We start from the raw sequence: 576,716 nt of genomic DNA, 5'->3' as shown, positions 1-576,716 counted from the left end.
CGTGGATACGCAGGTTCGCTATATACAAAGTCGCGTATGCACGCAACTTCATGAACAGAAAAGGGCGTACATGTCGAGAAGCTTCCCTTTGGTCCATGGTAGTTAGTCCTCGGTACTTGAGCCTATGTCTTTGGACCAAAGTATCTCGACAGACGTGTTGATCCCTAGTTTTGAAGTTGATGGTATTGGATTTCTATGGTTTTGGCCCTTGGTATTGAGCAAGGCTTAAGGCTATATAAGGAGAAGAAGATCATTAGGCAAAAACAATTGAAAAGTCTTGAATATCTGAAAAAGAAAGAGATCTGGTATGCAGGTTCTGGGTTGCTTGATCTAAGCTAAGGAGAGATCACACCGGTTGATGGAAGACTAGATCTAAGGACAGATCGGGATCTAATGGTTTGAAATGCACTATTATGATATGGTTGATTATGCGTATTTCTAGATCTGCATATTGACGCAATGTTATGTTCTGGGTCTAACTGATGTCTGGTACAGCTGCAAGTTAAGAGAATTTATTTTTAGATCTGTACGCAGGTTGTCTTTGGTAAAAGCGCGTGTATACGCGGGTTTCTCTCATTGAAGTAGCGTATATCTTTTGAAGTTTGATTTTTGGGGTTGCAGTTGGGTCTGACTGCTATTGCAGAGTTCTGTAGTCTACTTTGTGTTCTGGTGACTGGTGTTGACAGGGTTTCAGTGGTTCAGTGATTCAAAGATTGATGATGCTAGTATTGGTTGTGTTGTGCTTCAATGATCTGTTATGAAAGTTGAATGAATTGTGGTCTTCAGATTGTAATGTTTTGCTTCAGGAATATCCAGTCTGAAAATGTATGAAAAAGTGGTACCTGAAGGAAAGAAGATTGTAGGCCAGCACCTACGTACTAGTATCTTAGCTAGTACAAAAGCAAAGGGGGTTGGAGCTCCCTTCCAAGGAACTTTGGAGAACGAGAGAAGGTTGAAGCCTTCAGCAGGTTGTAGCCTGCGTACTGGTATAAGGCTGCACCAGTACAAAAGATTGTAAACTAAAGTTTCATATTAAAGAAAGATAGAGACGACTTGCAGCAGGTGGTTTTCACCCACTTTGGGTTTCCACCTTATATCATGGTGTTCATGTGTGTGTTTTCTGTGTGATGATCTGTTCTGTTATACTGCACCTGTTTTACTATCATGGTTAATAATGTCCTGATGCATTTACTGAAGATAAGCTATTGAATCATAAGTTTTCTTGTTATACGCTGGTTTCTTTAGACACAGTAGCGTGTACACGTTGTTTCACTTAACTGAAGTAGCGTATATGTTTCTGAGCATAAAATGAAAAAGTTTTTCTGATAATACTGATTCACCCCCCCCTCTCAGTATTATTTCCAACAATTGGTATCAGAGCAGGTCCTTCAGAGAAGCTTGATCGCTTGAAGGTAGATCGTTCATCATGAGCAACTATGAGAGAGAAGCATCAATCAGGCCACCGGTTTTTGATGGAACAAACTTCAATTATTGGAAGGTAAGAGTTACTGCCTATCTTCAATCTCTTGGTACAGAAGTTTGGGACATCGTAGAGACAGGCTACACTTTTCCTTTAGCTACTCCTACAGATGCAGACGAGAAAAAGAAATATGAAACAAATGCGAAAGCAGTCAGTACTCTATTGGGATGTATATCCCAATCGGAATTCATGAAGGTAATGCACTATAAATCTGCAAAAGAAATATGGGACAAGATTGTCACGAGCTATGAAGGAGACGAACAGGTAAAGCGTGCTAAACTTCAAACTCTCAGGATTAAGTATGAGACTCTCAGAATGTATAATGATGAAAGTGTGGCTAACTATTTCCTTAGAGTTGATGAGATTGTTAATTGCATGAAAAACTTGGGTGAAGAAATAAAAGAGGCTATTGTGGTTGAAAAGGTTCTAAGATCATTGTCCCCCAAATTTGAATCTAAAGTGTCTGCAATAGAAGAAAAGGAAAATCTACGAATTCTTACTATGTCTCAGCTTCATGGAATTCTAACTGCTTATGAAATGAGAAAGGGAGGTCCATCAGACAGAAGAGAAGCTGCTTTCAAGGCTTCAGGCAAAGGAGATTATTATGAAGCAAGTCACATGCCAGAAGATGAAGAAGAAGAATCAAATTTTGTCAGAAATCTTCAAAGGGGTTCTGGAAGGTTCAGAGGTAAGTTACCTTTTAAATGCTTTGCTTGTGGAAGAGTAGGTCATTATGCTGCCAGATGTCCTCACAAAGATAAGAATGACAAGGGAAAGGAACCTGTTAAATGGAACAAGAAACAAAATGAAAAGAAGAAAAGCTATTACACTCATGAAGATAGTGATGGTCTTTCAAATAGTGATGAAGATGAACTAGGTAATAGATATAAACTTTTAATGGCTTTTGAAGATGATGACTACGTGGATGCTATAGATGTAGAAGGCTTTTGTGAAGAAATGAAAGATCTCAAAGTTTGCTTAGAAGATAAGAGTGCTATTATTGATTCTCTACAATGTCAACTAGCTGAAAAGGAAAAACATCTTGAAAAATTGGAATGTGAGATTGTTTGTCTTAGAAAGGAGATTGAGAAAACAAAAGCGATTAATCTTAAATTTGTTAAAGGATCTGAAACCTTGGATGAGATTATCAATGTGCAGCGATCTCCTCTTATCAAGACAGGTCTTGGATATAATGGAGAAACATCTCAAGCCTCTACCTCTAAAAGTTATCTTGATGCAGCAAGGAGAAGCGAGCAAAGGCCAAATAAAAGTCATCAGGTGAATCAAGGACAGTTTACCTCAAGAACAAATAAAGACCATCAAGAAATTCGAGGACAAACTGCCTTAATGACAAACAGAAGCTACAATCAGCCACAGGTAAAACCTTCCCAATTTACTCCAAGAATGAATGTGAATAGAAGCTACAATCGGTTGGATGATAGATCTAATTATCGCAGAAGTTTCTTTAATGGCCAATGCTTTTCTTGCCATAACTTCGGTCACAAAGCAGCTCAATGTGTTGCCTACAAGACAATCATGACTAGAGAAGCTCAAAAGCAAGGGAGAATGACTGGAACCATGAAAAGGACTTATAACAACTTTTCGGTTCTTGAAAATGAAATTGAATGCTCTATGTGTAATAACTTTGGTCATGAAGACTCTGAATGCAGGAGCAGGTTCCGGAAGACAACTCAGAAGGAACAAACCTCAAATGTCAGAACATGGAGAATAAAGGAACCGCAACCAGAAAGATGTGGGATAGCCTTTTATGCAGAAGGTCAAGAAAGTCTATGGTACATTGACAGCGGATGTTCGAAGCATATGACAGGGGACAAAGAAAAGCTTGAGTCATATACCGCATTAGAAAAGGGGAAGAAAGTTTCTTTTGGAAACGATATCTCTGCAGCCATAAAAGGAAAAGGTGTTGCTCCATTGAAAGAGAAGGTCAAAGCTGGAAATGTTTTGTATGTTGATGGATTGAAGCATAATCTTCTGAGTGTCAGTCAGATGTGCGATCAAGGAACAGAGGTAATATTTAGATCAAATGGATGTTGTGTTCGTGATCTTGATACAGGTAAAACAGTGATCAAAGGAAGAAGGACTCCAAATAATCTATACATATTTGAAGAAGGACCACAACAATGCTATTTGAGCAAGGATGATGAACATTGGCTATGGCATCGGAGGTTGGGGCATCTAAGCTTTTCACAAATAAGGAAAGCATGCAAATATCAGGCAGTTCGTGGTCTTCCAGATATCAAAATTCCAGACAACACCATATGCAAATCTTGTCAGTTTGGGAAGCAAACCAGAACTAACTTTCCAGAGAAGGAAGGATCAGCCAGCATACCTCTTGAGCTACTCCATACAGATATATGCAGTCCATTTAGGAAAAGGACACCTCGAGGAGAAGAATATTTGATATTATTCATTGACGATTTCTCCAGGTTTGTCTGGTTAGGGCTTATGAAGCACAAAGATGAAGCATTCGAAAAATTCAAATCCTTCAAAGCCTTGGTTGAAAATGAATCAGGACACAAAATTAAGTGTCTCAGATCTGACAGAGGTGGGGAGTTTACCTCAAACGAATTTTTCGATTTCTGTGAAGAACATGGGATAAGAAGAGAATTCTCTACAGCTAGAACTCCTCAGCAAAATGGGGTGGTGGAAAGAATGAACAGAACAATCCAACAAATGGCTCGTGCTATGCTTGATGAATCAGGTACTCCCGCAACTTTCTGGGGTGAAGCTGCACATGCTGTGGTTATTATTCTTAACAAAACAAATGTCCGAGTAAACAGCACTCAAACACCTCATGAGCTCTGGAGTGGTGAGACTCCTTCGGTGAAGCACTTCAAAATCTTTGGGATTAAATGTTATATTAAGAATACTGATGAGCAACTTGGCAAACTTGAACCAAGAGTAGATGAAGGCATTCTTCTTGGTTATTCTCCACATAGCAAAGCATACAAGTGCTACAATAAAAGACTTGGCAGAATTGTTGACAGCATTGATGTAGTGGTTGATGAGAAGGGATATATTCCTAGGCAAGTTCATCATGAAGACATTGAAGAAGATGAAGGCTACCCTCAAAGGCAGAATGATGAAGAAGAAGAACCTCAAGAAGAAGAAGAACCTCAAGAAGAACCAGAGGAGCAGACAAGAATAGAAGAGAAGACTCCATCCAGATATGTTCAAAAGAATCATCCAGAATCTCAGATTGTGGGGCAGAAAGAAGCAGGAGTACAAAAAAGAAGAAGAATTGCAGAAGCTTCAAGCTATTTGGCATTACTCTCTTCTGTTGAACCACAAAGTGTGAAAGAGGCATGCAAAGATGAATGCTGGGTCAAAGCAATGGATGAAGAACTTGAGCAGATCGAAAAGAACAACACTTGGGAATTGGTTCCTAGACCAAAAGATAAAAATGTCATAGGGATAAAATGGGTCTTCAAAAATAAATTGAATGAAAATGGAGAAGTAATTAGAAACAAGGCCGGACTTGTTTGTAAAGGGTATGCGCAGCAAGAAGGAATAGATTTTGAAGAGACCTTTGCTCCTGTTGCAAGACTTGAGGCCATCCGAATGTTCCTTGCTCTCTCAAGCTTTCAAAACTTCAAGGTATTTCAAATGGACGTGAAATCAGCCTTTCTGAATGGAGACTTAGAAGAAGAAGTATATATTGAGCAGCCAGATGGTTTCATTCTTGGGAATGATCCAAACCTTGTATGCAGATTGAAAAAGGCTCTCTATGGTCTCAAACAAGCTCCAAGGGCTTGGTACTATCGATTGGACAAATATCTTCACCAACAAGGCTTTTCAAAAGGATCAGCAGATAGCAATCTTTATATAAAAGTTGAAAATAACAAATTGCTAATACTTGTTGTTTATGTAGATGATATTATCTTTGGCAGCAATGAAGAGACTATGAGTCAAAACTTTGCCTTGGTTATGCAGAAAGAATTCGAAATGTCACTACTTGGAGAATTGACATACTTTCTTGGATTGCAAATCCAACAAAATGAAGGAGGCATCTTCTTGTCTCAAACCAAGTACCTCAAGCAGATCTCGAAGAAGTATGGCATGGAAGATTCAAAGCCAGTATGTACACCCATGGTTACAGGATGCAGCCTCAGTGAAAATGATGAATCAGCAGCAGTTCATCAACCAACTTATAGATCCATGATTGGGAGTTTGCTTTATTTGACAGGTACCCGACCAGACATCATGCATGCAGTCGGAATAGTTGGGAGATTTCAGGCAAATCCAAAGGAGACTCATCTTCAGGCAGTGAAGAGAATTTTCAAATATCTTCAAGGGACACAAAATTATGGATTATGGTATCCTAGAGATACAGATCTCACACTTCATGCTTATACAGATGCAGATTGGGCCGGAAGCGTGGATGACAGGAAGAGCACAAGTGGTGGTGCATTCTTTATGGGCTCCAGATTAGTATCTTGGTTCAGCAAGAAACAGAGTTCGATTGCCTTATCTACAGCTGAAGCAGAATATGTGGCTGCGGCATCTTGTTGCACACAACTTCTTTGGATGATGCAGACCTTGCAGGATTTTCAAATCACTTGCACTTCACCAGTCTCTATCTTATGTGATAATACAAGTGCAATCAGCATTTCGAAGAATCCAGTCATGCACTCAAAGACCAAGCACATACCAATCAAGTACCATTTTCTTCGGGAACAAGTGCTTGAGCAGAAGGTCAAGTTGGAGTATGTTCCTTCTAAGGAACAAGTTGCTGATATTCTCACAAAACCACTGCCCAGGGAAACTTTTGAATATCTCAAACAAAAGCGGGGAGTAGTTGATGCTTCATCCTGCTGTTGAAGCTTGTCTGTTATACAGAAAAGTTGGTATACGCAAGTTACGTAAGGGATAGCCGCGTATATACGCAGATTTATGCTGGGAAAGTCGCGTGTATGACGTGCGCGTGTTGTAGAAAGCATATCCGCGTACATACGCTGTTTTATGGAGGAGAAGTCACGTATATGGAGTTCTGAACAGCAAGGGCAGACTCTGGTTGGAGAAGGTCTGAGATGGGTATGCCAGAATTCTTCAGGCACAGTTTCAGGGGGTGCAGCAGGCACAGGTTCAGGGGAACAACTTAAAGTCTCATAAAACATTGTTGGCATTTAGATGCTTTTGGTTCTAGTACACAATTGTTGTTGATTTTAGGAGAAGGAGCTCAGAAGGAAATCTTGGTCGCTGATCTAAAAGATGTTTATCAGATGCTGCTTGTGACTTTTATAAGTCTTGGTCTAGATTTGTAGTCTCTATGTCATGTATCTCTTTTATCTCTTTTATGGTGTCAAGGTCATGTAACGGCCCATGTTGGTTTCCCCACTATGCCTGGGATGAATGATGTAATATAATTGGTTGTTATATGTAACTTTCTGATGTATCCCCTCTTGGAGTATGGATGTATGTATTGAGTCTTTTGGTGATAGGAAGGTCTTGGTTCTTTTGAAGAACATCTTTTGCAGATATTGCCTACAGTCAGGGGGAGCATGTTTCAGCACAGCCAAGCAGAGATATCAGCATGTACTCAGGGGGAGCACAGCCCTTTGCCCTTGATGACAAAGGGGGAGAATGGTTCTAAGGATCTTGGGGTTGCCATCAAGTCCAAAGGGGGAGATTGTTGGCATTTTGGCACAGGTGTGGCGCTACGATACAGGTGTTGTCCTTGATGGAAACTCTCTTTGATGACAGATCTCAGTCCAGACTACAAGTATGAAGAGAAATTTCATATACGCAGGTTCATTAAGCCCAAGTTGCGTATACACGCAGGTACGCTATATACTAAGTTGCGGATACGCAGGTTCGATATATACAAAGTCGCGTATGCACGCAGCTTCATGAACAGAAAAGGGCGTACATGTCGAGAAGCTTCCCTTTGGTCCGTGGTAGTTAGTCCTCGGTACTTGAGCCTATGTCTTTGGACCAAAGTATCTCGACAGACGTGTTGATCCCTAGTTTTGAAGTTGATGGTATTGGATTTCTATGGTTTTGGCCCTTGGTATTGAGCAAGGCCTAAGGCTATATAAGGAGAAGAAGATCATTAGGCAAAAACAATTGAAAAGTCTTGAATATCTGAAAAAGAAAGAGATCTGGTATGCAGGTTCTGGGTTGCTTGATCTAAGCTAAGGAGAGATCACACCGGTTGATGGAAGACTAGATCTAAGGACAGATCGGGATCTAATGGTTTGAAATGCACTATTATGATATGGTTGATTATGCGTATTTCTAGATCTGCATACTGACGCAATGTTATGTTATGGGTCTAACTGATGTCTGGTACAGCTGCAAGTTAAGAGAATTTATTTTTAGATCTGTACGCGGGTTGTCTTTGGTAAAAGCGCGTGTATACGCGGGTTTCTCTCATTGAAGTAGCGTATATCTTTTGAAGTTTGATTTTTGGGGTTTCAGTTGGGTCTGACTGCTATTGCAGAGTTCTGTAGTCTGCTCTGTGTTCTGGTGACTGGTGTTGACAGGGTTTCAGTGGTTCAGTGATTCAAAGATTGATGATGCTAGTATTGGTTGTGTTGTGCTTTAATGATCTGTTATGAAAGTTGAATGAATTGTGGTCTTCAGATTGTAATGTTGTGCTTCAGGAATATCCAGTCTGAAAATGTATGAAAAGTGGTACCTGAAGGAAAGAAGATTGTAGGCCAGCACCTATGTACTAGTATCTTAGCTAGTACAAGAGCAAAGGGGGTTGGAGCTCCCTTCCAAGGAAGTTTGGAGAACGAGAGAAGGTTGAAGCCTTCAACAGGTTGTAGCCTGCGTACTGGTATAAGGCTGCACCAGTACAAAAGATTGTAAACTAAAGTTTCATATTAAAGAAAGATAGAGACGACTTGCAGCAGGTGGTTTTCACCCACATTGGGTTTCCACCTTATATCATGGTGTTCATGTGTGTGTTTTCTGTGTGATGATCTGTTCTGTTATACTGCACCTGTTTTACTATCATGGTTAATAATGTCCTGATGCATTTACTGAAGATAAGCTACTGAATCATAAGTTTTCTTGTTATACGCTGGTTTCTTTAGACACAATAGCGTGTACACGCTGTTTCACTTAACTGAAGTAGCGTATATGTTTCTAAGCATAAAATGAAAAAGTTTTTCTGATAATACTGATTCACCCCCCCTCTCAGTATTATTTCCAACAAATGGTCCAAGCCACATCCGTTGGAATTTAGAATGTTTGCCTTTTTCTTCGTGAGCCTTATCCCATTTCAATACTAAATCTCCAATTTGAAAATCTTTCTTAGATACCATGTTTGAATCAAAGGAAGCCTTTACTAATGCTTGATGATGAGCATGTGTAATTTTAGCCTATTCTCGTTGTTCTTCTAGCTTAAGAATTTGCAATTGTCTTAGTTGTAAAGATGAAGATGGTGTTTTGTCAATAAATTGAACTAAGGCTAAAGAAGGGATTGCTAGATGAATTGGGAGAACTACTTCTTTCCCATAAACTAAATTAAAGGGAGAAGTGCCAATGGAAGCCTTTTGAGTTACTTGGTCTGCCCAAAGAGCATACATCAAGGATTTGTGCCAATTTTTATGATTTTGATCGATGATTCACTTAATGATTCTGAATAAGTTTTTATTTGTTGATTCGGCCAACCCATTCCCTTGTGGGTAATAATTGGCAGAATATTTAAGCTTAAAACCTCTTTTAAGTGCAAATTCAGTCATAGCATTGCCGGAAAAATATGATGCATTGTCAAAAATGAAAGCAGAGGGTAAACCAAACATGGTAATTATGAACTGATCTATGAAATTGATGATATGTTCAACATTGGCCATCTTGAGAGGAACTGCTTCTACCCATTTAGTAAAATAATCTGTAGTTGTAAGGATGTACCTATGTTGTTTAGAAGAGTGAGGAATGATCTCACCTATTATATCCAATCCCCATTGATCAAATGGTTGATCGATATTGATTGGTTTCAATGGTAATGATGGTTGTTTCTGTCTTCCAGCAGCAGTTTGAAAAACTTGACATTTCCTTATGTAACTATGTCCATCTTTAAATAGTGTAGGCCAATAGTATCTTGCGCGCAAAATTTTATGTGTTGTTGCATCTCCCACATAATGTCCACCTACTGGTCCATCATGGAGTTCCTGCAACACTTTTTTAGCTTCAGATTTTTCAGGACATCGAAGAAGAATAGAATCATAATTCATCCTAAAAGGCACATCGTTTATGAGTTGACACTGTTTGGCTTTCAATCTTAGAGCTCTTTTTTTGGTATAATTCAGATTTGAAGGAGCATATCCATTTTGTAAATAAAACACGATATCAACATATCTCAATTCAATGTCGTTTCAGCTTACCTCATACATTTGTACCTCTTGATCAGGAGATGGTATTTCCGAAATAAGCGATGCTCTAGCCAACATCTTGCAAAAGCCTTGACCTTTTATAATATGTGTTGGTTTGATCTAGCGTCGTATTCTTGCAGTACAGTGACCTAATTTGCTCTCTTTTCACCCACGTCTTTCTGTACTAAGAGATTTCTTACCGCTGGAATTTGCACTATTATCTTTGTATGAGTCTTAAGAAGAAAAGGTCTAAAATATTTGATTCCTTTGAAAACAACGTAAGCTTGTTTCTCAACGTCAGAATAATTTAATTCAGCCCCTTGCAAATTGGAACTAAAGAAGGAAATTGGGGCTTCGGCCTTGTCTTGATTGGCTTGCATGAGTATCGCAGCATATGACTTCTCAGAGGAAAATGTATACAAAATGAAAGGATCAGAAAAATTTGGAGTTGCTAGGGATGGGGCATTAACAATTGCTTGCTTAATCAGATTGAACGCTTCATACTCTGCTTGGCCCCATTTAAAGAGTGAATTTTTCTTGATCATTGCTTGTAATGGTGACACAATTCTTGAGAAGTCTGGAACAAATCTTTTAACAAAATTAATTTGGCCAAGGAAGGATTGCATTGCTTTCTTATTATGTGGTAAGGATATTTTGGAAATTTCTTTAATTCTATCTGGATCAATATGGATTCCAGATTTTGACACTGTAAATCCAAGAAGTTTTCCTTCACTTAATGAAAAAAATGACTTTTTTGGATTAAGTGAAATTCCATACCTTTGACAATGTTGGAAGATCTGCTTTAAGTCTCTGAGGTGATTACTATATTTTTTAGAATATACTGTTATGTCATCCAAGTAAATCACCATTGATTTGTTTACTAATCCCTTAAATGCGATAGCCATGGCCCTTTGAAATGTGGCGCCAGCGTTAATCAGCCCAAAAGGCATCTTTTGATATGCATAAGTACCCGTTTTGGTTATGAATGTGGTTTTTAGCTGATCTTTGGGATGGACCAAAACTTGGTTATAACCGGAGAAACCATCTTAAAAAGACATTAATTTTGATCCTGCAACTGCGTGCAATATTTGTTCCATAGGAGGCAGGGGAAAATTATCCTTTTGGCAAGCTTTGTTAAGATTTCGAAAGTCAATACAAATTCGAATGTCTACGTTTTTCTTTCTGACTGGGACCATATTGGAAACCCATCTAGAATGTCAAACGGGAAAAATAATTTTGGCTTTCAATAATTTATTGAGCTCAGATTTAATCTGACTTTCTAGATTAGGATGGATCTTCCTCAGCTTTTGCTGGACAAGTTTTTCATCAGCGATCATCGGGATAGTATGCTGGACTATTGAAGTGTCGTAAGTCGTAAGGTCATCGTAATTCCAGGCAAAGACACTTTTGTACTATTTCAGGAGTCGAATAAAGGCTAATTTTTCTTCTAGGGCTAGGCCAAGACCTAGGTTGATATTCTGTGGCTTGGTATCCATTCCTAGGTTCACTAATTCATAGTTCAGAGTTGAACTCTGAAGTTTTGAATTGGTAGACCTTTTAAATCAGTCTTTCAAATCATACAGGTCTTCCAACTTGACTATAGATTTTGGTATGGCATTATTAGTGCTCTCTTGTTGTATCTGCTTGTCATCTTGGTCCTCATCAATTATCTGATTAGTTTAAGATCCTTCTGATGTCAGGAAACTTACAATATCAGGATCATCGTTAAAAATTCTCCAGTTGGTAACATTATCAGGGATGGAGGGCCTAAAGATCAATTCAATGAGAATCTGTCCAGGCTATAGTCTTCTGAGGGAATGAGCTTGGAAGCTACATTGGCCAAGAGGTCAGCACTAGCATTTTGGAGTCTGGGAATGGGTGAAATATTGAATGCTATAAAATGTTCAGTTAGATCTTACACTAAAGATTGATAATGCTTTAAATGACCTAATAGACAATGTATAGTATTTCGTACTTGTTTAACAACAATTTCATAATCTCTAAAGACTTGTAGATACTTGACGTCTAGTCTGATTGCCTTGTACAGCCCTTGTACTAGAGCTTCGTATTCTGCAGCGTTGTTTGTGCAATCAAACTCAAGTCTACATGTTAGCATAGTTTTATTACCTTCTGGACTAATTAATACACATCCTGCTCCTGCTCCATCATTAGACTTAGATCCGTCAAAAAATAATTTCCAAAATAAAGAAATATTTACAGGACTCTTTACAAAATTAACGCATTTAGAACTATCTGTTTGAGAAAAAATTTCTACTTGAGATAAAACGGAATGTTCCAAAAAAGGCGAAGTATGAGCATTAAAATTTCCTAAGAAAGAGTCAATAGAATAGTTGCCAATTATATTGTTGCTATATGCTATAGATTCATTTTCTCCTTCTAATTTCGTCACTATGTATTTTTGGTGTCTTTCTTGCTCAACCTTTATCTGATTTGGTTTACCATTGTAAGGGAGCCACATGTGTGACCAATCAGTTGCAAAATATCCATGAATCTTTTCAGACTAATCCCTACTAAGAATTAAACCATAAAATTCAGGAATGTCTGCAACCAAAATATCAATGACTTGACATACCTTTGGATAAGATGATAGCCTTATGGTAACTTGATTTAGTTCACCAATTATTTCAACCTGTGATCGGTCCAGCTGAACTATGCGTACTGCAGATTTTTGATGTTGGACGTTTAACTTTGCACATATTCTTTTAGGCAAAATATTAGATGAAGCTCCTGAATCTACCAAACAATTATGCAAGTTTTTATTGAAAATTTCGTAAGTAAGAAGGAATGGGGGTATGGGATTTTGACCTACCTCCAATTAAAGCAATATCATTTGGGTCAAATTTATTCGACACATTATTTGGAGGTCTACCCATTTCATGAGAAGCTTGCGAGATTACAACGGCAAGAAGAGGTGCAACATGTATTGCATGTAACTCTTTCAAAAGTAGTTTCTGTTGATGTTTTAATTTGATCAGTTCATGAAAAGTAGTGTTATCCCTAGTCTTATTCATATCTTCAACAATATTATACTCCATCTCATCAGAAACAATCAGTGTTTTAGATGGATTTGTTGAATCGGATTGGACTGGGCTTGTTTGAGTCGTTGTTGGTGATGATTTCTTACCTGCAACTTTATCCTTAGATGTCGAGCTTGTGCTCTTCTGTTTAAAACTAGGTTGTGGAGGATCAAGTTGATTTCTACTTCTGGTACTGACTGGTGATGCCTCTTGATCCTCTTCGTCTAGAAGAATGAAGTCCCACATTCCCTGTAGCTCTACAACTTCATCTTCATCAATAGGTTCTTCATTAGAAACTTTCTCTTCTTCTCCTTCAGATTCTGCATTTGTTATAGCATTGGGAGGCTTTGAATCAGTTGAAGGATTTTTCTATAAGGCTTGTAGGGTTTCTTCTAAGAAGTCTCTGCTACTTGTCTTTTAATGTCAACCATTTCGTTAGACATTGTTTTTAAAACTTTTTGTAATCCTTCTAAATCAAATGGGTCCTTTAATTCCTTTTCTTAGGATCATCTTTAAAAGTAACCTTCTTAGATTTTCTTTCATCAACAACGCTTTTCTTTTCTAAAGCTAAGATACGTCTTTCTATTGTTATTGCTTCCTTCAGGTTTTCGGCTAGTGTTGTCTTGTTAGCCCTATCAACAAAGATTGCTATGTTCGATGGTAAAGCAAATATGTACCATTCACTTCGAACTTCTTCGCTAGGCTTGGAAGCGGTGGGAATCTTATTCAAAAACTTGTTGAAACGCGAGTTGAAATCTTTGATAGGTTCTCTTGATTCAGGTTCTCTTGATTCAGTCTTAAGATTTGATAGATCGTTGATCAATGTTGCCGTAGATCTATCATCACTAAATTTAGTCAAGAATTGCTCTTGAAAAATGTCCCAACTAGTAATAGACTCTGATGGTAATGAAAAATACCAGGATCCGGCTATTGCTTGTAAAGTATAAGGAAAAAGTCTAACAACAGCATCCTCATTTGTAACTCCATTTAAATTTATTGATAGCATAAAGTTGTTTATGTGTTCTTCTTCTAACATGCCTACTTCAGGATTAAATTTGGGCAGCCATTTTTCAGGATGAGTTGGCAATTGACTCAAGGGCGTAGGCATTGAGACTACCCCTAGATTGTTCCATGGGTTTTGAGCCATCGTTGAACTACTAATAGAGGAGAGCGTAGACAAAGTTGCTTGTGGTAGGGATGAGGATGTTAAAGCTCCAGTACTCTGATGGATAACAATTTGAAGTGGAGGGGTGGATGGTTGACTTTGCAATGGAGAGGTTGGAATGGATGTTGATGATGAAAGAGTCTCACTATCAGACCCTTGAGGTGACTTCCTTGCTCTTTTCCTTTTAGGTAGAGGTAATTCAGTTGGTTCAATACCAAACTTTTCACTCTGTAGTCTGGTAAGAGGATGAGAAGGATTGTATTGCGAATTCACACTACCTTGAGATATTCTAGACTTTTGCGGTGATATGGAAAATCTTTGAATTTTATGGATCAAAGACTCAACTTCAAGAGGTTCGATAGTAGATCTATTTGAAATGTTCAGGTTTGTGGTTGTGGTTGTTGTTTTCTCAACCTTTCGCTTAGGATTTAAAGATTCAGAATGCGATGGAGAAGTCAGGGGAGATGTCGAGGGCGATTTACTCTCAGAATGGTATTTAGATTTAGATTTACTAGCCATTCGGAGGTTCAGGCCCTCCTTCTAGCGCCAAATATGTTGAAGCCCCAAAAATCAGGTCTACAACAAGGGGGATACCCACCCAGTCCACAACTTGAATGCAACTCCTTTTTCGTTTGGGATGGTGGTCCAACTGGGGATAATGGGACCAGTTTCCCAATTTGTATGTGATGATGATCAGAATTAATGTTTCCCTTTCTAAAAGATTTCTAACTGAAATGATTTTAATTTAAATCTAATCTAAAATATGCAATTTTACTCTACTGAATGGAAATATCTAATTCTAAAACTAACCCGAGATTTATCCTTTCCAATTATGTGATCTAAAATAATTTCTAACAGCAACCGGTAATAAAGATCAATCGATTGCTACAAGAAAAGAATTCATTAAAAATGAATTGTTTCGTATAAGAAATTAGTCGAAACAATTGTGAGAAGCATATTGCATAATAAGATATTCATACATTAAGCGTAAACATAATAGTCATCACCATACAAAAGTGCCAAGTGATAACTCAAACATTCAAGCTTTCATATATAAACAACTGAACATAAAATATTACTTTGACACATAAGCAGAAATCATTAAGAGATAAAAGTACCATTGATAACAAGTCCTACTCATGAGATTCAGCAATATAGATTTATCTTCTCTTAATTCAAGATCTACTAAGAGTACAGAAATGCATTTCAGTAGCAGACATTAAACACAGATATCAATAAACCTCGTTCCATTCATTCATCAAAACCTCCTCAGAGGGTGCAAAAGTGCATGTTCTGAAGAAATGTTTTTGACAAATTTCTGGACCCCTCTCTAAATTCATGAGAGGGGTTAAAATACTACTAACTAAGACTAAAAATACTTTATTACAAAAATATAGGAGGAGGTTTAAATGACCGTCCTCATCTAAGGCAAAAATAAATCAAAAATAAAACTAAAATTGTATCCGGAAATTAACTATCTATGCATATGTTCTCTAAGATCGCAAGCACTCAACATCGGCTTTAGGAGCGTTGATTGGCCGACCTCCGATTTTAGTTGTCTTGCGAAAACAGAATCGGCAAGCGCTGGCACTATTTTCTCAGCGACATTTGTAAGGCATTTTAGAGTCATGCATTGACGGTGCGGTTTAACCAAGTACTGCCAGTAACTGTCCCAAATCAACTTGGTTAACTTCTTGATTGACTCTGCCTTTTCTTCAGCCTTTTGTCTCCAGTTTGTCGGCAGTTGTTGTGCCTTTGGGAGAAATCTCGGAGCTGTTTCTAATATCAGGTTTGCTTTATGCAAATTTTCATTGACACAATCAATGACATTGTTCGCTGTTGTCGCTGCTTGTTCTGCCTTTTTAATTTGTGCATCCCACTTATTGAATAGCATTTCTTTATGGGCTTCATTGATTTTGAACAAGCCTACTTTCTTCCCTTCCTCTGATTCCTGCCAAATCAAATAATCAGAAATTATTTTGTCAATTAAATCATAATCGAGTCGCAAATCGACAACTTGACTTGTAATTTTATCGCCCATCTCACAATGGGAGCTCCATTGCCATATTCTTTGGCAGAGTGCCTCTTGCTGGTGCAAGAGTTGGTCATTTAAGGCAAGGGCTTCTGAGACAAACTCTGTGATTTTGGGGTCATCTCTATGCAATTCTAGCATAGCCTGTAATTGATATTCTTTTTCAACCAAATTTCTCTGATACCCCAGCTGCATTTGTTGAAAATCCTGTTGTAATTTTTATAATTTCTCCTCTGCTTCTCGGTTGGCACTAGCCTGTTGTAACAATTGTTGCAAAACCAGGATTTGTTCCTCTTTATCCTTAAGTAATAACTGTAATTTGGACACTTTATCAATGGTGGCAGAGGCATAGGCTCCTGCGATATGAGATAACTTAGTCAAATTTTCAGTAGGGTCAGTGGTAGGGTCTCGCCAAACGACATCTAGCTGCTTTGCCTCAGGTGAGAGCACACTATCTAATTTTTGTTTCTTCCTTTGTCTTCTTACCACTGCTTTGTATTGTGGACTATAAAATACATCTACAGGAGGAATCTCCTCTATCTTTAGCATGATTTTAGATGATGGAGTCATAGGAATATGCTCCGTTTCTGGAGCATTGCTGACTGTTTCAATGACCATATATGTCATTGTTTGCACTGTGTTCTCATGTGTCTTCTTGTTTTTCTCCTCAGTATTAATCAACTCATTAAATGTTTCCCATTCTTTATCCAACTCAGTTCTCACTAGCTTTGGTGGCTGGATGAGGGGAGGGGGAACCTTTACCTGTGGTGTCAAAAAAACTTGTTGCTCTGGCTTCTCTTTAGATTGGGCAGTATCCCTGACTGACCCTTCGCTTCTATTATGGTCACTCTCAGATTGTTTAGAGCGTTCTGGTGATTCTTTCCCAGACTTAGATCTGGACTTGTCTGTACCTGAGCTTCCACTTAAACTGATGCTGGGAGTTGGCTCCCTTATTGGTTCTAGACGCGACTTATCCAAGGGGATGTTTGCTAATCTCCTTTCTCTGTAAAGTTTGAATTCTTGGAATTCCGCTAGGCCAAATTGAATTTGAGCCATATGCAAAATGTCTTTTAATGTACTCTTTTGCTGGAAGATATCATCAAAGAGATCATCTTCTTTGGTGAATACCTTTACCTTGACAACCGTAATAAAATTCTTAATTACATCATAGGGATCGAATTGTCTCCCTGGAAGCTTGAACAGTCGTAGACTCAGCATGTTGTATACTTCTCTTAATGCATGGCCTAAATCAAATAGTGAAAAGGCCCCACAAGCCACAGGAAATTACAGCCAAATGGCCTTTTTATTATCTTTCAATTCTTTGCTCATTCCTCCAACCCTACAGGTCTTGTAGGCAATTTAACGGGCCAATAACTTATCAGGAACGTACAAGGGTAGCACATGTGAGGAAGCAATGCTTCCAAATACTCTGATGTAAGTGAAAAACTCTTCTCCAAACCATCTCCCGATAGGGAGAATATAAACTTCTGCTTCGGGGGAAAGTCTTGGGGTGTCCTTATTATACAACATTCTGTAAAGAGGTAACATAACTCCATGAAAAATTCTGTAAAAATATGGGATAAATTTGGAATCTCACAATTCCTTATGACAGACGTGAATGGGCAAGGGATTCTGTACAGTCCACTTCCAACCCATTAAAGGAAATCTAGAAACAAAACAGATTGCATCCATAACATAAGTAGCTAAAAAGAAAGGAGGATAAATCTTTTGAGCGGTAGTTCTTTTAGACCGGTAGTTCCAAATAGTCGAGGCTAAATTATTAGACAATATCTGGGCCCAGTCCATAATAGGGGCATTAGTGGCTGCATCTAATAAGGGTAGCCACTCGGATGAAAACTTGTTGATGTCATTTCTTCCAAATAGCCTACATAGCATAGCAGCAATAAAACAATACAGGGAGGAGAGGGAACCAGTACTGTACATACCATTTTTGTCCTTTTTTAATGGTTCCTCCTTTGCCAACCAATTCTTGGTGCATTCCGCCAAATCTTCGTTTTCTTTGGCGAACTTCTCCGCGAACTGCTTGTTGTAGATTACCTGTGACTCTAATAAATGATACATAAGCCTTAAATCCTGTGGGGTAAATGACCCAGTGAGCTCCTGGCTCCGAGACTTGAATTGTCTGTCAGTTATATCAGCACTGTCCAATACCCACTTGACCATGTCTGTATATGGAAGTATCTTAGGCCTTTCTGCTATGCGGCGTAGAAATGAGCATGCAAGTTCAGTAAGTGAGGTTTCAGATGACCCGCGTGCGTCTGTTGTTACTGTAGCTTCCACAACTCTGGGGTTTTGTTCTTCCAGCAGACTGTACATGCCTTCCCAAGTTGATATGTCGGCTTCTCTAGTATAGGTGGTGTTTGTGAATAAGGGCGTCATCTTCGTTTTCTCAGCAATTGAAGCTTTTCCCTTCTTTCCCATTACGTTATGCACACTGTTGTGTATATTATTATGCTTGCCGCTCCTGCAAGTTTACAAGTAAGGAAAGAATAATGGTAAGTGACAAGGTGACCAGAAAGCTCTTAACTTCAAAATCATATCAAATATATCACCCTACGTGAAACAACCTTTCGATCAAATCTAAAATCTTTTCTCATAAATGACCATCAATAGACCACTAAGTTGACATTAATGCCCATAACTCGGTATCGGTTTACGACAAATACTTTATTGAACCACGATTTTATGATTTGCTTCGCAATATCGTAGATTGCAATATCACTAAACCTTTTCGTTAACAATCATTTATTTCTCCATGCGACCGCGAGATGCGATTTGCGAGATGCTTTATCGCACATCACAAGATTGGGATGTTTTATCTTAGGTGATGCTTGCAGCACATGAAAGTTGTGATGTGCGATGAGTCTGTTAGGCGCGCGATCTCGCATCGTTGCATTTTTGCAATTTCAAAAGTTTGTTTATATGATGTCCTCCATTACTCTTTTTGTGATCCAATGTTGTATCGTTGAGAGAACGATTTTATTTGAAACTTATCATAAAACTTAAGTTTTTGGGTTTAGCAGATGTTTTTCCTAAGTTTATGATAGTGTGTTTTATTTGAAGGAAACTATAAGTTCTAGTTTTTTTATTTTTTAGAAGGGTTCCCATTTATTTAGTTTTATTACTAATACTAAATAAAAAGGGGGGTTTTCGTTGGCCACAATAGGAAGGAAGGCAAAAAGGGGGGTTATTACTGGCCACAATAGGAAGGAAGGCTTTGCCTTCCTCTCTAGAAATGCGCATTTTTTCCCAACAGTGGCCTCCAGGACTGTTTTGCACATTTCTAGAGGACAGTGACTAGTTGGCCCAGGAAATTGCACAAACCAGTCCCTGGCCCTGCAGTACTTCCCAGTTGGAATTGTGCATTGCAGAATCCCAGCAGCTAGCATCCAGACTGGACTGTCCATTACGCAGTTCCAATAGCTAATTAGTCTCCCAGCATCCTAGACCGTGCCTTGCACAGTCTTGGCAAGTCTCCTGGTCGAAATTGTGCAACCTCCATGATCAGTCACACAGTTATGTTGCAAGTCATTTCTCAAGTTCATTTTGGTTTTCGACTGACAGAGTTCTTGCCATGAGTGTTTCCATGTCTCCAGGTACTACAGGCGTTCATCTGCCTCTCACTAGTGCAGGTACAATGGTTTCTAGAGGGCAGAGTCGAAGACACCGTTCAGAGCACACCTGGAGATGTAGTCGATCAAATGTCTATGAGCTTGCCTACTCACGAAGATATCAGGTTGTTCGTAGACAAGGACATCAAGATATGACAACAACAGCATCACAGCAAGCAGCATCATGAATAGCAGCTGAAGGTAACATACCAAATGCAGCGAATACAACAAACACAATGAATGTGGAAAATGCAGTGAATGCAATGAATGCAAGAGGAAGGTTGTTGACAACATAGGGGTGGAACAAAGTTGCAAGCTCAACATGATGAAAGCAACTTTGGAGACTCGGGCTATGAGGAGACGACGCTACATGATGATCGTGCGAAGACAAGGAATGGAACAAAAAATGAGTTGCATGTGCTGAAGCAACAACTCAAGGAAGAACATGAGGCTGCAGACGGACAAGGGAGTTGTAGCAGGAACAAGAACAATAGTGGGCACAGCATGCAATCACAGATGAAACTGCACCCGTACAAGTTAAAGATTCATCCCAGTAGCTGGCAAAGAGAAGACATGGTGAGCAGTGTTGTTGATCGCATGCAAGGGATTCAACAACATGCATGTTATTATGCACATGCATGCAACCCAACCCATTCAGCACACTCACCAAGGTGAAGACAAGAAGCAAGTCCAATTGGAGTTGAACATGTACTTTGGTAAGTTGATGCGCATGACCACCAACACACACTTGAATATCGGCACGGATACTATGCATCAGTGTGTTGCTAGTTTAGCCACACCCAAGAAGACCATGCGCATGATAGCAAGTGAGTTGGATGAAGGGGTCGAACCAATGCAACAGTTGCAACGGAGGCAAGAGTTCGCTTCAGCAAGATGTCACCATGAGGTGCATGCACACCATCACAGACGACCAAGCTTGGCATCAACTCACCACCTTCGCCATCACAAGCATGTCAAAGAGTGGATCTCATCACAATGGACTGAGTGTCAATGATGTCTTGCATGGCTTGCTCAAACCTTGTTGTCTCACATAAGTACATGTGCATTGTAATGTTAAGTTATGTCAAGTGTCAATAGTTGGATGTAACAGTCATAGAGTAGGTGAAAAGTAATGAGGGTAGTTGAACTATCATAAAGGGGAATGTCAAGGGTCACCCCACCCTTTCCTATAAATAGTCCCTCATAACTCATTGTAAGGGCTTTTGGTCAGCCAAACTTCTGATAAGACTATCTTGGAAAGAGCTTGGACAATATTGTAACGCGCCTTGGCTTCTCTATTGCACAAAGCTAGTTCATCTCTTTGGAGGAGCAGGCGGATGTGGTTGTAACATTCCACTCTTGGGGCTAGCGGGTTTACATGGATGTATTGTATGATTGGAACTTACACTTCTTTACATAATAGGGGCCAACACGTTTTCACACATGTATTGTATCTGTTGTAAGACTGATCTTTAACACTTGTAATGCATGTTGCTTTAACTTGTGTTCTACATCTGAACTGATTCATTTGTTGTAATGCATAATCTTTTAATGGAAATGTGTTGTATATGCTGCTAATGTTGTCTCGTCCGTGTCAACTATTCTGCCAGACATCACACCTTCCTTTCACATGAACCTTGTTGTAACAACTGTTGCACTCGTTCGAACTGATCCGTGAGTGATGTACGTGTTATATTACCTTGTATGTTGTGACTACCACATCTGAGTGGACTACTCCGCCAGAATTTGTGTATGTCCTGTGTGTTGTGTGTTCCTAGCCAATTTGGGACTAATCCCTTTCAACCCGGAACTCATCTTCACCCTCATCTCAACCCACCTGTGTTAGAACCTATCATACACCTTCCTTGACTCACTACAGCGGTGACACCCTTGCTACTGACAGAGTTATCTTACTTGCCTCTATGCGACATTGCGATCAAGGAATTACCTTACAGACCATTGTTGGGACTCCTACACCAAACGGTCTGAGGTCTGATTGGGACTTCTTATCGGGGAGATCCCCTTACATGTTGGCGGGTCCAGCACCGTCAACAAAATCCTAGAGAAGACACAAAAGTTTCCTTTGGACAGGAAAAAGAGAAAAAGAGCATTCACTTGTTCATAATGGCACTAGCAGCATAAAACCTATGGATGGTGCTACACAATGAAGATCTATGGGGAAAAATAACGGTCACCAATAGCCCCAACAATAATAGAAGATTTGATTAAAATAGATGTAGAGATATTCAGAGGAATTTTAATTGTTTGGAAGGCAATAATGAAATCATTTCCTTCAATAAAGACTTCTCTGGGAGACTTTGGGATATCAAGCTTGGGGGGGCCGTTTTCTCTTGAGTGAAGGAGAAACTTCACCGAAACTTCCATTGATCTTTGTCATACTTCTCTGAGCCTGCTCTTCCTTCACCTTGATTCTGCCCTGAAACCTCTGTTTACCTCACTGACAAAACACTAAACTCTGCCCCAAAACACCCACATGATGATGATCTCCCCCATGCTTCACCAAACTGTTATCATTCCACTGAAGCATTGGTGGTTGATTCTCATCACAATTAGAATGAAGTTGAGATGTCTGTATAGAGCTCCTTGAAGGTGAAAGACCATGGTTGACACTGCTCAAGCCCAAATTCTCCTGAACTTGTTGCTTTAACGACCTTTATTTCAGACCCAAGGCTTGTTGTACATCAAATCATACTGGGGTTGTGGCTACTCTGGAAAATACTGCAAACCTGTGCAGTGAAGACATGTTGGTATGGTGCTGCCATGCTACTACATTTTACACCAGCAACTAGAAAAGGGATATGCTCAGAACATGTGATGAATGGTCAGCCTGAGTTTGAATATTTCAGTGAACCTATCAGCATCCTGATAAAGAATCATCTCCAATGATCCTGGCAGGGCATGCTTCATTTTTTTGAATTATTCTGAGGTCCTAACTCCTGAGTCCTGACCGTGCATGTTTCTTCTTTTTTAATCTTAAGGAGCCAAGAGTAAACAATCTCATTGATGCCAAGTTATAAAGCAATGATCCAAGTTCCTTGACACACAAATTCATGAATTTTCATGTGAGATGGTAACAACCACCATTTTTCCCTTTTAAAGGATCTGTCTTTATCTTTCATATCACTGTATCATTGACAAGGATGTTGCCTTGTTTGGAACAAACATAATTTCTCACTGATGATACATTGACATATTTTTTACCTCAAAGATGTCCTCTTGTAGGCATGGCTATCATCTTAGTCCTTTTGTTTGAAAAACAAAATGACTGTTGTAAGAAGAATCCCACCCACACCAGAGCCTATAGTGGTACTGCCTCTTAAGAAAGTGTAAGTATGAGAAAGGCAAACTCAAGTCTTGGAAAATCAGAAACCTTGGATGCTTAATCTAATTCATAACCATATTTTGGAGAAACAAATGACTGAAATTATGCTATGATTGGATGGGTTTGTGGAGCAGTGTAAATTGAAGCAAAATTCTCTTACTCCTACCCATACAAATTCATGGTATGCAACATAGTCCTCAACATATCTTCAATTTGATATGTTCAAAGCCATGTATGATGTAACTATCCCATCCCATTGCACCTTTGCATTTCCTATTACATATAGACTTTGACTTCTAAGTTCAAAGATTATATGTACAATTCAACATGTTAAGGTTAATCAAAAACTTTTATTTGTTTTCTAGTTCCACAACATAGACATTTTCTTAACCACCTGTCTGTATACATGCCTAAAGCATTAATACCAGAAGTCATTATTCTCAGAACACCATAACATTCAAACTTTGTCAAGTCATTCATATTGCATTTAAATTGTGATTAAGAAGCAAGGCCAATAGAACAATCGAGCATCCGACTCTTAACCATATTGATATGATGAATTTGTATTCCACTTAATCCCCAAGTATACACCAGGCCATATTACATTATATAACTATGTATGTGATATTTAGATTCTTCATCATATATATTTAAATAGTTACTTCCATAAATGGCATGACCATATGGAATTCCTATCCATAATAGAACTACATTCTTCATACTTTTCTTTATCCAACATTTCACAATAAACACATATAAAACTCTAAAATACCACAAATTTCCACCTAAAATATGTATTGTCTTATGTTTCCCATTATTATGCATCATATGTATTTTCTTGTGTTTTAACAAGAACACGAACAGTATCAGGCTCAATCCCAAGATCAATAGATTGTCCAGTCCAAACTTCCAAGGTGAGCCTGGATGGAATGATGGCAATTCCGCAACATTCAAGATGAAAATTGTGATTGGAGATAATGGCATAGGAGGGAAGCAAGATTGGAATTTCAAAACATAGTCACCCATCAAATTTGACAATTTTCACACCTCCCTGGCCCATTTTCATAGTTTCAAAGAAACATCTTGACAATATGGAAAATTTAACAATAATGGCTTAACAACCACTGTAGTTGATGTGAATTACTACCGTCTCTATAATGATTCCACTTCCAACATGTCTGTTTAGAAAATTATTAACTATGTCTATAAATACAAAGCCCAAATTTTGGAAAGCCTCACAAGCCCCACCGGTCCCCTCATGTATGTTGGTAAGATCTCAAATTCTCACATTCAAACATTTATCCAATTAAATGTATGCAATTTTCATCTTCAAAAGGGAGGGCTATGTGGTTTACCTCACTGTTGTTGTACAAATAACAACAAAATTCAAAGTTTGGTGGATGGAGTTGTTTAACTTTCCCTAATTTCTGATAAATCAAATTGATTGGATATTTTATTTTTTAATCTCTATGAGAAAAAGGAGAGTGGACAAATGAATGGGAATATCAAGGTGTATCAATGTCAGATTACTAGAGGTTCAGTAAGGTGCAACTACAAGTGTATGGATCTGCTACATTTGGATGGGGTTACTAGACATTGAAAAATGTAATGTTCTAAACGATTGGTGTTTTGAGTGGATGGTGCAGAACAACTATCTGCAACCATAATGTTGCAGGAATGAATTATAGATTTGAAGCGCACTCATAATATATTACTTTTCTTAGTATTATCTATTGAATGAACGTGGCCCTAAAACCCAAGGAGTTGAATAAGGTCAACTTATATTAATTTTATTAGTATTATCTATTAAACGAATGTGGCCCTAAAAGGTAGGCGTTGAATAAGGTCAAATTAATATTAGATGCATGTTGCCATCGAGCGAGTGTTAAGTGTGACATTTTATGGACAAATTACATGGTATTTTTATAAAATCATACTCATATACTAAAAATTCAAAGATTATAATAATGTGACTGCTAGAGTGTTTTATATTTCAAATTGAGTTTCAACTTTGCATTTCTTTATTTTCCAATTGCTTAGTCGGTCATATGAAAGAAATCAGTATGATATAATTAATTAAAACAAATCTGGATTGAAATTTTTTTTGTAAAGGCCACGAAGTATTATAATCCTCTATGCTCAATAACCTTTCTACTCTCAGTGGAGAAGGTTTAAAGCTACTTGTAGGTTGTGTGCCAGCGAGTAAGAATGCTATACAACCAACATAGATCCATCTTAAATATGAACCTAATATGAGCCAAGAGGGATCCAATTTCTTCACGTGCAAATTTTCTTATGAGCCCACATTATTTAAATGTTTTGCATATTTATTTAATATTTTTTATTTTTAATCTTTTAAAAAATTTATTTGGGCCAACATGAGAAAAATTTCAACTTTCATGATGGACGGACAAAGTTACACATCATACTGGGCTATAGAATGAGCCTCTCGGCTCAACTAGAGAGGTTGCAGGGGACCATATTTTTATTTGAGGTACGAATTATGGTTGAATGATTGTAGAGGTGCACAATTAACCAAGCTATAGGATATTATAAGGATGTTGTGCTTGAATGGTGAATGGTTGAAGGTGGATGTTTGGGATTCTCTTACCAACAAAGTTAAGAAGACCATTGATCATTGTGAGCCTTTTTAAAGTTAATATTATAATAATAATAATCTAATTTTAAGGTCACGACCAAGCTAGAACAAAGGTAATGCTTATTGGTACTTGCGATAAAAAATATTATTGTAAAATGAATTTTTGGAAGAGAGTTGTGTTTTTGAATTTAGTTTGTCCCATGACATTTGTTCCTTATCATAATCCTTGAATAATTTGAGAAGCTCTTGAAATCAAAAAACATCATAAAAATTTCAATAGGGAAGATGGTTATAGGCAAAACCAGTCATGGAACTCTGTTATCCATCACCTATCCCAATAATTCATCTCTTTAGTTTGTTTCCATTTTGTTTGGCCCTACTTAACTTTCTCTTTAATATCAATTATTAATTATTCTTCAATTTCCTTTTAACTTTTATATTTATTATCTCTCTCTTTTTGTTCACATTTTTACATTATTGCCCCTCTCTCTTTTTGTTCACATTTTTACATTATTGCCCCCCTCTCTCTAGATATATCATATGTTTTAAATTTAATTGTCAATTATATATTATACGTTCTTGAAAACAATAAGTTATAAGTGTGGAAGCCTAGGGCTCTACTAATGCTATGCATGTAATGATAATGTTAAATTATTAAAGTAAAATGATGAAAATGAAAGATAAATAAAATTTTAACATTACCATTAATAGAATCATGATGTTTGAGAGTGGTTTTGACCTCATTGGATTTCATATGGAGAAATTAGAATTTTAAATCTCACTTAAATTCCAACATACTTAACAGTTTTCAGGATTTTAGGATTAGGGGGATTGCAACAATTCCATTGGCTTCTATCATGTATGAGGGTATGGAACTAGCATTTAATGAAGAGCACCAAGCCCTCTATGTACCTCGATATTATCATAATTGATTATTGAACTCCTTTGTCATGACGCTATTAAAATTGTACCTATCAATCAAACAAAATCTCGACATGATATGTTAAGATTTTTCTATCGTTTTTGTTTAAAGCTCGAAATATCATTAATCAAAAGAGGTATTACAAAGGAGTGCTTTCTGCCCTACTGGTCTGCCGATGGGGAAACTAGACTGGTAGGATAGGTAAATAATATTGAGGTTATATAAGCCTCACTTAACCAGATTGCCAAGGGACTTTTCCAATTTGTAAGTTAAAAAACAACAAGCACTTCACTTACATTGAGAACTTTCATTTTAACTTGGTAAGGGCACTTCCTAGTCGAGGTTCAATTCTCTGACAATTACCAGGGAACCTTCCAATTTGTAAGCTGAAAAACAAAAAACACTTCACTTTCAATGGGATCCTACATTGGGATTGATCTTACGTTGGGATATTTCATTTTTAAGCCATGCTTCATTGCATTTGTAAAGAATTATATGTCATTTCCATTGGCAAGAACTTCAATATAATGAACTGATTGACATTTTCTTGTGTTGCAGGTTATGGTACGTGTGTATACCAGGAAACATAGTGTACAATTCACCTTCAGATTTTTCAAAGCTCATTGAAGAAGCATATTAGCATCATCATTGGCTAATATTTAGGATAGCATTTATTTAATTTAACTGTGTTATATAGTACTTGTAATCGAGAACAACTATAAAGTTGCAAAATTCAGATTATAGTGGACCATCATTAGGGTTTTTTGTGAGTGGTTTTCTAATTTATTTATATACCATTTGCCTTCACATTTTCTAGTGATGTGGGTGTTATTGATGAATATTAAAGATATTCTTTATGGATGTAACATTGTACTGCGAATCAAAATTTTCCGTGTTTTATAATATTTGCCAACTCTGGCATACTTTTAATGGTATCTATCAGCAGGTGTGCAACGTGTAAGCACATTTCAGAAGAGTCAAATATTCACAGTAAACAAATATGTGTGCAATGTGTAAGCACATTTCAGAAGAGTCAAATATTCACAGTAAAAAAATACTTGTTTAATTTTATTTTAGAAAATGTTGTGGAGAATTACCCAAAACACAAATATTATGGGTATGATGATGGGTGAGATCAAATTTCAAAAATATCTTGTGATTGAGACCCATGTTTAGATCTATTACTATTACAGTTAACGCCGACGTTCAAATCTCGAGCCTATATAAACACATTTGATATCATGTTTACTATAATTAACTCGAAAGAAACAACTCGCCCACCTTAGGAAGAAAAAATTATGTTTTTTTTCCAAACATGTAAGTTAGTATATTATAGTTTAATGAATATGTTTTCCTATTATCATATATGGTTTTATACTTTATCAAAAAAATTGCCAAGACTTCACAATGTTTTATAACTTAGTGAAAGATTCACTAAAACTTTATTCAGTGAAAGATTCACCATATTTATATATATATATATTATTGATAAAATCGCCTTCCATTTTTCCTATATATCATGGGGATTCGCCCATTTATTATACATATAAATTTAGGGGGTTTCTTAAAATTTGCCCTGAAGGTCACGGATATATTGGTTTTGGTCATTAGCATTGCCAGATGGAATCAGATGCACATTGGGAGTGCACACTAGAACAATGAGTCGGTAACTGTTCATTGAGAGTACAAGTGGCACAGGATTATAGCGTTGGACATTGGATGCAACTTTGACTGTGGCAGTAGATTCTGGACTTCCTGGGAAGGAGGTGAATCCTGGTATTACTTTGAGGGTGGAGGTGTGATCCTCTAGATTTCCTTGTTGATTGATACGAGCATCATATCCTTTTATTTTCTAGTTTAGAAATTGTGCATATGTGTATATGTGGTTATTGTAATTACCATAATGAGTTGTGTTATAAAGCTCCAGTATGCAGTATGTTGTCATGATGTTTTGCTTTTGAGCAGGTTCTTCAATGTAAATACTCAAAGAGCTAAGTTATAAAGTGGCATAGGCAGTATGTTTAATTTTCAATGGTTTTGCTAAGGTCTTGGTGTGGTTTAACACCGAGGATAGTGTTCCCAAAGGGGGAGGGTTCTGTGAAATCCCTCATGAAAAGTTCATGTAATAAAAGTTAATAAAGTCAAAATAAGACCACGGTTAAGGGACACATATTCCAAGCTAAATGTTGGGAAAATATATCCTAATGGACATGTTGGCTTATTGGGGCCTGACCCAGGTTCAGAGTTGATTTAGCCAAACTAATCCCGGTACTACTGCCCCTTTCGGAAACAATCCGCAGAGCGTGGATTGAGGTCTCACCCGAAGTAGTATGGGAGAGTGCTAGAACCAGGTTTCCGCACCCTGGAGATGTTTGATGGGTTCAAGTGGTCCGCGTATTGACCCTGTGCGCACGTCGCTATGCACGCTTTCCCGTACCTCGCAATCCAAACTACTGCCTTTACGTAGCCCTACTCAAGGGCCGAACGTTTTTATTAGCCAAGTCCTTACTAGTAATCCATTGTTAGTTGATTAACTTAGCTTATTTGTATGCTTTCAGTTATACTTAACAATATAAACCATCATACAGGTGCGCACAGTAAATAAACAGTATATTTGCAATTTATATCAAACATGTAACAACCCAAGAATAGATACACTGACTTTAGATAAAACGTCTCTTTATTAATATCTTCTTTGTTTACAGACTCGACTCTGCCCTGCGCACTCAGCTGTAGGGTTCCTCAGTTGCGAACTCTACTAGGCCTCTATGCACTCAGCTGTAGAGCCTTATCGTACTCTACAACCCAAGACACACTTCGCACTTCGACTTAATCACTAAGACCTTTCATGCCCATCTCTATTCTATTCCATGCTTATCTCCTTAGAGCCTCATTTTATTTATACAATCCCAAGGTCCACGGACCATGGGTAGGCCAACATTACATTACAAGACTAGGGAAAACAACCCTATGACTCTATCATCCATTTCGCACTCTGCGTTCGCAATTCATGGAGACTTTACAACAATATTGGGTCAAAACTTGGGTTTTGAGCCCCAAAACATGCCTTGGGGGGATTCCATGCCCAACAGGCCCCCAGCACAAACATCGTGACTCGCCCTCGAGTCACTAGGTTGGTGCAGCGATCTTGGCACGAAGTCCCTCCAAATATTCTCGAATGGTACTAATGTCCGCAGTGCACTGAGCTACTACTTGTTGAACCTACTGCATCCGTTGTTCCAAGACCTCTCTGACTGAACTGTTCCCATACATCTGTACCAGTATATGTTTATAGTCCCGCGCCTTTGTCCGGCTCCCTATAGCGCGAATACTATCCTTCTATCGACTAGTCAGATAGTCAACCCACCCATGTAAGGCTTCATGCGGCTACCATTCACTTTGCCTAGGAAGGGTTCTCCATTTAGTTTGACTAGATGGACCGTGCCTCTGTCTATGACTTCCTTAACCATGTATGGTCCCAGCCAATGCAATCTGAATTTTCCTAGAAGTTTTTCAAACTTACTGTCATATAGCAGTACTAAGTCATTTACTTTGAATGTGTGCAACTTAATATGGCGATCGTGCCAAGCCTTTTCACGTTGCTTTTGAACCTACTGATGAAAACCAACCAAGAACTGTTCCTCCTCAAGTTCTTCCAATTGTGCGAGTCTTTATTCTAAAGCTTTGCAGTTGTCATCCCCGTGAGTGCTGTTACGCGTAGACTAGGTATGATATATTCCATCGGCATCACAGCTTCCACACCATAAACTAATCGAAAGGGTGTTTGTCCCATTAGTTTCTTTCATGTTGCCATATAAGCCCATAGTACTGCAGGTACGCGTAGGTCCCAGTCGGTTAGTTGCACGTTGCAAACTTTGGTTAGCGCAGTCTCCAGTATTTTGTTGAACACTTCTACTGTCCCATTGACTTGTGGGTGATACAGTGTGCTCTTTTGATGATACACCTAGAACTCTTATGTGGGCGCGTTGACGGTTTTTTCAGGAAATGTGTTCCGCGATCACTCATTAAGATTCTCGGACAGCCAAATCAAGTCAACATGTTGTCAAACAAAAACTTTGCGGTCATAGCAGTCGTGCAGTATATGACCGACTGTGCCTCCACCCATCGTATCAGGTACTTCGTTGTGGTGATGTTGTAGCGCGCGCCCTTCTTTCCCTGAGGTTTGATCGGTCCCACAAAGTCGATTGCCCATTTTTCGAACGATTGCAATGTCACTTGTGGATTTAATGGCATCTCATCCCTCCGTGATGGTTTTCCAATCCTTTGACATATATTGCAGGCCTTACAGTATGCTTTCGAATCCTGGTGTAGGTTTGGCCACCACAACCCTATGAGGGAGAATATTTTGGGTGGTCACTCATCCTGCATAGACTTCGTTCAAATTCAGGTACGTATCTTCGCAATATCTCATCATTGCCCATTTTATATAGGTGCCCCGTGATGACAGAAAAATCCGTCACACACACCACCAATTCCTTCTTCTATTGGACGAAGTATTCCTTTAGCGCGGTCCCCGTGGTAAGAAAGTGGATTATATCTTCAAAGTGTCCATCTGCGACGTGCATAGCAAGAAGTTGAGCATCAAGTAGTCCCTCCTCCAAATTAGTGGGTTCCTAACCCATCTTAATACGAGACAAGTGATTCGGTCCTGTGTTCAGGCGTCCCAGCTTTACCACAACCTCAAAGTCATATTCTTGGAACAATAAGAGCCACCTGCATATGCACCCCCCCCCCCTCTCAACACAAGCTCATTGACCAAGTATTTCAGCACGGAATGGTTTGTATACATCTTGAAATGTCCTCCTAGCAAATAGTGGCGGTATTTTTGGAGCGCATACACCATTTCCAACTCTTCACGCTCGGTGGTGGAATAGTTCTTCTCGACTTTGGACAATCTGCAACTTGCAAATGCGATAGGGTGATCCAAGCCTTCCCCACCCTCTTGTGTGAGCACTTCTCCCAGCGCGATACACGATGCATCAACATGGACATGAAAATCCACATCCCATTTTGGGAAGACCAGGATTAGAGCAGAGGCCAATTTCCCCTTCAAGACATCCAAACTTTTCATGCAACAAAACCATTTGTTGGCTTAATGGGGCCTAACCCAGGTTCAGAGTTGATTTAGCCAAACAAATCCCGGTACTACTAGCCCTTTTGGCAATAGTCTGCGGAGCGCGGACTGAAGTCTCACCTGAAGTAGTATGGGAGGGTGCTAAAACCAAGTTTTCGCACCCTCGAGATGTCTGACGAGTTCAAGTTGCCCGCAGTTAGACCTTCCACGCATGTCGCTACACGCATTGTCCTGTACCTCTCAGGAAAAATTGCTGCCTATGCCTCCTGCTCCTGTGAGGACGTTGCTTGGCCCTCATCGGCCTTCGCGATTGCTGACGCTGCTGCCTGCACTGCTTCTGCTGCTTCTATGACCTTCTTCTGCTCGGCGGCTTTATGTGCCGCTTCGGAGCACGATGTTTACATTTGGGTCCTCTTCACGTGGCTCAGACCTCATCATTTGTAGGTTCTGAGTCGAGGGAAGTTGGAGTGTTCCTTTATCGTGCAACCTCACTATCAGTGTGGGGCAATCCTCTGTCTCATGATCAAACTGAGTACAATATAAACATGATGCTCTTGTCGGATTTGTACAATCACAGGCATAATGCCCTGGCCCTCTACAATTATGACAAATTAGTTGTCCATGACCTCTTCCTGGTCCCATTCCACCTCGACCTCGTCCGCACCCCTGAAATCCAGTGCGCGCCATCCCTACATTTTGATCGAGGGCTCACGTTTCAGTCTGCACCCTATAGGTAGGAGTCTGATCCATCATCAGTTCATAACTTCTACATGTGTGCTCATCATGGCCTACTAATCTGCAGAAATTACAGAACAACCGCTGAGACATTTGCTTGTACTTTTGTAATAGGTGGTCGTTGTCTGTAGCATGCTTCCCTCCTCTTTGACAAATTGCGCACCATAATGTAGGCGTCGCGCTCGCTCTTGCTTGTGCCTCTGGTCTCAATGGCATTAACCCTCCTCCCACCAGGTAGTTCGCAAATACTGGACAATGGTCCTTGTCATGTCCCTGGCATTTGGACTTTATGCACCACACTTCCTCGCGTGCTTCTGGGCGAGTTGTCATGTCCTGTTTCAAACTCTGCATCTCCAGACATAGGGTTTTCAACTACGCGTGGATCTGTTGGACTCCCATACTAGGATCTTGTATTGGGGTTTCATGCAGTCTCATTGCAATCTCCAAGGCTTTGATTTGGGTGGATAGCTTCTGTTGTGATAGCTCGCGGTTCTTAGATGCGGCATTAGTGACGCTACAAATTATACGCAATGCTGCCCCTCCGTTAAGGTCATGTTGGCTTCTCGAATCATACCCTTCCCATACAGCCTTTACTACGAACCAAAAGTTGTCTAGATCTTCGTTCCCTACTCCTTTGAATACCAACAACTTTATTGTGCTCGCCATATTGAACTGTGGTTGTGGCGAAGGTGGTGTGGGTGAAGATGGAGGTGACGATAGTGAAACTGGTGGTGGCATAGGTGGGGGTGGTATGCACGGAATTTTTTGCCTTATCAGATTGATTACGCTTCTCAGTGAAACTTTCGCGAGCTCTTCCTTGCTTTCTCACAGAGGTGAAATCAAGGGACTAGTCTCTAATTCTTTGCTACTTCTGTTTCTGTAGATCCTCCCACTTGCGGTCCTTTGAGGAAGCATCATTCCACCTCACTGTAGCTGACTGTTGTATCTACCGCAAACTCGATGATAAACCCTCCTATAATTTGATTGAGCCAATGGTCCACAGTGTGCACGATCTTATCTTCCGATGCTTCTAGTCTGCGCACCATCTCTAGAGTCCACACAATTGGTTTGTCGAGCCTACACCTTCCCTGATTGTCTGTTAGCTTCGCAATTCACTCGTACAACTCAGAGGGGAAGGATGCAAAGAAAATTTCATGGATTTTCGTATATAAGTAGCACTCTAACCACTATTCCTTCGATACTCACGGATCCCTATTTTCCTGCATTGCGAACTCGTGAATCTTTCTATCCAGCCACTTTTTAATTTATTTCTTTGTTGGTTTCCAGTGACACGACATCAGACATCTCTTATGCAGATCTTGGTCCTGGCAACAAAACCATTTGTTGGCTTATTGGGGCCTGACCTAGGTTCAGAGCTGATTTAGCCAAACAAATCTCGGTACTACTGGCCCTTTTGGCAACAGTCCACGGAGCGCAGACTGAGGTCTCACACAAAGTAGTATGGGAGGGTGCTAGAACCAGCCTTCTGCACCCTCGAGATGTCTGATGGGTTCAAGTGGTCTGTGGATCGACCCAGCGTGCATGTCGCTATGTGCGCTTTCCAATACCTCGCATTCCAAACTACTGCCTTCGCGCAACCCTACTCAGGGACCGAACATTGTTATTACCCAATTCCTTACTAGTAATCCATTGTTAGTTGATTAACTTAGCTTATTTGTAGGCTTTCAGTTATACTTAACAATATAAACCATTCATATAGGTGCGCGCAGTAAATAAACAGTATATTTGCAATTTATATCAAACATGTAACAACCCAAGAACAGATACACAGACTTTATATAAAACTTCCCTTTATTAATATCTTCTTTGTTTACAGACTCGACTCCGCCCTGCGCACTCAGCTGCAAAGCCTTCTCCTACTCTACAACCCAAGACACACTTCGCACTTCGACTTAATCACTAAGACCTTTCATGCCCATCTCTATTATACTCTATGCATATCTCCTTAGAGCCTCACTCTATTTATACAATCCCATAGTCCACGGACCATGGGTAGGCCGACATTAAATTACAAGACTAGGGTGACAACCCTATGACTCTATCATCCATTACGTACTCCACACCCACAATTCACAGCGACTTTACAACAATATTAAGTCAAAACTTGGGCTTTGAGCCCCAAAACATGCATTGGGGGGATTCCATGCCCAATAGGGCATCATTAGATGTGTGTTTTGGCTAAGGAACTTTGGAACAGGCTAAGGCGACGACATTAAAAGGCAAAAAGACATTTTTGGCACATTTATTTATGAAAATAAAGGAAATTATGAGAAAAGTAAGGTGAAAGGTCACAAGTTGCGTGTGAGGAGGAAACTGAAGGAAAATAATGGAGAAAATAAAGGCCTCATTCATAAAAAGGCTTTTGAGGACCAGTTCATGGATTTTGTCAATTCAAGTTTGGAGCTCTCTCATTATTCTCTCTCTCTCTCACTCTTGGTCACTTAGATTTTTTCTTGGAGCATTCTAGTTTGGAGCAAGGAAAGGAAAGCAAGGATCAAGGAAAGGAAAGCAGGATAAAAAAGCTTCAACATGAATACTTGCATGTAACATTTTGCATGTGTGATTTCCTAGCTGGTTTGGATATGCACGCTTTGCATGTTGGTGTATGGTTCTCCTATTGTCAGTGGCATGGTTTTGCCGGTTATGACAGTGGATTTCAACCTAGCCTAATCTTTTTCCAGATGCCATGATGTTGGGATGTTTATTTTGGTTTTTGAGCTTTTGTTTGCCGGATGTATTTCAAATACGCGGCGGAGGTGGTCTAAAAGTTCATTTCCTAAAGGCCCCTAGGAATCCCTTGACTAGTTTTGGGGGGATACACAGTAAATCCTGAGGGAGAAGTCTCAATTTAGGGCCTAGTGATCCAGGTTTGGATTGTAGTAAAGCCTGAGACATTGATCTTGGTTTAGGGCCTAGTGATCTGGTTTGGATTGCGGTACATCTTGAGACACAAGGAGACGGAAAATTCCTCAAGGATAGCGATGGATTCTGGATGGCATTCCAAGTTTTGTTTGATTGTGATCGGAGCACTAGTTTTGGTGTGATCAGTGTTTGATGTGGGTGGAGGTGGTTTAACCTCTGGATTCCCTTGGTTGTTCTTGGATTGGTTGTTCTATGATATCCCACTTTCATGCTTGGAATATGGCATGAGGGTGACTGGTTGAATGAGAGATTTGGTTTAGCCATGTCTATGGTCGGGTGATAAGTGGAAGTCCTGAACCTAGTCGGATTTGCCTATGATTAATAAAAATTAATTTCTCTCACTTTTGCACTGATTTATATGTGGATTTAATGGTTGTCATATCTTTGATATTTATATGGTTTTATGTTGGTTATAAGCATGGTTGAATGATTGGTTTATGTCATGGTTATTTCATATACTTACTTGTAATTGTTAAATGGATGGATGCAAGGCCTAATTGATGATGTAGTAGCTCAATGGAGAAGGGGGTGATCCTTCTGATTATGTTTCATAAGTTGTTTCAGCCCTTTATGCTCTATCTTGTATCCTAGATCTGTAGGTTGCATTGGTGCCAAGTGTTTGATAGAATGTTAGTCCCAGCTGGGGATACTCAGGCCTAGTCCTGATTGTAATTTGTTTATTGATCGGCTTTGTTATCACGTTTTTAGTGAATTCTAAAAGTTACAATAAGTTCTGGGCAGAGGCCAGGATTATGGGCTAGAAAAGTGGCTTAAATCTCGGGGTCACTGGCACAGAACTAGTAATTTTGGTCCATAGTCGCTAACAGGAAGGCCTCTAAGAACGACTTTGGGTTGTTGGCCACTTCCTTACCCATAACAAGAGAGTGACTATGGCCTAAGAGCTATAGAATAGCAGTGGGACCTAGGGACAGGTTGTCTAAGTGGCTGACTTGTCTCCTGAGGGTTTTGTTGATGGTGTTGGATGACTATATGTGATGTTCTGTTGATTCCACTTCCTTAAGGTGACATAGGAGGTTGAATCTGATTGCAGTAGCATCTCTCCTCATGTTTACCCCAGTTAACATAGTTACTTTGGGTAGACTTAGGAGGGGGTGTTACATTTTAGATCACAATCTCTCATGCTTGGATTTTCATGCAATTTATAGTGAATAGATTAATAAGGTTTCATTGCCCTCCAATGAATTCTTGTAGTGAGTGACAATGTTGTGGGAAATGAAAGAAAGCAAACTACAAAATAAAACCTACAAGAAACTTGTTACTGGGATAGCAAAACAAAATGTACCCTATTGTCACAAGCTTCAATCTTTAACTCAAGGAAATTTTGAGGGTTCATGTAAGCAATTCTAAGAGTAATATTGTTCCCACCTTCAAACAACATTGTTCTTACAATGTCAGCAAACAAGCTAAACATGTAAAGAGAAAACATTAAGCATTCAAATCAATTAGAATCAGTGCATGCATGTGGCTACTTTGTATCTCATTAAATCATTTTATAATGATCACTGAATCTCCAAAAATCTATAAAGTATGACATTCTATTTTCAATAGCAGAAAGAAGAAGGATTTTAAGACTGGGTAGTTCTCTGTAGTTATTAGTTCCTCTTCCCAGGCCACTCTATAGCTTGAAAATTTTATTTTCACGAAGGCATAAAACAACACCTCCTCCACAATCTCTGTCATTTGTAGATGCACCAACAAAATATGCCCAAGGTTTTAATTTGTCAACATCTTTAGCAATAAGGTTTCACGACAAATGAACAATTTCATCAAATGGGAGCATTGTGAAATCAACAACTCTAGCAACCACCTAATTAGGAATGAATTATTTATTGTGAAAGAAGGCATTATTTCTAGCATTCGAGATTCCCCAACATATTAGAGTGATGGGTCCCATCGATAGGTATATTTTGAGGCTTATTGTGCTATCCTCTAGCCCTTAAATTCTCTTTTTCTCACATTAATTTACATTTCTTAGCCATAATGTTCTTAGTAGGAAGACTAAAGGGTGCTTGTTATATTTCATGGCCTAATGTGGTTAATATGCAGGAAAAATAAGCATTTTTGGAGACATTTACTATGCAAGGCCGCGCTAGAGGCATCTAGAGATAATATAGGAGGTTTATCCACTACATTAAGTCTCCATATTGACTTGAGTCCCAAGATTCCTCACCAACAGCTCGAAGTTCACTAGACGTTGATGAAATCCATTGCATGCAAGGACCTAAGGGGACTAGATCCACTAATTTTGAGGTTTTGGAGGGAAGTAGTCCTCCTTTCAAGGGAGTTTCCCTCAATCATCTTTTGTATAAGTAAACGAGCCCAAGAGCTCATTAGGATTTGAACTTTGGAGAGCTAGGAAGAGCTATTAAGAGCCAAGTTCTCAAGACTATTATTTCCATTTTGATGTGATGTATCTGAACTCTATTTTCTAGTTAATGAAAGGTTTATTGTTGGTTTATAACTTAGTTAACTTTAGAGGGTTGAGACCCTTGGGTTAGGGCCCAACCCAGAGGCTCTAGTCTCTCTCATGTATTTTATTTTATCACTTGGATAGTAGTATTTCTTTTTTTTGTTTTAGCATAAGTTAAATTACAAAATTTGTGGTTGCAGGCCTGAGTACCACCTCTCCTTTTGGAAGTGTGGTTGCAAAACCTACAACAACAAGCCAAAAATACATGTTTGCTTTACTTTGAAAGTTGTTAGGATTTGGTTCATGGTTTCTTGTATACTTTATTTCTGCATTATAGAAGATACAACCATGTCCCTACATAAGGATTAGATGCATGTTGTAGGTTATAATAGTTCTTATAAAAATCAAATCATCCTTTCCATCTTGATTTGTTTTTGTTGCAACTTGACCACTGGGTTTCACGAACTATCAGTGATTTCCAACGACTGGCATATTTCATCCTACATCCACTTTTTCATTTCCCTTCTCTCCCTTGATCCCTCATATTGTTCCTAAACTCTACCATCGATATCATCTTTTCAAGGTCATTGGAGGACACCATGGGCATGTACTTTTGTGCAAGATGAGCCTCTTAAGGGTGCTAAGCTTGGAAAAAGTCTTCACATATCCTCCATACACCTCCATCCACCTTTTCTACCCTTTGGATGCTCTCAGATCTAATCATGTAGCAAAACAAGGCAATCCTATAGCAGTCTTGAGTATCCTATAGAACTGTCTAAACTTAGCCAGATTTTCCTCAAAACCTTGATCTTTGCATTTTGGATTGAATGATGACCTGTAGGCCTTAAATCCATGGTTGGGGAGGATCAAAGACTACTCCAACCCCATTCCTCCTTCACTGCAAGCACAAATTAAATTTTAGTAGAGTTATGATTTACATGTTGCAAATAGAATGTTGATTTGATTATTGCAAGTAGAATAGCATGGTTGGTTTCTGCAATTAGCATGTATCTTCACTTCCTTCAATTGTAATTAGTCATTGCATTTGCTGATTCATTTATGAAATTAGTGCAATCCTTTCCTTCATGCAATGGTATTTAGTCTTTACATTTGATGAATGATACTTTCGCTTCTGCAAATAGGATAATGTATTTAGAGTAGATTCTTGTCTCTTCATGAAAGTTTTCTTTGCAAGCTAGTTGAAGGAGTGGTCTTTGTATGCCTTGATCTGATTCAATGACTAAAGGGACATAAGTAGAGCTTGACCTATTGTTCCTATAACATTGTCACCTCTAAGTTTGTATGAATATTGGATTGATAATGAAAGTGGTAACCCTAGGAGTCTCAACATTCTTTGTGAGATACCAGGGCTTATCACTTTTTGGCGATGTTATCAGGGAGGTGTCTAAGTAGGTGTTGTTTCTACTTAGGAGTTGTTTGTCTTTTTATGTTTTGCATCAGAATTATTGATTTTAAAAAAAAAAAAAAAAAAAAAAAAACTAGTTATTTCTTCCATGCCTCGTAGGAATAGGAACAATCAAGGGAAATTCCTACCAAAATCCCCCACCCCTTCAAGCAGTCAACCATTGTTCTTCTTTGGTAACTGTGAAATCCCCTCTCTGACCATAGGGGAGTTAGATAACCCTCTAGGTGAGCAACCTGAGATTTTTGAAGAACCCATAAGAGAGGAAGAGCCTATATCACCTGTTCAAAACATGGCTGGAAATAGACAACAAGAGTTCTTTCCCATCAAAGAAACTAATGGAGAAGCCAAGATGAAGAATACCAGCCCTACTTCCCTTCCACACTTCCATGGCCTAGCCTCTGAGGATCTTGACACATTCATGTTTGAGTTTGCAAGACCTATGACTATACTTCTGATGAACATAAGTTGAAGCTCTTCCCATCTACCCTCAAGGATGCAGCCTTACGTTGGTTTATGGGTTTAGCTGGAGGTAGTATCACCACATGGGCCCAAAAGCAACAAGCTTTCAATGAGAAGTACAAGGATTATTGTAGGTCTAAAGAGAAAATATAGGAAATATTTAGGATGACACTAGGACTAGATGAATCCTTAGAAGGCTACGAGGAAGGATTCCAACTCAGCTATATGAGGGATAACTTTAACTTGGACCTTGAGTCACTCAAGTTAGTACTTATCCAAGGGATCAGAGAGGATGTAATGGAGACCCTAAACATATTCCCTCGAGGAGACAATTACCAGCTGACCTATGATGACATCAAGACAGTGTTAAAAAATCATTCTAGGGATGCTAGGAAAAGAGGAAGGTACAACTAGGGCTTGACTAACTCCTCTACCTAAACCTCAACCATCAAACATGAGATAGGCAACATGTTGGAGAATTTCAAGAGTGAAATGTTGCATACTTTTTCCCTACATATGGACACTATGCAGATTAAAAGGAAGCAAGAAGAGGCAAACAGGGCATTGGTTGTATTTTTCCCTAGATGCACCAAGAGGCATCACAAGAATGAATGCCCACTAAACTCCATAGAAGTCTGCTCTGTCTACAAGTAAAACCATGCAATAGAAAAATTTCCTTCTCTGTCAGGCCTAAAAGTTATATACCAGAGGGCATAAAATGGTTTGGAACAACTCTATTTCATTAACCAAAGGAGGCCCCAAGGCCCTCATCCATATCAACAAGGCATGCAAGGTGCACAATATCCTTCTTACAATAAAAATCATAAAACACCTTTATAGCCTTGGAATTATTCAACTCGTCCATCATGGTCCATGACCTCTCCCTGGTCCTATACTCCTCAATATCCTCCTCAACCTATAAACCCTCCTTTCCATCCATATCCACATCAACCTCCTCAATGGGGTAACCCTTCACAAGGATGGAGGTCATAGGCAGCCCAACCTCATGCCCTGATGCTTTTTCCTCCACTTTGACCACATGTACCTCACAACAACCCACCTAAACAATTTCAAATGCCTGCCCAACCCAATCCAAACGCAAATAATAAGCAAGCACAACAGGTTTAGAGTGGGAAAGTAACCTATCCTGCTTATGCTGTGGAGTTCTAGGAAATCAACATTTAGTTTAGGAAATTTCTCCCAGAAGCTCACCCACCTTCTCCACCTGAAAAATCTTTAAGAAGAGACGGAGGATAATACTCCTGAAGCCAATGCACCTCCTCACCCTAAAAGGTTGATCCAACCTAAACAACACACCCCATAACAGACTAAACTTCTGGGAGAATTGAAGAATTTGTGTGTCAAAATACCATTGCTCTAGGCCATCAAGGATTTCCCTATCTATAACAAGCTTATCAGGGAAGAATGCTTCAAGAGGCCTAGGAGAAAAATAAGAGATGCCCCCACTATCAATGTTGTCTGGAAACTGTCTGATTTGATGCTTGGGAAGGTGATCTCTCCAAAATATCTAGACCCAGGTAGCCTAGTAGTGGATGTGCACATCAATACTATTGTGGTCCCTAATACTTTGATTGATCTTGGGGCTACAATCAATGTTATGACCAAGGAAACCATGGAAAAACTCAACCTCCAAGGAGACTTGAGAAAGACCACTACAGTATTGCAACTTGTAGATAGATCCACAATAGCCCCTGAAGGAGTTATTGAGGATGTGATGGTCTCTATCAACTCTTGGGAGTATCCCACAAATTTCCTTGTCCTCCATCCCAAAACCAAGTTCAATGGTTATCCTCTCATATTAGGGAGACCTTGGTTAGCCATTGCATATGCTTACATTAGTTGCAGAGCTGGGAATATGACCATCAAGAATGGGCATCTCTCCAAACAACTTGTGTTATATCCCCCTGCTCAACCATATGTTGAGCATGATTTACCCCTATGGGTAGAGGAGGAGGAGGAAGAAGATATTTATCAATCATCCCTCTACCTATTTTTCACATTAGACACCATTGTAGGAAATAGGAAGCTAGATGAAGATGACCTTATTGACCACTTCCTATAGAACCAACCCCCTACCACCATGCCAGTTGATGAACTGATGGAAGAATCCCTAGAGAAACCTCAAAGTAATCCATGTATTGATTTATGCTCTGTTGATTCTAGCATATAACATGCAAAGGTTGTAGAAATCAACCCATCAAGGACTCTAAATATTAACCCCTCCCTCTCGGTTGAACAAGAAAAGAAATTATGCACTGTGTTGAGGCAACATTTGGATGCTTTTACATGGGACTATAAAGAAATGAAAGGGGTGCATCCCTTAGTTTGTACTCATCACATCTACATCAAGGAGGGATGCAGGCTTATGCACCAACCCTAGAGGAGGATGAATCCAACTCTTAAAGATATTGTGAAAGAGGAATTACAAAAGTTGTTGGAAGCAGGGTTCATATACCCTATTTTAGGTAGTGAGTGTCCCCTCTTATCATAGTTACAAATAAAAATGGGAAGTGGAGGATCTGGGTTTATTACCAAGAGCTTAACAAGGCTACAATAAAGGACCATTTCCCACTGCCTTTCATTGAACAAGTCTTAGATGGGCTTACTAGGAAGAAATTATTTTCCTTCATAGATGGATTTAGTGGATATAACTGGATTCAAACTAGCCCTGAGGAACAAGACAAGGCAACATTCAATTTCCCATGGGAAACCTTTGCCTATAGGATCCTTCCATTCGGTTTGTGTAATGCTCCTGCTACTTTCCAGAGAGCAGTGTTGAGCATATTTGTTGACCTTGTGCATGATTCTGTTGAGATATACATGGATGATTTCACCCCTTATGGGAGTGACTTTCAGGAATCCCTTTCTAATCTATGTAAAGTCTTGAGAAAATGCATTGAAATGAACCTCTCATTGAGTCCTAAGAAATGTAAATTTTTGATAACTACAGGAACTATCTTATGCCATTTCATCTCCAAGGAGGGTATCCAGGTTAACCCCAACAAAATTTCCATCATTGAGAAGGTTCCTATTCATCATAAACAAAGAGATGTTAGAAGTTTCCTTGGGCTAGTTGGGTATTACAGAAGATTCATCAAGGATTTTAGTAAGTTTTCCTCACGCTTGTTTGCACTATTGGCTAAGGATTCAAACTTCTGTTGGATAGACAAGTTCCAAGAGGCATTTGAGAAGTTGAAAGAGAAGTTAACCATTGCACCCATTTGTTGTATCAGCTACAACACCCTCCAAAATCTTGCCTTCGCCTGGTTTGGAGCCTCCCTCCTCGAAATCAATGCAGTTATTCTACACTGATCAGGTACTTATGCTTATTTGAGTTCATTTGTCATTTTACTGCTTGTGGACAAGTCACTTGTCCCATCGGTCAACCACAAGAACACCCAGCACTTGGTCCACGTCAGGTCAATCGGTTGTCAGACAAAACTGCGCAAATATGGAGGGCATCTTGTCTTCCTCTCCATAAACACGCAGTGCAGCCTAGCAACTACCCTGCATTCAGAAATTGCAAAGAACAAGTCAAGCAGACTTGTTATAGAAATTGCGTAGACCAGGCCAAGCGACACTGCTCTGGAAATTTGCGTAGTTTCAGCTAGTTGTACTGCCTTCAGGAATTGTGCAGAAATTGACCCAACTACATTGCCTTCCAGAAATGTGGAGTGAAACTAGGCCAGCTGCACTGTTCTCAAGAATTGCACAGAACTAGCTAGTTTCACTGCCCTTTGGAAATGCGCAGTGCAGGCCAGCATCACTACTCTTGAAATTTGTGCAAATATGGCTAGTTAGTCAGGGCCTCTCAGTCAAGAAATAGTGCGAAAGCTCTCCCTCATTGACTGTTCGTTACATGTGCCGGCAGGTTGTCCAGTTCCCTCCAAAATTGTGCAATCCTTCCTTGCATGTTGGGAATATTTTCCAGAAAAATAAAAAAAACAAAAAACATCCCTATATTTTAGGGATCTATTTTTAGCAATAGGAGTTGCATGCAAAAATGTTTTTAGAAGCTTCCCGTTAAGTGTCGCTTTTTCCTAGATTTGTGGCATGCACATTATAAAACCTAATTTCGCTAAATATTTTTAATCGACACCTTAGAACTCATTCTTCACATTCGATCTTGGAGTTCTGGCATTCCCGAGGCATCTAGGAACCTTCGGCACAGTCATCGCAACTTTTCTGGGTAAGTTTTTCTTTTTCATGCCTTTTGTCACTTTTTCTGTCGCTTTTTAGTTTTCAACTTGTATGCGTGTTGTTTCCTTAATTTTAGTGAACGACCACTTGCGTTTCAATGTATTTTAGCTTGTATAAGTGTTGTTTCAAGTTTTTCATTACCCTCCCTTAGTGTCGCACACATAACATTGTTTTTGCACTCATGGTCGTCGTTTCGTCGACTTGCTTCTTGAGCTTCTTGGTTTTGTCGATTGATTTATTTCTAAACTCGCTTGGATCACATGCAAGTTTATTTCACTCATATCTACACTAGCTTTCCACATGAATTCATTCCTTAGTGATTTTTAGTCGCCCATCGACAAGTCTAAGGTGCCTTGGCCTGGACCTTTCCTTGCCGGCTTGCACTATGCATTTCTGGGATGGAGGGCTCTACCTTTCGCCCAGGAATTACGTAGATCTTTCCTCCCACTAGATTCTCAAGTTGTGCTCTACACAGTTTTGGAAGACAGTGCCCTAGTTGGTCCCTAGGATTACGCAGTGCACTCTCCCAGGCAGCAGTCATGCAGATTGAAACTGCGCATTGCGTAGTTCCAGTCCTCAGCAGGCCAAGCTGGACTACGCTTTGCACATTTTCAGCAGACAGTCAGCTCACTGGCATCCTGGATTGTGCTCTATGTAGTTTCAGCTATCAGTCTCCCAGCCTCTCTGAGAGAAAACTGCGTAATTTTCCTAAACAGTCAACCAGGTGTGTTGCATGTCAATCGTCAAGTTGCTTTTGGTTTTAAACTGACATTTGCTTGCCATGAGTGTTGCTCTGTCTCTAGGTATCACAGGTGTTCATAAGTCTCTCAACAGTACATGTACAATGGCTTCCAAGAAAGTAGGATGAAAAGACGCAATTGAGAGCAGTATCGAGGGCATGGTTGAATAGGGGTCAATGAGCTTACCCATGTACATAGACAAACACTTGTTGATCAGGAAGGATATCAAGATAACATAGCAATAAATCAACACCATCTTTTCTGGCAGATTTGAGGATAATATGGAGGATAGACAGGTCTATTTGAATATCCATAAGCTAAGTCTATATAAGCTTTCATGCAAGTTTCTCATGTTTCCTTGCAGATATGCGATCCACTGGATTGTATCGCACACTGATCTTGAGATAATGATATTGAGCAGTGTCAGTGGAGCAAGTATTGCTTCCTTCAAGATGGAGAATTATCTGGAGATATACCATTTTCCATTCCTAGTGAGCAGGATGGATGCATCGTTCTACACTTTGAATGAAAAGGCAAACACAAGAGATATCTTGAAGCGTTGGGTAAAGGAGTCGGCAAAGTTTAGGATGACACCCAACTAGATATACAGGATGAAAACACTCAGGAAGTCATATAAATTCTTCGTCATCTTTGCATGTCACTTGTATGGTGAAGGGATCACATAAACATTCTGCGGAGTTGTGCAAAAGGTAGCTTTGGAGATAGACTCGAAGAGGTGACAACGCGACAAGAGAATTGCGCAAAGAAAGAGAGAAAAGAAAAGGATGGAAGATACTGGGAGGATTATACAAGAAGTTCAACAAAAGCTCAAGGAATAATAAGAGTTGCGCAAAAGAGAGAAGGAAGCGCAGTGTGAGCATGAACAGGAACAGGAAGAAGTGCAAGGCACGCATACAGTGCAAACTGAACCAAGAAAGGTTGAAGACTTTGAACCAGTAGCAGATGAGGAACAGGGTGAGCAGTCACATGAATAGGAACTTGCTTTATACGATGAACATATAATAGAACATATTCACATGGAGGTGGAACAACCAAAACATGATTAGTATACTGACCTCATGCCAATAGTAGTCGAGGTCACTCCACAAGCTTCACCAGCTCCAACAGCAAAGCAAGTCCCAAGTGATCAAGGGGACACCATTCTCCTTGGGGACCAGTAGGGAACAGAGATGTAAAACATAACCTTTGATGAGTCGCAACACAAAGTTGTACAAGCACGTAGATCACACGCCCGGGATGAGGATGCATCGCCTGCGCACTTGGAAGAACGGGTGATTGTGTTACATGTACAGAGACATCCAACTACCTTGGCCGACGCTACAAAGGCTTATTTCATAGCCATTAGCTCGAGTGTTAGGTTCTTGATAGCATAAAACAAGTGCATGGCTATGAAATTGCAAGTAGCCAAGTAGAGAGAGAAACAATAAATAGGATCCGCTAGAGTAGAGATGAAGATGGCCATACTTGCTGAAGTATCGGCTCTTGAGATAGTAACGCGGAGACTGTATGACAGGTTTGTCACCGTGCACAAGGTAGTTGTCCACCTACACGTTCATCAGTAGCGCTACACCAAGATAACGTGAACACTCGCAGGCATACATGCCGTAGTTAATCATGTACATACATGGACAATGAGGTACAAGGGAACCTTGCTTCACTTTTACAAGATGATGAAGTCACAGGTGGAATTGGACAAAGCACGCATCCGAAGTCAAATCCAAAACTATGAGGAACTCTCGTCACTCATCACTAGCATCGAGGCTTCATATGCACAGTTGTACAGGAGTTTGTATGTCGTGGTGAGGAAGTATGGCACCTCGTCGATTGGTACGCTCACCGAGGCCAAAGAGAAGAACCAAGTCAGACTGGAGCTCGATGCGTACTTCGACCAGTTGATTCTCATGACCACCAGTACATATTCGCAAGTCAATGCAGATAACATGCAAATGTACTCGTCGGTCCGGCCATGCTCAAGACTAAGCTACACATGTTACAGGATGAGGTAGACTGAGGTTCCAAATCAGTATGCCCGGAAGAAATGGAGGCAATAGTTCATTTCTAGAAGGACTTCATCAAAGAGTACACGAACACAACTACACACTATCAAGCATGGTAACAGTTCGTCACCGAGGATCGCAGAGAGAAGGTTGATGAGCTAGTCTTTCCATAGTCATCTGAGTCTTAGTGTTGTCTTGTCTGGCTGACTAAAGCCAATTTTGTCCCACATCGGTATATGTAGAAAATGTATCATTTTGTAAACATTATGTAAAGTGAAATTCCAAGTGTCATAAGTGGAATACAAACAGTCATATGTAATGTAAAGAGTCATGACGATAGTCCAAGAGTCACGAAGGGGAACGTTAAGGGTCACCCCACCCTTTGTTGTAAATAGAACATCATAACTCATAGAACAAGATTTTGGGGAGCTAAGATTTTGCTAGGCATTGCTTAGAAAGGTCTTGGAGTGCAGAGTGAGTATGTCTCCTTGGAGGAGCAGGCGGTGTCGACTATAATGTTCCACTATTGGGGCTAGTGGTTGTCATGGTTGTATGTATGGATGGAACTTTCAATTTATATAATATAACATATCCAACACGTTTCATGCATATGTAGTTATTCTAGTTCGACTATTATGGTTACATTAGCAATGTATGTAGTTTTACTTACGCATTGATGTATGGACTATTTTGTATGTTATTGTATGAATCTTATTTAAGTGTGTTGTTGGTTTAACTCATCACTTTGGATTGTTGACTATTCTCCTTTCCAATTTTTGATGTCATTCAGCTCGTGTGATCCTTTTAGGCTGCATATTATTACAGACTTGTAAGGGGCACACTTCTTTTCCCCCTCTATGTGTTAGAACCTCCCCATGCATATCTCCTCACTCACTATAAGATCACACACTAGCTTTCGACAAGGATATCTTACTTACCACTGTGTGTTATCACAGTCAAGGCATAACTTTACTACCCACTGTTGGGATTCCTACTCCAACTGGTCTGAGATCTAGTTTAGACTTCTTATATGGGAGATACCATGACACATTGGAGGGTCCTAGCACAGTCAACATTTCTGGCGCTAGAAGAAGGGTCAGGTGACATGATTAGGTGCTTAAAAATTTGCTCAAAATTTGAAATTGTCAGATCGGTGTGTAACCTAAATGATCGCATAGTGCTCGTCATCCGAAATCTACCGCAACTCGTTTCGCACGAAACAGACACCGTATGCTCCCAGACTCATGTTCTGTTCGCTTTCCCAAACAGGGGAATTTTTGCAAAATGTGACAGCCCAGTCATCAGTCCATACTACTGACGTGGCACTGAATTTGCATGCCTACATAAAGGGTGATTGTGAAAATGGTGGGTTTTTCCTCCAGCAAATGGCAGGGTGCCAAGTGGCATAGTTCGATTGGTTCAAGATGGCGATTTTTCATTGGTGCACAGTGTTTCGTGGTGTCCCATCTCAGGTTGCCACGTGGTAGGGCTAGGGGCTACCACGTTGCAGCCTGAGAGCCACCAAAATGGGTCAAAGGTCGATCATTAGTGGGCGAGGTCAAACCCACGACCTTCGAGCAAACAACATAGGCCTCCACCAATCGGGCCATCACATGGGCCTTGACATACTACGGATCTGAATTTTTATTATAGTAATGTTGTATGGTAGTTGGGGGAAGGGGATCAAGGTGTAGCCCCAACCCTGGTCAACACCGAGAGGCATGACCACAAGCAGGAGGCTAGCCCCACGCAGAGAAAGCTTCACATGTGTTGGCGAGGTTTTCCATGGACAAGTTGATCATGAAGGAGGTAGGCACCATGGCCCATGCCTTATGTGTGAATTAGGTTGTACGCGGTCGGGAGTATGAAGGAAGTAGATGCCGAACTATAAGAATTCAAGAAGTTTAAGTTTGACACCAGGAGTTTCAACCCGTACAACCCTCATGGTTTATGCAAGGACCACTGTGCGAGAGTGTACTACTCTTGGATCCACAGGGCGTGTCATTGGACAAAGAAAGAGCCATGGATATATTGTTACAACTCCTCTAGGCTCAATGAACCGATCATCATTATAGTGAAGTGGCTAGCAGCACTCAAGGTAGATGCACCGTAGGGAGCAACAACAATAGCAGTTGTAAGAAGCAAATGTGTGCAGGACAAAGGGAAAAGGAAAATTGTCAAAGGCATATAGATGGAGCAAAGCTATAAGTTTAAGGAAGACCCACTTGTGCAAAAGGTAGCTTTGGATATAGACTCAAAGAGGCAACAACGTGACAAGAGGGTTGCATAGAGAAAGAGAGAAAAGCAAAGGATGGAAGATACTGAGAGGATTTTGAAAGAAGTTCAACAAAAGCTCAAGGAAGAACAAGAGTTGCGCAAAAGAGAGAAGGAAGCGCAGTGTGAGCATGAACGGAACAGGAAGAAGTGCAAGGCACGCATACAACACAAACTGCACCAATAAAGGTTGAAGACTCTGAACCAGTAGCAGATGAGAAACAGGGTGAGCAGTCACAAGAACAGGAACTTTCTCTATAGGATGAACATATAATAGAACAGATTCACATGGAGGTGGAGCAACCAGGACATGATTAGTATACCAACCTCATGCCAATAGTAGTCGAGGTCACTCCATAGGCTTCACCATCTCCAACAGCAGAGCAAGTCTCGAGTGAACAAGGGGACACCATTCTCCTTGAGGACCATCAGGGAACAAAGATGTACAACATAACCTTTGATGAGTCGCAACACAGAGTTGTACAAGCATGTAGATCACACACCCAGGATGAGGATGCATCACTTGCGTACTTGGAAGAACGAGTGATTGTGTTACATGTACAGAGACATCCAACTACCTTGGCTGATGCTACAAAGGCTTATATTGAAGCCATCAGCTCAAGTGTTAGGTTATTGATAGCATAAAACAAGCGCATGGCTAAGAAATTGCAAGTAGCCAAGCAGAGAGAGAAACAATCAATAGGATACGCTAGAGTAGAGATGAAGAGGGCCATACTTGTTGAAGTATCGGCTCCTGAGACAGTAACGTGGACACTGTATGACAGGTTTGTCACCGTGCACAAGGTAGTTGTCCACCTACATGGTCATCAACAGCGCAGCACCAAGATAATGTGAACACTCGTAGGCATACATGCCGCAGTTGATCATGTAAATACATGGACAATGAGGTACAAGGGAGCCCTGCTTTACTTTTACAAGATGATGAAGTCACAGGTGGAATTGGACAAAGCACGCATCTGAAGTCAAATCCAAAACTATGAGGAACTCTTGTCACTCATCACTAGCATCGAGGCTTCATATGCACGGTTGCACAGGAGTTTGTATGTCGTGGTGAGGAAGTATGGCACCCCGTCGATTGGTACGCTCACCGAGGCCAAAGAGAAGAACCAAGTTAGACTAGAGCTCGATGCATACTTCGACCAGTTGATTCTCATGACCACCAGTACATATTCATAAGTCAACGCACATAACATGCGAATGTACTCGTCGGTCCAGCCATGCTCAAGACTAAGCTACACATGTTACAGGATGAGGTAGACTGAGATTCCAAATCAATATACCTGGAAGCAATGGAGGTAATAGTCCGTTTCCAGAAGTACTTCATCAAAGAGTACACGAACACTATTGCACACTATAAAGCATGGTAGCAATTTGTGACCAAGGATCGCAAAGAGAAAGTTGATGAGCTGGTCTTTCCACAGTCATTTGAGTCTTAGTGTTGTCTTGTTTGGCTGACTAAACCAATTTTGTCCCACATGGGTATATGTGGAAAATGTATCATTTTGTAAACATTATGTAAAGTGAAATTCCAAGTGTCATAAGTGGAATACAAATAGTCATATGTAATGTAAAGAGTCATGAGGGTAGTCCAATAGTCACGAAGGGGAACGTTAAGGGTCACCCCACCCTTTGTTATAAATAGAACATCATAACTCATAGAATAGTCTTTTGGGGAGCTAAGATTTTGCTAGGCATTGCTTAGAAAGGTCTTGGAGAGTTTTGTGATGAGCCTTGGCTTCTCCACAGTGCAGAGTGAGTATGTCTCCTTGGAGGAGCATGCGGTGTCGACTATAAGGTTCCACTATTGGGGCTAGTGGTTGTCATGGTTGTATGTATGGATGGAACTTTCACTTTATATAAATAACAGATCCAACACGTTTCATGCATATGTAGTTATTGTAGTTTGACTATTCTGGTTACATTAGCAATGTATGTAGTTTTACTTACGCATTGATGTATGGACTATTTTGTATGTTATTGTATGAATCTTATTTAAGTGTGTTGTTGGTTTAACTCATCACTTTGGATTGTTAACTATTCTGATTTCCAATTTTTGATGTCATTCAGCTCGTGTGATCCTTTCAGGCTATGTATTATTACAGACTTGTAATGGGCACACTTCTTTCCCCCTCTATGTGTTAGAACCTCCCCATGCATATCTCCTCACTCACTATAAGATCACACACTAGCTTTCGACCAGGATATATTACTTACCTCTATGTGTTATTACAGTCAAGGCATAACTTTACTACCCATTGTTGGGATTCCTACTCCAAATGGTCTAACATCTAGTTTAGACTTCTTATATGGGAGATCCCCTGACATGTTGGCGGGTCCTAGCACAGTCAACATTTATGGAGCTATAATAAGGGCCAAGTGACATGATTAGGTGCTCAAAAAATTTCTCAAAATCAAAATTGTCGGATCAGTGTGGAACCTAAATGATCGTGTAGTGCTCGTCATCCAAAATCTAGCACAACCCGTTTCGCACAAAACGGACACCGTATGCTCCCAGACTCATGTTCTGTTCGCTTTCCTAAACAGGGGAATTTTTGCAAAACGTGACAGCCCAGTCATTAGTCCATACTACTGACGTGGCATTGAATGTGCATGCCTACATGGCAGGCGATTGTGAAAATCGTGGGTTTTTCCTCCAGCGAATTGCAGGGTGACAAGTGGCACAGTTCGATTGGTCCAAGATGGTGATTTTTCATTGGTGCACAGTGTTTCATGGTGTCCAATCACAGGTTGCCACGTGGCACGGCTAGGGGCTACCATGTGGTAGCATGAGAGCCACCAAAATGGGTCGAAGGTCGAGCATTAGTGGGTGGGGTCAAACCCGCAACCTTCAAGCAAACAACATAGGCCTCCAACAGTCGAGCCATCACATGGGCCTTAACATACTATGGTTTTGAATTTTTATTATGGTAATGTTGTATGGCGGTTGGGGGAAAGGGGTCAAGGTGTAGCCCCAACCCTGGTCAACACCAGGAGGCATGACCACGAGCAAGAAGCTAGCCCCATGCGGAGAAAGCTTTGCATGCATTGGCGAGGTTCACCATGGACAAGTTGATCATGCAGGAGGTTGCATACCACATCTCGATAGGGTTGTCAACTAGATTGCACAGGAAGAAGAAGGCACCATGGCCCACACTTTCTGTGTGAATTAGGTTGTACACGATCGGGAGTCTGAAGGAAGTAGATGCCGAAGTGGAAGAATTCAAGAAGTTTAAGTTCGAAACAAGGAGTTTCAACCCGTACAACCCACATGGTTTATGTAAGGACCACTGTGCGAGAGTGTACTACCCTTGGATCCACAGGGCGTGTCATTGGACAAAGGAAGAGCCATGGATATATTGTTACAACTCCTCTAGGCTCAATAAACATGTTGAGTCTTGAAAATGTCATTCATTTCCATTACACTTTCACTATTATGTCCATTATATCACCTCCATTTCACTACTATGTCACTACATTCATCCCACTTTCATTCTCATTGGGCCACATTTATGTTTTTCCAAAATTTATTAATTCTTAGCCTTTTTTAGTGATTTTGTGGTTAAAAATTAGGAAATAATGTGCATATGCTTATACCTAACAAGTGGGTTGAGATTGTTGACATGTGTAGGTCAAAAGGAGGCTTCTAGAAGACCCTTATGTGGCACTCTAAGGCCAAATTCGAATTTGAGTGGAAAGAATCATGGGATCATGAGGATATGTGTCACATCCCCTAATTATATTGTAACTCTAAGAAGACATGTGTCTTGTCAGTTCCTATTTTGATTAGGACTCTAGAGGTAGAGGGAAATATTCATGGACTCTCATTAATGAGATGGCTTCTCATCTTTTTGTATAAATAGGAGATCTCTCTCCTTCATTTGTTAGTTCTTAAGTCTTATTTTGTTAGTTCTTAAGTTTGTTAGCTTGTGAGATGGCTTTTGAAAGCTTTGGAGAGCTTTGTTTTACTTTGTAATTTTGAAGAATTTGAATAAAGCTTTGATGTTCTCAACATGGAAGGAGATGTGAAGTAGATGTCATGGAGCATATTAGAATGTAAGGTAGAGTAGATTTCGTTTTGTAATTTTGATTTGATTTCATTATGTCATTTGATTGCTTTCAAGTATGACAGATTAGATTTTCCATTCATGCAATTTTAATTCATGCAAGTGTGTTCAACCGGTTGATTGTAGATTAGTTTTTTTATATGTTTTTGCATCAACTAGTGACATGAGATTAACGTGTTACAGGATGAGGTAGATTGATGTTCCAAATCAGTATACTTGGAAGCAATGGAGCCAATAGTTCGTTTCCAGAAGGACTTCATCAAAGAGTACATGAACACAACTACACACTATCAAGCATTGTATCAGTTTGTCACTGAGGATCGCAGAGAGAAGGTTGATGAGCTGGTCTTTCCACAGTCATCTGAGTCTTAGTGTTGTCTTGTCTGGCTGACTAAAGTCAATTTTGTCCCACATCGATATATGTGGAAATGTATAGTTTTGTAAACATTATGTAAAGTGAAATTCCAAGTGTCATAAGTGGAATACAAACAGTCATATGTAATGTAAAGAGTCATGAGGGTAGTCGAAGAGTCACAAAGGGGAAGGTTAAGGGTCACCCCACCCTTTGTTATAAATAGAACATCATAACTCATAGAACAGGCTTTTGGGGAGCTAAGATTTTGCTAGGCATTGCTTAGAAAGGTCTTGGAGAGTATTGTGATCAGCCTTGGCTTCTCCACAGTGCAGAGTGAGTATGTCTCCTTGGAGGAGAAGGCGGTGTCAACTATAACGTTCCACTATTGGGGCTAGTGGTTGTCATGGTTGTATGTATGGATGGAACTTTCACTTTATATAATATAATAGATCCAACATGTTTCATGCATATGTAGTTATTGTAGTTCGACTATTCTAGTTACTTTAGCAATGTATGTAGTTTTACTTATGCATTGATGTATGGACTATTTTGTATGTTATTGTATGAATCTTACTTAAGTGTGTTGTTGGTTTATCTCATCACTTTGGATTGTCGACTATTCTGCTTTCCAATTTTTGATGTCATTCAGCTCGTGTGATCCTTTCAAGCTGCGTATTATTGTAGACTTGTAAGGGGCACACTCCTTTTCCCCCTCTGTGTGTTGGAACCTCCCCATGCATATCTCCTCACTCACTATAAGATCACACACTAGCTTTCGACAAGGATATCTTACTTACCTCTGTGTGTTATCGCAATCAAGGCATAACTTTACTACCCACTGTTAGGATTCCTACTCCAAATGGTCTGAGATCTAGTTTAGACTTCTTATATGGGAGATCCCCTAACACGTTGGCGAGTCCTAGCACAATCAACATTTCTGGCGCTAGAATAAGGGCCAGGTGACATGATTAGGTGCTCAAAAAATTGCTCAAAATTCAAAATTGTCGAATCGGTGTGGAACCTAAATGATCGCGTAATGCTCGTCATCTGGAATTTGGCGCAACTCATTTCGCACGAAAGGGACACCATATGCTCCCAAACTCATGTTCTATTCGCTTTCCCAAACAAGGGAATTTTTGCAAAACGTGACAGCCCAGTCATTAGTCCATATTACTGACATGGCACTGAATGTGCATGCCTACATGGCAGGGTGATTGTGAAAATGGTGGGTTTTTCCTCCAGCGATTGCTAGGGTGCCAAGTGGCATAGTTCGATTCGTCCAAGATGGCGATTTTCCATTGGTGCACAGTGTTTCGTGGTGTCCAATCATAGGTTGCCACATGGCATGGCTACGGGCTACCACGTGGCAGCCTGAGAGCCACCAAAATGGGTCGAAGGTCGAGCATTAGAATGCGGGGTCAAACCCGCGACCTTCGTAGCCCCACCCCCCATTATAATTGTTAACACTAACTGAAGCGCATGGAGGAGTGGGGGCCCAACCGACGAGGTCGGGCCATTAGCCTTAGCCCCAGGGCACATGGCCCCCCATGTGGCCACAAATTTTGGAATTAAGGTCGTGGCAGGCCTTTAAACCGCCTGACAAATTTATCATCAAATCAGTGGAAATAGTGCCCGGTTAGCAGAAATCCTGGAAAAATTGTGGGTTTGGTGCCAAAATTTGGGGAGTTTGTAGAGCGAATAACAACCAAATTTGGGGAGATCATAACATGATGTTTTTTTTTACCAAATTAGGAGCAGAAAGAGGCTATACACGCATTTATTAGCATTCTGGAGCCATTGGAATAGGTTTCAGAGCTATCTAATCATTGTAAACTGATGTATTCAAACTTTCAAGCATAATAGAGAGGGTCAAGTCATTAGAAGCTGGACCAAGGAGACGTAGCCCAAGCAGGGTGAACTCCTTCATCAAGTTCCGTGGTGATATTGTTTTGGTGATGTTCATTTATATTATATGTTGTTGTTTAGTCATCTTTTTATGTTAATTTGTACTTGAAATTTACATAAAAACAATCAAAAACTCATGTTAAAACTTGTAGTTAATCTCATGAATCCTTAAGCACTTTTACATATTCTGAAGAGAAATTTAGCACAACAAAACTAATTTTCCCATTCAGATCAAGTTTGGTACCAGAGATCTTGGTTTTCTTTGTGCAAGGAGGATTTTACTGTTTGCAAGTGAATGTGATGCTTACAAGGTTGAAGCTCAAGTGAGGAGAAGGGAAGCTGGTTGAAGGTCTTGAAGTTGGGTCAAGGAAAAGAAGTGCAAGGTTGCCAGAATCTCCACCAACAATTCTATCTCAAATTGTAGTTGAAGCTTCAGTGAGCATGTCACATGAGGGATAGCCTGCAAATATGAAAGAATATGAGAAGGTTTTTTGGAAGGCTTTCTTTGACATGATAGAGATGGTGAAAGTCCTCTATGAAGAGAGGAATACAAGACTACGGGGTGAAATCTCCAAGCCTCCAAAAGAAGAAGGTTCTTTAGGAGGAGGTGGTAATTGAAACAGAGGTAAACCTCCACCATCTCCACCATCATGTTCATCTTTATCTTCATGGGCATCTTCATAGGCATCTTCACCCTCTTCCACTAATACAACCCTTAGTCATACTCATCAACATTACCACAAAAGGAATCGGTAAAACACCCCTGTTAAAACTAGATGTTAAATTTGAGCTACCCACGTCAGTTGGAGTTATATCTCATAATTCAAAACCTTCAAGATGATGACATAAAGATTCAGCTAGCGTCCTTGAGACTGGAGGGTGAAACACTAGTATGGTGGGAAGCCAAGATACAAGAAGAGATAAAAAAACATGTTAAGATCTTGATTTCTTGGTCTGATTTCATTGTTGCAATTAAAAGACATTTTTACCCTCTAGCATATATGCAGAAAGCCGTCATGAATTAGCAGAACGTTATACAACTTAAAGGTCAAAATGTGCAAGATTACACTGAAGAATTTAGAAGAAGGTCTCTAATGTTAGGTGTAGATTTGCAATCACAAGACACGTTGTTGAAGTATATAGGGGGTTTACACAGTTACCTTAAGCATATTATCCATATGTTTAATCCCAATAATCTAGATGAGGTTTGGGTGCAAGTCACTCATCTTGAGGCAAGAGGGAAAAATACTCTAGAAGAGGATATTAAAAAGTCATTCAAGGGTAAAGGAAAAGAAAAGGGTTTCAAAGGGAAAGGAAAGAAAAATTCATCCATTAAGAAGGAAGGAGAGAAAATAACATGCAAGCATTGTTCCAAATAGGTTCACGATGAAGCTCATTGTTGGAAGCTTCATCTTGAGATGAAGCCAAAGAAATTCAACAACCAGGGAAAACAAAAGACAATTGCAACTACTCAACAGGATTGGGATCCGATTTGGGTGAGGAAACTAAAATTACAGCCATGGGTATGAAAGGAAAATAATCCATTTCTAGCACTAGTACTTCAAATCTACACAATAAAACTCCAAATGAAAAGAAGAGGATAGAACTTTTTCACATAAGGGTAATCTCAAAACGTAGCAAAATTGATACTCTTTTTTATAGTGGCTCTCAAGCCAATCTCACCCCTGAAAACATTGTCAAAAGTTTAAACTTGGTAACCATTCCACATCATAAACCATATCCATTAGGATGGTTGTGTGACAATACATAATTGCAAGTATCTAGAAAGTGTAGACTGAAATTTACCATTATTGCAAATTTCATAGATGAAGTGGAACTTGATGTTGTGCCATTAGACATATGTGGTATAGTTTTGGGCAACCTTTATCTCTATGACGGAAAAGCTATCTTCCATAGACATGAAAACAAATACCATTTGTTTAAAGATGGAGTATAATACATTGTAAGAGCCCATTGCAAGAACTAAATCTTTCACTTGTTAATGCGGGGCAGATGAAAAGACTAGTGAGTTCTAGCAAGAATTTTGTGTTTCTATTGATCAAACCCAAGAATGATATTGATAATGAAGCTTTTCAAGGTTGTGACTCAAGGTTGAAATCTGAATTGGTTGATGTTGTTAACCAATATTATGAGATGTTTTAGGAACCAAAAGGATTTCCTCCCAAGAAAGGAATCCAACATGAGATACAGTTGCACCAAGATAGCCCTCTTCCTAATATTGGAATGTATAGGATGTTAGTGATGGAAAGTGTAGAAAATAAAAAGCAAATTCAAGAGTTATTGGATAAAGGGATCATCAAGCCAAGTTCTTCGCCATGTGGGTCACTTATTGTTTTGGTACCAAAGAAGGGTGGAACATGGCACATGTGTGTGGACTTCCCTGCATTGAACAAGATTACGGTAAAGAACCGTTACCCACTACCTAGAATAGATGGTTTACTTGATCAATTAAAAGATGAAAAGTATTTTACTAAGTTGGACTTAATTAGTGGCTACCATCAAATTAGAATTGTTGAAGAAAACATTTGGAAGACAACATTCAAGACAAAACAAGGTTTGTTTGAATGGCTAATTATGCCTTTTCATTTATGTAATGCTCCTGCTACCTTCATGGGTGTGATGAATGATGTGTTGAGGCCATTTCTTGATGAGTTTGATATAGTCTACTTAGATGACATCTTAATTTTCAATAAATCTTGTGATGAACATGTCATTTATGTGAGAAAAGTACTTAATGTCTTAAAGAAAGAATAGTTGTATTTAAAGATGTCAAAGTGTGAGTTTGGAAAAACTTATTTAGTATACTTGGGTCATATTGTTGGAGGAGGTGAGTTGAAAATAGATCCCTCCAAGGTTGATATCATTTTGAATTGGCCAAGGCCCAAGACAGTTACTGAGGTAAGAATTTTTTTGGGAGCAACCCAATATTGGAGGAAATTCATTGCTAACTTTTCTTCTATAGCAACTCCTTTGGATGCATTGACTAGTGTGAAAAAGGTTTTTTAGTGGGGAGGCAAACAACAAAAGGCCTTTGATGCATTGAAAGAAAAGATCAATTCAGCTCCAATACTTGCACTTCTAGACTTGAGACAATCATTTGAGATCCAAAATGATGCTAGTGGCTACGCCATGGGTGCAGTCCTCATGCAACATGGTAAGCCTATATGTTTTCATTTAGAAACTTTCAATGGTGCAGTGATTAATTTCCTACATGTGATAAGGAATTATATGCATTGGTGCAACATGTGAAAAATTGGAAACACTACTTGATGGGTAAGGAAACAATCATTCACACTGATCATCAGCCATTGCAATACTTGCAATCTCAATCTAAGTTGTAGCAATCAAGGCACTTCCGATGGATGGGTTTTCTTCAAAAATTATACTTGGTAATAAGGTATAAGAAAGGTATCTACAATGAAGTTGTTTATATGCTTTCTAGGCCTATTATTAGTGCAACTACATTACTCAAGCATAATTCTATTTTGAATGAAAGTTATATTGAGCAATATGCATTAGACACTGACTTTCAAGATGTTTATGCAAGCTTAAGTGAAGGTAACCAAGTAGAGTAATTGGATTATCATTTGCATGATAACTTGTTCTACCATCTTGGTAAGCTTTGATTTCCACAGGGAGAAAGATTCAACATCTTAAGAGAGGCACATACTTCTCTTACTGTTGGTCATTTCAGTGTAAGTAAGATGGTGGCACATCTACGTAGGTATTGTTATTGGCCTTGTATGCTTGAAAGTGTGTCCCTTTTATTAAAGGATGTTCATTATGTGCAGTCAGTACGCCTAGCAATAGCAAGTTAGGATTTTACACACCACTTATAGCACCTTCACGACCATGGTAGAGTGTTTCTATGGATTTTGTAGGAGATCTTGCATTGCCAAAAAGAGGTCATGATTATTTGTATGTAGTTGTGGATATGTTAAGAAAAATGTGTATTTTGAGGCCATGTAAAAAGCAAATTACAGTTGAAAAAACAGCTTAGTTATTCTTTCAAAATATATGGGCGCATTTTGGATTGCCCACTATTAGGTACCTATAGTACTAGTGATTCCCCCATTACTATTGTCATTTTATCCCTTATTTTTATTATTGTGCCCCTATTGTTATTAGTGTGTCCCATAGAAGCCCACTATTGTTATTGTTGTGCCCTTATATTATTATTGTTATGTCGACTTTTATTATATTGCGATCCCTTATATTCCTATATATAGAAAGGAGGTTTAGTCATTTGTATCATCGAAAAATTATACATTTGTGTAATGTAAAGGAGGTTTGCTCTCGAAGAGGCTGATTTTGAAGTAATTGATCTATCTTTCCTATCTTTTTGTGAACTCGTTCATAACATTTGGTATCAAAGATTTGGATTCTAGGGTTTCGCTACTCCAAATAGGTCATTGTGGAAATTTCGCTATAAATGTTTTTCTACAACGTTTCAGAAGCTAAAAAAAAACCCATTTGATTTGAAATCTTGATGATCCTTGGGTCTAAATTTCAGATCTTGTCTCGCTATTTTTTCGGATATATGATCTAAGGAAGTTAGGGTTTTGCAGGCTCCAAAATTACATCCCAAACAGGTGATCTTGGGAAAATCGTCATAACTTTCTCTCTGAGTATCAAATTGAAATTTTGTAAGAAGTTACAGAAATAGGACAGACTGTAGTTTTCTGTGGATCATTTTTCAGGTCCGAAGGTTGAAACAATGACATGTGGCACTTTGTACAAGTTTGCTCTACTGAAAATTTTTATAATTAGGTCATCTTGGGAGATTGGGAATAACTCTTTCTTGGAGAATCCAATTCCTATCGGATTGGTGGATTTAGAAATAGGACTCAGAGGGCTACCACAGTTTGCAATTTCAGACCTTGGAGATCTGAAATTTTAGAGATACATCAGATTCAATATCGATCTCCTACAAAAGGAAAAAATGTGTGTAGTTTTTTTTTTTATTATTATTATTTTGCATAAGTTTGGTTTGAAAAATTAGTTTGAAGGAATTCAAAGGGAATAATGAAGCATAATTATCATTAATTGATGCCCTGGAGAAAGAAAATGGAAACACCTAGTAAGCAACCTGAAATCTCTAGCATGTCTCATGAAGAAGAGGAAGAAATGAAACATGATATATCAAAATTACAAGACCAGGTGCAACAAAATTCACTCTCACAAAAAGTAACAGAAGCTAAGATGGATGGTTTAAAGAAAGGCATGGAAGCTAAGATGGATGGCATGGAAGATAAGTTGGATGGTTTAAATAAATACATGGAAGCTAAGATGAATGATGTGGAAGCTAAGATGGATTGTTTAAAGAAATGCATGGAAGCGAAGATGAATGATGTGGAAGCTAAGATGGAAGGCAAAATGGAAGATTTGAATATAGATTTGACAATGTTGCTACAAGAAATGTTTACTAATGGTGAAAGGGTAGTAAAGGAAACTCATGATGAGAACAAAAGAAATGTTAATCATGATTTCATAGAATCTAAAGTTGGATTGAAGACCCACCATGCTCCAAAGATCGATATGAGGAAGTTTGATGGCAAGGATCCCGTAAGATGGATACTACAGATGGAGCAATATTTCGATCTCCATAATGTGCATAACACACAAAAGGTACACATTGCAACTTTATATTTGGAACCAAATCAGTTTGTATGGTATCGCTGGATTTTCTCTCGTAAACAAATTGTCACTTGGACAATTTTTACAGAAGAAATGATAGCACATTATGAGGATACAAAAAACAACACCTTTTTTAGCCAATTGATAAATCTCAGACAAAAGGGTTCAATGATGGAGCACATTGAGGACTTCCAAAAATTGAACATAAGGGTAAAACATATTCCAGAGGAGCATAGGATTGATGTGTTCATAGGGACTTTAAAGGATAACATCCAACATGAGGTTCGCCTTTGGGAACCTGATTCATTGGAGAAGGCATTCAGGTTGGCAAGAAAAATGGAGAGAAAAATTATGGCAACCAGGAATCCTACCACTCACAACTATAAAGATGGAAGTGTTGCTACCCCTAACCTTCCACAACCTAAAAGGTTTACACCACAACAATTGGAAGAAAAAAGAGCAAAAGGGATTTGTTACAGTTGTGATATCAAATACACTAAAGGTCATAAGTGTGCTGAGAATAATTATTTTACATAGCTTGTGAAGAGGAGGAAGAAAAGGAACAAGAAATGTCAAAAGAAGAGGATATACACCAGGAACAAATCCTAAAGAAAGAAGAAATGAATCTGAACATATCTTGTAATGCATTGGCTGGAATTAACACTCCTCAAACTATCAAGATAGAAGGACATGTCAAGAAGAAAAAGGTAAGAGTGTTGATTGATTTGGGCAGTACCCATAATTTTATACATTGTAAGATAGCCAAGGAATTGAATTGCTTCCTATATCCAGCAACAGAGTGTCAAGTGATGGTTTCAAGTGGAGGAACCATAAATTGCTCTGGAAAGTGCCATAGTATCAAGCTATCCATGGGAGAATATGTATTGAATAACCCAATGCTTTCCATTCCAATGGGTGGTGTTGTTGTTGTACTAGGAGTCCAATGACTACAATCATTGGATACAATAACTTTTGATTTTCAAGAAATTTTCATGAAATTTTGTTCAGAAGGAAAGCAAGTTGAATTAAGGGGTATCGCAGGGAAACCAAGAAAGATAATCATCTCTAAACGAATGACAAAGCTTCTAAAGAAAGAACAACAAGGTGTATTACACAATTATGTTCACTAGAGGTTCCCACATCGAAATCATCTATTTCTCAAGATCTCCAAAATGCCTTGGACAATCATTCCAAGGTATTTGAGACTCCCAAAGACCTCCCACCTATTCGTGATCATGATCACGCTATTCATTTGATTCCAGGAAGTGTTCCTCCAAACATCAGGCCTTACAAATATCCCTATGCCCAAAAGAGTGAAATTGAACGTATGGTTGCAGAAATGCTAGAGGCTGGTATAATAATATAATTCAACCTAGTCAATGTTCTTTCTCTGCTCCAGTAGTATTAGTGCACAAGAAGGATGGATCATGGCGCATGTGTCCTGATTATAAAGAGCTCAACAAACTCACTATTAAAGATAAATTTCCCATTCCTGTCATTGATGAATTATTAAATGAATTGCATGGATCAATTTACTTCACCAAGTTGGATCTTTATTCAGGATATCATCAAATCAGAATGAAGACTGAAGACATTTTGAAAACAACATTTAGAAATCATGAGGCTCATTACGATTTTTCGATCATGCCTTTTGGCATTACCAATGCACCTTCTACATTTCAAGGGTTTATGAATTCCATTTTCAAACCCTTCCTTAGAAAATTTGTGTTAGTATTTTTTGATGAGATACTAATCTACAACAAGTATTGGAAGGATCATGTTCAACATGTTGACAGGGTGCTCAAACTATTGGAGGAGAAACAACTATATTCAAAAAGCTCCAAATGTTTCTTTGGAGTACAAGAAGTGGAATATCTGGGTCATATTGCATCTCATTAAGGTGTTAAGGTAAACCCTAGCAAAATTAAAGCCATTAAGGAATGGAAAATCCCCACATCCATAAAGCATCTGCGAGGATTTCTCGGGTTGACAGGGTATTATTGCAAATTTGTTAAAAATTATGGGAGAATAGTAGTACCTCTAACAACATTATTAGAGAAAGATGCATTTTCATGGACTCCAGAAGCGACAAAGGCCTTTGAACATCTTAAAGAGGCAATGCACCAAGCACCAGTTTTAGCTACGCAGGACTTCGCAAAAACCTTTATTGTGGAATGTGATGCCTCAGGAAATGAAATTGGTGCTATTTTAATGTAAGAATAAATACCCATTGCTTTCGAAAGTCGTCCAATCAAAGGAAAGTATTTACACAAAGCTAGTTATGAGAAGGAAATGTTGGCAATACTACATGCACTTAAGAAATGGAAACCCTACCTAATGGGAAGACGCTTCAAGGTAAAAACGGATCATGATAGTCTTAAATACTTTTTAGAAAAAATATTATCTTCAGAAGAACAACAAAAATGGGTCATAAAGATGTTGGGTTATGACTTTGAACTCATCTACAAAAAAAGGAAGCAAAATGTTGTGGCGGATGCACTCTCAAGAAAGGATGAGGATGTGGAAGCATTTCTTTGCGCCATTTCTATTATCCAACCAAATTGGATAAACGAAAAAAGGGATTAACGGAAGAATGACGAAGAAGTGTGGGCACTCATTCAAAAGTTACAACAAGATCCCAGTACATCTGATACATTTATCTGGAAAAATGATTCGTTATGGTACAAATATCGCTTATACTTATGTAAGAATTCCCAACTCAAACAAAAAATTCCTATGGAATTGCACACTTATCCCTTAGGAGGGCACTTAGGATTTTTAAAAACTTACCACAGGGTTAAGAAGGATTTTTTTTTTGGGATGGGCTTAAATCGGATATTAAAAAGTTTGTGGTGGAATGTTTGGTTTGCCAACAAAATAAAGTTGAAACAATTAAGACCCCGTGTCTATTACAACCCTTATCCATTCAAACCCAACATTGGGAGGAGGTTTCAATTGATTTTATCACAGGTTTACCCAAGTCTGAAGGAAAGAGTGTCATCATGGTGGTAGTTGATAGACTTACCAAGTATGCGCACTTTTGTGCATTATCTCATCCATTTAAAGCTAGTACAGTTTCTACTGCATTTATGGAAACAATTCTAAAGCTACATGGAAACCCAAATATTATTGTGAGCAACAAAGATCCCATTTTCACTGGAAATTTTTGGACATAATTATTTTCTTGTCTCGATACTCAGTTAGCTCATAACTCATATTATGATCTTCAAGCAGTGGAAGATCACATCGAGCATCAACAAAAAGTTCTCCAACTCTTAAAGGATAACCTCACTTTGGCACAAAATAGAATGAAACAACAGGCATATCAACATCGCAGCGAAAGAAGTTTTGATGTAGGTGACTGGGTATTCCGACAGTGACAATGATATAAATAAATGTCCCTCAAGCAAGCTAAGAAGGATAATAAATTATCACCAAATTATTATGGTCCATACAAGGTGTTTCAAAAGATTGGTACTATGGCATACAAATTGGAGCTTCGTGAAGCTTTCGAGTGCACCTAGTTTTCCATGTTTCATGTTTAAATAAGGTTATAGGTGACCAGCTCCCAGTTCAAACAATATTTCCAGAACTTAACGAGGAAGGAAAAATCATATTGGAACCTGAAGGAGTCACAGAAATAAGAACTCGACAGCTACGATATTGATCAATTTTGGAGTATCTCATCAAGTGGAAGAACTTACTCGCTAAAGATTCCACATGGGAGGACAAGAATTTCATATAGAAGCATCCAAAACTACTCAAGCGTTGAGGACAACACTTTTTCGAAGGAGAAGGGCATGTTAGGTCCCTAATACTAGCAACTTCCCCATTACTATTGTCATTGTAGCCCTTATTGTTATTACTGTGCCCCTATTGTCCCCATATTTTTATTAGTGTGCCCCATAGAAGCCCACTATTGTTATTGTTGTGCCCTTATATTATTATTGTTATGTCAACTTTGATTATATTGTGACCCCTTAGACTCCTATATATGGAAATGCGGTTTAGTCATTTGTATCATCGAAGAATTGTTCATTTGTGTAATGTAAAGGAGGTTGCCCCTCGAAGAGGCTGATTTTGAAGTCGTTGATTTATCTTTTCTATCTTTTTGTGAGCTGGTCCATAACAAAAATCAAATTACAATTGAACAAACTGCTTAGTTATTCTTTCAGAATGTATTGGCGCATTTTGGATTGCCCACATCCATTGTCAATGACCGAGATTCTCGCTTTGTTGGGAGATTTGGTCACCAAATTGAAAAAGAGTACAACATTTCATCTACAAACAGATGGTCAAACACAGGTGGTGAACAGGATAGTGATACATCTTCTTCATGGGTATTGCAACAAGCATCCTAAGTTGTGGGATGTACATTTGCACTACATTCAACGTGCTTACAACCATGCTAGGCACTCTTCAACTCAAACATCGCCATTTGAAGCCTGTTTGGGATACTTGCCTAAGTCTCCTTTGGATTTCATTTTTGGACTGTTATTGATGGTCATAGTGACATAGACAAAGCAAGAAGGTTCATTGAACAAATCCAATTGCTACACCAAAGAGTTCAAGAACATCTGGAAAAGAGCCAAGGCAAGTACAAAACAAGGCACGAAAAGCATTGGGTAGATCACAAGTTCCAAGTCGGTGATGAAGTTTGGCTTCACATTAGCAAAGAGAGGCTCCAAGGAGAAGGAAAAATCTGAAACCAATTAGATATGTTCCATTTGGAATTCTGGAAAAGATTGGGTTGTATGAGCCTCGTTTGATTGAAGATCAGGGAGAAAATGTCCAGATTCCTTCCATTGAGTATTTTTCTTCTAAATACCTTGGCAAACTACAATAAGACACCATTCTTGATAGAAGATCAAGGTCTTCAGAACGAGGGAGTGTGCCCTACCTTCGAGCGGGGCTCAAAGGAACAAATCCTTCAAAAGCGAAATGGATCAAGATTGGAAAGGTGAGGGAAATGTACCCTCACCTGCTGAACAACTGAAAGTGATCTTTTGGGGTCCAAAAGGCTTCCAGTGGGCAAGAATGATCAATTTCTAAAACAAATCTCAAAATTAAAAGCTTTCAGATCGGTGTGGAACATGAACAACTGCATATTGCTCGTCATCCTGAATGTAACGCAACTCGTTTCACACGAAACGGACATCGTATGCTCCAGAATCATGTTCTGTTTGCTTTCCTAAAAAGGTGAATTTTTGCAAAATGTGACTGCCCAGTGAGCAGTTCATATTGCTGATGTGGCGCTAAGTATGCATGCTGATGTGGCAGGCTGACTATGAAAATGGTGGGTTTTTCCTCCGGTGAATGGCAGGGTGCCATGTGGCACAGTTCTATTGGTCCAAGATGGCGAGTTTTCATTGGTGCACAATGTTTGGTGGTGGCCAATCATAGCCTACAATGTGGCAGGGCTAAGGGCTCCCACATGGAAGCCCGAGAGCCACCAAAATGGGTAGAAGGTCTCAGTAGTAGTGGGCGGGGTCAAACCCGCGACCTCTGAGCAAACAACATTGGCCTCCACTGGTCGGGCTATCACATGGGCCTTAACATACTATGGATCTGAATTGTTATTATGGTGATGTTATATGGCGGTTGGGGGAAGGGGGCCGAGGTCTAGCCCCAGTCCTAGTCATCGTCGGGAGGCATGAGCATGGGAAGGAGGCTATCCCCACACCCCCTTATTATAATTGTTAACTGTTAACACTAACTGAAGCGCGTGGAGGAGTGGGGACTCGGTTCGCAGGGGCGGGTCGTTGGCCTTACGCCCCAAGCACGTGACCCCTCATGTAGCCACACATTTAAGAGTTAAGGTTGTGTTGGGCTTTTAAACCGCCTGACAAATCCGGCCTGAAATCGGCGAAAATGGCGCTCGGTTAGCAGAGATCCGGGCGAAATTGTGGGTTTGGTGCTGGAATTTAGGGAGCTTGTAGAGCGAGTAGCAGCCAAACTTGGGGAGATCATAACTTGATGCTTTTTTTATCAAATCAGGAGTAGAAAGAGGCTAGACAGGCATTTTTGAGCATTCTGGAGCCATTGGAATAGGTTTCAGAACTATATGGCCATTGTAAACTGATGTATTCACACTTTTGAGAATAATATAGAGGGTCAAGCCATTGGAAGTTGGACCAAGGAGACGTAGCCCAGGCGAGGTGAACTCCTTCATCATGTGTTGTTGTGATATTGTTTTGGTGATGTTCATGTCTATTATATGTTGTTATTCAATCATTTCTTTATGTTAATTTGTACATTAAATTTATATAAAAAGACTCAAAAACACATGTTAAAACTTGCAATTAACCTCATGAATCCTTAAGCACTTTTATATATTCTAAAGAGAAATTTAGTACAACAAAACTAATTTTCCCATTCCGATCATGACAAGCTGAGCTCTTGAAATCTATTTTGAATCTTCACTCATCTATCATGTCTTATGTTACTCTTCATCCTCCGAGATGTTTGTCTTATGGAGATGATTTTGAAATCTCGAAGGAGCTCTGGAATCTCTTGTCACAAGACACATATGCAGGTGAAGGTTTAACAACTTGGGATAGGAATAGTCTTGCTTTTTCCAATCCATGTGAACACATCGAATTCCAAGAGGATTATGTGATATGCACGATGTTCACATTCATGCTTCGTGAGCATCCATTGGAATGGCTTAACACATTTCCCGAGAGATCTATTCACCCATTTGGTCACCTTGTTTAGAGTTATGTCAAGATTTCCATAACTTTGACCATCAAGAACTTAATAAAAAAAAATCTCTGATTACGGAGAGCTCCTGAAGGATCTGTGGCACAATTCTAGTATCATTTTCGTAATCTCGCCTACCAATTCCCAAAGGATGATATTGATTGGGAATTTCTCAATGGAATATTTCAGTATCTTCTTCACATATCTGAGAATCTGCATATCTTAGAATAATTTGATCCCCTCCCCGCATACCTTAGTGTTAGAGCTACTAAACCTAAGGAGGAAAAGGTTACTGTCATAAGTGACTGTCTATCCTCATCTCATTAAACATCTTTGGCCCCATAGTGTGAGGCGGGAGAAGCTACACATCTATCTGTTGAATTGTCACATCCTCCCACCCCACCTACTCTTAATCTTTACACAGATTTGGCTGAGAAGACTATTGTTTGTCACGTGGATTTAGTTCCACAACCTCTGTCCCCGCATTCTATTGATCCTCCGTATTATACTGTGTTGTGTTCTCTCATTCCACACTCCACACTTGTTGTTCACAAGGTTCAAGTTGTCGACAGAGTTGGTGTTGAACAACCAACCTGCGTTATCATTTATGATGAGTATGTGTGGGAATATGAATAAGAACTTGCGATGAATGATGACCTCCTTCTGTCTGCACCTTATCTGCTTTTTCCTAACATCTTTGGTGATGCTACCATTATAGATTATCCGTGTGAAAATACACTTCCAGATGCATCTACCTCCGATAATTCACAGAATACATCAGATGTCAGCTTGTCATTGCTTAGTGCAGAGGACACATATGTCTTTGAGAATCCACGCAATACTTCATCTGCCATTTCCGAAAATGTAGAGAGTGAACATTCTTGCTTCACATCAACCCCTCCGTACGATTCATCAAACCATTAGGATGTCAATGAACAAATTGAATTTTTTGATCGTGGTTGTCGTGATCTCTTTTATCCTTCATTTGATCAAAATGATGATTCATTCACTGTTGATCTTTCTAAACCACCTGTCTTAAATGATCAACCTGTTGATGAATTGGAAACCCCACAAGTTGTCTAGGCACTTCAGCTTGAGTTGGTGGTTATGTTAGGCCCTCTATGTGTTGAGGTCGATTCCACTCTAGATCATCAATATGTTTAAACACCCAAGGCTCCTTATCACTCACCTATTTACATTGAAGATCAATCTAGTTCACAGAATCCAAATCCTCCACCTGAATAACATGATCCCATCACACATGCATTGGAGGAATCATACACATTGAGCACTCTTGCTAAGCGCAAGCTGTCTTTCTTTCTCATGTTTGCTCATTTGTCGCGATCAAAAGAGTGTACATGTTTGTCATCTGCATGCAGTGTGAAGCATGACCATGGTATGTCCGCATAATGCTTGTCTTGTGATTTTATTATTTTCTTTTTGTGGATATTTTTAAACTCGGAGCATGTTGGTCTTCACTATTTATATCATTCATGTTTGCTGGTTTACATGTTTATCATTCTTGTAGACCATGCCCTCACCAACATGGGTCAACCAATGCATCGGTGGCTACATTGGAAATATAACTTCACGTGAGCCGACCCATGCACTATTTAACTTAGGAGTAGGAGTAGTGTTTGCTTTCTTGTTTTGCTTTGTTTGCATGCTTGCTTTGTTTACGTGGCTTGTTTGCTTGCTTTACTTTCATTTACTTATATTTGTTTTCTTGTCTTTCACCCATCGGTTTAGTTTCAAATGAAACCGTGTGTGACTCTCGATACAAGAAAGATAAAGTAAAAGAGGACTCGTACTTCTATCAACACTTGGTTATCTGTTGTCTTCTCTCTCTATGAAGGAACTTGTTGTCTTCAATCAATGATACTCTGATGGAAAATATGTTCTGTTCAAGTGAGTCTTAGCGAAAACATGACGCTTGCACTTTAACTAGTACCACCTACTCTAATCGGTTCTTTTAGGTTAACCCTTGTCGAATCAGTCAAGTAGAGTAAGGTGAGGGGGGAAACTTTAACAAGTAGTGTCAGAGGTATATATAAAATACTTCTCTGAAGGGAAAACCTCTTCTTCTCTCAATAAGTTAGGATCCCTCTTCCACCTCTGAAATAAATAAGTGCCTATGCACAATTCTTTGAAAAAAATAAATGAAAATAAATAACACGAAAGAAGAGAAAGGCTTCCTGCGCAGAGAGGTGATGCAAGTAACTCCGCCAGGGTACTCACCAGGCTCGAGCGAGCGGAACGATGCTTGTATCCTTACATGACTCCGTCGAGGTACTGTCCAGGCCTGTTGGCAGTGGAGCAACACTAGAGATGAAACTAAGACTCTTACCTCTTTATTACTTGTGTACCAATATACCCCTTATCCCCAATCAAAACAACTGACTTGACTTGGCTTGGAATGTGTGCTCACTAGTCAAGAGAATGGTAAGGGACTATATCTTTAACTCAAGCTTAGTGTTGAAGCCATGATGATCGAAGAATCGAACAATACTTCCGGAGGAGTTAGGCTCACTTTTCACGAACAAAGGTCCATACAGAGAGTTGTAGTTCTACTAGTGTGTCACCAATGTTGTAGAGGCTACAACCACCCTCCAAAATTTTGCCTTCGCTTCGTTTGGAGCCTCCCTCCTTGAAATTAATGCAATTATCCTACACTAATCAGGTACTTGTGCTTATTTGAGTTCATCTGTCGTTTTACTGCTTGTGGACAAATCACTTGTCCCATCGGTCAACCATAAGCACACCCAACACTCCACGTTTCCTTGCGCAGATGCGATCCATTGGATTATCTCGCACACTGATCCCGAGACAATGATATTGAGAAGTGCCAGTGGAGCAAGGCTTACTTCCTTCGGGACGAAGGATTATCTAGAGATATATCATTTTCCATAGCCAGTGAACAGGATGGATGCACAGTTCTACACTCCCAACGGCAGCACAAACACAAGAGATATCTTGAAGCATTAGGTAAAGGAGCTGACAAAGTTCAGGATGGCACCCAACCAAATATACAGGACTAAAACATTCAAGAAGGCATATCAGTTCTTGGTCATCTTCGCATGCCACTTGTAGGGCCAAGGGAGCATAGAACCCTTCCCGCGGAGTTGGGTTGCTATGTTGGAACAACTAGAAAATGAAGCAAATTCATTCAATTGGTCCAACACGCTGGCTTTCTAATTGAAAGTGCATCTGTCCAATGCTCGGAGTCTGGCCAAGGATCAACAAGAAAAACTCTTCATGTCTGCATACCTGCTCAATGCAATTTGTGCCCGTCAACAGTTTCATGGCATAGGTTAGGCATGGACACCTTCAGAAAGTTCTATGAACATATATTGCAAGGCTCTCTCAAATTGCAGTTATTGAGGAGTCATGGCTAGAATAAGTGACCGTTTCGTCGCCCCTCTGTACACGATGATCTTTGAAAAAGATCCACCCTGCATGTCCTAGGCAGCAATGGAGGCGTTGCTAAACATTATAGATTGGTAAGCCTCACCCGAGGGAACCTTCATCGAGATGTACAACACAAAGAAAGCTTTGCATGTGTTTTCGAGGTTCACCACAGACAAGTTGATCATGCAGGAGGTTTCATAGCACATCTCGATAGGGTTGTTAGCTGGATTACACAAGTAGAATAAGGTACCATGTCTCCCACTTCCTATGCGAATTGGGTTGTACGCAGTCAGGAGTATGAAGGAAGTAGATGCCAAGGTGGAAGACTTCAAGAAGTTTAAGTTCGACACCAGGAGTTTCAACTTGTATGAACCACATGGTTTATGTAGGTACCACTACCCTTGGATCCCCAAGGCGTGTCATTGGCCAGAGGAAGACCCATGGATATATTGTTACAACTCCTCTAGGCTCAATGAACCGATCAACATTATAATGGAGTGGCTAGCAGCACCATAAGGAGCAGCAACAACAACAGAAGTAAGCAGCAAACATGTGCAAGAAAAAAGAAAGGAAAATTGTTGAAGGCATGGAGACGGAACAAATCTACAAGTTTAAGGAAGACCCACCTGTGTAAAAGGTAGCTTTGGAGATAGATGCGAAGAGGTGACAACGCAACAGGAGGATTGCGCAAAGAAAGAAATAGAAGCAAAGGTTGGAAGATACTGAGAGGATGTTGTAGGAAGTCTAAGAGAAGCTCAGGGAAGAACAAAAGTTGCACATAAGAGAGAAGGAAATGCAACATGAGCATGAACAGGAACATGAACAGGTGAAAGTGCAAGGCACGCAAATAGCATAAACTACACCAATATAGGTTAAAGACTCTGAACCAACAACAGATGAGGAATAGGGTGAGAAGTCGCACGAACAGAAACTTGCTCTACAAGATGAACATATAATAGAACATATGGACATGGAGGTGGAGCAGCTGAACCAAGATCAAGATACCAACCTCATTCCAATAGCAGCCAAGGTCACTCCACAAGCTTCACCAACTCCAACAGTAGAGCAAGTCCTGAGTGAAAAAGGGGATATCATTCTCCTTGGGGACCATCTGGGAATAAAGATGTACAACATAACGTTTGATGAGTCACAATACAAAGTTGTACAAGCATGTAGAGCACACACCCCAGATGAGCATGCATCACCCGTGTACTTGGAAGAACAGGTGATTGTGTCAGATGTACAGAGACATCCAGTTGCCTCGGTCGATGCTACAAATGCTTATGCCAAATCCACCAACTCGTGTGTTAGGTTATTGATAGCAGAAAATGAGTGCATGGCTAAGGAGTTGCAAGCAACCAAGCAGAGAGAGGAATAATCAATAGGATCCGCTAGAGTAAAGATGAAGATGACCATACTTGCTGAAGTATTGGCTCTTGAGACAGTCATGCGTAGACTGTATGATAGGTTCATCACCGTGCACAAGGTAGTTTTCCACCTACATGGTCATCAGGAGTGCTGCACTAAGATAACGCGAACACTCGCAGACATACTTACTTAGTTGATCATGTACATACATGGAAAATGAGGTACAAGGGAGCCTCGCTTCACTTGCACAAGATGATGAAGCCATAGGTGGAGGTCGATAAAGCACGCATCCATAGTCAGATCCGAAACTATGAGGAACTCTCGTCGCTCAACACTAGTATTGAGGCTTCATATGCACAGTTGTACAAGAGTTTGGATGTCGTGGTGAGGAAGTAGGAAACCCCGTCAATTGGTACGCTCACCGAGGCCAAAGAGAAGAACCAAGTTAGACTGGAGCTCGATGCGTACTTCGATCAGTTGATGCTCACGACCACCCGCGCAAATTTGCAAGTCAGCGCAGATAACATGCAGATGTACATCGTCGATCGGCCCATGCTCAAGACTAAGTTGCGCATGTTATAGGATGAGTTAGACCAAGGTTCCAAATCATTATAACCATAACCAATGGAGGCAAGAGTTCATTTCCATAAAGACTTCATAAAAGAGTACATGGACACCATTACACAGTATCAAGCATGGTATTAGTTCGTCACCAAGGATCATGGAGAGAAGGTTGATGACCTGGTCTTTCCACAGTTGTCCGAGTCTTAGTGTTGTCTTGTCTTGCTGACTCAACCCAATTTTGTCCCACATGGGTATAAGTGGAAAATGTATCATTTTGTAAACATGATGTAAAGTGAAATTCCAAGTGTTATTAGTGGAATACAAATAGTCATATGTAATGTAAAGAGTCATAAGGGTAGTCCAAGAGTCACAAAGGGGAATTTCAAGGGTCACTCCACGCTTTGTTATAAATATAACCTCATAACTCATAGAACAAGCTTCTGGGGAGCCAAAATTTTGCTGGGCATTACTTAGAAAGGGCTTGGAGAGTATTGTGACGAGCCTTGGCTTCTCCATAGTGCAGAGCGAGTATGTCTCCTTAGAGGAGCAGGTAGTGTCAACTGTAATGTTCCACTATTGGGGCTAGTGGTTGTCATGGTTGTATGTATGGATGGAACTTTCACTTTATATAATATAACAGATCCAACACGTTTCATGCATATGTAGTTATTGTAGTTCGACTATTCTCGTTACTTTAGCAATGTATGTAGATTTACTTACGCATTGATGTATGGACTATTTTGTATGTTATTTTATGAATCTTATTTAAGTGTGTTGTTGGTTTAAATCATCAGGATTGTCGACTATTCTGCTTTTTAGTTTGTGATGTCATTCAGCTTGTGTGTTCCTTTCATGCTACGTACTATTACAAGCTTCTAAGGGGCACACTTCTTTTCCCCCTCTGTGTGTTAGAACCTCCCCATGCATCTCTCCTTACTTGCTGCCAGGTCAAACACTTGCTTTCAACAAGGATATCTTGCTTAACTCTGCACGTTATCACAGTCAAGGCATAACTTTACTACCCACTGCTGGGATTCCTACTCCAAATGGTCTAAGGTCTAGTTGGGACTTCTCACCTGGGAGATCTCCTGACATGTTGGCGGGTCCAACACCATCGACACCATCCTTAGAGGGCTTAATTGGTCATTTCCATTCCACATCCACACTGATGCATCAGATAAAGTTGTAGGAGCAGCCTTACGACAAGTGGAAGACAAAGTACCCTATGCAATATACTTCACCAGTAAGAAACTTTCTAAAGTTGAGTTGAACTATATAGACACTAAAAAGGAACTTCTAGTTGTGGTGAATTCTCTGAATAAGTTTATTCACTATATCACTGGGTATCAAGTTTTTTTCCACACTGACCATGCAACCATCAAATATTTAGTTAACAAGCTCAATTTCAATGCTATTAGAGGGTTGTTATTATTGCAAAAACTTGATTTGAATGTTGTTGACAAACTAGGAAAGGAGAATGTGGTTGCAGGTTTTATGTCAATATTGACCTTTCCTATAGGAAATGAGGAGATGGTGGATGATCAACTCTCGAATGAACACATATTTTCCATATCAGTGTTATCCCCTTGGTTTTCCGATATAGAAAATTATTTCATTGCAGGGAGGTTCCCTCCTAATCTATCCTCTAGGGAGACAAGCAATATAATTAGAAAAAGTGCCCCTTTCGCTTAGATTGGGGAAAATATCTTTAAGTTGGGACCAGATCATATTTTGAGAAGGTGTGTGAGAGAAGAGGAGATCTTTGACATCCTTTCAACATGTCGTGATGGACCCTATGGTGGGAATTTTGCTGCTAGGAGGACAACCTTCAAACTCCTACAAGTTGGTTACTACTAGCTTACTCTACATCAAGATGCAAGAAAGTACACCACTAGGTGTGATGAGTGCCAAAGGATGGGCAAGCCTACACCCAAGGATGAGATTCCCCTGCAACCTCAAGTGACTCTAGAGTCATTTGAGAAATGGGGCATGGACTTCATTAGGCCCATTGATCCCCCATTAGGAATAATAAGAAGTATATCATTATGTGCACTAATTACCTGACTAAATGGGGTGAAGAAAAGGTAGTAAAGGTATAAACTGAGCACAAGCTGGTTAAATTTCTAAGGGAGAACATCTTCTACAAGTTTTGTTTTTCAAGGGAGTTAGTCATTGATCAAGGGACACAACTCACCTCAAATCTAATTGAAGACATCATGAAGCAGCACCACATCAAGCACATGACATCCACTACCTATCACCCTCGGGAAAATGGGCAAGTGGACGTCACAAATAGAGATTTGGAGAACATTCAAACTAAGCTTGTTAGCAGAATCATAAATGATTGGGCAAACAAACTTATAGAAGCCACTTGGGCCTACAACACCACATGGAAAACCACCACTGGATTTATCCCATTTGAATTAGTCTATGGGAAGAAGTTTCTTCTATCCATTGATTTTGAATACAACGCTTTAAGAATGGTAGTTGAATTGGACCTAGACCTCACTCCAGCACAACAAGAGAGGCTACTCCATCTCAATGGTTTGGATGAGCTCAGATTGTAGGCTCTCATGCACACTGAGGTAGTCCAACTACAGAGGAAAGTTTGGCATGACAAGCACATCAAAGAGAGATCCTTCCAAGTAGGTGATTGGGCCCTTCTGTATGACTCAAGATTCAAATATTTCAAAGGGAAACTAATGACAAGATGGTTGGGTCCCTATTTAGTGGAAAAATGCCATGAGAATGGGTCTGTCCAAATCATAACAATTGATGGGGAAGGTATTCCACTACTTGTCAATGGTTATCGACTAAAATTTTACAAGAAGCCTCTGTCAAAGGAGGAGTTTACCAGTTCAATAAGAAAGGAGTTGAATGTGATTGGGGGCCTTACAACCTTCATTTCATCCAGTTCCTGATAATAATAAAAAAGAGGCCTAGGTGAAATCCTCCATTAGGCACTTGAGACCAGCTCTAGGGTTGAAAACCTCCCTGAGGCAACCCAAGATAGAAAATAAAGATGAGAGAATAAAAATATCCTCATGTGAAAACCTCCATTGAGGCACCTGGGGCAAACCTATAAAACGAAAACCTCTTGAGACAACCTATAGGTCTAAAAAAAAAATAGAGAAAGAAGGAGCACACAAAGGTCAAGTTGTCCTTACATCTGTTCTACTAACATTTTTCTTTTGTAGGGTTCCAGATAGTCAAATGGCCATCATTTGGAGAAACAAAGTCCACATCCCATTTCTCCATCTTCCAACCTAACCCCTGCACTCCCTCCATCATGTCACTCACCTCCCTACCTCCCTACATCCTCGAGCAAGTAACTATGCTCAATTCTGCCTCAATCCTGCAGTGCTACATGATTGACCAGAAATGCTACAAGATAAGGATCTGCTCAGGAAAATGGGTCAAAACCCATGTTTTTCTTTTGACAATGTTAGAAGAGGTTCATCAAACCCCATTTCACCTCTCATCCACTCCATTTAACTAACTTCCTTCTCAAGACTCCACCTCTGATTCATAAAAACAAAAAAAAAAATCCTGCCTTCACCCCTTCAGAGCTTCCATTCCTATTTTTAGGTTCACCCTAATTTATCCAAGCCACTGGATACATTTCATGAAGCAACATAAGGTTTGAATGAGGTTTTGGAGGGAGCTATGTGACTGTTATAAGATAGAAATCAATTTTGTAGGAGCCTACACAAATCCAACAGAACCAGGAATAGAGCATTGTTACAGCTTCAACATGAACACCTAACAATCCCTGAGCATCAAAAAGGCCATCCTTGAGTTTTGATGAAGCAACATCACCTTTGAAGAGGCAATCAAACCACTCCTATAGAGGCAGATTGAGCACTGGAGGGACCTGCATGAAAAGGAAATTGCATCAGTAAAATATCTATCCAAGAGCATCGTCATTTTTTTTTAAATTAAGTGCCTGTGCAAGTGAAAAACATGGGAGATAACAACTTCAGAGAATAGTTTATCGACCATTGGTTCAAAAGCAACATGCATGCATTTACAGTAACTCGACACCATAGGTAGGCTCAGGTATGACACCCCTCAACTCTTTCCTATGCGCATAATGGTTGAAAATGTTTTTAATGAGTGAGAAAAGAGTTTTATGGGCTGGAGGTGGCCAGTAAACTTGGCCACCCTTGACTAGTAAGACTGCAGTTTACTTAGCCACCCATGCAACGTGGAAAAGTTGAACTGGAAGAAGTGATAATTACAAGGAGTGGGGACATTGGCTAAAAAAGGAAATATGTGCAAAGGCTAGGTCACCAAGCATGTCAAGTCGACTACCACAAAAAGAAATAAAAGGACGAGGCTCAACTTTAGTTGTACAAATTCTCATCGCCAAAACAATTAGAGAGGTTCATTAAGGCATCAAAGGTTGAGCTAGTTGCTACTAGGGAGCAACTAGAGATAAAAATCAAACTTTGAATTGAATGAAGGAGTTGCAGCTCACAGGTGTGTACAGCACCTGGAGACTGCACTCAAACAAAGAGGAGACTCTCTCTCTCATTCACTCTACTGTTACATCAAATGAATATTACAATATTAAATACATCACTGAAAATCAGGTAGGTGTGAACAACCTCCTAAACTCTAGGAACTAATCCTAAACTAAGGAGATGTGTTACAACCATATAACCATTTCTCCATTGTTTTAACTCCCCCCCTTAATGGAGAAAGGGTTATTCTGCACTCCTAACATCCCTCTAAATAACTCAAACTTTACTTGCCCTCGAGGCTTAGTAAAAATATCAGCTAAATTATCACAAGTGTTACAATAATCCACACATATTTCTTCAGACTGTATCTTTTCCCGAACAAAATGAAACTGAGTGTCAATATGTTTAGTATTTTTATGAAAAAATGGATTGTATGCAAGCTTTATTGTGCTCTGGTTGTCAGTTTTGATGCTAGTTGCTTCTTTCTGTCCTTCACCTGTATCGCTGAGCAATCTCTTCAACCAGATAGCTTCGCATGCAGCTGCACACAATGCTTGGTACTCAGCTTCACATGATGATAGTGCTACAGTACTTTGCTTTCTGCTACTCCACGAAATAACCCCGGATCCAATACTAAATGCGTAACCTGTGATGGATCTACGATCATCCAGGTCACCTGCCCAATCAGAATCTGAATAACCTGCTAAAGTAACATCAGAAATTTCAGTGTATAAAATACCATAATTACAAGTACCACTAAGGTACCCCAACACACATTTTGCTGCAATCCAGTGACTTTCAAGTGGTTTGGACATAAACTGGCTCAGCACACTAACAAAATATGCCAAATCAGGTCTAGTTGTCGTGAGATATATCAAACTTCCCACTAGCTGTCTATACAAAGTGGCATCCACCTGTTTTGTGCCATCGTCACTGCTTAACTTGAGATTCTGCTGCAATGGTGTTGCTGTTGTTTTGCACTGTTCCATTCTGAATCTTTCCAACAGGGTTCTGGCATACTTTCCTTGAGTTAGAAAAGTTTGACCAGAATCTCTCCATACCTCCAATCCTAGGCAATAATGAAGATCTCCAAGGTCTTTCATTTCAAATACCTGTGACATTTGCTGCTTGATTTCTTTGATCAAATTATTTGCATTTCATGTTATGATCATTTCATCCACACACAAAGAAATCAAAATGATTTGCCTCTGTTTATTTATCTTGGAATACAGGTTTGGATCATTGAGGCTCCTATGAAAGCCATGTTGTATAAAAAATGAATCAATTTTCTCATACATTGCAGCCCTCCATGCATCTGATTTACTTGCTTCTTCATAGTTTGAAGGTTCTACAATGTTTAAAATTTTGGACATTAAAGCATAGCCTTTCAATCTTGCAGGTAGTCTAGTCTTCCTACCTGATCTTCTAGGTAGAGGACTTACCTCAAGTCTATTTGTTTCAGCATTTTTCGGGCCTGCATCATCACTTATTACACTATCTACTGCTACTTCTTCCTGTTTCTACTCCTGCTCTTCATCTTCGTCACTGTTCATTTCTATTAGCAATGGAATGTGGCTATCACTGTTAGAGTCTTCCTTTCCATCTTCAGCCTATTCATGAAAAATAACATCTCTGCTTGCAAAAACTTTATGAGTCACAGGATTATATAACTTGTATGCCTTATACTCTGTGCCATATCCAACAAATATACATTTCAAGGCTTTGGGGTCTAACTTCTTTCTATCTGCTTTCGGTATATGAGCATAAGCTTTTGATCCAAATATTCTTAAATGACTAACTGCTGGTTTGAGTCCAAACAATGTTTTGAAGCCTAGACATTTAGTAGGACTCCTATTCTTTAAATAAACAGCAGTATTAATGGCTTCTACCCAAAGACCATTCGATAGACCTTTACCTTGAAGCATACTTCTCGCGCACTCCACAAGAGTTCTGTTCTTGCGTTCTGCTACTCCATTCTGCTGTGGAGTGTGTGGCACTGTGAATTGCTGCATAATCCCATGCTGCTTGCAGAAGTTCATGAACTCTCCTAACCTGTATTCTCCCCCTTGGTCCGAGCGGAGAATATTTATCCTCTTTCCTGTTTGGTTCTCTATCATAGATTTGAACTCTTTAAAGTACCGAAAGGCTTGACTCTTTTTACTTAAAAAATACACCCATGAAAACCTAGTGCAATCATCTGTAAACAGCAGCAAATAATATGTACCTCCTAAGGACCTAGTTTGCATAGGTCCACAAATATCTGTATGCACTAGTTCTAGGATGTCTCTTTCCTTTCTGTTGACATGCAAAGGGAACTCTTCTCTATGCATTTTCCCTAATGCACATCCATCACATTCCAGCTTGGCATTATGAAAAACAGGGAGTCCATCGACCATACCTTTCTTCTGAAGTAAGATGAGGTCTTGCAAATTGAGATGTCTGAATCTCTGATGCCAGAGATTTTCGACTGTTGATCCAGCTGCAACCATTGCTTGTCGTGCCATACTCTTTGATTCCAATCTATACAAATTCCCCACGCGTACTCCTGTTGCAACTGTTTCCATCTAGCTATCCTTAATGACACAACCATTCTTAAAGAATTGCACCTGCATGTCCTGGTCTATAACCATTGAGACAGAGATCAAGTTTTTCTTAATTCCTGGAACATATAATACATTTTTAAGATGTTTAATGTCGCCACTAGGTAGCTTCACAGGAATATCTCCATATTAAGGAATTTAGACTTCTGTGATCCATAACATTGTATAGATAATCTTCGGCAAAATCACATAACCAATCTTTTGTCGACGCGTTTCGAACCAACCAGTGTGGTTCATCGTTAGGACAAGTTGAAGAACCAATCCAGCTTAGCTAGTTTAAATAGAGTATGCAGAGATCCCAACGGCTATAACACCAACGCCTAATTTTGACCTAATGACCTTAGTCAAATCCATAATATTTAATTATTATTATTCTTAGAAAATAGTTCAATTAGGTAAATAATAAATAAATTCATTTGTTAAAATAAGTAAAAGTATGTGTGTATCTAAAAATAAATAATAATCAAGTAACTTATATATTAAAAGAATTCATTTGTTAACCAAATGTATTCGTTTAATAATAAAATAATATATAAAATCCATATTTATTATCTTAAATTAATAATTCATATTTATTATATAGTCTATTATTATTATTCCCATATTATATAAATACAAACACATAGTATTACATTATTACTACATTAGGTAATTTATTAATTATTTAAAGCTAATGGTCATTGGTAAACTATATCATCTCTATGTGAATAATATATCAATCTAATTTATTATTAAAACAATATGTTATATATACTAATTTATATTTGTTAAAAAATCTATATTCCTAATTCCAATATTCTTAAAGATAAATGTATTCATGTTAAATCATTAATATTCTTATATTTTAGTTACATTAGGTAAATACCCTAATGAGGATTGTTAAGGAACCTGTTTATTAATAATTTTATATCTATATTAGATCCCTTCCAAGATTTTATAATTATTAAATAAACACTATTTATTCAATAATCTGTTATTCTAATAAAATTACTAAAATCAACTATGTAACTAGGTAAATATATTATCACTAATAAGGTTTAAAGAAGGGGGGTTTTTAATTATTAAGGGAATTAGATTCTAAAGGTATAGTAGAATTATACAAAATTCTAATTTAATTATAATAAACCAATAATACATAAACGAGATAGTAATTAGCCCGAAATTAATAATAATAATAGGACTATAGGATCAACGAGAAGAAAACACGGGAAAATGGGGGACAACCGCCTAAAACAAATCTAGGGAGAGGGAAGACAAAGACACTAAGACTTAACAGAAGGGAAAAAAAGGTTAGGAAGACAAAGTTGGGACCCAGCAACTGCTAATCCTCCAGCTATCATCCCTATTAAGGTTGTTCGACCTTTTCTCAATCTCCAGGGCCTCTCTAAATTTGCGATGGTGAAACTGCGCAACTTTGGCAATGACTTGAGCCTCTTCTATACATACATGATGCATAGTCTTCCCCGCATGCTCAGCCAAGGCTGAGAACTTGGTCCTACCATGTCTTAAGTCCGCCGAATGTTCGCTAATCCTTTGATTGATAGAGCGACCAGTTTCACCAATATAAGGGGTCCCACAAGAACAGGGAATGACATAGACGCCCTTCATGTCCTTAGGGTCAATAGGGTCTTTCACAGACCTGAGGGAGCCACGGATAGTGTTGAGAGGTCTAAAAGTAGCGGGCACATCGTACTTCCTCAGAATCCTCGCAATCCTATCCGTGGTCCCTTGGATGTAAGGAAGGTTTACACCCAAGATATGATCTTTAGGAACCTTTCGTATTGAAGGCTCCTTTTTGGCCTTGAGGAAGGCTTTTTGACCGAGGCGCCTATTGTAACCATTCTTCTCAAAGACACCTAGGAGATGAGCCTTCTCCGCTTCCAGGCTCTCCTCATCAGAAATTCTTACAGCACGGGTGGCAAGCGTGCTAAGAACCCCTAATTTCTGAGCAGGGAAATGATGAGAAGAAGCATGCAAGTATTGCTCAGTATGCGTCTTCTTTCTAAACACCTGATGAGAAAAGGAACCATCCTCCTTCTTGGAGATGAGAACATCTAAGAACGGAAGACAACCTCTATCTTCTATCTCCATCGTGAATTTAATGGCGGCGGACTGGTTATTGAGGTGACAGAAGAAACGATCCAGCTCATCAGGACCATGAGACCAGACGACACCAGTGTCATCAACGAATCTTTTCCAAAGCTTCGGTAAGAGACGAGAGGAGGCCAAAGCTTTAGACTCAAACTCCTCCATGAAAAGATTAGCGACGACAGGGGACAAGGGGGAGCCCATGGCAACCCCGCAAGTCTGCTCATAGAATTCTCCCTCGAAGCTGAAAAAGGTGGAGGTAAGGCAAAGTTCAACTAACTTAGCCGTATCAGGATCAGTTAGCTTATTAATTACCTCCAAGGCCTCATTGATAGGAATACAGGTATAAAGAGAGACCACGTCAAAACTCACCAGAATGTCCTCGGGCTCAAACTTAATTCTCTTAAGATCCTCAATAAAAGAAGCTGAGTCTTTGACAAAGGACTCAGTCTGCCCAACCAAGGGTCTCAACTTTGCAGCAAGGAACTTGGCCAGGAGGTAAGTCGGGCCACCAATGGTATTGACAATGGGTCTCAGGGGGACCCCATCTTTATGGATCTTTGGAAGACCATAAATTCTAGGAGTGATGGGGTTACCCTCAATAAGTTTCTGGGCTAGAGGAATCGTGGAATTGCACGACTTGATCGCAAGAGCGACCGCTCTGGAAACCTTTTTGAGGGGATTTTTCGAAAGCTTCTTATAACTCCCACTGTTACAGACAAGAGATGGTCAAGCATCTTATTTCTGTAATCCTTTCTATCCAGGATAACGGCAGCCCCAATAACAGTGGGAGTTATAAGAAGCTTTCGAAAAATCCCCTCAAAAAGGTTTCCAGAGCTGTCGCTCTTGCGATCAAGTCGTGTAATTCCACGATTCCTCTAGCCCAGAAACTTATTGAGGGTAACCCCATCACTCCTAGAATTTATGGTCTTCCAAAGATCCATAAAGATGGGATCCCCCTGAGACCCATTGTCAATACCATTGGTGGCCCGACTTACCTCCTGGCCAAGTTCCTTGCTGCAAAGTTGAGATCCTTGGTTGGGTAGACTGAGTCCTTTGTCAAAGACTCAGCTTCTTTTATTGAGGATCTTAAGAGAATTAAGCTTGAGCCCGAGGACATTCTGGTGAGTTTTGACGTGGTCTCTCTTTATACCTGTATTCCTATCAATGAGGCCTTGGAGGTAATTAATAAGCTCATTGATCCTGATACGGCTAAGTTAGTTGAACTTTGCCTTACCTCCACCTTTTTCAGCTTCGAGGGAGAATTCTATGAGCAGACTTGCGGGGTTGCCATGGGCTCCCCCTTGTCCCCTGTCGTCGCTAATCTTTTCATGGAGGAGTTTGAGTCTAAAGCTTTGGCCTCCTCTCGTCTCTTACCGAAGCTTTGGAAAAGATTCGTTGATGACACTGGTGTCGTCTGGTCTCATGGTCCTGATGAGCTGGATCGTTTCTTCTATCACCTCAATAACCAGTCCGTCGCCATTAAATTCACGATGGAGATAGAAGATAGAGGTTGTCTTCCGTTCTTAGATGTTCTCATCTCCGAGAAGGAGGATGGTTCCTTTTCTCATCAGGTGTTTAGAAAGAAGACGCATACTGAGCAATACTTGCATGCTTCTTCTCATCATTTCCCTGCTCAGAAATTAGGGGTTCTTAGCACGCTTGCCACCCGTGCTGTAAGAATTTCTGATGAGGAGAGCCTGGAAGCGGAGAAGGCTCATCTCCTAGGTGTCTTTGAGAAGAATGGTTACAATAGGCGCCTCGGTCAAAAAGCCTTCCTCAAGGCCAAAAAGGAGCCTTCAATACGAAAGGTTCCTAAAGATCGTATCTTGGGTGTAAACCTTCCTTACATCCAAGGGACCACGGATAGGATTGCGAGGATTCTGAGGAAGTACGATGTGCCCGCTACTTTTAGACCTCTCAACACTATCCGTGGCTCCCTCAGGTCTGTGAAAGACCCTATTGACCCTAAGGACATGAAGGGCGTCTATGTCATTCCCTGTTCTTGTGGGACCCCTTATATTGGTGAAACTGGTCGCTCTATCAATCAAAGGATTAGCGAACATTCGGCGGACTTAAGACATGGTAGGACCAAGTCCTCAGCCTTGGCTGAGCATGCGGGGAAGACTATCCATCATGTATGTATAGAAGAGGCTCAAGTCATTGCCAAAGTTGCGCAGTTTCACCATCGCAAATTTAGAGAGGCCCTGGAGATTGAGAAAAGGCCGAACAACCTTAATAGGGATGATAGCTGGAGGATTAGCAGTTGCTGGGTCCCAGCTTTGTCTTCCTAACCTTTTTTCCCTTCTGTTAAGTGTTAGTGTCTTTGTCTTCCCTCTCCCTATATTTGTTTTAGGCGGTTGTCCCCCATTTTCCCGTGTTTTCTTCTCGTTGATCCTATAGTCCTATTATTATTATTAATTTCGGGCTAATTACTATCTCGTTTATGTATTATTGGTTATTATAATTAAATTAGAATCTTGTATAATTCTACTATACCTTTAGAATCTAATTTCCCTTAATAATTAAAAACCCCCCTTCTTTAAACCTTATTAGTGATAATATATTTACCTAGTTACATAGTTGATTTTAGTAATTTTATTAGAATAACAGATTATTGAATAAATAGTGTTTATTTAATAATTATAAAATCTTGGAAGGGATCTAATATAGATATAAAATTATTAATAAACAGGTTCCTTAACAATCCTCATTAGGGTATTTACCTAATGTAACTAAAATATAAGAATATTAATGATTTAACATGAATACATTTATCTTTAAGAATATTGGAATTAGGAATATAGATTTTTTAACAAATATAAATTAGTATATATAACATATTGTTTTAATAATAAATTAGATTGATATATTATTCACATAGAGATGATATAGTTTACCAATAACCATTAGCTTTAAATAATTAATAAATTACCTAATGTAGTAATAATGTAATACTATGTGTTTGTATTTATATAATATGGGAATAATAATAATAGATTATATAATAAATATGAATTATTAATTTAAGATAATAAATATGGATTTTATATATTATTTTATTATTAAACGAATACATTTGGTTAACAAATGAATTCTTTTAATATATAAGTTACTTGATTATTATTTATTTTTAGATACACACATACTTTTACTTATTTTAACAAATGAATTTATTTATTATTTACCTAATTGAACTATTTTCTAAGAATAATAATAATTAAATATTATGGATTTGACTAAGGTCATTAGGTCAAAATTAGCCGTTGGTGTTATAGCCGTTGGGATCTCTGCATACTCTATTTAAACTAGCTAAGCTGGATTGGTTCTTCAACTTGTCCTGACGATGAACCACACTGGTTGGTTCGAAACGCGTCGACAAAAGATTGGTTATGTGATTTTGCCGAAGATTATCTATACAATATCTCCATATCCTTTGATCTCATACCCACTGTCATCTCCTAGATAAATTTTTGATCCACATGCAGATTCTTCAAGAAATTCAAAGCAGTCCTTCTTACCGGTCATATGTGAGGATGCGCCAGAGTCGACATACCATATGTCATCCTCATCTCCCTTTGATGCTGAAAGAGCACAATCGACTGTGAATAGTCGAAGATCATGGCTGTGGTCCTCCTCTTCTCCAGCAAAACACCCCTGATGTTTCCTTTGTATGCTTCTTCTTTCATCCGCCTTCCGCTTATAACATTCTTTAATCTGATGACCAAGTTTCCCACAATAAAAACATCTTTTAACATAATTATCAGTCATACCTCTGAATGATCTCTTTTGAAAAGAGTTGGCCCCTTTCTGCTGCTGATGCTGCGGTTGTTGGTGTTGGTGTTGGTGCTGGTGCTGCTTCCCTCTGTATTGTCGCCTTTTCGCCATCAGAGCAAGGTCATTGCTCTGAGTTTTCAGATTCTATCGTCGCTCCTCCTCCTGGAGCAGAATCGCTGTCAGCTCATCAAATGAAGGGGCTTTCTCCCTCGCTGACAGTCCTGTGATGAACATCTGGTATTCATCAGTCATTCTGTTTAATGTGAGTGTGACTAGATCTGAGTCGGACACCTTTTCTCCAATAGCTCCCAGTTTGTCACTCAGATCCTTGACTCTGGCCATGAATCCAACAACGGACTCATTCTCGTCCATCTTCAATGCAAATAGTTTTCCCTTGAGTGCCAGAACACGATTTGTATTCTGAGTCTCGTACAAGTTCTTGATCGTTGTCCATATATCAGCGGTCGACTTAGAATCTCTGATATGTGGGATAATATTGTCCTTAACGGACATATTTAGTATAACTTTTGCTTTTGTTTCTCTTTTATCCCAATCTTGTTCTTGGGTCGCTGTTCCAGATCTCTGCTCATTTCCCTCAACGATCGACCATGCATTTATGCTCTCCAGCAAAGTTTGCATTTTGAATTTCTAGTTGGAGAAATTCGATCCATCGAATTTGCTAGACTCGTGGAGATATGATTCTATATTGTTATTCATTTTAGCCCAACTGAACACTCCAATCGGCCACCCCCGGGCAAGTCTGATCTGCTACCACCGAACAGATCAGGAACTTCACTGTGCCACCACCGGGCAAGTCTGATCTGCTGCCACCAAATAGATCAGGGACTTCACTGTGCCACCACCGGGCAAGTCCGATCTACTGCCACCGAACAGATCATGGACTTCACTGTGCCACCACCAGGCAAAACCGATCTGCTACCACCGAACAGATCAACAAACAAGCTCCAACACGCCACCACCGGGCAAAGGCGATCTGCTTCCACCGAACAGATCGAGGAGCTGCACTGCGCCACCACCAGGAAAAAAACCGATCTGCTTCCACCGAGCAGATCACAGAGCTCTGATTCGCCACCACCGGGCAGGTCCGATCTGCTACCACCGAGCGGATCACGGAACCCCAATTCGCCACCACCAGGCAGGTCCGATCTGCTACCACCGAGCGGATCATGGAACCCCAATTCGCCACCACCGGGCAAATCAAATCTGCTGCCACCGAGCAGAAATCTCCACGTGCCACCACCGGGCAACTCCGATCTGCAACGAAAAATTGCAGATTTCTAGAGAGAAAGAGGTTGTCTCTTTGGCGCTCTGAACAACCACAAATCCGCGCCAATTGCGGAAAGGAAAAATTTATGAAGTGCACGGAAATTGGTGCAATTAATAGCCACGGATCCGCACCAATTCAATCAGGATTTCAATGGCGCGCTTATCAGCCTCAAACCCGCGCCAATGGGCGCGTCTGTTCTCTAAAAAATCGCGCCAATCCGCTTCTGCTTTTAAAGGCGCGCAACAAGTCCGAGCCAACCCTTTCTTGCACTCAGAGATGATCAGTCATCTGAGATCCGTCTTCACTCCAGGTGTTACTGCAGTTCCACCTGATCACACAGATACATTTACATGCTCTCCTACCACTACAGATATGTAACTAATGATACATCCCTAAAAAAATTTGAGGCTATCTCTACCCTAAGCTCTGATACCAAGATAAAAATCAAACTTTGAATTAAATGAAGGAGTTGCAGCTCACAGGTGTGTACAGCACCTGGAGACTGCACTCAAACAAAGAGGAGACTCTCTCTCTCGTTCACTCTACTATTACATCAAATGAATATTACAATATTAAATACATCACTGAAAATCAGGTAGTTGTGAACAACCTCCTAAACTCTAGGAACTAATCCTAAACTAAGGAGATGCATTACAACCATATAACCATTTCTCCATTATTTTTAACTCCTAGGGTGCTACAAAGTTGGTTTGTAGGCGCTAAAGGATCAGACATGGTTGCTACATGAGTACTAGAAGTGCTACAGGATTATAGAGGAGGTGCTACATGATCAAGTCGAGAGGTGGAGAAGGGTCCAAACCCTCAAGAATCCTCCAAACCCCCACAAACATAAGGAAACCATCCCAAGAGAGGTAAGTGTCATCTTTTCTTCCTAGTTTTAATACAATTGTTGAGAAAATTATGCCTGCTATAGGAATCCTATAGCAAACCCATGTAGGCTTGAATTTCATTAAAAAAATTGTTTGCTTGCACAAGAAGGGAAATGTGGGAGCTACTAGTATAATTCTCCCTCTCTCTCTGATTGAAAGGAAGCATCAATCTCCTTACCCTACCTTCATACCCTAAGTTGCTCATGACAAATCCTTTTGAAAGGTTTTCTCTTTGAATTAACTCAAGAAGACCGCAATAGGAGCCATGGGGGGAGGTTTCAACCGAAGGGAACCCATAGACACCACTAGAATTCATCAACATCCACCTATTAGAGACATTTTCCTAAACCATCAGTGGATGGGGTTCTTTGAGAAATTGAAGGGATATGATGATGAGGTAACCCATGAATTTTCCATGGCCCTCCATTCTCAGGGAGAAGACAGTGCCACAACTGTTGTTAGGGGACTTGCCATCCATTTGAACACAAAGCTCATTAGCGGAGTAATCACCATCCCCTTAGAAGTTCGATGGGGAAAGGAATATAGGACATTAAATATTGCAGCCAAGAAAAACTTCTTCCTCCCTAAAGAAGAGCCTCGAAGAAAATAATGGAGTAAGGAGGGAAAGCCTCCCCTACCCTTGGGATGAAGTTTCCTACAACATCCTTAAATACATATCCTATGAGGGAAGGTTGAGTATTGTGTATGCCTATCAATTTAGGCTCCTCTATGAGTTGAGGTTCCAGGAAGAGTTACCTATTCCAAACAAGCTTAGTGTCCCACACTTCCTTCTCCAGTCCATCATTGAAATGAGCCAGAAAGTAAGGGAAGGGAAGCACTAATATATTTCCCACCATGGCCTCATAAGGATCATTGTCATAGATGCCTTGAACCACCTCAAAACCCTTGTTTTATGGATTGATTTTGTGGACATGGACAGAGAGGCCTTCATTGAGACACAAGCCCACTCTGTGACACAACATGAAGAGACACCAAGGTCTAGTGTTGGAGGTGAGAAAGAAGAAGAAGAAGAACAAAAAAAATATTGAAGGAAGAGAGGAGGAAGGAAGGAAAGAAGAAAAAGGGAAGAAGAAGGAAAAAGAGGAAACCCATGGGGAATCTTCTAAGCCTAGAGAGAAGAAGAAGCAAAAGCAACAACTGAGCCTCTCACTAGGGAACACAGAACAAGAGGTGGCTGCCACCTTGGCCACACTTAACACACTTGCCAAATCCAAGAGAAAGCACCCCAAGCAGGGCCCATTGTACTTCAAGAAAAGAAAAATAACAAGAATCAAACAAGGGAAGCCTCAACCTCCCTCAACAATCCCAATTACAATTGAGGAATCAACTAGCCACCAAGGAATGGATTTGGGACAGGGTGAAGGGAAAATTGAGGAGGTCACCTCACTTAAAGCAAAGGGGAAACAATTCTTGACACCCATGAGAAGGCCCACCATTAGAGCAGTCACATCCAAGCAACTCAAGGCACAAACCACCCTGTTACAGGAGAAAACTAAGTTGCTACAGGAGAAAACAAATTTGCTACGGGAAGGAGTAAAAATGCTATAGGATCAAGAAAAAGTGTTATGGGAGGGGGAATCAACATCAAAAGAGGTAGAAATAGGTCCCCATGAACTCCGAGAGCCTGAACCACAACCTAACCTTGAGTCGTGTTATAAATTTGTGGAAGCATGAAGGATTATTCTTGAGAAATTTGTAATACCCCTCTTATTCGAATTGGAAAAAGAGGGGCAAAACTCACAGATAGATACATACTGCAAAATCAAAGAAGGGAGAGGATGTGGGTCTTATGGAGGATAAATTAAAACAAATGGGCAGAGAAATAATTGCCTTGAGGTTAAGAGAGTCAATCATGATAGAACAATTGGAATTAGAAAATAAAAGACAAAAAGAGCAACTACAGGAGAGAGAAGCACAACTTGCCACCATGGCAAGCCTGTCCATGGAAGCAATCCAGTGTAGGCAACCACCCAAGTCTTATGCCATATTTCTCAAAGAGAAATGGTTGCAATACCAAATCAAGGCATGGGTACATTATGGTTCCCTACGATTCCTTGATTATAGAAGTTTCATTGACTTCTGCTAGCAGGTAAGCATTGAGGATAGGGCCAAACTGGATGAATTTTACGTGAATAACTTGATCGTAAAAAAAATGAACTTTTGGGACCCCAATTCAAGATTGGGTGATGCACAACTAATGGCACCGACCTCTTGGATAGCACACGAGGCAACAAGGATAAGGAAGTCAAGAAAATAATGTCTAAAGAGGAAAGTGAGCCCTTATACATCATAGCAAAGTTAGTGAGCCCCAAGGTTGTCATCAGTAACCATAACATCATCTCTACATATCCAAAATTAGCCCCTCGCTACCTAGAAAATAAAGAATGATCCATCCTCCATTTTGAAGACACCTTTAGGTTATTGGGAACCGAGAGCTTGCAAGTTTGTCCGAGAAGGTGGCATGCTTTACCCCACAACTTGCAAATTAGGGAGGATCATTCCCCTGAAAGGTTGATAATTCCCTAGAAAGGACCCCATTCTACAAGAGGCTTATGCAGAGATTGAAAATCAATTGGATAGGGTTCAAACTCAATCCTCCTTTACTGTTGGGCCTACAAGAAAGAAGAGATCATGCATAGGAACAAGTGTGGGAAGACATAGAAGCAAATGCAAGATTTTACCCACATGAAGGCACACCATCTGAGATACCTTAAGATGTTAGAAAGGCCACCAAGGCCATGAATTAACTTCACATCAGTGAGTAAGTTGCTCAGAGGGTGAGCAACACCTTGAATAGGGGGTGATGATGGGTCCCATCAATAGGTATATTTTAAGGTCCATTGTGCTATCCCCCAACCCTTAATTTCTCCTTTTCTCACATTAATTTACATTTCTTAGCCATAATGTGCTTAGTAGGAAGACTAAAGGGCGTTTGTCATATTTCATGGCCTAATGTGGTTAATATGCACGAAAAAAAAGCATTTTTGGAGACATTTACTATGCAGGGGCGCGTTGAAGGCATATAGAGTGCAGGGGCGCGTTGGAGGCATATAGAGATAATATAGGAGGCTTGTCCACTACATTAACTCTCCAACTCAACTTGAGTCCCAAGATTCCTCACCAACAACTCAAAGTCCACTGGCAGCCGATGAACTCAATTGCATGCAAGGACCTAAGGGGACTAGATCCACTAATTTCAAGGTTTTGGAGGGAAGTAGTCCTCCTTTAGAGGGAGTTGCCCTCAGTCATATTTTACATAAGTAAAAGGGCCCAAGAGCTCATTGGGATTTGAATTTTGGAGAGCTAGGAAAAGCTACTAAGAGCCAAGCGCTCAAGACTATTATTTCCATTTTGATGTGATGTATATGAACTCTATTTTCTGTTAATGAAAGGTTTAATGTTGGTATATAACTTAGTTAACTTTAGAGGGCTAAGAGCCTTAGGTTATGACCCAACCCAAAGGCTCTAGTCTCTCTCATGTATTTTATCACTTGGATAATAATATTTCTTTTTTTGTTTTAGTAGAAGTTAAATTACAAAAGTTATGGTTGCAGGCCTGAGTACCACCTCTCCGTTTGGAATTGTGGTTGTAGAACCTACAACAACAAGCCAAAAATACATGTTTGCTTTACTTTGAAGTTGCTAGGATTTGTTTGATGGTTTGTTGTATACTTTGTTTCTACATTCTAGAAGATACAACCATATCCCTGCACAATTATTAAATGCATGTTGTAGGTTAGAATAGTTCTTATAAAAATCAACTCATCATTTCCATCTTGATTTGTTTTTGCTGCAACTTGACCACTAGGTTGATTTTCTTTCCAAGAATAAACAAGGGTTGATTGTTGGGTTGCAGGAACTATCAGTGATTTGCAATGGCTGAAACATTTCATCCTACATCCACTTTGTCATTTCCCTTCTCCCCCTTGATCCCTCATATTGTTCCTAAACTCTGTCACTGAGATCATCTTTTCAAGGTCATTAGAGGACACCGTGGGCATGTACTTTTGTGTAAGATGGGCCTCTGAGGGGTGCTAAGCTTGGAAAAAGGCTTCACATATCCTCCATACACCTTCATCCACATTTTCCCACCTCTAGCACACCTTTTCTGCCCTTAGGATTCTCTCGAATCTAATCTTGTAGCAATATAGGGAAATCTTGTAGCACTGTCTAAACTCGACCAAATTTGCCCCAAAACCCTGATCTTTGCATTTTGGGATTGAATAATGACCTACAGGCCTTGAATCCCTAGTTGGGTAGGATCAACGACTACTGTAACCCCATTCCTCCTTCAATACAATCATGGATTAAATTTTAGTAGAGTTATGATTTACATGTTGCAAATAGAATGTTGATTTGATTCTTGCAAGTAGAATAACATGGTTGGTTTCTGCAATTAGCATAGATATTTACTTCTTGCAATTTTAATTAGTCATTACATTTGATGATTCATTTATGCAATTAGTGTAGTCCTTTCCTTCCTGCAATGGTAGTTAGTCTTTGCATTTGATGAATGATACTTTCCCTTCTGCAAATAGGATAATGTCTTTAGAGTAGATTCTTGTCTCTTCATGCAAGTTTTCTTTGCAAGCTAGTTGAAGGAGTGGTCTTTGTATGCCTTGATTTGATTCAATTATTGAAGGTGACATGAATAGAGCTTGACCTACTGTGCATATAGCACTGTCACCTCTATGTTTGTACGAATCCCATATCGATAATTAAAGTTGGTAGGCCTAGGAGTCTTAACATTCTTGGTGAGATACAACCCATAGAGGTTGGATGCTTTTGTTATGCTTAGATGATATCTGTTGCCACCATTCTTTCTATATTTCCAAGAAATATGCTCCATTCCAAATCAATGCACAACCAATTCAGATCCCGATGGAGTTCCAAACTTCCACTATGAAAGGGAACGAGATGAAAAGATGATCCATTATTTCTGCTGCATTTTTGCACAACACACACCAACTAGGACCACTCATAAAAATGCATTTGCAGGTTATCCCATGTTGGTGCTTTGTTTTCCAACAAACACCAAAGGAATAAACGTGTCTTTGGGGGAGACTTGAGCTTCTAGATCTTCTTCCTCTACCAAGCCATAACTTCTGGTTGTCTAATGCTACTCGGATATAAGTAATCGATTTTCAGAGTATATTCTCCAAAAGGGGAGTGTACCCAACAAAGTGTGTCATTCTCCTCCCTCAAATGCACATGACCAGTATTTAAAGCTAAAGCATAATTGTGCCAATATTCATGGAACTTGAATGGTAGATTGAGTTGAAGGGCATTGAGCTGACCTTCTACCCATATGGATCACTCCAGTGGTCTGCAACATGGTTTAAGGTGTGTCTACCATTTTAATTTAAGAAAAGCACCATATCATGAGGGAGGCAATAATTTTCTCCACAACCTACCATGGGTCCATCGTAATCCTCGTCTTTTCCTTATTCCTCACTTTCCATGTAAGACTAAAACCACCGGGAAAGAGAATAATATTTCTTTCCAGATAATGGATATATTTGGAACCTTCTTGTCTGGGGACCAAAGCTAGCCTTCAAGAGATCTAGGATAAATATATTTCTCGTGGGAAATAGAAGTTCACAAACTGTTTGTGGGGAGAAACCTCCAACCAACTTTGGTAGCTAATGCCTTTGCAAAAGGGGGATACTTTTTAAGCCCCATCCTCCCTAACCCTCGGGAAAAACAATCATATCCCATCTGACCCATCGAAAGACTCTTCCATATTTGCTCCCCATCCATAAAAACTGATTGCATAATTTTCAAATGGAGTTCAACATGCCAGCTGGGATCCAGGATAGGGACATCCAAAAATATGGAATAACTTCTAACACTGATTTTATGAGTACAAGTGCACTTGCTTTGGATAACCATTTGAAACACCAATTCTTAATTCTTTTTTTATCTTTTCTGTTAGCTAGAGTCAATCGTTCTTTCTATATTCATTTAGATTAAAATAAAACCCCAAATATTTCACTCCATCATCAAAATTTAGAGATGGAAAGGAAACAAATTCTGAGCACAAGTCGCTTCATCCCTTGACAACCCATTAGGGGAAAAAGAAGATTTTTGGACATTAACAGACATTCCAGTGCCCTTCTGAAATAGATGCAACACCTCCTTAATTGTAGCAATATCTCTTCAGAAACCATTATAGAAGAGTAAAACATCATCTACAAAAAATAGGTGGGTAATGGTCAAGTATTTAACCACCCATGCTCCCTGATATCATCCCTTGTTTTTGCTTTCGAAATCAATATGCTTATACCCTTGACAACCAACAAAAATAATAGGGGGGAGAGAGGGAAACCTTGCCTCAGACTTCTTTGAGCATTAAAGAAAGTCGATGTTGAGCCATTAATAAGCACAACAAACAACACTAATGTTAGAAAACTCAACACCCAATTGTTAAACGACATTTCAAAACACATATGCGTGAGTAGAAACCTAATATAACACCATATGGCACGGTCATATGCTTTTGATAAATCCAAGTTGATTACCATCCCTATTCTCTTATGAGTCTTAAGACTGTGTAAGCTTTCTTTAGCAGCCCCAATAGCTCCGTGGATTCGATGGTCCTCCAGAAAAGCAAACTGTTCTTTGGAGACATTTTTGGACATAATCGGTTTCAGTCTATGTGCAATAATCTTGGCAATAATTTTATATATGCAATTGTAGGGAGAGATAGTTTGAAATCATCAAAAGACTGAGGATCATCAAATTTTGGAAAAAGGGTTATGAAGGTTGAATAGAAAGCAACATAGGTCCACCCTGTTTGTCGAGATTCCTTGATAACGCTTAGTACATCATTGCCCAAATTTTCATAAAGCCCCAAGAGAAACTCCACTGGTCAGACATTGAGACCTGGGCATTTGTCTTTTTGGAAGCTATGTAGCACATTTTGCAACTCTAATTCTGTTATAGGCTCCATGAGGACTCAATTATCCTCTTGCTCTACAAATCGGGGGAAAACTCGAACCAATTGAATAATTTTTGTAATGGATGTTCCTGGGGAGCCTTGAAAGGATTACTAAGATGATTCATTCCAAGTTTGGATCTTTTTGTAAAAATGGAAGCTCTTCCGCCTTCTAGGGTGTTCATATCCCATATAGTGTTGTGAACTTTTCTCCCTTTTGCAAAACTTTGATTCTTTTTGTATTATTATCACTTCTTTGAAGCCAAATCGTCCAAATTTTTTGTCTTCACATCTCCTCTCTTTCTCCCAAAATTTTAGGATCTTATAAATTATGCAACTCATCCTCCACCATTTTGAGAGTTTCTTCATCCCTTTGCTTTTTTTGGATTGACAATACCACAATTTCTTTAATTATTAACCTTTTTAAAATTAAAAACAAACCATTCCATAATCGATTCACCCAAAACAGGATTATAGGGCAACCAATTCTCAGTCACCAGTTTGCGAAAGGAATCATCTTGTAGCCATGAAGAATTAAATTTGAAAGGGCTTCCAGGTTTGTTTTGGACCCCCTTAGTTAAAAAAATAAATAGAATGATGGTTTGATTCCCCACCAACACCTACCCAGTGTGAAAAAGCGAGACCCTTTCTGTGATAGATTTAGTTATTAAGAAGCAATCAATCCTCCTAATGACCATGGATTCACCCGTACACCAATTTCTCCACGTTGCCTTGTTTTTTATCAGACCCACATCACAAAGCTTGTGGTCCTTTAGGAGATGTTTGAGATACTTCATCTACTAGTCCACATGAACATGGGAACCCTATATTTTAGAGGCCCCCTATGAAAATTTCAAATCACCTCCCACAATTAGATCATTTGCTCACATATAAGATCCCCTCATCAACCCATCCCAAAATAATGTTCTGTCCTGACATGAACCACATATGTTTATGACCTTGATTTTCTTTCCCAGATCAACAAAAAAGGATAAACTCCTAATATTAGGTCAGAACCCCAAGAGCCTAAAATTTTTATACTTTTTTTTTTGGGTCAATAGTTAGGTCCCCTCACCCGCCTGTTGCATCGGAAGCAATGAACCACCTGTAGAATTTTGTAGAATTTTTCTACAAATCAGCTAGCTCTGATACCATGTAGAACTTTTTCTACAAATCAGCTAGCTCCGATACCATGTAGAAATTTCCCACCTGTAGATCAACCTGGTAACGCAATGTGCTAAAGCAAAACACTTGATCTACTTCTACAAACAATTTAGCGGAAGCTTAATCAACCATGAGCAACATCAATAAGAACACATATAATTGATAAGAAGGAACCAATCACACATAACATAGAAGATATAACTAGGGGAAAGTACCAGCCTAAAACCCCATCTCTGTATTATCATACAAGTGGAAATATGCCCGGATTACACAAAGCCTTAGCTTGGAAGCTATTTAGCTATCAGTACAATCCCTCTGCTTCTCATAGACAGTCAAAGGCTTCTCACAAACCTTCTCCTCTGCCCTCCAAGCCTCCTATTTCTATGCGCAGTTTTCCTAGGTCCTCCAACTGCAGCCTATCTGATTCTCACCTCACACAACACTGACCTCTGAAATAACTACACAAACCTGAAGGAGATAAATCCTCATCATGGATGAGCTTCCTTTATAGGAAAAATATTCATCCAATTGATAGTACATTGTCCCTTCTCTGATCTCAACTGGGTCTCTGACAGAACTGACATGCATCAGTTATCCATGAGTGAATACATAGTTATTTGAAAATAATAGTTGTCACATGCATGCAAGCATCAACAAACTATATCTCATTAATTTAACAACTTGCTAAATTAATCTAACTAAACTTGACTAAGTTAAACTAAGTCAATTGATCGTTTCAATATAGAACTCATCCTTAATTCCTCAATCAGTGGAGCAAATCAAGGACACATTCCCTAATCAGTGGAGAAAATCAAGGGCACATTCCATAATCAGTGGAGAAATAATTGAATGTTCTCACAAAGACTTCAAGTTTGCTTTTCCTTGACTAATTAACTCAAACTGAATTAATTAATTAATATTCCAAACTGCTGGTAATACCAAATTCGAATTTACTTCCTATAGATAGACCAGAGACTGCTATAAATAGGAAGGGACCCAAAAATGCTATTTTTAGAAGATGTTATTTTTAGTAGTTTTACCTCTCACCCAAGGTGGCCAAAATGCTCATTGGCCAAACTGCTATTTTTAGAAGTGCTATTTTTAGCACTTCATAAATTTAGCATTTCTTGTTGCACACTTTTCAACACTCCCTCTCAACAAGAAAGGCTTCTTCTCAAACCCGATCTTGTAACTTTGGAATGTTCTGCATGCAACAAATCTACCAAGTGCGGTTACTCCAACAACACTCGGAACAAAAAAATCCCAATTGACCTCTATGTTGGGCTAGAAACATAATTTGATGTTGAAGCTCTACCTGTTGTTGACAAGTGCTCCCTCTCTGACCTCTGCGCTACTACAACATCTCCATGCATCTCGCACCGTTGCACACTTATCTGTGCTACCCTGCATTGTGCAACACATTTGTGCCTCTCGCATTGCTGCAGCCTGCATGCTCTGCGCTATCCTGAGATTCCCTGCACTATAGCTCTCTTTGCCTCTCCATCCGCATCTATCTCTACCCAATCAGTCAGTTCCTGCTACTCCACATCGGGGCTCCCGTAGCAAGGTCTCATTTAAGAGGTTGGGTACCTCAAGGATCCTGCCCCTCCTCCTTGGGCCGATCACTCTATATCACCCCACCTCCTACCTGGAGGTTTGGTTGCATGTGATCCATCTGCCCACTTGGCTCAAAGTTACCCCCTACTAGAGGTCTCTACATGAGTAGATGTCTCTATTCGATCTCCTCTTAGCTTCTCTAGTTGTGGCTGCTCCACAACCTCCTGAAGCTGCTTCACCAATCGTGGCTCCTCCATGTTGAAAAGTGTGCAACGAGAAATGCTAAATTTAGGAAGTGCTAAAAATAGAACTGCTAAAAATATCACTTCTAAAAATAGCAGTTTGGCCAATGAGCATTTTGGCCACCTTGGGTGAGAGGTGAAACTACTAAAAATAACATCTTCTATAAATAGCATTTCCGGTTCCCTTCATATTTATAGCAGTCCTTGGTCTATCTATAGGAGGTAAATTCGAATTTGGTCTTACGAGCAATTTAAAATATTAATTAATTAATCTCCATGGGTTAATTAGTTATGGAAAATTAAACTTGAAGTCTTTGTGAGAACATGCAATAATTTCTCCAGTAATTAGGGAATGTGTCCTTGATTTGCTCCACTAATTGAGGAATTAAGGATGAGTTCCATATTGAGAGGATCAATTGACTTAGTTTAACTTAGTCAAGTTCAGTTAGATTAATTTAACAAGTTGTTAAATTAATGAGATATAGTTTGTTTATGCTTGAATGCATGTGACAACTATTATTTTCAGATAATTGTGTATTCACTCATGGATAACTGATGCATGTCAGTTCTGACAGAGACCCAGTTGAGATTAGATAAGGGACAATGTACTATCAGTTGGATGAATATTTTTCCTATAAAGGAAGCTCATCCATGATGAGGATTTATCTCCTTCAAGTTCGCGCAGTTATATCATAGGTTAGTGAGTGTGTGAAGATGCCAAATCACACAGGTGGCAGCACAGGACCCCAAGGAAAACTGCACAAGGAAATGGGAGGCTTGGAGGACAAAGGAAAAGGTTTGTGAGAAGCCTTTGACTGTCTATGAGCAGCAGAGGGATTGCAGAGAGAGCAGGATAACTTGTGAGCTGATTCTTTTTGTAATCTAGACTATATTTCCACTTGTATGATAATACAGAGTTGGGGTTTTAGGCTGAGGCTTTCCCCGAGTTATTTCTTATGTGTGATTGCTTCTCATTCTCAGTTATATTTGTTCTTGGTTGATACTGCTCATATGTGATTAAGCTTCCGCAAAGTTTATGGTAAATGTAGATCTAGTATTATGGTTTAGTACATTGCATATATCAGTTTGATCTGCAGGTGAAATTTCTACATGATATCAGTGACCTAGCTGATTTGTAGAGAAAATTCTACATGGTTTGTAGAAAAATTCTACAAAATTCTACATGGTATCAGAGGACAGGTGATCAAGGAGAGAACAATATATTGAGAGGAGATTTCAAAGTTTTGAGTTTTGGGCCGAGAGTTTGCAGAGCAGATCTGAAAAATTTTGTACAAAAATTTCAGAAATAAATAGCAGATTTGGATTCCTTGCGGAAAAATACCTAAAATAAAAATAAAAAAATCAGCTAAATCGGAGTTCAGATGAGGGCGATATCGCTGATTTAAAGTCAGATCTTTTTCTAGAAAATTTCGTGGCAGCAAAAAAGTGGAAATAGATTGGTGTGCTAGCCAAGAACCTGTATGCACTTGAGGTACAAGATGCATGCAAAGCCTTGAGGAGCAAGGCAAAGGTTAGATATTTGGTGGTTGAGAGGGAGAGTAAATTACCTCTCAACATGTAGAGCCAGAAGAAGTCCCAGACAATTGTGGAGGAGCCACGATTGGTGTAGCAGCTTCAGGAGGTTGTGGAACAGCCACAACAGGGGAAGTTGAGAGGAGATCGAGTAGAGACATCTACTCATGCAGAGACCTATATTAGGGGGAAACTTCGAGCCAGGTGGGCAGAGGGATCACATGCAGGCATACCTCCAGGTAGGAGGTGGGGCGATGTGGAGTGATCGTCCCAAGGAGGAGGGGCAGGATCCTTGAGGTACCCAACCTCTTGGATGAGACCTTGCTACGGGAGCCCCGATGTGGAGTAGCAGGAACTGACTAATTGGGTAGAGACAGATGCGGATGGAGCAACAGAGAGAGCTACAGTGCAGGGAATCCTAGGACAGCGCAGAGCATGCAAGCTACAGCAATGCAAGAGGCACAAGTGTGTTGCACAGTGCAAGGTAGCACAGAGAAGGGTGCAACGGTGCGAGATGCATGGAGATGTTGTAGTAGCGTAGAGGTCAGAGAGGGATCACTTGTCTGCAGCAAGTAGAGCTTCAACATCAGAGTATTTTTCTAGCCCAATAAAGTGGTCAGTTAGGAGTTTTTTGTTCCGAGTGTTGCTGGAGCAACCGCACTTGGTAGATGTGTTGCATGCAAAAATTCCAGAGTTACAGGATCGGGTTTGAGATGAAGCCTTTCTTGTTGAGAGGGAGTGTTGAAAAGTGTGCAACAAGAAGTGCTAAATTTAGGAAGTGATAAAAATAGAACTGCTAAAAATAGCACTGCTAAAAATAGCAGTTTGGCCAATGAGCATTTTGGCCACCTTGGGTGAGAGGTGAAACTGCTAAAAATAACATCTTCTAAAAATAGCATTTCTGGGTCCCTTCCTATTTATAGTAGTCCTTGGTCTATCTATACGAAGTAAATTTGAATTTGGTCTTACCAGTAGTTTAAAATATTTATTAATTAATTTAGTTTGAGTTAATTAGTTATGGAAAATTAAACTTGAAGTCTTTGTGAGAACATGCAATAATTTCTCCACTAATTAGGGAATGTGTCCTTGATTTTCTCCACTGATTGAGGAATTAAGGATGAGTTCTATATTGAGAGGATTAGTTGACTTAGCTTAACTTAGTCAAGTTCAGTTAGATTAATTTAACAAGTTGTTAAATTAACGAGATATAGTTTGTTGATGCTTGCAAGCATGTGACAACTATTATGTTCAGATAATTGTGTATTCCCTCATGGATAACTGATGCATGTCAGTTTTGACAGAGACCCAGTTGAGATCAGAGAAGGGACAATGTACTATCAGTTGGATGAATATTTTTCCTATAGAGGAAGCTCATCCATGACGAGGATTTATCTCCTTCAGGTTTGTGCAGTTAGATCAGAGGTTAGTGAGTGTGTGAAGAGGTCAAATCACACAGGTGGAAGCACTAGACCCCAAGGAAAACTGCACAAGGAAATAGGAGGCTTGGAGGACAGAGGAGAAGGTTTGTGAGAAACCTTTGACTCTCGATGAGCAGCAGAGGGATTGTAGAGAGAGCATGACAACTTGTGAGCTGATTCTTTTTGTAATCTAGACTATATTTCCACTTGTATGATAATACAGAGTCGAGGTTTTAGGCTGAGGCTTTCCCCAGGTTATTTTTTCAGTGTTATGTGTGATTGCTTCTCATTCTCAGTTATATTTGTTCTTGGTTGATACTACTCATATGTGATTAAGCTTCCCCAAAGTCTATGGTAGATGTAGATTTAGTGTTATGCTTTAGTACATTGCATATATTAGTTTGATTTGCAGGGGAAATTTATACATGATATCAGTGAGCTAGCTGATTTGTAGAGAAAATTTTACATGGTATCAGAATTCGCTGATTTATAGAAAAATTCTACACTCCATAATCGTCTGAGACTTCTTCTAGCGCTGCATGTTGAGAGGTAACATACTCTCCCTCTCAACCACCAAGTATCTAACCTTTGCCTTGCTCCTCAAGGCTTTGCATGCATCTTGTACCTCAAGTGCATACAGGTTCTTGGCTAACACACCAATCTATTTTCACTTTCCTACCATCACGAAATTTTCTAGAAAAAGAGCTGACTTTAAATCAACGATATCTCCGTCATCCGAACTCTGATTCAACCGTTTTTTTTTTTTGAATTTGGGTATTTTTCCACAAGGAATCCAAATCTGCTATTTGTTTCTGAAAATTCTGTACAAAAATTTTCAGATATGCACTGCAAACTCTCGGCCCAAAACTCAAAAATTTGAAATCTCCTCTTAGTATAATGTTCTTCCTTGATCACCTGTGCTCTGATACCATGTAGAATTTTGTGGATTTTTCTACAAATCAGCTAGCTCTGATACCATGTAGAACGTTTTCTACAAATCAGCTAGCTCCAATACCATGTAGAAATTTCCCACCTTTAGATCAACCTGGTAATGCATTGTGCTAAAGAAAAACACTTGATCTACTTTTACAAACAATTTAGTGGAAGCTTAATCAACCATGAGCAACATTAATAAGAACACATATAACTAATAAAAAGGAATCAATCACGCATAACACATAAGATATAACCAGGGGAAAGCACCAGCCTAATACCCCATCTCTGTATTATCATACAAGTGGAAATATGTCCGGATTACACAAAACCTTAGCTCAGAAGCTATCCAGTTCTCAGTACACTCCCTCTGTTGCTCATAGATAGTCAAAGGCTTCTCACAAACTTTCTCCTCTGCCCTCCAAGCCTCCTATTTCCTTGTGCAATTTCCTTAAAATAATAGTTGTCACATGCATGCAAGCATCAACAAACTATATCTCATTAATTTAACAACTTGTTAAATTAATCTAACTGAACTTGACTAAGTTAAACAAAGTCAGTTGATCCTCTCAATATAGAACTCATCCTTAATTCCTCAATCAGTGGAGCAAATCAAGGACACATTCCCCAATCAGTGGAGAAATAATTGCATGTTCTCACAAAAACTTCAAGTTTGCTTTTCCTTAATTAATTAACTCAAACTGAATTAATTAATTAATATTCCAAATTGCTGGTAAGACCAAATTCGAATTTACTTCCTATAGATAGACCAGAGACTGCTATAAATAGGAAGGGACCCAGAAATGCTATTTTTAACAATTTCACCTCTCACCCAAGGTGGCCAAAATGCTCATTGGCCAAACTACTTTTTTTAGAAGTGCTATTTTTAGCACTTCCTAAATTTAGCATTTCTTGTTGCACACTTTTCAACACCACCAACCAGGAAAAAGAGATTTCAAAACCCTTTTAATCATCTCTCTCTCTCTCTTAGGGTCTCTTGAAGAAAATTGACATCCAAATTGACTGAATTAACTAAACTCCTCAGGGCCATTTTTTTTGATGGGCTTGCGAGGTGCAATAGAAGGAAAGAAAAATCACGAGGTCACAAACTTGGGGGCTTGCACCACTCTAAGGGCCCCAACAATAGACCTTTGTTTCTAGCTACAATATCCTGATTGGCTTTGTGTTTTGCCCTAGACATGAAAGATTTCCTACCTCACATACGACCACCCGTCTTTACTGGATAACTTTTCCCCAAACCTCTAGCGCATTCCAAAGTGTCTCCCTTAGCATTGCGAGGGTTGAAATTATAGGGAGAGGGGGGGCGATGTCTCCAATCTAATCTTAGAGGAAGTAGGGTTTGGGGGAGGAGAACAAAGTTGGGTCAAGGAAATGGGACATGAAGCCATAACTACAAAGGGAGAGGGAAAGGAACTCATAGATGCAACAACAGAATGAGCCAACATCCTAGTACGCATATCAAGAGATCCAAAGGATTTATCAGAATTTTAACCAAGTGGTTGGGAGAGAAATTACCTAGAAGGGAGGTTCTTGGATTCGACGAAGCACCATCTTGTTGCGCTGAGATGCACTCTCTAGCCCATTATGGTAGAGATGTTGTAACGTAATGTCATGTAATGTCTTGTAAATAAAAATAAAATAAAATAAAATAATATAATATAAAAATTAAATTAAATAAAAAGATTAATGTAATGTAATGTAAACATTTTAACTAAGTAAAAAAAATATAATACAAAAAAAATAAGATCTCATGGTATTGACCCATGATATTTATGTGGAATATAGCCTATTTAAATGTCTTGTAAATAAGAATAAAATAATAGAAAATAATATAATATAAAAATTAAATTAAATAAAAAAGCTAATGTAATGTAATGTAAACATTTTAGATCCATCTCAACTCTGGGTCTACCAAGCATCAAGAGGGATCAAATCTCTCGAGATGTAAACATTTTTTAGAGTGAAAAGAGATTTGATGGCTCTGGGCTTGTTGAGATGTATCTATGTTGGTTTTAAAACTTTTATCATTTGAAAAAAAAAATATAAAAAAATTAAATTGAACTTAATTTATTTCCACAATTCTATAAGAATTTACTAGATAAAAATTAAGAAGTCTTTCGGTGGAAATCGCATAAGAGGAATTTTTGGCCTACTCTTTTCGAACCAACAAGTGTAGTTCACCATAAAAATTCTTTAGTTATCATTCCCTAGCCGACTATGATAGAGATTTGAATTAATGTTGAGTATGGTAGAGATGCGATGTAATGCTTTGTTTAACATCTCCACTTGGTCAAATTACATAAAAATAAAAATCAAGAGATTTGATCCCTTTGAGAGTCTATTTTCATTCAAAAATCCTATGAGGGTCTATTTTCATTTAAAAAAAAAAAATGATTCCTCTCAATACTTGATAGATCCAAAGTTAAAATAAATTTAACCTAATTTATATAATTTACTTTTGTAGAAGAAAGTTTTTTGGATTAATCACATTGATAGGATTTGGTCGATGTTTCGAACCAGCTAATGTGTGGTTCATCCTCAGGACCAGGTGAGAATTCTATCAATCATAAGGAATAAATAGTAAAAGGAGTTAGTGATAAGGATTTATTTCATTACAATATTCTATGTTTATAATTTACTTTTGTAGAAGAAAGTTTTTTGGATTAATCACATTGATAGGATTTGGTCGACGTTTCGAACCAACTAATGTGGTTAATCCTTGGGACTGGGTGAGAATTCCATCAATCATAAAGAATAAATAGTAAAAAGAGTTCGTGATAAAGATTTATTTCATTAAAATATTCTATGTTTAGTTAAAATCTTATCAATATAATTAATCCAAAAAACTTTCTTCTATATTATGAATCACAAAAATTTTAAATCTCACATAATTTACTTTTGTTTAAATAAATAAATAAATATATATATATATATATATATTTTTTTTTTTTCCTCCAATAAATCAAGATGAAACTCTCCGTACCTTAGTAAAACTTAAGAATAAAATAAGGGATCCCCTTATTAACTCATTATCCATGTTTATTTCAAGGTGGAAAAAGACGCATTCTCAATTATTGAGAGAATTCTAACTTGGAATCCATGTTTATTTCAAGGTGGAAAAAGACGCATTCTCAATTATATTAAAAATATCCGTGATGTTAGAGAATTCTAACTTGGAAAAAACCAAATATTTAACCTAATAATGGTCAGTGGAGAATAAATATAATACGATTGATCTGGATATATTCTCCATTTAAATTTCAAAGGTTGGGGAGAACCCATTCTCACTGAACCCCAAAATCGGTCAAACAACAGCCAATGGTCGTGCGCGAGATACCAGCTATTTTAAGGAACTCAACGACATCAAATCTCAACGGTTTTTGAATCATTCAAGAAAACACCAGAGACGGACGTTCGGGATTAGGAGAGTAAAACAAAATTATTAGAAAACTGCTGATGTCATGGATTGAAAGAAAAACTGGAAATTAATACGTGTCGCGTAAAAAGCAAATTACGGGTCTCAATCGGTACGCTCCCGCTGAAAGTGTTTGAATGATGATAAGCGCCATTATGGAAGCTTGATGATGTCCACAGCAAGGGCACTGGTCTGCTATTAGCGTTTTTTTATAACCCTGTACTAGTACGAGATATATGTGAGAGAGTATTTTGTTAGGGTCCTTGGGATTAACATTAGATTAGTTCTAAAACCAGTTGGGTAGGTGGCGTTTACAAGATGGGGTCTTCTCATGATGAAGAAGAAGAGAAGAGGAAGTTGCAGTGCGAGGGCGAAAAACATGGGTTGTTGCTAAAGTGTATTGATGTGAATGTGATAGAGAAGCCATGCAAAGGAGACACACTCGTGGAGGCTGCCCTGAAGGTGCTGAATACTGGGGATCCATGGAGAAAAGCAGATTTCGGAGACCTGGCTGCCAAACTCTGGTTTGAAGGCTGTTTTTCCCAAGCATATGACTGCCACAAGGATCTTCTTGTGCCTGATAGACCAGCTCGTCTTGCAACGGTATGCAAAACCTACCCTACTCTGTATTCTCTGCCAAATGCGCTCATCCTTACACATGCATGTTATCAGCACAAACCCATCTACACTTAGGTCTGATATGCACCTCAAGGCTGCAAAGTTTGAGGTTGCATATCTCGAGTTTAGATACCCTGGTTATTTGTGTTAATTGAAGATGTGAATCCTCGAGATTCACAGCCTCAAGGTGCATATCAGATTCGGGTGGGTTTCAAAGGGTTTGTGCCAGTTTCATATTGAATGCACCCAGTGCACTGTCTAGATTCAACCCACTGTTAGACACATAAACATACGAAGAGGTGTTGGATCAACCCTGTCCCTGGGAGAGTAAAATGGACCTCACTTCTCTCGGCTCAATAAACATTGCCATCATTGCTTGCTTTTGTTTTTCCTTTTCAAACCTCTTTTCAAAGTTGGAAAACTATTAGTTCATGTTGTATTTTTTTACATCTCCATGATATACAGATTTACGCTCAAAGAATTTGTTCTACAACTAAAATAGAAAGACTGAAACACCAATCAAAGCTGCAGACCTGCTTAAAGAAAAGTGCAAAATGGAAAATTCAGAAGTGGAAACACCGCATATCAAGAGATGAGATGAGCCCTGCAAAATATGAAATCCGACTTACACAAACAACAGTATGAATGTGGTAGACAACAAGCTGAAATTCTGTAACAGCAATCACTATCTTTTCATTAACACATAAGAAAACACAATACTGTCCTCAACATGGACTACAATGACTTCTCTCATGCTCTCACATTCTCATTATATGTTCACAAACCTCACATGTATGAATATATAACCCTAACTAGTGTTCCCTCCCTTGTCTAGTCAAATTTGACAAGAGGAAAAAGCGGTTATAAAACTTAATTGCTAATAATGGCTCTTACACATTCTTCCATGAAACAAACCTATCATAACCATGTCATAACTTTCCAAGGAATCCATCATATAAAGTTGTCAAATTTGTGTAACAGGAATTTGTTATAACTGTCTTAGGATCTATCATAATCTTATCTGACCAAAAATAGAAGATTCAAAGTATTATAAGTGTAAGTAATCTTCTTGTAAGGGCTGCTTACACACATAAGTGGATTAAAGCCCACACTCATGCCCTCTTTTTTTAATAATTCTACGGTCAAATCTCACTAACGTGGTTGTATTTTGTGGGTTTGCTTTTGCAAGGTGGCCAAGGTTCAAAACTTGCGGTAGTAGGAGAAGGCACAAAAAAATCCAGTGTTGTTAAGGGTTGGTGTGGCCTAGACCGATTGCGATCTCCGAGTGATTTTTGACAACTTAGGTGCCATTGGGTTGCAATTTCTTAGACCACAATCTAGTTTTGCAAGTCATGGACAGGCTAGCAAATTAAAAGAAAGGTGTAAGGAATCTATGATAGGGGTGTATGAAAATCTCTCCCATGTGGCACACCCATATTCCAGGGATTCCCTTCCAACACTCATCCACCTTCTTTTGAGGAGAACAACTAACATTCCCTCTTTGTGAGGAATATGTTCTCCACCAAGTGGACCTTCTCTCTAAAAATCTCGTATCTTTTGCTTTTGTAAGGGGTTTGGCTAGCATGTTAATGATTTGGGAATCTATTGGAGCATAATAAAAAACAAATGTTCCCTTTCATATTATATCTCTCAAGTAATGGTACTAGATATCAATGTGCTTGGACCAGTCATAAAACATTGGATTATCAAATAACTCAATGTAGATTTGGTTGTCACAATGCACAATAATGGGTTCTAGTATTTGATTGGTCAACTCTCCAATTAACTAGTGAAGCCAAATGGCCTCATAACATGTTGATGATGTTGCTAGATGCTATGTTGATGTTTGTAGTAGTGAATAGGTATTTCTACATTGGCCAGGTGTTAAGCATGCAAGAATCATCCAAGACCTCCTTTGGAAACTTGCCCGTTTTATTGAGTGAGTTGTCTTTATGATTTAGATTAATTCTAACTTAGGAAAAACACATTAATTATGTTAATTAATTAATGTTGGCTAATGAGTTGGGAAAACCAAAGAAATGTAATTTTAATTACATTAGTGAATTTGGTTTGGTCTCAATCATTGATCTAAAGTGGGTTAGGATTTAATCCTAGCCATCTATCACTTTGGAGATTAGGGTTAGGGATTTATATCAACAAGAAATTATAATAGCAAGCCTAAAAAGAAGAGAAAGATGCAACAATTGATAGAGATTTGAGAGAGTGATTTTCTCAAGGACTGAAGAGAAAAATATGTGTGCAATAGTGAGAGGAAAAATTCTGAGGAGATTGAGTGGAGGATTTTTAGCAAGGAGACCATACCAATTTCTGAGTAGAAGTTGTAGGGGGCCGGGGCTATGAAAAGAGGTTTGCAATTCACACATGTTACATGGATAAAGCAGTTGTGCCACAGGTGCTGCACGAGCGTTATTGTAGTAGGTCACACATGTGGAAGAAAGGCTTCAGTTGGGCTGCACAACGATTTTGTGGTGTAGATCGGATTTCTCAGGGGAGATTTGCTAGGTTCTTTGTTGTAATAATTTTTGTAATTTTCTATGTCGGCCAATTTCACAGTAAGGGAGCCACATTGTCTAGATAATTAAAAGTGAATATCAACTCTAAAAATGGGAAATTAAAATTTATGCAAGGTTATAATAGATCTAAATTTCCAATAGTAGTTTTTTTACTAAAAATTTCTGATTTGGGAGGTGGCCATAATCAGGTTAAGGTTTGAGGATAGGTCGGAAGACGCATCAAACTTCATTCTTTGAAAGGTGAGGGTTACATTGATCTTGATGGAGAGTGGTACCAATTTCTGAGTAGAAGTTGTAGGGGCTATGTAAAGAGGGCTACAATTCACACATGTGGCGTGGATAAAGCAGTTGAGCCACAGGTGCCGTGCGAGCGTTATTTCCGTAGGCTGCACATGTGGAAGAAGGGTTTCAGTTGGGCTGTACAAGGCTTTTGCGGTGTAGATCGGATTTCTCAGGGGCAAATTTGCTAGGTTATTTGCTGTAATAATTTCCGTAATTTTATATGTGGGCCAATTTTGCAGTAAGGGAGCCTCATTGTTTAGATAATTGCATCGAGAGGCGCTCTACAACCCAATATGGGGGAGATGTGTAGGTGTTAGATGTAATGTAAGAAAGATTGTATGTCAACATTTTAAAAATATTTATTTTAATTTAATTTTATAACATTTTTTAAATTAAATCTAGAAGAAAAAAGGTATGAGGCGTAAAATAATGATTTCATAACCATATTTAAATTTGAATAATAAGCACATAAAAACTTAATACTTACAATAAAGTTACAATATAACAAGATTCTTAACTATGAATATTTACCCCCATTTTACCATGGATATTACTAAATTGTAAATAGACTTTGTTACAATACCACGGGCCAATACCATGGCTTATCAATACCACATGCCCAAAAACCATAACTCATTTCAAAATCAAAATATTTTATAAATATTTTATTTTGTAATATTTTTAAAATTAAATCTAAAAGAAAAAAGTATGGGGGAGATGTGATGTCTAGTAAACATTTTGACTCAGTCAAAATAATATATATATATATATATATATATATATCATGACTTGGTTAAATTACATAAAACTAAAAATGAAAATAAAATAAAAAACATACATTTAATAATTATATAATTATAACTATAATTAATTATGATTAATACTAAAACTAGCCTAGATCCATCTTAACTCTAGATCCACCAAGCATTGAGAGGGATCAAATCCCTTGAGATGCAAATCCTTTGAGACGCAAATCAGTTTTAGACATAAAAAAGGTTTTATCCCTCTTGACTCTTGGTAGATCCGAAATTAAGATGGATCTAGGCTGGTTAAAAGAGAAGAGAAGATCAGTTGGAGTAAAATTTTTATGTGTGTGATTGATTTTCTATATTTTTCTTTTGTTGTCAAAATATATTGAGTTAAAAATTCTAGTGTAAGTGTAGAAATATTTTATGGGTTTTAAAAATTACTAGGCATTGAAATCAAATTTGAAATTTAGAAATTAACATGGTATCAGAGCATCAACTCTAAAAATGGGAAATTAGAATTTATGCAAGGTTATAACAATTCTAATTTATGCAAGGTTATAATGGCTCTAAATTCCCAATAGTAATTTTTTTACTAAAATTTCTGATTTGGGAGGTGGCCACAATCAGGTTAAGGTTTGAGGATAGGTTGGAAGGTGCATCAAACTTCATTCCTTGAAAGGTGAGGGTTACATTGATCTTGATGGAGAATGATTTATGGGAGTTTGCTAATGCCAAACTCACCTCGCTTACAGATGATGCGGAATTGGTCATCCACAATTGGAAGGATGTGAAAACTAGGAGTATAATCTTGGATGTAGTGAAGGATCATGTGATTCCTCACCTATTCGAGAAGAAGACAACAAGAGAGATGTGGGAGGCTTTGACAAAGTTTTATTAGAGTGATAACACAAACGAGAAGATGGTGTTGAGAGAGAAGCTCAGGAACAACAAGATGATTAGATCGAATACTGTGACCAATTACCTCACCAAGATAATTTTAGGTACGTGATGAGTTAGTAGCAATTGGAGACGTTGTGACATTTGAGGAGATGGGAAGGACGACCCTGAATGGCTCTGCTAAGCCATGGGCTGCTTTCATTAAGGGCATTGTTGCATGGGAGCATATTCTTGATTGGGATAGGCTATGGGGTGATTTTGTCCAACAGATTCAAAAGGAATCTCTAGGAGGCCAACAAAAGGGTGATAATAAGATCTTATTTTGGCATAGTTTCCAAGGGTGCTTGGTTTGTGGACAATAGTGCTTCCCATCACATGACAAGATCACATGATGTATTCACCAGTTTGTCAGAGAAGGACTTAGATTTGCATGTGGAGCTTGGCAACAACGCCAAGTATGGTATAGAGGGAGTTGTTACCATTTTGTTTCAGTTGGAGTTAGTAGGTTCTATGGACATGAGGTGTGTATTGTTTGTTTTGAGGCTAACAAAGAACTTACTCTCAGTCTTAGTTGTGGTGGGTAGGGATTATGTAGTCTATTTCCAGGATCGATATGTTCTCATTTGATCGAGAAATCGTAGCCTCGACAAAGGACAAGTGATTGGAGGCAGAGAGGGTAATCTATACATGTTGAAGGCTCAACCTGTAGAAGCTCTAGGCTTAGACAATGAAACCCTATGCTAGCTTTGGCATAGGAGGATGGGGCGCTTGCATTACAGAGCATTGCCCATTCTAAGGGAGATTGTCACTGGTCTTTCGGAATTTAACGTGGAATAGCAAGGAGTGTGCAGGGAATGTGTTCTTAGCAAGTATACCAAGGTTTCTTTTCCAAGTAGCGAGAGCAGGTCCAAGGGGTTCTTGGATCTAGCATATTTGAAGGTTTTTCGTCACTATATGACCTTCATCAATGATTTCTCTAGGACCAAAGATAAGGTCTTTAATAGATTCTGGGAGTTTAAGGCTCTCATGGAGAATCAGACGAAAAGGAAGTTTGTAGTCTTGAAGTCGGATAATGTGGGTGAGTATACCTCCAATGACTTCGGAGATTTATGTAAGGAGGCAAGGGTCAAGAGGGAGTTGATGGTGCCATAAAACCCATAATAGAATGAGGTTGCTAAAAGGAAGAATTGGGCCATAGTTGAAATTGCCAAGGCGATGATTCATGATGAGGATCTACCCATGTTCCTTTGGGCGAGGGCATGCAATACAACAATGTATGTACAAAACAAGAGTCCTCATAACGTCTTGGGGGACAAGACTCCAAAAGAAGAATTTTTTGGAGTGAATTAGGAGATTGACCACTTTTGCATTTTTGATGGTCTAGTATATGTCCATGTACCCATGGAAAGGAGTACAAAGCTGGAGCCCTCAGTAGTGAAGGGAATTTTTGTGGGATATATTAAAACTTCAAAGGCATCTAGGGTTATCATTCCAAAGAAGAGGAAGACCATAGTGAGCCGAGATGTTAGGTTTGGGGAGGTACAGGCATTTAGGAGGTCACATGAGCTCCTTCTAGTAGAGATAGAGGACAAGGAGCAATAGGCTTCGAAAATTGAGAAGAGTTCATCGCCATCGATTGTCAGGACTTGGTCTTCAGGTCAAGAGGAGGAGTTGGAGGCTCCTATTTCTGTTAGGAGGAGTTCTCGATGTCTAGAGCAAACATTAAGGGATGTTTAGAAGCATGTGGAGGTTTCTAGGAGCACATTTAGGGAGAGTAGACCGCCAAGGCAGTTTCCCAGTTATATGGCTCTCATGAGTAGCTTCATTGATTTTGAGGTTACCAGTTTTGAGGAGGTAGTAGACCAATAGGTTTGGAGGGATGCCATGATGGAGGAATATTGTCAGAGGGAAAATTGGTGGTGAGGTCTAGGTGGATCTTTAAGATTAAGTATGCTGCAAATGACAACACAGAAAAGTACAAAGTGAGGTTTGTGGTGAGAGGGTTCTCCTAGAAAGAGAGTGTAGACTATGAGGAGACCTTTTACTCCAGTTGCTAGGTATACTTCCATTCGAGTTATCATATCTATTGCCTCAGTGATTGGGTGGAAAACACATTAGTTGGATGTGAAGACGACATTCTTCAATGGAGTTATCGAGGAGGAGGTGTAAATTGAATAACCTCAAGCTTTGAGACTCATGGGAGGGATTCTCATGTATGTAGGCTTATGAAAGCCTTTATGGACTCAACCAGGCATCGAGGATGTGGTACTCAAGGATTGATGGGTACTTGCTAAGCATGGACTTCACCAAGGAGGAAATTCCCAATTTGTACTTTATACTTGTTCGAGATGATCCACTCATCTTGGTACTGTATGTTGTTGACTTGTTTCTTATGGGTGTGGAGTGTTGAAAATTTGGCAGCTTAGTGATGAATTTCTAAAAATAGAAAATTTGAAAATAGAAAAATTCAAGTATGACTTTCCAAAACTAGTAAATCACCTTGCATCAATTGGTAATCAAGTATTATTGATGGAAAATCCCTTTTGGTCATCAATTAATCGTAATAGTTCAATTTCGACTTAATCATCAATATTATCATTAATATTATTATCATTATTTTTATGCTACTATCATTATTATTAAAAAGAAATTCAAGTCACTCAATCATGGCTCTCAATAATGTTCTCTTACACTCATTATTGGCATGACATATTCCTCTTACACTCTCATTAATGCTCTTACACTCTCTTACACTCAATAAAAGCTCATCATAAAAGATTCCTCTTACACTCTCTTACGCTCTCAATAAAGCAAGTCATGAAAGATTCCTCTTATGCACTCTTTAATGCATATGTTACACTCTTCTTTTTAATGGCATAAGTTAGAAAGACATGCATACCTTCTTAATGGCATGTTTCCTAAATGGGCATATGTTACCATCTATCTTGGTATGCGAGTCACTCCTTTTTTATGGCATGGATATGTTGCTCCTCCTATATATATGTGCCTCATTCTTTCTCTCCTCACTACTTGTGCATTGTGAAAGAAAAATTCAAACTTGAGAGAGAGTTAGAGTTGAAGAAGATTGTGAGAGAGAGAATTTGAGAGTAAGAGCAAAACTTGGTGAGCTAAGGTTGATTCAGTTGAAGGGAAGGTTGATTCAGTGTGTGCATCTGCTGTTGCTACTAGTGGTTTTCATGCTATAGCTTGTTCAGATTTGGGTGAACTTACTGATTCTCTTGATCTCTCATTGTGCTCTGTATCTCTGTTGAATAATTGATTTCTAATAGAAGAAGAATCTGGTTGGGTTTTTCCCTTATGAGTTTTGCCTTGGTCATTGGACCTAAATTCTCTGTGTCTAAATTTTTTCTTGGTTGTATTCTATTGTGCATTTGATTTATGTTCTATCTACAATTGCTTATCTAATATTGCAGCATAAAGAAGTTTTGTAATAAGTGATTGTTACAACATAGAACATTAGAATTTCAAAATGGTATCAGAGTTTTGGTGAAGACAAGCCTAAGAAGACAAGATTTGTCACTCCTTGCTGCTGAAATCTTATTTGTTGCTCCTTACTGCTGAAATTTTACTATTGAAATTTACTGCTAAAATCTTGCTGTTGAAATTTTATTGCTAATTTTTTTTTTGCTGAATTTTATTGTTGAATTTTGCTACTGAAATTTTACTATTACCATACTTCCAAGATTTCAAGGAACCCAATATATGATAGTAATTTTGCAGATAGTAACTTTGGTGTTGCATGTGTTTAATAATTGTGGTTTTGGTACTTGTTGATGCATGCGAAAGTAAAGAGTAATTTTACTTATATTTATGCATATGCAAGAAAGTGTTGTTTTGAAAATAAGTATAATGCATAAAAGGTTATGAAAGAATAATTGATAGAAATTGAATTTTCAAGATAGGGGGATTTTGACTCTTTCAGATTATATGAGAAATGTCATAATCTTATGGGTTTTGGTAATTTTGATATTAGAGTTTACTAACAATAGTGGTTTTAGGTAAGAATCCTGAATTTTGCAAAAGATGAAATGATAGTTTTCTAAACTAACCTCTTTTGCAACGATCAAAGATGGATTATAATTAATATCATTGCATAATGAAGTCATTATGTATAATTATTATCACATGCCTTCATTCTATTGAATTTTGTGCAACTAAGGGAGACATTTCCTTAGAAAAAACACTCTATGAGTTAACCCCTTTCACCCTTGAAGTGAATTATTTCTCAATGCAAATTATTTTTATAAGTGCAAAAGTTATTTCAAAATTGTTTTATAAAGTTGTTTTGACATGTGCAAAAAAATCACTTAAGTGATCTAATCCGACATGTGCAAAAATGGATCACTCTAGGAGCTTCCAAAAACTTAATTTGAGTTATGGATTTTGTCTCAAAAACTCCTATATATTGAAGAGAAGCCTTCATTTGCAACACATCGAGTTCTCTCTCTCTTGCTTTGGTGATCTAGTGTTCACATTGGTGATCAGTAATTTATCTCTCTTATTGTTAACAAATCTATTGTAGATTGACAAGTCTCTTATTATAAGTGGCAAACCTTTGATTATTAGTGGCAAATCTCTTATCATCATTGACAAATCTCTTATTATCAGTGGCAGATATCTGATTATCAATGGAAAATCTCTTATTATCAGTGGTAGATCTTTGATTATCAGTGGCAAATCTTTGATTATCAGTGGCAAATCTCTTATCATCATTGACAAATCTCTTATTATCAATGACAAATCTTTGATTATCAGTGGAAAATCTCTTATCATCATTGGCAGATCTCTGATTATCAGTGGCAGTTCTCTTATCATCATTGGCAAATCTCTTATTATCAGTGGCAGACCTCTGATTATCAGTGGCAAATCTCTTATCATCATTGGTGATCTATTTCTCATTGGTGATAAAACCCTTGCATTAGTATTTTATCTCTCTCATTGTCAGCAAATTTATTGGAAGCCTGTTATTTCGTTTCATCATTGGCAGATCTAGTGGACATTTCTCTCTCAAATTTTTGGAGATTTTTTTTTCTTGCATTATTGCTTGGCAAATTTTGTATTATTGACAAGATCTCTATCTTGTATTATCATTGGTGGCAGATCTCCCTGGTACCAGTTTTTGTAGATCTCGTATGACAAGTCTCATCCTCTTGCACTTGGAGGATATTTACTTATTATTTGTGGCTAGATCATCTTATTGTAAAGGCGTATTGTCTTGGATTTCTAACATCCATCTGGAGACTTGTCTATCTCATTTGTGAAAGCTAATCTTCTTCTCGCACTTGCAATTCTGAAGCTAATTTTCAATTCATTGACACTCATCTTGAAGCATGATCTTTGGAAGATATTTTTCTCATATCTGTGGCTAGATCACTTCTCACTAAAGGCTTATTTTTTAAGTCACATTAAGGCTTATTTGTCATCTGTTGGTAGACCTATCGTAGATCTCCTATTCGCATTTGTAAACTTTGTTGAAGGATTGAAGGATCTGTTATTCTACATTTGTGATCAGATCTCACACTTCAAAAGATCTATCATAGTTTGAAAAGAGGTAATGTTGCTGTCATTGAGAAAAGGGTTTTGTACTCTACTTTTGTATCTCTACTGAACATTTGATGAAGATCTAATAGAAGAATATTCTTAAAGGGTTTTCCCCCATAGTGGGGTTTTTTCCTGGTCTTAGACCAAATCTGCTGTCTTATTGTTCTTTGACTATCTTCTATATGGTTATTGGTTTCTGTTTGCACTTAAAGGTAGAAGATTTAAGATAATTAATTTCAAAATTGCAAAATTTATCACATTATGGGATCGAGATTTGAAGATATTTATAAAATCAATGGAAGACCTATCCATGCATTGATTCATGATAAGTAATCATCAATATAAACTGTGGCACCGAAAGTTCACTCATCTTCACTATAAAGCATTATCTCATGTGAGAAAGATAGTTTTTGAAATGCCTGAGATTATAGTGGATCATGATGGAGTTTTCCAAGTGGTGTTCAAGAAGATGCAATTCTTCTGCCAATGACATATGGCTGTAACTTATAAAGGCTAGATCAAGAGGGAGCAACTAGTTTCCTTCAATCCCCATTTAAAAATAAGTATTTTGAAATCTTATGTTGTTTCTTTGTGTCATTGCTCTTGTTTAGATTTATCTTTATAGATCATTGGTTATTCTTCCTGCATGAGTATTTGAATGATTCTTTCACTAACTTCTTGATGAGGATGCAATCAAGAAAAGTAGATCTTGAAGATCATTAGGGTGTAGAATAGTGCAGGAAGAGTAAACTCCACGAGGAAGCTGGTGCAGGGATAATGAATGAGCCACTCTCACATTTAGAAAAGAAAGAAAGACTTGCCTCATCACCGGGTATACTTTCATTATGTTTTTTTACTTTGCTACTATTGCTCTTGCTCTTTTTCTGGGTTCAACAAGTACATTTGATGAATGTGAGAACCAAGTCCTTTGTATCGAGATTGAGGAAGATGTCAAGCCATCCCATGACTTGAGTGGACATGAAGTGGACAAGAGCTCAAAACTTTTGCAAGGAAGCTGGAATCAAGAAAGAGACCACCGTACCATATAACCCAGAACAAAATAGGCACTTAAGGATCTTTGGTTGCCCTGTCTACTTTCATGTGCCAAAGGAAAAGAGTACCAAGATGGAAGTTTCGGGTAAGAAAGGTCTGATTGTTGGTTATTGTGAAAATTCTAAAGCTTACATAATATATGTCCGTGATAAAAAAACTATACAGTTTAGCAAAGATATAACATTTGATGAAGATGCATCTCTTTGAAAAGCCATAGAAACTCCTCCTCTTGCTAATGTTGAAAGACAAGATGATGCCTTGGATGCACAAGAAAATCCCGAGCCTGAGCTTGATCTTGCTGGTGAACCCATGGATACCATGGATTCCTTAGATCCCCTTCTCCATTTGCTAGAAAGAGACAATTATGGCGTCATGACACTTTATAGGATATTGATAGACATGCTGCTCCTCGAGGAACCTTCAGAGAAAGCAAGAAACCATGTCGGTTCCGAGGATACGTGATAGCCATGAGCAACATGATTCAGGCTGAACCATGCGCTTTTGAAGAAGCAGTGGAAGATCAAGTATGGAAAGATGCAATGGTTGAAGACCATGAGTCCATCATACATAATGATGTATGAGAAGTAGTCCCAAGACCCAAAGACTAAAGAAAACTCTCTATGGGTTGAAGCAAGCCCCAAAGAGCTTGGTATGCCCACATTGATAGCGTCTTGATGAAGTTTGGTTTTACTAGAAGCAACGCCGATCTAAATCTCTACTTCAAAACGGTTCAAGGTATGCCATTGATTTTGGTATTGTATATTGATGACTTATTCTTGACAAGTGGAGAACCTCTTACCCTCTGGTGTAAGAGGGAGTTAGCTTTTGAGTTTGAAAGGAAAGATTTTCATTTAATGCACTACTTTCTGGGCCTAGAGGTATTGTAAGAGACTTGGTGATATTTTCCTTTCTCAAAGAAAATATGTTGTCAAGATATTGGAAAGATTTGGTATGACATAATGCAAGTCCATGAATTCTCCAATGAAAATGAGTTTCAAGAAGTTATGTGGTGACGTTGTTGGCCTTGATTTGGCCAAATCCTTTTGAGTATCGACAACTGATTGGGGCTTTCATATTCTTAGTGAACGCTAGATCAGACATATGTTTTGTGGTCAATACTTTGAGCCAATATACAATTAAGCCATCACATGCACACAAGATTGCTGCAAAGCATGTGTTGAGATACTTGCATGGGACCATCAATCTTGGATTGAGATATATTGTAGGAGATGTAAGACTACATGGGTACCTTGATGTTGATTAGGCTGGTAATGATGCTAACATGAAAAACACATCTGGATGCTGCTTTAGCTTGGGATCTGCCATGATATCTTTGATGAGCAGAAAACAAAAGTCTGTAGCCCTTAGCCTGACTGAAGCCGAGTACATAATTGCTAGCATGGTTAGCTGTGAGGTAGTATGGTTGAGGAAACTCTTTGGAGAGCTGTTTGAGCATGTGCTAGATACGATATTAATACACTGTGACAATAAGAGTGGGATTCAACTTGCAGAAAATCTCGTGTTCCATGACAAGTACAAACACATTGAGATCAAGTATCACTATATTCAGGATATGGTGTAGAGAGGAGCAATAAGGCTCCATCATATTGTGAGTGATGATCAGATAGCTAAAATACTTACCAAGCCTTTGTCGAAAGGGAAGTTCTTGGTATTCAAAGAGCAACTTGGATTGACGGATGTGACCTAATATTCCCTCGATGTCATGCATTATGGTTAGGACTATAGCCGTAAGCCTAGTTAAGACACTGATGAGAGCGATGGTCACGGTTGATCAAGAACATTGAGCTATGCTCTTCCCCCCTGTTTGAGTTCCTAGATTTGGAATGGAGCCAATAGAGCTCCTGGGGTTGAGGAAACTCTTGACTGTAGGTTGTGTGCGGTCCTTGTCATGTGTTGACAAGTGGTAATCCCCCCCCCATCTAGTCTGGGACTTGTTAGAGTATACCCCAATATGCATCCTACCCACAAGTTGGGCTTGTTGGGATTGCCATCCATCTGGCCAATGGATGAGGAGAGACTTGGGTGCATGTGATCCTTACCTTTGGTAAGTTGGGTATCCCCCAAGGTCTGTGGATGCAGGTGTTCTACCACTTGATTCTTGAGGGTCAAGGTGGGAAGATCAATAGACAATAGGATAGAGTGTGATCCTTACCTCTCATGGTAAGTGGTATTTTGCCTATTGCCAATTGGACATATATTTAGGGTGGTAGATTAATCTCCCCTATTGTCTGTGGATATAGGGTGGTAGTCGGAGCTCCCCTATGATTATTCTTCTTCATTAGAGTGAGACATCATTGTTCCAGATGATACAAAGCAAATATGAGCAAAGATGAGTAGAGAAAGCAGAGATGCTTTGTTGCAGAAAGAAATTCCTCCCTAACTGAGAGGGAGTGTTGAAAATTTGGCTACTCAGGGATGAATTTCTAAAAATAGAAAGTTTCAAGTAAGACTTTCCAAAAATAGTAATCAAGTATTGTTGATGGAAAATCTCTTCTGATCATCAATCAATCCTAATAGTTCAACTTTGACTTAATCATCAATATTCTCATTAATAATATTATTATTATTCTTATGATACTCGTTGCGACACAATCTAACAAGGGTCCTAGTGTTGAAGACTTAGTCACCAGATACGCCGAATTTGAAGCATTAAATTCGAAATTCGGCGTTTTTCAAGGGAAAACGAACATATTCGGCGTTTTTCAAGGGAAATTCGGCGTTTTTCAGACCTTGCAAGGGTTGGTCACCAAGTATCAAGCATTAAACATCACTTTTTTGTGGTCAAATCTCCAAATTTTCATTCCCTAGCTCTGCTAGTTATTTCTCTATAAGGCTGATCTCTTATTGGCATGTGTATGTGGGCTAACAAACTGTGGTTGCAACAGTCATAAAGGTCTGATATTTGGTTTTGAGCTAACAATTGGTGAGTGCAGCTATTGAAAAATTGATCTATTCTGATATAAAATTTGATATTAAGCATTTAATAGTCTGATTATAAGGATAATCATGATAAAATTCACTCCATACCATTTCTCATATGCATATGATATATCTATCTTTAATATACATTTTTTTTTTCGAATTTCTATATGTCGAATTTTATCGACAAAATTTGAGTTGCCGAACTTTATTCGAATTTCATGGTCCTCGAACTCGAACTCGAACTCGAACCTGGTGACTATGGTTGAAGAATGTAACTAGGTTCGGTCTTCATAAATATATTTATGATGTACTTGTCAAAAGAATGAAAAATAAATTTTTATTATTGTTACAATGACTTATTAAAGCGTGGGTTTCATGCTTGGATCATCATTTATTAGTCAAAGTCCCCATTGTGGACTCCTAGGATTAATATTGAGTCATTAGAGTCATTGTATATTTTATGAGACCCTTCTTGGGCTTTTGAACTATGTAAAAAGAATTATTTTTGAGTCAATAATGAATTATGTCACCACACCAAGTCGGCATCAACTGGGCAATTGGACCTCACCATAAGCCTATATAGTGGAGCAAATCGAATTCATTTGGACACACTCACTCTCACAAGTTCGATATCCAAGAAATAGCTGGGAAAAGTGCGAAGTTGAAGAGGCTAAAAGAAGTGTGAAGTTGGTTAAGAAGGAAGGGAAGGACAAAATCAAAGTTTTGTGCTGTCTATCTCTCTCTTGTGTGGGCTACTTTAGGAGATCGAAGTCTCTTTGTCAAAGTCGAAGCTGCTACTACTGCCAGTTGCTGCCAAGTCGAAGTTGTTGGGGTTGAAATGCTGATGCTAGGTAAAAGGTTTGGATTGAAGCAGGAAAGGCTAACTTGGTGTTGAGGAGGTCTCTGTCTAGGTTGAAGAGTCTCAAGAAAAACTATTGAAGGAAGAGATTTTGACTGGGTTTTCCCCTAGATAAGGGTTTTTCCCTGGCATAGTGCCTACATCTTGTGTCTTGTGTTTTTGTGATCTTCATACACACATAATTTGGTAATTGCTTGATGAAAGATAATGCAACAAATAAGTAAAAGAAGCCAACATAATTCACAAGTAATTATCAAGAAAGATAAATCTAACCCTAATTCTACTATCATTGATTTCTCAACATGGTGTTAGAGCTAAGGTCAAAGAAGATTGAAGATCACTTTGTTGGCTTGAAGGAAATGATTACTCTCCCTCTATGATAAGAATGGGATTCAATACTACAGGAAGATGGATCAAGAAGATTTTCTGCTACTTATTCAACAAGGTCAAAAGTCAAGGGTTCTTAGCTACACTTACAAGATTGCTTAATGATGATAATGCATGGATCGTTGATAGTGGAGCTTCAAGGCATACAACAGGGGAAAGTAAACAACTTCAAACTTTGTCAAAGGAACCATCTTCTCATGTAGTGGAATTGGGAGACAACAAAAGCTATGCTGTCTGGGATCAACATCTTTGAAGCTGGAGAATGGAGCAAAAATACATCTCAACAACATACTATATGTTCTAGGTTTGAAAAAGAATTTGCTTTCAAGTTCTTGCTTAGAAGATAAAGGGGAGAAAGTTGCTTTTGTTGATGGAAAGGTCTTGGTTTGGGGAAAATATTCAAGTATTGATAAAGCTAGGGTTATTTAAGTTCGTGAAGGAAGCTTATATAGAGTCATTACACCACCTCCTCAAGACTTAGTTCATATGTAAATCAATCCCATTGAGCTATGGCATAGAAGATATGGTCGTCTTCACTACAAGGTCATTCCCACTTTAAACAACTAGTTCATGGCATCCTCGATATCAAAGAAGATCGTGAAGGAGTTTGCAAGGGATGCTTTTGGGAAAACATACAAGAAAACCATTTTCAAATAGTTAAACAAGTTCTAAAGAAATATTAGACCTCTTACATTTTGATGTGTTGTGCCTATGTTTGACAAATCACTTGGAGGTCATCTTTATTATGTGACATTCATTGATGATCACTCTAGAAAGACATGGCTCTACCTTCTCAAGAAAAATGATGAAGTATTTGAGAAATTCAAGGAGTTTAGATGTGAAGTGGAAACCCTAACTGAAAGAAAAATAAAGACTTTGAGATCCGACAATGGTGGGGAATACATTTCTAAAGAATTGATTGCATATTGTAAAGAAACAAGAATTAAGAGGGAGCTTATTGTTCCCTACTATCCGAAACAAAATGGAGTGGCAGAAAGAAAGAATAGGACAATTGAAGAAGGTATACAAACAATGCTCCTTGATCAAGACCTACCAATATTTCTATGTGGAGAAGCAACAATGGCAGCTGTATATATTCAAAATAGAAGTCCTCGTAGAATTTTTGAAAATATGACACTTGAGGAAGCATTCTCAGGGAAGAAGCCAAGTGTGGACCATCTTCGAATCTTTGGGAGTCCTGCCTATATCCACATTCCAAAGGACAAACGAAAGAAGTTAGATTCTACTAGCATCAAAGGGATCTTTGTTGTCTATAGTATCTCCTCAAAGGCATATAGAATCTACATCAAGGAAGGGAGACACATTGAAGTAAGCAGGGACTTTATATTTGATTAAAATCACGCCTACAAAAGATCCAAGGACATTCCTATTGATTTCGATGATAAAGATCTACCTATATTTGAAGAAGAAGAAGTACAACTTGACAATCCATCTACAATTCAAGAATAAGAAGAAGAACCAAGTGAGCCTATTCAACATGCAATCATACTGAACACAAGGAAGAGGTCAAATTGGTTAAAAGCTACTCTTGAAGATGCTGAAGGACATGGCACTGCAAAAGGAACCTTTAGAGAAAGCAAAAGGCCGCAGAGATATTCTGGATATGCTGCATATATGACAAGACTAATTGAAGCCGAACCATCTACATTTGAAGAAGCTGCTCATCAAGAAGTATGGAAGAAAGCTATGCAGGAAGAATATCAATCCATCATGAAGAATGGGGTTTGGGAAATCATTCCTAGACCTAGTGACAAATCAGTTGTCACCTCAAAATGGATCTACAAGATCAAACACGCTGTTGATGGAAGTATAGACAAATACAAAGCCAGAATTGTTGTGAGGGGTTTCTCTCAAAAGGAATGCATAAATTATGAAGAAACCTTTGCACTCACTGCAAGGTATACTACCACTAGATCTTTGGTTACATTGGCTGCTACAATGGGATGGAATATCCATCAAATGGATGTGAATACAACATATTTGAATGGGACAATTGATGAGGAAGTATACATTGAGCAACCCGAAGGCTTTGAAGTAAATAACAAAGATACTCTTTGTCTATAGACTCAAGAAGGCCCTATATGGTTTGAAGCATGGTTTTTAAAACCGGAACCGGTGATCGGACCAGTCCACCTAATGAACTGGTTTACCGACCGGAACCGGTCTAACCGGGACTGGTTTGGTCTAAACGAACCGGTTTTAGAAAAATACATTAAATAATTATTTTTTAATGAAAAAAACTATTTTTAAGATTTAAAACCATGATTCCAAGCCAATAGAGACAAAATATGCAAAGATTGCTCATTTATATACCATGTAAAGGTGAATATATCAAAATGGCACCGAGTGCAATACATATCATCGACAAAATACATAAGCAATGAGGCACAAGTACAGATACACAAATATGGCACAAGTTTGTGCATTAGTCCATTTACTGCCTGAAGCACAATTTCTAAAACAGTCATCTTCAGTCAGACTTTCAACACACAAAACACTGGTAGCCACATTTGTTTCACTGTTATAAAGTCCTTTTCCTTATGGTCTCAGTGTCATTCAAAGGCATGTCATTACTGTTATACATTCATCAAAGCATAAAGATTAGTGCATATTTCAACTCTGGTACAACCTTCAGTACTATGAATTACATGTATAGTGCTTATGGGTAGATGCATCGTTCTAATAAACAGGTTTTTCCACATACTACTACTATAGGTAATCTCTGAGCATTTAATCATGCATTACTTAGTCAACAGAGGCACATCCATCAATATACCAAAGTTATTGTAATTTAACTTTAAATCTTCCACAGGTAGTTTGATGCTCCCAGCAGCGGATATAGGGAAAAATGTTCTTCAGATCTCTTGCCGGTCCTTGTGTCATTGATGAAAATTGCTATAGTTTGAAGGTTTCAAGGGCTTCAAACTTCTTCAATTCAGACATACTGGTTGTAGGCATATAGCTAGGGCTCTGTCCATTTCTCATATACTTAAATACCTTGCACAGTGATGAAGATCACAGGTACTATGAGCTGCTTAAGCTGATGCAAAACCAGTCAGAAATCCGCTTTTTTCAAGTTATGGTGGGCATGCCTAAAACCGGCCGGTTTGATACAAACCGGCCGGTTCCGTCCTAAACCGGCCGGTTTTCACCGGTTAGGGCCAAAAATTGGAGAAACGGCCTTCCAAACCGGGTTTTTTGGCCGGTTCAGACCGGCCAGCTTGCTAACCGGCCGGTTTGACCGGTAACCGGTTTTTGAAAATGGTTTTTAAAACAGTGGTTTGAAGCAAGCACCTAGGGCATGGTATGCAAGAATGGATGCATACCTTCTAAGAATTGGGTTCGTGAAGAGTTTTGCTGGTCTGAATCTCTACATCAAGGTTGTGGATAATGAGGCAATCATTATTTTATTGTATGTGGATGATCTATTCATTATAGGTGTGGAGTGAAGAATACAAGAATGCAAGAAGATGCTAACAGCCGAATTTGAGATGAAGGATCTAGGACTGATGCACTATTACCTAGGTCTGGAAGTATGGTAAATTCCTGGGGAGATATATTTGGGCAAGGAAAGTATATCATCAAGTTTTTGCAAAAATTTGGGATGATGGATTCCAAGCCCATGACTATTCCTATGATCACCAATCTCAAGAAGTTGAGGAGCTCGACTAAAGTCTCGTGGATCCTACCCCTATTGTCAGTTGCTAGTCTCTTTGATGTATCTAATAAATACTAATTCAAATATATGCTTTGCTATGAACATTCTTAGTCAGTTTCAGTTGGGGCCTCATCATGATAATTGGATAACTGCCAAGCATATATTGAGATATCTTCATGGCACTATACATCACTGCCTAAACTATAATAGCAAGGAAGTCAAGTTGATTGGCTTCACAAATTCTAACTGGGGTGGCAGTGAGAATGATGGAAGAATCACTACAGGTGGATGCTTTAGTTTGGGATTTGCCATGATCTCATGGATGAGTAGAAAGCAAGATCCCGTTGCTTTGAGTAGTGCTGAAGTAGAGTACATGATTGCATGTGAAGTAGGAAAGGAGGCTGGATGGTTGAGGAAGCTTTTGACAAATTTGTTCGAGAAGCCTCTGGATCCTACTGTGATAAACTGTGATAATCAAAATTTGCATCAAGATGTCTGGAGATCTCGTGTTTCATGCTAGCACGAAGCATATCAACAATAAGTTCCAATACATTAGGAACTTGGTGCAGGATGGGATCGTGAAGCTATAGTATGTCCTGACAGACGATCAGGTAGATGGTATACTAACAAAGTCTCTTCCTAATAAGAAGTTTGAATATCTTAGAAGCATGTTTTGTTTAGTTGATATCGCTGATCTTGTTGATGATGATAAAAGTTTGGAAGATATTTGTTGAGGCTTTATGTGTGAGACACATTCCCCGAGAGGACATTTGGCCGGCACTATGTGTTGATGTCTAGTTCTCGAAGTAAGGAAGGTGGCGTTGGTCATGGAGCTCTGACCTCAGATACACACCTAGATCCCTGGGTTGATGGTTAGCAAGTAAGCCTGATGGTACCTAGAGAGGCTGAAAGTTTTAGTCCATCTTAGTCCCACTTGGATAGATTGCCCTGACCAAGAATCTAGACCGTGGCATTGCAGTGCCTATACTGTTGAGAGACCTTAGATAGATTGCCCTGGCCAAGAATCTAGATCGTGGCATTGCATTGCCTAAATTGTTGAGAGACCTCGGATAGATTGCCCTTGTCAAGAATCTAATCCGTGACATTGCGGTGCTTAAACTGTTGAGAGACCTTGGATAGATTGCCCTGGTCAGGAATCTAGTCCATGGCATTGCGATGCCTAAACTCTTCATAGTTCATATAATTTGAGATCTTCCTTGTACTTGTTATGAATACCTCCCTAGTTGAGAGGGAGTGTTGAAGAATGTAACTAGGTTTGGTCTTCATAAATATATTTATGTAATGTACATGTCAAAAGAATGAAAAATAAATTTTTATTATTGTTACAATGACTTACTAAAGCATGGGTTTCATGCTTGGGTCATCATTTATTAGTCAAAGTCCCCATTGTGGATTACTATTGAGTCATTAGAGTCATTGATATTTTTTGAAACCCTTCTGGGGCTTTTGAACTATGTAAAAAGAATTATATTTGAGTCAAAAATGAATTATGCCACCTCCACACAAAGTCGGTCTCAAGGAGAACAAGTCGACCTCAACTGGGCAATTTGACCTCACCATAAGCCTATATATTGGAGCAGATCGAATTCATTTGGACACACTCTCTCTCACAAGTTTGATATCCAAGAAAGAGCTGGGAAAAGTATGAAGTTGAAGGAAGAGGCTAAAAGAAGTGCGAAGTTGGTCAAGAAGGAAGGGAAGGGCAAAATCAAAGTTTTGGGCTGTCTATCTCTCTCTTGTGTGTGCTACTTTAGGAGATGAAAGTCTCTTTGTCAATGTCGAAGCTGCTGCTGCTGCCAGTTACTGCTTGTTGCTGCCAAGTCGAAGTTGCTAGGGTCGAAGTGCTGCTGCTAGGTAAAAGGTTTGGATCGAAGAAGGAAAGGTTGACTTGGTGTGGAGGAGGTTTGTGTCTAGGTTGAAGACTTTCAAGAAAAACTGTTGAAGGAAGAGATTTTGATTGGGTTTTCCCCTAGATAGGGGTTTTGCCTTGGCAGAGTGCCTACATCTTGTGTCTTGTGTTTTTGTGATTTTCATACACAATTGATAATTGCTTGATGAAAGATAATACGACAAATAAGTAAACGAAGCCAACATAATTCACAAGTAATTGTCAAGAAAGAGAAATCTAACCCTAATTCTACTAGCATTGATTTCTCAACACCTAGGAGGGGTACCAAAAAGACAACTACTAGATCTAATGACAATAATGGGACAAAGACCCACTATCACCTCAGTCAATGTCCCTTGCTCTTTATGGACTTTCACCAATGGGAGGAGTCCTGGTATGATGGAAATCACCTTAGGATAATGGGATTAGTGATTACATTTATGATGATTTCCAAAGCCCATTCAAAGGAGAGACTCAGATAATGGTTAGGTTGCTTCAAAAGCAAAATGACGGCTCTCCAAGAAGGGCTTATGAAGAGGCTTGGACTTAGGAGGAAAGGGTGTTAAATACAAGGCATACTCCTATATCAAAGGCTTCTGAAGGGAATAAGAAGGACCTCTCTTAGGGTTTTGTGAGATAATGATCATATAAAGATTCAGGACCACAAGAGAGACCTAGGGGAACCTAGGCAAGGCTTAGGGTTTGCAAAATCAAAAGAGGAATAAGACACCTAGATCAAGCAAGGATAAGATAGGTCAAGGATGATTAACTTCTAGTGATTTTTCAAGAACAAATGACCTATGAAATGTCGCTAACCAAAGAAGCTTAGGGGTGGAATTGATGTTTGAGCTAGGGCTCGAGGTTTCTCTTAATCTAGCCATGAGAATTACTTCAAACTTTGAGGACACATAAAGGAAACCTCAACCCAATAACCTACTGATCAAGATGATGCCATTAATGCATTTCGCACTAGTCCCTAGTTGGCCTTCTAGGGTTAGGGCAGAAAATGGAAAAAGTGGAATGAAGGAGTTTTAGGGTTGATCAACTAGGATTAGGACCCAATGCCTATTCAATTGGGAGAATTGGAGTCAAATTTGACTTTAATGAAGGAACTTCGCCCTGTCAAGGAGTCATATGTAGCCTTCGCTAACCTTAGGAGGCGACAATACGACCACAAGAGGAATTTATACTTCGTTGGGCAAGAACGATGGAGATTCAAGGTTGCAATAAGCAAAACTAGCCTCTAGGAACATGCATTCACATTTGTATAACATGTAATGCATGCAATACTTCAAAATCCCAGTGTTTTTCTGAATTTCACATTTATTTAGGGCACATGCAAGATAGTGAAATGATATTCCATACATTAATCATGCAATAAAATAAAGAAATAACATCCAAGTAGCACTTACAAGACATATCAAATATATCAATCCATCATAATTGCAGTTAGAAGCTCCAAGGCAAGAATAACGAAAATCCAAACATCAAAATGCATCAATAACATCCGATTTCATCCATCACTTGTAGGTCCAAATTCTATTTCAAGAGAAAATCCCATTCCAAATGATGATGATTTACAAATGAGGCTCTTCTAGTATTTATATGGGCATTTAGGAGTTCGATTTAGTTTAATTCGCCTAATAAGCCCCTAAAAATGTCTTTAATGTGCAAAATAACAACCCTATTGGTGACAAGCCTACCAAATAGCTTAAAAGTACAAAATAATATTTGCTAATGAGGCTGAAATGATATAATAATGGTGCAAAGGGTCGTTGGAAGGCTAAAGTCCTCCATGTGCCAAGATAAAGAGGAGGGCTCTCAAAATGATGACCAAGGGGTTGGCCCGTTGGTTTCCAAGAAAAACATTTGCGGTGCTCTGTGGGGCACAATGAATCATCTCAAGGGTCTCCAATTGAATCAAACATGCTGATGCTCCATCCGTAAGGGCTTGAATGATGGTACAAGCCCTCCCATGTCTCTCTGGATGTAACAACACCCCATCTGGGTCTTGGATCAACTGCCAAACATCTGGTGCAAGTATGTGGCTAGCTGGGCAACGTGGTCCAGGTGCATCATCATCTTTGTATCGCTGGGGCACGAACAAGTAATGTGTGGTGTTGAAGAAGGCCATGTCGTGGCAATCAATGCTTTGCTGTGGTGGAGGCCCATGGGTCTCAATGCTCACCCTATAAGTGCCATTATGATCCCATGGAGGGCTTAGATCCCATATAGGGAGACCAAGTCCAAATGGGTACCCACTTGCAATCCTGTATATGATCCAATGCATCTCCTCACCTTCCTGTGCAATAATTCATTAGTGCAATTGAGTAAATAAGCTTGCAAATCAAGGACACTTCATAGTGGTGTGCCCTTCCTAATGGGCTTTAGAGTGTATAGGTGTCACTGAACTCAACAAGAGAGACTAATCAAGGACCCTATTAGGTAGTTTCAGCCTCTAAGGGAGTGATAGGTTCATGGTACACCCGTCAAATGGAAGGTGTCATGTGAAATAGTGGTGGAACGAAGTAGGGCAACAAGGAGGCTCTAAGCAACATGCCATGGTACATGGGTGGCTGCAATGAGAGAAGCCCATACATTAGGTGGATAGATGTAGGAGGGAGCAATCATGGTACATGAGTTACCCCGACCTTTGTTTTTCCACCCTTCTTCATATGCCTTTTGCCTTTTATTGATTTTTATTTCTTTTAACTGCTCGGGGCTCCAGGGAATGGGAGCATCATGTGTGTGATAAAGTAGTGATTACCCCCTTAAGGGTGGGCAGTTCATCGTCCACTAGGGGTTGTGACAATCATGGGTTCCTCAATGATGCAGGGGGCACACATAGAGGCCCTAGGAACTAGGATGATGGCCATAATGATAGGGGGTAGAGCTCATGGTTGGCTTTTGCCCACATGCTAAATTCTTATGTCCCAACGATCTTTTACATTTTATGGTTTATTTCCTGTTGTAAGTGGCCAAATTATGCTTTTAACTTTCTTTTTAGCTGCAGCAATCTTTAGGGCATTGTTCCAGGCCCGACCAAAAGTGTAGACAAAGGGAGGGGGAGGCTAACTCCTTGTGGACTCAATGGGCAAATGTGGACCCGAATCGGAAATGTGTGAAAATGGGTTATAATGAGCAGAGGGGAATGAGATATTTGTATTCGGAACGCAGGATCACCGACCAAAATCAGGGTTTCCCATGTAATGCAACCCCTAAAGTGAGTAGCCAATAGAAGACATCCCACGGGACTAGGATACAAGACTAACCACCAAATTAGGACAAGGGGACATGAGTACAGACCAAGCCCATTCTTTCTGCCGAATTCCCCCACCAATCCATGTCCAAATGTGTCCAAGAAAAGAAAGCATAAACACCCAATTAGATAATGAAAAGACATACCTTCGCTGTTGGAAAGCCCACCTTCAAACATACAATCATAATAGATGGGCGAGGGCACATAAAAGCTGACTCAGGTGGCGGAAAATGGAGGCATATCGAGCTATTTGGTGGCTGCAAGGGGCTATTGGCTGCCAGCTGAAAACAAATCTAGGAGAAAAATTCTCCTATAGGGGTCACCCACTGGTGGTGTGATTCAGGTGGATATTGGTGGCCACCCACCTATTCCACCTAGACCTCCAGCCGATTTCATTTGTTTCCTTCTTTATTTCAACATTTACTATTTTTAGTAGTTTTTTGGGTCTCGAACTCTTGGAGTAGTTTTGACCCCCTAAAAGGCATTTTTTTGAGGTCTGTTGCAGGCCCGTAGCCGTAGGCAGGGCCTGCGGTGAAACCTGCAGTACTCGGAGAGACCTTTCCAACAAGGTATCATATGTGCCAAACAAAGATAATATGACCAAGTTATGACCCCAAGAAGTTGGTTGCCCAACTAACCCCCACGAGGCCCACAAATTATTGGCGTTACATCTTCTGGGGTTAGGGTTTTGGTTGTTTAGTGTTTCCTCATGTTTTCCAATAATAAATAGGTCCTTGAGCCTCATTGTAACACAGTTAAGAGGCATGTAGCCGCCACATGTCTTCTCAGAGATAAGCTACCATAGCCCGAGCTAGTCTTATATCCATTATGTTTGTAAGCATATTTTCGCAAGATGGATCTGAATTTTGGTTATCACCAGGTTCCAATAGAGCCCACAGATGTATGGAAGACAACCTTTAAATCCAAGGAAGGCCTTTTTGAATGGTTGGTTATGCCCTTGGGGTTGACAAATGCCCCTGCTACCTTTATGTGGCTAATGGATGACACCTTGCGGCCTTTCACCAACTCGTTCGTGGTTGTTTATCTGGATGACATCCTCATCTCCAACAAGAGTTTTGGGAAGAACACTTGCAACACATTCAACAGGTCCTTTAAACCCTTCGATAACACAAACTATGTGCCAACTTGGAGAAGTGCACCTTTGGCATGAGCTAGGTCCAATACTTGGGTTACATCATAGATGAGTGCGGTGTGCATGTGGACCCGACCAAGATCCAAGTCATTCGGGACTGGCCAGCCCCGACCATTATAACGAAGCTTTTGCAGCTTTTTGGGCCTTGCAAATTTCTATCGGAAGTTCTTGTTGGGATTCTTCCATATCACTTGGCCTTTGAGTCAGATTACTAAGGGCGTGGTGAAAACAAAGTTTTCTTGGTCCGAGTCCCAACAGAAGGCATTCATTGAGTTGAAGCATCGCCTTTGCTCTGCACCGGTACTCACACTGCCAGACCTGCAAAAACCATTTGAAATCGAGACAGACGCCTCAGGCTATGCTATTGGTGCAATCCTCACTCAGTACGGGCATTCAGTGGCCTATCATAGTGAGACACTTTCCGATACAATTTTGAAGTACCCCACCTATGATAAAGAGATTTATTCCATCGTGTAGGCTTGTCGGCAATGGAAGCACTACGTTCTGGGGAAGGAGACGATCATCCACACTGATCACCGACCTCTTCAGTTTACACAAACATAAGGGAAGCTGTAAAACGATTTCCATCAGAACTGGTCTACATATTTGCAACAATTCCACTTGAACATTAAATACAAAAAGGGTAGCACCAATCATGTTGCACACTGCCTCAGTTGACCCCCATTTGCAGCACTGACTACTGTTCTCAACTCTTGTGGTCACGAGACCTCTGGATGGCCGCAACTATACAAAAATGATCTAGGGTTCACCTCGACATACCAGATGCTAGTAGCTGGCAAGCAAGTTCCTGATTTCCACCTCCAGGGTGCATTATTATGCTACCTGGGCTACCTCTGCGTTCCTTCAAGCGAGCGTGCCAAGCTGATTTGGGTGGGCCTGCTAGAAGAGTATCACAACAGAGGCCAACCTCTTCTTTGAACGAGTATGGACACATTTTGGGATCCCGCATACTATTATACCAGATCGGGATAGCAAGTTCCTGAGCACATTTTGGTCAAGCCTTTGAACACTATTGGACACCAAGCTCACCAAATCAACTGCCTTCCATCCCCAGACTGATGGCCAGACGAAGGTCGTCAATAGGATGATAGTGCACATACTCTGCATATACAACTCCAAGCATCCTTGAACCTGGGATGAGAGTCTTCCATATGTGCAACACAGTTATAATAGAACTCTCCGTAGCTCTATTGGTCGCAGTCCCTTTCAAGTGGGTCTAGGATTTCAACCATTGTGTCGGATTGATCTGAATTTGAAACTACTTGAAATTTGTTTGCAAGGTATTCAATTCAGAATTAAACATGTTTAAAAGATTTCCATGTCTTGCAGAAAGAAAACACATGAAATTTTCAGCTGTTCATGACCCATTTAAGCATAGCAGAGTTATTTCCTTTTACTGTTTAACACATTAAAACGAATTTGATCTGCAAAATAAATCAACCACAAATGCAAAAGAAGTTGATAAAGCACTTCACCCCCTCCAGGGCTACGTCTGCTGGGTCCAAAGCTCCCAACCGGGCTTGTCCTTGTTTTTATTAAATGCTCAAATTGAAAATACAGCTGAATAGAAGCATCTACAGGAGAAATAGATGGTAAAAATGGATTCAGAACACTTGAATCCTTCAGGATTGACTATTGGATCACCTCCAATGGATACCTGCAACCCTATACAGTCTTCACAAAACTGGGCCCTGGTGGCTCCTAGAACTTTCACGGCTCCAAAACCTTTGCAAATGACCTCTGATGGCTGTAAGACCTGCACCAATGGCTTTAGAAGGTTGAAAATACCCAAAATAAAAAAAAATTCGTCCAAAACCGACTTTCCTGGTCAAAGTTATGGCCATTTAAAGTTTCTCCAGTTTGCCCCTAGAAAAACTCCAGCTAACTTTAGTTAACTCCAGTTAGCTCTGCCAATTATGGCGGGTCCGCCAAATTTGGCGCTCCTGCCAAAATTCCGCCAACTTAACTGTAGTTACATTTAATGTTTGGTGGTTGCCTCGGATTTCGTGCCAGGCGGAATATTCTTTTTTTAATTTTTTTTTGAAAAATTAAAATTTCTAATGTTATGGACAAATTCTTATTTTTGCCATAACTTCCTCATACGGGGACAGTTTTTCGAACCGTTTGCGGCGTCGGAACTGGGAAGACGAGCACTTTCCAGTCATTCAACTTTGAACCAGTTTTAAGCACTTTAAATTTTGAGCATTTTACGACACTTAGGACATGAGCACCTGATCACGCCTCCCCATTGGGAAGCTTTTGGACCCCAAAAGCCTTCAACTACCTGTTAAAGAGGTGAGGGTACAGCTCCCTCACTTTGTCCACCTCCATCCACTTTGCCTTGTTCGGTTTGCTGCCTTTGAAACCAACCCGAACATAATCTACACTGCCCCTCCTTGAAGTGCGTGTTCTTCTGTCAAGGATTGTATCTTCTTTCAGCTCATCTAAGAATTCTGGCGAGAAATCTTCTATAGGTGGCAGCTGAACAACACTTTCATGATCAGCAATCAAAGGAGGTTCATACAAACGTAAGTTCTCCACATTGACAACAGAATACATTTGCATGTAGGAAGGCAAATCTAATTGAAAAGCATTATTTCCAACCTTCTTGAGGATTTTGAATGGACCATAACGAATAGGCTTCAGCTTTTTACCTTCTCCTTTATCCTTTCCTTACTAATGTACGGCCATACTTCATCTCCTTGAAACTTGTGATCGACTCTATGCTTGTCGTGTCTTTCCTTGTACTTGCCTTGACTCTTCTCAAGCTGTTCTTGAATTTGCTCATGTATTTTCTGAATCCTTTCAATGAATGAACGAGCTTTGTCAATGTCACTATGTCCCTCAATGGCAACATCTTTCTCAAGAATGAAATCAAGAGGTGATTTTGGCAAATAACCAAAACAAGCTTTAAACGGTGAGGTGTTGAAGGAAGAGTGCTTGGCACGATTGTAAGCATGCTGTATGTAGTGCAAATGTTCATCTCAAAGCTTGGGATGCTTGCTGCAATAACCTCTCAAGAGGTGCACAATGGTTCTGTTCACAACTTCGGCTTGTCCATCTGTTTGCGGATGGAAAGCAATACTTTTCTTCAACTTTGTGTCCATCATCTCCCATAGGTTGGACCAAAAATTCCCCACAATTCTGGAATCCCTGTCACTAATAATGGAAGTAGGCAAACCAAAGTGAATCCATACATGATGAAAAAATAATTCAGCAGTTTGTTCAGCAGTTATAGTTTTCTTACAAGGCATAAGTATACACATTTTGCTGAAACGATCAACTACTACATATAAATAATCATGCTGCTTTCTAGATTTTGGAAAACCTTCTACAAAATCCATAGAAATGCTCTTCCATGGTCTAGAAGGTACCGGCAAAGGAGTATACAAACCAAGCTTCCTATTGCTAGGCTTGCTTGTAGCACATAATGAACAACCTCTTATGAAACTTGAAACAGAATCTACCATGCGAGGCCAATAGCAATACCTCTGTAGATGTGCAACTGTTTTGCTCACACCAAAATGGCCAGCAATAAGAGAAGAATGAGCTTCTCTTATGACATTTATCCTCTCCCCCTGTGGTATACACAATTTGCCCAAATGAAACAGCAAATTGTTATGCATGTGATAGTCATTTTCCTCTACATGATTTCCTTTACTCAAGTTAGCATACACATCTTTAAAGTCATCATCAGATGCATATTGTTCTATGTAACTATCATGTACAATGGAATCATTCTTAAGTAAAGTAACAGCACCAATAATAGGCCTTGAAAGCATATCAGCGACCTTATTCAAAGTACCTTTCTTATACCTTATTACCAAATGGAACTGTTGCAAGAAGCCCATCCATCTGAAGTGTCGTGACTGTTGTAACTTGCTTTGTGATTGCAAGTACTATAAGGGCTGATGGTCGGTATGTATAACAGTTTCTTTGCCCATCAAGTAGTGTTTCCACTTTTTGACGCTTTGTACCAACGCATACAACTCCTTATCATATGTAGGATAATTTACAACAACACCATTAAAAGTTTCAGAATGAAAAGCAATAGGCTTATCATGCTGTAGAAGAACTGCACCCATAGCATAATCACTAGCATCAGTTTGTATCTCAAATGGCTGTCTCAAATCCGGTAATGCAAGGACTGGAGCTGAACTAATCTTCTCTTTCAAAGATTCGAAAGCTTTTTGCTGCTTGCCTCCCCATTGGAAAGCATGCTTCACACTTGTCACTGCATGCATAGGAGCTACTATAGAAGAGAAGTTAGAGATAAACTTCCTCCAATATTGAGCTGCACCCAAAAAACTTCTTACCTCTGTTATGGATTTGGGAGTAGGCCACTTCACAATAGCCTCAATCTTAGCAGGATCAATTCTCAAAGCACCTCCTCCTACTATGTGTCCCAAATAAACCAAAGAAGTATTTCCAAATTCACACTTTGACATTTTAAGAAATCACTGATTCTTTTTCAAAACATCAAGTACTTTTCTAACATGCATGACATGATCTTCTCTAGACTTGCTGAAAATTAAGATGTCATCTAAGTAGACAATAACGAAATCATCAAGAAAAGGACGCAAGACATCATCCATTACCCGCATGAAAGTTGCAGGTGCATTGCACAAACCAAACGGCATCACAAGCCACTCAAAGAGTCCTTGTTTGGTTTTAAAGGCTGTCTTCCAAATGTCACTTTCTTCAATTCTTACTTGATGATATCCACTGCGCAAGTCTAGCTTAGTGAAATATCGAGCATTTTTCAGCTGATCTAGCAAATCATCTATCCTTGGGAGTGGGTAACGATTCTTTACCGTTATCTTGTTCAAGGCCCTGAAATCAACACACATACGCCAAGTGCCATCTTTCTTTGAAATCAATACAATCGGTGACCCACATGGCGAAGTACTTGGCCTTATGAAACCCTTGTCCAACAAGTCCTTGATTTGCTTCTTTATTTCAGCATTCTCCATAATAGACATGCGGTACATGCCTATGTTTGGAAGAGGACAATTTGGATGCAAATGGATTTCATGCTGAATCTCCCTCTTAGGAGGCAAACCTGTTGGCTCCTGAAACATCTCATGATATGCATCAACTACATCATACAGATCTGATTTAAGTTTTGGATCACAATTGTCAAATGACTCATGATTCACATCAACCTTGGGCTTAATCATAAGAAGAACAAAATTCTTACTTGAATTGACCAGCCTTTTTACCTGTCCTGCATTCACCATCGCTATATTTGTCTTCTTGCGATGAGCTCTAACAATGAACTCCTTGCCATCTTTGAACAGATGATATTTGTTTTCATGGTGATGAAAGATAGCTTTCCTGTCAAACAAGTAAGGACTTCCCAAAACAATTACTGCTATATCAAAAGGTACCACATCAAGTTCAACTGTGTCAATAAAATGTGCAGTAATTGCAAAACGCAATGTGCACTTTCTTGAAACTTGTAAATTTGCATCCTTGCAAATCCATCCAAGTGGATATGGCTTCGGATGTGGAACGGTCTCAAGTTTAAGCTGCTTGACCAAGTCCTCTGATATAAGGTTTGCTTGTGACCCACTATCAAAAAGTGTGTCAATTTTAGTATGTTTTGAAACCACCCTCACATGAAACAGTTCAATTCTTTCTTCCTCATTAGGAGCTTGTACATGGCAGTTTGAGGTACTAGTGCTGGCTTGAGTTTCAATTTCTTTTCCCTTCAAGTTTTTCAAACCCATGGCTGTAATTTTGGTTTCATCACCTGAATCATCCCCTAAATCTTGTGGTGTAGATGTAGTAGCAGCAGTTTTCTATTTCCCTTTGGATTTGTTAAATTGAGGTCTTTTTTCAGGATATAATTCCCAACAGTTTTTCTCCTCATGACCTGGTTTAGAACAGTGTTTATAGATCACTTTCTCACTCTCCTGTTTGACAGATGCATTCTTTTTGCCCTTTCCCTTGGAGGTTTTCTCTTTGTTTTTCCCCTTGGGGGGCTTGTTTCTACCCTCTTCAAATGTGGTTTTTCCCTTTGCCTCTAAATGGGTAGCTTGGACACAAACCTCGTCCAGGCTAGTAGGGTTAAACATCAAGATGGTGTGTCTAAGGTAGCTATGCAAGCCACCAATGTATTTCAGCAAGGTTTCTTGGGTCTGTAAATCTACCCCTAACAAGAGAGCTCTTCTCCTGAATTCTTGGGTGTAGTCTTGGACACCCTGACCCTTAAGTTGTCTGAAATTTTGCCAATTCATAATGGCTTTCTGCATGTGAGCAAGAGGATAAAACTGTTTTTTAATGGCTAACAGAAATTCAGGCCATGTTAAGGTAACCTTACCAAATTTTTTGATCTCCTCTTTAGTCTTGGCCTCCCACCAGACCAATGCTGCTCCATCCATTCTCAAAGAAGCCAACTGAATCTTTGTGGCATCATCATGCATATTCTGGATCCTCAAGTAAACTTCCAACTGCCTAATCCAGTTGTCAAGCTTTTCTGCATTCACTTCACCATTAAACATAGGTAATTCAAATTTTACATCAAGCTTCAAAAAAGGACTTTTTCCAGAGGATCTATGCTTATGAACAGAAGAAGACGAAGATGAAGAGGAAGAAGGTGAAGATGGGGGTGGTGGATCACCATTTCCTCCATGTCCGTTCTTGGAATGATCATCATCCTTCTTACCTCCTGAAGAGCCCTCTCCTTCATGTGGATGTTTGGACCCTTTTCTAGCCAATTTCTCATTTCCTTCTTGGTACAATATCCTCACCATTTCAGTGAGGTCCAAGAAAGCCTTTCTGAAGACTCTTTCCTCTTCTCTTGGATCTGTCTCTGTAGGAATTTCTCCTTCATGTGCAGACATCCTTGAAGCTTCTGCTGAGACTCTTGAGGGTGAAATTGAAGGTGGAGGTGATGGCTCTTTGGCCTTCCTTGACTGAGGATTCTCTCGTTCTCTAGTCAACTGTCCTTCCCCTCTTTTAAGTTTCAACCTGGTAAGCATCAATACTTTGCAAGACAGTTAGAAAATCTTTGCACAAAACCCTGAGCTCTGATACCAACTTGATCTGAATTTGAAACTACTTGAAATTTGTTTGCAAGGTATTCAATTCAGAATTAAACATGTTTAAAAGATTTCCATGTCTTGCAGAAAGAAAACACATGAAATTTTCAGCTGTTCATGACCCATTTAGGCATAGCAGAGTTATTTCCTTTTACTGTTTAACACATTAAAACGAATTTGATCTGCAAAATAAATCAACTACAAATGCAAAAGAAGTTGATAAAGCAGTTCACCCCCTCCAGGGCTACGTCTGCTGGGTCCAAAGCTCCCAACCGGGCTTGTCCTTGTTTTTATTAAATGCTCAAATTGAAAATACAGCTGAATAGAAACATCTATAGGAGAAATAGATGGCAAAAATGGATTCAGAACACTTGAATCCTTCAGGATTGACTATTGGATCACCTCCAATGGATACCTGCAACCCTATACAGTCTTCACAAAACTGGGCCCTGGTGGCTCCTAGAACTTTCACGGCTCCAAAACCTCTGCAAATGACCTCTGATGGCTGTAAGACCTGCACCAATGGCTTTAGAAGGTCGAAAATACCCAAAATCAAAAAAAAATTCGTCCAAAACCGACTTTCCTAGCCAAAGTTATGGCCATTTAAAGTTTCTCCAGTTTACCGCTAGAAAAACTCCAGCTAACTTTAGTTAACTCCAGTTAGCTCCGCCAATTATGGCGAGTCCGCCAAATTTGGCGCTCCTACCAAAATTCCGCCAACTTAACTGCAGTTACATTTAATGATTGGTGGTTGCCTCAGATTTCGTGCTAGGCGGAATATTCCTTTTTTAATTTTTTTTTTGAAAAATTAAAATTTCTAATGTTATGGACAAATTCTTATTTTTGCCATAACTTCCTCATACGGCGACCGTTTTTCGAACCGTTTGCGGTGCCGGAATCGGGAAGACAAGCACTTTCCAGTCATTCAACTTTGAATCAGTTTTAAGCACTTTAAATTTTGAGCATTTTACGACACTTAGGACATGAGCACCTGATCATTGATTGATGTTGCCATGCCTCGTGGCTACGCAGATAGATTCCACACATGTACTGTCTGAGGCTGATAAAGTGACCAAATTTATTGAACGCATCCAACACATCCACCAGCAGTTTCACGACATCCTGGAGAAGTCAAATGCCAAGTACGAGCAACAACATGATCAACATCGGGTGCCACAAACGTTTCAGGTAGGCGACAAAGTTTGGTTGCATTTGTAGAAAGAACGCCTTACCGAAGCCCATCGGAAGCTCAAACCACTCCGATATGGTCCTTACACCATTACCAAGGCTGTGGGAGACAATGCTTTTGAGCTCATCATTCCCCCATTCCTTGGCCTGCACCCAGTGTTCAATGTGAACCGCCTTCAACCATACTTCCCACCATTGCTAGACACATCAGACAGTGTAGAACAACTCACACCAACAAAGTTAAACCCAGACTGCATGGAACAAGCCACAACTGATTGGATTATAGACACACAGGTCAAGAACACTCACCAGCAAAAGATCCAACTATATTGGGTTGTCAAAGCTAGCCAACTCCTACACCAAGACAAGTGGCTCACCAGGGACCAGGTTCAACAGAAATTTACTCACCTCATGGAGTATCTGCACGCAATGGGAACCATTGCTTCCTAATGGAGGAGGAATGATCCAAATGGATATTGGTGGCCACCCACCTATTCCACCTAGACCTCCAATCGGTTTCATTTGTTTCCTTGTTTATTTCAGCATTACTATTTTTAGCATGTTTTTGGGTCCTAAACTTTCGGAGCAGTTTTGACCCCTAAACAACGGTTTTTGAGGTCCACTGCAGCGTTGTAGCCGTAGGTAGGGGCCTGTGGCAAAACCTGCAGTACCTAGAGAGACCTTTCCAACAAGGTATCATATGCGCCAAACAGAGATAATATGACCAAGTTATGGCCTTGGGAAGTTAGTTGCCCAACTAACCCCCACGAGGCCCACAGATTCTTGGCGCTACATCTCCTGTGGTTAGGGTTTTGGTTGTTTAGGGTTTCCTCATGTTTTTCAATAATAAATAGGCCCTTGAGCCTCATTGTAACACAGTTCAAAGGCATATAGCCACCACATTTCTTCTCAGAGATAAGCTACCATCGCCCGGGCTAGTCTTATTTCCATTTTGTTTGTAAGCATATTTCAGTATTTGATATTAATGAAATGAAATGTTATTTCTGCTGCATCTTTGTATTTATGGTTATATATGTAATTTGTTGCATTCCTGTTTAAATTCGGATCATGGTGGGTGACATCTGGCTCCAATTAGGACATGAGTTCTCAATAGAGTGCACAAACCATGTACTCAAATGGGGAGGTCATGAGAACACCAAGAATATCTTGGGATCGCAGACCTGTTATCTGGACATCAAACATTAAGCTCACGGGGTAGCATGTTTTTATGGCGTCCTTTGATTGACCATGCTTTTGTTAGTCCGAAAATCAACAAGAAAGAAAATTTACTTCTAAATGCAACTTTAACCTAAACGTATCTAATCTAGTATGATAACATAATATGATGCTAGGTTATAATGATAAAATCAACATGCAATGCATCCTACTCTAACATGCATATGACATCAAGCAAATGCTAAGTGTAATCATAAAGCTAATGCAACCACAATATCATTAGATCAATATGAGAATACTTGCCTATATAATTACTTATGCAAAAAACCCAAAAGTCAACATAGAAACGATCATATGGAGGATGATGCAGCTGGGAGGTGGGAAAATATGATATCCATATGGTGTAGAAAGCAATCTTGGATGAGGGGAGGGATACCAATTTAGAGGTTTGGAGCCTTTCTTGCAAGCACAAAATGGATGAGTGAATGACCAAGCTCAAGAATTCCCTATCACGATCATTTTTCATAACTTCATGTTTCGTGATCGCCCCAAGGGCATGATGTGAAGCAGAAGGGGACTGAGGACACGGAGATACACAACAAATAGATTGCTCGATATGATATTCAGATTGGAAAGGGGCAACGATTGTGTGCTCACAATGTTGAGGGTACGACTAGGAAGAAGGGATACATCTAATGAGTGGATCTTCCTCAACGTCATACTCAGGATGGGGAAGGATTTATTGATATTGTTGATGGTATGAGAAAGGGAAAGGCAATGGCTTATGGATAATACAACTATATCTTTGGGATCCTGGAGGAGGCAAAGAAAAACAAGGCTCCTATTAGTGTCATCATCAGTAAATGGGGCCAACTTCTTCCAACAGACCTTCTTCATGTATGGGAAAATAATGATCCTCCCTTTCCATGGTGTGAATAAGTATATCGTTGTGAGTAATGTCCTGAAAAAAGGGAAAACCAACCTCAACCTCATTTTCCTTGGTAGTATCATAAATAGGGTCATTGTCGAAATGACGATTAATATCCCATTTTCCCACTTCATCATGTTCATCATTGTGGACTTCAATGGGTCTTTCATTCATACAATATTCGTACCCAATTCCCCAATCAACAACCCAAAAATCATCCATAGATTCTTCATCTGTTTGATTATCACTATCTCCCTCAGAATCATCCCATTCTTTGTTCTCTATTAAATGTTGTCTAGGTTGCAAATCCTCTTCTTCCCTTTCTTTCCTTCGAACAATATCATGCAAGGTTTCTACTACATAGTTTTGGAAATAAAGTCCGAGGAAAAGGGTGATCGTAGGATCTTCTTTATATTTGCATCTCATCTCATAGATCCTTTCTCCTTGCTTATATAAATGGGAGAAGAGATCCTTAGCGCTGTATGCTTCAATACGTTTCTTCATCAGCCTCAGAGGACATGCTTTCCTTTTTACGAGTCTCTTCTTCAACACAATCTTTGAGGTCTTCATTAATAACTTGATCTTGATGAGTTGGAGAATCATGACACTCTTCCTCAAGCATATAACCATATTCAATAACTTCCTCCTCTTGGAGGGCCACATCTAGTATTTGGCATATGTCTTCACCAGTTTGCACACCTGGCCCCTTATGCAAAAGGAAGTGCACAACCAACAATGAGAGAGAAGGAATGCTTTTATGTTGACATAATTCATATATTATTATTATTATTATCCAATTTTAAGGTCATGACCAAGCCAGACACCAACTTGTTGTATGAGGCCCCCTTGTTTGTGGGATCGGGGACCCACCTTTGCGCAATGATTTGACTACTAAGTCTATGAAGGCATACATACTCTACCCCCCTCAAGTTTTGCACATGTCACCTTTTGGGAGGAAACACATGCTCTTAACCATTAGGCCCATTTAAGCCAATCGCTGTTTGGGGCAATGGATAGGACAAACAATTCCATTTGGTCACAAGATCGGGTTATATTTTGCTTTGAAACACACCTTATGAATATTACAACATTATTGGTTGTGGAATCTGGATCCCCATCGAACGTTGGCATATTCTTCGTGCATTCCAATGTGGGATATTGCAGGGTCCCTGTCATAACTAGGGCAGGAATTTATGTGGTCAACATGTTGTCGAGTTCTATAAACTAAGGACTTGGGAGTTGCCAGGGTGAATGAAATTGCCTTAACAAATGCTTGATTCACCCTACAAGCATTGACTTTGAATTTCAATGAAGAATTAGGGCTTCGATCTTCCAACAGAGTCGCCAAAAGAATATGTCAATGATGTCGTAAGGGAACAAAACACACATCTCGTGTCCCCGACAACGACGCTAAAATTTTTGCCACATAATCTAGTAATGGTCGTAGGAGGGGTACCAAAGGGACAACTATTAGATCTAATGACAACAATGGGACAAAGACCCACTGTCACTTTAGTCAGTGTTCCTTGCTCTTTACAGTCTTTCATCGATCGGAGGAGTCCCTGTATGATGGATATCACCTTAGGATAATGGGATCAATGATTAGGTTTATGATGATTTCCAAAGCCCATTCAAAGGAGAGACTAAGATAATGGTTAGGTTGCTTCAAGAGCAATATAATGGCTCTCCAAGAAGGGCTTAAGAGGAGGATTGTACCTAGGAGGAAAGGGTATTAAATACAAAGCATACTCCTAGATTAAAGGCTTCGTAAGACAATATGAGGGACCTCTCATAGGGTTTTGTGAAATAATGACCATATAAAGATTTGGGACCACAAGAGAGACCTAGGGGAATCCAGGCAAGGCATATGGTTTGCAAAATCAAAAGAGGAATAAGGCACCTAGGTCAAGAAAGGATAACAGCAGTCAAGGAATGATTAACTTCTAATGCGTTTTCAAGAACAATTGACCTATGAAATGCCTCTAACCAAAGAAGCTTAGGGTTGGAATTGATGTTTGAGCTAGGGCTTGAGGTTTCTCCTAATCTAGCCACAGGAATTACTTCAAACTTTGAGGACACCTAGAGGAATCTCCAATGCAATAACCTACCAACTCGGTCTTCAAGATGATGCCCCTAATGCATTTCGCACTAGGCCCTAGTTGGTCTTCTAGGGATAGGACATAAAATGGAAAAAGTAGAATGCAGGAGTTTTAGGGTTGATCAACTAGGATTAAGACAGAATACCTAGTCAATTGGGAGAAATGGAGTCAAGATTGACTTTGATGAAGGAACTTCACCCTATCGAGGAGTGCTATGTAGCCTTCGCTAACTCTAGATCACAATAGGAATTTATACTTCATTGGTCAAGAATGATGGAGATTCAAAGTTGCAACAAGCAAAACTAGCCTCTAGGAACATTCATTCACATTTGTCTAACATGTAATGCATGCAATGCTTCAGAATCCTAATGTCTTTATGAATCACATTTATTTAGGGCACATGCAAGATAGTGACAAGATATGCCATACATTAATCATGCAATAAAGTAAAGAAATAACATCCAAATAGCACTTACAAAACACATCAAATATATCTACCCATCATGATTGCAATTAGAAGCTCCAAGACAAGAATAACGAAAAGCCAAACATCAAAATGCATCAACAACATCGAATTTTGTCCATCAATTGCAGGTCTGAATTATTTTTCAAGAGAAAATCCAATCCAAATGATGATGATTTACAAATGAGGCCCTTTATGTATTTATATGAGCCTTTAGTAGTTTGATTTAGTTTAATTAGCCTAGTAAGCACGTAAAAATGACTTTAATGTGCAAAATAAGAACCCTATTGGTGACAAGCTCACCAAAGAGCTAAAAAATACAAAATAAGTTTTCCTAATGAGGCCGAAATGATATAATAATGGTGCAAAGGGTGGTTGGAAGGCCAAGATAAGCCCTCCATGTGCCAAGATGGAGAGGAGGGCTCTCAAAATGATGACGAAGGGGTTGTGTTGAAAATGTAACTGTGTTCAGTCTTCGTAACTGTCATTGTACTCATGTCATTACGTATATCTTATGTATCTATCATAGGAAGAAAGAAAAGAAGAAAGAAAATTATTATTTTTCAAGCATGGGTTTCATGCTCCATTTAAGTGGTCATCTAGGTCAAGCATGCATTTCATGCTCCTAGGGTTTGTCAAGTCAATAAGAGATGTGTCATGAGTCAAGAGAGTCTTTGTCCTATGTATAAGACCCTATTGGGCAATTTGTAACAAGAAAGAAGAATTATTTTTGAGTCAAAATTGTCAATATTGACCTCCAAGACCAAGTCGACCTTGCTAGTTCTAGTTGGCCTAGAAGAGGCTATTCAATCCCTTGAAAAGGGTATAAATACAAGTGATTTCGACCTCAGTAGCTCACCTCATCACAAGAAGTTTGATCTGCAATAGATGAATGCAAAATTCATTGGAGAAGCTAAGAAGGTCAAAGGAGAGAGAAAAGAGGAAGGAAAATCAAAGTTTAGACCTAGTTTCTGGACTATTTTCTATCACATGTGCGAAATTCTGAGACGCTGCAGGGGGTTGAAGTTGTAGACCTACTACGGATTCGAAATTTTGATGCTATGGGCCGAAATTTTGAGTTTGCTGAAGTTTTGGAAGAGTTTGACCCTTGTTGACTTGGTTTGACTTTGACTAATTGGAAGGGCTCTTTGAGGGTTGACTTGGTGTTTGGAGGAGGTATTGGTCTAGGGTTTTTGTTCTTGGATTTCTCATTTGAAGTTGTTTCTATAAGAAGAGAAGAATTTTGACTAGGTTTTCCCTTAGAAAGGGGTTTTGTCCTAGCTAAGAGACTACATCTTGTGTACATTGTTTTTGTGATCTTCGTTGTTTTATGGTTTTGGTAATTGTTTGATGAAAGATAACATAATACTAATAAGATGAAGAAGTTAATATAATATCACAAGCAATTATCAAGTAAGAGAAATCACCTTAAGTGTTGCCATATAGAGATCTCAACTGGTTGGTCCCTTGGTTTCCAAGCAAAACATCTTTGGTGCCCTGTGGGGCACAATGAATCATCTCATTGGTCTCCAACTGGATCAAACATGTCGATGCTCTATCAATAAGGACTAGAATGATGATACAAGCCCTCCCTTGTCTCTCCGGATAAGACAACACCCCATTTGGGTCTTGGATCAGTTGCCAAGTGTTTGGTGCAAGTATGTGGCCGGTTGGCAACGTGGTCCATGTTCATCATCATCTTTGTATAGGTAGGGCATGAACAAGTAATGTATGGTGCTGAAGAAGCCCATGGTGTGGCAATCAATGCTCTACTGTGGTGGAGGCCCACGACCCTCAACACTCACCCTATAAGTGCCATTATGACTCCGTGAAGGGCTTAGACCCGTATAGGGAGACCGATTACGAATGGGGACCCACCTGTAATCTTGTATCAGATCCAATGTGTCTCCTTGCCTTCTAGTACAACAATTCATTAGTACAATTGAGTAAATAAGCTTGCAAATCAGGGGCGAAAGTGGACACTCCATAGTGGCATGTCCTTCCTAATGGGATTTAGAGTGTATAGGTGTCACCAAGCTCAACAAGAGAGGTTAATCAAGGATACTATTAGGTGGTTTCAACCTCTAAGGGAGTGACAGGTTCATGGTACACCCGTCAAATGGCAGGTGTCATGTGAAATAATGGTGGAACTGAGTGGGGCAACATGGAGGCTCCAAACCACATGCCATGGTACAAGGGTAGCTGAAATGAGGGAAGCCCACACATTGGGTGTATAGATGTAGGAGGGAGCAATCATGGTACATGAATTACCCCGACCTTTGTTTTTCCACCCTTCTTCATATGCCTTTTGCCTTTTATTGATTTCTGTTTCTTTTAACTGCTTGAGTCTCCAGGGAATGAGAGCATGACGTGTGTGATAAAGTAGTGATTAACCCCTTAAGGTTGGGCAGTTCATCACCCACTAGGGGTTGGGACAATCATGGGTTCCTCAATGATGCAAGGGGCACACATAGGGGCCTTAGAAACAAGGATGATGGCCATAATGATAGGGCTAGAGCTCATTTTTGACTATTGCCCACGCGTTAAATTGTTACGTTCCGACCATCTTTTGCATTTTATGGTGCATTTCCTGTTGTAAGTGGCCAAATTATGCTTTTAACTTTCCTTTTAGCTGCATCATCCTCCGGGGCATCGTTTTAGGCCCGACCCAAAGTGTGGACAAAGGGAGGGGGAGGCTAACTCCTTGTGGACTTTGTTACCGCTCAAACTAGCATGGGTCCTAGGAGGGGATCCTAAGGAGCAACTACTAGGTCAAAGGGTAACAATGGAGCGATATCTCACTGTCACCTCGTTAAGGTCCCTGCTTTTTACAAAATTTCAGCGATGGGAGGAGATTTGGTATAAGGAGAATCACTAGATGAATAGATCAATAAGAGGATTGGGGGTGATTCCTAAGGATTATTCACAAGAGAGGCTCAATTAAATAGCTTGCTTGCTTTGAAAGCAAGGTGATAGGCTCTCTAGGAAGGGCTAATAGGATTCTTGAGCCTAGGTTTGGAAGATATGCTTTAAGAAGGGGCTTCCTAGACCTAAGGATCTTTGAAGAGAATTGGCCTTGATGTGATCTTTGTGAAATTAGAGTCGTAAAGTTGCGGGACCACAATAGACCAAGTGGATCTAGAATTAGGTCAAGGGTATGGAGTTGATCAACCAAGGAGGGGCTTGACCTAATTATGGAAGAGAAGAGGATCAAATGACAACTTTTTGTTTGAAGATTGAATGCAATGATCCAAATGATGGCACTAGCCAAGGGAAACTTAGGGCAAGAAATGGTGTATGAGATAGGGCTTGCTATAACTCTGGATCCCACTGTTGAAATTGCTTCAAATTTGGAGGACCTCTAGAGGAAACCCTAACACAGTTATGGACCAAAAACCAAGGTGTTTTGATGGCTACAATGGAATTTATGTGATGCCCTAGGTGACCTATTAGGGCTAGGCCTAGGAAGAGAAAGAGGAGGCAAGAAAAATAAGCATTTAGGCGACCACTAGTGGATGGATTAGTGCCTTGCCTTTGGGAGAGATGGAGTCAAGTTTTTCTTGTGATTTAGAGAGACTATACCTAATCAAGGAGCTCTGCAGGCAACTTCGCATGGCAATTAGGGCATGAGACTAGCTACCCAAGGATTATATACTTCGATGTGCAATGTTTATGACCTATGAAGATGTATTTAACAAAAACAATCTCTAGGAACATTCACCTATTCATACATGGCACATGCAATAATGCAAGACTTCAAAAGATCAAAATTTCCACAATTTCGCATAGAATAGCAGTAAATTTCAAATCCAGATAGCGAAAATCCCAACAATATTCATGTGACAAAGTAAATAACAAAAATAAACATGAAAAAGATCACGTACATGTACAAATAAGTATATCCAATCATCAAATTATGCTAATAATGAAGCTCGAAGACCAAGGAGATAGAATCCAAACATCAAAATTCATCCATGAAACCAAACTCGTCCTCTGAAAGGGAATGCTAAATTCTCCAAGTAGTTACTAAACCCAAATCCAAGTGATTATGAGAGAAATGAATCACCTCTCATCTATTTATACAACCTTTAATGAGTTTGATTTGCCTAATTGGCCTAATTAAGCCTCAAATAATAAAATAATGTGCAATAATAACATCCCTTGGTGACAAACCCCCCAAGATAGCTCAATAACATAAGAATAAGCCTCTTCGGAGCGCAGAATGATCAATATAATGAGTTGTTGAGCCATTGAGAAGGCTTAATGAAGTCCAAAGTGTACCATGATGTGAGAATGGACCCCAAACATAGTGGACAAGGGGTTGACCCCTTGTTTTCCAAGCAGTTCCGTGTGGTGCTCCCAAGTGGGTGTGGGGGTACAAGGACATCCTCATGGGAGTCCAAGTGGATCGAAAATGCTTGTAGTGTTGAAATTTGGTATCGGAGGACAGGTGGTTCCCTTAGGCTTTGATCTTTGGCCTAGGGAAAAGTGTCCAAAAGAATTTAATTTTTCTCCTAAAGTAACTTTATAATTTTTATAAAGTTAAATCTAATTTAAAAGTGACTTTAAGTGATAAAGTTACTAAGTCTAATTTTAAAGTGACTTTTATAAAGTCAATGAAAAATTAGAAAGGAAAAGTGACTTTGGAAATAAATGACTAAGTGGGTCTTTATTAAAGTGGGGTGAATTAAAAAATAGAAAGTGAGATTTAAATGAGCATTTAATCTCAGCCATTGATCTAAATCTATTTCAGCCATTGGATTTAGGGATCACCCAAAAGTCACTTAGGGTTGGGTTAAGGGAGGAAAATGAGGAAAAGATCATTCATTCTTTCATGAGCAGATTGAGAGAAGGAGAGCAAGAGAGCAAGGGAGATTTCTGGGCAGCTGAAAGCGAAGTTTCAGCAAAGCGAAGTTTCAGCAGCTGAAAGCGGAGTTACAGCAAAGCGGAGTTTCAGCAGCTGAAAGCGGAGTTACAACAAAGCTGAAAGCGGTGTAACAACAAAGATGAAAGCGGAGTAACAACAAAGCTGAAAGCGGTGTAACAGCAAAGCTGAAAGCGGTGTAACAGCAAAGCTGAAAGCGGAGTAACAGCAACAGCCGTGGTGTAACAACAACAACCGCGGTGTAATAGCAACAGCCGCGGTGTAACAGAAACAGCTGCGGAGTATCAGCAGTGGTGTATCAGCAAGGCTGAGATAAGTTGTAAAAGTCTGTTTGTTGATTTTTGCTGAACATTTTCCAGAAATAAAAAAGAGCTCTCAAACTGGTTTTCCCCAAGAGTTGTAGGGGGTTTTTCCAGGGTCACATTGACAAAAAATCTCAGTGTTTAAATGTGTTTTAATGGCTGTTTATTACTGCTGATTTTTATTTCTTCAATTTCCAGCATTCTGTAAAATTTCCAGAATTTGTGTTTTCAACAATATTTATTTTTTCCAGCTTGTTGAATGTATGGTTATGGGAAAGGGCATTTAACTATATGGGAGAAATAAGGAGAAACTGAAAACCGGGGTGGGAAATGAGAAATTTCTACATGGTATCAGAGCTTGAATGCTGAAGGGCAGTTTGGGACAGCAAAAGGAAAAATTCCAGCAAGCTGATTTTTCATAGACAACAGTTTTATCTTTACCACAGCAGTGCTATTTTTCAGTTTTAGGACAGCAGGATGTCATTGGGATTGAGGGTGGAGGATAGGTTGGATGGGCATACAAATTACAGCGTTTGGAAGGAGAGAATGCAGAGTATCTTTGAGGAGGCAGAAGTCTGGGATATCATGGTGCATACAGCACAGAACCCTGTTGTTGTGCCTACTGATGCTACTCAGTTGGCTACTTATAATAAAAAGAACAAAAAGGGTAAGAGGCTGATTCTAGATGGAATCAAAGACCATTGCATTCCTCATGTGAGAGGAAAGAGCAATGCCCATGAGATGTGGACAACATTGTCCAATCTCTACCAGAGTACCAATGAGAACCGGAAAATGGTCCTGAAGGAGAAGCTGAAGAACATTAAGATGGGTAATGATAGTGCAGCTGGATATATCACAAAGATTACCAATGTGAGAGATGAGTTGGCAGCGATTGGAGAGGCCATTCCACCCACTGAGTTGGTGCGGATTGCAGTGAATGGCCTCCCCCGTTCATGGTTGAACTTTACTGATGGGGTTTGTGCACGTGAGACCCTTCCCACATGGGAGAGGTTTTGGGATGATTGCATTCAGACAGAGATCAGGAAAGGACAGCTTGGGGCAGCCAAGCCAGTTGAGCAGGATGAAGACGTAGCACTGGTGGCAGGAGGCAAGAAAGGCAAAGGGAAGAAGCAGGCTTCCACAAGCGGTGGTGGGGGCAAAGGCAAAGGTAAAGGTAAACAGGGGAACACACAGAAGGACTATTCCAAGGTGAAGTGTTGGAATTGTCAGAAGATGAGACACTATGCAGTTGTGTGTCCGGAGAAGAAGAAGAAGAAGGGGAAGAACCAGGACGTGGCAGCTTCAGCAGAGATTGAGGACTTTGTAGGTCGTTTTGACCGGGAGTTTGCGTTCACTACATGTGAGTCCTCTAGTGCAGGATCACCTGCCACACAGTTTCAGAGGGAGCATGATTTTCCCTCGATCAGGTATCTGGTATGTGGACAGTGGGGCTTCACGTCACATGACAGGAGTCCGGGAGTACTTCTTAGAGCTTTCAGAGAGTGGCACTGATATTGAGGTAGTACTCAGTGATGACAGAGTTGTTAGAGCAGTCGGGGTGGGGACACTGACATTTCAGAGGGAGTCCAGACCTCCCTTGAAAGTGTCAGAGGTTCTTTATGTGCCAGGGATGAGGAAGAACCTCATATCCGTCTCAGCTTTGGAGGACAGAGGATATGAGGTACTGTTCAGGGGAGGACAGGTATTGATGTATCCCAGGGGCACTCCAGCTGATTCAGCTAGAGTGATAGGTGTACGCCATGCAAAGGTGTACAAGTTTGCATTCCAGCCCCTTTTTGCATTGAGCAGTAGTACCGACAGCAGAGCTAGCAGTTCTGAGCTGTGTGAGATTTGGCACCGCAGGATGGGACATATGTATCATGGAGCCTTGAGGACCTTGCGGGAGATCACTACAGGTGTGCCAGATTTCAGTACTGATCACTTTGATACTTGCAGAGGTTGTGCGATGGGCAAGTTTGCCAAATCCCCTTTTCCCAGCAGTGACAGCAGAGCGACTGGGATACTTGATTTGATTCATTCTGATGTGAGCGATCGGATGTCTCATGTTTCCTTGAGTGGATATGAGTACTATGTTGTATTCATTGATGATCACTCCAGGAGGACCTGGATTTATTTCTTGAAGACCAAGAGTGAGGTCTTCAAGCGGTTTCAGGAGTTTAGAGCTCTTGTGGAGACACAGACAGGTCGGAAGATCAAGTCCCTGAGGTCGGACAATGGAGGAGAGTACACCCTTGGAGAGTTTGTTGACTATTGTGCGGAGGCAGGCATTAGGAGGGAGTTCACTGTTCCTTACAACCCCCAGCAGAACGGGGTTGCGGAGAGGAAGAACAGATCCATCATAGGGGCTGCCAAAGCCATGTTACATGATCAGGGGTTGCCATTGTTCTTGTGGGCAGCGGCCTGCAACACAGCTGTTTACTTGCAGAACAGGAGTCCGCATCGTGCCTTGGGGCACATGACTCCGGAAGAGGCTTTCTCTGGGAAGAAGCCTGATATTGGTCATCTTCATATCTTTGGATGCATTACATACTCCTTTATACCCAAGGAGAAGAGGACCAAACTAGAGCCCACCGCAGAGAAGGGTATCTTTGTGGGCTACAGTGAGACCTCAAAGGCCTTTCGGATTTACATTCCTTCACAGAGGAGAGTTGTTGTCAGACGGGATGTGAAGTTCGAGGAGGACAGGGCCTTTAGGAGGTCACGGGAGTTAGAGTATCTGGATCAGCCAGACCCTCAGCAGCAGTTGAGTCAGTCGCAGGGATCCAGTGGGCAGGGATCAGGAGGATCCGGAGGTACATCTATGAGGATGTCAGGTCCATCAGTGAGCAGTGGCTCGCCGAGCCAGAGGCGTGGTGCTCCGGGCAGCATGTAGAGTAGTTCACAGAGCAGTTCACTAGGGAATCCACTGATGGACAGTTCACACGGTACCTCAGCTTCTACAGGTTCAGGTGCAGGCAGGAGGACAACAGATAGACAGTTAGGAGTTCACGCTACTGATGGTGATGAGGAGGAGTTTCATTCTCCTATGGGAGAAGCATGCTTAGGGAAGAGGAAGCCCAAGTGGCTTCAGGACACCTTGAGAGATGCCACATCTGTTTCTGAGCCGAAGAGGCCGGTCAGAGAGAGTAGACCACGTGAGAGGTTTTGTAGTTATATGGCGATGGTTACCAGCATCCTTGACTCTGAGCCTTCTAGCTATGAGGAGGCAGCTAGCCAGCAGGTCTGGAGAGAGGCCATGCAGGAGGAGTATTCTTCTATCATGAAGAATGATGTTTGGGAGGTGGTGCCGAGGCCTGAGGGCAAATCCGTGGTTACTTCCAGATGGCTTTACAAGGTAAAGCATGCTGCAGATGGCAGCATTGAGAAATTCAAAGCAAGGTTTGTGGTTAGAGGGTTCTCCCAGGTAGAGGGAGTTGATTATGAGGAGACCTTCGCTCCCGTGGCTCGATATACTTCGATACGCTCCATTATATCGATAACAGCAGAGATGGGTTGGAAGATCCACCAGATGGATGTGAAGACCACATTTCTCAATGGCTTCATACAGGAGGAGGTGTACATTGAGCAGCCACAGGGCTTTGAGGTGCATGGGAAGGAGTCCCATGTGTGCAGACTGAAGAGGGCCCTTTATGGCCTGAAGCAAGCTCCCAGAGCTTGGTACTCCAGGATAGATACATATTTGCAGGGGATGGGTTTCACAAAGAGTGAGGCAGATTCGAACCTTTACTTTATTGTGATTGGTGAGGAGCCTCTCATTCTGGTGCTGTATGTGGATGACTTGGTCATTACAGGTGCAGAGAGACTCATAGAGCACTGCAAGAGAGATCTTGCGGCGGAGTTTGAGATGAAGGACATCGGCTTGATGCATTACTTTTTGGGTTTGGAGGTGTGGCAGGAGGAGGGGCATTTCTTCCTGGGGCAGGGGAAGTATATTGTAGACATCCTTAGCAGATTCCACATGGAGGATTATAGACCCATGTCGACACCGATGATGACCAACTGGAAGAAGCTTCATGCTTCGGATTCCGAGTTGGTGGATCCCACATTGTACAGGCAGCTGATTGGTTCATTGATGTATTTGGTCAACACTATACCAGATATCTGTTTTGCAGTCAACACGATGAGTCAGTTTATGTGTGAGCCTAGGAAGGTTCACTGGGTGGCTGCAAAACACATTCTGCGGTACTTGCAGGGGACAGTGGATTATGGTCTAGACTACAGGCAGGGAGATGGAGTGAGATTGGCAGGATACACTGATTTTGATTGGGCAGGTTGTGCTTCTGATAGGAAGAGCACTTCAGGGTGCTGTTTTGGGTTGGGTTCAGCAGCAGTGTCATGGTTCAGCCAGAAGCAACAGTCAGTAGCACTGAGTTCAGCGGAAGCAGAGTATATGGCAGCCAATCTAGCTAGTTGTGAGGCTATCTGGCTTCGCAAGATGTTGTTTGGCTTATTTGGTCAGCCGTTGAGACCTTCAGTGATTTACTGTGATAATCAGAGTTGCATTAAACTCACGGAGAATCCAGTATTTCATGACAGGTCAAAGCATATCGGGATCATATATCATTTCATCAAAGACTATGTTCAGAAGGGAGCTGTGAAGCTTGAGTATATTTCCACTGATGAGCAGGTTGCAGATATTCTTACCAAAGCCTTACCACGGGGCAAGCATGTCTATTTCAGAGACAAGATGGGTGTGGTGAGGAACACCTTCCTCGGTAAGAGGGAGTGTTGAAATTTGGTACCGGAGGACAGGTGGTTCCCTTAGGTTTTGATCTTTGGCCTAGGGAAAAGTGTCCAAAAGAATTTAATTTTTCTCCTAAAGTAACTTTATAATTTTTATAAAGTTAAATCTAATTTAAAAGTGACTTTAAGTGATAAAGTTACTAAGTCTAATTTTAAAGTGACTTTTATAAAGTCAATGAAAAATTAGAAAGGAAAAGTGACTTTGGAAATAAATGACTAAGTGGGTCTTTATTAAAGTGGGGTGAATTAAAAAATAGAAAGTGAGATTTAAATAAGCATTTAATCTCAGCCATTGATCTAAATCTATTTCAGCCATTGGATTTAGGGATCACCCAAAAGTCACTTAGGGTTGGGTTAAGGGAGGAAAAGGAGGAAAAGATCATTCATTCTTTCATGAGCAGATTGAGAGAAGGAGAGCAAGAGAGCAAGAGAGATTTCTGGGCAGCTGAAAGCGGAGTTTCAACAAAGCGAAGTTTCAGCAGCTGAAAGTGGAGTTACAGCAAAGCGGAGTTTCAGCAGCTGAAAGCGGAGTTACAGCAAAGCTGAAAGCGGTGTAACAGCAAAGCTGAAAGCGGAGTCACAGCAAAGCTGAAAGCGGTGTAACAGCGAAGCTGAAAGCGGAGTAACAGCAAAGCTGAAAGCGGTGTAACAGCAAAGCTGAAAGCGGAGTAACAGCAAAGCTGAAAGCGGTGTAACAGCAAAGCTGAAAGCGGAGTAACAACAACAGCCGCGGTGTAACAACAACAGCCGCGGTGTAACAACAACAGCAACGGTGTAACAACAACAGCAGCGGTGTAACAGCAACAGCTGCGGAGTATCAGCAGTGGTGTATCAGCAAGGCTGAGATAAGTTGTAAAAGTCTGTTTGTTGATTTTTGCTGAACATTTTCTCTCACTGTAAAAAGGCATTTTCCAGAAATAAAGAAGAGCTCTCAAACTGGTTTTCCCCAAGAGTTGTAGGGGGTTTTTCCAGGGTCACATTGACCAAAAATCTCAGTGTTTAAATGTGTTTTAATGGCTGTTTATTACTGCTGATTTTTATTTCTGCAATTTCCAGCATTCTGTAAAATTTCCAGAATTTGTGTTTTCAGCAATATTTATTTTTTCCAGCTTGTTGAATGTATGGTTATGGGAAAGGGCATTTAACTATATGGGAGAAATAAGGAGAAACTGAAAACCGGGGTGGGAAATGAGAAATTTCTACATGTAGACCATCTGTAAGGGTCAGGATGACAACATAAGCCCTCCCTTTGTCTTTTGCAATGAGACATATCCTCATATAGACCCTGGAATATTGGCTAAGTGTATGGTGCAAGTGTGGAGCCAGTTGGGCATGGTGAACCAGGTGCATAATCCTCATAATCCTCTTCCAAAAGGTAAAACATGAGCAATCAATGAGCAGTGTTGGGGATCCATGAAGTAATCTTTGCTATGGTGGAGGCCCATGGCTCTCAACGCTCACCCTACAAGTGCCAATGTGGCCCTTTGGAGGGATAGGGCCCCGTATAGGGAGACCAAGCCCCAAATGGAGACCCATATGCAATCCTGCATAAGATCTAATGCGTCCCCTTGCCTGATCCGGATTTAAACAGGAACGCAACAAATTACAGAGATAACCATATACACAAAGATGCAGCGGAAATAATACTTCATTTCATTAATGGAAAAATACTGAAATATGCTTACAACCAGAAATGGAAATAAACCAGCTAGGGCGATGGTAGCTTATCTCTGGGAAGAGATGTGATGGCTACATGCCTCTGAACTGTGTTACAACGAAGCTCGAAGGCCTATTTATTGTTGAGAAACAATGAAAAACCCTTAACATTCCAAAACCTAACCCTAGGAGATGAAACGCCAAACTGTGGGCCCCGTTTGGGGGTAAATTGGTACATCAACTTCCCGGGGTCGTAACTTTGGCATATGATCTCCGTTTGACGCGTACAATAGCTCATTAGAAAGATCTATCCGAGCACTATCATTGTTGGAACGAGCAACATCGGTCCACTCCATGTACCCATGTTGCCCCTGGATTCCCCAAAAACGTCGTTTAGGGCCTCAAAACGGCTCCGAAAGTTCAGGACCCGAAAAACTGTTAAAAATAGTAAGTTGTGCTACAATTAAGGAAACTGAAAATGCTGAGAAAGACAATGGTGGGGGTCCAGGTGGACTTGGCAGGTGGCCACCAATATCCACCTGGATCATTGCCCTCCAATGCAACAAATCATTAGAATAATAAAGTAAAAAAGCTTACAAGTCATGGAATTAATGGGGCGTTTCATGGTGGCATGCGCTTACATAGTGGGCTTTGGTATGTACAATTGTCTCCAACCTAAATAAGGGGGTTAATCAAGGACCCTATTAGGTGGTTTCAACCTTTAAAGGGGGTGACATGTCCATGGTACATCCATCAGGTGGTAGGTGGCAAATGATATAGTGATGGAACAGAGTGGGGATCAGGGAAATGCTCCAAGCCACATGCCATGGTACAAGGGTAGCTATAATAAGGGAAGCCCACACCTGGGTATATAAGTGTAGGTGGGAGCAAATTGTGGTACATGAGTTGTCTCGACCTTTGTTTTTCAACCCTTCTTCATATGCCTTTTTTCTTTGATAGATTTTTCTTCATAACTACTTGGGGCTCTAGGAGATGAGAACATGAAGTGTAGGATATAGCAGTGGATACCCGCTTTTAAGGTGGGGCATTTCATTGCCTACTAGGGGTTGGAACAATCAAGAGTTCCTCAATGTGGAGGGGGCTCATCTAAGGCCCATAGGAACCATGGTGATCACCATAAATAAGGGGTAGAGCTCATGTTTGGCTTTTGTCCACGTGTTAAATTTGTATGTCTCAGCCATCTTTTGCACTTTGCGGTACATTCCCTGTTGAGAGTGGCCAAGTTATGCTTTTTCTTTTCTTTTTAGCTGCATCAACCTCTAGGGCATCGTTCCAGGCCCAACCCAAGGTGTGGACAAGGGGAGGGGGAGGTTAACCCTACGTGGACTGAAATGGGAATAAAGATGAATGGGGCTAAAATGAGTGGAAGGGAGTGATATATATGGTGTTGGGAAGCAGGACCACGCAACCAAAATTGAGATTTCCCATGTAGTGCCAACCTTAAAGCTAATGGCTAGTAAAGGAGATCCCATGGGGCTAGGATACAAGGTTAACCACAAAATTGGGCGATGGAGACAAGAGTACAAACCTATCCCACTATTTTTGCTGTATCCCCCCACCAATCCATGCCCAAAAGCGCCCATGACAATTAAGGAAAATTACTCAACTATATTAATGAAAAAGTATACCTTTGGGGTCCGGAGGCCCACCTTCAAACATACAATCATAACAAATGGGTGACGAATCACATGGCTGGCTCAGGTGGTGGAGATAATGGCACATCGAGCTATCTAGTGGCTGGTGGCTGAGGACCATCTAAGAGAAAAAATTTCTCTTATATATACTAGCGACTAGAGGTGGGTAACCGACCTAGTGGGCAAATGTGGACCCAGATGGGAAATGTGTGAAATGGGGTTATAATGAGGGAAGGGGAGTGATATATGTGGTGTTGGGAGGCGGGAGCATGCAACGAAAATCAAGGTTAGCTAGTGAAGGAAATAGAGATACAGAGGGGCAGGGACAGTTAAGCTAGAGGAAGATTTTCCAAATCTGGTGAGTACTTTGCAGAGAGGTTGAGATTTTCTCCAAGAGGTTGCGCAGAGGCAACGCAGACCCTCAAATGGCAGTTCAATTTTTGCCGAGGAGAAGACGTTTTCAAAAGGGTTCTAGAGGGTCGGAGAAGTGTTTTCCTAGTCAGCAGTAGACATGATGACTAGATTGGCAGTAGATTCAGGCAACACATGTGGTAGGCAACTCTAATGTGATGTAGAGCCTATGCATGCCTAGTTGGACGACTAGCTTTTCACAGGCAATCAAGTGTCGGGATTGTTCGGGGTGAGGGTAATTTCCCTCTGATGATTTTTGCCAATGTTTTCTCTGCAGGATTGCCAGTTTTTCGGCATCCAGATTGTACTCAGATTATTTTGCTGCTGCTTAATAATATTAAACCCTCAGTGGCTGCATCGGTTTTCCCAAGTTGGGGTTTTTTTAGGGACTTTCATCCAAAAATAATTATGTCAATTTTTGTGTGCTAGAATATTTCTCAGTTTCCAGCGCTATTATTTTCCGCAGTATTTTTTTGAAGGTTGCAGTGTGATTTATTCGATATTTTTCGAGCAAATAAACTATTAAATAATTTACAGTTAGAAGAATTTAATCTAGTTGCTGCAATAGGATTTTAGTGTTGAAATTTTCACATGGTATTAGAGCGAGATTGATCAAGTGGGAAGCTCATAAGTGAAAGCCAAAAATTGTTCGGATTCAGAGGGAGTTTGGGAACACGATTTCTAGATCTGCGCAGAGGCTGGCTCAACAAATCAAACTTCTAGGCAGAGGGTTCTATTTTTCCAGTGCAGGTGGTAGGAAAAATTTGCAGAAACTAGGAGCAGTTCCAACAGGTAGTAGCAAAGCCGAAAAGCAGTTCCAGTGGGTAGTAGCAATGCCGAAAAATAGTTCCGGTGAGACAAATCAGATTTTCACTAGGCAGATTTCTTGCTTGGACGCGAATGGGTTTTGCAATACCAAAATCAACATTGGGTGGATGAGAAAGAGCACACATAATAGTAAAATTTCTCTTAGGGGATCTCGAGTTTTAGAGATTTGATTTTCCCAGTTGTAGATTGGCAATAGCCGTGAGTAAATTTTCTCACACCAGAAGGGAGTGCGAGTAGCAGATTCAGTAGCCAAATAGAGGGAAAGAGGGAGATTTTCGACTAGATTTAGAGATGGCCACAACCGGGCTTAGAGATCAGGATAGGTTGGAGGGAGTCTCCAAATTTGTCATCTAGAAGGCTAAGATGACCTTCCTATTGGATGAACATGGCTTGAAAGCCTATATGGACAATGTGGTAGCAGTACCCTAGGATGTCGACCAACCTAAGTAGTACAGGAAGGAAATGGCGAAGGCAAAGAAATTGATCCTAGATGGCATCTGGGATCATGTAGTATCACATGTGGTAGAAATAGGAATAACCAAGGAAATGTGGGATGCTCTCGTCCAACATTATCCGGGCACTTCCGAGTAGTGGAAGATGTTCTTGCAAGAGAAGCTGAGAAGCATCAAGATGATGAAGGGTGAAGGCATAGACTCCTTCCTCGCCAGGATTCAGGAGGTCCGCGATCAACTTGCAGCCATTGGGGAGGCACCTCAACCAAGAAAGCTTGTACGATTGGCATTGAATAGTGTCTTAGAGGAGTGGCAAGTGTTTGTCCAAAGTATATTGGGCAGAGACACATTGCCTATGTGGGACAGGGTGTGGTTTGACTTACAACAGGAAGAGTTGAGGTGTCCTCTATTAAAGAGTACCATTAGCGGGAGCAACAACAAGGGTGTGAAGGGTGGAGAGGAGATTGTGTCCCTGACTCCAAGGGTCCCAGCAAGGACAAGGGGAGAAGAAGAAGAAGGAATTGTTTAAGGTCAAGTGCTTCAGGTGTGGCAAGCTCAGCTGCTATAGTACGCAATGTCCTCTCATGAAGAAGGACAAACAGAAGAAGCAGGACTAGATGACAACGTCCACATAGATAGACAAGTTGTCCTCTAGGAGAGAGTTGGGGCAATATGGAGCTATAGTCCCAAAGTTGCAAAGATGGGCAAGGTCCATTGAGGTGTCCTCCTCATGGATCATTACCTTGCTATAGGAGCCCACAATATTTAGTAGTAGGATGGATTAATGTCAGTGATGCAGTGAGATTCCAGAGTGATAGTTGCAGACTAGTAACAGTCAGGTGTTGAGGAGCACAGTGTAGTGTTGGTAGCGGTGCAATTTTTTCAGTGGAGAGTGTAGGTGCTAGTAGTAGTCAGATGCTCAGGAGACAGATGCAGTAGACACATTTGATTAAGTATTTAGGATGCTTCTTAGTTGCAGTTGTCGCAGTTGCAACAACAAATGAGAGGGAGTTGCAATGCAGATGCAGAGTTGGTAGCAGTATAACACTGTCAACAACAACATGGATGCAACGTCAGAGTTGCATAGCGGTTGATGGTGATACGCAGTGGCAGTCAGTGAAAGTGGCCAGACATCAACAACGTGATAGAGGGTGATACAGAGACAGGGTGTTGTAGTAACAATGCAACACTATAACACCTTCCTTGCTAAGAGGGAGTTAATTTTTGTAGTGTCAGAGGTGTTCTAGTCTTGAAACTTTGTGGAGAGGTTAAAACACAAGAGTTCTCCATAACCCAAAAATGGTTTTTTGAAATTCCACCTAGAAGTGTCTCAATTAGATTATTATCCTATTTTTAAATATTTCCTAAGTCTAAACTTAAGGAAAGTGGCTAATTAATCAATATTAATTGAGAAAGGTGTGAATTACTTGGAAACCCACACGGATTAACTAGGAAATAATCTTAGCCCTTGAATAAGTTTTAATCTTGGCCGTTGGAGGTCCAATAGAAGATTATAAGAAGTCGATGGGTAGATGGAGAACACACACTTGAGATCGATTTCCTTGGAGAGTTCTATTTTTCCAGAGAGCAGTGGTGGTTGCCAAAAGAGTTTTAGCCGGAGAAGGAAGCAGAGACAGAGAGGGGTAGGGACAATGAAGCCGGAGGAAGATTTTTCAGATCCGGTGAGTACTTTGCAGAGAAGGCAAGATTTTTTCTAGGAGGCTGTGTAAAGGTAACGCAAACCCTCAAAGGGTAGTTCGATTTTTGTTGAGGAGAAGATGTTTTCAGTTCCAGAGCCCAGGAAAGGGTTCCAGAGGGTCGGAGAAGCATTTTCCCAGTCCACAATAGGTAGGACGAATAGATTGGCAGTCGATTAAGGCAACATGTGTGGTAGGAAGCTCCAGTATGACAAAGAGCTTGCGTGAGCCTAGTTGGACAACTAGCTTTTTAGAGGTAGTTAAGTGCCAGGATTGCTCGGAGGGAGGGTCATTTCCCATAGATAATTTTTGACTCTATTTTCTCTGCAGGATTGCCAGTTTTTCGGCATCCAGATTGTACTCAGATTATTTCACTGCTGCTTAATAATATAAAACCCTCAGCTACTATCAATTTTTATGTGTGCTAGAACATTTCTCAGTTTCTAGCGCTATTATTTTCCACAGTATTTTTTGTGAAGGTTGTTCTTTGATCGCCCATGCTTTTGTTAGTTCGAAAATCAACAAGAAATAAAATTTAGTTCTAAATATGGCCTTAATCTAAATGCATCTAATATAGTATGATAACATAATATGATGTTAGGTTCTAATGCAAAAATCAACATGCATATGGCATCAGGCAAATGCTAAGTGTAATCATAAAGCCAATGCAACCACAATATCATTAGATTAGTATGAGAATACTTGCCTATATGATTACTTATGCAACAAATCCAAAACTCAACATAGAAACAATCATATGGAGGATGATGCTGGTGGGAGGTAGGAAAATATGATATCCACATGGTGTAGAAAGGAATCCTGGATGAGGGGAAGGATACCAATTTAGAGGTTTAGAGCCTTTCATGCAAGCATAAAATGGATGAGTAAATGACCAAGCTCAAGAATTCCTTATCACGATTATTGTTCCTGATTTCATTTTTCGTGAGCGCCCCATGGTCATGATGGGGAGGAGAAGGGGATCGAGGACATGAGATAGACAACAAACAAATTGCTTGATATGATGGTCACATTGAAAAGGGGCAATGATTGTGTGTTCACAACCCTGAGGGTACGACTAGGAAGAAGGGATACATCTAACGAGTGGATCTTCATCAACGTCATACTCAGGAAGGGGACATGGTTTATCAATATTAGTGATGGTATGAGAAAGGGGGATGTAATGACTTATGTATAATGCAACTATATTTTTGTGATCTTGGAGGAGGCAAGGAAAATCAAGGCTCCTATTAGTGTCATCATTGATATCATAAATGGGGCCAACTTCTTCCAACAAACCTTCTTCATGCATGGGAAAATAATGATCCTCCCTTTCAATGGTGCGAATAAGGATATTATTGTGAGTAATGTCCTGAAGAAAGGGAAAGCCAAACTCAACCTCATTCTCCTTGTCAATATCATAAAGAGGGTCATTGTCAAAATGACAGTTAATATCCTGTTTTCCCTCATTTATGTGGAAGAAGTTAGAAATGTTAATCTCACAGGGATCCACAATACCAATATCCTCTATGGCCCTATCTTGAATGAGAGGCCCCACTTCATCATGTTCATCCTTGTGGACTTCAATGGGGCTTCCATTCATACAATATTCGTACCCAATTCCCCAATCATCAGCCCAATAATCATCCATAGATTCTTCATCCGTTTGACTATCACGATTTGCCACAGAATCATCCCATTCTTTGTTCTCTATTTCATATTGGTTAGGCTGCAAATCCTCTTGTTCCCTTACTTTCCTTCGAACGAATGTTGCAGGAAACGTCCCCCCCTGGATCTAACCCCCGAAACACGGTCCGTACAGATGTGTGGGGGAAGTGCCTCCCGAAACGTGCTTTGGAAAAACCGAAACGCGTTTCGGCGCTTCCTAGAAATTTCAAGAAGTGTCTGCTTGAAATGCGTTTTGGTTTTTTCCGAACTGTGTTCAGATGGTGCTTCGGCCGTACGAAGCGTCAAACTTCTAGAAAAAATTATAAAATATATATATATATATATATATATATATATATATAGCAAAAAAAATATAAATATAGCAGATGCTCCCTCATGGTAATGTTAAATTCTTAAAGTGACATTGTCCTTTATTTTTCATTTTCGTCATTTTACTTAAATTTTTAACATTACCATGAAATGACTCATGATGTTTGAGAGTGGTTCCAACCTCATTGGACTTCATATGGAGAAAATAGAATTTCATATCCTATTCAAAATTCAACAGATTTAATAGCTTTAAAGAATTCATGATCAATGGGATTGTGGCATTTCATTAGATTATATCAAGTATGAAGGCATGCAATTAGTATTTAATCAAGAGCACCAAGCCCTATATGTACCCTAGTGTTGGTGGTGTTAATTGTTGAACTCCTTTGTCATGCCCTTAGGAAAAAATTACCTTTCAATCAAGTCAAAATCATCGATCAAGCATGTTACGCTTTTTCTACCATATTTTAAGTCTTGGATTAGGTAGTTTGATCAAAATTGGGCAATGTTGACTAATATCCCTAGACAATCGAGGTAGAGGCAAAGGCTAGACAAGAGAAGAAGAATCTAGATTCTAGATGGTTGATGCTCGAATAATTAATCATTAATGTACAATTGATGCTATATCTATCTTGATTTATGCAAAAATATGCTTGTTTTCATGTCTTCGACAACTAATTTGGTATTTGGGATGTTTGTTTTGAGTATAAATGCAAAAAAAATAATATAATATATATATAGCAGATGCTTCCATAGACGCTTCGCTTCCTAGATTTTTGGAAAATGATGCTTCCGCGTCCCCGCTTCCAAAAAACGCCCTTGTTTCGTCCCCGCTTCGTGCAACATTGCTTCGAACAATATCATGCAAGGTTTCTACTACATAGTTTTGGAAATTAAGTTCGAGGAAAAGGGTGATCTTAAGATTTTCTTTATATTCGCATCTCATCTCATAGAGCCTCTCTCCTTGCTTATATAAATGGGAGAAGAGATCCTTAGCACTATATTCTTCTACAAGTTGCTTGCAAGACTCGCTATATTGAACCATCCTTTCTTGTATTATATAGAGGCTCTCGGGGTCGAGATCTTCTTTATCAGCCTCAGAGGACATGCTTTCTATTTTATGAGTCTCTTCTTCAGCACAATCCTTGAGGTCTTCATCAATAACGTGATCTTGATGAGTTGGAGAAGAATCAAGACACACTTCCTCAAGCATATAACCATATTCAATAACTTCCTCCTCCCAGAGGGCCACGTCCAGTATTTGGCGTATGTCTTTACTAGTTTGCACACTTGGCCCCTTATGGAAATGGAAGTGCACAACCAACAATGTGAGAGAAGGAATGATTTTATGTTGACATAATTGAAGCCAATCGATGTCTGGGGCAATGGATAAGACATACAATTCCATTTGCTCACAAGGTTGGGTTATAATTTGCTATGAAACATACCTTACGAATCTTACAACATGATTGGCTGCCGAATGTGGATCCCCATCGAACATTGGCACATTCTTCTTGCATTTCGATGTGGGACGTTGTGGGGTCCCTATCATATCTAGGACAGGAATATATATGGTCAACATGTTGTTGGGTCCTTAAACTAAAGGCACGAGAGTCGCTAGGGTGAATGAAATTGCCTTAACAAATGCTTATTTCACCCTACAAGCATTGACTTTGAATTTCAATGAAGAACTAGGGCTTGTTCATACAACGGACTCACCAAAAGGATATGTCAATGATGTCTTAAGGGAACAAGGCATGTCTTGTGTCCTCGACAACGACGCCAAAAGTGTTGCCACACAATCTTGCATGGGTCCTAGGAGGGGTACCAAAGGGACAACTATTAGATCTAATGACAACAATGGGACAAAGACCCACTATCACCTTAGTCAGTGTCCCTTGCTCTTTACGAACTTAAACCGATGGGAGTAGTCCTGGTATGATGGAAATCACCTTAGGATAATGTGATCAATGATTAGGTTTATGATGATTTCCAAAGCCCATTCAAAGGAGAGACTCAAATAATGGCTAGGTTTCTTCAAAAGCAAGATAATGGCTCTCCAAGAAAGGTTAATGAGGAGGTCTGGACCTAAGGAGGAAAGGGTATTAAATACAAGGCATTCTCCTAAATTAAAGGCTTTCCTAAGGGAATAAGAGGGACCTCCCTTAGGGTTTTGTGAGATAACGATCATATAAAGATTTGGGACAACAAGTGAGACCTAGGGGAATCCAGGCAAGGCCTAGGTTTTGCAAAATCAAAAGAGGAATAAGACACCTAGGTCAAGCAAGGATAAGATAGGTCAAGGAATGGTTAATTTCCAACGATTTTTCAAGAACAAACGACTTATGAAATGCCGCTAACCAAAGAAGCTTAGGGGTGGAATTGATGTTTGAGCTAGGGCTCGAGGTTTCTCTTAATCTAGCCACAAGAATTACTTCAAACTTAGACGACACCTAGTGGAAACCCCGTCGCAATAACCTACCAACTCACTCTTCAAGATGATACCCCTAATGTATTTCACACTAGGCCCTACTTGGCCAAAATGATATAATAATGGTGCAAAGGGTGGTTGGAAGGCCAAGATAAGTCCTCCATGTGCCAAGATGAAGAGGAGGGCTCTCAAAAATGATGACTAAGGGGTTGGCGCTTTGGTTTCCAAGCAAAACATCTATGGTGCTCTCTGGGGCACAATGAATCGTTTCATGGTTCTCCAACTGGATCAAACATGTCGATGCTCCATCAATAAGGGCTATAATGATGATACAATCCCTCCCATGTGTCTCTGGATGAGACAACACCCCATCTAGGTCCTCGAATCAGTTGCCAAGTGTCTGATGCAAGTATGTGGCTCGCCAAGTGACATGGTCCAAGTGCATCATCATCTTTGTATAGTTGGGGCACAAACAAGTAATGTGTGGTGCTGAAGAAGCCCATGGCCTGACAATCAATTCTCTAATGTGGTGGAGTCCTATGCCTCTCAACAGTCACCCTGTAAGTGCCATTATGACCCCCCTGGAGGGCTTAGATCCTGTATAGAAATACCAAATCCAAATGGGGACCCACCTGCAATCTTGTATAAGATCCAAATTATCCAAAGCGTCTCCTCACCTTTCAGTACAACTATTCTTTAGTGTAATTCAGTAAATAAGCTTGCAAATAAGGGGCGACAACGGACACTTCATAGTGGCTTGCCTTTCCTAATGGGATTTAGAGTGTATACGTGTCATAAAGCTCAATGAGAGAGGTTAATCAAGGACCCTATTAGTTGGTTTCAACCTCTAAGGGAGTGACAGGTTCATGGTACACCCGTCAAATGGCAGGTTTCATGTAAAATAGCGTTGGAAAGGAGTGGGGCAACAGGGAGGCACCAAGCCACATGCCATGGTACAAGGGTAGCTGCAATGAGGGAAGCCCACACATTGGGTGTATAGATTTAGGAGGGAGCAATCATGGTACATGAGTTACCTGGACTTTTGTTTTTCCACCGTTCTTCATATGCCTTTTGTGCCTTTTATTGATTTTTGTTTCTTTTAACTGCTATGTGTGTGATAAAGTAGTGATTAGCTCCTTAAGGTTGGGAAGTTCCTTGCCCACCAGGGGTTGGGACAATCATGGGTTCTTCAATGATGCAAGGGGCACACATAGGGGCCTTAGGAACCAGGATGATGACCATAATGGTAGGGGGTAGAGCTCATGTTTGACTTTTGCCCATGCGCTAAATTCTTATATCCCGAACATCTTTTGCATTTTATGGCACATTTCCTGTTGTAAGTGACCAAATTATGCTTTTAAATTTCTTTTTAGCTACATCAACCTCTGAGGCATTGTTCTAGGCCTAACCCAAAGTGCGGACAAAGGGAGGGGGAGGCTAACTCCTTGTGGACCTAATGGGAAAATGTGGACTCGGATGGGAAATGTGTGAAAAGGGGTTATAATGAGCAAATGGGAGTGAGATATGTGGTGTTGGGAACTGGGACCATGCGACCAAAATCAAGGTTTCTCATGTAGTGCCACCCCTAAGGTTAGTAGCCAATAGAAGAGATCCCACGGGACTAGGATACAAGACTAACCACCAAGTTGGGACAAGGGGACATAAGTATCGACCAAGCCCATTCTTTGCTTTGAATCCCCCCACTAATCCATGTTCAAATGTGTCAAAGAAAAGCAAGCATAAACACCCAATTACATAATGAAAATCCATACCTTCGGGATTGGAAAACCCATCTTCAAACATACGATCATAATAGATTGGCGAGGGCACATAATCGCTGAATCAGGTGGCGGAGAATGGTGACAAATCAAGCTATTTGGCGGCTGCTGGCTGAAAACAAATCTAGGATAAAAATTCTCCTATAGGGGTCACCCACTAGTGGTGGGTGACAATACTATTTTAATAATGAAAAGGAAATTCAAGTCACTTAATCATGGATCTCAATAATGTTCTCTTACACTCATTCTTGGCATGACATATTCCTCTTACACTCTCCTTAATGCTCTTACATTCTTTTACACTCAATAAAAGCTCGTCATAAAAGATTCCTCTTACACTATCTTACACATTAAAGCATGTCATGAAATATTCCTTTACGCATTTTTTATCGCATATGTTACACTCTCCTTCTTAATGGCATAAGTTACAAAGGCATGCGTAACTTATTAATGGCTTGAGTTACATTTTCTAAATGGGCATATGTTATTCTCCCTCTTGGCATACAAGTTACTCCTCCTTTCTGGCATGGTTTGGTTTCTCCTCCTATATATATGTGCCTCATTCTTTGTCCCCTCACTAGTGCATTGTGAAAGAAGAATTTGAGCTTGAGAGAGAGTTGAAGAAGATTGTGAGAGAGAGACTTGGATAATAAGAGCAGACTTTGGTGAGCCAAAGTTGGTCGGTGCTTCAGTTTTTCATGGTTGATTCAGTTGAAGGGAAGGTTGTTTCATTGTGTGCATCTGTTGTTGCTACGAATGATCTTCATGCTACAACTTGTTCAGATTTGGGTGAACTTACTCATTCTCTTGATCTCTCATTGTACTCTATATCTTTGCTGAACAATTGATTTCTAATGGAAGAAGAATTTGTTTGAGTTTTCCCCTTCTGGTTTTTGCACTAGTCATTGGACCTAAATTCTCTCTCATTTTGTTTTTGGCTGTCTTCTATTGTGCATTTGATTTATGTTCTATAGACAATTGCTTATCCAATATTGCAATAGAAACAAGTTTTGTAATAAGTGATTGTTACAACATAAAACATCAGAATTTCAACATGGAGAAGCACATTACTACGTGTAAACAAGATTTGGCTTTGGAGTTTGAGATGAACGACATCGACTTGATGCATTACTTCTTAGGGTTCAGGTTTGGCAATGGCCAAGGGAGATTTTTCTTGGACAAGGGATGTATGCAGTGTTGTTTGGGGAAGCATTGGATGTGCTCTGGCCATGAAAATTGGTGGAGACGCTAAAGCACATGAGATCTCCAAGGCCCAAAATGGTTTGGACAGATTGTACCGGTTTGGGAGATATTAAAATAATTAATATTTTCAATGGAGTTCCTAAGTCTAAATTTAGGAAAAATAAAATATTAATGGGTATTAATATAAAACTGGGTTAGAAGGTTCCAAAAGTCATGGATCAAGCCAAATCTAATCTTAGCCGTTGATTAGAGATTTAATATCGGCGGTTGAAGGACCAATGAGAAAAGTATAAGAAGAGGCTTGAGGGTCAGTTGGAGAACACACTAGAGTGATCGATCATTCATTTTTCTAGAGCGGAGTTGCTAAGCAAAGTTGAATCAGTGATTAGCAGCGAGGGGCAATGAGTACAAGGCAGAGAGGCAGAGACAATATTGAGAGATTAGCGCAGAAGCAGAGAGAGTGAGAGCAGCAGTCGGTCCAGGCTACGCAAAGCCCAACAGAGTCAGCGCAGAAGCCAGAGGGACTGTCATCCATTTAGAGGCTGTTGGAGTGACGCAAGGGGTCCTAGAGGCTGCACAATGCCTCAGAGGGCTGACGTAGAGGCCAGAAGGGCCAACACTGAGCTTCAGTTGTGCCGAAGTGTTTCGTGGGATAGGTTTTCTGAATACTTGTTTCCGGAAATAGAGGTATTGCTGCTGTGTAATTTTCTTTGTAGGGTGAGCCAGTTAGGCACCTAGTTGTACTAAGAAATACTGCATAATAATATAACCCTTTGAATAGCTGCACCGGTTTTCCCTTGTTGACCACTACCGGTCAACTACCCCTGCAATACACCCCTTTTTCTTTGCAAAAAGGGGTAGCACCTGATCGACGTGTCCGTGCCATCCTGTAGTCATCAGCAGCGTGATCATTTTAATTGTAAACCCAGTCTGCATGTATGAATTGTAAATAATCTTAGCAGATATGAGTCGTTTATGTAAAATTGCCTAGGTGGACCTAACTTTCTAATGATAATCTACGTCCCGGAAGGTTTTTCGTCTCACTGATCTATGATCGGCAGAATTTTCCTTCAGCCTGACCCCAAAGCCGGGATGCATTTTGTTATTAGAACTTTAGGAGAATCCTAGTGTGTTAATCTGCTAGATTATAGTTGTGTCGCAAAAATTGGGTGATTTATGAGGGTCTATGATAAAGGGGTTTTCCCCCTTAAGATGTAAATTGTAAAAGTCATGATGTAAAGTGTCTTGAGGGTTGGAAAATGTTTTAATCCCCCTCATGAGTCCTAAGTCCTAGGTCCTAGGTGATGTTTCCAAAGGCTTAGTTCGATGATCCATTTAAGAAAATAAATAAAATAATAAAATAAATAAAAATTAAAAAATTAAAAAATTAAAAAATGAAATAAATAAAAAATTATAAAATAAAGCAAAAACCCTAAATAATAAAATAATAATATTTTGAGTGAATGCATGCAAAATATTATTTTTAATAATAAGTTAGCAATTTCGACGGATGAGATTAAGAGATGTCTTGATCCTCATCGACGGTCGAGATCATTTCGACATGGATCACTTGAACTAGCCGTTGGGATCATTTCCTTTAAATAGGGTGCTAGGGGTCATTTGAGATCATTGGATCTGTGAGTCTTGTGCTGAAGAAGCTCTCTTGTAGTTCATTTTTTTTGTGCAATAAAGAAGACTTTGGGGTTAAAAATCTTGCTGGTGTTACTCTTCGGAAAATGCTGTAAGATTGTTTTATTTTTTCTGCATAATTTTATTTTCAACCATTAATGATAGCTTAATGAAGATTGATCTAGGCACAGGTATCTTGTCTGATCTTTGAGGTTTGAATGATAGTTTAGATTCTGAAATATATTGGCAGGTATCTCCATTTGATCGGGGTTTCACTATTGTTTTCTCCTTCTATGTTGATGGTTGATTTTAAGCTGTGCATGAAATCCTTTTTTCAGATTACTGGGCGTTAGGGAAGTTCTCGGCTGAACCAGCCAACTCCCGGGTTGTGTTTTCTGAAAGAGCCCAGCCAGTTCTTGATCCCGGGCTTATCATTCGAAATATTTTTTTTTAATGAATGCATGCAGGGTTTTGAAGTGTTTTATATTAAAATTAAATTCTGATAATGTTACTGTGATTATTGATAAATCTGGCTTCTGAAGAGCTTTCAGTTTGTAAATACTGTAAATTTTTGTTGAGTTTAGGGTTTTCAGTTTTTATTTTATGCACATATCATTTCTTTTGGGTGATTTTTTCATTTCAGGTTGCAGGGATTTTATTTCCAGGAAAAGTATTTCGAAATTTTTCTTTAAGCGGAGGCTCTGTGGAGTTCCCAGATTATTGCCAAGCCATCTACTCCATCGGTGCAGCCTTTTCTTTTTCTTACTGACAGTGCTACCCAATTTTTTTACTCCTGCTACGCATGATTCAACATTCCGTTTGTGCATCGCTTCTCTGCAACTATCAGTTAATTTGCAGCCAGCACTCCATTGTTGAAACTACACACTCATTTTTTTTAGCTAGCATCTATCATTGCCTAATGCAACTCAGTTGTCAAAGGGAGTTGCAAGCAGATCAAGTTTCAATCAAAGGGAGTTGCAATCCGCTGTTGCGTCCTCCACCGATTAAGCACGCCTTTGATTGAACTCACCCGCATCAAACAAAAAAAATTCCGCCGTGTGGTTGCTGGAGGCTGCACGCTTCAAAAAGTGGCGTGAGGTTATCTCAGGCATCGATTTTCAATTTTTTATGCGTGGGCATGACTGCGTGTGATGCCAGGTAAGAAACGTATTGCTTGAAAGTTTTCCGGAGTGAACCATTCTTCGCCAGGTAGCAAATCTGATCCCAGTCGAAATTGTTCCATTTAGAAACGCTCAGGTGAGTTTCAAATCAATTCACATTTGCTGTCTGCCGCCGTCGACTGTGCTCTTGTCGAAATATCTTTTTTTTTACGCGTTTCATTCTTTTCGTTTTGTGCTGGAATCATGGTTACGATTTCTCTGTTTTGTTAACTCAGATAGCAGCGTTCAGCATTTCAGTAGGTTTACTTTGATTGTTTTAAATTCAACGTCACGATATTTCATTTGCGTAGGTTGTAGTTCATCATTAGAAAGGGTTTTTTTTTTTGAATTCGACTTAGGTTTATTTTATTTTCTCTTTGTTTAGCTCTAGTTTAAATGTTAGATTTATTGCAATAGTTTCATTTTTTTTTTGTAGATTTTATTAAAAAAAAAGATTTATTTTATTGGTTTACTTCATTTTTAGATGTAAAGTTTCATTTTCATTAAATATATATATATACAAAAAAATATTTTTGGGAAGCTTTTTGCCAATTTCAGTCTTGGCTAGAGAATTTCTTAGATATCATCTTTTATGCTAAGGCTAAATTTTTTTTGACGTGGGAATTAATGTTTATCGTGCTTAAACTTTCATTCGGAGATTAGCTGCATAAATGTGATCTCTGGTTAGCATTTTGGTGGTTGATTAAAGCATTTCCCTTTTAAAATTTTAATTGCTAAAGTTAAGCTTTGATGATAAATGATTGCTCTACATGGTTTATATTTCTGCAGCGTCTGATAATTAAACGATTAAACATTAACTCCACAAGGCACTGGTCTATTAATTCAGCAAAATCAATCTAGTGCTTGTTTCTTCGTGTCTCCCAACCCAACTGGTCGACAGTGGGTCTTCATCACCTCATAGGGTCTACCCCCCTTAGCCGCGAGAGACAGGCTTAAACGAAGAGATCGGGGATCAGAGTGACAACCCCCGGTTTGAGCGTTGTCGTGACAATCTGTGCGACAACATCCCTCATTGGGTTTTTTTGGGGACATTTGTCCTAAAATAACGGTGTCACTTGTGTGCTTGTTTTCTTGCAGTTGATGATTTGTAGATGTTGTGACTGTATTGTGTTTATTTCGGTATTTAAATGTTTTAAATAACTTGTTCAAAATTTACAAGTAGAAGAAATAAACCAGCAGAATACAGATTAATTTTCTAACGGATAGACTTAGAAAATTCAACATGGTATCAGAGCGTGGTTGTAGATCACAGGAGAGCTGAAGGCATCAACTGAGCAAAGCATTTGCAGTAGAATCAACTCTCCCAAGTGACAGTAGTTGATCCTTGCAGAAGCGACAGAGGAAGGGTTGACGCAGAGGGACTGCATCATCAGTCTAGGCCAGAGAGAGGCCAACACAGAGGTTGAGGAGGGCAGAGAGAGGCTCATGAAGAGCCACACAGAGGCCAGGAGGGCTGACACAATTGGCTAAGGGAGCTGTTTTGCCAGTGCCGGGATTGCGCAGAGCCAAGAGGCTCAATTCTTCAATTGCTGGGGCGAAGGAAGCTATGGGTAGTTTGTGAGAGCGAAGCTAGTGGGGTATTGTGGTTAGAATAGTACCTAATTGGGCAAGACCAAGGTAGAGGGAGGTGCTGTAGAGGTGGATTTCTAGGAAAGGAATCCGGATCAGTGTTGCAGTTGCACAGACGATCGGAGAGGAGCAACTTGATAGTTGGGAGAAGGATTTCCAAGAGGGAAATCGGGACTTAGAGGGAGTCCAAAAGAGAACTTCCAGACGAGAAGTAGTCTTGGAGGAGTCGAACTGAGAACTTCCATACGGGAAGTAGAGAGACTCAGCAGGTGTCAAACTGAGAACTTCCAGGCGGGAAGTAGAGAGACTCGAAGGAGTCGACAGAAGAGCAGCGAGATGGCCGTGAATGGGCTGAGAGATCAGGACAGGCTGGATGGAGCGTCCAACTTTGTGGTCTGGAAGGCTAGGATCTTGTCCATTCTAGACAGACATCGTATCAAGGGCTTCGCCTTGAGAGTGATGGTTATCATAGTTGACCTGGTAGCTAATGAAAGGTATGAGGAGGCAATAGCTAAGGCAAAGTGTATCATCCTTGATGGGGTCAAGGATCATGTGGTACCACATATTGTTTAGAAGGAAACGACAAAGGAGATGTGGGGCACTTTGAAGACATTGTACCAACGTACTTCCGTGTAGAGGAAGATGCTCCTGGACAATCAGCTAAGGTCATACCAGATGCAGAACGGAGAGCATATAGATATCTTCCTCGGTCGGTTGAAGGAGATCCGTGACCAATTGACTTCCATAGGGGCCATGCCGGATCAGGAGTTGATGGTAAGGATCGCACTCAACGCAGTCTCCGAGGATTGGGAGACATTTGTCCAGAGCATACTAGGCAGGACGAGTCTTCCGGATTGGGAAGAACTGTGGGCAACTCTTCGTCAAGAAGAGATTAGACGGCTGGCCAAGGCGGGAAGTAGCAGCAAACAGGTCAGGATCAAGAAGGAAGAGGAAGAGGATGCGGCTCTAGCATCTGCGGGAAAGTAAGAGAAGAGGAAGAAGAAGGGCTTCTCCAAGGTCAAGTGCTTCCATTTTGGGGAATTGGGTCACTATGCAAACTAGTGTCCGAGGAAGAAGAGTAAGGGAGAGGCTTCTGACTCGAAGGCAGTGCCAGCGAGGGTGGAGAAAGAAGTCGAGGATGACGATTGTGCCATGAGTGCTCATGTGCCACTTGTGAAGAAGTGGGGAGACATCGAGCTGTAGTCAGGAGAACTATAGACGACGAGGGGCAGGATCCTTGAGGTACCCAACCTCTTCGATTATACCTTGCTACGGGAGCCCTAAAGAGGAGTAGCAGGATTGGCGGATGTCGGTAGAGACGAATGCAGATGAAGCGACAGAGAGTGCTACATTGCAGGAGTCCCCGGGTAGCACAAGGCTAGCAGGTTGCAACAATGCGAGAGGCACGGGAGTGTTGCAACAGTGCAGGATGGCACAGAAAGGTGTGCAACGGTGTGAGATGCAGGGAGTTGTTGCAACAACATACAGGTCAGTAGAGGGAGCACTTGAGAGGTAGAGGGAGCTTCAGCATCGAGAGTGTTTCTAGCCTGACAGGGATGTCAGAAGTTGGGTGGATTAGTTACTTACTTCTCAGTAACTGAGTTGTAGTGCAGTAGCAATATGCAGTTGCACGATGTAGCATGATGAGAGGGGATGTAATGCAGATGCAGTGTTGGGAGGATGGACTAGCAGCAACACAGATGCAGAGGTAGTTGCCGTATGGATGCAGAGTGGCAGTGGCAGGGCCATGGGCAGCAGTACAAGATGCAACAGTGCAGAGGATGTTGGGGGGGGGGGAGACCTAGCGTAAGCACAGGGACCGATGCCAGATAATTAGGGTGATGCTTAGTGTGGAGTATTACTAGAGCACAGTCCTCGCTAAGAGGGAGTGTTGATTTGGGTTAGCATCGGATGTGCTCTAGCCATTAAAATTGGTGGAGAGGCTAAAGCACATGAAATCTCCAAGACCCAAAAATGGTTTGGACAGATTGTACCCAGTTTGGGAGATATTAAAATAATTAATATTTTTAATGGAGTTCCTAAGTCGAAACTTAGGAGAAATAAAATATTAATGGGTATTAATATAAAACTGGGTTAGAAGGTTTCAAAAGTCATGGATCAAGCCAAATCTAATCTTAGCCATTGATTAGAGATTTAATCTTCGCTGTTGAAGGATCAACGAGAAAAGCAATGTTCCACCAAGACTTTGGTGCGGGGAGACGCGGGTGTGGGGAGATGCACAGGGGAGACGTGTGGTAGTACCCTCAAATTTTTGGGAAATTTCGAGGGTGTGGGGGGATACCGGGGTATATAATTTTTAATTATATATATATATATATATTCAAGTTCATATTCATTGTTCAATAATGAAACCATAAATATTAAATAGACTAATAGTAATATGGATACCAATACATTGAAAATTGAAATTTTATCCACACGTAAAATTTAAATTCATAATTGAATTAAATAATGACATACATTAATCCATCCTCATCCTTTATTTTGATACATACATCATTCATATGACATACTCATTGTTCATCCATAGCATGAGATTCAATAATGAAATATTCAAATACATTGATCCATATCATTCATCATTCTACAATCTACATTGATTTAAAAATCAAATTCATCATTCATCATTCTAGAATCTAAATTGAAAGCAAAACATACTAGTATTATTATATACTATATACTAGACACTGAAGTTTTGAGGGGGACACCCAGACACACCCCTTTTGGGGAGTCTCGTCCCCCACATAGGGGAAATGCACCCCCTTGCGTCTCCCCAAGACTCCACAAAAAGGGTGCATGGGGAAACACACCCCGAGTAGACTCTACGTCCCAGGTGCGTGGGGTGTGTGCACCCGACCCTGGGGGATGCTTCCTCGGGGAACACTGGAGAAAAGTATAAGAAGAGGCTTAAGGGTCAGTTGGAGAACACACCAGAGTGATCGGTCATTCATTTTGCTAGAGCGGGGTTGCTAAGCAAAGTTGAATCAGTGATCAACAACGGGGGGCAGTGAGTATGAGGCAGAGAGGCAGAGACAGTACTGAGAGACTGGTGCAAAAGCAGGGAGAACGAGAGCAGTAGCCGGTCCAGGCTACGCAGAGCCCAACAGAGTCAGCGCAAAATCCAGAGGGATTGCATCATCCATGCAGAGGGTGTTGGAGTGACGTAGAGGGTCCTAGAGGTTGCACAATGCCTCAAAGGATTGACATAGAGGGTCTTGGGGCTGACACAGAGGCCAGAAGGGCCAACGCTGAGCTTCAGTTGTGTTGGAGAGGGTTTTGTGGGACAGGTTTTCTGAATACCTGTTTTCGGATATATAGGTATTGTTGCCGTGTAATTTTCTCTGTCGGGTGATGGTTAGGCACCCAGTTGTACTCAGAAAGATTGCACAATAATATAACGCTATAAATAGCTGCATCGGTTTTCCCGCAATGGGTTTTTCCGGGGACATTTGTCCAAAAATAACGGTGTCTCTTGTGTGCTTGTTTTCTTGCAGTTGATGATCTTTAGATGTTGTGACTGTATTGTGTTTATTTCGGTATTTAAATGTTTTAGATAACTTGTTCAGAATTTACAAGTAGAAGAAATAAACCAACAGAATACAAATTAATTTTCTAACGGATAGACTTAGAAAATTCAACATGCAGTTTATATTCCGAGGAGGTTTAGGATGGTGGATTGTATGCTTATGACTACACCTATGATCATCAATTTGAAGACGCTGAGTGCTTCAGATTCATAGTTGGTGGATCCCACATTGTGTAGGTAGTTGATTGGTTCCTTGATATATCTTGTCAACACTTAGGAGTTAGGACAATAAAATTTGCAACATTTCAAAGGGAGGTTAGTCCATACAGAAACAAACCTAGGTATCACAGGAAAATTAAACTAGATCTCTAGTAAAGAAATAAAACCATATGATATCTATTTGTAATACTAGAATAATCTAATTAAGAGCTACCAATATAATAACATAGAAAAAAATTATGTACTTCACTTGTTTTGCACCTCTTTATGATAACCTTTTACCTCATTGAAGATTGTTGATTTGTGTAGCTTGCGAGGTACTCCCACAACCCCTGGGGCACTGGGTTTCTGTAGAGTTGACCCACAAAAGGGCTTTACCTAAAGTAGTGGGTTTCTGTAGAGTTGACCCACAAAAGGGCTTTGCCCAAAGCAGTGGGTTTCTGTAGAGTTGGCTGATGTACCCAAGCAGTGGGTTTTGTACCCAAAATTATGGGTGCAAAACCAAGGGGAGAATGATATTTTATTCATTGAGAGCATGTGGGGCACCTTTGAAGGGCTATGAGGCACCAAAGGCTTCAATGAGGTGGCGTTTGATGGATGAAAGAAATTTTTGTCTTATGATTTAATGGTGTTTAAGCAAATTACTTAGGTTGGCTTGACATATGTGATGATCCTTGGTGGCTAAGGGAATCTTGCCATGAACACTATAAATAGAAGACAAGATTGTGTTCATTCCACACCTTCCAAGTGCATTCAATCAAGTGAAAAACAATCTAAGGTGCTGCAGACCTAGAGGAGCTCACCCAAAGTGAAGGAAGTTCGAAGTTTTTTTTCTTGTGTTTTGGACAGGGTAGAGTTAGGAGAGTTGTTGGACGTGTGATTGAATGACATTCTAGGCATATGGATGAGGATTAATCTTTGTGATTAGGGTTGCGGAAATTTTGTCAAGTAGAAGAGGGTCGAGACCCCTACAACAAGTGTTTTGGAGGATCGAGAGGTCTAACATGTTTTTGGAGCAAGGTCGCATGTCTTGATGGAACAATGCAAAGGTTAAGGCTTGTGTATGAGGTCACTGCAGGTTTGGAGAGGTTGTTAGGGTTGAGTTTAGGGCAGATCTGTAGGTGCTACAAGAGCCCTAAAAGAGGGTCGAATACCTTAGAAGTTTGTGCATAGAACTGTGAGCTTTCAAGGCTGCTAGGAGATGTATTGGAAGGTATCATGATTGGTTTTTTCTATGTTGATGAATGCAAGGTGATGGTAGGTCCGTCCTAAGTGTTTTGGACAATTTTTCGCTAGTACAATGAACAAGGGGAAAACTTGTTACTGTTAAGAGGGTAAGTTGATTGGGCCCTAATTCAGAGATTTCATGGTTTGGAAATCAATGATAAAAGGGCTGGTTGTTGTGCCCTAGCTTAGAATTTTTGGAGCAGCAAGTAGATCTATAAGTGGGCAGTTTTGTCAAGCCTTATTTCAGTTATTTGGAGCAACATATCACTTATAAGAGGGTAGAATTGTTGAAGACCTTATGTGCAGTGATCTTTGAAGTAGAAAAGCATTGCAAGTAGGCAACTTGTTGAAGACTTATGATTAGTCACCCTTGGAGCAGCGAGAGTGATTGATAGAGGTAGATTGTCAGGTAGAGATGTAAGCATTCTGAAGTTGCAAGAATCTTGTGAGCAACAAAAGTGGAGGCAAAGGACTTGCCATAAGTGTTCAAGTTATGTGGACCGAAAAGGTTGAGTTGTGTGCATCTTTAACAAGGAAGTCAAGTGTACTTTGTTCAAGGAAAGATTGGTAGTCATAAGTTGTTGACTCCAAGCCTTAGTTGTTCTTGTGTCGGTGTTGATTGTAAGGGCCACGATCCTTGGTATGGGAGCACTATGTTTGTTGTATTAAGATTGTAATATAACAAGTTTTGGGTTGAAAAATTGCCTTGTGTACTTCATTGATTCATTGTCGTACGTTTTCCACTGTGCTAAGTGCTTGTGTTGCGACATTTTTGTGTGTTTGTGATCATGTCTTAGAAATAAACCTGATTCTGAAGTGCCAAGGAGAAATCAACATGGGGTCAGAGCTATTTTGTAATATTCCTAAGGGAAAATTAATAGTGATAAACAAAGCATTCAAGGTACATGCATCATAAAAATTTACACACAAAATTATACACCCAGAAATACTCTAAGAACTGCGCCAAACTGATCCATTTTCATTATAAATTAGATGGGGTACAATATAAGTATGGAGTGAATGCACCTGGGCTTGCCAAAGGCAAGCTAACAAGTCCCAGGTGATGAAAACAACTGCTCGAATGCTGGAAAGATATTCCCCTCAATGTTCTGCGCTGGCCTTGGAAAAACTACACTGTTGGCTTGAAGAATCTGCTATTTGGCCCTTTTCAGGTGCTTAGAAAATTCCGGAAAATTAACCCCAGTCTCCTCTCAAATAACCCACCAAAACCCATAAAGGGTTTGGCCTAGTTCTGACCCTTGAAATTACCCCCAATTTCCACGTGCTCCTCCAACTGCTGGATAATTCGACCCACTTGGAAATGACCTTGCTCAACTCCTCCAAAATGATGGTAAATGATAGCAAAACTCCCCTCCAGATGCCTCTCCAAATTCCAACTCAACTCAACCCCAAATGTCACTCCACCCAACTCCCACGTGTGGCCCAAAAGCTCCCTCTGCGTAGGTCCATACAGTCTCTAAAATGGTGTCACTGCTACAACAAAAACCCCACAGAAATGTGCCCGCCTAACACTCCAAATCTCCAGCAGAAAATGGTCCAAGGCACTCTTGGAAAGCCCAACAAGCTTGCTGCCCACCACCAACTCCCCTAGGTAGTGCATGTTTCTCTGTTACACCCAAACTGTTGAATGATTCCTATGAAATGCACTGATGCCACGCCCGAAACAACTCTCAAATGGTGTATATCTTCCTCCTTGGGCTGACACTCGATGTCAACCAAAGTTAGGGTGAGAATCTCGCCTGAGAATCTCGTGTGCTGAACAACACTTGCAGACTTGGCTCAACAACTCAAGCGTGCTAGTTAGGTTTGATGTGCAAAGGTTCAAAAGCCCCAAAATGATGCATCTTTCTCCTATTTATCCTTGAGCTCCTCTTTTCCCATGTGGGCCCCATGCATCGACCTCACCTTGACTCTCTCCCTCCAAAAGTGCAAGTTTGCTCAAGGGGTGTGTATTCCCCTTTTGGGGTGGCCCCCACCATCCACTATCACTTTGATTTTTCCCTTCTTCTCCTATGTTGGGACCTTCCTTAGCCAAATTAATCAAGTGGGGTCCTCACAACCCACTTCTCCTAAGTTAAGCACCCAAATATCGAAATTGACATAACTTAGACAAAATTGCAAAACTGGTGTAGTTGCTAGGTGAAATTAATTTGTGGGGACATCACATATTATGAAGGGACAGTGAATTAGAGTGCGCAACGTACAACTCAAGAGGGAGTTGGTTGCATTGTTATTGAAGCATTAATAACAATGGTGAAGTTGTCAGTTGCTTTGAAATATGAGGATAGGTTAGATGGGCTGTCCAACTATAGTCCTTGGAAGGAAAGGTTCAAGCTGGTCTTGATGGTGAACAAGATCTGAGAGTTTGCCGACAAGGAGACCAAGAAACCAACTGACCCTAAGGAGTTGGAAGTGTATGATGAGTTGGATACAAAGGCAAAGCTGATCATCCTAGATGGTGTCAAAGATCACTTGATACCTCATCTACCGGGGAAGAACACTACCCATGAGATGTGGAAAGGTATTCAAGATAACCGACTGTTGGTATTGAGATTAGTTGAAGAACACCAAGATGTCAGACGATGAAGGTGTGGCTTTGTATCTAACGAGACTTTTTCAAGTTCAAGATGAACTTATTGCCATTGGTGAAGATGTTCTAGATTTTGAACTGACGAGGATTGCTTTGAAAGGGTTTACTGAGGAATGGAAGCAGTTCATGAAAGGGATTGTTGCTCAAGAAAAATTGCCAGAGTGGAACAAGTTATGGGATGACTTCATTCAAGAAAAATTGCGGGACAAGGACCTTCATAAGAAGAAGTGTTCTGATGATAATGTGGCTCTTGCAAGGAAAATGAAGGGCAAGGAAAAGAAGGACTTGAGCAAGTTGAAGTGTTATTCCTGTGGCAAATATGGTCATTATTCGAGCAAGTGTCTGTAGAAGAAGAAGGAAGACAATGAGAAGAAGGGGAAGGAGGTAGCAGGTGCTGCTACATCTTCTGAGCTAAACAACATCTCGAGAGTCGAGAAGGTTGGAGGATGAGGATTTTGCTCTGTTTTCTTATTTCTCCAGAGGGCCTTTGAGGTTTGGTTATACCCAACGAGAAACCCCTTCTCTGCAATCTGATCTAATTTGGTATGCTTTTCATTTGGCACGTGGCAATAAGCAATGCTACCGAAGATCCTGAAGTGTCTAACTTTTTGCTTCTTTCCTGTGAAGGCCTCTTCTGGCGTTTTCTTCCCCAATGCTCTATGAGGAGTCCTGTTCTGACTATACACTGTCGTCTTACATGCCTTTGGCCATAAGAACCTTGGCAGATCTTGGTCATACAACATTGCTTTTGCAGCCCTAACTATGGTTCTGTTTTTCCGCTCCACTACCCCATTCTGCTTTGGATTATATGGAGCTGTCCATTCTCTTCTGATACCTTTCTTCACACAAAAATCTGTGAAGTTTTTATCAATATATTCTCCACCTTTATCTGAGCAAAGCAACTTGATGTTCTTCCCTGGTGTATTCTCCACGAGAGCCTTAAACTCTCTAAAACGATCGAAGACCTCATCTTTGGTATTCAAGAAGTAGATCCAAGTTTTCCTGGAATGGTCATCAATAAAGGTGACAAAGTTTTAACATCACTGAGAGTGTTATGAATATAATTCATAACAATTAAATAAAATAAATAAATATAAATATTAAATAATCAAATATCGATTATGTTAAATAATCATTAAGTTAAGTGAAAAGGCATGTCTAAAAGACATGCCTAGTCACGAAAGGACGCCTGCTTAGGTATATAAATGCGGGTCCTCATTGTAATAATCATCACTTGTATAATTTTATTTATATTAATAAATTATTATATTAAATACCTCGTGTATTTTTACATTCAATCTTACAAGCTATCAATTTTTATGCTTCAGTGGTATCAGAGCCATGGCACACAATATAATCATGCGGGTCTTTGAACGTTGTTCCCGCACAATGTGCCATTACGTTGACATCTTGATTGCGTTGATCGGTTTAGTTAAAATTCAAGAAGCATTTCAGCGACTAGAAAAATCATGTGTGGAAGTTACAACATGTCTAAAGAAAAGTTGTGCAGAAGAAGACGATAGCAATTGTGAAGAAACGAAACAAGGTGAAGCAGAAAAACAAGTTTATATGGATACCCAACTTGCAGAGTCTGATGAAGATGCTATGGAAGAAGTTGATGATGCCCCTAATGCAACGGGTGAAATTGTGGCAATTAAATCTCAAAAGGCTCATAGTCAAAATGATAAGCTATATGATGCAAAAGGTATCTTCAATCCGCATGCAACCAAGTCAGAGAAAAAGCAGAGTAAAAAAGATGGGAAACCAGTAAAAGTTGATTCCATCTATGTAGAAATTAGAGAAGTGCTGTGCCCCCGTCACTATCAGAGTTTCAATCAGTCTCAATTAATTACAGTCACAATATCTTCACCTCCTACATCGCCCAGGGATGAAGTGACGTATAAACCTGAAAAGTTAACGTTGTCCTCAACTCCAGTGAAGTCTTCTAATTCAATAATATTATCCACTCCATCGAAGTCACCTTCAACCTTACTGTGTCCTTCAACTCCATCCACCTCCACTTCTTCGCTACCACTTTCTCTTCCAACTCCAACTCCTTTGAGGTCTCCTTCCATATTGTATTCTCCTTCCACCCCATTGGGAGCCCGGTTGATAAAACCCCTTCCTATTCCTTTAACCCCATTGTCCTCCTCTTCTCCTTCAACTCCATTCACCTCTTCCTCCTTACCGCACGTCAACTTCAACGTCAATGTCAACATTGATGGTGATTACAAATATGATGAAGAAATAATGCATCACTCCCTCAACTCCAACTCCAAACGCTGCAGGAACTCTTGTGGTTCTTTCCAAGGTTCGTACTATTACTTTTAACGTTTCTCTTCCACAAGAAAATACAGGGTACGGTCTATCCACGCTGACTATCTGTCCATCGCTTGCTTTGGTGTCGGAGTCGGAGCTAGAGGAACCGGAGACTCCGAAAAAGGAAAGCAATGACATGGAAGGCTCTTATTATGCAGTTGCTTGCAAAGTAAAAGACTCGCCTGGTGTTCTCCCATGGTGCCTTGTGAACACCCTCAGATTAAACTCCTGCACAATCTCAGATTATAACTCCTGCAGAATCTTAGGTTTAAAATCCCCTCGGAAAAACATTGGATTAGAAATCCCCATGAAATCGACAACGCCCATAACACGACTGTATATTGAAGAAGCCGAGGATGAGATTGCTCTCGACAACGATGAGATTGCTCCACGTTTCTCTTGTAGATCGACGATATCTAGGTCACGTAGCAGCCAACATTCCTTTGCTGTTGTCTTCCGTCCGTTTATCAGTTCCAACTGGCGGACAATCCATTCAACGATGCCAACACCACGTTCTCGGCTAGTACCATTTCTCTGTCGGTGTTGCCCCTGTCCGGACCTGTTTCGACTTGTCCCGTGGCTCCAACGACGTCAGTTCAAATGACGGCTATCATTCCCGCGTGGGTTGTCAATAGAGATGACTTGTGGGTTTAGTACGTGTTTGTGGTTGTCAAGAGACAGGTCTCAAACGACACAAGGGTTGACCATCACACTGTTTAAAAGAATTAAAACGATTGCTGTCACCTGTTTTTTTTTCACAACTTATCGTATAAGGGTGGTCTTATATATATATATATATATATATATATATATATGAACTTATTGTATAAGGGTGGTCTTATATATATATATATATATATATAGATATATGACGAGGTTAATATATAATGGACAATAAACATTACATTAATACAATAGTAATGATCTTATAAAGACATAATTTAATTAATTAAAATTATTTAATTAATTAAATTATTATTATATATTATTATTTAAAAAAAGAAAAAAAGAAAAAAAAATTCTTAAATTAAAAAAAGAAGACAACTTGGACTCAAATAGAGTTACTAGCGAGCCAACAGTGATGGAGACCTTTCACCTTCCGTATGTCGAGACGACAACTGCAAAACAATTGCCAGCAATATAGCTTTGAGGACAAAGCTTCTGAAGGAAAAGGCTATGTTATGAATATAATCATAACAATTAAATAAAATAAATAAATATAAATATTAAATAATCAAATATCGATTATGTTCAATAGTCATTAAGTTAAATGAAAAGGCATGTCTAAAAGACATGCCTAATCGCGAAAGGACACCTACTTAGGTATATAAATGTGGGTCCTCATTGTAACAATCACCACTTGTACAATTTTATATATATTAATAAATTATTATTTTAAATACCTCTTGTGTATTTTTACTTTCAAGCCTACAAGCTATTAGTTTTTATGCTTCAAAGAGCTTTAGTGGACATCAGGCCACAAATATCTGTGTGTAAGTCTTAACATGCCATTTGCTTTGCTGTCACGTCTTGGGAATGCTGCCTTAGCATATTTCCCAAGTACGCATTCTCTACACACATCATCGCATTCCGTGCCAAGTTCTTCCCCTGTTAATGTTTCCTTCAACATCTTGAGTGCTCCATGGTATAGATGTCCCATTCTCCTATGCCATAACTCATTCAGTTCCTTCCCACTGCTATTGTTACTGCCTTTCAATGCCATTGGAGAGTCGAGCTGAAACTTGTACAATTTGTTGCTTCAGAGTCCAATTTGTCTTACCTTCTTCCAGCTAGAGTGTTTGACAAACACTTTCTTCCCTACAAAGTGTATATCATATCCTTTATCCTGTAACTGGGATACTGAAATCAAGTTCATACCCAATCCTGGCACATGCAGTACATCTGTAGTGTTGGTGCTTCCTCTTGACTCCCTCTGAAAATCGATGGTACCTCTCCCTACTGGAGTACACTTCGTTCTGTTTCCCATCGTAATCTGGAAGTCCATCTACTCCTCCTTGTAGCTAGAGAAATATTCTCTAACCCCTGTCATGTGAGCTAACGCTCCACTATCTATATACCAGACACCCTGTGAAGCTGAGCCTGATAAGCAAGCAAATTCATCCTCCAATATGAAAGACAACTATGAAGCTCCTTGAATATCAAATCAATCCATGACCATACTGTTTGCTATTCCTCTCCCCCCTGACTAATTCTGCTGCTGCTGCAAAACCCTCTTTGCCACAGATTGGTAATTTGCTCTCGAAAATAACTCTACTGTTGTTCCCTCTGCCTGTTGGAATTACTAATCTCGGGAAATTGATCCTTTTTCTGCCACCTGTAATTGAAAAATTCGAGTTTCCCAAGCAATTCGTTCTGCTTGTTAGGTAATCTGCGCAGCCTCTGTGAATTTTCTACTGTTGCTCCCTTTGAACAACGAAATTCCTGCTTCTTTGATCTGAGCTACGAACTTGCTAAACCAACTCTGATACCATGTGAAAATTTCATCTATTGTAGCAACTGGAAATTATTCTTATAACTGTAAATTTAACTATGCAGTTTATTTGCTACAACAAACAATGAATAAAATCACTACTACAAATTTCACCTTAAAAATACTATGGAAAATAAAATACTAAAAAATGAGAAATTCTAGCATACACAAGAATTTTAACACATATTTTTGGACAATTGACCCCGGAAAAACCCAACTTGGGAAAACCGGTTCAACAATGAGGGTTTTATTATTATTCTTCAGCAACAATTTTGAATACAAAATTTTAGATGCTTTGCTAGTAATCTAATCTGAGGAAAAATATTGGCAAAATAATTGTGAAAATTTTCTCTAACCTCACAACTATTTTTTGTCCTCGAAATTGCCTCCCTAGCGTCACACAGATCCTTCTGTGTTAACCCTTGCATAGTGCTTTCACAGTTCCTCTGGGAATTTCGTCCTTCCTCTTAATGCTTCTTCCGGAACTCGAACACTTCCTCCTGAAATGCTGTTGACCTCCTCTACCACTTGCTACTCACCCTCTGGTTCTGTCTTCTCTGCTACTGAGAAAATCGAACTGCTTGGGCAACAGAACATTTGCTTTGGTGTATTCTCCATCACCACATTGACTTCTTATAATCTTTTGTTGGAGCACCAACGACCAAGATTAAAACATAATCGATTGCCCAAATTTATTCCTTGTCGATTTGTGTGAGTTTGTAGATGATTCTCACTTTATCTCAATTAATATTGATTACTTAACCATATTCCCCAAGTTTAGACTTAGGAAATATTAAAAAATGGCCAATAATCTAATTGAGATACTTCTAGGTGGAATTGCCACAATCGATTTCTGGGTTTTGGAGAACTCATGTATTGTAGCCTCTCCAGCAAATTTTGTGGCTAGAACACATCCGATGCTACAGAAACTAACGAACACTGGCATGCATACTATCATTAGGATTGCCATACTTCAATGTTAACTTACTACTATTAGGTCACACAAATCTCACATTAATGACTGAGGGTTACTATCATTAGGGCCACGCCAAAATAAGACCAATGAATTCTTATAAAGTCTACTAACGCTCACTGTAACATACCTCATATCCATAAAGAAGATTGCATATGAATAAGACCAGAAGGCAACATATACTTCCCATAAAAAAAGCACACATTTTCGTAAAATAGGGCTATAGATAGGGCAAAGGAAAGTTGCATATAGTCATTGAATAAGGTCACAAGAGTTACCAAAGAGAGTCCTCATAAATTTCGACAGAGAGGTCACAGTTACTACTACACATAGGCCACATTTGAAGCTTGGGATAGGCCACAATAGAAGCCTCCATCATGCTGCAGACTTGCCACAAATAGGCCACAGAGAATGGTGATCAGACCGCATATAAATCACAAAAGGAGGCGACAAAACTACAAAGTATAGGCCGCAAATTGTGCTCAGATTAGGCTGCAGAAGTGCCAATACTAGGCCACAGAAGTTTCTCCAATTATGTCGCAAGTTTAGCCCTATTTAGGCCTCAGATTTAGCCGCAGAAGTAGCCTCAAATGTCCAAATGTGTGTCCACATGGAGGAGGATAGGTGCCCTTTTATAGTTGTTGCCACCTATGAAGGGTCACAACCCTTGGGCAAGCTGACATAAAATGTTGGGAGGTCGACTTGAATTCTTGGAAGGAAAATTCAAATTCAATTTCTTCTTGACATTATTCGATATATTTTTCCAAATAATTGCTTGCCCAAATTGTTGACAAATTAATAATAATATTTCTCTTTTATCCAATTGAATTCTCTTTGGAGCTAGATGGATTTTCCTTGCGGTAGTTGGGTTCCTATGGGGAAATTCGTCCCATGGCTACCCAAATTTTAACACTCCCTCTCAACTAGGGAGGAATTTCCATCCTCATCATAAGTCTCGTCTCGAATGTCTCATCATTGTTGCATCATGTCGTATCTCATCTTGTCTCATAGAAGAAGAATAATCCATGACCGACAATAGGGGAGATCGATTAGAACCTCCAAACCCGTATAGGTCTACAGGTCAAGTTCCATGACTTTCATCTCAGTTGAACAATGATGTTTCGATCTAAAGAAGAAGAATAATCATAAGGGAGCTCCAATTTCTACCCTATATCCACGAAACATAGGGGAGATTAATTTGCCAACCTATATGTGATCGAAAATAGGAAGGATACGACTTACCATGGATCACAACTATCCTTTTGTTTGCTTATCTACCCACTCAAGTGGTAGAACACCTTCATCCTCAAGCTTAGGGGTAGATACCATTTACCACATCTGGTATGGATCAGTCCAAACCCAAGTCATCCTCACCCATTGGCTAGATCGGTGGCAATTGCAACAAGACTAGCTTGTGGGTAGGATGCATACTGGGGTATACTCTGTCAAGTCCTAGACTTGATGGTAGGGGAGGATACCCAACTTCTCATGAATGACAAGGATCACGTACACCCTACAGTGACAATAGGTAGGATACGCAACTTGCCATAAATGATAAGGATTGCACATCCCATTTTCTAGAGTTCCCTCAACCCAGGAGCTCTCTGTGGCTCAATTCCTCTTTGTGGCAGCTCAATTAGGGGGGAAGAGCATAGCTAAGTGTCCTCGATCAGTCGTGACCCTTTCCCAGGAGGGTCACATCCACCAATCCAAGTTGCTCTCTGAAGACAAAGAACTTCCCTTTCGGCAAAGGCTTGGTAAGAATGTCAGTAACTTGCTTATCAACTGAAGCCTCATTGCTTCAATTCCATAATAAATCACTGCCGGAGCCTCATTGCCCCCTTTATGCAACATATCTCGGACATGGTGATATCAAATATCGATATGCTTGGACCGATCATAAAACATGGAATTCTCCAAAAGTTAGATCCTACTCATATTATCGCAATATATCATAGTCATGTCCAAAACAACTCTTCAAAGAGATTTCTCAATAACACTACCTCGTAGTCAACCATGCTAGCAACAATTTGCTCTGTCTCAACCGTACTCAAATCAATAGACTTTTGATTCCGGCTCATCATGGCAGACCCCAAGCAACATCAACATCCAAGTGTGCTTTTCCTGTCAACAAAATTTTCAGTGTCAGTCAACATTGGTGTATCCATCAAGTTTCCGACAATGAGTCTCAATGCATGATTAATAGTTTCATGTAGAAATCTCAGCACATGTTTAGCAACCCAATATACATATCCAAGCTCTATCTGGCTTAGAATACATAATGTGAAGCAAGAATTCATCTGACTGCCAACTCAACAAGGGATCTATAAAATATGAATCTAAAGAGGAGTCTCTCTCAACTGCTTCAGTGTAAATCATCATGCCAAGTCTCTGTTAATATACTTCTCTTGACAAGGAAGTCATCATCATCTCTCTGTTACAATATCCATCTTAAAATGTGGATCATTTGGGCTCAGAGGTCAACTCCCTCTGTCACTGAACACTAAGATGATCCAATCCTGTCAAAAATAAATTGTCAACATATAAAAACCAAATATCAAAGACATACCTGCAACCTTAAAGAGAGTTTGATGTTTGCATAAGATGTCCATCAATCCAAGCATGCCATGTTTAGGGGAGTTGCTTGAGTCCATATGGGAATTACTTCAATCTGAAATCATGAGTCACATCTTATGTGCCTCAAAGCTCTTGAGGTAGCTATGCTTCTTACTTAAATACATCATAAAAGATGCCAACTTTATATATATCTGATAATTATGCATAGAAGCTAGGGTCTCCTCATAGCTCTCTCCTATTGTGAGCATATTCCTTATCACTGTTTAATATAGCGGAAGCATCTAACATTGCAACATTTTTGTCAACTAAAAGTGTCCTTTCATGAAGGACATATTGCTTCTCATCATCATCAATACATGGCAGTGTAATCCCTCTGAATGGGAAGCCTCTTCAATCATAGATATCAACTTGAGAGATTAGGTTTCTTCCTTCAGGGTTTGAGGTCTTGTCTACTTCCAAGTGTCACTCTAATCATGGGATGACTCGACATTCTTCTCGATCTCAATATAGAGGACTTGGTCCTCACATTTCAGATGTACCCGTTGATCCCAAAACAAGAGCAAGAGCAATAGTAGTAAATTAAATGAACATAATGGAAGTGTACCTGATAATGAGGCTAGACTGTAATCCTTTTTCTAGACAGGAGAGTGGCTTCTTTATTATCTTGCACCAACTCCCTGTTGGAGCTTACTCTACCTGCATTACTTTGCATCCTGATGATCTTCAGGATCCGCTTTCCTTGATCTCATCCTCATCCCAGAAGTTAGTGAAAGAAGAATTCAAAAATATATGCATGAAGAATAAACATAGTCCAAAAATGATAAATCTAAACAAGATCAATGTCATAAACAAAATAACATAAATATTGAAAGTACTTATCTTTAACGAGGATTATAGGAAGCTATTAGTTCCCTCTTGATCCTGCACTACAAACCATCAATCATATGTCAATGTCATCTGCAAAAGAAGAAATGCTTCCTCTTGAACATCACTTGTATCCTCATTTCCAGATCCTAGATCTCCTTCATCAGTAGCCAAGTTCAACGATGACCACTAAATCTGCATCGTACCTTCTCCTACTGGGTAGGAGACAAGTCCAACTAGGGTTTCTATGAATCTGTCATAGGATTTTCAATGATCATATCATATCAAGAAATTTCACACAAGGGTTACATTGTTGTAGGCCTTTACCAAAGCCAAGGCCACTTCGAGGGTTTCTCACAAGCCCTAACTTCTATTTGCAAGAACAAAAGGTCTCCCCAAGGTTTCTTTCAAACCCTAACATTCTTTTAGGTCTTTTCCATCTTCATTCCTTACACTCTGTTTTGATCATGAACTTCATGGGGGTGATCTCGATGACTTTTCTTTAGCCAAACTCTGATACCATGTTAATTTTTAGGGCTAGATTGTTCTCTGTTGTAGATAATTGCAATTTTAAACTTTTCAACATGTTTCTATAACATTCACCCCATAACATCGTTTCATCATTAGCAATCATGTAAAGAGAACAATAACATCAACAATGCAGTGAAACAATAAAGGAACACTAGAAGAAAAGCATGCACAATAGAGACGGTCGCTTGTCCCGAGTGGTTAGGGAAGACCGCTTATAGCCTCCCCACCCGGGTTCGATTCACAGTGCATGAATCGCTGCTCCACAGCTATGTAACCAATTCCGCTCCGCTGCTCCGCAACATGTTGTATCATCTCGCTTCTGTGAATATGTGTAAAAAAATGTTGCTTCTTCAGCGGGGATGCACTTCCCCCCCTGAAAAAAGCATGCACAATAGAGACATTGGGATTTAGGTCAGAGGCTAGGGCAAAACCCCACAAGGGGGAAAACCCAACCAAATTCTTCTTCTATTAGATATTCATCAAATGTTTAATTGAGATACAAAATACAATCATTATAAAACATAAGTCTGTCATCATTAAACACACTAGGCCACCTAGGGTCAATTCAGTACTAGACAAGTACATGTCCTCAATACCTCCTCCATATCATTGTCAATACTTCACTGCTATATTCATAAGGCACTGTCACACATCTCGGTCATAGAGGCATTGTCACAATTGATTGTCATATACCAACGTTCACTGTCAAGGGATTCATCAGGTCACGGTCACTGTCATGTAGATCATAGTTACAATCTTAGATATAATGTCTACATCAGAGAGTCATTGCTACATCAAGATGATTGTCACTGTCATTGATATATTACAAAAAGTTACTGCCATAGTCATCACTGTCATAATTATTGAAGATTAGCCCACACATCATTAGCCCAAACATCACAGAAATTCACTGCTCTAAACGTCATAGACATACTGCCCAGACATCATAGAATTTACGGCTCTAAGCATCATAGAAATAGTGCCATGCAAGGTCACTGCCATACAAGATCATTGTACTATTATATATTGTCATACTTCTCTATCATGAGAAATCGGCCTTACATTACTTGCCATGATAACATTTCCATACACTGTCATTAAGACTGTGATACCTCAATGTTAACTTATTGTTATTAGGTCACACAAATCTCACATTAATGACCAAGGGTTATTGTCATTAGGGACACACCAAAATAAGACAAAAGAACTTCATATAAAGTCTACTAACCCTCACTGAAACATACCACATATCCACAGAGAAGACTGCATATGAATAAGACAATAAGGTAACATATACTTCCCATAAAAGAAGCACACATTTTCATAGAAGAGGGCTGTAGATAGGGCAGAGGAAAGTTGCATATAGTCACTGAATAAGGCTGCAGGAGTTACCGAAGAGAGTCCTCATAAATTGCCAGAGAGATGCCACAGATAGGCTGCAATAAAAGTCTCCATCATGCTGTAGACTTGCCACAAATAGGGCCGTAGAGAATGGTGACCAAACCACATATAAATCATAGGAGGCTGCAAAACCACAGAGTATAGGTCGCAGAGAGTGCTAAGATTAGGCCGCATAAGATGATAAGTGCCATGACTATGCTGCAAAAGTTTCTCCAATTAGGCTAAGTTGCACTGAAACGGATACGAAAACAAGGTTTGAAATGGATACGGCGAATTTTCAAAAAATCCGGATATGATACGACAAGGAAACGACATATATATATATATATATATATATATATATGACAAAATAAAACTTTCATATTACCATTCATCTTTTAGAATCTAGATTCTATATTTAAAAATACATAATCATCATCATGAATTCCACATAAACAAATCATCATTCCCAATTCAGCTTAAACATTGCCATCATCATCAGAAATTATTATAACATTCAACATATCATCAAGTTTATGTTTCCAATTTCAATCATCAACATCATCGCCAAAATTAATATTGCTAAATGCACACTACATAGTATAAATTACAAAATTGAACTATGATTGGCAATCTACTATCATATGACATATTACAGTATTCAATGTCCATTGTTCAAAAGTTTAAAACCATAAATTACATTTACATATCATCAAATATGTTTGCATCCATGTAATTAAGATTCACATCATCATTTGGATCCTCTCCATGAGTGGGAGCATTGTTGCCATGTCCACTTGAAGATGCAATTATTGGTGCCGCCTCATCAAACATAATCATATGAGACATGGCATACAACGTCATATGCAAGTTAGGAAACTTTGGAAATGGATCCAAAACCCTTAAAAATGCCCGAAACGTTTCAAAAATATGATCCCGCATTTCCAAAAAAAAAGGAAACGCTTCAGAATTAGGATCCCACGTTTCCATGCCATTTCCGTGTCGTATTGTACCCGTTTCCGAAACGTCGAACGACGGTTTTGGGGTTTGGGAGTGATGTTTCCAGTAACTTAGCAATTAGGTCTCTAGTGTGTGTGTGTGTGTATATATATATATATATATGACAAATTAAAACTTTCATATTACCATTCATCTTTTAGAATCTAGATTCTATATTTGAAAATACATCATCATCATCATGAATTCCACATAAACAAATCATCATCCCCAATTCAGTGTAAACATTGTCATCATCATTAGAGATTATTATAACATTCAACATATTATCAGGTTTATGTTTCCAATTTCAATCATCAACATCTTCGCCAAAATTAATAATGCTAAATGCACACTACATAGTACAAATTACAAAATTGAGCTATGACTGGCAATCTTCTATCATATGACATATTATGGTATTCAATGTCCATTTTTTCAAAGTTTAAAACATTCTCATAAATTACATTTACATATGATCAAATATGTTTTCATCCATGTAATTAAGATTCACATCATCATTTGGATCCTCTCCATGAGTGGGAGCATTGTTGCCATGTCCACTTGAAGATGCAATTATTGTTGCCTCCTCATCAAACAAAATCATATGAGACATGGCATTCAACATCATATGCAAGTTAGGAAACTTTGGAAACGGATCCAAAACCCTTAAAAATGCCCGAAATGTTTCAAAATTATGATCCTGCGTTTCCAAAAAAACGGAAATGCTTCAGAATTAGGATCCTACGTTTCCATGCCATATCGTACCCGTTTCCATGCCGTATTGTACCTATTTCCAAAACGCCGAACGACATTTCTGGGGTCTGGGAGTGACGTTTTCGGGAACTCAGCAATTAGGTCTCTGGCGTAGCCCTATTTATGCATCGGAAGTAGCCGCAGAAGTAGCCTCAGATGTCCGAATGTGTGTGTCCAAATGGAGGAGGATAGGTGCCCTTTTATAGTTTTTGCCACCTATGAAGGGTCACGACCCTTGGGCAAGCCAACAGAAAATGTTGGGAGGCTGACTTGAATTCTTGGAGGGAAAATTTAAATTCAATTTCTTCTTGACATTATTAAATATACCTTTCCAAATAATTGCTTGCCCAAATTGTTGTCAAATTAATAATACTATTTCTCTTTTATCCAATTGAATTCTCTTTGGATTTAGATAGATTTTCCTTGGGGTTGTTGGGTTGCTATGGGGAAATTTGTCCCATAGCTGCTCAAATTTTAACAAGCTTGCCCGTCAATACCAACTTCCTGGCCTCATTTGAACTTGAATAAAGACCAATGATGGTTGTCCACATGGCTTTGGATGTCTTCTTCCCAGCTAGGTGAGGACTAATGTGGTCTTTGACTCCCTCTAAGATGATTCTTCTTGCCTTGGCATACTTTTTGTTATCCTGAGCCAAATGTTGAGGGTTAGTGGGTGCAGTTGAGACTTTATCAACAAACTTTCACACCCCTTACTCCTCTAACACCTCTGCTATTCTTTCATGCCATGAACAGAAGTTGGACGCTCCGTCCAATTTGTCCTCAAATTTAAGACCTTGATACGTCATACTGACAAATCATGTTGCCCATAAGCAATGTGCACGACCTAGATGTTGATGTTCTAGAGAAGTCTAGACTAGAATAGTTTTTCACAATTGACAGCCACCTCTAATAATATTGACAATCCTTATTTTATTTTCCAATCATCAAGTTGTTATACATGAAAAACTTCAACCATACAATTCTTCAAATGGAGCAGTAAATAGAGATCACAGTAATCAATGAATAGTAGACAAGAGACACCAAGAATTAGGCTCACAACTAGGGCAAAACTCACAAGGGTAAAATCCAACCAAAGTCTTTCCTTATGAGTGAGATTCTGTTCAATAGTACATAATAAATTCAAATATGACCTCAAAACTGTCCGAAGTCAAAATCTAGTCAATAAGAGAGAGAAATTCAACTTCTGGTCAACGAAAATAGTTTGCACAAAGAGGCCGAATTTAGCCCTGAGGTGACTAGTTAGACAGGTCGAAATTTGGTCTTGAGGTAGTCATAGAAAGCCATTCTTAAAAAGTCAAAGAAAACTTGGTCAAACTAGTTGTCAATGGATATGGTCAAAGCAAGTCAATGTCTCAAAGCAAAAGAAAAATCACAGTCCCTAAAGATCACTGAACTTTTGAAGTATTCAACCTTCCAAGGTGATTTGAACAGAGGTCAAACAAATACCAATACGCCTAAGTCAAATGTGGTCAACGCAACTCCAAGAAGAAAAGTCAATGCAACTAAAAAAGTCTTCCTTCTAATCTTTGCATGCGTTGTGTCTCTCTTTTAATTGTAGATCGAACTTGCTTGTTGATTGTGCTTCAAGTGAGTGCCAACGATGCCCAATATATATGAGAGTAAGGAGGGCTAATTAGCCCTAAGTGGGGCTGACTTGTAGAGTTGTGAGGTTGACTTCTTCAATTAACAATTATGATTTTTCTTCATGGTTTATAGTGAAAAATACTTACCGCTGTTATTCAAATTTTCAACACCAGAAACCCTAGCGACCAAATCGACTTGGTGAACTCGCTCCATTTGAATCGCAGATCATGCTCTTGAAGATAAAAATTGTGTTTGGTCCTCAATCAGAGAATAAGATCTAAAACCATGTCAAATTTCCTTAAAACCTAGTAACTGATTCACAATTTTCCAAGTGTAAAACCAAAAATACAAATGACTGTTGTTCTGGAAACTTAAATTGCAAGTACATTGAGTTTTCTAACCTACCCTGCACAGCGGAAATTAATAATAAATCAGAAGACAAACGCATTCAACACATAGAACACAAGAGATACCTAGGAAACCCAACTTTGAGGAAAACCTGCAACTTTATGTGTCTTTTATTATCTTAAGCAAAAAGGGTAATCTTCAGAAAATTTACAATTAGGGAAAACTTCCCTTTCACATCAAGAAAACATCTAAACTTCCCTTTCACCATAGGAAAACAATTGATCTGCTTCCAAGATAAATCGATCTCCCTACTACGCATTCGATTTGCCAAATGGCTGTGCAAATCTGCTTATCTACGCACACATGTGAGTTGTAAGATGCACAGATCTCCCTTCCTGCACACATGTGCAAGTGGAATAACTGTGCTAAGGTTGTAGCCTGTAAGAGCAACTTGACCCTCACTCGATCTCCTTCTTGGTAGCTGAAGTTTTGCGATCTGCTGAAACCCTGGTTTCTCCCTTCGTTGATCTGACACATTGCTTGTGCTCAATTGACTGGCCACTTACTCTATCTCCTCTTATAATTTCGACCTATGCCCCTCCTTCACTTTCAATGGTTGAGATTAGATCTTGATGAAGGGTTGAGATAAATCATAAGTTAATTTAGGATTTTTAAAATTTTCCTATGTCCAACTTTAGGAAATAGTTAAATGATTTAATATTCTGCTAAAGTGGTTGTCTTGTGGGTCCCTCTGCTAGCATTAGCACCTAGGCAAGTAAAATCCTTACTTCTTTATTCCAATCAACATTTATAACTTCATGAGGGATTGGTAGTTGATCTAGGGCCTAGAGGGGGATAGTGTTACATCTTGAGACATGGGAGGGCTAGCACCACCTGAGAGCCCTCAACGTTGGAGCAGAGACAAGCATTTTGACCACCTGTAGACCCATGAGACCACTTTTGTGCCCCAAAGCCAAAATTGGGATCCATAGAGGGAGATTGACAGAGACCTAGGGGCCAACCCCCAGGAGATGATTTTAGAGGGCCTCTGCTCACATCATGGAACCATGAGCCCCCAAAGCTTGCCCTAAGCAAGCCTACACATGGATGATGTTAGCATTCTCTCTCATACGGCTCACATGTGTGGAAGATTTGTTATGTTTTATCTTTGGCTATTAGGTCAGCTTATGGCCTAACTTGTTGTAGCACATTATTTTATGATTTTTAGGGGCATTAGGCTAAAATAGATCTTATGACTCCTCTTATAAATAGAGGAGAGATCATTTTAACAATTGGTCGTCACACACTTGGAATTTCGGCCTACGTGAGGAATTCAACCCTTTTTTGTTTGGAGAATTCGGATCTATTAATGCATTTTGACATTTGGAGCTATTCGTTGGATCAATGGATGGGTGCTTTTGCATTTTATCTTGTAAGTGTACTTGTTGCTGAATATTTAATTTTCTACATGTCTAATGTATGGAATAACGTCGATTCTAGGTTATGCTAATTGTGCCATAATTTGTTGAAGATATATTGAATACTATCTAGATGATCTATTGCATGCATTACTCATACATAACATGTGAATTGAATGTCCTAATGGTGAACTTTGATTAAGCTCTCCCATGAAAAGTCCATTTTCCATTGCATAGATAATTGTTTGAAGTCTTGTTGCTAGGGCATCAAGATTTCAGCCTCCTTAGAAAACCTTTGGCTGATCTAATGCATCATAGACTCCATAATCCCAAGGAATAAGGCACTGGCCTACTTTGTTGGTGATCAAACTCTTTTCTCATCCATAAATTCTTCTCCTAATTTCAGCCTCTTCAAGGATAAGCTCATAATCTAGTGCTTGGTGAAAATCCCTAGGTAATGGAATTTTGGGGATTAGAGAGCCTAAACATCAAGAGGAGGGTATTTGCCACAAAATGTCTCCTTTTGGTGGGCATCCACTTTAGTCTTATCGATAAACTTCTTTGCCCTAGTTTCTAGCGCTAAGGTTAAACCCTAGTTTGTGTTGCTTCAACTTAGAGGCTCGTTTGAGGGTTTCATGCACCTTTATTTAATTGAAAATCAATATTGGAAACCCTTCCCTTACATCTTGACCTTGGGTCTCTCCAACACACTACCAATTAATCAAACCCTAGGTCATAGAGTACCTTCCCTAGGTCTGTAGATAGAAAGCGGATTGCCTCCAATTGGAGCCTTGTGCCATTGTTGTGTCTCTTTTGTAAAGTGCATATTTCAGTCACCTTGTGCCCTAACACTCGAATATCTACCTTAAGTGACCATGTCACGTACCGAGACTCCTCACATCGGTAAAAATTTGTAAAGAGTAGGGGGTTTTGGCTGTGGTGACAGTGGGCCATCACCCCATTGTTGTCACTTGGTCTAATAGGCTTTTAGCCTTGTAAGGTACCCCTCTCCAAGGCCTGCTAGATTTTGCGGCAACACAACCTCTCTTTACGTAAGGAAATGAAATTGTACTAATATCAATAGGCTAAATCGGTCAATAGGACTGGAAAGTACAGCCTGTCAAAGTGCACAATAGGGGAGTGTAAAAGTCATCTCCCATGCACGATAGAGGACTGATGGTCTCTGAATAGAAAAGACAACACCCTTGCATGCAATTTCTACCCCCATAGCTGCTTATTCTGAGAAATTTTTGCATACAAGTTACATTATTAGTTGAACACCTAAGTAGCAGTTAGACACTAAAGTATGAATATGGAACCTCACCCATGGGATGCTTCACTGCATTCATGGATGGCATCTGTGGTAAATCCAATGGCATAGACTAGCGTGCCTAACCTAGGGGAATTCAAACTGGGTACTTGTTGTCATGGAACTAGCCAAATGCCCAACAACATTGGTGACAACTAGTTGAGCTAAGCTCTTGGTCTTAAATATAGGATTATAATATGATAGTGCACTAAACGATAATAATTACAACACATGAGAACCAAAATATTTTCCAACTTTCAAGTCCTAAACTGAAGTGCTTATCACAACTACACATGCATGCAGTTACATATGTAGAATATGTATGCAACTTGGTGTGTGGGGTTTATGCATGTACATGATTTGTATGTACTCATATACATTAATATACACACACAAATATGCTTGTTTGATTCTTGGATTTATAGACCTGTATAAATACACACGAGTTCACACATATATCTACCTATGTATATATGTACATGTACAGACGCATGCTTATTTACAGACAAATATTTGTCAATACATCCTTCTTTGTGTATCTATATATACAAGTATATTTATATTCATGCACTGACAATGTGTGTGTGTATATGTAGAATTTCAGACATATATGTCTTTGTCTCTGTGTGGGTAGGGGGAGAACACACACATCGATACACACACACACATATAGACAGCTGTTCATATACATTCATATAAATATCTTTCAGATGTACAGGCACTTCGAGCAAGATTTTTTATTTATATTTAACTGTGTGGGAATTTTATAAAACAGGTGCAGTTGGTGGCTCCACAACACATGCCAAAACTAGGAAGAGCAGGCAATTTGCAGAGCAGGCAGGCTATCCTTCACAGTCTAACCCATACAGAAAGCTGGGCTGTTGATCTCTCTTGGGTAAGAACTTATTCTGGGGGTTTTGCCCCTTCATTAATTGATTTATGTAATTTTGATGCGAGCGCTATCTCATATTGTGACACGAGTCTTGTTTTCTCTTATGCCAGTAGTTTTCAACTGAAGGCATGCAAGTTTCCTCATAGTTTAATGCTGTTGTAGATTAAGTAGCGATTTGGTTTTGGTGTTTTCTAAGTCTTGTATTATACTTAATCCTTATTGAAAAAAAAAAAACCTGACTGTGGTATTACAGGACATAATTGCTCGTTTTGGTAAGCAGGAAGCCATGCCTAGAGAGTTCTTTGATGACTTTGTAAGGGTGGCACAAGATGAAGGGCGCCATTTTAGGTTGCTTTCAGCCCGTTTGGAGGAATTGGGTTCTTTTTATGGAGCATTCCCAGCTCATGATGGTCTTTGGGATTCAGCTGAAGCAACTTCCAAAGATCTTCTAGCACGTCTTGCAGTGGAGCATTGTGTGCATGAGGTTTTCTTTTGTTCCAACCTCTTTCTTTTTCTTCTAAGTTTTATTTTTTGGTAGAAGTTGAAACCTTTATTATCAGAACTGTAATGGATTGAATAGACTTTTAAAACTAATTGAATATAACTCTGGTCTAGCTATGCTGAACAGATCCAGAGCCATCAATTAACCAAGACTTTGGTATAGACCTGATAAAAATGCTTATCCAGGTTCCTTGGACACATCTCAAAGTCTCAATCAACTACCTATCTGTATTATGTGCTAATTGGTTATCTCAAGCCTTATATTCTCATTTATGTTGAAATTCTTTCTGAATTGAGCTTTAATGCAAAACAAAAATACTTCACATCTTTGATGAGAGGTTTCATGGATCTTAACCTTGAGAATTTTCAGCGTTACGGAAATTATGTAATAGATTATAAAACAGTGGCAGAAAGAGCACAATAATTCACTCTCTAACAGAACAAGCTTCTAGGCAATCCAAGGAGAAAAGATACTGAACCATCAAAGTTTCAGCCCTCTAGGGCAGCTTGTCCCATATAGACCAGAACTGAAAATTCACTTTTATAGCAGTTACGACAGTAGTAAAACAACATATATAATAGCTGCAGAAAAGGCCTTAATTTCTCGAAAGATGATGTCAAATCACTCAAGAGGTTGTCCTTTTACTTATGCCAAGTCATCACGAATATACAGCTGAAAATAACAATGCATAAAGAACATATATGGCTGAAAATCAAATATGGAAATTGCACAAATTTGGACTGTTGAAAACTTCATTAATATGCTCAAATGAAGTTCAAGTACATACCATAGCCCTCTTTCAAGGCTAGTACAAATATAGTAGATGAGAATGTTGTCACGTAGTCCCTTTCACACACAAATTTGTGGATAACATACCCAACCAAAGGTGGGTAATAGTAACCATCAAATAATTTTGTGTTTTTCACTTTAAGATGTGTAGGTTCTTTACATTGGATTTTATGCAAGAAAAAATGTTAGATACATAAAATTAAGATGCAAGGAATAAGATCTAAACCTAGAATTTTAACTAGTTGAATTAGCTTAATTATCCCTGTTACTGCCCAAACTAGCAAGGGTCCTAAGAGGGTATCCTATGGAGAAACTACTAGGTCAAGGGGCAACAATGAAGCGATAGCCCACTGTCACCTCAGCGAAGGCTCCTTGCTTTTAACGGACTTTCACCGATGGGAGGAGTCCTGGTATGAGGGGAATCATAGGGATAGATGGATCAATGATAAGGTATGGGGTGATTCCTAAAGCCTATTCACAAGAGAGGCTCAAATAATTGGCTTGTTTGCCTTGAAAGCAAGGCGATGGGCTCTCAAGGAAGGGCTAAAGGGATACTTAGACCTAGGTTTGTAGAATGTCCTTTGACATGGGGTTTCCTAGGTCTAAGAATCCTTGTGGAGAAATGGCTTCTATGCAATCCTTGTTGAATTTGAGTTATTAAGTTGGGGGAAAACAGAGAACCAAAGCAACCCAAACCAGGGCAAGGGTGTGGAGTTGATCAACACTAGAGGGACTTGGCTAGTTTGGGGAGGAGAAGAGGATCAAAGGACAAATCTTCTTTCGAAGGACAAATGCAATGACCCAAGTGAGGACACTAACCCAAGTCAACCTAGGGAAAGAGATGGTCTTGCGGCTAGGTCTTGCTATATCTCGGGATTCCACCGTTGGTTTTGCCTCAAACTTGGAGGACCTCTTGAGAAAATCCTAGCACAGTAGTTGACCAATTTTCATTGTTGTTTTTCCATGATCTTGGGTCTAGGATAGAATCTTAAAATCTTTGATGCTACCAAACCAAGAATCACAACGATACTACTTTGCACATTGCAATATAAATAACTGTAAATCTACTAGTGCACAAGATATGGACAACTTTTTACAATTTTCAACCCAACTTCATTATATTATTCAACATATAATACAACAGTCTAGCGCCCTTGTACCAGGGATAATGGCCCTCATACATCCACTAATACAAGATACAAAACTGTGGCTTGGTGTAAGTCCATTGACAACCAATCTACCCTCAACAAGATACTTTGACCATCTAGCTGATGTAGTCGACTCTCTCAGCTTCTCTTGGTCGTACCCTGTACCTACTCGATCCTTCGGCTCTTGATCTGCAGCTCCTGCCTCTATCAACGATCTAAGTCCATCTGAACAATGAACCTGGGTTGTCAATCTGCTCACTAGTTGATTGTTTGTCCATCAACGCATCAACACATCGAGACTCATGTCGAGTTGTTCACATCTCCACTTGTGAACAACTCTCAACTTCCCACTACTGCTCCTCAACTACTTAGGTACTTCAACCCACTATGGTCTTCTTGCGCTGCTCCAATGAAGACCAACATAGGGCACGAAGGGCTACCACCTATCGCTGCAAGATGTCCATCTCCCACAATGAACATGGGCTAGGAGGATTGCCCATCATTTGTTGTAGATGCCCTTCTCCACACACAAGTCTAGGGGTGCTCAACTGCTCCTTTGGTTCGTCAACCCTTGAGCTCAACAACTGCCACTCTAACAACCATCTAGGTCCATGAAGATGGTGCACATCGGGCTCCAACTTGGACACTATCACGGTGTCCTCCAACAGACCATAAATGTCCAATACACGTTCACACTTGGTCCACCCTCACGCTACCCTCCAATAGTCCATGAGTGACCAAACCTTGCTGTAGCATGTGCTCCTAGTTAGGGCATCCAACACCTAGGAAACCCCTCCACATGGTTGCTAACAGATTTCCAAATTGTCCTCTCCTAGGACACCATCCACTAGCATCAATTCAACCTTAACACATCAATAGTAATACAATACATACTGAGCCTTGCTTAGCTTTTGCGTCACCCTAGTGCAGTCTGCTACATGCTCAACTCTCACTCATGCTGCCCGCACTAGCGTTCCTGCACTAGCGTTCCTGCACTTGCGTGTTTCTGTACTCGTGCGTTCTTGCACTCGTGCTACCTTTCTTGATGTGTAGACTATGAAAGATGCTTCTTTGATGTGTTAAATGACTCTTTGCCACCTTATATTTAAACACAATACAAGGGCTCCATCAAGTCACACGTGTGGGCTTGACAACTTGTCAGAAGGTCTCTAGACGCCTAGCCGACCTTGACCAAACCCACACATTAACTTAAAAAATTAATATCTCCACATAGACAACTCGAATTTCGATGATTGTCATTGCGTTGGATTCGTCTCAACATCCTCTATCATCTCCATCCATCACATGTCCAAATCTCTTTAGGGTTTTGGCCCAAACATTGATGGGTGCAAAACCCCAAGCTTGGGTTTGAAGCCCACAAGGCCACTTGTGGAGCTCCTTCCTCCAAACCCTCAATCCTCAAGATTGGAGTACCTCCCAAGCTACAAATCTCAACGCTCGTCAATACATCCTCTCTAAAGAGTTCAATTTGCCTAATTGGGTGTAATTAAGCCCCAAATAATAAAATAATGTGCAATAATAACTACCCTTGGTGACAAGCCCACCATAAACATGATGAGTCGTTGGGCCATTGAGAAGGTTTGGTGGAGTCCAAAGTGTGCCAAGATGATAGAATCGGCTCCAAACACAATGATCGAGGGGTTGGGCCCTTGATATTCAAGAAAGTCATTGTGGTGTCCCCAAGTGGGTGTAGGGGGCACAATGACCTTCTCATGGGTTTCCAAGTGTATTGATAATGCCTGTAAACCACCTGTGAGGGCTAGGATGATGACACGAGCCCTTCCTTTGTCTCTCGTGGTGAGACACATCCTCATCTGGACCCTAGAACCTCTGCCAAGTGTATGGTACAAGTGTGAAGCCCACTGATCATGGTGATCTAGGTGCATCATCCTCATCCAAAAGGTGGAACATGAGCAATTAGTGAGTGGTTTTGGGGACCATGAAATGCTCTCTGCTATGGTGGAGGCCCATGGCTCTCAACGCTCACCCTACAAGTGCCAATGTGACCCTTTGAAGGGTTTGGACTCCGCATAGGGAGACCAAACCCCAAATGAAGACCCACCTGCAATGCTGCATAAGATCTAATGTGCCCCCTTGCCCTCTACTACAACAAATCATTAGAGTAATTAAGTAAAAGAGCTTACAAATCATGGAATCAAATTGACACTTCATGATGGCATGTCCTTCCATAGTGGGATTTGGCATGTACACGTGTGTCCAAGCTCAATAAGGGGGTTAACCAAGGACTCTATTAGGTGGTTTTAGCCTTTAAAGGGGGTGATATGTCCATGGTACATCCCTCAAGTGATAGGTGGCATATTGTTAGTTTTTGTAGAATCGAATGTGTTCTAGCCTTGAAATTTTGTGGAGTGGCTAGAATACAGGAGATCTCCAAAACTCATAAATCTTTTATGGAAATTCTACCTAGAAATGACTTAATTAGATTATTAACCTAAGTTGCAGGAAACGTGGCCCTAGGGGTCGTTTCCTCCCGGGAAACAAAACGAAACGCGTTTCCGCGTACCGTACGGCCTGGAAACGCGTTTCTAGCCGTACGGCCACGTTTCCCGAAACGGAAACGTGGCCGTACGATCGGAAACGCGTTTCCAGGCCGTACAACCCGCATTTCCCAATTGAATTGTGTGTTTTTTTTTTTAATTTTTTGTTTTTTTCAAATTTGTTTTTTAATTTTCTAGATGTGTGTCTAAAGTTATAAAAGTGAATTTTTGCCCTAGCGTTGACATGCAGTTCATGGTAATGTTAAATTCTTAAAGTAAAAGTGATATTCTCCTTTATTTTTCATTTTCATCTGAAAATGAAAAATAAAGGAGAATATCACTTTTACTTAAATTTTTAACATTACCATGAAATGACTCAGGATGTTTGAGAGTGGTTTCGCCCTCATTGGATTTCATATGGAGAAAGTAGAATTTTAGATCTCACTCAAAATCCAACAGACTTATTTGTTTTTCAGGATTTCAGGATTGAGGGGGTTGCAATGTTTCCATTGGATTTTATCATGTACTAGGGTATGGAACTTCTATTTAATCAAGAGAACCAAGCCCTCTATGCAGGAGAAACTCCCAATAATCAAAATCATGTAGGGTACTAGGGTATGAAACGTGTATTTAATCAAGAGCACTAAGGTCGTTCGACTATGTAGGAGGAGACTCCCAATACAACAGTGGTCCTTCTAAAGAATGGGATGTGGATGCAGAAAATCCTGATTTGGATCTCTCTCTTGCAGCCTTATAGTCTTTATTGTACTTGCAGCCTCATATATTAATATAAATAAAGGCTGATTTTGAGATTTGGATATCTAATAAAGGTTGCTTTTGGATATTCCGATCTTTTTATTTTCATTATGTGATCATTCATGAGTAAATGTGATGTAAATTAAATCTTAATGTTTAAGTGTAATAAATTATAATGTATCATTTATGCTTTATGATTGCACACACACACACACACACACATATATATATTTAAATATTTTCTATATATATATATATATATATATATATATATCGCGTTTCCCCGTTTCCAAAATTTAGGGAGGTCGCGTTTCGTATCGCTTCTTGTTTCGGAAACTCGTACCCGTTTCCCCGTTTCGTGCAACTTAGTTATTAACCAATTTTAAATATTTCCTAAGTCTAAACTTAGGGAATATGGTTAATTAATCAATATTAATTAAGTCAAGGCGAGAATCATCTAGAAACTCACACGGATCGATCCAAAGATAATCCTAGCCATTGGTTATGTTTTAATCTTGGCCGTTGGTGCTCCAACAAAAGATTATGAGAGGAGATCGATGTGGTGATGGAGAAGAGACTTGAGAGGTTCGATTTTTGAGCAGATCGATTTCCAGAGTAGCAACGATCATTTGCCAGAGAGAGCTAGAGAGCGAAGTAGTGTGAGAGGGGCAAGGACAATGATTCGGAGGAAAGATTTCCAGATCCAGAGAGGCAGCAACAAGAGGGCCTAGTTATCCTAGAGAGGCAGAGCAAAGGCTCTGCATAGTAGCTTTAGCAAGGAAGACCAATTTGCTGGTGAGAAAAATCGTTCTCAGTTCTAGTGGCCGAGCAAAGGTTCCAAAAGGCCAGAGAGATGATTTCCTCAGCAGCTGGAGGCAGAATGACTTCATCAGAGGTAGTTTTGAGCTACACGTGTAGTAGACAGCGTAGAGGCAGCGCAAAAGAGGCTCACGCTAGGGTTTGGAAGGCCAGTTTTCTAAAGGCAAGTCGTGCCAGAGATTGCCTATGGGAGAAGGGAAATTCCCTTCAGTATTTTGCCCTTATTTTCTTGTTGTGGATTGCCAGTTGCAAGCATCCAGATTGTACTAAGATTTTTTTCATTGCTGCATAATATTAAAACCCTCATCTACTGCATCGGTTTTCCCAAGTTGGGTTTTTTCGGGGACATATGTCCAAAAATAATTGTGTTATTTTTATGTGTATGCTAGCATTTCTTCCAGCGTATATTCTTCCGCAGTTTTATTTGTGTAGATTGCAGTGTGATTTATTCAGTGTTTGCTGTAGAAAACAACAAATAAATTCTGGTTTTTGGAATTTCACATTGTATCAGAGCACAATTGATCAGCTGGAGAGCTTAAAGGCGAAAAGAGAAGGAATTTTGCTACTCAGTGTGGGCAGCAGGCCGAAATTCCCAAGGGCAGCGCAACCATCATGCTAGAAGGATGAGTTACTTGTGGAGGTTTGAATTTTTTGAGTGAGGGGCAGAAAAAATTCGATCTTTCCAGATCGAGTGATTCCAAAGGTGGAGGGAGCAACTAATATTTTTTCGTTGAGCAAATCTCTAGCTGGACATAGAAGTTTTGCAGTAGTATGCTAGAGCAGAGACAACGTCAGGTGGAAGGAAGAAGAGCACACACAGAGGGAAAATTTTCCTTAGGGAACTTCTAGTCTCAAGAAGTTTGATTTTTCCTTGTAGATCAGCAGTCGTTGTGTGCAAATCTTCTCACTCCAGAAGGGAGTGCGAATAACAGAGCAACAACTGAGCAGAAAGGAAGAGGAAGTTTTCGACAATTCATTGAGATGGTTCACTAGTGGGCTTCGTGATCAGGATATGTTGGATGGAGCTTTCAACTACGTCATTTGGAAGGCAAGGATGTCCTTCCTTCTAGATGAATATGGCCTGAAAGCCTATATTGATGTAGTGGTAGCAGTTCCCCAGGATGCAGATCAACAAAAAAAGTACAAGAAGGAGATGGCACGGGTGAAACAACTGATCCTAGATGGAGTCTGGGATCATGTTGTTTCACATATAGCTGGCAAAAACACTGCCAGCTAGATGTGGGATACTCTAGCCATGTTGTATTAGGGTACTTCCGAGTTGCAGAACATGTACCTACAGGAGAAGTTGAGACTCATTCGGAGGCAGAAAGGGGAAGGCATAAACACCTTCCTTACCAAGATTCAGGAGGTCTGAGACCAGTTGTCAGTTGTTGGGGCAGTGCCTCAACCCATAGAGCTTTTGAGATTGGCAGTCAACAGTCTCTTAGGATTGGCAGGTCTTTGTCCAAAGAATATTGGGCAGAGACAAGTTACTAGACTGGGACAAGATGTGGGCTGACTTGCAGGAGGAAGAATTGATGCGAGCTCTTCTAAAGAGCTCCATCGGTGACAGTAGCAACGGATCGAAGTAGGTGAAGGAGGAGGAGAATGTGGCCCTTGCATCTAAGGGTCCCAATCAGGGACAAGGGAGTAGAGGAAGAAGAAGAAGGACTTGTTGAAGGTCAAGTGATTCAAATGTGGTGAGCTTGGTCACTATAATATCAAGTGTCCTTTCAGGAAGAAGGACAAGGAGGAGAAGCAGGACCAACAGGCAACTTCAATAGAGATCGGTAGGCTCTCCTCCACACTGGAGGAAGACTTCGCTATGTTTGCTGATATACCTCCAAGAGTGAGGTGGGGAGATTTGGTGTTGTAGCCCCAGAGCGCTACAGATGGGCGGGACCCTTGAGAAGTCCACCTCATGGATCAATACCTTGCTATAGGGGTTCACAATATTTAGTAGTAGGATGGATCAGTGTCAGTTGATGTAGTCAGATGCCAGAGTGACAATTGCAGAGATTAGTAGCAGTCAGATGTTGGGGAGCGTAGTGCAGAGTTGGCAGCAGTGCAGTTGGCACAATGTAGAGTCAACAATACAGATTCTTCAGTGACAATGTAGGTGTTAGCAACAATCAAAGACTTGAGTGACAGATATATTATACTGATCATAGTTGATTCAATATTTTGGATGCTTTTCAGTTGCAGATGTTGCAGTTGTAGCAACAACAGATGAGAGGGAGTTGCAGTGCAGATGTAGTGTTGGCAGCGATTCAACAACAACACAAATACAACGTATATTAGAGTTGCGTAGTGGTTGGTAGGCAGTATGGCTAGACATCAGCATCGTGAGAGGAGATGATGCAAAAAAGGGGGTGCAGTAGCACTAAAACACATTACGTCATTCTCACAGGAGACTTCAACGCCCGTACCAAAGATCTCCAGATCCCTATGCATGATAGAACAGAGGATATATTTTGCACTCGGGGGATTGACCCGATCACGATCGGCATGCACCGGACCTCCAAGGATCACTTGGGACCCACCACAACCTATGGGAAATATCTGCTACAGTTGGGAGAATCTCATGAGCTGGTAATTCTGAACGGCCTACCATGTTTCCCATCCTCACACTTCTTTACCTACAGACCATTTGGAGGCGGGGCAAGTGTGGTTGACTATGCTATTGCAAACCCGAATCTCCTCCCTTACATAAAAAATTTCTCGATCACCCCCATCCCCCTCACAGATCACACACTCCTCTCATTCTCACTGCAGTTTGACCTCCCGAATCCACCCCCTACTCTTCCCCGCAGCCCTCCCAGAACCACCTTTCGATTTGAGGAGGGTGACCCCGATCTCTTCTCCTCTATCCTTAGGCAGACTCTCCCATCGAAGTCCCAGTTCACCTCCCTCATCTCCGCCAAGGACAAATACCAGTGTCTCTCATATGCAATCTGGAAAGCTGCACTCCAATCCTTCCCCTTCTCTACCCATTCGTCACCACCTCTCGCAAATCGGGAAATTGCCCTATGAACAACTGGTATGACGATCTATGCATCAAGACCTTCGACACACCTTTCGGAACTCTTTACCTACATACCCAGACCTCTGTTCATCTTACCGTCGCTTGCTTCGCCGCAAGAAGCGCCTTTTCATTGCCCATAAGAGATAGGTTCTCTCTACTCTCCTCCTTCGCTTCCCTAAAGATTTCTGGGGGACCATCCTCTCTCGGCGCTCTCCTAGCCCAATTGACCTTGATCCTGCCTCTATGTTCTCTCACACCTCCCAACTATATGACATCCCTGGGCAACCCCTGATTCGGGTTACTTCCCCCCCCACCTCCTGCCACCTCTTCTCTGACAAAGATATCAGGGAGGCAATATGGACAATGAATAGTAGTAGGGTAGCAGACGAAGAAGGCTTCGAGGAAGAATTCTTCAAGCATGGACTTCACCCCCTAGTAGGATATCTGGTGGACCTTTTCAACTAGGTGGTTCGATATGGATTTCCGGATAGCTGGTCACACCACATTATCTACCTGATCCACAAGTCAGGGCCTACTTCTGATCCCAACAATTACAGGACAATCATGGTTGGGCTCACATTCTCCAAGTTATATGCCACAATACTCCACAGGAAACTCTCCCACTTTCTTGAGCAGAGACAACTCAGGGCCAAGGGCCAAGCAGGTTTCCGCCCAGGCCACCAGACGATCGACCACATCCTTACTCTTCAAGCGGTGATCGAGGAGGCTAGGCATCGATCCTCTAAAGTGCACTGCTGCTTCATAGACTTCCGGAAGGTCTTTGACTCATTTCCGAGGGAATCTTTTCCAGAGGCTAAGAGAGACTGGTTTTTACTCGACTCTCCTCAATGCTATCATGCGCCTATATGAGGCCGTCCTTGGTCGTCTCCGCACAGTCAGAGGAATGTCAGATTTCATCCGAGGCACCATTGGAGTCAAGAAAGGATGCCCCCTTTCACCTACTTTATTCGGGATATATATCGATGAGCTTGAGTCCTTCCTTTGAGAGCATATCCAGGATACAGATGGATGTCTTCTTCACCAGGTCCTGATCTCCATCCTCCTTTTTGCAGAAGGTATTTCCCTCTTTGCCTCCTCCCAAGAAGGCCTCCAGAGACAGCTGGATGCGCTCATAGCTTTTGTGACTGGAGGCATCTAACTATCAACTTGGATAAAACCAAAGTGATTATCTTCAATGGAGTCAAGAAAACCTTGGATTTCCACTTCCTATTTAAAGGAGAAGAGATCGAGATTGTCAGCACCTATACATATTTGGGAGTTCAGTTTTCATGGCCTCGCCTCAGCCTGCGGCCAACCCTTCAGCCTCAAACCAACAAAGGGTATGGCTCCCTAGTCCTTCTGGAGAGGTAGTGTTTCTAGCACCATTTCTAGGACATCTCGTCGAAACTGAGCATCATGGACACCTTGATTCCCCCACAGTGCTTTACGGCTCAGAGATTTGGGGCCCCTCTCTCCTAGAGTCAGATTGGGCTTCAATGGAGCGAGTCCAGACCCTCCTTTTGTGCCGTTTCATCAGATGCAATCAGACAGTTCCCCAGTGCATCATTCTAGCTGAGTTCGGGGCTCAACCTTTCCGTCTAGAGGTAATTTCTAGGTTAGTGTCCCTCCTACACAGACTCTGAGGCCTGGTAGACGCGAGGAAGGGTCGTGACAGATACCCGTATTTAGCATATTGCTCCTCGGAGCACATCGCCCGTATGCAAACAGGCCGATTCAAATGTTGGTACACCGGTGTGACAAAGATTTTGGAGGCTTGAGGAATCCAAATTGACTGCCTCCCTCCTTTTCAGTACTCTCTGAATGCTCCAGGCCACCTTCTTCCCAATCAGAAAGAGCTGAATAAAATCATTAAGGAGGATATTTATAGACGATACATTCAGACTACATGGACCAATCCTCCCGATGGGTTGCGCCCAAAAATGACCTTCTACGCGGAGCACTGCCTGGAGATCAGGGATGGGCTCATCATCAGACCTCAGTACACATTCCAGCATTGGATGCATGCCCTTAGAATCCCCCTCGGGCAGTTCAGAGTTAGATCTCACAGACTCCGGGTGGAAACAGATCACCACATCGATAGGGTAGATAGGATCTGCCAGCTCTATCACTTACAGGAGATAGAAACAGAGACACATTTCATCTTCGGATGCCCTGCGTACTACGAGAGTCGAGGCCATTTCCATTGTCTTTTCAGGTCCTCTTAGACCGTGTCCAACTTCCTCAGATATGTTGACCCAAGATGCGTAACACTTTATCTCCAGGAGGCCTTCAGATTTCGGGCCCGTTTTCTCCAGCCTCCCACCAGATTAGACACTACACAGAAGATCACGGACTTCTTTATGGCGCTACCCTTAGCACGGGGCACCAAAAGAACCATGGACCATCCCACTGACACTGAAAACAGATCAGTGCGGTCCCGAAGGGGCCGACCCACCAGACTGCACCAGTGCTCCAGGATTAGTTCCACCCCTGGGAGGCGCCTTAGAACTTCCAGGCGACATCATCGACAGCCCAGTATATCTACAAGACATCAGACTTTGACAAGCTTCCCTCAGTTTTCTTCTCTCGACCTCGGATGTTAGGAGTAGGGGATAGACAGGAGATCCTTCCGCCCCCCCCCCCCCTTCTTCTTCTTCTTCTTTTTCATCTCTGCTTCATCGCAGCGCTCTGCTTTGAAGCCGAGAGCTCCTTGCTTCTTCATTTACATTTTAGATGTATTTCCTGCTTTTTAAAAGAAATGTTAAAGGGGACCGTTCGGTCCATCGACTTGCATGATGTAATCATTGTAACCGACAGTCCCGTTGACCTACTACGGTCATTTGTTGGACATTAATAAAATTATCTTATCTTATCTTATTTATCTAGCTTTGAAATTTTGTGGAGAGGCTAGAATACATGAGCTCTCCAAAACCCATAAAACGTTTCTGGAAATTCCGCCTAGAAATGACTTAATTAGATTATTAACCAATTTTTAATTATTTCCTAAGCCTAAACTTAGGGAATATGGTTAATTAATCAGTATTAATTAAGTCAAGGCGAGAATCATCTAGAAACTCACACAGATCGATCTAGAGATGATCCTAGCTATCGATTATGTTTTAATCTTCGTCGTTGGTGTTCCAACAGAGGATTATAAGAGATCGATGTGGTGACGGAGAAGACACTTGAGAGGTTCAATTTTTGAGCAGATCGATTTCCAGAGTAGCAATAGTCAGTTGTCGAAGAGAGTGCTAGAGATCAAAGTAGTGTGAGAGGGGTAGGGACAGTGATCCGCAGGAAAGAGTTCCAGATCCAGAGAGGCAGCAGCAAGAGGGCCAAGTTATCCCAGAGAGGCAGTGCAATAGCTTCAACAAGGCAGATCGATTTGCTGGTGAGAAGAATCGTTCTAAGTTCCAGAGGCCGAGCAGAGGTTCCAAAAGGTTGGAGAGATGATTTCCTTAGCAGTTGGAGGCAGAACGACTTCATCAGAGGCAGTTTCGAGCCACATGTGTGGCAGACAACGCAGAGGCAGCGCAGAAGGCGCTCACGCTGGGGTTTGGACAACCAATTTTCTGAAGACAAGTCGTGCCAGCGTGGGAGAAGGGAAATTCCCTTCAGTATTTTGCCCAGATTTTCATGTTGTGGATTGCCAGTTTCAGGCATCCGGATTGTACTCAAATTTTTCACTCTTGCATAATATTAAAACCCTCATATGCTGCACCGGTTTTCCCAAGTTGGGCTTTTTTCGGGGATTTTTGTCTAAAAATAACTGTGTTATTTTTATGTGTGTATGCTAGCATTTCTTCCAGCATTTATTCTTTCGCAATTTTATTTGTGTAGATTGCAGTATGATTTATTCAATATTTTTCGTTGCAAACAACAAATAAATTGTTAAATCAATGTTACTTGGGAGTGGGAGCGAAAGCGGGGGCGGGAGTGAAAGCGGGGGCGGGAGCGAAAACGGGAGCCGGAGCGACATTTTCAAAAGCTCCCAGTTTGGGAGCGAATCCTGGAGCGTTTTTTATATATATATATATATATATATATATATATATATTTTTATTTTTTATTTTGATACATATATGTCAACAAAAACATGTAGAATAATGAATTAGATATAAAAAACATAAAAAAACATAGATTGAACCATACAACAACAATCATCTAGAAGTTATAATCTTCATCAACCACGTCCACAAGTTAGTTACATAGGAACATACAACATATTGAGTCTCATGATTCATCAATCATAAAGTTTCAAGCTTTCAAATTCAATATATAACATTTATCATCATTGATCACCAAAGTCGTACTTGTAAGCTAAGTGTAACCATTACAACAAATAATATCTAACATGAAATGAAATGTTATAAAATGAAATGAAATGAAACAACTTTCAACTTTCATGAAGCATCATATTCATAATTCATTACTAATGAGTTATAATTGCCAACTTCAAACTTAAATTGTCATATATTGTTTAAAAAAATATCATAATAAATATGAAAGAGTCAATAGTTATAAAAGTTACTAGAAACTAGAAAAGAGAAGTAAATCTATTATCTATTTCTTATGCTTGGGCCTCTTGCCACCACGAGAAATGTCTAATTTTTTAGTCTTGTTGGAAAATCAGGGTCTTTGTCATTAATATCACCCTCTAAGCATTAATGTGCAGAGGTATCTTTGTCATTACCTCTGTATCTCTATAAGGATCTTTGTCCTTAATATCACCCTCTAAGCATTAACATAAGATAGAACAAGCATAGCATGTCAAGTCAAGATTTTGTTTGAGTGATGCGTACATTTTTAGGAGGGTCATGATAGAGGAGTTCGACAACCAATGCCACTAACATCAAGGTACATAGAGGGATTGGTGCTCTTGATTAAATATGAGTTCCATACCCTAATACATGACAATATTTAATGGAAACATTGCAATCCCGCAATCCTGAAAAACTGATAAGTCTGCTGGATTTTGAATGAAATCTAAAATTCTACATTCTCCATATGAAATCCAATGAGGTCGGAACCACTCTCAAACATCCTGAGTCATTTCATGGTAATGTTAAAAATTTAAGTAAAAGGATGAAAATGAATATTAAGGAGAATGTCACTTTTACTTTAAGAATTTAACATTACCATGAATAGCATATCAATACTAGGGCCTAGACTTGATCATTAAGCTGCCTCACTCAAAAATTATTTGTTTCTTTCAAAAAAATTTGCATTTCAAACATTACTACAAAAAAGAAAATTGCAGAAAAGGCAAAACGCTCCCGAAATCGCTCTCGAAAAGGCAGGGAGCGAAATTTTTTTTAGGGAGCGCGCTCTCGACCCGCTCTCAAGTCGCTCTCGCCCGGAGCGCGGATTGGGAGCAGGAGCGGGGGGGGGGAGCGCTCCCCCGCAACTCTGTGTTAAATTAAATTAACAATTAGGAGAATAATTTCCAGTTGCTGCAATAGGATTCTGGGTTTCAAAATCTTCACACATGTGATATAATGATTAAATGGAGTGGGGATCAGGAGAAGGTTCCAAGCCACATGCCATGGTACACGGGTAGTTATAATTGGTGAAGCCCACACTTGGCTGCATGAGTGTAAAAGGAAGCAATTGTGGTACATGAGTTTCCTCGACCCTTTTTTTACACCCTTCTTCATATGCCTTTTGCCTTTGTTCGATTTTTCTTAATGACTATTTGGGGCTCCAGGGGATGAGAGCATGATGTGTAGGCTATAGGAATAGATGCCCCTTTAAAGTGGGGCAGTTCATTGCCCACTAGGGGTTGTGACAATCATGGGTTCCTTAATGTGGAGGGGGCTCATCTAGGGCCCATAGGAACCAGAGAGATGGCCATAGATAAGGGGTGCTCGTGTTTGGATTTTTCCCACGTGCTAAGTTTGTATGTCCCGACCATCTTTTGCATTTTGTGGTACATTTCCCGTTGAGAGTGGCCAAATTATGGTTTTTCTTTTCTTTTCACTGTATCAACCTTCGGGGCATTGTTCTAGGATCGACCCAAAGTGTGGATAAGGGGAGGGGGAGGCTAACCCTTTGTGGACCAAGATGGGAAAAGTGATAAATGGGGCTAAAATTTGTGGAGGGGAGTGATGTATATGGTGGCGGGAAGCGGGACCACGCAACCAAAATCTGGATTTCCCATGTAGTGCCAACTCTAAAGCTAATATCCAGTAAAGGAGATTCCACAGGACTAGGATACAAGGCTACCACCAAATCGGGTAGATGAGACAAGAGTACAGACTAGCCCACTCTTTCCGCTGAATCTCCCCACCAACCCATGCCCAAAAGTGTCCATGATAAGTAAACAAAATTACTAAACTACACCAATGAAAAGCCATACCTTCAGGGCTGGGAGGCTCGCCTTCAAACATACTATTATAAGAAATGGGCGAGGGACCACATGTATGGCTCAAGTAGAGGAGATGGTGGGACATCGAGCTATCTGGTCGTTGCAAGGGTCCTGCTAGCTGTCGGCTGAGGACCATTTAGGAGAAAATTTTCTCCTATGATACTACCCATGGGTGGTGGGTAACAATGCCAACTTAAGATGGGATAAAACATGAATGTTTAGTACAAGAGAAATCCAAGCTAAACAAGGTCTAGCAATTAAAGTTAACCTTGGATCTAGCATCTAAGCTTAGGAAATTCATCATGAAAAAAACCTTAGATTGCTTATAAAGGAGAAATTCAAAAATTAAAAGGAGAAACATTTAGATTGAGATGATTAGAAAAGAAGTGAAAAACCCTAATGCTACCATTGGGCATGGAGTCTTATCCATTCCTTGAGTAGATCCCCTTTCTTATCATTGATGTTGAAGTCTCCACACATATCTTGGATAATGCTTGGTGAGCTTCAAGCTAAGGAAACGTGGGCTATCCAAGATTCATGTGAAGGCTAAACTTATTCTGGATTCAACCTAAGTATTGCAGACTTAAATAATTAAAAAATAAATTTAAGTAAAGGCAAAACTCCTAAGATATTCAACTTCAACATGTTAAACTTCCATAGAAATTTGCAACTACTTAGTGAATAACTGAAAAACAAGGCAACCAATACTGAAACCTACTTGATTTTCACCAAGATACAAAGTTCTTTAATTGATAAGTAGCAGAATAAAATTCATACGAATTGACACACTTATTTTCTCAGGAAACTCAATAGGGAAAACCTGCTTGCTTGATGTGTCTATTTTATTGATTGTCTTGTAGCGATTGAATCTATTACAAAGCAAACTGTCTCTCTTGTGAAAATGTTATACTTCTCTCACAAATCTCAGCTGATACAATTGATCTTGGGCTTCCTTGATCGCTAGTTGATCTTGGTTCTTGCACACAATTTATCCTCTGCTGCCTCCTTGACTTGGTCTGCAAACCGTGCCGTCTTGCTTTAATTTTGCTCTTCCTTCAGTGCACACTTGGCCTCCTATTTCCTAGCGCATTCCTGGTCCTATTTCTTAGTGCACTTGAGCTCCTATTTTTTAGGGTCCCAGCTCCACACAATCTGCACACAACCAATTCTCCTAAATTCTAGCAGACTTGTGCCTCCTATTCTTTAGGATACAATTCCTGCGCTCCACAATCAAGGCTCTCTCACACAATCTCGTGAGCTGTGTCTTGTCACAAACCTTTGTGCACAAAACAATTGTTATAATTGTGCCTTTGTCCTCCTTTTATCATTCGATCCATGCCAAATCTAGCAAATACAAATTTAGAACAACAATTGTGATTGACTTGTTAACTGAGTTTAACTGATTCTCTAACTCGTCCTTGCTTCAATTAGAAATTGAAGCTCCCGAGTCCCAACTCGTCCTTTTCTAAACTCAAACTGCTACTTGATCCTGTATTTAAGTGAGGAAGCCTTCACGTGATTGAAGCTCCATCACTACGCATGAATTCTCCATGTCCATGAACTCGGCCATTGTCAAAGGAAAGACAAACTTGGTCTTTCTTGCCTAGGCACGAGCCAGAGGGGACGTTCTCTCGCTACACTTTTCAACACAATAATAGATCTATTATAAAAGTTTACAAAGAAATAAAATAGACATTCATCGTAACGTATTTGCATTGTTTCCCTTGCAATAGTGCTTTCCTCATTGTCTCTTGCATGCCAAAACCATTCTATTATTATCCTAGAACAATTAGCTTAAGAAAATAGAAAAGGAACTGCAACAAAACTGAGCAATATGTGTCCTCCATTCAATTTCCAACCATGAGAAACGTGGAAAATGCCCTCCTTATATAGATAAGACACCTTACAAAACCATGAGTAGCAAACCATGTGCTAGTACAATATTGTTGCCAATACAATGTGCTCAAGCAAAACCATGAGCTAAAACAAGAGGTGTTAGAAATCTACACACCCCGGGTGTTGTTGAAATTTCACCTGCAAGCTAGTTTTCTCATGTACGTCTTTCGTAAAACACTTAGCCAATACTCTGATTTCAGTTTCTGATAAAAATTTCATGGTTAATGCTTTAAACTTAAACTCATCCAATCTGATTTTTGTGAGCTGAAATACACATGACTAATCAGACTTTTAACAGCTGAAAATTAACAGTAAACAATACACGTTTAACACAGGGATTTTTGGGCAAAGCCCCTAGAAAAATCTCGAAGGGAAAACCAGTGAGAAAATTTTATTTCTTATCAGAGAATTTTACAACATTAAATAACAACTATTAAATCTACTCATCTCCTTGGAGAAAGTGCTGCAGTTGTTCCTTGAATTCTTGGACTGACTGCCTTGATTTATGAGTCCTTCACACTCAGAAAATCATACCCATTAAATGCTCAGATTCAAAACATAGCTTGCCCCTAGAAATTCGTGCCCACATCCTGCCTTGAATTTCGAGCCTCTGATAACCTTGAAGTTCGAGCTCTAACAACCAAAAAAACAATGTTCAGACACTGCCTGAACTGCCTCGGATTTCATGCCTTCTCTTTGTAATAAATGTGGTCCACTTGATAGCATTTAATGTGGCTCAACTGCCTCGAAAATCATGCACTGACTGCTGCTTACAAGCTCCTTGATTTTCAGCCCAGGCTTGCTCAAAAACTAGTTGTCTCTGCCTAAAATTCTGTGCTTGTTCTCTGCCTTGGAATTCATGTTGCCTGGCTGCTGTACTTTATTTCTGTATCTGCTGTACTTTGACCTTCTCTGCTGAACTTCTGTCTTGCCTCTCTTTCTTCTCTTTTCCAAATCTCATGAAGAATAGTGTGTCTCTTCACTCTCCCTTTTTCCTTTTATTTCTCATCAATGACTAAAATCCCTAACCCTAGATCTCAATGGCTGAGATTAAATATCACCATCTCAAGATCAATGGTCATGACTTAATTTCACATTGGGCCCACTTAAATCACTTAAGTGACCTGATTTATAAAGTTACACTCACTTTATAAAAAGTTACTTTTTTTAGTCATTAAATATAAAAGGTCACTTTCTAACTTTATAAAATCACTTTAAAAGTAAAGTGCTCAGAGAGTGAAATATGCTTGGTCACTTCTGTATGCTAGGCACTGCCAATGCAGAATTACCTCCTGAGCTACAAAAACTAACAGGTCTGGGCTATGTTTTGACAGTTTCACAAACAGAAAACATAAACACACTTAATTGCCTAACTTTAAAACTTTTACACAGTGGAAAACATACCAGCAACTAGTTCATGCACAATATTCAGAATTTAATGGCCAAAACTGATTTCTTATTATTCCTTTAACAAGAAATACAAGGGTTCTTGTACTAGGGAAAGTTTCCCTTTACAGACCCCATGCAATACCAAAATGTCAGAACAAAGACATTTGTGTTCTCTTGGGCTGGGGCTGAGTTCTTTAAGCCCTCAACTGCCGAAAATCACTCAGTCTAGCTTCTCCTTTAATGAACCATCCTTTAATGGGTCATCAAATTAGCACGGGTTTTCGCCCATAGACTCATAAAATCACTTCTATGAGTGTTTTCCTCTCACATAACCAATACCAAGGGCATGCGAGAGTGCTTCTCGATGCTACCAAATTTCAACAAGAGGCACTCTCAATACCATAGTCTAAAACCATTTTGCCAATAAAATGATATATAATGGGGCACTCCACAAAATGCTCTACCAACCCACACATGTGGACATTGAGTGGGCAAAATGTGATAATTTGTGTGGAAATCTCAACAACATCATAATTTGATTAATTTTTGTTGATTTGTACCTTGGAAGGTGGTTCTGCATGGATCAGGTGCCATGACATGCAACGAGTCACCTTAATTATCTCCTACGATAATTAATGAATTTCCTAAGTCAAGACTTATGCGACAATTTAATTTAATTGATGGTTACCATTTTATTAAAAAGGCAAAGTCAATGACATTAAGTCATAGTATTAGATCTCAATGAGTCAAGATCTAATCTCAACCATTGAGATTAGGGATTTCGCTCGAGATTAGGGTTGGATGTTTTAAATTTCAATATTTAGCGAGAAAAGGCTAGATCGAGCCAGTGAGAGCAAGATCAACAGAGGTTGAGTTAGGCTGAGTTTCTCAAAGCGAGTAGGACGAGCTTTCTCTTGGGTTGCGAGACTGAGCTTTCCTTGTGCTCAAAAGTTTTTTGCTGGGTCGCTCATGTGGATGAAACATAGATTTCAACAAATTAGGGCATAAACAAGCATAATCTAGAAGCAATGATTCCATACACTAGACAATTCAAAATAGTAATCTTCAACAATAGGCACTTACAAGATAACATGTGGTATATCTCCATTAGACCAAGAAATAGCTCCAAAAAATGTCAAAGTCAACTTCCATGTATCAAAATGCATCCAAGTATCTCCAAAATCACCCACAAGAAGCCAGTGAGAAATCTCTAAGAGGCATGAAATTCACAAGTTTGATGATGATGAGAGAGTGAAATTACCTCTCTCTTATTTATACATGTCTAATGATTTCTAATTTAGATTAAAAGCTCCTCCAAGTTGTAAAATGATGGGAAAAACTAAGTGTGGTTAGAAGCCAACCTCATAGCCAATGTAAACCATAAGAAATAACCCACAAAAGAGGCCGAAATGCTAACATCATGCATGCATTGGGCTCCTCTAGTGCTGTAATGACTGTCTCGAATTACGAATGAAAATTATTATGAAAATTTCCCCGTAAAGGATAAACAAAATAATTATTGAAAGTTCTAAGTATATATCAAGTGGGGTACCTACTATGTGTACTACCATCATAATATATAATTAATATATTAATTGAAAACAAATATATATGTATATATATTAAGTGGCTATGATGATGATCTAATTATAGATGAATGAGTTAATATAATTATTAATTAAATAAAGCTATTAAATAAACTTTTCATTCAATCTTTATATACATCTTACAAATAACACATTGTTCATTTATACGACTTAAAAATATATAGGGATATACTAAATAAATATATGTTGAAATGCGTTGAAAAAATTCACCAACGAAAAAAAGACATTTAAATCCTACTAATAGTTTTATTTAATTAAAAGAGTTGGTGAACTAACTCAATTCAATTAAATCAGATAAGGTGATTAATATTATAGGATAATTGTTAATGGGGACCGCCTAAAAAAACAAATGTCATCGCAGACACTCATCAATGACAAGGCAAGGAAATGAAACTTTAATAAAAATCTTGGTGCTAAAGCGGTGGTGTTTAGAGATATAAGGAGAAGAGAAGGAGATAAAAGGGAGGAAAAATTTTGGGAAAATTTGGAGGATGTTTAGAGTCTTTCCAGGAAGCAAAGCCAAAGGAGGTTTGATAGAGAAGGAATAGACACAGGGAGAGAGTGATTCCCTGGAGGGGAATTCGATATCTGAGTAATTGTTCTTGGGGTATTGGGCACAGTCTTCTGGATCTGGGGAATGGATAAACGGATCCCTAGATAGGCTGGGAAGATAGAGTCGGTTTGGTAGTGGGAGTGGGAGCAACAACAACCTAAAACACCTTCAAACAGATAACCAGGTATTCTTCTGCATTCCAATTATTTGAATTTATGAGTAAATTGAAAATATTGGTATTTTTATGGAATGTTTGATTTAATTTTTTAAAGTTTACGTCACGCATGCTAGATTTTGGTCCTTTTGTCAAACTGGGTTTCACATTTTGGTATCAGAACCAATTTCTAATTCTTTGAACCTGATGGTCTCTGCATTCATTTCTGTGCAACTGTATCCAGCCAATTAAATCCCTGGAACTAGCCGAGAACTCTGGTAGATGTTTTCCCCTGTGCTTAAAATAAAGTATATTTCTCCTAAGAATCACGTAACAATAGTAGACACACATCCTATTCTTTCCTCACTCATCGACTATGATTGCCGATTTTTCTGAACCCTAAAGTTGACATAAGATGCACTGTATTCGCTACAAATATAGGAATCGTATTCACTGCAAATATAGGCAGTAATATCTGTTTCGAGTTCCATTTTGTTCAAAGAATGGAGGTGCTTCACTACATTCTCTCTTTGCAGCGCAATGTAGGATTAGAATCTTTGTAAGGGACTCACAACGTAGTTTCACAGGTAGATCTGTCTGGCTAGTATCACAGTATTCCCTACATATGATGTCTACCCATATGGTGAGTGCGCAATATCATTAAAGTATTAAATAATAAAAAATAAAAAATAAAATAATAATCAACAATGTTCTTTGGAAAGTAAGGCCAACGTGAAATTTTTGTAAGCCCCGATATCCAATAAAGCGACATCAATTTCAACAGAGACAGTGGAGGAGATTGGTCTTCTTTCATCCCTAGGCACTCAAGGGAATCGATCTTGAATGATTGCCACGTATACGTAGGATGAGAGCTTGGATTGCATATCTCCATTTAGATAGAGACTGTTACAATTCCAATTTTGAGTGTTATTATAAATCCACTTTGATTATTTCGTGTTATCCCCCAAAGTTAAACATAGGAATAAGTTCATGCTCGTTCATCCCCTTGTCATTTTTATATGAAACTTTGTACGACGATCCAACTTTGACTGAATCGTTTTTCTATTTAGTGCCAGTGCACAACAATCGAGTGTTAGGATTTGAAGCGGATTTGATATTTAACCAATGACAATTGATGAAGACCGTCAACATAACTATCTATAAGCATAACATATGCTTAAAATATTTTTCTCTCATTTAATTTCTTAAACTTAAGCTCTATATTGATGAATTAGACTTTTATATTACAATAAAAGTGTTGCCTCTGTGTTTGACTGCAAATAAATTTGATCTGGAGATGATCCTTTATATACTTGCTTTTAAAAAACCACGCAGAGTGTCACCTAAGCTGTTTGGACTGAAGGGTTTTCTCAAAGTGGTCCCTTCGACACACTGGGTAAACACGTTTTAAAACAAAACATTTGGGCTTTTCCATAGTGCTGTGTTGACCACCCTATGTCAACTACCCTATATCAGTACACATTTTTGCAAAGGAATTCTATCATGTTCGAGCATTTAGAATATCTTGGATTCATCATCATTAGTCTTCAGTTTATCAGAGTTGTCAACCCATTCTGCAACATTTTAATGTAAATGATGCTAGTAAGACCATATATATATATGTAACAACCTAGGTAAGCCTATTATTCTGGTGACGAATTTCATCCTAGGAGGTTTTACGCCTTACTGATTCATTTGTGTTTCTAAACAAGGATGATCAACAAAGTTTTTCCCTCCAGCCTCACCCCAACGTTAAGGTAGAATTTATCGTCAAGGTCTTAGGTGAGCCCTAGTTTTTTAGTCAAGTCTTTTGTAAAAGTGATTTGAGAACAATTTAAGCTAATTGACTAAATTATTTTACTACAAATCACTTTGTCTAATAAGATTATATTAAGTCGCAAAATTGGGTAATAAATTGAGGGTCTATAATGAATGGGTTTTCCCTCTTTTGAGGGTTGAAATGTAATTATCTTATGTAAAAATTATTTTAGTGCATGGTCCCTCATACTTAGACACCATGACTAAAATATTAGAGGGTGGAAAAATTATTAATCCCTTCAAGTGTCAATTAATTAAATTTTTTGGCAAAAGTAAATTAAAATCCTAAGCCAGAAATTTAATTAATTAGAGTCAAAATTAAAGTCCTAGAGAAATTAAATTCTCTAAGGGGAAAAATTTGTGGGCCTTAAAAAAATTAATTTTTGGAGGTCCTCCACCAAGGGAATACTGGAAATCTCAAAAAAATTTGGGCATTTGGGCCTTGGTGTTTAAGTCAAAGTCAATTTTTTGAGGAAATTGGTTCAAAATAATTATTTTTGAGTTAATAAAAAATGGGTTAAATGAGAAATTCGAAAATTCGTCAAAAAATAAAGATTTTTGACGATGGAGATTAAAAGTTGATCAAACATTTATCAACGGTCGAGATTATTTGATGGGGATCAAGCCAACTAGCTTTTATTTTGCACTTGAGGATTTATCTATAAATTAGAAGGCATTTTTTCTCAAAACAAGAAAATTTTGTAAGAAGCTCTCAGTCAGGCTCTGTTGCTGTAATTTATATATATATATATATATATATATATATATATGGAATAAAAAAAAAGACTTTGGGGTTTAATCATGGCGGTGTTCCTCTTCTGCTTCTTGTGGTAAATTTTGGATAATGTTCTTAATGCTCTATTGAATAATATTTTATAAGTTATTTTTTCGTTAGCCATTGAGTGGATTAACTATTAGCACAGGTATCTTGCATTAGTTACTCGGTTTAGAGAGACATTATAACTTGATTGATCTAACATGTATCTCTAGATCTTGAGGGTTATGGTGTTTATCTAGCCTCTATCGATCTAATAACTTGATCTTAAGTGTGTACAGATCTCAAGGATTCAAATCCTGGGCGTGAGGGGAAGCCTGCGGTTGGACCAACCAATTCCCAAGACAAGAAAGCTTAAGAGGCCACTTTGTTAAATTTCAGGCCTTATCTGACGATTGGTTTTGCAGAGATCTTGGCCATTGCTCACCCATATAAATTATTTCAATCATCTATTTTTATCTATTGTGTATTTAATGAATAGATCTGCTTATAAGAACCATAAATCATTGTGTATATTGTATAATAGAAATTGTGTAAATAATTTAAACTTCTAACCCTTGTATAGATTTGATTTCTTTTGTACATATCTTGTATAAATTTAAAGTGGGTTGTCTAGATCTAGGATTTAGTTGCTAGGATCTTGTACATAAAGTTCCTTTGCAGGTGAAAACCACAAATCTAAAGAAAGGACGAGCTATTATGAAAATTTGAAGTTCCCCACTCATTCAACTAGGGTTTTGAGGGCTTTTTACAATACTTTGGCCAACGTTTTACCAAGGAAAGGGAATGCAAGGGGTTTTGGCATGTCTGTGCTTTCCTTGAGCCCAAATCTAACATACCCATATGCCAGAATCTGAATGCTTTGCTGAAGAGGGAAGACGCAAGCCCTAGTAAGGTAAATTTTGGGTAAAATTTTTGTGTTTTTTTGAGTACTTGTGGTATTTATATTTAAATTCTGTAGGTGATCGAAATCATCAGAGGGTCATACATTTTTGAAGGCCCCTCTCTTCCTCCTCTGCCCATACGTAGCCCTTTAAGGGCCTTTCTTTTTCGTGGCACTCCTTTTGGGGCTTGATCTGTTCAACGCAACCCTATTTAGGGCTTTATTTTGTGCCTCAGCCCAGATTTGGGCGCTGCTTTCCTCATCGCAAGCACTCTTGCTCCTTTCTTTCCATCCGCTGCCTTTCATCCTCTTAATGCAACACCTACAAAACCTCAGACACAAGCCTATTCTAGCTCTGCCTACCTTGGTCGTGAGTCTGTAGGCTCTTCCCTTTGCCCGCTTGCTTGAACAAGCCTTTCTTTCTCTACAACCAACCTCTTTGGCCTTTTCTCTCCTTGTTGTGAAGTCTCCTTGGCCTCTCTGTCTCAACACAGGCCTTCTGGACCTCTTCTCTTTGTTATATTCCTTTGTCGAACCCCTCTTTCCCTTCATCTCAGTCACTGTTGGTGAGCACTTATTTTTCTGAATTGATCATTGTTATTTGTAGAGAATTTGGATAAGATTTGTCTTGCAAGTTGTTTGTTGTAACTTATTTTTACCCTAGTTTGTTATCTACTTTTCCCTTTATGTTAAAAAAAAGAAAAAATAAAAAGAAATAGAAAATAGAATAAAAATAAATGAAAAAAAAGAGAGAAAGAAAGAAATGAAAAGAAAAATGAGAAAAAGAGATAAATAAAAAATCAAAAGAAAAGGAAGAAAAAGGGATTATATATATATATATATATATAAATAAATGTATGTCCCTAAGTTAGCGCGCTAGTTAAAATGTTGCCTTATTTTGTTTTTATTATTATGTTAATCCTTTGTATTTTTCCGAAAGGTTATTCTATTTGTAAATAAAGTTGATATGACACTTTTGTCACTTACCAATAATGTTCGAGTGGCAATTGATGGACGAGATTATTGTCGCCCGGATCAACGACGGAGGATAGGTTCGGGAATCCTCCACACTTTCGAAGGTTAACGAGGGGGGGTCTGAAAAGTTGATTTGACAAAACTGCCGTAACATACATGGAAGCTCCACAATCAGTTCGTGTTAATTTTAGGCAACATTGTTATGCTCTATGCTTTAGAGCAATTTTACTTCAATTTCTTTATCAACCCAATATCATTATCTAGATTAGCAATCACATCAACATGATAGTAAAATGCAGATAGAACATAAACATAAATAGTAGAAGACAAGCCAAGACAAGAGGACACAAGATGTGGCAATAGCGAGGGACAAACCCCAATGTGGGGGAAACCCTTGATCAATTCTTCTTATATTCTTCAATAGTTCAGCAAAGAGAGAGAGAGTACAATTTACAAATCTGATAATTTATGACAGTAGCAAAAGAGCCCTAAGCAGAAAAGTTAATGTTGGTCAACATGGCGGATTTGACCCTCAGTAAATTAGTCAACTTTATTGAACTTTTGCCTCCAAACAACGAGATGAATCAGCCTAAAAAAGAACCCCAAATCAGCCCAGTGAAATCTAGTCAAACAGACAACTTGCAGTCATCCCTAGTTGTAGTCGACGCTGGTCAAAGTCAACGTTTGACCTCGATTTTTGTGCCCAGAAATGCGGCTTGCCCAAACAGAGATAGACCCCACAAAAATGCAGTCAAAGGAGGTCAATGTATGCTGGTCAATGCTTGGCCAAACTGTCCAGAAATTTGGTCTCCTAAAATTTTGACCTCTTGAAATTTCGCTTTCCTGAAATTTCGGCCTCTTGAATTTTTGGCTTCCTGAAATTTCGCTCTCCTGAAATTTCAGGACGTGTGGAGAGAGAGAGGCCTAGCAATCCGTACCCAATCAATGAGGGGAGAGAGAGAGAGAAATGTGAAGATGAGTGTGTCCAAATGAGGTTAAGGCATCATATATTTATAACAAACCTTGAGGATGAATAGACGTTACTATTGGGCTTCTGAGCCTACATAAGTTCATTGGCCAACCTTGACAATTTGTCCATAATCAAAATAAATTCGTAACTTCATTTGTACACGTCGAAATCGGATGATCTTTAGATCAATCCTACACCTCTCGGAGAGAGGAATCCAAGAAAAATATCAACTGTGATAAATAAGATGACCATTGTGGAGTTTGGCCATAGTTGCCAAGTTTAACACCCCCTCTCAACTAGGGAGAACTCCATCTGCCAATCTATACTATCTTTGCCATCAATGCATTGCTATGCTTTGTTGAACTATGAAGAAGAAGAAGTGATCGAGAGTGTATCATACCATTCTTTACTGACGTGAAATCAGTCCCAATCAAAGGAGAGTGTGTCATACCACTCTTACTGACCTGAAGTCAGTTCCAATCAAAAGAGTGTCTCATACCACTCTCACTGACCTGAAGTTAGTTCCAACTGATCTTAGATCAATATCAGTCATCCTATCATATGGAGTACGGTAGTACACGATGCGTCCATCGGTAGTACTATGGTCCCTATCCTCATTTCCCTACTCATTGGCCAGATGAGAGGTACTTCCCATGAGTCCCAGACTGCATGGGTGGGATGTCTCAGTAGGAGAAGAATGAACCACTCATCCTGCCTACATGTTGCCAAGGGGTATCGCAGGGGAAGGCTAAACTGCTCACCCTGTACACAACAAACCACTAGGGGAAGGCTGGACCACTCACCCTATGGTTGCCCATCGCTCCAATAAGTACCCCAAGCCCCTTAGAGCTCCTAGAGATCAATGTCCATCTCATACAGGACCCTCATAAGAGGGTCTCTGCACGACTACAAGTTGTTCTCGGAAGGCCAAGAACTTGACCTTCCCCAGGGGCTTTGTCAGAATATTGGTGACTTGCTGATCGATCCCAATGTGATGGAGCGTTATTACTCCTCGTTGTACCATAACCCGGATAAAGTTTTACCTTATATCTAAATGCTTGGAGAGATCATGAAACACAGGATTCTTTGATAATCAGATCCCACTCTGGTTGTCGCTGAGGATCACAGTGGTGTCCAGCGAATGTCCAAACAACTCACTGAAGAGCTTCCTCAACTAGACAGCTTCACATGAGGGCATACTAGCAGTTATGTATTCGACCTCAACGGTGCTCAAGGCAAGCGATTTCTGCTTCCTGCTCATCTAGTATATCGAAGCATTACCCAAAGAAAAATAACATCAATAAGTACTCTTGCGATCCACCACAGTGCCAACCCAATCAACATTAGAATAACCATGCAACCTCACATCTCCGACAGTGTATCTCAGTCCATGAGTGATTGTGCCCCGAAGATATCTCAGAAGATTCTTGGCTCCAATCCAATATATATGGTGAGACTAACCATACATTGGCTTAATGTGTTAACTGCAAAACATATATCCAGACAGGAGATCACCAAGAACATTAGTGCTCCTATGAGTTGACGATACTCAGAAGAATTTCCCAATTCAGGTCTGTTGTTGCGCAAAGTGTCTAGGCACCGCGACAACGCTCAGAGTAAGGGCTGTCACTCTCGATTCTTACTCATTCCGTTTAGACTCTCTCCTAGGCAAGTCAAGCGGGGTAGTCCCTAGGAAAATGGATGAGGATAGCCTGTGAAAAACATACTCAAGGAGATTTTAATGATGGAGAACTCTATGAATTGTAAATGGATTTTGATTAACTCAAATGAATAGATTAAATTAAATAATTATAGACTAGTGCCTTTAATATTTGAATTAACTATCAACTAAATAAAGCAAGTTATCCAGAACAAATTTTCAATATGTGACGAATAATGACAATCATGAATAATCAATGTAAGCGCCCAACAATGTGACATGCAAAAGATTCCAGATCTGAAATGATTATCGTTAATGACCAAGATCTAGAATTAATTAATTTTCTATAACTTCAAACATTTATCATACTTTGACCACAGGGAAATCATAAAAATGCATTTAATGACCAAATAACACCAAGGAACTTTAGGTTAATTTTTTTTTTTTAATTATTTCTTAGGAACTTAATTTGATGTGAAAAATAAGGAGAATAAATCAAAGGGTTAAAAAATCGAAATTTTTAATGGGCCTGTTGTCGCGCAGATTGGCACGACAACGCTCGGACCGGGGGCTGTCACTCTGATCCCCGATCCCTCCGTTTAAGCCTGTTTCCCGCGGCTAAGGGGGGGAGTCCCTGTGAGATGATGAGGCCAACTGTCGACCAGTTGGTTGGGAAACACGAGATACGATATAAAAAGGACTCGATGGATTTGGTTAATTTAGCAGACCAGTGCCTTAAGAGATTGTTATTAAAATGATTACTTGTTAAATGCTATAAAAAGATGGTCCATGAACAGCAATCATCTATCATCAGTTAAAAACACAATGCTCTTAGAATGACAGAAACGATATCCAGCAGCTAAAAATTTGAAAAAGATGAATGCTTTAAATCACCACGAGAATCATAAACCATCAACCAGATATCAATTTCGCATCTCGGCTTGAAAACTTTAGATCTCAGCAATAAAGATATAACGTGAAAGCAACTGAAATCTGGCAAAAATAATTTCCCACAAAATTTTATTTTTCAAAATTTTTATTTTTATTTTTATTTTTTTAAATCTTTTTTCAAATTTTTTTATTTTTCAATATTATGGAAATTAAAAAAATCTAAAAAAAGTTAAAATTCTAAAACTAAATTCTAATCATTAAAAATAAAACTAAAAATATATTTTTTCATTTTTTATTTTTTTTTATTTTTATTCAAAAATTCAAAAAATAAAACAAAAATTAAAATCTAATTAAAGCTAAATCTAAAAAAATCTAAAATCTATATACTATACAAATTTCTAAACTAAACTAAAAAGATAAACCAATTAAAACCTAACTAAACTTAAAACTAAAGATTAATTAAAATCTATATGAAATAAACCTAAAAAAATTTAAATCTAAATTAAAATCAAATAAACCTACGTTAACTATCTCTAAAATACCCTAGCTATATAATACGCTAACTATATGAAATAGTTCCAAAACAAACAATGAATTTGATTCTTACGAATACCCTATCGAAACTGAAAACGCAGGTGAATGATCAGAACTCAATCGACGCTAAATACGGAATATCTGAACGCTGATACGTAATGATAAAAAAAATTACCTGCGGCGTGAATGAAACTCGATGCCCAGCGATTTGATAGTCGATTTTACCTGTTCGGCTTAAATTGGAATGGCGCCCATGCATTCAGATTTTTCGACTTCTCTTGTCTGCTGTTGGCGGTGAATATGGCTCCTACGATGTGTACAACGCTGAAGAATTTCTGTGGGGAGCCATTTCTCGTTGCAAAAGGCGGTGAATGCAAATGCTTTGATACCCGATATTAAGATTTCTCATACAAATCGACTGATCAACTGATACAGTGTCCCAATACCCTGCGTATAGCCAGAAATTGATTCGATTTCAAGGAAACTTCGAAATATTGACTGCGTTAAAAGTGAAATCCACGACCTGGCAGATGTCGTTCGATCACGCGGAGCTTTTGATGGCGGTTCAGAAAACCCCAGGACGTGCTTCTGATTGAACCGATTCACAACTGGATTCACAATATTATTTCATGTCAAATACATCGACCCTTGCACCGTCGTTTTCAAAGGATCTGCTCACGCAGCGAGGATATCTCACGCGTATTGTTTCAGACTTTATTCTCTGCGTGTTTGAAACTGGAATGATAAACCTCAGCTGATGAAGCGATTTGCCCAGGAAAACCACAGCGTATGCTTTTGGTTTCGGAATGATGCATGCTACGGCTCCGATTTCTGAGGGCTTTCCACCGTTTTTGATCTCATGTAAATATTGACGATCTGGTTCCAGAAATGCTCTTCTACAGCTGACTCAAAATTTCTCTTGATGAAAACCCTGTATCTGAAAACACAAAAATACAAAACCCTAATGAAACCTGTAAAAATCAAAAATAAAAAAATAAAACCCTAGACAGCTGATAATTTACAGATTTGGCCCCTTAAAAGCCAGATTTAACAATAAGAGCAGAAATGTTTTCAATAGAAACAGAAATTTGAACTTTGCTGTAAGCAGAAAGAAAATTTCTCATGTAAAACAGGAAATGAAACTCTTAATGATTAACCCAGGGAACAATCAGCTGGGCTCTGCACAGAAAAGCCTATGGGAGTCGGTTGGTTCAGCCTAGAACTTCCCCAAACGCCCACAATTTCCTTCAGAAAGGTTTTCCTGCACACCTCAAGCAACCATCAGCACAGAGAGAGAGAGTGCTGCTAGATCTCAGAAAATAATGGAGATACCTGCCATTATTTCAGAAACCCTAGCAGCCCTCAAACCCTAGCAGGTGAACAAGATACCTGTGCTCACACTACTCTTAAAAAAACAAGCTATGATTAACGGCTAAAAACTGAAATATGCAGAAAATTAAAGATCTCACAGCAATCCCAGAGAGTAACACCAGCACGATTTGGACCCCAAAGTCTTTTTATTAACCAGAAAATCAAATTACAAGAGAGCTTTTTCAGTACAGACTCACAGATCAGATAACTTGAAATGACCCACTAAGACCCTATATAAAGGAAATGATCCTAACAGCTAGTTCAGTGATCCATGTAGAAATGATCTCGACCGTTGATGAGGATCAAGACATCTCTTGATCTCATCCGTCGATTTATTAACTTAAAATATTATTATTTTATTAGTTAGGGTTTTTGCTTCATTTTTTAATTTTTTATTAATTTTTTATTATTTTATTATTTTTATTCATTTTTTAATTTTTTAATTCATTTAAAATGGATCACTGAACTAAGCTTTCGGAAACATCCCCTAGGACCTAGGACTTAGGACTCATGAGGGGATTTACAACATTTTCAACCCTCAAGACACACTTCATCATGATTTTTACAATTTAAATCTCAAAGGGATGAATCCACTTAGTACAGACCCTCATAGAACACCCAGTTTTGCGACACAACTATAATCTAGCAGATTAACTCACTAGGATTCTCCTAAAGTTCTAATGACAAAATCCATCCCGGCTTTGGGGTCAGGTTTGAAGGAAAACTCTGCCGATCCATGGATCGGTGAGACGAAAAACCTTCCGGGACATAGATTATCATAGAAAGTTAGGTCCACCTAGGCAATTTTACATACATGACTCTGATCTGCTTAGATTATTTACAATTCATACATGCAGACTGGGTTTACAAAAAAAAGATCAAGCTGCTGATGATGGCAGGATGGCACGGACATGCTGATCAGGTGCTGCTTCTTTCTGTCAAGAAAAAACGGGGTGCACTGCATGGGTAGTTGACCAGTAGGGGTCAACAGGGCCATAGGCCACATAAATTTTTTTAACGTGAAAGCAAATCCCTTTAATTTATTTCTTTTAATTGAATTCCTAAAATTTTTTTTTATAGATTTTTTTAGAATTTTTATAGATTTTTTTTTTTTAGGATTTTAGATTTTTTTAAAAGTTTAGAATTTTAAATAAAAAAAAATAAAAAAAATTACGAAATAAAAATGAAATAAAAACAAATCAAGTTAAAAGTGAAAATCAAAATCTAACTTTGATTTTTAAAACTTTTAATTTTTAACGAGTCAAACCTAAAAAATCAAATCGAAATTTAAAAATTAAAAGGGCCTAACCATTATATACAAGCGAAACCAATGTTGCACGAAGCGGGAGCGAAGCGGAAGCGCGGAGCGCGGAAGCGTCATTTTCCAAAAATCTAGGAAGCGAAGCGTCCGCGGAAGCGTCTGCTATATATATATATTTTTATATTTTTTTGCATTTATACTCAAAACAAACATCCCAAATACCAAATTAATTGTAGAAGACATGAAAACATGCATATTTTTGCATAAATCAAGATAGATATGGCATCCATGATTCCATTGTAGTTACTAGTATGTACAACAATCATCTATATTCTAGCTATTACAAACATACATCAAATTTTTAAGCATATTATAAAACATAAAACATTTAAGCATATTATAAAACATAAAACATAGAGCATATTATGATTTATCTAGCAAGTGAGCAACTGTCAACATTTGTCATGTCCAAAATTCAAATAATAATGTTTACAAAATATGTCACTTGGTCACCGCCAAGCCAAAAAGGTTCAAAATTCAAATTCACAAGTCTACAAGTCTAATGAGTAATCTATGACAGAAAGAAGTAGATTGTGAATATATCTACTAATCTCTCCTCCTTCCACCACGAATAGAACGTGATGGCGGGCCTCCACGTGGTGGCAATGAAGAAGATGGTCCCTGTGTAAGTCGTGGCACTGGAACTGATGAAGAAGAACCCCCTGCTGTTGGTGTTGAACCATGGAACCTAGGAACCAAGGGACCAGATGGGGGTGGGGGTGGTGGCATATCAACACGGTCATCATCATCCTAGAATCGCTCAAAAAATTCATGCAAAAAAAAAAAAACACTAGTTAACAAAAAAATTAAAAACATGAATTAGAGAAATGCTTTATAAGGGAAAATTGGAAAATTCATACCACAATGGACATACCTGGATAAGAGCATCCTCTAATTGCTCTAGTCGCAACACTCCATCCTCCAAATTGGGCTCCTCTGGATTCTTGTCCCAAATCAACAAGTCTTTATTAGACTTTGCATCTTCACAGTAATGGGACAACAATCGCAAGTTGTAATGAACATAAACCAAGCTCTCTGCCCGGTCTAAATTCAACCTGTTCCTTTTAACACTGTGGATGAAAGAATAAGAGCTCCAACACCTCTCTGCAGAAGAAGTGTTTACCACCTGTGATAGCACCCGCAATGCCAAACTCTGTAGAAGTGGAGTAGCCCCTCCATGCATGTTCCACCACTCAAGAGCAGAAAAAGTCTCTCGATCTTGAATTGCATGCATGCTCCCAAATGGACCAGTGTTGAGCGTATAGTTGCTCACCTGTCTCCGTACCAATGCAGCCTCCTCATCATCAGGGATTAATCTACTCAATGCAGCCATATATTTTTCGTGAACCTCTTTATCTTGGTGTGGTTTTTTCCTGCTTCCCCCCCCAGGTGCTGGTGTTGAAAGCCATGATGGATGATAGTATTTAGGTGTCAAAACATATGCTAATGCATGCAATGGAATATTTAGCATTTCCCATCGGTTTTGCACCTCTTCACGAATATAATTGTACAAGGTGGTATCTCTAGGCTCAACAATGTCTTTAATCTGCCCCAACATGCTATCCATTTGCTCATACACCTCCCCAATTACTGGTCGATCTGAATCTGCAAACTTGATCATGTAATAAATTGGTTTGGTGAATTGCAAAACATATTTAACCTGTGACCAAAAGTAACTGTCAAGAACAGTGTCCTTGACTACATTAGCACCATCTGTGTCAGTGTTAATTTCATCCCATGTTTCAGCACACACCAGATTAGTTAAAGCTTGTCTCACCCTCACTAGCCGCCTAAAGGTGAGGTAATAACTAGCAAATCTTGTCTTTGCAATTTTAAGCAATTGCAACTTGGAGTAAGTGCCATAGAAGTAGTTTACCCTTGTATGCCCTGTGATGAATTTAATGAGCTGCTTCCCTTTCCTGTAAACCTCAGCAATCCACCCACAATCTTTGTGTTTCACAATATCATGCATCAAAAGGTTCAATGTGTGAACCAGGCACCCAGACCAAAAGATGTGTGGATGAGTACGCTCAATAATTTTTCCTGCTGCCTTACAATTTGCTGCATTATCTGTGATCACTTGAACCACATTATTCGGACCAACATCTTTGATTGATTTCAATAGGAGATCTGCAATGTTTTGTGCAGTTGCACTGATGGAGGAGGAGTCATGACATGCAATAAATACTGCACCACTAGAAGAAACACCAAGAACATTTATCAAATGTTGGTTTCTAATATTTGTCCACCCATCTGATACAATGGATACCCCATAATCCACCCACTCATGTGTAAAATGTGTCAAAGCTCTTTGAACCTTAGCTTTTTCTCTTTCTAATAACACTGTTCTAGCTTTCTCATAGTTGGGGGCCTTGTATCCTTTTGGGGCTTCATTGATGGCCTTTACCATGTCATGCCAATAGGGAGAGCGAAGCACATTGAATGGTACACCGCAAGCACAAAGAAAACGGACTATCTTTCCATCCACATCATCCCTCCCAGCAACATTAAGGAAATCCCCTATTGTTTTTCTACCTCCAGAGGTTGCAGAAGTACCATGAGGAGATGGGCAACTACCAAATTTAGAGGTTGCACTTGATTCAGAATGAGTTTTTTGTTTCTTGTTTCTTTTGTTGTGCAGCCATCTCTATTTGGATGTATTTTTGTCTTTGTTCACTTGAAATGTTTGGGCAAATGGTTACCCCCACAGAACCCTTTTTTTCATCACTGTCCAGCACCCCACAAAGATGCCTCCTCAGACGGGTATATGAACCCGTATATGGTTTTCCTCCATGACAACCATGAGGGCACAAAAATTTGTAAGATCCACCACCCTTTCCCCCTTCAAGTTTGGTCACATAGTTCCACAAGGGATTTGATGTACCTTTCCCATCTTGTGCTTCAGTGTCCCCTTCAAGTTCATCCCCTTCCTCTTCAAACCCTTCCTCCTCATCATACATTGGGTCACTACTATTAGGACCAAGTTCATCCCCTTCCTCTTCCCCTCTATTCCTCACCCTTGCCATCATTAAAACCAAGAGTGGAATGATACATAGAAGCCAAAAGAACACCATCTTGGAATATGGATATAGGTGGTGGACAACCTGTAAATAAAGGAGCAAGTAGAAACAATGGGAAAGAGTAGGAGAGGGAGGAGAAAAATACAATTTTTTTTTCAAAAAAACAAGGGAGTTTGGGGTTTGAACTTACCTCTTTAGCTCTTGTAGATGAAGTCCTCCAAGCTCTTGCTCCAAGCTCCTCCTCCTTCTCCTAGCTCCTCCTTCTTCACTCCTCCAAGCTCTCCTCTCTTCTCCTCTCCTTTCCTCTCTTCTCTTCTCCTCTCCTCTCTTCTCTTCTCCAACTCTCATAAACTCAAAGTGAGAAAATGAGAAGAGAATGGGGGCTTTATTCTTTTCTAAACTCACCCTAAACTGACCCTAAACTCACCCTAACCCACCCCCTCATGCTAAGTTAAGTTAACTTTTAAAAGAAATTAAAAAAAATTTAAGTTCATTTTCGCTGCCCGCGGGTTGCGTCCGGGTTGCGTCGGGGTTGCGTGCGGGTTGCGTGCGCTTCCGGGCGGGTTGCGTGGCGCAACCGGATGCCAGAATCGCCCTCCGAAGCGCGGATCCGGGCCACCGCCACCTAAAAACCAGGAAGCGTGTTTAAAAAACGGAATCGCGCCACCTGAGATTTGGAATCGCGCTTCGCCTCGAGATTCCGAAACGATTCCGCACGGGTCGCGGTTCCGGGTTAGGATCCGGGGGGGGGGGGGGGGCGATTCCTGCAACCCTGAGCGAAACTAAAAAAATATATACACCCTAACCTAAAACTAAACCGAATGAAAAATAAAAAACCTAATGAAGATAAAAGCTAAAACCTAAACTAACGCATATAACACATGAAATAATTAAAAGAAATTTCGTTTGTGGTTTTGCAGCTGTAGGTTTGCGTGAGGGGTAGAGGAAGACTTCGACGGCTAAATGGAGGGGGGCTCGAAGGGGACATAGGCAGCAGAAAGGGCTTTGATGGATGATGAACAGAGTGAGGAGATAAGGAAAAGCGTATGGCAGCACTTGGAATTTGATGGCAATGCAACAAAAAAAACAATTTCGAAAACCAGTAAGAGTAAACCCAAGGCAGCAAAACAAATATGAAATTTTCTATTTAAAACCCCAGGCAGAAAAGAATAAAACGAGGCTTGCAGATTTGCAGCGGCAGCAATATGACTGTGAGCCCTCTAAAAAAAATCGAAATGCACAGTGAACTCCACAAATTTGGCCGCAAATCAAAGAAACCAACTAGTGACTGATAGCCCAGAAATCTCTTAAAATTTTCTCGGAAGTCTTAATTAAAATGTTAAAATTTTTCTGCTTCAGATTTTTCAGTGAAACCCTCACGAAATTTCCAGTTTTGAAAATAAATAATTTAAAGCTTTGGACTGCAAAATGTCTGAATAATATCCCTGGAAAATGATTTTGACGAACCCAGAGATCCAGATCTTACCCTCTAGGGCCTAGATCTGGACTCTGCACAATTTTCTTCTTCAGATCTGTAGCTGCAAGACAACAATAAAAGACCCAAACAATATATACAGAAACCCAGAAAAACCCAAGTCAGAAAACCAAAAAATAATTACAGATCTATGTACATAAATGACAAATGTATAAGATCTAGGGATTGTGAGTCTGACTCCGCTCCCAGATTTGATAATCTGAGGCTCTCAACAACCAGATCTATTGATTTAACACAGAAGAAATTTAATTTTTTGAATTTTGAAGGAGGTATTGAGCTTAAAACCCTTCATGCATCACCCATAAAAAGATCTTATGATAGGCCTGAGATCAAATCAAGTTGGGCTCTTCAAAAAACACAGATCGGGAGTTGGATGGTTCAGTCGAGAACTTTCTCAAATGTCCGATGATCTAATAATCAAGGATTTCTTGCAAAACTCAATTTAACCATCAGCATAGAGCGAGAAAATGATAATAAAATTCAGATAAATATAGATACCTGCTATTATATTCAGAACATAAATTATCATTCAAACCCCAACGACTGAGCAAGATACATGTACTCAAATCACTCTTCAGAAAATTATCATCAATGGCTAAAAAGAAATCTATGCATGAAATTGACACATCCTACAATATTTCCATGAAGAGTAACAACAACAGAAATTAACCCCAAAGTCTTTCTTTATTGCTCATAAAAAGATTACAAGAGAGCTTTTCGCTTAGTACACGATCCTCAGATCGGATGAACTGACTGACAAATGACCTCTTATTTAAAGATAAAGCCTCCAACGGATTGTTTGAGTGATCCTCGTCAAAGCAATCTCAACCATTGATGAGGATCAAAATTTCTTTTAATCTCATTTGTCGAAATTTTAAATTATTGAGGAAATTCGAATTTTTCAATTAAATGCATTTTAATTAATTCAAAAATTAAAATTTTGAATTAATGTCCTCAAAATTTTGACTTTGACTTAACTCTAGGGACCAAAGGCTTAAAATTTAGCAAAATAATCAATTTACTATAGTCCCTGGACCTCTTAAAATTTAATTTTTAAGGACCAACGAATTTTGCCTTCGGAGAATTTAAATTTACTTAAGACCTAGAATTAATTAAATTTCTGGCTTAGATGTTAATTAATTTTGGCCAGAAAATTTAATTAATTAACCTATGAGGGGATAAATTATTTTTCTAACTCTCAAAACACTTTACATCATGATTTTTACATTTCTTACATTTCAAGGGGGAAAACCCTTTTGCAAAAGACTCTCACAGACTACCCAATTTTGCGACACAAAAGAATTTAAATTTACCTAGGACCTAGAATTAATTAAATTTATGGTTTAGGATTTTAATTAATTTTTGCCAGAAAATTTAATTAATTAACCTATGAGGGTATAAATTATTTTTCCAACCCTCAAGACACTTTCCATCATGATTTTCACATTTCTTACATTTCAAGGGGGAAAACCCATTTGCAAAAGACCCTCACAGACTACCCAATTTTGCGACACAAATATAATCCAACAGACCAAGCAATTTGTGATAAAATAACTTAACCAAATAGTTAGTATTATTCCCAAATCACTTTTACATAGACTCGTTCTAGAACACTAGAACTCCCCTAAGATCCCAATGACAAAATGCACTCCGACTTTGGGGTAAGGCTGAAGGAAAACTCTGCCGACCATCCGAGAATGCATCGGTGAGACAAAAAACCTCCTTGAATGTACATCGTCACCAGAAAATTAGGTTTACCTAGACAATTACATACACAACACGGATCTGCTGAGATTTTTTACAATTTACACATGCAAAAAGGGTTTACAACATAACATGATGATCAGGTTGATGATGATAGTTGAATGGCACGGACACATTGATCAGGCACTATCCCATTTGTGAAAAAAGGGGGTGTACTGCTATGGGTTGTTGACACGTAGTGGTCAGCATCTGGCTCTACTTGGAGACACGTTGTTGCACTGGAGGAATGTGAGAATCCAGGATCTGCATTGACGCAACACACAACAAAACATAAGTAGCGTCCATCCAAAAATCATCATATAATGTTAAGCACAAGAAAGATATAAGCTCTTCATTTATTAACTAGTCTAACAACATGAAAAACCAAATCTAATTACAAAATGAAATATTGAAATAACAAGGCATAAGGTTAGAAATACAATACAAAGATGCCCCATGGCATCAGATGCGTTCAATATAGTGCATACTGAACATTTGTCTGCTTTCAAGCAAATCCGTTGACTGTTTCTTGGATATGCCTTGTCTAATTCTGCATACAGTAGGACATTTTCCTATCTGAAAATCAAGCTGCTCGCAACCAACTAATGCATCAAATCGCTTTCTCATTCTCTTTCTCTTGCGTCTTTTCTTAATGGCAGGCTATATAACTGATGACGTGTAACATTCTGCTTCAAAACTCTCAGATGAAGTATGTAGGATATGCATGACATGTCTCTCTTCATTTTGTGTCTGCTCTGTCAAGAATGATGGATCAGTCTCACAGGTGTCATGAGTTATAACTTGATCTTCTATGACTGGTGGATTAACCATGTGAGCGTTAAATTTAATTGAAAAAGTTAAGTTCCATCAGAGTAGTCACAAGCTTGTATTCCACCATCCCAAATCTTTCCAATATCTTCACAACATGTTTTCCTTGAGAGAGGAAAATTTCACCAGGCTTTTGCCAGACCTCCAACTCTAGGAAATAGTGGATCCATCCTAGGTCCTCAATCTCAAATTCAGAAGCCAACTCACTCTTACATTTGTGAATGATAGGGTCTTCACTTCCATCAACTCCATTCTTGATTTTGTAGAGCCACTTAGAGGTGACAACCGATTTGTCTTGGGGTCTAGGGACCACATCCCAAACATCATTCTTCATAATTGACTCGTATTCTTCATTCATAGCATCCTTCCATACTTGATGCTTCACGACTTCTTCAAATGATGAAGACTCATTTTGAATGATAGTGCTCATGGCGGTCATATATCCTTGATACCTGTTCGGCTTCTTGTTTTCATGGAAGGTCCCCCTTGGTGCAATGTGTCTCTCGATATCTTTGAAAATCTCCCTAAGCCATGAGGGTCTCCTTTTGGAGGAGGAGGGTTCATGAGGAGGAGGATCATTAGGATCCATAGGTTCATCAACATTAGGCATCATTTCGTTTTCTTTTGCACCCTGATTTCCGGTGTTAGCTTCTTTGTCCTTCCTTAGGATAGGAAGGTTGTTGATCTTCCTGAGGGCTATATCTTCGTTGAAGGTGACATCATGAATTATCTCAACTTCCCTTTTGACCAGCCACATAAATTATATATCCCTTAGAATTTTCACTATAGCCCAAAAGATTCCTTTCTTCCTAGATGCACCCAATTTGCTTCTTTTCTCTTTCGGCACATGAAAATATATAAGACCTCCAAAAATTCTAAAATGAGAGACATCGAGTTTCTTACCAGTAAACATTTCCTCGGGAGTCTTGGAGTCCAATGCTTGATGAGGGCATCAGTTTTGAACATACACGACGATGTTTGTAGCTTCAGCCCATAGGAACTTCAAAAGGCCTTGATCATGAAGCATGGCACGAACTGCTTCTACAATAGAGCGATTTTTCTTTTCAACCACACCATTCTGCTCAGGAGTGTATGGCATTGTGGACTCCCTCTTAATGCCAACTTCTCTGCAATAATGTTGGAATTCATTACTTGGTCCCATTATCAGTCCTCGATATCTTGATTTCCTTCTCGGATTGGTTTTCGATCAAGGCTTTGAAGCGTTGGAACCAGGTGAACACTTCGTCCTTCTTCTTCAAGAAGTAGATCCAAGTCTTGCTAGAATAATCATCTGTAAAGGTGAGATAATATAAGTACCCTCCCAAAGAGTTTATGGGCATCACACCAGATATGTCGGAGTGGATCAATTGCAATATATTTGTGGTCTTGCTATTACTTGAGGGGAATGGTTCCCTTGTAAGTTTTCCTTTGGCACATCCCAGACATACACCATCATGCTCTACTTTGAACTCGCGCATACCTGTCACCATCTGTCTCACATTGGGTAGGGCCTTATAATGAATATGCGCAAACCTCTGGTGCCATGGTTCAGATTGTAGAGATGTGTTGCAAGCCATGGCTCCCAATGGATTTCCTCCAACTTGATGCAAAGTGCCGACCCTGAACCCAAGAGTAAAAGCATCTCTAAAATTTCTTTTCCAAACACGTACTTTTCCATCGATGAATGCCACCTTGAATCCTTTGTCCTCCATGGCTGAAATGGACACCAGGTTCTTCTTGAGATCAGGTACATACAATATTTCTTGCAAATGAATAATGTTACCTTTGTTCAATTGAAGGGTAACATTCCTTACTCCCTTCACGAGATAGGTTGCATCGTCTCCAAGGATGATCTCCAAGTTTGTCTCCTTTTCTATCAGATTAGAGAGGGCTGCCTTGTATCCGGTGAAGTGCCTTGAGGCACCACTATCAATCAGCCAATTTCCCAAAGTGTTCAAAGGAGAGGCAGTGGAGAGGGTCGATATAAGATAGTACTCTTTTCGCTTATTGTTAACAACATTGGATTCTTCATACCTGGAGTTCCTTGATTTCTTGGAGGGTCTACCATTTACTTGATGTCCCGCATTCCTTTTTTATTTGCCATTGGACCTACCATTCCTTTGATCGTTGTTGTTGAAGTTTCCCTTGGAATGATTGTGATCATCATCATGCGATGTGTCCCCTTCTATTTGGACACTCCCTTGCATAGTGGCCAAACTTAATGTAAACAAAGCATCTTCCATTCCTTTGATTTTTGAATCTCGATATTCCTTGTTTGCTTCTTTGAACCTGCATTGTTCTTCCTCTTGGCATGAGCAGAGAATGCAGTGGGGTTGCTTCTATTAGAAGGCGTTTCTTGCTCCACCATTCTTGTTTCTTCTTGAATGCATCTCGACATTAATTCTTCGAACCCTGGAATTCGATCATTGTTGAGTATGGTGGTTCTAAATACATACCACTTAGGTGGGAGTCCTCAGAATGTGTGGTGAGAGTAAGTTCTCTGCCAGGAATGCCCTCTCCAATCGAGAGTAGATCATTCTTGATCTCAGTAATCCTTAAGAAATAGGATTGATTGTCCTTGTCCTTGCCCTTCTTAATATCCTTCAACTAATTCTTGAGAAATAGAATTTGATTAGCATTACTAACCTTGAACATGCTGACCAACCTGTGGTAGATGTCCTTGGAGGTCTTCAATTCGGAGATATAGGCCACCAGATGCTTGTTAGTGGAATCCCTGATAATCTTCTTTGCTTTGACTTCAACCCTATTGTACTTGGTCTTCACAGCAATCGGTGCATTTGAACGAGGCTCAGGGATTTTAGCCTGCACATAATCCATCACTTCTTTTTCTTCCAAGGTCAAATAAAGAGACATCTTCCATCCATGATAGTCAGATTTATCATGGAGCTTGTCTTTAGCCGGGAAGTAGGATGAGGAACCCATTGAGCCTTTTGTCCTTGTCCAATTGTCTTTGGTGATTGCTCTTTCACTCTTGCTTGGGCTTTGTCTTCACTTCAGCTCTGATACCATGTTAATTTTCGACAACAATGGTATGTTCTATGCTTTAGAACAATTTTACTTCAATTTCTTTATTAGCCCCATATCAATATCTAGATTAGCAATCACATCAACATGATAGTAAAATGCAAATGGAACATAAACATAAACTGTAGAAGACAAGCCAACACAAGAGGACACAAGATGTGGCACTAGCCAGGGACAAACCCCAATGTGGGGAAACCCTTGATCAATTCTTCTTATATTCTTCAACAATTCAGCAGAGAGAGAGGTAGTACAATTTACAAATCTGATAATTTATGACAACAGCAAAAGAGCCCTAACCAGAAAATTCAATGCTGGTCAACAGGGCATATTTGACCCTCAATAAATTTTTCAACTTTAGTCAACTTCGACGTCCAAACAACGAGATGAATCAACACTCAAAAGAATCCAAAATCAACCTGGTCAAATTTGGTCAAGCAACCAACCTGTGGTCAGCCCTAATTGCAGTCAATGCTAGGCAAAGTCAACGTTTGGCCTCGATTTCTGTGCCCAGAAATGCGGCCTGCCCAAACAGAGATAGCCCCCAAAAAAACACAGTCAAAGGAGGTCAATGCATGCTGGTCAACGCTTGGTCAAATTGTCCAGAAATTCGGTCTTTTGTAATTTCGGCCTCCTGAAATTTCGCTCTCCTTAATTTTCGACCTCCTGAAATTTCGGCCTCCTGAATTTTAGGCCTCTTGAAATTTCGCTCTCCGGAAATTTTGGACGTGTGGAGAGAGAGAGGCCTAGAAATCTGTACCCGATCAATGAGGAGAGAGAGAGAAGTGTGAAGATGAGTGTGTCCAAATGAGGCTAAGGCATCATGTATTTATAGCAAACGCTGAGGATGAATAGACGTGACTGTTGGGCTTCTGAGTCTACATAAGTTCGCTGGCCGACCTTTTCCTATTCCGTAGTTGCGCCCTACTCTCCAAAGACGTCAGCTCGTACTCGAGCCCATACGAGGTATGCTTGCTTGCTCTGTGTAAATCTGGGTGTCCAGGGTTGTTTCATTCTGGGTGCAAGGGAGGGTTGTCCCAATGTGTTCAGTCAGATGTTCAGTTCGAACGTTCGGCGGCCTTTATAAAATAAAATGCCCTATTAGCGTTCGGTCAATTCTTGGAGCAATAACAATCAATAGTACCGCGCTTTTTTGGAGCGTAGAAAGGAAGATAGATCGCGCCACCGCTATAGTGCAGTGCAACAACGCTCATGTTGGCAGACAATTTGTCCATAAACAAAATAAATTCATAACTTCATTTGTACATGTCGGAATCAGATGATCTTTAGATCGATCCTACACCTCTCGGAGAGAGGAATCCAAGAAAAATATCAACTATCATAAATAATGGAGTTTGGCCCTAGTTGCGAATTTTAACAGTTCGAGACCCCCCACTCCAATACCATTAAACACCTACCCCCCCCTCCGCAAACCACTTTTCTTTCTCGCCTTTACTCCCACTCCTGCTCATATCCTGCCACTTGTCCTTTTGTTATTCACTCACGCCAAACGACTAAATATCTGTTAGGTCACTAAATTCCTCTTGCCAAACATCTATATGTCTGTTAATACATTAAATATTTCCCGCCAATGTTAGTTTTATTAATTAGACGCGCCAAAACGGTTATGATCTTTTAATTCATTTAAACCTCCTCTTTTAAAAAAAACCTTGTTACCCTGCATACTCCTTTTCACCATTTCTTCTTTCAGCAACACAAGTGCAGCCCCGAATTTCACAAGTACACATCTATCTTCCTATGTGAGTGATCATCCATAGCCTGGTAATTTGCCACCTTAAATGATAATTTGTTGTTTACAATGTCTTCTCACAAAGGCAAGTCTAAACTAGTCGTAGAAATCCCTACATTACCCTTTGTCATTAACCTAGACGAGCACCCTTTGGTCGATACCCATTATAAAATCTTAGAGACCTAGTGCGAGTTTGATCGGTATGAACTCCACAACTGGGTGAACCAGAAATTCCAAGTTGTTAGTGACGAATTGAATATCTGGGAGCCTTTTTTGCTCCAATTTGTCTTTCCCCAAAGTCATACCTTCCCAGAATTTGTCACCTTGTGCCATCTCAGTTATCTTCCCAGTCAGAGGGCTGGACCAAAAAATGAAGTTTTATTTGCCATTACACCTGAATCCATATGCCAAGCACACCAAATCAATTTCCAAGATCCTTTGCACCCCTTTTCTACTGATTCCCTCATGGAGATCTATAAAAAACTTACATTTCCCCAACGAGTTCTTATTTTGAGTCATTCTTACTTGAAAATTATGAATTGCCTAGAACTAATCTGCCCTATTCCACCGTAATTTTTCTAGAAGTGTCAACACATGTTATTTCCATGGTCCCCTGTTTGTTAGGTTATCCTACCGATCAATGGGCAGATGAAGTGATATTGGGATTTTTGTCAGTTTTCTCTGTGGATAATAAGCCTTCATTGATTTTTAATTACTCTCAGTTTCTGTCAGATATTATTCATGAAAATTTCTAAAATTTTCTGCTTTAGGTTCATTCAAACATCAATCAATTCTTGTATATTTGCTTTTATTTCATCAAGCAAAAAGGTTTAAATTCCCACTGCAGAAGTTAGACACACAAGGAAAGTCTCAATCTGTTATTCACCAGACTTCCTTGGTAAGGAAGAATACAAAAGAGTACTCCTTCAAGGACTTTGTAAACCAGTTTTTGCATATGTCCTTATGTCTTCTTAGCAATGATGTAATACGAAGGATTTCACCTGAAATTAGAAGAATTCTGCACCTTACTGAGCAATCTAAAGTTGGAGACTGGTACCTTTACTGGAATTATACAGAGATCAAAGTATATGGTTGTGAACTCCCTCCCTACAAGTTACTAGTGTTTGTGCCAATAAGGATATTTGCCTTATTATACATCAGGCAAATGATGAATATGGATGATTTGTATTTTGTATCTAGGAGGCAGAAAGCACAATTGAAGCTGAAAGCATAGATTGGCCCTTTCATTGTTAATACTAGAGCATCAACGAAGGAGGCAGATAATTTTTTAAAGCAAATGAAATTCAAGTTGAGTTTTACTTGGTCCTATGTTGCCTTGGGAATTATTTCAAGGTTGAGAGTTGAACAAAATGTTGATTTCTGGTAGCATCAGATGTGCTCTAAGTCTCAAATTTTGTAGGGAGGCTTGGGCACATGTATTCGAAAGAACCCAGAAAGCGTTTCAGGAAATTCCACCCGAAGACAATTTTTAAATAATTAATTATTTTTAATGGGTCCCTAAGTTTAAACTTTGGAAATTAAAAGAATTAATGGGTATGAATCTAATTGTGCATTTAACTTCTAGAAGAAGATGAGGATCAAGCAGAAACTTATCTTAGCCATTGATTATATTCTAATCTTTGCTGTTGAATGTCAACGAGAAGATTATTTAAAAAGGCTTGAGGGTTATTTGGAAAACAAAAAGAGAGTTGATTAGTCAGATCAAATTGCTAAGCCAGAGAGGAGCAATGATTTCATGGTGATCACACAGAGAGGGGTAGGGATAGTTTTGGCTGGAGAATCTTTTTCGGAGCCAAGAATACGCAGCAGAGAGGCAAAGAAAGATGCAAAGAAGGCAACGCATTGCCTAGTGAGGGCGACACAAATCTAGGAAGGGCTCACGCAGAGCAGTGCAGTGCCTTCCAAGCAAAAGTTTGAGATTTTGCTGGGGGTTTGACGTTCTGAGCCGAGAGGGCTGAAGTCAAAGCTCCTGAGAGCAAATTGATCCATCATAGAGGTGACGCAATGCCTCAAAGGCAGTGTCCCAAGTCACTTAGTGACTGTGTAGGGGTAGCGCAGAGGTAGATGGGGACTCGTTGGTTCAGCTGCGAGATCAACTGGGACTTGCATTGTAGTAGTCAGCTAATCTCACTAATTTCTTCCGCCGAGTGATATTCTCTATACTGGATTGCCAACAACGCATCCAAAGTTTGTATTCAGAAATTACTACTGCTTAATAATAAAAACCCTTTGATCTGCTGCTTCGGTTTTCCCGCATTGGGTTTTTCCGGGGACATCTGTCCAATAATAACAGTGTCATTGTGTTGTATTTTCCTTCCTGCTCAGTTTCTTGTTTCCACATATAATTTAATTAAGTGAAGGCTGTTGTGTATGTATTTCGCTATTTTCTGTAGGAAACAACAAGTAATTTGTTTAAAGGAATTTAACAAATAGGAGAAATATCATTAGTTGCTGCTGTGGGGATTCCGGTTTAGGATTTTTAACATAGAAAACAACACCTTATGCACATACAACCAGGCCAAAGATAGAACAATATGCAAATCAAGAAGAATGGCAGGAAAATACATTACAAGAAGCTAAGGAACAAATTGTTAGTCAAACATCTTCACAAACTCCAGTTCCCCAAGAAAAAGAAACCAAAAGATCAAGAGAAAGTCTATCTCCTACAGACTCAGAAACTCAAGCTACAAGTTTCACAGTTTTCAAAAGGAGAAAGAAAACAAACACTAATGAAGAGTCCTCAGAAGGAAAGAATTCACAGGAGCAGGCTACAGTAGTGTTGTCGGAATTTCATACTACTTTATTTCCACAAATTCAAGAGATCACAACAAATTCTCTTGTGTCATCTCTCTCTTAAGATACACTGCAACAAAATATTTTTGGTAGATATAGATTAATTAAAATGAAGAATGAAGCATTAAAGGCCTCTACTTATTCTGAATTTTGGAAATAGTCTTCGACTACCTAACATAGACTTTTGTCTACACTTGATACTGAAAGAGGACAATTTCAATTAGCCATCTTAGAACCTAAGGTTCCAGTCCCTAAAAGTGCAGAAGATTATAAAACATCCATATTCACTTTTGATACTAAGCAAAGTCATGCAATTGATCAAATTGACCTTCAAAAGCAAGCGAGTGAAATGATATATTCTACATTGACAAGTTCAGCCATGGCAACCTCTAAGCTACAAGCTTCCTTGAATAGTATTCACTCACAGTTAAAAATAGAGAGAATGTCATCCTTAGCTAAAGATATCAGAATCAAAGCACTTGAAAATTTGGTGATCAAACTAGGATACTGTCCTAGTGATATCAAAGCAGCAAAAGAGATGATAAAGAATAAAATTGTTGATATTCAAGCATTGAGGAAGCAGGTTAAACTTCCTACTATAGAACATCCACAACCTAAGGAAGTAGGTCAACTAGAAAAGGAAAAGGAAAATATATTCAAGTTGATAGTCGAACAAAATGTCCAAATTCAGAGGATGGAAACTGACATGGAAACACTCTTGAAAGAAAAGGAGCATCAACTAAATATTTCAGCTGCCATTCCCATAGTGAGACCTTCTACAACAGGCTCTTCAACAATAGGGACATCTACATCAACAACAAGCAGAATAGAAACATAGTCTACTGATTCAACGAAACAATTATCAAACACTATGGGAGACTTATTTTTGAAGGATCAAGAAATTGAGAAACTCAAGATGCAACTCCAAAAGATTCAAGAACATAAAATCAAGTCTGATAATGCATATTTGGCTGAGATTCAAAAGAATTATAAGCAGTGTTCCACGGGGACTCGCCCCCCCCCCCTAGGGGTCTAGTTTCCTCGCTCCCCCGCGCTCCGGGGACTTGGGGACGAGTAGGGGACGTTTCCCCACGCTCCCAAAATGCAGGAAACTCAGGGGGACGTGCCAGGGAAACGTTTCCCTTCCCTGAGGGGTCGTTTCCAAAAAAGGGGGCGTGGGGGGACGTGAGGGAGCGTGGGGGGACGAGAGGGGGCGAGAGGGGGCGAGGGGGGACGAGAGGGGACGAGAGGGGGCGTGGGGGGTCGTTAATGAAATAAAAAGCATTTTTATTAACCGTTAAGTGCGTATTTGATATTTAATCTTTAATTAAACTGTTAACAACGTAATTAGCCTTAGGGTTTTGGAAAATGGCGGGAGAAATGTCGGTTTCATCTTATAAAAAAGGCAGGTTGGACCATGAACGACACACAGGTTTGCAAGTTCGAGTCTCTGTTTGCAAGTTCGAGTCCGATTTCTGAGTGTTAGCGTCCTGACTCCGTCACTCCTGTCTACGAGTTGAAGCAGCAGCGCTGCAGCTCCCATCGTGCGCGGTCGAGCAGCACCTCCAGCGGACTGCGTGTTGACGAATCCACTGCGTGTTAACGGGTTAGTAACATAACGATTCTCGGCGTAATTTTAAAATTTTTTAGTGACTGTTTTCTAAATCTTCAGCGTGGTCGATTCTCGGTGTAATTTTTTAGTCTTTCTCTGGCATTTTCCAGCTTCACCTTTGAATCACCCGTCTTGGCCCAACGCCTTTCTTAATCACCTTATATTAATGGAGATAAGATATCTGAATATAGTAATATACCTGGGAATACCGAATACCTGTTCTGGATATCAGATATGTAATATACGGAAGCAATAGATATTAGAAATGGGCATTTTCCAGCGCTAGCTAAATAGTAAATACATATATACAATGTGATAGTTTCAGATTTCTGCTATATTATTAGTAATAGTTTCCACTTCTAGGCCCCATGCGAATTCGTTAATGACAAACCAAACCCAACCTTACCTTGATATAGCCTATAGGGATATCATGATTCATTACAATGAGGCTTCTATTAAATCACAAAATATACTCAGTCAACTAACAACGGAACATTTAATCATTACTATTGCCAGCCCAACAGTAACCATATTAAAAACTTAAAAAGACCACATCAGGGCTGTTACGGTTTACCTGTACAATGTACAGTGATTACCTGAACGGTGAACCTCCATAATTTGAAATTTAGTGCATGATTGCTAAAGAAAAAACTTCTATGTCCATTCCCGATGGGCCTATAAGCAAAAATATAACTGCTAAGCAATGAGGGTCCCTATCATTTATATCAGTGGATCTCTCATTCTTAGTGCATTAGATTGCTTAACTAAGTCTTCTATGTGCCTAGCTTCCTTTGTTTCACGCTGATTATAATACTGCCTGTTTGTCACTATTGTCAGTCATTCCTCTGCTGTTCTAAGGTCCTAACGTCTCTTAGTTTCAGTTTTTAAATTTATTTAAGATAAAATTATTTACTCTTTATTGGTTCATTTGACGAGATGCTTCTTTTTATACCTATGCTGCAAATATGCCTTTCCTTAATCCCGGTTTATTATGATGGAATGTAGTAAGATCCCTTTGGTTGAGAAGCCATGTCTGGGCTATCTATTCTGCCAAATTCTGTAGGATTGCACCTGGTCTCAATCACACAAAACAGTGAGCTTTAGTGGGGTCTAAGAAATGCCCCTGCTTTACAAACTAATAAAGACTGGTGACTAGTAATTGTCTGTCTACTGTTTGTCTGGGCTATTTCTGGCTCTTGCTAATCTTATCACAGGCCTACCATTCTCTCACTCTTATGCCAGTCAAAGTTTGGGTTCTAGTTTAAAGCTTAGCTATCTAGCATGGCCACAATATTGTGATAAATTAGTTTAAACTGGTAGCTGGATGTGCCCCGTAGTACATGGATGTATCTTGTAACAATTGCATTTTGAAGTTAATTTCTGTGAATTTTCAGGTGCAGTAGTAATCCATAATTTAAATTTCTGTGAAGTTTTCTTGTGAATTAAAAAAAAAATCAGTGTTCAAACTTCAAAACTTGAAAACTGCAATGTGTGTGGCATGTGTTGTGGCTGTAGTGTTTCTAATTTTTTTTTTTTTTTTTTTTTTTCATTTCAGGTTGCAACCTACAGGCTGCAACATACATTTTGACTTGTCATTCAACTTGCAACTTACAAAGTTACAAGTTACAACTATGAGTCAAAGTCAAACTTCTTCTGAAAACACTAACAGTGACAGTAGCTACCACGGTAGTGAGCCACACGATGCAGAAGAAGAAGTTGAAAGTGGTCATAGGGGGGCAAGATACCAGAATAGGCATGGTGTAGATTCTGGAGGCCCGCCAAGAGAGCTGGAAAAATTTGCAAAGGGGACATTTAATCCTCTAAAACCACTTCTAATCTATGCAACTAGACTGCCGAAAAAGAATCCAAAAGTTGGTGGTGGCTCACGTGATTGGGTCTGCAATATTTGTGGACATCACTTTGTTGGCAGCTATACCAGGGTGAAGCAACACATTTTGGCTATTACAGGTAAAGGAGTGAATATGTCCCTCAAAGAACCTGGATTCAGCTCTGAGAGAGCAACTTTGGAGGCTAGAAAGGGCATCCACTGGAAAAGGATTGTTCTCTGGTAGACATATTGATCCATCCAGTGCTTCATCAAAAAAGACAAAGGTTTCCACTGGTGCATCTCGTTCTTCTGCAATGGGTGGTACTGGTACAGTGTCTGGGATGTACAACATTCTAGATCGAGATGACACAGATGATGCAATTGGCAAATTTCTTTTTGCTAATGGGATTCCCTTCCATGTTGTTCGTTCTCCTTATTACAAGGAAATGGTCCAAGCAATTGCAAAAATAGGGCCTTCATATGTAACACCTGGAGAACATAAACTACGAACAACAATTTTGGATAGACAAGTGTCCAAAATTAATGTACAGAAAGAGAGAATGAGACAAACATGGTTGAGGTTTGGTTGCTCTATTGTTATGGATGGATGGACTGACATCCGAAAACGCCCACTAATCAACATCATAGTGACATCTTCAGAGGGCCCATTCTTTCTTAAAGCTGTTGACTGTTCTGGAAAGCGCAAGGATGCATCTTTCCAATTTGAGATTCTTCGAGAAGCTATAGAGGATGTTGGGCCTGATTGTGTGGTGCAGGTTGTGACAGATGCAGCAGCAGTTTGTAGATCAGCTGGGTTATTGATTCAAAACAAGTATCAACACATTTTTTGGACTCCTTGTTGTGTGCATGCACTCAATAATGCACTGAAGGACATTGGCAAGATTCAGTGGATATCAGACTTGATGTCAGCGGCAAGAGAAGTGCAGATGTTTATCTGCAACCACCACACCTCCTTGGCTATGTACAGGGCTCACACGAGGAAGGAATTCCTCAAGCCCACTGATACTAGATATGCTAGCTATTTTCTGTTATTGGAGAGGATGATAGAGGTACAAGCACCTCTACAATCCTTGGTTGTGAGTTCAGAGTGGGGAAGGTGGTCAGAATCAAAGACAGAAACCGGGAAGAAGGTCAGGCTTCAGGTGTTGGACAATGATTGGTGGGCAGATTGTTCTTATTTGGTGTCATTCTTAGGCCCTATTGTGGAGGTCATTCGTTACACAGATTCAGATGCTCCTAGTCTTGGAGAAATTTATGAGACCTTTGATAGCATGTTGGGTCGTGTGAAGGTAGCCATTCAGCAGAGGGAGCCCTCATTAGAGTTCTATACTTCCCAGATTCGACCCATCATTCAGCGTAGGTGGGATCGCATGAACACACCTTTGCACATGGCAGCATATGCATTAAACCCAAAATGGTATGTTGAGAGACCTGGGAGGGTGCCTCCTATTGATGATCCAGAGGTAAAGAAAGGCTTCCTAGATGCAATTGCAAAGATGTACAGTGAGGAGCAGGGGTCAAAATTTCGAAGACAGTTTGTTCAGTTTGCATCTCTTAGTGGGCCCTTCAACACACGTGGTGCTCGAGCAGATCGCATAGATCTAGCCCAAGATGACCCAATTGGTTGGTGGTGGAGGATGCATGGGGATGATGCTCCAGAGCTCAAAGATCTAGCCATGCGTTTGTTGTCTCAGATTGCTAGTTCCTCTGCAGCAGAGAGGAATTGGTCCACATATAGCTTCATCCACTCTATCAAGAGGAACAGGCTTACCTCTAAAAGAGCGGAGAAGTTAGTTGCTGTGCATAGTGCCCTACGTCTTGAGCATAGGAAGACACCTGAGTATTTGAAGGGACCAGCAACACGATGGGATGTTGATCCAGAGGATGATGCACAGGTAGATATGGAGGAGAGACTTGATGAGAGACAGATGGGGTTGGTTGGTGTGCCACTTAGCATGTTTGAGAATGCTAGTGATTCAGATTCAGATGGTGATATGGTTGATACTGATTTATTCATGCAGCAGCTGGATGCAGAGACTAGCGGGGCATTACCTTGAGGCTTGAGCATTACCTTGAGGCATATTTTGCATTATGCTTGTTTATCTTTTGATATGTTGATGTTCTCAGTTCTTATCATTTGTGTTATCAGTTCTTATCATTTGTGTTATCAGTTATTCAGATTATCACTCTATAAAATTTTGACTCTTGATGTATCAGACTTGTCACTTGACTTTAAAAGTTTAATCTTTTATAATTCTATAAAATTTGGACTCTTGATGTATGATGTATCAAACTTTACTTTTATAATTTTAAATTTTTATGTTAATATTAAATACTCAATTTTTATGTTAATATTAAATACTCAATTTTTATGTTAATTTTTATGTTAGTGGACTCAATTAATAAATTATATTTTATATTTATAAATTTTTAAGACCCTGACGCTCCCCCACGTTTCCTAAAAAATGGTAGGGAGCTTTTGCTTAAGCCGCTCCCGCGCCCCCTCGCTCCCTCGCCCCCTCGTCCCGGAACCTTGGTGGAACATTGATTATAAGTTAACTCAACAATTAGAAATTTATGAGAGTCAATCATTGATTGCACAAATTATTGCTCAGGCCAAAGAAAATATTTGGATTGATATTAATGCATCAGTGACTGAGTTATGGCCTTCTATTGAAATTATTTTTGAACAAGAAGATTTGTTGCCGAGATCAAAAGCAACAGTAATCGAAATAAAAGAAAACCTGGACCATAAACTAGGGGATGCCACAAGGATATTTAAAGTCCTAAATTCCAAAACAAAGGATGAACATGAAGAATTCAGAATTGAAGACAGAACTGAAGCTGTCTTGGAGGTATGAAAAGTTTTAACAAGAGGAATGTGATGTTACAACTTGAGAATAAGTGCCAGAATTTAGAGGTTTAGATCAAAAAATTTCACAAAAAATTCAATGCTTTACATCATAAAGGACTCCTAAGTTTGCAGGATATAGTTGGCAAATTGATTCCACTTGAAGATTATCAACACAAGTTACATGAGATAGCAATGGACATGACTAAGTTTCCCAAACTCAGAGGAATTATAACTGGCAAAGCTTTCATCGAAGGTTTAAGTTATGATTTTCTCATTCATCATGAAATTAAGCATTTGTTTCTAACTAGGCCTACTTTTGAAAAATAAACTGAAGTTGATGAGTCATACAAAAATCTGTGAAATTTTTCTATCCCTGATGAAAAGAGATGGGATAAATTGTGTGAGCTCATCGAATAGAACATGATGCTGAATTTCAGGAGCAGATAACATATAAGCAGGAGCAGACAATAAATTAAACAAAGTAATAAACATAAAAACAAATTTCTAGCTATAGTCATCAAACAACAACCCTCGAAATCTGTGCAGTGTTCAAATTAGTTCATATTTACTATTTTTAATGCTATTTTTGTAATATACCAATTATTTTGGATGACATTATATTTTGTAATAAATTTTAATTCAAGTCTAGATATTTTGAGTCGAACTCTGTAAGTATTTTGTAATCCAAAGAAGAAAGGGTTGAACCCTTGTGATGAACCAGTGGACATGCTTGTAACTTTCTAGGCTATTTCTGAAGTTAATAGAATGATTCTGGATTCATTCTGAGCAAGTTGTGTACCTTTGTAAGTTCTTTTGGTTATTCCATTATGTTTCCATTTTTATTTTTCTCTGCACATGTTGAAGGTAACATAAAAATCTAGGTAAGATTAGATTGAATGTCAATCTCTCTGAAAGCCCCTACAAAGTTATCATTATTAAAAGAGATTAATTAACTGAAACTGTTTGTCTTAGTTAATTCCTCTAAATTTTTTAATTGTTGCCTTCTGCCAGCGCTTGCACATGTACTGTTTGGCTATAGAAAACTTCTATACACATTTGCTGTATATAACAAATTAGATTTTCAGTATGAAAATTTAAGGAATTGTACATCTTCTTAAATTATGCTTTCCAAATCATTTTAAAGCTTAATTCTGTTAAGAATGAAGAATCAACCCTTATGTTTTCTCAGAAATACTTAAGATTTGCATCTGTTTAAAAGTTTAAAGCATTGGTCATCCATTTAAAATCAAAACCTTACTTTAGACGCTTTGGCACAATTCTTCAACATAGAACTGTCTACAAAGGACAACATGGTCCATGTGTTGAAGAGGCCATGGTCCATGTGTTCAAAGTCAAAATTTTGAGGAAATTAGCTCAAAATAATTAATTTTGCCGTAGTCTAACTAGATGGAGGAATTGTTCGGAAAGTTATGGAAATTCCAATCATATTTAGAGAAAATCCGACGAAGATTTTTGTAAATCCAAGTTATAGTTGCTAAACTTCAAAATTTTAGGTGTCCTAGACGTTTTTGATGGTTGTGAATCTATTTCCACCATCAAAAACACGATTCAAACACCGCCTCTACAAGATTTTTTTAATTTTTTTTTGCCCAAATTCCGGCCACTTTTGGCCGTCCGGGCAATTCCTCCGCCTTGGTAGACAACTCCATTAATTTTGAGCTAATAAAAAATGATTTAATGAGAGATTCGAAAATTCCTCAAAAATAAAAATTCAACGACTAAGATTAAAAGATCGTCAAAGTTTTATCAACGCTCAAGATCATTTTGACGGGGATCAAGCCAACTAGCCATTATTTTCCACTTAGAGGATTTATTTATATATAGAGAGTCATTTGTATGTCAAAAGCATTTGATATCTGGCTAACAAATTGCTGCTAAAGCATTGATGTAACACTATTGTCGCTCTGGGAACATTTATTTTAATCATAATAAAGACTTTGGGGTGCAGTTCAAGGTGTTCAATGTTCGTTTATTTGTGGGATGTGCTGGGTACGGGCTCTCCTATGTTGTGCTGATTAATGCTAAAATTTGTTTTTCGTTAGATGGGGATAAAGTCATTCTATTGATAGATTTTGGGTTTATCATAGATGATTTGATTCGCCATATTGTCTAACAATTGTTTTTGAGAATTATATATAGTGTTTGCAGGTTTCTTAGTCCTTGGTCTTCAAGTTCACAAACTGTGGGCATGAACCGACTTTGTTAGGATTCCAAATATTTATGTGGTTGATATAAATTTTGCTAAGGCTATAATGTGCATTGATTTTCTAAAGTGATTGTAGCCATTTATCAAAGAAAAAATTCCAGAAAAATTATTTCTCAAAATTTATTTTAAAACCCTTGTATATTTGTAAATTTTGTAAGATAATTTGTAAATTAATTTTGCTAATTGGGGTTCTGAGATTTTGTATATATTTGGGGTTTTGGGTATTTGTGAATCTATGTGCAGGTGAGATCAAGAAGAGAAAAATGGAATAGAGCTAGATCTAGGCCGTTGAGAGTAAGATCTAGACTCTAAATTTTTTTGTAGGGCCAACCATTGAAGAAATTGAGCCAAATTGTAGATTTGAAGGAATACTTTTTCTTTGAAGTTGAGGTTTCAAGTTTTAGCCCTCCCGGGCAGGATCCGACCTCTCAAAGGTCAACGTCCTCCTTCTCTTGCCCTGCGTTAGCCTATATCCTCCCTGCGTCATCTTTTTAACCCTCTTTAGGGCTGACCATGAGGCCTAGAGGCTTCAACCTCCTCCTTCTAGCCTTGTGTTGGGGTTTTAAGCCCTTAATTGGCCTGGCTGTGGGCCTAGGAGGCCTTGGCCCTCCTTTCTTACCCTAAATGGATGCCCCTTAGGCTAGCCATGGGCTTTTCATGCCCTAGGTTCCCCTCTAGCCCCAAGGTCAAGCCCTTTAGGGCCTTTCCTTCCTCTTTGCTCTTCACTTTCCCCTCTTTGCCCTTTAGGGCCTTTCTTTCCTCTTTGCCCTTTAGGGCCTTTCTTTCCTCTTTGCGCATCACTTTTCATGCCCTAGGTTCCCCTCTAGCCCCAACATCAAGCCCTTTAGGGCCTTTCCTTCCTCTTTGCCCTTCCTTGGCCATTTTTGACCCCTGAGTATGTTTTTACTTCAATAAGGTTTGGATTTGCTTGAACTGCGAGATTAGTGGTCTTGATGTTTGTTTCTTCAGTTTGGACTGCTACATCTCGAGATTTTGATGCTTCCTTTGCGACAAGTTCTTTGAACCTATTCGTTAATGATTTCTTTTCATTCTTAATTTTTTTTAATCTGTTTGAGCAGATTTCGATTATGATTTCTGAGACGTAAGCATTCCTCATTTCCCGAGTCAACTTTATTTTGGCCTTCAGGCTTCTCGTCTTTTAAACACTTGATTTGTTCTAATAATTTTTTGTTAAGGTCTTTTAAGCATAAATTCTCCTCTTCTTTCTTTGATAGACTTCTTTTGATTTTTTTGTCAAAACTCTCTTTTTCTTGTTCTAATTTGTGCTTCTTAGTTTTACACATTTTGACTTGTGCAAGAAGTTTTTCTTGGTGATCTCTGAGGCGCGAAATTTCTTTGTCTTTGCTGCGGATGACTTCTTCAAGCTCTTTTTGCTTCTTTGATATAGTTTTTTGGTTATCTTGAAACAACAAGTCTGAGATATCCATAAAGTCTTTTAATGAAGATGTGATTGATTTTGATTTACTTGTTATGTCTCGAAATGTGACCATCTTGCCCTTATAAGGAAACATCATAACTTGTTTCTCTATGTTTAACATGAATGTACCCAAATTCTTAAACCAAGGTTGACCGAGTATGATGTCAGTCTTTTTATCCATCCTTACAACATGAAATTGAGATATGTACTGATAATGACCTATTGTCACTTGTAGATCACTAATTTTATACTCTTTTTGGTCAAAAATATTTTTCTTTACACCAATGCTTAGCTCTGGAATTAATCGCTGATTGGCCAAGTTGATGTTGATATAATTTGTATTATTGCTTGTACTGATAGCGATATTAATTTCTCTTCCTTGGATACTTCCTTTTAATGTAATTACTCTATGATCCATAACTGAAAAACCTTTATAGGAAAATCGTCTTTCCTTCATCATTTTTGAATCAGGCTCCATTTGTTTATCGATAATTTTTTGTCAGCGACACTGATATGTTCTTCAAAAATGGACTTCTTTTGTGTTTGTTGAAGAGCTTAAAGTTTAATGATAACCCCTTTTAATTTTATTTTCTTTAATTATATATTTTTTCCCACTTTAAAAAAAGTTAATATATCTCCACTATTTAAATAAACTGCTCTTTATATTTATTATAATGCTTTTAAAAATACTCTTCCTTTGTTATAACTTGTTATCTTTTTGTCTCTTTATAGTTATAGATTTAACCCTTTATAACTTTAATATATGGATCTTTCAAGTAACCTTTTATAATAATACTCGCTTTGTACTTATATATATTTTCAATAATTCTATGTCTTGAACTTTTCCAAAAATTACCCCTTTATAATATAATACTTCTCTTTCTATATCTTTTATTTATAATATATTTTTTTTGAAAAGTTACAACCCTAGTGAAACGTGGCTATTCACCTCTTTGGGGTAAAATATAAAATATATGTCCACTATGTGCTTTTGACTAGGTTAATTTTCTCCACGTAAAAAGTAAAACTTACCATTCATATAAAGAGATTTGTATTCCTTTTGTTTTTATTTTACGTTGAAAATAACATAGGTTGCTAAACCACGAGCTTGTAAACCACTTAATGGAGAATCAAGATAATATTACCTACTTTTTCTTCTCTTACGTATAGTTTTACAGATATTTGGAAAGATTCCTTTTTAACATTATTATGCACTTTTTATGAATAATGTAGAACCTTTTTATATATATGAATGTTCTCCTCCAAAATTTACACCGCACTATATATATATAATTTTTTTTTAATAGTATATTTTTATATGATTTTTTTCTTTAATTTTTTTTTTTGATCTTTATATGTACTTTTTTTTTTCATTGCCTATCTTCTTTTTTTCTGTGTTTATATATATATATATATATATATATACTGGCCAAAGGCTTGACGACGAATCTAGGGGAATGGAGAATCTCCAAGACTGGTGAAATGCCTAAATCACAACGACAACAAGGTTGATGATAGGTTGATGGCCAAAGGCCCGGTGATCAGCCAAACGTGGCTCCAATACCAATGTAATGACCACTAGTCGTATACGCAATGGAAATATTAAAATACTTCGTATACAATTACATCCATCGTAGGATAGTAAGTGTAAATTGTATATTGTATAAAGAATTGATATAGGATGATACAAATGAGAATGAGGGTCTTGTATATATAGGCAGGTAAGTACCCTTTCATTAACTGTTATGTCCTTTAGGGACATACCTTTTCATTAATTGCTAACTAATTAATCATTAATTTTATTTGTTGTCTTTTACATTATTTGTGTTTATTTTTATATAAATTTAGTTTGTTACAATAAACATTCTAGTCTTAGCTTTGCACTTAATAACTTACCTCCTAGCATAAGCTCGGTTGATAGACTCCTAGGACAACCCTTTCTCATTCAACTTGAGGGATTCAACCTTTCTTAGTAGTTAACACAGTGACCTTGCAATCTCTGCAGCACCGGAGGCACTGGGTGGTTGGAACACTGGGGGAGGTATCGTTAATCAGGCCACTGCCTGCTTCACGTTGGCTTCCATCTCATAACCTTCTTTGAAGACTGTTTCTCAAAATAGTTAAGGGAAAGGTTCCATTTAGATTAGGCATATAATCTAACACTAACAAAGATCCTTGCATTTCACCTAGATCTTAGGACTTGCATTTCATATAAGTTAGTTCGTCATATAAGGAGCAGTTGTCCATCCGGTTACTTGGTCATAATTTATAATAAGTAAGAATTTTTGACTCCATAAGGCATTGGTCTCAATTCTAAAACTAATCGAATCCTCATTCTTGCTAAATTTTCACCAAGTAGCTAGGCCACTCAACTGTTTCTCCTGGGCAAATTGGTTCCCAACTTGCTTTCCATCATTTCATTTCCATGGGGACTACCCACCTTAGCCTGTTGTTGGGAGACAACTAGAACGGAGTGGACGGGGCATAGAGGGACAACCCCCGCCCTGAACCGTTGTCACAGTGCCTATACAATCCGAGTGACAACATATCCATGATCTAAAACTCATACAAATTCACTTAAATAAACTTATAATGGTTGCACAATAAGCACTAAGTGATAAGTCATCTTGATGCCTTGATCTTTTATCTTCTTGAAATTCTGGAAAATTTGATATGCTGATTCCAAGGTCTGATAATGTATCTACAGCAGTAGCAAAAGTCTAATTTGGATGTCCTAAAAACATTAACAGGTTTCCCATCTTCATTAATTAATCATTTGATAAATTGGGCAAAGTTCTTTTGGCTTGTCTCATGATTTGTTGATGACTGTCATCTCTGTTTGGAATGCATGCTTAAATCTGATATATGACAGTGGTATTGGTAATAGGAAAGCCTAACTTATTGGAGATTTTTGGTTTTGATTAAGTAGTTTAATAATAGGCCGTTTCATTTTACATTCTCTTTGCATATTATATGTGCTCCAAGTAAATCTAACCCTCTGCTGTCATAAAAATTTATCCACTGCTGTTATAACATTGAAGAACAAGTGACTTAAAGGCTATTGTTGATTACATATTGTGAATGGGACAGCTAGCATTAAAGTGAGCTCATTGTTGGGTTATTGTCACATTGCTTCTATTTGTCTCAAAGACACTAACACATCCTTGCCTGTATATTTTCAAAAGGTTTCAGGTTCACTCTTTAAAATTATATTCATCTCATGATCTAATAATCTGGGTTTCCTAAGTGAATAATCTAAGCAATTGAATAACATTCGAACTTTGGTAAAAAAGTGCTCTAATTGTCATTGGATTTATAGTTCATGTTCTAAGTGGATATCTATTTTGAACTCTATATTGGTGTATCATCGTGGAGAGCATTCATCTTATAGCAATTGTATTTTTTGGTTATCCCTTATTTCTTATTGGTACATAGTCTTGTTGATGAGATTGTCTTTTACTTGCCATGATTAAGTACTTGTGGACATAACTCAAATAATAACCAAGTACTTGAAATCTTTCACAATCTCACATCAAGGTCTCTCAGTCATCATCATTCACATTTCTTCCTAAGGTAATTTTCACTAATAACTTACCTGCAAGCATAAGCATGGTTGATATATTTCTAGTGCACCCTTTTCATCTAGCTTGAGGGGCTTGGAAACTCTTCGACGGTTATGACAGCGACTTTGCAGTTGTCAGAGCCACTGTCTCTGCAACACCAGAGGCATTAGGTGATAGGAACCTAACAAAAGGTATCTTTAATCAAGCCCTTGCTTGCTTCATGTTGGCCTCCTTCCTACAACCTACCTTGGAACTTGGCTTCAAAATAGTTAAGGGAAGGTCATATTTAGATTAGGCATTTAGTTAAAAACTTAAAACTAACCAAGATCTTTTGCTAGGTCTTAGGATTTGCATTCCATATAGGTTAGAAAAGCATCAAAGCAACAGTTGCCCATCTGACACTTGGTCTAAATTTTATAAATTAAGATGTTGAATCTATAAGGCACTGGTCTCAAAATATAAATTCAATCTAGTCTTTAAAATCTTGCTAGATTTACCCAAGTTGCCAGACCACTCAACTGTGTCTCTCGGACTTGTTGGTTCTCAACTTGTCCTTCATCATCTCATTTCCATAGGGTCTACCCCCAATAGCCTGCTGATGGGAGACAACTAGAACGAAGAGGTTGGAGATCAAGGTGACAACCCTCCGACCCGAGTCGTTGTCATAGTTCCTGTACAATTTGAGCAACAACAATGTTGAATTTTAAAATGAAACATTTTAGAAACTCTGCGGATATCATGAAAAATCATATTATCAAATTTTAATATTTAAAAAGATGAATTTTTTTATTTTTATTTTTTGTTTGCGTCATTAAAACTAATAACTTAATTTGAACTAATAACATAACTTTTAAGTAAAAGAAAATATTAAAATTACTTCGCTGAACTGTAGGGTGTATATTACTTCCATCATTAGTAACATTGGTGAAATACATTTTGAAGTGCAAACTGCCAGGCTGAGAGGCATCTACATGGTTTTCCTCGTCGATAGCTCCATATCATAATTGAAGTGATATCATTATTTTTAAATTAATAAGGGTTTAGGTTTTTCAAAGCGTTTAATCTGTTTTAATTTTGAGAATATAATTTAAATAATAACACTTTTAAAAATATCATAGTAGTATCATAAGAGATTGGAAAAAATAAGCATACATCTGTTCAGTGTTAAGACATTTGATAAACTTATTTTAGTCGTCTAGTTGAGGCCCTTTCACTTTAGTCATAGCAGTTGATTGACTTAACTCCTGAGTAGGCTTTTATCTCGCAATGGAGAACATTCATTTCAATAATTCGAGGGGAAAAAGGAAACTCGTCATAACTCATTGATTACATTAGTGTATGTAATATGCCAGAATGACAACTTGAAAATATGTGAATAAAATAAAAGCGTGGTTGGAATTATGCTTCTGTCAATCTTCGCATTAATTAAAAGGGATGACATAGATAAGTGATTGAATGTCCTCCCATGGTATCAATATTAAGATTAAGTTATATTAACATATATTTTAAAAAAATATATCAGTAAGACATATGGTTCATAAATATAAATTTAAATGCCTATATTTATATATTAAATATAGTATTTCAATACCAACTATATTTATGAAATCCAATAAAATCTTATTAGAATTGCATGCTTAAACCATATAAGTTGTATAAATTACAAAATATATATGTTCAATGGTAATGTATAAACTATAAAATCCAACCACCAAGTATAATATGTAACAAACAAATCCAACTCCAAGATTCTTGACTTTTGACATTTGATTGAGTGCGATGTGTAACTCATTCAACATCATTATTATTGAGTAACTTTTCATAAAATGACGTAATGTTTACTTATCCAATAAAATTTATGTATGACAAAAAAAAAATCCATAACACTTTATTTAATAGTAATAATGTAAAATTTAATCTATATATTTTATTCAAACGAGAAATAATATGAGGATTAGTTTAATGAGGCAATTTTTATTTTTAATATTAGAATTTGGTAAATTTAGTTCAATTTATATTTAAAAAAAACATCAAATATTCAAGGCAATCATGGAATCCCTGCAGTAGTCAACGACAACTAGGGAAAACATTAGTTCACTGTAGTGGATTCCTCAGGTACTATTAACAACATAAAACTTTATTTGATACTGGTGCAATTGATAGTTTTATTTGCGGTAAGTTCTTGCCTCAGGCAACACCAATTATATGGAAAGTTATCCAAGTGTTCCTTCTTTCAAAAGAAGATTCATTACCCAGGTCATATTATATCTGCTGAAGGGATCTTAGTAAATCGTGAGAAGGTAAAAACAAGCACAGATTGGCTGATATCGAAAAATGCACATGAAGTATGTAGTTTTATGGGCTTAGCAGGATACTGTCGGAGGTTTGTAGAGGGATTCTCAAAAATTGCGAAGGCTATCACAACCCTCCAACGTAAAGGAGTCAATTATGAGAGGGCCGAGGAATATCACATGGTATTCTCTTGCGAATGCTTGATATGGACAAAGATTTTACTATATGTATTGATGCAACCAAGCAAAGATTAGGTGTAGTATTAATACAAGATAGAGGAGTAATAACATATGCCTCCAAGAAGTTAAAACCTGATGAAGAACACTACACTACACATGATTTAGAGTTGGCCATTATAGCATTAACGTTGAAGGTATGGAGACACTACCTTGTAGGGAGAAGCTTTATGCTCAAAAGTGACCACCAAAGTTTGCAATATTTGTTTACTCAAAGGGACTTGAATGCTAGGCAAAGATGATGGAGTGAATTCTTAAGTGAATATGACTTTGGAATTTCATACATTAAAGGGAAAGAGAATCTAGTAGTAGATGCTCTAAGTGGCAGATCAATGATCTTTTTCCTCGTACCTATCGATGCAAACTTGAGAAAGTGAGTGTTAGAACATCTCTTAGAAGACAGTTGGTATTTAAGAGTGAGATCCGGGCTTAATAGTAAAAATTCAAAAGAACCTTAGTTTGAGGGGTTTGAACTAGAGGATGATGGACTTTTGCAATTCCGTGGAAGGATGTACATCTCGATAGTGGGGATCTCTGAAACACATTCTTAAGGAAGCTCATAGAGTATCATATTGTGTGCATCCATGTATAAACAAAATATATGTTGATACACAAAAACTCTTCTTGTGGGCAGGCATGAAGCTCGATATTGTCCAATTCATTTCAAAATGTCTTGAATGTTAGCAAGTGAAGGCTAACCATCATCACCGAATGGGTCTCTTGCAACCTCACGATTTCCCATGACTAAATGGGAGGTGGTTTCTATGGACTTTATTGTCGAGCTACCTCTTACCACACAAAGACACAATTCCATTTTGGTTTTGGTGGATAAACTAATGAAAAATGTTCATTTTATTCTCGTAAGAGATACTTATGAGTTTATTGATGTAGCTTGAGTATTTATAAATGAAATCATTAGATTTCATGGAATTCCTAAGAAGATCATATCAGATAAAGATACACGATTCATTTCAATGTTCTGGACTTGTATGCAGTCAGCTTTAGGAACTCAACTAAATTTAAGTACAGCTTATCATCCTGAGACTGATGGGCAAATAGAAAGGGTGAACCAAGTACTAGAAGATATGCTAAGAATGTACGTTATGGATCAACAAACACATTGGGAAAAGTACTTGCCTTGGTTGAATTTGCATACAATAACAGTCACCACAGTTCAATCAGAATGCCTCCATTTGAAGCATTATATGGCAGACCTTGCAGAACACCGTTAAGTTGGGACAGGTTAGAGGACCGAGTGATAGTGGGGCCAAAATTAATTCAAGAGATGGAAGAACATGTAAAACAAATTAGACAACTGTTAAAGGAGGCACATGATAGACAAAAGAGTTATGTCGATGCTCGCAGGACATATAGGAATTATGAAGTAGGGGATTGGGTTTTCATCTACATCAGACCAAACAAAAGCACTTTCCATTTAGAAAAAGGAACAAAGTTGTCACCCCAATTTATTGGGGCCATTCAAGTTCTGGAAAAGTTGGACTTGTCGCCTATCATCTTGCACTGCCACCCCACTTACATAAAGTTCATAATGTTTTTCATGTATTTGTATTAAGACATATATAGCTGACAAATCTCATAAGTTTCAATTGAAGGAATTATATGTATAGGACAAGGGAACTATTTTGGTTGAACCATTATGTATACTGGAATGTAGGGTTCGACAACTCAAGAACTGCTTGGTAGACCAAGTTAAGGTCCAGTGGGACAAGTAGAGTCCTGAATCAACTACTTGGGAAGAAAAAGAGGCCATATGCCAGAAATTCCCCTACTTGTTTTGATTTTGAAATACTTAAAATCTTATTGTATATATTTACTTTATCTTGGCGAGATACTATTATGTTGAAGTCTTCTATAACTATGAAGGATTACACATAAGAATAATTTCAAATTATTTACTTAACATTGCTGGTACATGGATACCAATATGAAATATGTTATTTGCTTAACATCATCGATACATGGATACCAATATGAAGTCTATTATTTGTTTAACATTGTTGGTACATGATACTAATATGAATTATGTTATAGATGTGATGTCTCTAATTTTATTTTTATAAGATGCAAATAAAAGAATGACTACACTTTACTACTTAATATGAGAGTGAAATTACGGATGTGTTGGCTAAACATAGCCAAATATTTTATATAAACATAGATCAATATCATAGATAGCAACATATTTGGAATGCACAAATTATGTTATTTGAATACAATTTGTTTTGAATATATTGATGCATATGTTATAATGTGGGGACAAGTGTTTACATTGTAGATAGTATCGTTATCAAACTGACCACATGATAACAAAACCCTAAGAACAATTGAAGCTCAATAAGATTCCATGATAGGGTGTTGATCCTAGCCCTACTAGGAGGGGTGGAGGTGTTGCCCATCGCTTATTCTCCAAAACTTGGAGTCATGGGAGGACTATGCAAGTCACGCTCCCCTATACGTGTGATGATAACTGTCAAATGCCTACTAGAAAATTAAGTTGATATAGTCGACGCTATCACCCTTGAGGTTTATGAATGGTTAGATCAGTATAGCTGATGCCATGGCATATTCTAGTAGAGGACTGATAGGATGGAAACGGAAGAGATTAGGAAGGATAGGATAGGAATAGCTTGAGAAACAATTAGGGTAAGGCATGACTATTAAGGTTGTAAAACTATAAGTGTTCAAAACACAAATTTTGAAGAGTCCTCACATTAAACAAGAATTTAACCTCGATACACAATCCTAACATGAATATACTTATCACTAAAATGATTACTGATATACGATAAAAACCCTAACTTCAGGACGAAGTTTTTTGAAGGGGGTTGTATGTAATGACTGTTTCGAATTATGAATAGAACATAATTATTAACATGCATACGAGGCATGCATATGATAGCTACATATGCATGCATCGCATGCACTGCGCTAGTATACATACTAACTTATTATGAAAATTTCCATGTAAAGGATAAACAAATTAATTATTGAAAGTTCTAAGTATATATCAAGTGGGGTACTTAATGTGTGTACCACCATCATAATATATAACTAATACATTATTCAAAAGAAAAATATATATGTATATATACTAAGTGGCTATGATGACGGTCTAATTATAGATGAATGAGTTAATATAATTATTAATTAAGTAAAGCTATTAAATAAACTTTTCATTCAATCTTTATATACATCTTACAAATAACACATCGTTCTTTTATACAACTTAAAAATATATAGGGATATAATAAATAAATAAATATATATTAAAATACGTTTTCACCAACAAGAAAATAATGTTTAAATCTTACTAATAGTTTTATTTAATTAAAATAGTTTGTGAACCGACTCAATTCAATTAAATCGGATAAGGTGATTAATATTATAGGATAATTGTTAATGGGGACCGCCTAAAAAAAATAAATGTCATCACAGACATTCATGACCGATAAGTCAAGGAAATGATATTTTAATAAAAATCTTGGTGCTGAAGCAATGAGGTTTAGAGATATAAGGAGAAGCGAAGGAGCCTAGGAGGTAAAAGGGAGGAAAATATTTGGGAAAATTTGGAGGATTTTCGGAGTCTTACCAGGAAGCGAAGTCAAAGGAGGTTTGACAAAGAAGTAATAGACAGAGGGACAAAGTGAATCTGTGGAGGGGAATTTGATATTTGAGTAATTGTTCTTGGGGTTTTGGGCACGGGGGTAAGAAGACCTCAAATACGAAGTCTTTTGGATTTGGGGAACAGATAGACGGATCCCCAGATAGGCTGGGAGGAAAGAGTCGATTTGGTAGCGGGAGTGGGAGCAACAACTAACCCGAAACACCTTCAAATAGATAACCAAGTATTCTTCTGCATCCCAATTATTTGAATGTATGAATAAATTGAAAATCTCGATATTTTTATAGAATGTCTGATTTAATTTTTTAATAATAATAATAATAATAATATCCATTTTTAAGGTCACAGCCAAGCCAGACACCAAATTGGTGTATGAGACCCCCTTGTTTGTGGGACAAGGGACCCACCTCCGCGCAGCGATTTGACTGCTAAGTCCACGAAGGCATACATACTCTACCCCCCTTTGGTTTTGAACCTGTGACCTCTTAGGAGGAAACACATGCTCTTAACCATTAGGCCCACTCTAATGTTTAGGGCATAGATGCTAGATTTTGGCCCTTTTGTCCAATTGGGTTTCATAAGTGCCAATTGAGAGTAGAGGACTCCGAAAATCTAGATCTAGGGGTTGGCCCCTAAATCTCCATGCAAATCATCCTGTGGACCTCAGTTTTGTGTTTGGGGCACAAAATGGGTCTCATCAGTCAAATGCCATGGGCAAAGGGGTAGCAATAATGAGGAAGTCCACATATTGGGTGTATAAATGTGAGGAGGGAGCAATCGTGGTTGCATGAGTTACCGCGACTTTTCCACCCCTCTTTATTTGCCTTTTGCTTTTTTTTTTTCTTCTGATTTTTCTTTGTATTACTGCTCAAAGCTTTAGGAAATGAGAGCATGCTGTGAATGATGTGCAGCAGTGAATCATCCCCTTATTGGTGGGGCAGTTCATCTCCCAACAGGGATTGGGACATGCAAGTGTTCCTTTTATGATATCGTAGGGCAAGATTGGCCCTAGGAAGCAAGTGATGGCCTTAATGATAAGGGGTAGAGCTCATGCTTGGCTTTTTCCCAAGTGCTAATGTTAATGTCCCGACCATATTTCACATTTTATAATTTTATTTTTTGTTTTTTTCGTTTCTTGTTTGTGGCCATGATATGCTTTTCACTTTTCTTTTACTTGCATCAACCTCCTAGAGCAAGGTTTCCAGGCCTGACCCAAATATGCGGACAAGGGGGGGTATGCTATAACCTAACGGACCCATGGTCATGTGTACCTAGAGATGGGAGATGGAGTATAGGGCTCATAATGTATGGAGAGAAGTGGTAAGTATGGAACGAGAAAACGAGACTGCGTTATCTTAATCGATGTTTCCCAAGTAGTGCCCTTCCTCAATCCATGGGCCAATAGGGGAGGTCCCACTAGACTAGGATTGAAGATTAACCCCCCAGTTAAGGTGAGAGAACAAAATCACGATAAAGCCCTTCCTTTTTCCAAGTCACCCAATAATCCATGCCAAATGCCCAAATGAAAACCAAGCATAAGTACTTGACTGCACAATGAAAAACATATCTTTTGGGTCGTATTTCCCACCTTCTAACATGTGCTCTTGATAGATGGGCGAGGAAACACACGACTGATGCAGGTGGTGGAGATAAAGGGGCACATCAAATCGGTTACAAGGTGGTTTTCAGGGGTTGTTGGTTGTCGACTGGAAGAAGATGAATAGGAGAAAAGTTCTGCTATGGTTACCCACTTTTGGTGGGTAACTAGTAAAAGCTTGCAACATTGTCATATAGTTGCAGAATAGAAGCCCATACAAGGTGTTGGGCATACTAACACTAAAGGAGGTGTTTGCAAGGAAGAAACGGAATTTGGGGCACATTTGCATCTTTGGGTGGTTTGTATATTGCCATGTTCTCAAGGAAAAAATGACCAAGTCGGAACCTATTGCAGAGAAAGGTATCCTTGTGGGTATAGTGAGACTTCAAAAGCTTATCGTGTTTACATTCATGTTCCCAGGAAGACAATGGTGCACAGGGATGTGAAATTTGAAGAAGAGAGGGCTCTTTTGAAGTCTGGCAACATGAGTTCTATAGTTGTGGTTGGAAGGAGTAGAAAACAAAGGTCAAGTTACCACAGATTCCTTAGACCACAGTCTCACAAGTTGGCGAGGAAAGCGAGCAGGTCGAGTAGAGAGATTGGGATGAGGAATAGGGTATTCCTCACACCCAACTTTACACTCCAAGCATAGGGAGGAAGAAGGCCGAGTGGATAGAGTAGATTTTGAGGGAGATCTCATAGTATGTTGGTACTCTGAGATATTCAGTCAGGTAGAGTAAGGCCCTTGAGCGCTATCTCGGGTATATGGCATTGATGGGTGAACTGATTGAGGCTTTACCTGCTAGCTTTTAGGAGGCGTCCAAACATCAGGTTGTGGATGGATGCCATGGTGGAAGAATATTCTTCCATTATGAAGAACAACGTATGGGAGGTTGGGCCACGACCAATGCGAAAGTCAGTGGTTGGCTTCAGATGGGTGTACAAGATCAAGCATGTTGCGGATGGCAGCATGGAGAAGTTTAAAGCTCGGTTTGTGGCTAAGGGCCCTTCGCAGATGGAAGGGATCAATTATGATGAGGCCTTTGGTCTAGTAGCCAGATACTCATCCATTAGTGCTATCATTACAATAGTAGTGCAGATGGGTTGGAGGATTCACAGATGGACATGAAGATGACCTTCCTCAATGGTATTGTTAAGGAAGACATCGACATAGAGCAGTCAGAGGGTTTCAAGGTGCATGGGAGGGATTCCCATATGTGTAGGCTGAGTAGAGCACTGAGTGGGCTCAAGCAGGCTCCCAGAGCGTGTTATGCACGGATTAACAATTATTTGCAAAGCGTGGGCTTCACCAAAAGTGAGGCAGAACTGAACTTGTACTACATTCAGGTGAAGGGTGAGCCTCTCATATTGGTGTTATATGTTGATGACTTGTTTCTCATAGGGTCTGAGGAGCTCATAACGCATTGCAAGCGAGATCTTGCAGAAGAGTTTGAGATGAAGGATTTGGGGCTGATGCACTACTTTCTGGGGTTGGAGGTGTGGCAGAGAGAGGGAGAGATTTTCCTTGGACAAGGGAAATACATAGTTAGATGTTGAAGCATTTCAGGATGGAGGACTGCAGAACCATCGCTACGCTACTTCTGACCAATTGGAAGAAGATCGATACTTCTAGATCAAAGGCAATGGACCTTACCTTGTATAGGCAATTGATTGGCTTTCTCATGTATTTGTTCAACACCAGGCTAGACATTTGTTTTGTAGTGAACACACTCAGTTAGTTTATGGTAGAGCCTAAGCGAGTACATTGGGTAATTGCAAAGCATGTTTTGGGATATCTCTGAGGCACAATTGAGTATGGGTTGAGGTACACTCAGCAGGATGGAGTGAAGCTGGAGGGGTACACTGATGCAGATTGGGCAGGCAATACAACTAACATAAAGAGCGCTTTTGGGTGCAATTTTAGTTTGGGATCAGGAGCAACCTCTTGGTACAACGAGAAGCAGAGGTCAGTTGCACGAAGTTTTGTAGAGGCCAAGTACATGGCTTGCCAGTATGGCAACATGAGAGGCTATTTGGCTTTGAAAACTCCTTGTTGGGCTTTTTGATCAGGAGCTAAATTTGACTATCATTCGTTGTGATAATCAAAGTTGTATTAAACTCTTTGAGAATCTAGTATTCCATGACAAGTCGAAGCATATTGAGATCAAGTATCACTTCATCAGAGATTGTGTAGAAGGGTTTATTAAAGTTGCAGTACATTCCCATAGACGAGCACGTAGCATACATCTTGACGAAGGCCTTGATGAAGGGAAAAATTGTGTACTTCACAGATGAGTTGAGTGTTGTGTAGAACACCTTCCTCACTAAGTAGCTTGGAAGGTGATTCTGCATGGATCAGGTGCCATGACATGCAGTGAGTCACCTTAGTTATCTCCTATGTGTAACGAACAAGGTTTGTATACACAGTGGAGTATGCTTTAAAATACTTCGAAGACAAAGACATCCATCGTAGGACAATAATTGTATATTGAATATTGTATAAAATAATTGATGTGATATGCTTACAATGAGGGTGAGCGCCTCCTTATATACCCTAGGCAAGTACCACTTCACCAATGGTTATGTCCTTAGGGACATACCTTTTCATTAACTAGTTACTAATTAATCATTATTTATTATTATTATTGTTTATATTTACATTTATTATTTTTATATAAATTATATTCATCACATTGCCCCTCTTCAAAAAGCTTCGTCCTCAAAGCTTATTGATGAAAGGGCTGGATCTCTTTTCCTGTTTTGAATATCTTCTCGTCTCAGGAATATCATCTTCTTTGATACAAGACAATATGATCCTCTTGTTAAAATTGAAAACTAGGGCCAAACTCCATGTGGGTCATCTTATTCATGGCTGATAATATTTTTATTAGATTCCTCTCGTCGAGAGGTGTAAGATTGATCTAAAGATCATCCGATTCTGATAAGTATTTATGGAGATATGAATCTATTTTGATTATGGAATAATTATCAAGCTGACCTACAACCCATGTAGGCTCAGAAGCCCAACAGTCGCATCTATTCAAACATCAACAGTTGTGTATAAATACAGGAGGACTTTTCCTCATTTTGCACTCACTCATCTCATCACATCTCTCTCTCTCTCTCTCCTGCGCAGAAAAGAGGCTCTTCTCTACTGCGCAGAAAAGAGACTCTCTCTCACACATGTGGAAGCAAGGTGCAGTTTTAGGGTTGCAACTGCAGAACCGAAGTTTGACCATTGTTGACCATCAGTCTGCCTCTCTCAACTGCGCTGTAGGTCCATCTGGATCTCCTCTGAAGGTCGCATTTTTTGGTGGTGGAATCAAGCCGATCTGACGGTCAGTTTGTGAGATATTGTTTGCCCTACGTTGGGACTGATCTAGGGTTTGTCGCTGCTGAGGTAAAACAGATTTATGTACTATTTCTCTCTGCTGGATTATTGAAGATAAAGGAAGATTTGATCAAAGGGTTCCCCACATTGGGGTTTGTATCTGGCTAGCCACCACATCTTGTGTTTCTTGTCTTGGCTTGTTTTCTGTCGATCGTCTAATGCTCTATCTGCACTTTACTTTATGTACATGTGATTGCTAATATGTGGATAATAATAAGAAAGATAAGTAAACTGTTATAAGCATAGAACATACCTTAACTTAACATGGTATCGGAGCTGAGGTGAAGACAAAGCCTGAGCAAGAGCAAGAGCAATCACCGAAGAGAAGATTGGCAAGGCTATCCTAAAAGAACTATGGGGTCCTCAACACTCTTCCCTGCCGAAGACAAGCTTCGTGACAAAGTTGACTATCACAGATGGAAGATGTCTATTGATCTAACCTTGGAAGATCAAGGAGTGTTGGATCATGTGAGAGGCAATATTGTTGACCCTCCATCAAATGCATCCGCCGCTTCCAGGAACAAATGGAAAACCAGAGAAGTCAAAACAAAGAAGATCATCCGGGACTTTATCGACAAGCAGTTCACCTCCAAGGAAATCTATGATAGACTGGTGAGTTTATTTAAAGTTAATGATGCAAATCAAGTTTTGTTTCTGAGAAATAAGCAGGATGAATATTATCTACCAGCTGCTCTATCTACCTCTGCTCCTTCGGACTCCATGGGAATTTGGCTCATTGATAGTGGTGCCTCAAGGCACTTCACTGGTTACAAAGAAGTTCTCCATAATCTGATAGAGAAAGAAACTAACCTGGAAATTGTCCTTGGAGATAATATGAAATATCTTGTGAAAGGTGTAGGCAATGTCTCTCTCAAATTGAATCAAGGTAATACAATCCACTTACAGGGTGTATTATATGTGCCTGACCTCAAAAAGAACTTGGTGTCCATCTTGACAATGGAAGACAAAGGCTACAAGGTAACCTTCAACGATGGCAAGGTACATATATGGAAAAATAATGTTAAAGATGTCTTCACTCTTAGGTTTCGAGTTGATTCATTATATCAAGTCGGTGGAAGTCCGCTGGGTGTCATGTCTTGTGACACATCTCTTTAGTCCGAACTTTGGCATTGGATGTTTGCCCACCTTCATTATAAAGCTCTACCTGATGTAAGAGAAATGGTAACAGGGATGCCCCAATTCCGAGTAGAGAAAGAAGGTGTATGCATGGGATGTGCTGAAGGAAAGCTCAAAAGGGAACCATTCTCCTCAAGCCAAAGCAAGACCTCCGATATATTACAATTGGTTCACTCATACATATCTGGTATGATGCCTGTAAACTCCTTGGGAGGATATTCATATTACCTTACTTTTACAGATGACTATTCTCGAAAGACGTGGATATACTTCTTGAAAAAGAAGGATGAAGTGTTCTCTTGGTTTCGACAATTCAAAGCCTTGATCAGGAATCAAACCAAAAGGAAGATCAAAGTCTTAAGGACTGATAATGGGATTGAATATGAATTTAACGAGTTCCATGATTTTTGTAAAGAGGCTAGCATTAAGAGGAAGACTACTACACTATACACTCTTGAGAAAAATGGTGTGGCGGAAAGGAAGAACCATACGATTGTGGAAGCGGTCTGTGCCATGCTTCATGATCAAAGACTTCCGAAGTTTCTATGGGCCGAAGCTGCAAACACCGCCGTATATGTACAAAACCGATGCCCTCATCTACCATTGGGTTCCAAGACTCCCGAGGAAATGTTCACCAGTAAGAAACCTGACGCATCTCATTTTAGAATTTTTGGAAGCCCTGTATATTTTCATGTGCTGAAAGAGAAAAGGAATAAATTGGGTGCATCTGGAAAGAAAGGAATCTTCGTGGGCTATGGAGAAAATACTAAGGGCTATAGTATCTATGTAGTCTGTCAAAGGGATGTCATGATTAGTCATGATGTCACCTTTGACGAAGATATGGCTCTCAGCAAGGTGGACAATCTTCCGACTTTAAGGAGCTCTCAAGAAGCCGACACCAGGGAACTGAAGGAAAAGGGTGATGAAACAATGCTTGATGTGGAAGAACCCATGGATCCGATTGATCCCCCTCCACATGAGCCTTCCTCTTCTAGGAAGAGGCCTTCATGGCTTAGGGGGCTACTTGATGATGCTGAAGGACATGTTGCAACCTGAGGAACCTTCTGTGAAAGTAAGAAACCTAATAGGTATCAGGGATACTTGACCATCATGAGCATGATCATACGAAATGAGCCTTCATCATTCTCAGATGTCGTCAAGCATAAAGTATGGAAGGATGCTATGACTGAAGAATATGAGTCTATTATGAAGAATGATGTCTGGGAAGTAGTTCCCAGACCCCAGGACAAGACAGTTGTCACTTCTAAATGGCTTTACAAGATAAAGCATGCAACAGATGGAAGTACGGAAAAGTATAAGGCTCGTTTTGTTGTTTGTGGCTTCTCCCAGAAGGAAGATATAGACTATGATGAGATATTTGCACCTGTTGCCAGATATACAACCATCCGCTCGATCATAGCCCTTGCGGCTTCACAAGGATGGAACCTACATCAGATGGATGTCAAGACCACGTTCTTGGATGGTTCAATCAAAGAAGAGGTCTACGTGGAGCAACTCGAAGGATTTGAGATTTATGATCGAAAATCTCATGTATGCAGGTTGATGAAGGCTCTCTATGGGTTGAAGCAAGCACCTTGAGCATGGTATGAGAGGATTGATAACTACTTGATGAAGCTGGGATTCACTAGGAGTGAAGCCGATCCTAACCTTTACTTTAAAGTTGAAGATGACAAACCTCTCACATTGGTGCTGTATGTGGATGACCTCTTTCTAACAGGTGCAACTGCAGACCCTCTCATTCACAAATGTAAGAGGGAGTTGGCTTCTGAATTTGAAATGAAGGACCTAGGACCAATGCACTATTTCCTAGGACTTGAAATGTGGCAGAAGCTAGGGGGAATTTTCCTATCTCAGGGAAAATATATGGTGAAGATATTGGAAAGATTCGGTATGGTGGACTGTAAGCCTGTAACTACCCCGATGGAGCTTGACTTCAAAAAGTTAAGCGGTAATGCTGCTGGACCTTTTTTACGAAATGCCAACGAGTATCGGCAAGTCGTCGGAGCATTAATGTTCTTAGTGGACTCCCGTCCAGATATATGATTCAAATGTCAACACGTTAAGTCAACATATGGTTGAACCTCACCACATACATTGGATTGGTGCCAAGAATTTGTTAGATATCTTCGTGGGAGAATTACTTATGGGTTAAGATACATTGCCGGAGATGTGAGACTACTTGGATACTTTGACGCTGATTGGGCAGGCAATGTGGAGGACTGTAAGAGCACTTTCGGGTGCTGTTTCTCCTTGGGATCTACTTTGATATCCTGGATGAGTAGGAAGCAGAAGTCGGTGGCTTTGAGTACTGCCGAAGCAGAGTATATTGCTGCTAGCATGGCCTCCTGTGAGGTAGTCTGGTTGCGAAAGCTCTTCAGTGAGCTATTTGGATTTACATTGGATACCACCATGATCCTATGTGACAACCAGAGTGGGATTCGTTTGTCAGAGAATCCTGTATTTCATAATCGCTCCAAGCATATTGATATCAGGTATCACTATATTCGAGATATAATGCAGCGGGGAGCTATAAGGCTCCAACATATTGGTACAGATGAACAGGTCGCCGACATTCTGACAAAGCCCCTAGGGAAAGTCAAATTCCTGTTTTTCCGAGAACAACTTGGTGTTGTTCAAAGGCCCTCTGATGAGCGTCCTGTATGATGTATTGAGCTCTGGGAGCTCCGGGGGGTGTGGGGTACTTCTTCGAGCGACATATGACCACAGGGTGATTAACCATCCCCTGGTGGTATACATGTACACCCCGTGGCGACTATGTAGTAGGATGATTGGTTCTCCTGTGAGATCTGGATGATGTGTTCTCCATGACAACTATATAGCAGGATGATTGGTTCTCTTGTGAGGTCTGGATGATGTGTTCTCCATGACAACTATGTAGTAGGATGATTGGTTCTCCTGTGAGGTCTGGATAATGTGTTCTCCATGACAACTATATAGCAAGATGATTAGTTCTCCTGTGAGGCCTGGATGATGTGTTCTCCATGGCGTTTATGTAGCATGATGATTAGTTCTCCTGTGAGGATAGGATTGATAAAGTTCTTCTGTCAAGGCATCTTACCCATGCAGTTTGGAACTCATGGGAAGTACCTCTCATCTGATCAATGAGCAGGGAAATAAGGATAGGGACCATAGTAGTACCGATGGACACATTGCTGTATCTACCGTACTCCCTATGCTAGGATGACATTCATTGATCTGGGACCAGTGGTAGGAGTTGTACCCACTATGACGCTGACTTCGGGTCAGTTGAGATTGGTCTGGGACCAGTGGTTGGAGTGGTACATACTATGACGCTGACTTCAGGTGGGTTGAGACTGGTCTGGGACTAGTGGTACGCACTCTGAGATTGACTTTGAGTTAGTGGAGGATGATACTGGTCTCGGACCAGTGGTAGGAGTTGTACCCTCTATGATGCTGAGTTCGGGTTGTTTGAGACTGGTCTGGGACCGGTGGTACATACTCTGAGATTGACTTTGAGTCAGTATGATACATCCTCGGTCATTTCTTCCTCTTCATAATTCAGACAAAGCAGAGCAGAGTAGAACAGAGCAGATCAGAACAGGGCAGAACAGAACAAGAGCGGAGCAGTCAAAACAGAGCAGAATAGGCAGAACAGAGCAGGGGTCAAGCTATACAGGGCAGTGCATTTGATGGATGAATAGTAGCGACCGACAGACAAATTGTAGATGGAGTTCTCCCTAGCTGAGAGGGAGTGTTAAAATTGGCAACTAGGGCCAAACTCCATGTGGGTCATCTTATTCATGGCTGATAATATTTTTATTAGATTCTTCTTGTCGAGAGGTGTAGGATTGATCTAAAGATCATCTGATTTCGATAAGTATTTATGGAGATATGAATTTATTTTGATTATGGAATAATTATCAATCCGACCTACAACTCATGTAGGCTCAGAAGCCCAATAGCTGCATCTATTCAAACATCAACAATTGTGTATAAATACAAGTTACTTTTCCTCATTTTGCACTCACTCATCTCATCACATCTCTCTCTCTCTCTCTCCTGCGCAGAAAAGAGGCTCTTCTCCACTATGTAGAAAATAGACTTTGTCTCACACATGTGGAAGGAAGGTGCAGGTTTTAGGGCTGCAATTGCAAAACCGAATTTTGACCAACGTTGACCATCAATTTGCCTCTCTCAGCTGCGCTATAGGTTCATCTGGATCTCCTCTGAAGGCCGCATTTTTTGGTGGTGGAATCAAGCCGATTCGATGGTCGGTTTGTGAGATATTGTTTGCCTTGCTTTGGGGCTGATCTAGGGTTTGCTACTGCTGATGTAAATCAGATTTATGTATTATTTCTCTTTGCTGGATTGTTGGAGATAAAGGAAGATTTGATCAAAGGGTTTCCCCACATTGGGGTTTGTCCCTGGCTAGCCGCCACATCTTGTGTCTCTTGTCTTGGCTTGTTTTCTATCGATCGATTAATGTTCTATCTACACTTTACTTTATGCACATGTGATTGCTAATAAGTGGATAATAATAAGAAAGATAAGTAAAATGTTATAAGCATAGAACATACCTTAACTTAACATAGTGACAAACAAAATTGTTTGACTGAGAATGGATCTAACCATCCTAGATTAATCTTTTGTGGAACTTTCCGGTGATTGGAAATTTGTAGTGAATTGTTATCACAGGATTGAATTCAACAAACTTCAGTATTCCTAGGAACATAAATTTGCTGTTTATGTTTTGAGTGATAGAGATTTGCAGATTGATTGAGGTGTCTATTCTTGTGATTTAGATGTAGATGAGTTCTTCTTGTTTGACCGACCTTTAACATGTTTGTGGCAATTTCCTGATTTACTTTAGGTACTGATGTAGTTGAGTTGGTTATAAAATGTTCACTTGAAATCTCTGGCATTTGAAATGCAACTTCTGAGTACATCTTCACCTCAGTAGGTTCATCCGTTTCTTGAGTTATGATATTGATTGGATTGGTATTTGTTCCTTTATCTTCAACGTGAACTATTACATCTAATGACTTCAATACTTCCTTCGTGAGAAATTCTTCTAATTTGTTTTTTAATGATTTCTTATCATCCTTAAGTTTCTTAATTTGAGTGAGTAGACTTTGATTATGTTTTTTGAGATGTATGAGTTCTTTATTTTCTGGTTCATCAATCTTATGTTTACGTTTTTCATGCTTCAAATCTTTTATTTGTTCTAATAACCTTTGGTTAAGGGTTTTTAAGTGCAAATTTTCTTCTTCCTTCTTCCATATATGCTCGTTGAACTGCTTCATAGAATTTTCATTTCCTTGCTTTAATTTTTGCTTCTTAACCTTGGACTTCTTGATTTGTTCAAGTAATTTTTGATTATGGTCCCTTAGGCGCAAAATTTCCTCGTCCTTTTCTTTTGACTTATTGTAAAATATGTCTTCGAGATCTTTATATTTCTTTTTCGAAGCATTGTTTTTTTGTTCAAGCTTTGTGAATTCTTCCTCTAATATTTTTATTTGTGTCTGTGTATTACCTTGATGCTCTTCGGTACTAAATTATCTTCCACACGCTGGACAACGTAAATGGCACTTTTTTTTGAATATATGTATATCCAATTTCGTTTTGACAAAATGGACATTTATTCCAAAATGTTAACTTATTCATGGAGCTCATCTTCGTTTAAAATTCCCTTAATAACTGTGATTAGAAATTTTGAATTGAATTAGGGTTTTTTATTTTTATTTTTATTAATATCCCCCTTGTATTTTTCTTCCTTTTTTTTCTTGAACATCTTGTATTATAGGATAAGGGTTCCTTCAAATTAAATAATTTAATTATTATTATTTTTTTCTTTCTAAAGTCACCTTTTGACTTATTTAAAATCCCCCCAAATGTATTACTTATATAAGTTTGCCTCATTTAATATCTTAACTAACAAGTCGATTGGTTGAAATTGGCTGAAAATAAGATAGTAAGGTGTATGATATTATGCCCTAGATTAATGAAACAGTGGTATGACTAAGGAAGCAATACCAGTCACGTCTCTTCAAGCGATATTTCGATCTACGCCTGAGGTAATTGCTAAGCAAGTTGTGATGACCGTGACAGGCAACAAAGAAGGTGGCGTAATGGCGATGGTTGTGATAAGTGTGGTGGTGGCCAAGAATCGACCGATCGACTATCAGAAGTCCCGTTGCGACAAGTACCATTGTAACGACGGGTCGGAGAGAAACAAGAGTGGGAGATAGACTGCCGGAACATCGAGACTATTGTTAGGCGATGACGACGAGCGGGAGAATGGGTATAATAGAGATTACATTGGGGTGCTTGATGGAAGGCCCAAGGGACGTGGCCAGGTTGTGGTGGCTCGTGCTTGATGCAGAAAGAAATTAGCGGGGCTGATGGCTCTAATGCAATCGTTGTCTGTTGGCGGCACTTGTGGAACGTGGTGGGGTTATGGTGGTCGTGTGGGGCAACGACGAAGGCTTCAACAGTGGTTGCGTGTGGCGAACAAACTATGTTGGAAATGGCTCAAGCAACAGACTACAAAGATGATCGCCCGCATTGGTTACACTATGACAGTTAATTAATGGATTTTCTAAGACAAGACTTTAGAATACAATCTAATTCAATTGTTGGTTACCTTTCTACTAAAAATTCGAAGTCAACAATAGATTAAATTGTAGCCATAGATCTTAGTGAGTCGAGATCTAATCTCAACTATTGAGAGTAGGGATTTTGCTTGAGATTCAGGTTTGATCTTTTTAATAGGAGCTTTGAGCCAAAGAAGAGATACAATTGATTGGCACGAGTTGGGATTTAGTGGAGCGTAGTATTTGGTAGCAACAACGAGTAAAAGCTAGATCAAGTCATGTAGCAAGCAACATTAACGTAGAGGCTGAGTTATCTTGGATCAAGTTTTTCAAAACGAGTAGGCCGAGTTTTCTTTTGGGTCATGAGGCTAAGTTTTCCTTGTGTGCAAATGGTTTTCTACTGGGTTGCATGTGTGGATCGAGCAAAGACATAGTGAGAGAGAAGGCTGAGATCTTTTGCTTTGTATTTGCTGAAGTGACTTCTTGTAAGATATATATATATATATATATATGAAGTTGAATAATAAGCCCATCGTTTGCTAGTTTTACCCATATTGGGGTTTTTAGGGTATATCTGTGTTATTCTTAGTCGCATGTGATTCGTTTTCGTGTATTTTTGCTTCATATGTTTATTTGGTTAAAAATCCAAAATATTTATTGTTACGAATTAGATTAGAAAGAATTTTTTATTTTAGATCTGTGATTATTTGTTGAGATGATAAATTTGTAACTGGGTTTAAAGAAATTAACGATTTCTTTCCAAATTTTCTATTATGATTTCATTTTGGAAATCTTGTAGCCATTCTACGTCCAATGGTATTGATTTGACTGAATATTTGATACTGTCGAAAGATAACTGCCTTCGATTCTGGCTGCCCTCAAAATACGTGCTTAAATTACCTCATAACTACCTCTAACCCCCAACATGTGTGAGAATATTCCTCCAGGTGGCTCATTCATGCTCCATATGTTCACAAATGTGCAAAATGTTGATGTGGAAATTGTAGTGATGATGTGGCATCCTTTTCATCATCCACTGTGTTGACATGGATCTTGTTGTTGCCTAAAGTGTACACCCAAGATGCAATGCTTATAGTAGGGGTTGTCACTTTGATCCATACTTGCTCTGTTTAAGACATCTCCCAAGTGGGCTAAGGGGGGTAGTCCCTAACAGTGAAATGGATGGGGAACTTGTTGAGGATCAACAAGTTTACGAAATACAAATGAATATCTTAGCAACTTGATGTGAAATTATATGGCAAGCACGATTATTGAGCACAACCAAATTAGATGCCTAAGATATATCAGTGAAAGACCAGTGCCTTAAAATTAAGAAATACTTGCACAATAAAGATTAATATGTCAAGTTACCGGATAGATAGTTACTACAAAGATGAGATGAAAGATCTATGCTAGATGAAATGCAGGATTTATTCTAAATATGGAATGCAAGGTTTTAGTTTTTTTAGTTAAATGCCTATTCTAGGTGAGACCCTTCTCCTTAATTGTTTTGAAGCTAGTCACAAACTAAGTTGTAGAGAGAAGTGCTGGGGAAGTGTTGAGAAATCAATGCTAGTAGGATTTAGGGTTTGATTCCTCTTTCTTGATAATTAATTGTGAATTATTTTGGCTTCTTTTACTTCTTATTTAGTTTATCTTTCATCAAGAAACTACCAAATTATATGTGTATGAAGGTCATTAAAACAAGAGACACAAGATGTAGGCGCACAACTAGAGAAAAACCCCTATGAGGAGAAAACCTAGTCAAAACTCTTCCTTCACTTGATTCAAAGACAAGATGAGATACTCCAAGACTGTTTGACCTAGACACAGACTTCCTCCAACCATCAAGTTATCCCTTCCTTCTTCTCCAAATGATACTTCCCAACAACAACTTCAACCTAGAGTTTCGAGTCTCGACCCTGCAACAACATAATTTCTGCCTCCCCTGCAACATAACTTCGACCTGCAGTCAAATTCAGATTTTCAACCCCATTAAATGCCTAGTAACTTTGCACGTGTGAGAGATAGATGGCCCAAAACTTTGATTTTGTCTTCCCCTGCAATCTTCTTCCTTCTCTAGCAACTTCTTTCTTTTTCTGCCTCTCTTTCTTGTGTATCGAACTTATTTTGTGAGTGGTGTAAATGTATCGAATTGCCTCTCTATATATAGCCTCTTCTATGGATCGAATTGCCTTAATGTAGGCTGACTTCATCATGATAGGGCCGACTTGGTGTGGAGGTGTCAAATGACCTGTTTGACTCAAAAAATAATTCCTTTTACACGATCTAGAAGCCCAAGAGGGTCTAATAAAATTGACAATGACTCTATTGACTCAATATAAAACCTAGAAGCCTACAATAGAGGCTTTGACCTAAAAATGATGGCCCAAGCACGAAACCCATGCTTTAATAAGTCATTTTTATTAATATTAAAATTATCTTTTGACAAATATATTACATGATACAATTATGAAGGCTGAACCTAGTTACATTCTTCAACACTCCCTCTTAACTAGGGAGGAATTTGTATATCTATCTATCTATCTATATATATATATATATATACAAGTAAATGGACAAAGAGTTTAGGTACACTCAGTGCCATAAACTAGATACCTGACCAAGTTTATCTATCTTGGTGGGACTAAGATGGACTAAAGCTTTCAACCTGTCTAGGTACCATCAGGCTTACTAACTAACCATCAACCTAGGGATGTCAGTGTGTATCCAAGGTTAGAGCTCCAAGACCAATGCCACCCTCCCTCTTCGGGATCTAGACATTAAGCACACATAAGCCAACTATATGTCCTCCCAAGCATCTGCCATTAGATGCTTCAACTCTTCCTAAAATAGATATATCCATTTGTCCAAGCATGCTTCCAGAGTGTTCAATCTTCAAATATACAAGTAGGCACAAACCTTTAGGGTCCTCAATTATTTGGATGTTGCTAATATCGTCATAAAGTTATCCATATTCAATTTGTCGGAAGCTTTCTTCTTCTTTCATTTCTTCAGCAACACCAATTCATTCTCCAATTTCTTCTTCAAGGTATCTATCATGACTATCATAATATGCCCTCCCTCTCAACTGGGGAGATGTACTCTTTCTTCTATCCAGGCTCCCTCTTAGCTTAAGGAGAACAACCACTTACTTCTTTTATAACATCGGAGAAGCTTTCATGGCTTCATTCCTTGATCATCATCATTCATATGCTTCCTTCATCATGCTTATACGAACATCTTTATTATCTTGAAGATTATGTACCTGCAAAACTTTAATAGCAAGTACAACCAAAAACAAATATATAGAAGCATGACGTTAGCTATATCAAAATCATGTCAGTATTATAAGGGAAGCATTAGACTTTAGGCATCAAATACCTAAACCTAGTTAGGTTCATAATCAACAAGAGACACATACTTCTAAACTTCAACTTCTTGCTAGGGTTTTGTTACAATTCTTAGACTAAAACATAAAGCATCTTAATCAAGAAATTAGTCTCATTCTATCTAGGGCCTCAATATTGTTTCTAGAGATATATGACAAATTCTACTATAATCCATTACAAACCCTAGATTCCGTCTTAGAGACCCAAATCCTTAGATATTGACAATTCAATCAAATAACAATTCTACTATGCATTTTAGACTGTATTAGGGTTTGTTGCAAACCCTAGAATTAATCATCATATTGGAAACAATATCATCATATCCTAGAACATCAAATTTCTACTAGGGCTTTGTTACAAACCCTAGAATTCACAAACTATCAACAATTAGGTTAGCATACTCACATATACATATCTAGGAATTCATGCACTAACATTTCTCATCAATGTCTACTAAGTAAATCCAAGACACAAACATCAAAGCATCAAAGATAGATAAACAACAATTTCATTTAGACTAGGGTTTCGATCATACAGATGAATATATACCTAGGGTTTCATTCCTAGGACATCATCTTAGCTAATATAAGGGCTATGAAACCGGATTCGTCCAAAACCCTTGACGAATCGCGAATCGGTCGAATCCGACACGATTCTCTGCGGATTCGTGTCAGGATTTCAGGGCACGTCATGTCCTCTTGTGACACGTCGTGTCCAGTAACGTGCCACGAATTTCCAAATCGTGTCTCGAATTTTCAAATCGTGTCTCGAATTTTATGACGAGTCCTGGTTTGCGGATTCGTTTCGAGGGCTCGGAGCGGGCGTTAGCACGGTTCAAAGGAACATGGAGAATTATCGATGGGGTGATGTGGCGACCAGACAAACATAAATTGCCTCGAATAATCCTTGTGTGCTGTATATTGCATAACATCATCATTGATCAAGGTGACGAGTTGCACGCTGATGTTCCCTTATCACATCATCATGATTCGGGTTACAAGCAACAATTCTGCCCATTTGCAGATGCAAATGCTCAAACCCTAAGAGAACAACTATCCAATTACTTATTACGGAAGCCACGTCAATGATCTGAATGGATCATATATTTAGTTTTCGCTAAATTTGTTGTATTTAAGATTCCTGTGTCTTATTCATACCATCAGACTCTGTTTAATACAGTGTCCGATGGACCTATTCTAATTGGAAATGCATTCCATGCGTTTCAAGTCCAATCTTGAAGATAAAGAGATCTGTTTGGAAATGCTTTCCATGGGTTTGAAGTTCAATCTTGAAGAGGAAGATATATGTTTACCATACGACAGAATGTCCCTTCCCTATTGAAATGTGTAATCAGTGGCTTTCAGTGCCAGAACTGAACCTGGCACTAATGCTTTTCCCTTCCCTACCTATGTAACATATTTTGATTTGATGACTTAATGAGAAAACTACAGTTGTCAGTGTGTTTATCATTTATGTTTATGTGACTAGTACCACTGACATTTATTTGAATTTTTTATGTACTATGCATGCTAATAGCTATAGATGAAGAATCAAGATCTATGTTTGAACTTTGAAATCAATAAATTTGTATCATTAATTAAAATTTGTGTAAGAAATATGCTAATATCTAATTTTTAATATATATATATATATATATATAATATATTATATATATATATATATATATTAAATATATTATATATATATATATATATTTTTAATAAAATAATATATAAAGTGTCCTAACGTGTCCTGTTCCGGGGGGTCAGCGTGTCCCGAAGCCGACACCACGAATCCCGAATCCTATGTGTCCCGAATCCCCGTGTCAGGTGACTTAGTATAAGGGTCTTTTATAAACCATAATTTATCAAACCCTAAAGATCTAGGTCTTCAATACGACCAACCCTAAAGGACTAAGGCTTCCATCAAAACCTAAACATCAAAAGAATAGTATTTTCTAGATTTCACCAATAACCCTATGTAGACTAGGGTTTCACAATCAATATTGACATACCCTTAGGTTAGGGTTTATAGTGAACCTTTTTAAGGTTCCACAACAATGATAATATAATGAGGGTAGATTCAATCTAATGATTAATCACCTTAACAAGAATTTTTGTGATTCAAAACCCTAGACATAACGGTGTCAGTAATGTAAAGTAATTTTAAAAGAAGAATGATCATACCTTTTATAGGAAGAGAACTTTTATAGCAAAGCTTATATTCTAAAACACACCTTTAAGTTGTTCCTTAACAGACCTTGTAGGACATCGATTCTTGAAGAGCTTCCTTTAAAAGAATGTTGAATGAATTAATTTCGAATGAGCAAACAGCTCAATCATAATACAGAGATATTTACAATAATAGAAACATCAGGTTTCTATGTAGAATATAGAAACACTCAGTTTCATCTAAGAAACTGCTAAAAGAATACAAATAGCAACAGCTAATTACAAATAGCAACAGCTAAAAGGAATGAGCATTAAATACTAAATAGGAATATTCTAATACCCTCCCTTAATGCTCAATCTATTTACAACACCAATAGACCCTCTGAATTTTACAAATTTATCAGGACCAAGAGGCTTGGTGAAAATGTCGGTGGGCTGCTCTGTTGTGGGAACATATTGTAACTGAACTGACCCGTCTTCAACAAGCTGGCGAATGTAGTGGCAATGAGTTTCCACATGCTTTGTTTGTTCATGAAAGACTGGATTCTTGGCAAGTTTGAGCACTCCCTGATTATCACAAAACAAAGAAGTAGGCCCTGTCTGGGAAACATGCATATCTGCAAGCATACGTCGAAGCCAAACTGCCTCATAGGATGCCTTAACTGCTCCCCGATACTCTGCTTCTGTTGAGGAGAGAGCCACTGCCTGTTGCTTCTTACTAGTCCAAGTAACAGCACCGGATCCTAGATTAAACACATACCCAGCTGTAGATTTACGGTCATCAACCGAACCGGCCCAGTCAGAATCAGTGTAACCACGGAGTATAGGTTTGGAACTTCGAGTGTATAGGAGACCATAATCAGAAGTGCCACGCACATATCGTAGCACACGCTTTGCTGCTTGCCAATGATCAGCTTTAGGAGCTGACATGAAACGAGAAATGTAGCTTACTGCAAAACTGATGTCAGGTCTGGTAGCAGTAAGGTAGATGAGACTGCCCACTAATTGCCTGAATAACGTTTCATCCACAAGGGGAGAGGATGACTGTGCTGAAAGTTTGAGCCCTGGTTCCATAGGAGTAGTGGCTGGTTTGCAATCCTGCATTCTGAACCTGTCCACAAGATTTCTGGCATACTTGGACTGAGAGAGAAAGATTTGATTTTCAGTCTGCCAAACTTCAACCCCCAGACAGTAATGAAGAAGTCCCAAGTCGGTCATCTCAAAAGTTCTGCATAAATCTTGTTTGATCCCATGGATCAAATGTGCATGACTGCCAGTAATGATAAGGTCATCCACATAGACAACCACAAACAAGATATCATCACCAGTATGCTTGATATACAAATTTGTATCAGATGGACTCCGCTGAAAACCCTGATCTGTCAGGTACTGATCAATTTTCATGTACCAAGCCCGAGGAGCTTGTTTCAATCCATAGATTGCTTTAGCTAACCGACATACTTTCTGTTCTTGACCAGCAACCTTGAATCCTGGAGGCTGCGTCATGTAGACTTCTTCTTGGAGATCACCATTTAGGAAAGCACTCTTTACATCCATCTGATGAACTTTCCAATTGAACTGTGCTGCTAGGGCGAGCATAAGCCTTATGGTACTCATCTTGGCTGTGGGAGCAAAAGTCTCCTCATAGTCAATGCCTTCCTTCTGTGAGAACCCTCGAGCCACAAGACGAGCTTTATACTTGTCTATGGTTCCATTAGCTTTGTATTTCACTTTATACACCCATTTGCAACCTATGGGTTTTTTTTCTGCAGGAAGATCAGAAAGTGTCCATGTGTGATTCTTCTGAAGGCTCTGGAATTCGGCTTCCATAGCCTGTTCCCACTCAGATGTACCCTTAGCCTCTGAATAGGTTTGAGGCTCAAAAGTACTGTGTAGGTTAGCCATAAGAGCAAAATTGACTGTAGACTGTTGTCTGTTTTTATGTCTAGAAGTTCTGCCTTCAAGGAGCTCATCATCCCGGAGATCACCAATGCTTTTAGCCCACCATTTTGGCCGAAGAGTAGAAGAAGCAATAGCAGGAGTAGAGGAACCAATATCAGGAGGAGGTGGAGAAGACTCAAGAGCAATAGGGGCCGCAAGAGGAGGGTTATTTTCTGGAGGAAGCTCAGATAGAGTATTATCAAATACTGATGCTACATCATCCCTCCCATCAGGTGGACCGACCGGAAGAAGAACACTGTGAGGCTGATCCTCAGAACACTGCTTAGAAGAAGAAGACTGAAAGAATCCTCTGTCTTCATCAAATACTACATCCCGACTGAAGCTAAGACGACCAGTGGCTATATCTATCAGCCTATAGGCCTTGTGATGATCACTGTACCCTGTCATCATGAGTTTCTGGCTTTTGGAATCCAACTTAGAGCGCTTAGCAGCTGGAATCCAAACATATGCAACTGAGCCAAATACTTTGAGATGACTGATCTTAGGCTTACGGCCAAACCAAACCTCTTCAGGAGTCTTCCCTGTAACAGCCTGAGTGGGTGATCTGTTAAGAAGATAAACAACAGTAAATATTGCTTCAGCCCAGAATTTGTTTGGAACACTCCTGTGTTGTAGCATGGAACGAGCCATTTCAACAACTGTGCGATTGCGACGCTCGACAACACTGTTTTGCTGAGGAGTGTAAGGAGTGGTTAATTGACGTTTGATGGCATGAATATCACAGAAGTTGGCAAACGCTGAAGAACAAAATTCCCCCCCATTGTCGGTCCTAAGGGTCATGATGTTACAACCAGATTCTTTTTCCACTAAGGTTTTAAACTTCTGAAAGGTACTAAGAGCATCAGATTTATTTTTTAAAAAATATACCCACATCTTTCTACTGAAATCATCTACAATAAGTAAAAAATATTTGCAAGCAGTGATAGAAGCTGTATTCATAGGACCGCAAATATCAGCATGAAGTAACTGAAGTACCTTAGATGCGCGCCAAGATTCTCCATTTTTGAATGAAGACCGATGTTGCTTTCCCGCTTGACAGGCGCTGCATACCCCCAACTGCTGGGTCTGAATATCAGGTAATCCAGACACAAGTCCCTCCCGAGAGAGCTGAGAGAGATACTGCATATTGAGATGCCCATATCGCTGATGCCATAGAGTGCTGATAGGAGAGATACGTGCTGCTAGAGCCACTTCTGGAGAGTCACCGGTGTCAAGTAGCCTGTATAGACCATGATCCTCTAGGCCAACAGCAACTGTTAAACTAGTCTCCCTGTCAATAATGGAAAACTTGTGGGTACTGAACACTACATCAAGTTGAGGAGAATTCCTCATAATCTGGCTGACAGATAGCAGATTAATTTCCATACCAGGAACATAGTATACATTCAGAAATATAAGTGTGCGCCCACCAGACTGAATTTGAATTGTACCTCTGCCAGCTACTGTGTACTTTTCACCTCTGCCAAATACCATGGAATCACTGAAAGGTGAGAAGTCAATAAACCAGTCACGCCTGTGAGAGAAATGACGTGATGCGCCAGAATCAATGTACCATGCAGAGGAAGGAGCAGGATCTGAAGACCTTTTAGCCATAAAGGCGTAAAAGGTAGACTCTGTCTGCTCGGAATGTTCTGCAACATTTGCTGTCTGATGTGGCCCTCCCTGTTTCCTCTGTTCAGAAGCAATCCTCTGTCGGCAATCTTTCTTCATGTGACCGAACCTGTGACAGTAATTACACTGCACACTTTTCTTCCGAGCAGGATCAAAAGGCTGAGAGGAGCCTTTCTGCTGAAAGGACTGAGAGGACTGATATTTTGCAGAAAATGCATTTTCCGAGGACACTGATGAAGCACTACTACCAAACTGCTGTTTCCACCGATCCTGCTGCAGAAGTTTGGTACATAAATCTGGAAACTTCAGATCAACATTTGTGGTGGTAATGTTGAGTGTTTCTATGAAGTGTTCATAAGATTTTGGTAGACTTTTCAAAGTAATGACTACCATATCTTCCTCCTCCATGGTCCGACCAATGGCTTCGAGCTGATCTCGAATGTCTTTAATTTTGTTGAGATGTTCCTGTAAAGACATATGTTCGTCCATCATGATGGAGAACAACTGATTTTTGAGAAAAAAAGCTCTGCTTTTGTCAGATGTCTCATGCAGTTCTTTCAACTGTTGCCATATTTCAGCAGCTGTCTTGCCAGAAGGGATCTGTGGTAACTGATCATCAGCGACAGAGAGCTTGAGAAGCATAACAACCTCTCGATTTCGATCATCAAATTTATCTTGATTGGTCCCAACTGTACCGGGACGAAGCTCTTTGCCCAAAATGAGTTGATCAAGACGCCTGTACTCAAAAATGGTCAACATTCTTTGTTTCCAAATGTTATAGTTGCTGCCATTAAAGCGTTGATTTCCTTCTAACATCAGATTGGTGAGCGTGGCCATTTTCCCAAAGAAAATACAGAAGTTTGACACAAAAAAAATGTAGCTGCCTGTTTATCCTGGTGTAAATTAAAAAACAGACTTTGTTCTGCTAGAAAAAATATTTACCCAGCAAAAATATCTCTCCAGTCTAAAACAATAGTAATACTGCTGCAATGTCCGAGCTATAAACAGATGTCACAGGTATGCTCAGGTCCGTGGAGCTGCACCATAATCCGAGCTACAACAGATAATTTCAAGTATGAGCTGCACAGGAGGTCTGTCACAGGTATGAGCTGCACCATAATCCGAGCTACAACAGGTAATTTCAAGTCTGAGTTGTAATGAAAGCTGTCATGATCATGAAAAAAAAATCCGCTGATTGGAAAAACACTGCCGGCAGACAGGACCGATGATGATAAGGCAAAAAACGCAGATTTAAAAGGGGACCCACGTGAGCCGTCAAAGCTTCACGTCTCAGCTTTACGTTTCTGCTACGTTCACGTCAAAGCTTTTACGCCTCAGCTACACACGTATCCACGGGTTCGAAATACGGGTCTCAGTTACGGGTTCACGGTTCCAAATACTGGTTCCAAATACGGATTCCAAATACGGGTATCAGCTACGGGTTCAAAGCTTTACGTCTCAGTTACGGGTCTCAGCTACGGGTTCAAAGCTTTGACAGGGTTTCAAAACAAAAACCAACCGCTACGTCTCAGTTACGTTCCACGGGTTTGAAATATAATTGCCACGATGTATTTGCCAGGGTGTATCCACGGGTTTCAAACAAAAACAATAGACTGTTGCCCGCAGAGCGTATTTTCAGACCACGACTCCGATTTTCAAAAAACAAATGAGTTTTGAATGAGAGAAAAACACCTGGGTCACGTTTGCCGAAGAATTCCACCGTAGATACGTGCTGAGTTCGAGTAGACGCCAGACGAAGAAGAAAATAGCCGGTTTCAATTCACGATTCCAAGCAAACTGGCCAGCCAAAAAAATCCCGCTCCCACGAAAGAGTCACCGCCACAAAGTTAATTCCTTGGAAAAAAAATGATCATGCAGGGGAAGAATCCATTTCTGTATTGAGATGGACGACTGTAAGCTTTTATCACAACGAGCAAAGCCGAGGCCAAGACTCAGTGAAGGCTACCTGGCTTACAGAGGGCTCGACCTTAGAAAGGACTCAAGAGATTAAGATGCAGAGAGAATAACTGTTCAGGAAATCTCTTAACTTGGCTCTGATACCATAAAAGAATGTTGAATGAATTAATTTCGAATGAGCAAACAGCTCAATCATAATACAGAGATATTTACAATAATAGAAACATCAGGTTTCTATGTAGAATATAGAAACACTCAGTTTCATCTAAGAAACTGCTAAAAGAATACAAATAGCAACAACTAAATACAAATAGCAACAGCTAAAAGGAATGAGCATTAAATACTAAATAGGAATATTCTAATATCCTTTGCAACAAAACTTCTTCCATACTTCAAGTTTATCCTTTGAAGTCTTCTCCATATCCTTAGAGTATTTAGTAGGCTTTCCTAACCAAAGAAAATATAAAGAGAAAGGCTATTAGCATATAATACAACACATCTTGATAAGAGAGGAAAACCAAACATAACAAAGGAAACAAGGAAAAAAATACTTATCTTTTGGTAAAATGGTGGAGGCTTCCTCCTTATGCATTCTTCAATGGTTCTATTCTTCCTTTTTGCAATTCCATTCTGCTCAGGGTTGTAGGGAACAATGAGCTCCCTCTTACTACTTGCTTCTTTACAATATGCAATCAATTCTTTTGAAGTGTATTCTCTTCCATTGTTTGATCTCAAAGTTTTTATCTTTCTTTCGGTTAAGGTCTCCACTTCGGATCTAAATTCCTTGAACTTTTCAAATACATCGTCCTTTGTCTTCAGAAGATAGTGCCATGTCTTTTTAGAGTGATCATCAATGAAGGTCACATATATATGGCCTCCAAGATATTTGTTAGACAGTGACCCATACATCAAAATGAATGAGGTCTTATATTTCTTTCGAACTTGTGTCACTACTTGTAAAAGGGTTCCTTCTTTTCTTTCCTAGAGCACATCCCTTACATACTCCTTTACGATCTTCTTTGATATTGGGTATGCCATTTACCATTTGGCTAAATGAGGGAATTATCTTGTTGTGTATATGCCAATCTTCTATGCCATAATTCAATAGGATTGGTCTCCTAACTCCAATAACTTTTTCCTTATCAATGCTTGAATCTTCTCCCAAACCAGAACTTTACAATCTACAAAAGTAACCCTATCTCCTTTATCTTGAAGGTAAATTCTTTTTCCAACCTGGAACATAGAGTATATTGTTGATGTGTAGCTTTGCTTCATTTTCAGCTTCAATGATGTAGATCCAAGGGCTTCGATTGCATAATTGTTGTTGTCTCCTAACTCCACTGCATGATGATGGTTCCTTCGATAAAGTTGTCCATTTTCTCCGATTATATGTCTTGATGCTCCATTATCAATGATCCATGCATTGCCATCATCAAGAGTACCTGTAAGTGCAACCAAGAATCCTTCACTCTTGACTCTCCTAAATAGATTGTAGATGATCCTTCCAATCTAGCTTCCTGCAATTGTCACGATATTGATCCCATCTTTAAAGTTACTTGCCCTAGCGGGAGTAACCATTTTCTTCCAAAACTGCCTTTCCTTTCTCCAAGTAATTGCCAACAAAGTGATCTTCAACCTTATTTGACATTAGCTTTGATACCATGTTGAGCAATCAATGCTAGTAGGATTTAGGGTTTGATTCCTCTTTCTTGATAATTACTTGTGAATTATGTTGGCTTCTTTTACTTCTTAATTTAGTTTATCTTTCATCAAGCAATTACAAAATTATATGTGTATGAAGATCACAAGAACAAGAGACACAAGATGTAGGCGCACAACTAGGGCAAAACCCCTATGAGGGGAAATCCCAGTCACAACTCTTCGTTCGGTGGTTTCAAAGACAATATGAGATAGTTCAAGTCTCTTTGACCTAGACACATACTTCCTCCAATCACCAAGTTAGCCCTTCCTTCTCCAAATGATAACTTCCCAGTAGCAACTTCGAGCTAGAGTTTAGACCTCCCTTGCAATAGAACTTTGACTTGCAGTAAAATTCATATTTTCGACCCCAGCAGATGCCCAGTAACTTCGCACGTGTGAGAGATAGATAGCCCAAAACTTCGATTTTGTCTTCCCCTGCAATCTTCTTCCTTCTCTTGCAACTTCACACTTTTTTGCCTCTTTTTCTTGTGTATCAAACTCGTTTTGTGAGTGGTGTAAATGGATCGAACTGCCTCTCTATATATATCCGCTTTTGTGGGTCGAATTGCCCTAATGTAGGCCGAATTCATCAAGATAGGGCCGACTTAGTTGGAGGTGTCAAAAGACTTATTTGACTTAAAAAAAATTCTTTTTTAATGATACAAAAGTAGAAGAAGCATCTAATAAAATTGGCAATGACTCTATTGATTCAATATAAAACCTAGAAGCCTATAATGGAGGCTTTGACATAAAAATAATGACCCAAGCATGAAACCCATGCTTTGATAAGTCAATTTATTAATAATAAAATTTCTTTTGACACATATATTACATTATACAATTATGAAGACTAAACCTAGTTACATTCTTCAACAGGAAGGCGACTATGGTCTCATTAATGATGCCTCCCCAAGACCTCTAACCACCCAAGTGCCTCAAAAAATTTTGCTAGGCTTGCAAACACAAGGAGTTAACTCAAAAAATCAATTGTAATGGATTTGTCTAGCATCTAATGCCTTGCATCCAAGAATTATGACCCTTCTAGGTCTGCGTTAGGATTACACAAGCCAAACTAGGCCTCCAGTTAGGGTTTCTTGGCCTATTCAGGCTTGCGGCTAGGACTTCAAGCCCCGAAACCCTTGTGACCAGCTCAAATAGTCTTCCGATCAAACCATTTCGGCCCCTAAGTAACCTATGGTGAATCTGTAGTGTAAACAAGTGAGTTTGATGCCAAAATTGCAACTTATAGCCACAAAATCTTGCAAACAATTATGATAAGTTAGACCTTTGTAGAAAATATTCTTTACGACGGGATCTAGCTTCATGAAGGCTTGCAACTTCTTCCTCTAGCTGGACGAGCTCCTCCAAGAGTGATTTAGTGCCCAAACCCTAGCCGTTAGTCTTGGTGAGGGATTGATGCTTGAAAGAAATCGAATTTGCCTTTGATCTTGTGATGTAACACCTGCAATGTCACAAAAGGCTAGCGGTCCTCCAATACTTATTGGTAAAATTCAAATTGAGAAATAAAACCCCACTAACTATGTGCACTAGGAAAATAATTACAAGGGTTAGTAAATTTATTTACAAAAGTCAAGCACTAATGAGCGGATTTAACTTTATTGCACAATTTAATTTTGAAATAATTTGAAAAAGAGCTTTTTAATTTAGAGCCATGGCCAAGTTACTGCATACAAATTGTTAGATGAGCCTTGGCGAATTTAACATAATGGGCTTTTTAGCCTTTTGCCCTGAGAGTTGGCTGGTCCAAACGAAGACTTTCCCTCATGCCCAAGATCTAAATACCATATCTGTGAATTTGCTAATGGGACCATCATTAATTGATAGTACCCGTCATGCGCATGCTAATAGTAGGTGGCATGCTGCATGTTTCCTCTCGCTTGAGGAGATATGCTCTCTCAAAGTTGAAGCCTCGAGGGTGTGGTTATGGTGCCCAAATGAATGATATAAGGAAACCTTATTAGTGGTCAAATTTTGGGATTGATATTTAAGAAATCTTGAATTAAATGTGTTGACCAATCAACCCTCAAAAGGAGAGACATTCCTTGTCAAGTCCGCCTCCATAGGAGGATTAAAGTTAGCTCCTTAAAAAAGGATTTTTAATTGGGAAAATAATTCAAAAGTGGAGATCAGGTTGGCTCATTCAAATTTTAATTTTATAAATTTAAAATTTGAGCTTTACTCAGGTCAACTCCATGTATTAGGGCATGTCGACCCACTTTTATGGCCCCTTCTTCAAGTATAAATATGGGGCTCGATTTCCCTCAAAGGGTATTCAATTCCACACCTATCATTTGTATTTTAGGGTCTGATATTCCTGAGGCCATAGGCAAAAGTGATAATTAGTAGAATAAGGTTGAGTTTTGAAGGAGTTTCATGATTCATTCTTTTGTGGTAATTTCACTGGCTAGGATAGAGCTTTGTGGACTCTTTAAGGGCTTATTTTGGGCTGATTGTTTTTATATTCTGTTTGGTGGATTTTCATTGGAACAAAGACATATTTTGAGGCAAATATCGGCTTGCTTTGAGGCTCACTGAGGCATTGTTTTTGCCCTTGATTGAGGTCGAATTTCGGTCCCCTTCCGGAGGCTATTTTATGAGGCATATTTTGTTTGTCTGAAGAAAGATCTGAACCCGATTCTTAGGCTGGTCTAAGGCTCCTTTGGCCCTGTTTTGATGGTTTCTTGTAGCAAATTTCGAGGCATACTTTGGCCTTCTTGAGGCTTGTCCGAGGCACTACTGCAACCAATTTTAATGAGACTTTTCAAAGGCATATACACACTGTTTTAAAGACTTATCTGAGGTAGGGCTTTGCTGGTTTTTTGTGGACAATTTGGAGTACATTTAAAGGCCAGGTCTGAGGCCTATCTTGTTGAGAAATGTAACTAGTTTTGGTCTTCATAATTGTTGTACTCATTTCAGTATGTATCCTATGTAACAAACAAGAAAAGAAGAAATAAAGTTATTATTATTAAAGCATGGGTTTCATGCTTATTATTCATGGTCTTCTAGGTAAAAACATGTTCTTCGTGCTTCTAGGGTTTGTTAGGTCTTAGGATTTATTATCATGAGCCAATGAAGTCAACATCATGGTTATAAGACCCGTCCCAGCAATTTGTCATTGTAAAATTATTTTTTTTGAGTCTAGAAAGTTCTGGAATCTCCAAGAGTACAAGTAGGCCTTGGGATCATCAAGTTGGCCTAAAGGAGGGAATTCGACCCCTTGAGAAGGCTATATAAAGGAGTAATTCGATTCATTTGACACACACTCACGCACAAGTTCAATCTACAAGAAAGAGTTTGATATGTAGCTGAGAAGGGAAAAAGGAGAGCGGAGATCTAGAAGAATTTGGGAGGATGAAATTTCTTGTTTTTCGGCTTTGTCTCTCTCACACATGAAATTATAAGGTTTTTGGGTTGCAGAAACAAGCTGAAGCTGCATGTCCGAGTTGCAGTAGGACAAAGTGCAAAATATGGTAGTTGGAGGAGGGAAAACCCTTGTGTTGACCTCATTGACCTTGGGAGAGTTGTCTTTCTCTAAGTAGGTCTCAGGAAGAGGCTATATTAGGGTTTCCAAGAAGCTGCAAGGATGAAGTTGTAGGTTGAGTAGCAGCGCTGCAGTTGGCAGGTCGAAGTTGCAAGGCGTAGCAGTTTGGTGCAGAATAAAGGAAGGACTTGAGAAAGGGTCGGCTTGGCATTGGGAGAAGGACTTGGTCTAGGGATTAGGTCTTTGTATATCATTTTAAGTAGATTCTAAGAATAGAAGAGTTTCTGGGTTTTCCCCTTGGAGGGGTTTTTCCCTGGATGAGAGCCTATATCTGTGTCCTCTTTTGTTACTGTTATTGTTCTTGATATTGTTTGATGAAAGTTCTAACTAAAGAAGATAACTTAAGATTCACAAGCACTATCAAGGTTAAGGAAAATAAGATATAATAGCTGCCACTTTACATTTTCTAACATATCTTTCTGCCAACTTGAGGCTCTGATTGATGTCAATTTGGCACCAGGGCTGAGGTCAAATTCACACCCTCTTCTGAGAGATTTGAAGACATAAATCCATTCGTTTGTGGTATTGTTTCAGTCAGAATTGAGGTATGACACAATGAAATTGAGGTTGAATTCAAGCCTTTTTGAATTAGAAAATTGAATGGTTTCTTGGCCGCAAAAATGGACAAATCTTACCACTTGTTAAGGGCATGTTCTAGTGGTTGAAAATTAGAAGTGGAGTTGTTAAGAGACTGATTTAGGATTGATACAAGGTCTGCTAAAGAAGAATTTGTGCTTACATACAAGCCATAATCATAACAAAAATTGAAAGGCTTATCAAAGTTATAATCTTGATAGGGGTTACGGGTTGATTAAGGACATCTCCAAGGGCATAAATCTTTGGCCAAATCTAAAATGATCATAGCAGGCAGTAAACTTATTTCAAGGTATGTAAATCATTTAGTTTGTATTTGAAATGCTTAAGTCATTTGTTGAGGCAAGAGTTGGATAAAAGACCTACAACAATATGCAAGAAGCAGTTTTGAAGTTTGATCTATGAAGGGATAAGTTTGTAACAACTTGACTATTGACAAAGTTTGTTGACATTACACCACTGCAAATCCGGACATATGTCAACAGAGGCAACAACAAGGGTTTATTTGAATATCATTGTAAGTGGGTCTTTATCCCTGGTATGGGAGCCCATAGTTTTCTATGTTTTATTTTTAGGGGTGGTAGGGTGGTGCACAGAGGAGACTGAAGACTCCTTCAGGTTGGAGCTTGAGAACATCTTCAATATTTAGGGTGGCAGGCTGGTGCAAGGCATAGATTGGAGTCTCCTCAGGTTGGAGCCTGAGAACACTTCAGAGTGGCAGGGTTGTGCTAGGGCAAGTTGGAACTTGCAGGGTGTTGGAGCATCTTTCCAGTTGGAGTTGGTAAATCCAGGGTGTTGGAGCATCCTTTTAGTTGGATTTGATAAAATTAGGATGCTAGAGCAACCTTTGAGTTAGAGATTGTAAAAGCAAGGTGTTAGGGAATCCTTTCAGTTGAAGTTGATAAAACTTGGAGGTTGGAGCCTCCTTCCAGCCATTGTTGGAAAATCATGGAAGTTGGATCTTCCTGTTGATGTAATTCTCAAGACATTCCAGCTAAAAATTTCTTGTGCATTGTTCATGTGATGTGATGTGTTGCTGATTATCCTATTTGATTTGTGGTAATGATATTTAATGCTCTAAAAGAAATTAAAATTAAGTGAAATATTGATTTGTTGAAATTCAGATGTATGCTAGAATTTCTAATCATGATAAGTACTTCTGACTTGATTATATATATGTTTTTCCTTTAGCATTTACTTCATTCATTAGGTCATCAAGCAATTATACAAATACAATGCACAAAAGGACAAGAGACACCAGAAATTAGGCCAAAGGCCAAGGCAAAACTTACAAGGGGAAAACTCATCAATCCTTTCCTTATAAAATTTTTAGTGACGAAGAGAAATTCAAGTCATAGATAAACTGACTAGTAACCCAAGTGCCAAGTCAACCCTCCATCAACAGACCAAACTCTGCCATAGCTTTGTTAATAAGTCTGGTCACAAGATGCGATATTTCTATCCTTAGATGCCACGTACACTAAGATAGAATGCCTTATATAGCTCACAATCCATAGTAGCAATAGTTCCACAGCAAACTCAAATACCCTAGAAGTATATTGCCACAATAAGCTCGGATGTCATAGGAAGATGTGTAGAAAAATAATGATTTGCACCCTTACCCCAGTTTACAAGTTTGCATGTGTTTATTTGGCCCAACCCACATGTTTTGTCATGCTGATATAAATTTCAGAATGCATTAATTGTAAACATTCAAAGAGTACTACTATTTTTCAGTTTTCCTATCAGTTGAAATTAATACAAAATTTAGGCAAGCATTCAAGCATGTGAGACACTTATTTTTGGTCAAGGTGACCCCGGAAAAACCCCACAACCTCTTGGGGAAAACCGGTCTTCAAAGGAGGATTTTATTGCTTGAGAAATTAGTCTAAGTACATAAAATTAAACACAACACTTATCTCCCTTCAGCTAAAGGATTAAATACAAATCTGGAAATTTGTCCCATTGATAATTTTCAAATTTTACAAATTTTTCATGCCCAAAATTTTCTGCACTTTCCCACAGCACAGCTCCTCGTTTTTTTGTGCCCAGAAATTTGCCTTGAAATATGTGTTGAAGCAGCCTCAATTTTTGTGCTAAAACAAACTCTATTTCTGTGCCAAACCTGCCTTAAAATTCATGCTGAAGCAGTCTCGAATTCTGTGTTGGAAGTGACTATAAAAACCTCGCAATTCATGCAAGGTGACAACAGAGACCCTCTTCGAAAATAATGTTGAACATTCCTTTGAAATGCATGCCACAACCCTTGAAATTCGTGCTCCCTACCCTCGATTTCCGTGTTGTTGTTTGCCTCGAATTTTGCGCTGACTGTCTCCTTGATTATCATGCTCCTCTCCTTCGAATTCGTGCCTCCTATGGCTGCCTCCCTCCTAGAAAATCAAGCCCTCTTTCTGTAGCTGCAAATTGTCCTTGAAGTTCTCCTCTCCTCTTCTCCTCATGTTCTCTCAAGTGTGAAGTGAAGAAATGAGCCTCTCTTTTCTCCTTTTGTCTCTTAGGAAAGATTGAATCCCTAAACCTAAAATCCAATGAATGAGATTTAATGTCCAAATCTCATGATGTGTGGTTGAGATTAACTCTCCCAATTGACCCCCTCACACATTGGCCCCATTACTTAAAAGCCTTCTAGTACCATTTTCAAGTTGTGTACCTTTTTTATTTTTCTCATAAAGTGATTTTTCAACTCACTTTAATATTAGAAAAGTACACTTAGTACTTTACACATAAAGTCACTTTATAAAATACAAGTGACTTTAATATTAGAAAAGTACATGGTACAACACTTTTAAGTACCTTTTCCACCCATGACATTAATATAACTCATAAATGTCACCAAGACAAAAGTCATTAATGTGTCTACTAGGTTAAAAGGGATAAATGCCTAGTAACACCTCTCCTTGGTACTATTTCCAACAAGATGCTGCCACAATAAGTTCAGATGCCTCAGAGAAATGTTGCTACAGTTTGTTCAGATGCCATAAATAGTTATCACATAGGTTTAAACTGTTCTTTTGGTCTTTTTTTCTTGCTTGAGCAAGGGTACACAAATCTCTTCTTATCTCTCTTCACTTCAACCTTCTATTCTTGAGTACATCCTAGATTGTAGAGATGGATGACTTGTATGTTGTGTGTTCTCTTTTTTTCAATTGAGGGATGCAAATAGGCTATATATAGTCTTCTTCATAGGTGAATGGTTGCCACATGTAGCTGGGCCGACTTGGCATCTTGGTGAGACAAATGACATTAGAAAAATTTCAAAATTTATTTCTTTTGCAAGGGACATGAAGAACAAGCCCTTCTAAATTTTCTTTTGCCTGATAATAAATATTTTTTGACTCCTTTTGACTATAAGCATGAAGAACATGCTTTTACAAAAATATAATAAATACATTAATGATAAAATATATTTTTGAAGACCAATTCTAGATACAAATTCAACACTCCCTCTTGACTAGGGAGGTATTCATAATGATTCAACAAGGTAATCTCAGGTTGAAATATTCATAGAAGAAAGGATCTTGATTGGTAAGCATCAATGATGATAACATCATCATAACCAACATTGTCAAACTACTGAGGCCTTGACTAGTAAGCTCTATCTCTCCACTACATCAGAGCACAATTATGGGAGTCATTCAATAGGACACCACACCACCTCTCTGAGGTGTTAATTTGGCAACTTAGTGATAAATTCTAGACATGGGACTAGATACCTCTTTTTGAGAGGAGCAATTTTGACCATTGAATCGCCCAATTCAGTCAAGGGAAAGTGTACTTATGAAGAAAAGCCCACATACGTGTGAAAATTTCATCTATCACAACAACTGGAAATTTATCTCTTAATGTTAATTTATTTAACAATTTATTTGCATTTTGCTGTGACAAATACCAAATAATTCACACTGTGATTTTCACAAATAAACTGCAGAAGAAAATGATGCCGGAAACTAAGAAAATCTAGCACGCACACATAAAAATATGACAGTTATTTTTAGACAAAATGTCTCCGAAAAATCCCAACTTAGGAAATCCAGTGCAACAAATGAGGGTTTTATTATTATGCAGCGGTGAGAAATTCAAAGTACAATAATCAGGATGCCAAAATTTGGGTATCATGCAGTGAAAATACTAGCAGAAATATCTAGAGGGAATTTACCCTCACTCTTGAGAATTCTGACACTGGACTGCCTCTGAGAAGCAAGCCATCCAACTGGGCTTACGTAGGCTCAGCATCAACATGATGCTGCTTGTTGTGACTGTTGCCCGAACTGATTGCTAGTCTAGTCGTCCTGCTTGTTGCTGACTGGGAAAACGTCTCTCTGACACTCTGGAACCTCTGCTCGGCCTTTGGAATTGAAAACATCTTCCTTCCCAGCAAATCGAACCGCCTTCTTGAGGCTCTGCCCAACCTCCTGGAGAAATATCGGCCTCTTTGCAACTACGCTCGCTGGATATGGAAAAATTCCTCCAACCTCTCTATCCTTGCCCTTCACTGTCTCTGCTTCCTCACTAAAGCTCAAACTCTCTAACAATTGATTGTTGCTACTTTGGAAAATTGAATTCTCCAAGTGTATTCTCCAAGTTCCCATGACATCTTATAATGCTTTGTTGGAGCACCAACGACCAGGATTAAATCTTAATCAAGGGCTAGGATCATATCGGAGTCGATCCGTGTGAGTTTCTAGAGAATTCGCACTTCGACTTTATTAATTCTGATTAATTAACCATATTACTTAAGTTTAGACTTAGGAAATATTTTAAAATCGGCTAACAATCTAACTGAGCCATCTTTAGGTGGAATTCTAGAAACGATTTTTGGGTTATGGAGATCTCATGTATTCTAGCCTCTCCACCAAGTTTCGTGACTAGAACACATCCGATGCTACAAATACTAACGATATGCACATTTGGATTGGTCGGTCCTAATTGAAAATTTGGTCACCCTTGGAAGCCTATAAATACAAGTGACCTCAAGCTCATTTGGACATCACCAAACATCTTCTTCTTTTCTTCTTCGTTGTTTGGTTCGCATACGTCTGAGGTAGGGTTGAGGAAAGTGGTTCATACAAGTCCAAAAATACGGGGTTCGAAGCTCACACATGTTCTAGGGTTTTGGGTCATAGCCGCGGGCTCATAAAAGGCAATTTTCGGCTATAACCATAGGCTAGCATGCTCAAGGGTGCGTTTGGAAGGTCTCAGCTTCATGCACACCTCTTCCTCCATGTGGTAGGGCTCTAGGGCTAAATTTGATATCTGACCGCAGTTGACCACAAACAAGAAAAGTTGTCTTTGATATATATTGATGCTGAAAATATATTTCTGAATGTTATTGGGTCATTCTGCTGGATGATTTTGTATTGGGATAATTGTACTCTCCGTTGAACATTTTATGACAATCTAATAGAAGAAGAACTTTCAAAGGGTTTTCCCGCTTGTGGGGTTTTCCCCTGGTCTTTGACTAAACCTAGTGTCTCTTGTTGATGTTTTGATTGTCTCCTTTATCATTGCATTTACTGTTCTATCTTCAATTACTGTTGATGATTGGAAAGATTAATTGTTATTGAAAAGATTGCTAATTGAATAATTGAATTGGGCTAAAAGTAATTGAAACAACATAGAGCAGTGTGAAAATTAACATGGTATCAGAGCTAAGGTGAAGGACAAGCCCAAAAGGAGACAAGCATTGAAGCAATCATCTTTGGAAAGTTGAAGGAGCCTATCTAATCAAGTCAAGATGTCTTCCTCTTTCTTCAAGGAACATGAGAAGTTGGGTGACTCATCTAACTTTGCTGCATGGAAGATCAGGTTGGAGATCATAGCTGATAACAATGATGTTTTGGAATACATTCAAGGAAAAGTACTTGAGCCTCCAGAGAATGCTTCTGCTGCTGCCAAGAATAAGCACAAGAAAGGTGAGTTGAAAGCAAAGAAAATTATAGCTGATGGTTTACAAGATAATTTACTTGCATATAATGGAAATTTGAGGAAGTCTAAGGACATGTATGATAAGATCGCTGATATGTATCAAGTCAACAATTTGAATGAAATCCTCTCCTTGAAAGATCAACTCAAAGATATGAATATGAACAAAGGAGAGTCTGTGCAATCCTACTTTATGAGGATATCCCATCTTAGAGATCAATTGCAAAGAGTTGGAGAATCTGTGCTTGACAGGGAATTGGTGATTGTAGCTCTTAGAGTTCTCCCTCATATTTGGGAAACCTTCTTTACCACTATAAGAAAATAACAACAATTTTTTATCATTTGATGAGATTGTTGGAAAGCTCACTCAAGAAGAATTAAGGATCGTTTCTAGAAGCAGGATACAAAAGCATGAAGAAGAAGAATCGACAACATTCAACACTCATGACAAGAATAAGAAGGAAGCATTCTCCTCGAAATTCAAATAGAAGGTTTGGAAGATCCAAGGAATCGTTGCACATTGAATGCTTCAATTGTCATAAGAGAGGTCACTATGCTCGAGATTTCCCCGAGAAGAACAATGGTCCACACTACATTACTAGAAGCAACAACAACATGTTTAATGATCAAAGAAGAAGAGATGACCGGAGGAATGATTGCAATGGAAGAGATGATCGCAATGACATCTTCCAACTCATTCATTCCGACATATGTGGCCTGATGCCCATGCATTCTATTGGTGGTCATCTCTACTACATCACCTTCGTTGATGAATTCTCAAGAAAGATATGGATATATTATTTGAAGCACAAGGATGAAGCCTTCGAAATGTTGAAGGAGTTCAATGCTTTGGTTGAAAATCAATTAGGGAAGAAAATTAAGATCTTCAAGTTTGATAATGGTGGAGAGTACATTTCGAATGACTTCATCGATTTTTGCAAGAAGGAAGGTAACAAGAAAGAGACGATTGTGCCCTATACTCTTGAACAAAATGGAGTAGCTAAAAGGAAGAACAAGTCTATTGTAGAAGCCGCTCCTGCTATGCTCCATGATCAAAAGTTGTCGATGTTACTTTAAGGAGAAGTAATGAATGCCACCGTATATGTACAAAACAGGGTACCTCATTGAGCATTGGACAACAAGGCCCCCAAAGAAGTATTCACAGGTGTCAAGCTCGATGTTAACCCAAAGGTAAGTTTGTTGGATATTGTGAAAATTCTAAGGTATTTAGAATATATATTCTAGGTCGAGGGAAGGTTGAAATTAGCAGGGATGTACTGTTTGTTGAAGACGCTGCACTTGGAAAAGTAAGGGACCTTCCTCTGCCTCCTGCTCTTGAGAAGAATAATGATGATATGGATATTTTAGATGGTCCCTCTGTGGCTGAATCCGAGACAGACATTGTTGATGATCCATGGAGCCCATGGATCCCTTAGATCCTCCTGGCAGGAAGAGGCCACTTTGGCTGCGTGGCACTCTACAGGATGATGAGAGATGCGTTCCAGTTCGAGGATCATTTAGATAAAGGAAGAAGCCATGAAAATACCAGGGATATGTTGCAGCCATGAGCACTATGATTCAAGCCAAACCTCCCACCTTTGAAGAAGCCATAAAAGAGCAAGTTTGGAAGGATGCTATGGCCGAAGAATATGAATCAATTATGAACAGTGACATATGGGATGTTGTGCCGAAACCAAAGGGGAAATCTGTGGTGAGTTCAAAGTGGCTATTCAAGATTAAACATGGAGTTGATGGTAACATTGAGAAATATAAAGCAAGGTTCGTGGCCTAAGGATTCTCCCAGAAAGAGGGAGAAGATTATGACAACATCTTTGCATTTGTGTCTGGATATACAACCATTCGTTCGATAGTTGCTCTTGTCGCAAGTCAAGGATGGACCCTACATTAGATGGATGTGAAGACAACATTCCTCCATGGCATGTTACAGGAAGAAGTGTATGTTGAGAAGCGACAGGGATTTGAAGTAGTGGATTGAAAGACACATGTTTGTAGTTTGAAGAAGGCATTTTATGTTTTGAAGCAAGCCCCCAGAGCATGGTATGCCTGCATAAACAATTATTTGGTAAAACTGGGATTCACAAGAAGCAATGCCGATCCCAACCTCTGCTTCAAGGTAGTCCAAGGTATGCCGTTGATTTTGGTTTTATTTGTTGATGATCTATTCTTGACAAGTAGTGAGCCCTTGATGATAAAGTGTAAGAGGGAGTTAGCCTCTGAATTCGAGATGAAGGACCTTGAACTCATGCACTATTTTCTAGGCCTTGAGGTGTCGCAATGGCCTGGTGAGATTTTCCTTTCACAAGGAAAATATGTCGTGAAGCTGTTGGAGAGATTTGGAATGACAGAATGGAAGTACTTTTCCACACCGATGGAAATGAATTTCAAGAAGTTATGTGGAGAAGCTACAGGACCCGATTTGGCGAATCCATCCGAGTATAGATAGTTGATTGGGGCTTTGATGTTCTTAGTGAACACCCGTCTGGACATATGCTATGTAGTGAACACATTGATTCAATTCATGATCGAGCCTCTCCATGCACATTCGCTGCCAAACACATTTTGAGATATTTGCATTGGACGATCACACTTGGTTTGAGATATTCTACTGGAGATGTTCTACTCAATGTTGAATGGGCAGGAATTGTTGTCGACATGAAGAGTACGTCTAGATGTTGTTTTAGCCTTGGATCTGCCATGTTATCTTGGATGAGCAAGAAGCAGAAGTTTGAAGCATTGAGTACCATCGAGGTAGAGTACATTGCCGCTAGCATGGCTAGCTGGAAAGCAATTTGGTTGAGAAAGCTCTTCGAAGAGTTATTGCAGTAGGTCCTAGGCACTACATTGATATATTACGACGACAGGAGTGGGATTCGTCTGGCAGAGAATCCCGTATGTCATGACAAGTCCAAGCACATAGAGATTCGATATCATTTCATTCGAGACATGGTGAAAAGAGGAGCAGTTAGACTCCATCTCATATTGACAGATGAGTAGATTGAAGATATTCTCACCAAGGCTTTGCCGAAAGGGAAGTTCTTGGTCTTCAGAGAGGAGCTTGGATTGACAGATGTGACCCCTCTTGATAGGGGGTATTGTTGATCGAGGACACTGAGCCAACCCTTCCCCCCTGTCTAAGCTCCCAGGGTGTGGAATTGAGATGGTGTGCTCCCAGGGTTGAGGGATCTCTCGACAATAGGGTATTACCCCTATTTATCACCCAAAGGGTGTCGGTAGATCCTTGTCAATTTTGACAAGTTGAGTATCTCCCCCTATCTTGGTCTAGTAGAGTATGCCCCAGTTGGCATCATACCCACAAGCCGGGTTTGTTGGGGTAGTCCCTCCCTATTTGGCCAATGGGTTGAGGAGGCTTGGGGGCGTGTGATCCTTACCTTTGGTAAGTCGGGTATCTCACCGAAGACTGGAATATGATGCAGGTGTTCTACCACATGAATCTTGAGGGTCATTGCTGGGAAGATCAACAGGCAATAGGATGGATGTGATACTTACCTCTTATATGGTAAGTTGTATCTCACCTATTGCTCGATGAGATGACATAAGGTGAGAGTGTCTAATAGGACTTTCCTCATTGTCCGACAGGGTGGTAGCTTTAGCTCCTTGATGATTCTTCTTCTTTAGATTCGAGAATGTTTCAACAGATAGAGGTGAGCAGAGATGGGACACGACATGACGACAGGATATACACATGACATGATGGAGTTGGAATTTCTCCTTCGCTGAGAGGGAATGTTAATTTGACAGCTTAGTGACAAATTACAACCATGGGACTAGATTCCTCTTTTCGAGAGGACCTATTTTGACTATTGAAGCGCCCAATTCGGAAAAGGGAAAGTGTACTTGTGAAGAAAATCCCAAATATGCACATTTGGACAGGTCGGTCCTAACAAGAAATTTGTCACCCTAGGAAGCCTATAAATACAAGTTACCTCGAGTTCATTTGGACATCACCAAGCATCTTCTTCTTCTCTTCTTCGTTGTTTGGTTTGCACAGGTTTGAGACAGGGTTGAGGAAAGTGGTTCGCGTAGGTTCGAAAATACAGGGTGCGAAGCTCGCACGTGTTCCAGGTTTTTGGGTCATAGCCGCAAGCTTGTCAGATGTAATTTTCTGCTATAACCATAGGCTAGCAGTGTCAAGGGTGCGGTTGGAAGGTCTCAATCGCATGCACACCTCTTCCTCCATGCGGTTGGGCTCTAGGGCTAAATTTGACATCTGACTGTAGCTGACCACAAACAAGAAAAGTTGTCATAGTTGAGAGGGAGTGTTAATTTGGCAGCTTAGTGACAAATTACAACCATGAGACTAGATTCCTCTTTTCAAGAGGACCAATTTTGACTATTGAAGCGCCCAATTCGGAAAAAGGAAGGTGTAGTTATGAAGAAAAGCTTAAATATGCACATTTGGACAGGTCGGTCCTAATAAGAAATTTGTCACCCTTGGAAGCCTATAAATACAAGTGACCTCGAGTTCATTTGGACATCACCAATCATCTTCCTCTTCTATTCTTCATTTTTTGGTTCGCACAGGTCTGAGGCAGGGTTGAGGAAAGTGGTTCGCACAGGTTCGAAAATACAAGGTTCGAAACTCGCACGTGTTCTAGGTTTTTGGGTCATAGTGGCAAGCTCGTCAGATGTAATTTTATGCTATAACCATAGGCTAGCAGGGTCAATGGTGCAGTTGGAAGGTCTCAACCGCATGCACACCTCTTCCTCCATGCGGTTGGGCTCTAGGGCTAAATTTGACATCTGACTGTAGTTGACCACAAACAAGAAAAGTTGTATTAGCTGAGAGGGGATGTTAATTTGGCAGCTTAGTGACAAATTACAACCATGGGACTAGATTCCTCTTTTCGAGAGGACCAATTTTCACTATGGAAGCGCCCAATTCGGAAAAGGGAAAGTGTACTTATGAAGAAAGGCCCAAATATACACATTTGGATTGGTCAGTCCTAACAAGAAATTTGTCACCCTTGGAAGCTTATAAATACAAGTGATCTCGAGTTCATTTGGACATCACCAAGCATCTTCTTCTTCTCTTCTTCATTGTTTGGTTTGCATAGGTTTGAGGCAGGGTTGAGGAAAGTGGTTCGCAAAGGTTTGAAAATACAGGGTCCGAAGCTCACACATGTTCTAGGTTTTTGGGTCATAGCCGCAAGTTCGTCAGATGTAATTTTCTGCTATAACCATAGGCTAGTAGGGTTAAGGGTGTGGTTGGAAGGTCTCAACCGCATGCACACCTCTTCCTCCATGCGGTTGGGCTCTAGGGCTAAATTTGACATCTCACTGTAGTTGACCACAAACAAGAAAAGTTGTCTCTGATATATATTGATGCCAAAAACATATTTTTGAATGTTATTGGGTCTTTTTGCTGGATGATTTTGTATTGGGCTCATTGTACTCTCTGCTGAACATTTTATGACAATCTAATAGAAGAAGATTTTTCAAGGGGTTTTCCCCCTTGTGGGGTTTTTCCTTGATCTTTGACCAAACCTAGTGTCTCTTGTTGATGTGTTGATTGTCTCCTTTATCATTGAATCTACTGTTATATCTTCAATTACTGCTGATGAATGGAAAGATTAATTGTTATTGAAAGGATTGTTAATTGAAGAATTGAATTGGGCTAAAATTAATTGAAACGACATAGAGCAGTGTGATTCTATCCTTAGATGCCACCTCCACTGAGATAGAATGCCTTATATAGCTCACAATCCATAGTAGCGATAATGCCATAGTAAAATTAGATACCTCAGAAGTATGTTGTCACAGTAAGCTTGGATGTCATAGGAAGATGCTACCATAGTAAGCTTGGATGCCTCAAATAAATGTTGCCATAGTATGTTCGTATGCCACAAAAAGTTGTCACAGAGATTCGAACTATTCTTTTGGCATTTTTTTCTTGCTTGAGCGAGGGTACACAAATCTCTTCTTATCTTTCTTCACTTGTACCTTCTATTCTCCTCGAGTACTTGGTAGATTGTAGAGATGGATGACTTGTATGTTGTGTGTTCTCTTTTTATCAATTGAGGGATGCAAATAGGCTATATATAGTCTTCTTCACAAGTGAATGGGTGTCACATGTCGCTGGGCCAACTTGAGGGGTAGGAAGGCCAACTTGGCGTCTTGGTGAGACAAATGACATTAGACAAATTTCAAAATTTATTTCTTTTGCAAGGGACATGAACAAGAAGCCCTTCTAAATTTTCTTTTGACTCATAATAAATTCTTTTTGATTCCTTTTGACTCTAAGCATGAAGAACATGCTTTTACAAAAATATAATAAATACATCAATGATAAAATATATTTATGAAGACTGACTCTAGATACAAATTCAACACTACCTCTTACCTAGGGAGGTATTCATAATGATTCAACAAGATAATCTCAGGTTGAAATATTCATATAAGAGGATCCTGATTGATAAGCGTCAATAATGATGGCATCATCATAACCAACGTTGTCAAACTACCAAGGCCTTGACAAGTAAACTCTATCTCTCCACTAGATCAGAGCACAATTTTGGGAGTCATTCAATAGGACACCACACTGCCTCTTCGAGGAACATAGTCCATCTAGGTTCACCAATGTATGTCCTCAACAAGACCATTTCCTTCTAATCCATTGTCACAATACTTGACACAAGGAAATGTCGGTCCTCTAGACCTTTCTTATGTTAGATCAATGTACTTGACTTACGACTGTTAGTCCTGGTCACAGTATAGATCTCAGGAATGTCGGTCGTTGATGCTTATCCAATCGACCATTCTCCCTACCCGTATTCATGTAGTAGACTAATGATGGTTAGTCCTGGCCATAATACATGACACATGGAGAACACGATGTCCATCCTCACTCCCTCTCAAACACGGAGGAGATATCCACAAGCCCAAGCTTGTAAAAAAATACTCATCCTTTCCCTTAGGAAGGGATTTCATCAATGTATTGACCTCTTGTTCGTTAGTGGAGATGTACTTGTAGCTTCATTGCTCCATTTTGCATCATGTCATGAATCATAGTGCGCTTCGACCTTCTTGGTTTTGTGATAATTTTCATATAGATTTAATCAATCGAATCTAGCATGTCATCAAATAGCTCATCAAATATTTTATGGAGCGAGACTGCTTCACATCTAATTGTACAAACTTCCATATCCTCTTCCTTCACAGTGCAAAAGAATCCTGCTACATGCTCTTCCAAGAAATCATACCAAATCCCAAACATAACCAACCATTGGTAGTGTTTGTATTCATCATTAGCACTATCGACCCAAGAGATGTGTCCTTTTGCAAGATTTTGATCACGAGCTTCTTTTAGTTTTCTGCCGAACCTCAAGTGGCAATTCATCCAAGAGATGTCAAATTATGCTTTTAGCTCCCTCTTTTCTAGTAGAGGTAAGTGAACTTCTTCCTTTTTATTGGGAGAACCTTCTCAAGTCTTGTTAAACACACATGGGCATCAATAGAATATGAAAGATAAAACATGAGAGTACGATTTTTATTAACAAGAGATATGCATTTATAGTACATTATGTGACCGTTGGGTTCCACATCCCAAGGTCTCTTAGACTCCTTTTGTCTATTCGGCTTCCACACTAACCCATTGAGGATTAGGTGTCCAACATTCCCCCCCTTAATCTGAAGGGTTATGTATGAGTCCAAGAAGAGAGTTGTAATACAAAATGTGCAAAAATGCATGGCAGCACTAGGCTGAATGTGCTGTCTGAAATGTTGGTATAAAGGGCGGTGGTTTAAGGATGACCACCAACACTGGAACGCTTAGTGCAGTTCCCGAAACTCTTCCAAAACTGGCAAGAAGCTGAAGTCTTCTGCTAGAGGAAGTGCTCCTATTGTTTTGAAGAGGGAAACCTTCAACGAATAAAGGGAGGTCTCACCTCGCATAAAAGGGAGAACTTCAACCTGAAAAGGGAAGTCTCAACCTGTGATGGATTAAGGATGACCAAAAACTCTGGAATGCTTAATGCAATTCCTGGAACTCTTCCAAATCTGGCAAGAAGCTGGTGTCTTCTGCTAGAGGAAGTGTCCCCAATTCTATTCCTGGAATTCTTCCGAAACTGGCAAGAAGCTGAAATCTTCTGCTAGAGGAAGTGTCCCAGATTACCAACTGAAGGCATGCTTAGGGGCATCTTTGTTTTCGGCTACAACTCTGAATCTGGTATGGCAGGTTGTGGCTCAGGCTCGCTTGATGTGACTTTGAAGCTTGTAGATGACCATCATTCCCCCCCCATCAGATACAAGGTGAGATGATGGAGAAAACTCAACTGCAAGACTGTTCAATACTCTGGAACAAGTTCTGACATATGATTGGAATATCTTCTTGGCCGTTGATGCCATTTCCAAGAAGCAACCCATCCAAGATGAATCTTTGTTCTTGTAGGATGTTTGTTTTTGAAGCATCTGTTTGAAGAATGACTGGTTTTATGACAATGCTTACATGGATGAAGATCAAAACAGTGATCTTTCAGATGGCCAACTCGGTCACAGTGTTGGCATTTCATAATGTGTTGTTTTTGTTGCTGCTCTGGAAGAGGGGCAGAATCTGGAACAACTGGATGTGAGCTGTCATGAGGAGCAGGTGAACTGTCATGAATGAATCCAACACTCTGAAACTGAATGGGCTTTGAGTATTCTGGAATATGAAACGACAAGTCCTTGTCATATCCAAGACCAGTTCTGTGCTTGTTGTGGACAAGCTATTCCCAAGGTCTGATGATGGGCTTGGGAAGTGCAGATTGAATTTCTGCATCTGCATGTACAACTGCTGCTTTATTGGGTACTAAATATGAACCAACTGTAACATTATTGACTTGCTTCTGATGGTTTGCAGTCTCAATGTTCTGAATAGAAACATGTTCAGAATGATGATTCCTCTGTTTTAATTCTTCTTGCTGGAATTGAGATTCTAGTTGCAAAAACTCGATCTTTTCCTTTGCATTATGCAGGCAGGTCTGAATGTCACAGAGTGTCTTTGTTGATGTTTACCTTCCCACCAATAGTGGAAAGTATTAGGGTGTTCAGTAGCTCTAATATATCATCAAATTTGGTTATTATGTTAACAAAAATAAACTCCTCTCAACGATCTCTTCTTTACACCATTATATATACAACCTTTATGGAATTCAATGTATACAACTAACATATAATAAAAACGACCATGCTCACGGTCTTCACAGAATTTTCAACAGAGATCCAACGATATCTTCAGTGTTCAATCAACCAAAGCACAAACTACACAGAAATGCACGACAATAATGACACCCGTTCAATGTAGTAATGACCTAGTTGCAGGAGCTTTGCACTAGTTAAAGGATCACTCCACACGTTCAACACAAGTATCAACGCACATTAATGAATGCACCATACGCTGCTACTATATGGAGGAAGATTAATAGGAAGAGAACTCACTTTTGATCCTTATAGCACCCGTGGGAAATTACCATTACAAAGTTGGACGAGGAAACAAGTTCTTTGCATTACCAAGTCAGGAACGCAATGAATGACGTCTTCTAGAGTACAGGTTCAAACAGTTACCATCGTTGTCACCGCCAGTGGCATTTTTCTATCAACTTTCTTCTCATTTGCAAGAAGTCCGCCGGTGGATTGTTGATACCTTCAGGCTTCAGGAACAACCTTCTTTTGACAAAAAGCAATTTCTAGCATTTATTAAGCGATACATTAAGAATCTTGCTACCAAATTGTTAGAAGAACGCCAGGCCGAATTTAAGAAAAACGTGGAAGCAGCTGCCAAATGGTTGGTTTCTAAGTTGAGCGACCTCCAATTTTTTTTTTCGGAGAGAGCATTCATGATGACGGCTCTATGGTTTTTTTCATACTACAAGGAAGGGGCTACTGATCTGACATTTTTGTACTTCGCTGATGGCTTGAAGGAGGTCACGTGTTAAACACAGCTTCTGAGTGAGGCGTTGTTGTCGTTAAAAGACAATCTTTAACTACCCAGAGCCTTGAAGCGGCGAGAGGAGACTCGAACCTGGGACGCCTGCATCAAGATGCTTCATAGTCTTATGCCAGGTCTGGACATGCCCACGCTGTTGCAATAGGTGGCTGACTATATTCAGGTGTTCAAGATGCAGGATGTTGCCTTCGCCTGCAATGGTAACATGCCTCCTCCATGCAATGGATAACCCTGCGACCTTCAACTATTGAATATATGAACTTAACACTAGCGATGAATGGGAATTCTCCTCAGTGGTTCGAGCCGACTCAATTTATTCAGCATGCAGTGATTTTACCAAAGTACATGGGTTCCAGTGCAATCAGATATTTAATTTAATATGCTTCTATCAACGCGATAACAATCAGCCTCCCTGTGTAGCTCGAATTTCTAGATCTTATGCTCATACAACTCTCAATCCATCGCTCTTCCTGATGGAAGACTCTAGCTCATAATCGATCTTGTACTAGCTTCATTAATTTGGCCCGGTGGCTGGAAGGGATGGATTCTTGGCCCTTGATAGAATTCTGTTTGCAGTTTGATCCCCGCACTGGAGATGTTCTCGGCCCTCGATGCCACAATTCTGGAATTCGTTGCTCCAAGGGACAATAAAAATCCTTAACAACGACTCCTTCTGAAACAAGAATAACATTCGACCTAGTTCATCTCCAATACAACACTCACAAAACCAATCACCAAAGCTGACCACACTTCAAACAGTGATTCAACGTTGGAGGAATGTAACGTCTGATGATTTCAAGATTGTGTGTGCCAAAAAGGTATAGAGAAATTTGAATGGTGCGTAGAATTTTAGGAGGAATCCAGTGATCAGACTATGATTCAATGTAACGCATAGGTTAGAACAACATGTAGATGGACCCCCATTGACCTCATACAGTATATGCACAGAGAAACAACCACATTAATTAACAATAATACACTAACACGAAAATTGGTGTAGAGAAGCGTTAAAAACAACATTCAACAGCAGACTGAAGCGACCAGCGGACTCTGGTGTGGCAGTTCAACGTATGGACAGTGAGTCAGAGACCAAAAATAGAGACCTGCGGATTTCAGAGGTCAGGAATGTCAGGGATGGCAGGATAATGGCTAAAATTGATCTTTCTTCAAAGCAGAATACAACTGCAACAACCGAAACAGTCGCTCATATCAGGAATTACACATGGAGATCACCAGGTACAGGGGCGTTCAAAACATTTAGAATTCCTTTAACCGGCGTATAGAGACACAACGCAAGGAAAAATCGATTTTCCATTCCAACACGTGGATATATATGCCTTCAAACGTTTTGTATTCCCGTGAATTTCGCTTAGACTTCAAGCTCAACGCCAACGCATGAATCAATGAGCAATATGATTGCACCCAGACTTCACAACGCACATAACATTAATGGCCAGGGTAGGTAGTTTGAACAGAAATGAGCCAACGCGCCAACACTTTTAACTCTCAACGTTTTTGCACGGCCTTCAACACATAGCAGAGGTCATATTTATAACCACATTCCACAGTCCAAGGCATATGCTACATATATAAATATGGACCAACGCATCTGGCTCAATAAGACCAACGCATCTGCCTCACACTATTTCTATGCTTTCCATACGCCACATTGTGGTATTCATTCAACGCACCAAAAATTATACATATGCCAGCACAAGTATATACAACGAATTCAATCATATATAAATATTTAGACCAACACGTATATAGGGTTTTGATTAGGAGCAGGCATATAAACTTGAAAATGTGTACCACTATTTCAATGCTCTATTCCAAGTAAAGCTTCAACACCAGCGCATGAATTAATCAACCAACAATATCACTGCATCAAGAGTTCACGACCCACATAACATTAACGGTCAATGCATAGGTCTGGTGAAAGAAACACAACAAAAGGCCACAAGAAAACAGTGACTCAAATATGAGCAGGGCCAGAATTCGCCAACTCTGATACCATGTTAAACACACATGGGCAGCAATAGAATATGAAAGATAAAACATGAGAGTACGATTTTTATTAACAAGAGATATACATTTATAGTACATTATGTGACCGTTGGGTTCCACATCCCACGGTCTCTTAGACTCCTTTTGTCTATTCGGCTTCCACACTAACCCATTGAGGATTAGGTGTCCAACAAGTCTTGCTTCCAGGCTGCCATCTAATGCTAAGTGTTGACTTCATTGATGCAAACATTAAATTGATTTATGCTTTTGCATTTATGTATTTTATGCTTCAAGAAAGTCTTTGTGCTTTGCTACGCTCTTCCAATTCTTTCATCTGTATCAAAGCTTAGGAAACTCTTATCATTGACTTGCAAACTCTATTAGAAGGCTATGAAATAACTAATAGCATTAAGCAAAGTGCATAGACAAAGTAGCAACAATAGTAATCAAAGAAAGGAGATGTGGAGTACTTATCTTTTGAGGAAAGTCAACCCCCTCTTAATCTTGGACCTTTTCACCAACCTTGTCCTCACATCAACATGATGTCATTTCTGTCATTCTTAAGAGCTAGGTCTTCTTCTTACAATGGAAATGTTTAGTTCTAGGGTTTTGTTCGTAGTTTTTTTTAATTCCAAGCTTTGTTAGGGTTTGCAAATGCTAGATGCTTCAATATGCAAAGTTTTCAAGACCTGTCAACTTTCAAATTGCATGTTCTACATGTATATTCGCGTGTTAGTTATAAACCCTAGAAATGCCATTTATATAGCTTCTACATTAGAGATGGAGCTCATAAAAACTTTAGCCTACATATACAGGGAGAGGATAGAGCACTTGACATATTGATTATGCCTTTGTCCTCACGACAAGAGACACATGCGTTGTAGCACAAATCCATGCAAAATAGACTCTTATAAGATTTAAATGAACTTAGGAGTCATTAATTGCAAGAGAACTTGGAATGGACTTAGATCTATGCCTAGTTCTTGAGATATTATAGCAAGAGATTATACGTACCTCTTTAATCTTCTCTATCTGACCATACTTGTTCTCAATTTTGGCTTTGAGTATACCATAATATAACTTCCTTGGGCTGCTTTAAGGAGATATACACGTAGTAAACTTGGACTTCTCATCACAGTGTCTTAAGTCAACTCTTCAATCTTGTTCATAAGAATTCATTTCAATTATGTCATAAGAAGTCTACAAATAGGTCTTCATATAGCTTGAACATCAACCTTCACGTAAGTGTTACGATCATTTGCATGAGCCAAGGGTACAAACCTCCACATAAGCGAAATCTTCGCATGAGCAAGAGGTATAGGCCTTGTGTCATAATTTGGATTCCATGGATGTTATGTCATTGTTCTTACATAATTTAGATGGTGTTCTTCGGAGTTGATCATTTTATAAGATGAGAGAGCTTGGACCTATTTAGGAAGGAGGAGACTTGTGCTTGAACAATGCCACTTCAAATATCAGCGACAAACCTTCGATCTTGAGGAAGAACTTGACTACAACATTCTATTAGACTTTAAACAATCTTCATATGTCATACTTTGTCTTGAATTCTTCTTGAGATTGTGACTGAGTCTTGATGAACTTTTGCCTTTGGCCCTTTGAAATAACTTACTGGGATAGTATGTGAATTCAGGATTTGAAGTAGCTTATGTTATTTACTTTTGAAACCTTCAACCCTTTTGGAATATGGTCATTATTTAAGACATACTTTAAAACACTTTTCAAACCTTCTTTTGTCCCTTTTCTAGAATTTCCCATTAGTGCTTATGTTAGCTTCATTAAGTAAGAATTTTTGGATTTATAAACTGTAAGATTCAGTCTATGCTAATCTTTCGAAAAACCTTTGAAATTTATGCTTCTCCCTTTACTCTTAACCAAAGAGGAGTTGAACCATTGTCATGGAGAGGTAGGTTGTTATTAGCTTGTAAAAGAACTTGGATCATATTGGCTTATATTTAGAATTCTGCTCAAAATTGAGATTATTCCTAATCTTGACCTGTTCTAGTGTTGTAGTAAAAAACTAGGACCCTTGGTTCTTCTCCTTATAGTAGATGTATTTTGGCCCTAGCAAAATAGAGATAATGTGAGACCTGCTCTAGGTCTCTTCTTTAATAGGAATTCAATTGCCAGCCATAGAAAAGTCTCCTTAGAAACTCGACTTCTGGTGAATACGTCCTTCATAATCTTGAGTAGATTTCATAGACAAATTCAGACCTTGTTCCTAGCTTTGACACCAAGTTGAAATTCGGATGTATGCTAGAATTTCTAATCATGATAATTACTTGTGACTTGATTATATATACATTTTCTCTTTAACATTTACTTCATTCCTTAGGTCATCAAGTAATTATACAAATACAATGCACAAAAAGACAAGAGCCACCAGAAATTAGGTCAGAGGGCAGGGCAAAACCCATAAGGGGAAAACCCGACAATCCTTTCCATATAGAATCTTTATTCAGGAGGAGAAATCCAAGTCATAGATAAACTAACTAGTAACCCAAGTGCCAAGTCATCCCTCCATCAACAACCCAAACTCTACCATAACTTTGTCAATAAGTCTGGTCACAAGATGCCATATTTCTATCCTTAGATGCCATACCCACTGGGTAGAATGCCTTTGATAGCTCACAATCCATAGTAGAAATAGTCCCATAATAAACTCATATACCCTAGAATTATGTTGCCACAATAAGCTTGAATGTCATATGAAGATGCTGCCATAGTAAGCTCGGATGCCTCATAGAAATGTTGCCATAGTAAGTTTGGATGTCACAAAATGTTCAGACTGTTCTTTTGGTCTTCTTTTCTTGCTTGAGCGAGGGTACACGATTCTCTTCTTTTCTCTTTTAACTTCGGCCTTCTATTCTCCTTGAGTACTTCGTAGATTGTAGAGATGGATGACTTGTATGTGGTGTGTTCTCTTGTTTTCAATTGAGGTGTTAAACAAGAAGAAATTGATAGACAAAATATGAATGATAAGACATGGGTTGCATCTCTATTAACAAAGATGTACATTTATTTACATTCTTATGACCATTGGTTTCATATTCCAAGATCTCTTGGACTCTAATGACCTTTCACATTCCACACCATAACCCTTAGTGGATTAGGTGTCCAACATTCCCCCGCTTAATCCGAAGGGGTATATACGAGTCCAAGAAGAGAGTTGTAGTAATAAATGCAAAGATTCATGGCAAAAATTAGCTGAACATGTTCTCTGAAATAATGGTATATGGTGGGAGAACTCGAGGTCTCAACCGGCGGTGGTTTAAGGATGACCACCAACACTAGAATGCTTAGTGCAGTTCCTGGAACTCTTCTAATTCTAGAAAGAAGCTGAAGTCTTCAGCTAGAGGAAGTGCTCCCTATTGTTTTGAAAAGGGATATCATTGGGGTCTCAACCTAGATCGCTTAGTGTAGTTCCTGAAACAATTCTGAATCAGGCAAGAAGCTGTCAATCTTTTGCTAGAGGAAGTGTCCCTAATTCTTTGAATGTTGAGAAATCCAAAGTGAGGTAAGATAATCAATTTCTCTTATTATAACATTATCTTGTTATGTTTCATTTTTATTATTCTTTCTTTCGATTTATCTTTTTCTTATCATCGAGACTAGTGCCAAACAACAAATAAAAGAGGACACGAGATTTAAGCATGCAACCAGGGCAAAACCCCACTCTAGGGGAAAACCCAGTAAAAAATTCTTCATTCAGTAGATTAAAAACAAGATGAGATGACCAAGACTCTCACCACCTAACCTAGAGACTTCCTCCATCAAGTCAACTTTGTCAAGCTTTGATCATTTCTTAATGGTGACATACATGCTCACGGTTCTATATCATCTTCAATATACTTTGATCTTCAGTTATGGCCTCGTCCTTGGTCCAATAGTAGCCCTTACCATACTTCTTGCAGTCAAAGATCTCCATAGGCAACTGTACTGAGTTCCTTTTCTTCAATGAGTTGTAGACCTTCTTCATTGCACTTGTATTTGTTGAAGAATCTAGGGCAATTAGAGTTAATGAGATTCTTCTTTCATGATAACTAGTTGTGAGGTATGTTAACTTTTCTTCTTAGCACAATCTTCATTTGTTATTATTAGTGTGTGTCTTCTTTAGTTCATCAAATAGCTACCAAGAAAAAGAGACAAGAAAACAAGAAGCTGGCTGTCTGCCAGGGCCAAAACTTCTCACTCTTTGAGAGGAAATCCCGCACAAAATTATTTTTATAGAGATTCCAATTGTAGAATATCAAGACCATGACCCTTGACCTATTAGACCACTCCAAGACCAAGACACCAATCCTCTTCTTTGTCAATGCTAAGTTCATCATCATTGCTGCACCATTGAGGCCATCACTATTGCACCACTTCATTACTACTGCAACATCTTTGTTGTACCTTCACCGAGGTCTTCATCAACTAGATCTCCATATTGAGATATGTATAGAAGAGCTGCATTTTGATTCACCGAGATCATGACTGTCTCATCATAGTTGTTCCTTCACCGAGATCATAACCATGTTAGGATCATGACTGCACCTTGACCGAGAATGTAACTGTGTTCATCATGATTGCACTGAGATCTTCACCGAGAATGTGACTGTGTTCACTGAGATCTTACTTGTCATGGCTATGCCGAGAATACATCACTGTGGAATTACTGAGCTCCTTCTTAACTGAGACTGTGAGAGTATGCTGAGAGTGTGTACCCCTGTAATACCTATCCGAAAACACATGGATCCTTCTCCTAACCGAAACACTGTACTACTTCTTCATCCGAGATTCTTGTACCCCTGAACTTGACCGAGATTTCAAAGATATGCCGAGGTTTTGTCCTCATCCAAAGTTGCAGAGACTTGTTCGAAATTTCTTGACTGTAATTCTGAACTTACACACCTATTTATAGTGGTTTGACCCACATATTAAGCTGACATGACCACGTGAACTGTTGTGTCTTCATTTTTGAGCCGACATGACAGTATCTACTTCGTTTTGCAGACCGATGTGATGAAGAGGACTGTGCTTGTCATTTGGAGGGCTTCTTCCAAGTATAACATGACTTTATAAATATTACAATGACTCTTATTCATTATGACAAATCCTAAAGACATCAAGAAGAAGTCTTTCACCTATGAATAACACTTTTTGCTCATGAAACCCATGATGCAAGGAATAGAATAAATATATTTTGCTCTCTTTATTACATTATTTACATAAGTCATAATTACATGTCATTATGATGACCAAACCTAGTTATACTTTCTTCAACAATATTAGTTTTGTGATAACTTGGTATTCAACCCATAAACATTTCAATGTTTTGACCTTAATACTCCTACGTTGTCCTGTAGTCACAGTGATATATATTCACCGAACTTTATGAACCCATTCTTTGAGATGATCCGAGCTGTCTCACTTTGATTTTACATCGAACTTGACCCAAACTTGTTTATGAGATTACACAAATTCATCGCTCTGTGGTATACCGAAACCTTGTCACTTGATTCCACCGAGATACCTTCTCTATGATTTGAGTGAAGTTACATCCTCATTATTTGAAAATGACCTGAACATGTCTCCTTAATGTATACCGAAATCCATCACTGTGACATCTAAACCTCCTTTTGAGATTTTGCACCGAACCTGTAATCCGCACTTACTTCTGTGATCTCATGAATTTTTTTTGCGATTATCACTAAAGGTTGCACTCCTATATATAGTAGTTTCCTTCTGTATTGAGCCAGCATGAGTTCAATGAGTGTAGCGGACTTGATGATGATTTATTTTGAGGCTGACAACAAGGAGACTTTGATGGAGGAGGAGTTTAACATAACAAGATAGACTTTTACTTATAAATCCTAAAGCCTACAATGGAGGCTTGAACTATGACAATTGACCCAAGCATGAAACCCATGCTTTAACAAGTGCATTCAAATAAAAATTCTTTTTGCTTTCTTTTAACAAATATATTTCAGTTTTGACTCAAGTACAATTATGTAGACTAAACCTAGTTACATTCTTCAACACTCCCTCTTAACTAGGGAGGTATTCATATTTACATATAACCATAGAGGTACATGGAAGATCTCAAAACACATAATCTACGAAGAAATTTAGGCACCACAATGCCATGGACTATATTCCTAACCATGGCAGTCTATCCAAGGTTTGTCAATAGTTTAGGCATTTCAATGTCACAGAATAGATTCTTGAGTAGGGCAATCTATCCGAGTGGGACTAAGATGGACTAAGGCTTTTAGCCTCTCTAGGTACTTTCAGGCTTACTTGCTAACCATCAACCCAGGGATCTAGGTGTGTATCCGAGGTCAGAGCTTTATGACCAACACCACCATCCCTACTTCGGGACCTAGACATCAACACAAGGTGTGACCAGATGTCCTCCTAGGCAATGCTTCACTCACAAAGCCTCAACAAATCTCTACCGATCAAACTGATCGGTAACCAACATGCTATCAAAATTTTGAGAGATTTACTTGTACAAACACAACCCCAATCAATAACAAACTTTGAAGCAAATACAAGCCTCCGGGGTCTTCCAGACAACTTGATGTTGCTTCTCAACTTACCATAGTAGGACTTAGAGCTTTCTCAATGAATCTTGACAGAAGATTCCTCAACCATGCAAGTTCCTTTCCTACTTCTCACGCAACAACATATTTTATAAATCGATCTGAATTTTCTTAATTCAGCAACCCTTCAAAAATAAATAATCCAATTTCTTCTATCAGGGTGTCCATCATGACTATGATATGGCCTCCCTCTCAACTAGGGAGATTCCTTTCATCCATGCTCCCTCTCAATCTAGGGAGATTTCTTTTAATCAAACTCACTCTTAACCTAGGGAGATTTCTTTCAATCAAGCTCCCTCTTAACCTAGGGAGTTCTGCTTCTTCTTTATGACATTGAAGAATCTTTCGTGGCTTCCATCCTTCTCATAAGAGTTATCATTACCATCACCATTCACATCATGCTTATCACATCAACTTTTCTTTACGAACATCTTCACTATCTTGAAGATCACGTACTTGCACAACTTAGATAGCAAGTACAACCAAATCTATAGAAGCATGAAGTTAACCATATCAAAATCACGGAAGCATTCAAATTTATATATAAGATGCCCAAACTTAATTACAAACAAGAGACACATACTCTTCAACATCTTGCTAGGGACTTTGTTATAAACCCTATACTACTTCATCAAGGCTTATTTCATAACAACTTTCATTAAATCTAGGGTTTCAATGTTTATTCCAAAGGTTGACATACTTACTACAACGTATAGGAAACCCTAGAAACAATTCAAACAAATATAGATCTATAAAGTATCTAGCAACTTTCAGAATTCATATGTTAGACTTCCCACTAAGGCTTCATACAAACCCTAGATTTCATACATGAGACTTAACAATCAAAACCAATCACATCTTAATCAACAACATGACTAGCTTCCACTAGGGTTTGTTGCAAACCCTAGTTTTTCTCATCAATCATAACTAAAACTCAGATTTCAACAGTCTTACACAAATCTTAGATTATCACATTGTCATCATACATAAGATATTTTTCAGTTCTACTAAGGTTTAACTCTCAAAACCCTAGAATTCACAAATATTATCATCCTAGAGAAACAAACTTTGACTAGGGCTTAGTTCGAAACAATAGGACTCATGACCATCGACAAACATGTCAACTCATACATCTTCGACTTCATCATAATGCATAGGCATTTCATATCATGTGTTAGTCAAACCGACTTTACAAATATCAATAAGAGTTAGACATATAACAAACTTGATCAGACTAGGGTTTGATCGGACAAACACACACATGCCAAGGATTTCATTTCTAAGACATTATAAGGGTCTTGCTTATACACTCTACCAAACCCTAATGATCTAGGGTTTCAATACAAAACATAACAAACCCTAAATTACTAATACTTCAAAGGTTCAGGATTTTAGACATTATCATTCAACCCTAACACGTTAGGGTTTCCATAACCATACCAAAACCCCAAACAAGACATCATCCAAGCATTAGTCAGTTACTTTAGACTTCATCAAAACATCAAATATTTTCTTTTCTAAACAGAGTATGGTTTCACACATAATCATCGACATACCCTTAAGTTAGGGTTTTTACAATGAACCTTTCTAGGGTTCCATAAGAGCAATCAAAGATATGAGGAGGGTAGATTTATCTAATGATGAATCACCCAATCAAGAATCTTTAAGATTCAAGGAAGCTAGACAAAAATATGTTAGTAATACAAATTTCAAAATAAGATGAATGTACTTTTTATATTAAGAGAATTTTATAAGGTGTATAGTCTAAGACATACTTGGAGATGTTCCTTGACAAACCTTGTAAGGATTCCTTGAAGTGTTCTCTTTGTATTAAGCCATGATCTTTTATACCTGTAATACATACTTTCAAGCAAAACATGTGATACCAAGAACATGATTTAATTTCTCAAGTTAGATCTTCTATGTAACCATGGAGGATGGAATCCTATGATATTGAAACTCAAGTTATTCCTTCAATCAATATTAGGACTTTTACTTGACATCCTAGATTACTTGTGAACCCTAGAAGATAAGGATTAAGGTTTTAATATGAGATTTTCATATGTTATCTAAGGATTACAATTTTTACCCTAGACTAGCTATAAACAAGGATTATATGAATCATTTAAGATTAGAGGTATAAAAAAGCTTATGAATATATGTACCTTGTGTTTACATACCTCTGATTTGACAACTCATTAGATTTGTTGCATGTGCATCTTATTAAGTGACAATACTTACTTGATTTCCTTTAGCTGGTAACTTGTGCTTGGACTATCAATTCAGATCCTCAAGGCTTGAATTTCTTTCTCCATAGGATAGACTTCAGATTCCTTTCACAGTCTTCAAATGAATTCTTTTAGATTGTAGGAATTTACAGGGTAAGTTCCTTAGATAGAACACCAAAGGACACCACTCACAAATAGATCATAGATCAGTACACGAGTATTCTTGTCAGTGCAGTACTGGTCTGGGACCAATGAGAGTGGTACATACTATGACACTAACTTCGGGTCGGTTGAGACTGGTTTGGGACCAGTGGTACACTCTCTGAGACTGTAATACTGGTCTGGGACCAGTGGTAGGAGTTGTACCATACTATGACGCTAACTTCGGGTCAGTTGAGACTGGTTTGGGAACAGTGGTACATACTCCGAGACTGACTTTGTGTCAGTATGATACATCCTCGATCATTTCTTCTTCTTCATAATTCGGACAAAAGCAGAGTAGAATAGAACAAAACAGTACAGATCAGTGCAGGGCAGAACAAGACAAAGAAGAAAAGGCAGAATAGAGCAGAGCAGGGCAAGGGTCAGGCTGTACAGGGCAGTGCATTTGATGGATGAATAGTAACGACCGATAGACAGATTGCAGATGAAGTTCTCCATGGTTGAGAGGGAGTGTTAAAATTGGCAACCAGGGTAAAACTTCATGTGGGTCATCTTATTCATGGCTGATAATATTTTTATTAGATTCCTCTCGTCGAGAGGTGTAGGATTGATATAAAGATCATCCGATTCCGATTTATTTTGATTATGGGATTATTATCAAGCCAACGTACAACTCATGTAGGCTCAGAAGCTCAACAGTCACATCTATTCACCCACCAACGTTGTGTATAAATATAAGAGGACTTTTCCTCATTTAGTCTCACTCATCTCATCACATCCCTCTCTCTCTACTGCACAGATATGAGTCTCTTCTCTATTGCGCTGAAATGGGTCTCCCTCTCTCACACATGTGAAGCCGGAAGCTGTTGAATTTGAAGCGACAACTGCAGAAGTAAAGATTGACTTGCGTGGCCTAGAATATCTCCTCTTTGGAACTGCGCTGTAGGTTCATCTGAATCTCCTTTGAAAGCCGCAACTTTTGGTGGTGGAATGAAGTCAATCCGATGAACGGTTTGCAAGATATCGACTGCCCTAGTTTGAAGCCGGAAACTGCTAAAACTGAAGCTGCAACTGCAGAAGTAAAGATTGACTTGCGTGGCCTAGAAGATCTCCTCTTCTGAACTGCACTGTAGGTTCATCTGAACCTCCTCTGGAAGCCGAAACTTTTGGTGGTGGAATGAAATCAATCCGACTGTCGGTTTGTGAGATATGGTTTGCCCTAGTTTGATAATGAAGCCGCTAATGCTGATGCTACTGATCTAGGGTTTGCTACTGCTGATATGAATCAGATTTATTGTACTATTTCTCTCTGCTGAATTATTGAAGATAAAAGAAGATTTGATCAAAGGGTTTCCCCACACATTGTGGGGTTTGTCCCTGGCTAGCCGCCACATCTTGTGTCTCTTGTCTTGGCTTGTTTTCTGTCGATCGTTTAATGTTCTATCTACACTTTACTTTATGTACATGTGATTGCTAATCGGTGGAATATAATAAGAAAAAGAAGTAAACTGTTATAAGCATAGAACATACCATAACTTAACATGGTATCAGAGCTGAGGTGAAGACAAAGCCCGAGCAAGAGCAAGAGCAATCATTGAAGAGAAGATTGGCAAGACTATCCTAAAAGAACTATGGGGTCCTCAACACTCTTTCCTGTCGAAGACAAGCTCTGTGAGAAAGCTGACTATCACGGATGAAAGATGTCTATCGATCTAACCCTTGAAGATCAAGGAGTGCTGGACCATGTAAGAGGCAATATTGTTGAGCCTTCATCAAATGCATCTGTTGCTGCCTGGAACAAATGGAAAAATGGAGAAGTAAAAACAGAGAAGATCATCCGGGACTCTATCGACAAGCGCTTGGTGGCCTACATCTCTGATCTAGACACCTCCAAGGAAATCTACGACAGACTGGTGAGTTTATTTAAAGTTAATGATGCAAATCAAGTTTTGTTTCTTAGAAATAAGTTGAGGGAAATCAAGAAGGGTAAAGATGAAAGTATGCAAGCATACTTCTTAAGAATCACCGAGATCAAGAACGATTTCCTATCTATTGGGGAAACTATTACTGACAGAGAAATGGCACTCACAACTCTTGAAGGATTACCATCTGAATGGTATGTGTTCAAGACTACTCTTCTGAACTATAATGTAATTCCTGGTTTCGAGGAATTAATGGCTAGATGCATTCAAGAAGAAACAAGGGAAGAAGTGTAAGAAATGCCCATGCCTAAAGGTCCTCCTACTGCGTTTTCTTTTCATGCAAAGAAAAGAAATAATTCCTGGACTAAATCAAAAGGAAAGGCTGGACCTAAGGCTAGAAGAAAATGACGATGTTACATTTGCGATAAAGCAAGTCATTATGCAAGGGAGTGCCCTGATAGAAAGGACTCACTCTAAGACGATGATCAAAATCCCTCTGATGGCAATCAAAGGAATGACAAATTCAACAACTAGGGTAAGAGGAGAGCTGGGAATCAAGGAAGAGGACAAGAATTCAAGAAGGCCAGAAATTCCAGGATGTATTAAATGCACCTGACCTCAAAAAGAACCTAGTGTCCATCTCGGGAACGGAAGACAAAGGCTACAAGGTAACCTTCAGCAATGGCAAGGTATGTATATGGAAAAATAATGTTAAAAATGCCTTTACTCTTGGGTTTAGTGTTGATTCATTATATCGGGTCGGTTGAGACTGGTCTGGGATCAATGGTACATACTCTGAGACTGACTTTGTGTCAGTGCAGTACTGGTCTGGGACCAATGAGAGTGGTACATACTATGACACTAACTTCGGGTCGGTTGAGACTGGTTTGGGACCAGTGGTACACTCTCTGAGACTGTAATACTGGTCTGGGACCAGTGGTAGGAGTTGTACCATACTATGACGCTGACATCGGGTCAGTTGAGACTGGTTTGGGAATAGTGGTACATACTCCGAGACTGACTTTGTGTCAGTATGATACATCCTCAATCATTTCTTCTTCTTCATAATTCAGACAAAAGCAGAGTATAACAGAACAAAACAGTACAGATCAGTGCAGGGCAGAACAAGACAAAGCAGAAAAGGCAAAATAGAGTAGAGCAGGGCAAGGGTCAAGCTGTACAGGGTAGTGCATTTGATGGATGAATAGTAACGACCGATAGACAGATTGCAGATGAAGTTCTCTATGGTTGAGAGGGAGTGTTAAAATTGGCAACCAGGGAAAAACTTCATGTGGGTCATCTTATTCATGGCTGATAATATTTTTATTAGATTCCTCTCGTCGAGAGGTGTAGGATTGATATAAAGATCATCCGATTCCGATAAGTATTCATGGAGATATGAATTTATTTTGATTATGGGATTATTATCAAGCCGACCTACAACTCATGTAGGCTCAGAAGCTCAATAGTCACATCTATTCACCCACCAACGTTGTGTATAAATATAAGAGGACTTTTCCTCATTTAGTCTCACTCATCTCATCACATCCCTCTCTCTCTACTACGCAGATATGAGTCTCTTTTCTACTGCGCTGAAATGGGTCTCTCTCACACATGTGAAGCCGGAAGCTGTTGAATTTGAAGCTACAACTGCAGAAGTAAAGATTGACTTGCGTGGCCTAGAATATCTCCTCTTTGGAACTGCGCTGTAGGTTCATCTGAATCTCCTTTGAAAGCCGCAACTTTTGGTGGTGGAATGAAGTCAATCCGACGAACGGTTTGCAAGATATCGACTGCCCTAGTTTGAAGCCGGAAACTGCTAAAACTGAAGCTGCAACTGCAGAAGTAAAGATTGACTTGCGTGGCCTAGAAGATCTCCTCATCTGAACTGCACTGTAGGTTCATCTGAACCTCCTCTGGAAGCCGAAACTTTTGGTGGTGGAATGAAGTCAATCCGACTGTCGGTTTGTGAGATATGGTCTGCCCTAGTTTGATAATGAAGCCGCTAATGCTGATGCTACTGATCTAGGGTTTGCTACTGCTGATATGAATCAGATTTATTGTACTATTTCTCTCTGCTGAATTATTGAAGATAAAAGAAGATTTGATCAAGGGGTTTCCCCACACATTGTGGGGTTTGTCCCTGGCTAGCCGCCACATCTTGTGTCTCTTGTCTTGGCTTGTTTTTTGTCGATCGTTTAATGTTCTATCTACACTTTACTTTATGTACATGTGATTGCTAATCGGTGGAATATAATAAGAAAAAGAAGTAAACTGTTATAAGCATAGAACATACCATAACTTAACTATTCTTGACGTGGTTAAAAGTTAAAACCCTCAAAGAGGGAAACAGTCCACAACCTGAGCCAATGCGACCACTTTAGTCAATTTATTAATGTGAAAGAAAGAAAATTTACATAAGCTTCTCTCACGAACGATCACCTAACAAATTACCTTCCATGTACTTTAAATAGAGATCATTGACCAATCAGGTGTTAAGCCACAGATCAAGTGTGAATAATATTGAGGAGAGAATGAACTTTCGGATCACTTCATGTCTAGAACATATCGTGACCGTTAGATTGTAAGTTACAAAAAGTACATACTAAAGAAACACACTTTACCTAACTATACACTAGACCAAGTTGTACTTAACTATTTCCTATGTATTGGAATATCCTAACATCCCCCCTTAAGAGCAACTTGGGATAGGTTTGAAGGATGTATAAAGATGACACAATGGGAGAAGGAAGGAGGCATTAGACCCTATCCCCCCTTAGTGACAACTGCCTGAACTCCAACCATAAATCGAAGTTTAGTAAACTTCACCTTTGTGAGAGCCTTTGTAAAAATGTCTGCAACTTGATCATTGGTTGAACAATATTGCACTTCAAGAACATGGTCATGAATGAGCTTTCTGATGAAGTGTTCTTCTGAGATAGTTCAATGTGTTTGTTGCGTTGATGTTGGACTGGACCTTTGCATAGTTGAATGACACTTTGATTATCACACCAAAGTGTATTCGGATGATGCTGCTAAAAACCAAACTTTGACAGGATCTGACAAAGCCATAGGGCTTCCTCACTAGCTTCAACGACACCTTGATACTTTGCTTCTGCTGAAGAAAGAGAAATGACACTTTGTTTCTTGCAAGCCCATGTAATAGGTTCAGAACCAAGAGTGAAGACATAACCTACAGTAGACTACCGATCATCAGGGTCACCAACCCAATCAGAATCAGTGAAACCAACCAATAGAGGAGATGCTTCTGCACTGTAATGGATCCCAAGAGCGAAACTGAACTGTACCTCGAACATAATGAAGTATTATTTTAGCTACTTTCCAATGACTTTCATGTGGGTTTTGCATAAACCGAGCAACAAGGCCAACAACAAAGGAAAGATCAGGATGGGTATGGGTTAGATACAAAAGTTTTCCAACAAGCTGACGGTATAAGGTAGCATCAACTTTAGGGGAAGTACAAGTGACTGAAAATTTGGCTCTAGACTGAAAGGGAGAAGGGGCTGGCTTATAGTCTTCCATGTGAAAGTGGCGTAGAAGATCATGCATACTTGGACTGGGAAAGGGAAATACCTTCTTTGGATTGCAAGACTTGAATACCAAGAAAATAATGCAAGTGTCCTAAGTCCGTCATTTCAAACTTCTTTTTAAGGCTGGACTTCACATGGTTTATAAGGTTGGGATCACTACCAGTAAGGATAAGATCATTAACATAAAGAACAAGAATGATAAGAGACTTACTCACTTTCTTGGTGTAGTCAGTATTGTCAGAATGACACCTAGAAAAGCTAGTATCTAAAAGAAAGCTATCCATTTTGGCATACCAAGCCTGAGGGGCTTGCTTGAGACCATAAAAGGATTTCTTAAGCTGACATACGAGGCTGGAGTTTGTTTGTATAAAGCCAAGAGGTTGTTCCATATATATTTTTTCATGCAAGTCCCCATGCAAGAAGGCGGATTTAACATCCATTTGATGGACTTCCCATTTGAAAGAGGCAACAGGGGAAAGAACAAGGCAAATAGAGTTCATTTTGGCAACAAGGGAGAAGGTTTTGGCATAGTCAATTCCTTCAACTTGTGAAAAACCCTTAGCAACAAGAAGAGCTTAATGTTTATCAACTTTTCCATCTGGTCCAAACTTGGTTTTGTAAACCCATTTGCATCTAACAAGTTTTCATCCCTTTGGAAGAGGAACAAGGTCCCATATATCATTTGCCAATAATGAATGATATTCTTCATTCATAGTTGTGTCCCAATCTGGATGGCTTGAAGGTTCTGCAAAGGTGTTAGGATCATAATTCGCTGAAGCTTGAGCCAGTAAAGAAGAGGCTCTGTCAAATTGAGACCGTGTAAGACGCTGATTTGTAGAATCACTTGCAAGAGCACCTGCTGCATCTCGAGTAGCGTAGACCCATTTTGGAAGCTAAGGAGCTGAAGGAGGATCCCGAGAAGGTGGGGGAGGATTGTCATCCTTGCTGTCATCATCTGAAGAAGAAATATTTTCAGTAGTAGTAGGGATAGAGGGAGGTGACACATCCGCCGAACTAGGCTCGTAGGCCGATATATTTTCAGCAAACTTTACATCTCTTCTAATGATAACATTTTTTAATTTAGGTTGAAGAAGTCTATATCCTTTGACATCTTCAGAATATCCAACAAAAATACATTTTTCACTCTTAGATTCTAAGGCTTTATGTTTCTCATCTGGAATATGGGCCCATGCTTCACTTCCAAAAACACGAAAGTGACTTACATCTGGTTTAATTGAGCTCCATGCTTCTTCTGGAGTGATATTCTTTAAAACCTTAGTAAGAGTGAGATTTAGTATGTAATTTGAACAATTAATTGCTTCTGCCCAAAAATTAAGACTAAGTCGTTTAGATTGAAGCATACAATTATCCATTTCTTTTAAGGTGTGATTCTTCCTTTCAGCTACACCATTTTGCTGTGGAGTATATGGAACAATATGTTGGAATTGAATTCCATGCTTAGTGCAAAAATTGATGAATTTGTTGTTAACATATTCTTCGCCATTATCAGATCTTAGCTTAAGAATTTGATGTCTAGATTGTTTCTCAACAAGGGCCTTAAAGGCTAAAAAGAAGTTAAAGACTTCACTCTTGAGTTTTAAGAAGTATACTCAAGTGCGTCTGGAGAAATCATTGATGAAAGTTAAGAAATACTTGTAGCCAGAGAATGAAACAACTGCAAGTGGACCACATAAATCCTTATGCACAAGCTGTAAAGGGCTGAGGCGTGCCAAGAGGCACGTTTTTCAAAACTATCCTGATGATGTTTTCTGAGTACACATCCGGAAAAAACACCATCTCTACAAGATACCATAGGAAGACCTGTCACCATATTTTCTTTACATAGATTTTCAAGGGAGCGATAGTTTAAGTGACTAAATCGCTCATGCCAAAGTTTGCTCACTTCATCATTATGAGCAACAAATATTGAGGGAAGAGTTGATAACCAAAAGTTGTTAATCTTATACAACCTTGTAGAATCATTAGCAATGCCAGACTCGAATAGTTAAAATCTGTCTAGGATCTTTTAGGTCCTTAATTACAACATCATGAGGTGAAAATTCAATGATTTTACCTTCACTTGAATGAGTTATCTGATCTACAGATAGAAGGTTGCAGGATAACGTAGGAATACATAATACATCATTAAATTGACCATTGTTTAGATGAATAGTTTTAGTCCCTACAACACTAAGAGATCTATCATCACCAACATATATATTTTTGGTGTTACAATCATTTAAAGAAGAAAACATGACTTTGTTTTTGGCCATGTGATAAGAAGCTCCAGAATCAATGAGCCACTTATGAGAATGAGAAGAAAAAGATACATTTAGTGCATAACCAGACCGAGATGCTTGACAACCACATGCAAAAAGTGCTATTCTTGAAGATGAAGTTGAAGTTGAAGAGTGCTCCAATTGGATGTTATGCTTCTTCATTGCTGCTTCTTAGGTGTTGTCGCTTCTAATGGCACCCGTAGCACAAGTGCTTCAGCGTACATAGAAAGCTTCCTAGAGACAGCGTCTAGCTTGATTGTAGAACAGTGCCTAGGACATCTTAAATAGAGGAGTGCATGGAAGATTTTCAATGGAGGCTTTCGGTTGCACTCCAATTGTCATGTAGTTAAAAGGATAATAAAGGGGGCTTGGTTCAATCAGACTTCATGAAGGTAAACTCAAGCAAACACATGGATCCGAATGCTCGAGGGATAAATCAGGCCAACCTCAAAGAGAAATGCCTTGTTCAGGTGGCTGACACATGACAACGAGCAGTCTTAATATCAACGTTGTAGTAACATGAGGAGGAGGATAGAAAGAAGGGAATTCGATGCATAGGGCTGCCAACAGAATCCTAAGTAGCAATGTTCCAACAAAAATATGGAAGAGGGAGGAGATGAAAGAGTAGGAGTGGAGCGCTAGTTAGGGTTTCAGGCCATGTACTCATGGGCACATTTGTCACCAAAATCTTAAGCAAATATGTGCACATTACAGGTACTTAAGTAAATTTGTAATTAACACAGGTACTGTTGCTACTTGGTAACAAATATACAATCATGAACAAGGGGGAAACATGTGGCTTCATCACACTATTTTAGAGAAATAAAAACACATATGAAATGAGATTTACAAAGACGGAACATACTGCTTATTGATTTGCTTGGAATCACAAGAATAGTTTCATTAATACTTGTAGGGTCCCAATAACCAATGCATTACATTCAACAACCTATAGCTCAAGTCCCTTATGAACAAGCATTTAGAACCAAAGAATTTGGACCACTCGGGTGCAGAATTCTGGAACCACTATTAAGTGTTTCTCCCCCTTTTATACAGAGGGGGGCTTTGAATCCAAATTTACAAAAATATCTAAACCAAGGGCCAACTGTCCGATTGACTATTTGTCTTGACCTGTGATAGCTCTGCTGCCTTAAAATGATTTCTAAGGATTTGATTCCTTTCTTGAAAACAAACGGAAATTATAGAACAACGAAAAGAAAAGGAAAACAGAAAGATGATGGAGGAATTATCTCTTTTCTGTTCTTGTGAAGGCCCTTGATCAGGCCACGTCTCTGCCATGATGTGCCTTTCTTGTTGTTCAATCGGTTACTGTCGCTTTCGCCTTAACTGCCTGACTTCTCCACTCTATGTAGTTGGTAGCGATTGATTGTGTTTGCTTGTCACAGAGAAACAACAAAGTTTGTTTGGGCAATCCTTTGCATTTCTGACCGAGTGGAGCTCCACGCTAAGGCGTTAAGTCTTCCTGAGTCCCCATACCTTCATTTACTCTTTATTCTGTATGATGACCGTGTTGCTGGATATACACCAAAAAATACGCTCACCGTCCCACTGAGCGGAAGCGAAATAGACATTTTAATGTTCGTTGATCTTGGCTGTTGATCCGGGGCTATTGGTATCACAATCACAATGCAAGGGATGGCCTTTTTACCATATTTCATAGGGCTTGCTGATTGTCCGGACGAAACTTCAATAAAGCATGACACCCATAAAATATCGCATCTGGAACCAAGACTCATATATTGCCATCGGAAAGTGAAAAGGGGCTTTAACACTAATTTTATGGTGATTTCCCAATATGCCAGACCTGAAATTTCTCAAAACCATAATACATAACCTTTCGGGTCCATCGCAATTGCAAGTGGGAAGGGAGTTCAATGGAGGAGGGAGTTATGTTTTGTGCAATCCCCTATTGCGAAGTCGCAGTTGGCGGGGGGAGAATTTATCGCAATTGGCGGGAAGATGGAAATATTGCGATCGGTGGGGAGGATCTTATTGCAATTGGTAGGCAAAGAAGGGACTTAGATAGGACAATCGACCGAGAATTTGCGATATGCAATAACAACGGAGAATTTGTGATATCACAATCGGCGAGTGAAGAATTTTATTGTGGTAGGCAGGAAACTTTGCGGTATGCGATATTTTAATCGCAAAAGGAAAAGTAGATGAGCGTATATGTATTGCAAATTAATGTGCGCTGATAGTAATCAAATTTTGAGGGTCCTAGCCTTTTAAAAGGCCTTCTGTATGTTTTATGAATATTTTTAAGATATTTCCAAGGGGAATGGGGAAGCACGAGTAGAGTTAAAAATGGGGCACCGCAGTTAGAGTTTAAATAACAAAGGGTAAAATGGGGTTTGTGAAAGAAATGGGTTTTCTAGAGAATATGGGAATTTCTCCAAAACAAATTAGACTGGACTTGTTCTTCCTCCTTTAATCTCCAATTTGCAAAGCACAAATTGGTTATCATGGATAACATATAGCTTGGACGCTAGCTCCAAGCATCTCTGTTCTTTTGCCCTCTTTCTACAACTGGAATTCTCTTTTGCAGCGAGTGACAACACAAGACTTCTATCTTCTTAAAGCATTTGGATTCTAAGTGGCCATCACGATTACAAAAGTTGCAATGTCTATCAGTGTTCTTCCCTTTGTGTTTAGTTGCCTTATCATTTTGTTGAGTTGATTTTTTGCTGTGAGACTGAAATTGCTTAGGACACTTATTTGGTTTAGGACCATTCTTTTTAGGATTCTGCTTCTTAGGATTCTTTGAACTTGGTTGCTGCTAGGCTGCTAAGGCTTTCTTAGAAGAGTTTCCAGTATTAAGAAGACCAAGATGTAAGAGTTTTTCTTGTTCTCTTATTAAAGAATCACAAAAGGCATTAAAAGAGGGGGACTTGTAGTCTTGCCCTTGAGAAATAAAAGCTTCTCTAGTAGAATGGAAGGTGGTAACAAATATAGAGTAGGTTGGTCCTAACTTAGTAAGAATGGAATAGATAAGGCTACTATCTTCTTTCTTAACCTTAACACCTTCCAAGAGAAGTCTAAGGGTGTTGAACTTGGACAAAAAAAAATTCAATGGAAGAAAAATAATTGCGGTCCAACGTAAGCAACTCATTTTCGAGTTGATGAGCTCTAATTTCATTTTTAATTCCAAAAACTTTATTGCGCTGTTTCATTGCTTCATCGGGGGTATCAATTTCTGTGATATGGAATTTAAGGTCTGGAGAAATAGACATCCCTATCAACCCACATGCTTGATCTTGCTTATTTTCCCATTTGGCTTGCTTATCTTCATCTTTAGGTTTAGACTCTTGGCCTGAGGCTATTCTATAAATACCTTTACTTCTAAGTAAATCCATATGTAGGATAGCGATTGGAAGTTGTTGGTATTGTCAAGAATAACTAGGCATGGACTTTCCATTTTAAAAGAAAATGAAGCTATAGATGCTGAAACTAAGCGTTCCAATGGAAAAATCTCAAAAAATTAGGCCAATTTAAAAAACAGCTCCGAAAACGACTTCCGGATGAAGGAGGTATGGCTTTTTGAAGAAAAGTTGTTGAAGATGCCGAGGAACTATGTGAATGTTGGGAAGTGAATGATAATGTTATATAAAAAAAATTCCCCCCCTTTCCAAACTTAATCTAATTAGCTAACTTTTAAAAATATTACTTTATGTGACCCACTTTTATAAATAAGTGAAAGTTATTTTTACAATAGTACTTTATGAACTATCCACTAAATTGTAACTTAAATAAAAGATAAAGTGACTTTATAATTATAATTGACTCATTTTTTATAATGGGTGAGAACACTTTTACAAAAAATAACTTTAAAACATAAGTTATATGTGCTTTTTGAAAAAATAACTCAACAAAAAGAAAGACTTGAACCCAAGACCTCTATTCTCATAAAGTACCTTTGGCCCAAATGAGCTAGTTTAAAAGGTTAGTAATTTTTGGAAAAGAAGAAGTGGTTTTCTCTTTTTTTTTTAGCCCACTGAAGCTTTGGATTGTGTGTTTACTTGAAAAACCCCTTTTTTTCCTACAAAACAAAAAATAACCACACAACCAAAAACAAACAAGCAAAAGTAATCCAAGCCTTGCAGCTTAAAGTTAGATTTAATTGAAACTAAATCTTTTCCTCAATGTTTCTGATTTTCCGATATCACACTAAGGTGCAATGGAAAAGAGCACACACATGAGAAAAATCCTTTCTTTCTGTTTCTGGTTTGCCCAGATCACATAGAGTCGCGTGGCAAAGAGCATACACAGAAATGAAAGGTATAGATCTAGTAATAAAAATTATAAAGGACTATAAACCGAAATAAACAGAGAGATAAATAACTATAACTACAAATAAAGATTGTATACCTCCAGATCTTAAAAATGACGTAGCTAGGGCTACGAAAAGCCTTTTTGTGTGAAACAAAAAGGGTTCCCCACTGGAACAGATGCTCCTAACACAATAGAGCAGTCCTCTCAGCCTGAAAGTGGTTAGAAATAGTAGATCTAGGAAACGACAGTCGGATGCAGTTGCACCGGCTTCAGATTTGGATCACCAACGGATGCGGCCCTCGAATAGCTCTGATACTATGTAGGAATTTACAGGGTAAGTTCCTTAGATATAACACTAAAGGACACTGCTCACAAATAGATCATAGATCAATACACCCAGATTTTTTACGTGGTTAAAATCCTCAAAGAGGGAAATAGTCCACGGCCTGAGCCAAGGCAGCCACTTCATGCAATTTATTAATGCAAAAGAAAGAAAATTTACATAAGCTTCTCTCATGAACGATCACCTAACAAATGACTCTCCATGCTCTTTAAATAGAGATCATGGACCAATCGGGTGTCAAGCCACGGATCAAGTGTTGGGAATACCGAGGAGAGAATGAACCGTTGGATCACTTCATGTCTAGAAGATATCGTGATCGTCGAATTGTAAGTTACAAAAAGTACATACTAAAGAAACACACTTTAGCTAACTATACACTAGACCAAGTTGTACTTAATTATTTCCTATGTGTCGGAATATCCTAACATAGATCTCGGATTGAGCTCATAATAGTGCTCAAAATTTTAGATCAGACTTGGATCAACTTATATTAGTAATTTGGACTTCAAACTGTTCTTCAAGTGTAGGAGGACTGCTACTGTTCTTGTAGCATGTTGGTGATAATGATGAACTCCAACTCTGCCCTTAAATGATGAACTTCTGCCTGTAGTGAAGGTTCCTTAAAATTATATCTCTTAACTAAGGAGGCTTTAGACCTTTGATTGTCTTGGATGCTTCGATCTACTCTTGACAATGAATTTGACCTCAGATAGTGACTTTGCTCCAATTTCAAAATCTTCTTGCCAATAAAGTTATCTTCTTTTACCATAGCTTTGGTACCATGTTGAGAAATCCAAAGTGAGGCAAGATAATTGGTTTCTCTTATTATGACATTATCTTGTGATGTTTCATTCTTATTATTCTTTCTTTTGATTTAGCTTTTTCTTATCATCAAGACTAATGCCAAACAACAAATAAAAGAGGACAAAAGATGTAGGCACACAACTAGAGAAAAGCCCCACTCTAGGGGAAAAATCGATCAAAATTCTTCATTCAGTAGATTAAGAACAAGATGAGATGACCAAGACTCTCACAACCTAACCTAGAGACTCCCTCCATCAAGTCAACTCTGTCAGGCTTTGATCATTTCTTAATGGTGTCATACTTTAGTTTTGTGGCACCCAAATCATGCTCACGGTTCTATATCATCCTCAATATACTTTGATCTTCAACTATGGCCTCATCCTTGGTCCTGTAGTAGCCCTTATCATACTTCTTGTTGTCATATATCTCCACAGGCAACTGTACCGAGTTCCTTTTCTTCAACGAGTTGTAGACCTTCTTCATTGCACTTCTATTAGTTTTGTGATAACTTGGTATTCAACCCATAAACATATCAATGTTTTGACCTTAATACTCCTACACTGTCTTGTAGTCACAGTGATATATATTCACCAAACTTTATGAACCCATTCTTTGAGATATCCGAACTGTCTCACTTTGATTTTGCATCGAACTTCATCCAAACTTGTTTCTAAGATTACATGGATTCATCACTCTGAAATTGATCCAAATAGTTCACTGTGGTATACCAAAACCCTGTCACTTGATTCCACCAAAAGACCTTCTCTGTGATTTGAGCAAAGTTACATCCTCATTCTCTAAAAATGATCTGAACATGTCTCCTTAATGTACACTGAAATCCATCGCTGTGACATCCAAACCTCCTGATATTTTGCACCGAACCTGTAGTCCACACTTACTTCTGTGATCTCATGAATTTTTTCTGTGATTATCACTGAAGGTTGCACTCCTATATATAGTAGTTTCCTTCTATATTGAGCCGACATGATTTCAATGAGTGTAGCGAACATGATGATGATTTATTTTGAGGCCGACACAAAGGACACTTTGATGGAGGAGGAGTTTAACATAACAAGATAGACTTTGACTTATAAATCCTAAAGTGTACAATGGAGGCTTGACCTATGGCTATTGACCGAAGCATGAAACCCATGCTTTAACAAGTTAATTCAAATAGAAATTCTTTTTGCTTTCTTTTAACAAATATATTTCATTTTCGACTCAAGTACAATTATGAAGACCGAACCTAGTTACATTCTTCAACATTGAAGAGGGAGACCATCAATGTGGAAAAGGGAAGTCTCAACTTGCGGAAAAAAGGGTGAACCTCAACCCGAAAAGGGAGGCATCAACTTGTGTTGGTTTAAGGAAGGCTACCAACCAAAGGCATGTTCAGGGCTTCTCTGTGTCTTCGGCTACAACTCTAACTTTGGGTATGGGTCTCTGGCTGTAGGTTCAGGCAACAAGTTCAGGTTGTGGCTCAGGTTGCCTGATGTGGCTTTGAATCTTGTAGATGACCATCAATTCCCCCCTTGTCAGATACAAGGTGAGAAGACGAAGGAAACTCAACTGCAAGAATTTATAATATTCTAGAACAAATTCTGTTTTGTGATTTAAATATCTTCATGGCTTTTGAAGCCCATTGCCAAGAAGTGATCCATCTGAGTTGAATCTTTGTTCTTGTAGGAGGCTTGTTTTTGAAGCACCTGTTTGAAGAATGAGTGTGCTAGCCACATTGCTCACACGGATGAAGATGAAAACAATGATGTTTCACATGGTCAACTAAATTACAATGTTGGCATTTGACAATCCCCTATTGTAGATGTGGAAGGTGAGCAAGATTTGGAAGCGGTGAAGATGAACCATCGTGTAGAAACTTGACACTATGAAACTGGATTGGCTTGGAGTAGTATGGATTATGAAAGGACACATCCTTGTCATATCCGAGACCTGTTTTGTGTTTGCCACTGACAAGCTCTTCCCAAGGTCTGATGATGGGCTTGGGATGTGCACGCTGAATTTCCGTATCTTTATGCAAAACTGCTCTTGAAATTGACACTTGATGAGGATCAACCTCAACTTTACTGACTTAATCACTTGTTGGCTGCTGATGGGAGTCTGTTTCAAAGTCAAGTAGGGGATTGTTCTGAACAAAAGAAAGTTCAAAATGATGTGTTTTCTGTTGTAACTCATCTTGCTGAAGTTGTGATTCAAGCTGCAAAAACTCAATTTTCTCTTGTGCATTCTGCGAATAGGTTTGAATCTCTAACATAATGTCCTTGTTGATTTTGACCATGTTGTCAACAACAAAGAGTATAAGATTGTTCAATAACTTCAAAACTCCATCAACCATTTTCTAACAAGTTAAATTCAACGAGTGTTAAATTCAACCAAAATATGCACTAGATAGCAAAAGTCGAAGAGAAATACAATGCCCGCTGAGAGAAATTTAATGAAACGTTTGAATCCACATATGGATACTAACATATTGACGTGGAGCTAGATTTGGTCGGCTTCTCTAAAAGCCCCTCTCATCCATCTATTTTTCACTCCCAATCCGAATACGGTTCTGTGTTATGCCTCTGAAGAGCCACAATCTCGTGCCAATCCATTGGTCGAATCTCTCTCCAAGATCCTCAAATTTGTCGACGATAATTAATGAGCAGTTTCTGTGATAGAGGTATATTCTTTGGCGTCCAACAAAAAATTCAGTCCACTTGACAACTCCATGAATAAAAGATCGTTGGACATGTAGAGTGAGGCCATTGGAATTTCTGAAATATTAATATGAATGGGGCACATTTGATTAATTATAGGCATAGACACAATCTACTAGAGTTCTAGATAATTCAAAGGCTATTGTTCCTTTGGGCGAACAGTACAACGACCAATGTGCAACAATATTACTCCTTTGACGAGGCTAGGAAAATATCATAGCGTGCAACAATTGGAATGACCAACGTGGAGACTTTTATATTTCACTACTATGTTTTTGTTTGTCGTCCAAGGGCTCCCTTGCATTCAACCAACTCTCTTTCATTCTTTGCAAGAATAAGGGATGTCTAGTTAAATGCGAGATTACCAAGACAAAATCTATATCCTCAATAACAATTACCATCACATATTCCCATTCATACTCTGCATCAGCTTATTCAAGATTGGTGCATTGCCAATAGAGCCCGCGGAATCAACAAGTCTCCACGTTCACTACAACAACGGATATAGAGATTTTGAACCACCGTATAATATGTACCAATGCCAACGTATACATAGAGCACAAACCATATATATCAAATACAATCAACGCAGGGGTTACCCATGGAATTCAATGCAAAGAACAATATGTTCAATGCACATAGTAGCTCCTATATAGTGCTCACTGCTTCAGCATTCAAAGCTTAATGCACAGAGGAGAGTCAATCACGACTTGCAGAGGATGCTGCCGTTGCTCGTTCATTGAATGGGAGGTCTCGCTCTTTGCCGGCTAAAATTTTTGGTAGAGTGTCGGGCTTCTTCCAATCCAAGTCAGCTGGAAACAAGGAAACAGTAACACAGGAAACGGTCCTAGACAGAGATGGCAAGGAGTGTGTCACTTAATTTTTGAAGCATATAGAGAGACTGCCACATGACACGCAAGATGTCAACATTATTGCATGGAAGAATGCAAAGAGTGTAGGACTGACAAATGCTGTAGGCTCACCAGATTGGTATCAGTTGAGGGAGGCAAGACTGACGGTAGAATTGGCCACAAAACCAGTGGCTGAAATTGGAGTAGGACCATAATTTGCCTGCTCTGATACCATGTTAAACAACAAGAAATTAATAGACAAAATATGAATGATAAGATGTGAGTTGCATTTCTATCATGGAGCAGGGCCTGAATTTGCCTGCTTTGATACCATGTTAAACAACAATAAATTGATAAACAAAATATGAATGATAAGACGTGAGTTGCATTTCTATTAACAAAGATGTACATTTATACACATTCTTATGACCGTTGGTTTCATATTCCAAGGTCTCTTGGACTCCAATGACCTTTGACATTCCACAACATAACCCTTAGTGGATTAGGTGTCCAACATGAGTGATGCAAATAGGCTATATATAGTCTCCTTCATAGGTGAATGGGTGCCACATGTAGCTAGGCCGACTTGAGGGGCAGGATGGCCGACTTGGTATCTTGGTGAGACAAATGACACTAGACAAATTTCAAAATTTATTTCTTTTACAAGGCACATGAAGAACAAGCCCTTGTAAATTTTCTTTTGACTCATGATAAATACTTTTTGACTCCTTTTGACTCAAAGCATGAAGAACATGCTCTGACAAAAATATAATAAATACATGAATGATAAAATATATTTATGAACGCTGACTTTAGTTACAAATTCAACATGATTCACCCCCCCCTTCGTGGGCCCCAGTATTTCCATTAATTGGAATTACAACAGGTTCCTTCACAAGTAGTCTAACAACGGGAAGGGAAATCATGGATTGCACCAAGAATGGAACTCCTCTTTTTGATGGATAGAATTATGCGTTTTGGAGTGGAAGGATGAAAACATATGTGCAAGCACAGGGATTTGATGTATGGCACTCCAAGGTAAGTGGGTACATTGAACCTCCTTCTCCAACCGATGATGTTGGTAAGAAACTTTATGAAAGCAATGCAAAAGCTAATAATTGTATTTTAAATGGCCTAGCGGGTTCAATTTATGTTAAAGTAATGCATTGCAACTCTGCAAATGAGGTTTGGGACAAGATTAAAAGCATATATGAAGGAGATCAAAAAGTCAAAGAGGCCAAACTTCAAATCTTCAAAGCGCAATTTGAGTAGTTGAAAATGATGGAAGATGAAAATATTGCAGCCTACTTCCTTTGTGTAGATGAAATAGTAAACACTTTGCAAGGATTGGGGGAACCAGTTGAGAACGAAACATTGTTCGAAAGGTTGTAAGATCTCTTCCGATGAGATTTGATTCTAAGATCTTAGTTCTAGAAGAAATATCAGATCTTGCCACTTTAAGCATGGATGAGATGCATGGTATACTTACAACTTACGAAATGAATACAAAACAAGAAAATACATCTAAAAGAGAAGGGACTTTCAAGCATCAAAGAATACAAGGAAGAATAAGCAACATTCAAAGTCTGGCTTCAGTTGTAGTTATAACGTGTTTCAAATGAAGAAATAACCAACTTTGTAAGGAAGTTGAAGAAAGGAACTTGCAAGTACAAAGGTAAGCTTCCTTTGAAATGTTTTAATTGCGGTGAAATTGGTCATTTTGCTTCGAAATGTCCTTATGTGAAATGTTCAAATGGTGATGATGAAGAAGCTCCTACGAAGGGAAAGAAATATAAAAAAGAGAACCTCCAAGAAAAGTTTCTACTCAAAAGAAGACAACTCTTCATCTGACGAGGAAAGCAACAATGACAATGATTCAAAAAGGGTGTTGTTCTTGGAAATAGAGAATTAAGAGGGAAAAGTCGAGGGAGTAATAGATCTTGAAAAAGAACTGGTTAGTGTTTTAAAACATCTAAAATTAGAAAGGAAGAAAGTCAAGGCATTGGAGAAAGAGCTATGTGAACTGAAAGAACATTATAAGAACTTCAATAAAGAATTTGAAGAATTGGAGAAGATCATCATCAGTTTGAAAGTCCAGCCAGAGGAAGTTAGAATAATCAACGAAACACTCAAAAACTACTTGGAAGAAAATGCTAAATTGAAGGAAAGTTTGGAAGCAGAGATAGTTTCACTAAGAAAGGAAATTAAAAAGAAAAGTTTTCAACAAAATTTCGTAAACAACTCTAAAATGTTGTATGAAATTATCAATAGTCAAAGGCCTTGCGACAACAAATCTAGGTTAGGATACAAACCAACTTATGTTGAAAAGGGATCAAGCTCTGTGACGACAGGAAAAGAAGCCGAACAAAGTAATTATGCCGGTGTCAACAAGGAACCTATCAAGAAGGATGAATGCATGCCCTCAAAAGAGAATGTTCAACAACAATCAAGTAAGAGAATGTGGAATCAACAACCATTAATGGAGAAAACTCAAGGGGGAGGTTTTTGGAGAGCTGCTCCTCCTAGAGGATTTCCGACATCCAGGCATCCTAGTATATTTCTTGGTTATTGTTTTTCATGTACTAACTTTGGGCATAAAGCTAGGGATTGCAAAGCTTATGACATGTATAATTGTTAAGGACATTGTCAAAACCCTAGAAGCAAGTTTGCGAGAACACAAGGTATATTTCCAAATGGCTTCATCAAGAGAAAATATATGTCAATTACTCTATCATTCATGAACCACATTGAGTGTTACATATTCCATAACTATGGACACATAGCGCGTGATTGTAGAAGCATGATGAAGTCTTCCATGAGGGAAAACATTGATATCAAGTACAAGAAGGTTTGGAGAAGACAACAAAAGCAAAAGGAATAGGTGAATGAAGAAATCCCAGAGGTCATACTCATAGGATTTGTAAAGTTGCAAGACCATGATGAATCTATAGGTACAAAGGAAGATGTCAAGGTTTAGAATGATCTTGCAACAAAGTAAGTTCATATATCAGTTTAAGCAATTTGGCTTAAAGGTTCCCAATATTGTGAATGTTGAAGAGGGGGAGTCTAACTAGTAGCGGTTACAAATTTGAAGATCTATCGTTCAGGTAGTTTGATTTGGGAAGGCAATTTCATAGTGGCTTGATGGCAAAGTTGTGGAATATCTCTTATTAGATAAGTTGATTTATTCAGGTAAGTAAGCAAGACCAGGAGAATAGATGTCAAGAGGAGATGGTTGAATGATGTTGTCATTGATGTTAGAATCAGTTGTAAGAGTGCATCCTCTTTGGAAGCAATGAAGAAAAGAAAACAAGTCTCAACATGAACACTTTTGATATACGCCAATGAATTGCTTTAATTGGAAGTTCCAATGGACAAGAAGCCCTGGAAGAAGATAGGGTGAGAAAGGCAAATTGCAGGAAGACAAAAGGAGATATCTTGTCAGGGGGAGTTACCCTTTACCATTGATGTCAAAGGGGTAGAGAAATCAGGAGAGGAAGATCAGAAGCATGGAGTCAGGGGGAGTAGTGATCGCAGGGGGAGTCAATGTGTTGCCATCAATGCCAATGGGGGAGATTGTTGGAAATTGGTTGTCATTGATGTCAACCCAAACAACAACTAGAAGAAGGACTACGTCTGTTGAGGTAAATGGATGGGGAGATGAATGAATATGCTAAGGAGATCATCATCATATGATAATACTCGTCATGGCCTTTTTAAGGGTAGGTGGCACACCTCATGGTTCCTCTCGGTTGAGGAGATGTGCTCTCTCAAAGTTGAAGCCCCAAGGGTGTGGTTATGGTGCCCAAATGAATGATATTGGTCAAATTTTGGGATTGATATTTAAGAAATCTTAAATAAAATGTGTTGACCAATCAACCTGCAAAAGGAGAGATATTCCTTGTCAAATCTGCCTCCATAGAAGGATTAAAGTCAACTCCTTACAATTAATTTTTAATTGTGAAAATAATTGAAAAATGGAGATTAGTTTGACTCATTCAAATTTTGATTTTATAAATTTAAAATTTGAGCTTTACTTAGGTCGGCTCCATGTATTAGGGCATGTTGGCTCCTTTTTCTGCCCCCTTATTCCGGTATAAATATGGGCTTTGATTTCCCTTAAAGGGTATTTAATTCCATGCCTGATATTTGTATTTTTGGGTCTGATATTCCTGAGGCCATGGGTAGAGGTGATCATCAGTAGAAGAAGGCCGAGTTTTGAAGTAGTTTCTTGTTTCATTCCTCTGTGGTAATTTCACTGGCTAGGGTAGAGCTCTGTGCACTGTTTAAGGCAATGTTGCATGACTCGTACTCGTATAAGACTCATCTGGCTATTGATTTGGCAACTCGTATAAAAATTGGGAACGACTCATATAAGACTCGACAAAATATAGACTCCCTCCATTTTCCCTTTCCCTCCACCAGATCTCAAAGAAAAAGAAAAAAAATTGAAATTTGCTGCCAAGGACGGGTCTTATAAGGGTCTGTACGAGTTTGATAGGAATCGTATGCGAGTCAACGGGTCAGCGCAAGTCTTATGTGAGTCTTATGCGAGTAAGGGTCTTATGCGCAAGTTCTATGAGAGTGACTTGGTTTGGCATATGGCCCGCGAACCTTGAAGGATCTTATATGGGTCGTGCTTCACTAGTTTAAGGGCTTATTCTGGGTGATTGTTTTAATCTTCTATTTGGTGGATTTCATTGGGCAACTGCAAATTCTGAGGCAAATACCGGCTTGGTTTGAGGCCTATTGAAGCATTGTATCGACCCTTGCCCGAGGCCAAATTTTGGCCCCCTTCCTGAGGCCATTTTCAGAGGAATATTTCGACTATCTGAAGCAAGATCTAAACCCTATCCTGAGACTTGTTTGAGGCTCCTTCGACCTTGTTGTGAGGGTTTGCTATAGAAAATTATGAGGCATACATTGGCTATCTTGAGGCCTGTTCGGGGCACTGTTGTGGCTAATTTTAATGATACTTTTAAAAGGCATATCCAAGCTATTTTAAAGACTTATTTGAGGCAAGACTTTGTTGGTTTTGTGGACAGTTTGGAGTAGATTTAGAGGCCAAGTCTGAGGCCTATCTTTCTGCCAACTTGAGGCTCGAGTTGATGTCAATTTAGCACCAAGGCTGAGGTCAAATTCACACCCTCTTTTGAGAGAAATTTCAAGATAAGTTTGTCCGTTTGTGGCATTATTTCAGTCAGACTTGAGGTGTGACATAATGGACTTGAGGTTGAATTCATGCCTTTTTGAATTAAAAAATTGAATGGTTTCTTGGGCCACAAAAAGGGGCAGATCTCGCCATTCGTTAAGGGAAATTTCTAGTGGTTGAAAATTAAAAGTGGAGCTATTAAGAGATTGAGTTAAGGACTAATACAAGGTCTGTTAAAGAAGAATTTTTGCTTACATACAAGGCAAAATCATAACACTAATTGGAGGACTTATCAGAGGTTTAATCTTGACAGAGGTTAAGGGTTGATGTAGGGCATCTCCAAGGGAAAAAATCTAGGCCAAATCTAAAGCGATCCTTGGTGGGTAGTAAGCTTATTTCAAGGTATGTAAATCATTCAGTTTGTAGTTTACATGCTTAAGTCATTTGTTGAGGCAAGAGTTGGATATAGAAACCTACAACAATATACAAGAAGCAGTTCTGAAGTTTGATTTATGAAGTGATAAGTTTGTACATGAGCCCACATTTTTCTATCTTTTATTTTTAAGGGTTGTAGGGTGGTGCACGAAGAAGACCAAAGACTCCTTCAGTTTGGAGCTTGAGAACATCTTCATTCTTTATGGTGGTAGGGTGGTGTAAGGAAGAGATTGGAGTCTCCTTTAGGTTGGAGCCTGAGATCATTTCAGTTTGGCAGGGTGGTGCTGGGTCAAGTTGGAGCTTGCAGGGTGTTGGAGCATCCTTCCAGTTGGTGCTGGTAAATCCACGGTGTTGGAGATGGAAAATCCAGGGTTTTGGGGCATCCTTTCAGTCGGAGCTGATAAAATCAGGGTGTTGGAGCATCATTCCAGTTGGAGCTGGTAAAAACAAGGTGTTGGGGCATCCTTTTAGTTTGAGCTGATAAAACTAGTGTATTGGAGCCTCCTTCTGATCCTTGATAGAAAATCTTGGAAGTTGGAGCTTCTTCTTGATGTAATTCTCAAGACATATATTAAAAGTGTTCAATGGTTTTTCTCTCGGAAGGGTTTCTACTTAAATTTTTTTTGTGTACTGTTCATGTGGTGTGATGTGTTGCTGATTGTCCTATTTGATTTGTGGTAATGATATGTATGCTCTGAAATAAATTAAAATTAAGTGAAATACTGATTCACCCCCCGTCTCATCATTTCCAACATTAATTCCTAGGACAAAAAGTATTTCCTAGATCACTTGATTGGAGATAGGTAAAAGCGATGAATATCTTGTGGAAAGGGAAGAGGAAAGTTATGTATTGACCTTCAAAGTCATATAAATGAGTCTAAGGTCTATTGACTAGTCCAACTAGCTTTTAAAAGCTAGGTATTTTGAATTTGTGCATGCAAACCTTTGAGAGTGAGCCTTTGGTTAGAGTTACCACTTTGGCACCTTATTTACTACCTATTTTATAGTTTTTTTTTTTTACGTTTTGTAGTCTTTCTCTTTAGATATGCATTTTTAGCATAGTACGCTAAGGGGTAGGCTGTTTTAATGAAGTGACATAGCTCAAGCTTCATTACCATTTTTTTTGCTTTTACACTCTCTACCTCTAGTTTTTTTTGGCTTACATTATTTTTCAATTTTTCCATTTAGACCTTGTTGGATGACATTTGATATGTCAAACATAAGCAAGGATAATATCTTTTTATGAACGGGATGGTACTGAAACGGAAAGGATGGAAAATGTTACGTATGGTTAGGATATGAAAAACACTACTTCAAATATGTAACTTTGCCTTGGGGAGTGTAACATGCCTCAAAAAACTCAATGAAATAGTAGGCATCAAAATATGTGGAATGAAGCCCTTCACCATAATACTTGGCCCTAGTCATCATGCTCACTAGCAATAAGTTATAACATAAGGGTCATTCAAAGGACAACTTCAGCACATGTGAATCATTGTAAGGATGAGATGGAGGATCTCCATGTCATCCTAGGCCTGGCTTAGCATGGCTAGTACACAATGCAACTTCCACATGGTGACCTCTGAAGGGATATGCGTATGGCTAATATGAAAAGCAAATACTATAAACTGCAGTTCCAAGTAATACAAGTGAATGCAATTCGTCAAAATAGAAAGTTCTTATATAGTAACACAAATTTCAAAAAAGGAGAACAAAAGCTTAAAATAAGTCCTTTTGAATATATATAATAACTAGAATCTTAAAAGAAAAGGCTGATTTAATCCTGGGATGTAGTTGTAGTTGATGCTGCTGTAGATTGACTTTAACAATAGAGATGTAACATGAAATCTGCATGAAGCCTACTTGCATTAGGATCAATAAATGCAACAGTAGTACGACACATGGGCTTCCAGGAGAACTTGTAACGGGGATATTCTTATGGATTATATTCTTATAAAAGCTCTAATTTGGGGCATTTTTATACATATTCATACATGGGATTTCTTCTTAATAATTGTATCCTATGTCACACGTTTCGGGTTTGAATTTGAGTTCGAAAATGATTAAGTTCGATTCAAATTCAAATTTTCCAATGAGGTTCATATGAGGTTCAACATTAAGTTCAACTATACATATTTTTCAATATATATATGACATAAAATAATAAAAAATCAAAATTAATTAATAAACATAAACGAGTAAGAATTTTGATTAGTAAACATCAATGTTACATTTATCGTTATCGACAATTTATCGCTGGGGGCCCAAAATTTAGATTATCGGCAATATTAGGGAAAATATCAGAAATTATGAGGACTTGAAAAAAATACAAAATAATCTTTTTTTTTTCAAAATTTTATTATTTTAAAGCAACATCAACATCAAACAAACACCCTATTACACAAATATGAAAATATAACTACAAAATAAAATGTATCAGATGTTAAGTGGTACATCAATCATTGACACTAGATAGTAGAAACTGAAATATGACATTTTTTCAAATTTATTCCTTTAAAGCACTTAACAAACATCAACATCAAACAATTAACAAACACAATGTCACACAAATATGAAAATAAAATTATAAATCTAATATATAATGTATAAGATGTAGATACTACTACTAGATACTGGAACACTCTGCCGTCACCCAACTTTATCGCACCTCCTCTGTTTACAAGGTAATATTGGAGACTTGTTCTCCTCATAGTAAAGCCCCGAGTTTAGTTTTAGAATGGGAGGGTGTCTGGAGAACGTAAAACATGGAGGGGGATGCATAAGCATAAAATGATCGTCCAAGTACATGAAATGCAGCTTCACGTAGCTGCATGTTATGCATTTCAGAGATTGTGCCTACACTAGCTTTCAGTTCAAGAAGGATCCCCTTCTTCCATGACTTCAACATCTATCTTGCTCCTTGTTCATACGTTGAGTTCAACTTCAGGACGCGAATAAACATTCTTGTTAGAAAATGTTCTTCTAGTTTCAGAAGCCAGTTACAACCTCAGTATTTAAGAATTTTATTGATGAATTAATTTTGTGCATACATCAAGTCCCTTTCTAGAGATCCATAGAAGGGTTTTTTGGGCCCTATAATAACTCATTGTAAAATCGTCACTACAAATGTGACATGACCTTTTTCGTGACCCAGTACTGTTTTATGGTTTGTCTGGGATTATTTTTGTTACGTATCAAAGGAAGATATTTTGTGGGTTATATGGGGCCTTTGCTTATTTGTGGAAACATTGGAAGGGAATCGATTTCTAACCCCACTTTTAGTTGCACTTCCACTTCCTGTTTCTCCCATTTGGCTTCAACTTGTTTCATCATTCGAATTTGAATGGGAAGAATGGGCCATTCTGTTTTCAGTAGTGTTCCACAGGGACACATCCCCCAAGGTTGGGGGCATGCCCCCATGTTTTCCACTCTCTGTGGATGGGGGGACACATGGAGAAATATTTCCCCACGCCCCTTTTTGGGGAAACCTGGGAAACCACATGGGAAATGTTTTACTTGTTTCCCCAAAAGGGGGACCTTTGGGCGCCCCTTTCCCCCATAACGGGGATGCCTGGATGCTCCCCCTCAGAGTTTTTGTCAAACAACCCATGAAGATAGAACAAAAATAAAAGATAGAGCTTTTAGGAGTCTAGGAACCTAGTAATTCTTAAAGTGACATTCTCCTTTAACTTACCTTTACAGTCTCCTTTTATCTTACCCTTTCTATCATCTTACATTTACATTCTCCTTTATCTTACCTTTTCTATCCTTTTACTTCAATTTTTAACATTAATTGTTTTAGGATGTTTTAGAGTGGTTCCAACCTCATTAGACTTCATATGGAGAAAGTGGACTTTCCTATCCCATTCAGAATTCAGCAGACTTAATAGTTTTAGGATTTCAGGATTGGTGGGATTGTAGCATTTCCACTGGATTGCATAATGATGAATTTGCATGGGATGAATTGTTATTGTTGGGATTTTCTCACTATTATTTTTATATTTTATAATTTTAGAGATGGGGACCCCGATGGACCCAAATTTGGGGTGCTTCCACATGTCTCACTTGTGTGTCTCCCCACTTTCACGTTCCCCTATCCCTGAGACTTGGTGGAACATATGTTTTTATCATAGTCTTGTTTTGCTATAATAGGTTTTTAGTTTTGGTGGTTCAAAGTGATTTTTTTTTTAAATAGTTATAATTTGTGACTAGCAGAATAGGCAACTGGGCTGTGCCTGTACTTGTGTACACAGGGTCAATTCCAACCACTACCACTATAACCTCTAGGTGTATCCACACTGCCCCACGGATGGTACACAGGATAGTCGAGGTTTGAACCAGCAATGTCACAACTCAAAGTGAAATTTTGAAACCAACAACTTAGAACTCATATAGAAAGCTTCAAAAAAAGACTCTGTACTTACTCCCAACAATATCCCTCTATTAACACAAGTTGAAAATCTTGTCGCAAGACAAAATTCTCTTCTCCAAGCACAAAGAATGTGGCTGCTTATCTTGCCACCTTTGACTTGGAAAATGAAGTTTTGTTTCAAATCAAGCAGAATACTTTAAAAACTAGTGGAACCCTCCTACTTGAAGAAATAAATGTAAACTGTGTTTTTTTAATAAATTGAAGTTTCAAAAAGTTGCCATTCATTGTAGGGGATGGCTGGACATCCTTTGTGGGGCTTGGGGATGACTTGGCATAACCAATGATAGTGATGGCAGGGGATGTTTCCTACCTACTAACACTATCTGGGATGCAGGAAATGTTTCCCCGTGGTACACTGCCATAAAAATATTTGACAGGATTATTGAAAAAAGTTGTCTTGATCTAGTTACATAATATCCTTGATCTAGTTACATAATTATTTTGATAGTTGTCTGTTCTAAGACATTAACCCACTGATCAAACATTTCCCTGCTTGATCTTTGATGATCGTTTATTATCTATCGGAAGTATGACACTGGTGTAAACTTTTATCATGGGATTGTGTACACCATCACGTATTGTGGAAAGTAATTCATGGATTCACAACAGTAAAAAATTCTACTACAGAACCCTTGAGTATTGATTGGATACAATAAAACCTAATGCAATGCTGATTGGGAACTTTGTCAGAGTATTTAATAATAAGGATCAACCATACTTACCATGGGGCCATACACTATGGAGTTTTAGCATTCAGTTCAAGCCATTTTCCTGATATGTTCTGTACTCAATGCTGAAATTTACCCAGAGTTCATTGAACCTGTTTAGCCCTTCAGAAAGCATAATAAATGCCTTATAGGTAATAGATGGGTGATTTTCTCTTACGAATCCAGCTTGTCAGTATCTTTAGCTCTGGCAGTCTCCATCACCTATATATGCAAAATATTCCTTTATTGCAGCTTGATATCCTTCAACACCACAAAACACAAAATATCACTTTAATGCAGCCTGGTCTCCTTCAATATTGCAAAACAGCAGTAAACACATCTTTAATAGGGAGATATAATTGTAGGAAACATGTTAATTTTTGCAGTCAAAGCAGGTGGCTGGGAGCTATATGTATTCGTTGAGTGGTAATTTCCCTTGTAGGCTCGCCTACAAGTTTTGGAAGTTCTCTTCCCACGGCTAACTATTGGGGTTTTGTACATACCATAGGTTGGTTGAAGCCATCTCTGCCTTATGCTTTTGGACATCTTGATTGTTTATTTCTTCTTACAAGTGGCCATGGTTACTGCTTCTCCCAAGTGATCAAGTTGTCCCTGAAAGGTACACAAGTATCTGTACAGTGAGATTTCAGGTTATTCCAGCAGTTAGATTCTCATATTTTTAGTTTCAAGTTCATATTTGCCTGATTTGACTGGCCTCTAACGTACATGTTTTTGCATTTTGCCATTATATTGGTGAAGACTCAGGTTGTCATGCTTGATTTTGTACATTTGTCACTCTTTGGATATGGAGACTAGTTTATATTCTTTCGTACTCCCAAATACAACCAATGCCATACAATCATTGGGATACTTTGTAGTACATTTAAGTATTTTCTTGTCTGAAATAGTCAATGTGTTTAGAGATGTCCTTGGAACTCAAATGGTAAATCAAAAGATTTTGTAAGCTTTAGTCAAGACCTGAAAACGAGGACTGAAAGTTTGGTGTTACACAAAATGGGGTTTTCACCAATGGCCATGGTTGTAAGGTAGGAACATGAGAGTGATCATTGGTGGAGTTTTCCTTCTTTTACATGGCATTGTGTTCTAGGAACTGCCTTCATTAATCTTAAATATGCAAGTTTTCCCGATGTTTTTTGAGAAATTCCATTTGTCAAGTTATATCTCCCTTGATTTTAATCAGTTTTGAGTACACAAATCCAAAGGTGCTTATTGGACTTGGAGTACCTAAGGTTGGTGTTGGGCTTCAAATTTTTCAAAGAATTATACACAACATTTTGTGACCATTCTTCAACATTTATTTTTAAACTCGAACATATTCTGATTAAGTAGAGCAAACTGGCACGAAGACTACATAACTTGATATCCATACATTACAAGTGTTTGGCATTCTAAATGTCCCAATCAATCTGCTTACCGGAGAGCAGTCAAATCTAGAGATACAGCCATAGCAGTAGAGGGTGTGATAATGGACAACATTGGAGTCGGAGAATAGTAAATATGGATGCCTATCTACGCTGATAGCATGAGTAGAATGTGTATTAAAGAATTTGATTGACTGGAAAGTGCCTGCTTTGTTCTTTTCTTAAAATAGTGAATATAAAATAATTTGGGTGACTTGAAAATGCTTTCTTTGTCCTTTTTCCGAAGAAGATTTCTGAGTTTAGCATAGCTGAAAGCCTTAAGAAATACAATTTATCTGTCTCTGCTCCTTTTCAACTTCCAAGTTTGTTTGCAAAATAACACAATGATTTGCCCTTTTTGAAATATCTTTATGCAGTGATTAGAATTTCTTTAATATGCGATACTTTTGGACTAAATACTTCTATGTTTGCATCTCTCTAAGTCATTGGAAGACAGTTGATCGATTTTTATTACCTGAATACAGGCTCGAGGGCTTGATGTGTTGCCAACCATTATATCTCGTTTTCGAAAGGGTGGCGATGATGGATCAGCGGATTTATTAGAAACAGTTGTGTACCCCGAAGAAATCACTCATTGTGCTGCTGGTTTAAGATGGTTTAAATATATCTGCCTTCGTTCTTGCATGAATTCTTGTGTTGCAATAAATATGGATTCTGAAGGTGTAAAACTGGAAGAACTGGATATATCTCAGAGCTATGACTCTGACAGTGCTTATAAACCTAGGAAGGAGCTTTCGTCTCACAAACATTCTATTGATGGAAGTGTTGAACCTGGCTGTGCTTGTTCAAGAAATTCTGCAGTGTCAGGTGCAAACGACATCCCGGCTGATGTCATTGATAAATTTCACAATGTTGTTAGAAAATATTTCCGGGGCCCATTGAAGCCTCCTTTCAATGAGAAGGCGAGACAGGCTGCAGGATTTGGGTCGGAGTGGTATTTTCCTCTTGCAAGTAATGGGATTGGCTCCATATAGGTCTACCATTCATGATAAGTTCAGTAGCACAACAGTAGGACAATTTTGCAATTCTTAGGTCATAGGAACATATTCTTGCCAGCCACTGAAAATTTCTAGAGACGTGCAACAACACTTAGATAATCAACCACAAAGGGAATCCATTAAAACCGATTTTTTCAAGGTTAAGTGAATTAAATAAAATACCCCAAGCCGCCATTTTTGCAATCTGAGAACCTGACAACACTCTGTTTTAGTGTCTAGTAAAGTGTTGGTGACATATACTTAACGGTGTCTAATGACGAATGAACGGTTGAATTCTTACACCAATCACTTCAATATAAATGATAAACTACTTGTCATTAGATTCTTGCCATGAGCACTGAAGTCCGTGACTATATGCATGATCATTGCTGGATTCTATTGGGATTTTACCCTTGAGATAAAGCAGATTTTGGTCTTCTAAATAATTTTTTAGACACTTGTTATCTTGATCGTTACTTCATGCCTTTCTTATTTTTTATGGTAAATTATTCATGGATAATTGTTGTCCAGTTTCTTTTCATTGGTTTCAGAGGGGATGATATTCCTTGCACGTTGCAACAATTTTTTGAACACATAACCAGTTAGAGCTTGCCAAGTTGACTGACATGCATTCTCTCTCTCTATCTATAAATTGGATGGAAACTTATGTCAAGCAAATTTCGCTGCATGCGAGTACATACTGGCATTGAAATGTTGCTTGATCCGTGTTCATTAAACCACGCGGGCCCTTTAATTCTTTATATGGACTAACTTACTAAGAGATCAAAATTGCTACAAGGGCTTCTTTCGTCATCTTCAAACTGTTTTAAAGGTTTTAATGTCAGAAAATTGGTCTAGCTAGAAATTTAAATGAACGTGCTAATTTATCCAATCAAATTTTGAATCTTGGTTATGAATAATAAACTTGATGAAGATTTAACCTGGGAGAATCACAAGAATAATGAATTTGATGAAGATTTAAGCAGGTAGAATCGTAAGATAAAGGATGCAAAGGTCAAACAACCAAATTAATCAATGGGAACCCAATCAAAACAGAGGAAAATGGGATTGGATCCGTAGCGATGACAACTCAAAGGTGCAATCAACACATGGAAAGATTTGATTAAAACTTTTGTAAGAATATGTAGAAAGTCGTTTCTTGATAGCTAGTGGCCACATGTGGTTGTTTATGGCTTATTACCTTTTATTTATTTATCACTCTTATGGTTTAAGAGTTAATGGAGTCAACAATAAAATCATAAGCGTTAATGAAGTCAACAATAGTAAAAATAGTGTTAAGTCACCGAGGAATAATCTGTAATAGTTCAAATTTTGTTAAGTCACCTATGGTAGTTCAAATAGTGTTAAGTCACTGAAAATAATTTAAAATAGTGCTGAGTGTTTTAAGTAATTTAAAACAGAGAAATAATAATAAACTAGTGATATCGGTTATTGAAAATAATTTAAAATACTAAAATAATTTAAAATAATGTTGGCTAGCTTAATTCTTAAGCTATAATCTAGTAATATATTAAAGAGGATGATTAGTGATAAATGAACAGATGTGAGAATTATCATCGTTGCAACACCCCCACATGGTTATCTGAAGAAAGATGATGAAGTATATTACCATCATTCCACCACCTCCCACATGGTTATATGAAGAAAGATGATGAAGTACATCTCCCCTCTCTTCTCTCTCTCTTTCTATATATATATATATATATATATGAGAGTAGGCATGAGATAACCCAACTCAAATACAAGTGTGGATGGGTATATAGTAATTCAACCATCGTCATAGAATTACTCAGCGCTTGAGAAAATGACAACTAAATTGCTCATCAACCAATAGACACAATGCCAATATGACCCTTGATAAGGAAGTTTTGAACAAAGGCACAATTGCAAGAGAGAAAAGTGAGTGGGCATACCCAACTCAATGTAGAGTCAACCATAGCTAGAAGAGAGGGAGAGTGGGTTTATGAGGATTGAGATAAACATATTATTGTTTATGGTTGATTCATAGATTTTTATTGCAATTGTATATTAGAACAATGAATAGGTATTTGATAGAAATAATGATAGGATGATGGTTTACAATGACTCTCATGATTGTATACTTATATGCAATGTTTGGTCACAAGGTGAATGGGTATATACTCTTTGACCTTTCATTAAATTAATTACGATATTTATTATTATTGTTATATTTGTTACATTGTCATTGCTTTAAAGAATTTGTCCTCAAAGCATAATAAATAGGATCTCTTTTGTTGAACAAACATGTTTCTTGGTGACATCCTTTTTGTGTTTAATAAAAATGTGGAATTCCTATGTAAACTTTATATAATCTAGTCTTTTGGATTATAATTTATAGTGTACCCTTAGGGAGCCACTTCATGTGGGTGAAGAAATGACAAGATTATTGAAATAAATTATAGTTAAACTTAATTAATCAACAGTCGATGTTGACTAGCCGACCTATGCATTAATGTGATCATTTTTTAGCTTATAGATCTTTAGTTTTCATGATTTGCTAAGCTTTAGCTTGTCATCTTTGTTAATATTATTAATGTTTTTCAATCTCGACTATTTTCTTTTGTATGCACCTTTTTTCTATATATCCACTTTGGCTATCAACTTGGCATTTTCGATATAGACATAATGGTTTGCATTATAACAATGTCCTACAAGAGTGGATATGTTTATTTGGTTATGAGCAATGTTAGCACTCTTTCTCCATTGTACTCTTTCCCACATCAACATCAAATGGAATATATGCCTTCTAGTTTATAATGTCCATCAAATAACAATTCATCACTACCTTACTCAAGTAGGCATGGAAAACACAAGGAAAACATAAGTCTTTTGTTGATCAACCATATTTCTTATGATGTTTAGTGGAGAGAATGTAACTTTAATGTTTCTCTTTAGATGATCTTGACAACCTCGTCCATAGCGTCCTTACCATATGGAAAGGTGAACTTGGGCTCCTTAGAATCCCCATTGCTTCTTTGTTAGTGTATTATGCCTTTTTGCATTGTCTTCTTTATTTGTTTTTATTTGTAAAGATTCTCCTTGAAGACCTTCTCTAGGCGATCCATTTCTTGTTCAAGATGTTTAGAGTTAGAGATACTTGTTACCATAGTCACTAATCTATTGATAACTGTAATCTTTGGAGATGGATGGTGGTGGGAGGCAACATGCATGTATCTATCATTGTGTTTTTTTCCTATACATGTGGTGGTCTAATGTACCATTCCTTTTTTGTTTCTTTTGGTAGATTAACACATTGAGAAAGGGAAGTTTACCATATTTATATTGTTTTAGGAGTTTGACTTCATTTTTGGTTTGAGTATTGACAAGGTTTCTTTGTGTTGTTTTCATCATATCCCAGTGTTTTGACCTGGTTGTTTAATGTGAAACCTTGATGCTTTTAGGTAACATATATACCTTTTGTGTTTCCTGCTCTTTTTATTATTATTTGTAATTGACCTTTTTTAAGAGGGGAACTGTCAATATTCTATAATTTATAATGTCGACCTTGTTATTGAATATTAATGAATTGTTTAAAGGTTTGTGGTATAATTGCTTAATTATATCATCCATTCCACATCCATCACCATATCCATTTCATCGTGTGGTAGAGCGTAGAACCCTATTTGCAGTTTTAGTTCTCATATTTGCGCGGACACTTTATGCCATCTTATTTTCTTTACCTTTTGTCCATCAACAATTATAATTGTGAGGTCCTTGGTGGGATATACAAAAATGTTTAGTTGTTTAGTGACATTGAAATTTATACAATTACGTATATTGTCGAAATCTACAAGTATCATTATGTTTCTATTTTTGAAAATTCCTTTAAGCTTAAGCGTCTTAGGTTGTGATTTCCTTGTCCTAGATATAGGTGAAATTTTAGATTATTTTTCTTCTTTTCTTCGAACATGGATCTTATTAAAATTCCTAAGACGAGATAAAATATATTTTGTAATTGTTGTTTTTTTTTGGTCCTGTCAGGCCAGGGTAACTCCAGACTTGGCAGAAGAAAACTGATTGATTGATTTCATTAGGTAACTATTGTTTATATATAGGAATGTGACTGATCAGTTCATCTACTTGATGACTGTTCACATTCAGGGTACACCCAACCGCTGAGGATTAGGTGTCAACAATTCCCCCCTTAATCTGAAGGGATGTTGGTGAGTCCAAGCATCGTTCTGAATCTTTCAAGCTTTTCTCTTCCAAGCGCTTTGGTGAAGATGTCTGCAATTTGCTCTGACGGAGATGGATTGTTTTGGCCTCAACATGATGTCGGATCAGATGATATTTAGTATTGATGTGCTTAGTACGATCATGGAACTTTGGGTTCTTGGCCAACTTTATTGCAGAGGTGTTGTCAATCATGAGTGGAGTTGATTGTACTTGTTTTACCTGCAAATCTTCAAGAATTTTCCTGAGCCACACAATTTCTTTCGTTGCTTCAGCTGCTGCCACGTATTCTGCTTCTGTTGTGGAATCTGCTGGAACTGATTGTTTGCGTGATCTCCAAGAGACAGCTCCTGATCCAAGACTCATAGCATATCCTGAAGTAGATACTCCAGTTTCTTTGTCTCCATCGAAGTCTGAATCAGAGTATCCAATCAAGCTGAAGTCGTCCACCTGTGTATACTTGATTCCAAGGTCTTGAGTTCCCTTCAAGTACCTTAGAACTCTTTTTGCAGCAGAATAATGTCCTTCACAAGGCTTTTGCATAAACCTGGAGAGGATTCCAACAACAAATGAAATGTCTGGTCTGGTAGTAGTGAGATAGATGAGACTTCCTATAAGCTGTCTATACTTTGTTGCATCCTCAAATTCCTTTCCTTCAATAGATGTGAGCTTTAAGTTTTGTTCCATTGGAGTAGAAAGAGGATTGCACTCTGTCATGCCAAATCTGTTTAACAAATCTCCAATGTATTTCTTTTGAGAAAGAAATATGCATTTTGGATGTTGGGTTACTTCAATGCCAAGATAATAATGAACATAACCCAAATCAGTAATTTCAAAACTTTTTCCTAATTCTTTCTTTATGGATGCAATATAGCTTTCATTGTTCCTTGTCATTAAAAGATCATCTACATATACCACAAGATATACAACTGTTTTGCAAACTTTCTTGTCAAATAAAGTTGCATCATCAAGATCAAAATGATTGAAGTTGAGTTTCAGAAGATGCTCTATTAGTTTTTCATACCAGGCTCGTGGTGCTTGTTTGAGGCCATACAAGGACTTCACAAGTTTGCATACTTTATGTTCATGTCCTTTCACAGCAAATCTTTCAGGTTGGGACATAAAAACATTCTCTTTTAGATCTCCATTCAAGAATGCAGTTTTTACATCCATTTGATGGACTTTCCAACCGTTCTGAGCAGCTAGTGCAAAGAGTGTCCGGATGGTGGCCTATTTTGCTGTGGGGGCAAAAGTTTCCTCATAATCGACCCCTTCCTTCTGTGCAAAACCTTTTGCCACAAGCCTAGCTTTGTGCTTGTCAAGTGAGCCATCAACTTTGTATTTGTTCTTGTAGACCCACTTGCAGCCAATTGGTTTGGTTCCAAATGGATGATCAACTAGCTTCCAAGTGCCATTCTTTATGAGGGCATCATACTCCTTTTGCATCGCTTCTTTCCATTCATCATGAGACACAACTTCTTTGAAGGAAGTTGGTTCAAAATCTGTAGACAAGTTCAATTCACAATCATAAGTAACATCCATATCAACAGGTGAATTAGAGTCATCTACATCACCTCCATTTTGTCGGTTTGAATTTCTGGTTCTTGTTTTTCCAATTTCATCAGGATGAACACTTTCAAGTGTCTTTGTCAGCCACTTTGGGGGACCTTTCTGAGATGGTCCAGGCTGCTCTGTTGATTGAGTTGGGACTGAATCAAGATTGAGTCTCCCAATTCTATCAATTACATCACTTAAAGCATCATCCATTGTTGGAGTTTCATGCAGGGGAGATTGTTCTTCAGAAGAATATTCCACATGTTGTTCTAGTATAGGAATCCCCCCTTCAAGATGTGGAATCTGATTATCAAATTCTTGAAATGATTTTGTTTTTGCGAATCTATCCAAGCGATCAAGTTGCCGCTCAACAACATTGTCAGATTTGGATGATTCAAGAAAAATGACATCTCTAGATACAAATTTACTTCATCATAAAGGCGGTATGCTTTAGATGTGTTTGAATACCCCAGGAAGATACACTTACGACTTCTAGCACCAAGTTTGTTTCTATGTACCTTTGGTATTAAAGCATAACAGGTGGAACCAAAGATCCTGAGATGTTTTATCGAAGGAACATGTCCATACCACAATTCATAAGGAGTCTTGTTTCTTATAGCACTAGATGGACATCTATTCTTTATATATGCAGCACATAGAACAGCATCAGCCCAAAACATTATCTTTACATTTTTGAAGAAAAGCATGGATCGTACCATATTCAAGATTGTTCTATTCATTCTTTCTGCTACACCATTCTGTTGGGGATTATAATGAACAATTGTTTGATGTTTGATCCCATGTTGGCGAAGATAGTGTTCAAATTCATTTGATGTATATTCTTTTCCATTATCAGTGCGTATAGACCCTATATGAGATTGTGCATCATTTTCAATCCATTTATGAAAATTCTTGAATGTTTGAAAAGCATCAGATTTGTTCTTCAATAAATAAACCCAACACATTCTGGTGTAATCATCAATAAATGTCATGATATATTTATTTCCATTTGCAGAAGGAACATGCATTGGACCACATAAATCTGAATGAATGAGTTCAAGCTTCCTATGTGCTCTTGAATGTGAATCATGAAAAGACTGTTTTCTATGCTTTCCTAGAATGCAAGCATCACATTGCTTATGTTTTCTAGGAATTGTAGGCAAACCAGCAACACCATTTTTCTTCAATAAGCGGAGACTGTCATAGTTTAAATGTCCAAATCTAGCATGCCATAATAAACTTGATGGAAGTGTACCTTCTTCATGATGAGAAATATATGAGAAATGTTGTGCATGAGCAGAGGTTCCTTGCAGTTTGAGAAGCCTTTCTTCTTCTATTCCCCTCATGACAAGTGAGTGGTCAGAAGCTTTTCTTACCTCAAGTTTGCCATCAAACATATGAATGGAGTGACCTTGCTGGCGGATGTGGACCAAGGACAACAAGTTTCTCTTGAGCTGTGGGAGATATAGAACATGATCCAGAAGAAAGTCTGGAAGACCAGGCAGTTTAAGCCTGATTGTGCCAAGCCCTGATGGCTTGATTTTTGACTGATCTGCAAAGTATACTGCTCCATCAACATTGTCAGTGAAATCTTCAAAAAAATCTTTCCTATGAGTCATATGACAGGTTGCTCCTGAATCAAGCAACCAATCATTTTTCGAAGAAGCAAGTGAAGCATTAAACAAATCTTCATTTACTCCAATGTTACATTGTGCCTCAATATAGTGAGCGGATTCAGGTGCTTTACCTTTGTCTGTATCATCAGTTTTACATTTCTGCTGGTTTCTTTTCTGCTCAATTTTGTCCCATGGTAGCTTGCATGTAGAAGCATCATGTGATCCATTTCGTTTGCAGCGAATGCAATGCAGATCTGCTTTTTCTACTTGAGAATGTCTACCCCCCCTGCCTCTGAAGTATCTTCCTCTTCCTCTTCGTCCACCTCTTCCTCTTGTAGAATCTTGAGCAGGATGCTTTTCTTTATGAGCAAGGCAAACAGTCTCTTCAGAAGATTCAGGGACTGTCTTCTTTCCAAAGGCTTTCTCTCTTTCAACAAACTTTTTCACAAGAGAGTCAAAGGTTATATCTTTAAGATTTCCATTTGCTTGTAAAGACTCAAGATAATTGGAGTAAGTAGGATAGAGTGCCTTGAGAAAAGCAATAAGAGGGATATCCAGCTCAACCTTAGTAGATTTGATATCATGCATTATGGATTTTACTTCAGATGCAAGAGCAAGAGGATCATTATTTTTTAGTTCAAGAGTGAAGAGTTTAATCATGAGCTGAACAACTTCAAGTGCAGAATGTGAGTCATAAAGTTCTTTCAGCTTTTGTAAAGCTTCAAAGGCAGTTGAATATGATGAAATATGGCGACTTACTTCTTCATTTACAGATGTTGCGATTAATGCATAGGCTTTGTTGTTCTTGTTTTCCCAAATGACGATCTCTTTGTCTGATGTAGGCTGTACTGGGTCATTGTCTCCTTCTCCAACACACACTCCTTTCCACAACTCATTATAGATGAGGGTGTGTTTTACCATCCGGGATCATTCAGGATAGTTCTCCTTGCCAGTGAGAACTATCCCTACCATAGAGATGATTGAATACATTCTGTAAAAAATGCCTCTGCTGATAAAAAACATTTCTGCTGATATACAGTGAAGTAGTAAAAGAAGTAACAGATTTCAAATACTTTTATGTACTGTTTCTTCAAATCCCTTCAAGTATCCTCATATAATATATCCATCACATTCCAAATCTACAACTATTCAAACAACGTCCAAAAAACCATTCAAAACTTATTTAAATAGCGTCCATAACTCAAACGCTGGTCAATGTAACCACAGTGCACACATATATACAGCGTTAGTGCACATATAAAGCACTGCCACAGCAACAACGTTAGTGCACATATACATATTCAGCACCGCCACAGCGTTAGTGCACATATACAACGTTAGTGCATATATACATATTCAACACCACCACAGCAACAACGTTAGCTCAGCACCGCTATCTCAGATAAAAGGAACACCGCATATAAAGTGATCATAAAAAATTTCAATGTATTGTAAATACACCAGCATGTAACTCAACGCACATACAAATTCAACGCACAACAACATGGACCATCACATACCATTCAAGGCAGCAATTAACACGAGTATGAGGTCAGATCAATGGTCATACAATCCATGCAAACGACTTACGTAGAACGAATCGCCATAAGCAGCTCGGTCTTGAACGTAGAGATGAAAGCCAATGTACATGCAGAGAAACAATATTGCTACCAGGTCACAAAATTCTCAATGAGAAAAGTCATCTTCCAAATTATTTACTCGGTTGATTGAGTTCCAAAGGCTGTGAATTTATGCTCTGCAGTTCATTACTGGAAACTTGTGACCATACTGCCACCAGTGACCGTTTCACAAATTCTCTTGCCACTGAAATTTCATGAAAACTATGATCCTCTTTATGAAAACCAACGTCTCTTTCCTCATCCGCTTCAAATCTTCAAGCAATTGTAACTCGTTACAGAAATCTTCACGCCGCCTCTTCGGCTCGGCGAAGTGGATCAAATGCTCCACAACTTTATGACGCAACAAACCAACAGGGCTATCTACGCAGAAATTTGTCTTGCAGGCGAGCTCTTGTTTATGGGTTTCTCTTGTCTCATTCCAGTTCTTGCCGCCATTCAGACATTCGCTTGGCTCTAGGCTCCACGACTTTCACGCCAAAAATCGCAGGACATATTCAATTGTAGAGGAAACGCACGGCCTCCACCGTGGCTATCCATGGTGATTTCTGACGATGAAGATGCAACTTCATTGATCCGATGGGTTTCCACCTCCAGAAAACGATCAGAGCTGTTTGAGGACAGAGCGCTGGCAGAGGCAGAGGCGTTAACCAACGGATGCAATTACACTAAAACCAACAGGCGGAATATGGGATAGAGGAGTTACAAGGCACGCCAAAAAAAGGAACCTGGGACCTGCGCTCTGATACCATGTTAGGCCAGGGTAACTCCAGACTTGGCAGAAGAAAACTGATTGATTGATTTCATTAGGTAACTATTGTTTATATACAGGAATGTGACTGATCAGTTCATCTACTTGATGACTGTTCACATTTCGGGTACACCCAACCGCTGAGGATTAGGTGTCAACAGGTCCTTGTTGAAATTTCTACTTAACCCAAATCTTGGTTTCAACCCTCAATAAATTACTTAACACAAATTAATGCAAATAAACTAGCTAGCATTCAAATATGAAATTTATGAGCATAAATAATTTGAGCTAATAAATATGAAAATTCACAGTGGAAATGAACAATAGACACACATTTATCATACATATTTGACATAGTAGATTTCTGGGTAAAGCCCTTGGAAAAACCCCGAAGGGAAAACCAGTCAAGGGAGATTTTATTAATGAGCTCATAGGAAAAAGTAGAGTTTACAACAACAATAAAAAGAAACAATAAATGCATTGTACTTTCATCATTTTTCTGCCCAATATTGTTTTTCATGCCCAACACTGTGTATAGCCTAAACAACCTTGTACCTTGTTCCAACAACGTGAAAAATGTGCCCATAATTGCTATAATGTATTTTACAACCTTCATAACTACTGCATGGCTTGTGAAAAACTTCTTGTACAATCTACCATTATTGTTGTCCTCTCCTTGGAATGAATGCCCTTTCTTGCTTTGGGAAATGCACCCTCCCTCTTGCTGCCCCTCTTCTCCTTCAACTCTCCAAAATCTCTTTCTCTTAAAATGTGTTTGTTCACTCTCTAATGTCTCTCTCTCAAAATGTGTTTGTTCACTCTCCAAAATCTTTTTTTATGTCTCATTAAAATGGTTGTAACTAACCTTAAGATCTTCAATGGTCCAGATTCACTCTTGGTCCACGAGATTGACGAACGTGACTTAATCTCTTGCTGAGATCACTTAAATCACTTTATAAAGTCATTAAAATAAAGTCATTAATATAAGAAGCACTTTATAAAATCATTTTTTAAAGTCACCATCTAGAGAGTGTCATTCGAACACTTCCATATGGTAGGCACCGCCAATGTGGATGTACCTGTCTGAGCTACTCCAAAAATTTAACACTCCCTCTTAGCGAAGAAGGTACTTTCTGAAACTCCACTTGGATTTGTCTCTAAACCCAATACACCATCCAATCTTGTTGTAGCTTCTCCCTCTGAATAAAAAAACATCCTTGCTACTTGCCCTGGAATTTGCGCTGAAAACATGTTCTGTAAACCCATGCTCCAAGGAGCCTCCTCACACTCCTCAGTATTTGTTAGTGTCATCTCATACCAATTGAATACTTTGATAATGTTGGAAGAAGCCTCACTACCACTTGTCCCTGACACTGACATTGGATCCCATTTGATCCATCCACAGGCTGTCCCAACAACCTGTATGACTACCCTTGTATGATGCCAAGGTCACTCCCTTTGAACAAAGAAGTACCTGTTTATCCTGGAATAAAACTCTATATCCATCATCCTCCAAAGCTGATATCGAGAACAAGTTTACCATCATCCTTCGAACGAACAACATCCCTACCACCTCTAGAAATCCTCCTGAATCTAGTTGGAATATCACACATTCAACCCCCTTTACTACATGCATGGTACTAGTCCCACAAGTCACACTCCAATTTGAGTTTGTCTATGAAACAATGTGGAACATTGACCTCATCCCTGTCATGTGATTAGATGCTCCACTGCCCACTAGTCATAACCCATTATGTTCATACACAACAATACTACCTGAAATACAGGTGAACATTTTTTTTTAAATCTCTCAACAATGTTATCAATCTTAGTTGATGCTACTACGATGTCTAAGCCTCTTTCTTCTTCTTGTATGGACACTAGTATGCATAGTGACTAATCTTGTGACATGCACAACATTTCATTTTGCTCATGTCTTTCTCAAAAGTAGATCCTTGATCCAAATGGATCCAAGAACACTCTCTAAGTCTTGAAATCTCTTAAAATCATGCCAAAAATCCAAATAATCGCATATGAAAAACCCTTAGAATGGTGGAAAACCATTATTGGGAGGCCAAAAACACATGAAAACAGAGAAAAACAGAGTATCGGAGGTCTGAACAAATGAATGCACAGTAGCCGTCAGATCTAGCCGATCAACGGTCCAGATCTGATTGGCGAATCGCAATCGGTGGTGGCAATCAGCGGATATCGGCGCAGACTACATAACACTTGCGACGACGACCAACGGAGTCAACTAGGACCGTCGATCAAGCACACAGATCGACAGCCCATGTTGCATCACAGGATCGCTATCGGAGATTACAAGAGCGCTTACAACGGCCCGGGGTTATCGCGATATGCGATTGTGATCAATCACATTAGAGCAACACCATGGAGCAGGACCTATACACATGTATATGTGCGATCCGATGAACTGGACCTGACGGTTTTATTAATATTATTTCATAAGATTTGAGATCTGCAACAAAGCCATTTTTAATGCATTTTCGCAGTTTTCGTTTATTAAATGAAATGCGAAGGATGGAGGCCGATGCGATAAGCCGGACCTAAAAGGGTTCCTTAAAGCTATTGTATATTATTTCAGATCCGCCATCAGTTATTTTTACATTATTTTCAAAGTTCTAACGTATTTTTAAAAATACAAACGGGTAGGCCATTGCGACATGCGATGGCGACTTATAGGCTGACCCGATAGGAGAATAGGGTGGATTTAAGGAGTTTTGATGTCCGAAATGAATTGTATTTTGGCGGAATTTCATAGTCGTTAATGCATTTTCCTGTGTTAGTAGAAAACGACTGCATTTTGGATTCCAAAGGATTTCAAGGAACCGAGGCACTCTTATGTTGCAGAATAGGTGGCCACCTCCCCTTTGGGCGTTATGTGATGATTGTGTAATGCTAGAAGAGGGATTTGAGCGGATAGAGGCTTGGGAGACAGAAAAACGAGAAGGATAAACGAACATGCAGCCCAGATTGGCTTTAAAGCCATAAACAGAGAGCAAATAAAGGAGGCAGTATTGAAGGTAGTGCCGAGGCAGAGCTAAGACAGAGATAAAGAGTGATTCAGAGAGTCTTGTGTACTCAGAGAAAGCTTGAGAGGTTCAAGCAAACTGTCACTGTTATATCTGTTGTGTATTGAGTCTCAAATTGAGCTCATACTATTGTAAAAACTCTGCTTGAAGACATAATAGAGAGGCCACCACTAAAGGATGGACCAAGAGATTTAGCCTAGGAGTATTGGGTGAACTCCTTATTAAACTTACTGTGTTTTTATGTGTTTGTCTATTATAGTCTTTTATTGCCTCATAGTCTATGTATTTCGCAATCTAATCGATCCATTGCATAAAATAACATAGGAAAGTCCATGCACATGAGTCTGTAATACCTTATTAATTGTCTTAGATCTCATTATCAGATCAATTCTCTACTTTATTTAACCTTAGATTTTCCCTTTATAGTAAGAGCAACATTCTCCTCATCATCCCCATCATGTTGCGTTGCATTTTTGGAACCTCTCCTTGTCTCTTCCTGTATGAAATCATCTCACAATTGTGGCAGAAGTGTCTCAAAATTATTATGTATTCTCTTTTCTGATTAATAAAATTGTGTGTCTGAGGACACTTATGCCAAAATGGATGAATACCTTCGGAAATTTGGATTTCAACAAAGTGATTTGATGATACTTTGTATGTACGTCAATAGGGTGAACATATGGTGATTTGTGTTATGTATGTAGATGATTTGATCATTACTGGAAACGATGATGATCATATTGTACAGGTGAAAAAGGAGTTACATGCATGATTTAAGATGACAGATTTGGGAATACTTCAACTCCAAGATAATAGTGAAGTAGTCGCAAATCTGTCATCTTAAATCCTGCATGTAACTCCCTTTTCACCTGTACAATATGATCATAATTATTTCTAGTAATGAATCTACATACATAACAAGAATCACCAGATGTTCACCCTATTAACGTACATACAAAGTATCATTAGATTCACTTCATTGAAATCCAACTTTCCGAAGGTATTCATCCATTTTGGCATACCAAGCTCGTGGAGCTTGTTTTAACCCATATAAAGCCTTAATCAATTTACAAACTTTATGTTCTTGCCCTTCAATTTCAAAACCTGGCGGTTGTGTCATACACACATCTTCTTGTAAATCTCCACTGAGGAAAGCACTCTTTACATCCATTTGATGAACTTTCCATCCTTTTGTGCTGCTAATGCAAGTGTTAAGCAGATGGTGTTCCATTTTGATGTAGGAGAAAAAGTCTCCTCATAACCAATGCCTTCTTGCTGTGCAAAACCTTTAGCCACAAGTCTAGCTTTGTACTTGTCGATTTCTCCATTTTGGTTGTACTTAATTCTGTAAACCCATTTGCATCCGATGGGTTTAACACTTTGAGGACAATCAATAAGTTTCCAAGTGTTGTTGTCTTGAACTGCCTTATATTCTTCAATCATAGCTTGTTGCCATTCTTTATATTTTACTGCCTCTTTGTACGTGGAGGGTTCAGTAAAAGCATTCGTGATTAAGGCAAAATTTACTTCATTCCTGGTGGACCCCCTTGTTCTTGTTTTATTTTTCTCATCGGGCCTTACATGTTTCAAAAGTTGAACAACCCATTTTGGCAATTGATGTTCACTTGTTTGAGATTCTGAAAAGTCACCATCATTATAAAGAGGATTAATGTAAACAAAGGTACGTTGATCAACTGCAGATTCTGGGGGCGGAGAATCATTGTCAGAAGAACTACTGCTACTAGGAGATTCTGATGAACTGCCAGAAGACCCAGACTGTGAAGTAGATGGACCGGATGAATCATCTTCGGAGGAAGGAAAATCAAGTTCATACCAATTTTGTGAATTTGGTTGACTTTTAATGTTTCCTTTCCTTTATCTCTTTTTGTTTCCAATTTTTGAAGAAAATGTTCTATTTCTTCAGCACTCTTACTCTCAGTTTCATAAAAAATTACATCTCTGCTGACAATAAATTTCCCATTTGACAAAAGCCTGTACCCTTTCTTCTCATCCGAATATCCAATCATTGTGCATTTCAAACTTCGTGAGTCAAGCTTAGTTCGTTTTTCTTTTGGAACTAAGGCATAACACACGGAACCAAAAACTCTAAGGTGTTTAACTTTAGGTGTGAAACCAAACCATGCTTCATAAGGTGTGATTCCATCCAAAGAAGTAGTGGGAGACCTGTTCCTTAAATAAACAACTGTATGGATTGCTTCTGCCCAATAAATAGGACTTAACTTTTTAAAAGTTAACATAGATCTCGCCATTCCTAACAAAGTGCGATTCATTCTTTCTACTACTCCATTTTGCTGTGGAGTGTAGACATTTGTAAGATGTCGTTTGATCCCATTGTCTCTGCAATAACTTTGAAATTCATTTGAAGTGAATTCTCCTCCATTGTCAGTTCTTAGAGTTCCAATCTTTTCTTTGACTTCCTTTTCAACAAGTTGACGAAAAGATTTAAACTTTTCAAATGCCTTCGACTTATGCTTTAAGAAGTGAAACCATGTCATTCTGCTAAAATCATCAATAAAGAGTAAGAAATATTTGCAACCTCCTAGAGAGGCTTGCAAGGGTCCACAAATGTCACTGTGTACTAATTGCAAATGCATGTTTGCTCGCCATGAGCTTGTCGGGAAAGGTTCTCGACTTTGTTTTCCATAAATGAAAGCTTCACATCTTGCATTTTCTTTCTTGAAGGTAGGAAGTCCCTTAACCATTCCTTGTTTTTGCAGTTGATAGAGACTGTCAAAGTTTAGATGTCCATATCTTACATGCCATAATATGATAGGTGAAATGTTTGTGCTGGCTGACCCTGCAAAGTCAAAATTCCTTGTAATAACTGTTCCTTTCATTTGTAATAGTTTTCCATCTTCATATCTTGTCATCACTGTTTTCATGTTCTGTTTGAATGAATTAATTTTAACTAGGCCATCCTCCAAAACCACCTGATGTCCAGCATGTCGGATCGAGACTAAAGACAACAAATTATTTTTAAAGGTGGGTACATACCATACATTTGAAATCAATCTTTCTCGATTGTCAGGAAGATAAACTTTAACGACACTTTTTCCATAAGGAGTATGTTTTGTATCATTAGCAAGAAATATTGAACTAAGGTGGCATGGTTGGAAGTTCCAAAAGAAGTATTGTCGAAAAGTCATGTGTTGAGTTGCTCCTATATCTAAAATCCATGCATCTTCATAATCACTTTGAAAAAAGGTGGAAACTAATGCTGTTGATTCTGATCTTTGACTTGATGTGAAGACATATTCCGAACCATAATTATCTTGATCAGTGGCAAATTGAGCCGTGTTTTGATGGAACTTTGGAATTTTATCAATGGAAGTTCTACAATCTTCTGCAAAATGGCCCACTTTGCTACATCTTCTGCAGGCAATTTGATTCAAGTCTCTGCCTCTTCCTTGATACTGTCCTCTGCCTTTGCTTTGACCTCTGTTTTGAGTTGACCCTCTGCCTTGACTTTGACCTCTTCCTTGACTGTTTCCTCTGCCTTGAAAGTTGCCTCTATTTTGAAATTTTCCTTTGCCTTGACTGTTTCCTCTTCCTTGAAAGTTTCCTCTATTTTGGCTTCTTCCATGACCTTATCCACTATGTGCTGCTGGATGTGGATTGAAATGTCCTCTTCCTCTAGAATTGTTAGTTGATGATTTATTTGTGCTGGCTTCTGTGAAGAAGACATCTTCCCCTTGTTTCTTCTTCCCAAAAGTTTTGTCGTGTTGAGCTAACATCTTACTTAGCTCATCAAACTTTAATTTATCTAACTTTCCAGTCACTTGTAGAGTTTCAAAAAAATGCGTGTAAGAAGAAGGCAATCTAGCAATTAGAATTGTGGTCATGAAACTATCATCTATTGGTGGAAATCCGGCTTTTACTATTTCTTACTTAATATTTTTAAGCCTGGAGATATACTCAAGGACATCTCGTATTTCAATTAGTTTTTGTTGAAGCAACTTAAGTTGTAGATCAACCTTTTTTTATTCAGGGTGTGTATCAAATAGATCTTTGAAAGTATGCAAAGAAAACCATCCATCTGAAGCGTTTTCAATATGAATATACATCTCATCATTAACTGAAAACTTTATAAGAGCTAGTGTCTTAACATTTTTAACTTCCCATTTTTCAAGTGAAGCTACATCTGTGGGTTTATTTGGCTTAATGTCTCCATCACATATGTCTTGCCATAATTCATTATATATTAGAGTGCTTTCAATGAGACGTTTCCATGTTTTGTATGATTTTACCCCTTCAAGCTTATCAGAATCAGAGAACATATTAATTAACTTCGACATTGTAGTTTTGAAGCTTTGCACCAAAAAGAATCAAGCACAAGAAAAAGATGAGCAACACATCACACGAAACACACCATGCAAAAACGATCTATCAGGGCTTGGCCTTGACCCTCGTATAGTCGTTGAAGGAGAAAAATGACTGAACTTTGCACTTGGATCTAGTCAATTTCTCTTAAGAATTTACAATGAAAACTCTCAAAAGTTTGACTAATTTACAATCCCCTTGCAAAATTGTGTGCAAGAAATATTTAACCCCCCCTCAAAGTAAAAAATTACTTTGATTTACAATGTCACTCTTATCTCTCCAAAATAAAAATTGAAAATTTACCAAAGATAAAATCTCCTTATTACTCCAAGAATTACAAAATTTTACCACTTCACAGAACTTACAAATGATCCTTTCACACCTTATTACTCCTAAAAAAAGATATTACAAATAACAATACGTTCCTCCAACCATGGTACCATAGCAAAAATTACCATTACATGCGAGTTCAATTGGAATCAAATTGCAGATATGCCAGAAACTAGATATATAAAAAAACACATTTAATGTAAAAAGGCCACACTATCTAGGTACTGCATTTAGCTCAGCATTGCGTCCTTCTCCTAGAAATGTGTGCTGCCTCTCACAAAAATTCCCCTTTTTTTGCTTATGTGGTGCTACCAAGCTTCCACTCCCCAAGGAACAATGTTGCTGCTTCACGCTGGCTTCTTCTGCTGCGTTCTTGACGCTGAATGCTTCATGCCCGAACTGCCTCTCTCTGCATAACGAAGACCATAATCGTGAAAGCTAAAAAAAGTGACGTGGGTTGAAGAAACGATGAAGGGGATCGTAACTTGTTTTTTAACTACAAATCAGGCTTTTCAAAGGTTGTGATTGCGGGACAAGTAAACACCCGATTCAAACCTGACTACTCCTGCTGCTTCTCATCATCTTCCTCGGTGACCCTTCAAATAGTTAAAATGTGCCTTTTAACACAACTGCTAGGCGTCCGGGATATATAGGTAATATCTATCCATTCATTCGTTCAAGGAATCCGAAGTTCTGCTTGGGAGACACACAAGAATCGAATTGTTTACCTCTGAAAGGTAGACACGAAAACACCCGTTACTTCATTCGAGTATTTCCTGCATTTTCTGCTACAAGCTATGAGCCTAAACATCATTTGGGTATTCTTTACCCTGGATCTGCACACTTGGGTTTGTTTCAGGGGAGATTTGGTTGTGTCCTTGACCTAATAAACTGAATAAAAATGGCTCCTGAGAGCTATACCCCCAAGAACATTCTCATCACGGGTGCTGCTGGATTTATTGCTTCTCATGTAGCGAATAGGCTGGTCAGAAAATACTCCTAGTATAAGATTGTTGTGCTTGATAAACTGGATTATTGATCCAATTTGAAGAATCAATCATCTGCTGATCAATTCAATGGATTTTTCCAAAAACTTGTAGAGTTGGAATCTCCTCCTCACATTAGTTGCATTATTGAAGCACCGATACCACAATAATGGCAGAAGTGTCGTTAGACACACAATTTTATTATTCAGAAAAGAGAACAAGCTTTCGCAATCGAGAAGTTTTTTCTGTGCAACAATCCCATCATCAAAGACATCCCATTTCTTAGGAAAACCACTCAAGGCTGATCTCACCAACTCTGTACTTTGAATAGTTTTCCCCAATATTGCCAACCCATCTCTAATTTGTGTGATCTTGGTGATGTATTATGCAACTGTGTCAATTTTAGACATCTTGGTACTTCTAAGTTTTTCTCGTAATACCATCTTCATGTTTTCATTGGAACTTTGGTATAACTTAGTTAAGGCTCCCTACATATCAAAAGCATTAGCCTTACCTGTAACATGAGGAATGACATGGTCTTTAATGAAATCAAGAAGACTACTCTTAGCTTGAACATTCTACTATAGGATAAAATGCACGGTGTATGGAGAATGAAGATACCCTCAAAGTTCTTCCCGGGACCTTTGGTAGACTGTAAGATTACCTGTAGCTGTCACAAAGTTACATGCATGTCCATAAACAATAACTAACTATCAAAGTAAGGCATATTGATTACCGCAAGCCTCCGTGTAGATTTTCTAGAGAGCACAATGCAACTAGGCAGAAGTCCCCTGAGCCGACTCCAGATCAAGTCCTGCACATTGGAGAGACAAGCATAATCACAACATACAACCTTGATAACTAATACATGAATACATAAAAGACATCTAGTTACACATAACTAAGCTACTCATGCTAAAAGGTATTGGACAAACAAGTAAATGAATGATAGTACCAACACCATGGAGTAGATAGTACGACTACAGTTCTATATTAATTTCAGAAGAGTGATTACAACCATCTGTTGCATCAACCTTCCCTTACCCCTCCAGCTTCTCTCTCTCTCTCTCCCTTCTTACCAAATTCTTATGCTTAGATTTGAGACTATGCTCGACAATCAAGTAAGCTATCCTTTCAAATGATCTGACCTCTATCACCATAGCCCTAGCTTTTCTTATGTATCAATCTAGTTAGGGTTGCCAAGTTCCTCCATGAGTCTCTTAAGGTAAAAGCAATGATGTTGCCATGCTTTTCAGCTCTTTCCCATTTGCCTCCTTCATTAGGATTATAAATCCCACAAATAGGTCGAACTTGAGATGTTTCCTTGCTTTTTTGAGTATATTTAGGAGGGAATATAGAGATATTTATGAGTCAATTCGCTCCTTTGACCTCAAGATTCTCATTAGGATCCACTAATGCTGTTCCCAAACCGACAACTAGAGTTAGTAGGGTCACTAATGCTCCCTTAGGTTTACAAAGAAGCTTTATAAAGCATGTTGTCAATGTTTAGCTAGCGTTAGTGTGGAAACAAGGCTTGTGATTTTGGTCTTTGCTTCAACTATCATGTCTTTCCCCTCTGAGCTGATGAGGGGGTCATTTTGATGTATAACAGATTCCCCCTAAAGTGTGAGATCAGAGGCTACGACGATGGCCAAAATACTTTACTTAACTGTAATTTTCCTTCTTTGACTAAAAGAGAGAGAGGATTGGAGCTTCGGGCGGTACAGGAAACCTGATACAACACATATATATAAAACAACTAAAATCATGTCCTGAGTTGGGCATTCCCATCCTCAGTAGCTATGTTAGAGTGATTTTCTCATCAAAGAGATATGACGATGCTGGCCGCCGATAAGCACAATGCGGATCATAATATGATCATTCTTATGAGCTGTCTCCAAAAGACAATATGCACAACTTGGGAGAGGAAACAAGGCTGAGTGAAGCAAGCCTCTACCCAAGGTCTTGATTTTTGCTTCACCGAACAACATAGATCGATACATGTGAATATATTCGTTGATGTCGAACATGCACGAAATCATATGATTACCAGTCAATAATGCAGAGCATTAACAATCGCGAGGAAGACCACCAACAATGGTGATGGTCTCCAAGATGCACAATACAATCTAGCGAATGTGAAAGATGTTTTTGTCGTTGAACACTCGTAGAATCGCTTAACCAGCAGCCAATAATGAGAACTCCTAATCAAACACAAAGTGACCTGCCACTAATGTCTGCAAGTACCAAGGCACTGAATGTGTTTCTGGGTTGTCTTCCTAGATAGAGTGTTGAAGTCGATAGGGAGACACCTGTTGAAAGGTAGGCAATAATGTGTCCTACATCAATCGACACGAAACGGGACAAGAATGATTTTGTTTTCTGAGGAATCTTTGAGCATTGGGTCTAAACGACAGAGGGCATGATGAAAGTATATGCTTGATGGGTTGATGGAGGAAACAAAAGGTTAACCCTTGAACAATAGAAGGCACGACAACGGTTTTAACCATGCAGCACTAGACTCATGAACACCAAAGTGTTAGGATACAGAGATGCAAGAACATCAAAGTATTTAGGCTAAACACATAGGATGTTAATATTCATATTGAGAGGCTGTCACAAGGAAGGTTTATCTAAGGGAGTGCCATGTTCAAGGGAACGACTATTGCCAAACCCCGCTTTCTAATATTGAATACAGTTGTATTGTCCACTTTCCCCGTCTGATTAGTTTAATGAGTCTAAACGGGTAAACTCATCGATCTTTTCATATTGTAAGAGTCTAAAAAAGACCGTAAAAAGAGCGACTCAATGCCTTATCTGATTATTTTAATGAGTCCAGATAGGCAAACTCGTCGACCTTTTCATGTTTTAAGAGTCTGAAAAGGATCGTAAAAAGAGCGACTCTATACCTTGTCTTTTTAATTTAATGAGTCCAGACAAGACAACTCAGTGGTATTTTCATATTTAGAGAGTCTGAAAAGATCGTAAAGAACGACTCCATGGTGGTCCCTTTGTCATGGTTGTTAACCAGGTGTGACAAAAGGTTAATAGTATACCCGGATCGGTTACCTTTTCGTAAGTTAATCTATTGAATCTGGATAAAGAGAAACCTATGTTCAATAGATGTTGATCTCATTTTGTTACGAGTACAAGGAGATGAACTAAACTTGTTTTTCGTCATGAATTTTTAAATGAGTCACGCGACGACAAACTCAATACCTTCATCAAATTTTAACGAGTCAAATGAAAAAAAATCAAGGTATCTTTTTCAGTTTATTGAGCGAGGAAAAAGAGGTAAAAGCACTGCTCATTCCTTCTTCATAGATTTAACGAGCCCAAAGAAGGGGAAAAACTTGGGGATTTTTTCGATTTTAAGAGCGAGAAATGGTCCCAAAAAAGTAAGTGCTCTAGTTGTTATTGTAGATTTGTAATGAGCCTGGTGACAAAAACTCGAGATTTTTCAGTTTAACGAGCGAGAAAAGTACCTAAAAGAATTCTTGATTCATCTTTATAAATTTTTAACGACCCTAAAGAAAAAACTCAGGATTTTTTTTAGTTTTATGAGTGAGAAAAAAGCACCTAAAAAGAATGCTCTAATGATCTTTTTCAGTTTAATGAGCTAGAAAAAGAGTGAAAAAGTGTTGCTCGGATCGTCGTCGTATGTGTTTAATGAGCCCAATGATGACAAACTCAGGGATTTTTCAGTTTTTAGAGCGAGAAAACATCCCATAAAAAAACATGCTCATATCTTCTTTGTAGTAGTTTAACGATCCCAAAGGAGACTCGAGGTTTTTTGGATTAATGAGCAAGCATAATACCATAAAAAGAACAGTTGATCTTCTTTGTGGTAGTTTAACGAGCCCGGAGAAGGAGACTCGAGGATTTTTTGGATTAACGAGCAAGAAAAATACCATAAAAAAGAATGCTCGAAACTTCTTGATCTCATGCTTGACAATAGAAGGGTCTATGCCATGCATTTCCTCATAAGACCAAGGGAAAACATCGCGGAATTCCTTAAAAAGGCAGGTGAAGCTTGCAATTTCCGCAGGATTTCAATTTACTCCAATTTGGATGTTTTCCACAATGTCTGTCGTGACAGAAATATCGATGAGCAATGTCTTTGAAAGTTTGCCCATGTTTCCTTCCGAGTCCAAAGTTTGGATAGTCGTATATGGTGAGGAAACGATTTCAAGTGCGTCAGATGACAGGATTTGAAGAGGCATCATCTCTGAATCAGATATCTAAACATGATGGTGCTAGTCCTCCCAAGGTCGCTCTTCTAAACTCATGATTTCTCTAATAGCTTCGTTTGTAGGTAGGACTTGATTGAGTGGATCAAAAGAAGGAGCGGTTATGGGAGGGGCAATGTTACCGTTGGCCGTGAACAAAGTGACCAGAGATTCAGATGCAGATTGAATGGCTTGGTAGGCCAATTTAGCTATTGACAACGACATTTGTTCTCCATAAGTGTCAATGTCTGAAGGAGCTGGTAGGATCCATGGATCAGTCTGTTCATGAGGAATAGATGAAATCATATTGACAATCTGTGAAACCTTGGGTGGCTGAAGAGGGAAACAACCCATTAGGGGAGAAGCCTTCAGTACACGGTACTGATACTGACGTAAGAGTTAGGTACACCACCCACTAGAGGTATAGAGTCGCTTGGTAACGGGGAGTAATCAGGGGTGTAAAAGGACAGTTGGTCCACTGTAACTACCTTTCCATCCAATGGAAATAGGATGATGCGAAAGACAATAGATACAATGGCCATCATGGCATACGTCCAACTGCAACCCAACAAGAGATTATAGTTGAGCTTTTTATCGACAACTTCTATGTCCACCATTAGCGTTTTCCCATAAAAAGTGATGGGGTAGCTAGCTAGGTAACCTTTTGGGATGAAAGTGTGGCCGTCGAAAGCTTTAAGAGAATTCAACGGCAGGGATAGGGTTGGAGAACCCAAAGTGAGCCAACATGAAGCCGACAGGACGTAGGTAGAAGCACCTTCGTCGATGAAAATTTTGTGTATACCTTTACCTTTCGAAAAAATTTGCACCTGAAATGCAAGCTAGTGGGAAAGGGGAGGTTTACACTTTTCCATGTCGAAAATTGCAAGCATGGAATCCTGTGGGTCGATACCACCAATAGTCGAAAGCAAAGCTTTCCTTTGTGCTGGGCATGTTTGTAATACTACGAGTGCCGACATAGTTGACGGCGCTTGTGCCAAGTCTTCTGCAATGCTGTAGTTTTGGGCGACACGTGTAGATGTATTGTGCATTGTGTGTCGAAGTGCCCCTTTAGGCAGGGAAAATCATAAGGTCAACAACCGGCCTTTCGATATGAAAATTGTTGGGTGGCAGTGGGTTTTGACTTGAGGAAGGTTCCTCTACATGAGCGACATGAGATCCATACGATTTGGCTCTTGTTTGTAGATCTACCGTTTTAGAGGTGTAAATGGTAGAGGATCCTTCACCAGCTGAAGGATGTTGCAAACCACCGTTGCCCCCTTGCGGGGTTAGGGTTGGTTTGCAATAAGGTGTTGCTGCTGCTAAGCGGGGAAAGGATTATTAAGGACAACGGGGGTCCTACCAGTATCCTTTTTAGCAATGAAATCTGTGCATTCCTGAAGACGCGGGCAACGATAGGTCATGTGGTCTTCAACACAGATTTTGCAAGGGAATCTGGTAGGTTTATCCTTTTCCTCATCAGGAGGCGCAACGACCTTCTACTTTGGGTTTTGCTCCTTTGTTGACTACTCCTCAAAAGGAGCGGCATTTTTCTTATTCTTCTTGTTCTTACCACTGGGATTTTGCTTAGACTGCACAGATTTTATCACAGTGGTAGGAAGAGCAATCAATTTGGTAGAGGGGTCCACTGACATCTGGGAAATGTGACCGCTGAGTTGTTTTACAGCAGCCCCGGAGGTTGCGTCGATAATTCCATCGGCATGCACTCCAGGGTGCTGAGTAGCGGAAGCATTGGAGTTGTGAGGGGCATTTGGGATTACGTCGTAAAGAGTGCCAAGCTGAGAATATATTAGATCTAAGTTCTAGGCACGATGTATAGATTGGTCTTCTGTGACCGCACACCTAAGGTGACATCCTTAGCGATTTGTGGGAGTAGGGACTTGCAGAACCAGTCCGCTAAGAGATAGTCTGGGAGGGGAGCTTTGATTAACCTCCGTCTATGTCTCCATTCATGTATATGATCAGAGATGTGGGTGGCGGTATCCTGACGTAATGAAGTGAGGAGCTATGTCCCAGTCTCATAGCGGATGGGTATCTAGAAGTGCTTTAAGAATTCTATTGCTAGAGCGTCCAAGGTATTTACTAATGCGCATGGTAACTCAATGTACCACTTGGCTGTGTTTCCAGTGAGGGTGCGGGGAAAAAGACGTAACCGAACACTATCATCCACCATGGAGTTAGAAACACACCAAAGATGATAGGTGGTGATATGGGTGCCCGGATCCTCCCCTTGTTTCTCGTCAAACTTGGGGATGTCTGTTGGTATTTTATGCGGGATTGGTGGCCAAAGTAAGTTATGATAGATGGGGTCATTTGTAAGTTTGTACAAGTCGGGGATATCCAACGTTGCCAAGAAAGGCAGAGTGTATGGTGCCCCCGACTCGGACCAAGGCGATGACATATGACTTGAGGATCCTTACGGTCCTCCCATTGTTTGAGTCCCGATATTATACATAGGTTGCGTGGTATAGTAGTTTCCTTGGGGTATGGCATTGTAATGTGGATTTCCATGGGGATTGTGATGCTGGGGTATAGAATTGCCCCCAGGATAAGTAGTGCCCCCTTGAATCATTTAAAATTGTGAGTAGGGTGCCCCCATGGATTGGTTGGGACCTCCTTGAGGATCCCCGCCCGCCACAGAACTAACCATATGTCCTTGATTGACATAAGGAGCGCTCATGTCAATCAGTGACTAACCATGCATGCCTGAAACCGGAGGGGGAACTGTTACGTTCCTGACCACTATATGTATATTGGGAGTGCCCCCAGATACTTGAATCTGGGGGTTTTAATTGTACAATGGATGCCAACCATATTGTTGGTTGAGGGGACCCGCGTTAACTGTGCTATATTGAGTGTTATATGGAGCGATGTATGTAGCACTTATGGAAGGTATAGAGTTTGACACTAAAGGGGTGGAACCCGACATAAGCTGGGTTCCACTCGTGGAGGGTGTCATGTGAGGGTTTTTACTTGGGACAAATGGGATAGCAGGGTTCACCATCAACGGTGTAGTAGTGACTGTCGACTGGGGAAGTGGTGAGGGAAAAAAGTGTCTATAAAGTTCCATGACCTGTTAGTCGTCGATGGGATGGATGGAAATGTTCCAACTGAAGACACAGGGAGTACAGGTGCCATGGGAACCAAGAGTGGGTCCAACGGATTCGTGATCAGAGGGTTATAGGGAGGAAGAAATCCTGCAGTAAAGAAATCCTTCGGTAAGCTTGAATCATTGGTTGTCCAAACAGATTCCGTGTGAGATCTTGGAGACTGATTTCCCGAAGATGGGGAATCCGGTTCACTGGAGCTCGGCGGATCTTCCACAATGAGTGGAGGAAGTCCTAACAATCATCTAGATTGACGATGAGGGCCGGATGTAGCCACGGTGATCGTTAATTTTTATCAATAAATTATATCGTGATATTTGTTAAAGTCTCAATGATAACACTCAGGTACCTAAAAAAATATAAAAAATACACTAAGTGAATCAATCAACAAACAGAGGGAAATTACCCTATCTGATAAGAATCGATCACTTGAGATGAAACCCAGTATCTCAATGAATAACAGAGAAGGCTGGCCAGATGTATAGTTACGGTTACTCTAGAGCTTCACCCGAACCTCAGATTGAGGGGCCAAGTACTCTCGTGAAGACGAGCACCCTCCCAAAAACTGAAGACAAAGTAGGTCCGTCTGTGTTAGGTACCAAGGAAGCCTGCCCTAGTCACCTTGTGTAAGTCCCTAAAAGTTGGCCACTAAGGATACCTCAGATCACAAACACCACCGGGGGGGACATAGACAGTACGCTGTGTGGGCAGGATACCTGAGTCCCCGACTCAACTCTGAAATCCGTGAAGGGATCCCCAATACACATAATACCCAAAGGAGTTGTAAGAGAAGGCGGGCTACCTTCACTTACAGTCCAATTTTGTCTTGTATTTAGCTCCGCTTTTACTGGAGTGGTCTTGGTAGTATGAGTGCAGAAGGACTTTTCTCTCTTTTAATGACACTAGTGTTGGTTTCTGATCTTGGGCAGTTTACTGACACTGCCTATACCAAGATCCTAGCCTGAACTAATGTTTGTTTGCTCAATAAAGAGTTACTAATTGATTTTAGGTAAATTTTTATGTGTACTTTTTTAGTGTCTTTGGTAGGGGTGTTAACATATGATATGTGGTGGGACTCTGACTCAAAATCATGCAAAAGACAATGCTTAAAATATATTCAATTCGATGAAATAAGCTGTATTCTATAGGTTAGAGTCTTTCATACATTCATATTTGTTCCATGCATCCTAGTCATTATAACACATGCATAACCAACATCAATCTTTCCGGTGCTTTTTAGCAACAATTTGAAACCAAAATAAACAGATTTTAACCAGCTAAGCAGAAGAATGAATAAACAAATGTTGATTTTTCCTTTATAAAAAACTTTTTAAGGAAGGAAAAAAAAACTATTTCCTAAAAAATATAAAAATCTTTTAGGACATCCATCTTGCTAACAAAATACAACTGCAGATCCTTTTTCAGTCCATGAGCAGGTTTCCCATCCCTTTGAGTTTACAGACACTGTTACATGTCAAAATTTGGGGGACTAACGCTCTGTAGCAATGGCCACAGAGAGTTACTAGGTCCACTAACGCACTGTTTGTGCAAACACAGAGCTTTATAAAGCTCTGTTTACTCTGCTAACCTGCGTTAGTGTGGGAAAAGAGTTCAAAACAGGGCTTTTAAGATCAGATCCAAGGCTGAATATGTGAGGGAAGAATGCAGCAAGGTCTTGATGGGCCAGAAAGGGAATGCAGAAGTATAGGGAGGTCTTAGAAGGAGGAGGAAACTGAGAACTGTCTGGATGAACCGGGAACTAGATGTATAGTCCCCAGTGGATTCACCAATTCTGCGATAGGATAAAATGCACGGTGTATGGAGAATGAAGATACCCTCAAAGGTCTTCAGGGGACCTTTGGAAGACTGTAAGATTATCTGCAGCTGTCACAAAGTTACATGCATGTCCATAAACAATAACTAACTATCAAAGCAAGGCAGATTGATTACCTCAAGCCTCCATGTAGATTTGCTGGAGAGCGCAATGGAGCTAGGTGGAAGTCCCCTGAGCCGGCTCCAAATCAAGTCTTGCACATAGGAGAGACAAGCATAATCACAACATACAACCTTGATAACTAACACATGAATACATAAAAGACATCTAGTTACACATAACTAAGCTACTCATGCTAAAAGGTATTGGAAAAACAAGTAAATGAATGATAGTACCAACACCACAGAGTAGACAGTACGATTGTAGTTTTGTATTAATGTCGGAAGAGTAATTACAACCTTCTGTTGCATCAACCTTCCCTTACCCCTCCAACTTCTCTCTCTCTCTCCCTTCTTACCAACTTCTTATGCTTAGATTTGAGACTATGCTCGACAATCAAGTAAGCTATCCTTTCAAATGATCTGACCTCTATCACCATAGCCCTAGCTTTGCTTATGTAGCAATCGAGTTAGGGTTGCCAAGTTCCTCCATGAGTCTCTTAAGGTAAAAGCAATGATGTTGCCATGCTTTTCAGCTCTTTCCCATTTGCCTCCTTCATTAGGATTAGAAATCCCACAAATAGGTCGAACTTGAGATGTTTCCTTGCTTTTCTGAGTAGATTTAGGAGGGAATATAGAGATATTTATGAGTCAATTCACTCCTTTGACCTCAAGGTGCTCATTAGGATCCACTAACGCTGTTCCCGCACCAACAACTAGAGTTAGTAGGGTCACTAACGCTCCCTTAGGCTTACAGAGAATCTTTATAAACATGTTGTCAGTGTTTAGCCAATGTTAGTGTGGAAACAAGGCTTGTGATTTTGGTCTTTGCTTCAGCTATCATGTCTTTCCCCTCTGAGTTGATGAGGGGGTCATTTTGCTGTATAACACATTCTTCTTCTTGTGTTACGCTAAAAGTATTGGGTCCATAGGAACAACTATAAACTTCTCAACAATGTCCCACAACTCTTGTTCCTCCAACAACAAAACTATCCTTTCTTTCCAATGACTAAAATTAGCTACCCCATCCAACCTATCCTCAAATCTCAACCTAGTAGCCATGACCTACCCAACTGACCAATTGTAATCTTCCCTTCATTTTCCAAACATAACCCTTGTAATATCCCTGCGCCAAAATTTGTTCACTGAACCTCAGAGCCCTAGGTCTAATACCATGTCGAAATTTCTTCTTAACCCAAATCTTGATTTCAATCCTCTATAAATTACTTAACACATTGTTGGGTAATTTAATTGTTGGTTAAATTACTTTACATTAAATTATCAATCTAGTGTTCATGAACTTGCAAAGTATACTTGCACTGTATATGCTAGGCTATCAAGTTTTAATTGAAAGAAAACTATTTTAATTTCAAGATGAAAATCAAACCTACTTATGACAAGATCTTAGTAGGCAATCACACATGTTCTTTCTCAGAATCCGAAATCTAATAAATTGCGAAATTCGAGACTTGAAATTTAAATGAATTCTCTACTCATGCGAAAGCTTCAAACTCCTATTTTATCGAACAAGGAAATGGAACCTTATTCTATTGAATTTCAAAAGATAACTTGGAAAGGACACCTAGACTATTTGACTTGGAAAATAAATATATTCTATGAAACTTTGGAAGCAAATTTATCCTATGAATCTACTTTAAATCTAATTTATGAAACCTGAAGCAAATTTTTAATCTACGAGACCTAAAAGGAAATCTAAACTATTAAGCCGTGAAAGAAAAATCTATGAGACTTTGGAATTGAAATTATTCTAAAAAGCAGAAACATAAAAGCAGTGGAATATTGCCAGAGATTAAAGTGCAGAAAGCCTTAAGAGATTACTAGTGTGCACATACTGAACCAGAAGATCATAATTTTTTAAGCATAAATATGAGACTAAGCTAAAAGACAATCAAAGTAAATCTTTTTGTTGTTTTTGGTCTTTTTATCAAGCGCTTGATGTGTAGAGAAGCGAAGGCAAATGAGTAAAATTCTAGTTTAAAAGCATAGTATTAAAATGAAACAGAGCATGTAAATGAACTGAACAACTTAATGAAATAGATTTTAATCTAGTTGCAGAGCGTAAAAGAATTAAATCAAAGAAACAAAAGGCATATATACTATTGTCACACATCCTCCAGGGGCCCTCCTGATGAGTGCGAGGTGTTGAAAACTCAGATCACAAGACTAGAATCGCCAAACACAATCACAAGAATGCCATGAATAGAAATTGTATTATAACTTCAAGCGTATAAACATAGCCTTCACAACAGAAAATGATAATAACAATTCTGAACTTAATTCCCGCTTTTCACTTTCAAGATGAAGAATTTTTATAACGTTTACAAAGTAAAACAATTTGAGGAATTACTCACTAGAAACTATAACTAAAATCGATTTCCAAGTTTATGAATCAAAATAGGAATTTTGCTTCTCATGTTTCGCTACTGAAGGAGCGAATTATGAGAAGACATGTATTGACACATCCTCAACTTCAACATGGTCTTCAGATCTCTCTTGCTTGCTGATTATCCTCGCTTGGTTAGAATCGTTCACTTGATACTCTGTGCAAAACAAGTACGAGAAAGCCACATTGACCACATGTTTGACCAACGAGATACACTTATTCTGTGAGCTTCCATTGGTAACCAATTGGTGGATTTCCATATTGATGACATGTTGTAACTGCTCATGTGCTTTAGCTGATCTCTAGCATGTGCCAACCTATGGAACTTTGGATTTGGTTGAAGAAATTTAGGTTAGCTACATAAAGTGCACATTTCAGTAGCTATAGTATAGTTAAACTAACTTCTTAAAGAAAAACATAGATTTTGAGTTGATGATGGTTGATTACCATTTTAATGCAATTTGCATGACCTAAATGAATTTTATCCATGAAAGATATGGAGTGAAGTGGAAATGTATAACAAAATGGGTGGAAAAAGGGAAGATGGACTGTCAAAAGGAGGAAAATTCGGAGGTTCGACATTCCCTCACTCCGAAGGTGTTGCATCCCATGCACAAAATTTTAAAATTTGTTGCGTTGTTTGTTTTTAGAGGATTTCCTCTGATGCCTGGACCAAAACATCAATATTGGTTTGTACTCCCTTGCTCCTTACACTCAATAAGCATCTTGTTTTTGTTATCAATGATTTACTCTGTAACCCTTTGATCTTTTGTCTAAAAATTTCATTGTTTCCTTTAAGATTTTGATTTTTCTTGTACTGATAATGCATCTTGAGTAACATAGTACCATTATGAGCTTTTATGACTTCATTCTCATCCTTGATGTGTTTATTTAATACTTCTTGTTCATAAACCTCCTGTTTCAAAGTTTTATGGTCTCTTGATCTCTATGAGAAGGAATAATTACTTCTTGTTCGAGTGCATTAAACATAGGAATATCATGATGTAAGACATCATCATGAAATTCTGGTTCTATGGGAGAATTTACCTTATGTTGCGCCTCTTTCTCTAATGTCTCAAAATAATCGTAAGCTTGTTGTTAGACGAAGTCTACTTCTGGAGTATTCCTTGTGGTGGTCTCTGGTGGATCTTCTTTTGCTTCATCAATTCTAATGACCTCAGGTGGACTATGACTAATATGTTTGGTCATACTTCTTGTCAATCTTATTTTTCTACTTATTTTTCTTCTTTGTTGGATTTCTTTCTTTTCTTTCTATTGCTTCTTCTTTGGTATGCCCCTTGAATATTTTGCATGCTTCATGAACTCATTGAGTAGAATGTTATCCTCTGCATCCTCAATATTTGGAACCTCCGTCTCTGCCATATCTTCTGCTATCAAATTCTCATTTTCCTCTACTTCAGGCTCAGAGTTAGGGTTGGTTGAAATCCTACTTCAACTCCTCTTAATTTTCTTGACATCTTCTTCTGTAATTTCCACAAAATGATTCCTCACAAGGAAATCTTGCCAATTATCACCATTGATTTTTAATTGTGCTTCTACAAGGATTTTTTTCAGACCATGATGTTGTAAGGCTTGATCAATGTTTGTAGAGTCCTTCTTAATATTGAATGCCATATTTTTAAAGCCCCGCATAAGATAGTAAGGAAAATTACACTCTTTTCCTTGGATGAAATGCATTACAAGTCTAGCATTGTAGAAGAGTAGGGTGCCATACCTCCCTTCGCAAGTAAGGAATTTTTGCAACAATAACAATAAATTTCGCCACTTAGATTTTATTGCAGACATAGGAATCCTTTTTTGAAGGCTTAGAGATCCATACCTGGATTATGAAGAAAATACTTCCACTGTTCATGTTTCAACCTTTGGTTTTTAAATCAGCTCTCACAGTTTCTTAGAAGTTCAGTTGCCTCAACGATGAAGGATTTTGTTATCTTTAGCTTAATATCCCTAATTTTTGCCTCTACTCCGTTAAAGGCCTGAGAGAATTCTCTGGTTACCTCAATTTTATGCCCATTAAACTTCTTAAAGAACTGTAATTGTTCTCGGACCAAGGGATAAACACTGAGAAAATTCACTCCCATGGGTTCATGACAAACAATAACCACCATTGTTGTGAAGAAGAAGTTTCACCTCCAAATTATCTCTTTCAACAGGGTTTGAATGGAGAAATAAGCAGCGAAATGGGTGAAATTCAGCAGAGGCGAGGTTAAAATGATATGAACGACTTAAGTTGGTGACAGTATTGGAGTATAACTCTCCCTTTTTAATTCATAATTAACGACGATTCATTTGGATCTAGTCCATTAAGATCGCCATAGGTTTTCGGATTTGAACTAATTTCCTGTGATAATGGGGGTTTTGATATGATGGAATGAAATATAAGAGTGCGAGGTGATGGGGGTACAAGATATGATTAAAGTCATAACATGAATGTAGGTCATTAATTCAAAGGTCTATCAATAATATGCTAATAAATCCATCAACTCAAAAATCTATAATTTACTTTAATGAAACTGATTAACCATTCCTATAGTTACCTCATGATGCATACCTCACTTTTATGTATTGATTTTCTTGCTTGAGGGTCCATGATGTATCTTGGAAGAATTGGCTACCGAATGTTGAATCAACTGCAGAATGTTGACAATTCTGAAATTTTATCTTCAATTCTATTGGTTGTTGCTTTAAGATTCTGATGCTAGATGTTGATAATCACTGATGATGTTGATGATTATTGATGAAATCTCTTTAAAAGAGACAAATTCTTCAAAAACAAACTTATTTGAACTTGAAAATTTATTTTGCAAAGAAGAAAGGGAATGAAAGAAATGGGAAAAGGAAGGGAGATGAGAAAATCTAAGTTGCCAAGGATCCCTTGGTTTTCAACTAAGATTTTCTGCATAGGAATGCGAAAAATGTTGGTTTTCATAACTATGTTTTTTATTTTTATTTTATTTTATTTTATTTCCCTTTATATATATATATATATATAATCTTTTTTTCTTTGTAAAAAAAAAGAAATTACACTTATTTTGGTAGTAGAGGATAAGGATCCACTTTTCCTACCAAGCTTAGGTCATATTTTTCTTGCAGTTTTTTAACAAAATCTTTTCTTATCAAAGAGTTATGATATAACTTCAACTTGTGCCCATTGACAAGGAAGGTGATCCTTTTTTATCAATAGTATGGAGTAGATTTGTGGTGTCTGATCTTCTGTTGCTCCATAGTCTTCTAATTGAGGTGGATATTGGTGGCCACCCACCTATTCCACTTGGACCCCCACCATTGTTTCTTTCAGTTTTTCAATTTCCTTAATTATAACACAATTTACTATTTTTGGCAGTTTTTCAGGTCCTGGGCTTTCCAGAGATGTTTTGAGGCCCTAAAACGACATTTTTTTGGAAAACGGTCAAATGTGAGTCTTTAACTAACATTTGCAGTTGAAAGTTGTAGTCCTCAGATAGATATTTCTAACGAGATATTGTGTTCATCAAACGAACATCGCATGCCAAAGTTACGACCTAGGGAAGTTGATGTACCAATATACTCCAATGGGGCCCACCATTTTGGCACTTCTCCTAGGGTTAGGTTTTTGGATGTTTAGGGCTTTCTGTTGTTTCTAAATAATAAATAGGCCTTCAAACCTCATTGTAACATAGTTCAAAGGCCTGTAGCCACCACATCTCTTCTTAGAGATAAGCTACCATCGCCCTAGCTAATTTATTTCCATTCTATATGTAAGCATATTTCCGTTCTTTGATATTAATGAAACAAAGTGTTATTTCTACTACATCTTTGTATTTATGGTTATATTTTTATTCCGTTGTGTTCCTATTTAAGTTTAGATCAGTGGTATCAGAGCCTTCTGCTCTTTCTCTTTTTTTCTTTATGTCCCCAACGAGGCCAGGGTATAAGGAATTAGGGCTCGAACTGGTTGAACCCCAGCCTTGCGAACCTTGAAAGGCTCCCATGGAAGAAGAAAAGAAAGACGAGGGGGCAGGAGATCTTCCCAAACTATTGCTCGAAGAAGCCCTTGAGCGACAGAGGAATGCGATGATGGACAACTGTGCCCACCTCTTGTTAAAATATTAGCATCTTGTTCCTCTGTCGAAATATATTGCAACAACATCATGCACCTCTGCACACAATATCATAAATGGTGATACCAAATATGTATATGCTTGGATCAATCATGAAATACATGATTCTCAAAGAGCTTGATGCAACTCTGATTATCACATTATATCACAGTTGAATCCATCATCTAACCAAACAGTCCCACAAGTAACTTTCTCATCTAGATCGCCTCACATGTTGCTTGACTTGCATCCATGTATTTTGCTTCTGCCAAGCTGAGCGCCAAAAATATTTGCTTCCTGTTGTACAAGGAAACAACTGAGGACCCAACACTAAAAATTACACTTGATTTACTCTTTCGGTCTGATGGACTCCCTGCCTAATCTGCATCTTTGAATCCACACATCTTCACTCCCTCTGTCCATCTATACCATAGTACAAACTAGGTAGTGCCTCTGAGGTACAGTAAAATGTGCTTAACTGCCTCTCAAAATAATTTGGTTGGCCTAACCATAGCTTGGCTTAGCTGGTTGAATACATAACACATATCTGGTTATGTGTTCACAAGATACATCAATGAACCCACTAGCTGCCGATAAATGGTAGCATCCACTTCTTCACCTGAAGTGGCATCCTCTTTCCTCCAGTTTGTCAATAGAGGTGTCTCCGTTGGTTTGCAACTCTCCATGCAGAATCTCTGTAGAATCTCATTTTCATACTTTCCTTAAGAGGCAAATAGTTCCCCATCACCTTGCCATACTTCCAAGCCAAGGAAGTAGTGCATGAGACCCATGCCCTTCATTTAAAATTATCTTGCAAGGTCTTCCTTGCAATATCCGATCAACTGTTCATCACCAGTTAAAATTAAATCATCAACATATAAGACAATAATGAGAAGTTTACCTTCTACCAAGATATGATATAGGTTCACATCCATCTCGTTTTTGGTGAAGCCCAAATTGGTGAGCTAGCTATTGATCATGGTGTACTAAGCACAAGGTGCTTGTTTGAGACCATACAACACTCACTTGAGTCTGCACACATGAGACTCTTGATCAAAAGTCTCAAATCCTTCTGGTTGCTCAATGTACACCTCCTCCTCAATAAATCCATTGAGGAATGTTGTTTTTACATCCATTTAGTGGATCTTCCACCCCATCTACGCAACCAGAGCAAGAATTGATCTAATGGATGAGTACCTTTCTACAGGAGAAAATGTCTCCTCATAGTCAATCCCTTCAACTTGAGAGTACCCCTTGGACACAAATCTGGCCTTGTACTTCTCTATGCTTCCATCTACTTCCTGCTTTACCTTGAAGATCCATCACGATCCCACAACTGATTTATCTAATGGTGTTGGGACCACTTCCAAAACACTGTTATTTACAATGGAATTGTATTCCTCCACCATTACATCAACCCATACATGTTTCTATACTACTTCCTCGAAAGAGGATGGCTAAGTCTCTACAAGCTCAATCATTAGAGCCATGTAGCTAGTGTGCTGATGATGTGACCTTCTATGCCTGAGAAAATTTGAAGGAGCACCCACATTCTCCCTCGCATTTTGCACAGGTCTCTCAGCATCCCTGGTCCTTTCCCTACCTCCGTTGGATGGTTCTTTTTTTTTATAGGCTGTGGTTCACGGACACCCTGGTCAACGGGTGGCGCTACATCCACGGAAATATATGGGCTGATCGACCCTGAAGGGAATCTAGCCCCGCGGCCCACTAGCAAGGCCTAACCCCAAGGGCTTCGGGGAGATTGGACTGTGACCTCCCGAGGCGAGGCACTGATTTTGACCAACTGAGCTAACCATTGGGGCTTCCATTGGATGGTTCTACCTGAGTGATCGTCTCCACTCTCTGATCCTTAATTTGTGGCTGCTCCATAACTTCCCAAGGCTCCTCATTTGGAGCTAAAAGCTCCTCCTCTAGTGGGATCTAAAGCTCCCTCTCAAGAGAGCAATGTATTGTTTTCTCCTCATCAAATTTTACATCCCTCCGCACAACTGTCATTCTGAGGGATGGAAAGTATACACAATAGTTGCGCGGAGTTTCTGTGTAACCCATAAATACCCCTAATTCTACTGTTGGCTTTAGCTTATTCCTTGATACTTTTGATACATGGAAGTAAAAAGAGGCTCCAAAAATCCTGAAGTGTGACACATCCGACTTCCTCCCTGAGAAAGCCTCCTTCAGTGTAATAATACCTAGAATCCAATGAAGACTCCGGTTTTGAAAATAGACTGTTGTGTTGCATGCCTCTGCCCACAAGTGAAGTGGTAGGCCTTAGTCATACAACATCGCCCTCGCGGCTCCCATAATGCTACAATTCTTTCTCTCAACCACCCCATTTTGGAGCTAAAAGCTCCTCCTCTAGTGGGATCTAAAGCTCCCTCTCAAGAGAGCAATGTATTGTTTTCTCCTCATCAAATTTTACATCCCTCCGCACAACTGTCATTCTGAGGGATGGAAAGTATACACAATAGTTGCGCGGAGTTTCTGTGTAACCCATAAATACCCCTAATTCTACTGTTGGCTTTAGCTTATTCCTTGATACTTTTGATACATGGAAGTAAAAAGAGGCTCCAAAAATCCTGAAGTGTGACACATCCGACTTCCTCCCTGAGAAAGCCTCCTTCAGTGTAATAATACCTAGAATCCAATGAAGACTCCGGTTTTGAAAATAGACTGTTGTGTTGCATGCCTCTGCCCACAAGTGAAGTGGTAGGCCTTAGTCATACAACATCGCCCTCGCGGCTCCCATAATGCTACAATTCTTTCTCTCAACCACCCCATTTTGTTGTGGGTTGTGAGGTGTTGTCAACTCTCGTTGAATGCCTTCTTTCACACATAAATTTTTCAATTCATTCGACACATAATCACCTCCATTATCACTCTTAAGAGCCTTCACTTCTTGCCAATTTATTTATCAGCAAGTGCCTTGAATTCTACGAACTTGGAGAATGTCTCATCTTTCTTCCTCATGAAGAAAATCCAACATTTCTGTGAGAAGTTATCAATAAAAATGACAAAATATTTGTGCTTGGCAATGGAGACTGTCGAGAAAGGTTCACAAACATTAGAGTGGATCCTTTCTAGGACTACATGTGCTCTGTTGTTCTAATCATGGAATGTGGATTTTGTGTACTTCTCCAACGTACATCCTTTGCATACATCCTGCTGCTCAAGTGCTTATTTGGGGAGGCCTGTGGTTATCTGTTGCATGATATTCAAGGTGCCATGATGCAAATGGCCAAGTGTTCTATGCCAAATTTCATCGACATTAAGACTCTGCACATTCTCCACCTTTGTGTTTAATGCATCATAATCTTCCACATCTAACTTATACAAGTTCTTCACACGAACCCCAATCTGCTTCACTTGTCCAATGGATATGTGTTTCAGGAATGCCTTTCCTTTGCTGAAGATCACATCATAACCATAGTCTTCCAAACAAGAAAAAAAATGAGATTTTCCTTTAGGCTCAGAATGAACATGACATCCTTGAGTCTGAGAGGGGAACCCGACTGCTCTTAAAATGTGACTATACCAACCTCGGTCGCACTTTACCTTCTTTCATCCCCCATATCAATGTGCATATACAAATATTTTTCCTCGAGGTCACTGAGAAACTATCAACACCCTGTCATGTGGAACGATGCACTTGAGTCCAAGTAATACTCACTCCCCATCATTGTGATGACCATGCATACGATAAGGGTAAAGTCAAGCTCAAAATGTGAAGCCAAGGATTCACCTGCTGCTCCTCCTGAGGTCTTATTGCTCGCCCTTTTGTGTGGACACTTCGTGGCATAGTGCCCAAATTCATGACAATGGAAGCATTTAATTTTGGACAAATCTTTCTTCTTGACCCCTTGGCTTGATTCTGTTTTTGTTTGAGATTTGTTCCCTTTCCCTTTCTTTCCCTTTCTAACCAATGCAAAGTTTTCTTTATCCTCTCCCTTGGATGAAGTCCCATTTCTGTTATTCTGCCTTATTTCCTCCTGTACCAAATCATACCATAAGCGTTCCCAATTTGGTAGTTTCTCCCTCCCTTTCACTGAATCTTGGTAGCTATGCTTGCTCTTGGGAAGGCATAGAAGGGATAGGATTACCAAATCATCATCTGAAATATTCAAACCAACTCCTGTAAGCTCATCACAAACTTGTGTGAACCTACTCAGATACTGCTGAATAATGTCAGCTCACAAAAAAGAGAGAAAAGAAAGATCAACACCTTATAATTCAGCCTCTTCGAGGTGGAAACCTCCTTTACATTACACAAATGAGCAATTCTTGGATGATACGAATGAAAAGACTTCCTTTCTATATATAGGAGTCTAAGGGGTCATAGTATAATCAGAGCCAACATAACAATAATAATGTAAGGGCGCGATAATAACAATAGTGTGCTTCTATGGGGCACAATAATAACAATATGGGGACTACATGGGCACAAAAATATAATAAGGGGGTTTTACTAATAACAATAAGGGGTTACACTAGTAGTATAGGGACCTAACATGCCCCTCTCCTTCAAAAAGTGTTGTCCTCAACACTTGAGTAGTTCTTGATGCTCCTGTATAATTTCTTGTCCTCCCATGTGGAATCTTCAGCTGGTAAGTTCTTCCACTTGATGAGATACTCTGAAATTGATCGATTTTGTAGCTGTCGGGTTCTTGTTTCTGTGACTGCTCCAAGCTCCAATACAATTTTTCCTTGCTCGTCAAGTTCTGGCAATATTGTTTGAACTAGGACCTTCTGCAAATTTTGAATGAGTGGCCAGACTTCTTCGTCCTTCTTCCATTCATACCTTGTTTCGTTTATCCAATCTGGTTGGATAATAGAAATGGCGCACAACAATGCTTCCACATCCTCATCCTTTCTTGAGAGTGCATCTGCCACAACATTTTGCTTCCCTTTTTTGTAGATGATTTCAAAGTCATAACTCAACATCTTTGTGACCCATTTTTGTTGCTCTTCAGAGGATAATCTTTGTTCTAAAAAGTATTTAATACTATCATGATCCGTTTTTACCTTGAAGTGTCTTCCCATTAGGTAAGGTCGCCATTTCTTAAGTGCGTGTAGTATTGCCAACATTTCCTTCTGATAAATAGCTTTCTTGAGGGACATTTGTTTGTATGTATGTAACCATAAAAATACCCAATCACGTACATCAAAACATCTTTCATTGCAATGTTGATTTGCCTATTGTTTCATTTGATTCTGCAGCAAAGTGGCATTATCCTTTAAAAGTCAGAGAACTTGTTGTTGATGCTCGATGTGATATTTCACTTCTTGAATCTTTTTCTTCGTGATATGTCCTTCTATATTGAGAGTTTGAGGAGTGGTAATTTCTTCTAGTGTATTACAAGATATGATCGGATTCATTTCCTGATGCTCTATGTGATCTTTCACTTCTTGAACATTTTTCTTCTTGACATGTCCTTCTATCTTGATAGTTTGAGGAGTGGTAATTCCGGCCATTGCATTACAAGATATGGTCGGAATCATTTATTCTTTCTTGATGTGGTCTTTCACTTCTTGAACCTTTTTCTTCTTGATATGTCCTTCTATCTTAAGAGTTTGAGGAGTAGTAATTATTTCCAATGCTTTACAATATGTGGTCGGATTCATTTCTTCTTTCTTCGGGGTTGGTTCCTGGTGTATATACTCTTCTTTTGACGTTTCTTGATCCTTTTCTTCCTCCTCTCCACAATCAATGTAAAATAATTTCTTCTCAGCACACTTATGACCTTTAATGTATTTTTTATCACAATTGTAACAAAGCCCTTTTTCTCTTTTTTCTTCCAATTGTTGTGGTGTAACCCTTGTAGGTTGTGGAAGGCTAGGAGAAACAACACTTCCATATTTATAGTTGTGAGGGGTAGACTTCCTTGTTGCCATAATTTTTCTTTCCACTTTGTAACAAAGCCCTTTTTCTCTTTTTTCTTCCAATTGTTGTGGTGTTTCTCTAAAGAAGGTGTTGCTCTTTGTATCCTCATAATGTGTTATAATTTCCTCTGTGAAAATTGACCATGTAACAAGTGGTTTACGAGAACAAAGCCCTTTATACCATAAAAATTGATCTTGTTCTAAATATGAAGATGAAATACATACCTTTTGTAATAGTGGTACACCATGTAGATCAAAATATTTCTCCATCTGTAGTGTCCAATTTATCGCATCCTTGCCATCAAACTTCTTCATCTCGTTTTTCTTGATTTTAGGAGCTCGATCTTGAAATGACTGTAACTCTGTAATTTCAGATCTCCAAGTTCTGAAATTTCTTCCTGCAGTAGCTCTCTGAGTTCTCTTTCTAACCCCGCAAGTCTGATCAGAATTTGATTATCCAAGAAAGAGTTATGCCAAATCTCCCACGGTGACCTGATTATAGACTAGTTCAATAGAGTGAACTTGTACGATGTGCCACGTCTCACTGTTTCGACCTTAGTACATGAAACTAATATACAAAAAACTACAGGAAGTCCTCTTTTTGAAACTTCTTACGAAATTTCAATTTGATGCTCAGAACAAAAGTTATGACGATTTTCCCCCGGTCACCTATTTGGAATGTAATTCAGGAGTCTGCAAAATCTCTAACTTCCTCAGATCATATCTATGAAAATATAGCGAGACAAAATCTGAAATTCAGACCGAAGGTTCAGTGCGATTTCTTCTCAAATGTGTTTTTTTTTTTGCTTCTGAAACGTTGTAGAAGAAAATTTATAGCAAAAATTCCATGATGACCTATTTGGAGCAGCAAAACCCTAGAATCTAAAGCTCTGATACCAAATGTTATGAAACCAGCTCACAAAATAGAAGAAAAGAGAGATCAACGCCTTCAAAATAAGCCTCTTTGAGGGGAAACCTCCTTTACATTACACAATTGAACAATTCTTGGATGATACAAATGACATGACCTCCTTTCTCTATATAAGAGTCTAAGGGGTCATAATATAATCAGAGCCGACATAACAATAATAATGTAAGGGCGCAATAATAACAATAGTGGGCTTCTATAAGGCACACTAACGACAATATGGGGACTACATGGGTACAACAATATAATAAGGGGGTTGTATTAATAACAATAAGGGGTTACACTGGTAGTATAGGGGCCTAACATGCCCCTGTCCTTCAAAAAGTGTTGTCCTCAACGCTTGAGTCGTTCTTGATGTTTCTGTATAAAATTCTTGTCCTCCCATGTGGAATATTTAGCGGGTAAGTTCTTCCACTTGATGAGATGCTCTGAAATTGATTGATTTCATAGCTGTCGGGTTCTTGTTTTTGTGACTGCTCCAAGTTCCAATATGATTTTTCCTTCCTCTTCAAGTTCTGGCAATATTGCTTGAATTTGGATATTCTGCAACTTTTGAATGAGTGGCCACACTTCTTTGTCCTTCTTCCATTCATCCCTTGCTTCGTTTATCCAATCTGGTTGGATAATAGAAATAGAACAAAACAATGCTTCCACATCCTCATCCTTTCTTGAGAGTGCATCTGCAATAAAAATTTTCTGTCCTTTTCTGTAGATGATGTCAAAGTCATAACCCAACATATTTGTGCCCCATTTTTTCTGTTCTTCTAAAGATAATATTTGTTCTAAAAAGTATTTAAGACTATCATGATCCATTTTTACCTTGAGGTGTCTTCCCATAGGGTAAGGTCGCCATTTCTTAAGTCCATGTAGTATTGCCAACATTTCCTTCTCATAAATATCGTTCTTGAGATGTAGCCATAAAAATACCCAATCACCTACATCAAAAAAAATTTCACTGCGATGTTGATATACTTGTTGTTTCATTAGATTCTGCACCAAAGTGGCGTTATCCTTTAAAAGTTGGAGAACTTGTTGTTGATGCTCGATGTGATCTTTCATTGCTTGAACCTTTTTCTTCTTGATATGTCCTTCTATCTTGAGAGTTTGAGGAGTGGTAATTTCTTCCAGTTCTTTACAAGATATTGCTAGATTCATTTCTTGATGCTCAATGTGATCTTTCACTTATTGAACATTTTTCATCTTGATATGTCCTTCTATCTTGATAGTTTGAGGAGTGGTAATTCTGGCCAATGCATTACAAGATATGGTTGGATTCATTTCTTCTTTCTAGATGTGATCTTTCACTTCTTGAACCTTTTTCTTCTTGATATGTCATTCTATCTTGAGAGTTTGAGGAGTGGTAATTCTTGCCAATGCTCTACAAGATATGGTCAGATTCATTTCTTATTTCTCTGGGGTTGGGTCCTGGTGTATATCCTCTTCTTTTGATGTTTCTTGATCCTTTTCTTCCTCATCTTCATACTCTATGTAAAATAATTTCTTCTCAGCACATTTATGACCTTTAGTGCATTTGTTATCCCAATTGTAACAAAGCCCTTTTTCTCTTTTTTCTTCCAATTGTTGTGGTGTAAACCTTGTAAGTTGTGGAAGGCTAGTAGAAGAAACACTTCCATAATTATAGTTGTGAGTGGAAGGATTACTTGTTTCCATAATTTCGCTTTCAATTTTTCTTGCCCACCTGAATGCCTTCTCCAATGAATCAGGTTCCCAAAGACGAACCTCATGTTGGATGTTATCCTTTAAAGTACCTATGAAGACATCAATCCTTTACTTCTTTTGAATATCATTTACCCTTATATTCAATTTTTGAAAGTCCTTAATGTGCTCTGCCATTGAACACTTTTGTTTGAGATTTATCAATTGGCTAAATAAGGTGTTTCTCTTTGTATCCTCATAATGTGCTATCATTTCCTCCATGAAAATTGACCACGTAACAAGCGGTTTACGAGAACAAAGTCCTTTATACCATAAAAATTGATCTAGTTCTAAATATGAAGATGCAATACGTACCTTTTGTAACTGTTGGACCTCATGTAGATCAAAATAGTGCTCCATCTGTAGTATCCAATTTATCGGATCCTTGCCATCAAACTTCCTCATATCGCCTTTTCTTGATTCTAGGAGCTTGATCTTGAAACAACTATAACTCTGTAATTTCGACTCTTTTAGTTCTAAAATTTTGGCTTGTATTATCCCTCTGAGTCCTATTTCTAACTCCGCAAGTCTGATTGCAATTGGATTCTCGACGAAAGATTTAGTCTCAATCTCTTGCGATGACCTAATTATAGACTAGTTTAGTAGAGTAAACTTGTACAATGTTCCATGTGTCACTGTTTCAACCTTAGGTTCTAAAAGTTATACCTAAACAAAAAAAGTTCGTTCTCTTTCTGTAACTTCTTACAAAATTTCAATCTGATGCTCAGAGAGAACATTATGACGATTTTCCCAAGGTCACTTGTTTAGGATGTAATTCGGGAGTATGCAAAAGCCCTAACTTCCGCAGATCATATATCCTAAAATATAGCGAGCCAAGATCTGAAATTCGGACCCGAGATTCAAACTGATTTTTTCTCAAATGGGTTTTTTCTTTAGCTTCTGAAACTTCATAGCGAAAAATTGATAGTGAAAATGCCACGATGACCTGTTTTAGATGGAATTCTTGAGGTTGCAAAAACCCTAACTTCCCCAGATCATATCTCCGAAAATATAGCGAGACAAGATCTGAAATTTGGATGCAAGGTTCAACGTGATTTCTTCTCAAATGGGGGGTTTTTTTAGCTTCTGAAACGTCGTAGAAAAAAAGCTATAGTGAAAATACCACGATGGCTTGTTTGGAGCAGCGAAACCATAGAATCCAAAGCTCTGATACCAAATGTTATGAAACCAGCTCATAAAAGAGATAGAAAAGAAAGATCAACACCTTAGAATTTAGCCTCTTCAAGGGGGCAACCTCCTTTACATTACACAAATAAACAATTCTTGGATGATACAAATGAAAATACTTCCTTTATATATATAGGAGTCTAAGGGGTCATAGTATAATCAAAGCTGACCTAACAATAATAATGTAAGGGCATAATAATAACAATAGTGTGCTTCTATGGGGCACAAAAATAACAATATGGGGACTACATGGGCACAATAATATAATAAGGGGGTTGTATTAATAACAATAAGGGGTTATGCTAGTAGTATAGGGACCTAACAGTTTTTCCTTGAGCACCAACTTCTCGTGGTCACTACTATTCTCGAACAATTCTGTTAGTGATTTCCACATTTCAAAAGAAGCTTATTTTCCATGGAGATTTTAGGCAATGTGATCTCGTACTCCCTCCAAGATTATTCTCGTCACCTTGAATACGTGTTTCTTCCACTGAACAAGGTTTTGGGCATCAGAATCTGGTGGTTTTGCAACATTTGCCTTGATGTATTCTAGCAATCCATTCTCATCCAATACCTCCTCCATGCGATCCTTCCATGCAAAAAAATTAGAGGTGCCTTCCAAGGCATACTCTAGACTTAGTCCCTTTGAAGGCCATCTTCTCAGATCTGAAGAGATCCTACTGCACTGAACTTCAAATTTGATCCTCTTAAGAAATAGCTTCGAAATTCCAGCTCTATTGTGAATCATTCTCTGATAACATGTAGAAATTATGACGTATATTTGCAATTTCTCATGAAGTTTGAATCAAAATCACAAGACACAAACCTACTCTATTTCTCTACGAACAATTCACAATTTAGAATAATAATCTGAGAAATGAAACAAGAAATAAAACAAATTCACACAATATTTTTTCTGACGAAAGCAATCTGCTAAAAACTCTAGTGCCTGCTTGCATTAATATGATGAATAGAGATGTATTACAATTTCTTTGCTCAAGTGAGCACAACTTGCAAGTGCATAACCTATCTCTCTACTCACTGAGAAGCTCTGACCTAGACTTAGTCAATTTCTGCCTCTGCTTGAGCCCCTATTTCCTTGTGCAATTCCTTGAGAATCCAGGCCCCTATTATTTAGGAATTTCTCCAAAATGGATTGCGCGATTCCTTGGGTTGATCATCTGACTACCTGCAACTCTTTTACACTCAATATTAGTCTACAACTGATGTTACATTGCCTTTGAATCTCAACCAAACCTAGGGAACTCAAATTATTTGCATGTACTAGCTATTTTGGGCTGATTTATCAGTTAATTGGATGATCGTTGAGTTTGACTTAAGTCCCGCTACACAACTGACCTTCCACTAGTTCCTTCAATAGTTAGAACTAGTTTAACTTAAAACAACCTTAGATAACTGATCTTGATTGCTACAAATTAACAATCGCACATGCTTAACTAAAATCTAACTCCTCCAACTCGAATTTACTGAGTAAACTGGGTGACACAAGCCATGTCACACAAGTTAACATCATCCAACTTGTCTTCTAAAGTGGAAATTCAAATTTTCTCAATTTAATCAAGGGAAAATCAAATTGAGAATTTCTTACTGCATTTTTCAACACTTGATTCCTGAGATTGGAAATATTGGTCTAAGACAGACTCGTTATATATAAATTGTGGACTTGTATTAGCAACTTAAAACTATTATGGGAAAGGTTCTTTTGGAGAGGTTTGAGACCTAATAGGAAATTCTCATGTGCATTGATGAAGTTCAGAGGCAAATTCATAAACTTGATTACAAGGTATCGATGTTAGCAAAGAAATTTTTACATATGGAATTCTCCAATTTAGATTAATATTGCATTGAAGCATTCACCACCATACAAGTGGAATCTCCATCAAGTTAAAAATTTCATCTTGTTTGTATTTGCCTTTTATTTTAGAAGTAGCAAGGTTGTCGTTCACATGCTACATAGAATTCAATTTTATGATATCATTTTAGACTTTGTTGGGGCCCCAGAGTCGGAGTATACCATGCTCTAGTGCAGAGCCTAGGACCATCTAAGTTTTATCTAATTTGATGCTGTTGACTTGATTTTCTATTGAAATTATGTGTATGAAATCATCTGGGTTTATTCAGTCTTGCTAAAGATATCTCTGCATTATTTAGTTTTGACTGTTCGTGCATGTTTGTTCTTTGACTTGAAACTTCAACAAGGAAAATAGAAATGATGAAAAATTGCAATAAATTAAATCAGCGCAAAATACTTGTTTGTTGTGAATGTTGTTTTTGTTAAACGGCTTTATGAATTCTACCTAAAGTTTTGCTAATATTCTCTGGGTTTATTTCAAATTTAAGTTTCATGCACTCTATTTTCCCCATAAAAGTTGTCACAAAAAAAATAACAATTATGAACCATTTTCAGCCATTTGAATCAAATTTCCGATCTTTGTGCATATTTATTTGTTTATATTGTGAATGCAGTGAAATTACTCATAATTCAACTGATATTTATTGCACATTTAAAAATTGAACATCTCATACATTCTAACATTCACCATGAGTTTTCACAAGAAAGTACACATAATCATGAACAAATTTTAACCAACTCAAGTTTTGTTTTCTGTTTTAAATTTTAAATTTCTTTTGAGAATCTAGGACAAGGAAAATGTCAACCATTCAATATAGTCTTGTTGGGCATGCTTTTCACTAGTTTTCAGTTAGAGCATTCATGAGTTTTGAGTTTGAAATAAAGAAAAAAAAAAGGTTTGAAGAAGGGGAAAATGGAGAATAGATCTTAACAAACTCAAATGAGCAATTAAGAATTCATTTAAACCTATTAAAACCATATGGGTAGCTGAGGATGAAGAATTCAACCACAAGACAATACAACATTTTGAATTTTGAAATTTCATTTAAAACCCATGTGAAACTCATCAAAGTAGCCAATATACTCTTCAACAATTCTGATAAATTCTACAGAAATTAAAGAAAATAATCATATTGATTCAGAATTTACTTTAATTAACAATCCCATTTCATGTTCATAACAAACTAGGTTTACAACATAATTTTCCATGAAAAATCCTTGAAATTGTATTAGTATGTTGTAGAACTCAAAGTAAAAAGATGGGTTCTTATAATTACATGAGAAAGAAGAACCGACAACCCAAAAATCACTTCAGAATTCCTTTTTGTATAGATTCAAAAATCCCAACCAATTTTCGAAAACATTTGATAGAGTTTCCCCTACACCAAATAATTTCTCCCCTCGTTACATCAAAATGAGGCCTATATTTAGGCACTCAAGAGTCAAGACCCTAGCCCTACACCACTAGTGGTATTCATAAACCACTAGGAATCCTTTTCAAAATGACAACTTCCTTATAAAAAAATTCTTTTAGAAGTTTCCTATAAAATATGTTAGTTGTAAGGTGGCTCCCACTTGATTTGGTTGCACTGGATTGTCTTTCTCACTCTTTCCTGTATGTTGGGTATTCTTCTATCTCTTGCCTATATGGTGGTTGGAATAGGCGCTACCTTGGTCAGATTACCGGTGATTCCGACCTTAGTTTTTTCGATGTGTGTGCCAGTGCTGATGGTTGAGTTTGGGCATGTTGTATTTATAAATGCCTAGAACTTGAGCCTAGAGCTTGAGTTTGCCTCTGCTGATGACACCTATGACACTAGTGTATATCCACTCTGAATGACCAACCTATATAGATCCAACATACCTTTCCATTCCTTGCCTAAGGGGACATTACACAACTCAGCATCCAAAATTGTCCCTTCCAAGGTTGTGACCATTTCATAATCAACTTTACCTTGCTCTTTGAAGATGCCATTTAGCATGAACAAAATTTCAAAATTGTCTTCATACAAATTTACAATATCCTTCCCTTGTAATGGGTGGTCCTCCTCCCCAAAGCCTTTCTAATCTTCCTTAATATCATTTAGTCTTTTCATAAGGGATTATTTGGAATAAAAATCCCCCTGCACAACGAAGAATGGTGGGAACTTTCTCTTATATAAAACTTCACATCTTTCCTTAAAAATTTGTACTTCTTTAGCCAATGCTTTTGCTTTATTTTCTACCATTATTATCAACTTTTGTTTCCTCTTCATCTGGTCATCCCTAGCTACCAATTGGGATCTATTGAGGTTTTGCTTTGATGACCTCCTCCTTGGACATATAGTTAAGAAAATCTATGATCACTTTGGCCTTGACCAAGGATTCTCTAATAATGCTCTTAAGTCCATTCATTTCGTTACAGACCAGTATGACAACTTCTATCTTCTCTTGGATCAACTCCATGAGCCTATCCACTATCTTCATGATATTGTCCCAAATGATTCTTTTAGCTGACTTGAAAGAGGATATAGTTGGGTGCTTCCTCCTCACGACATCCAATTTAGCCTTAAAGTTCTCATTGTTTTCTTGTGCTTGTTAAATCTCCATTTTGGTGTTTTTTATCTCTTCTTCCTTTCTCCTTATCTCTTTCTCTTGGTTTGAGAGAAGAGCTTGCAACTTCTTTGCATCCTTTGATACTGTTATGGATTCCACCTTCCCAATTAACACATATGGGATCTATTGAGACTACAAAGTCTCATATGTATTCTCTTTCATTCCTTGGACCCGTGCCTATAGTAGTACAATTCAGTCCTTATATTCTTTATTCTTTGTGAGTTCCTCGTGCAACTTAACCTTCATATCTTGGCTCTCCTTTTCTACTGCTTCCAACCCAATTGTTTGCATAGGATGTGCACTTGGAATCTTGAGTTGTTTCTTCATTGAGGCTGTTTCCCTATTTTTTTCCTCCAATACATCCTTATACTACTTAAAATCCCTAGGGAATGTTGAAAAATGCAACAAGAAAATCCTAACTTAATTTTGTCCTTGAATTAAATTAGGAATTAAATTGTAATTCTAATTCTCATAGCAACTTGTAATAGTTAACTAAGTTAATTTTATTAGATATCATTTTTTGGGATTCAACTGCGTTAAGTAAGTCATTCAAACGTATGACCATTTCCATGAGAGGTAGTCGTAACTGACTAATTTCTCATGATTTTTGAATAGTTCACTTAGCACTCATTGCATCGGGTGATGCAATGAGTGCTAAGTGAACTATTCAAAAATCATGAGAAATTAGTCAAGGGATCTTAAATTCAAGAGTCAAGGGATCTCTACTTGAATGGTTCATGAGGCACAATACTTGCTAAGGTTTTGCAAATGGGGTAGCAAGCTAAGTGGGCTTGATTGTGGGGAAAAACTCCACAGTTAAGCGCGCTTGAGCCAGAGGAGTTTTGGGATGGGTGACCTCCTGGGAAGTCCTGGTTACCGGGTGCAAGCCCCGGAAGTGATGATTGATGCTATGTGATTCGTTCTCCACATTTCACTAGTTTCAATCCCACTTCTTCACCCCTGTGAGCATCACCCGATGCAATGAGTGCTAAGTGAACTATTCAAAAATCATGAGAAATTAGTCAGTTACGACTACCTCTCATGGAAATGGTCATACATTTGAATGACTTACTTAACGCAGTTGAATCCCAAAAAATGATATCTAATATAATGCACTGCGTAAATCCCCCATACTTAAATTCAAGAGTCAAGGGATCTCTACTTGAATGGTTCATGAGGCACAATACTTGCTAAGGTTTTGCAAATGGGGTAGCAAGCTAAGTGGGCTTGATTGTGGGGAAAAACTCCACAGTTAAGCGTGCTTGAGCCAGAGGAGTTCTGGGATGGGTGACCTCCTGGGAAGTCCTGGTTACCGGGTGCAAGCCCCGGAAGTGATGATTGATGCTATGTGATTCGTTCTCCACATTTCACTAGTTTCAATCCCACTTCTTCACCCCTGTGAGCATCACCCGATGCAATGAGTGCTAAGTGAACTATTCAAAAATCATGAGAAATTAGTCAGTTACGACTACCTCTCATGGAAATGGTCATACGTTTGAATGACTTACTTAACGCAGTTGAATCCCAAAAAATGATATCTAATATAATGCACTGCGTAAATCCCCCATACTTAAGTTAATTTTACTTAGTTGGCTAAGTTAATTTTACTTAGTTGGCTCAGTTAATTCGCGCTGGTAGTCTATCTAGATTGTGTAGAGTGGTTCCTAAATTTTAGGGGCCCAGTTGAGTTCTTTTGAGTTGTAATTATTTGATTCATTTTAACCGAGTTAAATTCAGTTAAACTAGTTCCAACTGATGGAGGAACTAGTGGGAGATCCAGTAGTGGGGTGTAACCATCACTACTCAACCATTAAATTGAAGATTCACTCTTAATTAACTCATGCACGTCAGATAAGAGAAATACCTAGTTGAGATTCGAGTTCAAGGACAATGTACTATCAGTTGTATAATCATTCGAATTGTACATGTGGTGCATGCAATCAGAGGAAGGCCTTTGGTAGATTGTGCAGTTTTGGATGAGGAATTTCCCAATTAAATATGGGGTAATTCCCTAGGAAACTATGTAAGGAAATAGGAGCTTGGCGACAATAGATTTGGCTAAGTATTCACTGAGATTGTTTGTGAAGCAGTGAGATGGATTGAGATAGTGCAAAGGTTTCTCGAGCTTGAGAAAATAATTGTAATCTTCTCATATTTTCTGATTAATGAAATATACATATAGCAGGGTTTTTAACTGTGGCTTTCCCAAAAAAATATTGTGTTATGTGTGATTGAATTCTTTCTCTTTTATTATTTGTGATGTCATTGATCGTTTATTGTTTTCACTGATGAGTAGAGTAGATTCAAGTCAATTTTTTTAGCATATTACAATCTGCAGTTTGAATCTATAAGGAATTTTTACAAGTTTTTAGAGTTGAAATCACTATAGAGGAGGAGAATACAAGTTTTTCTTTTGCAAGAGAAATCAAATTTGTAGTATCATACTTCAAAACCAGCAGGATGTCTTTCTACAGATTGAGACTCGAATATGCCCTTAAGGGTAGTTCGAACTATATTTCTTGGAAGGACATGATGGAGGTAGTATTGGAAGACAACGAGCTTAAGGAATTCCTAGACAAAGATATTCCTAAGCTAGCTAATGCTCCGAATTTGGCAGAGTGGATAAAGTGTGTGGCAAAGGCAAGAAGGATTATCCTAGAAGGAGTTTGAGATCATATTGTCTCGAACTCCATGGTAAGGAAACTCAATTTTCAATGTGGAAGGAATTGACAAACCTGTTTCAAAACAAAATTGACCACAAAATGCTGGCACTGAAGGATAAGCTCAGAAAGATCAAGATGGAGAAGGGAAAAACAATATGAAGTACTTGACCAAGTTCACCCAATGTCGGGATGAGCTTGGAAGTGTTGGTGTTACAGCTGCAGAAGACGATTAGGTGAGCCTAGCACTTCTAGGACTTCCCAAGAGCTGGCACAACTACTAGGACTCAGTTAATGGGAGGGAGAAGCTACTAGAGTGGGAGCGATTGTGGTCTGACCTGGTAGACGAAGAGATTCAACAGAATGCCAGAGATGGATCCTCATCCAAGCATCATGATAAGTAGAATTGTGCCTTAGCTGGGAAGGTGAAGGAAGGGAAGGGGAAGTCATACCATTCGAAATCAAATTCCAATTATGATGGCAAGAAGAAGGACATGTCGAAGATTAAATGTTTTCAATATCAGGAGCTAGGACACTATGCCACAAAGTGTCCACACAATAAGGCCGGTAAGAAGCCCTCAAGAGGAGCGATAGACGAAGTTCTTGCTTCACAATTCGAAATGGATTTCACCCTCATCGCTTGCATGGTGACATCGGTGATGGGTAGTGTGTGGTACTTGGATAGTGGAGCCTCATGCCATATGACCGACAACAAAGAGTTCTCCAGTGAATTGGAGTAGGAGGACCTCCAGATGCACATCGAGATGGGAGATGATGGGAGGTATAACATGACTGACATTGGTATTGTTACCTTTCAGAGGGAGTCTAGTTCTCCTCTCACATTAAAATATGTCATGTATGTTCCAAGTTTGAAGAAGAATTTGGTTTCAGTTGCCATGTTGGAGGACCGTGGCTACGATGTGATATTTAGTAAGGGAAAGGCTTTCCTTCGTCACATAGCCTCAGGATAGGTGAAGCGGATTGGGGTTCGGGTGAAGAACCTCTACAAATTGGATGTAGAAGATTGCACTGCTTTGAGAACTAAAGCAGAGGAAGTGTAGAGCCAAGACATTGGTGAGTTGTGGCATAAAATATTGGGTCACTTGCAACACAAAGCTTTGAAGATCATGCAACAAATTTCTACAGGACTTCCCAAGGGTACACTAGAGCAGAGAGACACATGCAAAGGGTGTATATTGGGGAAGTACACCAAATATTCCTTTCATGATAAAGACAGTCGAGCGCAAGCGATCCTTGATCGAGTTCACTCAGATGTGTGTGGACCATTCTCGACAACATCCATGACCAAGCACAAGTATTATGTAATATTTGTTGATGATTTTTCCTGTAAGTGTTGGATTTTGTTCATGCAAAATAAAGATCATACGTTCACTAAATTTTTTGAATTTAAATCACTTGTTGAGAAAGACACTGGTAAGAAAGTTAAATCTCTCCGAAGCGATAATGGTGGAGAATATGTGTCGAATGAATTCAAGAACTTCTATGCATCCACAGGCATTCAACTGGAGTTAATAACACCTAATAGCCCACAACAAAATGGGGTGGTTGAAAGGAAGAACAAAAGTATTGTGGGAGTGGCATGAGAGACGTTACATGATCAGGGCCTACCGTTGAACTTGTGGGTTGAAGCATGCAACACAACTATTTATTTGTAGAACAAAAGCCCTCATCGAATTCCTGGGATGAGTATACCAAAAGAGTCTTTTCAAGTAAGAAACCATATGTGGGACACTTCAAGATCTTTGGTTCATCAATCTATTGTCATGTCACTAAGGATGCATGGAAAAATCTAGAGCCAACAATTGAGTTGGGCATACTTTTGGGGTACAATGATACACCTCACAACTATCGGGTGTACCTGCCATCCAACAAGATGACAATGGTTCATAGATATGTGAAGTTTGATGAAGGGAAGGCCATGAGATGTTCCCTTGAGAGGGATATTCAGTTACATGTAGATGAGGAGCTTTTAGCTCCAAAGGAGGAGCCTAGGATGATGTGGAGCAATGACATGAAGAGGAGCACAACATGGAAGCACCCACTCATGTAGAGACTTCCAGATATGGAAGGAAGGGCACCATAGAGGCTGACATATTGATGCAAGATGCTAGAGAGAATGTGGGAGCGCCCACATCACAACGCATGTAGAGGATGTCACCAAATCGGTACATTGGCTACATGGCTTTGATGGGCGATATTGTAGAGGTTGAGCCATCCTCATTCGAGGAAGCAGTGCAACAACCAGTATGGGTTGATGCCATGGCTGAGGAGTATGATTCCATTATCAGAAACAGTGTTTGGGAAAGTGGCCCCAAGACCAACAAACAAGTCAATGGTGAGTTCTAGATGGATTTACAAGGTAAATAAATCAAGAAATGGGAGTGTGGAGAAACACAAAGCCAAATTTGTGGCCAGAGGGTTCTATCAGGTGGAGGGAATTGATTACAAGGAGACCTTTGCTCTAATAGCTAGGTACTCTTCAATCATATCTATTCTAGCACTGTTAGCACAGATGGGATGGAAGATACATCAGATGGATGTGAAGACAACATTGCTCAATGGTATGATTGAGGAAGAGGTGTATATTGAGTAGCCGGAAGGATTTGATACCTTCAACAGAGAGTCACATGTGTGCAGACTCAAGCGAACATTGTATGGACTAAAACAAGCACCCTGTGCTTGGTACACTAGGATTGACAACTATTTCACCAGGTTGGGCTTCACCAAAAGTGAAGCAGATATGAACCTTTACCATATTGTGGTTGAAGGTAAATGGTTGATTATAGTATTATATGTCAATGATTTGATTCTAACAGGTGATGAGAATTTGATAAAATCTTGCAAAGAGGATCTTCCAAGAGAATTTGAGATGAAGGATCTTGGGCTCATGCATTACTTTCTTGGTATGGAAGTATGGCAAGGAGATGGGGAACTGTTTGTCTCTCAGGGCAAGTATGGAAATGAGATACTGAAGAAGTTCTACATGGAGAGAAACAAAACCATGTAGACTCCTCTAGTAAGTAATTGGAGGAAGGAAGATGCTACTTCAGGTGAAGTAGTGGAGGCTACTATTCATAGACAACTTGTGGGTTCACTTATATATTTGGTGAACGCACAACCATACATGTGTTTTGCAGTTAACTAGTTTAGTCAAGCCATGGTTAAGCAACCAAGCTTTATTGGAAGCTAGATAAACATGTGTTGAGATACCCCAGAGGCACCACTCAGTTTGATCTTTGGTATAGACATATAGAGGGAGCGAAGCATCAAGGCTTCACAGATGCAAATTGGGCAAGGAGTCCATCTGAAAAAAAAGAGAACATCAAGGGGAATATTCAGTATTGGGTCAGCAATAGTTTCTTGGTACAACATGAAGCTATGATCAGTTGCAGTCATTTTAGCAGAAGAAGAGTACATGGCTGCCAGTCAAGAAACTTGTGACGCTATCTGGATGAGGAAGATCCTTATTGGGTTATTTGGTTAGCATATGGATCCTACAATGATTTACTGCGACAATCAGAGTTGTATCAAACTCTTTGAGAATCCAAATTTTAATGATTGATCCAATCATATCGACATCTGGTATCACCATCTACGAGATTGTGTGCAGAGGAGAATCTTGTTGCTGGAGTACATTCCTACAAAGGAGTAGGATGTAGATATTTTGACAAAGGCATTGTCAAGATGCAAATTCGAGTTTCATAGAGGTAGGATCAAGGTAGCAGATAATCCCTTTCTTGTTGAGAGGGAGTGTTGAAAAATGCAACAAGAAAATCCTAATTTAATTTTGTCCTTGAATTAAATTAGGAATTAAATTGTAATTCTAATTCTCATAGAAACTTGTAATAGTTAACTAAGTTAATTTGACTTAGTTGGCTTAGTTAATTTGATTTGGGAGTCTATATAGAGTCATGTAGAGTGGTTCCTAAATTTTAGGGGCCCATCTTGAGTTCCTTTGAGTTGTACTTATTTAATTCAATTTAACTGAGTTAAATTCAGTTAAAATAGTTCCAACTGATGGAGGAATTAGTGGGAGATCTAGTATTGGGGAGTAACCTGCAGTAGTGGGGTGTAACCATCACTGCTCAACCAGTAAACTGAATATTCGCTCATAATTAACTCATGCATGTCAGATCAGAGAAAGACCCAGTTGAGATTGGAGTTTAGGGACAATGTACTATCAGTGGTATAATCATCCGAATTGTACATGTGGTGCATGCAATCAGAGGAATGCCTATGATTGATTGTGCAATTATGGATGAGGAATTTCCCCATTAAATATGGGCTAATTCCCTATGAAACCGCGCAAGGAAATGGGAGCTTGGCATGAAACATATTTGGATAAGTATTGGTTGGAGCTTGTTTGTGAAGCAGTGAAATAGATTGAGATAGTGCAGAGGTTGCTCGAGCTTGAGAAAAGCATTGTAATATTCTCATATTTTTTGATTAATGCAATCTACAGATAGGAGGGGTTTCTAGTTGTGGCTTTCCCAGAAAATTATTGTGTTATGTGTAATTAGGAATTTCTACAGGGAATGTGACCAGGTATGTGATTTTTTCCTCTAAGGTTTTAATATTCATCTTCCTGGTCCTACAAATCATCCTCTTATATTTGGCCTTGATGTATAGATCTTGCAGCTTTTTGGTTGTAGCATTTTTTAGGTGCATCTGTTTATGCACCATGTGGGTCACTTGCATGTTCAAATACATGAGATCAGTGTAAGAAATATGATGTACATGCATGGAAAATTGATGCACTTGATAATATAACATGGACCTTATTGGATCCACTATAGATTGCATGACTTCCAGCTTAAAAATTCCCTTTTCATAATCCAATGCACTCTTAAACTGCAAGGGAGGAAGTGGATGATTCTCTACTATTTTGATGCCCCTCTTCCTCTCCTTAGAGGCTTGCTTAGATATTTCTTGGAATTGTTCTATTATTGACACATGTCCAGGCTCAAAAACCTCTCTTGACTTTGTTGCCTTTGACCCTGGCATGGAAGAGGGCAAGGTATCCATGGTAAATGCTTATTTTGACGGAGTTTCCAACTAATTGTTGTATAGTATCAGAACATGTGATTTTGTCTCATCATCATCTTCATTTTCTCATCTCTTGTTGCTTTACCTGTCCTTCATCAACTGCCATTGGTTCTGAAGTGCCTCATTTCTTGCCAAAGAGGTGGGAAAAGTCTAACTTATCTGGATGTAGGATGACCCTAACTTCTTCCCAAGTAGATTTGTTAGCACAACTTTCTACTATGGGATTCAAATCATGTTTGTAGTTTTCTCGATCGTTGTATTTTATCAAGTTATAAATGATATTGTGGGAATCATATTTCTAGGCTCGAACTTATGGGAAATCGAATCCCTCAAATATATTTTCCACGAGTTCTAGAGCATTCCTTGAATTAAAATAAAATTGTCCCACCTTATGAGGAAGGTGGAAAGTGGTTGTTACTTTCCTTGAAGTGAAATGTACATTGTCACTTCTGAATCTCTTCCTGATGTACTCTAGTGCAAAAATGTGAGGAGTCAAGAATGCTGGAAGATGGTATGGTTGGCCTTCAAACCCATATATTCAGATGACTGTGTGGTCCTTCAAAAGGTACCAATCGCTGACTCTAGTATCTGGGGTAAACTGTAGCTTTTACCTAAGGAAAGGAGAGACTCTAGGCATTAACTGACCATGCAAAAGAGTGTATAAGAATGACATAAAATAAGAAATATAATCAAATAAACCCTAGTTGTTTTCTGGATTTCAGACCATTGGTAGCCACTCATAAACTGGTAACAATGCCTTATACTCATCTACCATTCTGGGCTTCTAGTGCTATAGGTAGGAATATTGTTGATGGATGAACATGTGGACTAGATAAGATTGGCAGTAGAAGGAATCTCCTTCTCCAAACTCTTTCATATAAGAGTGAATTTCATCTGACAGAAATTGCAGGAAATCAAAATTGGCATAGGCCTTGGTGACTAGATGACACAAGGATACCAAGAGAACTAGAATAGTCTCGATTATATAGACATCGTTATCAAGACCCAGAACTTGGGAAACCATGGAGAAAGAGAACTTTGACATGGAATAAAAAGTTGTGATGTGGTAAGGAGGATGACCAAAATGAGGGACCACCCCTTATTTGACATAATTGGAAACCATTTTTCATTGTACCTCTCGTGCGAGAGTGTTCCATTTTTCTTCAATTTCCTGTCAGGAAATGAAAACATGTTCACAATAGAATCTAGTTTTGTTCTAATTATTTCCTTTCCTTATTGGGACATGATGATAACCCTCTTGTCTATCAAGTATCCACTTACACACCAAGTCACCATCTTTGGAAAGTGGAACACCTCTAGGACATCAATGAACACCAAATTTGAGGCATGCATATTATTACAATATCTTATTACTTCATTGCTACTCTACACAATTTGAATAATTGTCTTCATATCATAGGTGGTTATCATCGGATCCCGAACATATGTGTCTCCATCATTAAAATTCCAGTTCTTTGGTTTTTCCTTTCATCTAGACATCAGTGGAACTCTTGGTTGATGAGGAGGCCATTAGAATAGGGCAAATTGTTGAGAATGATGAGATGACTGAAGAGGGAGGAAAGGACAAAAGGGATATTTTAAAGGATTACAAAATCCAATGAGGATGTGCCATGTGTCAAAAGGTATTGGTCAGTAGAGGCAGGGAAGAATCTTTTGAATTTTAAAATTTATGAACAGTGAAAATAGTGACCGTGCATGAGAGGTTGAATTGATAGTTTATAGAGTCAATTTAGCCTAAATCAACAAATGCAGAAGCTAATTTAGCTTATGAATGCACTTATAAGGCTAATTTAGACAATTTAGGGGTTTCATTTGCTAAAATAAAGAATTTTATTCACAGTGCGTGTGTTTCTCATGGGAAAAGGCCAAGGTTTTAAATTTGGAGCTTGAATCTTGGAAAATTCTAGTCTTGAGAGGCTACAAGAGGTCGAATTTACTGAAACACTGTGAATTGTCTGCTTGGTACAATGAATTCAGGCTTAGTGGGCATAGGAGGAGTAAATTCAATTTGTAGGTGCGCTAGGTTGAGTAAGACAACCGAGGTGTGAAAAATGACAAAACAATGGGCCCATTTGGTTTTTTATAAAAAAAATGGCTTTGACATGTGGCAGAGTCAGATTTGGCAAACATTTGGATGATGTCATGCTAACATCAACATGACGTGGGTCATGCCTTGTGGGAGGCAACACAACGAGGTGCTTGGAAAATGGGCTTGACATGGCTCAGGCATGTGGCAGGCGGGACGACGTGGGATGCCTACATGGAGGGCCACGTGGCTTCCTTTCACATTATTTTGGAATGCGTCGGTGGAAATCGTTGACTGGTGTGAGGGGACACCATGTGTCCACATCCACACCCCACCACTGGGATAAAAATCGTGCGGGTCCACCATGCGGAGTGCCTAGTGTCGTTAGATGGTTGGGCACATCCACTGTTGGATATCAATGGTGTGCAAGCCATTTGATGCTTGTGGTGCTACGTTCTCGTGGCATTGCACTAATGCTCACCCACTGATTCTCACCCAACAATGTTTTGTGCCTTGACACTTTTTCCATTAGAACTTTGAAGCCTTCTCCTTTGGTGACTTGAACTTGAAATTCCTTCTTTGACCCCGAGGAGTGTTAGAGAGAAATTTTCAGGGGTGGTGCATTCTGGCACCAATAGGGAACCAATAGGTTCCATCAGACGTTTTATCAATTTTGATGAAAGGATATCATCCCTCCTAATGGATTTCTATGCTACTAGTCTAGTTTTCCAAGTGGGAAGCTAGTAGCGACAGAAAGTGCATTATGTTTCTTTTCTATTATATTGTGATATAAATAATTTCCTAATATTACAAAAAAAAATCCAATTTTAGATAACCCATAAGCTTTCCAAATCAATCCCATAGAGATATTTCATTTCATACCTATCAAAAATAGAAGCAGATGCTCTACAAATCCAAATGTTATCTCAATCAATACTGAACACAACCAATAGTGAATACATGAACTTGAAAGCAATATAAATAACTAAGGACCCAAAGACATATTTTTGGATATCTACGTCCAACAAACAACATTAAAAAAATTGCAATTAAATACTAGCACATTTCAAGTGCAACAAGAATTTGAAGAATATCTTCGAAGAAGAAATATGCTCTAAAATAAGAACAAAGGGCCTTGCAAACAATTCTAGAGTTTAGGATGGCAGTAACTTCAATTTATTGGACATGATATGGATGGTTCAAAATAAGGGAAATATCAACATAATGCAAATCTCTGAAATCAAGTGCAACATGAATACAAATAATACATTTGATGAAACATTTAGAGTACAAATATTTTTTCTATTTCAACAAAAAAAACATACACATTGACTAGAACTTGGGAGACTATGTAGATAATTCATGATGATGATGATACCACCATGGTTTTGGTGATGCCATGGATGGTTCAAGAAAAGATAGGTAATATTAAATGATATCATAGAAAATAAATAAGAATTGTAACTTTACTTTTTCTCTATCACCTACCAAGTCCTATCTACCACTTATCTTCCATCACATTAATGCAAGTTGATATGGTACAATAAGATTATTTTGGAGTAAATGAAAGTCCCCATTGGAGTAAATGAATGTCCCCATTGTAAAAGCAAATTTTTCCGGAAAAAATTAAGTTCAACATTTATTCATAATCCATTCAAATCTAATATAATATCAAGATCATGTTCAAACATTTATGTACTCTCTATCCAAAAATTACAAAATCAATGTAGTGAGAGAGGGACATCATTTAATTCTTGAGCCATCGCTTCTTTTCACCATTAGCATTGAAAGTCTATGCTATATAATTCATTTACTATGCACATAGTTTACACATTTTCTGAGTTCCACGTTGCTTTTCTAAGAGCCCCTGCTTCAAGACAAGTTGCAATGTACACAAAGTCATGAAAGTGAGTCTTTTTGGACGACCATTTTTTAATGGTACTTTTGGGACAACAACCTTTTGATGATTATAATGGGCTCAATTAAAAATCACATGAAAATTGGCGACTGTATTAATTGAAAGACAGGAAAGAGAATTCTATGGATAACAAAGTAGGCTATACAATATAAAAATTGTATACAAGAATTAAGATTGTGTATGTGGGGTAGTGGTAGCTATGGTTATATGGAACAACAGTTAAATGTTGTATGGAGAAACAATTTCATTGTTTTGTAGAATTAACTCAGAGTTGGCCCAATCAATGGCCTTGATAGTGGATGGTTGAACATATTCCTATTTATGATTATTAAAAACGATATTATTGCAATTGCATATTAGATCAGTGTTGATTGATTGAAAAAGTGATAGAATAGTGGTTTACAATGAGCCACATCACAATATGCTTATATGGTTCACGACGATATAATTATAATCATTGGGAAATGAATCATTAAGGGCATGGAATTAATTAAAGGTTTGATATTGATTAAGAAGTTTTACATCTCATGCATTATAATTGACCTAACAACTAATGTCATGAATGAAATTGTGAATAGGAAATTTGCATATTGTTTTCAAGCATTCAATATTAAAAGTAAACTTATTCAATAGTGGGATTGGAAATATCTTCAAACATTAAAAAAAAATCTCGAAGACAATGACAAGAGGATACTTGTTGGGAAAGCTAAAGGGGTTAGGTAAACTCCTAGAAATTATCAGCTAATTATGAATAATGTTTGTAGCCATATAGACATGAAAGCTAGTTATGCTCAAGAAAAGGTAAATTGAAGGAACTAGGTAAGAATTCACTTGGGTAGAATTTGTATTTTGATGATATGTTTATAATTGAATGCGTAATTTTCATTGATACTTAGATAGGTATGGTCAAACAATTGCTAAAAAAATGATCTAGTAAAATCCTAGTAATATGTGCATGCATTGAGTTTCTATAATGGACAACAATTGGATAAGTGAGTATTATTCTCACAAGATAAGTTGTGTTTTATAATGCATTGAGAGAATGCATGAGAAATGTGGGATGCATGAAATAAATGCAATGATTTCATTGTAAGCATGAGGCTGTGAGTATTGGCCTAAGTTCTTCTAAATCTAAAGCAAATGGTTTCAGAGTGTTATCATGTGCATGAATAATTGATTTTTCTTGGTTGATGTAAATAACCATGGAATGGTTGATATGTGAATACTTCATTGTAAATAATACTTAGTGGAGTATGTCCGAGGTAGGAAATTTTTAATACGAAAATATTGTTGAAAATTTGATAATGCATATACTTGATGCATTAAGTAGATGAATGCTAGTGCAGGACAAGCATTTGTATGACAAATATCATGAAAGGAAATGGTTACCAATTATTATGAGAAATTGATGAGTGTTGAAATGAGTGGTGAGAAATTCCTTACCCCCACAAATATAAATTGGGAAACTAATTGATCATGAATTTATGAGAATGGTATCTTAGTAGAGAGAGAAAACTTTATAATTCTTAGCCTTGAGTTATTTTGATTTGATGGAGTAAGTTTTAATTGAATTATGAATTACCTAGAATGATGATAATGTATAACTATATAATGTAATGATGGTTTCTTTTACTTTATGTGAAATGCAGTTGAAAATGATTGAATTGTTGAGTGTGTGACAATTTTGGAATCATTTTAGGACTCATTGTACATATTGTACCAAAAGGATTATATGCATAAAAACTAACATTATTTGGTTGAGTGAAAGTGCATATTGCAAATGAAATGACATTGAGTATGGAATTGATTGTAAGCCCATGAAAAAGGTTGTTTTCTACCACATACATTGAGCCAAACATTATGAGAAGAATCTCATACTTGTATATTTTTCTTTCTATGTGAAACATGCTAAAATAAAAATAACTTTAATTTTAATTATAAGGATTGTATCTCATGGTAGCTATATGCATGTGATATAGGTGAGATGATGTGTCTATCTACGAAGGATAAAGATACACGGTGATTGTGGAGTTGAGAAGTTTAGAAACAAGGCCATTGTGGTGACATTAGAACCCTAAGAAATGCCTTGGTCACCAAGAGCTATATCACAGGGATGCCTTGGTTATATGAATTTATAAATTTCTTTAGTTTTCCTATGTAATAAAGTCTTGCTAAGCTAGATCACCTAAGGCATTGTTTAGTATAGAAGGGTGTGTTTAAGCCTGGAAGGGTGCGTGACTACAAGGAAGAGGAAACTTGAAAGAATTTATCATGGAAGTTTCAAGTCACATGCTCCTTGGGTCATGAATAAATTTTATGTGCCTTGGAAAATAATGATCTAAACTTGTTGCATGTGGAAGCTTTGTGAATTAAAGGATAGTGATATAGATAATTATTGAATTAAAATTTCATATTTTGAATTGCTTGTTTACATTGTGGAGTTTAAAACTCTTATGAATAAGTTAATTACTACATCAGGATGCCTATAACACATTTGTATATTTGATTATCTGATGTAGGCATTGGCTACAATGCCATAAGTTTGGACGTAGTTGAACAATGAATAATAAGTGGCATTGCTAAAGTAGTGGTGTTGATATGAAGATGGAAATAATGTTGATGCAACTGAACAAAAATTGTATGAAACATTGCAGTGAACAAGAGAACTTGGAATGGTGTATGCTACCAAAAAAAGGCACTTGGAATGTGTTTAAGGCTTGAAATTCTTTGCCTCAATGTTGTTGGCATTATGATTCAAGTGTTGTCCTTGATGGCAACTCACTCAGAGGATGGTACAGGTGCTCAGAGGTTGGTACAAGTGATGGCATCTTAATCAGAAGACAGATCTCAGTACAGCATGCCAAGGAAGCTCATACACGCCGTTTCGTTAAACCCAAGTCGCGTGTACACGCTAGTTAGATTCATAAAAAGCGCGTGTATGTGGAAAGGTTCCTTTGGTCCATGGTGGTTAGTCCTTGGAAGTTGTGCCTATGATTTCGGACCATTGTGTCTCGACGGGCGTGTCGATCCCTAGTTTTGAAGTTGATGGTATTGTGTTACTATGGTTTTGGCTCTTGGTATTGAGCTAGGCCTAAGACTATATAAGGAGAAGAAGATCATTAGGCAAAATCATCTTTCGACAAGGGCTTGAATATCTAAGAGTGAAAGAGATCTGATTTGCAGGTGCTGGGTTGCTTGATCTAAGCCAAGGAGAGATCACATTGGTTGATGGAAGACTAGATCTAAGGATAGATCAGGATCTAATGGTTTGAAATGCACTATCATGATATGGTTGATTATGCTTATTTCTAGATCTGCATATTGTCGCAATGCTATGTTCTGGGTCTAACTAATGTCTGGTACAGCTGCAAATTGAGAAAGTTTATTTTTAGATCTGTACGCAGGTTGGCTTCGGTAAAAGAGCGTGTATACGCGGGTTTGGCTCCTTGAAGTAGCGTATATCTTTTGAAGCTTGTTTTTGGGTTTACAGTGGGGTTTGACAGTTATTGCAGAGTTCTGTAGTCTGCTCTGTGTTCTGGTAACTGGTGATTGACAGGGTTCAGTGGTTCAGTGATTCAGAGTTTGGTTGTTTTATGCTTCAATGATCTGTTGTGGAAATTGAATGAATTGTGGTCTTCAGATTGTAATGTTGTGCTTCAGGAATATTCAAGTCTGAAAATGTATGAAAGGTGATACCTGAAGAAAAGAAGATTGTAGGTCAGCACCTACGTACTAGTATCTTGGCTAGTACAAGAACAAAGGGGGTTGGAGCTCCCTTCCAAGGAAGTTTGGAGAACGAGAGAAGGTTGTAGCCTTCTGCAGGTTGTAGCCTGCGTACTGGTATAAGGCTGCACCAGTACAAAAGATTGTAAACTGAAGTTTCTTAAAGAAAGATAGAGATAACTTGCAGCAGGTGGTTTTCACCCACATTGGGTTTCCACCTTATATCTTGGTGTTCATGTGTGTGGCTTTTGATCCGTTCTGTTATACTGCATCTGCTTACTGTTAATGTGCTGAATAATGTCCTGATGAACTTAACTGAAGAATAAGCTAACTAAGTTATGAGTTTTCTGCTTATACGCTGTTTTATTTAGTCACAGTAGCGTGTACACGCTGTTTTACTTAACTGAAGTAGCGTATATGTTTCTGAGCATTGAAAAGGTTTGATTGATCTGATAATACTGATTCACCCCCCCTCTCAGTATTATTTCCAACAATTGGTATCAGAGCAGGTCCTTCAGGGAAGCTTGATCGCTTGAAGGTAGATCATTCATCATGAGCAACTACGAGAAAGAAGCATCAATCAGGCCACCGGTTTTTGATGGAACAAATTTCAATTATTGGAAGGTAAGAGTTACTGCATATCTTCAATCTCTTGGTACAGAAGTTTGGAACATTGTAGAAACAGGCTATGCTTTTCCTTCAGCTACTCCTACAGATCCAGCTGAGAAAAAGACATATGAAACAAATGCAAAAGCAGTCAGTACTCTATTAGGAAGTATATCCCAAACAGAATTCATGAAGGTCATGCACTTCAAATCAGCAAAAGAGATATGGGACAAAATGATCACTAGCTATGAAGGAGATGAACAGGTAAAGGAAGCTAAACTTCAAACTCTCAGGATTCAATATGAGACTCTCAAGATGTATAATGATGAAAGTGTGGCAAATTATTTTCTTCGGGTAGACGAGATTGTTAATTGTATGAAAAATTTGGGTGAAGAAATAAAAGAGACTATAGTAGTTTCAAAGATTCTAAGATCATTATCCCCCAAGTTTGAATCTAAAGTATCTGCAATAGAAGAAAAGGAAAATCTCAAAGTTCTCACTATGTCTCAGTTACATGGAATTCTAACTGCTTATGAAATGAGAAAGGGAGGTCCATCAGATAGAAGGGAAGCTGCTTTTAAGGCATCAGGAAAAGAAGATTACTATGAGGCAAGCCATGTTCCAGAAGAAGAGGAAGAAGAATCAAATTTTGTCAGAAATCTTCAAAGGGGTGCTGGAAGGTTCAGAGGTAAGCTACCTTTCAAATGCTTTGCTTGTGGAAGAGTAGGTCATTATGCTGCAAAATGTCCTAATAAAGATAAAGGAAAAGAACCTGCTAGATGGAATAAGAAACAAAGTGCAAATAAGAAAAGCTACTACACCCATGAAGATAGTGATGGCTTATCAAACAGTGATGAAGATGAACAAGGTAATAAATATAAGCTATTAATGGCATTTGAAGATGATGATTATGAGGATGCTGTAGATGTGGATAATCTCTATAATGAAATTACTAGACTCAAGAGATGCATAGAAGAAAAGAGTGTGATCATTGATACTTTGCAATTTCAAATTGATGAAAAGGAAAAACATCTTGAAAAACTAGAAGGTGAAATTGTTGGTCTCAGAAAAGAAATTGAGAAAACAAAAGCTATTAATCTTAAGTTTGTCAAAGGATCTGAAACTTTGGATGAGATTATCAATGTGCAGCGGTCTCCTCTAAACAAGACAGGTTTGGGCTATAATGGAGAAACCTCTAAAGCATCCACCTCAAAGAGTTATCTTGATGCAGCAAGAAGAAATGAGCCGAAGAACAATGAAGATAATCAGGTAAAGCAGGGACGAATTACAAACAGAAACTATCAGGGACAATCCTTCTTAAGGGTGAACAAAAGCTACAACCAACCACAGGTAAAATCTTCTCAGTTTGGCACAAGAATAGATGAAAATAGAAATTACAATCAGTTGGCTGGTAGATTCAATAACCGCAGAAGCTTCTTCAATGGACAATGCTTTTCTTGCCATAACTTTGGTCACAAAGCAGCTCAATGTGTTGCATATAAAACAATCATGACTAGGGAAGCTCAAAAACAAAGAAGTATGACAGGGATTACAAAGAGGACCTATAACAACTTTTCGGTTCTTGAAAATGAAGTTGAATGTTCTATTTGCAATAATTTTGGTCATAAAGAATCTGAATGCAGGAGCAGGTTTCAGGAGAAAAAGGAACAAGCCACGAGCACCAAAAAATGGAGAATAAAAGAACCTCAGACAGAAAGATGTGGGATAGCGTTTTATGCAGAAGGACAGGAAAATCTATGGTACATTGACAGTGGATGTTCGAAACATATGACAGGTGATAAAGAAAAACTTGAATCTTATTCTACTTTAGAAAAGGGAAAGAAAGTTTCTTTTGGAAATGATACTCCTGCAACTATAAAAGGAAAAGGTATTGCTCCTTTGAAAGAAAAGGTCAAGGCTGGAAATGTTTTGTATGTTGATGGATTGAAGCATAATCTTCTAAGTGTCAGTCAGATGTGTGATCAAAAAACCGAGGTTATTTTCAGATCGAATGGATGTCTTGTTCGTGATCTTGATACAGGTAAAACAGTTCTCAAAGGCAAAAGAACTCCAAATAATCTGTACATATTTGAAGAAGGACAACAACAATGCTATCTTAGCAAGGATGAAGAGCACTGGCTATGGCATCGAAGGTTGGGACATCTAAGCTTCTCACAAATAAGAAAAGCATGCAAATATCAGGCAGTTCGCGATCTTCCAGATATCAAAATTCCAGACAACACTATATGCAAATCTTGTCAGTTTGGAAAGCAAACCAGAACTAACTTTCCAGAAAAGGAAGGATCAGCTAGCTTGCCTCTTGAGCTAGTCCATACAGATGTATGTGGTCCATTTAGGAAAAGGACACCTCGAGGAGAAGAATATCTGATATTATTCATTGATGATTTCTCAAGGTTTGTTTGGTTAGGGCTTATGAAGCACAAAGATGAAGCATTCGAAAAATTCAAATCCTTCAAAGCATTGGCTGAAAATGAATCAGGACACAAAATTAAGTGCCTCAGATCTGACAGAGGTGGGGAGTTCACATCAAATGAATTTTTCGATTTCTGCGATGAACATGGGATAAGAAGAGAATTCTCTACAGCTAGAACTCCTCAGCAAAATGGGGTTGTGGAAAGAATGAACAGAACTATCCAACAAATGGCTCGTGCTATGCTCGATGAATCAGGTACTCCTGCAACCTTCTGGGGTGAAGCTGCACATGCTGCTGTTATCATTCTTAACAAAACAAATGTCCGAGTAAACAGCACTCAAACACCTCATGAGCTTTGGAGTGGTAAAACTCCTTCCGTGAAGCATTTCAAAATCTTTGGGAGCAAATGTTATATTAAGAATACTGATGAGCAACTTGGCAAACTTGAACCTAGAGCAGATGAGGGCATTCTTCTTGGTTATTCTCCACATAGCAAAGCATACAAGTGCTACAATAAAAGACTTGGCAGAATTGTTGACAGTATTGATATAGTGGTTGATGAGAAGGGATATATTCCTAGGCAAGTTCATCATGAAGACATTGAAGAAGATGAAGGTTACTCTCAAAGGCGAAATGATGAAGAAGAAGAACCTCAAGAAGAAGAAGAATCTCAAGAAGAACCAGAGGAGCAGACAAGAATAGAAGAGAAGACTCCATCCAGATATGTCCAAAAGAATCATCCAGAAACTCAGATTGTGGGGCAGAAAGAAGCAGGAGTACAAACAAGAAGGACACTTGCAGAAGCTTCAAGCTACTTGGCTCTACTCTCCTCCATTGAACCACAAAATGTGAAAGAAGCATGCAAAGATGAATGTTGGGTCAAAGCAATGGATGAAGAACTTGAGCAAATCGAAAGGAACAACACTTGGGAATTAGTTCCTAGACCAAAAGATAAGAATGTAATAGGAACAAAATGGGTCTTCAAGAATAAGTTAAATGAAAATGGAGAAGTAATTAGAAACAAGGCCAGACTTGTTTGTAAAGGGTATGCACAGCAAGAAGGAATAGATTTTGAAGAGACCTTTGCTCCTGTGGCAAGACTAGAGGCCATCCGAATGTTCCTTGCTCTCTCAAGCTTTCAAAACTTCAAGGTATTTCAAATGGACGTGAAATCAGCCTTCCTAAATGGAGACTTAGAAGAAGAAGTATATATTGAGCAGCCAGATGGGTTCATTCTTGGAAATGATCCAAACCTTGTATGCAGATTGAAAAAGGCACTCTATGGGCTCAAACAAGCTCCAAGGGCTTGGTACTATCGGTTGGACAAATATCTTCACCAACAAGGCTTTTCAAAAGGATCAGCAGATAGCAATCTCTATATAAAAGTTGAAAATAACAAATTGCTAATCCTTGTTGTTTATGTAGATGATATTATTTTTGGCAGCAATGAAGAGACCATGAGTCAAAACTTTGCCTTGGTTATGCAGAAAGAATTCGAAATGTCACTTCTTGGAGAATTGACATATTTTCTTGGATTGCAAATCCAACAAAATGAAGGAGGTATCTTCTTGTCTCAAACCAAATACCTCAAGCAGATCTTGAAGAAGTATGGCATGGAAGAGTCAAAGCCAGTATGTACACCCATGGTTACAGGATGCAGCCTCAGTGCAAATGATGAATCAGCAGCAGTTCACCAACCCACTTATAGATCCATGATTGGGAGTTTGCTTTATTTGACAGGTACTCGACCAGATATTACACATGCAGTAGGAATGGTTGGAAGATTTCAAGCCAACCCAAAGGAAACTCATCTTCAGGCAGTCAAAAGAATCTTCAAATATCTTCAAGGGACCCAAAACTATGGCTTATGGTATCCTAGAAATACTGATCTCACTCTTCATGCTTACACAGATGCAGATTGGGCTGGAAGTGTGGATGATAGGAAAAGCACAAGTGGAGGTGCTTTCTTCATGGGTTCCAGATTAGTATCTTGGTTCAGCAAGAAACAAAGTTCGATTGCCTTATCTACAGCTGAAGCAGAATATGTGGCTGCAGCATCTTGTTGCACACAACTTCTTTGGATGATGCAGACCTTGCAGGACTTTCAAATCACTTGCACTCCACCTGTCTCTATCTTATGTGATAATACAAGTGCAATCAGCATTTCAAAGAATCCTGTCATGCACTCAAAGACCAAGCACATACCAATCAAGTACCATTTTCTTCGGGAACAAGTGCTTGAGCAGAAGGTCAAGTTGGAGTATGTTCCTTCTAAGGAGCAAGTTGCTGATATTCTCACAAAACCACTGCCCAGGGAAACTTTTGAATATCTCAGACAAAAGCTGGGAGTAGTTGATGCTTCATCCTGTTGTTGAAGATTGTTTGTTCTACAGAAAAGTTGGTATACGCAGGTTACGGAAGGGATATGAGCGTATACACGCGGATTCATGTTGGGTAAGTCGCGTGTATTCTGGACGCTTGTTGCAGAAAGAATATCCGCGTACATACGCTGTTTTATACAGGATAAAACGCGTATATGAAGTTCTGAACAGCAAGGGAAAACTCTGAAGTTCTGAACAGCAATAGGAATGTCAGAATTCTTCAGGCACAGTTTCAGGGAGTGCAACAGGCACAGGTTCAGGGGGAGCAGCTCAAAAGTCTCATAAAGCATTGTTGGCATTCAGATGTTTTGGTTGTTGGTTTCAGGAGAAGGAGCTCAGAAAGAAATTCTAGTTGCTGATCTAACAAGATGTTTATCAGATGCTGCTGGTGTCTTTCCTAAGTCTTGGTCTAGATCTGTTGTCTCTATGTCATGTATCTCTCTTGTCATATCTCTTTTATGGTGTCAAGGTCATGTAACGGCCTATGTTGGTTTCCCCACTATGCCTGGGATGAATGCTGTAATATAATTGGTTGTTTCTGATATGTCCCCTCTTGGTAGGGAGTATGGATGTATGTATTGAGTCTTTTGGTGATAGGAAGGTCCCTTATGGTGTATAAATCTTGGTTCTTGTTGAAGAACATCTTTTTCAGATCTGGCCTACTGTCAGGGGGAGCACGAGTCAGCACAGCCAAGCAGAGGTATCAGCATGTCCTCAGGGGGAGCGCAGCCCTTTGCTCTTGATGTCAAAGGGGGAGAGTGACTTGGTGTGGTGGTTGCCATCAAGTCCAAAGGGGGAGATTGTTGGCATTATGATTCAAGTGTTGTCCTTGATGGCAACTCACTCAGAGGATGGTACAGGTGCTCAGAGGTTGGTACAAGTGATGGCATCTTAATCAGAAGACAGATCTCAGTACAGCATGCCAAGGAAGCTCATACACGCCGTTTCGTTAAGCCCAAGTCGCGTGTACACGCTAGTTAGATTCATAAAAAGCGCGTGTATGTGGAAAGGTTCCTTTGGTCCATGGTGGTTAGTCCTTGGAAGTTGTGCCTATGATTTCGGACCATTGTGTCTCGACGGGCGTGTCGATCCCTAGTTTTGAAGTTGATGGTATTGTGTTACTATGGTTTTGGCTCTTGGTATTGAGCTAGGCCTAAGACTATATAAGGAGAAGAAGATCATTAGGCAAAATCATCTTTCGACAAGGCTTGAATATCTAAGAGTGAAAGAGATCTGATTTGCAGGTGCTGGGTTGCTTGATCTAAGCCAAGGAGAGATCACATTGGTTGATGGAAGACTAGATCTAAGGATAGATCAGGATCTAATGGTTTGAAATGCACTATCATGATATGGTTGATTATGCTTATTTCTAGATCTGCATATTGTCGCAATGCTATGTTCTGGGTCTAACTAATGTCTGGTACAGCTGCAAATTGAGAAAGTTTATTTTTAGATCTGTACGCAGGTTGGCTTCGGTAAAAGAGCGTGTATACGCGGGTTTGGCTCCTTGAAGTAGCGTATATCTTTTGAAGCTTGTTTTTGGGTTTACAGTGGGGTCTGACAGTTATTGCAGAGTTCTGTAGTCTGCTCTGTGTTCTGGTAACTGGTGATTGACAGGGTTCAGTGGTTCAGTGATTCAGAGTTTGGTTGTTTTATGCTTCAATGATCTGTTGTGGAAATTGAATGAATTGTGGTCTTCAGATTGTAATGTTGTGCTTCAGGAATATTCAAGTCTGAAAATGTATGAAAGGTGATACCTGAAGAAAAGAAGATTGTAGGTCAGCACCTACGTACTAGTATCTTGGCTAGTACAAGAACAAAGGGGGTTGGAGCTCCCTTCCAAGGAAGTTTGGAGAACGAGAGAAGGTTGTAGCCTTCTGCAGGTTGTAGCCTGCGTACTGGTATAAGGCTGCACCAGTACAAAAGATTGTAAACTGAAGTTTCTTAAAGAAAGATAGAGATAACTTGCAGCAGGTGGTTTTCACCCACATTGGGTTTCCACCTTATATCTTGGTGTTCATGTGTGTGGCTTTTGATCCGTTCTGTTATACTGCATCTGCTTACTGTTAATGTGCTGAATAATGTCCTGATGAACTTAACTGAAGAATAAGCTAACTAAGTTATGAGTTTTCTGCTTATACGCTGTTTTATTTAGTCACAGTAGCGTGTACACGCTGTTTTACTTAATTGAAGTAGCGTATATGTTTCTGAGCATTGAAAAGGTTTGATTGATCTGATAATACTGATTCACCCCCCCTCTCAGTATTATTTCCAACAAATGTTATAAGGGAGACCACTTGGTCAGGACCTTAGAACAACTCCTTTTTTGTTTGGAATGGTGGTTCCAACTGGTTAAACTACGTCTAGTTACCTTCTCTCTATCTCTACTGGTTTAAAGTATGAATTTCACATACCAATAGAGAAGAGACATCATATCAAACCTCTTGTTGATCAGGCAAGAAAGTGATCCTTAAGCTGATCTGGGGCTCAATCAAGCCACAACTAAAGTTTGCCTCTTTCATAAGAGGACTTCCAAGAATGTAGAATTAAATCTAAGTGCAAGCAAAATTAAATAAATCCTAAGCCTATCTTGATTAGAAAGGTGTAGATCTAACCCAATAGAGAGAAAAGTAATTAAATGATTGAGATTTCAACATGCTTGGTTTATGATGAATATTTGAGTAATGAAATAGTTCATTTAACTAGCACTATAATTACCAAAGATGTTGTTTAGATATCTATTAGCAATGCATGATGAACCAATAAAATTAGGAAGTAGTTCTCATAATGCCAATGGAAATTAAATTAGAATTAGATGACATATTTATGAGTAAATAGTTACTCATAAATCTGGTTTAAGCATAAGAGGAAAAGAGGAAATTAACAACAGATCTATGAAGCTAATGAACTAGATAGCTAATTCAAAAAAGATCTTCATTTTCACATTAAACAATAGTGCTCAACATGAAAGACATTTTAACCCAAATCTGTCATTAAAAAGATGAAATTTGCATTAAAATAATAGTATTTAAAATACTAATTGATTTAAACTTTGTCTCTTGCTCTGTTCCTTGAATTGATTTCCAACAATTCTTCTCAAAACATAAACTCTGTTGCTAAAAGAAAGAGCTACAATAGTGAAAACTTTGCCTCTCATACATAGTTCAGAATGGAAAAAGACAAATCTCAATAATTCCCAGATCTGAGGTTGATCCTCTCTACCTATAGCCTGAAACTCCTATTACAATAGTGTTTTAAGAATTACAAAATTGCAGGAGAGAGAAACCCCTATTACATTCTACAAAACCATTATTTAAAATTTACAAAATGAATTCCAAATAGGAGAGTTGTTGAAGAGTAATTATGCTTCAACAATTTTCATTGGTCCAAATTCCTTTTCTTCTATTGCTAGAGAAATCCTATTGATTGAAATCTTATTTTCCTCATCTCTTCATCTATTTTCTTGCGAAAACCAATAAAAATTCAATTAAAATACAAATTAAAATAAAAAATACCAAATATCAAAAATAAAACATCTTCAATTAAAACTCAATTAAATAAATAAATAGAAAGGAAATTTGAGCTTTCCATTGATCCTTGTAAATATCTTATTGGTCAAGAAGAACATATTTGAATGGATCTGCACTCAACATAGGTTATGAGCAAATGAAAATGCAGAAAATTAAACTCAGAAAATTAATTTTGTTTAAAAATTCGGAGCTTGATCTTCTGCTAAATTTTAGACTTATTAAATGATTAAATATGGTTATGCAACCACTTCATAAATATTCTCCATGATTTTATCTATTCAACGAGTCATCTTGAGCCTCATTTGACCAAGTAAAAGTCAACTTATGAGCTCCCAAAGTTGAAGTGTCAAAATTACTAGGTTTCTAGAAAATTTGTTACCTAAGCTAAAATTAAGAAATTTTAATTAAAATCTAATCCTAAATTAAATCACAATTATTTCTTAATTAATACTAATTTAATTGTAATTACAAAATTAAATTAACTAATTACAAATTAATTATAAACAAAATTTAATTAATTAAAGATTAAAATAAATTACAATTATATTATATTAATATTATAATTATATTATATAAAAATTACAATTAAAATATATTATGTTATAATATTAATATAATATATATTATAAAAACAAATACCATATAACAAAACTTAAACCAAAAACAATATGCGGCTTTGGCGTGAAATAAATGGAAGAGGAGGAAAGCTTGGAGGAGCGGGAGACCGACCTTAGGTTAAAAACCAATAGTGACGACATTATATTTTCAGATATCAGAAGTTTTTCGCACGAATCTGTGTGGAAGTTGATCTCAGCAAAGGTTTACCGGACCGCATAGTACTGAAGCATAAAGATCACAACTGGATACAAACAATAGATTATGAGAATACAGCCTTCCGATGCAGAATATGCCGGCAGACAGGACATCTACAAAATGCCTGCCCAGACTACAAAAAGGATAGCCAAAGAAGGAGGAAATCAGGGAAGAAAAAAGGATGGACATTCCCTCCACCAATTTCAGAGGAAGAAGAAGAAGGTGAGGAGGAATTGCCCATCCCAAATGAGAACAACTCAACAGAAGAACAACCCCCACAAGTGCCCATCGAAACGCAACCGGAAAAGGCTTCAGACAGAATGGAATCCAGTGGAACCAAAAGGCAGCACAAATCAGACACTTCAGACTCTGACAAGGAAACCCCTCGACCTGAGGAGGAAAACCCATTGCAACTCATACCTGTGCAACAGGACCAAGGCGAATGGCGCAAGGTAGAGAAGAAAAAGGGGAGGAAAACTTAAACTTCCCCCTAACAGGCATCTTAGTGCTCCAGGCATGGCATTTTTTTTCATCAGTTTCTTCTTCTTCTTTTTAAATTGACACTTATGTCAACCATTATTTTTGTCAGGCTTCAAGCCTTGTCTTTGCAATGCTTCGGCATCTACAAAATGTAATTTTCAAAATTAATGGAAATTACGATTTTTTCCAAGTGAAAAAAACTAGTACCCTAAGATCTTATATGCACACAAAACAAAAAACTTGATATTCGATATTTCGATATTGGAAATATCAGAGCTTTTTAAATTGGGTAAATTTATATTGGGTCTTTTGATATCGGGAAAATTTATATGCTGATTTTTTGATTGGTTCTTTTGTAAAGGAAGAGAGGAGGTGAGGTGAAGTGGGGTCCACTTTGGTAATTAAAATTCCTACAAAATAAACTACAACCACTGCAATTTTGATATTTTGGGTCTCATAATTTCTTTTAAAATTAGGAATTAGAATAAATTACCAAGATTCCGAAAGCACGTTATTTTAGTTGTTCTGTAATTTGACTGGGCAATTTTGTAGGGTCATTAGTGAAAAATGAAAAAATAGTAAAAATTAAATAGGAATTAATATTTATAATGAAGGAGTTAGATCTCTTCTTCAACCACCTCAACTGTCAGTCCTCTGCCATTAAGTTCACTATGGAAAAAGAGGTCAATGGTTGCCTCCCTTTCTTGGATATCCTCATATAGAAGAATAATGATGGTTCTCTCTCCCACTTAGTATTCCGGGAAAAAAAGTATACTGAGCAGTATCTTCATGCCGATTCTCATCATTTCCCTACTCAAAAGTTGGGTGTTCTTAACACACTCGCTACGCGAGCCCTGAGGATTTCTGATAAGGAGAGCTTCGATAAAGAGAAATCCCATCTCCTTCATGTCTTTATGGAGAATGGCTATAGTAGGCGCCTGGGTCTGAAGGCGTTCTTAAAAGCCTCTAAAAGCTCGTTAATCAAAAAAGAGCATAAAGAGCGCCGACTAGGGGTCCATCTTCCCTATGTACAAGGAACCACTGACAAGATTGCTCGGATTCTTAAGAAGTATGATATTCCCTCAACCTTCAGGCCCCTCAACACTATTCACAAATCCCTCAGATCAGTGAAAGATCCCATTGATCCTAAAGATATGAAGAGTGTCTACTTGATCCCCTATTCTTGTGGGACCCCCTATATTGGGGAAACAGGGCGCTCCATCCATCAAAGGATTAGCGAACATGCAGCGGACCTAAGACATGGAAGAACCAAGTCTTCAGCGTTAGCAGAGCATGCGGAAAAGACCAAGCATCAAGTATGTATTGAGGAGGCCAAGGTTATTGCCAAGGTTGCTCAGTTCCATCATCGTAAATTCAGAGAAACTATTGAAATTGAAAGAAGGCCGAGCAATCTCAATAAAGATGACGGCTGGAAGATCAGTAGCTGCTGGATCCTGGCCCTTTCTTCTTAGTCTTGCCCTTTCTTGCTTTCGTTGGTTCCCCTTTATTTCGTCATTTTTCCTCGGCGCCTTGCTTTTTCCTTCCTCCTCACTCGCTTGTTTTATTCAATTATTATTATTATTATTATTTATTTATTTATTTTATTTTATTTATTTATTTATTTATTTATTTTTATTTTTATTTTATTTATTTATTTCTATTTTTTTTTTTCGCTCGCTTATTTTATTTATTTTAATTAATTTATTCATCTATTTTATTTTATTTTATTTTTCGCTCGCTTGATTTATTTACTTTAATTAATTTATTAATTTATTTAATTTCCATTCTTATTATTATATAATTTTTTTTAATTTATTTATCTCTTTATTTTATTTTATTTATTTATTATTATTATTATTTATTTATTGATTTATTTTTATTTTCATTTTAGTTTTTTATTTCTTATTATTATTATTATTATTATTATTATTATTATTATTATTATTTTTATTTTATTTTTTATTTTTTATATTTTATATTTTTTATATTTTATATTTTATATTTTATATTTTATATTTTTATTTTTATTTATTTATTTTATTTTATTTATTTATTTATTTAAAATGAAATAAAATCTTTTTTCCTTTTTTAATTAAAATTTTATTCATTATTATTTTTATGTATATTTCAATTTTTTTCTAACTAACCTTTGTATATATTTCTTATATATATATATATATATATATATATATATATACTTATTATTTAAGTCCCATTAAAAAACTAATTATAATTTTTTAATAACTTTCTAACTAACCTTTAACAATTTTAAATTATTTTATATTTTTATTTATTCACATAATTTAACTAATTTCAATTAAATCTTGACTCTGGTCCTAAAGTCAAAATTAGCCGTTAGTCAAGATAGCCGTTGGAGTCTCTGCTCAGACTATTTAACATGCTAAGCTGGATCTGTTTCTTCAACTTGTCCTGACGATGAACCACACTTGTTGGTTCGAAACGCGTCGACAAATGATTTATCCTGTGATTTACGCCGAAGAATTTCTCATAAACCTAATTACAAATCGTGTAACCAAATGATATGAAACAAGTATCGATGGAAAGCTAACGAAAATTCGAACTCAATGAAGCAATCAAAATAGAAATCCGATGAAAATGAAAAATATGGCAAAATTGTAGGACACGTAACCAAAAGAAAATAATAAAAGGCGATTTAGCCAAAAAAATTATGGAAATGGTCCCCATTATTTGAAATAGACAAGTAAAAAAAAGGGGCATTATGTTTTCCTTACAACATTGGCGACACACTGGGAAGAACCAGTTATCTTTGGCTAAAGATAATGAACTTTAATTTACCTAAAAGTTAAAAATAATGGAGTCTATTGAATCATCAAACAATAAAATATTTCCATGGGTCCCACATAAATAGATTAAGAAATGTGAGTTTGAAAAGATAAGTAGTCAAAAGCAGGCTTGAGTAAAAAATTGTGAATCCAAAATTTGGGAAAATTTTATTTTAAAATTACCTCGTATGAGAAGTAGAAGAAGGTATCTAGGGGTCTCAGACAAGGGGATCTGCTCTCCCCCTTCCTCTTTGTTCTCATGATGGAAGGGCTTGGTAGAGCGATCAATAGGGAAAATTCTGAAGGGAAAATCCAGGGTCTGAAACTTACTCCGGATGGTGCTGCTTCTACTTATCAACAATTTGTCGATGATACAATGCTGTAGGGAATTCTTACGGTCAAGCAAGCCAGAGCCTTCAAAGAAATCTTGAACGAATTTGCATTGGCCGCTGGTACAGAGGTAAGCCTTGAAAAATCAAAGGTGTTCTTTTTTAACACAGACATTTCTATTTAGAGGAACCTTACCAGAATTCTTGGGTTTCAAAGGGATCAATTACCTTCTAAGTACCTTGGAATGCCTCTTACTGACAAACCTCTGAGCAAAAGAGTGTGGGAGCCAATAACTAATAAACTTCAAGACAAAGTCAGGAAATGGACCTACAGGTCTTTGAATATGGCGGGGCATCTTGTGCTTACTAAGGCTATCCTACAAGCTATACCCATTTTCATGTTTTCAGCTCTTCCTGCTCCTAAAGGAGTTATGCAACAAATCAGGAGTATTCAATGAGATTTTTTTTGGGGCAAGGGGGAAGAGAAAAAGAAGTGGGCTTTGGTAGATTGGGACAAGCTCTGTAAACCTAAGGCCCATGGTGGATTGGGGTTGCATGACCTTGAAATCCTTAGCAGAGTCTTAGGAGCCAAACTTTGGTGGAGGTGGCTCAAGGAATCGGCCACCCCTTGGGACAAACTTTGGAAGCAGAAATATGCAAATAATTGGCAGGAGAGGGATCATATCTTAATGTCTGGGATCATCAAGGGCTCCCACATTTGGAACCTTGCTTGGGAGAATAAAGCCATTGTCCAGAAGCATAGTTTCTGGGAGATCTAAGATGGGAACCTTGCACAGTTTTGGGAGGACAACTAGCAGCAGAAACCAAATCTGTTTAGGGAAGGACTAACTGCTCTAAAAAATGACACTGAAATCAAAGGTTTACTTATGGTAAGTGACTTCTGGGATCAGGTAAGGAACAATGGTAAATGGAGAGTGTGGAAGGATCTTGGTTATAGTGAAGAAAGTCCTTTGAAGGCCTAGGCGGAGTCTCTTGCTCTTGACTTGGGGCATAGGAAGATTGTGGTGTCATCCTCATCTAACCAACTGAGATGGGGTCAAAACACCGAAGGCACCTTCAACCTCAAAGAAGCTAGTCGCATGGACCTAGGTTTCGATTATCCAAACCCTGATCAGGTTTGGAATGACCTTTGGCAGAACTCACAATGGATGAAAATAAAGTTGTTTATGTGGTTAGTTCACCAAAAGAAAATTCTCACATGGGAGAATCTTCTGGAAGGGGATTTGTTGGCCCATCCAAATGCCATCTATGTGGCCTACAGGAGGAGACAATGGAACATTTACTAAATCTCTGCCCCTTCACCTCCACCTTGTGGGATTGGGCAGCCTCGGTCTTCAGGAAAACTGACAGGGACAGACTCAGCATCACCAAAACTTTGAAGAATTGGAGGAAAGACTTCTCAGGTAATGAAATCATTAACAAGGCTTGGACTTTGGTTCTAGGCGTTATCATCTAGGATGTCTGGAAAGAATGCAATGGCAGGATTTTCAAAAACAAAATAGGCTCGACCCAAAACATCATTGTCCAAATTCTATGACAGCTCAAAGATAAAGTAGGAGCCCTTATGTGGAAAATTCCTGAGGACCCTCCTTCACCCCAGGATGCTCACATAATTCTGCAGTTGGGTCTCCATTCTCTGGTTCCCCAAGGCACTGTCAAGGGTGTGAGAAAAACAACAACTGGTAGAGATATATGGCAGCCTCCTCCTCATGGTTTTTGGAAAATCAATATAAACGGGGCCTCTAAGGGCAACCCAGGGATGGCTGGATTTAGCGGTGTCATAAGAGATGAACAGGGGCGCATAAAGGATATCTTTCACAGTCATTTGGGGACTGCCACTAATAACATGTCGGAGCTCATGGCCTTAGATAAGTGCCTGGAAATCCTAATGGAGTCAAATTTACATAATGCCATCATTGAAGCTGACTCTGAATTGGTTATTAATGTGGCCAAGAAAATGTGTAATGGAACAGCCCCTGGAAAAGTGTCGAAACACTGGAGGCTCTCACAGGTCTTTCAGAGTATTCATTCCCACTTGCAAACCCTGAGAACTATCAGCTTCGTTCATGTGGGAAGAAAAGCCAATATGTTAGCTAATCGTCTGGAAAATTAAGGGGTGCTATGTAAGGAAAGCTATATTCAGTACGACTGGGAGTCTTTACCCTCTGGTAAACTACATGAAAATTGTCAACGACAGGCAGCCAAAGACATGGCGTATCTCTAGACCATGAATAATGAGCAGGAGGAAGACTAGCAGGAGTTGAAGGAACGATATAAACCCACAGTGAAGAGAAGGACTAAGCGTCGAAAGATCGATGCACAGGAGGCGTTAGATCATGTAAGATCAATGGACATTTATGGTGGAAAATACTAGTAGGACTAGGAGAGGGCGGAAGGCCTTGAGCTTGGTTGAAGTGCCGCAGTTAATCCTGAACGTTGATCTTTATTCCAAATGATGATGTCAATTGTCACTACGGGGGTTCAGCTATCTATAACCCGCGTGCAAGTTGAATGGCCGTAGACCGTTGGTTTTTAGTGCATCCACCATCGATTGGGTATCGGGTGCTAAAGTGGTGGGCGGTTAAGTCTAAGAGTGGACCCGAAGTTTTATGGACCAAGCTTCATATTCTTTTCGGCTTCGGGACGTGGTTAAGTGGTGAGCAAGTTCTCGATGCGATGTTGCGACAACCGTCGAATCAAGAACCAGATCGACAGTGGAGATTTAATCGCAAATCGCATTTGGTCAAGGAGTCGGGTCAGCGGTAAGCCCAGTTTTGCAATATTGCGATACTACGATATTGCGATATTGTGATGTTGCAATATGCCAAGGTTGCAATATTGCGATTTTGTGAGGTGTGATGTGCCAAGGTTGCGATGTTGCGATAGATTATGGACCGTCAAATCAAAGGGTCGATGGCGGCTTGCGGACTTGATGTTTTATAGACCATGGTTCAGTTTCTATTTTAGCTCCGGGGAGCGGTTACGGGGTGCGCAAGGTCCTGATGCGATGATGCGACAACCGTCGAATCAAGAACTAGATCGACGACGGTGATTTAATTGCAAATCGCATTGGGTAAGGAGTTTGGTCACAGATAAACCCAATGTTGCGATATGTGATGTGCCGAGGTTAGCGATGCTGCAATGGACTTTGGACCATCAGATCAAAGGGTGGATCGAACGGTGGAGGTTAACTCTTGCATTTCGCAGGAATAAAGTGTTGGTGGCTTGCGGAAACTTTGATGGGCGATATGCCGAGAAGGGGTTGAAGCGTCTATTTTGGTTTTTGTGTGCAATGTTTTGAGTTTTGTTGACCCTGTTGTTTGTTCTCATCAATAGGTCTGCCTTTGCTGGTCTTTACACCTGTAAAGATGTGTACCATATGTAATATTGTTTTTCGGTTAATTGATGGCTCCACTCTTACTTGACCAAAAAAAAGAGAAATAGAAGAAGGTAGAGATAAGAGTTTTTCGATAAAGCATACATCCATTTTTATAAATAGTCTCAGACATCGCTTCGCTACCAATGAGCCTGAATAGTACCATGACGAAGTTTTATTTTATGCCATACAAGCCTAGTCCCGCTACCAGTGAGTGTCCATAGCCCTGATGAGTTTACTTGTATTTCCCATGCTTCCTCTTTTAATCACCCTTTTGATAAACACATTTTCAAGCTTTAGTTTATGTTGTATCTGAGTGAAAGAGGTGGGATGGTAATTGAGACTTATGTTAATAGATACAATACTTTCATAATGTTGACTCCAAATTCTTTTCCTGCAACTATCAATCAGAGGTTTTTATAAAGTGGAGGGGTGGGAGGGATCCATACTCAGGTCAGTTATTTCCTTGAAAAGGTGAACCATATCACTTATAAATGATGTGTGTTTCTCCACGAAAAAGGTTTAAAACAAGAGGAATTTATGGTTCCATAAAGATATACCTTTAATGATAAATGAAAATCACTGAAATAGACAGAGTAAGGTTTTCCATGTATGCCAACCATTGTTGGGTGAGGAAAAGGCTTTCCATATAAATCTTAGTGAAGTCACCAAAATCAAAACATAATCGAAAGCAAAAGGAAAAAAGAAATGGAAAGAAAACTTCAAAAAATGTAAAAAATGTAGAAAACAAAAGCTAAAAGAAAAATCCAAATTTAGAGAACCAACTCCAACAATATTAACTATACAAATGTCTCAACAAAAGACTAAAAGAAGATAAGCATGTGTATGTTCCTTCTTATGTTGATATTTTAATTATTTTTTTTATCTTATAGAGTTATAAGAAATTAGGCTTTCAAAATATAAAGGGTGAATAATAGTTATGAGGTAAAATTCAGCGCAAATGAAAAGTCTCTCTACATTGCAAATTTTCTTGTTTCAAAGCAAAACCTGCATAAAAACATCTTAACCATTTTCTAATAAAATCAATGCTTAAGAAACAAACTAAAGGTTCAAAATCTCTCCAGTTTAGTTGTTTTCATCAATAATTTTTACTGCTACTCGAAAACTCGAAAGCTAAAAAGGAGAATAAGCTCCAAATCTGATCTGGTAGAGACATGAAAATGGATCATGAAGATCTGCAAAATCGAGTTTTATATCAGAAAAAACTAAAAAAAAGTAAAGAAATGAAAATGAATGAATGTGGGCATATGAAAATTTCCATTGGAGAATTTCGTTTAATCTTACCCCAAAGATATAATTTTCTCCAATAAAAATAACCTCTTCTTTTAATTAGAATTAAAATTATGAAGAAGTCGAATTTTCTGAAATCCTATTGACCCAAAATCATCATTTATTAAATCTAAACAAAACAAACAATAAACTAGAAGAAAACAATGTTTTATGTTCAAGGAATCGGACATAAACCAAATCCATTAGAAATGAGAATGAAGATATGCTTCTTTATGAATTGCAGCGATGATTTTTCTCTTTGCTTTTTCTTTTATGAATTTATATCAGCCCCAAAATATTGAAATCGAATCAAAATCCAAATGATGTAGCAATTGTGTATATGAAGAGGACTTGAATATTTACATGATAAGTATGGAGCGATATATCAAAAATTTAAATAAAAGAGAATTGAAACATGAATTATGATCCATTACCTTTTCTTGTTCCAAATTCCTTACCAATTGCTGCATTACCATAGTGGTTTCTCAAGAGTGCCTTGAAAAACAAATGAAGATGCTCACTAAAAGATGATTGAGATAACAAAATGTGCATCCAATAATGAGTCAAAGCCAAAAACGTAAATGAATCATAGGTGATGAAATTTCTCATTATCTAAGTAGATTGCTGAGAATAATAAAAGAGAACCATGCGCATATACTATGAAGAATGTATATCCCTAAACTCACAAAGTCATCCCGATGAATGAATACTTGGATTTGACAAAATTATGATTAAAATACATCCAAGCTCTCGACCACCATGATAACATGAAATTAGCATATATATACAAATATAATCAAACAAGACTTCATGTGAGAATAGTGGAAGATCAGAGACCTACGAAGATACTTAACCCGATATTCTGAAGTTACGAGTTTCCGAGAGAATCAAAGTGAAAGGAAAGAGATCAAGTTTTCCAAAAATTCTTAATGGGAGAAACTCCAATAAACAAAGACCTTGCTTTATAATTTTTCGATGGCATTCGTTTTTGGAAGTTTAATTAAATTTCACCTCTGATATAAGAAGTCCCGATATTTAAAATATTAAAGGGAAACAAGATCTTGGAACAAGAGTTTTTAGTAACTTTTACAAACAAAACTTACAATATTGATCATGTCCGATAACAAATGTTTTTTTAAATGTATAATCTGGGAACATTGCCTTTATAGTACATCAAACATTCATGTATTGGAGGTAAAAGTTTCGTAAGAGTTTATAAAGTAGTTATGATGACTTTCAATTCCAATAATGAGATAATTTGAAGTTTTGTAAAAATGATTGCAATAGAAATTACATTTCCCTGTAAAATAAGCTTCCGAGGAAAGGAATCCAAGATTTCATGAGAATAAATTGGGTGTCAAAGATCTCAAAAACCCTTTCTGAAGCCAAAATAAACTTACAAAACTATGAGACTACAAGATTCCAATGAAGACAGTGAAATGGGGGCCATTTTCTTTGCTAAATGTAATGGATGAGATAGTGGAGGAAAAGGGAATGTGGATCTCAGAGAGGTAATCAGAATTTGTTTTAAATGCTTCCGATATAATACAAACACAAGAGTCAAATAAGTTATAAAGTCCAAAACTCTGAGGAAATATCTCGGAAAAATGAAAAGAAGAGGATCGAGATTCCAAAATTCACCAATTAGAAGTTCCGAGTCCCTTTGCAAGAAATGAATGTGACTAAAGGGAAAACAATATGAACGAGTGTGATGCAATGGTTCAACTCAACTCGGAAATTGTAAGATTCAGAACAGGCATAGATAAAATCATGGATAAGATCATTCACTGCAAGAGTTTTGTGTGAATTTTCCTCTGTTTGTAGCAAATCTGAGCAATAAAGAGTGTAAGCATTTCATTTTAGTTGCATCGATGAGAGGCAAAATATGATTATTGACTCATAATAATAAGTAAGAAAAAAATGAATTCATGTGGGTCTACACACATGAGCATATTGAAAGAAAAATATCGGAGAAATCACTTGGCTATACTTTAGAATTAAGATATGTGAGGTTTTCGATCCGAGCCTTTTAAAATTATAACGGTTATGAGAGGAGGCGGGATAACATATCAGACGAATTTTCACCAAGGGAATGTTATATCGAGAATACGAGAGTGTAGTGAATATGTGCTTCTTATAAAAATTTTGATATGATAAAGATGGAGGTATCGGGGGGAACCAAATATCAGGATATCAGGTATCGAAATATCGAGAGACCGGGATATCGGGACATCAGGATATCAAATATATCGGACTATCGAAATATCGAGAGACCAAGATATCAGGACATCGAGAGATCGAAGCTATCTAAGTATCGAAATATCAAATGATTGGGATATCAGAGTATTAGAATATCAGATGATTGGGAGTTTTGAGTGTAGAACACTTTATAAGTTATGATATTTGCGAAGGCTAATATGCCAAGTGGCAATTGTGGGTCCGAAAACTCTTAAAGTATTTAATTCAAAAGAAAGCGCCCAACTCAACTTCGCCTTTTACAAAATCCCCTTTAATAATTACATTAACTATCGGGAATATTTGATCGGAGAATGATTTTATCGTAACTTTCTTATGAGGAAAGTTACAATATTATAATGATCTGATACAAATCTTCCAATAATGCATTAAAGGCCTATCAGAGTTTTAATGAATAGAAGTAAAACTAAAGAATACCTAAATTCTGATGAAACAACAAACACTTCCATGAACATGTTGCAAATTTAGAAAGGGTTGGCTGCTTTCTTATCCCAAGTCTTCAAAATCAAGCCAATGAAAACTTGCAAAAAGAAACAAAACAGAAACAAGAAATAAACCATGAAAAAAAGAAAATCAAACAATAGATGAAGATGAACTTGTTAATGCATACTTGGAAGAATATTGAATATAAGTTTACTTTATGAATCTTCAAATTCTCCCATGCATTATCAAAATTCACATCTGTTCAACCTCAACTCCTTATTTAATCTAAAATGCTAAGTAATGAACTTTCAAACTGCATCTTCCTCAAATTTACATCATAGGACAAGAGTGGTGAAAATGAGCTTTTTCATAAATACTTGTGAATCAAAAATTTCCCAAGCCATAGCAATTCCTTGGAATTTCTTCATATAACATTTTTAACAATGTGATGAAGTTTTGCAAAAACAAGACAATCAAATGCTTTCACAACTATGTATGATCTAATTATATAAGAAATATTTGATATATTCTAAGCCACTTTGCTAGAAAATGAAAGGGGATGCCAAGAAAAACTAGGATTCACTATTTTCTTATTAAAAATCTGCAATACTCAAATAAATGCAAACAGAAAGAGAAACTAATCTAAATTAATCTATTCCTATTGCTAATTTAATGAAAAGAAACACGACTAGGTATAGTCATACTACCAATGTAACCATTCTCTTGTTTTAATTCATGCATGTATGTACATGTTAATCAACAAGTGTAAAACTGAAACTAAATTAACTTTTTTTTTAGCCTACTATGCACAATTAATAAATTTTTCTTCCAAACATACACTTCTAGGATCCTGAAAAGTAGCATGAATTTTAGTGAATGGTTGGAAAAAGTTCAAAGGAAGAGGAAACATCATGCCACGTTTGAATGATACATTTTTAATCGTTGAAGCCTGCCAAACACTAGCAAAGTCAGCAATATTCCTGAGCACTGGAACTTCCAGATATTTTTCCAATGGATCAATAAAGAATGGATAAATCTTTAAAATATTTCCAGAAGTATTCCATTGCTGGTTAGAATGAAATGGTGTACTCTCAAGTGCCAAAATTTGTGATGAACTTATTTGAAAATCAAAAATAAATTGATCAAGCATGAACAAATAAAATCTCAAAATAAAAAGTCGTTGATGTCTACCCTGAAATTCTGGAATTGATTTTCATATATGCTTATTAATGCACCTGATGAGTGTCTAGAGTTTGAATGTTCAAAATACTAGTACAATGTGTTCAGAAATTAAAAAATGAGATTTAAAAGAAAAACAAATTCAAAATGAGGGAACTAAAAACGAAGCAAATTCAAGTTTACATTAATGTTACAAATAATGGTACAACATAGTTGAGATTCATTTGCGAAGATTTCTTTTCCACAAGCATCAATAGAAATTATAAAATTAAACTCATTGTTTTCTTTCTTTTGTGGGAATGGGAAGATTTCAAGCTTATGATCCAAAAATGGCATTTCATGACCGTAAGAATTAAAAATTAGGATAGGTTTTTGAATACCAAAATTAATATGATGATTGAATGTTTGAAAATTAGAATGAACCAAAATAAATCCTTGATTAAAATTCTCTTTATCTTCAAAAATAGATTTACCTAAGGAATCAAACAAAACCATTTCCGAAGAGAAAAGAGTTTGAGTATTTTCATTTTCCAAGTCATCATCATAAGTAACTTCATAAGTGCTATTTTCCTCTGAATTAAATAAATTAGAACTAGACAAGTGATTGACTACCAAATTAAGAGAATCTTTAGGTTTATTAATTGAATTATCGATTAAATTTTCTCTACCAATTTTTAATAATTCATTATTAATATCAGTTCCTATGTTTAAAATTAAATTTGAATTTAAAGCGACTCCTGATTGATCACGAGTTAAATTAATATTGTTACAAATATCGATTTGCAAATTTTTATTGAGATGCTCCATCATTTGCAATTTATTATCAACAGATTATGAATTAATTTCAACAGTAGACTGTGTTTCCTACATTCTCTGATTGATTTAATTGTTGTTGATTGTTGCTACTAGATTGTGCCTTTTTGTTGAAATTCTACTTGATCAACATTATGTAAATTTGGAGGCATTTCTGGCATAGTGATTATCATTTGTAATTTCAATTTGCGAAGAATCAAAGTATTCATTTTGAGCAAGTGTATCACTATCAATAGGGCTATACTTTATGGTTCTTGATAGTTATCATAGGACAAAGAGACTAAATGCCTGAACCATCCAATTAATTGGAATTGAGGAGACAAATATTTGGACCGAAATTGCATTGAAATTAATTTAAATCTAGCATAAAACATGTCCAAATTCTCACTTTCCACCTTACACAATTCTTCTAACTGATCAAACACCTTTTCATAGTCATATTCCTGAAATGCATGAAGGAAAATCTTCAAAAATTCATCCCAACTACATATAGAAGACCCTATGATGATAAGCACTAGTCTTTGTCTTTTCCTGCAAAGTACGAGTTAAGATCTTGCAAATAATATCTTCGTCAACATTGAAATTATTGCAACTTAAGATAAATTGAAGGAGATGACTAAAAGAAGAAGTCTTACCATTGTATTTTTCCCGAGATAGGATCTTGACTGCCTTTACTTGAGTGGTTTTTGGATGAGGTCTGATAAAAAAACTCCAAGTAAGTCTTGTACATAGAGTCATAGTAATAAAATAAAAATATAAAAAAAAAAACAATTTATCAGGCCCTCCTTCTAGCGCCAAAAATGTTGAAGGATTGAAATTCTCTGCCTCAACATTATAAGGGAGACCACCCGATCGAGACCTTAGAACAACTCATTTTCCATTTGGAATGATGGTTCCAGCTTGTTAAACTAGGTCCAATTACCTTCTCTTTATCTCTACTAGCTTAAAGTATGACTTTCACTTACCAATAGAGAAGAGACATTAGATCAAACCTCTTTTCGATCAGGCAAAAAAGTGATCCTTAAGCTGATATAGGGCTCAACCAAGCTACAACTAAAGTTTTCCACTTTGATAAGAGGACTTCTAAGAATGTAAAATTAAATCTAAATGCAAGCAAAATGAAAGAAATCATAAGGCTATCTCGATAAGGAAGGTGTAGATCTAATCCAATCGTGAACAAAGTAATTAAATGATTGAGATTTCAACACACCTAGTTTATGATGAATATATGATTAATGAAATAGTTCAATTAATTGATAACATAATTATCAAACATGATGTTTAGAGATCTATTAATAATGAATGATGAACCAATAACATTAGGAAGTAGTTCTCATAATGCCAATGGAAATTAAATCAGAATTAGATGATAGATTTATGAGTAAATAGTTACTCAAAAATCTGGTTTAAGCATAAGAGAAAAAGAGGAAATTAACAACATATCTATGAAGCTAATGAACTAGAGGGCTAATTCAAAAAGATATTTATTTTCACATTAAACAATAGTGTTCAACATGAAAGACATTTTTATGCAAATTTGTCATTAAAAAGATGAAATTTTCATTAAAAATAATAGTATTTAAAATACAAATTGATTTAAACCTGGTCTCTTGCTCTATTCCTTGAATTGATCTCCAAAAATCCTTCTCAAAACATAAACTTTGTTGCTAAAAGCAAGAGTTGTAGTAGTGCAAACTTTACCTCTCATACATAGTTCAAAATGGAAAAAGACAAATGACAATAATTCTCATACCTAAGTGTGTTCCTCTCTACTTACAACTTGAAAATCCTATTACAATGGTGCTTTAAGAATTGCAAAATTGCGGATGAGGGAAGCCCCTATTACATTCTACAAAACCATTATTTATAATTTACAAAATGAATTCAAAATAGGAGAGTTGTTGAAGAGTAGTCATGGTCCAACAATTTTCATTGGTCCAAATTCTATTTTTCTATTGCCGAAGCAATCCTATTGATTGAAATATTCTTTTCCTCATCTCTTCAATTATTTTCCTGCCAAAACCAATCAAAATTCAATTAAATTACAAATTAAAATAAAAAATACTAAATCTGGAAATTAAAACATCTTCAATTAAAACTCAATTACATAAATAAATAAATAAAAAGGAAATCTGATCTTTCCATTGATCCCTGTAAATATCTTATTGGTCAAAGAGAACATATTCGAATGGATCTGTACTCAACATAGGTTATGAGCAAATGAAAATGTAAAAAATTAAACTTAGAAAATTAATTTTGTTTAAAAATTCAGAACTTGATCTTCTGCTAAATTTTAGACTCATTAAATGATCAAATCTGGTTATGAAACCACTTCATAAACATTCCCCATGATTTTATCTATTCAACGAGCCATCCTAAGTCTCATTTTACCAAGTGAAATTCAACTTATGAGCTCTCAAAGTTGACGTGTTAAAATTGCCAGATTTCTAGAAAATTTGCTCCCTGGGTAAAATTAGGAAATTTTAATTAACATCTAATCCTAGATTAAATCACAATTATTTCTTAATCAGTGCTTATTTAATAATAATTACAAAATTAAATTAATTTATTACAAATTAATTATAAACAAAATTAAATTAATTTATTACAAAATAATTATAAACAAAATTTAATTATTTTAAAATTAAAATGAATTAAAATTAAAATTAAAATGAATTAAAAGCTAATTAAAATTAAATAATGATATTTATAATTAAAATATAATATGTTATAATATTAATATATAATATATTATAAAACAAATACGATGTAACAAAACTTAAACCAAAAACAACACGTGGCGTTGGAGTGAAATAAATGGAAGAGGAGGAAGGCTTTGAGGAGTAGGAGACCAACCTTAGGTTAAAAATCAATAACCATTGTTATCACCTGGATTGAACCTCAGGCTGAAGGAAGGCAATGCCAGGGTAACCACAAACCACGCTTAGCCAAGTAGCTAGCCCTACTAGGCCGGGAGAGGGCTCTCTCCCTAAGGATCTCAGTCAAGATGATTGGATCAGGTAAAGGATATTAGTCTAGGTATAGTAGCACAAACGTTTTGTTTTGATTTTGTATGGGTTTTGCCAGATCAGGAGGAGTTGGACAGTTTAAGTCTAGGGAATTAGGTCAAAATTGCAGGGTGTTCAATGGGGCAAGGTAGGCATAGGCTTTAGCACTCAAGGGCTTGATGGGATGAGATGTTTTAGACTGGTGAGAAGCTAAGGAGCATGTGAAAACCATGGATCCTTCCTAGACTGCGGAAAACATGAAATGGTGAATGTTTTCCCAAGGCAGAGCACTGATGCAATGATTTACGCTTATCAACTTGAAAGCATTCACTTAGAAGAAATGAAATGATTAACAAAGCATACAAAACACATTAGCATATGATCACAAAAGAAGAAACTTACTAAAACTCCATATCACATGGATCCCATAAAAATAGCTGCAATTCTTATTAATCTCCTATTAAACTGCTACAAGATGTTGTACAATCAAGGTCTGAGCATCCAGCTGAGTCCAACCATCTACAAAGAGAAAGAAGAGGAAGATATAGATAAGTATTCAACCTCCTCCCATCCTCAGGGGTCGAATCCCTAAGATGAGGAGCTAATCTAACTGATACTAAACAAGAAACATGAATAGGCATCTCAACAACCTGCCTTTAAAAGTGAAAAACTGCTTCATTTGAGCTCAAACTAACTCCTAAAGAAATGAATCTACCCTCTATCACTATTTGTATATCATAATTACATGCCAAGTCATCATTTACAATGGTAAATATCCACCATGAGAGAGAATCCATGATTACAGTAAAAAACTGGAAAAATAGCAACCCTGAGCAAAAACTGTCAAAAGCGCAACGCCACTTTCAGGTCCCTTTTGAGGCCTTCTCGGCATCCAAATTGCACCCATGATAGCTCATTGGAAAGTTCGTCAAGTATAATTTCTAAAACACCTCGAATTTCTGCATTTGAAGCTCATTTGACCCTTCAAAAGTTGATTCTCCGAAGACTGCTTCTGTTTGTCCAAAAAGTGGCAGAAAGGTCATTTTAAGGTGTTTTTTGACCTTTTGGTGGACCAGTTCTACCCCAAAAACTTTGAAACTTGCTAGGGTGCATTTCATCATCGGTTTGAATCCAAAAATGCAAACCATTTCTTCAATGGGTGCCCCTAGGAAAAGCACAGTGCCACTGGCACTGCACTTTTAGGCAGTTTTCCTGCGTATTGAAATCCAAAATTTTCAAATGACAAAATTTGCTCCAAATTTGCCCAAAATTGGTGAGAAGCGCCATCATCATGTGCTCTGATGAGCGAAGGAAGCTTTAGCCAACATCCTAAGCCTATCCTCCTCCCTCGTGTGGTTTTCTCTGTTGCCTGGCTCTATCTACTGAGGTGTCACTGCTTGTGTTTTCCTCCTCCTCATAGTCTCGGTATTCATGGTCCATGTTTGCAAAGCTGAGGTGTATGAAGGGAATAAGTGAAAGTGTTTTTAGGAATGAGGGGATGGGAGATGAGCTTGTGACTAGGAAAGGAATGGAGGAGTAGGAAATAAGAGGGTTGGCTTGTTTGCTTGAGAATTTTCTCTTGGGGAAGAGGGACAAAGGGAATGGGAATGATATGGAATAGGGGTTAAGGGAAAAAAAGAGACAAGGTGATAGGGGAATAGGGATAGGTAAATTTAGAGCTGTAGGGATAGGTGATAGGATGAACAGTGAGGATTTAGGGTTTTAGGCACCATCAGGGAGATGTTAGGGTTTCATATTAAGCATGGAAAATGATGCTTAAACATTGCATTTTCAAACCAAAACTAAAGTGAGGGATGTCCACTTACTTGTAATGATGGAAGGAGAGAGTAATTTAGAGTTTCCTTGAGGGTTTTTAAGCTCTCCTGCCAAAAGCGCAGCGCCACCCTGCCAAAAGCACAGCGCCACTTCAAGTACGGTTTTGACTGCCTTCCTAATGTCCAAATTGTGTGTTGGATAGCTCGTTGGAAATCTTGTCGACTATACTTTCCACAACATCTTGAAATTTTCAATTTGGAGCTCATTTGCCCTGTCAAAATCCCAATCTCCCAAGATTGTTCAAAATGTGCAGAATGAGGCTGCCAAAATGCAGAGTGATGTTGCAGTCAATTTTGGAAGGTCTTCTTCAACTCTAAATTGAGCTCATGATAGCTCATTGGAAAGATATCTGTGTCTAGTTATCATTTGATTCATCAAGAAAGTCATTTGGTCACTCAAGCTAGGATAAATATTGATTTTCCCCCGGTCACCCCAGAAGTGCATCAACTCTCCTGAGGCAACTGTATATTTGACATTTCTCTAAAACCATGACACTTGTGTAAAAACTGAAGGAGGTTTTTCTTCTTTGGCCTATTGTGGACAACAACCTCTCTCACTTTTTCCAAATGCTTCCTTGCTTGGTCTAAAACATAGTTTGAAGAAAAATTGGCCCTATGTGTGGCAAATGATTTGTCCTTTGGAATGACTTATTGAAAAATGATGGAGACATGATGTGTATGAGTTGGAATGGCCTCATACTCACTGAAATTACCTCCCTTATGCTTCATATACTCATATGTCTTTGATTCCATAGCCAACCCTAGGTCAATGGTGAGGAAATTAGGGTTTAGTGCTTGTGGAAAATGATGATTTGGACACCCTTGGAAAAAACAACTCCCTTTGGCATGCACTTAACCCTTTGAAACGTTACCCTTTCACTTGACTATTTCCTTTGAAAAATTGATATTTTGATGGTCTTTCATCTTTGGAACACTGAGTTAACAGCTTGGGATGGTGAAATTATTATATTTGAAAGACATAAAATTACATACTGAAATAAGCATTTCTCTTTACAAATCATCTTCACATGGTGAAGGGATGTTATTTGATCACCCTTTACTTGTTGGTCTTATGCAATGGAATGGAACCTTGGCAACCCTAATGACCTAATGAAACCTTGAAAAACCTTAAAGACTTAATGAGACCTTGAAGGAATGAATTTCAAGATGACATAATGACCTCATGGTTGATACAAATGGCATGATAAAAATAACTTTATGGATGATGTACAGTCAACAAGATATGAAACTATGCCAACAAGTAATCACACTTAGGGAAGAGTGATGTTTTTGGACTAGGACTACCATCAGTGACTAATTTTTTACATGACCTAGTGGAATGATAAAAATTATTAAATCGAACCCTTAAAATGATATGAAAAGAGGATTTGTGATCACTGATCGCAGGATGCAAACACTGACAATAACAACCACGACATTATGTTATCATATATTAGAAGTTAACTAATACTGTAAGATTTTATATGTGCACAAACCAAAAAACTCGATATCTGATATTCCGATATTGAACATATTGGAAATATCAGAACTTTTTAAATTGGGTAAATTTATATCGGTTTTTTTGTAAATGAATGAAGGAGGTGAGGTGAAGTGGGGTTCACTTTGGTAATTAAAAATCCTTCAAAATGAACTACAACCACTTTGCAATTTTGATATTCCGGGTCTCGTAATTTCTTTTAAAATTAAGAATTGGAATAAATTACCGAGATCTCAAAAGCACATTATTTTAATTGTTCTACAATTTGGCTGGGTGATTTTGTAGGTCCACGAGTGAAAATGAAAAATTAGTAAAAAATAAATAGGAATTAATATTTATAATGAATTACAAAAATTAATATAAGATACATTTTGTACATTTTTTAACACAGGCAGTAAACATTATCGAATTTGGATGAACAACATTTGCAAATCGTGTAACCAAATGAGATGAAACAAGTATTGATGGAAAGCTAGTGAAAATTCGAATTCAATGAAGCAATCAAAATAGAAATCCGACGAAAATTAAAATGGAAAAATTGTAAGACACTTACCCAAAAGAAACAATAAAAGGTGATTTAATCAAAAAATTATGGAAAGGGTCCCCATTATTTGAAATAAATACGTAAAAAATGAGGTTGTTGGATTTTCCCTACAACAGAATGGTATGATGCTTCTAGAAAAAGGAACCTGCAATGGTGATAACATCAAGGATGGTGTTCCTTTAAATGGGAGGGGATTGTGACACTTGTGATATTATATTAAATTATATTAATTCTACTTGTGTGGGATGTATATGTGTAATGGGTTAAACCTAGAATAGTATGCATTGTATTATATTTTTTAAGGAAAATTTAAAAATTTAATTAATGAAACAGATCAACACATGTACTTACCATGGGCCATGAGTGAGAGATAGCAAGTGGGAATGGTAGGAATTGAACCTATTGAAATAATCATTTCCATAATTCTTTTGTTAAGATGAAAATGTAAAGATCCAATTTCCAAGAAATCAATTGGTGAGGTGTTATGTAACCAAATCAGATAAAAGATAGATCAATGACTCAAAATTATCCCATTCAAGGGGGAATCTCCCTTTACCTTACATAAATAAATGATTGTTGGATGATACAAATGACAAGACCTCCTTGGTATATATAGGAGTCTAAGGAGTTACAATATAATCAAAGCTAACACAACAATAATAATATAAGGGCACAACAATAACAATAGTGAGATTTTATGGGGCACAACAATAACAACATGGGGAATACATAGACACAATAATAAAAATAGGGGGCTACACTAATAACAATAAGGGGAATACACTAGTATTATAGGGACCTAGCATGCCCATCTCCTTCAAAAAAGTGTTGTCCTCAACGCTTGAGTAGTTTTGGATATTTTTGTATAAAATTATCATCCTTCCATGTGGAATCTTCAGCGGGTAAGTTCTTTCACTTAATGAGATACTATGAAATTAATCGATTTCGTAGTTGTTGAGTTCTTGTTTCCGTGACTGCTTCAGGCTCAAATATGATATTTCCTTCTTTGTCAAGTTCTGTCAACACTGTTTGAACTGGGAGCTTGTCACCGATAACCTTCTTTAAGCATGAAATATGGAAAATTGGGTGTACTCGGGAAGATGCAAGCAACTCCAGTTTGTATGCCATAGTACCAATCTTTTGCAACACCTTGTAAAGACCATAGTACTTGGGTGATAATTTATTATCCTTATTAGCTTTCTTGAGAGACATTTATTTGTATGGTTGTAGCCGTAAAAATATCGAGCCACCTACATGAAAACTTCTTTCACTGCGATGTTGATCTTCTTGTTCATTCATTCAATTCTGTGCTAGAGTGAGGTTATCCTTTAAGAGTTGGAGAACTTCTTGTTGATGCTCGATGTGATCTTTCACTACTTGAACCTTATAATTTTCTCTTAAAGATGATGTGATGGATGGTGGATGATATCCATAAAGTGCCATAAATGGGGTCATTTTTGCTGTAGTATGGAATGAAGTGTTATACCACCATTCAACTAGAGGTAACCACTCAGCCCATTGTGTTTGTTTATCTGATACAAAACAACGAAGATATAATTCCAAACATTTGTTCACTATCTCAGTTTTCCCGTCAGATTGAGGATGATAAGATGAGTTAAGAGCTAGTTGAGTACCAAGATAAGAAAATTATTTTGTCCAAAAATTTCTAGTGAAAATGGGATCTTTGTCACCTACAATAATCTTTGGGTTTCCATGTGGCTTTTGAATTGTTTCTATAAATGTAGTAGCAACTGTACTGGTTTTAAAAGGATGAGATAATGCACAAAATTTGTCATACTTGGTAATTCTATCAACTACCACCATGATGAAACTCTTTCCTTCAGACTTGGGTAAACTTGTGATAAAATCCATTGAGACCTCCTCCTAACGCTGACTTGGAATGGCTAAAGGTTGTAACAAACCGAGGGTCTTAATTGTCCCAACTTTATTTTGTTGGCAAACCAAACATTCTGCCATAAACTTCTAAATATTAGATTTAAGGCCATCCCAAAAAAATTCCTTCTTGACCCTGAGGTAAGTTTTCAGAAATGTTGAGTGCTCTCCTAAGGGGGAGGTGTGCAATTACAACATTATTTTTTCTCGAGTTGGGAATTCTTACAAATATATAAGTGATCTTTGTACCGTAATATATCATTTTTCCAGCTAAATGTATCAGATAACTAGGATCTTGCTGCAACTTTTAAATGAGTGCCCACATCTCTTCATCATTATTCCATTCATCCCTTGCTTTAGTTATCCACTCAAGTTGGATACTAGAAAATGGCACAATGAAATTCTTCCACATCCTCATTCTTTCTTAAAAGTGCATCCGCAACAACATTTTTCTTCCCTTTTTTGTACATGATTTCGAACTCATAACCCTTGAAGTGTCTTCCCATTAGGTAAGGTCTCCATTGCTTTAGTGCATGTAGTATTTCCAACATTTCCTTCTTATAAATAGGTTTGTGTAAATACTTTCCTTTGAATGGACGACTTTCAAAAGAAATGGGTCTTCCTTCTTGCATTAAAACAACACCAATTCCATTATAAAGGCTTTTGTGAAGTTAGACGTAGCTAAGACTAATGCTTGGCACATTGCCTCTTTAAGATGTTCAAATGCCTTAGTCGCTTCTGGAGTCGAAGAAAATGCATCTTTGTTCAGTATTTTTGTTAGAGGTGTTGCTATCCTCCCATAATTCTTAAAAAACTTGCGATAATACCTTGTCAACTCGAGAAATTCTCGAAGATGCTTTATGGTTGTGGGGGCTCTCCATTCCTTAATCAATTTAATTTTGTTAGGGTCTACCTTAACACCCTCATGAGATACAATATGACCCAAATATTCCACCTTTTATACTCCAAAGAAACATTTGGAGGTTTTTGCATATAATTGTTTCTCCTTCAATAATTTGAACACCCTGTCAACATGTTGAACATGATCCATCCAAGACTTGATGTAGATTAGTATATCATAAAAAAATGTTAACACAAATTTTCTAAGCAAGGGTTTGAAAATGGAATTCATCAAACCTTGAAATGTCAAAGGTGCATTAGTAAAGCCAAAAGTCATGACCACAAATTCATAATGTCCCTCGTGAGTTCTAGATGTTGTGTTCAGAATGTCTTCAATCTTCATTCTAATTTGATGATATCTTGAACGAAGATCCAGTTTAGTGAAGTAAATTGCTCCATGTAATTATTCCAACAATTCATCAATGGCAGGAATGAGAAATTTATCTTTAATAGTGAGCTTGTTGAGCTCCCTATAATGTAGACACATATTTCATTATCCATCATTCTTGTGTACCAATACTACTGAAGCAGAGAAAGAACTTTAACTAGGTTGAATTATACCAACCTCTAACATTTTTGCAACCACACGTTCAATTTCACTCTTTTGGGCATAGGGATATCTGTAAGGTCTGATGTTTGGAGGAACAATTCCTGGAATCAAATTTATAGCATGATCATGATCAAAGATGGGTGGGAGGCCTTTGAGAGTATCAAATACCTTGGAATGATTGTCCAAGACTTTTTGGAGATCTGGAGAAATAGATTATTTTGATGTTTGACCCTGTAGTGAGCATAATTGTGAAATTATGTCTCATTGTTCTTTATTAAAAGATTTTTCATGCCATTATAGCTGATTATATTTCCTGGTTTCCCTGCAATACCACTTAATTCAACTTCCTTTCCTTCCCAAAAACATTTCAAGAAATTTTTTGAAAATTAAAAGCTATTTTCCCCAAAGATTGTAACCTTTGGACTCCTAGTACAACATCAACACCACCCATTGGAATGGAAAGCATTGGACTATTCAATACATATTCCCCCATGGTTAGCTTGATATTATGGCACTTTCCAGAGAAATTTACAGTTCCTCCATTTTCAACCATCACTTGACACTCGCATGTTGAATATAGGAAGCAATTCATGATCTGGGTTTAATCAGGAACGCATCAAATTATAGATATAACTATAAATACAGAGATGCAGCAGAAATAACACTTCCTTTGATTAATATCAAATAATGAAATATGCTTACAAACAGTATGGAAACGAGACTAGCTCGGTGATGGTAGCTTATCTCTGAGAAGAGATGTGGTGGCTACATACCTCTAAATTGTGTTACAATGAGGCTCAATGGCCTTTTTATTATTGAACAATAAGAGCAAACCCTAAGCAACCAAAACCCTAACATGAGGAGATGTAACACGAAGAGTTTATGGGCCCCGTTGGGTTTAGTTGGACAGCCAACTTCCCGGGGTCGTGACTTGGTCATATTATCTCTGTTTGACACGCATGATACTGCGCCCCACCCCTCCACCCCCTCGTTGGAAAGATCTCTTCGAGGACTACGATGGAAAAAATGATTTTATCAAAAAATTGTTAGCGGTAGATTGCAAAACAAAACATCGTTTAGGGCCTCAAAACGACTTCGGAAGTTGAGAACCCAAAAAACTGCTAAAAATAGTAAATTGTGCTATAATTAAGGAAACTAAAAAAACTAAAAGAGATAGTTGTGGGGGTCTAAGTGGGATAGACGGATGGCCATCAACATCCACCTAGATCAATTCAATTATTTGGCTATGCATAATGTCTGCATTCCAATAACGCGGGGGTAAATGTAGTAGATGAACATATACTAGAACAACATAAAGGACATCATGATCAAGGTTGAAATCTAGTGTCCATTAGTTTAGATACATTCCTTATCGAAGAAATAGGAGTCATTCCTAAAGATAAAATCCTCGTCTTCTTTGTCTTTAATCAAATTAGCTTAAAAGCCTCTTCCATACAAATAATGGGTGAGGCTTGCCCTTCATCAAACACTCCTAACCTGTAACGGTGAACTTTCCCTTATCAACACTAGCAAATTTCTTTAAACCCAATTTTCCATGGATTTAGGAGATAGCCATAGGTTAATGCACTACTCATCAGCCCACGCCTTGCTAGAGCCAAGGCCATATGCAAAGAACACGTGCATGGAGAGGGACATCGAGGATTTTATCTAATTTCTTAACCAACCTAAAATTTCAAAGTATCTCCATCACAAAAACGGCGAGCAACTCAAGATCTAGAAGAGGGATGGCCATTTTCAAAATCAAATTTCACTTAGATCACGAGCTTGCCCATCGAAATGTTTTCTTAATTCATGCATGTTTCTTAATCATGAACATGAAAAAGATAGCCACTTTATTAGAGTACAAAAGGCTAAACAAGTCAAGCTTACCTTTATGCCCGCTTGTAATTATGAACGTAGCTCTTCCCGTGACTTCATGAATTTTGATGAAAATCATTTTCCACTTTAACCAATATTCTAAAATAAGATAAAAATTGTTATTCATTTCATGGAAAGTTGAGCAATACTTTAAAAATAGAGTTGTATATAAAGTTTATGGAGAAGTGAAGTTATATATATATATATATATATATATATATATATATATATAAAGTTTTAAAGTTCAAGTAATTGCTTTATTAAAAGTTGTTTAGGTTAGGTAAAGCAGTGGGTGATGTGGTGTTGTATTAAGGTGTTTTATGATGAAATGATTATCCCAGTTTTAAATTTAGTTAAAGTATGAGTTGGTGAGGTGTATATTTAGTTCGAATTTAGTAATATATATAGTTTGAATTTAATATATATATAATTTTAAGATATTAATATAATAGAATTTATAGTTTTTTCAATTTTAAAAAAGAAATTCATAATTTCTTTTAGTGAAAGAGATTCATATCTTTTTTTATAGTGTGGACCATTGTATCAAAGATAGATACTAACTATTTCTATAGAAAATCCACTCGTGTTTAGGTAAGTTGGTTATCTTGTGTAGAAATTACTCTCAAGAAGCTAGTAAGACTAGAACTCGAGTAGGAAGGATAAGCGATGACTCCTCCCTACCACCCAAGCTACACCCACTTAACAAAAAAGATTCATATTTAATTCATAATATAAATAGTTAAATTAATTTATAAAGTTTAATTTTTTTTAAATTTTCTTCTATTTATTAAAAAAAATATTTTATTGTTTTTATTTTTCATATTTATTTACAATTGGTTTTAAACAATATTAAATATTACTACTTTTACAACATTGAATTGAAATTTTGAAAATAACAATATAATAAAAAAATTGAGGGAAAAAATATGATCTTGGATTCACGAAATTAGGGGCTTCGAAATTCAAAATTCTAAATGTACTACAAGTTATATCTACACATTCTAATTATCTATTATATATAATTATATTTATAATAATAATATTTATGGGGTTTTGGATAGATAGTGATTGGGTGCTTTGTTAAGACACTTTTTGATGTGAAGTCACCGGTTCAATTCCCCACCTTGATTGAGGTGATATATTGGACATGATGAAGATGTAGTCCCACCAAACTTACAAAAAAAATATTTATAATAATAATAATTTAAAAAGGAAAAAAATATGGTTATATATTAAATTAATAAAAAATGATATTAAAATTATTTTATTTAGTTAAGTCCTCATTGTTAAAGTACCTTTGCTATTGACAGGTTACAGGTTCAATTCTCTCAGCACTCTCGAGGTTGGGCTCTGTGGTCAAGTCGACAAGAAGTGATCCCTTCGAGTGGATCTTCTTGGTACAAATATTCCATGGACAACAGTCACCGATCTTCGGGGTCCGTGAACCACATAGAAGAAAATTAAATAAATAATTATTGTTGATTTTTTAAATTTGTATACTATTATATTTAAAAATATAAAATACAAAGAAATTTATTTTTTTAATGGCTTAAAATCTTATATGGTGGTAAAAATTTGGATGATCATTGTATGGATTTTAGAGTATGATCTTGGTAAGGATTCACTTTTATCCTTGGTTCCTTTTTTTCTTGGGGCAAGGTGAGGGGGAATAAGGTATAGATATGGCCTACTCCTCTCATTCTTTAAATGATGTAGTTAGTAGAAAATATTGTATACAAACACTCAATATACATTATGGAGAAATTAGAGAAGGTACAAGTGCATCTTAACTTTCATTGGTGACTTCTTCAGATGCACTTGGGTTTACTTCCTAAAAATTAAGAGTGAAGTTTTTGACTTGTTCTTGGCCTACAACTTAGCCCTTGTACAAAAGCAATCTAAACATCAACCGCACATCTTAAGAATAAATAATGTAAGTGAATTTATGTCAACAACAAATGAAATATTGCACTACATATTCCAATCAAATGCAACATATTGTTCTACATACAACACAATATAATGATGTTGTTGAGAGAAAGTTCAAACATTAGAGGAAATGACTAATTGTGTGATTCAATCTAAGGGATTAAATCTTTATTTTTGGGTGAACGAAATCAATTGTGTGAACTACATAATAAATCACACTCCCACAAAGGCTTTAAAAAATCTAACATCCGAAGAAGCATGGACTACCAGTAAGTTATATGTAAGTCACTTCCATGTATTTAGTAATATAGCATGGGCTCACATTCCTCATAAGAAAAGGAAATCCTTACATCCTAAAAGTGGGAAGTGCATTTTTGTTGTGTATTCTAAATATGTAAAAGGTTATAAACTTCTTCAACCTCATTCCATTGAAATAATAATTAGAAAAGATGTTAAATTTGATGAAAATCTCTTATCATGTGAGTGTAATTAGGCATTTGTGTCATCTTCGGGCTATGATCCATATTTGATGTGTATGCCACCTTCTAATCCTTTTATGGTTTCCTTTTTAGATGATGAAAATCCACCTTCACTTGCGTACTATCCTCTAGATCAGTCCATTGAACATGAACCTACACTAGCACCATAACTTTCCAGATTGGTTCATTCAACACAAGAAGCAACTAGTGATCTTGTCATTGATCCTAAATATCAATGTCATACTTGTTAATAATTCCAATGAGGCTCCTCGCTTTTGGATCAAGTTTTAGAGGCTCATGGTCCAAAACATTTGTAGAAGATTTAGGCCATCCATATTAAAAACAACAATTAATGAAGATTATCATTCCTTGATGGTGAATGATACTTGGGAACTTGTACCACTTCCAGAAGGGAGAAAATTTGTTAGATGTAAATGGGTATATAGAACTAGGTATGCATAATATGGAAGTGTTGAAAGACATAAGGAATAATTAGTTGCTAAAGGATTCAGATCTCAAGTTGAAGGAATTGACTATAATGAAACCTTTTCCCTTATTTTCAAAATGGATTCCATATACCTTGTTCTAGCCCTTGCTATATCACATGGATAGGAATTCCATTAGGCAAATGTTAAATCTACCTTCTTGCATGGGGATCTACAAGTCTTAGATATATGTTGTCGTTGATGGCAAAGGAAAATCATTGATGGCAAAGGCAATGAAGATGATTAGAGATATTCATATGTTGTTAAGTAGGACGTAACAAGTGTCAATGGTGTTGTATCCATATCAAAGGTACTCCAATGGAAAAATAAAAGAAGATTGTAATAAGAAGGAAGATCAACACATGTATGACAAAGGTGTTGCAAGGCTCAAATGTTTCCAAGAAGATTGGTGAAGAATAGTGGTGGAGCTATTTGGTAAATTTGAAACAAATTTGAATCAATTTCTGTCTCATAAGAATAGTTCAAACATAGTTGGGACCCACTCAAATGGCTAGAGGTCTGAAATATCTTTCCAGTGGTATGTGGAAGATCAAGAATGACCTCTTGGATCACAAGTTAGAACCAGTCAAAGGTGATATCCCCAAATGTCAAAGTTGTAGAGCTAATAGTGGTTGGAGGACCTTTGGAGTAAGTTTAGTTTGGAATTTCGCCAAATAGTGGCTAAGTAAGTTTGGTGGACCCACTATTCAAAGGATCGGGTGGAAGTGGCCTTGACATAATTATGGTGGAGAGCATTCTAATTGGTCATGGAAGATCCCATTCATCCCTGTGGTCATACCCCAAAAGGATCAAAGGTGTGCACAGTAGGGAATGGCGGGATGATGCAATCCCGACAGGAAAACCTCAGAAGGTCTTTCCTGGAAGAACCTCGAGCAACATGAAGAAGGGAGCACTATGGATGATGTTAGCATGGGACAAATGGTTCTGAAAGAAGAAGGTGGCAAGCAATTGCATTAGCGGAGTTTTAAAGTGAGAGGCCCCCACTTGATAGCTAAGCCGATAAAGGCTAGTTTAGAAGGAAGGAAGGTGAACACATAAGGCAAGGTGTTGGGATGGTAAATAGCCAAGCAATGTGGTAGCAAGAATAGTGTTAATACATTGGCCTAGGCCCTTATAAAAATTAACTAAGGCAACATTAAAAATGGTTGAGACCCTTTAAATATTTTTCAAAGGAAATGGTGGAAAAACACAAGGCCTGAGACCATTTTCTCTCTCCTCTCTAATAGGACGCATGGCAGCGTTTTTGTGGATGAGATGATGTCAACATGTTGTTAAGTAAGAAGTACATGTGGCAAGAATATTCAACCATTTCAAGTACCTTACTGGACCAAAGCTGGGAGACATGTGTCACACTCTGGAGGTGCCACGTAATGGAGATAACATAAGTATGAAACCATCTTGTAGGATTTCTCTTTAAAGGTTTATAAAGCGCGCAGAGGAGGATCGTCAGGCTGACTAGGCAACAGGAAACATGGTAGTTTTCAGTGACAGTTAAACCCAATGTGCATTTGATTGGTTCTTGTATGCAACAAGCGGACTCATAGCGACAACTCATCCTAATCCTTAAACCCAAGAGATTTTTATGTTATATCGTCATGATAACAAATCTAGGGACCAAGACTTTTGTGCTAGGACTAGTTGTATGCAGTTTAAATACTGAGGGCACGAAGAGTTTGCATTACAAATCCATTTGGGCCATAAAATAAAGAAATTACAGGCTTTGGTAAAATCTTAGAGCCTAAAGCAAGAACGGGTCAACAACATGCATTTTGGCATTATATGCGATATTTAAATATAACACCGACAACACTAAATATTACATAAATAAGGCATGAATGGGGCTAGTGGGAGAACTAGTGGCATGGATATACTTGGTGGAAGATTTAGCAGAAACACCAAAGTTGGATCTTGATAAAAATAAAAGAACATTAGCCAAATCTTGTAACTTACAAGAATTGAGGAAAATAATAGTTTTACTCAGTTTTACTTAGAGAAACAACAAAGTAGTGATTGAAGACTTGAAGAGAAAATTTACATGACTTGATAGAAGCACGACTATGGAAAAATTACAAGATTCATGCAAACATTCAAAAGAAAGATAACAAAATCTTAAATTCCAAAAATATTAGTCCAAATTCCTTTATAATAATAATCAAATTTGCAAGATGTGGAAAGGTGTGTGCAAGGGTGCAACCATGTTGGCTGGGAGAGGTGTGTGAGAGGTCATTAGTGAAACCTGATGCGTAATTTGAGTATGCAGCAAGGGTGAATTAGAGATTAGTTGTGATATCTAAAAATGTGTAATTGGTGATATGGTTTGAATGGTGTTTTGGTGATTGGTTTAGTAATCAGAGAATTTTTGCAAGTGTTTTGGTGTTGGTTTAGTAATTAGATAATTGTTGAAAGGGTTTTTGTGTTTTTTCAGTAATCAAAGATTGTTGAATGTGTCTTAATGGTGGTTTTGGTGAGAATTTGAAGTGAGAATTTTATTTATTTATTAAGGAAAGTGGCCTAATTATTTGAGTATGAAAATATATGGAAGATGGATCAACAGGGCCAACAAGTGGTAGCTTTCATTCTAGGGGAAAGAGTCCCTTTTAGTAGTGGTTGATAAACGAGTAGGGTCAAGATTCCCTTTCAACATTGGTTGATAAACAAGTAGGGGCAAGGTTCCCTTTCAATAGTGGCTAATAAACGAGCAGGGGCAAGAGTCCCTTTCAGTATTGGTTGATAAACGATTAGGGGAAAGAGTCCCTTTCAGCATTGGTTGATAAACGAGTAGGGGAAGAGCCCCTTTTAGTGAAAATTAATAAATGAGTAGGGGTAGCAATCCCTTTCAATGAAAACGAATAAATGAGTAGGGATAGAAGTTCCTTTCAGTAGAATTAGATAAACCTACAAGTAGTAGCTTGTGGGGAAATGATGTAATCATGTTGAAGCTTGTGTTTTTCAAAAAACTTAAAAGGAAGATTGATGTCTTATGTATCTTACACATGTGTATGATAATGGTAATGATTTTATGTTCTACATGATTTAGTTATGATGTTGATTACATGAGTAGTTTCTAAAGTGATTGAAAAGTATAAATTGTCAAGAGTTGTATAATTTGGTCAAATTATACAACTTGGAAGGTAGGAATGAGAATTTACTTACAAACTCTTGATTTGGATGTATGGATATCTATAAAGAATGGATTAACAAGCAATGAGGTTGATGATAATGCTAAAGAGGAAATATTGAAAGGGTTGTCCAAGTTAGATATTGAGAAAGCAATATGGTGTTAGACTTCCAAAGAGATATGGCATGAGTTGCAATCCATATATGAAAGTTGCATGTGATGTCAAGAGGCTTTCCCTAAAGGAAGGAACGGTCAAAGATTCAAAGAGTATTGAAGATCGTGAATCAGAGGACGATTTCCTTATATCAAGAGGCCAAGTTGTTGATCAACACTTAGAGGATTAAGAGGATATGAAATCTACAAGTAAGTTTCTGTTTTGTTGTTATTGTAGAACAATAGGTCATTTATCTTCAAATTGCCCAATTGCAAGTACTGGTGACTGTGAGAGTTTCTCATCAAGTTACAGTGAAGAAAGAAATACCTTGGTAGCAATAACAAATCTAGATGTTGTTCAAGAATTCAATGGGTGCACCTCTGGTAAAGAAGAAGATATGATATCTCATGAATAAACAAAATAATCCCTAGAGTTAGCTAGGAAACAAATTATTGAACAAACTCTAAGTGAAATAGACACTAGTGGTGAACCTAATGGCTTCTCTATTGATTTGGAAGATCTTGAAGAAAATATGTATTTGAAAGGAGACTCATATCAGCCCTTAAGGAGATCAAGAATCTCAAAGACATTAATATGGAACTGGAAGAAGAGAATAAAACATTAAAAGAGCAAGTGTTGGATATTCAAAAGCATGCAATGAATTCTAAAGTTTTGGAAGAGATTCAAACCAACCAAAGTCCCCTCAGGCCAAGAAAATATTCGTAGGTGAAAGTAACTCAACAACAGCAAAGGTTTTAAAAGAAATATTTAACAACACTGTTGTAGTAGAGAAAAGAATGCAACCACAAAATACTTCCAAAATTAAAGGTATGTATCCCCTCATTTGATTTTATCATAGTAACACATAGCATTTTGTCTCTAAGTGTCCATAGAGGAAAAATAATCTTCAGTAGCATAGGTGTAATACTTTGTTTCAACCACAACAGTGAATTTCTTAGAAAATTCATATAGACATGTCCAGGGAGCTCATTCCCATTAAAGGAAAAAATATCGGAGGCTCAATAACAGCAGGAGAGTGATTATCAGTCCAAGAAACTTTGGTAAGAATAATTCCATTGATTCTTGTGCACCCTTTATAAATAATGTTGAATGCTACATGTGTAAGAATTATGGGCACAAAGTAGTTATATGTAAATTTGGCAAGAATTCACCTCCTTTCCAGAAGAAGTCATACAGAGGTATGGATTATGTCAAAATCCAACAAGGACCATTGTGCAACAGTTATGGCATTAATCATAATAGAGGCAGGTCCTATGGTGCATGAAGGAAATAGAGATCAATGTTTTTATTTCAAGGTTTTAGAAGAAGATTAGTAGATTAGAGCCTGAAATTCCCAGGGTTGATCTCTCTTATATAACTTGCAATAGGAAAAGACTAATTAGAAAAAAGGAGTAGCAACTATGCTAGTTCTTCATTGTAGAAGGAAGGCACAAATAATGAGAAAGAATGGTAATAGGTGATTTTTAGTTTGACTTTAATTGGTTCTAATAAGATAAATGATCAGTGGAGGCTATTAGCTCATGGTATTGACCAAATAAAAACTAAACATACCCAGGTGTGGAAGAAAAAGGGATATAATCTACTTAGGTGGAGTAGAACCCTTGTTCCTCTTCATTGAAAAGAAGAGGTTGGATTCAAGAGAAGCCAGAAAGGTCAGACACAATGAGAAGATGGAACATGTATAGTAATACATATGAAGTATAAAGGAAGTATGCCATTTTTTTTGTTTTCCTGAGTTTATGAAATTTTTGAAGAAGACTGATGTTGTTGAGAAGTGTGGTTAATTTGATGTTGTTTCCAAATAAGATTGATAGACTAAGTATATATGGTGATGGTTTGTTTACTGTCAAATTTCTCTTTTATTGTGCAAGTATGTTTACAAATTCATAATGCCAAGAGGGAGCATAACCACAAGGGGAGAGAAGTGCATCACAAGGGGTGTATAGTCAAGTTAAGATTTATCAGATTATTCCATTAACAATTTGTTTCAATTTTTTGTTGCTTAAGGAAAAACATGGAAGATAGATACTAATGGTGTTGCTGTAAATTAATGTTGATTAGAGTTTTGTGTTGTAGATATGATGAATGGTTTGACCATTGTGATGCTTTCAGAGTGTTCTAATTAGTAATCGGTATAAACATCATATTTTTGGAGAGAACACATATTGATGAAAAGATCATGATGACATGAGGAGAACAATCAATTATCAAGTGTTCAATAATTGGTATCAATGGCATCAATTCAACAGTTGATATCATTGATCTCAAAGGTATTAACACTTGGAATCAAAGGTATTATCAGTTGGTATTAATTTTCATTAGAATTTTATGAGAGTGTGGTATTTTATTATTAGTAGATTTTCATTCACGTGTTGATTGAAAGAGTCCTTATTTTATTGTTTTTATTTTTTATGTTAAGTCAATTTAATGCGGTGAGTATGTTGTCATTAGAATTCTGTCAAGTAGAGTATATGGAGAATTGTTGGTCTAAGCATGCATTGTTGGGAGTCCCTTTATGTTTTCATATAAGTACTTCTAAGTGTTGTACTTTATTCTTCATCAGTTGAAAAATCTATGGTGTCGGTCATAGGATAGTTTGTCGGATGTATGTGTCCAGGAGGAGGCACTATTATGAATGTAAGACTAGCTGAGACTTAGACTAGACGACATTATTTTTCTCATGGCTTAGTTGTACAAGCATGTGTTGTTTTAGCAAGAGATCTCTCTTGACTACTTGAGGCAGAGATTGGGAGTAAGTACTCCTCTCCTTTCAACTCAATCTTCTCCACAGGAAATAAAGGAAGTTGCTTAAGATCATATTAGAGATACCTTAAATTTTTAGCATATGAAGAAGTAGTTGACAAGTCCACAAGATCAATAAGATATGGGGAGGTTGTTGACAAGGGGAGCATGTTGAAAACTTTGCCATTGATGTCAAAGGGGGAGTAGAATTGGTGATCAAACAACAAAAGATGAACTTCAAACAAAAGGGGATATGTATTAGTGACTAATCAAAAGGAGAATTCCACCAGTGGAAGTATATCAAATCAACAATACACAAAGGAGCAACATCCAAAGGAGGAGAAGACAAAGAAGTGCACTTATATTTTCTTTATTATTGGTGTTATTTTTGTTTGATCATGGTGTTGCCATCAATTCCAAAGGGGGGTATTGTTGGAAATATGTTGTCATTGATGGCAAAGAAAAATAATAGGATGAGAGGTATCCATATGTTGTGGAGGCGGATGTCATAAGATTCAATGGTGTTGTATCCAAATCAAAGGTACTGCAATGGAAAAAGTAAAAAATATTTCAAGAAGAAGGAATGTTAACACATGTATGGCAAAGGTGTTGCAAGGCTCATATGCTTCCAAGCATATTGGTGAACAATACTTGTGGAGATATTTGGTAAAGGTGAAATAAATTTGAAGACATTTCTAGCTCATAAGATCACTTCAAACACATTTGGGACCCACTTATATGGTTAGAGCCTTGAAAGAGCTTTCCAGTGGTATATGGAAGATCAAGAATAGCCTCCTAGATCACAAGTTAGATCTAGTAAAACATGAGATCCCAAAATTCAAAGTAGTAGATCTAATAGTAGTTGGAGGACCTTGGAGTAAGTTTAGTTTTGCATTTTTCCAAAAATTGGTTGAGTAATTTTTGTGGACCTGCTATTCAAAGGATCGGGTGAACGCAGCTCGGATAGTGTTGCGACAGAGAGAATTCTTATTGGCCATGGAATATCCCAATCATCTTTGTGGTCTTACCCTAGAAGGATCAAAGATGCACATAGTATGGAACAACAAGATGATGCAATCCTGACAGGAGAATCCCAAAAGGTCTTTCCCAGAATAGCCTTCAGAAACATGAAGAAGGGAGCACTAGGGATGATGTCAGCATGGGATATATTTCTTTGACAACAGTAGGTGGCAAGCAATTGCATTTGTAGATTTTTAAAGCAGAAGGCCCCCACTTGACAACTAAGCCTACAAAGGCTAGCCCAAAAGGAACAAAGGTGAGTGCATAAGGGAAGGTGCCAATATGGTAAATAACCAAGAAATGGTCGAGACCCTTTAAATATTTTACAAAGGAAATGGTGGAAAAACACATGGCCTGGGACTCTTTTCTCTCCTCTATAACAAGATTCATTTATGTAGCATTTTAGTGGACGAGATGATGTCAACATGACATTAAGTATGAAGGAGATGTGGCAGGAAAATTCAATCATTTTAGGTACCCTAGTAGGCAAAATATGGGTGACACGTGTCACACTACGGAGGCATCACGTTATGGAGATGACACAAGCATTACGTCATCTCGTAGGATTTATCCTAGAAGGTTTATAAAGCACACAAAGGAGGATTGTTAGGTTGACTAGGAATTGGGAAATGTGGCAAGTGTTTGTAATAGTTAAGCCCAGTGTGGATTTGATTAGTTCTTGTATGTAATAGGAGGACCCATAGGGACAACTCATCCCAATCCTTAAACCTCAGAGGTGTTTATGTTATAGCATCGGGATAACGAAGCTGGGGGCCAAACCTTTAACACCAAGACTTGTTTCATGTGGCATAAAGACTAAGGGCATGGAGACTTTGCAATGCAAAATAAAGCCCTTGGGGCTAGGGAGAAATGGGCCTAGTAGAGCTATGATTGGCAACATTTTATATATAAAAGGATCTTGGGGCTTATTTCGAATACCTATTGAAAAACATATCTATAGTCTTGATTTGTCATTTAGTGGAGTTTTTCGTTTAGCAAAGTGCTAAAGACAAAGCCATTTGGGCCATAAAATAAAGCGAGTAGACTTTGGTAAAGGCTTAGAGCCTAAAGCAAGAATGGGTTAACATCAAGTATTTTGGCATTAAGTGTTATATTTAAATATAACACCAGAAATGCTAAATATTACATAAAGCAGGCATGAATGGGGTTAGTGGAAGAATTAGCAACATGGACATATTTGGTGGGATATTTAGAAAAAACATCAAATTTGGAGCTCGCTAAAAATAGAACCTCAACTAAATCATATAACTTACTAGAACTGAGGAAAACAACAACTTAAGTCAATTTTTCTCAGAGAAATGGCATAGTAGTGATTGAAGACTTGAATAGCACATTTACATGACTTGACAGAAGCATGACAAAGGAAAAAATACAAGATTCATGCAAGCATTCAAAAGCAAGATAACAAAAGCTTCAACTCCAAAAATATAAATCCAAATTCCTTTATAAGCATAAACAAATTTGCAAGATGTGGAAAAGGTGTGTGCAAGAGTGCAACCATGATGGTTGGGAGAGGTGTGTGAGAGGTTGTTGGTGCAACCTGATGCATAATGTGAGTATGCATCAAGAGTGAATCAAATATCAAATGTGATATCTAAAAAGATGAAATTGGTGATATGGTTTGAATGATGTTTTAGTGATTGGTTCAATAATCAGAGAATTGTTGAAAGTGTTTTGGTGTTGGTTCAGTAATCAAAGAATTGTTGAAAGTGTTTTGTTATTTGTTTAATAATCATAGATTATCGAAGGTGTCTTAATGGTGGTTTTGGTGAGCAGTTGAAGTGAGTTGTTTATGTATTAATGAAGGAAAGTGGCCTATTGATTTGAGTTTGAAAATGGATGAAAGATGGATAAAGAGAGCCAACAAGTGGTAGCTTGCATTTCATGGGCTAGAATCCCTTTCAAAAATGGCTAATAAACAAGCAGGGGCAAGATTCCCTTTCAATAGTGGTTAATAAACAAGAAGGGGAAAGAGTCACTTTTAGTAGTGGCTAATAAATGAGCAGATGAAAGAGGCCCTTTCAATAGTGGTTGATAAATGAGTAGGGGCAGCAGTCCCTTTCAGCAGTGCATTATGCTCTTGACCTGCAAAAAATTCCATAATACCAAATATGCAAAGAAATACAACCCAAAACACAGAAAAAAATGATAAAACAACAAGTATTTTATTATTCAGAGATGAAATCAATGTTCACTTGCCTCTTCGAGGGGGCAAGCTCCAGCAGATCAAATCTCGATTACAAAATAATACTCAATATTTCTCAATGGGGAGTCTCTAGCCTCTATATAGGATTCGTACATACAATACCATGGGTCATTACCATGGATCTCTCAACACCATATATTTAATACAATGGTTCGTTTGCAACTAATTGTGGTCCCTTTCTTAAATGCGGGTCAACCACTTACAATTATTAATATAGGCTTTATTGACTCTTTAACTAACTATGACTATGACTCGACCCTATTGGGTTTATTAAATAAATAAAGGGGTTAGGGTTGGACCCTAACATGCCCTCCCCCACCAAAAGCAACCTTGTCCTCAAGGCTGAAGCTGCAGAAACTTCTGAATAATAGTGGTTGGTTCCCAGGTCGTATCTTCTGGAGAGGTGTCTTTCCACTTGACGAGGACTTCCTTGATTGTGTAGCCACATAGATTTCTTTCATGAATATCGAGGACTTGTTCAAGTTGGAGCTAGAGTGAACCTTCCTCATCGAATTCAGGTAGATTGGTTTGAATTCTGAAAATTTTCCCCACCACTTTCTTGAGGCATGATACATGGAAGACTGGATGGATTTTTGAAGGTGGTGGCAAGGCAAACTTGTAGGCTACTGCTCCAATGCACTGAATTATTTGATAAGGTCCATAGAATTTGGAAGCTAATTTCTGGCAGCCCTTTTCTTTAAGCGATGTTTTCTTATATGGTTGCAGCCGCAGGAATAACTGATCCCCTTCTTGAAATGTGCGCTTTGAATGATGTTGGTCTTCCTTTTGCTTCATTTGATTCTGAGCTTGATGGAGATTCTCTCTGAGACAAGCTAACATGGCGGTACGATTCTGTAGGAGTTGATCAATTGCTTGCACCTTAGAGAACCCAGGGATATAAGAAATAACTGAAGGTGGGAGTTGGCCATACACTGCTTCATATGGAGTCACCTTGGTGGCTTCATGATAGTTAGTATTATACCACCATTCAGCTAAAGGTAGCCATTGTACCCATTGATGTTGCTTTTCTGAAGTGAAGCACCTTAGGTATGTCTCCAAACATTTGTTGACTGCTTCAGTTTGACCATCAGTTTGGGGATGATAGGCAGTACTTAGTTGGAGTTGGGTTCCTTGTAGCTTGAAAAGTTATTGCCAAAATTTGCTGGTGAAAGTTGGGTCACGATCAGACACAATGGAAGTTGGCATGCCATGTAGTTTGAAGATTTGGTCCATGAAAGCTTGAGCCACCAAAGTGGGGGTAAATGGGTGGGGTAGAGTGCAAAAATATGCATATTTAGAAAGTCTCTCCACAACCACCATGATGACTGATTTGTTGCCTGACTTTGGTAGATCAGTAATGAAATCCATAGAAACATCCATCCAGATAAAGGCAGGGATTGGCAATGGTTGTAAGGTTCCTGGTGACTTGACTATTTCTCCTTTGTGGCGTTGACACACATCACATTTAGCTACAAAGGTAAGAATGTCATTCTTCATGCCTGTCCAAAAGAAAGAATGATGAGTGCGAGCATAAGTCTTTTGAAAGCCTGCATGCCTGACAGTTGGAGATGAGTGCAATTCTACCAAAATGTGAGTTTTGAGGGTGGATTTCGGCGATATCACTACTCGATCCTTGTAGCAAAGAATCTCATCCTTCCAAGAGTAGCCAACTAAGGAATTAGGATCTTCTCTCAAGTTATTAATTAGTTGGGAGAGAGAGGGGTGTGAAAACCATTCCGTGCGGGCTTCTTCAATCTAATCTGCTATGGGAAGAGAGATTCATAACAGGGTGCTTTCATCCTCAAATTGGCGTGATAAAGTGTCCACTACTACATTGTCACATCCTTTCTTGTAAATTATCTCATAATCATATCCCAAAATTTTGGCCAAACATTTGTTTTGTTGTGGAGATGATAGACATTGCTCCAAAAAATATTTGAGGCTTTGATGGTCTGTGCGAATTTGGAAACATCTTCCCAATAAGTATGGTCGCTAGGTATCTACTGCATGTAAGATGGCCATGATATCTTTCTCATAAGTAGATTGTACCAAATGTTTCCCACTTAGTTGTTGGCTGGTGAAAGCCAAGGGTCGACCTTCCTGCATTAAGAAAACACCAATACCAGTACTTGAAGCATCACATTCAATCACAAAAGATTTGGTGAAGTCGGGTAGTGCCAATACTGGAGTGGACCACATGGCCTATTTGAGAGCCACAAATGCTTGTTGTGCTGCATCAGTCCAGAGGAATGAATTTTTCTTAAGAAGGTTAGTCAGGGGTCTAGCAATGCGACCATAATTATAGCCAAATTTACGATAGTGGCCAGTGAGACCTAAGAATTCCCTTAGACTCTTCAAGGTTTTTGGTTGGGGCCAATCTGCATTGCCTGTATCTTTTTGGGATCAACATTGACACCTTCACGACCCACAATGTGTCCCAAATACTCAAATTCTTCTGCGCCAAAAGAGAACTTGGACAATTTGACAAATAATTTGTGATTTCGGAGCAGTTGCAAGATCAGGTCTACATGATGGAGATGTTTTTCCTAGGTTAGGTTGTAGATGAGAATTTCATCAAAGAACATGAGGACAAATTTTCGAAGATATGGTTTCAGCAGGTGATTCATGAGGCTTTGAAAATTGGATGGAGCATTCCAAAGACCAAATGGCATGACCAAGAAATCATAATGGCCTTTATGAGTGCAGAAAGTAGTCTTAGGAACGTCTACTTCCTTCATGCGGATTTGGTGATAGTTAGAGCGAAGATCTAGCTTGGAAAATAATTGAGCACCATGTAGTTCATCAAGCAAAACATCAACAACTGGGATAGGGAATTTGTCTTTGACAGTTAGCTTGTTGAGGGCCCGAAATTTTGGACACATGCGCCATTCCCCATCTTTCTTGAGCACCATGACCAATGGTGATGAATAAGGCTAATGTTAGGATGAATAACACCTGCTTCAAGGAGTTCCTTGATGATTTTTTCAATTTCATTCTTTTGGGTGAAAGGATATCGATATGGGTGCACATTAGGTGGTTGGGCCCCTGGGACCAAAGTGATGCTATGATCATGTTCCCCTCTAGAGGGTGGAAGCTCTTTAGGTTTGTCAAATACTGACTGATGGCGGTTTAAGACCTGTTGCATCTTAGGATGAATATGAAGAGTAGTGGGTTCTATGGCCTGGATGGCATTAAACTAGGCGATAACTCCATGATGGCCTTTTTTCAAAAAAAAATCCATTCGATGTGAGCTAATGATAGAAGGAGCACCTGCCTGGAGTCCACGGAGTGTATGCATGTGGTCATTCTGCTTAAAGCTCATATATAACTCCTAGAAATCCATTGTGATTGGGCCTAGTGTGCGAAGCCATTCAGCACCCAAGACAATGTCACAACCACCCATGTTAATCGCAAACATGTGGGTCTTTAGGTGGTAGTGTCCCATCTAAAGTTTAATATTTTCGTGGTGGCCTTCACATTTCATTGTTTCCCCATCAACAATCAGAACCTGGAAATTAGAGACTGCCCTTACAAAACAATGAAAAGCTTCAGACTCGTTGATGGATAAAGTTATGAGTGCTGCCACTATCAATCAATACTACTACATGGCAATGTTTAATAAAGCCTCTGATTTTGAGAGTTTGGGGCAGAGAAATGCCTGCCAAAGCATGTAGTGAGATAACTGGTTCCTCTGGTGTAGCAGTGAGCTCATTGTCCTACTGAGTTTCCTCAACTTCGTCCTCTGGTCCCCCAAGGGGTGGGGCTTCCTCAGATGAGCTGTGATTAGTAACATCAATTTGAAATAATTTTTGTTCCTTGCATTTATGGACCAGGGAGTATTTGTCATCATAGTAGTAGCACAATCCTTGTTTTCTTCTTTCAGCCATTACTGTTGGAGACACCTTTTGAACATTAAATGTTTGGGTAGGGCCCTAAGCTTGGGTGGGGCATCCCTTGGCTATGAAATTTAGACAAGGAGACTGGGCAACTAAAGCACGTTCCACTTTGATAGCCTTTGTGCAAGCGTCTATCCATGTAGATGGGTGGTGCATCCGGACAGGGGTTTGGATGGCTTCTTTGAGACCACTTATGAAACATTCCAAGTAGAATTCATCTCCTAGACCTTCTGTGCGGATGGCCAATGTCTCAAAGGTAGAAATGTAGTATTTTACTGTGCTTGTCTGTCGGAGCTTAGTAAGACGACCCAAAAAATCAAATTCTCTATCAAAGCAGTCACAAAGAGATTTTGAGAACACCTTCCAAGTTATGTTCCCAGGATAGCATTTCCGATGCCACTAACACCATTGCCATCTCTCTTGCTCCAAGTAAATGGCTTCCACACATAGTTTAGTTTGATCATCTCAGATATCATTCAGAATGAAATATTGTTCCATTTGTGCTACCCATACTCCGGATTAGAGCCATCAAATTTATACATGTCCAACTTGGGTGGCCGAGGGTGGGAATGTTGGTGATTTCCATGGAAGTGAATATGATGGCTAGATTCACCTTCAAGGTCTTCATTAATACCATGTGCCTCCAGATGCAACCTCGACATGCTCATATTGAATTATGCCATGAATTTCTGCAACTGTTCCTGGTAATACTCCATCTTTTGTTCAAGGCGCTCGATCTTCTCGTTGGCCATGACTTGATCTCTAGTTTCTACCATACATAGATCTTGGTCACTTGATGTCACTTTGAAAACAATTTTGGACCGCCTAAAAATTAAAGCTGACAAGTGAATGGTACCATTGCGATCACCTCATCGTCCTGAATCTTATGGGCTAAGTCTCTTGTAAGCATCCCGGGAAGTCTTCTTTCTTTTTTACTCTGAATAGAGTTTTACTCCCCGCTGATCAATACTGCAGTGGCAAAATTCCAGAAAACTTGATCCTGCCCAATGTCCTGCAAAAATCAGGCCTAGACTATAGGAGCCACAAGCCTTACTGTGCAGATGGTCAGGTATACTTGCGAAACCCCAACGGCTAAACGTGAGTTGGATTGCGGCGGCAATAGAACCCCAACTGCTAGATCTAAATGGGACTGTGGCAGTAGAACCTCAACTGGTGGATCTTTTTTGTTGTGGCAGCGACAAAACCCCAACTGCTAGATCTGAATCATACTGCGGTAGTAGAACCCCAACTGGTGGATCTGATCTAGAAAATAAGATAATGGGCAATCTTCAGAGAGTCGAGGGAACTATGGTCTCAAAGGAGTGTCAGGTGCTACAGATCGCAAGATACATAGGGGTCCAACAATAGTACTCGACCTAATCTTTCATGGCACTAACTAAGGATGATCAACCGTACCCTTAGCCGTACTACCCGACTACCACATCGTATGCGTGAGTAATCTCCCCGAGTGTTGTTCTCAGTGTACTGTAGTAGTAAGACGGCCGACAACTTATCTAAGGCGAGGTTTTAGGTGAACCTAGGGGCTTCTGATATACCCAAAGGGTACGTGGAAGGTAGTCTGTGCGCGGTTCTATCTAATGCGCTACTACTCGAAGGGGTACCCACAGGGGTTATAAGGGAGTCCAACAAGCATGACCACCTCTTGTATTTCCTGCGTGAATGCCTCCCCAAATCCACAGGTTTATGCGCTCAATGATAGATCTCTTGGTTTAAAGACATTGGAACATGTCTCTAGCCTAAAAAAAAATCTGTCAAAAATGGAGGTACCACCGGCCCTGGAAAGTGCTATGATACCAAATATGCGAAGAAATACAACCCAGAACATAGAACAAAATGAGAAAACAACAAGTATTTTATTATTCAGAGAAGAAAGCAATGTTCACTTGCCTCTTCGAGGGGGCAACCTCCAACAGAGCAGAGCTTGATTACAAAATAAGACTCGATATTTCTTAATGTGGAGTCTCTAGCCTCTATATAGGATTAATACATACAATACCATGGGTCATTACCATGGTTCTGTCAGTACCATTTATCTAATACAATGGCCCATTTGCAACTAACTGTGGTCCCTTTCTTAAATGTGGGTCAACCACTTACAATTATTAATACGAGCTTTATTAACTCTTTAACTAATTATGACTATGACTTGACCCTATTGGGTTTACTACATAAATAAAGGGGTTAGGGTTGGACCCTAACACAGTGGGTGATAAACTAGGAAGGGCAAGAATCCCTTTCAATGAGAACTAATAAACAAGCAGGGATAGAAGTTCCTTTTAGTAGCAATTGACAAATCTACAAGTAGCTTGTGGGGAAATGATGTAATCAAGTTGAATCTTGTGTTTGTCAAAAGAAATAAAAGGAAGATTGATGTCTTATGTATGTTGAACATGTATATGATAATGGTTATGATGTTATGTTTTACATGATTAAGTTATGATGTCGATTCCATGAGTAGTTGTTAAAGTGATTGAAAAGTATAAATTGTCAAGAGTTGTCTAATTCGGTTACACTATTGATTCACCCCCTCTCTTAGCAGTGTCTTGATTTCAATTATTCTAACAACAAGAAGAAATCTACATGGAACAACCTCCTAACTATGTTTAGAGTGTCTCCAACCTTGTTTGTTTCCTTAAGAAATCTCTTTATGTTCTTAAACAAGGTCCTTGAGATTAACATGAAAATATGGATAGGTTTCTTCTTGACGTTAGATTCTCTAGGTGTCATTATGACCCTAATGTCTACACCAAGAAAGTATGAAGCCATCTCATAATCCTTGTTCTTTATGTTTATGCTCTTATCCTCATGTAGTGACCTAAAACTTTTAACCCATGTGAAATCAATCCTTAAAAGAAGATTGAAATGACAGGCTTAGATATTTGCATTATTGTCTTGGCCTCCAAGTATAACAAGCCAAGGAAGGGTTTTATCTTTCCCAATGTAAGTATGCATGTGATTTTCTTTATTAATTTCACGTAGAAGATTGTAAACGAACCCCTTCTCCTTTTAGTCTAGAGTCAAACCTGCTACCACCTACACTACACGTAAAGTTGATGCTACTTTTTACTATCAATTAGTTGGTAGCCTCTTATACTTTAATCATACCCATATTGATATTTCCTTTATTGTAGGTCTTGGTGCTTGGTATATGTAAACACCCCATGAAAGTCATTAGAAAGAAGCAAAAATGATACTTCAACATATCTAAGGTATAATTCAATTTGGGATACATTAAAGTTCAGGGGGTACTCCTTTGTTGCTTGGTTTCATTGACTCAAATTGGGTTGATGACCCTGATTATCATAATTTCACTATAGGTTATATTCCCAATCTTTGATATGGACTTGTAACTTGGCCTGGTAAGAAGCAATAGGATATTTTTGTTTCTTTAGTACAATTAGAATATCATGCAGTAGTTAATGCAAGTCAAGAAGTCTCATGGATTTGCAAAATCCTTTTAAATTTTGAATTCCAAAAAGATCATACAAACATCTTCTCGTACAACAATCTAAGCATCACCAAGCTCACTAAATATCAAATTCAACCTCAACATAGCAAACACATTAAGTTACAAATGAAATTAATCAGAAAACTCATTCATGATTGAGTTATTGGAGTGCTCTTTTTCCCATCAAATGATCAAATTTCAGACATTTTCATAAAGTCTCATATAAAAGAAAAGTTTGTTAGATTTGAGAATTTTGTGATCTATATTGTAGATAAATTCCTTTCGGATTAATCACATCATTAGGATTTGGCCGACGTTTCAAACCAACTAATGTGGTTCATCCTCATGACAAGGTGAAAATTCATAAAATCTTCATGAATAAATAGCAGGGAAGCATCATTGCCCAAGGTTAGTCATTGCAAACTAGTCGCTGAAGATTAGTTAAACATGTAACTAAAAAATCTAAAAATTCTTAAAAAGGTAGTAGGAATTATATAAATTATTTAATAATCTAAAATAAGTTATAAATAATTTAATCTTCTAAATTTAGTTATAAATTAGTTGCATGTTGTTAAGAATACTACATAAATTAATAAGGGGGTTAAGAATAAGTTCAAAAAATATTAATAAAGATAGTTGTCAGGATATTATATATAATATTAAATAAACTTTGATCTATGTTAGGATTTTAGGAAGTTGTCATTAAGGGGGGATAGGCTCCTTCAATCCTATCCCAAATTGCTCTTAAAAGGGGAGGGTAGAATATTTAGACACTTAGGATTTAGTTAAGTTTAACTTGGTGTAATGTGTCTATTAGGTAAAAGTGTGTGCCTTTAGTATGTACTAGTTGCATTGTAATCATACCGTATCACAATATGTTTTAGATATAGAATGATATGACGTCTCATATTCTCCTTAATACTACCAGTGATTCATCTCTAGTATTAAAACTTGATTGGTCCATGATATTTATTTAAAAAGAATAAAGGGTCATTGTTGATGATCAATTATTTGAAATCTCTCTTATATAAATTTGATTCTGCATTAATAAAATTGCCTCAAGTGGCCACACTAACTAGAGTTATGGATCGTTTCCCTCTTAAAAAATTTTAGCCAAGTAAAAATATTGGTATTAAGACCTTTAATCTTGTCATGTGAATTTTCATTAAAAGTGTTATTCTCGTATGGGATAATATGTTTTCCCAAACAAAATGTAAATAGATCTAAAAGTGTACATTTCAATCAATTTCTTCATTAAATATCTATTTCTTATATGAATTTTTTTAAATTCTATTCTTTTATTAAAACAACTTTAAAAAATCAATTACTAAAATTCAGTTTAATTTACAAATTATTCATAAAAAAAAACAATGTTTAAATATTTAATTTAATTAATAAATTATTTATTAATACATTATCAAATTTATGTATTATTAATTGTTTGAAGGGAAATTATATTTGCTTATTACAGTTTTAGTTAAAATTTCAAAATATATTTATTAAATAATGTGTTTCAAGCATCTAATTAAATAGATGTATTAAACAAATATATTAAAATTTCACATATTGCTTATTTTTTATAAATATATTAAAATTTTAACCATATTTATTTTATATTTTAAAATACTTAATAAACAATTTTTTTTTTTTTTAAATAAGATTAATCTATTAACAGAAAGGGAGTAAAATTACAATCGAGACCGAAGTCAAAGACACTGCCCTGAAGAGAGGCAAAGTTGTCAAGATAAGCATAGAATGAGACTGCCCCCTGTCAAGGAGCTTAGTCTTGAACCATTTATCGGATCCCATGCAGGGGAACAACTTATGAGCTTCTTGATATTACAGTGTTTACAAAAATTCAAAAAAGAACTAAAATTCCACATAACACTCTAAACAAAAACTTGCCCAATAGTATGGGCCGCATGGCACAAAAACAAGGTAACAGTGAGCAAACTAATCATCTGGAGGTTCTTCAATTATCCGGCACCAACCTGTATCCGGCATATCCCCTACAAGAGCTGCTTCAGAATTGGAAGGGCCAGGATCAGCCGGCGCCATCACCACCGCCTGAGCGCTGCGAGCTTGAGCTTTTGGAACCTGCAAAGACGCGTTGCCAATTCCCATCTAGAGGTTCGAAGACGGAAGAAAGACAGAGCCCAGACCCTCCTGATGAGAGCTAGACTCTCCCTCCTGAGCTTCCTCATGGAAGACCACCGAAATGTGAGCGGTAATTCTTGGGCGGTTCAAAGAGCTATTGAAGGTGAAGAGTGCAGAGCCAGACGAGGGAGAAGGCACTGGATAGTGGCTAGCAGCAAGAAGACGCCCTCTCCCACTTCGAGTGCGAGGGTAGTGGCCGAAAAAGAAATCGCTTGAAAGGGACGGCGACTCGAAGGAAGGGCTGGATGGCATGCACCGAGGATGGCCTCTGCGATACCGCATTCTATGGCGATGACGAGGCATTGGGGAGATAGAAGTGACGGGAAGAAAGCAAGGCGGGGCAGCAACAATGACATGGCTAGAACAAATCAGAGAGACTACAAAGCGAAAGCCAGAGGCCCAAGAGTATAACCAGGGGAATGATGGAGGCGGCTCCACCGAAAGACCAGAGCACAGCTTCAGAGCAGCCTCCCCTTTCAAGCTACAAGATGTATAAGAGATGACGGAGCCCAAATTATATAAACAGAAACTATAGTTGAGACCAGAAGCGAGATAGTTCTTCCGATGAATTGACGTAAGCTGCTCCTCAGCCAGCTCATCGCTGAGCCTTAAAGTGACCACCTCCTTCATGTCTTGAGAAGCATCCGCCATAACTATAGCAATGAATAGAGTCGAGGTCTGTGACGAGCCGGAGCGTGTGAAGGCATAAACCAGAGCGTTGGACAGGATGGGAGATCCAGAGCCGCTTAACATGAACCAAATGAACACTGCACATTCCAAATACCGAGAGCCTCCATTCATAAACCGAGTTACCATTCTGTACTGGGTGGGCAGGTGTCGTCCCACCTCGCGCCACCCCTGTCCCATCAAAATTGAAACCTGTCTATACACCCGCATCCAGGGAATAAACAAAATTTTAACCTTTTTCTTAATTTTTTTTAAATATATTAAAATTTTAACTCTATGTAGTTTTTAGCCTATTTTAATTTTTAACCATATTTAATAAAAGGAAAAATAAAAATCATGAATAAATTTATTATAAAATTGTATTTTTGAATTCCCTCTACTTTTGTAGGAGCATCCTTAGATCCTTTTATTTTCTCAACAATTTTGGATTTACAACCTTTATTGCAATTACCTTCTTTTCCACATTTCCATGTGCCTTTATGACTTTTACTGAAGATTTAGATCTTCCTCTATATTTATATCTCCCACTTGAAGACTTATTTTTATTTCTATTTTGCGAGCATCATCTTACAGAAAATGCATCTGTGTTCTGACATTCCATGTTTTTTTGTCTCATATCCTCTTAATAAGGATGAGACTATGTCACTGAAACTTAAAATTAGTTGCATTTCTCTACATATGGTAACAACCAAACTATCCCACAAGTATGCTAAAAAACACAACAAATTGATAAACTTATATTGATTTGAAATTTTCATATCAAAAGATAACAATTGACTTACCACAATATTGGAGACATTTAGATGCCCTATCATTGAGTCTCCATCATTCATCCTTAGGTTATACAACTTTTTCCATAGGAACAATTTGTTTACCAAGGACTTAGATTGATACCAAGTCCCTAACTTCTTCTACAATGCCTTTGTACGTTAGCTTCTCCTGAAACATTCAATAATATTGAATATGTTATACACAATTGTATTGTGTTATTTTCCTTTCGACCCAACTTGGTCTAGTCTTCAGTCAACATCATTTTTGGTGCAATACATGAATCCACAATGATTCATTACCACCAATAGATCTTCCATTTTGAGCTTCCACAACTCAAAACTCTACCCATTGAATTTATTGATCTCTATCTTTGAACTACTCGCCATTTCCTTTCACCATAAGAATCAATTTTGTAGATCTCCCATTATAACAGGGCCTACTGCAAGCATGATCAAAACCCCTTAGCCACAAAAATGTTCCCATGAAACCAAAATTGTTCTGATACCAAATGTACATTTTAAACATGTACAATTAGTTGTTGCAAACATAATGTTAATATAACAAAAATGACTTAATGGAAAACACACACATTAACACAAATATTTTACCCTAGATAACCAAACTAAGAAGACTATAATTATTTTTCAATATATTATTCTTTATATAGTGTGTGCGTGTGTATATCTTGCAGCATCCATAAACCATGAATCCATTTACCTTAGATTAGAATACAATCGTAGTTCCTTAACCAAAACTACAAAACCATGGGCTAAACTACCGTGTGCCACAAAATTTCTTAAGGAAAAAACCATGTGACAAAAACCACCTAAAATAGATGTAAAAAGTCGCTCAAAAGTTTTTTTTTTTTTTTTTTTTGGGGGGGGGGGGGTCACAACCTTCATGAATTGTAGGTTTTAACCCTATACAATTGATTGCTACAAAAAAAATTCTTAATAATACATAAAAGATGCAATGAAAAACACACACTTAAGCATAAATAATTTATCCCAGAAACCCATAACTGAGAAAACTAGCAAGATTTTTCGATATATATTCATCTGTACATTGTTATATTGCAACATATATATTGTGTGGTATCCATGAACCACCAGTTCATTTACCCTAGATTATATTATATTTGAAGTTCCTTAACCAAAATTACAAAACCAACATGTGCCATAGAATTGCTTCTAGCAAAACCATGTGGGGATGCTACTTCCAAACCCACTGAATAGGGGGAGGGGACATGTTTCCCTTCTTGTGACCCCCTGGCACCCCCACCCCCAATTGTGCATCACACATTGTACGATGTGTGCGGATAGTCATGCAAAGAATATAACACATTCCCAATACAAACAAGGGGGATTGCCAACCTCTCTACACTTGGTGTAGCATACAACATGTGGCATTAATGGAGAAAATAATATAACACATACCTAACATTATTGATAAAATAAGAATGATTCATAATTTTGACTCCCCTTTCTAATTTAATTCCTAAAAGATTATTAGAGCACCACTCTGCTTCAAATTTCTTACTTAAATATTCATCCACAATATGTAAAGAAGAGGGGAGAGAGGTGGGCCTTATCATATCCCTTGACTTCCTGAAAAAAAGGCAATGGATCTCCCATTTACCAATTGGGAAACCCAAGGATTTCTGATGGAAGACGATACCCACCAAATAAAAGAGGGAAATAAATTTAATTTGAATAGAAAATGAAAGGGAATGGAGTGTCCTATCCTATCAAAGGCATTGGGCATATCAATTTTAATAATCATACCTTTGTATTTGCTTGCACAGCTAGAATCAATAGCTTCTTGAATCATTAAATAGTGTTTATGATATAGCACTTTTGCATGGAGCCTTCTTGATTTTCAACAATTAGTTTGGGAAGTATATTTTTTAATTTGTTGACCATGATCTTAATTAATATTTTATAAGAAGAATTACATAAAGCTATTGGGTGAAATTTAGAGAAAGTTAAGGGTTTGGCTTCTTTTCAAATGAGGGAAATAAATCAGTGAGTTTGTGATGCTATAATTTTTAAAGAGTTTTGCAGAAGACAAAGCATCCTTCTAAGACTTGATCTTGACGATATTACAATAGGCTTGGAAGAAATTGATCTTGATCCATTTTAGCTAGAAGATTGGTTAGGAACCTAGTGTTGGTCCAAAGATCGCACTAAAGGTGGGGGTGGTGAATCAGTGTGAGATCAACTTAACCATTTCACAACTTTTCATTAATGAAAAACTATACATCAATAAATCATAACCATTTGCAACAAATAAATAGATAGAAATATGCATTATAAAGTTACCATCACATCAACAAAACATTAAGAAGTTATCACAACAACAAGGGGAGACACAAGCTTTTACGTGAAACCCATATCGAAGAAAACCACAACTTCTTCTTCTTTTGTATCTTCAATTTATTACATATATTTGCAAGAACCTACATGTTGGAGGTGTTAGTGTCAATCTTGTCTGCTTGTCACCAGTGATCAAATATTCTTTTACCAAGTCTGTCAGGAGTCTCAAGGTCAAATTTTATCATGTCACTAGGTTTATAGAGTAAAATTTGGTCACTTGCTAGTTTGTCTATGAATGTATTCATTCTTTTGGAAAAATCACACATGTTGGTCACCTACCTCACTCAGAAGAAGGAATCATAATAAAAATGATGTTTTCATTATATCAGTCATCATCATTACCATTCCACTCAGTCTCATGTCTTCATTAAGTCATTAGGGTTTGAAGGTCCATCATCATCATGTGTAAATACGACATTAAATGAATCATGATGATCAGTTCTTTGGCATAAGTTTGAAGAATTTTCATAAGTTCTTCATGGTTTAAATCTCAAAGGTTCCAGAAGAATAAGTCTCACTGTCAAATTAGGTAAAAAGCAACTTAGGTTTCAACTCTCCAAAGTGACTCAGTTCTAAAGGTGAAAAATCAGGTTTTGGAAAGGTATGTGGGGCCCATTTCTATTCAAAAGTGAATCATACTTACCTATAAAAACTCAAAAGGTCCCAAAATCATTTCATTTTCCTTATATTCTCCTTTATTCATCGATCTCTCCCCCCCATTGGAAAAAAAAAACACGGGTTTCTAGGAAAATTTGGTCCAAAATTGTTGGCGTTGTGCTTCTAGAGACTGCACTGCGCTTCTGAGGCCAGCATTGCGCTTCCAGACACTATGCTGCACTTGTGCCAGAGCAACTTGAAACCTTTCAAAACTCACCCAAATTCAACTTTGGAGCTTGCAATCTAATTTTTTGCTAATTTAAGCTTGTCTACAAGTAAGTATAACACTTTTCTTACCTTTTTCCTTTAGCAAGATGAATTCAAATGCAAGTTCTCTTCATCTAGGGTTTTAGGTAAAATTTTCATGTTGCAAGCTAGGGTAACTGATGGTTTGTCTAGTTTTGATATTCTAAACATGTAAATCTTCCACCTCACACCTCTGTACATGTTTAAAATAAACTTTGATTCACTAAACAACCTATAAATCATCAAATTGCCTTACCTTTAACTAAACCCTAGCTCATACCTAGCAGTTTGAGCAGATTTCCTAGAAGCTCTATTTTTCAATTTCTCATAAGCATTCCTTTCCCTCATTTCACTTAATTTAGGCTTCATAAGTTTCTTTCAATCCCTATCCATCTCATAAAAATTTCCCTACCATCATTTCCATTCCTCAAACCCCTCATTTTATCTTTCCACTCATTCCTCATTGTTTTTCCATTTTCTTGATTTTATGGTTTCTACCATCATGGAGGGAGATTCTTCACAAAAGAGGAAAAAACACCATAAACAAGGCAAAATCCTCAGATATGAACCTACCAACTGCAATGAAATCAACTCATCGCCCTTCATGAAACAGTGTTTTGAAGATGTAAATTGTCTAGAGTTTTGCAAAAGGGTATGTGAAGTAGGTTTTCATGAACAATTGACAGATTGGATAACCACTCATCTGAAAGGGGAAAGGGGCATCATAGCTAGGGTTGAGTTTACATTTTTTTCACTTGCTATAGGGATACCTGATCATGGATAATACTGGTTTAAGGGCATGAATTTGGATCTTGAACATTACAGATCCTTCTTGAAAACACCCTACAGGGAGACCCATACACACATCATCCCATTTGGGTACTTGTTGGAGAAGTATGCTCCATTAATGAAGGTTGTCATGAAATTTTTCACATGTGAGGTTAGGTTTTCTAGATTGTATGCCTATCACATCCAGCTTCTAATGCACTTCACAGCTCAAAACCCTCTCAATATGTGCAATTATTTGTGTAGAAGCCTTATCAAAATGTTCAAGAAGGTATAGGTGAAAAAAAATAACATTACCCTAGTATTTTTCATCATAGCTTGATAAATGTTGTAGTTCTCCATCAGCGTGCAGAGAAAAACATGAAATGCGATTCTTTCATAGACAACAACTTTGAAATGGCATGAGACTAATGTTTCAGTTCAACATCCACACATACCAACACAACAGATGGAAGTAGGATCATCAAGCCAAATAGTGGAGGTTCCTACGAAACCTAAACCTAAGGTGACTAGAATATATCAAAGAGGAAAAAGGCTTGTGTTTACTTCTCATATTGAGAAAGGGGCCAAGCCTTCTACATCAGCAAATCAGGGATCACAGGTACAGGATGAAGACTTGATTGAGCATGAATTTGAGTTGGTGGACATGGAAATATAAAATGAGCCTTTAAACATGCAACATACTATCAAAGAGAAATATTCTCAGATTAGAGAACTCATGGACAACATGGCAAGATCAAGGTTTGTTATCTCCTTCCTAGAACAAGAAAATAGTCAGCTAAAAGTTAGATAACTCATCATGGAGAAAGAGAAAGCTAAATCGTTTCAGAAAGCAAGCAAAGGCAAAGGAGTATTGGAGCCTAGTGAACCTGAGGAGACCGAAAAACAAGGCAAGAAAAAGAGGCTAAGGACCAAGGGACTCAAGAAGGCATTGAATGAGGAGAAAGAACACATTTTTCTAGATGAAGACCTAGACATGGAGGAGAAAATTGCCTTAGAGATCAATGAGGAAAAATATTATTGGTTAGATAAGGTCAATGAACACTTGGAAAATCTTCTTGACAAATCCAACAAATATAACCAGCTACTAAGGCACATGGCACATCACTATCAAACCAGGAACATGATATGTAACATCAAGCTCAAATAGTTGGAAAACAAGCTCAAAGAAACCCTAAAGGACAAAAATGAGAGGGATAAGTTAGAGATTTTTTCTGAAGAATCCATGAGGGTTTGACATACATAATTTTGCAGCTCATGACCAATTTTGAAAGAATTCTGAACATTTTTGGTTTTTTGGCTATTTTGGTGCCAAATTTAGAAAATTGGCTAGTCACAGAAGTGCAGCACCTTGGCACTACGCTTTCTCCTTAGGAATCCAAATGACAAATGGTTTACAGTTTTGGAAATCTCATGGCATCCTCTGAAAACCCATTTTATCATATTTTTCAGAGAGGGCCCAAATTTTGAGAAAAATTGAGAAAAGGGGGTCAAAAATCAACATTCTGCCCCTCTTTTTGACTGGCGCTGTGCTTCTGGAGACACCTTGGGAGAATGAATTTTTGAAGGCCTTCCCATGGGTAATTTTAAAAAATTCAAGGTTTTCTGGAAACTAAACTTGAAAATATAGTTGACCATTCTTTCATATCTTTATTTTGACCTCATGAAGGCATATGAAAGTGGGATCAAAATTTTGCATTGTGCTTCTGCAAATTTCTGTGTTTTAAATTTAAATTTCACTGTGTAAATTTCCTAGTTTTCAGTTTGACTTGGATAAAGTCAAAACCCTTAATGTAATTGAAGTTAGTTTGAGGTTATATGATGTAATAATGAAGAAATAGACATGATCGGTTGTTTTTATGGTTTATTAGGCCTCATTAAGGAAGCAAAATCCAAAATAAAGTCCATAAGAAGTGTTTGTATTTGACCTCCTCACTATCACCTGTTGGTTGAGAGAATCTTGGAAATAGTTCTACCACCTAGTAATTAGACTCTTGAAGGTGGGGAAGTGGTTCAATTGAGTCTATATGTATCATTTCTCATTTTGAGAGAAGGGTTGGACTTTTGTGGAGAAGGCTTGTGTCTTACGTTCTCTTCAGCACATACAGGAGCAGTTGCAGCTACATTTTATGAACTCTAGTTCAATGAATCTATGGTGTTGTTTCCTTTTACTATCAGTTTCTAATGGATAAATCATCTCTCTTTACATGATGTATCTTGTTCCTATGAATTTCCTTGTAGTTATATAGACAAAAATCTTGAATTTAAGCTCTGTTTATGTGGAATTCATACTTGTGTTTCCTTTCTTCCAAATATAATGAATTCATGCTTTCACATGCTCATTAGATTCTTTTAAACTCACAAATCTACACTACATTGGCAATCACTCTAAGTGCACCATAACACACTGATATCTAGCTCCTATTTATACTCGTCTTTGCATACTTGAAGCCTAGACCTAATTACCTACTCTAAACCCTAGTCTAGCAAATTTAAAGCCCTAAATTCACAAATACTCAAAAAAAACTTGCATATCTAGCCTAAAACCTATTTCTTTTAGTAATTCATTGACAAATCCTTAGAGATTTCCCTCTCTGGTTCAGTAGGGCTAGCTACTGAACTGAAAGTGGTTCGAGGTTACCTCTTTTGATCTCCTCCTTAGCCTAGGAAATTGTACGAGATAACAGGAGGCACCCACCCCCAATATACACAAGTTTCTAGTTGCGGTAAGCTACAACTTGATTGAGGCACCAACCATGAAAATGTGCAAGCACTCACTATAGGCTACAACCTGATTGAGACACCAACCTCGATGATGACCAAGCACCAAAGTATTTCTCTAGGCTCTAACTTGATTGAGGAACTGACCTCGATGATGAGAAAACTCTGAATTTCTCTAGGATCCAACTTGACTGATCCTTCCATCTCCTTACGAACAATTTTATTATCATGGATCTCAACTCAAATGGCAGGGGGGTGGGGGGGAACACACCTCTGTGTTATATCAAATATATATATATGGAAAGCTGGCATAATGTTTCCTTTATGGCATCGACTCACTATGCAACGTATCAAATCGATTGGCCAGGTCTGTCCTCTATGTCAACTCGACGATCTAGGTTATGTAAAAAAATATGCATAATATGATTAGTCCGTGGTGGCACTGACTCACTGTGTAACGTATCAAATTGATTGACTAGGTCTATCCTCCGTTGCACCTCAATGATCTATGTTATATCAAAACATATAAATATGGCTAGTCCTTGATGGAAATGACTCACTATGCAATGTATCAAACCTATTGGCCAAGCTTAGTCCTTTGCAATGTTGAGTCACATTGTAACTATTTGGTAGGCTTAGTCCTATATAACACTCCTACATTAAAACTTTGTGGCATTGAGTCACATTGTGACCAGTTGTCAAGCTTAGTCCTTCACAACAGTAAAACGTATACATCCATCTTGTTCTCCATGGCGTCATTGTAGTATTCAACTAATAAACCAAAATAATAATGAAAACAAAAAACTCATCCTTCACTTGAAATGATTCCAATTCAATAACAATAGGTAAACAACTTCAATCAACTGCAAAACTCATAACAAATTTGACTCACCATGTTGTTCTTCTCCCAACACTTGGACACACAAATAATTATTGATTCATGGTCTTGGGGCTCGACCATGGGTTGATGCTCATGCCTTAAAGGTTTGACCTTAAACCATATGACTAAAACATATGACCAAGCCATTAAACTTTTCCATTAATCTTTGTGCCAAGGTCCTTATGACTCGATCCTTAGTGGTCCCTGGTCATTTGCATGATGATGTCATCATTCCATGTGGAAGCCCATGAGGGGTGCCATGTGTCACCCATATTTGAGCTTTTTACTGATAAGAAGTTGCCAAATGTGCCTATCACATGGTGGTTCCAGGTATTGCCATGTCACCATGTTGATGTCATCTACTTAATGTGCTATAAACAATTTTTATTTGGAAGAATCATGTTAATTTTGCTTGAAAAGCTACAAAATTCTAAGGGAACCAATGCAATGTTTAAAAAAAATGGTTCGGGTAATGCCAATGTGATGTCATGGGTCATGTGATGTCACCCTAATGCCAACTTGGGAGTTGTACCCCCTACAGCTAATGTCCCATGATTGCATATATCGACAGTAAAAATCACACCGCACTGCCAATATGTGTGGTGGTTAAAACTCATAGGTGGTGTGTGATGAAACCACCCAAGATGCATGTCTTGTGCCCATTAGTTGTGCACCTAGGTGCGCATTGCACAAAATAACCTCCCATCCCATGTGAAAATCGTTTGGCGTGTGGAGGTTGGACTCACCATGTCCCCAACCACATTGTTACAACAACCCACATCATCCACCCATCACCTGCACATCAACCTCCCTGCCTGATCCGAATGGAAAATGGCATCAACCCATGGTATTCATCCACCCATGGAATTTACCCATGGTATTGTACGTGGCATCCACCCATGGTATTGTAAGTGACATCCACCCATGGTATTTATCCACCCATGGTATTTGCCCATGGTATTGTGACATCCACCCATGGTATTTACTCACCCATGGTAATTTCCCATGGTATTGTGACATCCACCCATGGTATTCATTCACCCATGGAATTGACTCGTGGTATTGTGACATCGACCCATGGTGTTCATTCACCCATGGAATTGACCCATGGTATTGTGACATCCACCCATGGAATTGACCTGTGGTATTGTAACTAAAAAATACTATAAGTAACAAGTCACATTTTGTAAAGGGACAGATTTTCCACCACAATGTAGTCCTTACAATGATTATCTGTTTTAATAAAACGTTTCTTTGTGGTTTTTTTTATTGGGAATTATCCTCTTTTTCTTCTATAAATTTCAATTTTTCAAATCTTGGGGGCCTTCCCCCCAAGATCAATTTCAATCTTTTAGACCTTGAGGACCTCCCCCCAAGATCTAGATTAGTGGTTTCAGAGCAGGTTATGATTCCATGGGAATGAGGGTTTGATGCATATTTTAGTTTCAAAATTTGCATCAATATTCAACAAACTTCAACCCAACCTCCACAAAGCACTTTCTTGGGCCAAGCAGGAAGAATTCTTCCTTTTTTTTTTCATTTTTTTGTTGGAAGTTTTTTTTGGTGGCGAGTTTGGAGATCAGCTCTGAAAAATTTGGTGCAATATTTAAAAAAACAAATAACAAATCTAGATTCCTTGTGAAAAAATACCAAAATTCAAAATAAAAATTGGCCGAATCAGAGTTTGGATGAGGTAGATATCGCTGATTTAAAATCAGCTATGTTGTAGAATTTTTTTTCTGACGAAAACTGGTGGACAACGAATCTCCTATCACTTTTTGAAGTTTTTTGTGCATAATTTCAGAAAAATGATTGTATATCTAAGCTCCTCTTGAAAAATCACTCAATTTCAAAAAAAAGAAGAAGGTCAAATCGGTGTTCGGATGTGGGAGATATCGTTGATTTAAAATCAACTATTTTTTCATAATTTTTGTGGTGGCGGAAAAATTGCAGCGCGAATTTGAGATTCTAGTGTGTCCAAATAAGAATATCCAACACATGGGAAGATGCAAAATGGTCCTTCTGCTTCCAAAAATAGGTTATAATAAATATTATGAGTTATATTGACCGAGTTATGTCCGTGTTAATTATGGAGCAGCATTCAGAGCGAGTTCCCATTGGAGACGTGCCCTCCTAACCCACCTTGGTAGGTACCTGCTTCACATTCATCAGTTTCAGCATAGCAACATTCGGCTTGGGTTATTTGGAAGCGTGCCCTCCCAGCCCAAGCTATGTAGGCACCTGCTATTTCATCAACAACCAACATCACGGTTATGGGTCAACCACACAATATCCTTGTCATCGAAGTCCATTTTCTAGGCCGCACACTGTTAGTATCACAGTTGGTCACAAGCATCACAGGGTATCTCTATCCTCGGATCTTCGTTTGTCATGGTTATGGGTTGTCCACAAACCCACACTTCATCGAAGTCCATTTTCTAGGCCGCACACTGTCAGTATCACAGTTGGTCGCAAGCATTACAGGGTATCTCTATCCTCAAATCTTCGTTCATCATGGTTATGGGTCATCCACAAACCCACACTTCATTGAAGTCCATTTTCTAGGCTGCACACTATCAGTATCATAGTTGGTCATAAGCATTACAGGGTATCTCTATCCTTGGATCTTCGTTCATTATGGTTATGGATTAACCACATAAAACCCTTCTCTTCAGTGGCTCTTCATATTCAACAAAGGCTTCGTAGGAGGGAACTTCACGCAATGGGGACCATTGCTTCTTAAGGAGGGAGGAATGATCCGAATGGAAAATGGCATCAACCCATGGTATTCATTCACCCATGGTATTTATCCACCCATGGTATTGTAAGTGACATCCACCCATGGTATTTTCCCATGGTATTGTGACATCCACCCATGGTATTTGCCCATGGTATTGTGACATCCACCCATGGTATTCATTCACCCATGGAATTAACCCGTGGTATTGTGACATCGACCCATGGTATTCATTCACCCATGGAATTGACCCATGGTATTGTGACATCCACCCATGGTATTCATTCACCCATGGAATTGACCCGTGGTATTGTAACTAAAAAATACTATAAGTAACAAGTCACATTTTGTAAAAGGACAGATTGTCCACCACAATGTAGTCCTTACAGTTATTATCTATTTTAATAAAAAGTTTCTTTGTGGTTTTGTTTATTGGGAATTCTCCTCTTTTTCTTCTGGCAATTTCAATTTTTCAGATCTTGGGGGCCTCCCCCCCAAGATCCATTTCAATCTTTTAGATCTTGAGGGCCTCCCCCAAGATCCAAATCATTGGCACATTGTCCTCAGTAGACCACATCATGCTTACATCCCTGGCTACATAATCCCTATACCTTACATGATGATGTCATCGTGACATCATCACACCCAATCATAATCCAACACGTCGCCATGCAAAATTCAATTTTTTTATATAAATTGATCATAAGGAAACCATTTTGGTCATTTTCATTGTGAAATAGCATCAGAAATGAATAGATTTTTCTTGAGTCCACCATGTCCTCCTTCTCCCCTGTCAATTTTTGATTGAGTTTGTCATGTGCTTATGTTTATCCCCAAGAATGTCATTAATCTACTTGATTAGTCACCTCCATCCTAATCCAATATTGTTTCACCCAAGTTCGCTAGGTCAAAATTAAGCAACATTTGAAAAATATATTTGGTTGGAAATTTCATCCCCTAGCCCTATAAATCTAGCCAGGAACACACCCCTGTTAATTCCCTCAAAACTGAAATCCTATCAAAGTAACCTCACAAAATCTTAGTGGACATGTCTCATAGCCCATCTTTTGTAACTTCTCCAACAATGGATAAGCCATCGAAGAAGAATTGTTGGATAAACAGTCTGAAATGTATGATCCCATCCTTAGAACAAAGGACATGTATGCTTCCATTCAAAAAATTTATTCTAATGTGCGGGTAGGTATAGATCTATACAACTTGTTCAGAAGTAACTTAAATAAAGTTGTTGTGCCCCAAGTGTATAATTTTCTAGAAATCATCACTTGGATCACGCCCCACTATAATTTTGACAATAGGACCATTTCTTTAGCTATAGGCTCTAAGGCGATTATGTCAGTGACTTCGGAAGTAATAGAAACAATCTTATGCTTCCCTGACTGAATTAGACTGTAGAAGCTAGAAGAGGCCATCCTACCAAAGTATTGGAAGGGTTTTACTGAGGAGCAAAAGGCTAAGGTGATAGTTTAACATGTCCCCAATGGAGTGGTAGCTCCAACAGGGGCCCCAACCTACTCCACTATGAATTTCTCTAAACATGACAAGATATCCATTTCCATGGTCACTCAAGTTCTTGGCATGGACAAGAATTCAGAGGTCAATGAGACTGTATTAGGATTCTTAGTGGCCCTATGTCACCTTGACACCATTGCATACTCCTTGTTTTATTTTCCCTTGTATCTTTAAGATTCCATCCATCATCACTTTAGAATTGTTTTTATCCATTAACTCCTTTAGATACTATTCATACATAATTGACCTTTTCATGCACCAGAACTATAACGCCTTGGAATACCTAGCCCCAATGCTAGATGACTCTACCAACATTGTATTTCCTACCATCGAGTGGATTCCCAAAGTGAGAAAACCCCAGACAACATGGGAATTATGAATTATCTCATGTCCTCTGTATTAATTTTTTACTAAATAGTACATGAACAACCTTAACCCAAGGTCATCGCTAAGATGAGAGAGATGAATGAAATCTCGAAGATATGATATTGGTATCTCCTAGAAGACTACACCATGATCAGAGTCTGTGGTTTCGAAGAGAGGCCATACTTTTTGTCAAGATTCCTTAGAACCTATATCTTTGCATTGGGATTCATAAGACAAATATTGATATGTGATTGGCTACATTTTGCATCAATAAAACAAGAAATAACTTTCCATCTCCCATATGAAGTCGTACCATTCATTGCTAAGACTAGAACAGCCAAAGAGACTATCCAGAAAATGCTAAAGGACTTAAATTTTTCCCAAGGAGTTAAATGGCTATATGACCCTTTGGATGTAATTTACAACCATAGGAAATACAAAGACAAAGAGGCACATCACCATCAGTTAAAACCTATGCTAGAGTAAGAATTGAATAATTTTACTTTGGAAGAAAAAGGTTCTCCTACCAGCATACTCACAATCATCCTACGTGTCTGGTACTAAGAGGACTCGGACTAATGATATGGATATCGACTAGGAGCGAGATTCTAGCTCTAAGAGATTCAAGGTAACAAAAATTGAGGATGATAATGATGAAGATAAGGGAATTGAGGAATTTTATCATGAGAAAATTATACAGTCATCTGTATGCAGTAGAAGACACTCGAAGTTAATGATAAACACATATAGAGGTTACATTTTCAGTTGAGATCACCATGAAGACCAAAAATTGAAATCTTTCCTGAGGCTCAAGTTAAAAAATTGAACCGCGTGGGTGAAACAATTTTGGAAATTAACAATCGAGTGATTTTTTCTTCAAGAGTCGTGCAGTTGAAAAAAATCCCAGTCAGCAACCCGGGTCACGAACTTGCTTGAAAAACACTCCAAATCTTGCCATGATGGGCTAAAAAATTCAAGCCTTGTACCCCAAGAAGCCTTAAAGGAAATGAGATGGTAGCTCTCATCTTATGTATGAAGCAAACAACCACGTTGATGAACCAAAGAAGGGAAGGAGTGTCCAAAAATTCTATAAATACAAATTCATGGAGAGTAAAAAAAAGAAGAAGTAGTGCATTATTATGCTATCAAAATAACTCCCAAGCAATATAGAATTCCATTGTGTGTTTATTCCACCATTAGTAGAGTCTTCTACGCTTATTTGAGAGAGAAATAACTTGCAAAAGAGATTGAGAAATGAAAAACTTTGATGAGGGTTTTTTAGCACCATTTCTCAAATAATTCTCTTCAAGTGTCTTTGATACTTCTATTGTAGCTCTTTCACCACCACCAATCAATAAAGAGGATCCTTTTCCTATACCTTTGTTGATTTGTTTTGATTCATTAAGCTTGTTTATGTGTTATTCAGTGTAGTTTTAATTTATTTTTGTTCATGTACTTTTTCCATTAATTTCAATGCTTTGTTTATCCATATTTTTCCACTGACAACATCCAATTGTTTGTATGTTCCTTGTAGGTAACAACCAACTCCAAGGAAGGTGGTTTCCGTACTCATTTGCAACAAATACATCAATGCAAGAAATCCCTAGCAATAATTGCAGGAACTATTGCAAGTCCATCCAAAAAGCATGCAATACCTAAAGGCTTACTAGTCGTAGTGCAAAACATATCAATAGTTGCAACCTCCTCGGAGGCCATAGATACTTATGATATTCAGACTAGCAAGGAACCCTCATCCCTCATGGAAATATTTGAGAGTACATCAAAGGAAACTAAGCAGGAAATGAAGAAGGATCTCTAGCTTACTAAAATTGGAAGATGTTATAAATTGGATACTAAGTGTCCTAGACTATAAAGGAGACAAGTTGAATTTGGCAGTCCTAAAGGCCAAAGTCAAAGAGGTTCACTCTAGTGAGGATTATGAGGCTACTAAGATCACTTTTGATTTGTCTCAAATACCTCTACCTAACACTTACATCTTTTTTAAGGCTTTGAATGACATCATATACAATGAATCCTAGAAGGCCTAGTCATTCCAAAAAATACTAAGAGAAGATTATAATAGGGCAGCGAAAAATTTGAAGTAAAAGTGGAAACCAAGGAAAGAATGTTAAAGATTGAAGCCTTGGAGAAAACAATTTTTGAAGATGTTTGTTTCTTTGAATGAGTTTTAGGAATATAATAAGGTATTAGATGATAAAAATAAAGAGATCATACTCCTAAGAAAATAAGAAAAATGGGAGGTCTATCTAGTCTATACAATGGAATTGATGTAGAAATTCTCACTGTAGATTAAACTAATTATGCAATGTACTAAAGAAAAATACTTAATCTACTTCTACAATCAAACTTGCAGAAGCTTAATCGATTTTGAGCAAGATCAAATAGAACACATATAATAGAGAAGAAGATTCAATCACACATGAAACACAAAAGAATACTCTGGGGAAAGCCTCAGCTAAAAACCCCGCTATCTGTATTATCATACAAGTGGAAATATCTTAGGATTACACAAAGCTTTAGCTCTCAAGCTATCCAGCTCTCAGTACAATCCCTCAATGCTACTCATAGACAGAATAGACAACACATATGCCTTCTCCTCTATCCTCCAAGCCTCCTATTTCCTTGCATAGTTTCTCCTGGGTCCTCCAGTTGTAACCTATGTAGTTCTCACCTCACATACTGCTCTGACCTCTGTAGTAACTGCGAAATCCTCAAGGAATGAATTCCTTCTGCATGCAAGAGATATTATCATAGGAATGTTCTAGCAATTGATAGTACATTGTCCCTTCCTTTAATCTCAACTGGGTCTTTGTCTAAACTGACATGCATGAGTTATTTATGAGAGAATATTCAGTTATCTAGAGAACACTAGTTGCATGCATGCATGCATTAACTGAATGAACTCACAATTAGTTCCACAAACTGTTTGGAACTAATTTAACTGGAATTAACTCAGTTAACTCAGCTAACTAATTACAACTCAAATACAACTCATCCTTATCTCCTTAATTAAGGGATAACTTCCTCAATCAAAGGGATAATTGTTTCATGTCTTCACAAAGACTTCATGTTTGAATTTCTCCAACTAATTAACTCAAGATGAATTAATTAATTATTTTTCAAACAGTTGGTGACACTAAATTCGAATTTTAATTCTCAATTTTAATTCAAGGACAAATTAATATTGGAATATATCTTGAAATGCTATCTATAGAAATGTTATTTTTAGCATTTCTTGTTTCTATTTTCAACAATTGATGGAGGGCGAGAAGCAAAGGGAGGAGATCGTAAAGAATTTGTATGTGGTCACCTAGGAGGCACATCAATTCAAGGACCAAGTCCTTCTATTGAAGTCAAAATTGGATGATCTGAAATATAGGGGTAGTGTAGATATGGTGGTCATCCAAACCCCAATAGACAATTTGTTTACAGTCATGGAGAATTTGTTGGTAAATGATGGAGTCTAAACTCGGGACTTTATTGGCTAGTAGATATGAATAATTGGCCCAAAAATAGAAGATAATTGAAGAATTGAATAAAGGATCCAAGGAATGAGAGAGGGCCTTCAACCAAGTCAAGTGATAATTGGATGCTATTAGGAAGAAGCATGCCTCTTGAGCAAATTTGAAGGTGACTTATCACACCATTTGGGATAAGATCACTGTGGATATGATGGATTATGAGAATTGGGAGCAAAGTTCATGTTATAAGAGAAATGGACTCTAGTCATAAAGTTTAAAAAGGAATTTGACAATACCTAGACGTTTTTGGAGAACAAACTAGAACAATGCATAATATTGGTTCAGTTTATCCCAATGACAACCAGAATAGAGATATCACTGCATGATAGATCTTTCCAGGTCTGTTAATGTAACATAGTTTTCGATAAATTAAAGCTTGTAAATGAAATGGAAAATAATTTAAAGGAAATGTCAGACCATTTGATGAAGATTATAGGAGATTTCAAGCCATTATTCAGAAAATCTCTGCCCAAATTCATAGACAAACAAAAAGGTTGCACATAAAGAACATTAATGAGTTGAGATGGAGGCAATAAAAATTGACCCCTTGGTAATTGAAAAAGAAGGGGATGCAGTGACACTCAAATATATCATCAAATTGCAACCTTCCTTCTATGTCATGTTCAAAGTGAAGGAGATTTACAAAGGCTTTCAACCTCTGCAATATGACTCAATCATGGATCTGGTTGTTGTTATCAAAACAACCCATAATTTAAGATTCGCTTTGATAAAAGATTAGAGATTAATCTCATCCCATATTTATGTAGCACATAAATATTACCAAATTCGATTGAATAAATATGTAGTACCAACAACATCCACTTCTACCTAGCATACACCATCAACATCTACATCAAGAACACATCACACCCCTCGACAATCCATGCTTGATTGAGTCACTCGCCAAATCTAAATAGAAAGAAAGATGATCTGAAAAGTGGGACCCAGCTTGGTAGTTAGAGGTCCTCATAAGTAGTCAATTACCAAACTGCCAGTTGTCTAGTGTAAGCCACCTAGTGGTTTCCCATAATAATTAGTGGTTTAGGGTTAGGTCATTGGGGGCTTGTGTCTGTAAATAAGCCCTATTGTAATGTAAAAATGGGGGGATTTTTTTGGTATGGAAATCCTTGTCTAAATTTTGAAAAAAATTGTTGGGTTTGTAGTTTTGAGTTGGGATCAAGGCTAAGATTCTGTAGTACATGGTTGATTGTCAATAGTTTCTCTGGTGATCTTGTAATTTCTTATGTAATTTGAATTTGAATTGTCAGTTAATATAGATATAGATGTTCATGGAAATTTTGATGGTACATCTATGTTGTTTAATGTATAAATATATGTTGTAAGTTATGATAACATTTAATTAATATGATGTTTTTCTCATTTTTGTTATATGAATTAAGATTTTGTGGAGTATTCATGTTTATTATAAATTATAACATGGGTTTTAATTCAAATGAAAAATTACATTACATCCTTGTCAAATAGCTAGATTCTTAAGTGCTCAATTATTATTCTTTCCATATATGTCATCCTTTTACATTTCCATCATACCCATAACTTGTATGTCAAACCCAAGGTGTATGAATGCCTCAACTTGAAGCTAGGTAAAAGAAATAAACCCAATAGTATTTTTCAAAGTTACGAGTGTTTCTGACATAACCCTTGAAGGAACAAATGAAAAATTAACAAAAAATCAAGATTAAGAAAACTCTGAACATGAAATTTAGATTTTCCCAGGCTCTGCATTGTTTTCAAATCTTAGTGTGAATCTGGAGTCTCAACATCTCCTAACGTTGTTACTAGGGATTGAATTTTGAAATAAATTTCCTTGGGCATAATTACATGTTCCTCAGATTTTGTGGGTAGGAAAATAAAGGATACACTAGCTATGATCTTCTACTTGGTGACTCCACTGTCTTTGCCTCAATTTATTAACCACTATGCCACAACAACATCCAACATAATATTTATGTTACATTCTGGCTTCTATGTGGAGACATACCCAAATTAACCTAGATTCAAACCCAACACTTTTGATTTTCAATCCCAAGAATTTTGTTTATCATTACAAACAACAAAATAAGGCTTTGTAGGCAGGACCCTCATAGACTTGCACATCCAATTCCCCCCCGAGCCTTTTCCCAACATGATCTCTCAACTCAGCCACTCTAAAACTCTCTAGATTGATACACCTTCATTGTTCATGACACAATTACAAACTGAGTTGCATATCCCTCCTCATACATTGAGGAATCCACTCTCATCCACACCCTGCCCGACTCCTGAAGCAGTAGAGAAAATAAGAACTCCAATATCATTTTTTGCTAGAGACCTCCTTCTACAGCATATTATGGTTGAGCAAGGATAACCTCACAATCAACAAAACCTGCCTAACCAAAAATTAGCCTAGGTGGAAGCTTTATATGCCCCCTTGGCCTTGCCTCAGGTCTTACATGACATGCTTGAGCACTATCTGAAACTCCTGCCCAAATTCAATGGGAAAAATGAAAGAACAGTTGAAGAACATATTAGCGCTTTCCAAGATTTCACCAACAACTTCATGGTAGAGGAAGATGATGTGCTTACGAGGTTCTTTGTACAAATCTTGGAAGGAAATGTGCGAAAATGGTTTCGTACCATCCCTCCTCGCTCTCTGAACTTATGGGATGATTTAGAAAGGAAATTCCTCACGCAATGGGGTGAGAAGAAGGACTTCCAATATTGCCTCACTGGATTTTCAACAGTTCAAAAGAAACCTTCGGATAATGTAGAAGAGTTTACTAAGAGGTTTAATAAGATGTATAATGGAGTCCTAAATGAAATAAAACATACACCCACTACTACTATGGTGAATTATTTCGCAACCTTTGAACCCAATTTTTTTGTCATGATGAGAGAGAGAAGACCCACAAACTTGGAAAACATGCAATCCGACATAGTCGAAATATAAGGAAACCTAACTACTGCTAGGAAACTAAGAAGGAATGAAACCATAGATAAGAACTATAGTTTAGAAAAAGAGAAGGGAAATGGGAAAGATAAGGCTAAAAAGAAAGTAAAGGATGAGCCTAACCATTCCACATATAATAAATACACAACAGAAGAAAATATGGAAGAAGCAACTAGTCTGATAAGAAATTTGTCCAACAAGATCACTAAAATTTAACCCGAAGGGTCAAGTAGAAATCAGGCACCACCACCTCATAATCTTAATTTTATTCATAGACCATTCAAACCAAAATAGATGCATATAGAAAAGAGGCATGAGGACCAACTGATCCAACCCCTAGTTAGAAGAGATTTGAATCTTCAAACAAATGAATTTTATAACAAATTTAACCAAGAGGAAGATATAAATTGGGTAGTAGACCAATACCCCACTTTCTATATCACATAAACTAACTACACAAACTCCCTAGTGTTTCAAGAGGCATATGACTCACATGACGATTATGATATTTCTCCTTCTCCATATCAACAAATCACATACAGAGTAATGGCAAAACTCCAAAGGAATTATGACCTATGTCCCAAGCCTCGAAAGCCAACTACAACAAGGCATCAACTAAAACTCCCATCTGTTTACTTGATTTAGAACCAACCCGTGGTGCCAACCAACACTCTCTTGAAAATTTACAAAAATCACAAGGACCCTCACATCGGAAGAGTAGGAAATGTCATAATTCTAATTCTAACGCAAACTAGGTAGCAAGCAAAATGTAGGATTACATACCCTCCACCACAAATTCAACTAATTAAAGAAAACAAAAAGAACACAGCCCCCCTATTCAACTTGGAATAGAAGATGCCTAAGATAAAGGTCTCAGTACCTTTTTTGGAACAAACTCATAATCTGATATATCAATCCCACATACAGAAGTTTATAAATTCCATGGAATTAACTTTTCATAATGATACTTTGAACATTTAGGAAGTTCGCCCTACCATAGTGTGTGGACCACATGTAGAAGAACAAGATGATGATATCCCTCCATTCCATATCACCCTTAACATTCACAATAAGCTTCTTTGAAATTGCATGTTGGATTCAGGGGCATCACATAATCTTATGCCCAAGTCGGTCATGGTAGAGTTAGGATTGGACATAACCAGATCCTATCATGATCTTTATTCATTCAACTCTAGAAGGGTAAAATGCTTAGGTATCATCAAATATTAAGTGATATCTCTTACCCAAATAGCCAACAATAGTGTGGTTATGGACATGGTGGTAGCTGACATTCTAGCTACCTATGGCATGTTACTTTCCAGACCTTGGGCCAGAAAATTAGGTGAAACCTTGTAGATGGATTTATCCTATGCAACCATACATATCTTTGGACGTTAAGAAAGGATATTGTAGAAATAACCTATTCTCCTATATGTTGTGATAAATGTTAAGAAATCTAAGAAAAAACCCTTCTACGTTACAGAGGAATCAATGGGTTGTTACAACTTATTCATAAATCCGAAAACAATACCAGAAGTAGACCAACTACCTGCTAAGATTGATAAACAATAGGAGAAACATTCGGTATAGAAGTTGTTGTTTGACGTAGCATGCTCCAAAGAAGCGATAAGGTAGGAGTGCTCTTAATACTTCCTACAGGAAAAAAATCTTTCTATCATTTAAACTAGAGTTCGATGCCACAAACAACGTTGTTGAATATGAGGCATTACTTCTAGGATTGGAGACAACAAAGAAAATGGGAGTAAAAAAATGGTAGTATTCGATGATTCTGAGCTGGTAGTACTATAGATAAGGGACATATACACTACCAAACACCCCAAGATGAGGTCTTACTGAAATGGAGTGTGGGATATTATTGAAAATTACTTTGATGCATTTAACGTTACAATTTTTCACAAGGAAGACAACCAACAGACGAATGCATTGGAAACAATAGATAGTACCTTTAGGCCATGTCAAGAACCAAAAGTGAAGCATGAACTCGAGATGAGGTGTATGCTTTCAATCCCTTACAACACCAAGCACTGACAAGTTTTTGAAGATGATGAACACTTAAAGAGATTATTGGAGTTGTGGAGGAATTTTCGGCCATCAATATAGATCATGAAGATAAAACTCTTGAAACAAACCAACAAGAGATGGAATCACAGAAAATTGACCCTGTCTTCCTAAACCAAATTAGATGCCACCAAGTGATATAGTTGAAGAACAACTTTATCCTAAAGGGACTAGTCCGTTGGAACAAATCTTTCATCATAATGATATATCTACCATACCTACTTTCTAGCCGGTAGCAGAGAACATGGAGGAACACAATCTTGGAACAGAGACAAATCCTCAAAAGGTCAAGCTGGCCAAATCCTTGGAGCCCTCATGTAATCAGAGGTACATATATTTGTTTTAGCAATTTAAATATGTATTTGCATGGAGATATGAAGATTTGAAAACCTGTGATACTTTTATAATACAACATAGAATACCATTGAAGGAAGGTTCTAAGCCTTTTGTGCAGAAGATCAAAATAGTTTATTTGATTCTATTGCCAACAATAGAGAAAGAGATTATAAAATTGTTGCATGTTAAAAATATAATTATTCCTTTGAGATACTTAGAGTGGGAAACTAACCTAGTCCCTATGCAAAAAATGAATGGAGACATAAGGTTATGTGTAGATTTTAGAAACTTGAACAGGTGCTCATTGAAAGATAACTACCCATTACCAAAGATGGATCATTTATAGTAGAAAGTAGTACTCTAGAATATCCATGATGGATGAGTTTTCTTGATATAATCATATTTTCATGCATGAATAAGATAAGAAGAAGACTTATTTCACCACACCATGGGAAATATTTATGTATGACAAGATTCCATTTGTCTTGATGAATGCAAGAGTGATGTTCCAAAGGGATATGTATATCACGTTCATGGGAGAGAGGGACAAGTTTATAGTTATCTATTTTGATGACATGATTATTTTCTCTAAATCATATAATGAACATTTAGATCATTTGAGACAAGTGTTCTTGAAGTGCAAAAAAATTGGCCTTTCCCTAAACCCCAAGAAATCATTATTTTCTCTATAAGAAGGGAAATTGTTGGGACACAAAATCTTCAAGGATGGCATTAAGATTGATCCAGAAAGGGTAGAGGCCATATCGAAGATCAACTTACCTAGGAATAAGAAAGAAGTTCAATCATTTTTGGGTAAGATAAATTTTTCGCATAGATCTATCGCAAACTCCGTAGAACTTCTCAAGTATATAATAGACATGCTAAAAATGAACAATGACATGAGGTGGACACCTAAAGCTCGCATATATTTTGAGTGGATAAAGAAGGATATTACAGAGGCTCCAGTCTTGGTGAGTCCATACTTTTCAAAATAATTTAATTTTTTTTCTTTTGCATCAAAATATACAATAATTGTTGTCCTTTTACAGACAAATCAAGAAGATTACGAGCAAGCTATATCCTTTTTTAGTTGTGCATTGATAGATACAGAACTAAAATATATCATTTTTGAGAAATAATCATATGCTATGGTGAAAGCTTTTAAATCTTTTAGATAATATGTATTTCATTGAAAAGTGATAGCATATGTACCATCAACAATAATAAAAGAGATTCATATGGATCCTAACAGTGATGGTAGATGAGGAAAATGGATATTCAACCTCCAAGAGTATGATATGGAGATTAAACCCACAAATTTGGTCATAGGACAAGGATTGGCTAGGCTTCTTACCGAAGAAAATCATGTATATTTGGAAATGTGTACAAATGAGTCGATTTACAACACTTTGGTACAGGAGAATGCACACGAAATTTCCCCACTGGAGGAAGTTAGCACACAAAAATCCTTTCAAGAAAATCTTGTCAATTATAGAATTTCGAACGGTATTGAGACATCATATTTTTTCTGCAAAATTTACAATTCCCTCATGAGTTACCTAAAGGAAAATGCATATCCTTGAAACTGAAAGTAATTAAGTATTGTATAATAGGAGGGGGACTGTATTGGAAATCCTCTATTGGTCTCCTACTCACTTGTCTTATTGAATATAAAAAGCAGGAGATCATCTTGGAATTTCACTGCAAAATATGTGGGGGTCATCAAGCATTGAAAGCCACAACATACAAGATTTTGAGAGTTGAATACTATTGGACTTATATGTTTAAAGGCACTAGTGTTGCTATAAGATCATGTCCAAAATTTTATATATTCATGGGAAAACAAAGGTTGAACTCTATTCCACTAAATCTTATTCAATTCCAAGCTTTGTTCCAACAATGGGGATTAGATTTCATTGGAGAAATAAATCCAAATTCAAGTAGCTAATATAAATACATATTCACAGCCATTGATTACTTCACAAAATGGGTGGAAGCAATTATGACCTGGAAAGCTAATGAAAGGTTGTTTATGACATTCCTCAAGGAATGTATTCTCTCAAGGTTCGGATTTCTAAGGAAGCTCATGATATATAATGCTCGGGCCTTTAAGTAATCTAAGATAATAAATTTTTTCTAGGATTATGGTATTGAACTGGTACATTCCACGACTTATTACCTACAAGGTAATAGGCTAGCGGAATCTTCAAACAAGAATCTCATAAGAATAATCAAGAGGATGCTAGACAGGAATGAGAAGAGATGGGATGTGAATCTCAAATATGCACTTTGGGTAGACAAAATAAGCACCAAGAGGGCCATTGACACTTCTCCTTATCAATTGGTATATGGCACAGATGCCATTTTTCTTATGAACTTGACATTGATGGTAATGAAGTTGATGCAGACAAAGGAACAAGACTCCAACCCAATGCAAAGAAGAATCTATCAACTGATAGAATCCCAACAACACAGGGAGGAAAATATTGGCAAGATAGAGGCTTACCAACAAAAACTCAAGGTCATCTTTAACAAGAAAGCAAAGGAGATGAATTTACAAGCTAGATATTTGGTTTTGAAAAGGGACTCAATTTGTGATAACAAAGGGAAGCATGGGAAATTTTACAACCTTTATATTGGCCCATTTCAAGTATAAGAGGCTCAATAAAAAAGCACATATCAACTTGAGACTCTCGATGGATATTTCCTTGGGAATTCTGTCAATGGTAGGTTCCTGAATAATTTCTTCACATAATCACTGCATTTTGACAATTTTTCAAAAAAAAAAGAGAAAGAGAAAGAGAAAGAAAGAAGTTGTTATTTTCCTTATAGATCACAATATGAAGACTCCACAACCCAATGTTTGAAGGCACTTGAACTATGTTGTTCTCAACATACCACAAAGGCCAGTTGTCCCCCATGGAGTCAATGTTGTATATAATTTTTATTCGGAAGAATCTTGTTAATTTTGCTCAAAAGGATGCAAAATTTTTAATGAAACCAACACAATGTTAAAAATAAATAAAAATTGTTGGGTGATGTCAACCTTGGAGTTACACCCCCCAGATCCAATGGCCAAATGCCATGTAAATCGATGGCACAAATCACACTGCGTTGCTAACATAAGTAGCAGTTAATGCCCATAGGAGGTGTGAAGCGAAACTGGTAGGGATGCATAGTTGAACCCCATTGGTTGTGCACTTGAGTGGGCGATGCACAAAACCACCACCCGTCCCATGCGAAAATTGTTTGGTGTAGGGAGATCAAACTTGCCATGTCCCAAACCCACATCACCACAGCAACCCATGGCTAGCCTATCACTTGCACATTAACCTCCCTACCATGTTGTCCTCCATATTCCATGTCACACTTACATCCCCACCTACATCAACCCTATGCCCTGCATGATGATGTCATCACCATACAATGACGTCATCACACCGAATCACCATCTGACATGTGGCGACACAAAATTTTAAATTATTTTTATAAATTTATTGTCGAGAGACCATTCTAGTCATTTTCACCATGAAAGAGCACCAGAAACTGAGAGTCTCCACATGAGTTTGTTTTGTCCTCCATGTCTTTCTTATCATTTCTAATTGAGTTTATCGCATGCATAAGTTTATCCCCAATACCATTGTTAATATGCTTGATTCTTCACCCCCATCCTAATCCAAGATTATTTTCCCAAATTATGTTAGGTCGAAACTAAGTAGCATTTAAAAAATGAATATTTGGTAGGAACTTTCATCCCCTAGCCCCAAAACTCTAGCTAGAAAACCACCCTTAGTAATTCCCTCAATACTAAAATCGTATCAAAGTCACCTAAAAAATTATTAGGGGACATGTCTCATAGCCTAACTTATATAACTTCTCCAACAATGGAGAAGCCGCATGAAGAAGAATTATTGGATACACGGTCTGAAATATATGATCTTGTCCTCAACACTTAGGACATGTATGTTATCATTTAAGGGATTTATTCTAATGTGCAGGCAAGTCCGAATATGGACAACTTGTTCAAAATTAAATTAATGAAAGTTGTTATGCCCTAAGTCTATCATTTTCCAGAAATTATCACTTGGATCACTCCACACTATAATCTCAAAAACAAGACCATCTCTTCAACTACATGGTCTAAAGGATTGAATCAGTGATTCCAGAAGAAATAACATCAATTTCATGCTTCTCGTACCAAACTGGATTGTAGAAGTTGGAAAAGGCCACCCTATCAGGGTATTTTTAAGGCTCTTACCAAGGATCAAAAAGCTAAGGTGTTGGTTAAACATGTCCCTGAAGGAGTGGTAGCTCCAACAGGGCCCCCACCCTACTCCAATGTGCATTTCTATGAATAGACCAAGATATCCATTTCCATGAGCACTCAAGTGATTGGCATGGACAAGGACTTAGAGTTTGATGAGACTGTATGAGGCTTGTTAGGAACCTTGTGTCACCCTAACACACTACATACTCCTTGTTTGATTTTCCATTGTATCGTTAAGATGCCATCCATAATCACTTCATAAATTTCCATTCCACCAATGCATTTGAATACTAATCATACACCTAGCCCTAAGGCTCGCTGACTCTACCACCATTGTATTTCCTACCATCAAGTGGATTCTCATTGAGAGGAAAACCCCAGACAACATGGGAATTTTGTATTATCTCTAGTTATTTGTATCACTCTTTTACCAATTAGTACATGAACATCCTCTACTAAGGGTCATCCCTGAGATGAGAGAGATGAATGAAATCTTGAAGATAGGAGACTGGTATCTCCTAGAATATTGCACTATGATGAGAGTCTATGGTTTCGAAGAAATTTATACTTGATGCACAATTTCCTTACACCCTATATATTTGTATTGAAATTCATAAGACACATATTCATAAGTGATTGGCGACATTATGCATCAAGAAAATAAACAATAACATTCCATATCCCATATGAAGTTGGACCATTCATTGCTAAGACCATAAAGGCTTAGGACATAGCCTAGAAAGTGATAAAGGACTTGCATTTTTCCCGAGGAGTTGAATGGGTATATGACCCTTTGGATGTAATTTATAACCAAAGGAAAGACAAAGACAAAGAGGCCCACCACCATCAGTTAGGAACTTTGTTAGAGAAAGCATCAAATTGATGATATGGATATCAACTAGGAGAGATAGTCTATTTGTAAGAGACTCAATGTGATAGAAATTGAGTATGATGATGATGATGATGAGGGAACTGAGAAATCCCTGGAAATAATTGCAGGAATTGTTACAAGTCCATCCAACAAGCCTGTAATACCTAAAGGCTTATGATCCCTATTTAAACAAGAACGCAACAAATTATAGAGATAACCGTAAACATAGAAATGCAACAGAAATAATACTTCATTTAATTAATGTAAAATACTAAAATATGCTTACAAATAGGAATGGAAATAAACCAGCTAGGGTGATGGTAGCTTATCTCTGAGAAGAGATGTGGCGGCTACATGCATTTGAATTGTCTTACAATGAGGCTCAAGGGCCTTTTTGTTATTGAACAATAAGAGCAAACCATAAACAACCAAAACCCTAACCTGAGGAGATGTAACACTAAGAGTTTATGGGCCCCGTTGGGGTGAGTTGGACAGCCAACTTCCTGGGGTCGTGACTTGGTCATATTATCTCCATTTGATGCGCATGATAGCCTGTTTGAAATATCTCTCCGAGAACTATGATGGAAAAGACGATTTTAGAAAGAAAATCGATAGCAGTAGATTTCCCAAAAAACATTGTTTAGGGCCTCAAAACGGCTCCGAAAGTTTAGGACCCGAAAAACTGCTAAAAATAGTAAACTGTGCTATAATTAAGGAAACTGAAAAACTAAAAGAAGCAATGGTGGGGGTCCAAGAGGAATTGGTGGGTGGCCACCAATATCCACTTGGATCATTCCTGCCCCCTTAGGAAGTAATGGTCCCCATTGCGTTGAGTTCCTCCATGAGATGAGGGAACTTCTGTTGAACTTGGTCCCTGGTGAGCCACTTGCGCTAGTGAAGGAGTTGGCCTGCTTTGACAACTCGATACAGTTGGATATTCTATTGGCAAGTGTGCTTGATTTTTGTGTCCATGATTCGATTAGTTGCAACTTATTCCATGTAATCTGGATTTAACTCTTTGGGTGTGAGTTGTTTTGCAATGTTGGATGTGTCTAGTAATGGTGGAAAGTATGGCTGATGTTGGTCCACATTGAACACTGGGTGCAGGCCAAGGAATGGGGGAATGCTGAGCTCAAATGCATTGTCTCCCACAGCCTTGGTAATGGTGTAAGGACCATATCGGAGTGGTCTAAGTTTCCGATAGGCTCTGGTAAGGCGTTCCTTTTGCAAATGCAACCAGACTTTGTCGCCCACTTGAAACTTGTGTGGCACCCGATGTTGATCATGTCACCGCTTGTACTTGGCATTTGATTTCTCTAGAATGTCATGGACTATTGAAAATGCAACAAGCTGATGGATCTTAGTGGAAAGGAGTCGCCTTCACTAAGTGGGACCGTAGGCTATTTTTGGCACAAAGTCTATTTTTAGACTATGTCTATTTTTAGACATATGGATCATGGTCTATGAGTTGCAGGATGTTTTTTATGGATGATTGTTCATGTTGGGAAAAATATATGGACTTATATATTTGGTTCACAGCGGAGTGATCGGAGTCTATTTTTAACTGCCAGGCTAAAAATAGAAACAGTTAAATATTATTAGCCCTTAGTAATATTTGGACTCTAAACATTATCTTATTCTCTTGGAGAACTTCAGGTTGAGCTACAGATGTGGCACATGCAGCTGAAAAAAGGAATCACATGGTTTCTTATGTGTTAGTTGAGCTATTGCATGGAGGACTTCAGTTAGAACTCATGCATGTGAGTTCTGTGGAGTTGGATGTGGAGTTGTGTTCAGTTTGACTTAGTTGAACTAGTTGTATTTAGTCTAACTAAAGAATACACTAGTGATGAGTTGTGTGAATTGATTGTTAATAATTCACTAATTATTAACTCATAAAGAAACTAAAGAATACATTAGTTAACTCAGTGCATGGACAGTTCAACAAAGACAGGTGTTAGAGGTAAGTGAAAGGGTGAGTTGTGACTATCAGTTGTGCATGAGATTTGCACATGCATGGATTGAGTAATGCCAATGGGGATTGCGCAGTGTGGGCCAATATCAAGGCAATTGTAGCTTGTGCTCACGTGATTTTCACTTAGCATTGTGCAGTGGAGGCAGGCAAAGTAGTGGAGAAGATTTGAACCTATGACTTGTTCGGATCTGAGATAGTTTTGTGTGTAACAGGTGGAGATAGTACTGGATAATTGTGAGGAGTATTTTACTATGTATTGTTACATGTTCAATCATTAATGTATAGATAGTGTGGGGTTTTCAGCTGTAAGCTTTCCCCGGGTTACATATTGTGTTAATGTGCGCATGCGATTGACGTTTCATTGTTTTTAATGCTGCTAAATTGATGATCAACGTAAAGGAGATTATGTATTGTGCATGTATTCCACAATAGTGTATAATCGGGATAATCTCTGTGAATACGTGTTTATTATTTAAAAGTTCTACATGGTATCGGAGCTCTTTGATTTGTAGAAAAAGTTCTACAGGATATCAAAGCGAGGATTGGTCGTCAGATCTATTATTTAGAAAGTGATTACATTTTATTTCTTCAGGTGGAGTCTGTAATCGGGCTAGGTAGCCTTTGGATTCATCCTTCTTTTGGAAGGTGAGATATTCGGTGAATGCCCATACAGTCGATATCTGTACAAGAAATACCTTGTTCTCACGAATTTTAGATCAGAAGCGGTTGAGTTTTGAGCTGGTGGAATGGGGCTCAAGGATAAACTCAAAAACATCTAAGTGTGAGAATGGAGACAGTATGCCCCAGTATCTCACGAAGTTCACCCAATGCTGGGATGAGCTAGGAAGTGTGGGGGTGACTGTCAATGATGAGGACTTGGTGAGCTTGCCTCTCCTTGGTCTTCTGAAGAGTTGGCATTCCTATCAAGGCTCTGTCAATGGTTGGGAGAAATTGCCAGGATGGGAGAGACTTTGGTTGGATCTTGTGCAAGAGGAGATCAGACGAAGCACCAAAGACAGTTCTTCATCCATGCATGATGAGGAGAAATGTGCCTTAGCGAGTAAGATGAAGAAGGGGAAGGAGAAGGGTTCTCTTTCCGAATCCAGTTCTTCCAATGATGGGAAGAAGGTTGACAAGTCGAAGGTGAGATGCTTTCGTTGTCATGAGTTGGGCCATTATGCTACTAATTTCCCAAAGAAGAAATCCAAGAAGGGATCCGAGGAAGGATTTGAAGGTGAGGCACTTGCTTCACAGTTCAAGTTGGATTTCACACTCTTCGCATGCATGGTTTCATCCATGGTGGGAAGTGGTTGGTTTCTTGACAGTGGAGCTTCTTTCCACATGACCAGTGACAAAATTTTGTTCAGTACTTTGGAGGAGAAAGATCTCTAGATACGCATAGCAATGGGTAATGATGAGAAGTATAGTGTCTCAGGTGTAGGCATGGTTATTTTTCAAAGGGAGCCTGGAGCTCGCCTTACCTTGACCGATGTCAAGTATGTACCAGGACTGAAGAGAAACTTGGTGTTGATCGCGATGTTGGAAGACGGAGGCTATGATGTAGTCTTCAGTAAGGGAAAGGTTTTCCTTAGACACATCATCACTAGACAGGTGAAGTAGATTGGTTCACGGGTCAAGAACCTGTATGCTCTTGAGGTTCAAGATGCATGCAAAGCCTTGAGCAGCGAGGCAACTGATGGAGACTTGGTGGTTGAGAGGGAACGTATATTACCTCTCAACATGCAGAGCCAGAAGAATTCTCAGATGATTGTGGAGGAGCCACAATTGGTGCAGCAGCTTCAGGAGGTTGTGGAGCAACCACAACAAGGGAAGCTGAGAGGAGATTGACTAGAGACATCTACTCATGTAGAGACCTCCAGTAGGGGGAAACTTCGATCCAGGTGGGCTGAGGGATCGCATGCAGCCATACCTCCAGGTAGGAGGTGGGGTGATGTGGATTGATCGTCCCAAGGAGGAGGGGTAGGATCCTTTAGGTACCCAACCTCTTGGATGAGACCTTGCTACAGGAGCCCTGATGTGGAGTAGCACAAACTGACTGATTGGCTAGAGACAGATGCGGTTGGAGCGGCAGAGAGAGAGACAGTGTAGGGAATCCCAGGATAGCGCATAGCTAGCAGGCTGCAGCAATACGAGAGGCATAAGTGTTTTGCACAGTGCTAGGTGGCACAGAGAGGTGTGCAATGGTGCGAGATGCATGGAGATGTTGCAATAGCGTAGATTTCAGAAAGGGAGCACTTGTCAGCAGCAGGTAGAACTTCAACATCAGAGTATGTTCCTAGCCCAACAGAGTGGGAGTGTTTTTGTTCTAAGTGTTGTTGGAGCAAGTGGACCGGACAAATGTGTTGCATGCAGAACATTCCAGAGTTGCAGGATAGGGGTTGAAAATAATCCATATATTGTTGAGAGGGAGTGTTGAAAATGCAACAAGATGATGGAGCTTAGTGGAAAGGAGTCGCCTTCACTAAGTGGGCCTGCAGGCTATTTTCGGCACAAATTCTATTTTTAGACTATGTCTATTTTTAGACATATGGATCATGGTCTATGAGTTGCAGGATGTTGTTTATGGATGATTGGTCATGTTGCGAAAAATAGATGGACTTCTATTTTTGGTTCACAACGGAGTGATCGGAGTCTATTTTTAGACTGCCATGCTAAAAATAGAAACAGTCAAATATTATTAGCCCTTAGTAATATTTGGACTCTAAACATTATCTTATTCTCTTGGAGCACTTAAGTTTGAGCTAAAAATGTGGCACATGCATCTGACAAAAGGAATCACATGGTTTCTTATGTGTTAGTTGAGCTATTGCATGGAGGACTTCAGTTAGAACTCATGCATGTGAGTTCTGTGGAGTTGGATGTGGAGTTGATGGAGTTGTGTTCAGTTTGACTTAGTTGAACTAGTTGTATTTAGTCTAACTAAAGAATACACTAGTGATGAGTTGTGTGAATTGATTGTTAATTAATTCACTAATTATTAACACATAAAGAAACTAAAGAATACATCAGTTAACTCAGTGCATGGATAGTTCAACAAAGACAGGTGTTAGAGGCAAGTGAAAGGGTGAGTTGTGACTATCAGTTGTGCATGAGATTTGCACATGCATGGATTGAGTAATTCCAATGAGGATTGTGCAGTGTGGGCAAATATCAAGGTAATTTTTAGCTTCTACTCACATGATTTTCACACAGCATTGTGCAGTGGAGGTAGGCAAAGTAGTGGAGAAGATTTGAACCTGTGACTTGTTCGGATCTGAGCTAGTTTTGTGTGTAATATGTGGAGATAGTACTGGATACTTGTGAGGAGTATTGTGCTATGTATTGTTACATGTTCTCAATCATTAATATACATATAGTGTGGGGTTTTCAGCTGTAAGCTTTCCCTGGGTTACATACTGTGTTAATGTGCACATGCGATTGATGTTTCATTGTTTTTAATGCTGCTAAATTGATGATCAACGTAGAGGAGATTATGTGTTGTGCATGTATTCCGAAATAGTGTATAATAGGGACAATCTCTGTGAATAAGTGTTTATTATTCAAAATTTCTACATGGACCTACTGGCGAATATGTTGGATGTGCTCAATGAAGCTGTTTGCATTATCTATTTCAGACCAGACATGAGCTGAATCTACGTGAGTAGCTGCAAATGGCATGGCCACATCAATGGGACATAGTGGCTGGAATCCCAAGCCCACCTGAAAAGGGTTGTGGCCAATCGAGTTGTGGAGAGCCCGGTTGTAGCTGTGTTGAACATAGAGGAGGCTTTCATCCCATGTGCGTGGATGCTTTGAGTTCTACATGTGCAGAATGTGTACGATCATCCTGTTGACAACCTCTGTCTAGCCATCAGTTTGAGGATGGAAGGCTGTGGACTTAGTGAGTTTGGTGTCCAGCATCAACCATAGACTGGACCAAAATGTACTGAGGAACCTGTGTACCGATCTGAGATGATAGACTGTGGGATCCCAAAGTGTACCCACACTCATTCAAAGAAGAGTTTAGCATTGACTTCTGTCGTGATATTCTTCTCGCAAGCCGCCATAATGGCCATCTTCGAACTTGTCGATGACCACAAAAACACAGTCATTTCCATGCTTAGTGGAAGGAAGGCTTGACATGTAATCCATGGAGATGGATTCCCAAGGTCAACTAAGGGTAGGAGCGGGGTATAGAGGCCATCCTTCTTGATGGTCAGATTGGCAATGGCGCAGGCAGTGCATGATCCGATGTACTTTCCAACATCCTCTCGAAGATTCGGCCAACAGAAATACTTCTGCAATACTGCCACCGTTTTCTCGACCTCGAAATGCCCAGCAGCCCGACTGTTGTGTGCTTCCAAAATCATCTTGGCACGCTCGATTGAAGGAACACAAAGGTGACCCAGGTGGCATAACAGTGCATTCTGGAGGTGAAAATCTGGAACATGCTGACCCTCCAAGAGTGTCTGGTATGTGTGGCCGAATTCTAGGTCGCTTTTGTAGAGAAGTGGCCAATCAGAAGTCTCGTGCCCACAAGAGTTGATCACGGTGGTTAACGCCATGATCAGTGGTCAAATGAGGTAATCTGCAACATTATTGGTGTTGCCCTTCTTATACTTGATATTCAAATGGAATTGTTGTAGGTATGTGGACCACTTATGATGGTGATCATTCTACAATTTCCCTTGGGTCTGTATGAACTGCAAGGGTCGGTGGTTTATGTGGATGACCGTTTCCTTCCCCAAAATGAAATGCTTCCATTGTCGGGAGGCCTGCACAATGGAATACTTCTATTTGTCATAAGTGGGATACTTCTGGACTGTTTCTGAAAGTGTCTCACTGTGATATGCCACTAGATGCCCGTGTTGAGTAAGGACTACCCCAATAGCATAGTCAGAGGCATCTGTCTCGACCTCAAATGGTTGTTACAAGTCTAGTAATGCAAGAACTAGTGCCGAGCAAAGGCGATATTTCAACTCTTTGAATGCCTTATGTTGAGATTCAGACTAAAAGAATTTTTCTTTCGCTCCTCCCTTGGTGACTTGACTCAAGGGCCAAGTGATATGAGAAAATCCCAACAAAAACCTGCGGTAGAAGTTGGCAATGCCTAGAAAGCTATGAAGCTCTGTTAGAGTGGTTGGAGATGGCCAATCCCGAATGACTTGGATCTTGGTTGGATCCACATGCACCCCCTGTTCATCAATAATGTATCCCAGATACTGAACCTGGGTCATGCCAAAAGTGCATTTCTCCAAATTGGCACATAACTTGTGTTGCCGCAGTGTTTGGAGAACCTGTCGAATGTGGTGGAGGTGCTCTTCCCAAATCTGGCTAAAGATCAGGCTGTCATCCAAGTATACCACTACAAATGAGTCGGTGAATTTCCATAAGATGTCATCCATTGGCCTCATGAAGGTTGTAGGAGCATTCGTCAATCCGAAAGGCATAACCAACCATTCGAAAAGGCCCTCCTTGGCTTTGAAGGAAATCTTCCACACATCGGAGGGTTCAATTGGTACCTAGTGATATCCTGACTTCAAATAGATCTTGCTGAAATATTTTTCCCCCTTCAGTTGGTCCAGGAGGTCATCAATCTGTGGAATTGGGTACCTATTATGGACAGTGATATTGTTCAGCGCCCGATAGTCAACACAGAGTCTCCAAGTCCCATCCTTCTTTTGTACCAACACGATTAGGCTCCCAGAGGGTGATGAATTGAGACGGATGTGACCTTTTTGCAGCAGCTCTTGAATCTGCCTCTTGATTTCGTCGTTCTCCAGAACGGAGCACCGATAGATTGGTCCATTGGGTAGCAGCACGCTTAGGGTCAAATCAATGGAGTGCTTAACGTGACAGTGCAGAGGAACCCCTGTGGGGGAGGTGAATATGTCCTCGTACTCCTCCACGACCTTGTCCATCTGTAGTTGTCATGCGGAGGGGCCCTGTCTGGAGGTCGTGGCCATCGTCTTCTTCTTTCCTTGAGGGCGTATCATCAAGAAAACAAATTTCCCAGTTTTGAAAATGAGCTTACTGCATTTTTTTGCAGTAACCAAAGAGATGGAGGTAGGTGGTGCTACCTCTGGTATCCTGTACAACTTATTTCCCAAAGTAACAATAACATCACGGGGCCTTGATTCATACACAACATGTCGCTTCCACAAGTATGGTTGTCCTAATAATACATCACAAACTTCAAGGGGAGCAATGTCACACAATACCTCATCCGTGAAGGGCTTGATGTTGTATGGAAGGTGACATTGTTGGCTCATGCGAAGATCCCATCCTTGGTGAAGCCACCCGATGGTGTACGGTTGTGGATGTGTTGTGGTTGGTAAGCCCAGCCGCTTCACGACCTCTGCCAAAATGAGGTTCTTTTGGCTTCCACTGTCGATAATGAACTATAGTGGGGAGCCTTTTACCCACATTTGGGAGTGGAAGAGACGCTCCTCCTCCTCTGGATCTTTGGGTTCTTCCTTCTGGATCTTTGTGGTGGCAATGGTGGCGTTGGGCTCCGCATCGATAATTTTCTTCCCTTTGTCATTCCCCTTATCGGGCTCTAACTTAGAGTCGGAACATGCATCTAATTCTAAAACCTTTAGCTCGGCCACCAGTGACTACTTGGCCCAACACTCACTTATGTTATGAGTGGAGCTCTTATGGAACTCACACCACTTTCCCCTGTCTTTTTTTGGCTTCATGGCGCTATTCTTTTCTTGCAGCTTTGGCGGGTTGTCTTGGGCAGCCTCGCCTTGGCTTTTTCCTTTGTTTTGCGGTTTGGGGGCACCTTTCCCTTGTTTCGGATTTGCAGATCCAAAGTCTCGCTTCTTATGTTTAAACTTTTGCTCGACCTTGACGGCATATCGGTATGCCGTGCTGAGTGAGGTGATGTTCAATAATTCTATTTCTTCTTGGACGTACTTGTGCAGACAGCCACGGTATTTGAGTAACAAATGATGCTATGTATCCTTGATACCCAACTTTGTGCAAAGGGTATGGAAAATATTGGTAAACTTTGGGACGTCTTGGTCCCTTCCATGCCGCAGCGTGGTCCACTTTATGTATTGATCCTCATAGCTTCCGACAGGGTACTACTCCTACTTGATGGCATCATGGAATGAATTCTAAGTGGGTGTGGCTGAAAATAGTGAGCCTGTACTTTCATCCTTCTACTCACAGTAGGATTCCCACCAATCCTTGATGTCGGGGGATACTTTGAGAAGAGCGAAAATAATCTTTTCCTGACTGGAAAAATCATGAACAGAAAAATAACCCTCTAGCAAATTTAACCATTTATTGACTGCATCTGCGTCTATCTGATCCTCGAATATGGGGATTTCAAAATTAACTTGTACCTTAAACGTTGTGGCGTTTCTGGATTTTCTTTTGGAAGCCGATGCGTCGCCCCTGGGTAGCCGCTGAAGGATCTGGGCAAAGTTGTCCATCATTGCATTCCTTTGTCACTCGAGGGCTTCTTCAAGCAAGATTTTGATAGGATCTCCTGCCCCCTCGTCTTTCTTTTCATCCACCACGGGAGGTTATCGTGATTTGCGAGGCTGGTCTTGCAAAGGTTCAACCAGTTCAAGCCCTAACTCCTTATATCCTGACCTCGTTGGGGACATGCAAAGAAAAAAAAAGAAGAAAAGTAGACTACTTTGATAACACTGATCCAAATTTAAATAGGAACGCAACAAATTTTAGAGATAACCGTAAAAACAGAGATGCAGTGGAAATAATACTGCATTTCATTAATGTAAAATACTGAAATATGCTTACAAATAGGAATGGAAATAAACCAGCTAGGGCGATGGTAGCTTATCTCTAAGAAGAGATGTGGCAGCTACATGCCTCTGAATTGTTTTACAATGAGGCTCAAGGGCCTTTTTCTTATTGGAAAATAAGAGCAAACCCTAAACAACCAAAACCCTAACCTGAGGAGATGTAACACCAAGATTTTATGGGCCCGTTGGGGTGAGTTGGATAGCCAACTTCCCGGGGTCGTGACTTCGTCATATTATCTTTGTTTGATGCGCATGATAGCTTGTTGGAAAGATCTATCCGAGGACTACAATGGAAAAGACGATTTTTAGACAGAAAATCACTCACTGTAGATTTCACAAAAAATGTCATTTAGATTTCCCAAAAAACGTCGTTTAGGGTCTCAAAACGGCTCCAAAAGATTAGGACCCAAAAAAACTACTAAAAATAACAAATTGCGTTATAATTAAGGAAACTGAAAAATTGAAAGAATAAATGGTGGGAGTCCATGTGGAATTGGTGGGTGGCCACCAATATCCACCTGGATGATTTCTCCCCCATTAGGAAGCAATGGTCCCCATTGCATTGAGTTCCTCCATGAGATGAGGGAACTTCTACTAAACTTGGTCCCCGGTGAGCCACTTGCCCTAGTGAAGGAGTTGGCTTGCTTCAACAACTCGATACAATTGGATATTCTGTTGGTGAGTGTGCTTGATCTGTGTGTCCATGATCCGATCAGTTGTAGATTGTTCCATGCAATCAGGATTTAACTTTGTGGGTGTGAGATGTTCTGCAATGTCGAATGTGTCTAGTAACGGAGGAAAGTATGGCCGAAGGCGGTCCACATTAAACACTAGGTGCAGGCCAAGGAATGGGGGAATGTTGAGCTCAAATGCATTATCTCTCACAACCTTGGTAATGGTTTAAGTACCATATCAGTGTGGTTTGAGTTTCCGATAGGCTTTGGTAAGGCGTTCCTTTTGCAAATGCAACCAGACTTTGTTGCCCACCTGAAACTTGTGTGGCACTCGATGTTGATCATGTCGCTGCTTGTACTTGGAATTTGATTTCTTAAGAATGTCATGGACCTGCTGGAAAATATGTTGGATGTGCTCAGTGAAGCTATTTTCCTTATCTATTTCGGACTAGACATGAGCTGAATCTGTGTGAGTAGCTGCAAATGGCATGGCCACATCAATGGGACATAATGGCTGGAATCCCAAGCCCACCTCAAAAGAGTTGTGGCCAGTCGAGCTGTGGAGAGCCCATTTGTAGCTGTGGTGAACATAGGGGAGGCTCTCGTCCCATGTGCGTGGATGCTTTGAGTTGTACATGCACAGAATGTGTACGATCATCCTATTGAAAACCTCTGTCTGGCCATTAGTTTGAGGATGGAAGATTGTGGAGTTAGTAAGTTTGGTGTCCAGCATCGACCATAGACTGGACCAAAATGTACTGAGGAACCTGTTGTCTCGATCTGAGATGATAGACTGTGGGATCCCAAAGTGTACCCACACTCATTCAAAGAAGGGTATATCAGTTGTTTCTGCCATGATATTCTTCTTGTAGGCCGCCATAATGGCCATCTTCAAGAACCTGTCGATGACCACAAAAACACGGTCATTTCCATGCTTAGTGGAAGGAAGGCCTGACATGTAATCCATGGAGATGGATTCTCAAGGCTGACTAGGGGTAGGCAGCGGGGTATAGAGGCCTTGCTTCTTGATGGTCAGTTTGGCAATGGCACAGGCAATGCATGATCTGATGTACTTCCCGACATCCTGTCAAAGATTCGGCCAGTAAAAATACTTCTGCAGTACTGCCACCGTTTTTTCAACCCCGAAATGCCTAGCAGCCCGACTGTAGTGTGCTTCCCAAATCATCTTGGCACGCTCGCTTGAAGGAACACAAAGGTGACCTAGGTGGCATAACAGGGCATCCTGGAGGTGAAAATCTAGAACATGCTAACACTCCAAGAGCATCTGGTATGTGTGGCATAATTTTGGGTCGCTTTTGTAAAGAAGTGGCCAATCAGAAGTGTCGTGCCCACAAGAGTTGAGCACGGTGGTTAACACCATGATCGGTGGTCGATTGAGGTAATTTGTAACATTATTGGTGCTGCCCTTCTCATACTTGATATTCAAATGGAACTATTGCAAGTATGTAGACCACTTCTGATGGCGATCATTCTGCAATTTCCCTTGGGTCTGCATGAACTGCAAGGGTCGGTGGTCTGTGCGGATGACTGTTTCTTTCCCCAAAATGTAATGCTTTCATTTTCGGCAGGCTTGCATAATGGAATACATCTCTTTGTCATAAGTGGGATACTTCCAGACTGTGTTTGAAAGTGTCTCACTGTGATATGCCACTGGATGCCCGTGTTGAGTAAGGACTGCCCCAATAGCATAGTTGAAGGCATCTATCTCGACCTCAAATGGTTGTTGCAAGTCTGGTAATGCAAGAACTGGTGCCGAGCAAAGGCGATCTTTCAACTCTTTGAATGCCTTCTATTGAGATTCAGACCAAAATAATTTTTCTTTCGCTCCTCCCTTGGTGACTTGACTCAAGGGCCAAGTGATATGAGAAAATCCTAACATGAACCTACGGTAGAAGTTGGCAAGGCCTAGAAAGCTGCGCAACTCTATCAGAGTGGTTGGAGATGGCCAATCCCAAATGACTTGGATCTTGGTTGGATCCACATGCACCCCATGTTCATCAATAATGTATCCTAGATACTGAACCCGGGTCATGCCAAAAGTACATTTCTCCAAATTGGCACATAACTTGTGTTGCCGCAGTGTTTGGAGAATTGGCATTCTAGATGATATCAAATGCCATTTACAAGCAGCGACATGATCAACATTGGGTGCCACACAAGTTTCAGGTGGGCGACAAAGTTTGGTTGCATTTCAAAAGGAACGCCTTACTGGAGCCTATCAGAGACTCAGACCACTCCGATATGGTCCTTACACCATTACCAAGGTTGTGGGAGACAATGCATTTGAGCTCAACATTCCCCCATTCCTTGGCCTGCACCCAGTGTTCAATATGGACCACCTTCAGCCATACTTTCCACCATTACTAGACACATTTGACATTGAAAAACAACTCACGCCCAAAGAGTTAAATCCAGATTGCATGGAACAAGCTGCAACTGATTGGATCATGGACACACAGATCAACCACACTCGCCAGCAGAATATCCAACTATATCCAGTTGTCAAAGCAGGCCAACTCCTTCACTAAGGCAAGTGGCTCACCAGGGACCAAGTTCAGCGTAAGTTCCCTCATCTCATGGAAGAACTCAACGCAATGGGGACCATTGCTTCCTAAGGGGGGAGTAATGATCTAGGTGTATATTGGTTACCACCTACCAATTCCACTTGGACCCCTACCATTGCTTCTTTCAGTTTTTCAGTTTCCTTAATTATAGCACAATTTACTATTTTTAGCAGTTTTTCGGGTCCTAAACTCCTAGAGCCGTTTTGAGGCCCTAAACAACGTTTTTTGGGAAATCTAAATGATGTTTTTTGGGAAATATACTGCCAATGATTTTTTGCCTAAAATAATATTTTCCGTTGTAGTCCTCGGAGAGATCTTTCCAATGGGCTATCATGCCCGTCAAACGGAGATAATATGACCAAGTCACGACCACTGGGAAGTTGGCTGTCCAAGTCACCCCGATAGGGCCCATAAGCTCTTGGTGTTACATCTCCTCGGGTTAGGTTTTGGTTGTTTAGGGTTTTCTCTTATTGTTTAATAATAAAAAGGCCCTTGAGCCTCATTGTAAGACAATTCAAAGGCATGTAGCCACAACATCTCTTCTCAAAGATAAGATACCATCGCCCTAGATGGTTTATTTTCATTCCTGTTTGTAAGAATTTTTGAGTATTTTACATTAATGAAATGAAGTATTATTTCCACTGCATCTCTATGTTTACGATTATCTCTATAATTTGTTGTGTTCTTGTTTAAATCTGGATCAGTGGTATCAGAGCGGTCTGCTTTTCTTCTCTATTTTTCTTTGCATGTGCCCAACAAGGTCGGGATATAAGGAGTTAGGGCTTGAACTGGTTGAACCTTTGCAAAATCAGCCTCGCAAATCCCCACGGCCTCCCATGGCGGATGAAAAGAAAGACGAGGGCACAGGAGATCCTATCAAAATCTTGCTCGAAGAAGCCCTCGAGCGATAATGGAACGTGATGATGGACAACTTTGCCTAGATCCTTTAGCGGCTACCTAGGGGCGATGAATTGGCTTCCATCAGCAACTCTAGAAATGCCACACTGTTTAACATACAAGTTAATTTTGAAATCCCCATATTCGAGGGTCAGATGGACGCAGATGTTGTTGATAAATGGTTAAATGTGCTAGAGGGTTATTTTTCTGTTCATGATTTTTCCAATCGGGAAAATATTATTTTTGCTTTTCTCAAAGCAGCCCCCCACATCAAGGATTGGTGAGAAAACTACTGCGCGCAGAAGAATGAAAGTGTAGGCTTACTATTTTCAGCCGCACCCACTTAGAATTAATTCCGAGATGCCATCAAGTAGCAGTATTATCTTGTTGGAAGCTATGAGGATCAATACATAAAGTGGACCATGCTGCGGCAAGGAAGGGACCAAGATGTGCCGGATTTTACCAATATTTTCCATACCCTTCGTACAAAGTTGGGTATCAAGGATATAGAGCAACATTTGGTACTCAAATACCATGGCTGCCTGCACAACTACATCCAGTAAAATAGAATTCATGAACATCTCCTCGCTCTGCACAACATACCGATATGCCGTCAAGGTCGAGCAAAAGTTTAAACAAAAGAATCGAGACTTTGGATATGTAAATCTGAAACAAGGGAAAGGTGCCCCCAAACCGCAAACCAAAGGACAAAGCCAAGGCAAGGCGGCCCAAGACAACCCACCAATGCTGCAAGAAAAGAATAGCGCCACTAAGCTGAAAAAGGACACGGGAAAGTGGTGTGAGTTCCATAAGAGCTCCACTCACAACACAAGTGAGTATCGGGCCAAGCAGTCACTGGTGGCCAAGCTAAAGGTTTCAGAATCAGATGCATGTTCTGACTCTGAGTCAGAACCCGATAAGGGGAATGACAAAGGGAAGCAGATTATCAATGCGGAGCCCAACACCACCCTTGCCCTCACGAAGATCTAGAAGGAGGAACCCGAAGATCCAGAGGAGGAGGAGCATCTATTCCACTCCCAGATGTGGGTAAAGGGCTCACTGCTACAATTCATTGTCGACAGCGGAAGCCAAAAGAACCTCATTTCGGCAGAGGTCATGAGGTGGCTGGGCTTACCAACCACAACATATCCACAATCATACACCATCGGCTGGCATCACCAAGGATGGGATCTTCGCGTGAGCCAACAGTGTCGCCTTCCATACAACAACAAGCCCTTCACGAATGAGGTATTGTGTGACATTGCTCCCCTTGAAGTTTGTGATGTATTATTAGGACAACCATACTTGTGGAAGTGACATGTTGTGTATGAATCAAGGCCCCGTGTTGTTATTATTACTTTTGGAAATAAGTTGTATAGGATACCAGAGGTAACACCACCTACCACCATCTCTTTGGTTACTGCAAAACAATGCAGTAAGCTCATCTCCAAAATCGGGAAATTTGTTTTCCTGATGATACACCCTCAAGGAAAAAAGAAGATGGTGGCCATGACCTCCAGACAGGGCCCCTCCACACAACAACTACAAATGGACAAGGTCGTGGAGGAGTATGAGGACATCTCACCTCCCCTGCAGGGGTTCCTTTGCACTGTCAGGTCAAGCACTCCATTGATCTGACCCTAGGTGCGCCGCTACCCAATGGACCAATCTATCGACGCCCCGTTCTAGAGAACGATGAAATCAAGAGGTAGATTCAGGAGGTGCTGCAAAAAGGTCACATCCGTCCGAGTTATCACCCTGTGGGAGCCTGATCGTGTTGGTACAGAAGAAGGATGGGACTTCGAGACTTCATATTGACTATCGGGCGCTGAACAAGATCACTGTCCCTAATAGGTACCCAATTCCATGGATTGATGACCTCCTGCACCAACTGAAAGGGGGAAAATATTTCAGCAAGATCGATTTGAAGTCAGGATATCACCAGGTACCAATCGAACCCTCCAATGTGTGGAAGACTGCCTTCAAAGCCAAGGAGGGCCTTTTCGAATGGTTGGCTATGCCTTTCAGATTGACGAATGCTCCTGCAACCTTCATGAGGCTAATGGATGACATCTTGTAGCCATTCACCAACTCATTTGTAGTGGTATACTTGAATGACATCCTGATCTTCAGCCAGAGTTGGGAAGAGCACCTCCACCACATCTGACAGGTTCTCCAAACACTGCGACAACACAAGTTATGTGCCAATTTGGAGAAATGTACTTTTGGCATGACCCGGGTTCAGTATCTAGGATACATTATTGATGAACATGGGGTGAATGTGGATCCAACCAAGATCCAAGTCATTTGGGATTGGCCATCTCCAACCACTCTGATAGAGTTGCGCAACTTTCTAGGCCTTGCCAACTTCTACCGTAGGATTTTCTCATATCACTTGTCCCTTGAGTCAAGTCACCAAGGGAGGAGCGAAAGAAAAATTATTTTGGTATGAATCTCAACAGAAGGCATTCAAAGAGTTGAAAGATCGCCTTTGCTCGGCACCAGTTCTTGCATTACTGGACTTGCAACAACCATTTGAGGTCGAGATAGATGCCTTCAACTATGCTATTGGGGCAGTCCTTACTCAACACGGGCATCCAGTGGCATATCACAGTGAGACACTTTCAAACACAGTCTGGAAGTATCCCACTTATGACAAAGAGATGTATTCCATTATGCAAGCCTGCCAAAAATGGAAGCATTACATTTTGGGGAAAGAAACGGTCATCCACACAGACCACCGACCCTTGCAGTTCATACAGACCCAAGGGAAATTGCAGAATGATCGCCATCAGAAGTGGTCTACATACTTGCAATAGTTCCATTTGAATATCAAGTATGAGAAGGGCAGCACCAATAATGTTACAGATTACCTCAATCGACCACCAATCGTGGCATTAACCACCGTGCTCAACTCTTGTGGGCACGAGACTTCTGATTGGCCACTTCTCTACAAAAGCGACCAAGAATTATGCCACACATACCAGATGATCTTGGAGGGTTAGCATGTTCCAGATTTTCACCTCCAAGATTCCCTGTTATGCCACCTAGGTAACCTTTGTGTTCCTTCAAGCGAGCGTGCCAAGATGATTTGGGAAGCACACTACAGTCGGGCTACTGGGCATTTCGGGGTCAAAAAAACGGTGGCAGTACTGCAGAAGTATTTTTACTGGCCGAATCTTTGACAGGATGTCGGGAAGTACATCAGATCATGCATTGACAACTCGATATAGTTGGATATTCTGTTGGTGAGTGTGCTTGATTTGTGTATCCATGATCCGATCAGTTGCAACTTGTTCCATGCAATCTAGATTTAACTCTATGGGTGTGAGCTGTTCTCCAATGTCAGATGTGTCTAGTAATGGTAGAAAGTATGGCCGAAGGCGGTCCACATTGAATACTGAGTGCAGGCCAAGGAATGGGGGAATGTTTAGCTCAAATGCATTGTCTCCCATAGCCTTTGTAATGGTGTAAGGACCATATCGGAGTGGTCTGAGTTTCCGATAGGCTCCGGTAAGGCATTCCTTTTGCAAATGCAACCAGACTTTGTTGCCCACCTAAAACTTGTGTGGCACCCGATGTTGATCATGTCGCTGCTTGTACTGAATGCCATGGACCTGCTGGAAAATATTTTGGATATGCTCAATGAAGTTGTTTTCCTTATCTATTTCGGACTTGACATGAACTGAATCTGCGTGAGTAGCCGCAAATGGCATGGCCACATCAATGGGACATAGTGGCTAGAATCCCAAGCCCACCTGAAAAGGGCTATGGCCAGTCGAGCTGTGGAGAGCCTGGTTATAGCTATGGTGAACATAAGGGAGGCTCTCATCCCATGTGCATGGATGCTTTGAGTTGTACATGCGCAGAATGTGTACGATCATCCTATTGACAACCTCTGTCTGACCATCAGTTTGAGGATGGAAGGCTGTGGATTTAGTGAGTTTGGTGTCCAGCATCAACTAGAGACTGGACGAAAATGTACTGAGGAACCTGTTGTCCCGATCTAAGATGATACATTGTGGGATCCCAAAGTGTAACCACACTCGTTCAAAGAAGAGTTTAGTAGTGGCTTCTGTTGTGATATTCTTCTTGCAGGCCGCAATAATGGCCATCTTCGATAACTTGTCGACGACCACAAAAACAAAATCATTTCCATGCTTACTGGAAGGAAGGCCTGACATGTAAACCATGGAGATGGATTCCCAAGGTCGACTAGTGGTAGGCAGCGGGGTCTAGAGGCCTTGCTTCTTGATGGTCGGTTTGGCAATGGCACAGGTAGTGCATGATCTGATGTACTTCCCGACATCCTGTCGAAGATTCGGCCAATAGAAATACTTCTGTAGTACTGCCACCGTTTTTTCCACCCCGAAATGCCCAGCAGCCCCGCTGTAGTGTGCTTCCCAAATCATCTTGGCACGCTCGCTTGAAGGAACACAAAGATGACCCAGGTGGCATAACAGGGCATCCTAGAGGTGAAAATATAGAACATGTTGACTCTCCAAGAGTGTCTGGTATGTGTGGCTAAATTTTGGGTCGCTTTTGTAGAGAAGTGGCCAATCAAAAGTCTCGTGCCCATAAGAGTTGAGCATGGTGGTTAACACCATGATCGGTGGTCGACTCAAGCAATCTGCAACATTATTGGTGTTTCCCTTCTTATACTTGATATTCAAATGGAACCATTGCAGGTATGTGGACCACTTATGATGGTGATCATTCTGCAATTTCCCTTGGGTCTGTATGAACTGCAAGGGTTGGTGGTATATGTGGATGACCATTTCCTTCGCCAAAATGTAATGCTTCCATTGTCGGCAGGCCTGCACAATGGAATAAATCTCTTTGTCATAAGTGCGATACTTTCGGACTGTGTCTAAAAGTGTCTCACTTTGATATGCCACTGGATGCCCATGTTGAGTAAGGACTGTCCCAATAGCATAGACAAAGGCATCTGTCTCGAACTCAAATGGTTGTTGCAATTCTGATAATGCAAAAACTAGTGCAAAGAAAAGTTGATCTTTCAACTCTTTGAATGCCTTCTGTTGAGATTCAGACCAAAAGAATTTTTCTTTCGCTCCTCCCTTAATGATTTGACTCAAGGGCCAAGTGATATGAGAAAATCCCAACACAAACTTGCAGTAGAAGTTGGCAAACCCTAGAAATCTGCGAAGCTCTATAAGAGAGGTTGGAGATGGCCAATCTCGAATGACTTGGATCTTGGCTGGATCCACATGCACCCCTTGTTCATTAATAATGTATCCCAGATACTAAACTTGGGTCATGCCAAAAGTAAATTTCTCCAAATTGGCACATAACTTGTGCTGCCGCAGTGTTTGTAGAACCTGTCAGATGTGGTGGAGGTGTTCTTCCCAACTCTGGCTGAAGATCAAGATGTCATCCAAGTATACCACTACAAATGAGTTGGTGAATGGCGGCAAGATGTCATCCATTAGCCTCATGAAGGCTGCAGGAGCATTCATCAATCCAAAAGGCATAACCAACCATTCGAAAAGGCCCTCCTTGGCTTTGAAGGCAGTCTTCCACACATCAGAGGGTTCGATTTGTACCTGGTTATATCCTGACTTCAAATCGGTATTGCTGAAATATTTTCCCCCCTTCAGTTGGTCTAGGAGGTCATCAATCCATGGAATTGGGTACCTCTTACAGACAGTGATCTTGTTCAGCGCCCGATAGTCAATACAGAGTCTCCAAGTCCCATCCTTCTTCTGTACCAACACGATCGGGCTCCCATAGGGTGATGAACTTAGACGGATGTGACCTTTTTGCAGCACCTCCTGAATCTACCTCTTGATTTCATCGTTATCTAGAACGGAGTGCCGATAGATTGGTCCATTGCCTAGCAGCACACTTGGGGTCAGATCAATGGAGTGCTTGACCTGACAATGCAGAGGAACCCCTGCGAGGGAGGTGAAAATGTCCTCGTACTCCTCCATGACCTTGTCCATCTGTAGTTGTCGTGCGGAGGGCCCGTCTAGACATCGTGGCCACCGTATTCTTCTTTCCTTAAGGGTGTATCATCAGGAAAACAAATTTCTCAGTTTTGGAAATGAATTTACTACATTGTTTTGCAGTAACCAAAGAGATGGCGGTAGGTGGTGCTACCTTTGGTATCCTGTACAACTTATTTCCCATAGTAGCAATAACAGCACGGGGTCTTCATTCATACATAGCATATCGCTTCAACAAGTATGGTTGTACTAATAATACATCACAACCTTCAAGGGGAGCAATGTCACACAATACCTCATCCATGAAGGGCTTGATGTTGTATGGAAGGCGACATTGTTGGCTCACGTGAAGATCTCGTCTTTGGTGAAGCCACCCGATGGTGTATGGTTGTGGATGTGCTGTGGTCGGTAAGCCCAGCTTCTACACAAACTCTGCCGAAATGAGGTTCATTTGGCTTCCGCTTTCGACAATGAACTGTAGCAGGGAGCCCTTTACCCACATTTGGGAGTGGAAGAGATGTTCCTCCTCCTCTGGATCTTCGGGTTCCTCCTTCTAGATCTTCATGGTGGCAACTATGGCATTGGGCTCCGCATCGATAATCTGCTTCCCTTTGTCATTCCCCTTATCGGGTTCCGACTTAGAGTCGAAACATGCATCTAATTCTGAAACCTTTAGCTCGGTCACCAGTGACTGCTTGGCTCGACACTCACTTGTGTTGTGATTGGAGCTCTTATGGAACTCACACCACTTTCCTATGTCCTTTTTCGGCTTCACGGTGCTGTTCTTTGCTTGTAGCTTTGGTGGATTGTCTTGGGTCACCCCGCCTTGGCTTTGTCATTTGTTTTGCGGTTTGGGGGCACCTTTCCCTTATTTCGGATTTTCAAATCCAAAGTCTCGCTTCTTCTGTTTATACTTTTGCTCGACCTTGACGGCATATCGGTATGTCGTGTCGAGCGAGGAGATGTTCAGGAATTCTATTTCTTCCTAGATGTATTTGTGCAGGCATCCATGGTATTTGAGTACCAAATGTTGCTCTATATCCTTGATACCCAGCTTTGTACGAAGGGTATGGAAAATATTGGTAAACTCTGGCACGTCTTGGTCCCTTCCCTGCTGCAGCTTGGTCCACTTTATGTATTGATCCTCATAGCCTCCGATAGGGTATTACTGCTCCTTGATGGCAACTCGGAATGAATTCTAAGTGGGTGCAGTTGAAAATAGTGAGCCTGCACTTTCATCCTTCTGCTCGCAGTAGGTTTCTCACCAATCCTTGATGTGGGGGGCTACTTTGAGAAAAGCAAAAATAATATTTTCCCGACTGGAAAAATCATGAATAGAAAAATAACCATCTAGCACATTTAACCATTTATCAACAGCATCTGTGTCCATCTGACCCTCGAATATGGGGATTTCAAAATTAACTTGTACCTTAAACAATGTGGCATTTCCAAAGTTATTGTTGGAATCCAATCCGTCGCACCTGGGTAGCCACTGAAGGATCTAGGCAAAGTTGTCGATCATCGCATTCCTTTGTCACTCGAGGGCTTCTTCAAGCAAGATTTTGATAGGATCTCCTACCCCCTCGTCTTTCTTTTCATCTGCCATGGGAGGTCGTCAGGATTTGCAAGGCTGGTCTTGCAAAGGTTCAACCAGTTCAAGCCCTAACTCCTTATATCCCGACCTCATTGGGGACATGCAAATAAAAACAGAGAAGAAAAGCAGACCGCTCTGATACCACTGGTCTAGATTTAAACAGGAACGTAACAAATCATAGAGATAACCGTAAACACATAGATGCAGCAGAAATAATACTTCATTTCATTAATGTAAAATATGAAATATGCTTACAAACAGGAATGGAAATAAACTAGATAGGGCAATGGTAGCTTATCTCTGAGAAGAGATGTGGTGGCTACATGCCTTTGAATTGTCTTACAATGAGGCTCAAGAGCCTTTTTATTGTTGAAAAATACGAGCAAACCCTAAACAACCAAAACCCTAACCTAAGGAGATGTACACCAAGAGTTTATGGGCCCCGTTGGGGTGAGTTGGACAGCCAACTTCCCTAGGTTGCGACTTGGTCATATTATCTCTGTTTGACGCGCATGATATCCCGTTGGAAAGATCTCTCCAAAGACTACGACGAAAAATATGATTTCAGACAAAAATCACTAGCAATAGATTTCCAAAAAAACTTCGTTTAGGGCCTCAAAATGGATCCGGAAGTTTAGGACCCGATAAACTACTAAAAATAGTAAATTGTGCTATAGTTAAGGAAATTGAAAAACTGAAAGAAGCAATGGGGGGGTCCAAGTGGAATTGGCAGGTGGCCACCAATATCCACCTAGATCATTCCTCCCCCCTTAGGAAGCAATGGTCCCCCTTGCGTTGAGTTCCCCCATGAGATGAGGGAACTTCTGCTGCACCTGGTCCCTGGTGAGCCACTTGCCCTGGTTAAGGAGTTGGCCTGCTTTGACAACTCGATATAGTTGGATATTCAGCTGGTGAGTGTGCTTGATCTGTGTGTCTATGATCCGATCAGTTGCATCTTGTTCCATGCAATCTGGATTTAACTCTGTGGGTGTGAGATGTTCTGCAATGTCAGATGTGTCTAGTAATGGTGGAAAGTATGGCCGAAGGCGGTCTACATTTAACATTGGGTGCAGGCCAAGGAATGGGGGAATGCTGAGCTCAAATGCGTTGTCTCCCACAACCTTGGTAATGGTATAAGGACCATATCATAGTGGTTTGAGTTTCCGATATGCTTCGTTAAGGCGTTCCTTTTGCAAATGCAACCAGAATTTTTCGCCCACCTGAAACTTGTGTGGCACCCGATGTTGATCATGTTGCTGCTTGTACTTGGAATTTGATTTCTCCATAATGTCATGGACCTGCTGGCGAAAATGTTGGATGTGCTCAATGAAGTTGTTTGCTTTATCTGTTTCGGACTGTACATGAGCCGAATCTACGTGAGTAGCTGCAAATGGCATGGCCACATCAATGGGACATAGTGGCTAGAATCTCAAGCCCACCTCAAAAGGGTTGTGGCCAGTCGAGCTGTGGAGAGCCCAGTTGTAGCTGTGGTGAACATAGGGGAGGCTCTCGTCCCATGTGCGTGGATGCTTTAAGTTGTACATGCACAGAATGTGTACGATCATCCTGTTCACAACCTCTGTCTGGGCATTAGTTTTAGGATGGAAGGTTGCGGACTTAGTGAGTTTAGTGTCTAGCATCGACCAAAGACTAGACCAAAATGTACTAAGGAACCTGTTGTCCCGATCTAAGATGATAGACTGTGGGATCCCAAAGTGTACCAACACTCATTCAAAGAAGATTTTAGCAATGGCTTCTGCCATGATATTTTCTTGCAGGCCGCCATAATGGCCATCTTCGAGAACTTGTCAGCGACCACAAAAACACAGTCATTTCCATACTTAGTGGAAGGAAGGCCTGACATGTAATCCATGGAGATCGATTCCCAAGTTTGACTAGGGGTAGGTAGCATGGTATAGAGGCCTTGCTTCTTGATGGTCGGTTTCGCAATGGCACAGGCAGTGCATGATCTGATGTACTTCCCAACATCCTATCGAAGATTCGGCCAATAGAAATACTTCTGAAATACTGCCACCATTTTTTCGACCCTGGAATGCCCAGCAACCCGACTGTAGTGTGCTTCCCAAATCATCTTGGCACACTCACTTGAAGGAAAAAAAATGTGACCCAGGTGGCATAACAAGGCATCTTGGAGGTGAAAATCTAGAACATGCTGACCCTCCAAGAGTGTCTAGTATGTGTGGCCGAATTCTGGGTCACTTTTGTAAAGAAGTGGCCAATCAGAAGTCTCGTGCCCACAAGAGTTGAGCATGGTGGTTAACGCCATGATCGGTGGTCGACTGAGGCAATCTGCAACATTATTGGTGCTGCCCTTCTTATACTTGATATTCAAATGGAACTATTGCAGGTGTGTGGACCACTTCTGATGGCGATCATTCTGCAATTTCCCTTGGGTCTGTACGAATTGCAAGGGTCAGTGGTCTGTGTGGATGACCATTTCCTTCCCCAAAATGTAATTCTTCCATTGTCAGTAGGCCTGCAAAATGGAATACATCTCTTTGTCATAAGTTGGATATTTTCGGACTGTGTCTGAAAGTTTCTCACCGTGATATGCCACTGGATGCCCGTGTTGAGTAAGGACTGCCCCAATAGCATAGTCAGAGGCATCTGTCTCGACCTCAAATGGTTGTTGCAAGTTTGGTAATGCAAGAACTAGTGCCAAGCAAAGGCGATCTTTCAACTCTTTGAATGCCTTCTGTTGAGATTTAGACCAAAAGAACTTTTCTTTCGCTCCTCCCTTGGTGACTTGACTCAAGGCCCAAGTGATATGAGAAAATCCCAACACGAACCTTTGGTAGAAGTTGGCAAGGCCTAGAAAGCTGCGAAGCTCTGTCAGAGTGATTGGAGATGGCCAATCCCGAATAACTTGGATCTTGGTTGGATCCACATGCACCCCCTGTTCATCAATAATGTATCCCAGATACTAAACCTGGGTCATGCCAAAAGTGCATTTCTCCAAATTGACACATAACTTTTGTTGCCGCAGTGTTTGGAGAACCTGTCGGATGTCGTGGAGGTGCTCATCCCAACTCTGGCTGAAGATCAGGATGTCATACAAGTATACCACTACAAATGAGTTGGTGAATGGCCACAATATGTCATCCATTAGCCTCATGAAGGTTGCAGGAGCATTCATCAATCCGAAAGGCATAACCAACCATTCGAAAAGACCCTCCTTGGCTTTGAAGGAAGTATTCCACACATTGGAGGGTTCGCTTGGTACCTGGTGATATCCTGACTTCAAATCAATATTGCTAAAATATTCTACCCCCTTCAGTTGGTCTAGGAGGTCGTCAATCTGTGGAATTGGGTACCTATTACAGACAGTGATCTTGTTCAGTGCCCGATCGTCAATACAGATTCTCCAAGTCCCATGCTTCTTCTGTACCAACATGATCAGGCTCCCACAAGGTGATGAACTCGTACGGATGTGACCTTTCTGCAGCAGGTCTTGAATCTGCCTCTTGATTTCATCGTTCTCCAAAATGGAGCGTCGATAGATTGGTCCATTGGGTAGCAGCGCACCTGGGGTCAGATCAATGGAGTGCTTGACCTGACAGTGCAGAGGAACCCCTGCGAGGGGGGGGGTGAAGATGTCCTCGTACTCCTCCACGACCTTATCCATTTGTAGCTTTTGTGCGAAGGGGCCCTGTCTAGAGGTCGTGGCCACCGTCTTCTTCTTTCCTTGAGGGCATATCATTAGGAAAACAAATTTCCCGGTTTTGGAAATGAGCTTATTGCATTGTTTTGCAGTAAACAAAGAGATGGAGGTAGGTGGTGCTACCTTTGGTATCCTGTACAACTTATTTCCCAAAGTAACAATAACAACACAGGGCCTTGATTCATACACAACATGTCTCTTCCACAAGTATGGTTTTCCTAATAATACATCACAAACTTCAAGGGGAGAAATGTCACACAATGCCTCATCCGTGAAGGGCTTGATGTTGTATGGAAGGCGACACTGTTGGCTCACGTGAAGATCTCGTCCTTGGTGAAGCCACCCGATAGTGTACGGTTGTGGATATGTTGTGGTCGGTAAGCCGAGCCGCTTCACGACCTCTATCGAAATGAGGTTCTTTTGGCTTCCGCTGTCGACAATGAACTGTAGCGGGGAGCCCTTTACCCACATTTGGGAGTGGAAGAGACGCTCCTCCTCCTCTGGATCTTTAGGTTCCTCCTTCTACATCTTCGTGGTGGAAAAGGTGGCGTTGGGCTCTGCATCGATAATCTTCTTCCCTTTGTCATTCCCCTTATTGGGTTCTGAAACCTTTAGCTCGGCCACCAGCAACTGCTTGGTCCAACACTCACTTGTGTTGTGAGTGGAGCTCTTATGGAACTCACACCACTTTCCCATGTCCTTTTTCGGCTTCGCGACCTTGTTCTTTGCTTGCAGCTTTGGCGGGTTGTCTTGGGCCGCCCCGCCTTAGCTTTGTCCTTTGTTCTGTGGTTTGGGGGCACCTTTCCCTTGTTTCGGATTTATATATCTAAAGTCTCGCTTCTTTTGTTTAAACTTGTGCTCGACCTTGACGGCATATCGGTATGCCGTGCCGAGCGAGGAGATGTTCAGGAATTATATTTCTTCCGGGATGTACTTGTGTAGGAAGCCATGGTATTTGAGTACCAAATGATGCTCTGTATCCTTGATACCCAACTTTGTGTGAAGGGTATGGAAAATATTGGTAAACTCCGGCACGTCTTGGTCCCTTCCCTGCCGCAACGTGGTCCACTTTATGTATTGATCCTCATAGCTTCCGACAGGGTGGTACTTCTCCTTGATGGCATCTCAGAATGAATTCTAAGTGGGTGCAGCTAAAAATAGTGAGCCTGTACTTTCATCCTTTTTCTTGCAGTAGGTTTCCCACCAATCCTTGATGTGGGGGGCTGCTTTGAGAAGAGCCAAAATAATCTTTTCTCGACTGGAAAAGTCATGAACAGAAAAAATAACCCTCTAGCACATTTAACCATTTATCGAGGGCATTTGCATCTATCTGACCCTCGAATATGGGGATTTCAAAATTAACTTGTACCTTAAACGGTGTGTTTTTCCAGAGTTTTTGTTAGAAGCCGATGCGTCGCCCTAGGTAGCCGCTGAAGGATCTGGGCAAAGTTGTCCATTGTTGCATTCCTTTGTCGCTCGAGGGCTTCTTCGAGCAAGGTTTTGATAGGATCTCCTACCCCCTCGTATTTCTTTTCATCCGCCATGGGAGGTCGTCGAGATTTGTGAGGCTGGTCTTGCAAAGGTTCAACCAGTTCAAGCCCTAACTCCTTATATCCCGACCTCGTTGGGGACATGCAAAGAAAAATATAGAAGAAAAGTAGACTACTCTGATACCACTGATCCGGATTTAAACATGAACACAACAAATTTTAGAGATAATCGTAAACACAGAGATGCAGTGGAAATAATACTTCATTTCATTAATGTAAAATACTGAAATATGCTTACAAATAGGAATGGAAATAAACCAGCTAGGGCGATGGTAGCTTATCTCTGAGAAGAGATGTGGTGGCTACATGCCTCTGAATTGTCTTACAATGAGGCTCAAGGGACTTTTTATTATTGAACAGTAAGAGCAAACCCTAAACAACCAAAACCCTAACCCGAGGAGATGTAACACCAAAAGATTATGGGCCCCGTTGGGGTGAGTTGGACAGCCAACTTCTTGGGGTCGCAACTTGGTCATATTATCTCCGTTTGATGCGCATGATAATCCGTTGGAAATATCTCTCCAAGGACTACGACGGAAAAGACGATTTTAGACAGAAAATCGCTTGTGGTAGATTTCCCAAAAAATGTTGAAAAACGTCGTTTAGGGCCTCAAAACGTCTTTGGAAGTTTAGGACCCGAAAAACTGCTAAAAATAGTAAACTGTGCTATAATTAAGGAAATTGAAGAACTGAAAGAAGCAATGGTGGGGGTCCAAGTGGAATTGGCGGGTGGCCACCAATATCCACCTAGATCATTCCTCCCCCCTTAGGAAGCAATGGTCCCCATTGCATTGAGTTCCTCCATGAGATGAGGGAACTTCTGCTAAACTTGGTCCCTGGTGAGCCACTTTCCCTAGTGAAGGAGTTGGCCTTCTTTGACAACTCGATACAATTGGATATTCTGCTGGTGAGTGTGTTTGATCTGTGTGTCCATGATCCGATTAGTTGCAGCTTGTTCCATGCAATCTGGATTTAACTTTGTGGGGGTGAGCTGTTCTCCAATGTCAGATGTGTCTAGTAATGGTGGAAATTATGGCCGAAGGCGGTCCACATTGAATACTGGGTGCAGGCCAAGGAATGGGGGAATGTTGAGCTCAAATGCATTATCTCCCACAGCCTTGGTAATGGTGTAAGAACCATATCGGAGTGGTCTGAGTTTCTAATAGGCTCCGGTAAGGCGTTCCTTTTGCAAATGCAACCAAACTTTTTCGCCCACCTGAAACTTGTGTGGCACCCGATGTTGATCATGTCGTTGCTTGTACTTGGCATTTGATTTCTCCAGAATGTCATGGACTTACTGGCAAATATGTTGGATGTGCTCAATGAATTTGTTTGCCTTATCTGTTTCGGACTTGACATGAGCCAAATCTACGTGAGTAGCTGCAGATGGCATGGCCACATCAATGGGACATAGTGGTTGGAATCCCAAGACCACCTGAAAAGGGTTGTGGCCAGTTGAGCTGTGGAGAGCCTGGTTGTAGTTGTGCTGAACATAGGGGAGGCTCTCGTCCCATGTGCATGGATGCTTTGAGTTGTACACGCGTAGAATGTGTATGATCATCCTGTTGACAACCTTTGTCTGGCCATCAGTTTGAGGATGGAAGGTTGTGGACTTAGTGAGTTTGGTGTCTAGCATCGACCAGAGACTGGACCAAAATGTACTAAGGAACCTGTTGTCTCGATCAGAGATGATAGATTGTGGGATCCCAAAGTGTACCCACACTCATTCAAAGAAGAGATTAGGAGTTGTTGAAAATGCAACAAGATGATGGAGCTTAGTGAAAAGAAGTCGCCTTCACTAAGTGGGCCCGCAGGCTATTTTTGGCGCAAAGTCTATTTTTAGACTATGTCTATTTTTACACATATGGATCATGGTCTATGAGTTGCAGGATGCTATTTGTGGATGATTGGTCATGTTGGTAAAGACAGATGGACTTATATTTTTAGACATATGGGCGGAGTCTATTTTTAGACTGCCAGGATAAAAATAGAACAATCGAATATTATTAGCTGATAATAATATTTGGACTATAAACATTATCTTATCCTCTTGGAGAACTTTAGTTCAAGCTATAGATATGGCACATGCAACTGCCAGAAGGAAATACGCTTTTCTTATGGGTCAGTTGAGCTATTGCATGATGGACTTCAGTTAGAACTCAAGTGATTGAGTTTGGTGGAGTTGATTGAGGAGTTGATGGAGTTGTGTTCAGTTTGACTTAGTTGAACTAGTTGTATTTAGTCTAATTGCAGAATACACTAGTGATGAGTGATGTGAATTAATTATTAATTAATTCACTAATTATTAACTCATAAAGCAACTAAAGAATACATCAGTTAACTCACTGCATGGACAGTTCAGTGGAGACAAGTGTTAGAGGTGGGTGAAAGAGTGAGACTGCTATCAGTTGTGACTAGAGCTGTGCATGAGATTTGCACATGCATTGATGGAGATTGCCAATGAGGATTGCACAGTACAAGCCAAGGAAAATGAGCTTTGATCAGATCTATTCTCACATTGGATTGCGCAGTAGAGGTAGGCAGACAGCGGAGGAGATTTGAACCTGTGACTTGATTCAAATCTGAGCTAGTTTGTGTGTAGCAGGTGGAGATAGTACTGAGTACTTGTGAGGAGTATTGTACTATCTATTGTTACATGTTCTCTATCATTATAATATATAGATAGCTTGGGGTTTTCAGCTGTATGCTTTCCCCGGTTACATACTGTGTTAATGTGCGCATGCGATTGATGTTTCATTGTTTTTAATTCCACAAAATTGATGATCAACGTAGAGGAGGTTATGTATTATGCATGCATTCCGCAATAGTGTATAATCAGGATAATCTCTGTGAATAAGTGTTATATTATTCAAAATTTCTACAGCAGTGGCTTCTTCCATGATATTCTTCTTACAGGCCGCCATAATGGCCATCTTCGAGAACCTGTCGACGACCACAAAAACATAATCACTTCCATGCTTACTGGAAGGAAGGCATGACATGTAAACCAGGGAGATGGATTCCCAAGGTCGACTAGGGGTAGGTAGCGGGGTATAGAGGCCTTGCTTCTTGATGGTCAGTTTGGCAATGGCACAGGTAGTGCGTGATCTGATGTACTTCCCGACATCCTGTCGAAGATTCGAAAATAGAAATAATTCTGCAGTACTGCCACCATTTTTTCGAACCCAAAATGCCCAACAGCCCGACTGTAGTGTGTTTCCCAAATCATCTTGGCATGCTCGCTTGAAGGAACACAAAGGTGACCTAGGTGGCATAATAGGGCATACTGGAGGTGAAAATCTAGAACATGCTGACACTCCAAGAGTGTCCGATATGTGTGGCTGAATTTTGGGTTGCTTTTGTAGAGAAGTGGCCAATCAGAAGTCTCGTGACCACAAGAGTTGAGCACGGTGGTTAACGCCATGATCCGTGGTCGACTGAGGAATTCTACAACATTATTGGTGCTGCACTTCTTATACTTGATATTCAAATGGAACTGTTGCAGGTATGTGGACCACTTCTGATGGCGGTCATTTTGTAATTTCCCTTGGGTCTGTATGAATTGAAAGGGTCTGTGGTCTGTGTGGATGACCATTTCCTTCCCCAAAATGTAATGCTTCCATTGTCGGCAGGCCTGCACAATGGAATACATCTCTTTGTCATAAGTGGGATACTTTCGGACTATGTCTGAAAGTGTCTCACAGTGATATGCCACTCGATGCCCATGTTGAGTAAGGACTACCCCAATAGCATAGTCAGAGGAATCTGTCTTGACCTCAAATGGTTGTTGCAAGTCTAGTAATGCAAGAACTGGTGCTAAGAAAAGTCAATCTTTCAACTCTTTGAATGCCTTCTGTTGAGATTCAGACCAAAAGAATTTTGTTTTTTCTCCTCCCTTGGTGACTTGACTCAAGGGCCAATTGATATGAGAAAATCCCAAAACGAACCTGTGGTAGAAGTTGGCAAGCCGTAGAAAGCTGCGAAGCTCTGTAAGAGTGGTTGGATATGGCCAATCCCGAATGACTTGGATCTTGGCTGGATCCACATGCACCCCCTATTCATCAATAATGTATCCCAGATACTGAACCTGGGTCATTCCAAAAGTGCATTTCTCCAAATTGTCACATAACTTGTGTTGCCACAGTGTTTGGAGAACCTGTCCGATGTGGTGGAGGTGCTCTTCCCAACTTTAGCTGAAGATCAGGATGTCATCCAAGTATACCACTACAAATGAGTTGGTGAATGGCCGCAAGATGTCATCCATTAGCCTCATGAAGGTTGCAGGAGCATTCGTCAATCCAAAAGCCATAACCAACCATTCGAAAAGGCCCTCCTTGGCTTTGAAGGCAGTCTTCCACACATCGGAGGGTTCGATTGGTACCTGGTGATATCCTGACTTCAAATCAATCTTTCTAAAACATTTTTCCCCCTTTAGTTGGTCCAGGAGGTCATCAATCTGTGGAATTTGGTACCTATTATAGACAGTGATCTTGTTCAACGCCCGATAGTCAATAAAGAGTCTCCAAGTCCCATCCTTCTTCTGTACCAACACGATCAAGCTCCCACAGGGTGATGAACTCGGACGGATGTGAAATTTTTGTAGCAGCTCCTAAATCTACCTCTTGATTTCATCGTTCTCGAGAACAGAGCACCAATAGATTGGTCCATTGGGTAGCGGCGCACCTGGGGTCATATCAACAGAGTTCTTAACCTGACAATGCAGAGGAACCCCTGCGGGGGAGGTGAAGATGTCCTTGTACTGGTCCACGACCTTTTCCATATGTAGTTGTCGTGCGGAGGGGCCCTATCTAGAGGTCGTGGCCACCGTCTTCTTCTTTCCTTGAGTATGTATCATCAGGAAAATAAATTTCTCAATTTTGGAAATGAGCTTACTGCATTGTTTTGCAGTAACCAAATTGATGGTGGTACGTGGTGCTACCTTTGCTATCTTGTACAACTTGTTTCCCATAGTAACAATAACAGCACGGGGCCTTGATTCATACATAGCATGTTGCTTCCACAAGTATGGTTGTCCTAATAATACATCACAAACTTCAAGAGGAGCAATGTCACACAATACCTCATCCATGAAGGGCTTGATGTTGTACGGAAGGCGGCATTGTTGGCTCACGCGAAGATCCTGTCCTTGGTGAAGCCACCTGATGGTGTACAGTTGTGGATGTGTTGTGGTCGGTAAGCCCAGCCACTTCATGAACTATGCCGAAATGAGGTCCTTTTGGCTTCTGTTGTTGAAAATGAACTATAGCAGGGAGCCCTTTACCCACATCTGGGAGTGGAAGAAACGCTCCTCCTCCTCTGGATCTTCTTGCTCCTCCTTCTGGATCTTCATGGTGGCAACGGTGGCGTTGGGCTCCGCATTGATAATTTTCTTCCCTTTGTCATTCCCCTTATCGAGTTCTAACTCAGAGTCGGAACATGCATATAATTCTGAAACCTTTAGCTCGACCACGAGTGACTACTTGGCTCAACACTCACTTCTGTTGTGAGTGGAGCTCTTATGGAACTCACGCCACTTTCCCATGTCCTTTTTCGGCTTCACAGTGCTGTTCTTTGCTTGCAGCTTTGGTGGGGTGTCTTGGGCTGCCCTGCCTTGGCTTTGTCATTTTTTTTGTGGTTTAGGGGCACCTTTCCCTTGTTTCAGATTTGTAGATCCAAAGTCTCACTTCTTCTGTTTAAACTTTTGGTCGACCTTGACGACATATCGGTATGTCGTTCCGAGCGAGGAGATGTTCAGGAATTCTATTTCTTCCTGGATGTACTTGTGCAGGCAGCCATGGTATTTGAGTGCGAAATGTTGCTCTATATCCTTGATACCCAACTTTGTGCAAAGGGTATGGAAAATATTGGTAAACTTCGGCACATCTTGGTGCCTTCCCTGCCGCAACGTGGTCCACTTTATGTATTGATCCTCATAGCTTCCAACAGGGTAGTACTGCTCCTTGATGGCATCTCAGAATTAATTCTAAGTGGGTGCGGCTGAAAATAGTGAGCCTGCACTTTCATCCCTCTGCTCGCAGTAGGTTTCTCACCAATCATTGATGTGGGGGGCTGCTTTGAGAGGAGCGAAAATAATCTTTTCCCAACTGAAAAAATCATGAACAGAAAAATAACCATCTAGCACATTTAACTATTTATCGACGGCATCTGCGTCCATCTGACCCTCGAATATGGGGATTTGAAAATTAACTTGTACCTTAAACAGTGTGGAATTTCCAGAGTTGTTGTTGGAAGCCGATGCGTCGCCCCTGGGTAGCCGCTGAAGGATCTAGCCAAAGTTGTCCATCATCGTGTTCCTCTGTCGCTCGAGGGCTTCTTCGAGCAAGATTTTGATAGGATCTCCTACCCCCTCGTCTTTCTTTTCATCCACCATGGGAAGCTGTCAGGATTTGCGAGGCTAGTCTTGTAAAGGTTCAACCAGTTCAATCCCTAACTCCTTATATCCCAACCTCGTTGGGGACCTTCAAAGAAAAACAGAGAAGAAAAGCAGACCGCTCTGATACCAGTGATTTGGATTTAAACAGGAACGCAACAAATTATAGAGATAACCGTAAACACAGAGATGCAGTGGAAATAATACTTCATTTCATTAATGTAAAATATGAAATATGCTTACAAACAGGAATGGAAATAAACCAGCTAGGGTGATGGTAGCTTATCTCTGAGAAGAGTTGTGGCAGCTACATGCCTCTGAATTATCTTACAATGAGGCTCAAGGGCCTTTTTATTGTTGAACAATAAGAACAAACCCTAAACAACCAAAACACTAACCCAAGGAGATGTACACCAAGAGTTTATGGGCCCCGATGGGGTGAGTTGGACAGCCAACTTCCCGGGGTCGCGACTTGGTCATATTATATCCGTTTGATGCGCATGATAGCCCATTGGAAAGATCTCTATAAGGACTATGACAAAAAATATGATTTTAGATAAAAAAAATTGTTGGGGGTAGATTTCCCAGAAAATGTCGTTTAGGGCCTCAAAACGGCTTCGGAAGTTTAGGACTCGAAAAACTGCTAAAAATATTCAATTGTGCGATAATTAAGGAAACCGAAAAACTGAAAGAAGCAATGGTGGGGGTCCAAGTGGAATTGGCAGGTGGCCACCAATATCCACTTGGATCATTCCTCCCCCCTTTGGAAGCAATGGTCCCCATTGCGTTGAGTTCCTCCATGAGATGAGGGAACTTCTGCTAAACTTGGTCCCTGGTGAGCCACTTGCCCTGGTGAAGGAGTTGGCCTGCTTTGACAACTCGATACAGTGGGATATTATGCTGGCGAGTGTGCTTGATCTATGTGTCCATGATCCGATCAATTGCAGCTTGTTCCATGCAATCTAGATTTAACTCTGTGGGTGTGAGATGTTCTGCAATGTCGGATGTGTCTAGTAATGGTGGAAAGTATGGCCGAAGGCAGTCCACATTGAACACTGGGTGCAGGCCAAGGAATGGGGGAATGTTGAGCTCAAATTCATTGCCTCCCATAGCCTTGGTAATGGTGTAAGGACCATATCAGAGTGGTCTGAGTTTCTGATAGGCTCCGGTAAGGCTTTCCTTTTGCAAATGCAACCAGACTTTGTCGCCCACCTGAAACTTGTGTGGCACCCGATGTTGATCATGTTGTTGCTTGTCCATGGCATTTGATTTCTCCAGAATGCCATGGACCTGCTGGCGAATATGTTGGATGTGCTCAATGAAGCTGTTTGCTTTATCTATTTTGGACTGTACATGAGCCGAATCTGCATGAGTAGCTACAAGTGGCATGGCCACATCAATGGGACATAGTGGCTGGAATCCCAAGCCCACCTAAAAAGGGTTGTGGCCAGTCGCGCTGTGGAGAGCCCGGTTGTAGCTGTGCTGAACATAGGGGAGGCTCTCATCCCATGTGCGTGGATACTTTGAGTTTTACATGCACGGAATGTGTACGATCATCCTGTTGACAACCTCTGTCTGGGCATCAGTTTTAGAATGGAAGGTTGCGGATGTTGGGTTGTGTTTTATTCTTTCCACGTAGAAAAATTTTGGTTTTGGACCCTATGTTAGGTTGGGCAGACCCACCTATGGTTTTGTGCATGATTTTTGCACATGTTTTTGGGACGCGATGGTTTTCGTTCCATGGTATTGGATGCTTCGGCATGTATAAATATGTATTATAACATTGAAAGGAACATAATGAAAAATCAAGCTGGTAGTCCCGGTTTTGGGATCTAGGGGAAAATCTCTGTGTATATGTGTTTTATGTGTTATGCTCTCGCATTATTTATTTTCTGTGTTTTAGAATTCGTATGCAGGTAATTTCTGTATGGGGTTAAAACCTACATTTGGTATCAGAGCAGATTTGGCTTCAAGGGGACGTCTTTATTGCTGAGGGGTTTTGCTCGGGCCTATGGTAGACCCTATTTAGTGGGAGATCTACGAGATCGATTTTGGTGGTGAAAGAAGATGGCGAGCAGTGGAAAGATAAGGATCGAGAAATTTAATGGTCAGAGTTTTGAGTTGTGGAAACTGAAGATGGAGGATCTGTTGGTGGATAAAGATCAGTGGATTGTGGTAGATCTGGGTACTAAACCAACGGGAGTGTCCGATGAAGAATGGAAGAAGTTGGATCGGAAGGAAAAGAGCACAATACGATTGTGTGTCTCAGATTCAGTATTTCTGAATGTATCAGGGGAAGCTACAACAAAGGCTTAGTGGTACAAGTTAGGGACTTTATCCCAATCTAAGTCTCTGGTGAATAAACTATTCCTGCGGAAAAAGATGTATAACCTGAGGATGAAAGATGGAGACTTGGTGACAGCATCTAAATGCATTTAATACTGTGGTAAGTCAGTTAGCATCTGTTGATATTAAAATTTCAGATGAATATAAATGCATCAATTTGTTGTGTTCTCTACCAGATTCGTGGGATAGTCTGGTTATTGCAATAGGTAGCAATGCAACTACCTTGTAGTTTGATGAAATAGTCTCAGCCTTGCTGACGGAGGAGATGAGACGGAAAAATATGGAGAGCCAAAATGGTGATGCCTTGTCTGTACGAGGACGGTCCCAAAACAGAAACAAAAATAAGTCATCAAGTGGGAGATCTAAATCTAGAGGGAGATCTAAATCTCCAGGAAAACCTGTAAAGGTGGTGTGCTGGAAATGCGGAAAGGAAGGCCACTTCAAAAGGGACTGTAAATATAAAGCTCCTAACAAAGGAAAGGGATCTGATAAGGCTCCTTCTGCAGAGGCAAAAACCACCTCAGATGAAGGTGGGGATGTGTACTTGGCCTCTTCAAGTACACATGTAGATCATCAAGCATGGTTGATTGACTCAGGTTCATCCTTTCACTTCACTCCCCATAGAGAGTGGTTCTATGAGTATGAGAAATATGATGGTGGTGATGTCTTCTTGTGGGATGATAGGAAGACTAGAATCATTGGTCGTGGAAAAGTAAAGTTGAAGCTGCAAGGTGGAAGGGTAGAACACTTTCCGGTGTTCTGCATATTCCTGCATTAGCCAGAAATCTGATTTCTGTTAGTAAGCTAGATGATGTAGGTGTAAAAATAGTGTTGATAACGATACCTACAAGATGGTTTGGGGAGCACTAGTATTTATGCGGTGAGTTCGGATTGGAACTCTGTACAAGCTGCAAGGTAGCACTGTTGTTGATGGGTGCAATAGTTCCATGGTTCCTGAAAGTGGAGCAAAAAATCTAGTGGTCTCTAGAGAAAAGACCATGTTGTGGCATCAAAGGCTTGGACATATTGGAGAGAAGGGCCTTTGAATACTTCATGGTAAAGGTATGGTAGAAGGTATGAGTAATAACTCTCTAGATTTTGATTACTAAGAAAATTGTGTATACGAGAAGCAGAATCGGGTGAGTTTCCCCTCTAGTGGTAAGAGGGCGAAACATATATTAGAACTTGTGCACAGTGATGTGTTTGGACCTATGAAGGTTCCATCACTGGGTAAGTCTATGTACTATGTATCATTTATAGATGACTTCTCAAGGAATACATGGATATATTTTCTTAAGAAGAAATCTGAAGTCTTTGATAGGTTTAAAGAATTTAAGGCTCTAGTGGAAAACCAGATAGAGAAGAAGATAAAGGTGCTGAGGACAGATAATGGTGGAGAGTTTTTCAGTAATGAATTTGAAGAATTCTGCAAGAAGTGTGGTATAGCATGGTAGAAGACTACTCCATATACACCTCAACAAAATGGAGTTGCAGAAAGAATGAACAAGACGTTGATGGAAAGGGCAAGAAGCATGCTCACTAGTGCCGGGTTAGCATAGGAATTCTAGGCAGAGGCGATGGATACTGCATGTTACCTGGTCAACAGGTCACCTTTATCAGCGTTGGAAGATAAGACTCCACAAGAGGTATGGACTGGTAAGAAACCCTCTCTTTCACATTTGAGGGTATTTGGATGTGATGCATATGTACATGTTCCAAAGGAGAAAAGAACAAAGTTGGATAGTAAATCTGAAAAGTTCATCTTTATTGGGTATAAGGATGGTTTAAAGGGTTATAAGCTGTGAAACCTAGTAACAAGGAAGGTTATGTACAGCCAAGATGTGGTGTTCAGATAGGTGAAAGATGTTATTAAACATGAAGTCCAACCAAAGGAACATGAGAAGATAGAGTGTGAGCTAAAGGAGAAAGAATCAGACTCTACAGCAGAGGAGGAATTAGAAGATGAAGAGCCACAAACTCCAGCTGTGAGAAGATCAGTTCCAGAAAGAAGGCAGCCAGAAAGGTATAGTCCATCTGCTTTCTGTTCAAATTTTGCTTTGTCTGTTACTGATGATAATCCCAAAACTGTGAAGGAAGCAGTGGATTCAGAGGATGGAAAACTCTGGAAAGAGGCCATGGTTGATGAAATGGCATCTTTGCACAAAAATGAGGCTTGGGATCTGGTGGAGTTGTCGGTTGGAAGGAAACCCATTGGCAGCAAATGGGTGTTCAAAAAGAAGACAAATGCAGAAGGAAAAGTGGAGAAATACAAAGCTCGATTGGTAGCAAAAGGTTATTCCCAGGTGCCAGGAATTGATTTTGGTGATATTTTTTCTCTTGTTGCCAAGGTAACTTCTATTAGATTACTTTTATCTGTTGCTGCTGCTTTTGATTTTGAGGTAGAATAGATGGATGTGAAGATAGCATTTCTTCATGGGGATCTGGAAGAGGAGATCTACATGAAGCAACCTGAAGGATTTGCGATGAAGGGTAAGAAAGAACTGGTATGTAAGTTAAAGAAGTCTCTATATGGGTTGAAACAGTCACCAAGGATGTAGTATCAGAAATCTGATACATTTATATGAGGACTTGGCTTCACTAGAAGCAAAGTAGATCACTGTGTGTATTTTAAATTAATTGGTGACCATGTTATTTATCTAGTCTTGTATGTGGATGATATGTTGTTGGTTGGAAATGACAAAGAAGTTATCGAGGATTTGAAGACCCAATTTTCCTCCAAATTCGACATGAAAGATCTTGGTGCTGCAAACTATATTTTGGGCATGGAAATTAAAAGAGATCGAGCAAAGAGGAAGCTTTGGTTAAACCAGAGGAAGTATGTTGAGACAATATTACAGAGGTTTAATATGCAGGATAGTAAACCGAGGAAGGTTCCTATTCCTATAGGTGTGAAGTTATCTGCTGAACAGTGTCCCAAGACATAAGAAGAGGAAGAGGACATGTCCCATGTTCCATATGCAAGTGCAGTCGGTAGCCTTATGTATGCAATGGTCTGTACTAGACCAAACATTGCACATTCAGTGGGAGTATTGAGCAGATTTATGTCAAAACCAGGGAAGGAGCACTGGATAGCAATGAAGCTAGTTTTCAGGTATTTTCATGGCACTAGTGATTATGGTTTGTGCTACCAAGGAAGACCGGGATTGGACAGAGTGTTTGATATTCATGGCTTTATTGATGCAAACTGGGTTGGAGATCTGGATCAGAGAAGATCTACAAGTGGGTATGTGTTTAACCTATTTGGTGGTGCAGTCAAATGGATGAGTAAGAAACAATCTGTAGTGGCAATGTCAACTACAGAGGCAGAATACATGGCAGCCACTCATGCAAGTAAAGAAGCAGTTTTTTTGCAGAGATTGTGTTCAATTATGTGGTTAGTACATGAAGCTATAAGGATAGACTGTGACAGCCAAAGTGCAATTTTCTTGGCAAAGAACCCTGCATATCATTCAAAGATAAAGCACATTGATGTTCAGTATCACTTTGTGAGGGATATGATAGAAGACAAAAAGGTGTTGCTGGTAAAGGTGGACACTTTGAAGAATACTGTAGATGCATTAACAAAATTTGTAAGCTCTGAGAAGTTCTCTTGGTGTAGAGAGACAATGGTAAGTTCTCTTGGTGTAGAGAGGTTGTGTTATATTCTTTCCACATAGTTAACAGGGGGTTTGAGGGGCACCCGTAACCCCACTTTATGGGGTCCAGGGCAGCGCCTCGGAAAATTTTGGTTTTGGACCCTATGTTAGGTTGGGCGGACCCACCTATGGTTTTGTGCATGATTTTTGCACATGTTTTTTGGACGCGATGGTTTTTGGTCCATGGTATTGGATGCTTCGGCATGTATAAATATGTATTACAACATTGAAAGGAACATAATGAAAAATCAAGATGGTAGTCCTGGTTTTGGGATCCAGGGGAAAATCGTTGTGTATATGTGCTTTATGTGTCCTACTCTCGCATTATTTATTTTCTGTGTTTTAGAATTTGTATGCAAGTAATTTCTGTACGGGGTTAAAACCTACAACAGACTTAGTGAGTTTGGTGTCCAGCATCAACCAAAGACTATACCAAAATGTACTGAGGAACCTACTGTCCCGATCTGAGATGATAAACTATGGGATCCCAAAGTGTACCCACACTTGTTCAAAGAAGTGTTTAGCAATGGCTTATGTCATGACATTCTTCTTGCAGGCCACCATAATGGCCATCTTCGAGAACCTGTCGGTGACCACAAAAACACAGTCATTTCCATGCTTAGTGGAAGGAAGGCCTAACATGTAATCCATGGAGATGGATTCCCAAGGTCGACTAGGGGTAGGCAGCGTGGTATAGAGGCCTTGCTTCTTGATGGTCGGTTTGGCAATGGCACAGGTAGTGCATGATTTGATGTACTTCTTGACATCCTGTCAAAGATTCAGCCAATAGAAATACTTCTATAGTACTGCCACCGTTTTTTTCGACCCCGAAATGCCCAACAACCTGACTCTAGTGTGCTTCCCAAATCATCTTGGCACGCTCGCTTGAAGGAACATAAATGTGACCCAGGTGGCATAATAGGGCATCCTAGAGGTGAAAATCTAGAATATGCTAACCCTCCAAGAGTGTCTGGTATGTGTGGCTAAATTATGGGTCGCTTTTGTAGAGAAGTGGCCAATCAGAAGTCTCGTTCCCACAAGAGTTGAGCATGGTGGTTAACACCATGATCGGTGGTCGATTGAGGCAATATGCAACATTATTGGTGCTGCACTTCTTATACTTGATATTCAAATGGAACTATTGTAGGTATGTGGACACCTTCTGATGGCGATCATTCTGCAATTTCCCTTGGGTCTGTACGAATTGCAAGGGTCGGTGATCTGTGTGGATGACCGTTTCCTTCCCCAAAATGTAATTCTTCCATTGTCGGCAAGCCTGCACAATGGAATACATCTCTTTGTCATAAGTGGGATACTTCCAGACTGTGTCTGAAAGTTTCTCACTGTGATATGCCACTGGATGCCCGTGTTGAGTAAGGACTGCCTCAATAGCATAGTCAAAGGCATCTATCTCGACCTCAAATGGTTGCTGCAAGTCTGGTAATGCAAGAACTAGTGCCAAGAAAAGGCGATGGTAGCTTATCTTTAAGAAGAGATTTGGCGGCTACATGCCTCTAAATTGTCTTACAATGAGGCTCAAGGGCCTTTTTATTATTGAACAATAAGAGCAAACCCTAAACAACTAAAACCCTAACCCGAGGAGATGTAACACCAAGAGTTTATGGGCCCCGTTGGGGTGAGTTGGACAGCCAACTTCCCAGGGTCGCGACTTGGTCATATTATCTCCATTTGACGCACATGATAGCCCATTGGAAAGATATCTCCGAGGACTACGACGGAAAAGACGATTTTAGATAAAAAAAAATCATTGGCGGTAGATTTCCCAAAAAACCTCGTTTAGGGTCTCAAAATGGCTCTGGAAGTTTAGGACCCGAAAAACTGCTAAAAATAGTAAACTATGATATAATGAAGGAAACTGAAAAATGAAAGAAGCAATGGTGGGGGTCCAAGTGGAATTGGCAGGTGGCCACCAATATCCACCTGGATCAGCTTACTAGTCGTAGTGCAACACATATCAACAACTACAATGTCCTCAAATGCCATAGATACTTCTGATATTCAAACTGGAAAGGAACCCTCATCCGTCATGGCAGAATTTGAAAGTACAACAAAGGAAAATAACTAGGAAACGAAGAAGGATCTTTGACTTACTAAAAGTAGAAGGATGCCAAAAACTTGATTACTTGGTGTCATAGATTAAAAAGGAGACAAGCTAAATTTAGCAATCCTGAAGGCCAAAGTTAAAGGGCTTCACTCCGCTGAGGATTATGATGCTACTAAGATCACTTTTGATCTATCTCAAATACCTATACCTAACACTTACAACTTGTATAAGGCCCTGAATGACATCATATACAATGAATCCCAAAAGGCCCAGTCATCCCTGATGTAACAATCTCGGGTCAAAGTTTCATGCAATAATGGGTAATAAAGGAAAAATAAAACCAAGGTCATAGGACATGTATTCCAAGATGAATGTTGGGTAAGCACTATAGTGAGCATCACTTGTGGTTTAATAATGGCTTTGGAAATTGGAAAAGGCAAAGAGGCAATAATTGACATTTAATTATGAAAATAAAGGAAAATAGGATAAAAGTAACGTGAAGAGACACAAATATGCATGCAAGGGAAATTAGAGGGAAAATGAAAGAAAATGAATAAAAAGGAGACATCAATAATAAAAATTCATTAGAGGAATAATACACAACTTTTGGTCAGTTTTTAGCTTGGTTTAATTGAGAGAAAGAGAGAGAGACCTCCAAGAGGAGAGAGAAATCACGCAAGCAAAGGAAAACAAAGGGCAACAAAAGGAAAGTAAGGGAGTGCAAGGAGAAGGTTGGATCAAAAACTTTAGTAGGAGGATTTTGCAAGTAACAGTTTGCATGTGTGATTTCCTAGCCGAGGTGTGCATGCAGGGTACATGCATTTGGTTATTTGGTTCATTTGTTATTATTGGCATGGGTTATTCCTAGTTATATAGTGGTTTCAGCCTTTCCTTTCCATTTCTTCAATAGCCATGGTGTGATGGGATTCATTCTTGTTTGAGATTTGGATTGACGAAAGGTTTTGGAACTAGCTGAGCGGTCTCATGAAAATCCCAAGGGTTGGGGTGGAACCCCTTGACGGATGGGTGGAGACAGGAAAATATCTCAAGGTATGGTGAAGGAATTCTGAGGCATCCAAGCTTGGTTTGGTTTTGTGATCTCAAGACTGATTTAAGTGAGATCACGTTAGCTTGAGGGTGGAGTTTGTTTAACCTTTGGATTCCCTATTTGATTTTGTCTTGGTTTATCCCATGTGATCCCACATTCACGCTTGGAATATGGAATGTGGTTGATAGGTTGAAAGAAACATTTGGTTCAACCCAATCTATGGTTGGGTGGTACGTGGAAGTCCCTAATTTGGTTGGTTTTTTCATAAGTTAATATAAGTTATTTTCCTTATTGTGATTTATGAGCACAAATACTTGTTATTCTGAGGATTTTATGGTTGATTTGTCATGGTTTCTATTTTGGTTATATGTTGGTTATATGCATGATTCTATGATGTGAACTAAATATGTCTCTTATTCATGATTTTACAAGTTAATGAATGGTTGATGAATGCAAGGGCTAACAAGTTTTATTACAACTACCTTGATAGGGAATTAGACCTTCTTGGTGATTCTCAGATGAAGTTCAAAAATTTATGATCGGATTGCATTCATGACTTCTAGCTTATATTTTTATCATATGTTTGACAAAATTTATATCCTAGATTAGGCATATCTAAGTCAAATTCTTATTCAACTTATGAATGGTTAGCATTGTTAGAATCTCTTTTATGTTTTTGGATAGTTACAAACAGTTTTGGGCAGTGATCTAGAGGCTAGCCTAGAAAAGTGTCTCAGATCTCACAACCGTTGGCACAAAACTAGAGTTTTTGGGTCATAACTACATGGAAGCAGGCTTATGAGTGTGCTTATAGCCTCATAACCGCATGCAAAATTTGTCAAGGATGAAGTTATGGAGTTAGGTCTGTAAGAAAAAGTTCCAACTCATTGATTGATCACCTGGGGTGGTTATCTGATGCTTGAATGGTTTGTAGTCCCTAGGGGATGTCAACAAGTTTTCAATTTGTAGGCCCCACTTCCATCATTGGAGCTTGGAGGTTAGGTCATGTCATAGTAGCACTCAACTCATGTTTACCTTGGGTAGCTTCTAAAAGTGGGTAAATGTGGGAGGAGGCATTTACACCTGAAAAGACTAAGAGAAGATTATAACAGGGCAAAGAAAAACTTGAAGAAAGAAAAAGTGGCAACTAGAGTGAGAATTTTGAAGATTGAAGCCTTGGAGTTTTTTTTGAAGATGTTAGTTTCTGAGAATTAGCTTCAATAATATAAGAAGGTATTAGATGAGAAAAATAAAGAGATCATACTCCCAAGCAAATAAGCAAAATGGGAGGCTTGTCTAGTCCAAAAAATGGAATTGATGGAGGTCGAGAAGCAAAAGTAGGAGTTAGTGAAGAAGTTGTATGTGGTTGGTGGGCTCCAGTATTGCAGCAATAATTCTGCAACTCCTGGGACTCCCTTCTTTACTTTTACCAACCCGGTAGTTCGTAACAAACTTGGAAGCGACAGTGCTGTATGCACAAGTACTAGGTCTTGCCGCAGCTGTCACTTGGTCAGCTGGCACAAGTCCGCTAGGGGCTTAAGCCAACTTCTATGAGCTCTTAGAAGAAGCTTTTTAACTTATGGATGAAAGCTAACTCAAAGGAAGCTAATCTACTTGCGGAAAGAAACTGAAAGCCAAAAAGTAACGCAAACCCTAGCAAACCCTAATTCTACCAGCTAGTCCTACTGATGCAAAGGAGAGGATGCAAACTATTAAAAGAGATGCCATTACTTCTATGAAGGTAAAATGCATGTGTCTAGACTACCTCTATCTGAAGAAAACATCTTTTTGTATTTTTGAATAAGTTATCAGAATTATCATGCATGTGTTTTTAACTGGCTTTTTGCTGTGCAGGGGTGGATCAAGGAGGAGAAATGCTTGGAAAAGGTTGGGAAGGTTCAGAGAGGGTCTAAGGAGTCCCTAACACCCTTATAGAGAGTCTCACAGAGTTTGGATATCAAGAAACCTCATTCTTGAGCTTCTACAGGAAGTCTGCAGGGGTTCTACAGGATGTTTCAGGAATTTCAGAAATTTCTACAAGATGTTTAAGAATTAGATTTTGGAGGATGGGTGAGTGAAGGAAGATGCATGGATGGATAAGGAGGTAGGATAGGGGCCTGAAATGACCCAGGGACTGATGGATGGAGTGGTGAGAGGGTGTAGAAGGCTGACTTGGCTTGAAGAAGGCTAAGACAATGGAGGAGCAAGAAGGTAGGGTCACGTGGGCAGAAGAGCAGTTGTGAGACGAGGAACCTAACTAGGAGATGGAGCAGCTGGCCTGGACGAAGCTTAGGCGGATGAGAGAGTGGTAGAGATGCCTTGCACAGTGTACATTTAACCGAATCAACAAAGTCCTGCACACAATCAAAGTCTTAGCTAACCTACTGTAACTGTCAATGAAACAAATGAACAACAACTTTATTTGTAAAGAGAACCATGTGCATCACTCAAGCAAAGAAACATTTCAGAGATCTGAACGCATAACTAACTTCTACAAATGAAAGCATTACACCAAGGATTGCATGGTCAAGCAAACTAGTGTTTTTATTAGGGCAGCACTGCTTCTGCAATTCCAACCCCTGATCCAATAAGGATGAGGTGAAACTGAGAGTGTTGTCGACCCTTTTCTTGGATATTTAACTGTTATTATCCTACCAATCTATTCTAAACATCTGAAGCAATTCTATTCGTAACCAGTGACCTATTTAATCAACACAACTAAATCTGCTTAACAGAAACACGTTTCAAATGCATAAAAGGAAAATCACGATGCATAAAGAAAAGGTAACAGTACAAAGGAGTCCCTAGGCTCTCAGGTTGGGCCCAACCCTGAGAGCTATGGCTCCTATAGAAAACTCAGAGCTGATATAAAATCGGACTGCTTCTCATTATCAAAAAATCATCATAAGTCAAGAGTTATGCCAAAAATGGCTACAAAATAAAGCTAGCAACACTGTAGTGCAAAATATGCAGGAGTTTTCAAAAGTCCCTCACGAAGGCTGAGGCCTTAACATTTATACACCACGAGGCCCTAGCTGGCCTCCTAAATCTATGGAACTTGGCTGCCCAAACTGTGAGTGAACAGCTCCTTCCAAAATCTGTTTGGCTGCCTTCTAGATCCGGTTTTGGTGGCCTTTGGAGCTCGGAGTTGGGGGTGAGGATCCCGAGGAAGGCTATTTAATGCCATAGACAACCCCCCTATGAATCCTCAACCCAAGCTTGCCTGTCTTCTAGCCCATGATTTCTCGTTTTTGCTCCAACATGTGTCAAAAAACCTGAAATGAGCACGTGTTAGCCACCTAGGAAGAGTGACTACCCTTATTCGTATAAATGACATAAACATACTGGAAAATAATGCATAAGCTATGAAAAATGAAGGATTGAACAAGGATAATTAGGCCAAATGAGCCCAAAATGTTACCAAATGTGGGGCTCATCATCACCCCCCTGCTAAAATGATTGCTCATCCCTGAGCAACTAGTCCAGCTCCTCATCTTTCATTGCTTTAATCGCCACCCTCACATCCCAGGCTTCTTAAGTAGTCTCCTCCTCACTGTCATGGAATCCGGCCTTCCTTTCCACCTCTTCCCATTGCTTATGCTCTTCTTTTTCTGTGCTTCCTTCTAACAATCCCAAAAGAAAAGGTGGACTTAGCTTGAGGCCAATCCAGCTGGCCTGGAGGTTCTGCATAGACTTCTTGTAGAGAGGCACCCGTGCCAAGGCCTCCCTCATTCTAGTTGGAGTGTGATATTCCCTGATTTTGAGGCTGTGGGACAGTGTGTTCCACCTACGGGTGCAAGCATGAACACAATTTTCCCCTAACAACCGCTCCATATCCTCGAAGTGTGCTATGGCTTGAGCCTGTCGATCCATGTATTCTAATAAAGCCTGAGAGTTGGTTGCTAGGTGCTGGTGGGCTGATATCAATGTTGTGGGGTCCCCTGGCTCTGGTCTAATCAGCAGTGGTTCATGGAGTTCTCGGTTCATGACATTTTTGACCTCTGTCGCTCTCTTTTCTTCGTGGTTTAACCATGAGGTCATTGCCATCAGCTGCATATCCCCTACTACTGTGTTGGGGTCCCATGAGGTTACATTTGGAAGGGCCAAATTATGAAGGTAGAACTCTGATAGCTTGGCCTTGTCCTCTAATGAACTGTTGTTACATAAATCCATGAACTGCTGGGGGTTTTGGATTTGGGAGATACCCCTTTGTGCCAATGTATTAATTTGGAATTGCAGCCACTGATCCCTGAGGTATAGGCCATAGGATTTGGTCGGCTGCCTACATTGCAGAGCGTCCATTGCCCAACTGGCCATGCAGGCCAGTTGTGCCTCCTTTTCTTGCACCTGTTGTTTTAGAGATTGTATCTCTATGCTTGCCTGCAATTCTCTTTCATGTAGTTGTTGGTTTAGTTCCTCAAGATCAGCTTGCATTCCTTCTTTTTCTTGGGGTTCTGTTGTGGTGTCCTCTGCTGCTGTGTCCTCTTCTTTCCTCTGTCCTTGTAGCTGTAGTTGTCGTTTGAGCTTCTCATTTTCTTCCTGTAGAAATACTCGCTGGCAGTTTCCCACATGTTTTGCCATAGCCAATTCTCTTCTTGCCTCCTTGAGTTGTTCCTCCAAGGGGCCTATATCTGCTACTCCTTTAGACTTGGCTATTCTCATCCATGTGTGGGTCCTCACTCTTTCTTCCTCTAGTGCAATGAAAAGCGGCACTGTGAATTTCTATGGAATGATTTTTCCGGCCTCCAAAAAGTTATAATAAGAGCCCAAGCTGGGCTGGGGGCTAGGTTCCATAATGTGCTCTACCTCTTCTTCCTTTTGTGGTGATTTGGCTGCCTCCCCTTCCATTCTTTCGGTCTCTTTGAGCCTGGCTAATGTTTCCTGTAGAACGACTTCAGCATCCTATAAAGAGGCTTGTGAAACCAATCTTTCCATTCTCTCCCTCCAGGTAGATGTCTTCGGGCTCCCCCGCTCATAAGTGACTGATACTTTGGAGGGGGACTTCTCCTTTGGCGAGGTGGGGGTGTCTTCAATGGTAATTGGGTCTTTGGATGGAGGTTGGGGCCTGCCGGTTTTAATTCTTACACTTCTTCTCGCTTTGAAATACAGAGGAGTCTCCCTCTTTTGTTTTTCCTTTGGCTTAGGAGAGGTACCTAGGGTGGCCAGCACAGTTGTTGCGTCCCTAGCTAGAATTTCGGCCAATTTCTCCTTCTGCTTCCCTTTTTCAAGACTTCCTGTAAAAATTCCTGTATTGGCTGATTTCTGGCTTCCTGTAGAAGTCGTTTTTAAACTTCCTGTAGAAGTAGACAGCACCGTTTTAGCCTGCTTGGCTGAGGGTGCCTTTTCTTTTAGCTTGGTTGAGGCTGCCTTAGAGGTGCCCTCACTGGCGTGGACTTTTTCAGTCCTTTCCACCCTGCTCTGTAGTCTTTTCTCCCTGGGTGTTGGTGTGGTTTTATCACCCCCTGTTTTGGCAGCTTGGCTTTTTCCTTGAGTTCCCTTCAGTTCTTTCTTCGATGTTGTGCCTGGGGTTTCTTGTCCTTTAACTTTCTTCTCTGCTTGAGTGTGCTCCTTCTCCTCGCTGCTAGAGGAAGTGATCTCCTCGGCAAAAATTCTGATGTCATCATCCTTAGACAGATTCCGAAAAGTTTCCCAGGAGAGAGGGACGGTGTAAGTGTGGAGTGCATCTTCCATGACGATCTTGATAAGCCCATTATGGGCTAGCTGGTCTGGCGTCCCCTCTCTCAGTTTGGTGGCACACTCAATCATGGATTGCAGGAGGAAGTAAGGAATGCTCAACTTTTGCTCTGAGGGTAGGTCCATTTGGTGCTTGAGTTCTGTGAGCAACCGAAAATGATAGCCATACACGATGCTAAATCGCCCCTCACATGTAATATACTTCATAATCTGGAGGCTAACTTCACTCCAGAGCGGTTGTAGGCTAGTTCTTCGAACTCCATTCTTGTCCTCTGAAAATTTTTCCTCTGGCAAGAAGAACTCCTTTTTAGCTTTCTGACCCAATTTTCTCTCCTCCTTATCCCAAGGTACCCCCATCGGTAGATCAGTTACTCTGCTAATGAGCTGTGGGGTGAGTCTGAGGGTCAATCCTCTGAAGTTGACAACGGCCAATGTCCTTGACTTTGGCTTCAACGACCTTAGGAATTCTTCTGTGATTTCGTCGTCGTGACCTTGAAGCTTGTCACAAAATGACATCCATTGTGCATGGGAAAAGAAGTCCACCACCTCAGGGGTTTCCCGTAATTTCTTGGAGTCCAAAGGCTCTTTTCTAATGAACCCTCCTGGCATGGTAAAAACTATTTTTGGTTGTTCTGAGCTTGCCTGCTCGTGTACAGAAGGAGAACTTCGGGGTTTTCTAGACAGAGCGCAGAGCTATGTCTCTGTTATGCACACAGTTATATAAAATCCACAACTTTCTACCAGTGAGCCTTGCTAGTGGCTCAATTGTAATTCAAAACCCCGGAGAAAATCCCGCATACATACTACGACGACAATTCTCATGCAGCGATAAGAAAACGGCTTGTAAATTCATGAACAGACTTTTATTCACACTTTCCTACCCCTTCAACACGTCGACTTCACCACCTTTTGAATCAATTGCATGGGAGAATTATGTTCAGGCTTACCTTATTCCAGAATTGCCACCTTCGACGTGAACAGTCCAAATCCCTTCGTAATGTTGGGCTTCCTGTAGCGCAGCTTCCTGTAGGAGTCGTGCACGGATTCTGGGGAACACTTCGATGGTTCTGGACTCTCTGTGCAGCAACAGGACGTTGGAACAGGCCGAGAACTCGGGCTAACAAACTTCAGAGAATTGAGGACGCATACTCGGCTGCAAAACGGTTGTGAATAAATGATTGCAGTGCATCATAATTGCTTTAGCCGGCCGATTTGAATTGCTACGAAATTCATGGTGCAGGGGTGAGTTGTCCCCGTCGACCTGTTGGCCGACGTCACCACTATCATTCGCTGCATGTATTCCTGACCGCCAAATCCTTCCCTCTGCATTCACCACCGCCATTCCTGCTAGACTGCCGCTTCTCTCCGACTGGACGCTTCCCACGTGTCAATTTCCTGTCTTTTCGACATAACCAAAGCCTTTCGGATCCGACGAGGCCGTCGGACTGGTTGTGGTGGCCAGTTGAATGGCTACCTGACTTGTTCAATCCGTTCATCCTTACAGTCATGCACATTTAGAGTCTAGCTTATGTAATTTGACGAAATAAGGTTAGGCACTTACCTGTGTGGCCGTGGATGTGGTTTTCTCAGGCTTCAGGGCGAGGAATGTTGGATCTGCTTGTCGCTGCTTCGTGCATGGACGCTGGAGCTCCTCTTCCTTGGCTTCTGGTGGCTACGAGACCTTGAGACCCGATTTCCTGGTGGTGAATGCTTCATGCACCGGCTTCATGAGCTACGGGTGTCTCCATGGTATGTGCTCCAGCCGGATCAGCTGCTAATGGATTCCTGTAGGACATCCTATAGTCGTTTCTCCTCCTGGAGTGCATGCCGAGATAATTGAGTCACGTTCACAGGTGCAGGGTCCTGAGATTGCCTTGCCAGGTAAAGTATGCAAGCCACTGCATGCATTTATTTCCCAAAAAATTTCCTTTATCTGAGAAAACAAAGTTCTGGTATGACTGTGCAGGTATATTTTAACCATATGGCAGCAATGGTGGTGAAAGGAGGTGAAACAAGTCGAGGATGGAAGAAAAGAGTGGTTGCATGACTCCTCAACGGACTTCGAGCTTCAAATTCTTCTTCATAATCGGTCCTGGCCTGCTCAAAGGCTCTACAGGATGTTTCCTATAGAAACACAAAACTTCCTGTAGAAAGTCCTGTAGCTTCCTGTAGAAGGCTAAATCATGACCAGATTGCGTCCAAACCTTGGAAGAGATGCGTGTTTATGGAGGGAGTGCATGTGAGGTTGCCTGGTAGCTTGGTAGGGACCCTTGTCCTTGAGTTGAGAGGCCTCCTTTTTACATTGAATCCCTGCAACCTGCAACAATTTCCAAAGATTAAGCCTGTTTTTTCTGTTTCTGCCTCTTTCTTTTTTCTTTTTTCTTTTCTCTTTCTTTTTTTTTTTAAGAGACAACAGGGGTGCCTCAATGAGGTTTTCACCCCTACTATCTGCCTTGGGCGCCTCAGAGAGGTTTTCACCCAAGGATCTTTTTATTCCAATTCTTTTCAGAGAGACAACAGGGGTGCCTCAATGAGGTTTTCACCCCTACCATTTGCCTTGGGTGCCTCAAAAAGGTTTTCACCCAAAGATCTTTTTTATTTGCATTTTTTTTTTTTGATGCTCAGGGTATGCCCAAAACAGAGGCAGAACCCTTCTCTATGACCAGCACTGATTTTTCCACAGTTTTGATGAACTCTTGCCTTGAAAGAGGTTTCCTGTAGATCTTTAGTCGATGCCCATTGACGAGCATGGGGATGGCTTCTTCATCAATGGTCCGGATAAGGACAGAACCATTGTCATTACACTTCTCCACTACATATGGTCCTAGCCATCTTGTTCTCAGCTTCCCCTTGAAATCCTTATGTCTGGAATCATACAGCAGCGCCCAATCTCCCGGCTGGAACTGTTTGTCATTGAGGTGTCGGTCATGCCATATCTTCCTCTGAAGTTGAACCACTTCTGAGTGGAGAAGGGCCTGCATTCGGTGTTCATCTAACCCATTCAGTTGCAATAACCTTTCTTGTTGGGCATGGCTAAGATATCGGTCCAGCTGAGCTGCCATCCTCAATGTGTTGTACTCGAACTCGATTGACAGCAAAGCTTTCTTCCCATAGACCAGCTCATAAGGTGTGAAGCCGGTTGTGGTCTTCCAGGTGGTGTTGTAAGCCCAGGTGGCCTCAACCAGGCGATCTGCCCAATCCTTTCTGCTACTGCTCACCACCTTAGTCAAAATCCCTTCTAATGCTCTATTGGTGACTTCCACCTGCCCATTTGCTTGAGGATGATATGGGGTGGAAGTCCTATGCTTGATCTTATGATGAGCGAGCAAGTCTTCAATTAAGTTGGAGGTGAACTGGCTTCCTTGATCGGTGACTAACTCTCTTGGGTAGCCAAATTTATAGAAGATGTTTTCTCTTAAAATCTCAGCCACCTTTTCTTCTGTCGCTGCTTTGATTGCCTTGGTTTCCGCCCACTTTTTCAAATAGTCTGTGCACACAATGATGTAAGACCTTTGCCTTGAAGGAGGGTTGATATGACCCACAAAATCCATACCCCACTTCTCAAATGGCTCAAGAGTCACTTGAGGTTGGAGAGGCATTTCGTCCCTTGGAGTCGGTTTCCCCATCCTTTGGCATCTGTCACATTGGCTGATATACCTTCTGACATCTTGATGAAGCGTGGGCCAATAGTAGCCTGCCTGTAAAATTTTGAAGGCAGTCCTCTTGGCTGCAAAATGTCATCCACAAGGCCCATCGTGACAGGTTAGGAGGATGTCAAAGACTTCCTCCTCCCTTACACAATGCCTTAAGATCTGATCGGGGCCAAGTTTGAACAGGTTTCCCCCGATCCAAGTGAATGAGGCACTTTTCCTCACGATTCTGCTCTTCTCTTTTGAGGATAGATGCGGAGGGAACTGTGCTGAGACCAGATAGTTTGCTATGTCAGAAAACCATGGAGAGAGTACTGAGATAGCAAACAGATGTTCATCTGGCATCTGGTCATCCACTGTTCCTTCTTCACCTGCAGGTACATCCAATCTAGACAAGAAGTCAGCAACAACATTTTCTTTACTTGGTTTGTCAATGATAGTCAAATCAAACTGTTGCAACAAAAGTAACCATCTAATAATACAAGCATTCACATCAGGTTTATTCATTAAATATCCAATTGTAGCATGATCAGTATGTACAAATGTTTTATAGCCAGTGATGTAGTGTCAGAACTTGTTCAGGGCATGGACCACGGCCAAGAGCTCTTTCTCAGTTACAGTATAATTCATTTCTGCCTTGGATAAGTTTTTGCTGACAAAGTATATGGCATATGGGAGTTTTTGTTCAACTGGTCCTAAGGCTACCCCTATGTTTTTGTTCGAGGCATCAGTGTGGATGTGGAAAGGCAGGGCCCAGTTTGGACCTCTCAAGATCGGGGCGGACACCAACTTATCCTTTAATTCATTCAGAGCCCTCTGACAGTCATCAGTCCATTTAAACTCAACATCTTTTGCTAAGAGGCCAAACAATGGCGAGGCTAGCTTACTGAAGTCTTTAATGAATCTTCTATAGTATCCTGCTAAGCCCAAGAAACTCCGAACATCTCTTACCTTCTGAGGAGGTGGAACCTTTTTTATGAGAGCAATTTTGTTGGGATCCACCTGTAATCCTTGGCAAGAAATGGTATGTCCTAGCACAGTCCCTTCAGTCATCAGGAATTCACATTTTTTAGGACTGAGGGACAGGTTCATCTCAATGCACTTGGTTAGAACTTTTCTCAGATTGGACAATGCTTCGTGGAAGTTGGACCCATAAGGAGTGAAGTCATCCATATAAATTTCCACCGAATCATGGACCAGCTCCGAAAATATGCTCAATACTACTCTCTGGAAAGTGGCAGGAGCATTGCATAGCCCAAAGGGAAGGACTCGGTAAGCAAAGGTACCCCAAGGACAAGTGAAGGTGGTCTTATCTTGGTCTTCTGGGCTGATTTGGATCTGATTATACCTGCTAAAACCATCTAGGAAAGAGAAAAACTTCTTTCCTGCTAGTCCATCCAACACTTGATCTATGAAAGGAAGAGGGAAGTGGTCTTTCTTGGTGGCTTTGTTCAGTTCTCTGTAGTCCACACAGATTCTCCACTTCCCATTTTTCTTGGGAACCAACACCAGAGGGGAAACCCATTCGCTGTCCGAGATGGGGTAGATGAATCCTGCATCCAACAGTTTTTGCAATTCTTCTTTGACAATGTCCTTAAGGTCTAGATTCATTCTCCTCTGAGGTTGCCTGACCGGTTTACAATCTTCTTTAATGTAGATGTGATGGGTACAGATCGAAGGATGGACTACTTTCATCTCCTTATAGCTCTAAGCAAAAGCATCTAGATGACTGGCCAGCAAACTACTCAGCTCCTTTTCTTGGGAAGGAGATAGGGAGGAGTTGATCTTTAAAGTTCTCTCGAGGCCAAACTTCACATTCTTAACTCTGGGAGAGGTTGGATCAGTCACACAGAGGTCCACTAAGGTACTGGCTTGAGTATCCTCCACCAATTCCTCTAAGGACAATGCACTGGGAGGCGGATTTTGAATCAAGGTCTCAATCAAATCATCCTCGGTTTGAGGACCTCCCCTGGTGGTTTCTAAGGTGCACAAGGGTGCAGAGTACACCTCATCCTCTTCCCCTTCTTCCAACCAAAGTGGTAAGTCATGCTCTAATAGAGGTTGGGCAGGAGGGTATAGGACTAGCTGCTTGGACATAGGACCATTTTTGATGGTCATGTTTCCTGCTCGGCAGCTTATGTAAGCATCCGCAGTGGTTAACCAAGGCCTTCCCAAAATAAGGGGGTATCTAGTAAGATTTTCCTTTGGTTGAAGAACCAAGAAGTCTGCAGGATACTCCCAAGAGTCAACAGAGACCAAGACATCCTCCACAATCCCTTCAGGAGTCACGGTGGAGCGATCTGCCAACTACAGGATTGTCGAGGTCTTCCTTAAGGAACCCTGAAGGTTGAGTTTGAGCATGGTGTCCCTGGTCATCACGTTAATGGCAGCCCCTAAATCAATCAAAGTGTGGGGTATGATGGTGCCATTGATGTGGACATCAACTACAAGACTCCCAGGATCCAAATACTTTGGACATATTACTTGCCCCAACATAAGGTCAGACAGTTGTCCTATGACATTGATAGTTGAGGCATCTCTTTTTCGCCTACATGGGTGCCTGAAACACTTTTCCTTAACCAATTTGTTGTATATCGGTACATCTTTGATGGCTTGGAGAAGTGGTATTCTCACACACAACTGTTTAAGTTCTCCCAACAGCTCATTCTCTTCTAGGTCGGGTTGTGTGGTTATTGTTAGTCTCTCAGGAAAGGGTGGAATGGCTTTGGGATCACTTTCTTGTTTATCTTCCTCGTCCTCTGGGGGAGGAGGTTGGCGATCCGGAAGAGTCTTCCCAGATCGCAGGTTGATCTCCTAGATTTCCACACAATAGGTAGGGCATGTTGTTTCCCCAGTATATACCTGCTAGGCCTGTCGGTTGTTGGGGTTGGGGTTCGGTTGAGCAGGAATTTGGGGTTGTCTTGGAGGAGCAGGAGGTAATGGTTGTGGTTGAGCCGGTGGTGGAGGCAAAATGGCGGGCGGAGTGTTGTACTGGGGCCTCCACCCCAGTTGAGGTGAATTCCACTAAGGTTGTGGCTGGACATGTGAGTGACACGAATGAGTAGTGGGTTGAGTATGGTATTGAGGTGGGTAAGACCATGGAGGAGGTGTAGACCAGGAAGGATGAGTAGGTGGACCCCAAGAAGGCATATGAGTAGATTGGTTGGGGCTATAATAAGCTTGGGATGTCCCTTGCATCCCCTGCTGGTAAGGTCTAGGTCCATGTGGCCTCCTTTGGTTGAGGAAGTAGAGAGGTTCAGTGGGTGCCTCAGTCCCTTGGTATATGGCTTTAAATCCAGGTAAGGTTGGGCATTGGTTTGTGAGGTGGTCCTCCTCACAAACGAAACATACCTCTACTGAGTGTAATGGACACTCGTTCTTAGGGTGCTTCCTCGTACACCTAGGACAGAAGATGGCCAAAGCCCTCTCAGCTTCCTCATTCTTTTGTTGGATTTAGAATGTATCAAGTTGCATGGAAATGGTCTGTCTCACCTCACTTTTGAGGTCCTCCAGCTGATTAGCAAACTCATGCTTGTAGAAAGTAGTGCTAGCTGAAAGTGGGTTTCCCCTACCTCTTTTCCGGGCTGCCCTAGAGTGGTTTCTAAACACAGTCTTTATATCCTCATAAGGTAGTTGGTAATTATCTCCTCCAGCTAGCATGTGATGGGTATCTAGAAGGTCTTCAGGGACTCCTCGGAGCAGGACCAACCTGAGCGATTCAAGTTCAAGTGTGCACCTGGCCAGTTTATAGCTAAGTTGGAACCTTTCCTCGTAATCTTCTAAAGACTCATCATTTCCCATGGTCATCCGAAAGATTTCTCCCTTGGCTTCCTTGGACCTACAGTAGTCTTGGTATTTGGTATTGAAAGCTTGCTGCATCTGAGCCCAAGTGGTGATACTGTTTCCAGGTAACCCCATGAACCAGCGTAATGCTGCATCCTTGAGGGTAGAGGGAAAGAGTTTCAATTTTGCTCATCTTCTGTATAGTCATAGGTTCGACAAAGGACAACAAACTCAAACAGGAAGGTATCAGGGTCTTCAGTAGTCAATCCATGGAAGTGAGGTAAAGCGGAGGGGATTATGTTTTTCATTTTCATGTCTCCATTGGTCTCTCGGATGGGAAAGGCACCTTCTATTCTCTCATCTTCTCTTCTACCGTTTCGGTTTTCAGCCATGGCTTCAAATGGAGTGTTCTATAACTCTTCTTCTATTATAGGATCTTCATATATCTCAGGAGGCTCACCTATAGGTTCTTCTGGATCACTGTCACCAAAGAAGAGAGAAGGGTGACTCAGTGAAGTGGTGGGGGTGTTGGGTAAGAATTTGTTGGTTTTATCTCTGTTCCTACGAGGCATGAAATGGAAAGACTTTTGATTGCTTTTGTTTTTTTTTCTTCTGGTACCTGAAAAACTAAAATAGATTGAACTGAAACTAATCTATCTTGCTGAAATGGAAATGCGGAATTGAAATAAAAGCAGGAAAGGACTAATCTATTTTGGTCAAATGAAATTGCAGGAATGAAATGCTAGGCTACGCTTGCTGAATTGAAATTGCGAAATTGAAATGCTAATCTACGCTTGCAGAATTGAAATTGCAGAACTGAAATGCTAATCTATGAAAGCAAGAAATATCTACTCTACTTTTGCAGAAATGAAATTGCAGAATGGAAATGAAATAAACTATTTAGCAGAAGGCGAGAGTAGGAAAATAGAAGAAAAGCAACAATCACCAATACTCTGACGCTTCCCCAACAACGGTGCCAAAAAGATGGTGGGCTCAAGTATTGCAGCAATAATGCTGCAACTCTTGGGACTCCCTTCTTTACTTTTATCAACCCGGTAGTTCGTAACAAACTTGGAAGCGACGGTGTTGTATGCACAAGTACTAGCTCTTGCTGTAGCTGTCACTTGGTCAGCTGGCACAAGTTCGCTAGGGACTTAAGCCAACTTCTATGAGCTCTTAGAAGAAGATTTTTAACTGATGGATGAAAGCTAACTCAAAGGAAGCTAATCTACTTGCGGAAAGAAACTGAAAGCCAAAAAGTAACGCAAAAGTAACGCAAACCCTAGCAAACCCTAATTCTACCAGTTAGTCCTACTGATGCAAAGGAGAGGATGCAAACTATTAAAAGAGTTGCCATTACTTCTATGAAGGTAAAATGCATGTGTCTAGACTACCTCTATCTGAAGAAGACATCTTTTTGTATTTTTGAATAAGTTATCAGAATTATCATGCATGTTTTTTAACTGGCTTTTTGCTGTGCAGGGGTGGATCAAGGAGGAGAAATGCTTGGAAAAGGTTGGGAAGGTTCAGAGAGGGTCTAAGGAGTCCCTAACAACCTTCCAGAGAGTCTCACAGATTTTGGATATCAATAAACCTCATTCGTGAGCTTCTATAGGAAGTCTGCAGGGGTTCTACAGGATGTTTTAGGAATTTCAGAAATTTCTACAAGATGTTTAAGAATTGGATTTTGGAGGATGGGTGAGTGAAGGAAGATGCATGGATGGATAAGGAGGTAGGATAGGGGCCTGAAATGACCCAGGGACTGATGGATGGAGTGGTGAGAGGGCGTAGAAGGCTGACTTGGCTTGAAGAAGGCTAAGACAATGGAGGAGCAAGAAGGTAGGGTCACGTGGGCAGAAGAGTAGTTGTGAGACGAGGAACCTAACTAGGAGATGGAGCAGCTGGCTTGGACGAAGCTTAGGCAAATGAGAGAGTGTTAGAGATGCCCTGCACGGTGTACATTTAACCGAATCAACAAAGTCCTGCACACAATCAAATTCTTAGCTAACCTACCGTAACTGTCAATGAAACAAATGAACAACAGCTTTATTTGTAAAGAGAACCATGTGCATCACTCAAGCAAAGAAACATTTCAGAGATCTAAACGCATAACTAACTTCTACAAATGAAAGCATTACACCAAGGATTGCATGGTCAAGAAAACTAGTGTTTTTTTTGGGGCAGCACTGCTTCTGCAATTCCAGCCCCTGATCCAATAAGGATGAGGTGAAACTGAGAGTGTTGTCGACCCTTTTCTTGGAGCTTTAACTGTTATTATCCTGCCAATATATTCTAAACATCTGAAGCAATTCTATTCGTAACCAGTGACCTATTTAACCAACACAACTAAATCTGCTTAACAGAAACTCGTTTCAAATGCATAAAAGGAAAATCACGATGCATAAAGAAAAGGTAGCAGTACAAAGAAGGAGGCCCTAGGCTCTCAGGTTGGGCCCAACCCTGAGAGCTATGGCTCCTATAGAAAACTCAGAGTTAATATAAAATCGGACTGCTTCTCATTATCAAAAAATCATCGTAAGTCAAGAGTTATGCCAAAAATGGCTACAAAATAAAGCTAGCAGCACTGTAGTGCAAAATATGCAAGAGTTTCCAAAAGTCCCTCATGAAGGCTGAGGCCTTAACATTTATACACCACGAGGCCCTAGCTGGCCTCCTAAATCTATGGGACTTGGCTGCCCAAACTGTGAGTGAACAGCTCCTTCCAAAATCTGTTTGGCTGCCTTCTAGATCCGGTTTTGGTGGCCTTTGGAGCTCGGAGTTGGGGGTGAGGATCCCGAGGAAGGCTATTTAATGCCATAGACAACCCCCCTATGAATCCTCAACCCAAGCTTGGCTATCTTCTAGCCCATGATTGCTCGGTTTTGCTCCAACATGTGTCAAAAAACCTGAAATGAGCACGTGTTAGCCACCTAGGAAGAGTGACTACCCTTATTCGTACAAATGACATAAACATACTGGAAAATAATGCATAAGCTATGAAAAATGAAGGATTGAACAAGGATAATTAGGCCAAATGAGCCCAAAATGTTACCAAATGTGGGGCTCATCAGTGGTCACCTAGGAGGCACAATGTCATGCAACCAAATCACAAAACAGAAGAAAAGATAGATCAATGACTTGAGAAATAGCCTATTCGAGGGGGAACCTCCTTTACATTACATAGATGAACAATTCTTGGATGATACAAATGACAAGACCATCTTGGTATATATAGGAGTCTAAGGGTTCACAATATAATCAAAGCATACATAAAAATAATAATTTAAGGGCACAACAATAACAATAGTGAGATTCTATGGGGCACAACAATAACAATATGGAGGCTAGATGGGCACAACAATACCAATAGGGGACTATACTAACAATAATAATAAGAGGGATACACTAGTATTATAGGGACCTAACATGCCCCTCTCCTTCAAAAAACTGTTTTCCTCAATGTTTGAGTAGTTTTGGATGTTTACATATAAAATTCTCATCCTCCCATGTGGAATCCTTATTGGGTAAGTTATTCCACTTAACGTGATACTCTGAAATTGATCAATTTTGTAGTTGTCGGGTCCTTGTTTCTATGACTGCTTCAAAATCTAATATGAGTTTTCCTTCTTTGTTAATTTCTAGAAATATTGTTTGAACTAGGAGCTTGTCACCGATACCCTTCTTTAAGCATGAAGCATGGAAAACAGGATGTACTCAGGAATATGCAGGCAACTCCAATTTGTATGCCATAATACCAATCTTTTGCAACACCTTGTGAGGAACATAGTACGTAGGTGATAATTTAGTATCCTTCTTAGCTTGCTTGAGGGACATTTGTTTGTATGGTTGTAGCCGTAAAATTACCCAATCACCTACATCAAAACTTCTTTCATTGTGATGTTGATTGGCCTATTGTTTCATTTGATTTTGTGTTAGAGTGAGCTTATCATTTAAGAGTTGGAGAGCTTATTGTTGATGCTCGATGTGATCTTCCACTGCTTGAACGTTAGAATTATCTCTTCGAGATGATGTGATGGATGGTGGATGATATCCATAATTGCCATAAATGGCGTCATTTTTCTGTAGTATGGAAGGACGTGTGTCGAGCAGTAAAAAGGCTTGTTTTTACCTCTATTTACCCTACATTAATTATCAATCCAGGAACGATTTGTTATTTCAAAGAGTGTACTCAGTTTGAGGCGGTCATTTGTCAAAGTAATGCTAGTAGTATAGTGCTCTCAATACAAGAGTAAACGGATGCTTGGAATGAAACTTATTTGCAAAAAGAAACCTAGGATTCAAATCATGCATTCAGAAAATTCATCAGTCAAGGGTACAGTAACAGTAACTCTTCCCTTTGTAAACTGATACAATCAAAAAGGAACTCAAAGGAAGGATCGTCAAACTGGGAACTAGACAATGTATGTCGATGTTCACTACAGTCTCAGACCTTCTGCACACCAAAGCAATGATAATCTTCAATTGACAGGAAATAGAACAACAACTATCTCTATTTAACCGGATTGAACAACAAACCCTTAATCTACGGAAATGAATGCAGCAATAATTATAATCTACAGAAATTAAGTAACAGCTTTCGAATTGAACAACAAACAAAAATGGAACAACAGACTATTAGAAATAAAGTATAGAACAGCAACTCGGATCTGAATGTACAACAACTCAAGTTAAACACGCAACACACTTAACATTAAAGGGAACAATAATATGAGCTTCGATACAATACGCATGAATCATAGTTATAAAGTAACAACAATTATAACGGAATAGCAGTTGTAACGAAACAGCAATTCCGAATGAACATCAGTCACAATTCAAGAATAAATCATACGGTGGTACCGATTTAGGAACATACAGCGCAGTTGAACTATAATTGAATGGCAATTTGTAAGGTACAACAGTGTTATATCAATTGTAAAAAGGAACAAGAATGCAATACAACATTAGAACGATAACATAGCATTCCTATTACAGATAACAATAGTATGTTGGGTATACAACCAAAGTCCCACATTAACTAGAAGTGGGGAGAATCATGGGTATATAAGGATGGACAAATATCTCCATTGGTATGAGGCCTTTTGGGTTAAAGCCCAAAAACAAATCCATGAGGGCTTAGGCCCAAAGTGGACAATATCATACCATTGTGGAGATATGTGGTGTCAAGAGTCCTTAACAAGTGGTATCAGAGCCAAGGTTCGAAGTTAGCCAAGTGGATGAATCCTCAGAATGCCGAACAAAGGTGGTGGGCCCCGATAATATCACGATGGGATCCGTGGATGAGCTCAGTTAGACAGGCGGTGTGCTCCGGATTCTTCATGGACGTGTCCTGGTCCCAGCAATATCTCGAGGCAGGTGGTGTTCCATATAAGGCGTGTGCTTCCAACGCATTGGAGCGGAGAATCCTAGTTGGTAGAGAGTGGACGGATGGATAATCGTTTGAGGGGAGGCTCGATGGTCCTTTGTTCGAGGGGAGGATTGTTGGGTATATGACCAAAGTCCCACATTGACTAGAAGTGGGGAGAATCATGGGTATATAAGGATGGAAAAATATCTCCATTGGTATGAGGCCTTTTGGGTTAAAGCCCAAAAACAAATCCATGAGGTCTTAGGCCCAAAGTGTACAATATCATACCATTGTGGAGATATGTGGTGTCAAGAGTCCTTAAGTTGTTAGAAAATTATATATTACGGAGCAATGTAACACATAAAATATTGCAGAAATATAAACACAGAAAACGCACAAAACAAGAGAGACACAGATATACGTGGTTCACCCAGTTTGGGCTACGTCCACCCAGAATATCCAGTCCTTCCTTTCTATTATCTAGCAAAATGAAGAGACACAACCTACAGCAAATCCGCTGTAATATCCTCTGTTTTCTCTCACAGTCTCACCTCTCTGTTTCTCACTCACAAAATACACATCTATATCACCGCCTCAAATACAATACCCTCATACAAATAGAGGGGTTGCCTTCTAGGGAAAAAAACCCTAAACTAAACATAAGTTCTACCGTCAGATCATCTGCCTAATGAATGGCCCAGATTGACTAGAAATTACTATACTTTTACAAGGCAATTTTACATTTATTTTTGGCTTTGGGGGCGCTACCCCCGAGCCCCCGCCGAGGGACTGCTGGCCCCCGGACCCCCCAACCGGAGGGATGGGCCCCCCTGGACCCCCGCGGGGGGACAAGTCCCCCGCGTGGAGGGGTGTACAAAACTTCCTGGGGTATACATCCGGCTGAAACAAAGACCTCTGAACAATCATGCTCCACACACAAGAATCTCCCACTTGGAGAATGATTGTAGCAACTCCACCGCTGCTTCATTTGCTGGACAATGACTCCTCTTTGGACCTGGTTGTTTCTCATCTTCATCGTTATCCTTGAAGACCAATTGAAACTGAGCATGTTCTCAGTTTCTCCCTGGTTACAACTTTTGTTAGCATATCTGCAGGATTCTGGCTAGTGTGTATCTTTTCCAGCTTCAACTCTCCATCTTCCAACACTGATCGTATGAAATGATACTTGAGTTGTATGTGTTTAGTCTTGGAATGAAATGCTGAGTTCTTTGCAAGATGAATGGCACGTTGGCTATCACTGTATAACGTGCCCATATCATGCTCCTTACCCAACTCACCCATAAACCTTTGTAACCAAATAATTTCTTTACTAGCCTCTGTAGCAGCAACATACTCTGCTTATGTTGTTGAAAGTGCAACAACACTTTGGATTTTTGAAACCCAACTGACAGATGTTCCTCCAACAGTAAATACATATCCTGTAGTGCTCCTCCTGTTATCTCTGTCACCTGCCATATCTGCATCAACATATCCTTGTAGGGAGATGTTTGAACCACCAAAGCATAATGCTTGATTTGTGGTACCTTTCAAATATCTGAGAATCCATTTCACTACCATCCAATGTTCCTTTCCTGGATTGTTCATGTACCTGCTTACAACTCCCACTGCATGTGCAATATCAGGCCTTGTGCAGACCATTGCATACATTAAGCTTCCAACTGCTGATGCATATGGAAATTTAGACATATAATCCATGTCTTCTTGGGTCGTTGGGCACATTTCCTTGCTAAGTTTGAAATGGCTAGCAAAAGGTGTACTAACTGGTTTTGCATTGTGCATGTTAAATATTTTCAACACCTTTTGTATGTACTCATTCTGAGATAATGTTAATTTGCGATTTTTCCTGTCTCTAGTGATTCTCATACCAAGGATTTGTTTTGCAGCTCCCAAATCCTTCATTGCAAATGAATTTGCTAATTTTCTTTTTACATTTATTTCCTGCATGTTAGATCCTGCAACAAGCATGTCATCCACATACAATAACAATATAATATAGCTGCCATCATTTTGCTTTTTCAGATAAACACAATGATCAGAGTGACATCTAGTATAACCTTGTTCAGACATAAACTTGTCAAATTTTAGATACCACTGCCTTGGAGCCTGTTTTAAGCCATACAAGCTCTTCTTCAACCTGCACACTAGTTTCTCCTTCCCTTTCACCTCATATCCTTGTGGCTGCTGCATATATATCTCTTCCTCCAAATCCCCATGGAGAAAGGTTGTCTTTACATCTAACTGCTCAAGATGAAAATCTTCAGTTGCTACAAGACTTAAAATAGTTCTAATTGAAGTCATTTTAACAACAGGAGAAAATATTTCATCAAAATCAATACCTTTCTTCTGTGCAAACCCCTTCACCACAAGTCTAGCTTTGTACCTCTGTTTTCCTCCATCTTCTTCCTTCAGCCTGTAAACCCATTTATTCTTCAATGTAGTTTTGCCTGCAGGCAACCTGACTAAATCCCAAGTCTGGTTATGCATTAAGGAGTCCATCTCTTCTTCCATGGCTACCTCCCACTTCTTCCTGCTTTCAACCTGCATTGCTTCTTCATAACATTCGGGTTCACCAGAATCAGTCAACAATAAATAATATAATGAAGGAGAGTATCGTTCAGGGGGTCTACTTATCCTGGTAGATCTTCTAACACCACTTTCAGGTGTTTGGGGTGCCTATTGCTGCTGTGGTGGTGGTTGTTGATGATTATTATTACTTTCAGGCACCTTTACCTTTTCAGTGATTTCATCAAGAACCGCGTATTCCTTGTTTTCTTTTTCCTGTTTCTTTTCCTGCAACTGATTCTTATACAAGACCTTTTCATTGAATATTACATCTCTGCTCCTAATGATTTTGTGATTTTCATAATCATATAAGCGATAACCAAAATCATTAACACCATATCCAATGAAGGTACATTTCTTTGACTTTGCCTCAAGCTTTGTTCTATTTTCTTTATCAATATGGACAAAGGCCTCACAACCAAAAGGCTTTAAAAAGGAGTAGTTTACCTTTTTACCTGTCCATGCTTCCTCCGGAACACCACCATCCAAGGAACTTGAAGGCCCTCTGTTTAGTAGATAAATAGCAGTATCTACAGCATCTGCCCAAAACTGTAAAGGCAATCCTGCATGCAATCTCATGCACCTTGCACGCTCCATGATTGTTCTGTTCATCCTTTCTGATACACCATTTTCTTGTGGTGTTCTTGGAACTGTCTTCTCTCTGCGAATTCCATGTTCTGAACAGTACCTATCAAACTCTTTGCTGCAATATTCACCTCCATTGTCTGATCTAAGACACTTCAATTTCTTTCCTGTCTCAATCTCAACCAAAGCTTTCCATTTCTTGAAAGTATCAAATACATCAGATTTATTCTTAATACAATAAATCCAAGTTTTTCTAGTTGCATCATCAATAAAAGTAACATAATAACGAGAGCCACCGAGAGATGATACCTGAGCAGGTCCCCATACATCTGTATGCACAAGCTCTAATTTTTCATTCTTCTTTTCTTTCCCAACTCTAAGAAATCTGACTCTCTTCTGTTTTCCATAAATGCAATTCTCACAGAAGTCCAAATCAACATTCTTCAAACCTGGCAACAAATTCCTTGAGTGAAGAATATTCATCCCCTTTTCACTCATGTGTCCGAGCTTATGATGCCATAATGCTGCATCTGCTCCTTTGGAAGTTAAAGCATTAACAAAGTTAGAAATACCATTGCATAAATACAATGTACCAACCTTTTCACCTTTTGCTATAACCAGGGCTCCTTTGGTGACCTTCCAAGCTTTATCTGTGAAAGTTGTCACACAACCTTCACCACCTAACTGCCCTGTTGAAATCAGATTTTTCTTTAGATCTGGAACATGCCTTACCTCCTTTAATAGCCATTGGTTTCCATTCTGCTGTTTTACAAGAACCTTACCCATTCCAACGATTTTACAGGGTTTATCATCACCCAGACTGTCACACGGAATTGGTCAAGGGTGCGGACACGGCTGACCTTCCTAGAAGTCTAAGACATTCTAATGACAAACAAGACAAAATGGAGTGATCTTTCTCTAAATACACCTTTTACAACATGAAAACTACAAGTGTTTAGGCTTACCTTATTCCAAAACGCTGTTGTTGAAGTCCGTTCTTGACGATCCGGATGAGCTCCTCCTTCAAGTCAATTCCTGCAACCACAAACAATCAAACAATTACCAAGCACTTGCATTTCATATAATAAAACATATATTCAACATGCAGACCAAGGAACACATGAAATAACTCATTAACACAAGCTATTGAGAAAAATAAACCAGTTTGTATTAATAACGAAACAAAGAAACTCTTACAACCTGGCCTTGGTGTTGTGCAAGTTCCTCCCAGGGTCCATCAAGGGTTTTCCTCTACTTTGACAAAGCTCACCCTCTTCCAAGTAGAATCAAGTAAAGACAATCTCTCCTCACAAAGGCTCTAATGGAAGACCTAAATCCTGCAGCATTTACCCAAAGAAAATGTATAGCTCCAACCTCTTCTCCCTCTGGCTCAATGTCTTTATTTATAGTGCTGTAAAGAGGTTATTCAGGTCCACTATCAATGGGATCATCCCCCTCTTTGGGTGGGATAGCTCCCTTATTGATGGGATAAGTTCCCCCTTAATAGAGATACATGAACCAACTGGAGGCGCATCCATTTCATCAAACCGACCTCTAGAATGTTCTAGAAGTAACCACAAGTAACTTTTTCAAGATAAAACTCGCGCATTTTGCCTTTTACAGAGGGACGCACCTGTCCCTTAACATACAGAGCGTCCATGGACGCAGATTTTGTGAACATGGTCAGCGTCCCCGCAGGTAAGGCTAGAGAGAACCTGCGACCCCAGAGATAAACATAGTTTTTACAAGACTTTCTCTCTTCTTTGAGTTTGAGATGGATAACAGAGGCATGAGACTTGCCTAAGAGGGTAGCATGACTGTTGATTTGAGCCATACTAACTGTAAGTAGTCAAGGTGACATTTTTTAGTGTAACAGATTGCCCCCTAAAGTGCGAAGCCTGGAATAGAGTAGGGTTTTGTAATTCTAGGAAGGGTGAAGCGCTTTATCATTTCAAGGATTGTCTTGTGGATGGCCTGGTTGGAACCTGCAATTTTCAACACAAAATACATGGATAAGATTATATCATCACTGAGGTAGGCATTCCCATACTCAGATTCAAAACTTTAACTAATGGACTAACTATTCTGATACAGGAATGATCTTGCAGTACATCATTTTTATAGACTTTTGTAGACACAGTATGGACGCAGCCATCTGTTTATGATTAGTCTACATAGATAATGAATACAAAACTCCTCGCAGCCTGGATGGTAGAAACTAGATCCAGGGTCTTCACTTCTACTTCCCGAATTGGTACGATTCTAGCCATGTGATTAAATGATTCGATGTCGAACATGTTAGAAACCACTTGATTACCAGTCGATGATGTAAACTGTTAACAAGCGTGAGAGAGACCACCAGTAATGTCAATGGTTCTCAAAGTACCAAGCACAACCCGTGAAATGTGAATAGATGTTTTGATGTCGAACACTTCACGGAATCCTTTGATCGAAAGTCAATGATGTAAACTGACGTCAAAGGCGAGAAACCTGCCATTGATGCATGCAGACTTCAAGGTACTGTCGATTCCTAAGTCATCTTTCTAGATAATGTGTCGATGTCGATAGAAAGCGACCCGTTGCAGGCAAGCCCACAACACGAAATCATTGTTCAAGTTGAAGAAATGTTGCTGTAAGGACTGACTCAGGGATGGTCAAATGGATGACAAGTATTTTGCAGATGAAAGTTTTTCTTGCAGACCTCTTGAACACATAACGACACAACAGATGGCTTGGTGACGAATAACTCAAAGTTAATCCCCGGAACCCGGTTAAAGACTTTCAAAGTGGTTTGGTCAACTGTGAGGTAAAAGATTTCCCAACCCAGGTGAATGAAAAGTGTCGTGTTCAAGAGTGGTAATAAAGTTTCTTCTGAGACAAAAGGTGACAAACAGGTTCATTCTTTTCTTCTCTTTTCCCCCACCATTTCTGGCAAGTACCTCTTTATTTTTAACAAGCTTGAGGAGGATAACATATGCTTGATTATAAGCTCATCCTTCGGACGAGTCCAACCTAGTTTAAATTCGAACCCTAGGAAGGAGTGGTTCGTTCCTGTTTGTAATTGAACAGGTCCTTTACTGTAAAAGTTTAACGAGCCCAGTATAGGAGAAACTCGGCGTTTTTCAATTTTAGAGAGTCTGAAAAAACTAAAGGAGACTCCACGTTGAACTTTTTCGTATATTTGTGTCCCTCAAGCCCGAAAAAGTATAAAATAATACCTGGGGGAACCGCTTGATCTTGCGACCAAGGAGTACTTTCATAATAGTGTCGTTGACCTGAAAAGTAAAAAGCGATCAAGGACACGTCGTTTTATTTCCTTATCGAGTTTGAAACGACAAAAACCCGGCAATCTTTTCCTGATTTTGCGGTCAGAAAAGAGCTAAAAGGGGACCGTCTTTTAATTCCGTTTTAACGAGTGAAAAAGAAACACTCGGCGATCTTTTCATGTTTTAGGAGTCAGAAAAGGGCTTAAAAGATGACTCTGATATTTTTGTTTGTGAAAAATTACAATTTCCCTCGAAATCCCTTTGTCCTGCACAAAAGCAACACATTACTCATACCTGTTTAAAATAGGCAAAAATACATTCAAAAACATCTTTTCATGGTAAAAAATGAACTAATTCATCCAAAAAACCTATAAAAAGACCTTTTACCATGTCATTTTTACCGTTTCACTGTTGAGGTTGAAAAAGGAGCTTTTGACAAGAAACTTCCCGTGGTCGCTGCGGAAAATCTGACCGTCGGAATCGAACGCCGTCTCATCCAGGTATTTTACACATCCTACTCTGCATTTCTATCCGTTTAGAATTAATTTTTAGGTCTTAGTTTCATTTTTTGGGGGGTTTTGGTTTTGGAATGCGCCTCTCGGCGGACGCAGGTGCCCTTCGGGTGACCTGCGTCCCCCGACTTTTTCTCATACGGGAAAACGGTCGGAAGACGCAGCCCGCCTTCAGGCCAGCTGCGTCCGGGCGCCCTGTGCTACAAAGCCGGGGTGCGTCTTCCGAGAAACGCGCATTTCAAAACCCCAACTCTCTCAAAAAACCACCAAAAATTCCCAAATCAATTTCTAATTGCTATTTTTGATATGCAGGGCATTAATCATGTTAGACTGGAGAGAAAGAGAGCATGTAGAGGAAGATGAAGCTGCAATAAATCATCAACCTTCCCTGGATGCCCTAAGAGCATGCGGATTATACAAATATTGGACCATACCGGGCATGAGGGGCCAGGTAAGATTCTTGGAATGGCTGGTTGAGCGATGGAACGTTCAAGAACAATGCTTTTACATAGGAGGGCACCAGCTCGAGATAGAGCCCTCGGATGTATACTTTCTCACTGGCTTGCCAAACAGAGGTGAGCAACTCAGTCTTGCGGGGACTAGGCCGGGTGGCCAATCCCTTGATAGTCTCCGCGAGGATTGGTGCACACGTGGGGCTCACCATTCAAAAGGCATAGAGATAAAACACATCACTCTACCGGAACTCAAAGTCATAGCGTTCACGGTTACCAGAATTTGCGGCGCGGCCGCTTTACACATTGCTTCCGGATCCCAAATGCGGATGGCAATTGACTGTTACCAAGGCACCATTTTCAACTGGTGTGAAGCTGTGTCGGCTCATATGAAGAGCCAACTGACCAAGGCAAAGAACGGACGACTAAAGACTTTTGGATATGGGCCTATAGTCGTGAGCTTTGCCTTGGAGAGAATTCCAATGCTGATCCCTCAGCAACTCACTGTTGATATCTTGGGTCCTCGGCAGCCAAAGCTGATACGATGGGTTGCGGTGATGGCCCGGCATCCTGACGAGGGCGCGACAGTAGTTCGATTCTCAGATAGTTATTTTGACTGGTTAGAGGGCCAGCTTTTTGTGATACAGGACTTTCCGTATGCCGGAATGGATTTCAGAGGTGATCCGGACATGGTTCTTCCACAGGGAGAACAATGGGACGACAGAGGTACTTTTATTTTCACAAGTTTTCTAATTATGTATTTTTTGTATTTTTTATATATATCGTCTCAAAACTAATAGTAAAACTTTTTCAAAATGCAGATGTTGGTCCACAGCGTCCAGCCAACCTCCGGCCTTATGATAGACTACATCCAGCTGCACCGGTACCGGCCCCACAGGACGCGGCTGCAGACGTACTAGCTGAGTTGGAGCATGATCTAGAGCGTCTCACGGCAGATATACCTGAGACTACTATGGACGACATTCCTATCAGGCTTCAGCGCTTCGTAGTCGCGGTCCCTGGACCGTTTAGGAGATTTTTGCGTAAGGTAGCCCGCGCAGTGGTGTCGTACAGAGAGCACCACCAGTGATTGACTAGTCACTTTTGTAGTCACATGTGACATTTTGACTTTTTGTACTATCATTTTGCCGATCATAAGGTGTTTTCAACCTATGATCGAAGACGATGTATATATTTTTTGACACACTTCTATCTATATATATCACTATTACCGGCTTATCTTGTTTAACATATGATGAAATGTTTTTAAATTTACTTGCATGATTATTATAAATGTCTGTCCAACACTCGAGAAGCAATTGCATCTGCTAATGTATTCAAAGACCTTGGAATATGTTGATATTCAATGTAATCAAATTCACGTTCCAAGAGACGCACTCTCAAAAACAACCTTAATAACACAGGATTTCTAATGGCATAAACTCTATTAAGCTGTAATACAACAAGTTCAGAATCTAACCTCACTATCAAACGTCGAATTCCAAATGAAATAGATTCGGATAATAATTCAACCACTGCACTGTATTCTGCAATGTTATTCGTTGTTTGACCGAGGCTTACCCCATGCATAGAAACTAACTCGTCAGAGGGCGAATAGATAACCCAAGCTGCGGAAGAGATATTCCGTGTATTACGACAAGCACCATCAGCAAATCCAATGTATGTTTGGAGAGGCGTCGACATCTACAATATCAAGAGTAAAACCAAGATAAGCCAGAATAATGACGAAAAACCACACTCGCTAAGCTAAGCACACTGACTAAACTAACACACTTGCTAGCTAGAAAGGAAATCTAACCTATCTAAAAATTTCTCCATACCCATCATTTTAAGCATAATACCTCTTTAGGTAAAGTCCATTTCTGGGTTTACCCAAAGAGTCCCCATCAAAATCAACTAACTCATAAGCCCCTTTTGCTAGCTTTCGCTTTACAATGTAGGGCCCATGCCACATGGGAACGAATTTTCCGGCACCTAGCTTATCGTGGCGCAAACCAAGCTGGCTTGTAAGCTCAGTCATCATGACGTTTCGAAAATGGCTCCCATGGTCAGTAATGATTGCTTGCGGGACACCAAACCTAGTTATGATATGATTGAATACGAAAACTGCAGCTGTCTTGCCGCTTGCGTCGAATGTAGGCATCGCCTCGGCCCATTTTGTAAAATAATCAACCGCGAGGATGATATACGCATGCCCCCCGGCCGAGTGAGGGTTACAAGTAATAAAGTCAATGCCCCATTTGGCGAATGGACCAGCGGCAATTATAGGGTGGAGAGGAGCAGGTGGAGCGCGCATCTTTCGATCAAACACTTGACAGTTGTGGCATTTTCTGACGGCAAGGATACAATCTTTAAACATAGACGGCCAGAAATAGCCAGCGCGCAACACCTTCTGAGCTGTGGCATACCCAGACATATGACCGCCACATGCTCCAGAGTGACAATCATTCAAAACTCTCTCAGCCTCTTCGTGAGTTAAACAACGTCGAAAAACTAAGTCTGCCCCCCGGCGATAAAGTGTATCTCCAATAATTCTGTATTGCTGGGATTGAAACCGAATTTTTCGACGGTCTTCCTTGGAAGCTTCAGGCCGAAAGGTTTGGGTTTGGAGATAGATGATTATATCCCCATACCACGGATCTAAAGTGCTAATAAGAAACAAAGATTCGTCCGCAATGGACTCCTCTGCCACAGTCTCTGTGTCAGCACTCGGGAAATCACACATCAATTCCGCAAAAACTAAAGATTTCTTAGACTTGGACTTCTCGAACTCCAAGTCGAACTCTTGCAGGATAACAATCCATTTAGAGTACTTGCCCCCTAGCAGTTGTTTTGTCAAAATATAAATCATAGGGTTGCAATCCGAAATAACTGTAGTTTTGCGGAGAAGAATGTAGTGACGAAAACGCTGGACAGCTTGAACGGCTGCCAGGGCCAATTTCTCCACATGCGAATATTTTAACTCAGTGGGATTTAAGGTTCTACTAAGATAATATATCACATGCTCTGCTTTGAATTCATCTTCTTGAACTAACACCATTCCAATGGTGGAATGCGAAGCTGCGAGGTATAAGAAGTAGTCCTGGTTGTAGTTGGGAGGATGCAATAACGGTGCATGGGTCAACGCGTGTTTTAATGCATCAAAAGATTGTTGGGCAATCTCGTCCCAAAAGAATTGTGCGTTCTGTTTCAACAACCGTGTAAAACCTTTAGTGACCTCGGCGTAGTTTGGGATGAATCGGCGTAAAAAGTTCGCTTTCCCTTGCAAACTTTGGAGTTGGCGCAAACTCGAAGGAGGAGGCAATTTGATGATAGCCTCGACTTTCGAGGGATCGACGCGAATGCCGGCTTTTGAAACAACAAATCCCAGCAATCGACCTGTTTCTATACAGAAAACACACTTGTGGGGATTCAACCGAATTCGATAATGCCTACACCTCATAAAGATTGCTCGTAGGTGGACAAGGTGATCAGCTCGATGTAAAGAATGAGCAGGCAAATCATCGAGATAGGGTTGCACAATGTGCTTGATGTCATGAAATGCATAAGACATCGCCCGTTGAAAAGTAGCGCCGGCATTCTTAAGCCCAAAAGGTAATTTGCAATAAGCAAATGTCCCCCATGGACAAATGAATGCCGTTTTTGGTTGATCGGCAGGTAGAATATTGATTTGATTATAGCCTGAGAAACCATCCATGAAGGAAAACATCTCACTTCCGGCACAATCATCAATAATTTGATCGATATAAGGCGTAGGATAGTTGTCTTTTGGACAAGCTCGATTGATATCCCTATAGTCGATACAGATTCTTATTGTTCCTTGTTTTTTATTGACGGGAACAATATTCGATACCCAATCCGTTAACGGGATCGGATAAATGAAACCTGCTTTCAACAGCTTTTCGACTTCTGCTTTAATCGCAGCCGCTTTTCGAGGGTGAATCTGACGCAACCGTTGCCGAATGGGTTTAGCATCCGGGTAGGTTTTGATTTCATGAACAACAATGGCAGGATCGATTCCTGGCATTTCCTCGTAAGACCAGGCAAACACGTCGCGGAATTCTTGGAATAGGGCCTTGTAAGTTTGGATTTCTTCTTCAGTACATGCGGCACCTATATGAATGTTCTCCTCGATTCCGGGCTTCACTGAAATATCAATGGGAATAGTACGAGAAATATTCCCTAAATTCAGCTCTGAATCAGAATGTTTCGTTGGATCCTGAGCGTCTTTGACATATTCAGCGGTAAAGATAGATGAAAAATCATTTTCAAATGCATCATCCTTAGGTAAAAACGAAGATCTGTGATGGAGATCTTCCCATGGTAGATCATCTACACTTAGGATTTCGCGAAGTTGTTCGTCAGATGACACTTCTTCGGGAAACGTTATCCGTTCTAAGGGTGAGGTGAAAAGTGACTCTTCACTGACCACATTCATTTGGTCGGTTTCGGTTGAATGAAAATCGGTAAAAGACATAAGAGCTTCATAAGCAATCTCATACGGACTCAACGGCATAACATCACCGAGTGAGTCTAGCTCAGAGTCAGATGGAACATACCAAGGATCATCATAAATAATGTTTTCTGACGTGATCATATGAATTGTTGCAAACGAAGGGTCTGCATTGAGTGGAGGGAGAGGAAAAGTTCCCAGTAAACCGGAATCCTTAACTAAACCTACACCAATGTCCCTATAAGGGATTGTCGTTTTACCAACATGCTGGATAGTTTCTGAAGAGGTTGGGTCGGATGAAAAGTATGTCAGCTGATCAATAGTCACGATCTTACCGTTATGTGGAAACTTAATGACTCTGAAGACCGATGAAACGACCGCTGTCATAGCATATGACCAACTTCGACCCAAAAGAAGGTTGTAGTCTAGAGGGGCATCAACCACTTCCACATCCAGACTAACGGTTTTACCTTCGACCCCTATAGGCAATTCTTGTAGAATACCAAACGGACGGAACCCACGGCCATCAAAGGCCTTAAGGATGGTGGGGGATTGGTTCAACGAAGGAGAACCAAGCGATCTCCAACATTGAATCGACATAATACACGTAGAAGCTCCCTCATCAATCACAGTCCGATGAATAGGCCTGTTTTTGACTATCACTGGAATTTGGAAAGCCATTTGATGGGGGAGACGCGGTGTACTATTTTCTAGATCAAAGATCATTAGGTTCGGGTCCTGAACATCGACAGCTCCGATAGCCGACAAAAGCAATTTTCGTTGCGCTGGACATGATTGCAGCACTTCGAGTGCCGACATTGCTGAAGGTGAAACAGCTAAGTCTTCAACAATGTTGTAATTCTGGGCTGCTCTCGCATGTGGATTGAAAGCAGACCTTCGAAGTACACCCTTGGCGGGCGGCTTAATCACTAAGTCTGGGTTAGGTTTTTCGATCTGTAGTGGATCGGAACCAGGAGCTGAGGTTGATGGGTTAGAGTGAGAAGATTCTGCTTCCTTACCATCAACAGGAGCCTTACTACCATAATCTTGCGATCGAGTCGCAATCCTGACATGAGACATCATCAAAATGGGTTCTTCACTGGCATTCGAAGAAGAACCTATCATCTTATTCTCCTGCTCTGGAAATGGATTTTTTAACACAGCAGGAGTGGGAGAACCTTTGACTATTTTCACTACCTCGGCCCGATGAGGGCAGTCTCTCGTAAAATGATCTTCTTCACAAATGAGACAAGGATATCGAGGTTTGCGCTTTTCGTCATTGGTTTCCGACTTTTCCGTTTTCTCCTTTGGAGCCTTGTCTGCTTTAGCCTTCTTCTTTCCTTTCTTCTTTCCACCGTTTTTTGGTTTGGCCGTAGATGACTCTACAGCGTGAATGTCGGCGGTAAGTTCAGGAGAAGACTCTCCTGTCGGAGAATCAGGCAAAGTGATAATTGGAGTATTGAAGCCTTGGAAGACTTCTTCTTACTCTTCGTAGTCACGATACCAATCATACCATCAGCGGCATGAGATCCCGAAGGAGCAGCAGCGATTTGGTTTGACTTTGGAAGATCCGGAATTTTCTCGTGTAACGTACCCGACTGAGTGTAAACTAAGTCAAGGTATTGTGCCTGAGCAATGACTTGCTCCTCAGTAACTACTCCGGCCTTAGCTACATCTTCAGTAATTCTTGGTAATAATGATTTGACAAACCATTCAGCTAAGATTTGGTCCGGGATAAAAACTTTCACTAATCTTCTTCGACGTCTCCACTCATGGATGTGATCAGAAATGTACGTGGATGTCGATTGTTTTAGCGAAGTTAATAATTCTGTACCATTATCGTATCTGACTGGTAACTGAAAATGAGTTAAGAACGAGGTAGCTAACTGGCTAAAGTTGTAAAAAGAGGCCCGTGGTAACTCAATGTACCACTTGGCTGCGAGACCAATGAGTGTACGCTGGAAAAGACGTAAGCGGATGGAATCATCTGAGATGGAATTTGATGCACACCAGAGGTGGTAAGTCATCACGTGATTAGACGGATCCTCTCCAGACTTACCTTCGAACTTGGGTATATCGCTGGGCAACTTATTTGGCATTGGCGGCCAGAACTGAAGATATTGAATTGGATCGTTCGTTAGGCGCGTCAAGTCGGGTAAATCTAAAGTCGCAATAAACGGTAACTGCCGGTTAGGATCTCTAAAACTCTGAGTCACAATACCAGCCCCAGGAGGAGGATATCCAGGATAACTAGGAACAGGAGTCGCATTTGGGATATTATATCCTCCTGGAAAACCAGGATTAACCGGACCGTACTGGGGTTGCTGAGGTTGTTGATAAGTGTACCCAGGATACGGTTGATACTGGTAAACCGGTTGTTGGGCAGCTTGCCCAGGTTGATACTGTCCCTGGTACGGAGGTTGAACAAATTGAGGTTGAGTAGTAACAACCGTACTTGTACCAGGTTGGCCTGCAGGCATCTGGACTGTGGTTTGAACCGTAGGTCCAGACAACGGTACAGATGTCTGAGGAGTGGTTACAGGGACAGTAGAAACCGGAGCTGCCGATACTCCAGAAGTAAGCATGGTAGATGAAGCGGTAGTTGCTGCAGCCGTGTGAGGTGGAGTACCAGGTGCAATTGGCGGCTGAGTAACTACGGAAGTTACAGGGGTCTGAACACTTGACTGGACAGGTTGCGGTTGCTGGGGTGGACCAGGAACTGCAGGTTGTCCTGCTTGAGGTACCGACTGTATACTTGGTTGCGACATCTGTTGACCCTGTGACGGATCCCATGTTAACATTCCAGGGTATTGACTCGTAACAGGTTGAGGATACTGAGATCCATAGCCGTATTGAGGATAGGGTTGATAACTGTAAGGTGCAGTCCCATATGATTGCCCTTGAGGTGGTTGATAACCTTGACCAGGGTATTGACCCGTAGGTTGATAACCTTGAGGTAAATACGAGTACTGGGGTTGACCTTGACCTTGAGGTTGGTATCCTTGAGGTTGATACCCTTGGGGTTGATACCCTTGGGGTTGCCATCCTTGAGGTTGCCATCCTTGAGGTTGATATTGATACTGAGGTTGACTTTGGGGTACATATTGAGGCTGGGGTTGATACCCTTGAGGTTGCCCCCCAGTCACGAATGAAGTACCTTGAGGTTGCCCCCCAGGCATTAACGAAGGTTGCCCCCCAGGCGGTAATTGGCCACCTTGAGGTTGGTTAATGGGAGTTGAACCTGACATCATATAAATGTCACCTATACTCAATGGTACATTACCACTGTTTCCAACTAATAACCCATGATCAATGGGTTGAGGAGATGCTCCCGCAAAGGTACCAGAAAGTGATTGATACCCAGTAGGAACAGAAGGACCGCCATGTAAAAATGATTCAGGACTTTGTGAAAACACAGATGACTGACCAGACATATTTACAGGAGAATGAATTCCTCTAGGTGGAAAAGGAGTACGAGGTGTAGAAAAACCTACTGAGTTGTCTAAAAAATTGGTTAATGCAAGGTACCAAGATTCACTTCTAGGAGGACTGTAAAAGATGGATTCACGCTCCCTTAGATCAAGGGTAATTAGATCTTCAGAATCAGAAACGCCTATTTCTTCCTCTGGAACAAGTTCTTCTATAGCAATTAATCCAACAGGAAGATTTTCGGTGATAATTCTTTCTATTCTTGGTGAATCAGGAACACTAGGAGTT

At 39.1% G+C, this 576,716-nt stretch overlaps 1 protein-coding gene across 2 annotated transcripts; it reads left to right on the top strand.

Moving 5' to 3' along the window:
• Positions 1 to 105,148: 105,148 nt before the first annotated feature.
• On the top strand, positions 105,149 to 352,712 carry LOC149198703 (3-oxoacyl-acyl-carrier synthase-like protein (Protein of unknown function DUF455)). 2 transcript variants are annotated; one of them, XM_089402126.1, is made up of 4 exons: positions 105,149 to 105,896; positions 198,481 to 198,600; positions 198,878 to 199,081; positions 351,661 to 352,712. In XM_089402126.1, the coding sequence occupies exons 1-4, from the start codon at positions 105,612 to 105,614 to the stop codon at positions 352,168 to 352,170; spliced, it is 1,119 nt and encodes a 372-aa protein (XP_089258252.1). In that variant the 5' UTR covers positions 105,149 to 105,611; the 3' UTR covers positions 352,171 to 352,712. The 2 variants fall into 2 exon arrangements, with proteins under 2 accessions (XP_089258252.1, XP_089258251.1); XM_089402125.1 differs by having other exon boundaries at positions 105,151 to 105,896; positions 198,851 to 199,081.
• The last annotated feature ends 224,004 nt before the right edge of the window (positions 352,713 to 576,716 follow it).

The sequence above is a fragment of the Pinus tabuliformis genome, chromosome 2_1 (genome assembly GCF_031772625.1).
Source record: "Pinus tabuliformis cultivar Carrire ecotype Pingquan chromosome 2_1, CPIR1, whole genome shotgun sequence".
Taxonomy (NCBI): Eukaryota; Viridiplantae; Streptophyta; class Pinopsida; order Pinales; family Pinaceae; genus Pinus; species Pinus tabuliformis.
This window is presented reverse-complemented; position numbering and strand designations above follow the sequence as displayed.

Excerpts from the sequence above, each read along its gene's own strand:
- LOC149198703 (XM_089402125.1), top strand. The coding sequence starts at position 105,612 with ATGGGGTCTTCTCATGATGAAGAAGAAGAGAAGAGGAAGTTGCAGTGC. Across the intron at positions 105,897-198,480 it reads GACCAGCTCGTCTTGCAACG|GTGCAGTTGGTGGCTCCACA; the intron begins GTATGCAAAACC and ends TTTATAAAACAG. Across the intron at positions 199,082-351,660 it reads TGGAGCATTGTGTGCATGAG|GCTCGAGGGCTTGATGTGTT; the intron begins GTTTTCTTTTGT and ends ACCTGAATACAG.